This window comes from Lithobates pipiens, unplaced genomic scaffold, assembly GCF_037356315.1.
Source record: "Lithobates pipiens isolate NorthernLeopardFrog02 unplaced genomic scaffold, aLitPip1_a1.2 Scaffold_8, whole genome shotgun sequence".
Taxonomy (NCBI): Eukaryota; Metazoa; Chordata; class Amphibia; order Anura; family Ranidae; genus Lithobates; species Lithobates pipiens.
In genome coordinates, this window is record NW_027507903.1 from 297,688,245 (window position 1) to 298,238,452 (window position 550,208).

The 550,208-nt window shown below is 44.7% G+C and overlaps 1 protein-coding gene and 290 non-coding genes across 291 annotated transcripts; 1 reads left to right on the plus strand and 290 right to left on the minus strand.

Annotated features, from left to right (window-relative positions):
- The first annotated feature begins 25,909 nt into the window (after positions 1–25,909).
- On the plus strand, positions 25,910–172,028 carry F12 (coagulation factor XII). The gene is made up of 14 exons (XM_077472552.1): positions 25,910–26,060; positions 72,969–73,014; positions 73,100–73,193; positions 82,236–82,306; positions 88,799–88,906; positions 103,017–103,148; positions 108,955–109,059; positions 109,167–109,341; positions 120,625–120,722; positions 126,061–126,406; positions 134,851–134,987; positions 149,987–150,127; positions 150,227–150,375; positions 171,756–172,028. The coding sequence occupies exons 1-14, from the start codon at positions 26,001–26,003 to the stop codon at positions 171,909–171,911; spliced, it is 1,818 nt and encodes a 605-aa protein (XP_077328678.1). The 5' UTR covers positions 25,910–26,000; the 3' UTR covers positions 171,912–172,028.
- Positions 172,029–189,746: 17,718 nt separating this feature from the next.
- On the minus strand, positions 189,747–189,819 carry TRNAV-UAC (transfer RNA valine (anticodon UAC)). The gene has a single exon. It is a non-coding gene; the product is annotated as a tRNA-Val (tRNA).
- An 816-nt stretch (positions 189,820–190,635) lies between these two features.
- On the minus strand, positions 190,636–190,708 carry TRNAV-UAC (transfer RNA valine (anticodon UAC)). The gene has a single exon. It is a non-coding gene; the product is annotated as a tRNA-Val (tRNA).
- Positions 190,709–199,873: 9,165 nt separating this feature from the next.
- Positions 199,874–199,946, minus strand: TRNAV-UAC (transfer RNA valine (anticodon UAC)). The gene has a single exon. It is a non-coding gene; the product is annotated as a tRNA-Val (tRNA).
- An 815-nt stretch (positions 199,947–200,761) lies between these two features.
- On the minus strand, positions 200,762–200,834 carry TRNAV-UAC (transfer RNA valine (anticodon UAC)). The gene has a single exon. It is a non-coding gene; the product is annotated as a tRNA-Val (tRNA).
- An 815-nt stretch (positions 200,835–201,649) lies between these two features.
- On the minus strand, positions 201,650–201,722 carry TRNAV-UAC (transfer RNA valine (anticodon UAC)). Its single transcript has one exon. It is a non-coding gene; the product is annotated as a tRNA-Val (tRNA).
- Positions 201,723–202,537: 815 nt separating this feature from the next.
- Positions 202,538–202,610, minus strand: TRNAV-UAC (transfer RNA valine (anticodon UAC)). Its single transcript has one exon. It is a non-coding gene; the product is annotated as a tRNA-Val (tRNA).
- An 815-nt stretch (positions 202,611–203,425) lies between these two features.
- TRNAV-UAC (transfer RNA valine (anticodon UAC)) lies at positions 203,426–203,498 on the minus strand. The gene has a single exon. It is a non-coding gene; the product is annotated as a tRNA-Val (tRNA).
- Positions 203,499–204,313: 815 nt separating this feature from the next.
- TRNAV-UAC (transfer RNA valine (anticodon UAC)) lies at positions 204,314–204,386 on the minus strand. The gene has a single exon. It is a non-coding gene; the product is annotated as a tRNA-Val (tRNA).
- Positions 204,387–205,201: 815 nt separating this feature from the next.
- Positions 205,202–205,274, minus strand: TRNAV-UAC (transfer RNA valine (anticodon UAC)). Its single transcript has one exon. It is a non-coding gene; the product is annotated as a tRNA-Val (tRNA).
- Positions 205,275–206,089: 815 nt separating this feature from the next.
- On the minus strand, positions 206,090–206,162 carry TRNAV-UAC (transfer RNA valine (anticodon UAC)). Its single transcript has one exon. It is a non-coding gene; the product is annotated as a tRNA-Val (tRNA).
- An 815-nt stretch (positions 206,163–206,977) lies between these two features.
- TRNAV-UAC (transfer RNA valine (anticodon UAC)) lies at positions 206,978–207,050 on the minus strand. The gene has a single exon. It is a non-coding gene; the product is annotated as a tRNA-Val (tRNA).
- An 815-nt stretch (positions 207,051–207,865) lies between these two features.
- TRNAV-UAC (transfer RNA valine (anticodon UAC)) lies at positions 207,866–207,938 on the minus strand. Its single transcript has one exon. It is a non-coding gene; the product is annotated as a tRNA-Val (tRNA).
- An 815-nt stretch (positions 207,939–208,753) lies between these two features.
- On the minus strand, positions 208,754–208,826 carry TRNAV-UAC (transfer RNA valine (anticodon UAC)). The gene has a single exon. It is a non-coding gene; the product is annotated as a tRNA-Val (tRNA).
- Positions 208,827–209,641: 815 nt separating this feature from the next.
- Positions 209,642–209,714, minus strand: TRNAV-UAC (transfer RNA valine (anticodon UAC)). The gene has a single exon. It is a non-coding gene; the product is annotated as a tRNA-Val (tRNA).
- Positions 209,715–210,529: 815 nt separating this feature from the next.
- TRNAV-UAC (transfer RNA valine (anticodon UAC)) lies at positions 210,530–210,602 on the minus strand. Its single transcript has one exon. It is a non-coding gene; the product is annotated as a tRNA-Val (tRNA).
- An 815-nt stretch (positions 210,603–211,417) lies between these two features.
- TRNAV-UAC (transfer RNA valine (anticodon UAC)) lies at positions 211,418–211,490 on the minus strand. Its single transcript has one exon. It is a non-coding gene; the product is annotated as a tRNA-Val (tRNA).
- Positions 211,491–212,305: 815 nt separating this feature from the next.
- Positions 212,306–212,378, minus strand: TRNAV-UAC (transfer RNA valine (anticodon UAC)). Its single transcript has one exon. It is a non-coding gene; the product is annotated as a tRNA-Val (tRNA).
- An 815-nt stretch (positions 212,379–213,193) lies between these two features.
- On the minus strand, positions 213,194–213,266 carry TRNAV-UAC (transfer RNA valine (anticodon UAC)). The gene has a single exon. It is a non-coding gene; the product is annotated as a tRNA-Val (tRNA).
- An 815-nt stretch (positions 213,267–214,081) lies between these two features.
- Positions 214,082–214,154, minus strand: TRNAV-UAC (transfer RNA valine (anticodon UAC)). Its single transcript has one exon. It is a non-coding gene; the product is annotated as a tRNA-Val (tRNA).
- Positions 214,155–214,969: 815 nt separating this feature from the next.
- Positions 214,970–215,042, minus strand: TRNAV-UAC (transfer RNA valine (anticodon UAC)). Its single transcript has one exon. It is a non-coding gene; the product is annotated as a tRNA-Val (tRNA).
- An 815-nt stretch (positions 215,043–215,857) lies between these two features.
- Positions 215,858–215,930, minus strand: TRNAV-UAC (transfer RNA valine (anticodon UAC)). The gene has a single exon. It is a non-coding gene; the product is annotated as a tRNA-Val (tRNA).
- Positions 215,931–216,745: 815 nt separating this feature from the next.
- TRNAV-UAC (transfer RNA valine (anticodon UAC)) lies at positions 216,746–216,818 on the minus strand. Its single transcript has one exon. It is a non-coding gene; the product is annotated as a tRNA-Val (tRNA).
- An 815-nt stretch (positions 216,819–217,633) lies between these two features.
- Positions 217,634–217,706, minus strand: TRNAV-UAC (transfer RNA valine (anticodon UAC)). Its single transcript has one exon. It is a non-coding gene; the product is annotated as a tRNA-Val (tRNA).
- An 815-nt stretch (positions 217,707–218,521) lies between these two features.
- TRNAV-UAC (transfer RNA valine (anticodon UAC)) lies at positions 218,522–218,594 on the minus strand. The gene has a single exon. It is a non-coding gene; the product is annotated as a tRNA-Val (tRNA).
- An 815-nt stretch (positions 218,595–219,409) lies between these two features.
- On the minus strand, positions 219,410–219,482 carry TRNAV-UAC (transfer RNA valine (anticodon UAC)). Its single transcript has one exon. It is a non-coding gene; the product is annotated as a tRNA-Val (tRNA).
- Positions 219,483–220,297: 815 nt separating this feature from the next.
- On the minus strand, positions 220,298–220,370 carry TRNAV-UAC (transfer RNA valine (anticodon UAC)). The gene has a single exon. It is a non-coding gene; the product is annotated as a tRNA-Val (tRNA).
- An 815-nt stretch (positions 220,371–221,185) lies between these two features.
- Positions 221,186–221,258, minus strand: TRNAV-UAC (transfer RNA valine (anticodon UAC)). The gene has a single exon. It is a non-coding gene; the product is annotated as a tRNA-Val (tRNA).
- Positions 221,259–222,073: 815 nt separating this feature from the next.
- On the minus strand, positions 222,074–222,146 carry TRNAV-UAC (transfer RNA valine (anticodon UAC)). The gene has a single exon. It is a non-coding gene; the product is annotated as a tRNA-Val (tRNA).
- Positions 222,147–222,961: 815 nt separating this feature from the next.
- TRNAV-UAC (transfer RNA valine (anticodon UAC)) lies at positions 222,962–223,034 on the minus strand. Its single transcript has one exon. It is a non-coding gene; the product is annotated as a tRNA-Val (tRNA).
- Positions 223,035–223,849: 815 nt separating this feature from the next.
- Positions 223,850–223,922, minus strand: TRNAV-UAC (transfer RNA valine (anticodon UAC)). Its single transcript has one exon. It is a non-coding gene; the product is annotated as a tRNA-Val (tRNA).
- Positions 223,923–224,737: 815 nt separating this feature from the next.
- Positions 224,738–224,810, minus strand: TRNAV-UAC (transfer RNA valine (anticodon UAC)). The gene has a single exon. It is a non-coding gene; the product is annotated as a tRNA-Val (tRNA).
- Positions 224,811–225,625: 815 nt separating this feature from the next.
- On the minus strand, positions 225,626–225,698 carry TRNAV-UAC (transfer RNA valine (anticodon UAC)). Its single transcript has one exon. It is a non-coding gene; the product is annotated as a tRNA-Val (tRNA).
- An 815-nt stretch (positions 225,699–226,513) lies between these two features.
- On the minus strand, positions 226,514–226,586 carry TRNAV-UAC (transfer RNA valine (anticodon UAC)). The gene has a single exon. It is a non-coding gene; the product is annotated as a tRNA-Val (tRNA).
- An 815-nt stretch (positions 226,587–227,401) lies between these two features.
- Positions 227,402–227,474, minus strand: TRNAV-UAC (transfer RNA valine (anticodon UAC)). The gene has a single exon. It is a non-coding gene; the product is annotated as a tRNA-Val (tRNA).
- An 815-nt stretch (positions 227,475–228,289) lies between these two features.
- TRNAV-UAC (transfer RNA valine (anticodon UAC)) lies at positions 228,290–228,362 on the minus strand. The gene has a single exon. It is a non-coding gene; the product is annotated as a tRNA-Val (tRNA).
- Positions 228,363–229,177: 815 nt separating this feature from the next.
- TRNAV-UAC (transfer RNA valine (anticodon UAC)) lies at positions 229,178–229,250 on the minus strand. The gene has a single exon. It is a non-coding gene; the product is annotated as a tRNA-Val (tRNA).
- Positions 229,251–230,065: 815 nt separating this feature from the next.
- Positions 230,066–230,138, minus strand: TRNAV-UAC (transfer RNA valine (anticodon UAC)). The gene has a single exon. It is a non-coding gene; the product is annotated as a tRNA-Val (tRNA).
- An 815-nt stretch (positions 230,139–230,953) lies between these two features.
- Positions 230,954–231,026, minus strand: TRNAV-UAC (transfer RNA valine (anticodon UAC)). The gene has a single exon. It is a non-coding gene; the product is annotated as a tRNA-Val (tRNA).
- Positions 231,027–231,841: 815 nt separating this feature from the next.
- TRNAV-UAC (transfer RNA valine (anticodon UAC)) lies at positions 231,842–231,914 on the minus strand. The gene has a single exon. It is a non-coding gene; the product is annotated as a tRNA-Val (tRNA).
- Positions 231,915–232,729: 815 nt separating this feature from the next.
- TRNAV-UAC (transfer RNA valine (anticodon UAC)) lies at positions 232,730–232,802 on the minus strand. Its single transcript has one exon. It is a non-coding gene; the product is annotated as a tRNA-Val (tRNA).
- A 2,581-nt stretch (positions 232,803–235,383) lies between these two features.
- On the minus strand, positions 235,384–235,456 carry TRNAV-UAC (transfer RNA valine (anticodon UAC)). Its single transcript has one exon. It is a non-coding gene; the product is annotated as a tRNA-Val (tRNA).
- Positions 235,457–236,271: 815 nt separating this feature from the next.
- Positions 236,272–236,344, minus strand: TRNAV-UAC (transfer RNA valine (anticodon UAC)). Its single transcript has one exon. It is a non-coding gene; the product is annotated as a tRNA-Val (tRNA).
- Positions 236,345–237,146: 802 nt separating this feature from the next.
- Positions 237,147–237,219, minus strand: TRNAV-UAC (transfer RNA valine (anticodon UAC)). Its single transcript has one exon. It is a non-coding gene; the product is annotated as a tRNA-Val (tRNA).
- An 815-nt stretch (positions 237,220–238,034) lies between these two features.
- On the minus strand, positions 238,035–238,107 carry TRNAV-UAC (transfer RNA valine (anticodon UAC)). The gene has a single exon. It is a non-coding gene; the product is annotated as a tRNA-Val (tRNA).
- An 815-nt stretch (positions 238,108–238,922) lies between these two features.
- On the minus strand, positions 238,923–238,995 carry TRNAV-UAC (transfer RNA valine (anticodon UAC)). The gene has a single exon. It is a non-coding gene; the product is annotated as a tRNA-Val (tRNA).
- An 815-nt stretch (positions 238,996–239,810) lies between these two features.
- Positions 239,811–239,883, minus strand: TRNAV-UAC (transfer RNA valine (anticodon UAC)). The gene has a single exon. It is a non-coding gene; the product is annotated as a tRNA-Val (tRNA).
- A 2,581-nt stretch (positions 239,884–242,464) lies between these two features.
- Positions 242,465–242,537, minus strand: TRNAV-UAC (transfer RNA valine (anticodon UAC)). Its single transcript has one exon. It is a non-coding gene; the product is annotated as a tRNA-Val (tRNA).
- An 815-nt stretch (positions 242,538–243,352) lies between these two features.
- TRNAV-UAC (transfer RNA valine (anticodon UAC)) lies at positions 243,353–243,425 on the minus strand. Its single transcript has one exon. It is a non-coding gene; the product is annotated as a tRNA-Val (tRNA).
- An 815-nt stretch (positions 243,426–244,240) lies between these two features.
- On the minus strand, positions 244,241–244,313 carry TRNAV-UAC (transfer RNA valine (anticodon UAC)). The gene has a single exon. It is a non-coding gene; the product is annotated as a tRNA-Val (tRNA).
- Positions 244,314–245,128: 815 nt separating this feature from the next.
- TRNAV-UAC (transfer RNA valine (anticodon UAC)) lies at positions 245,129–245,201 on the minus strand. The gene has a single exon. It is a non-coding gene; the product is annotated as a tRNA-Val (tRNA).
- Positions 245,202–246,016: 815 nt separating this feature from the next.
- Positions 246,017–246,089, minus strand: TRNAV-UAC (transfer RNA valine (anticodon UAC)). Its single transcript has one exon. It is a non-coding gene; the product is annotated as a tRNA-Val (tRNA).
- An 802-nt stretch (positions 246,090–246,891) lies between these two features.
- Positions 246,892–246,964, minus strand: TRNAV-UAC (transfer RNA valine (anticodon UAC)). The gene has a single exon. It is a non-coding gene; the product is annotated as a tRNA-Val (tRNA).
- An 815-nt stretch (positions 246,965–247,779) lies between these two features.
- TRNAV-UAC (transfer RNA valine (anticodon UAC)) lies at positions 247,780–247,852 on the minus strand. Its single transcript has one exon. It is a non-coding gene; the product is annotated as a tRNA-Val (tRNA).
- Positions 247,853–248,667: 815 nt separating this feature from the next.
- On the minus strand, positions 248,668–248,740 carry TRNAV-UAC (transfer RNA valine (anticodon UAC)). The gene has a single exon. It is a non-coding gene; the product is annotated as a tRNA-Val (tRNA).
- Positions 248,741–249,555: 815 nt separating this feature from the next.
- Positions 249,556–249,628, minus strand: TRNAV-UAC (transfer RNA valine (anticodon UAC)). The gene has a single exon. It is a non-coding gene; the product is annotated as a tRNA-Val (tRNA).
- An 815-nt stretch (positions 249,629–250,443) lies between these two features.
- Positions 250,444–250,516, minus strand: TRNAV-UAC (transfer RNA valine (anticodon UAC)). Its single transcript has one exon. It is a non-coding gene; the product is annotated as a tRNA-Val (tRNA).
- An 815-nt stretch (positions 250,517–251,331) lies between these two features.
- TRNAV-UAC (transfer RNA valine (anticodon UAC)) lies at positions 251,332–251,404 on the minus strand. Its single transcript has one exon. It is a non-coding gene; the product is annotated as a tRNA-Val (tRNA).
- Positions 251,405–252,219: 815 nt separating this feature from the next.
- TRNAV-UAC (transfer RNA valine (anticodon UAC)) lies at positions 252,220–252,292 on the minus strand. Its single transcript has one exon. It is a non-coding gene; the product is annotated as a tRNA-Val (tRNA).
- An 802-nt stretch (positions 252,293–253,094) lies between these two features.
- Positions 253,095–253,167, minus strand: TRNAV-UAC (transfer RNA valine (anticodon UAC)). Its single transcript has one exon. It is a non-coding gene; the product is annotated as a tRNA-Val (tRNA).
- An 815-nt stretch (positions 253,168–253,982) lies between these two features.
- On the minus strand, positions 253,983–254,055 carry TRNAV-UAC (transfer RNA valine (anticodon UAC)). Its single transcript has one exon. It is a non-coding gene; the product is annotated as a tRNA-Val (tRNA).
- Positions 254,056–254,870: 815 nt separating this feature from the next.
- TRNAV-UAC (transfer RNA valine (anticodon UAC)) lies at positions 254,871–254,943 on the minus strand. Its single transcript has one exon. It is a non-coding gene; the product is annotated as a tRNA-Val (tRNA).
- Positions 254,944–255,758: 815 nt separating this feature from the next.
- TRNAV-UAC (transfer RNA valine (anticodon UAC)) lies at positions 255,759–255,831 on the minus strand. The gene has a single exon. It is a non-coding gene; the product is annotated as a tRNA-Val (tRNA).
- Positions 255,832–256,646: 815 nt separating this feature from the next.
- On the minus strand, positions 256,647–256,719 carry TRNAV-UAC (transfer RNA valine (anticodon UAC)). The gene has a single exon. It is a non-coding gene; the product is annotated as a tRNA-Val (tRNA).
- An 815-nt stretch (positions 256,720–257,534) lies between these two features.
- Positions 257,535–257,607, minus strand: TRNAV-UAC (transfer RNA valine (anticodon UAC)). Its single transcript has one exon. It is a non-coding gene; the product is annotated as a tRNA-Val (tRNA).
- Positions 257,608–258,422: 815 nt separating this feature from the next.
- TRNAV-UAC (transfer RNA valine (anticodon UAC)) lies at positions 258,423–258,495 on the minus strand. Its single transcript has one exon. It is a non-coding gene; the product is annotated as a tRNA-Val (tRNA).
- A 1,703-nt stretch (positions 258,496–260,198) lies between these two features.
- TRNAV-UAC (transfer RNA valine (anticodon UAC)) lies at positions 260,199–260,271 on the minus strand. Its single transcript has one exon. It is a non-coding gene; the product is annotated as a tRNA-Val (tRNA).
- Positions 260,272–261,086: 815 nt separating this feature from the next.
- On the minus strand, positions 261,087–261,159 carry TRNAV-UAC (transfer RNA valine (anticodon UAC)). The gene has a single exon. It is a non-coding gene; the product is annotated as a tRNA-Val (tRNA).
- Positions 261,160–261,974: 815 nt separating this feature from the next.
- TRNAV-UAC (transfer RNA valine (anticodon UAC)) lies at positions 261,975–262,047 on the minus strand. The gene has a single exon. It is a non-coding gene; the product is annotated as a tRNA-Val (tRNA).
- An 815-nt stretch (positions 262,048–262,862) lies between these two features.
- On the minus strand, positions 262,863–262,935 carry TRNAV-UAC (transfer RNA valine (anticodon UAC)). The gene has a single exon. It is a non-coding gene; the product is annotated as a tRNA-Val (tRNA).
- An 815-nt stretch (positions 262,936–263,750) lies between these two features.
- On the minus strand, positions 263,751–263,823 carry TRNAV-UAC (transfer RNA valine (anticodon UAC)). Its single transcript has one exon. It is a non-coding gene; the product is annotated as a tRNA-Val (tRNA).
- An 815-nt stretch (positions 263,824–264,638) lies between these two features.
- On the minus strand, positions 264,639–264,711 carry TRNAV-UAC (transfer RNA valine (anticodon UAC)). The gene has a single exon. It is a non-coding gene; the product is annotated as a tRNA-Val (tRNA).
- An 815-nt stretch (positions 264,712–265,526) lies between these two features.
- TRNAV-UAC (transfer RNA valine (anticodon UAC)) lies at positions 265,527–265,599 on the minus strand. Its single transcript has one exon. It is a non-coding gene; the product is annotated as a tRNA-Val (tRNA).
- Positions 265,600–266,414: 815 nt separating this feature from the next.
- Positions 266,415–266,487, minus strand: TRNAV-UAC (transfer RNA valine (anticodon UAC)). Its single transcript has one exon. It is a non-coding gene; the product is annotated as a tRNA-Val (tRNA).
- An 816-nt stretch (positions 266,488–267,303) lies between these two features.
- TRNAV-UAC (transfer RNA valine (anticodon UAC)) lies at positions 267,304–267,376 on the minus strand. Its single transcript has one exon. It is a non-coding gene; the product is annotated as a tRNA-Val (tRNA).
- An 815-nt stretch (positions 267,377–268,191) lies between these two features.
- Positions 268,192–268,264, minus strand: TRNAV-UAC (transfer RNA valine (anticodon UAC)). The gene has a single exon. It is a non-coding gene; the product is annotated as a tRNA-Val (tRNA).
- Positions 268,265–269,079: 815 nt separating this feature from the next.
- TRNAV-UAC (transfer RNA valine (anticodon UAC)) lies at positions 269,080–269,152 on the minus strand. Its single transcript has one exon. It is a non-coding gene; the product is annotated as a tRNA-Val (tRNA).
- An 815-nt stretch (positions 269,153–269,967) lies between these two features.
- On the minus strand, positions 269,968–270,040 carry TRNAV-UAC (transfer RNA valine (anticodon UAC)). The gene has a single exon. It is a non-coding gene; the product is annotated as a tRNA-Val (tRNA).
- An 815-nt stretch (positions 270,041–270,855) lies between these two features.
- TRNAV-UAC (transfer RNA valine (anticodon UAC)) lies at positions 270,856–270,928 on the minus strand. Its single transcript has one exon. It is a non-coding gene; the product is annotated as a tRNA-Val (tRNA).
- Positions 270,929–271,743: 815 nt separating this feature from the next.
- Positions 271,744–271,816, minus strand: TRNAV-UAC (transfer RNA valine (anticodon UAC)). The gene has a single exon. It is a non-coding gene; the product is annotated as a tRNA-Val (tRNA).
- Positions 271,817–272,618: 802 nt separating this feature from the next.
- TRNAV-UAC (transfer RNA valine (anticodon UAC)) lies at positions 272,619–272,691 on the minus strand. The gene has a single exon. It is a non-coding gene; the product is annotated as a tRNA-Val (tRNA).
- An 815-nt stretch (positions 272,692–273,506) lies between these two features.
- Positions 273,507–273,579, minus strand: TRNAV-UAC (transfer RNA valine (anticodon UAC)). Its single transcript has one exon. It is a non-coding gene; the product is annotated as a tRNA-Val (tRNA).
- An 815-nt stretch (positions 273,580–274,394) lies between these two features.
- On the minus strand, positions 274,395–274,467 carry TRNAV-UAC (transfer RNA valine (anticodon UAC)). The gene has a single exon. It is a non-coding gene; the product is annotated as a tRNA-Val (tRNA).
- An 802-nt stretch (positions 274,468–275,269) lies between these two features.
- On the minus strand, positions 275,270–275,342 carry TRNAV-UAC (transfer RNA valine (anticodon UAC)). Its single transcript has one exon. It is a non-coding gene; the product is annotated as a tRNA-Val (tRNA).
- An 809-nt stretch (positions 275,343–276,151) lies between these two features.
- Positions 276,152–276,224, minus strand: TRNAV-UAC (transfer RNA valine (anticodon UAC)). Its single transcript has one exon. It is a non-coding gene; the product is annotated as a tRNA-Val (tRNA).
- Positions 276,225–277,039: 815 nt separating this feature from the next.
- TRNAV-UAC (transfer RNA valine (anticodon UAC)) lies at positions 277,040–277,112 on the minus strand. The gene has a single exon. It is a non-coding gene; the product is annotated as a tRNA-Val (tRNA).
- An 815-nt stretch (positions 277,113–277,927) lies between these two features.
- On the minus strand, positions 277,928–278,000 carry TRNAV-UAC (transfer RNA valine (anticodon UAC)). The gene has a single exon. It is a non-coding gene; the product is annotated as a tRNA-Val (tRNA).
- An 815-nt stretch (positions 278,001–278,815) lies between these two features.
- TRNAV-UAC (transfer RNA valine (anticodon UAC)) lies at positions 278,816–278,888 on the minus strand. Its single transcript has one exon. It is a non-coding gene; the product is annotated as a tRNA-Val (tRNA).
- An 815-nt stretch (positions 278,889–279,703) lies between these two features.
- On the minus strand, positions 279,704–279,776 carry TRNAV-UAC (transfer RNA valine (anticodon UAC)). The gene has a single exon. It is a non-coding gene; the product is annotated as a tRNA-Val (tRNA).
- An 815-nt stretch (positions 279,777–280,591) lies between these two features.
- TRNAV-UAC (transfer RNA valine (anticodon UAC)) lies at positions 280,592–280,664 on the minus strand. The gene has a single exon. It is a non-coding gene; the product is annotated as a tRNA-Val (tRNA).
- Positions 280,665–281,479: 815 nt separating this feature from the next.
- TRNAV-UAC (transfer RNA valine (anticodon UAC)) lies at positions 281,480–281,552 on the minus strand. Its single transcript has one exon. It is a non-coding gene; the product is annotated as a tRNA-Val (tRNA).
- An 815-nt stretch (positions 281,553–282,367) lies between these two features.
- Positions 282,368–282,440, minus strand: TRNAV-UAC (transfer RNA valine (anticodon UAC)). The gene has a single exon. It is a non-coding gene; the product is annotated as a tRNA-Val (tRNA).
- Positions 282,441–283,255: 815 nt separating this feature from the next.
- TRNAV-UAC (transfer RNA valine (anticodon UAC)) lies at positions 283,256–283,328 on the minus strand. The gene has a single exon. It is a non-coding gene; the product is annotated as a tRNA-Val (tRNA).
- Positions 283,329–284,153: 825 nt separating this feature from the next.
- TRNAV-UAC (transfer RNA valine (anticodon UAC)) lies at positions 284,154–284,226 on the minus strand. Its single transcript has one exon. It is a non-coding gene; the product is annotated as a tRNA-Val (tRNA).
- An 815-nt stretch (positions 284,227–285,041) lies between these two features.
- On the minus strand, positions 285,042–285,114 carry TRNAV-UAC (transfer RNA valine (anticodon UAC)). Its single transcript has one exon. It is a non-coding gene; the product is annotated as a tRNA-Val (tRNA).
- An 815-nt stretch (positions 285,115–285,929) lies between these two features.
- On the minus strand, positions 285,930–286,002 carry TRNAV-UAC (transfer RNA valine (anticodon UAC)). Its single transcript has one exon. It is a non-coding gene; the product is annotated as a tRNA-Val (tRNA).
- Positions 286,003–286,818: 816 nt separating this feature from the next.
- Positions 286,819–286,891, minus strand: TRNAV-UAC (transfer RNA valine (anticodon UAC)). Its single transcript has one exon. It is a non-coding gene; the product is annotated as a tRNA-Val (tRNA).
- Positions 286,892–287,706: 815 nt separating this feature from the next.
- On the minus strand, positions 287,707–287,779 carry TRNAV-UAC (transfer RNA valine (anticodon UAC)). The gene has a single exon. It is a non-coding gene; the product is annotated as a tRNA-Val (tRNA).
- Positions 287,780–288,581: 802 nt separating this feature from the next.
- TRNAV-UAC (transfer RNA valine (anticodon UAC)) lies at positions 288,582–288,654 on the minus strand. The gene has a single exon. It is a non-coding gene; the product is annotated as a tRNA-Val (tRNA).
- An 815-nt stretch (positions 288,655–289,469) lies between these two features.
- TRNAV-UAC (transfer RNA valine (anticodon UAC)) lies at positions 289,470–289,542 on the minus strand. Its single transcript has one exon. It is a non-coding gene; the product is annotated as a tRNA-Val (tRNA).
- An 816-nt stretch (positions 289,543–290,358) lies between these two features.
- Positions 290,359–290,431, minus strand: TRNAV-UAC (transfer RNA valine (anticodon UAC)). Its single transcript has one exon. It is a non-coding gene; the product is annotated as a tRNA-Val (tRNA).
- Positions 290,432–291,246: 815 nt separating this feature from the next.
- Positions 291,247–291,319, minus strand: TRNAV-UAC (transfer RNA valine (anticodon UAC)). The gene has a single exon. It is a non-coding gene; the product is annotated as a tRNA-Val (tRNA).
- An 802-nt stretch (positions 291,320–292,121) lies between these two features.
- TRNAV-UAC (transfer RNA valine (anticodon UAC)) lies at positions 292,122–292,194 on the minus strand. Its single transcript has one exon. It is a non-coding gene; the product is annotated as a tRNA-Val (tRNA).
- Positions 292,195–293,009: 815 nt separating this feature from the next.
- On the minus strand, positions 293,010–293,082 carry TRNAV-UAC (transfer RNA valine (anticodon UAC)). Its single transcript has one exon. It is a non-coding gene; the product is annotated as a tRNA-Val (tRNA).
- Positions 293,083–293,884: 802 nt separating this feature from the next.
- On the minus strand, positions 293,885–293,957 carry TRNAV-UAC (transfer RNA valine (anticodon UAC)). Its single transcript has one exon. It is a non-coding gene; the product is annotated as a tRNA-Val (tRNA).
- An 815-nt stretch (positions 293,958–294,772) lies between these two features.
- On the minus strand, positions 294,773–294,845 carry TRNAV-UAC (transfer RNA valine (anticodon UAC)). The gene has a single exon. It is a non-coding gene; the product is annotated as a tRNA-Val (tRNA).
- Positions 294,846–295,647: 802 nt separating this feature from the next.
- On the minus strand, positions 295,648–295,720 carry TRNAV-UAC (transfer RNA valine (anticodon UAC)). Its single transcript has one exon. It is a non-coding gene; the product is annotated as a tRNA-Val (tRNA).
- Positions 295,721–296,535: 815 nt separating this feature from the next.
- On the minus strand, positions 296,536–296,608 carry TRNAV-UAC (transfer RNA valine (anticodon UAC)). Its single transcript has one exon. It is a non-coding gene; the product is annotated as a tRNA-Val (tRNA).
- An 802-nt stretch (positions 296,609–297,410) lies between these two features.
- On the minus strand, positions 297,411–297,483 carry TRNAV-UAC (transfer RNA valine (anticodon UAC)). Its single transcript has one exon. It is a non-coding gene; the product is annotated as a tRNA-Val (tRNA).
- An 802-nt stretch (positions 297,484–298,285) lies between these two features.
- On the minus strand, positions 298,286–298,358 carry TRNAV-UAC (transfer RNA valine (anticodon UAC)). Its single transcript has one exon. It is a non-coding gene; the product is annotated as a tRNA-Val (tRNA).
- An 815-nt stretch (positions 298,359–299,173) lies between these two features.
- TRNAV-UAC (transfer RNA valine (anticodon UAC)) lies at positions 299,174–299,246 on the minus strand. Its single transcript has one exon. It is a non-coding gene; the product is annotated as a tRNA-Val (tRNA).
- An 802-nt stretch (positions 299,247–300,048) lies between these two features.
- Positions 300,049–300,121, minus strand: TRNAV-UAC (transfer RNA valine (anticodon UAC)). Its single transcript has one exon. It is a non-coding gene; the product is annotated as a tRNA-Val (tRNA).
- Positions 300,122–300,936: 815 nt separating this feature from the next.
- TRNAV-UAC (transfer RNA valine (anticodon UAC)) lies at positions 300,937–301,009 on the minus strand. The gene has a single exon. It is a non-coding gene; the product is annotated as a tRNA-Val (tRNA).
- Positions 301,010–301,811: 802 nt separating this feature from the next.
- On the minus strand, positions 301,812–301,884 carry TRNAV-UAC (transfer RNA valine (anticodon UAC)). Its single transcript has one exon. It is a non-coding gene; the product is annotated as a tRNA-Val (tRNA).
- An 815-nt stretch (positions 301,885–302,699) lies between these two features.
- Positions 302,700–302,772, minus strand: TRNAV-UAC (transfer RNA valine (anticodon UAC)). The gene has a single exon. It is a non-coding gene; the product is annotated as a tRNA-Val (tRNA).
- An 802-nt stretch (positions 302,773–303,574) lies between these two features.
- Positions 303,575–303,647, minus strand: TRNAV-UAC (transfer RNA valine (anticodon UAC)). Its single transcript has one exon. It is a non-coding gene; the product is annotated as a tRNA-Val (tRNA).
- Positions 303,648–304,462: 815 nt separating this feature from the next.
- On the minus strand, positions 304,463–304,535 carry TRNAV-UAC (transfer RNA valine (anticodon UAC)). Its single transcript has one exon. It is a non-coding gene; the product is annotated as a tRNA-Val (tRNA).
- An 802-nt stretch (positions 304,536–305,337) lies between these two features.
- TRNAV-UAC (transfer RNA valine (anticodon UAC)) lies at positions 305,338–305,410 on the minus strand. The gene has a single exon. It is a non-coding gene; the product is annotated as a tRNA-Val (tRNA).
- An 815-nt stretch (positions 305,411–306,225) lies between these two features.
- Positions 306,226–306,298, minus strand: TRNAV-UAC (transfer RNA valine (anticodon UAC)). Its single transcript has one exon. It is a non-coding gene; the product is annotated as a tRNA-Val (tRNA).
- An 802-nt stretch (positions 306,299–307,100) lies between these two features.
- Positions 307,101–307,173, minus strand: TRNAV-UAC (transfer RNA valine (anticodon UAC)). The gene has a single exon. It is a non-coding gene; the product is annotated as a tRNA-Val (tRNA).
- Positions 307,174–307,975: 802 nt separating this feature from the next.
- On the minus strand, positions 307,976–308,048 carry TRNAV-UAC (transfer RNA valine (anticodon UAC)). The gene has a single exon. It is a non-coding gene; the product is annotated as a tRNA-Val (tRNA).
- An 815-nt stretch (positions 308,049–308,863) lies between these two features.
- Positions 308,864–308,936, minus strand: TRNAV-UAC (transfer RNA valine (anticodon UAC)). The gene has a single exon. It is a non-coding gene; the product is annotated as a tRNA-Val (tRNA).
- An 802-nt stretch (positions 308,937–309,738) lies between these two features.
- On the minus strand, positions 309,739–309,811 carry TRNAV-UAC (transfer RNA valine (anticodon UAC)). Its single transcript has one exon. It is a non-coding gene; the product is annotated as a tRNA-Val (tRNA).
- An 815-nt stretch (positions 309,812–310,626) lies between these two features.
- On the minus strand, positions 310,627–310,699 carry TRNAV-UAC (transfer RNA valine (anticodon UAC)). Its single transcript has one exon. It is a non-coding gene; the product is annotated as a tRNA-Val (tRNA).
- Positions 310,700–311,501: 802 nt separating this feature from the next.
- Positions 311,502–311,574, minus strand: TRNAV-UAC (transfer RNA valine (anticodon UAC)). The gene has a single exon. It is a non-coding gene; the product is annotated as a tRNA-Val (tRNA).
- Positions 311,575–312,389: 815 nt separating this feature from the next.
- TRNAV-UAC (transfer RNA valine (anticodon UAC)) lies at positions 312,390–312,462 on the minus strand. Its single transcript has one exon. It is a non-coding gene; the product is annotated as a tRNA-Val (tRNA).
- An 815-nt stretch (positions 312,463–313,277) lies between these two features.
- TRNAV-UAC (transfer RNA valine (anticodon UAC)) lies at positions 313,278–313,350 on the minus strand. The gene has a single exon. It is a non-coding gene; the product is annotated as a tRNA-Val (tRNA).
- Positions 313,351–314,152: 802 nt separating this feature from the next.
- On the minus strand, positions 314,153–314,225 carry TRNAV-UAC (transfer RNA valine (anticodon UAC)). Its single transcript has one exon. It is a non-coding gene; the product is annotated as a tRNA-Val (tRNA).
- An 815-nt stretch (positions 314,226–315,040) lies between these two features.
- On the minus strand, positions 315,041–315,113 carry TRNAV-UAC (transfer RNA valine (anticodon UAC)). The gene has a single exon. It is a non-coding gene; the product is annotated as a tRNA-Val (tRNA).
- An 802-nt stretch (positions 315,114–315,915) lies between these two features.
- On the minus strand, positions 315,916–315,988 carry TRNAV-UAC (transfer RNA valine (anticodon UAC)). The gene has a single exon. It is a non-coding gene; the product is annotated as a tRNA-Val (tRNA).
- Positions 315,989–316,803: 815 nt separating this feature from the next.
- On the minus strand, positions 316,804–316,876 carry TRNAV-UAC (transfer RNA valine (anticodon UAC)). Its single transcript has one exon. It is a non-coding gene; the product is annotated as a tRNA-Val (tRNA).
- Positions 316,877–317,678: 802 nt separating this feature from the next.
- Positions 317,679–317,751, minus strand: TRNAV-UAC (transfer RNA valine (anticodon UAC)). The gene has a single exon. It is a non-coding gene; the product is annotated as a tRNA-Val (tRNA).
- An 815-nt stretch (positions 317,752–318,566) lies between these two features.
- TRNAV-UAC (transfer RNA valine (anticodon UAC)) lies at positions 318,567–318,639 on the minus strand. Its single transcript has one exon. It is a non-coding gene; the product is annotated as a tRNA-Val (tRNA).
- Positions 318,640–319,454: 815 nt separating this feature from the next.
- TRNAV-UAC (transfer RNA valine (anticodon UAC)) lies at positions 319,455–319,527 on the minus strand. The gene has a single exon. It is a non-coding gene; the product is annotated as a tRNA-Val (tRNA).
- An 815-nt stretch (positions 319,528–320,342) lies between these two features.
- Positions 320,343–320,415, minus strand: TRNAV-UAC (transfer RNA valine (anticodon UAC)). The gene has a single exon. It is a non-coding gene; the product is annotated as a tRNA-Val (tRNA).
- An 815-nt stretch (positions 320,416–321,230) lies between these two features.
- TRNAV-UAC (transfer RNA valine (anticodon UAC)) lies at positions 321,231–321,303 on the minus strand. Its single transcript has one exon. It is a non-coding gene; the product is annotated as a tRNA-Val (tRNA).
- An 802-nt stretch (positions 321,304–322,105) lies between these two features.
- TRNAV-UAC (transfer RNA valine (anticodon UAC)) lies at positions 322,106–322,178 on the minus strand. Its single transcript has one exon. It is a non-coding gene; the product is annotated as a tRNA-Val (tRNA).
- Positions 322,179–322,993: 815 nt separating this feature from the next.
- TRNAV-UAC (transfer RNA valine (anticodon UAC)) lies at positions 322,994–323,066 on the minus strand. Its single transcript has one exon. It is a non-coding gene; the product is annotated as a tRNA-Val (tRNA).
- Positions 323,067–323,868: 802 nt separating this feature from the next.
- TRNAV-UAC (transfer RNA valine (anticodon UAC)) lies at positions 323,869–323,941 on the minus strand. The gene has a single exon. It is a non-coding gene; the product is annotated as a tRNA-Val (tRNA).
- Positions 323,942–324,756: 815 nt separating this feature from the next.
- Positions 324,757–324,829, minus strand: TRNAV-UAC (transfer RNA valine (anticodon UAC)). The gene has a single exon. It is a non-coding gene; the product is annotated as a tRNA-Val (tRNA).
- Positions 324,830–325,631: 802 nt separating this feature from the next.
- Positions 325,632–325,704, minus strand: TRNAV-UAC (transfer RNA valine (anticodon UAC)). The gene has a single exon. It is a non-coding gene; the product is annotated as a tRNA-Val (tRNA).
- Positions 325,705–326,519: 815 nt separating this feature from the next.
- On the minus strand, positions 326,520–326,592 carry TRNAV-UAC (transfer RNA valine (anticodon UAC)). Its single transcript has one exon. It is a non-coding gene; the product is annotated as a tRNA-Val (tRNA).
- Positions 326,593–327,394: 802 nt separating this feature from the next.
- TRNAV-UAC (transfer RNA valine (anticodon UAC)) lies at positions 327,395–327,467 on the minus strand. Its single transcript has one exon. It is a non-coding gene; the product is annotated as a tRNA-Val (tRNA).
- Positions 327,468–328,282: 815 nt separating this feature from the next.
- On the minus strand, positions 328,283–328,355 carry TRNAV-UAC (transfer RNA valine (anticodon UAC)). The gene has a single exon. It is a non-coding gene; the product is annotated as a tRNA-Val (tRNA).
- An 815-nt stretch (positions 328,356–329,170) lies between these two features.
- TRNAV-UAC (transfer RNA valine (anticodon UAC)) lies at positions 329,171–329,243 on the minus strand. The gene has a single exon. It is a non-coding gene; the product is annotated as a tRNA-Val (tRNA).
- An 802-nt stretch (positions 329,244–330,045) lies between these two features.
- On the minus strand, positions 330,046–330,118 carry TRNAV-UAC (transfer RNA valine (anticodon UAC)). Its single transcript has one exon. It is a non-coding gene; the product is annotated as a tRNA-Val (tRNA).
- Positions 330,119–330,933: 815 nt separating this feature from the next.
- Positions 330,934–331,006, minus strand: TRNAV-UAC (transfer RNA valine (anticodon UAC)). The gene has a single exon. It is a non-coding gene; the product is annotated as a tRNA-Val (tRNA).
- Positions 331,007–331,808: 802 nt separating this feature from the next.
- On the minus strand, positions 331,809–331,881 carry TRNAV-UAC (transfer RNA valine (anticodon UAC)). Its single transcript has one exon. It is a non-coding gene; the product is annotated as a tRNA-Val (tRNA).
- Positions 331,882–332,696: 815 nt separating this feature from the next.
- TRNAV-UAC (transfer RNA valine (anticodon UAC)) lies at positions 332,697–332,769 on the minus strand. Its single transcript has one exon. It is a non-coding gene; the product is annotated as a tRNA-Val (tRNA).
- Positions 332,770–333,582: 813 nt separating this feature from the next.
- On the minus strand, positions 333,583–333,655 carry TRNAV-UAC (transfer RNA valine (anticodon UAC)). The gene has a single exon. It is a non-coding gene; the product is annotated as a tRNA-Val (tRNA).
- An 815-nt stretch (positions 333,656–334,470) lies between these two features.
- Positions 334,471–334,543, minus strand: TRNAV-UAC (transfer RNA valine (anticodon UAC)). The gene has a single exon. It is a non-coding gene; the product is annotated as a tRNA-Val (tRNA).
- An 802-nt stretch (positions 334,544–335,345) lies between these two features.
- Positions 335,346–335,418, minus strand: TRNAV-UAC (transfer RNA valine (anticodon UAC)). Its single transcript has one exon. It is a non-coding gene; the product is annotated as a tRNA-Val (tRNA).
- An 815-nt stretch (positions 335,419–336,233) lies between these two features.
- On the minus strand, positions 336,234–336,306 carry TRNAV-UAC (transfer RNA valine (anticodon UAC)). The gene has a single exon. It is a non-coding gene; the product is annotated as a tRNA-Val (tRNA).
- Positions 336,307–337,108: 802 nt separating this feature from the next.
- Positions 337,109–337,181, minus strand: TRNAV-UAC (transfer RNA valine (anticodon UAC)). Its single transcript has one exon. It is a non-coding gene; the product is annotated as a tRNA-Val (tRNA).
- An 815-nt stretch (positions 337,182–337,996) lies between these two features.
- TRNAV-UAC (transfer RNA valine (anticodon UAC)) lies at positions 337,997–338,069 on the minus strand. Its single transcript has one exon. It is a non-coding gene; the product is annotated as a tRNA-Val (tRNA).
- An 813-nt stretch (positions 338,070–338,882) lies between these two features.
- On the minus strand, positions 338,883–338,955 carry TRNAV-UAC (transfer RNA valine (anticodon UAC)). The gene has a single exon. It is a non-coding gene; the product is annotated as a tRNA-Val (tRNA).
- An 815-nt stretch (positions 338,956–339,770) lies between these two features.
- On the minus strand, positions 339,771–339,843 carry TRNAV-UAC (transfer RNA valine (anticodon UAC)). The gene has a single exon. It is a non-coding gene; the product is annotated as a tRNA-Val (tRNA).
- An 802-nt stretch (positions 339,844–340,645) lies between these two features.
- On the minus strand, positions 340,646–340,718 carry TRNAV-UAC (transfer RNA valine (anticodon UAC)). Its single transcript has one exon. It is a non-coding gene; the product is annotated as a tRNA-Val (tRNA).
- Positions 340,719–341,533: 815 nt separating this feature from the next.
- TRNAV-UAC (transfer RNA valine (anticodon UAC)) lies at positions 341,534–341,606 on the minus strand. The gene has a single exon. It is a non-coding gene; the product is annotated as a tRNA-Val (tRNA).
- Positions 341,607–342,421: 815 nt separating this feature from the next.
- On the minus strand, positions 342,422–342,494 carry TRNAV-UAC (transfer RNA valine (anticodon UAC)). The gene has a single exon. It is a non-coding gene; the product is annotated as a tRNA-Val (tRNA).
- Positions 342,495–343,307: 813 nt separating this feature from the next.
- On the minus strand, positions 343,308–343,380 carry TRNAV-UAC (transfer RNA valine (anticodon UAC)). Its single transcript has one exon. It is a non-coding gene; the product is annotated as a tRNA-Val (tRNA).
- Positions 343,381–344,195: 815 nt separating this feature from the next.
- TRNAV-UAC (transfer RNA valine (anticodon UAC)) lies at positions 344,196–344,268 on the minus strand. The gene has a single exon. It is a non-coding gene; the product is annotated as a tRNA-Val (tRNA).
- An 802-nt stretch (positions 344,269–345,070) lies between these two features.
- TRNAV-UAC (transfer RNA valine (anticodon UAC)) lies at positions 345,071–345,143 on the minus strand. Its single transcript has one exon. It is a non-coding gene; the product is annotated as a tRNA-Val (tRNA).
- An 815-nt stretch (positions 345,144–345,958) lies between these two features.
- TRNAV-UAC (transfer RNA valine (anticodon UAC)) lies at positions 345,959–346,031 on the minus strand. The gene has a single exon. It is a non-coding gene; the product is annotated as a tRNA-Val (tRNA).
- An 813-nt stretch (positions 346,032–346,844) lies between these two features.
- Positions 346,845–346,917, minus strand: TRNAV-UAC (transfer RNA valine (anticodon UAC)). The gene has a single exon. It is a non-coding gene; the product is annotated as a tRNA-Val (tRNA).
- Positions 346,918–347,732: 815 nt separating this feature from the next.
- Positions 347,733–347,805, minus strand: TRNAV-UAC (transfer RNA valine (anticodon UAC)). Its single transcript has one exon. It is a non-coding gene; the product is annotated as a tRNA-Val (tRNA).
- Positions 347,806–348,607: 802 nt separating this feature from the next.
- TRNAV-UAC (transfer RNA valine (anticodon UAC)) lies at positions 348,608–348,680 on the minus strand. The gene has a single exon. It is a non-coding gene; the product is annotated as a tRNA-Val (tRNA).
- An 815-nt stretch (positions 348,681–349,495) lies between these two features.
- TRNAV-UAC (transfer RNA valine (anticodon UAC)) lies at positions 349,496–349,568 on the minus strand. Its single transcript has one exon. It is a non-coding gene; the product is annotated as a tRNA-Val (tRNA).
- Positions 349,569–350,383: 815 nt separating this feature from the next.
- Positions 350,384–350,456, minus strand: TRNAV-UAC (transfer RNA valine (anticodon UAC)). The gene has a single exon. It is a non-coding gene; the product is annotated as a tRNA-Val (tRNA).
- An 815-nt stretch (positions 350,457–351,271) lies between these two features.
- TRNAV-UAC (transfer RNA valine (anticodon UAC)) lies at positions 351,272–351,344 on the minus strand. Its single transcript has one exon. It is a non-coding gene; the product is annotated as a tRNA-Val (tRNA).
- Positions 351,345–352,159: 815 nt separating this feature from the next.
- Positions 352,160–352,232, minus strand: TRNAV-UAC (transfer RNA valine (anticodon UAC)). Its single transcript has one exon. It is a non-coding gene; the product is annotated as a tRNA-Val (tRNA).
- An 815-nt stretch (positions 352,233–353,047) lies between these two features.
- Positions 353,048–353,120, minus strand: TRNAV-UAC (transfer RNA valine (anticodon UAC)). Its single transcript has one exon. It is a non-coding gene; the product is annotated as a tRNA-Val (tRNA).
- An 815-nt stretch (positions 353,121–353,935) lies between these two features.
- Positions 353,936–354,008, minus strand: TRNAV-UAC (transfer RNA valine (anticodon UAC)). Its single transcript has one exon. It is a non-coding gene; the product is annotated as a tRNA-Val (tRNA).
- An 815-nt stretch (positions 354,009–354,823) lies between these two features.
- On the minus strand, positions 354,824–354,896 carry TRNAV-UAC (transfer RNA valine (anticodon UAC)). Its single transcript has one exon. It is a non-coding gene; the product is annotated as a tRNA-Val (tRNA).
- An 815-nt stretch (positions 354,897–355,711) lies between these two features.
- On the minus strand, positions 355,712–355,784 carry TRNAV-UAC (transfer RNA valine (anticodon UAC)). The gene has a single exon. It is a non-coding gene; the product is annotated as a tRNA-Val (tRNA).
- Positions 355,785–356,599: 815 nt separating this feature from the next.
- TRNAV-UAC (transfer RNA valine (anticodon UAC)) lies at positions 356,600–356,672 on the minus strand. Its single transcript has one exon. It is a non-coding gene; the product is annotated as a tRNA-Val (tRNA).
- Positions 356,673–357,487: 815 nt separating this feature from the next.
- TRNAV-UAC (transfer RNA valine (anticodon UAC)) lies at positions 357,488–357,560 on the minus strand. The gene has a single exon. It is a non-coding gene; the product is annotated as a tRNA-Val (tRNA).
- An 815-nt stretch (positions 357,561–358,375) lies between these two features.
- TRNAV-UAC (transfer RNA valine (anticodon UAC)) lies at positions 358,376–358,448 on the minus strand. The gene has a single exon. It is a non-coding gene; the product is annotated as a tRNA-Val (tRNA).
- An 815-nt stretch (positions 358,449–359,263) lies between these two features.
- Positions 359,264–359,336, minus strand: TRNAV-UAC (transfer RNA valine (anticodon UAC)). Its single transcript has one exon. It is a non-coding gene; the product is annotated as a tRNA-Val (tRNA).
- An 815-nt stretch (positions 359,337–360,151) lies between these two features.
- On the minus strand, positions 360,152–360,224 carry TRNAV-UAC (transfer RNA valine (anticodon UAC)). Its single transcript has one exon. It is a non-coding gene; the product is annotated as a tRNA-Val (tRNA).
- An 815-nt stretch (positions 360,225–361,039) lies between these two features.
- TRNAV-UAC (transfer RNA valine (anticodon UAC)) lies at positions 361,040–361,112 on the minus strand. The gene has a single exon. It is a non-coding gene; the product is annotated as a tRNA-Val (tRNA).
- An 815-nt stretch (positions 361,113–361,927) lies between these two features.
- TRNAV-UAC (transfer RNA valine (anticodon UAC)) lies at positions 361,928–362,000 on the minus strand. Its single transcript has one exon. It is a non-coding gene; the product is annotated as a tRNA-Val (tRNA).
- An 815-nt stretch (positions 362,001–362,815) lies between these two features.
- Positions 362,816–362,888, minus strand: TRNAV-UAC (transfer RNA valine (anticodon UAC)). Its single transcript has one exon. It is a non-coding gene; the product is annotated as a tRNA-Val (tRNA).
- An 815-nt stretch (positions 362,889–363,703) lies between these two features.
- TRNAV-UAC (transfer RNA valine (anticodon UAC)) lies at positions 363,704–363,776 on the minus strand. The gene has a single exon. It is a non-coding gene; the product is annotated as a tRNA-Val (tRNA).
- An 815-nt stretch (positions 363,777–364,591) lies between these two features.
- On the minus strand, positions 364,592–364,664 carry TRNAV-UAC (transfer RNA valine (anticodon UAC)). The gene has a single exon. It is a non-coding gene; the product is annotated as a tRNA-Val (tRNA).
- Positions 364,665–365,479: 815 nt separating this feature from the next.
- On the minus strand, positions 365,480–365,552 carry TRNAV-UAC (transfer RNA valine (anticodon UAC)). Its single transcript has one exon. It is a non-coding gene; the product is annotated as a tRNA-Val (tRNA).
- Positions 365,553–366,367: 815 nt separating this feature from the next.
- On the minus strand, positions 366,368–366,440 carry TRNAV-UAC (transfer RNA valine (anticodon UAC)). The gene has a single exon. It is a non-coding gene; the product is annotated as a tRNA-Val (tRNA).
- An 815-nt stretch (positions 366,441–367,255) lies between these two features.
- TRNAV-UAC (transfer RNA valine (anticodon UAC)) lies at positions 367,256–367,328 on the minus strand. Its single transcript has one exon. It is a non-coding gene; the product is annotated as a tRNA-Val (tRNA).
- Positions 367,329–368,143: 815 nt separating this feature from the next.
- Positions 368,144–368,216, minus strand: TRNAV-UAC (transfer RNA valine (anticodon UAC)). Its single transcript has one exon. It is a non-coding gene; the product is annotated as a tRNA-Val (tRNA).
- Positions 368,217–369,031: 815 nt separating this feature from the next.
- Positions 369,032–369,104, minus strand: TRNAV-UAC (transfer RNA valine (anticodon UAC)). Its single transcript has one exon. It is a non-coding gene; the product is annotated as a tRNA-Val (tRNA).
- An 815-nt stretch (positions 369,105–369,919) lies between these two features.
- TRNAV-UAC (transfer RNA valine (anticodon UAC)) lies at positions 369,920–369,992 on the minus strand. Its single transcript has one exon. It is a non-coding gene; the product is annotated as a tRNA-Val (tRNA).
- Positions 369,993–370,807: 815 nt separating this feature from the next.
- TRNAV-UAC (transfer RNA valine (anticodon UAC)) lies at positions 370,808–370,880 on the minus strand. The gene has a single exon. It is a non-coding gene; the product is annotated as a tRNA-Val (tRNA).
- An 815-nt stretch (positions 370,881–371,695) lies between these two features.
- On the minus strand, positions 371,696–371,768 carry TRNAV-UAC (transfer RNA valine (anticodon UAC)). Its single transcript has one exon. It is a non-coding gene; the product is annotated as a tRNA-Val (tRNA).
- An 815-nt stretch (positions 371,769–372,583) lies between these two features.
- On the minus strand, positions 372,584–372,656 carry TRNAV-UAC (transfer RNA valine (anticodon UAC)). Its single transcript has one exon. It is a non-coding gene; the product is annotated as a tRNA-Val (tRNA).
- Positions 372,657–373,471: 815 nt separating this feature from the next.
- TRNAV-UAC (transfer RNA valine (anticodon UAC)) lies at positions 373,472–373,544 on the minus strand. The gene has a single exon. It is a non-coding gene; the product is annotated as a tRNA-Val (tRNA).
- An 815-nt stretch (positions 373,545–374,359) lies between these two features.
- TRNAV-UAC (transfer RNA valine (anticodon UAC)) lies at positions 374,360–374,432 on the minus strand. The gene has a single exon. It is a non-coding gene; the product is annotated as a tRNA-Val (tRNA).
- An 815-nt stretch (positions 374,433–375,247) lies between these two features.
- Positions 375,248–375,320, minus strand: TRNAV-UAC (transfer RNA valine (anticodon UAC)). Its single transcript has one exon. It is a non-coding gene; the product is annotated as a tRNA-Val (tRNA).
- An 815-nt stretch (positions 375,321–376,135) lies between these two features.
- TRNAV-UAC (transfer RNA valine (anticodon UAC)) lies at positions 376,136–376,208 on the minus strand. Its single transcript has one exon. It is a non-coding gene; the product is annotated as a tRNA-Val (tRNA).
- An 815-nt stretch (positions 376,209–377,023) lies between these two features.
- Positions 377,024–377,096, minus strand: TRNAV-UAC (transfer RNA valine (anticodon UAC)). The gene has a single exon. It is a non-coding gene; the product is annotated as a tRNA-Val (tRNA).
- An 815-nt stretch (positions 377,097–377,911) lies between these two features.
- Positions 377,912–377,984, minus strand: TRNAV-UAC (transfer RNA valine (anticodon UAC)). The gene has a single exon. It is a non-coding gene; the product is annotated as a tRNA-Val (tRNA).
- An 815-nt stretch (positions 377,985–378,799) lies between these two features.
- On the minus strand, positions 378,800–378,872 carry TRNAV-UAC (transfer RNA valine (anticodon UAC)). Its single transcript has one exon. It is a non-coding gene; the product is annotated as a tRNA-Val (tRNA).
- Positions 378,873–379,687: 815 nt separating this feature from the next.
- Positions 379,688–379,760, minus strand: TRNAV-UAC (transfer RNA valine (anticodon UAC)). The gene has a single exon. It is a non-coding gene; the product is annotated as a tRNA-Val (tRNA).
- An 815-nt stretch (positions 379,761–380,575) lies between these two features.
- On the minus strand, positions 380,576–380,648 carry TRNAV-UAC (transfer RNA valine (anticodon UAC)). Its single transcript has one exon. It is a non-coding gene; the product is annotated as a tRNA-Val (tRNA).
- An 815-nt stretch (positions 380,649–381,463) lies between these two features.
- TRNAV-UAC (transfer RNA valine (anticodon UAC)) lies at positions 381,464–381,536 on the minus strand. Its single transcript has one exon. It is a non-coding gene; the product is annotated as a tRNA-Val (tRNA).
- An 815-nt stretch (positions 381,537–382,351) lies between these two features.
- On the minus strand, positions 382,352–382,424 carry TRNAV-UAC (transfer RNA valine (anticodon UAC)). The gene has a single exon. It is a non-coding gene; the product is annotated as a tRNA-Val (tRNA).
- An 815-nt stretch (positions 382,425–383,239) lies between these two features.
- TRNAV-UAC (transfer RNA valine (anticodon UAC)) lies at positions 383,240–383,312 on the minus strand. Its single transcript has one exon. It is a non-coding gene; the product is annotated as a tRNA-Val (tRNA).
- Positions 383,313–384,127: 815 nt separating this feature from the next.
- Positions 384,128–384,200, minus strand: TRNAV-UAC (transfer RNA valine (anticodon UAC)). The gene has a single exon. It is a non-coding gene; the product is annotated as a tRNA-Val (tRNA).
- An 815-nt stretch (positions 384,201–385,015) lies between these two features.
- TRNAV-UAC (transfer RNA valine (anticodon UAC)) lies at positions 385,016–385,088 on the minus strand. Its single transcript has one exon. It is a non-coding gene; the product is annotated as a tRNA-Val (tRNA).
- A 1,703-nt stretch (positions 385,089–386,791) lies between these two features.
- On the minus strand, positions 386,792–386,864 carry TRNAV-UAC (transfer RNA valine (anticodon UAC)). Its single transcript has one exon. It is a non-coding gene; the product is annotated as a tRNA-Val (tRNA).
- Positions 386,865–387,679: 815 nt separating this feature from the next.
- On the minus strand, positions 387,680–387,752 carry TRNAV-UAC (transfer RNA valine (anticodon UAC)). The gene has a single exon. It is a non-coding gene; the product is annotated as a tRNA-Val (tRNA).
- Positions 387,753–388,567: 815 nt separating this feature from the next.
- TRNAV-UAC (transfer RNA valine (anticodon UAC)) lies at positions 388,568–388,640 on the minus strand. The gene has a single exon. It is a non-coding gene; the product is annotated as a tRNA-Val (tRNA).
- Positions 388,641–390,343: 1,703 nt separating this feature from the next.
- TRNAV-UAC (transfer RNA valine (anticodon UAC)) lies at positions 390,344–390,416 on the minus strand. The gene has a single exon. It is a non-coding gene; the product is annotated as a tRNA-Val (tRNA).
- An 814-nt stretch (positions 390,417–391,230) lies between these two features.
- On the minus strand, positions 391,231–391,303 carry TRNAV-UAC (transfer RNA valine (anticodon UAC)). The gene has a single exon. It is a non-coding gene; the product is annotated as a tRNA-Val (tRNA).
- An 815-nt stretch (positions 391,304–392,118) lies between these two features.
- TRNAV-UAC (transfer RNA valine (anticodon UAC)) lies at positions 392,119–392,191 on the minus strand. Its single transcript has one exon. It is a non-coding gene; the product is annotated as a tRNA-Val (tRNA).
- Positions 392,192–393,006: 815 nt separating this feature from the next.
- TRNAV-UAC (transfer RNA valine (anticodon UAC)) lies at positions 393,007–393,079 on the minus strand. The gene has a single exon. It is a non-coding gene; the product is annotated as a tRNA-Val (tRNA).
- Positions 393,080–393,894: 815 nt separating this feature from the next.
- TRNAV-UAC (transfer RNA valine (anticodon UAC)) lies at positions 393,895–393,967 on the minus strand. Its single transcript has one exon. It is a non-coding gene; the product is annotated as a tRNA-Val (tRNA).
- An 815-nt stretch (positions 393,968–394,782) lies between these two features.
- On the minus strand, positions 394,783–394,855 carry TRNAV-UAC (transfer RNA valine (anticodon UAC)). The gene has a single exon. It is a non-coding gene; the product is annotated as a tRNA-Val (tRNA).
- An 815-nt stretch (positions 394,856–395,670) lies between these two features.
- TRNAV-UAC (transfer RNA valine (anticodon UAC)) lies at positions 395,671–395,743 on the minus strand. The gene has a single exon. It is a non-coding gene; the product is annotated as a tRNA-Val (tRNA).
- An 815-nt stretch (positions 395,744–396,558) lies between these two features.
- Positions 396,559–396,631, minus strand: TRNAV-UAC (transfer RNA valine (anticodon UAC)). Its single transcript has one exon. It is a non-coding gene; the product is annotated as a tRNA-Val (tRNA).
- Positions 396,632–397,446: 815 nt separating this feature from the next.
- On the minus strand, positions 397,447–397,519 carry TRNAV-UAC (transfer RNA valine (anticodon UAC)). The gene has a single exon. It is a non-coding gene; the product is annotated as a tRNA-Val (tRNA).
- Positions 397,520–398,334: 815 nt separating this feature from the next.
- Positions 398,335–398,407, minus strand: TRNAV-UAC (transfer RNA valine (anticodon UAC)). The gene has a single exon. It is a non-coding gene; the product is annotated as a tRNA-Val (tRNA).
- An 815-nt stretch (positions 398,408–399,222) lies between these two features.
- On the minus strand, positions 399,223–399,295 carry TRNAV-UAC (transfer RNA valine (anticodon UAC)). The gene has a single exon. It is a non-coding gene; the product is annotated as a tRNA-Val (tRNA).
- Positions 399,296–400,110: 815 nt separating this feature from the next.
- Positions 400,111–400,183, minus strand: TRNAV-UAC (transfer RNA valine (anticodon UAC)). The gene has a single exon. It is a non-coding gene; the product is annotated as a tRNA-Val (tRNA).
- An 815-nt stretch (positions 400,184–400,998) lies between these two features.
- On the minus strand, positions 400,999–401,071 carry TRNAV-UAC (transfer RNA valine (anticodon UAC)). The gene has a single exon. It is a non-coding gene; the product is annotated as a tRNA-Val (tRNA).
- Positions 401,072–401,886: 815 nt separating this feature from the next.
- On the minus strand, positions 401,887–401,959 carry TRNAV-UAC (transfer RNA valine (anticodon UAC)). The gene has a single exon. It is a non-coding gene; the product is annotated as a tRNA-Val (tRNA).
- An 815-nt stretch (positions 401,960–402,774) lies between these two features.
- On the minus strand, positions 402,775–402,847 carry TRNAV-UAC (transfer RNA valine (anticodon UAC)). Its single transcript has one exon. It is a non-coding gene; the product is annotated as a tRNA-Val (tRNA).
- Positions 402,848–403,662: 815 nt separating this feature from the next.
- On the minus strand, positions 403,663–403,735 carry TRNAV-UAC (transfer RNA valine (anticodon UAC)). Its single transcript has one exon. It is a non-coding gene; the product is annotated as a tRNA-Val (tRNA).
- An 815-nt stretch (positions 403,736–404,550) lies between these two features.
- On the minus strand, positions 404,551–404,623 carry TRNAV-UAC (transfer RNA valine (anticodon UAC)). Its single transcript has one exon. It is a non-coding gene; the product is annotated as a tRNA-Val (tRNA).
- An 815-nt stretch (positions 404,624–405,438) lies between these two features.
- Positions 405,439–405,511, minus strand: TRNAV-UAC (transfer RNA valine (anticodon UAC)). The gene has a single exon. It is a non-coding gene; the product is annotated as a tRNA-Val (tRNA).
- An 815-nt stretch (positions 405,512–406,326) lies between these two features.
- TRNAV-UAC (transfer RNA valine (anticodon UAC)) lies at positions 406,327–406,399 on the minus strand. The gene has a single exon. It is a non-coding gene; the product is annotated as a tRNA-Val (tRNA).
- An 815-nt stretch (positions 406,400–407,214) lies between these two features.
- On the minus strand, positions 407,215–407,287 carry TRNAV-UAC (transfer RNA valine (anticodon UAC)). Its single transcript has one exon. It is a non-coding gene; the product is annotated as a tRNA-Val (tRNA).
- An 815-nt stretch (positions 407,288–408,102) lies between these two features.
- Positions 408,103–408,175, minus strand: TRNAV-UAC (transfer RNA valine (anticodon UAC)). The gene has a single exon. It is a non-coding gene; the product is annotated as a tRNA-Val (tRNA).
- Positions 408,176–408,990: 815 nt separating this feature from the next.
- Positions 408,991–409,063, minus strand: TRNAV-UAC (transfer RNA valine (anticodon UAC)). Its single transcript has one exon. It is a non-coding gene; the product is annotated as a tRNA-Val (tRNA).
- Positions 409,064–409,878: 815 nt separating this feature from the next.
- TRNAV-UAC (transfer RNA valine (anticodon UAC)) lies at positions 409,879–409,951 on the minus strand. Its single transcript has one exon. It is a non-coding gene; the product is annotated as a tRNA-Val (tRNA).
- An 815-nt stretch (positions 409,952–410,766) lies between these two features.
- On the minus strand, positions 410,767–410,839 carry TRNAV-UAC (transfer RNA valine (anticodon UAC)). Its single transcript has one exon. It is a non-coding gene; the product is annotated as a tRNA-Val (tRNA).
- Positions 410,840–416,929: 6,090 nt separating this feature from the next.
- On the minus strand, positions 416,930–417,002 carry TRNAV-UAC (transfer RNA valine (anticodon UAC)). The gene has a single exon. It is a non-coding gene; the product is annotated as a tRNA-Val (tRNA).
- An 815-nt stretch (positions 417,003–417,817) lies between these two features.
- TRNAV-UAC (transfer RNA valine (anticodon UAC)) lies at positions 417,818–417,890 on the minus strand. Its single transcript has one exon. It is a non-coding gene; the product is annotated as a tRNA-Val (tRNA).
- Positions 417,891–418,705: 815 nt separating this feature from the next.
- On the minus strand, positions 418,706–418,778 carry TRNAV-UAC (transfer RNA valine (anticodon UAC)). The gene has a single exon. It is a non-coding gene; the product is annotated as a tRNA-Val (tRNA).
- An 815-nt stretch (positions 418,779–419,593) lies between these two features.
- Positions 419,594–419,666, minus strand: TRNAV-UAC (transfer RNA valine (anticodon UAC)). Its single transcript has one exon. It is a non-coding gene; the product is annotated as a tRNA-Val (tRNA).
- Positions 419,667–420,481: 815 nt separating this feature from the next.
- TRNAV-UAC (transfer RNA valine (anticodon UAC)) lies at positions 420,482–420,554 on the minus strand. Its single transcript has one exon. It is a non-coding gene; the product is annotated as a tRNA-Val (tRNA).
- A 7,681-nt stretch (positions 420,555–428,235) lies between these two features.
- On the minus strand, positions 428,236–428,308 carry TRNAV-UAC (transfer RNA valine (anticodon UAC)). Its single transcript has one exon. It is a non-coding gene; the product is annotated as a tRNA-Val (tRNA).
- An 815-nt stretch (positions 428,309–429,123) lies between these two features.
- Positions 429,124–429,196, minus strand: TRNAV-UAC (transfer RNA valine (anticodon UAC)). The gene has a single exon. It is a non-coding gene; the product is annotated as a tRNA-Val (tRNA).
- Positions 429,197–461,356: 32,160 nt separating this feature from the next.
- TRNAV-UAC (transfer RNA valine (anticodon UAC)) lies at positions 461,357–461,429 on the minus strand. Its single transcript has one exon. It is a non-coding gene; the product is annotated as a tRNA-Val (tRNA).
- A 3,184-nt stretch (positions 461,430–464,613) lies between these two features.
- Positions 464,614–464,686, minus strand: TRNAV-UAC (transfer RNA valine (anticodon UAC)). The gene has a single exon. It is a non-coding gene; the product is annotated as a tRNA-Val (tRNA).
- An 815-nt stretch (positions 464,687–465,501) lies between these two features.
- Positions 465,502–465,574, minus strand: TRNAV-UAC (transfer RNA valine (anticodon UAC)). The gene has a single exon. It is a non-coding gene; the product is annotated as a tRNA-Val (tRNA).
- An 815-nt stretch (positions 465,575–466,389) lies between these two features.
- On the minus strand, positions 466,390–466,462 carry TRNAV-UAC (transfer RNA valine (anticodon UAC)). Its single transcript has one exon. It is a non-coding gene; the product is annotated as a tRNA-Val (tRNA).
- Positions 466,463–467,277: 815 nt separating this feature from the next.
- On the minus strand, positions 467,278–467,350 carry TRNAV-UAC (transfer RNA valine (anticodon UAC)). The gene has a single exon. It is a non-coding gene; the product is annotated as a tRNA-Val (tRNA).
- Positions 467,351–468,165: 815 nt separating this feature from the next.
- Positions 468,166–468,238, minus strand: TRNAV-UAC (transfer RNA valine (anticodon UAC)). The gene has a single exon. It is a non-coding gene; the product is annotated as a tRNA-Val (tRNA).
- Positions 468,239–469,053: 815 nt separating this feature from the next.
- On the minus strand, positions 469,054–469,126 carry TRNAV-UAC (transfer RNA valine (anticodon UAC)). Its single transcript has one exon. It is a non-coding gene; the product is annotated as a tRNA-Val (tRNA).
- Positions 469,127–469,941: 815 nt separating this feature from the next.
- Positions 469,942–470,014, minus strand: TRNAV-UAC (transfer RNA valine (anticodon UAC)). Its single transcript has one exon. It is a non-coding gene; the product is annotated as a tRNA-Val (tRNA).
- Positions 470,015–470,829: 815 nt separating this feature from the next.
- Positions 470,830–470,902, minus strand: TRNAV-UAC (transfer RNA valine (anticodon UAC)). Its single transcript has one exon. It is a non-coding gene; the product is annotated as a tRNA-Val (tRNA).
- Positions 470,903–471,717: 815 nt separating this feature from the next.
- On the minus strand, positions 471,718–471,790 carry TRNAV-UAC (transfer RNA valine (anticodon UAC)). Its single transcript has one exon. It is a non-coding gene; the product is annotated as a tRNA-Val (tRNA).
- Positions 471,791–475,991: 4,201 nt separating this feature from the next.
- On the minus strand, positions 475,992–476,064 carry TRNAV-UAC (transfer RNA valine (anticodon UAC)). Its single transcript has one exon. It is a non-coding gene; the product is annotated as a tRNA-Val (tRNA).
- Positions 476,065–476,879: 815 nt separating this feature from the next.
- On the minus strand, positions 476,880–476,952 carry TRNAV-UAC (transfer RNA valine (anticodon UAC)). The gene has a single exon. It is a non-coding gene; the product is annotated as a tRNA-Val (tRNA).
- An 815-nt stretch (positions 476,953–477,767) lies between these two features.
- TRNAV-UAC (transfer RNA valine (anticodon UAC)) lies at positions 477,768–477,840 on the minus strand. The gene has a single exon. It is a non-coding gene; the product is annotated as a tRNA-Val (tRNA).
- An 813-nt stretch (positions 477,841–478,653) lies between these two features.
- Positions 478,654–478,726, minus strand: TRNAV-UAC (transfer RNA valine (anticodon UAC)). The gene has a single exon. It is a non-coding gene; the product is annotated as a tRNA-Val (tRNA).
- An 815-nt stretch (positions 478,727–479,541) lies between these two features.
- On the minus strand, positions 479,542–479,614 carry TRNAV-UAC (transfer RNA valine (anticodon UAC)). Its single transcript has one exon. It is a non-coding gene; the product is annotated as a tRNA-Val (tRNA).
- An 815-nt stretch (positions 479,615–480,429) lies between these two features.
- On the minus strand, positions 480,430–480,502 carry TRNAV-UAC (transfer RNA valine (anticodon UAC)). Its single transcript has one exon. It is a non-coding gene; the product is annotated as a tRNA-Val (tRNA).
- Positions 480,503–481,317: 815 nt separating this feature from the next.
- TRNAV-UAC (transfer RNA valine (anticodon UAC)) lies at positions 481,318–481,390 on the minus strand. Its single transcript has one exon. It is a non-coding gene; the product is annotated as a tRNA-Val (tRNA).
- An 815-nt stretch (positions 481,391–482,205) lies between these two features.
- On the minus strand, positions 482,206–482,278 carry TRNAV-UAC (transfer RNA valine (anticodon UAC)). Its single transcript has one exon. It is a non-coding gene; the product is annotated as a tRNA-Val (tRNA).
- A 7,670-nt stretch (positions 482,279–489,948) lies between these two features.
- Positions 489,949–490,021, minus strand: TRNAV-UAC (transfer RNA valine (anticodon UAC)). The gene has a single exon. It is a non-coding gene; the product is annotated as a tRNA-Val (tRNA).
- An 815-nt stretch (positions 490,022–490,836) lies between these two features.
- Positions 490,837–490,909, minus strand: TRNAV-UAC (transfer RNA valine (anticodon UAC)). Its single transcript has one exon. It is a non-coding gene; the product is annotated as a tRNA-Val (tRNA).
- An 815-nt stretch (positions 490,910–491,724) lies between these two features.
- TRNAV-UAC (transfer RNA valine (anticodon UAC)) lies at positions 491,725–491,797 on the minus strand. Its single transcript has one exon. It is a non-coding gene; the product is annotated as a tRNA-Val (tRNA).
- An 815-nt stretch (positions 491,798–492,612) lies between these two features.
- TRNAV-UAC (transfer RNA valine (anticodon UAC)) lies at positions 492,613–492,685 on the minus strand. The gene has a single exon. It is a non-coding gene; the product is annotated as a tRNA-Val (tRNA).
- An 815-nt stretch (positions 492,686–493,500) lies between these two features.
- TRNAV-UAC (transfer RNA valine (anticodon UAC)) lies at positions 493,501–493,573 on the minus strand. Its single transcript has one exon. It is a non-coding gene; the product is annotated as a tRNA-Val (tRNA).
- An 815-nt stretch (positions 493,574–494,388) lies between these two features.
- TRNAV-UAC (transfer RNA valine (anticodon UAC)) lies at positions 494,389–494,461 on the minus strand. The gene has a single exon. It is a non-coding gene; the product is annotated as a tRNA-Val (tRNA).
- An 815-nt stretch (positions 494,462–495,276) lies between these two features.
- TRNAV-UAC (transfer RNA valine (anticodon UAC)) lies at positions 495,277–495,349 on the minus strand. Its single transcript has one exon. It is a non-coding gene; the product is annotated as a tRNA-Val (tRNA).
- Positions 495,350–496,164: 815 nt separating this feature from the next.
- On the minus strand, positions 496,165–496,237 carry TRNAV-UAC (transfer RNA valine (anticodon UAC)). Its single transcript has one exon. It is a non-coding gene; the product is annotated as a tRNA-Val (tRNA).
- Positions 496,238–497,052: 815 nt separating this feature from the next.
- TRNAV-UAC (transfer RNA valine (anticodon UAC)) lies at positions 497,053–497,125 on the minus strand. Its single transcript has one exon. It is a non-coding gene; the product is annotated as a tRNA-Val (tRNA).
- Positions 497,126–497,940: 815 nt separating this feature from the next.
- On the minus strand, positions 497,941–498,013 carry TRNAV-UAC (transfer RNA valine (anticodon UAC)). Its single transcript has one exon. It is a non-coding gene; the product is annotated as a tRNA-Val (tRNA).
- An 815-nt stretch (positions 498,014–498,828) lies between these two features.
- On the minus strand, positions 498,829–498,901 carry TRNAV-UAC (transfer RNA valine (anticodon UAC)). Its single transcript has one exon. It is a non-coding gene; the product is annotated as a tRNA-Val (tRNA).
- An 815-nt stretch (positions 498,902–499,716) lies between these two features.
- Positions 499,717–499,789, minus strand: TRNAV-UAC (transfer RNA valine (anticodon UAC)). The gene has a single exon. It is a non-coding gene; the product is annotated as a tRNA-Val (tRNA).
- Positions 499,790–500,604: 815 nt separating this feature from the next.
- On the minus strand, positions 500,605–500,677 carry TRNAV-UAC (transfer RNA valine (anticodon UAC)). Its single transcript has one exon. It is a non-coding gene; the product is annotated as a tRNA-Val (tRNA).
- An 815-nt stretch (positions 500,678–501,492) lies between these two features.
- Positions 501,493–501,565, minus strand: TRNAV-UAC (transfer RNA valine (anticodon UAC)). The gene has a single exon. It is a non-coding gene; the product is annotated as a tRNA-Val (tRNA).
- Positions 501,566–502,380: 815 nt separating this feature from the next.
- On the minus strand, positions 502,381–502,453 carry TRNAV-UAC (transfer RNA valine (anticodon UAC)). The gene has a single exon. It is a non-coding gene; the product is annotated as a tRNA-Val (tRNA).
- An 815-nt stretch (positions 502,454–503,268) lies between these two features.
- TRNAV-UAC (transfer RNA valine (anticodon UAC)) lies at positions 503,269–503,341 on the minus strand. The gene has a single exon. It is a non-coding gene; the product is annotated as a tRNA-Val (tRNA).
- Positions 503,342–504,156: 815 nt separating this feature from the next.
- TRNAV-UAC (transfer RNA valine (anticodon UAC)) lies at positions 504,157–504,229 on the minus strand. The gene has a single exon. It is a non-coding gene; the product is annotated as a tRNA-Val (tRNA).
- Positions 504,230–505,044: 815 nt separating this feature from the next.
- Positions 505,045–505,117, minus strand: TRNAV-UAC (transfer RNA valine (anticodon UAC)). The gene has a single exon. It is a non-coding gene; the product is annotated as a tRNA-Val (tRNA).
- Positions 505,118–505,932: 815 nt separating this feature from the next.
- TRNAV-UAC (transfer RNA valine (anticodon UAC)) lies at positions 505,933–506,005 on the minus strand. Its single transcript has one exon. It is a non-coding gene; the product is annotated as a tRNA-Val (tRNA).
- An 815-nt stretch (positions 506,006–506,820) lies between these two features.
- Positions 506,821–506,893, minus strand: TRNAV-UAC (transfer RNA valine (anticodon UAC)). The gene has a single exon. It is a non-coding gene; the product is annotated as a tRNA-Val (tRNA).
- Positions 506,894–507,708: 815 nt separating this feature from the next.
- TRNAV-UAC (transfer RNA valine (anticodon UAC)) lies at positions 507,709–507,781 on the minus strand. Its single transcript has one exon. It is a non-coding gene; the product is annotated as a tRNA-Val (tRNA).
- An 815-nt stretch (positions 507,782–508,596) lies between these two features.
- Positions 508,597–508,669, minus strand: TRNAV-UAC (transfer RNA valine (anticodon UAC)). Its single transcript has one exon. It is a non-coding gene; the product is annotated as a tRNA-Val (tRNA).
- An 815-nt stretch (positions 508,670–509,484) lies between these two features.
- On the minus strand, positions 509,485–509,557 carry TRNAV-UAC (transfer RNA valine (anticodon UAC)). Its single transcript has one exon. It is a non-coding gene; the product is annotated as a tRNA-Val (tRNA).
- An 815-nt stretch (positions 509,558–510,372) lies between these two features.
- Positions 510,373–510,445, minus strand: TRNAV-UAC (transfer RNA valine (anticodon UAC)). The gene has a single exon. It is a non-coding gene; the product is annotated as a tRNA-Val (tRNA).
- Positions 510,446–511,260: 815 nt separating this feature from the next.
- Positions 511,261–511,333, minus strand: TRNAV-UAC (transfer RNA valine (anticodon UAC)). The gene has a single exon. It is a non-coding gene; the product is annotated as a tRNA-Val (tRNA).
- An 815-nt stretch (positions 511,334–512,148) lies between these two features.
- TRNAV-UAC (transfer RNA valine (anticodon UAC)) lies at positions 512,149–512,221 on the minus strand. The gene has a single exon. It is a non-coding gene; the product is annotated as a tRNA-Val (tRNA).
- An 815-nt stretch (positions 512,222–513,036) lies between these two features.
- Positions 513,037–513,109, minus strand: TRNAV-UAC (transfer RNA valine (anticodon UAC)). Its single transcript has one exon. It is a non-coding gene; the product is annotated as a tRNA-Val (tRNA).
- An 815-nt stretch (positions 513,110–513,924) lies between these two features.
- TRNAV-UAC (transfer RNA valine (anticodon UAC)) lies at positions 513,925–513,997 on the minus strand. The gene has a single exon. It is a non-coding gene; the product is annotated as a tRNA-Val (tRNA).
- Positions 513,998–514,812: 815 nt separating this feature from the next.
- TRNAV-UAC (transfer RNA valine (anticodon UAC)) lies at positions 514,813–514,885 on the minus strand. The gene has a single exon. It is a non-coding gene; the product is annotated as a tRNA-Val (tRNA).
- An 815-nt stretch (positions 514,886–515,700) lies between these two features.
- Positions 515,701–515,773, minus strand: TRNAV-UAC (transfer RNA valine (anticodon UAC)). The gene has a single exon. It is a non-coding gene; the product is annotated as a tRNA-Val (tRNA).
- An 815-nt stretch (positions 515,774–516,588) lies between these two features.
- TRNAV-UAC (transfer RNA valine (anticodon UAC)) lies at positions 516,589–516,661 on the minus strand. The gene has a single exon. It is a non-coding gene; the product is annotated as a tRNA-Val (tRNA).
- Positions 516,662–550,208: the final 33,547 nt, after the last annotated feature.

Here is a 550,208-nt window from a genome sequence, read left to right on the forward strand (position 1 = left end):
TTGTCACAAGTGCGTAGGTTCAGGGCGCAGTGCTCTGCGCCTTGAGCTCAACCTTTTTCAAGCCAATTAGAGCCTCTTCTATTCATGTGGGTTAAAAAAAAAACCTCATACAAATGTATGAGTCTGGCACCCTTGCACCCCTAATGGACCCACCGCCCCTGGTAAGACCCTTTCACATGTAGCGGACTCTGTCAGGCAGATCTGCCTGCTCAGCGGGGGGGGATCTGTCAGCTGATCCTCGCTAAGCAGGCATATGACAGGTCCGTGTCCGTTATGCTGATGTAGAGCGGATAAGGACATAGCCCACTGTTCTCTATGGGACGGTCCGATGGAAACGGACCGCCTATCCATTTCCATTTGATACCATCCCATTCGGTCTGCTAGATGGATGGGGAATGGGATCCTCATCTGCCTGTTTTTAGTGGATTGGATTGGATGTAGGCGGTGTAAACGAACACATGTCCATTTACATAAGCCTCTCCATAGAAAACAATGGGTGGTTTGATTGGGTCCACCTGAAATATGGACAGGCAGACCCAATCTGTATGCTTGTGTGAACGGGGCCTAAGGCCTTGTTCACACAGGGCATACACAGTGTACATTTACAGGCATGTACAGGTGTTCTGTGCATCTCTGTGCAGGCAGTCCCAGTCATGTCATTTGAGATGTAGCAACTACACGAACAGAGCCTTGCTCCCAATTTAACATCCATGTAGGTCTGCATGCATGTCCCTGAGCTCACACTGTCTGCGTTCGGGGTCGTATACCCACACCCACGCGGATGTCAGATTGGGAACAGCAGCTATGCCTTTGCATAAATGGGATTGCCTCTATGGGAATGCACGGAATACCTGTGCATCCCTGTGCGCCCTCCATGGGTGTACACTTTAATATGCCACATGTAAATGATGCTTTAGTAGTAATTTAGCAGGAATTGTGTAAGTTATGTTGTGTTTATGTGTACTATTAATGATTTTAATGTATTTTTAGTGAAAATAGCGATATGATGAACATTTTCACAATTATTACGGTTCTCAAAAAATAAGTATCACTTTTTTTTATTATACAAGTCATGTGCTTTCAGAAAATGTCTAGTTTGAGGGTTCTTTTCAAATTCTGAAAGCTTTAATTGAAAAATGGCAACCTCTGGATTTTTAGAGTACTGTAAATTGTTTTTATTTACAGTTTTGTGTACCTTGAATTTTCACCATGTCACAAAAGGTGCAATTTAAAATGTACAAGCTAGGCCAGTGATGGCGAACACGTGGCACGCGTGTCGCTGCTGGCACGCCGAGCCCTCTCTGTGGGCACGCCATGAAAGGAGAGCCATTAAATGACAAAAGCACACAGTGAAAACATAATCGTCCACACCGCGAACTACATCTCCCACAGTTTGTAGGCGAGTGGGCGTGACAAAGAATAAGCGCCCGGGGTGACGTGCGCACGCTAATCCAATCATAGAGGCTGCCTCATCCACACTGCACCCGCCATCAAACAAATCAGCGGTGAGGGGCGTGGCCTGGCAGCGGAGGAAGATGGCAGCGTAGGACGAGAGCTCTGCCGCCCAGGTCTCCTATAGTGCTTCAATCAGCGGGAAGATCACCCCTTTCTGGCAGGGAAGATGACTGGGAGAAGCTCCTCCGTCTCCCGGTCGACACAGGACCCATCCACACAGCTCAGCCGCAACATCCCGGCGATGTTCCGCTCCCAAGCGGCGGAGGTGCAGGCCGCATCTCAGACCCCGGACCACAGTATGTCCGCAACCCCGCCGGACCTCCAGGGAGCCTCCGCGGCGCCAGGTACGCACCGCTCGCACGTCCCTCCCCCTCTGAACCTGGCAGATCTGCACTCAGTGGCCACAGATATCAAAAACACTTTATTTGCTGCCATATCAGACCTCAGATCAGACATCAGGGCAGTCGCATCCAGAGTAGAGCGTGTGGAGGCCGCAGCCATGACACATGGGGCAGCCATTCAGCAGGTGCAGCAGGTCTCCAGTGTACATGGCCAGCATCTCTTGGACATGCATCGCCATATGGAGGACCTGGACAACAGGGGGCGAAGGCGCAACCTTCGGGTACGCGGCATCCCAGAAACTGTGGAAGGTCCCCAACTACAGGCTGCAATCTGGGCTATTTTTAACACATTGCTGGGTAGACCTCCAGATGCCCCGGTGGAGATGGAACGATGCCACAGAGCTTTAAGGCCCAGGGGTAGGGATACAGACCCCCCCAGGGACGCAGTGTGCTGCCTGGTAAGCTTTACCCAAAAGGAAGAAATTCTGAGGCTCGCACGCAACCACGACCGCCTAGAATACGAAGGTGCACGTATCCAACTATTCCAAGACCTATCTGCCATCACGCTACAGCACAGACGTGACCTTAGGCCCCTGCTACAAGTTTTGAGAGACCGCCGCATTCCCTACAGATGGAAGTTTCCATTTTGCCTACAGGCCTCGGCTGGCAACCGCATGGCACACTTGAGAGTCCCGGCTGACCTGAGACCTTTTTGTGATGCCCTGGACATTCCCTTTGTGGAAGTACCTGACTGGTACAGCGCCTTCCTAAGACCGGATCCCTGGATTCCCACCCAGCCTGACTCTACGCCACGATCGCACAGACACCGGCCAAGGAGAAGGAGGAATTCTACCGCCTCTCCTCCCAGGAGTCGAGGTGACATGGAAACGGAGGACAGTCCACGGGCTTCCCCCTCATCTGTTCGTCGCAGAACCGATCAGTGACTAGTTACATGGTTGGGTGAGTAGTTTATTACCGCCCCTTTGTTTGTTCTCCTGATTCATGAACTTGCACCTATCCTTATACATTCCAGAGGGCCCTCTGGATGGCTTCTTCTCAAGCAGCCTGTCTTGACAGCAAACTGGCAAGGGGACGCAACTTACATGGACTAAGACCGCAGCAGAAGTAGACTGTAAGTACTTCCCCCAGGCTTGGGGTTGAGAACTGCTATATTATTTTGTGTCTATCTGGGCAACTAAGGAACTTTTCACTTACCATGGCCTGACAGAACCCCTGATTCTCAGTTTTGTTTTTCATACAGTTAAAGGGGACAATCTCTCTCTGGTAGGGGTCCAGACTTGCCCCTTCATGGATTGCTCACAGTCGCTATGGAATACTCACGCTATGTGCCAATGTATGCCCCCCTGGCGGACTGGGGGCCTTAGCCTTGCCCCTCCAGATGAGTTCATGGGCCAGCCGGCCTACGAAGGGGCGTATGCCCTATTTTGTTCTCCCTACAGTCTTAATCTTGGTTTCTGCTGCTGGGACTGATGTCGTTGATTACTACACTCTGCACAGCACATGAACTAACTCTACCCTCAGTGCCTATCTTTGTCCTTACACGCCTGCTGCTTGAGATCGTTGCACTGGCTTACTACTTGATTTGGTGCTCTTTTTTGACATGCTGATGTTCCTCAATAGGGGATGGTTGCTGTTTGGTTTATGAATATAATGCTTAATGGTTATTTACACTTGTTTAATGTTGGGGATTGTACTGTTTTGGATAAGGATGTTTGGACGTTCTACCAGGGCACTTATGGTATGGTACTGCCTCAACTGTCCTTGGCCGTGCGGGGGCATCGCTGCAGAATGAGGAGTTTCGCTCCTCGGATCCGCCCCTCCAGTATCTGGCAACTAGACTGGAGACTTTGCAACCTTGGCTGTTGCTGGAGGCGCGGAAGGTTCTGCCTCGCTGCCCCCTAGTGGCCGGGGTCACCGGGTGGGGGACCCTAGGATTTGGTACATCTGGAGAGCAACCTACTGTTTGCCTAATATTGGGTACGAGTTACGGGTTGGTTTTGGGCATAAACTGTTATATTATTTTCAAGTGCCGGAAGTATTCTTTCTTGATCTATAATAAGGGTGCGGACCGGACCACGGTCCTTTCAGAGCATGGTCGAGGGGTTAAATGTGGGGTTAACAATTTTCTAAAAGACCGAATCCTCCAGAGGGGGGGTTCTTCCCATATTTTATGTGTTAGACAGGGAGTCACCTGGGCGGGGATAGCTGTGTGTCTCCCTCTATTGCTCGGCCTCGTTCTCACATCAAGGAGGCAGGTTTCCCTCTTGAACATACCCGGAATTGGTTGTTCCGCTTTCCCATTTGCCCCTAAAGGGCGATTAGGTGGGGTAGCAGGTCTATTCTCACCTCTGGTTGGTTTTTTTTTCCCCCCTGGGATATCCCCAGATTACACATAGTGCCTTAAGTGGTGCCCCAGCAACAGCTGGGACCTCCACTGGGGATTACTAGATAGCGGTTCCCCCCTCCTTCTTCCCCTCCCCCTTTTTTTTTTTTTCTCTCTCTCTCTCGCCCTCCTTTCTCCCTACTCCCTCCCTCCCCTTTCCACCCTCTCTTTCTTTCTCGCTTCTCTTCTTTCCCTTGTCTCCAGGCTCACTCTCTCCGTCTCGTTGTTGCTGGGCTTAGACTAAGGCGTTCATTGATTTAGTGTTGTGACCACTGTCTTCCGCCCACTCTTCTTCTCTGCCTCTGATCATGTCATCTGTGAAGCATATCTCAGCTCCTCTGTCGCTTAAAGTTTTCTCCCTGAACGCTAAAGGTCTCAATGTACCGGAAAAACGGAGCAGTGTTCTGGCAGAGGCCCACAGACATAGGGCACAAATCCTTTTTTTTCAGGAAACTCATTTCAAAACTGGCTCAATTCCCCGCCTGACGGACAAACATTTTCCGACGGTATTTCATGCAACTTCCCCTGACTCCAAGGCTAAGGGTGTTTCCATCTTAATGGCTAAATCTCTTCCGTTTGTTCTGACTGATCAACTAGTTGACCCGGAGGGTAGGTACCTCTTTTTGAAAGGGACCTGGAAAGACAAACCTGTAACTTTGGCAAATGTGTACTGTCCTAATACTAACAGAATCCCATTTTTGAAAACTGTCCTATTGAAACTCACTACTTTTCAGACTGGCCTCCTTATTTTAGGGGGGGATTTCAATCTAGCGCTAGATCCCTTGCTGGATACTTCGTCGGGCACGTCTTCGCTCCCTTACTCGGCACTGCGGCAAGTCAAGCTCCAACTTGCATCTCTTGCGCTTCACGACACCTGGCGTACGCTTCACCCCAGTGAGAAGGACTACACCTTCTTTTCACACCCGCACAATCGCTACTCGAGGCTGGATTACTTGTTTATACGGCAGACGGATTTGTCCCATCTAGTTAATGCATCTATAGAGGCTATGACTCTCTCTGATCATCATCCCATCACGCTGACCTTGCAGTTCCCACAGATGGAGAGGCTGACTAGAATATGGAGGCTAGATGCCTCCACCTTGTCAGATCCCGAGGATTCAACCCGCATAGAACAGGTCATACGGGATTACTTCACCACGAATGATACACCGGATGTGTCCCCTATGATGCAATGGGAGGCACACAGTGTGTGATTCGGGGACACCTTCTGGCGATAGCAGCTAGGAAGAAGAGGGAGAGACAGGAACTCATAACGAACCTTATACAGGAGATTACCAATTTAGAATTACAGCACAAACGTACTAAGGCTATTCAAGTGGCACAGCAATTAGCTGATGCCCGAGCCCAATTGGTGGAGGAATTGTTCCGGCGGGCACGTAAACGCCACATGCTGTCACAAAAGCTGTTCTACGAGCAGGGTAATAAACCTGGGAAACTGCTGGCACGTTGTTTACAAAAGCGTACCCTTGCCACGACGGTGCATCATCTGTCAGATAATGCAGGACGCTCCTTTTCAAAAAACGAGGATATTGCGCAGCAATTTCTTCGTTACTATAGTAAGCTATATAATTTAGAGGAAGACGGTCATGGCCTCGTGGAGGGTGGGACTCGTTCGCGACTGATTGGGGAATTCCTGGGCAAATATAGTCCCAAAGCGTTGTCGGTTGACGAGCGTGTTGGCCTAGAAGCCCCCTTGTCCTCTGAGGAATGGGAGGCGGCCTTGAAGTCAATGAAGCCAGGTAAAAGCCCGGGTCCGGACGGCTTCACGGTGCCGTACTACAAAATATACGGGGCTCTATTGGTGCCGCGATTTCTTAAAGCCTTCAACTCGCTGGTTAAGGCTCCCCAACCTCCAGACACGCTTCTAGAAGCGCATATCACAGTGTTACCCAAAGATGGCAAAGACCCCACCGACGTTAAGAATTATCGCCCGATCTCGCTTTTAAACGTGGATCTGAAGCTGTTTGCGAAGATCATTGCGAACCGTCTGGCGTTTTATATTCCTGCCTGGGTGGGGAAGGATCAAGTGGGCTTTGTGCGGGGGAGGGAAGCGAGGGATAACACGATCAAGGCCTTAAATCTCCATCATTGGTTAACTTCCACCCAACAGGAGGGGTTTTTCCTGGCCATGGATGCGGAGAAGGCGTTCGACAGGGTGGCCTGGGACTACCTGCAAGCAGTGCTTCGGGCCCTGGGCCTGGGCAGCAATATGTGTACCTTTATTGGAGCTTTATATTCTAACCCCAGGGCCAGGGTCAAGGTTAATGGTCACCTGTCGGACGCCTTCCCCATCCGAAATGGCACTAGGCAGGGGTGCCCTCTCTCTCCCCTTCTGTACATACTCACCCTAGAACCCCTCTTGCGTTGCATTAGGCTCCACCCAGACATCAAGGGTATCACAGTACGCCATAAGGAGTACAAAGTCGCGGCTTTTGCGGATGACATCTTGCTCTTTCTTACGTCCCCATTAACGTCCCTGCCAAATCTAATGCCACTCCTGGAACAATTCAAACGCATAGCCAACCTAAAACTTAATTACTCTAAATCGTTCGCGCTGAATGTTTCCCTACCGCATGCTCTTGCCCGTCAATGTCAAGCCAACTTTCCTTTCAAATGGAACTCGGACGCTATTACATACCTGGGTATACAGCTGCCTGGCAAGCTGAGTTCCCTTTACGAAAAGAACTTTCTCCCCGAACTCAAAACTATTCAACAGGAGCTGCAAAGGTGGAATGTCCCCACTCTGTCGTGGTTTGGGCGAGCGGCTGCTCTCAAAATGACTGTGCTCCCACGGCTTCTATATAAAATGCAGACAATCCCCATACGTCTCCCACCGGCCTTTTTCGCAACTTTTAAGAAAATTTGTAGATCCTTCCTCTGGGGCTCCAAATCGCCTCGCATCAGGTGGGCGACCCTGGTTCTACCCAAATCTAAGGGAGGCATTGGTCTACCTGACCTTAAACGTTATTATTGGGCAGTACACATGGCCAGGGTAGTGGACTGGAAGATTCATACACGTTGCAAGGACTGGCCAGTTCTTGAAAAGCTCGTTGTCGGTCAAGATCTGCAAGTGCTTCCTTGGAGCGCTAAGCGTCCCACGGGGCACCAGCTCTCTGCGCACCCTCTTGTTGGGGCGACCCTACAAGAATTCGCCAGAGCGTGCAAGGCAATGGCACTCTCCCATACAGAGAGTCCGATTACGCCTATTAGGAGTAACCCTGACTTCCCCCCAGGACTTTCTGCTGGTTTCTTGGCTCAGGAATGGCCGTCTACGGAGATGGTGGCAAAACAATTTTTTAGGAGGGGCAGATTCTTAAGTCACCAAGACCTGGCCAAGCTATCTGCCACCAAGACGTTCCCGTATTGGCCATACATTCAGCTGAAACACTTCTTGGATGACCCAGGTAGGAGACCGGGATATCTGACAGAACCCACTGTTTTTGAAGCTCTGTGCTCCAGCAAGACTCCCCAGAACCGCGTCATCTCGGCCTTGTATGCTTCTATGTTTAAGATCCTGCACCCGGACAGGAGTCCAGATCGGGTCTTCTGGGGGTCTGTGCTGGACCGGGAGATAACGGATAAAGAGTGGGAACGTGTACATCTATATATTCATAAGGGGTCCCAAAATGTACACACGCAGGAGAATGGTTACAAATTGAAGATGAGATGGTACAAAACCCCAGACCTGCTCCATAAGATTTTCCCGTCGGTTCCCGACCAATGCTGGCGATGCGAAAGGGAGATAGGTACCCTTCTTCACATATGGTGGGGTTGCCCCCTGCTTCAACCTTATTGGAGAGAGGTGCATAAGATAATTTTGGAGGTTTCACCCTTGGCCTTGGAGTTCACCCCTGCACAATACTTATTACACTTATCGAACATTCCCCAGAAGAAATACTGTAAGTCTTTGGCGATACATATGATCAATGCTGCTAGGCTTTGTATTCCGGTGCTTTGGAGATCTGTGTCCCCCCCCTCGATTAAAAGCTGGTTTCTTCGCATTAATCGTATAGAAGCGATGGAGGAGCTGATTCATACGGCGCAGGACAAGATTGATCGTTTTTCTGCGATCTGGGGAGTGTGGCGGACTTTTAAACTTTCTCAGAGATATCTTGCGTTGATGCAATCTTAGGAGGCAGTGATGCCATGCAAGTGGAAACCTTCCCAACTGGCATCCCCCATGTGGGTAGTGCTTACAGTGCTGTCTATCTGGACATAGCCGTAGCCCTGGAGCATAATGGCGCCTTCCTTTAATGTTGGCTGCACCGGGACGGAGAGGGTAGCTGGTGGTCAACCCACCCCCGATCCGTTCGAAGGCTTATCCGAGCCCCACCCCCCTTTTTTTTTTTTTTTTTTCTTCTTCTTTCTTTCCTCTTTTCTACCTCTATATTTTTCCTCTTTAGGTCCTGGCTGGTCCCTTTCCTACACCCCCCACCCACCCTCCACCCCCTTCCCCCCCCCCCCCCTTTTTTTTTTTTTTTTTTTTTTTTTTTTTTTTTCTTCTTCCCCCCCTTTTTTGTTTGGTTCCTGCTATCCTATAGGAACCATGGGTAGTTTTATGTGACCGGGCCGTTAGAGACACAACGGTTAAGGGTAACCAGGGGGCACAAGGCCACTTTGAACAAGCCTGAATATAGGCATGATTCTACACGCTATGGCTCTCTCTCTGGCAATTTAGTGTCTGCAACGGGCTTTTCTTAACTACTACAACTGCTGTCTACAGATATCTATATACGAGGTTGTACGGATGGCTAACGAGACACTGTATGGTTTACTATATTTGTTTTGTCTTTCTTTTTTTGTAAGTCTGCATTTGCTTGCTGTTACCTTTGAAACATAATAAAAATTTCTAAAATTAAACAAATCAGCGGTGACGTGCTGGGCGTGACTGGGAGAACATGCGGCTGGGATCAGAGGAGACTTGCAGGTGGGAATGAGCTGCCAGAGAGACTGGAGGTAAGGTCAATGTGGAGTGGATCCATTATTTCCCTGCATCTAAACATCTCTAAAGTAGGCATTTCACTGTTAAAGTTTATTGCTTGTTTAACGGTATGTAACAATCTATAAAAAACTAATACAAACCAGCTCATGGCAATGCTGACATTGTGCTTTGTACAGTTACAGATTTTACTCAATTTTGCAAAATAAAGGTGTTAATTCGGTGTCATGGTCGGAGGTAGAGGGGAAGCTGTTGCTCACTATGGAGAAAAACACCTTGTTACCAGGGGCCACTGTGAGTAGCTGAAGCAAGTACCAGGGCAGTATTCTCACCAACCGGGGATGGGGAAGAATCTGGAAACTTCAGCAGGTAACAAGACAGGGACCCAGCCGGCGGGGTGACGCTTGAGGAGTATCTGGAGTGCCAAGCCAGGGGCCCAGCAGGGAAGCGGGGGTGAAGCTTGAGGAAAATACTAAAGTAAGAAGATTAGAAGAGCTCATGGGATTCAGGGGCAGTAAATCAGCAGGTTTAGTGAGAGAGACTGAGAGCTCAGTGGGCTGAGAATCTACAAGAAGTGACTGTAAAAAAGTAAAGGAGTTTGTTACAATTTGTGTTAGGAACTGTTCTAAGACTGTTGCCATAGGAGACAGCGCTCCTACACAAGCAGATGTGGTGTCTTGCTGGATGCCTTTTCCTGCATGGCTGTCCACCTGTAGAAGTCTCAGCCCTTGTACACACGGTCGGAGATTCCGACGGAATGTGTCCGATCTGACCGTTTTGTCAGATATTCCAACTGTGTGTGGTCTCCATCGGACTGTTTCCGTCGGAGTATCCGATGGACCAAGTTTTCCAACTTGCCCGTAAAATTTTCCGACAAAATGCTCCGATTGGACATACTCCAATCATGTTTAGAGAATTCCGATCGGACAAAGTGCCACGCATGCTCAGATCAAATTCCTACATCAAAGCTATTGGCTACTATCGTGAACGTAGTCCCATCGTAACAAAATAACGCCATCACGTGCTGAACGATCGGATTTTCCGACTACTTTGTCCGACCGTGTGTATGCAACAGTTTCGGACAAAATCCGACGTACAAAATCCGACGGATTTGGTTGTCGGAATGTCCGACCGTGTGTACAAGGGCTCAGAGTCTGCTAATTGACATTGCAACTATCTAAGGGTGTCCTGGCCCTTAACCCTCTCTCACACTGTTGTGTTATAGAGAAAATACATTTATTTGCATTCAAGAAGTGTCTGGCTCCTAAGAATCTACCTTGCATTACACCCACTATGCCTTGCAAACCATACGGAAGGATTTCACCTGTCCTTGGCTCTGGAAGTTCTCATTAGACTAAAGGAGGCCTGGGACTTTGCTACAACAGTATAAAGCATTATCAAACATCCTTTGCCACAGTTCACCAACGCATTTCGATTAATGTATAATCTTCATCAGGGGGTAGTAAAAGAATCCTGCATAAAAGAAAAATGGAAAAGCATACTACCAGGAATGTATATAATGTTTTATAAATGATTAATTGCATATACTGTATACTATATGTATATACTGTAACTCACACAAAGTACCAGAGTGAGAAATGTAATTTAAATTCACCTTAAAGGACCCCAAAGCCTAAACGATTTGGGTAATGTAAAAACCCCCTTTCCCAAGAAACTCCTACAGATTCTACGGTGGAGGGAATATCTTTGCTGTGTTACGCTTGGCATACTGGAGATATCTGTGCTGTATAATTTTATGTACAGTATATGCCTAATTGAAACTTATTATTAAAGCATTTTGGTTATGTGGTTTGCTTACTCTATATATTTAAAAGCAGTTTTTTTCTCACTATGACAGTGGTGACTGCAGTGGTAGTGAAGTAGCCGATAAAGCATTTATTTTCTTAATTTTCTGAGCAGCCTCTTACCTCCCTTTTTTTTCCTCTTTTTTAACTGTTGCTATTTTGTCATTTTCCTCTTTTTTTAAATGTTGCTAATGTAACCTATTCCTCTTTTTTTTTTTTTTAACTGTTGCCAATGTGCTCTTTTCCTATTTTTAACTATTGCTAATGTGTCCTTTTCCTATTTTAACTATTGCTAATGTGTCCTTTTCCTATATTTTAACTGTTGCTAATGTAAACTTTCCCTCTTTTTTTTTTAACTGTTGCTAACGTGAACTTTTTCTCCCCCTCCTCTCTGACATCTGATAATATTTTTATAGTTCTTTTTCTGGCACTTTTTTTTACATTATTACAGATTAGCATTTTTTTTTTATCATTTACATTTATATTTAATTTTTCTGTTTTTCCTCATAAAGCTTTTCCTGCCCTGGTTAAGCAAACACAATGTGCAGGAATGACAAGACTGTAACTAAAATGCATACAGGTGATCATATCTCCTACGATAAAGGCAGGACAGCCTGCTCCTGCAAAGATCTTGCTATGGCTCTGCATCGGTACCAAGGATATTCCAAATCAAATGGAGCTTCTTATCTAAACAACATTGATGTGGAGGCCAAAGCCATAAAGGTTCTTCTATTCAGCTTATTTTGTTATGGCAATTACATGGAGGTCAAGCATATCAAAGCACACAAACTTATTTTTTTTATTACCAAAGCAGACATTAATCCCTTTACTGACAAAGATGAAGAGTTTAATGAAAATGCACCAGCCAACTGCCTAAGGCTCAATTTACACTGCCGTGACTTGTCATGTGACTCAAGAGTTCAAAAGTCGCATGACAAGTCGTGCCCCATTAATGGCAATGGAACTGTTCTAATCAGTGCGTCTCAGGTTGCAGCGAATTTGCAAAATAGGTTTCTGCACTACTTTGGGGCGACTTCATCATGACTTGCATTGACTTCTGTTAACAAAGTCACGTGGCAAAGTTGTCCGGTGATGGCAGTGTGAACCCAGCCTGAATAATCCAATCCTTGAAAGAACATCAGATGATTTCTGGGGGAATCAACAGCACAATGGACACATCTCACAAAAGGTTAATCATGTTTCTTGTGCTGATTTTTTTATCTAAATAAAATTAGACTTTAGATGTGCAAATCTTTCCCTTTTTCCTCCCCAAATTTTGCATATACAGCATTTTGCTACCTAAATGCCCTCAGTGAAGGGTATACATCTACTTTAAGCCCTTGTACACACGGTCAGAGAATCCGTCGGAATGTGTCCTATCGGACCGCGTCGTCGGATAATCCGACTGTGTGTGGTATGCATCGGAAAGATTCCGTCGGAATATCCGTCGGACCCAATTTTCCAACATGTTGGAAATATTTCCCGACCAAATTTCTACATCAAAGCTATTGGCTACTAGCCTGAATGTAGTCCCATCGTAACAAAATTACATCATCACGTTCTGAAAGATCGGATTTTTCGACAACTTTGTCCGACCATGTGTATGCAACAGTTTCGGACAAGATCCGACAGACAAAATCCGACGGGCAAAATCCGACAGATTTGGTTGTGGAAATCTCCGACCGTGTGTACAGGGGCTAAGACAACTGTGCCCACAAGCCCTGCACTAATCTGTCCTTATGCACTATAGCAGCAATGGTGAACCTTGGCACCCCAGGTGTTTTGAAATTACATTTCCCTTGATGCTCAACTACATTGCAGAGTGCATGAGCATCATGGGAAATGCAGTTCCAGAACATCTAAGGTATAAAGGTTCGCCATCACTGCACTAGCGCATCATCATTTTTTATGCTTTCCCTATCACAGCTAGGTAGATAGATAGATAGATAATGTAGAGCTACCCTCCTAGGAGCTGCTGGTGATGGAGGGTTCTCTGTTCTGCTACGACGCTTTATCTGCTCAGTCCCCAATGATACACTTGGGTAACTTAGCAGTTAGTATACTGTCATTCTATAATAGTACACAGAAAATAGACAGCAAGCAACTGGATGGTAGACTGAATGGATGTATCATGGCAAGGCATGAATCCATAAACAGACAATGTGAACAGTGACCCAAAGGATGGCAATCAACTGCACTGTAGTAATACTGAACCCAATTATAACTGTTGCAAACAGGGTTAAAAGTATCAGCATCAAATAACCCAAAAATAAAGGTTCTTGTGTGCACACTACGAATACAGCCCCAATAGTAGGTGTGTGTATACCTTCCTGACAAAGAGGTACCCCTGGTGGTGACTAGAAGTACCTAGAGTCTAATTGTCTTAGAGGGCTACCATTAGGGCCCTTTTGTAGGGTGGTGCACATAAAGCTGTCACTTTAAAAGTGTGGAGTGAGTAGCTGTTGTGCTGCTGAACAAGGAGCTGTTTCTATTGCATTAATTGTGTCAACATAGAGTAAGCACAGGTGATTCTGCTCACTGCTCTGGGCATGTAGCAGGTCCGGTCCTATAGATTTGGCAGTCTACTGTTTCAGAAGTCTCTAGTCCTCAGGATTAGGTCCTCACGGCTCAATCTCTCACTGGTGTAAGTAACAGGTCCTCATAAAAAGGGGACTATACCTCCATTGTGCACCAATGTAAATAGCTCCAGCAAACCGGCAGATGAGTTCCTCCCACATTGTGTGATAGGTTCTATATGGGACCAAAACCCTCATAGAGTTAAGCCCTGGAAAGAGCCCTGGCTCTTGTTACTGGGAGCCCACAGGCGAGCTAGTCGAACATCCCTTGCTGTCTTCCTTTTGCTAATTTGGGGAAAATTCTCTCAGTACGAGGGCTACATTTAAACTCCTTTGTTCTGCAGGACAAGCTGGGTTTATTTAAAGTGGAACTGTTATATGTTTTATTGCTTGTTTTGTAATATGAAACTCTATTTTGTGTACAATGCTTGCCAGAAGTTCAGTTCTAAATAAATGAGATCAAAGTAAATCTCTGCTTGTACTAAGAGGATACATTTGCATGGTAAGAACCCACCTTAGCTTTCTCTAGCACTTAAGCATAATTTTTTAAAATCCATTAGATGCTTTCTATCAAGGACTTGAGAATGATTTTAGGATGGAAATGTTCTGTATTTCCATTCTAATTAATATTAACTAGCAGTATGTGGAAAAATTAAAAATCTGCAGTACATTAGTGATAAAGTCATTAAATGTAAATGGAATCAGTATTTTTGTGTGCTCTAAATAATATATTACACATTAGCAGTATTTTAAATGCATGTGATATCTTAATTGAAAATGACACACAAAAAGACTTATCACAGCAAATGCTCAAATGAACAAACAAGGCAGGATATGAACCACTAAACAAACACGTAGTGGATTTTTTTTTTTTTTTTGACCTGCTGCAGTGCCAGCATTGAACATTTCCAATCCATGTCTAGAAGCAGCAAGCAAGTTTTTCTAACTATGCGATGGGGGAATGTGCTCTGTTGGCTTAAAGTGGTATTAAAGCTTTATTTTTCTTTGCTTTTTTTAATTAACAAACATATATAAATATACTTACCTGCTCTGTGCAGTGTTTTTGCACAGAGCAGCTCCGATCCTCTTCTTTTCGGGTCCCCCACCGGTGCTCCTCCCCTTAACAGTGCCCCCAGAGAAAGCCGCTTGCCCTATATATATATATATATATATATATAGATAGATAGAGAGATAGATAGAGATATATATACATACATATATGTATATACACATACACATATTTATTTTAGCAGAGGCTCTAGAGAATAAAATGGGGATCAATGCAATGTTTTGGGAAAAAATACACTTTCATAAATTTTAATGCAAAAAAACACCACATATAACAAATTTTTGGTAAAATATAAACGATGAGGTTAAGCTGAGTGAATAGATACCTAACATGTCACGCTTTGTGCATGCTCGTGGAATGGTGACTAACTACGATACTTCCATAGGCGGCGCAGTACATTTTTTTACAGGTTTCCTGTTTAGAGTTAGCCCTTCTGGAATAATGATTCCCAGAGCCTGGGGGGAGATGCCTGTCGAGAACTTGAGGTCTTGAAGACTTCTCCCTGTCGCCAAGTACCGCAACTTGGCGATGAGCCTCTGCTCTGGAGTGATGGCTCGCCGCATGCAGGTATCCTGCCTGCTGATATAAGGGGACAGCAAAGCCAGCAGACGGTGAAAAACAGGGTCCGCCATCCGGAGATAATTCCTGAAATCATCAGGATTATTCTCCCGGATCTCACGAAGTAAAGGCATGTGCGAGAATTGGTCACGCTGGAGCAACCAATTCTTGCTCCATGAACTCCTCCTCGCCCTGTTCATGGACTGGGCTTGTGTCAAAGCTAAAAACCCAACACCATGCCCCTGCACAGCACGAATTCTACGACGAGTACATACACGAAACATGGCTTCAAAGCAGTCGGCTGGTCAGAACGGACAACAGAAAGCACCGATAAACAGCAAGGCCTGAAAGAATGAACATGAAAACCATAAACAAGCGGACCAATAAGCACTGAAAATCAAAGCGTACTATATACCAAGATATAGTCCGCAATGACCAACAAATGCGAACTGACTACACGCACTGATAAGCAGATACATACCCACAAGCACAAACTGAAGAGCAGTAATGATCTGAAGCACAAATCTGAAAAGCGCAAATCGTGAACCAAACTTCTACTAACACGAGATAAACACAAGATCAGCAGGAGCCCAAAGGGTGCCGCATGTGTTGCTGAACTTCCCTTTTCTAGTCCCGTCTTACGCGGTTTACGTCACCGCGTTCTTGTCGACCGGAAATTCCGTCAACTTTGTCCGACCATGTGTAGGCAACACCAGTTCCGGACTAAATCCGTCGGAAATTATCCGTCGGATTTGCTGATCGGAATGTCTGACCGTGTGTACGGGGGCTTATAGGGGAGGTCTAGCACTATAATTAGTACTCTTGCTATAACATTTGCAGCGATATCTCGCATGAGTGGAACAAACACCATTTACATATGTGTGCACGACCTATGTATGTATGCGTTTGCTTCTGCATGCGAGCACATGGGATGGGGGCGCTTTAATTTTTTAAAATGTATTTATTTATTTTTTGGATCACATCTATCAAAAGAAATACATTGATCATATACTTTAAAAAAAAACTGTTTACTTGCACCCTAGACTGGAAGTGATGGCATAACGTTGCTCCGGTCCTCCTAGATCATAGAGGTGGGGAGAGATGATTTGGTCCTCACCTCTGTAAGCAGCTGCATGCACAGCCGAATAATTTCCCGGGCTCGTCGGTAAGAACGGCAAGCCAGAGAAACACTGGTGATCAGAGGGAGGTGGGAGGACGACCCCTTCTGCTGCTTCTAAAAGCAATCCAGATAGCTTTAATGAAAAAGAGAATCACCGGCTTAAAAAAAAAAAAAAGTACTGGGGTCGTATATATACTGTAGGGGATCAGAGGGGTGAAGAGCTGGCTCAGAGGCAGTCCAGTAAAATAAAAGTGGCTTTAATTCAGCAAAACAGCAAAAAAAACATAAGACCAGACAGACTTATCTTATCACATGGATGTGCACACAGGTACAGCTCACAGTTCATCAGACCACAGGCTTAGAGGTAACAGTTCATGGCTCCAAACAGAGCTACAGTCTTTTTGTGGTTTAAACTCACCCAGCAGGTACACCTTCCAGCAATGGACATTTCCACACAGCGTGCTGCTGTGTCTCTCCTACTCAACAACTCCACACTGACACTTTCAGCACACCTGACCATAAGCAGGTCTGAAGGGGAAGTACCTGCCTTCTTCAATTAACCCCCTCTTAACCCTGCCCCAGGCTGACCCTCTACAATACGCATTGTGGTCTTTGGGTAGTATGCTACCCCAACATTTCTTATTCCTAATACGTGTCTGCTGTACCATGTACTTGTGTTAGAAAGTATCCTGTTCTCTTTGCATTTCTTCCTTTGTATGAAATACCTGCTGATTTTGCCAGCCCCCCTGGTTTCCTATTTAAAATTGATCACACTAAGCAGCAGAGCACATCCATCCCAGCTTGCTCAGTTTTCTGGCTGTGCAGGGATAATAGCCTGCTTGTACTCCAATTATAAGATTAATGCTGACACACCCCCATGCACAGCAATTTACTGGGAAGATCTGTGTACTGCTGTTTCTCCATCCCTAGTTCTCCAAGTCCCTTATGCAGTTTAGAACTGAAGTCCTGTGATCACTTGTACAAAAAGGTGTGTATAATGCTTTTTTTTTCATACATATATATTTTTTTATACACGATTTTCCTTTCATTTCTATTTTAATCACTTGTCACCCTGGCACGGTACATTTACTGCAGCAGGGAGGAGCTGCAGGCTTAGTCACATATATATATGTGATTCTGTCTCTTCCAGGTTAGGAGTGCGCGGGGCACTCCTCCTGTGACCACTGTGTCCACCGAACACAGTGGATTACTGTTACCAGAAACCGGGTATCATGTGATCGCTATGACTGGTCATAGTGATCACATGATAGCAATGTAAACAACCTGTCATGAATGGCTTTCCATTAATGTAAAAATTGCTTACTACTGTGATATGTGGATTGGCCCACAGCAATCACATTGTACCTGGCTACCTGTACTATGTGTTTAGCTGTAGCCAATCACAGATCAACATAAACCATAAGCAAGCTGTTTGTGAATAGGAAACCCATTCACGACAGCTAAAACTATTGCTTATACCAGCCTCTCTAAACCTATTCAACATAGAGGAACCTTTGAAATAGCTTTCCCGTCTCAGGGAACCCTTGCTAAAAATGACTATATCTACAACTACAACATTAGTGTGATGGTCAGTAAGAAGAATGCTTCTTACAATTGTTGACACTGGTAAGAATCCCCCCTTACAGATAGTTAAAATACACAATAGAGTCAGTGGAAACTTATCTGAGAGTCAGAAATTGCTCATTGCTTAATGAACTCCTAGAAACCTTTGGAGGATCCCTAGTTGGGAAACCCTGGCTTCCAGGGCCAGATTAAGAACTTCGTGGGCCTGGTGCTGAAGATTTTTGTGGGGCCTTTTATAAACAATAAATAAATAAAAATGCAAACTATTTTTGTTATAACAAATTAAATTAGAGAGAGAGAGAGGGAGAAAGGGGATGAAAGAGGTGTGATGTGTAAGGGAGGGAGGATGAGAGAGAAAGGGGGGGATGGGAGAGAGAGGATGCATATGAGCATGTGTGGGAATGACATCAAAGCAGCCTGGCCAAGGCAAGTGTCCGAAGGCACAGAACCCAGAAGGAAGACCGGGTGAAGATGGAAGTGCTTGGGCCCCACCAGATTGATCACAGCACAGCACTGGAGGGCTCAGTCTGACAGGTAAGTGTACCCTAATGTGCTAATATGCTGGGCATAATTGTACATTGTGGCATAACCTACCCCAGGACCTCTAAAAAGTAATGTTAGAAAAGTTTACTACCGCTTTAATATCACAGGCGCCTGTCATGGGGCCCCCTACCTGTGGCCCTTGGGCAGTGTCTAAGTACATAGTTGTCAACATTTCAAAAATATTTTCAGGGACGCTTTTTTTACAAGTGCTATATTTAGAGTAGCTGACATCCCCTATGTTCCTCTATACATCACAATAGTAATTACAAAATTAAATAAGTACTAATAATGGGGCAGAACAAATATGAGGACTGTGAGATTTCCTTTAGTTGAACTAACAAAAGTGTGCCCATTCTAGAGCTGGTAACATTGAGGATATTCAGTATAATTTTAAAGAACAGTTTTTGTGAGGCATAGGGGAGGAGTATGAATGGTATAAAAGTGGGAAGTATGTGCAGGTGAGGGAGAGGAATGTGGAGGGTCTAACAGTGGGCACTATGTACATGAGAGGAGTGCAGAGGGTATGGCAGAAGGCACTATGTACAGGAGAGGAGTGTGTAGGGTATGACAGTGGGCAGTATGCACAGCAGAGGAGTGTAGGGGGTATGACATTGGGCACTATGTAGAAGAGAAGAGTGTGGAGGGTATGACAGTGAGCAATATCTACAGGAGTGTGGAGGGTATGACAGTGGGCCCTATGTACAGGAGAGAAGTGTGGAGAGTAGGACAGTAAGCAGTAATTACAGGAGAGGAGTGTGGAGGGAGGGTATGACGGTGGGCACTATGTATAGGAGAGGCGTATGGAGGGTATGACAGTGAGTAGTATGTACAGGAGAGGAGTGTGGAAGGTATGACAGTGGGCACTATGTATAGGAGAGAAGTGTTGGAGGTATGACAGTGGGCACTATGTATAGGAGAGTAGTGTGGAGGATATGACAGCGGGCATTATGTATAGGAGAGAAGTGTGGAGGATATGACAGTGGGCACTATGTATAGGAGAGAATTGTGGAGAGTATGACAGTGGGCACTATGTATAGGAGAGGAGGATGAAGTAATCTGGGAATGAAAAATGGAAAGGTTTGTGGAAGGATGTTTAGGGACTGCGTAGTGGTTAAGCTGGCCATACATGGATTGAAATTACACCAATTAAGCAGAGACCAGCCATAGTTGATCTATGTATGGGCTAGCTGGTTTTGCACAAGTCAACCTATTAACCGACTTGAGTACAACCAGCCTGTCAAGTTTTCCCCAAAACAATCAGTGCTGCCAGCTATAGTTAGCAACACTAATCATTGTATTCACTGGCAGAACACAATAACACTGCGGGAGTGATTGCCCCATTCACAGGTCAGCAGGTGAGAGGGTGTGTGGGGACAGGCTGGAGAGAGATACTAGTCAGTCCCTGGGTAGGCACTGGTTAGTATCAGAGCCAAATATACACAGATTACATACGCCACCATCGTTACTGTGAGAGCAAGAATTCTAGCACTAGACCTCCTCTGTAACTCTAAACATGTAACCTGTAAAAAAATGTAAAGCATCGCTTAGTACATAACAAAAAATCGTGCTAACTTTAGCGTTTTTTTTAATGAATGAAACGTTTGAAAAATTGCTGCGCAAATATCGTGTAACATTGCAAAGACCACCATTTTATTCCATAGGGTGTCTGCTAAAACAATATATAATGCTTGAGGGTTCTGAGTAATTTTGTAGCATAAAAAAAATGATGATTTTTACATGTAGGAGAGAAGTCTCAGAATGGGCCTGGGTGGCAAGGGGTTAATTATCATAAGTAATATAAAATAATTATTATAAGCTATGTGAGTTCATCCTCTGAGTCTGCTGCAGAGTGTTCCAGCTTGTATTTATACTGACCGCTCTGTATGTAGCTTATGACAGTCTGCGCAAGGAGCCCCGTATCCATAGATGATAGCAGCCCCATATTTTAACCAGTGCTGGATTGGGTCTTTAGCTACCTACTCCCCAAATGTGGGGTCTCTGTGACTGATCGCCAAGCTACAATCCTCGTACAAGTCTATCTTTAAAAAAATTAATAAAAAATTTTCTTTTTCTTTTTTTCTTTTTTTTTTGGGCAAATAGGCCTATCTTGAGAAAGGGGCCTGGAGCTGCAGCTCCAATAGCCCCTATGTTATTGGGGCCCTGCTGGCTTCTACAGTGATCAATGCTGTATATACAATCGCTGGAGAGATGACCGTCCGTCGCTGGATAGCAAGAGTGGATTACCACCGCTGGAATCTTTTTTTTATTTTTTTATTTTTAATAAAGGAATTTTTCAAAAGTGTGTTTGTTTTATTTAACCATTTTTTACACTTTCTTTGTGAAATGGTAGGGGTACTTTTGTACCCCCTTACCATTTCAAACAGGGGGGGGCCGGGATCTGGGGGTCCCCTTGTTAAAGGGGGCTTCCAGATTCTGATAAGCCCCCCGCCCGCAGACCTCCACAACCACCGGCCAGGGTTGTGGGGATGAGGCCCTTGTCCTCATCAACATGGGGACAAGGTGCTTTGAGGGGTCACAGACCCCCAAAGCATCCTCCCAATGTTGAGGGCATGTGGCCTGGTACGGTTCAGGAGGGAGGGGGGGCCGCTCTCTCGTCCCCCCCTCTTTTCCTGCGGCCTGCCAGGTTGCGTGCTCGGATAAAGGGTCTGGTATGGATTTTTAGGGGGAGTCAATTTTTTTTTAAATTTGATGCGGGGTTCCCCTTAATATCCATACCAGACCTGAAGGGTCTGGTTATGGATATTTAGGGGGAACCCCACGTCAAATTTTTTCTTAAATTTGAGGCAGGGTTCCCCTTAATATCCATACCAGACCTGAAGGGCCTGGTAATTGAATTTGGGGGACCCCCACGCTTTTTTTAAAAAAAATGTTTTTTTTTTTTTTTTATCAATGACTTTCAATGAGTGTTCTCTGTATTACGGAGCCGACAATTCATAATAGCTGCGAGTGATTTTAAAGGACTTTTTTTCCTGCATAAATGACACTTTGTGCAGGGACAATTCTAAGCACGGGAAACATGCGCCCCTTCACAGGCATACTATAGACAACCCCCCCCCTACGAAATTTAAAGGAATATTACACTTTTATTGTTTCACTTTAATCATTATTAAAATCACTGCTCCCGAAAAAACGGACGTTTTTAAAACTTTTTTTTGCATTGATACATGTCCCCTGGGGCAGGACCCGGGTCCCCAAACACTTTTTAGGACAGTAACTTGCAGAATCTTTTCTCTCTGTCAAATCTTTTTTCTCTGTCGAATATTTTCTCTATATAATCTTGGACTAATAAATGTAAGGTTAAGCACATTCGACCACAGGTTCTATAGACACAGATTGTTGTCAGAGTCATGTCGAATCTCCTATTCTATATCGAAACGAAAACGAAAATAGCTGAAATTCGGACGAAAATGCATTCGGACGAAAACGAATGCACATGTTTAGTGACTACAGGGTGTCTTCCAAGAGATGGGTAACATCTGAATACCAAGTCCTTCCAGGCCAGTTTCATGCCACCAAGATCACCGGAATGCCCTCCCATCTCAATCTTGCAAAGCAGTCAAAGAAAAATTCTTAGTTAAGGGAAGGCCTCGGCATGAACTTGTCCCACAGGGTCATCAGTGTGTCTACTACAAATTCTATTGGATCCCTGGTCCTGAACCTGTCCATGTTATTGTTGAAGTGGGATGTCAACAGATCTATGTTTGGTGTCTCCCAATGGTGACAGATGTCCTGGAACACTTTGGGGAGAAGAGACCATTTCCCTGCGTCTAGGCACTGATGAGTGAAAAAGCCTGTCTGCCAATAGTTTACTCTGAGAATGTGGACTGTGGCTTGAATGTACCTTTTGACCCAACCAGAATCAAGTATGCTTCTGAAAGGGCTGTGCTGCTTCTTGAGCCACTCTAAAGTTTGATGTAAGTCACAGGTGTGGTGTTGTCTGCCTGAACTCTCATTGATTGCTCCGGAAGCCGAATGATCCACCGCATCAGCGATAGATGACTGGACTCCCTCGATTACCACACTCTTGAATAATTTCTGTCCCTAGTACTCCTCCCCAGCCCAACAAGCTGGCATCCATGATGAAAAACCATCCAGAATAAGATGAGAAAGGACTTTCTTGAATCCTGTACAGGGCTGGTCAGCCACCAGGTCAAAAATATACAGTCCTTAGAACACAGGTGCATTAGCCAGTCAAGAGACTTAGAGTATTAGTCAAGTGCAGTCAGAACACTGAGCTGTAGAGGCCTGGAGTAAAAACATCAAAAGTCCCTCATGCAAAAACAGACTGATGGAAGCTTCTTGGAGCGCAAGGTCCAGATATGAGTATGAGCGTCAATACCTGTTTCCAGGGAAGAAACACCTAGGTTTGGGCCATATCCAAAACTAGGCCCAAGTACTCCAAGTGGTGGGTTGGATTACTTATGGACATTGAAGGTCCACTTGAAGCTCTGTGTCAGGTCACCAATGGCAGAAGGACTATAGGGCCCAGCATCTCCACCATTACTTCATGTGGGCCTTTATAAGGAAGCCTGTCAGTGGTTGAAGTTGCTGATTGATCTTTAGCTTGTTACTTGTGTTCCTGTGATTCCTTGCTCCTGTGATCCCTAGTTTCTTATTTCGCTTGTTCCCGACCTGTCTCCTGCCTGTCTCCAGTCCCCGACCCTGGCTTGTCTAAAGGATACCCTCTGCCTGCTTTTCGTGTTTGATCTCGGCTTCCACCTGACTTCGTCTGCTCTGCTTCCCACCTAGTACTTGATCCCAGCTTGTGTTGATTATCCTACTGTCTCAGTGGTTCTACAGACCTGTCACATCTCACAGGCGCCACCTGCCTGCAGACACTGTACCTCACATCAGCAGTATATCTGAGTCTTTCTGCAAGCAACTCCACAGGTGACCTGTGCTACTTTGTACCTGACTTTTCCTGTCTCACCTTCAGGGGAGTCTGGAACTTAGATGTAAAGGAAGCCCCCCCTTCATTGGCCTCCAGCACCTGCTGTGTGATACTTTGCAGCTTCACATAGGCTACCTGGGTGGTCGATCCTTCAAGAGGCATTCATCCAGATATCTAATAATGTGGATTCCCTAAGAGTACAGCAGCACAAGGATTGGGGCAAGCACCTTCGTGAAGACCTGGGGGCTGTGGACAGGTCAAAGGAAAGCACTGCAGAAAGGAAGTGCTGCTCCCCCACTGCAACCACAGGAACCACTGATAGGGGAGAAAAATTGGAATATGCAAATACTCAATAATGATATACATTGATGTTATAAATCCTCTTGTTGCAAGAATTGTAATGGCAGAACTTGACAATTCCATCCAGAACACAAGAAAAAAAAACCTTCAAGAAGGTATTTAGAACCTTCAGCTCTAAGATGGGGCAATCACGCCAGAGGAATTAAGCTGTTACAAGACAGTCTGAAGGGGCTGTAAACTCTTGAGGGCATAAAGCAGGGAGGAGGCATGGAATTCAATTCCAGTCTGTATCCCTGGAACACCACATCCAGGACTCAAAGTTCCAAAATGCAGTGAGTCCAGGTGACTGAAAAGGCCAATGGACCCCCCCCCCCACTTGCAAGAGTGGGGACCCCCCTTCATTGCAAGGAAGAGATAGTGTCAGACTTGGCTGTCTTGGATGTCTAGGACTTGCAGGGGAACTGATTAGAAGACTTGGCTTTAGAAGCTGAGGTCTGGGTGGGACGCAAAAAATTCTACCAAAAACAGCTGACTTTTCCGTGAGGACCTTACCTTTCTACTTACTAGATAAGAGAGTACTCTTTCTGCCTGTGACTTAATAATAAAAAAAAACATGTATTTGTAGCGCCGGGCTCCTGAAGAGCACGTGCTATGTTTTTTGTTAATTTAAATGTTCCTAAGACCATAGTTGGGTTTTAGGGTTAATTGTAGTAAATTATGGTCTTGGTATCAGTTTGACTGGACTGTATTGTGTTCTGCTTGGCCATAGGTGTGGGTGTCATCTTTGACAGGCATCGGAATGCAGTCCAGTTGGACGCATTGGGTGCCAATCTTTCTCTGAACCAATCAGTGGGTGCATTGTCTCACTGTGTATTCTGGGAAAGGGTACTTAAGGTACTGAGGTCACGTTATTTGGGGGTTCTGGTCCAGAGGATTCTTTCTGACTGCCTGGTCCTGGTCCTCCTGACCAGCCCCCAGAGGCCCTCATGGCCTGGGGTGCAGATCCATACGTTTCCGAGTCTCGGGGCTGGCTAGCCCGAGGCACAGTAACTGGAAGGAGAGTTCCAAAGTGGTCCAGTGTCGTCTCGGTTTTGGAGAGGCCCAGCAACTGAAAACGCAACCAGGGGAGGACTCTTCAGAAGAGCACAATAGCACAAGGTTACTGGGAGGAGCTCTAATTTACTGAGAACTGAGGGATCCATCAGGATCAATACAGGGTTTAGGGTTATGCACTTGACCCAGACTGCCAGGGTCTGGCAAATGGCCATAGACACGATTGATGATTGCATGGTTGAGCTTGATAGAGCAAAAGAAGCTTTGAGGAGGGCCTCAAATATGTTGTCCACATGGTCTTTGAAGACTGGAACATCCTTATGTGGAACCGTCAGGGATTAGTTGTGGCAGGAAATAGCCAGATCCACCACAGGCACCTTACACTTCTTGTGTTAGGCCTTCTCCACTAGGTACTGCTGCACAAACCATCTGAAGAGGTAAACATGTTTTCTGAACACAACCAGTCCTCATGCAGAACATCCTGTAAAAGTGCTAGAATCGGAATGGACCTAGTGGGTTTCTTGGTCTTGGCAAGAGATCCCATACTGGTGAATTTAGGTCCGGTAGGTGGGGACTGCTCTAGTTTTAGACAGAACACCAATGTAGATCACCACTGTTCTATAAATGGAGAGCACTGTGTAGCAGCTAACTGCACCTTGCAGTACTGCTGGATCAAAGGTAAGCGATAAATGCAAAGGTTACAGGCTCACACCACATCTTCTGTATAGCAGGGTGCCATTACAGTTCCCCAAGGAGCTGCTAAGGGATAAACAATCAGGAAGCTGTAAGAATGTGGCTTTAGATGCAACAAGGCAGAGAACTGAATTATCTGTACAAAAAAAAAAAAAAACAGAACATAGTCTTCTCAATCTACTGGTAGAATCAGAAACCTACTCTCAGTACAGAGAGGTTATGCATAATCTAAGGGTACAAGCAAGAAATTGAGCATAACTTGAAGTTCGAGGGGTTATATGGGCTGTCCTAACAACTTTGTTTGTCAGTGCTCTCCCCTGAAGGTGTCATCATATAACCCATTGTCTTGATTAGTGGAAGCCTGTGTCCTGTACTGAAAAATTAAGAAAAAAAGATTTTGCCATGACCAGCTACCCCCTTTTGAGGTAATCAGGTAATTTGTAATGCCAGATTGACTCATGATTGCAAATGGAAGCAGGAACTAAAAATGTGTCCTTCACCCTCGCATGTAGTGTAGAGAGAGATAAAAGGTGAATGCCCCTTTGCTACTGTGTAATCCAGGTGTCCTTTAAACTTCCTAACCTTTGCCTCTTCCATTTGAGCTTAGTGACTTGTTGTGTGGTCATCATGAAGCTTCTCTCTTTGGTCTTCTTGCTTGTTCTTCTGGTCATCGCTCAGGCTAAACCAGTAAGTACACTTTATCATCAGTGCTAAGTGTGTATTTGTTTTTAATGCAGTGTTACTATATTTGATATTTGATTTTCAGAATATTAAATGCCTAATCTATGCCAGTTTGCCTTGGGAGAATTTCGGATACTGAGTTGTGTCATTAACAAATAACTCTGAATGAATCCTGACATGTTTAAAAGGCCTTTTTGATAATTTTGAAGTTTTGTAAAATCTATATAAACCACAAGGAAATTTCCAACCAACTAGCTGTTAAATATAGTTTTGTTGACAATTAGTTACATTATCAGATATTTTGTGGGATGTGGACTGGAGATGTAGAACTGCACATCAGTTAGATGTTAATGATATGAGCTTGCTACGTTTTTCAGAATCCAGCTTAAACTTAAAAAAAAAAAAAAAAAAATATCCATTAGGGTAATTGGGTTGTGGGCAAAACTGGCCCTAGTGTATGTTTATTTGTCTGCAATTGTTTTAGGCACAGTAGTTGCTTCAGAAGGGACTGATCTGATTGGTTCTATGTACTCCACAAAGGGCTTTTAAATACAAGATGTAAATACAGGAAATAAAGAACTGCTATACTTAAAAAAAACTTTACGACTCTACATACAGTTCAAAATTCATAACCAATGTTATTTATTGTAAACAGAAATACAATAGAATGTAAGAGGATTCTTATTTAAGAAATCCTAAAGTAATCAGAACTGCAGTCAGTGCAATAATAAAATAAAATCTATTATAGTGTAAAAGAATGTTAAAAAATAAGTTGCATGTTATTCCAGAATCGCATAAATAACAACAATGATGACACAGATCTGATAAATATATCCATAAAGATGAGTCTGTAATAGTAAAATGAACAATAAAAAACTAATTTGTAAAGATGTTTCCAGGGATTGACCTTTGCACTGCACTCAGAAGCAGATAATGAATGTGTTTTTTACTCAAGTAGCCCATAGATTCACAAAGGACTTCCATTGGGTTCATACCTGTGTGCTGCAGAAACACACAAACACAGGCAGTTTTGCATGCTGCAGTGTCATTCGTCTTAATGGTATACCAACCCACATTGCCAAAACACTGGTTTTAGTGTACAGTAAAGGAACCTATTAAAATTAACAGGCTACCATAACACAGTGCATGTTAATGTGTAAAGTAACACATGTGAATATACAGCAAAGGTGTGAATCCAGCCCAGCTAAACATCACAAATTATTTATAGGTAAAGCCAGTGAAGCCTAGTGGGCTGAGGACTTCTTATATGTCCAGGGAGCCTATGGGGATGTCAAACAAAATGTGCACTCCAGTGCTTTTTATTGTGCTTCAATTTCAGCTTTGGTAGCATTTTTAAAGTTTTCCTCTAACCACTCGAACCAACCTATAGCAGACCTCCTGTGCAGGATCAGTATATATATATATATATTGAGAGATTAGATTTGAAATGTGGAAAAAGAAATGGACTTTTCAGGCACATGTAAAAAACTATATCGAAATTTTAATAATTCACAATGCTTATTATACAAGTACACATTAAAGACAATACAAATTCATTAAACCATAGAAAAACAAAACACAGAAAAAAGGGAAAAACAAATGCAAAAGGACACTAGTGGGAGATTAGTTTGTGGGGATCACCTTTTCTCGAAATGAAGGCCAGCGTCTAGGCAGTTTCTTTAAAATCTAGCGGGTTACCAGCTTTATTTACAAATGGTTTGCAAAGTCATAAAATAAACAAAAATAGTAAAGTAAATCCTTGCCGTTCGGCGCTAAACTAAACAGTAGACTGCTCTCTATACGGTGTGGGGCTGGCCCTGTCACCCATAAAACATGAGGTAAAGCAAACCTTCTTTTTCAATCCAAACAGAGCTCCTCTCTCTCAGATTCCCTTCTGAGTCTTAGGCCAGAGCACTGCTGTGCTCTCTTCCTGGTCATTTAAAGTCCACCTGAGCATGGACTCAAGTGGACCACAACACCCGGGCCGGATTTCGGTTAAATCTCTTACAATAGAATGAGTTTGAGTTGAAATATACCGCTTATCGATGACCTCACCTCGCATACCCTTACATATCCTCCCCCTCTGCTCAAGCCCCTGCGGCTGAGCAATTGTCCCAAGCATACAGTGCATGCGGGAGAGGGCATCTGCATTGTTTTGGAGCTTGCCTGGCCTATGCTCTAGTGTAAACTTAAAGGGCTGTAAAGCCAGGAACCACCTTGTCACACATCCATGTAATACCCCATAATGCCCAGGAAGGCCCAATCTTGTTTTTTGTTTACTGGTTGGGGCCATTTTTGAATTGCCTCAACCTTATTGGTCTGAGGCTTGACCAGTCCCCGGCCAATAATGTACCCAAGGTATTTGGCCTTCTCCAGGCCTATGGCACATTTTTATGTGTTGGCCGTGAGACCTGCCTCCCTAAGGGAATCTACCACTGCTTGTACTCTGGGCAGGTGCGATTCCCAATCTGGGCTGTGGATGACCACATTGTCCAAATAAGCAGCTGCATATGGGCGATGTGGTCTCAAAGTATTGTCCATCATTCACTGGAACGATGCAGGGGCTCCATGCAGAACAAAAGGCATCTGCTTGTACTGAAATGAGCCCTCAGGAGTGGAAAAGGCAGTCTTCTCCTTGGCCGATTCAGTTAGCGGTATTTGCCAATAGCCTTTCATTGGGTCTGGGGTTGTTATGTAGTGAGTAGGGATGAGCCGAACACTCCCCAGTTCGGTTCACACCAGAACTTTCGAACAGACCCCAAATTCATATGAACGTTAGAACCCCATTGAAGTCTATGGGACTCGAACGTTCGAAATTAAAAGTGCTAATTTTAACGGCTAATATGCAAGATGCTGTCCTAAAAAGGGTTTGGGGACCTGGCTCCTGCCCCAGGGGACATGGGTCAATGCCTAAAATGTTTTTAAAAATGGCCGTTTTGGCGGGAGCACTGATTTTAATGACGATTAAAGTAAAAAAAAAGTGAAATATTCCTTTAAATATCGTGCCTGGGGGGTGTCTATAGTATGCCTGTGAAGTGCCACGTGTTTCCCGTGTTTAAAACAGTCCCTGCACAAAATGACATTTAACGGAAATAACGTCATTTCAAACTGCTTGCGGTTTTAATGTTATATCTGGTTCCTGCAATATGGTTGAAAATCATTGAGAAAAATGGCATGGGTAGCCCTCCCTGCCCATTACCAGCCCCTTTGGGTCTTGTACGCATATTAACCAGTTGCCGACCGCCGCACGACGATGTACGTCGATAGCATGGCACGGGCAGGCATATTGGCGTACATGTACGTCCCTTGCCTCCCGCGGGTCGGGGGCCCGATCGGGCCCCCGCCCGGTGCCTGCGGCGGTCGGTATTCGTGCGGGAGCGATCCCGGACGAGGGGACGGCCATTCGTTCATGGCCACCCCCTCGCGATCGCTCCCGACGAATAGGAATCCCCCGTGACATCACTTCCTCTCCTGTAATGTAAACACAGGAGAGGAAGTGATGTATTCTCTCCTCCGTGTCGGTATTTTCCGTTCCGACACGGAGGAGAGCGGATCGGTGAGTTGCACCAACACTCTACACACACAGTAGAACATGCCAGGCACACTCACACCCCCCCTTTACCCCCCGATCACCCCCCCAATTACCCCTGCCCCCCAGTCACAGTGACACCAATGTCATTTTTTTTTTTTTTTTTTTTTTTTTGCATTGGTGTCATTTGTGACTGTAATAACTGTTAGGGCAGTTAGAGTTAGCCCCCTTTAGTTCTAATGTACCCCCCTAACCCCCCCAATAAAGGTTTAACCCCGTGATCACCCCCCGTCGCCAGTGTCACTAAGGCTGGGTTCACATTGCAGCGGTTTATGAGAACGAATGTGATTCGCACCGCACTGCAGTGCAAATCACATCCGATCTCTGTGCGATTCGAGTTCAGCCATTCGCCGCACCCGCCGCACCCGCCACACCCGCCGCACCCACCGCAAATTCGCACGGGACCCTTTTTTTGGCCCGCAGCAGAATCGGATCGCATGGGTGTTCACACCATGCGATCCGAGTTTGCAGATCGCACTGCGATATGCGAACTGATCTGGGGGTGTCAGTAACATTTCACTGACACTCCCAGCAGTTCGCATAGGGCAGTGTGAACTGCCGCCGGGAGGCATGCGATGCGGGAACCCGCCGCGGATTTGCGGCGTTTCCGCATCGCTCCAGTGTGAACCCAGCCTAATAAGCGATCATTTTTCTGATCGCCGTATTAGTGTCACAGGTGACGCTAGTTAGGCAGGTAGGTATTTAGGTTCGCCGCAGCTTTTTATAGCGCCAGGGACCCCCATATACTACCGCATAAAGCCCCCTGATTGCCCCCTAGTTAACCCTTTCACCAGTGATCACCATATAACTGTTACAGGTGACGCTGGTTGGTTAGTTATTTTTTATAGTTTCAGGGCACCCACCATTTATTACCTAATAAAGGTTTAACCCCCTGATCACCCGGCGGGTGTCATTTGTGACTAATAACTGTTAGGGCAGTTAGGGTTAGCCCCCTTTAGTTCTAAGGTACCCCCCTAACCCCCCCAATAAAGGTTTAACCCCGTGATCACCCCCCGTCGCCAGTGTCACTAAGGCTGGGTTCACATTGCAGCGGTTTATGAGAACGGATGTGATTCGCACCGCACTGCAGTGCAAATCACATCCGATCTCTGTGCGATTCGAGTTCAGCCATTCGCCGCACCCGCCGCACCCGCCACACCCGCCGCACCCGCCGCAAATTCGCACGGGACCCTTTTTTTGGCCCGCAGCAGAATCGGATCGCATGGGTGTTCACACCATGCGATCCGAGTTTGCAGATCGCACTGCGATATGCGAACTGATCTGGGGGTGTCAGTAACATTTCACTGACACTCCCAGCAGTTCGCATAGGGCAGTGTGAACTGCCGCCGGGAGGCATGCGATGCGGGAACCCGCCGCGCATTCGTGGCGTTCCCGCATCGCTCCAGTGTGAACCCAGCCTAATAAGCGATCGTTTTTCTGATCGCTGTATTAGTGTCACAGGTGACGCTAGTTAGGCAGGTAGGTATTTAGGTTCGCCGCAGCTTTTTATAGCGCCAGGGACCCCCATATACTACCGCATAAAGCCCCCTGATTGCCCCCTAGTTAACCCTTTCACCAGTGATCACCATATAACTGTTACAGGTGACGCTGGTTGGTTAGTTATTTTTTTATAGTTTCAGGGCACCCGCCATTTATTACCTAGTCTCACTAGTGTACCCCTAAATTTAGGGGTGTCTACTTTCCAAAATGGGGTCATTTGGGGGGGGTTTGTGCCATCTTGGCATTTTATGGCCTTCAAAACTGTAACGCCCTTAGAAAGCCTGAAGGCGGTGCTTGGTTTTCGGGGCCCCGTACGCGGCTAGGCTCCCAAAAAGTCCCACATATGTGGTATCCCCGTACTCAGGAGAAGCAGCAGAATTTATTTTGGGGTGTCATTTCACATATGCCCATGGCATGCGTGAGCAATATATCATTTAGTGACAACTTTGTGAAAAAAAAAAAAAAAAAAAAAAAGTTTGTAATTTTCCCGCAACTTGTGGCAAAATATAAAATATTCCATGGACTCAACATGCCTCTCAGCAAATAGCTTGGGGTGTCTACTTTCTAAAATGGGGTCATTTGTGGGGGTTTTGTGCCATCTTGGCATTTTATGGCCTTCAAAACTGTAATAGGTAGTGAGAAGTGAACTCAAAAATTTACGCCCTTAGAAAGCCTGAAGGCGGTGCTTGGTTTTCGGGGCCCCGTACGCGGCTAGGCTCCCAAAAAGTCCCACATATGTGGTATCCCCGTACTCAGGAGAAGCAGCAGAATTTATTTTGGGGTGTCATTTCACATATGCCCATGGCATGTGTGAGCAATATATCATTTAGTGACAACTTTGTGAAAAAAAAAAAAAAAAAAAAAAAGTTTGTAATTTTCCCGCAACTTGTGGCAAAATATAAAATATTCCATGAACTCAACATGCCTCTCAGCAAATAGCTTGGGGTGTCTACTTTCTAAAATGGGGTCATTTGTGGGGGTTTTGTGCCATCTTGGCATTTTATGGCCTTCAAAACTGTAATAGGTAGTGAGAAGTGAACTCAAAAATGTACGCCCTTAGAAAGCCTGAAGGCGGTGCTTGGTTTTCGGGGCCCCGTACGCGGCTAGGCTCCCAAAAAGTCCCACATATGTGGTATCCCCGTACTCAGGAGAAGCAGCAGAATTTATTTTGGGGTGTTATTTCACATACGCCCATAGCATGTGTGAGCAATATATCATTTAGTGACAACTTTGTGTAAAAAAAAAAAAAAAATTTTTTTTTTGTCATTATTCAATCGCTTGAGGCAAAAAAATAAAATATTCAATGGGCTCAACATGCCTCTTATCAATTTCCTTAGGGGGTCTACTTTCCAAAATGGGGTCATTTGGGGGGGTTTTGTACTGCCCTGCCATTTTAGCACCTCAAGAAATGAGATAGGCAGTCGTAAACTAAAAGCTGCGTAAATTGCAGAAAACGTACCTTAGTTTGTAGATGTGACAACTTTTGCGCAAACCAATAAATATACAATTATTGACTTTTTTTTTACCAAAGACATGTGGCTGAATACATTTTGGCCTAAATGTATGACTAAAATTGAGTTTATTGGATTTTTCTAATAACAAAAAGTAGAAAATATCATTTTTTTTCAAAATTTGCGGTCTTTTTACGTTTATATCGCAAAAAATAAAAATCGCAGAGGCAATCAAATACCATCAAAAGAAAGCTCTATTTGTGGGAAGAAAAGGACGCAAATTTTGTTTGGGTACAACATTGCATGACCGCGCAATTACCAGTTAAAGCAGCGCAGTGCCAAAGTGTAAAAAGACCTCTGGTCATTTACCAGCAAAATGGTCCGGTCTGAAAGTGGTTAAGGGGAACCCCATACCCATATTAAAAAAAGGAAATACGTGTGGCCCCCAGGCCCTATATACTCAGAACAGCAGTATACAGGCGGTGCAAACAAGACAGGGACTGTGTAGATTTGTTGTGTTAAGTTGAATCTCTTTGTAATTTTCAACTGGTACATTTTTTAAGTGTAGCTCCAGTCAAAAAAACAATTTTTAAGCTTTTTGGAAAACATAGGGAAGGGTTATCACCCCTGTATAATTTGTTTTGCCGTCCGTCTTTTTTCATCTCACTTGATGTTGTCTCCTTCCGTTTGCAGTAGGAGATGTTTGTAAGTTGGATGTTTGAAAGTAGGGGCCTGCCCTATATGCTCTACAGAAATGGCGGAACAAGGTGTTGGTTTTGCCACAACATTGTAAGCCCTCAAAGTGACTCTTGGTGGGCGCTGGAGCGCCCTGCTGTGAATTGTAAGAATTGTAATTACATGCCATTGTTGAACAGTGTTAGAAAAATTAACCTTTGGTGGTTGTGGTGCTGGTGCCACAACACTATAAGTCCTCACAGTTACTCTGGGTGGGCACAGGAACGGGCCCTCCTGTGAAATATTATATCAAGAATTGTAATTACATGTCCCTGTTAAACAGGGGCAGAAAAATTGGGCCTTAGGCACTGGTGCTGGTGCCACGACACTGCAACCTCTCCCATATACTCTAGTTTTAGTGCAGGAATTAGCCCTGCTGCAAAGCATTGCATCAAAAATTGTAATTAAACTCCCTGTTAAACAGGGGCAGAAAAATTGGGCCTTAGGCACTGGTGCTGGTGCCACGACACTGCAACCTCTCCCATATACTCTAGTTTTAGTGCAGGAATTAGCCCTGCTGCAAAGCATTGCATCAAAAATTGTAATTAAACGCCCCTGTTAAACAGGGGCAGAAAAATTGGGCCTTAGGCACTGGTGCTGGTGCCACGACACTGCAACCTCTCCCATATACTCTAGTTTTAGTGCAGGTATTAGCCCTGCTGCAAAGCATTGCATCAAAAATTGTAATTAAAAGCCCCTGTTAAATGCCAGTATGCTGCAGCTTGTGGAACATGACTGACAGATTGCTGTCCTTCTTGAGCATCCCCTCTCTCTGCATTCACGCTACTGCCTTCCTCTAGCTGAGTATCATCATCAGAGCCTACAAAACACTGGGCATCCTCCTGGAGCATGTACCCAACACTGTGCTCAAAGAGTTCAGGAGACTCCTCAGGAGGACGTGGTGGGTCTAGGGAAGGGGTCACTGATGATGACATTAAGAGGAGGGAAGACGATGCGTTGGCAGCTGCTTTGCTAGTACCCTGAGCCTGGGTGAGAGAGGATGAGAAGGATGAAGAGGGCTTGGTCATCCACTCTACCAAGTCGTTGGCATGTTGCGGCTCAACATGTTCAGCTGCCGAAAAGAAGGACAATCGTGTCCCATGGCCACGTGCTGATGATGGCGATGCACCGCGTCCACGACCAACACTGTTGTCTCTAGACACAGAGCCTGCTTGCCCTCTTTTATCGGCTCGCGCCTGTCTGCCTCTCCTTGCTGGCCTTCCAGACATGGTAATGGCCTGAAGGGAGTTGGGAAAACCAGCAATTGGGTAGTGTATATTGTGCTGGAGGCACACAACTTCCACTAACTCCTGCAGATGGCAGATGGCTCAAATAGAGAAGAGCTGTGTAGGTGGATATAGCGGTGTATACTGGGTTCAGAGCATGCAGACAGCACGCACAATCTCCTACCACTGACTGCAAGCTCTATTTAAAACAAGCAAGATAGCTAGCTATATAGATGGATATAGCGGTGTATACTGGGTTCAGAGCACGCACACAGCACGCACAATCTCCTACCACTGACTGCAAGCTCTATTTAAAACAAGCAAGATAGCTAGCTATATAGATGGATATAGCGGTGTATACTGGGTTCAGAGCACGCAGACAGCACGCACAACCTCCTACCCCTGACTGCAAGCTCTATTTAAAACGAGCAAGATAGTTAGCTATATAGGTGGATATAGCGGTGTATACTGGGTTCAGAGCACGCAGACAGCACGCACAATCTCCTACCACTGACTGCAAGCTCTATTTAAAACAAGCAAGATAGTTAGCTATATAGGTGGATATTTTTTTTAATGGTTATCTGCTACCGAACATACAAATTTTTCATTACAATTCAAATATCAGTTAACATACACTTTGCAATTTAACAGATAATAAACTATACAAACAAAAGGGAAAAAACAACTTACATGTCATCTTCCCCCTCCTCCTCCCCAGAAGAAAAATTTATAAGTAGAGCATCACCCCTACTGCTAGGCCCTTCTGGTGGCCCAGGATCCACCTCAGGTAACGGGGCCCTTTTTTTCTTCTTCTTCCCCTGCTTTTTCCTAATCGTGACCCAAGCCACTTCACCTTCCTCATCCGATACTTCTTTTGGGCGTTTCTGAGCCCCCTTAACCGAGACTTCCATCTCCTCCTCCCCAGACCTGTCATCCCCAGCCGAAGAATCGGATGAGGAGACAGTGACCAGACGTCTGCCCGGCCTACATCTCCGAGGAAGGGGAGTGGGAGCAGTAACCTGGGAAACAGAACCCTGTGCCCCCCCCTTATCCAAAAAGGGAGGCCCAACTACCTCCACCTGACCAATATCTGGACCGGGCACCTGAACTTCAGTGACAGGGGCCTGGGCAACATCTGCAGGCCGTACCCCCTTTTCTCTTTGAGGGACCCTACTTGCCTTTTGGGTTCGAGGTGCACCCTGTGGCTCCGCCGTAGGAGCGCTTCCCTGCCTTTCCCCTCCAGAACTCTGCCCAGCAGGAGGAGGTGCACTATCCCCTCCTGGCCCACCACCTGCTGCAGCTTCACCCCTGTAGGCTCTGGGGCATCTGCTAAAGGGATGCCCCATTTGACCGCAAAGGTTGCAGCAGATCAACCCACACGTGTCACCTGAGTGTCCAAACTTATTGCACTTAGTGCAGCGCACAACTGTGCAATCTGCACTCATGTGGGTTGGACACCCACACCTGAAACACCTACGGGGCTGGCCTGGGTAGAACACCAGGATTCTATCTCGTCCCAGGAAAGAACTTCCTGGGACATGTGCAACCGTGTTGCCAGATCTTCTCAAACGAATCCTGGTGTTCCATGCTCCAGTCCATACCCCACGCTCGTCTAAGCATTTATTTAGAGGACACTGCAACTGGCCGTGTCTCCCCAGCCAAGTTGCTATGTCCTCCGGGGGCAGGCTCTCGTTCCTTACTAACACCGTCAGGTTTTTAATCTCCTCCTGCCTACTCAAAGGAATCAGGCGGAACCCTTTCCAGGGATCAGCCCCTTTAACCAACCCAAAAGCGGTTATAAAACGCTCCATAGTCACAGCGTTGGTGAAACTGACATTAAAGTCAGGGGTGCCAGCTGGGTGGATCACAGCAAATAGCTCAGCCACCCTGAACCCCAACGCCAGGACCATGTCAACCACTTGGCCCCTCGTGGGGCACTGACCTTCACCCTCCCATCTCAGCTGGACCACATTCCTACGCTTGCGCTCCGGACCACCTGTCCCCCTAGACCAAGTACTGGCCCCAGGGGTCTGACCAGCCGGGGGTACCCGAAAGTTACTGGCCCCAAACTGGTGGTACAGGTGGTCCAGAGGCACACTGGACCCAGCCACATTGGCGTAGGAACGCCTTTCACCAAGTGCCGTCAGCAACTTTACCTCCGGTGTCCCCCTTAGTACGGGTCCCGGAGGAGGAGCCTCTGCCACAGACACTGGGGGTACAACATGAGAAGCAGCCCCCCCACTCACGGCATGGGAAGTCACACTCCCCACATCGTTTACCCCAGCCTGAACTTTAGGATAGGTCTCATCCTCAGAGCTATAAAGCAAAGCCTCCCAGGCTTCCTGCCACTCCACCTCCATATGGGCCCCGCAGGAATCCACTGACACTTGGCTCGGCCCTGATTGAGAACCCTCCAAGCCGCGAATGAACGTCATTGCAGGGTTCTCACCATCAAGCTCGCCCATTGGGCAGTCACCCCAGGCCGTAGCTTGTTCTGGCACTATACAATTAGACATTTCAACATTACTGTTACTGTTTACACTCTCTTGACCAGAAAGCAGACCGGAAGTCCTTTGAAAACGACCCTCGGGGTCAACTTCCGGACCCGCCACCGTCACTTCCGGCCGCGGGCTATTCTCGCCATGAACCAGCTCGCGCACCGGAAGTGCGTCATCACCCCTTCCCGCGCTACTATTGGCCTCGCGGTCAGTAGCACCACCCCTCCTCCCGCGGGAAGACGGCGTTCTCTTATTCACGGCCGCCATTCCCGAACTGTCAGATGCCATGCCGCCGGCCGACACTGCACCGCTGCCCACAGCGGCAGCCAAGCTGGCTTGACTCTCATATACCCTAGTCCCCTTACCCTGAGACCGGCTTGCAGCAGTGGCAGCCGACAACGCAACTGACGGCGTGCCCTGCTTGCAACCACCGGCTGGGATCACTGGGGACTGTACAGGTAAGTCCATTTTTCCTTTGCTTACTATCCTAGCAAGCTGCACCACTGGTATCTTCTTAACAACACTCCTGTCTTTAATGTCCTTTTGCTGCCTCCTTCCCACTTCACCGGGGTCTAACCTGCCCTCTGGGGACACAGCCTCATTCATAGGCTGGCAACCCTTAGGCTTACCTGACCCCTCTGCAGGATTAGTGGAGTTAGCAGGGCTAGCAGTCTTTTCACCAGGAATGCTCTTCACATTTTCAGCCTTCACAGCACTCTCTCTCTCCAAAACTGTTTCTTTACACACCGCTGGCTTTCTTTCCACCACAGTCTTTCCCTCTGGTTTGTCACTGGCCACCTTTCTTTCCACCGCACTTTCCTTTTCTTCATGGCTGGCTTCCACAGAGGGACCCGCCATTTCCTCCTCCTGCGTTGTGTTCGGGGCTGGATACAGTCTACGGCGTCTCCCTGCCTGGGTCCCCTCGTCACACGCAATTCTCATCGCTTTGTCCACGTTAGATAGAAAGTCTTTCTCACCAGAAGCACTGTCAATCAGGTTGGATAACAGCTCACCCAATATGTTGCACTGCTTCTTCAATCCGTCTATCACCGTCTTATACTCCTGTCTCTTTACAACGCCTGATCTGTCTCTCCGGTTCCTTAGCTCCGCCAGGACCTTCATTTTCTCGCAGTAGCTGCGGGAAGCCTTTACAATTAAGCTTTTAGCTTTCTTTCTTCTGTCTGCAGATTTCTCCACATCCTCTCCTGGCTGTCTCAGAGACCAATCTGCAAGATCCAGCTGGTTCTCCAAAAACAACCTCTCCTCCTTGACGAGCTCCAGGAGCTTAGGGGCTCCACGTCCTTCATTAGGCTGAAAAACAGGCACCTGGCCTGGGCTGACTGAAGTCATCAGCTCCCTCTCTTTCTCCACCACTCTGGAAGTCCTCAGAGATCAGAGCACGCAGCCAGCACACACAACCTCCTACCCCTGACTGCAAGCTCTATTTAAAACGAGCAAGATAGTTAGCTATATAGGTGGATATAGCGGTGTATACTGGGTTCAGAGCACGCAGACAGCACGCACAATCTCCTACCACTGACTGCAAGCTCTATTTAAAACAAGCAAGATAGTTAGCTATATAGGTGGATATAGCGGTGTATACTGGGTTCAGAGCACGCAGACAGCACGCACAATCTCCTACCACTGGCTGCAAGCTCTATTTAAAACGAGCAAGATAGTTAGCTATATAGGTGGATATTTTTTTAATCCAAAACTGCTACCGAAATATACAATACTTTACATAAGAAAACCAAACATTAGTTTACATCCACTTGAACATAATACAAACTTACAAAAATACTAGGCTATACAAGGAAATAAAATTTTACATATCCTCATCACTATACTCTTCTCCCGAAGAGAAGAGTATAAGCGCAGCATCCCCTTTGTTACTAGACCCTGACTGGGGCCTTGATTCCACCTCAAGGGGTGGGGCCTTTTTTTTCTTCTTCTTCCCACTCTTCTTTTTAACTGTTACCCAGTTAACCTCCCCCTCTTCATCAGACTGTTCCTTGGGGCGCTTTTGGGCACCCTTCATCGAAACCTCCATCTCCTCCTCCCCTGTCTGACTGTCCCCTGCCGAAGAGTTAGATGAGGAGACCCTAACTGGGCGTCCACCTGGTCGCCGCCTCCGAGGGAGGGGAACAGGACCAGAAGACTGGGGGGCTGGAACCTGAACCACCCCCTCCGAGGGGGGAAGCCCAACCACCCCTTCTTCCTCCACCTCATTTGCAGGTGCTTGAGCAGCCTCCCCAGGCACAGACCTGACCTCTTTAACCTTCTGAGGTATATTACCTTCTTGCTGAGGCTGGGTTTTCCCACGTCTCACCCCAGCCTCAGGGTCAGCACTTTGTTTTTTATTCCCAGGACCCCGCCCAGCAGGAGGCGGAGCCTTACTACTGTTTGGTTTATTCCCATCTGCTGTTTCCCCTCTGTAGGCCTTAGGGCATCTACTAAATGGATGTCCCATCTGGCCACAGAGGTTGCAGCAGATCTGATCACATGCCTCCCCCGAGTGCCCGAACCTGTTGCACTTAATGCACCGGACCACTGTGCAGTCAGCACTCAAATGGGTCGGGCACCCACACCTAAAACACCGACGGGGCTGTCCTGGATAGAACACTAGGATCCTGTCCCTTCCCAGAAAAGCACTGCCCGGGACATGCGCAACTGTGCTGCCAGCTCTTTTTAGCTTGATCCTAGTGTTCCATGCTCCAGTCCAGACCCCCTTCTCATCACGACACTTGTTTAGAGGACACTGCAACTGGCCGTATCTCCCCAACCAAGTCGCAATGTCCTCTGGGGGCAAACTCTCATTTCTTACCAATATTGTAAGAGTTTTAATATCCTCCTGCCTACTTAGAGGGATCACCCGAAACCCCTTCCAGGGATCGGTTCCCCTAATCATGCCAAAGGCTGTGATAAACAGCTCCATGATGACCGCGTTCATGAAGCTGATATCAAAATCAGGGGAACCAGACGGGTGAATCACCGCATAAAGTTCCTCTACCTTAATACCTAAGGACAGGACCATATCTACCACCTGGCCTCTAGTGGGGCACTGACCACCTCCCTCCCAACGCAACTGTACCACATTTCTCCTCTTACGCTCCGGACCACCAGTCCCTCTTGACCAAGAATTGGCCCCTGAGGACTGATCAGCCGGGGGAACCCGGAAATTCCCGGCCCCAAACTGGTGATAGATGTGGTCCAGAGCCACATTTGCTCCTGCTACTTTAGCATAAGACCGTTTCTCCCTTAAGGCCGTTAGTAACCTTATCTCTGGTGAACCCCTCAAAATAGGCTCAGGGGGAGGGGCTCCTGTCACAGGTACAGAGGGGGGAGCAGACGGTGACACCCCTATCTCCCCAGCACGAGAAGCATTACCCTCCACCCCTTCTACACTCGGATGATTTCCTAAAGGGGTCTCATCCTCTGAACTACAAAGAAGCGCGTTCCAGACCTCCTTCCACTCTACTTCCATATGAGCCCCGCAGGAGTCTACTGGAACTTGTCCTCCTTCACTTTGGGATCCTTCTAGACCTCTAATATAGTCCAGTGCTGGATTACCCTCATCCAGTTCCCCCATTGGGCAATCTCCCCATGCAATCCCCTGACCAAGTTCCAAACTATCAGACATATCCATATTATTAGAACTGTCAACAACATTTGCGTGAAGCGCTGGACCGGAAGCTGTGTTAACCACCGGCCGGAAATGCTTTCCACGGCCAACTTCCGCTCCCGCTGACATCACTTCCGGCCCTGAATCAACCCCGCAAGAGGCCGATCCGCCTACCGGAAGCGCGTCACCCTCCCCCATTGTCTTTACATTAGGCTCACGCCCAACAGACCCGCCCTTTTGCCCGCGAAAAGACGGCGTTTTGCTATCAGCAGCCGCCATTACCGCACCACCAGGAGCCTTGCCGCCGGCCGTCACTGTAACCTTCCCCACAGCGGCGGCCAAGCTGGCCTGGCTCTTTACACCACCATTACAACCACCAACCCCCTTCCCCTCTCCCTGAGGTCGGCTTGCAGCAGCGGCAGCCAACAGCTCTGCTGACGGCATGCCCTGCTTACAACTACCGCCCGGGATCACTGGGGACTGCATACAAGGTAAGTCCATTTCTTGTTTGTCTTTCAGTCTTGCTAACTGCACCACTGGTATCTTCACCTTTTTAGAGTCTTTCTTGTCCCTTTGCTGCTTTCCTTCTGCTTCACTGGGACCTACAACGCCACCCGGGATCACAGCCTCACACACAGGCTGATTACCCGTTTTGTCTTTAGGGACACTTTCCACTTTTCCAGGTTTCTCTGCACCTTTACGCACTGGGACTGTCTCTTTGCAGGTCAATGGCTTTCCCACACCCACAGTCTTTTTCACTGGTTTCTCACCGTCCATCTTTCCTTCCACTACTCTTTCTGTCTCTTCACGGGTGGCCTCCTCAGAGGGACCCGCCATTTCCTCCTCTTGCGTTGTGCTTGGGGCTAAATGCTGTCTGCGGCGTCTCCCTGCTTGGGACCCCTCGTCACACGCTACTCTCACCGCCTTCTCCACATTAGATAGGAATTCTTTCTCACTAGAAGCACTGTCAATCAGGTTGGATAACAGCTCACCCATCAAGTTGCACTGCTTCTTCAACCCGTCTATCACCGTCTTGAACTCCTGTCTCTTTACAACACCCGATCTGTCTCTCCGGTTCCTTAGCTCCGCCAGGACCTTCATTTTCTCGCAGTAGCTGCGGGAAGCCTTCACAATTAAGCTTTTAGCTTTCTTCCTTCTGTCTGCAGATTTCTCCGCATCCTCTCCTGGCTGTCTCAGAGACCAATCTGCAAGATCCAGTTGGTTCTCCAAGAACAACCTCTCCTCCTTGACGAGCTCCAGGAGCTTAGGGGCTCCACGTCCTTCATTAGGCTGAGAAACAGGCCCCTGGCCTGGGCTGACCGACGTCATCAGCTCCCTTTCCTCCTCCACCACTCTGGAAGTCCTCAGAGATCAGAGCACGCAGCCAGCACGCACAAGCTCCTACCACTGACTGCAAGCTCTATTTAAAACGAGCAAGATAGTTAGCTATATAGGTGGATATAGCGGTGTATACTGGGTTCAGAGCACGCAGACAGCACGCACAATCTCCTACCACTGACTGCAAGCTCTATTTAAAACGAGCAAGATAGTTAGCTATATAGGTGGATATAGCGGTGTATACTGGGTTCAGAGCACGCAGACAGCAAGCACAATCTCCTACCACTGACTGCAAGCTCTATTTAAAATGAGCAAGATAGTTAGCTATATAGGTGGATATAGCGGTGTATACTGGGTTCAGAGCACGCAGACAGCAAGCACAATCTCCTACCACTGACTGCAAGCTCTATTTAAAATGAGCAAGATAGTTAGCTATATAGGTGGATATAGCGGTGTATACTGGGTTCAGAGCACGCAGACAGCACGCACAATCTCCTACCACTGACTGCAAGCTCTATTTAAAATGAGCAAGATAGTTAGCTATATAGGTGGATATAGCGGTGTATACTGGGTTCAGAGCACGCAGACAGCACGCACAATCTCCTACCACTGACTGCAAGCTCTATTTAAAATGAGCAAGATAGTTAGCTATATAGGTGGTTATAGCGGTGTATACTGGGTTCAGAGCATGCAGACAGCATGCACAATCTCCTACTACTGACTGCAAGCTCTATTTAAAACGAGCAAGATAGTTAGCTATATAGGTGGATATAGCAGTGTATACTGCGGTCAGGGAACGCAGACAACAACCACTAAAGAAGAGCAAGAATTAAAATTGGCCGATAACGATCGGTGTATACTGTGTTGAAGGTACACAGAACACCCACTATCTCCTACAGACGCCAACACACTACACAAGGCCGCCGCGCTGGCGGACTTATATAGTGTGGGGCGTGTACTACACAGCCTGAGCTATGATTGGCCACAGGCATCCTGCCTGTGGCCAATCATGGCTCTCCTCGCTGCTTGATTGGCCAAGCATGCGGGGTCACAGTGCATGCTTGGCCAATCATGAGCCAGCAATGCACTGCGATGGCACAGTGCATTGTGGGCCGTGAGCGCCACACGAATTTGGCGCGAACGACCCATAATGTTCGGAATTCGCAGAACGGGCGAACAGCCGATGTTCGAGTCGAACGTACGTTCGACACGAACACGAAGCTCATCCCTAGTAGTAAGCCTTTCCCAGCCTGTCCACAAGTTCGTCAACACTGTTGAGTATCCTCAAGTCGTTACAAAACCTAATAGTGCCATCAGGTTTTGGGACCAGCACTATGCAGCTCGACCACTCACTGTGGGACTCTTCTGTCACACCCAAACATATTTTTGATTTCCTTCATGACTGCCTCTCATCTGGCCTCTGGGATTCTATATGGCTTTACATTTACGTAAACCACTGGTTCCGTCACTATATCATGCTGGATCCCGTTGGTCAGTCCGGGTAAGGGGGAGAAAAAGTCTCTATTTTTGTACACTTTGTTGTGCCACGGACAAGGAATCCATTAAGGGGACATCAGGTGTCACCCGTACACGGTCTGTTGGAGGCGGGGATGCGGGCAGTAAAGTCTCTCTGTCCTTCCAGGGCTTTAAGAGATTCACATGATAAATTTGGTGTGGTTTCCTTTTCCTTTGCTGGTAGACTTTATCCTTTACCTCCCCCACCCTTTCGACAACCTCTAAGGGACCCTGCCACTTGGGTAGGAACTTACATTTCACTGTGGGAACCAGTACTAACACTCTGTCCCTGGGGCTAAAAGTACGGACCTTGGCACCCCGATCATAGACCCTCCTCTGCGCCTCTTGGGCTCGCTCCATATGTTCTTGTACCAGGGGCTGGACAGCTGTGATTCCATCCTGCATCAAGGAAACACGCTCTATGATGCTTCTATATTGGGTGCCCTCTCCTTCTCATGTTTCTTTGGAGACATCTAGTAGCCCCCTGGGATTTCTACCATACAAAGAAGAGCTCAAAGGGGGAATAGCCTGTGGATGCCTGTGGAACCTCACCTATGGCAAACATGAGATATAGTAGCAAAAAATCACAGTTTCTCCCATCTTTGTCGACCACCTTTTTCAGCATACTTTTAAAAGTTTTATTAAATCTTTCGACCAGACCATCCATTTGGGGGTGGTAGACAGAGGTACAGAGATAGAAGATTTTGTACAACTTACAGTTGATTGGTAGCCCTGGACATAAATGAAGTGCCCTGATCAGTTAAGATCTGTTCTGGGATCCCCACTCGACTAAACACCTGGACTAACTCCTTGGCGATAACCTAAGCCGAGGTGTTACGCAAGGCCTCCGGATAGTGTGTCGCATAGTCCAGGATTACCAAAATATCCTGGTGACCCCGGGCAGACTTCACTACCGGCCCAACCAGGTCCATGCCAATCCTCTCAAATGGGACCTTGATTATTGGTAGAGAAACAAGGGGACTGTGAAAATGTGGCGACGGTGCCTACATTTGGCACTCGGGCACGATTCACAGTACTCCCTGACATCTGCATACAATACGGGCCAGAAAAATCTCTGCGTGATTCTTTCCCTGGTGTTTTCGATACCAAGATGCCCCCCCTAGTACATGACTAACTGACACTTTTCGGGAACCAGTGACACTAATACAGTGATCAGTGTTAAAAATATGCACTGTCACTGTAATAATGACACTGGCTGGGAAGGGGTTAAACATCTAGGGTGATCAAAGTGTTAACTGTGTGCCTAACCAGTGTTTTGGGTGTGCTGTATGTGCTGCCTTTACTAGGGATACAAAATCCATCCCTTCCTCCTGTCAGAACGGAGAACTGCATTGTTTACATAGACAGGTCTCCGTTCTGTACATTTTACGGACGATCGGTAAGTGCTGGCAAACATCCAGTGCCCGGCACCCATAGATCAGCTTTTGCTGTGATTAATCACAGCAGAAGCAGCCCACTGTTGTCTGCCCCCTGTAGGTGGAAGTGCAGAATCACTTATATATATATATATATATATATATATATATATATATATATATATATACTTATATATATATTAGTGTATACGTGTGTACGTCCACGCTTCCTGGTAAGCGGCCAATGCTTATGGTGATGGATTCTTCTTGTCACTTCATTGCTTGGACACTTATTCACATATCTATTTTTACTTTTAAATAACCACTCATCACCTTTGGATGTCACTACCTGGATTTTTTGAGAAATCACTTCAGAATTTTTGCTTTATTGTGGACTTTCTTTTTGAACTAATATGTTATATGTCACAGTATACGATTTTTAGTTACATGCCTACAGTATATGATTTTCAGTTATTATATACAGTGGTGTGAAAAAGTGTTTGCCCCCTTCCTCATTTCCTGTTCCTTTGCATGTTTGTCACACTTAAGTGTTTCGGAACATCAAACCAATTTAAACAATAGTCAAGGACAACACAAGTAAACACAAAATGCAATTTGTAAATGAAGGTGTTTATTATTAAAGGTGAAAAAAAATCCAAACCATCATGGCCCTGTGTGAAAAAGTGATTGCCCCCTAAACCTAATAACTGGTTGGGCCACCCTTAGCAGCAACAACTGCAACCAAGCGTTTGTGATAACGTGCAATGAGGCTTTCACATCGTCCTGGAGGAATTTTGGCCCACTCATCTTTGCAGAATTGTCCTAATTCAGTTACATTAGAGGGTTTTCGAGCATGAACGGCCTTTTTAAGGTCATACCACAACATCTCAATAGGATTCAGGTCAGGACTTTGGCTAGGCCACTCCAAAGTCTTCATTTTGTTTTTCTTCAGCCATTCGGTGGTGGACTTGCTGGTGTGTTTAGGATCATTGTCCTGCTGCAGAACCCAAGTTCGTTTCAGTTGAAGTACACGAACAGATGGTCGGACATTCTCCTTCAGGATCTCTTGGTAGACAGCAGAATTCATAGTTCCTTTTATCACGGCAAGTCTTCCAGGTCCTGAAGCAGCAAAACAGCCCCAGACCATCACACTACCACCACCATATTTTACTGTTGGTATAATGTTCTTTTTATGAAATGCAGTGTTCCTTCTACGCCAGATATACTTGGACACACACCTTCCAAAGAGTTCCACTTTTGTCTCATCGGTCCACAGAATGTTGTCCCAAAAGTCTTGGGGATCATCAAGATGTGTTGTGGAGAAATTGAGACGAGCTTTGATGTTCTTTTTGCTCAGCAGTGGTTTTCTCCTTGGAACTCTGCCATGCAGGCCATTTTTGCCCAGTCTTTTCCTGATGGTGGAGACATGAACGCTGACCTTGACTGAGGCAAGTGAGGCCTGCAGTTCCTTGGACGTTGTTGTGGGGTCTTTTGTGACCTCTTGGATGAGTCGTCGCTGCGCTCTTGGGGTAATTTTGGGCGGCCGGCCACTCCTGGGAAGGTTCACCACTGTTCCATGTCTTCGCCATTTGTGGATAATGGCTCTCACTGTGGTTCGCTGGATTCCCAAAGCTTTGGAAATGGCTTTATAACCCTTTCCAGACTGATAGATCTCAATTACTTTCTTTCTCAATTGTTCCTGAATTTCTTTGGGTCTCAGCATGATGTGTAGCTTTTAAGGATCTTCTGGTGGACCTTACTGTGTCAAGCAGCTCCTATTTAAGTGATGCCTTGATTGTGAACAGGTGTGGCAATAATCAGGCCTGGGTGTGGCTAGAGAAATTGAACTCAGGTGTGGACAACCACAGTTATAGTATGTTTTAACAAGGGGGCAATCACTTTTTCACACAGGGCCATGATGGTTTGGATTTTTTTTCACCTTTAATAATAAACACCTTCATTTACAAATTGCATTTTGTGTTTACTTGTGTTGTCCTTGACTATTGTTTAAATTGTTTTGATGTTCCGAAACACTTAAGTGTGACAAACATGCAAAGGAACAGGAAATGAGGAAGGGGGCAAACACTTTTTCACACCACTGTATGCTATTGGTTTACTTTATCAGGTTTTATCTACATTTGATATCTTAGCGCTGCACTTATTTTTACACATATCCTATATCCATTACACCTTCTGTGCTGGCTACTGCGATTTAGATAGCACAGAATTTATTTATATTTATTATACTATATCAAAACCTCTAATTTAACCACTTCCCGACCAGCGCACGACGATGTACGTCGACAGAATGGCACGGGCAGGCATATTGGCGTACAGGTACGTCCAATATTCGATGCCGCCGTGCCATCGGGAGCGCGCCGTGAGTCCGGTCGCGGGACCCGCAGCCTCGATCGCCGCGGGCATCCCCGCGATCGTCTCACGGAGCGGCCGAATGGAGGAAATGCTGTGTAAACAACATTTTCCCATTCTGCCTAGCAACTAGTGACGCTGATCTCTGCTCCATGTGATTGGAGCAGAGATCAGTGTACACTAAATGAAAGCCCAACCCCCCCACAGTTAGTAACACACCCCTAGGAACACTTAACCCCTACACTGCCACCCACTGGTTAACCCTTTCACTGCCAGTGTCATTTACACAGGAATCACTGCATTTATATAGCAGTGATTACTGTATAAATAACAATGGTCCCAAAAATGTGTCAAAAATGTCCGATGGGTCCCCCACAATGTCGCAGTCACAATAAAAATCGCAGATCGCCGCCATTACTAGTTAAAAAAAAATAATAAAAAATTATTAATAAAAATGCTATAAAACTATCCCTATTTTGTAAACGCTATAACTTTTGCGCAAACCAATCAATAATCGCTTATTGCGATTTTTTTTACCAAAAATATGTAGAAGAATACGTATCGGCCTAAACTGAGGGAAAAAAATTTTTTTTATATATTTTTGGGGGATATTTATTATAACAAAAAGTAAAAAATAATGCGTTTTTTTCAAAATTATCGCTCTATTTTTGTTTATAGCGCAAAAAATAAAAACCGCAGGGGTGATCAAATACCACCAAAAAGCTCTATTTGTGGGAAAAAAAGGACGTCAATTTTGTTTGGGAGCCACGTCACACGACCGCGCAATTGTCAGTTAAAGCGACGCAGTGCCGAATCGCAAAAAGTGGTCTGGTCTTTGACCAGCAAATTGGTCCGGTCTGAAAGTGGTTAAACATAGCCTTCAGAAATGCTTCCCATACCCATCGGAAGCAAAATACAAATGTCTGTTAACCACTTGACCACTGGGCACTTAAACACCCTTAATAACCAGACCAAGTTTCAGCTTTCAGTGCTCTCACAATTTGAATGACAATTACTCGGTCATGCAACACTGTACCCATCTGAAATTTTTGTCCTTTTTTTCACACAAATAGAGCTTTCTTTTGGTGGTATTTGATCACCTCTGCGTTTTTTATTTTTTGTGCTATTAATGAAAAAATAATTTCTATTAACATTTTTTGCAAATAAGTAATTTTTCTTCATAAATTTGGCCAAAAATGTATACTGCTAAATGTCTTTAGTAAAAATAACCCAAATTAGTGGATATTATTTATTCTGCGTGAAAGTTATAGGGTCTACAAGCTATGGTGCCAATCACTGAAAATGTATCAATTTGATCACAGCTGATGTACTGACAGTCTATCTCATTTCTGGAGACCCTAACAAGCCAGTAAAGTACAAAAAACCCCCAAATGACCCCTTTTTGGAAAGTAGACATTCCAAGGTATTTAGTACGTGGCACGGTTAGTTTTTTGAAGTTGTAATTTTTTCCCACAATTCTTTGCAAAATAAAGATTTTTTTTATTTTAATTTTTTTTCCACAAATGAAACCCCAAAATATATTCTGCTGCTCCTCCTGAGTACGGCGATACCACATGTGTGAGACTTTTACACAGTCTGGCCACATACACAGGTCCAACATTGAAGTAGCAACTTCAGGCGTTCTAGGAGCATAAATTACACATCTAATATCTCAACCACCTATTACATTTTTGAAGGCCCTGGAGCACCAGGACAATGGAAACGCCCACAAAGTGACCCCATTTTGGAAAGCTAACACCCCAACGTATAATCTATGAGGCATAATGAGTCTTTGGAACGGTTCATTTTTTTCACAAAGTTTTTGGAAATTGTGGAAAAAAATGAAAATGCATTTTTTTTTACAAAAAGTTGTCCATTTATAAGATATTTCCAACACATAGCATGTACATAGCAAAATGACACCCCAAAATATATTCTGCTACTCCTCCTGAGTATGGCGATACCACATGTGTTAGACTTTTACACAGCCTGGCCACATACACAAGTCCAACATTGAAGTAGCAACTTCAGGCGTTCTAGGAGCATAAATTACACATCTAATATCTCAACCACCTATTACACTTTTGAAGGCCTTGGAGCACCAGGACAATGGAAACGCCCACAAAGTGACCCCATTTTGGAAAGCTAACACCCCGACGTATAATCTATGAGGCATAATGAGTCTTTGGAACGGTTCATTTTTTTCACAAAGTTTTTGGAAATTGTGGAAAAAAATGAAAATGCATTTTTTTTACAAAAAGTTGTCCATTTATAAGATATTTCCAACACATAGCATGTACATAGCAAAAATGACACCCCAAAATATATTTTGCTACTCCTCCTGACTATGGCGATACCACATGTGTTAGACTTTTACGCAGCCTGGCCACATACACAAGTCCAACATTGAAGTAGCAACTTCAGGCGTTCTAGGAGCATAAATTACACATCTAATATCTCAACCACCTATTGCATTTTTGAAGGCCCTGGAGCACCAGGACAATGGAAACGCCCACAAAGTGACCCCATTTTGGAAAGCAAACAACCCAACGTATAATCTATGAGGCTTAATGAGTCTTTGGAATGGTTCATTTTTTTCCCAAAGTTTTTGGAAAATGTGGACAAAAATGAAAATGCATTTTTTTTTTTACAAAAAGTTGTCCATTTATAAGATATTTCTAACACATAGTATGTACATAGCAAAATGACACCCCAAAATATATTCTGCTACTCCTCCTGAGTATGGCGATACCACTTGTGTGAGACTTTTACACAGCCTGGCCACATACAGAGGCCCAACATTGACGTAGCAACTTCAGGCGTTCTAGGAGCATAAATTGTGCAGCCAATTTCCTTACAATCTATCACATTTTTGAAGTCCCTTCATATTTCTAACATAGCATGTACATACCAATAATTACACCCTAAAATACATTCTTCTGAGTAAGGGGTAAACAAAAAAAATTACCTGTGGTTTTAGTAGTCCAATTGTCCACAGGAGGAGAGCCCTGATCCAGGCAGCAGGCAGGGACATGGTCAGCGACAGTGAATGGAATTGTCCAGGTAGCAGGCAGGAATATTGTCCATCCTGGGAGTAAGCAGGGACATGGTCCGAGTAGCAGGCTATGAAATAATGGGGACAGGGGTAGAGGCTTCTCCCGCCTAAATCTCTTTGAAGCCTCCGAGTCTCCAGACCCTAATCCGGGAATGAGAAAACGAAATAATTAGTTTTCTTCATCCAGAAAACAATTCTGGAGCCCCTCACATATGTGAGACCCCTTTGTTCCCACTAGCCTAGCAGGGTAAAATATCAATCCAAGAGGCAGGCAAAAAACGTGGTCAAACAGTCCATGGTCAGTTCCAGAGCAGGCAGAGGTAGGTACAGTTTAGCGTTAGGCAGAAGCGTGGTCGTATAACAGGCCAGGGTCAGTTCAGGAGAAGGCAGAAGTATGTTTAGCGTTAGGCAGAAGCTTGGTTGTATAACAGGCCAGGGTCGGTTCCGGAGAAGGCAGAGGTACGTTTAGCGTTATGCAGAAGCTTGGTCGTATAACAGGCCAGGGTCGGTTCCGGAGAAGGCAGAGGTATGTACAGTTCAGTGCAGTGGCATAAGGGGTGTGGAGGAAAATGACAGGAAATTAGGTTTACCATACTTCCCTAATAATGTAGAGAAGTATGGTAACGGCGGAAGCATTCACCTATACAGAGGCCTGGTTGGGAAGGACAATCGGGACAATAAAACGTGGTGTCTCTTCTAATTCCTCCTCTGGAGCACACCCGGCATTTCTTCTGACGCCTGTAGCCTGTTTCGGGGAGGGGGATTTTGTCAGGAAAGTGGCGCTCGTGGAGTCTGCTCACACAATCAGAGCGAATAGTTTCTGGTGGGCCTTCAGGGTACAAAAGGGCGGAAATAACTTCTTCTTGGTAGTACAGATAGGATATGGGGTTCTCTGTAGATTTTTGGTAAAGAACATAAGTGTTATACATGGCCAAACTGAAAAGATAAATGGACACTTTTTTATACCAGTAGCGGGATTTTCTTGTGGGAAGGTATGGTTCAATCATCTGATCGTTAAAGTCCACTCCCCCCATAAACAAATTGTAATCATAGATGCAGGCTGGTTTCTGTATTGGGCCGTTTCTTCTGGAGACTTCTATGTAGGTGTCATTATGGATTGTCGTCAGCATGTGGACGTTTCGTTTGTCCCTCCACTTGGCAGCCAATAGCTCCTGGTTCCGCAAAGATGCCGTCTCCCCTCGTTGTAGCCTTTCATTGATGAGGAAGCCCTTTCTATTGGCTCTTACTGTACCACATGCTGGGGTGTCTCTCCGGTGAAGATTGCGGAAGAGGGGCAAGCTAGTATAAAAATTATCCACATAAAGATGGTATCCCTTTCCAAAGAGTGGATAGACAAGCTGCCAGACCACTCTTCCGCTGGCTCCAATGTACTCTGGGCATTCAGGGGGGTGCAGTTGGGAGTCCTTTCCTTCGTACACCAGGAAGGAGTAGATGTATCCCGTGGCTCGGTCACAAAGTTTGTACATTTTAACCCCATATCGGGCCCTTTTGCTGGGGATAAACTGTTTGATGCCAAGCCTGCCTGAGAATTTTACAAGGGACTCATCCACGGAAATATACTGTTCGGGGGTATATAATTGGGGAAATTTTTCAGAGAAATAATTTAGAAGTGGCCGAATTTTAAATAATTTGTCAAAAGCTGGGTCATTTCGGGGAAGGCACTGGGTGTTGTCATTGTAGTGGAAGAACCGCATAATCATTAGGTAACGTGATCTGGGCATAAAGGATGAGAAGAGTGGCATGTGGTGGACAGGTTTGGTAGACCAATAGGAGTACAATTGTTTTTTTTTTGAAAGTCCCATAGAAAAAGTTAGGCCTAAGAAAATTTTGAATTCCTCTACGGTTAGTTCTCTCCACTGAAAGGGACGGGCATAACTAGAGCCAGGGTTGCTTACTATGTGCTGCTGTGCGTAGAGGTTGCACTGGGCTACAATGGATGATAGTAAGTCTTCGGTGAAAGCCAAATGAAAAAAATCTAGCATTGAAAAATCATCGGTGTTCACCTGGACACCTGGCTGGGCGGTGAAGGGGGGGATATTTGCTTCTCCGGAATTAGAGGGCAGCCACAGGGGGTGTTGAAGGGCATAGGGAAGGCTGGCATGGCCCCCTATTCGAGGTGGACGGCACTGCTCTCGGGGTGGACGGCACTGCTCTCGGGGTGAACGGCACTGCTCTCGGGGTGGACGGCACTGCTCTCAGGGTGGACGGCACTGCTCTCGGGGTGGACGGCACTGCTCTCGAGGTGGACGGCTCTGCTCTCGAGGTGGACGGCTCTGCTCTCGAGGTGGACGGCTCTGCTCTGCTGGTAGTAGGCTGCGGCTCCACACCAGAACGCCTTCTTTTCACGGGCACACATTCCTCTTCTGATTCTGTATCAGACCCGCTGCTTGTAACGGGTTCATAGGCCGAATCCGTATCTGACTGAGACTCAGAGAGCTCCCCGCTGCTCTCGCTGGTCATACTTAGAAGCTTGTAGGCCTCCTCACTAGTAAAATATTTTTTTGCCATACTGGTGGCTGGTGAGGCTGCACTGCAGAGCCCTGTGGTGGCACAGGTGGGCACAGGCAGCACAGGCAGCACAGGTGGGCACTGATGGACACAGGCGGCACAGGCAGCACAGGTAGGCACTGATGGACAAAGGCGGCACTGATGGACACAGGCGGCACTGATGGGGCACTGCAGTGGCGCAGGTGGCACTGATGGGCACAGATGGCACTGATGGGCACTATAGTGACTTTGGTGGCACTGGTGTGGCTCTGGTGGCACTGATTAGCACACAGATGGCACTGGTGGGCACACAGATGGCACTGGTGGGCACAGGCGGCACTGGTGGGCACAGGCGGCACTGGTGGGCACAGGCGGCACTGATGTGGCACTGCAGTGGCGCAGATGAGCACTGATGGGCACAGGTGGCACTGATGGGCACAGGTGGCACTGATGGGCACAGGTGGCACTGGTGTGGCACTGGTATGGCACTGGTATGCACTGTAGTGGCACTGGTGTGGCTCTGGTGTGGCTCTGGTGGCACAGAGGTGGCACAGAGGTGGCTCTGGTGGCACAGAGGTGGCACAGAGGTGGCGCTGGTGGCACAGAGGTGGCACAGGTGGCACAGGTGATAGATAGCACTGTTGTGGCACTATTGTGGCACTGTTGTGGCACTGTTGTGGCACTATTTGGGCACTGCTGGGCACTGCTAGGCACTGCTGGGCACTCACAGTTTCTCAGCTTTTCACTCGATTGCTCTCCTCTCCTCTTACGCTGCATCGGTGTGAGGAGAGGAGACTGATGACCTTACAATGACCCGGCAAGCCGAATTGTTTACATTTGTGATCGCTCCGTCATTGGACGGAGCGATCACGGGGTAAAGGACCGCTGACATTGGTCCTTTACCGCGATCCGTGTTGCGCCGGGTCCCGTGAACTCGGTGAGCACGGATGTTCCGGCGTGCGCGCCCAAGGGGGCGCGCAGGAACGATTCTCCAGGAGGCCGTTAATTAACGGCCTCTCAGAGATAGCAAACCGACCTGTAGCCGTTAATCGGCTATAGGCCGGTTATTAAGTGGTTAAACTTGCTGGGGGCCCATGAAATAAATATAAGGTACAATTATTGCAGTGCTAATAATGATGGCCATAGAAAAAACACTTAGGATTGAGCTTGCCAACCTCATGAGTCAAGAAATAGTTGTTCCCGCTGCACCCTTTGTAGCTGGACACTAGATGACAGGTCCTCTTTGAGTAATGCATGTTCCTTTAACAACAATGAATGGTCACTGTACACATCATCTACAGTGTAGAAATTTTATTGACCCTGCCGACTCACATAATCTATCACCAAAACATTTTTTTTTGTTTTTTTTGTTTTGGATAGAGTGGAGAGGGATTAAAACTCTTTTCAGGTTTTTATTGCTGTCTGTGCCCCCATAAAGGAGATTCACTCTCTGTATTTGTCCTGTTTGCCATTATTATCAAAGGTTAAACTAAAATAAAATCCTAAATTTTGGGTTGACACCGGAACAGTAATTGAGGAGAAATCTTCCAATTGGGACACTAGTTCTGGTGACTTTGGTGACACCACAGGACTTTGGAGAAATTTCCTCTAATTTCCTTTTTTTTTGGCAATGGAGTAGGAAGTGAGGGGAAATCTCACCAAAGGGACACAGATGGCAAAAAAACTAAACAAAAAAACCCGATGGGTTATAAACCACTCTTACTGTATCCAAAATGAAAAAAAAAAGTTTTGGTTGCACTTTAACATTCTGTATTTTGCTGTACTTTTTGCTACAGTCAAATGATAGTACTGCAGAAAAACAAACCTTTTGAATATTTATGCTTAGCCTGTAAGACGGGCTGTGTGGCTGCCTGAATTTGGTGCCAAAGCACAAGTCCCTACCCCCGCTCCAGCCCTGATAAAACACTTTCCCTCCTGCTGAGGCCAAACCCTTTGCAATCTTGTGCCCTGCTCCTTTCCATAGGTCTCCACATTCTCCACATTCCCAGTCATAGACCTTTATATCCCAAAGAAGGAATGTCCACACATAAATAGATTCACTGCACTTTACTGGTGTTAGTCAGAAAACTGCATTACAGTCAAATCACAAGGACATACAGTACATTCCGGAGTGACTTGACATACACAGTCAATCACATATAGTAGACAGTCCACAGTAGTGGCAAGTGAAAGCATGTGCAGCATCTTAACAGCCACTTCCCTATAATCTCTCCTTTTCCCAGGGTCATCAGTAATCACAGGACTGCTGATTGGAAGCTAAGCAGTGGGGACCTTGAGTGGAAAGTGTGAACAAATTTTCCTTTTTGACTGCTGGTGATTGCTGGGTTGCATTTTTAGGTTCTTTTTGGGGCTTTTACTTGTAGCTTTTGAACATATTTTTCTGTCACTTCTTAAACAGCTTTTTTTCTTTGCTTCCTTCAGCCTACTAATTAAGGGGAGTGGTTAATTAGTCACAGATGCTTGAGGCCTATATAAGCTTCTGTAGAACTCATTTTGAGCCTGCTCATCTTTGAGTTTGCTGGAACTTAGACCAAGTGAAATTGGACTAAGTGGGGAGTTAAAAAACCAAAGATGAAAACAAGAGGTTGTAACAGGGGTTACCTGTGTAGGGTGAGTGTGTACCTGTGTATTGTAAGTACATGAGTGCTGCGAGTGCACTTGTGCTGTATTGAGTATTAGTGTCAGGTAGTACCTATGTATTGTGAGTACCTGAGTGTTGTCTTAGTGTGTATGGATTGTTAGTACTTGTGTATTGTGTGTGCAAGTTGGTCATTGAGTGCACGTTGGTTAACGGGTGCACGTTGGTCTGCGCGTGTGCATGTTGGTCAGCGGGTGCACGTTGGTTAGCGGGTACACACTGGTCAGTGGGTGCACGCTGGTCAGTGGGTGCACGTTGGTCAGCGGGTGCACGTTGGTCAGCAAGTGCACATTGCTCAGTGAGTACCTGTGTACAGGCATAACCCACTTTTAAGTACACAATGGGGTTTATTTACTAAAACTGGAAAGTGAAAAATCAGACTCACTTCTGCATAGAAACCAATGAGCTTCCAGGTTTTATTACCAAAGCTTAATTGACCAAGCTGGGGTTAGAAGCTCATTGGTTTCTATGCAGAAGGGAGCCTAATTTTTCACTTTCCAGCTTTAGTAAATAAACCCCATTGTGTACTTAAAAGTGGGGTATGCCTGTATTGTCTTGTTGAGTATTAGTGTCAGGAAGCTAGTTGTTGAGTAATTTGGACAGGGTATAATCCCCAATCCTCATGAAATTACTAGGTATGATGGGTGTGGCGATGCAACTCGGTGTACATTTTGTGGCATGTATGCATTCTTTGATCATTCAATCGAGGGTGAATACTGCTGTGCAAAATGTAATCACATTGTTCCCCTGGAAGCCCAGGTTCTGAATCTGGGGAAGCAACTGTCAGAACTGAGAAGTCCCTCCATACTAAAGGAGAGCCAGGAACCTACACGGTAGGTGCCGGTAGGGGACAGCACAGAGGCGGTTGGAGACAAAGAGGTGCAGACACTAGAAAAGAGTAGATGGGTGACAGTCAGGAAGGGTAGAGGGGGAAGTTCCAGGGAGGCTGATCCAAGGCTGGAGTATCCCAATAAGCACGCTCCATTGAGTGACATTGGTGAAAACCAGTGAGGGACCAGCACTGCTGGAGCTGAGAGACTCTCCTAGCTGCCAGGGGAAGAACTCCTCCAGTGAGTGTGGGGGGGGGGGGGGGTGAAGGAAAGGAAAGACAGATTATGGGGGTAGGGGACTCAATTCTTAAAAGGACAGAGAGAGTAATCCGTAACAAAGACCTGAAGCGCCAAACTGTATGTTGCCTACCAGGCGCTCAGTTTCGGCACATCACGGATCTGGTTGACAGATTACTGGGAGGGGCTGGGGAAGACCCAGCTGTCATTGTGTACGTTGGCACCAATGACAAAGTCAGAGGCAGATGGAGTGGTGTCCTAAAGAACGATTTTAGGGACTTGGGAGCTAAATTTAGGAAAAGGACCTCCAAGGTAGTATTCTCAGGAATACTACTGGTACATCGAGCCACACCAGAAAGGCAGAAGGAGATTAGGGAAGTAAACAAGTGGCTAAAGAGCTGATGTATTAAGAGGGGTTTGGGTTTCTGGAGGACTGGGCCGACTTCTCAGTCGATCCCCAGTACTATAGAAGGGACAGACTGCACCTAAATGAGGAGGGTGCATATCATATGGGAGTAAAGATGGTCAAAAAGTTAGAGGGTTTTTTAAACTAGGCAGCAGGGGGAGGTAGAGATAACGCAGAACATATTCCAGAGGGTAGTATTGGGGGCATTAGTGGTAGGTTGACTAAAGTACATAAACCCAAGGTAAGTATAGTAACTAGTCCTAGTTGCAATCTCAGAACACCTAATAAGAGGTCTAAACTACATGGCATGTTCACCAATGCCAGGAGCCTGGTGGACAAGATGGGTGAACTAGAGATACTATTGTACAAGGAGGATTTGGATTTTGTGGGAATTTCAGAGACCTGGTTCAACAGCTCTCATGATTGGCTGGCAACCATTCAAGGGTATAACCCTTATCGCAGGGATAGAGAGGGTAAAAAAAGGGGGAGGGGTATGCCTATATATACAAAAATAATGGACAAGTGAATGTGAGAGATGACATCACTCAAGGGAGCTAGGGAGGAGTTGGAATCCTTATGGGTAGAGCTCCAAAGGGATGAAGCTAAGGGGAAAATATTACTGGGGGTATGCTATAGGCCCCCTAACCTGAGGGAGGAAGTGTTATCATAATTATTATTATAATTATCCAGAAATTGACTGGGCGGAGGGAACCACGCATTCGTCTAAGGCTCATCAGTTCCTAAATGTCTTGCAGAACAATTTCATGGTTCAGATGGTAAACGCACCAACTAGAAATAAAACGTTACTGGATCTACTGATTACCAACAATGCAGACCTGATCACGGATGTGGCAATACGGGTTAATTTAGGAAACAGTGATCACAGGTCAATTAGGGCAGCTAAGATAGAACACAAAAGACACATAACGGAGGATAGCAAAGAAATTCTTTAAGTATGTAAACAGTAAAAAAGGGAGGACAGACATTATTGGCCCCATAAAGAATAAGGAAGGACATCTAGTTACAGAGGATGGGGAGATGGCAGAGGTTTTGAATTTATTCTTCTTTTCAAAAGGGAATCAGGGGCCTTCAGTAACCAAAACTGCAGTGTTTATCCTTATGACACATCACAGGAAGCACCTCCATGGTTAACAGAGGACAGAATTAAAATTAGACTTGGGAAACTTAACAGTAATATATCACTGGGACCAAATGGCTTGCATCCGAGGATACTAAGGGAACTCAGTCAAGTAATTGCCAGACCATTGTTCCTAATTTTGCTGACAGTCTTCTGACTGGAATGGTACCAGGTAATTGGAGAAAAGCCAATGTAGCACCAATATTTAAAAAGGGCCCAAAATACATCCCTGGGAATTACAGACCAGTTAGCCTAACATCAATAGTATACAAGATTTTAGTAACGAGAACGGTATCATTAGCAGTAATCAGCATGGATTCATGAAGAATCGTTCTTGCCAAACTATTAACCTTCTATGAGGAGGTGAGTTGCCATCTAGATAAAGGAAGGCCTGTAGACGTGGTGTATCTGGATTTAGTAAAAGCATTTGACACAGTTCCCCATAAATGTTTACTGTACAAAATAAGGTCCGTTGGCCCATAGGGTGAGTACATGGATTGAAAACTATCTACAAGGGCAAATTCAGAGGGTGGTGATAAATGGGGAGTACTCGGAATGGTCAGAGGTGGGGTCCCCTAGGGTTCTGTGCTGGGGCCAATCCTATTTAATTTGTTCATAAATGACCTGGAGGATGGGATAAACCATTCAATCTCTGTATTTGTGCACAATACTAAGCTAAGCAGGGCAATAACTTCTCTGCAGGATGTGGAAACCTTGCAAAAAGATCTGAACAAATTAATGGGGTGGGCAACTGCATGGCAAGTGAGGTTTAATGTAGAAAAATTTTAAATAATGCATTTGGGTGGCAAAAATATGAATGCAATCTATACACTGGGGGGAGAACTTCTGGGGAAATCTAGGGTGGGAAAGGACCTGAGGGTCCTAGTAGATGATAGGCTCAGCAATGACATGCAATGCCAAGCTGCTGCTAGCAAAGCAAACAGAATATTGGTGTGCATTAAAAAGGGATTAACTCCAGGGATAAAGCGATAATTATCCCACTCTACAAGACTCTGGTCCGCCCGCACCTAGAGTATGCTGTCCAGTTCTGGGCACCAGCCCTCAGAAAGGATGTACTGGAAATGGAGCGAGTACAAAGAAGGGTAACAAAGCTAATAAAGGGTCTGGAGGATATTAGTTATGAAAAAAGTCTGTGAGAACTAAACTTATTCTCTCTGGAGCAGAGACACTTGAGAGGAAATATGATTTCAATTTAAAAATGCCGTACTGGTGACCCCACAATATGGATAAAACTTTTTTGCGGAAGGGAGTTTAACAAGACATTATATGGTTTTGGTAAGTCTGAAGGAAAAAATCAGCAGAAAACCAGATAGTGTGTATGGAGATTTACAGTTTTTCTCAAGCTCTAAAATTTTCTGAATGTTTTCTCAGATAAAAGCTGACAGCTCTTTGTAGTTTTGTAAAAAAAAAAAAAAAGTTTAAAGAAGTTTGAATTAAGTTTGTGGAGTAATTGTGTACTAACATTCACAATTTCATAGCTCCCAACTGTCCCTGATTTCGAAGGACTGTCCCTGGTTTGGAACAATTTCCTTCTGTCCCTCTTTCCTCCTCATTTGTACTTTATTTTGGTCTGATCTATATAGTTGTGTATAAAATGCACCTTTGATCATTAAAAAAAGTGTTTCCCAGTGCTAAACCTTTCATTCAATCTCTAAAATGCAGCATTTGTAACTTTTAAAAGCCAGTATAAAGGAATAATAGTGGTAAAGAAAAAAAAACACTTGTGGGTTTAACTAATAATTTTTTTTGTACAATTTTTCTTTAGGGGATATGGCAAGGTGTGTGTCCTATGCCTACATACATTTGCTAATATGTGTCCCTCGTTCCCATCTCAAAAAGTTGGGAGGTATGCAATTATGTCATAACATAAAATACTGTGGTGGTTATTATTACTGCTGCTTCAACTCAACTTCAAAGAAAGGAGTGAGAGGACTTATGCCATGTACACAATGTTCGATGTCCGACTGTGTGTATGCTCCATCAAACATTTGGTGTCGGACTTTCCGCCAACAAATGTTTGATAGCAGGTTCTCAAATTTTCCGCAAACAAAACTTTGTAGTTGGAAAGTCCGGTTGTGTGTACACAACTCCGTGCACAAAAGTTCACGCATGCTCAGAATCAAGTACGAGCCAGAAGTGATTGGTCTTGCAAAACTAGCGTTCGTAATGTAGATAGCACATTCGTCACACGGCAAATTTTTAAATCTCTCAATGCAGCACATTCTGTTCTTCTTTTATAATGCTAGAATAATGAATTTTTGCGTTGCTGCTGATATTCACAGAATATGAATATTCACAGAATTCTGATGGATTTTTAATTATTTCTCGTGATCTCATGAATAATCTTTGTTTTTTTTTATAGTGATCGCCAGAATAATATATATATATATATATATATATATATATATATATATATATATATATATATATATATAATTTTTTTTTTTTTTTGATTGATCTCCATATTTTGTCATTTTGTGTGTCAAGTTACCACAACACCATTATTATCTTGTATATTTTAACCTCAAAGATACAACTATGTTGGTGTCCCTTGTTTTAATTTGACATGGTGTTTTTGAAATGTACCTGCCTATTAACAAAAAAACCCCTTTGAAGTAAAATACATAGCCAAGTATTTTGTCCCAAAAAATTTGATATTTAATAGGGTTCCTAACAAAATAAAGATGAAGGCAACGCTGGAGAAACAGTTGGAATTGGTGAAGCCTTTGTACCCCAGGGCAGACATCAATTATTTGACTGTCAAAATTGGTAACCTCAGAAGTCCATGTAATAGGGAGCACAATATGGTCCAGGACTCCGAGAGATCGGGAGCAGCAGCAGATGAGATATATGTCCCGAGGCTGTGGTCTTAGAACAACCTGTGTCTTTTGCCAGATCACACTAAACCCAGGCCTCACTCTAAACACTTCCTTCCATACTGCTTTGGTGATACTGCTTTGGTGAGTTGGGTAGCTGTGGTGTTGGTGGTATTGCTGGAGGAGGAGGAGGAGTAGTATGGTCCAACTCATACAGGTGGCTTCGATTTGTGAGTTGGCCCCTCATCCCCTTGTTTAGGGCCTGAAGAATGATCCCCTCATATGAGGTGTTGGTGTTGGCCCTCCTCCATGCGTTCCAGTTTACTGGCTGACACACAGCCAAATGACTCGGGCCTCCAGGGGTCATTGTAAATACCTCAGTAGCCTGGCGAATTAAAGAAGTCATGGATGCCTCCAAGTTCCTCCTCTTCCTGGTCCTTTTGGTTGGAAGGCGGAGGGGGGAAACCTGGGATTCCATCAAGCTGCTTTCCACGGCCTCCTCCTGGCTGAGACTTTCCTGTGTATGAAAATGGTACATAGTTTTAGTTTTTTGGTCATCAATCACACAAAATTTTGAGCTCACGACTGTTGCAAATTGAATGTTAACAAAAAGAAAAGACTATCATCCTGACCCCAGCATTTTTCATTCTTGTTGCAATCATTTTTGGTCACTACTGTCTATTGATATGTAAAGCACTTTGTTAAATCAGAAATTATTAATCAATAACATCGAATTAACATGATTCAAGTTTTGACAAGAAATATGTTGAGCAATGCTATACCTGGCTCAAGCTGGGCTCCTCCACATCTTTTTCCTGGGTGGAAGGCCCAGGTTGGACTTCAGTAGTCTCATCTGATGTTGAAGGAAGTGTGGAAGGAAGTGTGGAAGGAACTGTTGATAGCGATGGCCTGGGTTCACTCTGGTCTGACAAAAACACAGTCTGTCATAGCTCCACAGCCTGGGGACATATACATCATCTGCTGCTGTTCTGGATCTCATGGAATCCTGGACCTTCTTGCACTCCCTATTATATGTGCTCCTCAGACTACCAATTTTGGCCTTTAAATAGGTGATATCTGCCGTGGGATACACCAGCTTCACCAATTTCAACAGTTTCTCCAGCGCTGCCTTCCTCTTTAGCTTGTTGGAGTATTCCCTGTTTTGGACTTGCCAGAGACATGACATCTCCCTGTACATGTCCAGGAATCTGGACAGGAAGTCTGGGTCCATGAATTTATCCACCATTTTCTCTGCAAGACACAACACAAGACAAACCCCAATGTCAGGCTAAACTCTCCTAATCATGTCCCAATATAGGCCTCAATCTCTAAGCAGTATAGGCCACTAACCAGTTAAAATTATACCTTTGTTTGCATGATCGGCACTTACGATCCTTCGTCCTCCACTCACGTATGGGTATTATGCTTTATATACACTGCACATGCATGAAACTCCGCCCCTTCCTTATTTCTACTGTATTCCCCGCCTCTTCTCTTTCGGGGCAGTGGGAGAGCACATGGCGGAGAGACAGCAGGTGCTTGCAGAGAGCAGCAACGACAAAGATGAGTAAAGCCCAGAGCAAGGCAGTTTCACATCCAGGAGGCGATATAAGGCCTTAAATATGTCCTTTGTAGAGATGGTGGAGATGGTGAACATCTTGAGGAGGGCAGACTATGATGGGAAGTATGGACCGTACCCAAACCTAAATGTGAGAAAGTCCAAGATCATCACTAACGTTGTGAGAAGTCTGCACATCATTTTGGGCTACAACGATCCAAGGAGCAATTGAGGAAATGCTGGTCAGACCTGAAATTGCAAAGTGGATTTGCCTTTAGGAAATAACCCCCACAGTGCTCTAAAATGGGCCCCAATAAGGCCATTTTAGGGACTCCAAGCAATTAATTCATGGAGTTGAAAAGGATGATTATTTTTAGCATCAATGTATTACATACATTAACAACAAAAACCTTGTGTGTGTGTAGCAGACCCACAACAGAACATAATAGTTAGCTGAACAAGAGATTGTCACCTCGTGTATCAAATAAGTTACGTTTGCACTATTGAAGAAAATGGCCAAAAATAAAACCTAGGAGGCAGATAAAAGAAACACAAGCAGTGAATCAAATTAAATATGAGTTCAGTTTTTACAAACACATTTTTTTTCAAAAGGATTTAAACATCTGGCATATCAATTGCACCCCTACCCGAAAAGTACTCCAGATAGCTTTGCCGCTCTTCACGGGCATTTTGGGGGGGGGGGGGGCAAGCCTGAATGGCCAGTTTCAAGTGCCGTCATGTTTTAGTCCAGTGAGTCAGCCTCAGTCACAACTGAGGCCAGATAGTTGGCTGCATTTTTTCTTAAAAAATTGTCAAAATGCAGCAGCACACAACAATATGGTTTAGTTTATATTCCGCCATATTTATTGAAGTTAAGAATAGCTGAAACTGGCTGGCCATTATGCCAAAGGCATTTTCCACCACTCTTCTAGCTCTGGCCAGCCGGTAGTTAAAGACCCTCTGGACTGTGGTGAGGGTCCTCATTGGGAGCGGCCGCATCAGATGGTCCCCCAGCGCAAATGCTTCATCTGCTACAAACACAAATGGGAGGCCCGCCACGTTGTCTGCTGGGGGAGGCAAGCCCAAGCTGCCAGTTTGGAGACTAGAATTCCGTCTAGGTGATGACTCGACCATCTGACATCTGGCCATTCTTCCCCACATTCACATAAAGAAATTCATAAGTCGCCGACACCACCGCCAACAACACAATACTACTATACCCCTTGTAGATAAAGTAGTACGACCCCAAGTTGGGTGGTGAGACAATGCAGACGTGTTTCCCATCTATTGCCCCACCGCAGTTGGGAAAGTCCCACTGTTGGGCAAATTAGGAAGCCACAGTCTGCCATTCCTGTGGGTTGGAATGAAACAAAAAAACAAAAAATTTGTACTTTTGCACATAACATTGCAAGCAGATTAGACACAAACATTCTTGGCCAACATAAGTATAACATTTATTTAAATGAGTATTTAATGTCAAAAGTATAAAGTTCACTTATCAGATTCCTTACCCCCTCTGATGGCCCATTGTAAAAATTTTCGGGTAAGGGGAGATGTTTTGGACAGGTAAATGTCTCCACTTCATTGAGAGCTTGAGAGCTGAATGCATAAACAATGTGTGTTACCTTGGCCAGCCCCTCCTTACTTACACTATTGGCAGCCCACTGGACAGGTAAGAAGTGTCATAATCCAAAAATATGAATACACACTGTCCAAATTGAAGCACATTTTTACATTCTGAAATTAACTATCAAGATAATAGGAGAACAAAACTTTAAGAAGTACCATTTGAAAGTATTCAGGCAGGCCCTTGCACTACATGCTTTGGTGAATTTATCCATAAATATGACACAAAAGAGGAAGGTATAGTGTGTATGGGTTTGTAAAAGTCAGCAGAGTATTGGTATTGGTTGACTTAGCGATTGGGGGGAAGGGAGGGTTCCAAATGAGTTTTGCCCCCCCCCCCCAAAAGCTACTTGCACTCTGCCTGAATTTAAGGACAACAATAACATTTGGACACATTTTTAGGGGGTGTTTAGGGTAAGCACTACAAAGAAGCTGACAAAATACATTGTTAAGTGACTAGGCTAGGTGTGTATGGGCCCAGGATAGCATGCTGGGGACTGGTTAGTGAAGGCATAATGCATGAAGGACAAAAAAGGAGCATTAAATCTTACAGCATGCATGAGGACAAAAAAGACATTCACAGCATATTACAATCATGGTAATTAGGGAATGATGAAATGAATACAATACATTAGCAAACATTAAATAAATAGAATGTGGTTTTGAAGGATAAAACTTACCTACTAACACGAGATAAACAGGAGATTAACAGAAGGAGCCCAAAGGGTGGTGCACTGGCTATTGAACTTCCTTTTTATAGTTCCGTCGTACATGTTGTATGTCACCACGTTCTCACGTTCGGAATCTTTGGCCAACATTTGTGTGACCGCGTGTATGCAAGACAAGTTTGAATCGACATCCTTCAAACAAAAATCCACGATCTTGTTGTCCGGAAATCCGATTGTGTGTACGCGGCAGTAGAGTTTTCACGGAGGCCCTGATTTGATATGCTGAAAAAGACTGGTGCACTACTAAGGACAATGTAGTTAACTGGTAAATGAATGAAAATGACCTGCAATGATGACCCCCTCTTCCCTGACAACTTCTGGGCAACAATGGGCCCTAGCAGTGTGCTAACATTGCTGACAACTCTTTTGCTACCCGTACTTGATTTAGACATACTTTATGCTAAGATTCATGACAGATGGGGAGTCATCGGTAGAATTTGGCAAACACACAAATTTGTTGGGCGCTCAGTGGGATGTTCACCCACCAAAAGCTCCACAATGCACTGCACGTTGCACAGTGCATTCTAGAGCCCTAATTGGATAAAGCCTTACACCTGACCAGTGGTCAGCAGTTAGTGTGTTCACTTATTGTAACTCTGAGTGTATAGTGTTAGTGTAGTGTTAGTATAGTGTCTAAGTATAGTGTGAGTATAGTGCAGTGATGGCGAACCTTGGCACCCCAGATGTTTTGGAACTACATTTCCCATGATGCTCATGCACTCTGCAGTGTAGTTGAGCATCATGGGAAATGTAGTTCCAAAACACCAAGGTTCGCCATCGCTGGTATAGTGTGTCAGTATAGTGTGATTATGGTGTAGTGAAGTGTTTAACACAGCATCACATAATATTTAGTGCTGTATATCCCTTATTTGGGGGGGGTAGCAGTTTCTGCCACGCTGAGGGGGCCAGCAGCGTCGTTGTTCGCAGGCAAAGGTGGATGTGATTCGTCTCTGTTTAGCAATGTTGCCTATGCTATTCGGCCACAGCATACAGAGGAGGTGTTAGACTGGCTTACTAAACCACCCTCATCTTCCTCATCCTCTATGACCCAAGCTGACACTAGAGCGCAATCCACTGCAGCTGCCAGAGCAGCTTATTCTGACCCCTTGTCCACAGCTACTCCTGCCATAGCCCCAGCATCTTGCATGGAGGAGAATTATTTGAACACAGCATCAGCATTTGCTTCTTGACGATGCACAGACATTACTTGATTCTGATGTTGGTCCTGAAGTAGAGGAAGGGAGTAACATGTGCCTACAGCCTACAGAGCCTACAGAGAAGGGAAAACACTGATCAACAACAAATTGGCAGTCATGTTCCCACAGTGAATTGGCTCCAGTAATGATGAGGATGAAGGGGATCATGATGAGGTCACTGATGTGACTTAAGTGCTGGATAGCGCAGAGGCACAGCCCCAACAATGCAGGATGTCCTCCAGAGGCAGCCATCATGCAAGAGTAGAGAGCAGCCATCCTATTCCATCAGATTGTGGAACTGTGTCATCTCCCGGGCCACTTTCCACAGCTCAGTTGTGTGGGCCTTGTTTAGCACATCTGCAGTCGATCGCACTTTTGTAATTTGCAAACTCTGCCGCAAGCAAATCAATATAAAAAAAAATATAAAAATGAAGGAACGCTAGTGTCATTTAAATGTTACAAGGAATATAACAGAATATGTAAAAAGGAAAAAAAAGGATGCAAAAATTCAAAATGAAAGACAGATTGCAAAAGACAGTAGTACAAACCCCAGAAAATTCTTCAAATTTATTAATAGTAAAAAGGTTAAGTCTGAGCATGTAGGCCCTTTGCAAAATAATGTGGAGTGGGTGACTGTGGACAAAGAGAAGGCTAACTTATTAAATACTTTCTTCAGCTCTGTGTATACAAAGGCGCATGGGGGAGCTCATGTCCATAATGGGGGTGGTACTGACGCAGCCCCAAATCCACAATGGCTCATAAGTGATATGGTCCAGAAATATTTGGACAGAATAAAGGTGGATAAAGCACCTGGACCTGATGGCATCCACCCACAGATCCTAAGAGAATTGAGCTCTGTAATTTCAAAGCCATTGTATCTAATTTTTAGGGACTCATTAATGACAGGAATAGTACCACTGGATTGGCACAGGGCCAATGTGGTACCTATATTTAAAAAGGGAACAAAGTCTTTACCAAGTAATTATAGACCCGTTAGTTTAACTTCTATAGTTGGGAAGATACTGGAGGGATTAATAAAAGACCACATAGACGAGTTCTTGCAGGAAAATAATATTTTGAGCAACAGACAGCATGGATTCATGAAAGACAGAAGTTGGCAGACAAACCTGATTTCTTTTTATGAGGTGGTAAGTAAAACCTTGGACAGAGGGGTGGCGGTGGACGTGATATATTTGGATTTTGCAAAAGCGTTCGATACAGTTCCGCACACACGGCTCATGTGTAAGGTAAAGTCTACAGGTTTGGAATTATCAATTTGTAGATGGATAGAAAACTGGCTAAAAGACAGAATTCAGAGAGTAGTGGTTAATGATTCTTACTCTGAATTGTCTAAGGTTATCAATGGTGTACCCCAAGGTTCAGTGCTGGGACCCTTGCTTTTTAATATCTTTATAAATGATATTGGGTCTGGGATCAAAAGTAACATTTCCGTCTTTGCAGATGACACCAAGCTATGCAGTGCAATAACGTCCTTACAGGATGTCTCCAATTTACAAGCCGATCTCAATGCTCTGTCTAATTGGGCGACTATGTGGCAGATGAGGTTTAATGTTGAGAAATGTAAAGTTATGCACTTGGGGGCTAAGAATATGCATGCATCATACACTCTAGGGGGAGTACAACTGGGGGAATCCATAGTGGAGAAGGATCTGGGGGTTTTGGTAGATCATAAGCTCAATAATAGCATGCAATGCCAAGCTGCGTTTTCCAAAGCGAGCAAAGTCCTTTCCTGTATTAAGAGAGGCATGTACTCCAGAGATATCATTTTGCCCCTGTTCAAATCATTAGTAAGACCTCATCTGGAATATGCCGCACCAGTTCTCAAAAAGGATATTGGGGAACTGGAGAAAGTGCAGAGAAGGGCAACCAAACTGATAAGAGGCATGGAGGAACTCAGCTATGAGGAAAGATTAGAGGAACTGAATTTATTCACTCTTGATAAGAGGAGATTAAGGGGGATTTGATCAACATGTACAAATATATAAGGGGTCCATATAGGGAACTTGGTGTCAAGTTATTCACTTTACAGTCAACAAAGAGGACAAGGGGGCACTCTTTACGTCTAGAGGAAAAGAGATTTCATCTCCAAATACGGAAAAAGGTTTCTTCACAGTAAGAGCTGTGAAAATGTGGAATAGACTCCCTGCAGAGGTGGTTCTGGCCAGCTCAGTGGATTGCTTTAAGAAAGGCCTGGATTATTTCCTAAGTGTACGTAATATAACTGGGTACTAAAATTTATAGGTAAAGTTGATCCGGGGAAAATCCGATTGCCTCTCGGGGGATCAGGAAGGAATTTTTTCCCCTGCTTTAGCAAATTGGATCATGCTCTGCTGGGGTTTTTTTCCTTCCTCTGGATCAACTGTGGGTATAGAATTGGGTATATGGGCTGGTATGATATTTATTATATATATATATATATATATATATATATATATTTTTTTTTTGGTTGAAATGGATGGACTTGTGTCTTTTTTCAACCTGACTAACTATGTAACTATGTAATATGGGAAAAACACCAGCCATTTGGGTACCACATGCTTGCAAAGGCATTTAACCTCCCAGCATGTTGGCAAGAGCACCTGAAAATCACACACAAGGGACACCATTTTTCTCCTCCTCATTCCTCACCATTCATGTCTACCCAGGCTATATTTCATGACCTCTCAGCAGCCTCCACTGACAGGGATAATGGTGTAGCAAAGGGTGTAACAGCTCCTTGTGTAGCGCCCTGCTCCTGATGAACAGACACTATTGTTTTTTTTTTAAATGTAATTATCTGAAGCTGTAGTTTGGCTCAGACAAATTTCTCTAAAGTTCTGGTTTCTGTACCAGTCCAGTTGGGTTGCACTGATTCCCACCTGACCGTAGGTGTTGCTGTCACCGTCAGTGGGTGTGGAACAGCAGCAGGCTGGGTGTATTGTATACCGCCTCTTGCTCAGAAATGGTTCAGTGGGTGTGGTTTCCCTGCTGTGCATTCTGGGAGAGGGTATTTAAGGTACCGATGCCATTTTTTTGGGTTTGTTTGTTTTCGGGGTCTGTGATCCCAACCCCAGGATTCTCCTGGCCTGGGGTCTGTGTCGCATGGTCTTGCACCTCGGGGCATGCTGGTCCGAGGCTCTGCAACTGAGAGTGTAGGCTCAGGAATGTCTTGGGGCCTGCTGATCCAGGGGTGGTCCTGCACTGTCTCGCTTGCAGGGAGAAGCCGAGGAAAGCTGAAGGATCCAGGGGAGGACTTTTCCAGTGGAGGACCGAGTGCAAGGTTGGTGTCTCTGGAGGAGGATGCATCCCTGATCAGTATCCTTACAGTATCGCTGGGTCGGCTGAAAGAATCTGGTACTGTATGGTAGTTCTTCCTAAAAACTCTCAAGAATCTCTAAGTTTAATTAACAAGTCTGTGGCAGAGACGTTGTTGTCCATCTACTCTCATGAACCACTAAGTTTCATAAACAAGTCTGTGGCAGAGACTTTGTTAGCATTTCATCGGCTGCTAGGTCAAGTGAGAGGGGCCTATCTGGTGACTGCTGGATCCAGTCTGTGGAGCTGTTTGTCCTCTGGATCTGACTGATACCTCTAACCTGCAATTACCAGATGCCTGAACTCCCCTTATCCTCTAATCCTCTATTGCAGGACTGTGTCTTTCTTTGGTGTTACCCCTAAATAAATCTTCAAAAAGGGCCACGTGTCTGATATATCTTCATTTGGGCTACTTTCCACGGGACCCCCCTAGGATGAAGAGGCGAGCAGAAGAGGTAACGGTAAGTCCGAATAAAACCAGCAGCTACTTTGTTGGTTTGTGCTACACTTGCAACACGACTGCCAGCAGCACACCACCAGCGGTAGTGTATAGCAGGCAAATTTCTCTGCCCCAGCTGCTGCAGCAAAAAAATATATATATATACTCCCTGCCACCCACATGCCCAGCATCTAAATTCCAGCTTGTTCACATTGCTGGCTTTCCATCTCCTGCCTTTCCATCTGGTGGATTCTGCCCCCTTCTGTGAATTTGCAGAATGTGTTGTACCACAATGGCAGGTTCCCAGTCGCTATTTCTTTTCATGTAAGGCCATTCCAGCTCTGTACCATCACATGGAAGTCAATGTTTTGGCATTGTTGTGCCAGGCAGTCAGCAGCAAGGTCCACATTACTGCTGACACTTGGTCCAGCAAGCATGGTCAGGGACGATATATTTAGTTTACAGCACGCTGGGTAACTCTGCTTGCAACTAAGAAGGATGCAGGACAGGGCTCAGTGCTGGAGCTTGTTTTGCCGCCATGACTCCATACAGCTGGTGGTGATGATGCAAGATCTGTCAACTCCACCCCCTCCACCTCCATGCCCTCCTCTGCTGAATTGTCCTATGAACCACCAGTACCCTCTAGTGTTCACGGGGCTTTTTAACAAGTCAGGTTAAAAGATGCCATAGGGGACAGGAGCCACACCAGAGCAGAGATTCTTTCAGTTCTTCAGGGGCAGTCCCAGAGGTGGTTCACACCATGGAAGCTTGAGCCAGGAATGGTGGTGTGCGATAATGGCACTAACCTTCTGTCTGCCCCTTGACAGGCAAAGTTGACACGTGTGCCATGCCTGGCACATGTCCTAAATTTGGTGGAAGATTATTTCTTAAACAGGTACCCAGGGTTGCAAGATCTTTTAAGGCAGACCAGAAGAGTCTGTAGCCATTTCAGGTGGTCATACACAGCCATTGTTCAGTTGGCTGAAATTCAGCGGGAATTCCACTTGATTTGTGACATGCTCAGAAGGTGGAACTCAACTTTTGCAGTGCTGCAGAGCCTGCATATGCAGCAGGTGGCCATCAATGAGTATCTGTGTGAGTATGGCAGAAAGACAGGCTCAGGGCAGCTCTCCTTTCTTTACCAACGCCAATGGCTGCTGATAAAAAATGTATGCACTGTACTGTGACCATTTGAGGAGGCGACAAGGATGGTGAGCCGTGACAATGCATACATCAGTGACACAATCTCTCTTGTATTCCTGCTGAAGGATACTCTATGTGGCATTATGGACAGGTCACTCGAGGCAGAGCAGTGGGAGGAAGAGCAGGACTTCCTTTCCTCTCAAGGCCTGCTTTATGCAGACAATTCTTGCAATGCCACAGAACACACAATAGAAGAGGGAGGTGGGGGATTCTGGCAGTTTTTGAGGCATAAAAGGCAGCCCAAGACATACGTCAAACCTTAAGACATGGTTTTCAGTCTCAAGAAACTTTGGGAGTAGTACGTGGCTGGGAGGAGACAGTTCCAGATACTGTAATCCTCCATGTAATTCTGAAGGCTCTGCTTCTCATACCTCTGCAAACTTGTGGTTCATGGGCTCCCTTATTTTTCAAAGCCTGCGAAAGGACCAGAGAATTTGTGGCATCAAGAAGCAGGGTCATTATTGGTTGGCAACCCTCCTTGGCCACCATTACAAGGGGAAAGTCTCGGAATCCATCCTGCTCTGGGAGCACAGGATGAAATATCTTGAGGACACCTTAAAGAGGAGTTTATGTAAAACCTTTCCAGACTCTGATAGGATATAGTCTCATTGCAAATGTAGTTTTGGGGCTTCTGTTTGTCAAAGGAGGAGCGGTGGAGAAGGGGTCTGCCTAAGTGATGCATTAAAAAAATGTTTTAGTCCTTGTTGCCCGGGCTGTCAGCTTCAACATCCCATCAGCAGCATCTGCATCATATAGTGGAAGATTATCTAGGGGCAAAAACAGACATGGACAACTCACTGTTTTACTGAGTCATAAGAATAAACCACTGGCCAGAACATGCCCAGTATACAACTGAGCTGCTGGGCTGCCCTGCATCCAGCGTGCTTTCTGAATGGCATTCAGCTCTGCCGGAGGTTTTGCAACAGATAAAATAGCATGTCTGTCCACAAACTCTGTTGAACGGCTAACATTTGCCAAAATGAATCTGTCCTGGATTAGCAGCAGCTATCACGCCCCTAATGCCAATGTCACTGTTTAAGTGTTTTTGGAATCTGTAATCTCTGCAAGACTGTCTAGGCTGCCTAGCGTTTTGGGTGTTGATTTTAACTTGAAGTAATTTTTTTGGTATAAGTTTCATGGGCACAATTACCACCCAAGAACCAATTTTTCTGTACATATTTGATAGGTGCATATCATTTACATTTTTTTTACACCATGGCCAATTCTTGCTTTCATCGAGAGTACCTCTATTAGGGTTCTGGTATGAAGGCACCACCAAAACCCAAAGACCAATTATTCCCACACCTGTTACTTCTACCCAAAGTTTGCGAAAGAGACACTAGACTTTATCTAAAAAAAAGAAATTTAATCTTGGCCTGAGTGTACTATAATTTTACTTCTTCACATAAGGCTTGCTCCCTGTGGTGCAAAACTTTGTTATTTCTATCCAAAATCTGCTAAAGAGACACCAGAATTTATCTAAAAAATCTCTAATCTTGTTCCGAGGGCAGAAAATTAAATTTAAATGTAATTTTTTTTCTTTATAAATGTCAGTTTTGCTGCAGCAGGGTTTATACAAGGTACAGATGTGCCACTTTACAGGCAGACTAAGGTGACACCCCAGGCACTATATTTAAATTTATTTAAATTTTTATTGTTTCACTAAGCATCATTATAATCACTGCTCCTTTAAAAACAATCTTTTTAAAATATATTTATATTGGTTTTGCTGTACCTCATCTGCGTGAAATTGGCTCTACCAATGGTTAAATAGTAAAATGTCCCAGTATAGACAATATACTTTCATACTCACATGTGATTCCACTTTGACATGAAAAGGCATCCTGCTTAAATCAAATATCTGCACAGCATTGTGGGAGCCAGTTTTTGACCAGTCTTTTTGATATGGGGTTATATGGTTTATTCCATCTAATTCTTTATACATTTATTTTGTTCCAGAGACACAGAGAGAGGGAAAAACATAAAGCTGGCTTAGGTGGATTAGGTGAAGTATAATTGTTCTATGTTGTGAACATCTTACTATTAAAAAAAGTAATTTGTGCATTAACATCGTTTTGTGTGTCCCTCAGTATTAACAGAGATTGGTGAGCTGTGCCATTTCCCATTCCATCATGGTCGTAGGGAACACCACACTTGTATCAGAAAAGGAAAACCTAGACCATGGTAAGGCTGCTATGTGCATACAGTTCTGTGCTAAGATATCTAGCCACTATTTCTTTGTAGCCTAAAGTGATTGTAAAGCTTTATTTCTTTTAAATTAAAATAACTAATATGTCATACTTACCTGCTCTGTGCAATGGTTTTGCGTAGAGCAGGGATATGCAATTAGCGGACTTCCAGCTGTTGCAGAACTACAAATCCCATGAGGCATAGCAACAGCTGGAGGTTTTGCAACAGCTGGAGGTCCGCTAATAGCAGATCACTGGCGTAGAGTATCGCTGATTTTCATCTTCCAGGGCTCTCCTGGCTCTTGCTCCCCTCCCCCGCTGACTGATTACCCCTATAGGAAGCTGCTTCCTATGGGTGTACGTGCTTGATCCCAAACTGGTCCCGTTGCTCTCAGCCAAGCCTGGGAAACAGGAGAGCCAGGGAGAGGGGAAAGAAGATGCTGCAGATGTGCACAGGGCTGGGTCTAGATCGGGCTCAAGGGAGTAGGTGGGGGGGGGGGGGGGGATGCTGTTAAAAGGATTTTTACCATAATGCAAACAGACCTGCATTTGTTTATGTCTTAAAAACAAAGGAAAAGGTCTGTAGCATTTTCTGTTCTTTTGGACGTAAGCGTAATGGATCTGAGGTAGTCCAGAAGGACAAACATGAGTGGACAAAACAGATTTCACAAAAGCACCCTCTGTACCATTCAGCTCCAATTCAGCAGGGGATCTGTTCACAGACCCCCTACTCAGCACAATGGACACTGTCATGTGAAAAAGCCCTAAATTGTTCTTTAAATGCACTAACCTTCAGCAACATAAGACCAGTACAAGATTGGTTGTGATGATTTGCTATGTGTTACTGCATGTAAATTTAAGCACTTTAGACAAAGAACTCAAGACTGAAGAAGGACGCTTATTAAAAACCTCTGCTCAATATCAGCATATTGAATATTCACCAAGCAAAGGCTAAAAGCTTGAGGTTTGAAAATTGGATGTTTAATGTATCCCACCATGAATATTTGGTTTGCAAAAACTAAGAATGCTCTTGAAAACGTTTTTTAAGTAGAATATGTCTTTATATCTTACTTAGTCTTTTTACAATGGTTAATAGAATTATAGATACATCTTTTCAGTGGCTGATAATGTTTTAAATAACCTTGTTTCAATGAATAGCAAGGTAAAAGGGTAAAATTACATGAAAATTACTTTTAGGCAACCTTTTACAAAAATGTATTTAAAAAAGTGTACTTAAGCGGACGACAGACGGATCGTGATTCAAATTAGTCTATAGGCAGTAGACATGTGAGATTCGTTTTGTTACGAATCGAAATTCAAATAAAATTTTTGTTTTTTGGAGATTCAGATGTATCTGAATTTCCAAATCACAAGAAAAATTTATTTCAACGAATACAAAATAAATTATAACAAAACTACGAAATGTATTAATATTCATTAGTTTCATTCTGAACTTTTTTAATGTTTGAAACACCTTAAATACTACTTGTGAAATGGAAAAATATTGCAATAAATACAGTAAGGTATAAAAGGGAAAGAAGATGATCATACTTATTGTGTTTGAGTTTGATGGAGGTGGATCCATCAGAATCTCCGAATCATAGCATAACTAATGAATCCAAAATGAAAGAGTATATAAACCCAACATTTCATATTCTTGACACGTGCCTGCTGTACCATGTAGTTGTATTAAAAAGTATCCAGTTCTCTTTGTATTGCTTCCTTTGTGTTGTTCCTGCCACTCCCTCTGCTTTACTATTAAAAACTGACCATACTACGCAGGAGAACACAGTATGGCCAGTTTTCTAGCTGTGCTGGGAACGCAGCCTTCTCTCCTTCAATGATGATCAGACTTGTCCTATATACAGCCCTCAAAAATTTCACTTGCCTCCTCACATTTTGCGAGTGGATTTTGAGGGCTACTGAGCGTGGGCTGCTTTAGAGCGAGGGGAGAGGGGAGTACCGCCGGCCGGTTGGATGGGAGTCCTTCTCCCAGTGCTTGCAGAGGGGAAGAGAGAAGAGAGATCTGGCTGGATGATTCAGAGCACGAGGGACATCACTAGCGTCTCTCATTTCAATAGTCGAGTATTCCCCGCACCCGCTGTCACACACATCCCCGCCCCTGGTCCCGGGGAATTTGATAGACAGATCACCCGTCCAATCCTGGGACAAGTATCAAAGTTCCCCGGCCAGGGGGTGGGGCTGTACTGGACGCCGAGCAGCAGGAACACAGCAATTGAAATCAAAGCTGTTCCAGTGATGTCCCTCGGCGCTCTTATCATCCTCTCCACTGCTCTCCTGCATGATTTAAATGGGTAGGCTGCATAATTTACATGGTTAGGCAGCATGATTTATATGGGATTTACATGGGTAGGCAGCATGATTGACAAGGGTGAGGCTACATTGGTGGACACGGGTGGGCTGCATTGGTCAACAGGGCGCATGAGCAGATCATCGCAGGCAGTATCCCACGATCTGCTAAGCACAGAGAGAGAAGGGTGTGACTTCCGCTGACACGATCGGATGTGATTAGCAGGAGTTCCGAGTTCAGCCTGAGCCTCTGTCAGTATCCTGATTAACTACTACAACCGAGACCCATAAACCTGCAACCCGAAAAATTAATGAGCCCGACGGCTAACGAAAAACGAACGAGCCAGGTGGCGAACGAAAAAACGGATGAGCCTGGCGGAGAGATGAGTAGCAAACAATTGGAAGCAGGCGGCCTCAGAGAGTATGCAAGGATGGACAAAGCGGACAGTGTGCGGAGCCCTCTGCAGAAAAGGAGTGGTGGAACATTGGTGCTCGACAGTCAGAAGCCCAGCACGCTTTATCCTCAGTCTGAGAAGCTGGAAAAGCCATCTAAACTGACACTGGCGCAGATGAATGCGCAACTTATGGCAGGTCTGACAGGTAAAATGGATGAGATAAAAATGGATATAGGACTGATCAGGCAGGATATGCAAAGTATCAGAGACAGGATGGTAGAAGTTGAAAACAGGATATCCTTATTGGAAGGTACAGTAACTCATATGCCCAGAAGGATGTTAACAATAGAGAAGCAGATTGTTACATGGCAGCAGAAAACAGACGATTTAGAAAATCGAGAGGAAAAGAAGAAAATGTTTTTTTTTGTTTGTGTTTTGTTGGTTTGTGGGTGTGGGGATTTGATGTGCCCCCATTGGGGGATGTTTGGAGATAATGTTTAAGGTTTTGGGCTTCCTGGTTAAAAGAATGGGTAAACATGGCTAACCACTGCACCTTTTTGTCATGGAATGTTAGAGGTATGGGCACGCAATTAAAACGTGCACAGGTCTTCACAGGGAATAGAACGTTACAGGCTAAAATAATTTGTATCTAAGAAATGCATATGGTTAAAGAAAGACTGGATTATCTAATGCACCGTACACACGAGCGGACTTTTCAACATCCAAAGTCCGACGGACTGATTCCGTCAGACTATTAGATCGTGTGTGGGCTGCAATGGACTTTTGATTCACCAAAGTCTGACGGACTTTAGAATATGGAACATGCTTCAAATTTTTTTTCAAAATGCGCTCGTGTGTATGCTATTCCGACGGACTAAAACCGACGCTAGGGCAGCTATTGGCTACTGGCTATGAACTTCCTTATTCGAATCCAGTCGTACGTCATCACGTTCGAATCCGTCGGAGTTTAGTGTGATTGTGTGTGGCCAAGTCCGCTCAGCCGAAAAGTCCGTCAGAACTCTGTCGGAACTCCGGCAGAACTCCGGCAGAACTCCTTCGGAAGTCTGTCGGACATAAGTCCTCTCGTGTGTACGGGGCTTTAGAAAGCCCTGTATACAATGGTCATACCATACATGTCATACAACCTTTTCAAGAGGGGTCTCCCTAATGGTGCATCGTGCGGTAGCGTGGGAATGCATCAGGGTGCACTCATTGCCAGTTGTTATAATGGGGATATATATAACCCCCCTCCGGCTACAATGGGAGTACTGATGGAAGCAATGTTATTTATGACAGAATATCCAGATCCGCATATTATATGAATGGGAGTTTTAATATGTGTTTAAACCCAAAGATGGACAGATTTGGGAAAAAAACTCAAAGGGGAGCGGAAGGGTCCAAATTTCTGGAACATTTCCTAAATGAGGTAGGATGGGTGGACCTATGGAGGATTAGGAACCCGGAGGCCAGAGTGTATTCATGGTATGCACCAGGTAGAGGATGAGGATGTATGTCTAGAATAGACCTGGCCCTAGGAAATAAAAAAATACTCCCAATGGTGCAATCAGCTACATATATGCTTGGGGGGGGGGGGGGGGGGTGTCTGACCATTTTGGACTGGTCTTTGAATTAATGCTAGGCCCTGGTGGAAGACGGCAGGGATATAGAATACAACCCTATTGGTTAACCCAGATTGTACCAAATGGCCGAATACCAGAGCAAATGGTAGTGTTTCTTGAAACACATGGGTATAGAACAATGGATGGTACAACTTGGGATACTTTTAAGGCATATTTAAGAGGGATAGTGAGATCCATAATATCATATATTAAATGCACTAATAGACAAGAAGAAGAGGAACTGATGGAGAAATGCAGGTAGACGGAAGCAGAGTTTATTGAAAACCCTTCAAATATAAATCAAATAAGATGGGCAGGAATAGCGCATCAATATAAAAATCAACTGATAGCTAAGGCTAAACGTAAGAGGCTCCAGTTAAAGCAAAAAAACTTTGAGAAAGGACATCAAGCTAATATGATAGTAAACTATCTGATAAAACAATAAAACACCAACATTAGCTATAGCAGAGGTGAGAAATGAGAAAGGGGAAATGGCCGATACAGTGGAGGATATTTTGGAAACTTTGCATAGATATTATGATAAAATGTATACGTTGACATTGACACGTATAAGAGAGGAAATAGAGAAATATTTAGAAGACTTCGATTTCCTGAAGTTAACTGAAGAACAAAAAGTAGAGATGCAGAAAGATATACAAGTAGATGAGGTAAAAGAAGCTATTGAGTCTATGGGAAAGAGCAAGTCGCCTGGACCGAGCGGCATACCGTTGGAAATATATCAGCGATATATGGATATTATGGCCCCAACATTAACTGAGATATATAGGGAGACATTTCTCCAGGGAGAGATGCCTCCCTCTACGTATGAGGCAACAGTAATACTGATACCAAAACCAGATAAAAATAGAAGTGAGTGTGCGTCGTACAGACCTATGTCGTTATTAAATATAGATTATAAAATACTGGCGAAAATATTAGCGAAAAGGCTTAATGTAATTTTATCTATTATATCAGATGACCAAACAGGATTTATGTTGGGAAGTCCACTACAAATAATATTAGGAGAACTCAGTTTATGGTACAATTGAGGGAGTATTTCCTGGAGTCAAGTGCCTTGGCTTCGTTGGATACAGCCAAGGCATTTGACTCCATAGAATGGGAGTTTCTTCAGGCGGTGTTGGAAAAAAAGTGGATTCGGGGAAGGATTTAGAAAATGGGTGGGAATAATGTATAAGAAACCATGCGCCAAACTATTAATAAATGGAATACTAACACCCACAATAAAATTATATAGGGGAACAAGACAGGGGTGTCCGCTGTCTCCTCAATTATTCTCTTTGGCAATAGAAGCATTGGTCAACAGATTTAGACTAAAATGTATAAAGGGATCAGAGTTGAGGATAAGGCTGAACATATAGGCTTATATGCAGATACATATTATTTATGGAAGATGTGCATACTTCACTGGGGGTGGCAATGAAAATAATAGAAACATATGGGACATTCTCTGGGCTAAAAATAAATTGGCAGAAATCTGCATTGATGCTGTTGAGGCCAGGAAAGGAAGGGAAACCACAAACCCCATTAAAAATAGTTGAAACATTTAAATATTTAGGAATAAATATTACTTTGGACCCAGAGGAAGCCCTTAAAGCAAATATAGACCAATTGGTAGACTATGTGAAGAATAAACTGGGAATATGGAAAAAAATGACCGTTATCAATGGCAGGGAGAATACAGCTGATTAAATCCATCATATTGCTGAAGTGTCTATATGTGATGGCACATTCTGCGGTAATGATACCATAATATATATTTAAAAAATTAAACTCCCAACTGACCAGGTTTATCTGGGCATATAGGCAATGCAAATTAAAACTCACAACGTTACAAAGACCTAAATCAGAAGCAGGGTTGGTAATACCAGATTATATTTATACTACCTGGCAGGGCCATTAAAACATTTAAGAACATGGGTAATGCAGGAACAAGAAATGAGGGTGGAGGAATATTTGCTAAATAAAATGCAGGTAGGAGGCCTATTGACAGGCCTAGAAGTAACAGAGTTAAGAAGGATCGGAGTAAAAATCCCCCTTCTAAAACTGGCTAGATCAGTTTGGAAGGAGGCAAAAAAACTGACGGGATTTAATGAGACCCCACCAGAAACTGTACTATGGAACAACCCAACATTAGAAGAATTAGAAAGGTTTGAAGATAGCAAATTCTGAAAACAGAAAAAAATAACAACTATTGGCCAGATGTATAATAATAATATAATAGTGCCATATGAGAATATGTGTAAACAATATGATCTCCAAAGTAAACAGTTTTATAGGTATTTACAGTTCAGACATGTATTACAGGTGCAATTTGGAAGAAAGGAATTAAACATTTCTAAATATCCTATTATAGGCATCTTGAGATCGCAGGGACCAAAGGGACTGATATCCAAATTATACTCACATCTACTACAGAGCAAAATAAGTGGAGAACCGGTGGGAGTAAGAGAGAAATGGCAGGCAGTTATTCCAGATATGAGTGATCAGGAGTGGGATGAAATATGTTCCTTCGACCTGATTTAATCCCCAGCAATGAACAACAAAATAATACAATTAAATATAATACATCAGACATACCTGGCCCTGAATAGATTGTATAGGATGGGGAGGATGCCCGTCCCAAACTGCACAAGATGCAGTGTGGGAGCATAGGGCAGTATTGGCAACAAGTGGTCAGGAAAGTAGGAAAAGTTTTAAATAAAACTATTAAGGCCACAGTGGAACTAAGCTTATTGGGAATCTTGAATGAAGAAAGAGGGTGTAGAAATACTAAGAATCTTAGATATTTTTGCAAGAAGTATTATTCCTGGCACGAAAACAATAGAAAAATTGATCCAGCCAAACCCACCAACAATAAGTCAATGGGTAAGGGCGGTAAACTAAGTTGTACCACAGGAGAGAATAATGTACAAACAAAGGGGAAATGTGCAGCATTATGAAAAGATCTGGGCAAAATGGAATAGATCATATTTAACAACGGATGCAGGAAGACCTGAATATATAATATTAAGTGAATAAAAGGATGAAGGAAATAATGACTATAAGATGGATGAGTGGGAAAAATGAGATGTAAGAGTGAATGGATATGAAAATAGGAATATATGGTAATAATTGGAAGTAAATAATATGTATAAATTATGTAAATTAATTTGTAAGAAAATAATTTGTAATAAAGAGTTTATAAAAAAAAAGCACAGAGAGAGAATGAAATTGTCAGATTCTGCCTCGCTATTGCGGGGCGGGTTGTGGGGGTGTTGAAGGGCGGGTTTTGTGTGTGTTTTAATCCGCCCTTAGACACAGCCAAAACCCACCATTTAACAGAAAACACGCTGTTTAATACAGCCAAATCCCGCCCCGCAACAGTGAAGCAGAATCTGATAATTTCATTCTCTCTCAGTGCTTAGGAGATCGTCAGATACTGCCTCCCGACGATCTGCGCATTCGGCATGTTGAAGTCACAAATTCTGCCAACCCTCCTGGCTGCAGCAACACTAACTTCAACAACACCACAGTCTCTCCCTCTGGCTCCACATCCAATCCTGGCATGTCTCTCCCAGAGCTTCTTACTGTGCTTCTCACTCACCCACCCCAGCATGGATCCCTCCTGAATGACTTTCCTGGCCATGTTCCATGACACCTCTTAATGGCCATGTAAAGAGAGGCTCCCTCCCAGTTCCCAAGCTCCAGCCCTGGGGTACACCTCCCCCCAGAAAGGGCCACCACAGCCTAACACACCATCATTCCAGTTCTTTAATCCGACAACTCCTCCCACAACAGGCTGACCATGGTCCATGGTCCATGGGTATATATAGGAGGCCTGCCCCCTGCCAATCCTAGCTGAGGATTGGCCAGGGCTTCTAAATACACCCCAAGTCACTCCGGCACTCTGCCCTGCCATGTCACAGAACAGCACAATTGACTGATTTAAGCATTTGTTGTGATACTTGAACAGCATATGACACAGCTTGAGCTGAAGGGGTTTTATGTTTCTTTGAGCCTTGTAAGGGACCTTCAAGTGGTGTTGCCACCAAAAATATAAGTTAAGTTGTATGTGCAGCAAAGGGTCCTAATAAAATGAATTGGATAAAAAAAAAAATTTTTACTTACCTATTTCTTGCGGTTGCTAGGTGGTCCCACGAAATCTGCCTCTTCCATTGCCCGGGCTAAAAACGTCACTTCCCTTGGCAGCCCGGCTCGCTAAGGCTCCTGGGAGAAGTGTGTCACCATTTCCCAGGATGCCTTGAGCATCACCGAGGGCTACAATCGCGTTATTTCCAAACCGGAAGTGACGCGATTGCATGTGTAATTAACCGGAGCTGTTGACGGCGCTCGATATTGCGCTGACTGCGCATGCGCGAGATCTTTAATCGAACGGGCGGTGCATGCTGGTCTTTTAGCAGCACACTCTCCCGGAAGAGGATGCCTGTGGGCTTCACATGCCCACAGGCAAAATGACAACCATCAGGAGACGGTTTTATAAAAATCGTTTTTGATGAGAAAACAGCATGCTGCTGTATTGAAAAAAAGAAAAAGTAAGTGTTATATTTAATAATAATAATAATGATTGTCAGTATGCCAAAAAAAAAAAAAAAGGATAAAGACAGTGGAATCCCACTTTCAGTTTTAATATGCATGTGTGCACTGTTTGCCTCTATGTTTTACAGCTGCTTTCTCAATTGTTTTTCTAATTAGGTGTTCACTCACAAGAAACTTTGACAAAGACAAACTCTGGTCATTCTGTTTGGAAGGGTCCAAAGTCACAGGTACAATTTATATGGTACATTTCTTTATCCTGCAATCTTTAACAGCCTGTAACTTGTTCTCCTTTAAATATCTTTTACCAATCTTCGTTGTGCGGCCCAACCTGGCACTGCACAGGAACATGTGCATCTGAGCTACTACTTCCTGTGTAATGCCTGGTCAGCCTCAAAAACACAGCACACTGTGTTTCTGCAAAAAAGGGAAAAAGGCTAGTGCCATGGAAGTCGGCCAAAACATTGGTTAATTAATGCAGGTGAACAAAAGTCAAAAAAGCATTTTGGCCATGATGAAAGCCTTATGGCCGAAATGCGTTGTTTTTTTGCCTGTTGTGCACCTGTATTAATTAAACAATATTTTAAATGACTTCCATGGCACCAGCCTTTCTCCCTTATTTGCAGGGCTGGCACCACACAAGCTTTACAAAAGTTACATTCAGGCTGGCCACTCTTTCTACTACACACATGCACTGTGGCCCCATTCATTGTTATGTGTGAGCCATATAAATATAGTGAGCCATATATCAAATAGATGGCTGAAGACCCCCAAGAGTAATGCTTGCCCATGGGTATGAATTGGTCTAAGACATGCATATGAGGAAGAGGAATCAGCCTGTATATATTATTATTACAAGGTTTTGTTGTGCCTTGGCATACCATGACTCAGTAAAATAAAAATTACCTGTTCCTCCGTGTGGCAGACAAATTTGTACATTTAAGGGCCGTACACACGATACGAAAATCGAAAGTAAAATTTTGTCCGGTGAACGAGCTACCGATTTTCATACTGTTAGTATGGTGCTTTCAACAGCCGATTCAGTTTTTTTGTCCGAAAAAGCTAGATGTGCAGACTATAAAATTGTTGTTGTACGTGAACTTATTGTCCAATTTTCATTTAACTAGTACGGTTTCTGTACAAAAAAAATCGTAAGAGTAAGACTAATGCTCAGAAACGAAAGAACACATAGAAAAAATTCAAACACATTAGGTCACTTCTGAAGTTGTATTCAGTCGTACGAGAATTTTCATATGATGACTAACCTCTTCACTTTCAACATGAGACTAGCATGCAACAAAAAATGGACGAACGGTCATTCAAAAATCTGATTGCGTGCACGAGGCTTTAGACTTGTACTTGACTGTCTGTTGTGAACTGTTATATAGCCAAGGGAGGGGCCACCCAGTGACGTAAGATGGCAGTCGGCAGGATGCCTCCCATAAAGGCAGAGTTTTTCTTATTTTTTGTTTGTTTTTTCTCTGGACCTTCGAAGACCTTGATTGACGATGGATTTACATCGCCTTACGCGCCGTACACACGAGCGGATTTTCCGTCGGAAAAAACTTGGATTCTGGAATTCTGCTCAAGCTTGGCTTGCATACACGCGGTCACACAAAAGTTCTCTGAACTTTCGAGCGTCAAGAATGCGGTGACGTACAACACTATGATGAGCCGAGAAAATTAAGTTCAATGCTTCAGAGCATGCGTCAAATTGTTTTCAATCATGCGTAGGAATTTTGCACATCGGAATTGGTACAGATGGTCGGAATTTCCGGTCTGAACTTTTTCCGACCAAAAAATTGAGAACCTGCTCTCAATCTTTTGCTGCCAAAAGCTCACATTGGGGCATTACACTTTTTCTTTTAAATAAAAGAATTGTCGTCTCCTGTAATTTTTACTTTTTTGACACTTTTTTGGTGAATGGGTAGAGGTACAATGTACCCCTACTCATTCACATGGGGGGGGGTGGGATCTGGGGCCAGATCCCGATAGGCCCCTCTGCCCGCAGAGCCCCACAACCAATGGCCAGGCTTGTAGGAATGAGGCCCTTGTTCCCATCAACATGACAAGGTGCTTTGGGGGGACCATGCAATTTTTTTTTCATTTTGGCTCGGGTTCCTCTTAAAATCCATACCAGACCTGAAGGGCCTGGTATGGATTTTGGGGGGGCCGTCATCATTTTGAATTTTTTTTAGAATGCATTAAGGTGAAAAACAGTGAGACTTTACAACCCCTTTAAATAAAGCCTATTTGAACGATTTAAGGTGTGTCAGTGTTTTTGGGTCCAAATAATGGCGGGTAATCACAGGTGCAGGACAGAAGGGAGTCTATTAATCAAGTAGCTCCTTTTGGAGGTGGATGCCAAACAGGGGGCTTGTCTGGGATTCCTTCTGACCTCTTTCACGGAGTGATGGTCATGTAAATGGGCCAGTGTCAAGTGTCAGGGCTGGGCTCAGCCCTCCTTTCTCAAAGCTGGCCGCTCAGCTGTCGGCTAATTGCCAGCTCCTATCTCTCCACAGTGACACACCTGTTGATGATATCCTGCTTGTCAGTCCTGCCTACTTAAGCCGTCCAGTCCAGGTGATCTCTGCCTTTGCCTTGGTCACATCTCTAGAGACCCTCTCCTGTGTTCCTGTTAAAGACTTGCTTGGCTGACATTACTTTTGGCTCCACATCCTGCTTGCTGTTCTATTACCCCCCTCTCTGGCTCCCTGATGTTTTGGCTTGTCTGACTATCCGTTCCGGTTCCTGAAATCTGGCTATGTTTTCATTACGTTTACTCTGTTTACCTTTTTTTTATTATTATTAAATAATTACCTTTTTTTATTATTATTAAAGTGTGATTGTACTTTTGTCTCAGTCTGATTCATGTTTTCTGACAATAGGCAAAGGCCATGAATTCAGAAGATGCAGTCAATCCACTTGTTGGTAATATGTTTTTCCAGATTGGATGAGCAGGATCACCGAATGGATCAGTTTACTATAGCCTTAAAAACGCTCCTGAGTCGCACCGCTCACCTGGAATCTCCCACTGTGGCTGCTCCGGTACAACCTGTGTTGCAGGCCATCCCTGCTGCTGCTCCATTCTCTGTGCAGGCACCCGCCTCGAATATTACCTCTATAAGAGCTATGTCTGGTTCCGCTCTGCTTCCCCAGCGATTTGGGGGCAATCCAGTCCAATGCAGAGGGTTTCTCAACCTGGTTAAGATATACTTTGAGATGCTGCCCCAGGCATTTCCCATGGACAGAAGCAAAGTAGGTTTCGTGATATCTTTGCTTTATGAGAGAGCCCTGGCCTGGGCAAACCCTTTATGGGAGATGCAAAAACCTGTTGTCTTGAGTTACCCTGAGTTTGTGGCTTCTTTTAAAAGGGTATTTGACATTCCCGCATGCTCCAATTCTGCTGCCAAGTGCCTCATGTACATCAAACACAGTATGAGTACTGTTGCCGATTACACCATTGAGTTCCGTACACTGGCAGCAGAGGTTTCTTGGAACAATGAGGCCCTCATGGCTGCTTTTTCTCATGGTCTCTTGGATACTGTCAAGGATGAGATAGCAGCCCGAGATATACCCACTGAGCTGGAGAGGTTGATCATGTTTGCCATCCTCATTGACTCCAGACTCAGAGAAAGACTCCCTTTTAAGGAGTGCTTGCAGAAGCCTCCAGTACATTTGTTTCCGAAACTTTGCAGTCCCACCCTTGCCTCCCTCGCCTCCCTCACCTCCCTTGCCTCCTGGTACTGAGTCAGTCTGTGAAGATGAACCCATGCACTTGAGCTTCATGTGCCTCTCTGCGGATGAGAGAACCCCTATGAGGAGAGAGATTGTGAACCTTTATTGTGGCCAGGCAGGTCACTTTTTTTTTTGTCCTACCTGTCCAGGCAATGCCCGAACTTTGAGGTCCTGTCATGGACAGACCTTAGGTGGCCTTGTTTCATCCCCAGTTATCCAGAAAGATAAGCCAGTGGTTTCATTTACCATTTCTTGGGCTGAGTCGTCTGTCGAGATGCAGCCTCTAATCGACTCTGGGGCTGCAGACCTGTTCATTGATGCTGCTTTTGTATCGAAGCCCTCGATTCCGCTGCAGCTGCATGACACCACACTTGCCATTGGGGGCCAGGGGCTCTTCACCAGGAGATAATACAATTCCAAGTTATTTCCTCACTTAAGTTTCCGCTGGTTATTGATTATCCTTGGTTACAGAGGCACAACCTCTCTTTTGATTGGCTGAGGTTCTCTCCTGGTTGCCACAATGCAGTAAGACATGCTTTCAGAAGGTAGCCAAGGTCCTGTGCACCTCTTCACTCTTCTCGCTGCTGGAGGAGTACCGCGATTTTAGCGATGTCTTTGACAAAGGTCAAGCCAGTAGTTTGCCTCCCCAGCGGGCGTATGATTGCGCAATTGACCTTCAACCTAGTGTCATACCCCCTCGTGGCCGGGTTTACCCTTTGTCGGTCTTGGAGGATAAGGCCATGGAGGAGTATGTTGCAGACTCACTTTCTCAAGGTTTCATCCACAAATCCCCCTCTCCTGCTGGTTTCTTCTTTTGAAGAAGAAGAGTGCTGAACTGGGACCTTGTATTGATTATAGGGGTCTCAATTGTTTCACTATTAAGAAGAGATATTTGACCGCCTCAAGGGAGCGACGGTTTTCACAAAGCTTGATTTGAGAGGGGCATACAATCTCTTGAGGATTAAGGAGGGCAATGTGTGGAAAATTGCGTTTAATACCAGAACAGGCCATTAGGAGTACCTTGTGGCCTTTGTAATGCCCTGGCAGTTTTACAGGAATTTATTAACGATGTCCTCCGAGATTTGTTGCAGTTATGTGTGGTTATCTCGACGATATCCTCATATTTTCCAAGTTCCTGGAGAGCCACCACACAGATGTCTGTTGTGTCCTTCAGAAACGAAGAGAGAACAACCTCTATTGTGAATTGGAGAAGAGCGAATTCCATTGTGAACAGGTTAAATTCCTGGGTTATGTCATTTCCACTGCTGGTTTTTCTTTCAGAAGTCCTACAGTGGCCCCGGTGGTTTACGTCCTCTGCAGCATTTTCTTGGCTTTGCCAACTATTACTATTACTACTATCAGAAGTTTATTCATAACTTCTCGTCTCTTGGTCAAGCCCATGACTGATATGACCATAAAGGACGGTAAACCACAGAGTTGGTCTCCGGATTTCATTAAGGCCTTTGAGAGTCTCAGGGCTGCCTTTGTTTCTGCTGCTGTGTTGGCACATCCTGATCCTACATTACCTTTTATCCTTGAGGTTGATGCTTCTAAGACTGGAGTTGGCGCCCTTCTGTCTCAACGCCTTACCCCTAAGAGCGATATGCATCCTTGTGGCTACTTTTCCAAGAAATTGTAACCTGCGGAGTGCAATTACGAGATTGGTGACAGAGAGCTGTTAGCGATCATTTTAGCCCTGAAAGAAAGGAGACATCTCCTTAAATGTACCACTGTGCCAGTTCTCATTCTTACTGACCATAAGAATCTAACATTCTTGTCTGAGGCTAAACGCCTTTCTCCCAGAAGGGTGCAATGGGCTCTTTTCTTGTCTAGTTTCAACTACATTGTCTCATTCTTACCTGGTACTAAGAATGCAAGGGCTGACGCTTTGTCACGACAATTGTCCACCACTTCCAAGATGGAGTCTGTTCCAGTTCCTCCAGATCTCACTTCTCCTTTGTGTGACAAAATTCTTGCTGCTCGGGTACATGCTCCTCCTGAGAAACCTTATGACCACTGCTTTATCCCAGAGAGTCTCTGTGATGCAGTGCTCCAGACTTACCATTCTTCCAAGGCTGCTGGCCACCCTGGGAAAAAATCAACTCTTTTAAGCCATTTCCCAACAATTCTGGTGGCCTAGTCTACGTGCTGATGTAACCGCCTTCGTAGCTGCCTGTTCCATGCATGCTCAAAGTAGGACTCCACCACACCTTCCAGTGGGCCTCCTACAACCCATACCCAATGTAAATAGGCCCTGAACCCACCTCTCTATGGATTTCATTGTGGAGATACCCAACTCCCAGGGTAACACAGTTGTCAAAGTCCGGCGGTTTGTTTTCCGGACTAAGTCTGCTGGATAGTCCAATCGTGTGTATGCGGCATCAGGGTCATTAAAAACTTACCATATGGTCTTCTTGACCTATCAACTTCTCCCCACTGTTACAAGGCCCAGAGTACAGCTTGATGGCTGTGGGAAACATGGAAACATATTTTCTAGTTTCAGCCTATTTAGACAAGATATAGTGAATGCAGGGTCCTGGGTTTAGTAACTTTATTATGTAATGCATTAAACTAGTAGGAAAAGGTTAATAAAAGTAGAAGGTTTAAATCTACTCCCACCCCCTTTCTAACTCCACTCATAGGCTTACTATAGGACATCTACTGTCTGCTGTCCCTCCTCTCCCCTAAAGTCGGCACTGGGGGCCAACCATGTGACCGTATCAGAGCTTTTTTCAGAATAAGTAAGCATACACATCTTTCCTCTACAGGGTAATTAGAATAGGTGTTAAAATGGGGGTGGGAGCAGATGTAAGATTATATTAGTTTAGTCTGGACTTCCACTTTAAGTCATCTTTCTTCAGGTCTGCATATTATAGTTTTTTTTTTTAAATCTTGGAATCTGCCCTATAAACCTGTTAAAGTTGATGTTAAGTGTGGTTAACATTTTCATATGATTTGATTACATTTTGTTATATGATGCGCAGATCACTGTGAAGACAACCCATGTGAACCCAGAGGTATATGTGAAAACGCTTTAAGAGGTTATAAATGTGTGTGCCATGAGCCCTACACAGGCAAGAACTGCAAAAAAGGTAAGTTGAAAAGGGTAAATCATAGGCAGAGTTGAGATGTTGTGAGGTTTGTAAACAAGTGCAGTAATTCTTTACTGTGAGTCGCAGTAAAAGTATATAAAAAAAAATCTTATTTTATAATATTGCATATTGTCCCTCTCTGGATGGGGTATGGGTATCAGTGTGGCTTATGTGTGGGACTGTTTTGCTAGGAAATATACTAACTTGCTCACATATTCATATTAGTTGCAGCTGCCTTGAAGAAAATACGGTAATGTAACCAGTAGATCAAAAATGCCCAATATTGTAAAATAATGATACCATCTGGGAAGGCGTATAAGTATTGTAGCTATAGAAAGAAACTAGATAGGTAAATAGACAAAATCAATGTTGCAGTTTTAATCATGGTACACATGCCAACGTTTAATAGTTCTGGTGGTATGTGGATAGTGCAAAAGCTGTGATGGCAGCAAGTAAGGGACCTTGATTTGCTGCCTCTTCCCGCCAAGTTGGCCAGAGGCCTTGCCCCCCGCTTCTTCTTAAGATACATACATACATGTCTTTAGGAGAAACTCTGCCATAATGTGTCCCATAGAACTCCAGACCCAAGGCCCACTGCCTCAAATAAAGAAATGCCCACTCATGATGCTTTTCTAATGTTTTACTGTGAAAAACAAAAACAAGTCTGTACAGCCAATTCTTCATATTACCCCTTGCAGTCTCCGGTACAGATCATTTTAGTGCAAATAACCCAGAACTTTATAAGTTCAGCCAATTCTCCCATTCTCTGCTCTGTGAGTTCCCCCTCTGTGGGCCCTCATCTACAGCTTCCTGTCAATCCACCCCCTAAGGACTCTCTCCATACTTCCGTCTGACTAGGTCTCCATCCACCATGGTTGAGAAAGTGGTGACTCCACCCACCAACCACTCAGGGGCACTTACTAAAAGGGCAACCAACCCCTGCCTACACTCCTCCCATTCACATTCACATGTCCCTCTCCTGTGGCTGCCAAACTATTGGGAGAAATTGGCCTGAACCACACACAGAAATAAAGTATCGTAAACTTAAAAATTGTTAACATAAAACAACAAAAAACATCTAACAGAAGGCATATATTTTATACCTCATACCCAGTTAGAACAAGTTACCAACTGTAAAACAAGAACACATGCACAGTATGTATAATAAATCAGATAGGCAAACACTACATAAAATAGTAGAACACCACTACAAATAATAGTTATGATCAGTATAATCCTGCCATTCTGTAGTCTCAGGGTGTTGCCTATGCTCATAATACTGGATGCCGTCTCCTTTCAGACAAACAACACAAACACCGTAATGCCCATAAGCAAGGATGCAACTATTTGGTAGTCAGGGAATTTCCATGGTACCTTTCATGTTCCCAAATGGCAGTCACATATATGTTTTGGCATTCAGCTTCCACTGGTCCAAACAAGGCTTCTGAAATATATGGAAACTTGAGTTAAAATAATTTGCACATATGGCAAACAAAGTATCTGTGGAGCCAAGATAGCTTGGTCAACTGACACCCTCGCTCCTTACCGGGAGGTAAGTAGGTGCTGGGCCTCTGTGCCATGGTGCCTGCATTCCCTCACTCCTCAGCTCCTTCCAGCTCACCCTCAATATTGATAAAGGAGCATTATTAGCGTTCCTTCCTTATTAACGTTCCTTCAAAGGGTTGAGTACTTTGCAGAACTGGAGTTTCTCCTCAACCCCTTGCAGCAATGATGCACTCCATAATACACCTGGTGCTTCCTCTGGAGCTGTAACAGCCACTGCTGACATTTACTCTTTTTCTGGACCTGGAGGATCCATAGGTTGTTGTACTGTTTCCTGCAACCCTGGGACCACCTCAGCACAGAACTCAGCTATTGCCTTGTTGCCAATGTCACTGGTCAGCAATTATTCCACTGCAGGTAGTAATACAGATGTCTCTTAGAGTTCTCATCTTTGGGCTCTCTATGGATGGGCTCAACCTCGGTGCTCTTGGGGAACCCTATTATCTTCTGCTCTCTGCATAAGGGACCATGTTTTGGGAGCCTAGGTGCAAAACTTCCAGGGTTGGACTGGCCTACTGGGATACCAGGACATTTCCCATTAGGCTACCTGCCCTGGGGGTGCTTTGGGCTAACCTGTGGCTGCAACGCAGTACAGCGCTCTGCTTCACTCCCTCCTCCTCTACTACATGTAATACACAGTCTACGGGCATCTCCCGTTGCGTGTCTCGGAGCTGAATGTGAAAACTTTGGCCGCGCTGTGAGAAAAGTCCCGTCCTCCTCCTAGATCAGCTTGTGTGATAGATGCAGTGTTCTGTCTATCACACAAGCTGATCTAGGAGGAGGGCGGGACTTTTATCCCAGCGCGGCCAATGTTTTCACACTCATCTCCGAGACATACAGCGGGAGATGCCCGCAGACTGTGTAATCCAGGCACAGACACTGACTGCAATGAGGCTGCGATTATGGGCATGGTGAGACTGCATTATGGGCACAGCGAGGCTGTGATTATGTGCATGGCGAGGCTGCGATTATGGGCATGATAAGACTGCGATTACAGGCATGGCAAGGCTGCGATTATGGGCATGGTGAGACTGCATTATGAGCATGTTGAGGCTGCGATTATGGGCACAGTGAGGCTGCGATTATGGGCACGGTGAGGCTGCATTTTGGGCACGGTGAGGCTGCGATTGTAGGTACGGCAAGTCTGCGATTATGGGCACGGTGGGACTGCATTGTGGGCACAGTAAGGCTGCGATTATGGGCACGGTAAGGCTGAGATTATGGGCATGGTGAGACTGCGATTATGGGCACAGTGAGGCTGCGATTATGTGCACGGTGAGACTGCATTATGGGCTCAGTGAGGCTGCGATTATGGCCATGGTAAGGCTGAGATTATTGGTACGGTGAGGCTGCGATTATGGGCATGGTGAGGCTACAATTATGGGCACGGTGAGACTGCATTTGGGCACAGTGAGACTGCATTATGGGCACGTCAAGGCTGTGATTATGAGCACGGCAAGGCTGTGATTATGGGCATGGTGAGGCTGCGATTATGGGCAAGGTAAAGCTGGGATTATGGGCACGGCGAGGCTGAGATTATGGGCACAGTGAGGCTGTGATTATGGGCATGGTAAGGCTGCAATGATGGGCAGAGTCAGGCTGTATTGATGGGCACAGTGACGCTGCATTGATGGGCACAGTGAGGTTGCATTTGATGGGCACTGGTGAGGCTGCATTGATCTCTTGTACCATGTCTGCAGTCTCTGACTATCTCCTGTCTACATATCTCACCATCTTTAGTATCATGTCTTCAATCTCTAACTATCTTCTGTACCATGCCCGAAGCCTCTGACATCTCCTGTACCATGACCGCAGCCTCTGCCATCTTGAAATATTGACATCTCCTGTACCATGCCCACAGCCTCTGCATGGTGCACCTGAGAGGAGGTCAGTGACAGCACCGCCAGGCTAGTCTGGGGGGGTCACTGATGTAAGGGGGGGAGTGAATACAATAATGTAAGGGGGCACTGATATAAAGGTTTCACTTTCCCTCTTATATCAGTACCCCACCCCCCTTACCTTAGTGTATTCTTTCTGCGGAAGTTTGTCTCTAGTCATCAGAGTCCCCCCAAATTCAGAGTCCCAGGTGTCCCCTTAATGATTGCTCCACTTTTACCACTTTGAACTGGAATTTGCTTTTTTATATATATATTTATGGCCGAAGCCCTATGACCGATACGTATCCGAACAATACAAACTTATCATAAGATACCCTATATGAAATGGACCTGAAAGTGTGCCCTGGTCTAATGGATGGTATACCAAAATAAGGGGGCATACCCAGTGATTAGAAATGAATGTGTTTGAAGAGAAATGTTTTGAGAAATGCCCTAAAAAAGGGGATGGGAGGGTGGGTATTGCGCACAGAAAACTGACAAAGACCACAGGCGAGTGGGCTGGTTAAATACCCCCCCGGGCTCCTCCCATAAATTCAGGCCACCATACTGGCCTTCTTACTTATGGCCGAAGCCCTATGACCGATACGTATCCGAACAATACAAACTTATCATAAGATACCCTATATGAAATGGACCTGAAAGTGTGCCCTGGTCTAATGGATGGTATACCAAAATAAGGGGGCAAAAACACTTAGGTAGGGGTAAGAGAGTTTTATTGTTTCCAGCTTTATCTTTATTGAGCCAGTTGGGTGAATGCCCGAGACATCTCTGCCTGTGGGTTAGGGATGTATCGAGCGAAGCAGGCCGATTTCCACCTGCCCAATCTTTTGATGACATGGTCCGGGACCCCATGCCGGGATGCGGATGAAGCTGCTCCGATGTGGAAGGAGTGCCCGGAGTACTCACCGGGATTGAGGAGCAAGTTACGGAGGAGAATCCTTACATGTTTAATGAACTGGCAGTTCGTTAATGGTTTGACCGGGAAGGGCAAAAGAGGACTAGAGTCCGGGAGCTCGGGTAGTAGAGAGAGTAACTGCGTAAGCACAGCAACCGGGCACCAGGCGTTGTTGGTTTTGTAGAGGTGGATATCTACCCCGGTGCCTGCCTGCTGGGTCTTGGTTACCGAGAGGTGGAGGATGAAGTGGTCCTGGTGATGGAGCAGATGACGTCTGCGAAGGACTGGACTGTGTGAGCTGTTATAGGTGAACTCGCTGGGCCGTAGAAAGCTATAGTAGGCCAGATAAATGGCCGCCTGTATGACCAGACTGGGGAGAACACCGAAGGGGTAGCTGGTAAGCATGGTGGACATGTCCCTGAAGATGGAACTGGTGATGGGGAGCCGTTTGACTTTAACTGGTGGTTGCTGCTTCTGGATGCCATGCAGGACGGCTCGGATCTCGTGGGACGAGAAGATGGATGATTTGGTAGGATCCTGGAGTGAGAGGAAGTGCTGTATGCCAGCTAAGTATAACCGGATGGTGTTGAAGGACTGGGCCAGTTGACTATGGCAGTATGAGGTGAAGGCTAGTATATGCCTGGCATCTGTGGGGGTGCCTACTGTGGAGGCAACCAGGAATGTATTAAACGCTTTCCAGGCTACCCGGTAGGCTTTCAGAGTGTTGTCTGAGAGTGATCGGTTGATGAACTGAGTGGCTCCATGTAGGTGCGGCTCTAGTCCAGGGTCAACTGAGACCAATGCGGGATAGGAGCTGACACCGTATCGGCTCCGGGAACCTGCCGAAAGAAGGAAAGGAAATTAAAGCGAGACAGTGCTTTAGCTGCAAGGTTGTACTTTCCTGGGACAAACGTGCAGTATACATTAAACTGATGCTGCAGAGACAGCTGCAGCCTGCGTAGGAAGGACATCATGGAGAGAGACTTAGACCTGCCTTTGTTGACAATTTTGGCTGTGGCCTGGTTATCGGTGGTAAAACCTACGGTTTGTCCTGTCCAGGTATGACCCCAGAGCTGGGCGGCTGCTACAATGGGGTAGAGCTCGAAAAGGGATGAAGACTGGCTAAACCCAGGGATAAAGAGTATTTGAGAAGGCCAGGGTCCGGTGAACCAATGGTGGCCAAAAATAGCCCCAAACCCTGTGGAGGCTGCGGCATCTGTCACTACCTGTGGCGAGAGAGGTGAGATAGACGGGATGAACAGGGAGATACCGTTCCAGGTAGACAGGAACTCGTCCCACATTGACAGGTCTGCTATGGCTGCGGTATCCAGGCTGAGGACTTGATCCGGGTCTTGTGCCTGAGAAAGGTAGACCAACAGGCGCGAGATAAAGGAGCGACCTTGTGGAATTATTTGCATGGCAAAGTTAAGCATGCCCAATAGTGACTGTAGCTGCCTCCTTGTACATCCCCTGGTGCGGGTGAATTCGCGGAGAACTGCCCTGATGCAGGTCAGTTTGTCGAGGGGCAGGCTGGCCTGCATGGAGCTGGTGTCGAGATTGACTCAGAGGAAGGTGATAAATTGTGCGGGCCCGTCAACCTTATGTTCGGCGATGGGGACGTTGAGGTTCCCAAAGACGGTCCTTAATTTGTTGAGGTCCCTTGGAGGTATGCCCGGCTGTTCAATCAATAGGAAGTCATCCAGGTAATGGATAACTTGCTGACAACAAGCCTTGTGCAGGAGGATCCAAGCAAGAGACTGTGCGAATGTGTCGAACAGCCAGGGGCTGCTTTTAAAGCCAAATGTTAACTTAGTGGCGAAATAATATTGGTCTCTCCATTTAATGCCGTGCCAGCATCAGAGGGATGGGTGGATAGGCAACAGCTTAAAGGCATCGGATATGTCGGCTTTGGACAGCCACGCACCTGTGCCTACTTTAAGGATGGTCTGAATCGCCATGTCCACGGAGGCGTATTTTAATGAAAATTCTTCGGAAGGAATCAAGGAATTTAGGCTGGGAATGTGGAAAGAACGAGGCGCAGACAGGTCGTACACCAAACGTTTTTTATTCGAAAATTTGCCCTTGACAAGCCCAAATAGGGCTAACTCTCCACGTATTGAAGGGGGGCTGTGTGAAGGGACCTATGACGAAGTATCGTTCCACCTCGGTTTGCAGCAGCTGGTCTATGGCCTGCTCGTCGGAGGCTGCTGAGCGGAGGTTTCTGCACTCATAGGTTGTGTGGGGTAGGGAGATGAGGCCGGTATGAAAGCCTGTTGTGAAGCCACAGATGAGGAAGGTGGCTAGTGAAGGAGTGGGGTGCATGGTGAGGTAGAAGCCCAACCATAGGACGTCTATGCGGCTCAGTCATGAGCCCTTGTGAGTCTTAACCTCACACAAATTCCTGGGGTGCGCTCTGTGACATAAGACACAGACGTGCAGTAGGCGGCACTGGCTAAAATTACATGAGCCATAGTTGTAATTATTGCAAATGGCCGCCCCCTCTATGGTTTGAACCGAACGTCCAAACTTGTCAACTTGAGTCTTTGGCGCAAGGCCTGACGGGCCTTGGGCTGTACCGGAGGTGGAGGGGAACTCTACTGGGCGGCTAACCGTTACGTTGGTGCACCAGTAGGCGGTGTGGGTGGAGGACTGGCAGATGGCACACAGGGGTGAACGAAGGCCGGCAAAATGCCAGCAGAACAACTCGGTGTCCATAAGGCTCCAGTCTGTGGGTGACTGGAACTGTGCAAGCCTAGCGGCTGCTTTGGCGGAGAAGGAACGATGGTAATCGTAAAAGGAGAAGCCTCCGTATTTGTACCCTAGGTCCACCACGGTGTGGAGGTACAAGTCCAGCTCTTCCCTTCTGGTGGGGGATGCTGAGCAAATGACGTCTCTTAGCATCCCAAAGGCTAGGGCAAACTCTGGGATCGAAAGTTTGCGGTTCAGCCTGGGATCCTTGGCTTTGAGTACTACGGAGACATCTCCCCAGGTGTAGGCCTTGTTTTCTGCGAGGTCGTGGACTGAAATAAGCAGGGAGGCAAGGTTGACATCCTTGCTGTCCAGGATGTCCTTCCTTATGTGTGATGTGCTGGGCAGACAACGGGACATGTCCCTGTGGTACCTGTCAGCAGTGGTGACGGGACTGAAACTGGAACAGGGGTGGTTGTGGCTGGGTGAGCCTCTAGGAGCATCACTCTGGTCTTGACGTCCGTGACCGTGTTGGTTAAGGACGACACCATTGAATGTAGTTGAGATATAGCCGCCGAGATGGACTGGAGAGAAGCCTGAGGTGGGGTACTGGGCCCGGCCGTAGCTGGCGGGGTAGAGAGGAGCCTGAAAAGCTCTGCCTTCCTAGCCGTAGCGGGAAAGGGAATGCCCTTGCGTCTCAGCTCTGCTGTCAGCCTGGGGATAGTCCAACCCCTGAAGGACTGTATGCTGTCGCTCACTGACGGCGAGCGAGGAGATAAGGTCTTCGCTGCCGACTTGGGACATGGCTCCAGGTATATCGTGCCCTAGGAGTGATGTCCTATCTCTTTGGGGTCGAAAGATGGACGACCGAAACCTATAGAGGGTGGCATAAGTCAAGACTGTTTCTCTATCTTACCAAGCGAGGCCACCTGTTGCTGAGTACTTAGGCGGGAGCGAACGTGCATACATATATATATATCGTCACGTGCCTTCATATATATATATATATATATATACATATGCCAGCATGGTTGCTGTCGCATTTTGCCTGCGCCTTCCCCTCTTTTTTTTTACCTGGGAAAGATAACGTCCAAGCTGGTGCAGGGTGGACCTACTGAACTTGACTGACCTGGAAAGAGAAACAACAGATGACAACTGATGAGGAGCCTAATGCCGCGTACACACGAGCGGACTTTTCAACATCCAAAGTCCGACGGACTGAGTCCGTCAGACTATTTGATCGTGTGTGGGCTGCAACGGACTTTAGCTTCGCAAAAGTCTGACGGACTTTAGAAAATGAAGCATGCTTCAAATTTTCCCGACGGAACTCCGCCGGACCCGGTCCCCTTCGAAAAATCCGCTCGTGTGTATGCTACTCCGACGGACTAAAACCGACGCTAGGGCAGCTATTGGCTACTTCCTTATTCGAGTCGGGTCGTACGTCATCACGTTCGAATCCGTCGGAGTTTAGTGTGATCGTGTGTGGCCAAGTCCGTTCGGCCGAAAAGTCTGTCAGAACTCCGGCGGAACTCCGGCGGAACTCCTTTGGAAGTCTGTCGGACATAAGTCCTCTCGTGTGTACGGGGCTTTACAAGTAAACTGAAGAGTGACGTAAACGGCTGACTGATATGACCGAGGTGCACCGGTGAGTAGACAGTTTTCGCCCGTAATTCTTTCATCATCATCATCATTTTTATTTTTTTTGTATTCTGTTGTCCCTATCCGACGTATCATTTGCGTAAAGGACGAAGTGTGGGATGATCCGTGTCAAGCGCAGGAGCACGAATAAGTGCTGTAACTGTGAACGTAAAAATAAGACAACCTGTGGAAAAAGTGAAATGTGGCTGATCCCTCTGGGGCACGCCGAACCGAATCGATGCATCACGGATGCTACTGGATTCGAGTCGGAGCACGGTAAGTGACAGTGAAATGAAGTACGATTACCATGACAGAGGCACGAAATGGTCGTGTCGCCAGTGCGACTGACAACAAACCGGACTCTGGAGCATGTACTGAAATGTGGGAAATAAACCTGGGGCGGACTGGACTGAATCGGTGCGTGTTTAGGTGTGAGTGGATTCGAACCGGAGCGCGGAGCGTGACAGTGAAATGAAATTAACAACTTATGTCATGACAGAGGCCTAGATCGACCGGCCGCGAACTGCGACTGGAAACCGAACTGGTCTCTGGAGCATGCACTGAAATGAGGCTGAAAAAAAAACCTGGGGGGCGTCCAGACGAATCGACGCACAGGGATGCGACCAGATTCGAACTGAGCGCACTACGTGATAATGAAATGTTTCCTATGATAGAGATGCGAATCGGAGAGTACGCAAGACCTGCGACCATCAACGAGCGGGCTCTAGAGCATGTACTGAAATGAGGCCAACGCAACTGGGACACGCCGATCGAACCTGTGCGTTGTAAATGCGACTGGTTTCGATTTAGGACGTAATAAGTGATAGTGAAATGATTCCCATGACAGAGACCCGGATCGATAAGCCGAAGGCTACGACTAACAACGAGCGAGCTCTGGAGCATGTACCGAAATGAGGCCGAGCAACTTGGGGCACCCCGGGATGAATCGGCGCATTTGCGGATGCGACTGGATTCGAATCGGAGCGCAGTGTGTGACAGAAATGAGTGAAATGATAAAATTAAATGATCCAAGTGAGCCAGCCGTCACAGAGGCACGAATCATTGTGCCGTGTGATGCGACTGGCAACGATTTGTCTGTGGAACACGGTGATGAGGCAGACAATATAACAAGCTATGAAAATAGTGCAACATTTTTAGTTCAAGCAATTTCTACCGAAATGAGGCCCGTTGTCATGTATCAGATAAGACCAGAACTGTGTGGACTGCAACAGAGGAAACCCAAACGTGTATAAGTGAAATATGATTTATTAAAGAAAGTGAATAATATAAATACAACCACACAGTGCAATAAACCAACCAACAAAGACCCCCAAACAACAACAGACAGATATGTACAATAAATGGGAATGCAAGGACCGTAAACGGTAGGCAGGCCAGGGTCATACACAGAGGATCAGTAGATAAACAAGGGCAGTCCAGAATCAGAGTCACAAGCCAGGCCAATGTCATACATGGGGAGATCAGCAAATGGAGTAAGGAACACAGGACAGGGAGAGGATGGACGGATCAGACTGCAGGACAGGGATAATGGTAACAGGTGGGACAGGGTAGGGACCAGGACAGGGAAACAGGATCAGAACCACGGGTCACAGGTTCAGGGCACAGGAATAGGTTCAGAATCAGGATCGCCAGCAGCAGGTCAGGGCACAAGGAACAATACCAAGGCGAGGTGTGTGTGCACCTGCCGGGTATTTATAATGGCTGCTGTCAGTCATGTGACGCCTGACTGTAGAAGGCAATACCTGCTCCACACTGCCAGGATCCCTCCGCTGGTGGACACCAGTACTGCGGACCAAAGATTACATAATTCCAGCAGGAGACACCTGCTGGTGGATCGCAGTACTGCATGCCAAATGATTGATATTACCAGCGGAGGGAACCTTTCCTGACACCCGTGCAATGAAGGGGGCTGCGATAATAGTGCGTTTGAGTGACTAACGACCTGGTTTCACAACGAATGACTCGAGAGTTTAGTGTCGAGTTTTGGGTTTAAAGACACTCAATAGAAATGTTTTTAGTAAAGGAAGGTCACTCGAGACCCTTACCTGCGGCAGTCGAGCCAGAGACGTTTTACAAAAAACACAAACGGGAACGAAAACCACAAGACTTCTAGTAGAGAGACGTTATCCGAATGGCAACGAAACTCGAGCAGTCGGCCTAGTGACGTAGTATTACGCACAGGAAACCGACAAAGACCACAGGTGAGTGGGCTGGTTAAATACCCCCCGGGCTCCTCCCATAAATTCAGGCCACCATACTGGCCTTCTTACATATATATATAATATCCCTAGCCCTATGTGCTTTCATATCTGTCTTGTTTTTATATAATACGCTCCTCAAATGTGCTTTAAAATGCATGGCTTTCCCTTTTATGAACAAGAAAATAATGACGTTATGATGTTGGGCTGGTATAAAAATGCTATGGGGCTGGTATGAACTCCCAGTCCGGCCCTGAAAACTTCTGACTGTTGTGGAAGGTCCTGTTGACTGCTACCCATACAGCGTCCTCCTCCCACTGTGCTCATCTCTCACAGGAATGCTCATGTTCTGGGAGAATCTCGTAGAAGAATGCCTGACAGTTCCCACAACAGGCCCAAGGTGTTATACTCAGGGCTTTTTTTCAGCAGGAATGTGGGGGAATGCAGTTCCGCCACCTCCAGAACTTATTGGCAAGGGGTTCTGGGGTGTGCTGGAGGGTCTATTGATGCTGGTATCTATTTTTGCAGAAGAAGGGGGTCTATTATTTCTTGGGGATCTTCTGTTGCTCATTGGGAATCTATTGTTGCTGGGGGTTGGTCTTATGTTGCTTCGGGGTCAATCGTTGCTGGGAGGAAGGGGTCTTTGTTGCTGTCTGCTGGTGGGTCTATTGATGCTGGTTGCTGGGGAATCTGTTGTTGCTGGAGGGGTTCTATTTTTGCAGGGGGGTCTATTGTTGCTGGGGAGGTCTATTGTTTCTGGCGGGGATCTATTTTTGCTGGGGATGGGTCCTATGTTGCAGGGAGTCAATTGTTTACTGATGCTGGCTGTTGGGGGTCCATTGTTGCTGGGGTGTATCTATTGTTGCTAGATCTATTTTACTGCCTTTCTTGTTATCATTAACAAATTCCATACAAAATACTTAGCACCACAAAATGATACTTGGCTCTGTGTTCTCTAAAAGAGGTGGTACTGGGAGGTGGGTAAGTGGTGGAACCAAGGAACGGTGCTCACATGTGGGTAGGGGGTGGAGTCAAGGGCTTACTCAGAAGGGAGGAGTTCCTGCACCTATTCTCTGAGAAAAAAAGCCCTGGTTATACTCACTGACAACTCTCCCCAACTGAACAGACAGGAATCAGCATCTTAGCCACTCCTGTGGCAGATGGCAAATCCCTTTCAGGGGGTCACATGCAGCCCAATATCCACCATGACCCCTTGTAATGCAGGAAGGTGAATTGATGCTTAGCCAGCTCAGCAACTGGATTCCTTTCAGCATACATGGCTACATGTGACTGGTCAGCAGATGATTTACCCTGCCTCCTGGTACCACTCCAACCAGGGAGGCCAACACATCAGACAGTGGCATGCCCTATCCTGTACCAAGTCCACTCACAAACCAAGGGAAGAGCTTTACTAAAAGGGAACCTAACCCATACTTACAAGCACATCATTGAAAATGTTTTTTTTTCCCCTTACTGTTTTAACATAGAGAAAGGGGAAGATTTTTATTAAGTCTTCTGTCTTACTACAGTGAGAACATGTCAACTATATGCTAAACGTACATTATACACTTTTCGTTTTCTTAATTCACTATCAGATATGGTCATAGTAATTAGTAATTTTTGATAAGCCAGCAAAAGAAAGGTGGGTTTGATTTCAAGTGGAACAAAATATAGGCATGCATTCATTTAACCTTCTAAGTAGGGCCTGAGGAGCAAGATACATGGTAAGAACAGGACAATTACTACTGTTACCAAATACAAGAGCTAAGAAGGCTAAACGGAAGTAACAACAGAAAAATCTATCAGTTGGGATTGACAACTGGTAATTCTGGCAAGAGTGATAAAGAGTTGGTAGTAATAATAACAGATAAATACCATTTTTCCACTGACCGTTGGGAACCTTGGTTACATACATAGTGAACATTTCTGCTAAAACTAATTTTGGCTTTCATTGTGGACCTGATTACAACTCTGAATTACCTAAAACAACTGACAAGGCTTGTTATGTGGGGCCTCGCATATCTCCATAAATAGGACTTGTCATACACTATTTCTATTACAAGGGATGTTTACATTCCTTGTAATAGGAATAAAAGTGATAAAAAAAATGTAAAGAGATAGTGTAAAAATAAAAAAATAAAGGTAAAATAAACAATAAAAAAAAAAACACCCCCGTCCCCGCGTGCTCCTGCACAGAAGTGACCGCCTACCTAAGCCAAGCTCACATATGTAAACAGTGTTCAAATCACACATGAAGTATCGCTGCATGCGTTAGAGCAAGAGCAACAATTTTAGCCCAAGAACTCCTCAGTAACTCTTAACTTGTAACCTGTAAAAAAAATATAAACTGTTGCCTATGGAGATTTTTAAGTACCAAAGTTTGGCGGCATTCCATGAGTGTGCGCAATTTTAAGGCGTGACATATTAGGTATCTATTTACTCGGCGTAACATCACCTGTCACATTATGCAAAGAATTGGGCTAACTTTACTGTTTTGTTTTTTTAAAAGCATTTGACATAAAAAGACCCTAGAGCCAAAAAAACATATATAATGTTTCGGGGTTTTGAGTAATTTTCTAGCAAAAATAAGATTTTTACATGTAGGAGAGTAGTGCCAGAATAGGCCCAGTATGGAAGTGGTTAAATAGGTGAATTTAAGGTAAGGCTCACCAAAAGGAATATTTTTCTTATATACTCTGATAAACTATCCAGCAGATCTCCTCCCTGATAGGAACCCATTCAACGATTCCACTCTGATGGGAAAGTATTTGCCTTGGCTAAGCTCACGTTTAAATGCTCATGTCTTGAAGGAAACATGTACCAAATAAATATGAAAGCTGCAATTTCTGGCTTCTTCTGCAAATGTTTTGACTTCAATACTTTTTGAGTGATTACCTAGGAACAAGCTGCAAGCCAGTGGATCAACTTGACTGCCAGACACTCAGCATTTTTAAAAGGAGAGGTCCACATCAGCATAGGATTCCTTTTCCAAAGATAGACCTCAAAGCCTAGGCTAACTTAAGCTTTTCTTTAGCAGATTTTTTAATAAATAAAGTAACTTTAAATAAATAAAAAAAAAATGTTAGACATTTGAGCAAAACACACATAATATATTATTATATCTAAGCTATACATGCCTGCTGCCTCTGTGCCAGAACTTGAATAGAAGAATGATACACTTGTATTTTTCTGTTTCTCTTTACCTATAGACAAATGCTTTGATGAAACATTGCAACAGTACTTTGAACACCAAGATAAGTGGCTAAGATACAAACCCCCCATCTTGGAAGAATGCACCTGTGGCGAGAAGAGGACTGTTTGTAAAACAACAACAGGCAAACGTGAGTTGGAAGTGCACACATTAGCATGCTTTGTCCTTGTTTTCCATGATGCCATCATTGTAAATTTTGAAAAAAAGTTGAGAAGATGCATTTCAAACAGAAGCTATTGCAGGATTACCTGACAATAGGTGGGCGTGGTGGAGGGGGCATTGTGACACACATATACCTTTTTTATACACTAACGTCTTGCAAAGGATGATGTATAAATATGTGAAGGGAAGGAAACATGCTTGGTGTGTTGTAGGACACATCATACTTACATGTACGTTGGATGGCAAATCTTCATTAAAAGTACAGGCTGTAGGATCTATTATCTGGAAAGACCAGCATTAACACAGCAACGTTTGTTTTTTTTTTTTTTTTGGGTCTTGTCTCACGCATGTGCTAGAGGCCCAAGGACTTTAAAGTGGTTGTAAACCCTTACAAACCACTTTGACCTACAGGTAAGCCTAGATTAAGGCTTACCTGTAGGTCCAAGAAATATCTCCTAAACCTATACGGTTTAGGAGATATTTGCCCGAAGACAGGCACCGCTGTCTACAGCGCATGCGCCGTAGACAGCAGCGCGCAGGCGCACTGAGCTAGGCATTTCCAACAACGGAGCTGCCACGCGTGTCGGCTCCCGTGCGCATGCGCGGGAGTGACGTCATCGCGGCTCTGCCGAATGACAGCGGCGGAGCTGCGAGACCCCACCGAAAAGATTGATGCGCCGGACTACAGGGGACAGCGGTGACATCGCTGGCTCCTGTGTCAGGTAACTGACACATAATGGGCTACTATGCGATGCATAGTAGTCCATTATGCTTTGCCTTTGCAGGGAATGAAAGAGGAAGTAAACCCATCAGGGTTTACTTCCTCTTTAAACATGATCACCTGCTAAACAGCTGCATAGGGGTCTGGATCTGGTGTCATCTAATTAGATCCAGAGCCCCCCGTGAATAAAATAACACACTAGATCAGGGATGTGCAATTAGTGGACCCCCAGCTGTTGCAAAACTACAAGTCCCATCATGCCTCTGGCTCTGGGTGTCATGTTTGTGGTTGTCAGAGTCTTGCTATACCTCATGGGTCTTGTAGTTCTGCACCAGCTGGAGGTCCGCCAATTGCATATCCCTGCCCTAGATAGCAGGATAATTTTTCAATCACATGGTATGGTTCTTGGTATATAGTGGGGGTAAAAAATAAGCTGGACACCGGTCACTTTAGTCTTTTTATTGTTGAACTAAGTACTACAAGAGAGCATTTAGGCATGCAGGATACCTGATCATGGCACAAAAATAGGACAGTTAACATACCTACCAACTTTTTAATTTGAGAATTAGGGACATTTGAGGCAGATAGTAACCTGCGTTCTGCATAGCACCCTTCAGCAAAAAGTGAGTGTGGCCAAACATGATACTGGAAGGAGCTTAAGGGCTGTGGTTAAACAAAACCTGGGCTTCCATGTACCTATAAAATAAGCTTTGATTGCTGTGCCACAAGCTGGAGTCTCAGGGATACATATAAACTTCAACACAATCATTTAAAAAATACTTCCAATACATCTGGTTTTGTATATACTGAAAATAGATAGACAGAGAGATTAAAATAGAGGATCGTGAAGGATCTGAGGAACCATGGGATGGATCCAAAGAATAATTTCCTCAGTACACGTAGCACATAGTAGCAAATGATGGTCATGGTCAAGTTGCACCTAACAGTGGGAGTGACTTAAAGTGGATGTAAACCCTCACATACACACAGTGAAGTGAACATCCTCAGATGATACACAGGGATGAAACAAATCTCCCTACATAAATTTTACTTGTATATCTTCTGTCTTCATCTGTATATATCCTTTAGAAAGTGTTCGTTGTTACAGATTTTCTCTTACAGTTCAACTGCAGTGAAGCCTGGGTATACAGTCGAGCAGAGAGCCGGTGCAAGGATTTTTTTCTACTTAAGCGAAGGTGCACCAACTCCTGCCACCTCTTCCCCTCCATAATGCAAACCCCCACTCCCATATAGCATACACTTTATTTGCCTGCTGATGCTACATCAACAATGTTACCATGCATTCAGTCATGAATGTAATGCAGTGTACATCGCTTTGCATTACACTTTTTCCTTGATGGCTGGGGTAACTGTCAAAGTCGCTTCCAGTTCAGGAACAAGAAGGGGAGGAGAGTGGATGTGTGCAGTGTTGCCAACCCACCAAAGTAATTTTACTGATAGTATGCTCAAAATTTACAAACAGCACTTTTTTACTGGCAAAAATCATTACATTTACTGACAGAGCCCCATTCAAAAAAACAAAATGGCTGTTTTAGTGCAATATTTTTTCACTATCAATATTTAAGCTACAAAGTGTAAAGGAAAAATCTGAGGAAGTTGATGTAAGAGATGATTCTGCGGTCTCTGGTGTAAAGGGAAACTGTGATGTAAGGACGTTTCTGGTCACCACAGCCCCCTCCTTACACAAGAGTCCATAGAGCTCCCCCATACAACACAGTCCACAGAGAATGTGGACATGACACATGTGAGGTCAGAGTCTGCGGATATGGCACATAGGAGGTCAGATGGGAGGTCAGAGTCTGCGGACATGGCACATAGTAGGTCAGATGGGAGGTCAGAGTCTGCGGACATGGCACATAGGAGGTCAGAGTCTGTGGACATGGCACATAGGAGGTCGGATGGGAGGTCAGAGTCTGCTGACATGGCACATAGGAGGTCAGAGTCTGTGGACATGGCAGATAGGAGGTCAGAGTCTGCAGACATGGCACATAGGAGGTCAGAGCCTGCGGACATGGCACATAGGAGGTCAGATGGGAGGTCAGAGTCTGCCGACCCCGAGACTGTGCTGCGCCGCCTGCCTGTGTCAGTTTACTGAGCTGCTTAAAGATGAAAGAAGGGCTGGCACCAGCATTAGAACTTCTTGGGAAACCACTGACTTCGGCACCCTCCCTCTCCTGGTGTCCTCACTCTGGCTGTTTTATGCTGGTTGCATACAGTCTAAACAGCTGACTGGAGGACAGGCAGACACCCCCTTTTCTCATAGGTAGAGACTTTCATCTCTGTTCGTTGAATAGATCAGGGCACTGCTAATCCATTTATAGCATCCTCCCCAACACAAAACTCTGGCTGCTTTTATCATATGTGTCAGAGAACTTATTAGGCTGATAACAGAAGAACGGAACAGGAGACAGCTAGGGAACTTAGTGCTTTGAAGAGAGGTAAGAAAACGCTCCAGATATATGTGCCCTGCTCAAATTTCATGAATTGGGTTTATATCCACTTTAACCACTTCAGCCCCAGAAGATTTGGCTGCTCAATGACCAGGCCATTTTTTCCGATACAGCACTGCATCGCTTTAACTGAAAGTTGCTCGACATTGTCGTGCAACATTGTACCCAAACAAAATTCTTTTTTTCCCACAAACAGAGCTTTCTTTTGGTGATATTTGATCATCTCTGCAGTTTTTTTTTGTGCTATACTGTAAACAAAAAAAAGTGAATATTTTGGAATAAAAAAAACACTATTTTGTACTTTTTGCTATAATAAATATCCACATTTTTTTTTAAGAAAGGCAAATTTTTTCCTCAGTTTAGGCTGATATGTATTATTCTTCATATTTTTGGTAATAAAAATCGCCACAAGCATATATTGATTGGTTTGCGCAAAAGTTATAGCATCTACAAAATAGGGGAAAGATATATGGCATTTTTTTTTTTTTACTAGTAATGGCAGTGATCAGCGATTTTTATTGGGACTGTGACATTATGGCGGACAGATCGGACACTTTTGGCACATTTTTGGGACCACTGGCATTTATACAGCAATCAGTGCTATAAAATGCACTGATTACTGTGTAAATTTCACTGGCAGGGGAGGGGTTAACACTAGGGGGCGATCAAGGGGTTAATTGTGTGTCCTAAGGAGTGATTCTAACTGTGGGAGGATCGTTGTTCATACTTAGTATGAACAACAGATCGCTCTCCTCACCCCTGACAGTACGTAGATCTGTCTGTTTACATTGACAGATCTCCGTTGTGTTTCTGTGTGGAGCAATCGCGGGTGCCCAGCGGCAGTACAACTGTAGCGGCTGGTCAGGAAGGGGTTAAAGAGGAATTAAACAGAAGCTGAGCCTAGTTGCTATATACAGTGCAGGATTGCTTGAACAAATGAGCTTCAGAATTAAATATCTCAAATGTCAGAAATATGCAATATAACACTTGGGGCTCATTCACAAGAGTGGTTGTAGGGGTGGTAAAACCGTGGCGCAACCACAGGGCTTTACCACCTCACCACCACCTTACCACTTTAGCTCCAGAAGCAGCAGCCAGGGTTGTACATATGCTGCAGCCACAAAGCTGTGCTCCCCTGATGCATTGGCGGGCACTACTACCCACCGGAGCCGAGTCAATCAAAGTGAATAGGGACGCTCTGCAAAGCATAACTTTTTTAAATCGTACCAAGCTGCCATTAACAATTACTGGCACCTGCGTGCATCTCAGAAACGCAGAATGGTTGCGTGCAGTGCGAGAAATGCACACAGAATGCCCCTTTCCTGCACTGTGTTCCAACGTAAATCAACCTTTAGGGAGAGAGATTTGAAAAAGGAAAGGATCGCTGTTATTTGGAAGGAAGGATCACTATGATATATGGAAGAAAGGAAAAAGGGATTACTATGGTACATGGAAGACAGGAAGGAAGGATCACTATATTATGTGGAAGAAAGGATTAGATGGAAGGAAGAGAGAGAGGGGAGAGTTCAGTCAAAGGTTGTGTTCACTAGCCTGAGGTTGGCTGGTCTCCAGAGGCACAGGCAGCGACATCAGGAGCACTGCTTTAAAATTCCCACCCCCACACAATCCCTTGACAGGCACAGGGGGGCATGGGGAGGAGGTGGAGCAGACCTACCCTCCCTCTTCTTCCATTCTGTAGGCACTAAAGTGGGCAGGCGTGCTGGCGGGCAGGTGAGCGCGGGGGGGGGGGGGGGGCTGTGCTGGCTGTTAGTCTCAGCCTTGTCAGCTGCAGCGTGACGTAGCGCAGCACATCATTGACCTGACAGATTGATTAGTGGAGTCAAATGCCAAAATTGGTTCTGCCACTGGGTTTCACTGCAAGATTCAGCCCAGATTTGTGGGACATCAGGATTTACTTGAAATCTCGGGATGGTTGACCCTCTGATAGTAGTCAAAGATAGGTTGATTTGTAGGTAATAAAGATTGATTGATAGGTTGATTTGTAGGTAGGGAGATTTGTTTCATCCCTGCTGGACAGCCTTCGCAGCTGCAGAGTGACGTAGCGCAGCACAGCAATGTCCAGCAGTAGCTTCTACCCAACTTCTCTGCAACACTATTCAGCAAGAATGTGTACACTATGGCAGAGTAGTTAAAGAGGAAGTAAACCCTGATGGCTTTACTTCCTCTTTTTCTCCCTGCAAAGGTAAAGCATAATGGACTACTATGCATCGCATAGTAGCCCTTTATATGTCACTTACCTGACACAGGAGCCAGCTGTCACTGTCACTGTCTTTTAGTAAATATCTCCTAAACCATGTAGGTTTAGAAGATATTTCTTGGACCTACAGGTAAGCCTTAATCTAGGCTTACCTGTAGGTCAAAGTGGTTTGTAAGGGTTTACAACCACTTTAATAGTGGTCTATTGCTGGTATACTGCAACAGTGATCTACTGCTGGAGGGAGGCGCTAGACAGAGATACAACACCTCTGTCCGAGCCTCTCGCGACTTGTGATGTCACTGCATTCCTGATGTAAACACCATGCAAAAATGTATTTTATATGTTTTTTTCTCTGCTCTTATAGACTGCTCTGACAACCCATGTCTCCATGGAGGACACTGCATTCAAAGCAAACATAGCAAGGTGTGCGGCTGTAGCAAGGGGTACATGGGACCTCACTGTGAAATAAGTAAGTATTAACTATAATTTACATATCAATAAGGCAAAGACTGACAGCCCAATAACAACTTAACCATGTTTCTACATGTTTATCTAATATTTATCTTGGTCTTGTAGATAAAAAGGAAAACTGTTTATCTGGAAATGGCACCACCTATAGAGGAACTGAAAAGGTCACTATGACAGGCACACCATGTTTAAACTGGGAATCTGACATCATTCAACATGAGGTTTCTATGTACAGTGGACCTAAGGCAAAGAAACATGGTATAGGTCCTCATTCATTCTGCAGGTGAGACATCAAGATAATGTACAACCTGATGCTTAGAGAAACAATGACATGTTACAAGGCAGGAATGGTAAATCTGTGTCAGAAGGCAGACGTTTCATGGATCACTCTTAAAAAAAACGATCTATACACAAAAAGTGAAGATTTACTGCCTTATAGGCAATGTTTAAATGGGTTCATTGTGACTAAGCAGTAACCCAAAAAGCTACCCTTTTTATGGAATTCTTCCTAAAAAGCGGCAGTGTACTTCTCGATATATGACATTTTCTAGGAACTTCTGTGCCTCAAAGCTGGACATCTGCAATTTTTTACTACGCCCTTGTTGTACTGACTTGTCCCAATAAGCACAAGCATGCTTGAACTTTAAAGCGGAACATCTCTCTCTCTCAAAGAACACTGAATAGGTTTTTTAAAATTTTTTCAGTTACTTCCTGGTTTCCAGGCCTAGGGAAATGATGTCATACATCCTATGAGTCTCCAGGAGAGGAGGAGGAGCTTTCTAAGCTAAACACGTCCTCCTGCCTGCATGCCTAAACTAAGGGCAGATGGATTACAAGGAGTAAATGCTACACGAATCATCTGCCCTTACTCAGGATGGCCACGGTCAAAAATATTCTTCACAGTGATTTTTCCGCAAAATAAAGCAAGGAGACTGCATGGATGGGCAAGTTTGCACTGAATATTAAAATGTTATTAAATAGCATTTTTGGTTTATAGTACTTAGATGCAGTGAAGTTCGGCTTTAACAAGTCATTTGTAGACATTGTTAGGCAGGCCAAAAATTTGGCTATTTTCTTTTCTGCAACCACAGGTTGCAGGAAGGACAATTGCTCAATTCTCCCATAAACATAGTGCTAATGGGGGGGTTCTTCCCGCGGGCTATTGTATTCTCCCAGTGGAGGGGTGGGGGAAACCATCCCTGCCGGGAGGACACCGTGATTTTTGCTAGTGGCTATGGCTGCTGGCAATAATAACATGCTGAAAATGCAAAATGCAGGTTGTACCTATGTCGATGGATGGATGGACTTGGGTACATTCAACCTGCTCATAGATGGTTAGAATCTTGACCGGTCCCTGCCCAATTGGCTGAGATTCGAAGCATCTATGTCTAGCGTTAGTATGATCTGAGTGTTACATTTTACCTTTAGATTCATGCATTTTTGATAAAACATAAAGGACTTGATTTACTAAAGGCAAATAGACTATGCACGTTTGAAAGCGCAGTTGTACTCTGTAAGTTCAGTTGCTCCAGAGCTTAGTAAATGCGGTAAAGCCTCACTGCACTGTCTCTTTTAGATGGTAAACAGCAGCCAACACAGCAAAAGGACAATTGCAAACAACGTGAGTTAAAAGTGCAGCGCTAATGTACAATATTACAATGAACTAAAATTGAATATTGTGTAATGAACAATATATGTGAAGAGCTTGAATAATGAAAACAATGCTCATGAAAAAACCATAAAGGGACATAACACACAGTACATAAAGCAATAGTGCAAATATATTGTGTACTAAAAAGTGAATGTGATATCCACAGAAAGACAATCAAACATATGAATGAATCCAAGTCCATAAATGAATTATCATGACATTATTGTGACTCCAAAAGGGGAATATATATAGAGGTTGCAAGTAGATGATCCACCACCAATTCGTTGAAGGCTTACCGGAGGGCTTGGATTCAGACAGGCGTACGCCTAATGAGTCAAACGAGCTTATGGTGTAACACACCAAGGAATGCAGGCATCCATATAAACAACCTCTGGCTGGCGGTCAGATATTCCTATGATCTTTTACAAAGGCTCGTCAGATTAATAACCCCCCAAATGGTCAGACGAGGAGCAGGATGAATATACTCTCCTGTATGGTATGGTTAAAAAGGAAAAAGATAAAGGTCCACTAGTGTAATTCCATTAAGAAAAAGGAACACTCACATTTGTGAAGATAAAAAAGCTCTTTGTTAAAATGTGATGCAATGGCATCAGCAGAGCCCCCCCAAAATGCTTTGTCTAATGAGACATCATCTGGGGTGCTGGTCCGCTGCAGTCATTGCGTTTAAATACAGTAATGTGCCCCCCATAAGGAGATACAGCCCTGTGGTGTTTTCTCATTGGCAATTGTGTGTAATCATGCTTACTTCCTGTTGTGGCCAAGATGGCGCGGGAGTGTGCGGTTCAAGCCGCGGTTTGAAAGACTGAATGGCTTAAGACCGCGGCGGAAATTGCACAACCATGCAATCAGAGCACACCGCTCAACGTCATGTCAAACCAAGCCTCACTGTCAGATGCCGGGAAGGAGGGTCAAGCCTCATTTTCAAAGGAAAGCCTAACCTCGTGTGAGGCAGTGATAACAGCAAATGGACCCACCCCCATATGAACTGGGAGCTTTCAATAGACCATCCCTGTGCCGCCAACCTCAAACATTAAGGATAAACGCAGGTATAGCCTCTATGGAAACCCATGTCGTTGGAACCAGTATCGGCAACATCATATTATGCTGGTTAAACAACATGGTGACAATGATCAAATATTATATTAAGATAGAATAACTGTAAATAAAAACAAAAACTAAAAATTACAAATAGAGGAATGTTGAGAAATAGGTCAGTGTATTATTATAATTTGACATACATGGGGTCAATAGTATACAGACATATTGTAACCATAAAAATATATGAAAAATTTGTATATCAGATGAGCATATGTATATGTGCCTAAAAATTCCAAAAACTACCTACAGAAAAATTGTTAATCTAGGTTCTATTAATGAAGGCATTAATGTCCCACTCTACATTCATCCCGAATGGAGAGTGGGACGGTAACTCAAAAATCCAGTACATCTGGAGACGTGAGGCATATCCTCCCAAGGAAGGATATGCCTATCAATAATGAAAAACTCTGTGCCTTTATGGTCACGATTATGGTATTGTCTATAATGCCTAGGTACACTATGCTTAGTGTCTCCAATTTAAATTTTAGCAATATGTTAGTTTTCTTGTGAATGTGCGAATCATTCGACCAACATACTGTTTGCCACAAAGGCAGGTTATCAAATAGACAACGTGCCTGGTGGCACATGTACAGAATTGCTTGATAGGGTACACATGATTAGTGACATTTGATTTAAACTCCATAATTTTACGTCTACCTCGTGTGTTATGTGGACAAAATACTGCACTGTTTGCATGGGTAATACCCCGACTAAATTATGAAAAAAAGACAGACGGACGGACAGGTGGATTGGTAATATTGGGGGCAATTTTACTTTGCAAATAGGGAGCACCCCTAAAAATAATCTTGGCCTGTTCTGGCAATAGAGAGCCCAAAATACGGTCACTCTTTTTTTTTTTTTCTGCCACATCAGGGAACTTCGTCCGAGAGACTTGGATCAGCTTATCCGTTCATTTTGGTCCCTTCTCTTATTCACATCACGTGGCATTTATCATTGCTTTTTAAAAAAAATATATAATTTAATTAACCAGTCTCTTTAAAATTACAATACATCGTAACCCTCCAGGTTCTTACAGTATATTAACCACTTCAATACCGGGCACTTAAACACCTTCCTGCCCAGACCAATTTTGAGCTGTCGCACTTTGAATGACAATTGCGCGGTCATGCTACACTGTACCCAAATGAAATTTTTATCATTTTTTCCCCACAAATAGAGCTTTCTTTTGGTGGTATTTCATCACCTCTGCGGTTTTTATTTTTTGCTAAACAAATAAAAAAATACCGAAAATTTGGAAAAAAAAATGTTTTTTTTGTTTCAGTTTCAAAACTTTGTAAATAAGTAAATTTTCTCCTTCACTGATGGGCACTGATGGGGATACACTGATGGGCAATGATAAGGCAGCACTGATGGGCACCGATGAGGTGGCACCAATGAAGTGGCACTGATGAGGTGGCATTGATGGACACTGATATGTGGCACTGATAGGCGGCACTGATGGGCACTGATAGGCGGCACTGATGGGTGGCACTGATGGGCGACACGGATGGGCACTGATAGGTGGCATAAATTGGCACTGATAGCTGGCATGGGTGGGCATGGATGGGCGGCATGGATGGGCATGGATAGGCGGCAAAGGTGGGTATGGGTAGTCGGCACAGGTGGGCATGGGTAGGCGGCACAGGTGGGCATGGGTAGGCGGCACAGGTGGGAATGGATGGGCACTGATAGGTGGCATGGATGGGCACTGATAGGCGGCACGGATGGGAACTGATAGGCGGCATTGTATAATAATATACTGTACTAATGGATGCCAATCAGTGCCAAACAATAATGCATGCCAATCAGTGATGCCCATTGTGGGCACTGATTGGCATCCATTATGGGCACTGATTGGCATCCATTGTGGCACTGACTGGAATCCCTGGTGGTCTAGGGTGGCATACCTTATCCTGGGCATCCCTGGTGGTCTGGTGGCATCCCTGGTGGTCCAGTGTGGGCATCCTCGGGGGGGCTGTGCTGATAATCGATCAGCACAGGCCCCCCCTGTCAGAGGAGCAGCCGATCAGCTCTCCTCTACTCGCGTCTGACAGACGCGAGTGAGGAAAAGCCGATCACCGGCTCTTCCTATTTACACTGTGATCAGCCGTCATTGGACACGGCTGATCACGTGGTAAAGAGTCTCCGTCGGAGACTCTTTACCGAGATCGTAGTTGCCGGGTGTCAGACTGACACCCCGCAACAACGATCGCCGCGATGCGCTCCCCCGGGGGCGCGCAGCGGCTCATAATCCTGATCACGTCATATGACGTCTGATCAGGATTATGAAACCACTTTGCCACCGTCAATTTGTAATAGGGCGGGCGGCAAGTGGTTAAACCTAAGGACTAGTACTACCTCTCGGTTATATCAATGTCTTTTCTTCACCCTACCTCCCCCCTTCCCTCCTCCTTCCCAACCTCTGTGAATAGAATCTCTCCTCCTTTCTCCCTTTACACTGATGTAAATCTATCTCCTCAATCCTTCTACATAGCTCCAAGTTTTTTTAAATTCTCTCCAAGACTCACATTTTTCTTTTAAACCCACGCTATTTTCCTCCATTTCATTTCTCAAACATTCAATCTATATGTTTCTACGACTTCGTCTATCCACTCCCATACAGGCATACCCCACATTTAAGTACACAATGGGGTTTATTTACTAAAGCTGGAAAGTGAAAAATCAGGCTCACTTCTGCATAGAAACCAATGAGCTTCAAGGTTTTATTACTAAAGCTTAATTGAACAAGCTAGGGTTAGAAGCTCATTGGTTTCTATGCAGAAGGGAGCCTGATTTTGCACTTTCCAGCTTTAGTAAATAAACCCCATTGCGTACTTAAATGTGGGGTATGCCTGTATTAATGGGCTTTCTATTTCTTGCCACTTTTTGGGTATGAGCCTCTTTGTTGCATTTAATAGGTGCGGTCACTCTTGAGAATATTCCAATGCCTGCTGACAATGGCTTTAATCTATCTATGTTGTACTGAGTTTTGTATGACTAAATTCATATGTCAAAGTCATACAAAAATGAATTTTTTTAGACCTTGAAATTGAGATCAGTGCACGTTAATTTAAATTCCAAACCTATTTTAAACCAACTGACGATAATGATTATATCCCTATAGATAGTTGCCATCACAGATCATGTCTTCGTTCTGCAAGGAAATGTAAAAAAACAGCATTTTTGCCTGCACATGATTGGCTGATGGAAGGCAGCAGAGCTCTCCCTCATTTATTAAGTTCTGGAGCAACAGCACTTGCAAAGAGCAACTGAACTTTCAAAAGTGTACAGTCTATTTGCCTTTAGTAAATCAACCCCAATGTTTCAGTATTAGTGCAGTATTAACTGAACCTGGACCCTGCATAAAGTCGAACGTACAGTGTATTTCCAAGTCTAAAAGAAAAAATTCCTGACATTTCACAATGCCACAGTATCATTTCCCAGAAGAACTCCAACCAAAGCCATAAATGAGCTCCAGTCAGTGACTTTGTTTACACTGAGATGATGTCATCAGTCTTCTGCAAGCAGGAGGTAGAATTGTCTTAGTCTCCTTTCCCCCATTGATCAGACTGCAATATTGTAACTTTGTAGCCATTTACAAGGTGTGGTGGCTGCAAGAGCTGATCTATGTTAAAAATGCATTAACGCGGCCAAGAACTGCACAAGCACCAGGATAAACATGACACTGTCTCTGAGCAAGCATCTCAGTCCAATAAGTGGATGGTGACTCTGGATGATGCCTGAACAAAATGGCTTTGTCCTTCTGGACAGAAAACCAGGTAAAGACATTCCCCACACCCTTGAGTGCTGCTCACTAGGTTGAATATCTTCATCTCTGATCCAGAAATCTTCCGTATGTGGCCCTGCTCAGAGGTGAACAGGCTTTCTCCCAAAAACAGCTGTTTTGTCCTTCATGTAGCAGACAGTGTGGCCATATTCATTCCTAGCAGACAACATACTTTGTGCATTATGAAGGCTTTTTGATTTAAATTAATGGGTAGGTGGAACGCATGTGCAGTGCAAAGAACCCATTCTTGGGAGAAAACGCATTTGGTTCTGAGCTGAGCTGCAAAACAAAGATCGCTGAAGGTATTTGTCTTAGTGGGCAATACTCAGGGAGGTGAGTGGAATTTATAAAATGACAACTGTACAAAGGTCCCATGCAGCCCCAAAACTCAAGGAAATTTAATATGCAAATATCACATTGAAGAACCTCCTACATGTTACTATTGGCTTTTAAAGATTTAGTAGCAAGGTCTGCGAGGCAGGAAGGAGTGGGCTGAGGCTGGCCTTTCCTTCCTTAGGTCAATATTCCAGGAGGAGATTGAGGCCGGGTTCACACCGCTGCGATGCGGGAACGCCGTGAATCTGCAGCGTTTTCCCGCATCGCACACCTCCCGCCGGCAGTTCACACTGCCCTATGCGGACGGCTGGGAGTGTCAATGTTATGTTAATGACACCCCCAGATCCGTCCGCATATCGCAGTGCGATCTGCCGACTCGCACAGGAATCGGATCGCATGGTGTCAACCCCCATGCGATCCGATTCTGTTGCGGACCAAAAAAAGGGTCCCGTGCGAGTTTGCTGCGGGAGCGCTGCGAATTCAGCCATACTATCTGTATGGCTGAACTCGCATCGCTACGGAGATCGGATGTGATTTGCGGTGCGAATCACATCCGGATCTCCCCCCGCAGCAGTGTGAACCCAGCCTTAAGGGAATATGCTGGTTCCAGGGAACACCTGCATTTCATTAATTTGGGTAATTTACATTGTTTGTCCTAAAAAGAATAATTGAAAATGTTGAAAGGGACCCATTTACAAATACATATTTAAAAAGTCAGTTAATTGAATATCTTATAGCACTGATGACTAAAAACCTATTTACTCATTTCATTAAAGCAGCTGCATATTTTATAGATGTATTTAGGCTTTTTCCTTGTTGTCAGCACCAGAGTCTGTTCATTACCATTATCCTCCATGGGAATGGATTTCTATGGGCATTGTAAAAAGGCATGACTAGGGGACGTGCTTATTTGTGAGGCTCTTCTATAACCACTTATACTTCTACAACTACTCTATATTACTTATCTACCAAATGACCAGACGACACGTTATCCTCTTTGGAGTCAAATGGCCATAGCAGCCCATTTTTTATTACAAACATATGAAAAAATACAAAAATAATCTGAAACATAACTTAAATGCATATAAATACATTTTCAACAAAACATTATAAACCAAATATATATACATCCAGCATTAACCCATTTTTTGATCTAGAGGTCTTTGAAGGTAAATTATAATTTTAACCCACCAGTTGTATCGGTAAACCATAAACAGGCCCCCCGCCGTTTAATTACGCAAGCTCAGGGACAAACCAGCAACTTCCTTCCAGATACAACCTCCTCCATTCCATTATTAACATTTTAAGGGAGAAAAAAGGACACCCATACCTCCATCTGTGCCCAACCCCCTTAAACCTTCATTATTTTTTCCAGCACCACCTTCAAAGGCCCCATAGACCTAACGCTGCTACGACAACTAATTCCCCCTAACCTACCCAAATAACTAAAAATGAAGCAAACCGCCACCCCGAAAACAAGAAAAAACACACCCCGCATACCACTACACCTTGACTCACTGAAAATCACAAGTAGGGAGGGAGGGTGGGAAAAAACTCTCCTCCTGCTTCCTATTCCTCGGCGCGAACTGAAACTCTGCGCGCCGACTCCGCCCCCTTCTCGCGTCATCCCCCCCGCTCAAGGGCCCGCCTCCTATTCATATTTTCTTTCACCCAGCCGATCCTCACAGCCCTGCCCTCGTCATGTCGGCCCTCCCCCTAATTTTAGTGTCCGGGCCATTTCTTTTAGTGAAAGTTGAAAATAATTATTTGTACGTGGTTTTATGAAATAATAATTTTGTAATTGCTGGCATAAATCAGGACATAGCATGATTTTCCTTAAGCAATAACAGCATTTTCTAAACTAGGCTAACCTATGCATTGCATGGAAGGTACAGTAAATAGATCATAATAGAAGCCTGCCCGTGTAGCGAATATAATACCAGTTATCGGGTAGTTAAACATTTCTGCTCATGGTCACGCTTCTGCTCTGGTTTTTTGGTGTGAACAAGCTCTGTACATCCTAAATATTACAAATAAGCGTATGCAAAAAAAGGTCTGTGCTAATATTATTATTCCTGTACAGTATGACAAAAGCATTAAAGAAATGAGAAGCAAGGGACAGTCTGCCAGGAACTAAAATTTGACCAATCCTTAGCCTATATATCTTTTTCACAAATAAAACAGTATATCAATCATGCCGAGAGGGTGGACAACATATACCATATGTTACAGCCTATCTGGCATTTAGTATTAAAGGCATGCTATTGCTAAATGCTGTTGTGGTTGTTCACTTATTGACACAAAATCAAAGGTACTTGGTCTATAGAGCAGACACGTGCGTAGATTGCAGTAGTGTAGCTCTCTTTTACCACATTCCCTATAGTCTGCGATCTGGTGATCAAAAAAAATCTCTGTGATGTAGGAGAGCCGTTCTCAGTTAGGACTAGTGTTGATGAGTTTTTGTTTGCATCAGAGTTGTTTCTCTCCCCATAAACATCAATGGAAATGTAAAACCAGCTTGAAGCAGGTTGATGCAGCAAAGAAAGAGGCCAAATGCAAGTCAGAGGGAGGTCAGCTGCAGGCCAAATGCACCTGCCAATGAATCATGAAGGATCTCAGAAGCATTTAAAACTAGTGTCAAATGCAATCTGAATTCACCGTTATACACTTTGCATTTGCTCATTGAGTCCTCACCACTGGCTCCTTGCTGTATCACGTACAGAAGGACTAACGTAGAGGACTATTAGTGCTAGGAAGTTTTTCAATACTGCCAAGCAAATTCAGACCCCTCCTGGAAGTTTAAATAGGACAGGTGATGAAGTACATAGGGAGAGAGGAATGTACATAACACAGGCAACCTTGGGAGGTACTTACCGAAACATGGCTGTAGCGGACAGTGATCTCAGATTATGGTAAATAGTTTTTACCCAAGTTCCTACACTTATTCTATCTAGCGACATCATTTACATTTATCTGTATGAATGAAAACCCTTAGACCTTTTTCTTTTTTCCATTTGCCATTCCGAAGAAGTTCCTGCAAGGAAGCAGAAAAGATGAGATATACGGTACATCCTATCTATGGCTAACTATCTCCAGATGATGAATGCATGAAAATGAGAACACCGAATGATTATTTTCTCACTTCAAGATCCCTCCCATAACTATTTCAAAAGGACATTTCCTTATGTTTGTTTAAATTTTTTGCCTCCAGGCTGCCCCTTGCCTTCTTTTTTGCAGAGGCAAGAATGAAACCCAGCTCCTGCTGCCTCCTGGGATATCCTTTTTGCATATTCCAGGAAGCTGCAGGAGTAGGGACACACAGCAGCTGAAGGGCAGACATAGCTGTACACCATTGGGGGCCAGAAGAGGCAGCCCATGCAAAATAGGTAAATGGGATATAAAAAAATACACGGGGGGGGGTAAAGTTACTTGTTATTGCTTAATACTATCATAGAATAGTCTATAAGGTTTGAAGCACAACTCCAATTTATAGTAAATTTTAAAATTCCATTGCCTAGTCCACCACTTCAGCCCTGGAAGATTTGGCTGTTGAATGACCAGGCAATTGTTTGCGATTCTCCACTGCATCGCTTTAACTGACAATTGTGCAGTCATGCGATGCTGTATCCAAACAAAATTGACGTCCTTTTTTTCTTCATAAATAGAGCTTTCTTTTGGTGGTATTTGTTCATCTCTGTGGTTTTTATTTTTTGCGCTATAAACAAAAAAACAGTGACAATTTTGAAAAAACACAATATTTTGTACTTTTTGCTATAATAAATACCCCCATTTATTTTTTTTGAAAAGCTATTTTTTTCTCAGTTTAGGCCGATATGTATTCTTCTACATATTTTTGGTAATAAAAATTGCAATAAGTGTATATTGATTGGTTTGCTCAAAAGTTATAGCGTCTACAAAATAGGGGATAGATGTATAGCATTTTTTAAATTTTTTTTTTTACTAGTAATGGTGGCGATCTGGGTTTTTTTTTATCATGACTGTGACATTATGACAGAATCATCGGACAATTTTGACACATTTTTGGGACCATTGGCATTTATACAGCGATTAGTGCTATAAAAATGCATTGATTACTGTAAAAATGTCACTGGCAGTGAAGGGGGTAACACTAGGGGGTGATCAAGGGGTTAATTCCCTGCTACGTGTTCTAACTGAAGGGGGGATGGGACTTGCTAGGGGAAGAGATAGATCAGTGTTCATACTTTGTATGAACACACAATCTGTTTCTTCTCCCCTCAGAGAACTGGGATCTCTGTGTTTACGGTTTACGGTTCTTGGCGTGTCATGAGCGCACGCCTCTAGTGGCCACACGAGGAAGTACCATAACATGACGGTGATTGTCGCAGCAGTGCCATGTTGCCGCAGTACAACTTCCTTTGAAGAATTTTGTAGCTCCTCCTGCCACCCTGGGCTCTCAGTGCTTGTGTGTGGGTGCTTGGAGGAGGTTGTTGATACATTGTGAGCTTTGTTCCAAATCTGTGGTTGGGCTTTATCCTATTACTTATCTAGGTGGCTGAAGCAGCATCCACAAAGTAATGACCAGACATCATGCATTTATTTGCAGCAGTTTCAAAAAGCAACCAAATAATTATATTGGGGTGCTATGGAATATTCCACTTTATGCATCACCAGCAATCTGTTGTCATTTACAGGAGCCCAGATGGAGATGCACAGCCGTGGTGCTTCATACAGAAGGATGGAATCCTCACTTGGGAACACTGTGATATTCCTCATTGCCACCGGCCTACAGGTACACTAGAACCAACAGGAAGAAGCCTTCTGGCGATAGATAAGGAGTTAACACAATCATATAATGGATAGAAATTCCCAAATGCCTGCCCCTTTAGCATGGTATCCATCTAAGCTTGCATGTGTAACCATAACATTTTACATTTATTTTAATATTTATTACACTTTTGGACCAGTTTACCCGATTTCCCCACATCACAGATTGTACCTTGTTTCAGACCAAATGTAAATATGATCCAGAAATGCATGGAGTCTAAACTAGCCTTTCTCAAACTTTTTTCACCAGAGGAACCCTTGTAAAAAAAAAAATAGATCTCGAGGAAGCCCCAAAATAATTATCTGATCTAGAGCTCACAGTACATTGGTGTTATGTATTCAGTGAGTAGATATAATAATAAATTACAGAATAAAAAACTAAAATGTACCCCATGTGAAACATGGAATTGCTTCGGTGCTCAGTGAAAACACAAAATGTTCTTTGGTGCACAGTAACAACACTAGATTTGCTTTGGAGCACAGTGACAACATCTACATTTCTTTGGTGCACAGTGACAACACTACATTTGCTTTGGTGCACAAAGACATTATTACATTTGCTGTGGATCTTAGTAACAACACTACATTTGCTGTGGAGCACATTGAAAATACCAGATTTTTTTGTAGAGTACAGTGAATTAAATAAATTTGCTTTGGTGCACAGTGACAAATGAAAATTTCATTTTTACCTTTCAAGCAGTGTGTTGAATTGACAAATTTCAGTGACACATGCAGCCCTCAGCTTTTCTAAAGGGTCACATTTCAATGTTAAATTATCTTCAAAGAGATGCAAACTCTGCAAGCCATGACACACATTTGCACTTTACCATGAGAGCTGAGCCACTTCTCTCATCCTGCACTGCTGGCTCACAATGGGGACGTCATGTGCCATATCTCAGAGCTCTGTTGGGCTGATATCAATTCTCTTGGTGGTACACAGCACAGTAGCTTTCACTTTCTGATCCAAAAACACAACAAGAAGTGACAGAAATCTTTCCAGAGCCAGTGAAGATCTTGTATTTAACAGTATTCTCCAGAACAGGTGCCTCCATTGGAAGTCCCCCCCCCCCCCCCCCACACTTTTCCCCCTAGCCACTTTACCCACCTCTGTTCTTGCCCTTTGGGAAGTTTGGGGTATTCACATTTACCTTTGCATGTTTCAACACCTCCTTTTGGACCATCTATTATAAAAATAAACAAAACACATTAACATTTATAGAAAAGCCCCATATTTTGGCAGTAAGGTGGCACTGAATATCTTGGATCCTCCAAGGAGAATTCATACCTTTTTGGAAAAAGTTTTGCTTGTGGGGGATGTAGGGGTTGTAGACCTGAACCTGAAAAGAATAAAAAACCTTTTTTATCAGGAGGACATTTCATGTGCCACTATACTTGTTATATCTGCTCTGCGATGCCCCTGTGGGTTTGAGTATATAGGATAACTAAGAGACCCCCTTATAAAATCTATTTCTGAATATATTCATAATATCCAGTTAGGGCATAAAAATCATAGCGTCTCCCTACATTATAGAGAGGTCCACAACATATGCCAGCAGCCTGTCATTTTGGGGCATTGAGTTTGTGAGACCCCATTGGAGGAGGATAACTAGGATGAGAAGCATCTTTCAAAAAGAAACTAGATGGATTTTCACCATGAATATTTTACACGGTGGGGTTTTAACATTGAGCTGGATATTAACTGCTTTATTAGTGATTCTTGAATTGGTATTAATAGGTATTTGGGGCCTGTTTTGTCTTATAGATTTTTACTTTTTTTAAATACTTGTTATTTCTTATTATTCCATTTTAATATTTCCTAAGTACTGTGCTATATATATATATATATATATATATATATATATATATATATATACATATACATACAGTGCCTTGCATAAGTATTCACCCCCTTGGCATTTTTTGTGTTTTGTTGCCTCACAACCTGGAATTAACATGGATTGTTTGAGGATTTGCATCATTTAATTTACAGAACATGCCCACGACTTTGAAGATTTTTTTTATTTTTATTGTGTAGCAAACAACAAATAGGACAAAATAACAGAAAAAGTCAATGTGCATAACTATTCACACCCTTAGGTCTGGGCTTTGACTAGGACATTCCACTACATTTACATGTTTCCTTTTAAACCACTCAAGTGTTGCTTTAGCAGTGTGTTCAGGGTCATTGTCCTGCTGGAAGGTGAACCTCTGTCCTAGCCTCAAATCACACACAGAGTGGTACAGGTTTTGCTCAAGAATAATCCTGTATTTAGCACCATACATCTTTCCCTCAACTCTGACCACTTTCCCAGTCCCAACTACTGAAAAACATCCCCACAGCATGATGCTGCCACCAACATGTTTCACTGTGTGTTCTTTGGGTGATGTCATGTGTTGAGTTTTGCGCCAGACATAGCATTTTCTTTGATGGCCAAAAAGTTCAATTTTAGTCAGACCAGAGCACCTTCCTCCATACATTTTGGGAGTCTCCCACATGCCTTTTCACAAACTCAAAACGTGCCATTTTGTTTTTTGCTGAAAGTAATGTCTTTTTTCTGGCCATTCTGCCATAAAGCCCAACTCTGTGGAGCATATGGCTTGTTTTCGTCCTATGTACAGATACTCCAGTCTCTGCTGCGGAACTCTGCATCTCCTCCAGGGTTACCTTAGGTCTCTGTGCTGCCTCTCTGATTACTGCCCTCCTTGCCCGGTCTGTGAGTTTTGGTGTGCGGCCATCTTTTGGCAGGTTTGCTATTATGCCATGTTCTTCCCATTTGATTATGATAGATTTGATGGTGCTCCTAGGGATCATCAAAGATTTGGATATTTTTTTATAACCAAACCCTGACTTGTACTTCTCAGCAACATTGTCCCTTACTTGTTTGGAGAGTTCCGTGGTCTTCATGGCAGTGTTTGGTTAGTTGTGCCTCTTTCTTAGGTGTTGCAGCCTCTGGGGCCTTTCAAAAAGGTGTGTATATGTAATGACAGAATATGTGACACTTAGATTGCACAAAGGTGGACATAATTTCACTAATTATGTGATTTCCTAAGGTAATTGGTTGCACCAGAGCTTTTTATGGGCTTCATAACAAAGGGGGTGAATGCATAAGCACGTGCCAATTATCTTTTTTTTTTTTCTGAAAAATAATTTTATGTATATATTTTTCTAATTTTACTTCACCAACTCAGATTATTGTGTTCTGATCCATCACATATAATTCAGATTAAAAAAAAAACATTGAACTCATTGAACTAAAGGCTGTAATGTAACAAATTAGGTAAAAAGCCAAGGGGGGTGAATACTTTTGTAAGACACTGTGTGTATATATATATATATATATATATATATATATATATATATATATATATTATAAATTATTGGGAAACAAAACCCAAATAGGAGAGGAAATGGGACATTAACAGTGCAATATTTTAGTTAGCAAAGAAAAGAGAATATAAGTATAAAAATGTTTTAAATTTTATTATAACAACAATTCAGATAAAACCAAAAACAGCCTTATAATTTTACAAGGATGTTACATATAACTTGCGGTCCAGGTAATGATTCAGTTGGGGTACTTGTAATTTGCTTATCCCGACATGTTTCGCTATCGCTTCATCAGGGGATATACAAGCTAGCAGAATAATAATAACAAAATAACATAAGAATCAGGTTTAAATACAAAAATACATTCCAAAATAAATTATATAAATTTATTTATATATATATATATATATATATATATATATATATATATATATATATATATATATATATATATATATATATATATATATACATACACATAAAGGGATATGACTAGGGCTTTAGATAGAAAGGTGTGCTTACCCCCACTTCACCAACCTATCTCCTGCAGGAAAAATCATCCAGGTATTATAAAGGGTGCAACGGCAGCGAACCCAACAGCCAGATAATGCAGCAGGGGAGCACAGACGATGGTCCGTTCTGGTGCAGCCCACAATGTCCGCGGCCCCCTACTGCCCCTGGCATGCTGGCGTCCGAGACCAGCCCTACCAGGCACCTTGTCGGCTCTCTTCAACCCGCCCACCCCGTCCCTGGAGCTGTGACCCCCCCGTGCTAAACCCTGCCCCCCACCGCGCGTGCCCCCCATGTCGGAGACCCCAGGCCGAGGATCCCCTCCTCTTGCCTCTCCCCCATGGTATCAGGACCCAGAGCCCCCCGCACGTTCCCCCCCCCCCCTTCTCCGGGTTCCGGCCCGGCCCAGAGCCGGCGCCATGTGGCTGCGAGGCCCCGCCCCCCTCCGATCGGCGGTGTAACGACCGCCTGGACCAGGGAGAGCCAGGCACTTTCCGCTTCGCCGGAGGGTCCTCCCCGGGCTCCGACAGTCACGAGGTGGCCGAGGTGTAGGCCCAGGGGAAAAACGCGCCGGAGGCCGAGACCTCCGCGCACGCAGCGGCGCCTCACCTGCATCGCCGACATCCTCCGCGCCGTCCTCCAGGTCCCCGACTCGGTCCTGCAGCCACTCCGCTCCGCGCACCTCCGCCACCCGTCGCAGCCACTCGAAGATCCCGTCCAGGTCGGTCATTACAGAGGAGCAGCAAAAAAAACTGCCTCCTCTGTGTCTCGCTGGGATCCGAATGATCCCTTAGGCTCCACCCCTCCCTTTTATATTGCTCCTCCCCTTTACCAAACTTCTTCCTTCAAACTTTCCTCAGCTCCACCTATCCACATTAACCCTGTGAGTCCCTCAGTCACCCTGTCATGCCCAGCACTCCTTAGTCCTTTCACTCCTTAATCCGTGCTTCTCTGGAGCAATGCTTTCTGTTGTCAACAGGTTAGTATCAATAGTGTCTTTGGGTTAATGATGCTTACAAATAGCAGCCCTTTCATTAATTTATCATCAGAACTGCAATTTCCTCATACAAACAGCTATATAGATACTTAGATCAGCCAATACAGAGTTTTTTTGAAGTTATAACCTAATACTTCTTTGCTATCTTGATTTTTGTAGTCCCAGGTTGGCTCGTACTTTAGAAACAATGCTGCTTTAAGTTTTGTTTTTTTGTGTAATTTATGTGTGGAGTGCTTTATAGACATTTTTATGAGGTTTTGTAATATTGTTTTTAAGTCTACTAGTCAGTATTATACTGTCATGCTCTCTGATAATAATTAAGATTAATTATGCTTGAGTTGTGTAATTAATCTTTCATGGGTTTATTGCCATTTTACTGGAACAGGAATCTAAGTAGTTGGTTGATAACTGGACATAAATCGATCTATACACCACCTTTGAATAATAGTATATGTGTTTTTTTTTCAGCCAGTCCAACAAAGCTATCAAGTCAACCACGACCAACAACCAGCAAACCTCAAACACAAACCAAAAAACCTCCACTACCGACAAAAGCATCTAGTCACCCTGTTAAAACCACTGTTCCTCCTACCAGTAAATCAGTCAATAAAGATGTCAATCGGGTAATTCCTGAAGACTGTGGAAAGAGGTTCTTAAAAAGCCCTTCTATTTCCCCACGTATTGTAGGAGGAATGGTGGCACTACCTGCTTCTCATCCATATATGGCAGCCATTTATATGGGACAACAGTTATGCGGTGGATCCCTGATCTCCTCCTGCTGGGTTGTAACAGCTGCTCATTGTTTAGATGACAAGTAAGGACTATTTTACACACATGGCTTTTATCTAATTTTTGTTTTGAAAAGTCTAATTAAAAGTACTAAAAATATACTGATGGTAGGGGCGCTTAGGCAAATATAAGTATCAAAAATGTGAGAGTTTGATAATCATATAGCATCTAAAGTGATAAACACCATATCACAAAAATACAATAAACAAAAAATTACAACCAAAATAAATAAAGTCCCAATTGGGTAGTGACACCAAAAAAACTTATATAGATATAAATTCAAAGTCCAAAGCAGTGATTTTTGTCAGTGAAAAACTCCTTCTAAATCCATAAATTAGAAAAAAACTGGAATCTTCTATACGGTAATGACACGTCCCTTCACCAAAAAACTTATGGACATAGAAAAAAACACCACACTTGTGAAGATAAAGATGTCTTCTTACCAGATGCTGTTGACTACTTTAATTAAAAAGATAGTCAAATAGGCTTATGCAGGTTGATTCCCTGCTCACATGGAATAAGGTGGACCTCGTATGGACAGAAGCTTCTCCTCATAGACTCAGATAGGTCATACAAAAAAAGCCAAACAAAAATCCATAGCGTAACACCGTTTAATAATAAAAGTAAATTAAAAAAACATAAGGCCAAATGGCTGCTTACATATGCCGGTGCCCGACCTGGCACTGGGGCTGCTTGCTTAAAAACAAACGTTTCGTAATGGATACGTAGTTCCTCGTGGTGTAGGGCGTGCGTTCCACCAAGGAGCAGCCGATGACCAAAGACGACCGGAACTGTGCGTGTACGAACGTGACTGGATACCGCCTCGACGTACGTTTCGTTTGACACGTCATCAGGAAGCGTACCCAGTCACAAAGTCAGCGTTCTTTATGGTGTCTCGATTAATCCCTAGACCAATCGAGAGACCCTTCATTTAATGCGCAGCCTCAGTCCCACTTAAGGCTAACAACAATACATGGTACATTAAAACATAACTGGCAAGTGAACATTGAAACATAATTATCCCAAAAACGAAGGGATGAATTGTACATACCAGAATTTTAATAGTAAAAGGAAAAATTAAAAAAATATACATATAATAATCCGATGGGTTTATCCATTAGAAAAAACAAGAGGGAATGAGTTACTTGTAATTTACAAAATGACCTCTAGATGTCAGTCTGTAGTATAAAAATAATTTATTTCTACCACTGATTAGATGAAAAAAAAGAGGGATTTTTTACCTAACTGGTTAGTTTTAGTTTTCTTATATAAAAAAATATAATGATATATATATATAATCCTTTTAATATATTAATACCATTACCAGAAAAAGTCCAGCATTTATCTCTGGCTCAAGATGTGAGGAAAAACAGACAAAACCCCACCTCATAGGCCAGAAAAAACGCAGAATAAATTCAAAAATAGAGGAATGGCAGAAAAATGCCTAAATCAAGAAATACGGGGAACTTTTCAATCGTTGGACAAAAAACAATTTAAATCAAGCTCTATGTTCATTCCTAGAGGCTGCATCATTTTTAAATTATATATCCACTTCGTTTCATTCTTTGATATTTCCCTTTTCATGTGGGTTCCTCTCCAATGTTTTGAGATCTTATCGATCCCATAAAATTTACAGAGTGAAGGATCGCTATCGTGATGTGCTTTGAAATGTCTTGACACGCTATGATTGGGAAAACCTTTCCTAATATTTGTAAGATGTTCATTAATTCTAATTCTTAACTGTCTAGTAGTTCGACCTACATACTGCATGGAACAAGGGCATTCCAGCACATAGGTTACATGATCTGAATTACACGTGATTAGTGGTTTGATTTTATACTCCAGCTTAGTGACTTGGGATTGAAACTGAGTAATCTTCCTTGATGAACCGGGTCCTCTGGTGGTCTTACAGGCTTTGCATCTCGTGCAATAATGGAAGCCGAAACCATCAAGGAAGGTTACAAGTTTTTTTGGGGGGTCGGGGACATTGCGAGCTAGTTGATTTCTCAGGCCCGGTGCCCTTCTGTAGATAAATTTGGGATTCTGTGGAATGATAGAGGCCAAATCTTTATCTTGTTGTAAGATAGGCCAATATTTTTTAAAAATGGTTTCTACTTGTCTATACTGCCTATTGAACCCTGTCACAAAGGCTATAGCTCCTTGGTGTTCTGGTTTGGCTTTTGATACCAGTAAAGTTTGTCTGTCCATCTGTGACACCTGTGTTACAACTTTCTCTAGAGTTTTTTGTGAATAGCCTTTTTCTAAGAACCTACTGGTTAGAACCTTGGCTTGTGAAAGGAAGTCAGACTCTTCCTCACAGTTCCGTTTTAATTCATATTGCTCAAGAAGTTTTTGAAACTCTCTAAGGTACCTTTCCAAAAAAGAATTACATCATCTATATATCTTTTATAGAAAATAAGAGATTTGTGCATGTTTTTATAGATGGTTTCTGATTCCCATCTATTAAGAACAATATTGGCTACACTGGGAGCATAACGTGCTCCCATGGCCACTCCTGCTATTTGGTTGTAATACTCATTATTGGCCCAAAAAAAGTTATTACTCATAGCAAGATCCAGGCCTCTAATCAAAAAATTTATCTGAGCCTTCTTCAGTTTGGATTCTTTTGTTAGTGCCCACTTTATTGCTGTAAGTGCGTCCTTATGTTGGATGTTAGTATAGAGTGACTCAATGTCTACCGTAATCATGATGATATCTTCTGATGGCACCAAATCCTGTAAAAGTACTAGCAGATCTCTGCTGTCTTTTAAATACGAGGGACTGTTTATCACTAGTGGTTTAAAAAAACCATCTAGATATTCTCCCAACCTTGCAAACAAGGACTCCATCCCACTTATTATAGGTCGGCCTGGTGGTCTCTCGTTATTTTTGTGTATTTTTGGTAAAATGTACATAACTGGAATTTTAGGAGCGTGTGGTATAAGGTAATCAGCTTCCTTTTGATTTAAAATGTCTTTGTATAGGCCCTCTGTTACCCAATCTATAAGTAATGTTTTTATTTTTAACGTCGGATCACTATTTAATTTTTTATAAGTATTGGTGTCATTTAGCAATTGTCCCATCTCATGGTAGTAGTAGTCTCGGGATAATATCACGAGACCTCCCCCCTTATCTGCCGCTCGTATCACTATCTGTTTGTTTTCCTCTATCATTTTTATACCTTCCCATATAGTTTTATTTTTAGCCTGTCTTTTGATTTCTAAATTCCTCACATCATGTTGTACCATATTTTTAAAAACTTCTATGTGATGATGCGTTCCTTTATTGGGATTGAACACAGAATTGTTTTTTAACCCACTATGTCTATATAATGACTCAGTAATGGGAATACTGGTTTTTATATTGGGGTTAGCAAAATATTTTTTAATATTAAGTTTCCTCACATATTTCTTGATGTCGACAAATAATTCAAACTTGTCTGCATCTTTATTCGGTGCAAATTTTAAACCCTGATTTAATACTTCTAATTCTTTCTCAGAAAGCTCAACACCTGCTAAGTTAAAAATACCCTCATTTACTTGTCTCTCTTTCTTTTTCTTTCTCCTGCCTCCTCTCTTTCCTCGTTTTCTATAGATTCTTGTGGGGGGTAGGGGGTAGGAGGGATACGATAAGGCTCCTTTCATCCTCTCCCTTCCCCCCCCTGGTGATGGTTTTGGTGAGGCCCTGGTCTCCCTCTAAAGTTACCTCTAAAGGCACCTCTAGGAGGTCTCGGTGGTCTCGGTGGAAAATGATTTCTTGATGGTTCACAATAATTATAATCTGGATATCTATTGTCCAAAGGGCCATACCTATTGTAAGTATGTATCAGACGGAGAGAGGAATGGGGGTAGGAATTAGAAGGTGGATAGTAGTGGGTTTTAGGATTTCCCCCTTGTTTGATATTTGTTTTTTTGGGGGTGCTGGAAACTGGTTTGGCTTTGGTCAATGAGTCTAAAGTGGGTTCCCTTTCACCTGAAGTCTCGTTGCCAGATGTGGCCAAAAGAGTTTCCTGCCATTTGTATACTTTATTTTGTTCAAAGTCTTTAATGTCCCTCTGGTATTTTTAAATTTTTTTGTTTTTAATTTCACTATCATATTTAGCTAAATGACTCTGTAGAGTTTTAGCTCTTTCTGAATACTCATCAGTGGTACTGAATGACACCATTCTTTCTTTAAGGTCTGCGATTTTGGCATCCAAAATCGCAGATTTGGCTTTCCTTTTCCTGACCATGAGTTGCATCAATTTTTGCTCACAGGCATTGAAAAATTGGTACCATTCATCCAACATTTGGAGATCCTCAGTCCCCTCGTTAGGACTGATATCCCACCTGAGTCTCCTTGGAGTCAAGCTCTTTTCCATGTACATATCAAATGAAGCTACATCCCACCACAACCTTATTTGCTTTTCCATGTCTGTTTGTAATTGTTTAAAGCCTTTTTCTAGATCTAAATTGAGACTGGGAGTCTGTTGAAAGACCTCCTCTAAATTAATGTGCCTTTCTTTCATGAAATTAAACACATCCATGTCTGCGTGAGTTTTATAAAGTGAACAAGAAAAACTTGATACTAGAATAGATGTAAGGAAAGTAGCTGAAAAAAACAGCGACTAGTAAACTCCGCGCCACTAAAAATATATATATATTTTTTTTTTTTTAACCAATACTCAGTGAATCAAATATACTAATTAAAACACTAATAGCTGCTCCCTAAAAAAACAAGAAAAACAACTTGTCGTGCTAAAAATATACTGATGGTAGGGACGTGTCATTACGGTATAGAAGATTCCAGTTTTTTTCAGATTTATGGATTCAGAAGGAGTTTTTCACTGACAAAAATCACTGCTTTGGACTTTGAATTTATATCTATATAAGTTTTTTTGGTGTCACTACCCAATTGGGACTTTATTTATTTTGGTTGTAATTTTTTGTTTATTGTATTTTTGTGATATGGTGTTTATCACTTTAGATGCTATATGATTATCAAACTCTCACATTTTTGATACTTATATTTGCCTAAGCGCCCCTACCATCAGTATATTTTTAGCACGACAAGTTGTTTTTCTTGTTTTTTTTAGGGAGCAGCTATTAGTGTTTTAATTAGTATATTTGATTCACTGAGTATTGGTTAAAAAAAAAAAAAAAAAAAAAAAAAAAAATCATTTTTAGTGGCGCAGAGTTTACTAGTCGCTGTTTTTTTTAGCTACTTTCCTTACATCTAATTAAAAGTACTGTATCACTTTTTTTTTTTAATCAAAAAGGTGTTTATTGAACAAGTTTAGACAGTTTCCAATGTACAAGCAATGCATTAATATATGATTACATTTACATTTCGTGGTCATCTTAGCCCTCTTTACATTTATCCTGTCATCTCGACCTTCAGGTCAACAGTATACTGAGGTACATGCACTCATATGTTGTAGCTGGTGTTGAACATTTCAAACTTAATGGGCTCCTCCCGTAAAACCTTGCAAGATTCTAGACATCACCAGTTCCCTGGGGCTTAGTTCAGGAGTGTCTAGCCATGGCGACTAGATTCTTTCAAATCTACCTGGGCGTACCCTGTGTTGCTAGATATATCTTTCCATGATCAAGGTGTTCCCCATATGTGTTATCCATGAGGTGACTGGGTGGTGAGATCGATTTCCATCCCAGCAGGATGAGTTTACGGGCTTGAAACAATGCTCTAGAGAATGCTATTCGCACAACTTCCTCCGGGATAACCTCTTTCAGAACTCCTAAGATACTGTGAATTGGGTCTAAGGGGATGGTTGTCTGGAACACTTGATTAAGTGTCCCAAGTACCACATTCCAGTATCGGTGGAGCTTTAGGCATCTCCAGAGCAGGTGAATTAGATCTCCCTCATGTTGCCTACACCTGTCACATAGGGGGTCTGGCCTCCTACCCATCTTATGTAATCTGAGCGGGGTGTAGTGCATCCGGAGTGCAATATATAGTTGAGAGACTTTTTGGCCTACATTGAGAGTAGTGATTGATTGCAGCACTTCCTCCCATTTGTCTCCCATAAGTGGGCCTACGTCTTTTTCCCCATAGGGACGGTGCCTTAGTGGGGTGATCCCTTAAATGGTTGTCAATAACATTTGGTCCCTGCTGTAACTTCACCAGTTCGACATAGGAAAATTCCCCCATATCAGGCTATATTCAGTGAAGTCCAGCACTTCCTGTACTTCCTGCATCTGTCCGCCCTTGTTCCATATTTTCTGGATTAGAGTAAGAGTGGGTGTCTGTTTGTTAGATTTATGAAACATCTGTGCCTCCAGGCTCCAGAGCTGATCAGCATCAATCTTGCTGAAGAGCCCTCCGGATCATGGGGCATGGACCCAGTCAGATGCTGCATCTAAGCTGCAATATAGTACAGCCAAGGGTTGGGCAATGCCAATCTTCCGCTGTCCTTGGGGCACTGCAATTGTTCTAATTTGATTCTGGGGGGCCTGTGTTCCACAGTAGGCATCTAAAGAGGGTATTAACTACTCTAAATATTTTCAAGTGAATCACAACCGGGGAGTTATGAAGAAGGTATAGTAACTGTGGCATCAGTATCATTTTTATTAAGTTGTATATATTTAACTGGCAATAGTCCGCAAGTCTAGGTGATATTTGTATTTGCAAGTATTTGAATGAGGTCACTACTGGGATCAGGCACGAATCAGGCAATTCCACCACCCGTTCCCTGTTTAGCAGCATCAGGGCCAATTTAGCCTAGTTGATGGTCAGACCTGAGTAATGCCCAAATCTGTAAATTACGGTTGTCACTTCGGCTAAAGAGGCAGTGGTGTCTCTCAGGAAAAGCATCATGTCGGCGTACAGCATGAATTTCTCATGAAGGTTACCATATTTCAACCCAGTGATGGCCTTGACCAGTGCCGCCAGGGGCTCAATGGCGATAGCAAAAAGCAGGGGAGACAGAGGACATCCCTGCCTCGTCCCCCTGCCCAGAGCAAACACATGTGACATTCTGCCCGACATCCTAATGGTTGCTTGTGGGGATGCCTATAGCAGTTTATCCCAGGCTATGAGTACCACTTTGAAGACAGTAGGGATTTTCATTTCTGGTTTTCATATATAGATAGAGTTGTAAACAACAGTTAAACTGATTCCAATATATGGCTCCTCCAGTGTGAAGGTGTTGTAAAGATGAATTGTCTAGGTTACCCTTACTTACTACACCTATTTTATCCACCATGCTTTTAAATTAAGATAATGTAAAATTACCAAATGTGTACCTTCATACCAAAAGGCTTAGGCCTCTTTCACACTAACGTCCCGTTCAGGCCCGTCTGTCAGTTTTTCAGGCGGACCTGAACGGGTGCTCCATAGAGGTCTATGGAGCGTCGGATGTCAGCGGTGACATGTCCGCTGACATCCGACCCGCTCCGATCCGAAAAAGTGTGACGGAGGAAAAAGCTATTTTTCCATCCGTCTGCGGATCGGATCGGGTGACGACGGGCACTGCGGTCCGTCGTCATCCGATCTCCCATAGGGGAGAGCGGCGCTGTGACAGGTCCGTCCCTGCGCAGTGTGCAGAGACGGAGCTGTCATCTCCCTGCTCAGCGGGGATCGGCGGAGTGATCCCCGCTGAGCAAACGGACATCCACGGGGCGGATCAGAACTGATCCGCCCCGTGTGAAAGGACCCTTAGAAATAATTAACAGCATCATGCCTTGTCTGTGGCAGCAACATTTTTTTTAGTCATAATGGCATCTTCTAAACACATTTCTGAAAATTATGACTCTTTTAAAATGCAAGAAAAGTGTGCAGAGACCCACAATCCCTGTTACACATGTTATGGTGAATCCTGAACCTGGCCTTAAAATTCTGTGAGTGCCTGCTATAGATGGATAGAATTTCAAATGAAAATTCTTAAAGCAGAAGTAAACCCATTCATAAAACAGTTTCATTTGTGTAGCACGTGTTGAAAATGTAACACTCCCATTGGTTGTGCTCTCAACCAAACTCTCAAACCATCCAATGACTGGTGTCATAACTGAACACATGTGCAGCATCATGGCAGTTGTAGATTAAACAGAGGCAAAGATGGCAGCTTCCATGTCTAAAATCCATAGGGGAGTTTACTTACCCTTTAAGAACTGTCTTAGGAAAATTCAGAACATTTGTTTGTCATTCAAACGATTTCTTTTGCTTTTAACATTTGATTTTTTAATTATTGGACTTTACTGAATAAAAGCCACATACACGGTTATAAATTCATTTGTTCAACCTGCTCCTTCAAATTTTCTCACCATGCAGTCTAAAATGAATGTTGATTTGACCCACTAATGATTAGAAAAACAAACAAACTTTCTTAGAACCTTCTTTTTCCAAAATTTTCCATCAAAATTCTATCCATCTATTGCCAGCTTTAGATCTTCTCAATTTTATATGGAAGGCCAAGTGTGTGGCCTATTGTTCTTCTGTCAGGCATTGTCAGCTTAAGCATGCACTTTTTTTCAGGCCAAGCGTGAAGACACTCACCGTGGTGCTAGGGCAGAGTCTATTCAACACTACAGACCATCGTACAGTAAAATTTTCTGTGAAGAAATACATTCTTCATGAACTATATTCTGATGTGACTTTCCAAAATGATATAGGTAATGTATGACATCTGCATGAACAGACTCGATCATTTTTACCAAGTGCTCAAAGTGTATAGAGTAAGATATTCGTCTTCGGTTCACATAAATACAACAGATTGCTGGTTGATCTTCATGCACTATGAACTGAATTGACTTTCGCTCCAAGTATATGTAAACCATGTGAATAATTATTTTTTTTTGCTCCTTTTGGTCTGTTAAATATACCTTTGAAAATAGAAGCATAGGTGCTTTGCTTACTGCAGGGAACTATTGCATCCAGACATAGAATCCACATAAACATGCCCAGGCTCAGTGTGTCCTCCCACACTGTAGACATGTATGAAACTAAGAAGGAGAGCCGGAAACTCTGGCATCCATGTTAAAATTTTATTTTAAACAAAAATCAATCAGCGCTGAACACAATAAAATAAATATAAAATAGTGAAAAAATATATAGTGAAAAAAATATTAATGCAGCTAGAATACTATAGGTCAAAATACCAAATCCCACATTACAAAGTAAAAAGTAACAGTACAGCGCAAATAAACATAAAAATAAATATAAATAAATGAAATCAATCCATCAATATAGTGCATATAATACAAAAGTCTATAAGTGAAAGAAGAAAACAGGTGAATTGTCAAGAAGAGTCCGCTTGTGCAGTGTGTCTTCAATCAACAAAACAGGTGATGATGTGATCCCTTCACCAAAGAGCAAGATGGACTCTCACCTCAGATAATGGACCCCTGATAAATCAGACAGGTTAAAAACGCATGTTCCCATCAAGGGTTAATCACAGCAATCAGCAAACGTAACGGAAGTGCTCCAAAGATAAATCCTTTTTCATGTCCTCAAACCAATATGATTCCACATAGAAGCATAAAAAACAGAATCTAGTGCTCTCCGTTTGTAACAAATTTATTAAAAAAGAAGCAGGAATAAAAATGGTACACTCACATTTTTATGCACTGATCTCCAGTGCCGAGTAATGGGCATAAAAACAGATACAATCCAGCATCCATGCACGGATCAGTGTAACAGCTTACGGATGATGTCACGGCTTAGGTCACGTGGTCCGTACGCGTTGCGTCCCCGAAAGTAGGCGGGACTTCATCAGCGGCGACGGCGTGACGTCGGACAACCGCTTTTAAGCTAGCACACTGAAAATTGGCCAATAAGAAAGAAAATTGTGCGCAAGTCAGCTACCCAGGGACAGACACATCAAGCGTGACCCCGGAAGCCAGATTCACGCACAATGAATTTCAAGAGAGAGAGGAAATATAAAATAACAAGAAAAACCTTATGTTGGAAAAAACCAGAGGGACACACATGGATCGTGATATTCAGTAGTGATAAACATACACTACACCTCCAGCTGCCCTCAAATGGAGCAATTTAAATACAAAAAATAGCAAAAAATAGCAAAAATTATATATATAATAATTAAGAAATATTTCTAAAAATATTATATTGCTACAAACATAATCATGCAGTATTTAGTACTGAAATGGGGATATATATATATCCCTCAGCTAATCAGTACAACCCTGCTAAGATTAAATATATAAAACCACATAGCCGCCGACGTCATCCACCAGCAACACTGATCCGTGCATGAGAACAAAAACAATCTATACAGAAAAAATATAAAAAATAATAAATGAGAAAAAATAAATAAGAAAAATAAGAAAAATTAATAAAAATTTTTATTGGCTAAGTATTAAACCCCCTTCCTAACAGGTCATTTTTTGCAATACTGCACTGCATCACTTCAAATGACAATTGCACGGTCGTGCGACACTGTACCCAAATAAAATTGATGTCCTTTTTTCACACAGATAGAGCTTTCTTTTGGTGGTGTTTGATCACCTATGCAGTTTTTAATTTTTGTGCTTTAAACAAAAAAAGACCGACCATTTTGAAAAAAAACAATATTTTTTACTTTCTGCTATGAAACACATCCAACACATCCAAACTATGGGATAGAGTTTTTGTTTTTTTATTGTTTTTACTAGTAATCCGATTTTTTATCGGAACTGTAACATTACCGTGGACAAAACTGACACTAAGTGACAATTTTTGGGGACCATTGACACCAATACAGTGATCGATGCTAAAAAATTGCACTGTCACTGTATAAATTACACTGGTAGGGAAGGGGTTTTCATCAGGGGCGATCAAATGGTTAACTATGTTACTGGGGAGTGCTTTCTTACTTTGTGGGAGATGGCTTAACTGAGGAAAGACAGAGATCTGCATTCCTACTTAGCAGAAACACAAAAATCTCTGTCTTTCTTACTAGTAGAACGGCAATCTGCCTTGTTTACTCTCCGAACGATCGTCGAACCCGCTTATTGGCTCCCGCTGTGTCCAATCACAACAGGAGCGGGGCTCTGGAATCACGTACAGGTAAGAGATTTTGCGATTACAGCGTGCGCTAGGGGGCTTGTGGGGAGCATGCAAAAGGGAGAACGTCTATTGATGGCCTCCTGGCAACGTAGCTCCGGGCTGTAGCCGTCATTCGGCTATAGCGCGGATGGGAACAGGTTTAACAAGTAAAAACATAGTCAAAGGAGAGAGGGAAATTGTGCTGAATTGCAAAGATAGCTTCAGAGAACATCTTTATATCAATGACATTTCATATTAATAAAAATTCCAGATTGAGATATAGGTGTACCTCAGAGAAAATCCAAAAAGTTTAAAATCCAATATTATTGAGATTGATGCAGCATTCAGCTACATCTGAAAAATGTATCAAACCAAAATAATAAACATGAAAAATAAAGCGAAAAAGAGATACTTAGAAAAACACTGTATATCAAATCTCCCATAGCCGTACAGTCATAATAAGATGTCCTTATGATGAGATAATGCACTTGAAGGCTAAGAATATGAATGCAAGTTACTCACTAGGGGGAGAACCTTTTGGGGATTCCAGGATGGAAAAAGATCTGGGGGTCCTGGTTAATGACAGGCTCGGCAATGGCATGCAATGCCAAGCTGCAGCAAGCAAAGCTAGCAGAATAGTGGCATGCTTAAAAAATTTTTATTTACTCCAGAGATAAAACTATAATCCTACCACTTTATAAAACTCTGGTTCGGCCACATCTGCAGTATACCATCCAGTTCTGGTCACCAATCTTTAGAAAGGATGTGCTGGAACTGGAGAGAGGCCAAAGAAGGGCAACAAAATTAATAAGGGAACTAGAGGACCTCAGTTACAAGAAAAGATTACAAACATTGAAGTTATTCTCCCTGGAAAAGAGATGCTTGGGGAGGGGGAGTATAAGAAAACACGTGATCACTCAATGAAATTGGAGGAGTGGTTTAACCTTAAACTGCATAGGGGGGGTAAGGTTGGATGGTAAGGTTGTTTAACTCACTTCCACAATCGGTAGTGTCAATGGGAAATATTGATAGTTTCAAAAAACTCCTAGATGGGCATCTTAACAAGCACATTATATAGGGATATGAGATATGATTTTTGACATGAACACACACACTCACACAGGTTGGACTGGTGTCTTTATTCAACCGTACCAACTATGTAACTATGGGATGAAAATAGAAGCAGTAAATGGCAATCTCTATTTTAGGAAAAGATCCACATCCTATTTTCAAGGCTGGGCTCAGCCCTTCCTTCTCAAAGGTGGCCACTCAGCTGTCGGCTAATTGTAAGCTCCTATCTCTCCCCAGTGACTCACCTGTTGATATTATCTTGCTTGCCAGTCCTACCTACTTAAGCCGCCCAGTCCAGATAATCTCTGCCTTCGCCTTGGTCACATCTCTTGAGACGTTCTCCTGTGTTCCTGTTAAAGATTTGCTTGGCTGATATTCCTTCTGGCTCCAGATCCTGCTTTCTGTTCTACTACACTCATCTATGGCTCCCTGACATTTGGGCTTGTCTGACTATCCGAAGCCGTTCCAGTTCCTGAACTCTGGCTATGTTTTAGCTAGGTTTACACTGTTTACCTTTTTTTATTATTATTAAACAAGTGTGATTTGATCGTACTTCTGTCTTAATCTAATTCATGGTTTCTGACAGTAGGCGAAGGCCATGAATTCAGAAGATGCAGTCAATCCCCTTGTTGGTAATATTTTTTCCAAATTGATTGAGCAGGATCACCGCATGGATCAGTTTGCCAAGGCGTTACAAATGCTCCTGAGTCACACGGCTCACCAGGAATCTCCCACTGTGACTGCTCCGGTACAAACTGTGTTGCAGGCTGTCCCTGCTGCTGCTCCAGTCTCTGTGCAGGCACCTGCCTCGAAAATTACATCTATAAGAGTTATGTCTGATTCCGCTCCGCTTCCCCAGCGATTTGGGGGTGATCCAGTCCAATGCAGAGTTTCTCAGCATGGTTGAGATATACATTGAGATGTTGCCCCAGGCATTTCCCATGGACAGAAGCAAAGTAGGTTTTGTGATATCTTGGTTTTCTGAGAGAGCCTTGGCCTGGGCACCCTCTATGGGAGACACAAAAACCTGTTGTCTTGAGTTACCCTGAGTTTGTGGCTTCTTTTAAAAGGGTATTTGACATTCCCTCATGCTCGCTTCTGCTGCCAAGTGCCTTATGTCCATCGGAGTACGAGAACTGTTGCCGATTACGCCATTGAATTCCGTACTCTGGCAGCAGAGGTTGCTTGGAACAATGAGGACCTCATGGCTGCTTTTTCTCATGGTCTCTCAGATACCATCAAGGATGAGATAGCAGCCCGAGATATACCCACTGAGCTCCAGACTCTGAGAAAGGCTGCCTTTTTTATTTTATTTATAAATTTATTTTTATTGAAAGTTTTTCAACACAGTAATAACATACAAACATAACCTCCCCCCCCCGCCCATCCCAACCACACCCCCCCCCACCCGACAAAACTCCCACCCGTGCAGCCCTCCATTCTCCTTCTGGAGCTCAGTCTGTAATCATTGACAGCATCACATATATAAGAAACACATTATTTGTACCGTTACTGAGTATTTAGCTACCCAAGATGGGGATGTTATCCAATCCGAGAGGTAGCACCCTCCCACCCCGCCCCTCACCCGACATACCAGGAGTACACCACCAGCCAAGCAATCAATTCACAGTGTCTGCGGCATCAAGCCAACACCTCCACACCCTCTCAAATTTGTGAGGACACCCTCTGCTGAGATAAGTGGCTTTGTATAACGGTAAAGCTTTATTAATTAGACCTTTCCAATAAGAAACCGTAGGAGGTTCGGGTTTCTTCCAACATTGCAGGATAGATTTGCGTGCATAAAACAACGCCAGAGAGATCAGAGTCCTCTGCGCCTTTCGAGGTGCCAACTCCTCCACCAGTCCGAGCAAACATACCGCAACTGTGACCGGAATCGGCACCGAAAGGACAGATTGTATAACCTGTGTCACTCCATTTCAGAACTCCTCAATCTGCGGACACTGCCAAAACACATGGTCAAAATCAGCCCGGTCAGCTGTGCAACGCCAGCAGCCCCCCATCCCGGTACCGTAAATTCAAGCCAGTCTGGCAGGGGTGTAGTATACTCTATGTAAGATTTTAAACTGTATAAGTCTGTCTCTAGCCGATACTAGGGTCTGAAACGGGTATCCCCACATGTCGTCCCAATCCTCCCCTCCAAAGTCAGGTACCAAGGCACTCCAAACTTCTCTACATTGTTGTACAAGTTTCGGCCTGTCCGAAAACAACAGTTTGTACACAACGGAGAGAGGCCTTTTTAGATCCTCTGTCCGCAGCACAATTTCCAGAGGTGACACCCCCAACTGCAGAGCCCCCGGACCGAACTGAGAAAGAAAAGCATGTCGCAACTGTAAGTACCAAAAAAAATACCAGTTGGGAAGATCATGTTGTACCTTAAGCTGATCAAACGTCAAAAGCTGCCCCCCTCCTACCACATGCTTTAGCAGTTTAACACCTACCCTGGCCCATATCACAGGATCCGGTATACCCCCAAAATGTGACAAATTAGGATTGAACCATAGAGGAGTGTTGGGAGACCAACTCCCTTCTGGCTGTTTCATCAAGGTCTGTGCTTTCCCCCAAGCCCGGATCGTTGCCCGCATAGAGGCCATCAGAACTGGTGAAGCCCCTGGACCTCTATACACCAAATGGGACAGACTCTCATATGAGCCCAAAAGGGCCGCCTCCAGTACATTTGCCGAATCCCCGTCCTCCCGTGTCAGCCACCGTCTAGCGACTACCATTTGCCCAGCCAGATAATACTTAAAAAGATCCGGCAATGCCAAGCCACCCTGACCCCACGGCTCCTGCAAAACCCTGAGACCTATTCGGGGGTGCGTAGCAGCCCATAAAAAGGATCCAAAAAGACTATTAACCCTCCGAAAAAATGAGCAGGGAATCCAAATGGGAGAATTATGTAAGAGGTAAAGGAATACAGGCAGAACCTTCATTTTGAGCAGGTTAACCCTACCAATGAGGGACAGCGGCAGATGCTTCCAAGCTTCCAGCTGCACCTTAACCCTGGCCAGCAGGGGGAGGAGATTCAGAGACATAAAGTCGCCCACTCGTGGTGAAACTCTCACTCCCAAGTATTTAATTTCTTGCACCCAGGCGATGGGGACCCTAGTGGTCGCCCCCTCTCGCGCCTCCACGTCAATAGCCATCACGTTTGATTTCTCCCAATTAACCCGGAGCCCGGAGAACTCAGCAAATTTGTCGAGCACCCCAAACACCGCCTCCAAAGATGGCCCTGCGTCCTTCAGGAAAAGGAGCATGTCATCTGCATAGAGCGCTATACACTCCCTGATACCCCCCACCTCCAGTGCGCCTACCCCAGGCGACAGCCTCAGGGCTATAGCCAGTGGTTCTATGGCTAATGCAAATAAGAACGGGAAAAGAGGGCACCCCTGACGCGTGCCCCTGCCGACGCTAAATTGGTGTGAGACTGAATTAGCTATCTTGATACCGGCCCGTGGGGCACTGTAAAGCAAAGAAATCCAGGTCACATAGGTCTCCCCAAAGCCCATTCTCCTCAGAACTGTCAACATATACTGCCAGTCTACGGAATCAAAGGCCTTAGCCATATCCAAGGAAACTACCACTCTAGATCCCCTGTCAGTGTGTTCAATCTGTAGGTGGGTGAACAATCTGCGCAAATTTGTGTCAGTAGATTTCTGCGGAATAAACCCCGTCTGATCTATGTCAACCAGAGTCGTGATAACCTGAGAGAGTCTGGTAGCCAGTACCTTCGTTAGAATTTTTAAGTCCTGGTTCAGCAGTGCGATCGGCCTATAAGAAGAACATGATAGGGGGTCCTTTCCCGGCTTCGGCAGTAGGATCACCTGTGCCTCCAGCAAAGAAGCCGGGAGACACCTGTGTTCCAGGCAGTAATCATACAGTTTTTTAAGTCGAGGAACCAATTCTTCAATGTGCTGCCTATACCACTCGCTGCAGAAGCCGTCAGGCCCTGGGGATTTACGGGGAGGGAAAGACCTAATAGCTTTTTCAATTTCCTCAGTCGTGATGTCAGCCTCCAAAAAGTCCCTATCCGCCTCAGACAGTCTCGGTACCTGCAATGATGCTAACAACCCATCCAGCTCCGCTGTGTCGTAGGTCGGTATGGGTGCATACAGGGACTTGAAATAGTCCACAAACGTGTCTAGTATGTCCGTCGGGGTAGTCGCCCTGAGCGTTTCTAATACAGGGAATATTAGTTTGCACCCTTTGCTCAGCCACCAGCATGGCCAACAGTTTACCGTTCTTGTCCCCTTGTTCAAAGATAGATTCAGCCAGTTTCATCCTAGAGGTGTGTGTTAGATCAGAGTAATGGAGTGCCAAAGCACGCCTTGCCTCCAACAAAGCGCTATAAGTGGCATCCGACTGGTTGTTCGCGTGCTCCATGGCGCACACCCTCTCCCTGTCCTGCAATTCTTGGTCCTTCTGATTATGGGACCTGCGGGCCTGTTTGATGGCCAAAATATAGTGCCCCCGCATGCAGGCCTTAAAGGCATCCCAAACAATGGTGGCGTCGGCAGACCCCTCATTATCCTCCCAATAATGTGCAAAGTGTGGCGCTACTTGAGAGGACACCTCCTCCACCTCCAACCACCCCGGGTTCAATTTCCACCCTCTCCCCGCAGAACCCATGGCGGAGCCAATGTAAATAGACAAGGGCGAGTGATCAGAAAAACCACCCGCTAAATATTTTGCCCCCCCCTACCAATTGAAGCATAGCCGAATTTGCAAATGCTAGATCTATTCTCGAAGAAGATTTATGAGTTTTCGATAAGTGCGAGTAATCTCTGGTGATAGGATTTTTCCAACGCCAAACCTCTGTCAGGGAAGCAGCCGCCGCCCATGCAGAGAGGTCAGCCGACGCCACTCTAGATGCATTAGACGAGTCCAACGCAGTAGAAAGGATAGCATTAAAGTCCCCGGCTATAAGGAGAGGGAGATGCGTGTAGGGCGCCAATTTACCCAAAAGGTCATACAGAATCTGAATCTGGAATGAGGGTGGGATATACACATTCACCAAAACCATTTTACACGCACCAATATCTGCCACCACCACCACCAGAAACCTACCACCCGGGTCCGAGATCACATGGTGGATGGTGCACGGTACCGCCTTGCTAATTAAAATTGACACTCCCCTGGAGTAAGTAGAATATGTAGCATGCAGCGCTCTTTGTACCCAGGCTCTGCGTAAGGCCAGTACCCTGCTCCCATCCAGATGCGTCTCTTGCAAAAACACCACAGCAGGATTGAACGTTTTTAAATATTGAAACATTAAAGCTCTACGGAATTTATCATTAAGACCTCTAACATTCCATGAAACTACATTAAATCCCGATCCCGCCATCATTCCCCACGTGACTCATTAAACTTATAGTAACTTACTAACGACAGCAGTGATACATACAATTGTAGACTGAGATCGTATACAACATTAAACATAAAGATAAACAGTTTACCCTGGAGGGCTGCACCTACCCCACCCATTACCTTGTAGAACCCAAAAACACCCTGCTGCTGTGCAACAACAGAAAAAAACACGTACACGCAGCTTATCCCCAAACTGAGTCCAAAAATAGTCCTGGAAGGCATAGCCTTGATGGGTCAAAAAAGGACCCTTAGACAAAAAGTATAAGCCCTAGAACCGCAAAAAGAGGTTCAAGTGTAAACCAGAAGTCAAAAGTTATATAGACATAGTGTTCACGTGCTTGGAGCTCCCACTCCACTCGCAACACGTCCATCCTTCAGTGTAAAAAAACGGATAACCTGTGCCTCACTTCGTCTTCCACTAGCTAGTTCATCCAAGTGGGGGTAGAAACAAAAAGAGAAAAAAGAACTGATATAGGCAACCTGGACATGCGGCCCCACCCGAGGCAGGTAGTCTGCAGGAGACCGGACAGAAAAGGCCGCCATCAACTACCACCACCCACCCCCCACCCCAGCCAAAAAACGTCAGGCTGCTTGGTGGATAGCCAGTGCAGTCCAGGAGGAGACACTTATGTAGGGGAGACAGGCCACCCCGCAGCAGGGTATCAACCGCATGTGGCATCAAAGAAGAAGGAAAACAAAACAAGGACAGGTGGCTGCGAATCGGTCTGCCGTCAGGGAATCAGGAGTGACCTAGCAGGCCAGTTACAGCGACCGAAGCCATTGATCAGCTTCCGCGGGAGATTCAAAGAATTTCACCGATCCTCCATGTTGCACCCGCAGTCGGCTGGGATAAAGCATAGAATATTTCAACTCACGCTCACGAAGCCTCCTTCTGACGTCCGTAAAGGTCTTGCGTCGTCTCTGAAGATCAGCAGAGAAATCCGGATACAAATGCACCACCGTGTTCTCAAAAGGCAGGGTCTGATGTTTACGAGCCTCGCGCAGAACCCGATCTCGGTCCCGAAAATTAAGAAAGCGCACCAGGAAGGGTCTGGGAGGGGCCCCCGGGGGACCCCGACTGGTCGGGACCCTGTGAGCCCTCTCGACCACATACGTTGGTGGGACATCGGTCAAGTGAAGCAATGATTTAAAGAAATTTTCGGCAAATTCAGCTGGACGGTCCCCCTCCGCTCCCTCCGGCAGGCCCAAGACCCTGACATTGTTCCTGCGCAAACGGTTTTCAGCGTCATCCGACTTGGCCACCAGAGTCTGATCCGTACGCTGCAGCGCTTGAATGGCCTCATCATGACGGTGAGTAGTGTCCTCCGTTGCTGAGATGCGCGATTCAGTCTCCGAGAGCCTGCCCCGGAATTTATCAAAATCCGCTCTTATAAGGTTGCATTCCTCCGCCAGGTGGTCTATGCGCACCAACAAGGATGTTCTGATTTGCTCAATTGCTGCCAGAATAACAGTGGTATCATTAGTTGGAGGCAAAGTGGGTGCAGCTGGATTAGCCTCCTGAGGAGCCGCCTGCTCCATATCCGCCATTAAAGCCTTGAATTGATTTAGAAAATCACTATGAGACTGCGCAGGCTGTAACGGTGCCTTCTTAGCCGCAGACTTGCCTTTGGAGGGCATGAGGAAAAGATGACGGCAAGCTGGCCTGAAGTATACTTGTGTGCAGAAAGAGTGTAACGGCCCTTTAAGAATAATCAGCTTCAGGGGAATGATCAGGAGCAAAAAAAAAAAAAAGAAAGACACACAGTTCAGGAAGCTCCAAAGATCCTCTCACAGCCAGAAACAAAGCCAGATAGCATGTATACAGTCCTGCCTTGTGTTGGGATAGTGGATCAAGGCCCCTGGAGATATGTAGTACTTGCAGTGCTGCTGCCCAGTATAGAAATCAGCAGAGAAAAGTGCCAGGGCTGCCACCCTCTCTCCCTCTCCTCTCTCCACCTCTCCTGTGCAGCTAGTAGTGCCCCAAGGTTAGGACTCACCGCTCCAGCAAGGATGTGACAGGGCCTCCACACAATATACAGTCCTCCCAACTGCGGATGTACCACTGTGCGGCCGTTCGCGGCCGATTGCTACGGAGTGGGCAGCCACCGCATCTGCAGCCGGCGGTATGTCCCGATGGTGCGTCTCCTTCCCGCGTCCCCGTGCAGCCGAGTCCCGCACTCCGGTACTCTACAGCGGTCGGACCGAAGGCTCCACAGGCCGCAAGATGGTGGCCGGACACCGCGCCGCGACTAGGCCTCAATCCACGGATCCTCCAGAAGCACCGCTCCCCGCGCCAAGACTGCCTCCCCGCTACTCAGCGGGATGTCAGAGGCACAGGGAACAAGAATTGGCCGTCTCCAAGAAGAACCTAGCGAAGGATGGCATAGGATTTAGTTCAGGATGGCAGGAGCTCCAGCACCACACGTCCTCCTAGGTTCACATCCGGCCACGCCCCCCAGAAAGACTGCCTTTTAAGCAGCGCTTGTGGAAGCCTCCTGTACACTTGTCTCCGAACTTTGCAGTCCCACTCTTGCCTCCTTCACCTCCCATGCCTCCTGGTACCGTCAGTCTGTGGAGATGAACCCATGCACTTGGGCTTCATGCGTCTCTCTGCGGATGAGAGAACCCTTAGGAGGAGGGAGAGATTGTGCCTTTATTGTGGCCAGGCAGGTCACTTTTTGAAGGCTTGTCCTACCTGTCCAGGGAACGCCCAAACCTTGAGGTCCTGTCACAAACAAACCTTAGGTGGCGTTGTTTCATCTCCAGATATCCAGAAGGATAAGCCCCTGGTTTCGGTTACCCTTTCTTGGGCTGAGTCGTCCGTCAAGATACAGGCTTTAATTGAATCTGGGGCTGCAGGCCAGTTCATTGATGCTGCTTTTGTATTGAAAGCACTCGATTCAGCTGCACCTGCATGACACTCCACCTGCCATTGAGGCTCTTGACGGGAGACCTCTACAGCCTGTCCATGTGACTCATGAGACTGCGCCATTGTCCATGGCCCTGGGGGCTCCTCACCATGAGATAAACTAATTCCAAGTTATTTCCTCACCTAAGCTTCCATTGGTTATTAGTTATCCTTGGTTACAGAGGCACAACCCCTCTTTTGATTGGCTCCATGCTGAGGTTCTCTCCTGGTCGCCACAGTGCAGTAAGACATGCTTCCAAAAGGTAGCCAAGGTTCTGTGCACCCTCTTCACTCTCCTCCCTGCCGGGGGAGTACCGCGATTTTAGTGATGTCTTTGACAGGTCAAGCCAGTAGTTTGTCTCCACACTGGTCGTATGATTGCGCAATTGACCTTCAATCTGATGCCATACACGATCGTGGCCAGGTTTACCCTTTGTCGGTCTTGGAGGATAAGGCCATGCTGGTGCTGGTTTCTTCTTTGTGAGGAAGAAGAGTGGTGAACTGAGACCTTATATTGATGCCTATCCAAATCCGTTGATTACTGAGTTATTTGACTGCCTCATGGAGCAACGGTTTTCATGAAGCGTGATTTGAGAGGGGCATACAATCTTGTGAGGATTAAGGAGGGCGACGAGTGGAAAACTTTATTTAATACCAGAACAGGCCATAATGAGTACCTCGTAATGCCTTTTGGCCTTTGTAATGCCCCGACAGTTTTCCAGTAATTTAATGATGTCCTCAGAGATTTGTTGCAGTTCTGTGTAGGGATTTATCTTGACAATATCCTCATATTTTCCAAGTCCCTGAAGAGCCACCACAAAGATGTCTGTCATGTGCTTCAGAAACTAAGAGAGAACAATCTCTATTGTAAATTGGAGAAGTGCGAATTCTTTCATGAACAGGTTAAATTCCTGGGTAATGTCATTTACACTGCTGGTTTTTTGATGGACCCAAAGAAACTTTCAGCACTCCTACAGTGGCCCCGACCCATGGATTTAAGTTCTCTGCAGCATTTTCTTGGCTTTGCCAACTATTATCGGAAGTTTATTCATAACTTCTTGTCTCTGGTCAAGCCCCTGACTGATGTAACTAGAAAGGATGGTAACCAATAGAGTTGGTCTCCAGAGTCCATTAAGGCCTTTGAGAGTCTCAAGGCTGCCTTTGTTTCTGCTCCTGTGTTGGCACATCCTGATCCTACGTTACCTTTTATCCTTGAGGTTGATGCTTCTGAGACTGGTGTTGGCACCCTTTTGTCTCAACGTCCTACCTCTGAGAGCGCTATGCGTCCTTGTTGCTACATTTCCAAGAAATTGTCACCTGCGGAGTGCAGTTATGAGATTGGTGACACAGAGCTGTTAGCTATTACTTTAGCCCTGAAAGAATGGAGACATCTCCTCCTGACCATAAGAATCTCACATTTTTGTCTGAAGCTAAACGCCCCTCTCCCAGAAGGGCGCAATGGGCTCTTTTTTTGTCTAGTTTCAATTACATTGTCTCTTATCCGGTCCTAAGAATGTAAGGGCTGACGCTTTGTCACAACTATTTTCCTCCACTTCCAAGATGGAGCCGTTCCGGTTCCTGTGATTCCTCCTGATCATATTCTGGCTACGGTTCGCACCAGTCTCACTTCTCCTTTGGGTGACAAAATTCTCACTGCTCAGGTCCATGGTCCTCCTGAGAAATCTAGTGACCACTGCTTTGTCCTGGAGAATTTCCGTACTGCCATGCTCCAGACGTACTATTCTCCCTAAGCTGCTGGCCACCCTGGGCAGAATCAACTCTTTTGGGCCATTTCCCAACAATTCTGGTGGCCTAGTTTATTTGCTGATGTAACTGCCTTCGTAGCTGCCTGTTCTGTGTGTGCTCAGAGTAAGACTCCATGACACCTTCCAGTGGGCCTCCAACAACCCATACCCAATGGAGAGGCCCTGGACCCATCTGTCTATGGATTTCATTGTGGAGTAACCCAACTCCCAAGCCAACACAGTTATCCTTATGGTGATTGACCGGTTCTCGAAAATGTCCCATTGTATTCCACTTAAGAAGTGTCCCACTTCTAAGAACTGGCTTTGATTTTTGCTTGGGAGATTTTTCGCTTACATAGGCTACCCAAGGTGATTGTCTTGGACAAGTGTAGTCAGTTTGTGTCCGCAGTATAACGGGGCCGCAGAACGAGCCAATCAGTCCTTGGAGCAATTCCTACATTGCTATATTTCTGACCATCATAACAATTGGTCAGACCTTTTACCTGAGGCGGAGTTTGCTCACAACTGTGCCTTGAATTCTGCTTCCCGATTGTGCCCATTTATGGTGAACTATGGTTTCCAGCCTTCCATGTTGCCTGACTCATTTGTTCGCAGAGTATCCTGCTTTAGAGGAGCATCTCCGTGGCTCCAGATCCTGCTTGCTATGCTACTACGCTCATCTCTGGCTCCCTGATGTTTTGGCTTGTCTGACTATCCGTTCCAGTTCCTGAACTCTGACTATGTTTTGACTATGTTTACTCTGTTTATCTTTTTTTTATTATTATTAAAACAAGTGTGATTTGACTGTAGTTCTGACTCTGATTTATGGTTTCTGACACCGATCTATAGTTTAACCCAGTAGAAATCCTAGTCCCCAAGGTGAAAATCCACTATACCTCCTGTTCAAGGAGTTTGCTGTTGACATCATCTACACGGGAATATGTTTTAACCCTTTCTATAGTACTAAAGACGAATGAGCTCATGTTGCCAGCATGCATATGTTTGAAGTGTTTAACTGCATTAGAAATGTTTTTATTGTTAGTATGGGCAGCCCCGTTGTAATGTTTGCTAATCCTAGTACGTAAGCACCTAGATGTACAGCCCACAAAATGCACTCGAAAACGTAAATCACATTCTTTATGCTTTAAGGTGGCCATGTTGCTTCTTTGCAGATACCGTGCAGGGAGTGAATGTTGTCTTTCTATGATGGGAAGTATGTTACTGTCATTCCCACTAGGGGAAAATAAAGAAAAACAATGCTTGAAACAAAAAAAGAAAACAAATGAAGCCACTATATCAAAGACTGGAAATGAATAATATATTACTTTCTTTTTTGTTCTTGGGTTAAGATTTTGAATACATGCATGCAGCCATCTGTCACTAATGGTCATGTATTCTTATATTTAGCCAATATTAGGACCAGGTAAGGCAGTATTATAAATCACGGAGTTCAGGAAACATTTTGAAATACCCCACACACTACTTTTTGTTAACTACTATGGTTTTCCCCCCTCAGCACTGGTGAGACTTCAAGATGTGGATGGAGTGTGTGCCCAGTTCTCCCAGTTTATTCAGCCTGTATGTTTACCAAAGAACACCATGACAGCTGCATCTGCACAACATTGTGAAGTGGTTGGTTGGGGTCATCAGTACTCTGGTAAGTAGCTCAAATATGCTGTCATCGGATAGAAGATAATAAAGGTATTAGGAGGAGTCCACATTTCTTTAGAAATTTACTATTATTTTGTATTCATAGGGGCCGATCATTATGCCTCATATCTGCAGGAAGCGCATGTGCCGATTCTTTCCAATACACAATGCCAATCTCCCCTTGCCCATGGTAGTAAGATAATGGCTGGTATGATGTGTGCTGGCTTCATGGAAGGAGGTGTTGATGCATGCCAAGTAAGTTAAAAATAATGTATAGTCTTTTGCTTTCAGATATACAGTACATGTAGCACAGACTATCTATCTATGACTATTGTAATTTCACAGCAGGCTCTGCCCATTGTCATAATAACCAAGCAGTGGCTGCATCTGACTGAATGCAGCTGCTGTTTGGTCAGGGTCACCAATGTTTGACCCGGGTTCCTCAGATTTTTCAATTGAGGGATATCGGGAGGGAGACAGCTGACAGGGTCATCCACTGAGTGAATTCCATCTGGTTCAAAAATCGTATATAGCATACGGCCAGATTTATTTATAGCAACTTTGTTTATATGTATAGTTTGCAATAATTCAGCATATTTATAAGTCTACTGACTTAAAGTGCCTACTTTAACCTTTTACTATGGGATCAGGAAGTACATGTATGTTTATAATGAATATATGTGCAGCACTAAATAAGAATGGTCATAATGAATAAGACCGTATATAGTACAGTGAAAAATAAATAAACATTGACGTTTAACACTCTTAATGACACACGTGCAAACACATGAATAAATAAACTAAATATAGTCCACAACGTGATGGAAGGCAAATAGATAAAGTCCACAAATGGAAACCAAAATATTATGTTAATCCAGGTAAGTGAATGACCACCTTAGAACATCAGTGGAAGGACAAGTGCGAAGAAAGGATAATGCGAGAAGTCACCACCAACATAAGGAAGACTTACCAGAGCTATTGGACTCAACAAGGCATATGCTCAATGAGTCGTCAAGACTTGTGGTGACAGGACACCAGTAGACAGGGACATCCACGTCTGCAAACATTGGCACAAGCGGCTGGTGATCACACTGTCCCTCAGATGTCTCCCAGCAAAGAAGGAAAACTCACAAGTAGGGATGGGCCAAACGGGCCCCTGTTTGGTTCGCACCGGAACGTTTGAATACCATGAAAGTTTGGACCCAAATAACAAACCCCATTAAAGTCAATGGGATCTAAACTCCAAAAATCAAAAGTGCCCATTTTGAATGCTTATATGAAGGTAATTGGGCATACAATGGTTATAGGGTCCAGGTCCTGCCCTGAGGGACATGTATCAATAAAAATAAAAGTTTGTGAATTTTTAAATGAGCAGTGATCTTTAAAGTGAAAGCTTAAAAATGAAAAATTCTTTCCAATATAGTGTCTGGGGGGGGGGGGGGGTCCCCTTAGTCTACCTGGCAGATCTGTACCATGTCTAGAATCTGCTGCAGCAATAATTGCATTTATAAAGCCAAAAAATGAAATTTTCCCTGCAAGCTACCTTTATTTTGCGCAGCAACAGCTGGAGAGTCAGTGTGTATGATGAGGCGACAATGTAGTGCACTGGGAACAAGATTAGAGATTTTTTGGATACATTCTGGTGTTACTTTGACTTTGGATAGAAGTAACGGTGCGTAAAAATTGGTCTTTGAGTGTCGGTGGCACCTTCCCACCATAACCCTATAGAGGTACTCTTGATGAAAGCAAGAATTGGCCTTGCTGTAAAAAATTGCAATGATATGCACTTGTCAAACTTTTGCAGAAAAATTGGTCTTTGGGTGTTAATTGTGTCCATGAAACCTATACTAAAAACATTCTTCCAGATGAAATGATTAAACACCCTCAAAGCTAGGCAGCCTCAAAGTCCTGCAGAGATTCCACATCCCAAAAAGACTTTAATCAGTGACATTGGCATCAGGGGTAGGGATGAGCCGAACACCCCCCTGTTCGGTTCGCACCAGAACCTGCGAACAGACCTAAACTTCATGTGAACTTTAGAACCCTATTAAAGTCTATGGGACTCGAACGTTCACAATCTAAAGTGCTCATTTTAAAGGGTAATATGCAGGTTACTGTCCTAAAAAGTGTTTGGGGACCCGGGTCCTGCCCCAGGGGACATGGATCAATGCAAAAAAAAGTTTTAAAAACGGCCGTTTTTTCAGGAGCAGTGATTTTAATAATGATTAAAGTGAAACAATAAAAGTGTAACATTCCTTTAAATTTCGTAGCTGGTAGTCTTTTAAAATCACTTGCGGCTATTGTCGGGTCCCGTAATACAGAGAACACTCAATGAGTGTTCTCTGCATTAGCCGACAATTCATTCATTCATTGATAAAAAAAAAAAAAAAAGCGTGGGGGTTCCCCTAAATTCAATTACCAGGCCCCTCAGGTCTGACATGGATATTAAGGGGAACCCCATGTCAAATTTTAAAAAAAAATTTACGTGGGGGTCCCCCTAAATATCCATAACCAGACCCTTCAGGTCTGATATGGATATTAAGGGGAACCCTGCATCAAATTAAAAAAACATTGACGTGGGGGTCCCCCTAAAAATCCATATCAGACCTTTTATCCGAGCACGCAACCTGGCAGGCTGCAGGAAAAGAGGGGGGGACGAGAGAGCGGCCCCCCCTCCCTCCTGAACCGTACCAGGCCACATACCCTCAACATTGGGAGGATGCTTTGGGGGTCTGTGACCCCTCAAAGCACCTTGTCCCCATGTTGATGAGGACAAGGGCCTCATCCTCACAACCCTGGCCGTTGGTTGTGAGGGTCTGCGGGCAGGGGGCTTATCAGAATCTGGAAGCCCCCTTTAACAAGGGGACCCCCAGATCCCGGCCCCCCCCCCTGTTTGAAATGGTAAGGGGGTACAAAAGTACCCCTACCATTTCACAAAGAAAGTGTCAAAATGGTTAAATAAGACAAACACACTTTTGAAAAATTCCTTTATTAAAAATAAAAAAAATAAAAAAAAGATTCCAGCGGTGCTAATCCACTCTTGCTATCCAGCGACGGGTCTCCGGGGTCCAGCGATGGATGATCATATCCAGCGACGGGGGATCTCTCAGTCCAGCGCTGTCCATACATCCTTCTTCTGTCTCCACTCCAGAGACACTGCAGAGAGCCCAGCGCTGACATTTCTTATATTAGGAGGGCGGGGCCACCCGTCACCTGACCCCGCCCCTCTGATGCTGGAGAGGGAAGCCAGGGGTTCCCTCTCCATGTCCCCTCTCCATGTCCCCTGGGGCAGGACCCGGGTCCCCAAACACTTTTTACGACAGTAACCTGCATATTACCCTTTAAAATTAGCACTTTAGATTTCTCCCATAGACTTGTATAGGGTGTTTCGGCTTTTCGAATTTGCTGCGAACAGCCCAAATTGTTCACTGTTCGCTGAACAGGCAAACAGGCAATGTTCGAGTAGAACATGAGTTCGACTTGAACTCGAAGCTCATCCCTAATCAGGGGCTTCAAAGCTGGTAATCCAGGACTGATTCATTTTTATAAAAGTCAAACGGTCCATGAAGTCTGTGGACAGACGCATCCTATGATCAGTAATGAAACCTCCTGCAGCACTAAATGCTGTTCTGAAAGCACGCTGGATGCAGGGCAGCTCAACAACTCAACAACATACTGGACAAGTTCTGGCCAGTGGTCTATTCTCATGACCCAATAAGTCAGTGAATCATCAGCTGGAAAGCTCTCCATCTCTGTTTTGGCCCAGAGGTACTTGTGCACCAAGTGATGCAGACGCTGCCGATGGGATGTGGAAGCTGACAGCCCTGGGCGGTGAGGACTAAAAAAAATCCGAAATGCCTCACTTAGGCGGACACCTTCTCCAACGCTCCTCTCTTGACCAACAGAAGACTCAAAACTACGTTTTCCACCACACTGTAACCTACTGGAGTCAGGAAAAATGTTCAATAAAATGCTCTTTAACATGTCCTCAAGAGATTTTATCTTCTGCACTCTCTGTGGGGATGGGATGAGTTTTGAGACCTTCCCCTTATAACAGTGGTCAAGGAGGGTTGCCAACCAGTGCTCATCCTTCTCCTTTATGTCACGTATTCTTGGGTCCTTTTGCAGGCTTTGAAGCATGAGGTTGCCCATACGCCTCAAATTTGCCAAGGCTTGAGAAGCAGACTCCTCGGGGTCACTCAGGATGACAGCATCTGGAACTTCCTCCTCCCAGCCACGTACTACTCCCAAGGGTCCTGGGGTTGGAAAGCCATCGCTTACAGATTGACGCATGTCTTCCTCTTTTTCAAAGCCTATGAAAGTGCCAGAATCCTCCTCCTCATCATCTCTCTCCTCCTGTGCGTTCTGTGACATAGGAATGATGGTGTCTGGATAAAGTGGGCCTTGAGAGGAAAAGAAGTCCTCCTCTTCCTCCTGCTGCTCTGCCTCCAGTGCCCTGTCCATAATGCCATGCAGAATCTGCTCCAGCAGGAACACAACAGGGATTGTGTCACTGATGCATGCACTGTCACTGCTCACCATCCTTGTGGCCTCCTCAAATGGCAACATTACATTGCATACATCCTTAATGATCAGCAATGGGCGTGGGAAAAAAAGCCTAGGTGGCCTGAGCCTGTCGTCATACCGTACTAGCACAAGTACTCATTGACGGCTCTCTGCTGCATGTATAGCTGAGTTCCACCTGGTGGGCATGTCACAAATCAGGTGGTTTATGGGCAGATGGAATTCCCAATGAATTTCAGCCAACCGAGCACTGGCTGTGTATGCCCACCTGAAATGGCTACGGACTCTTCTGGCTTGTTTTAATACATCTTGCAATTTTGGGTATGTACTTAGGAAACAATGCACCACCAAACTGAGGACATGTGCCAGGCATGGCACATGCGTCAACTTTCCCTGTCTAAGGGCAGACAGGTGGTTTGAGTTATTATCGGACACCCCATTCCTGGCTCCAGCTGCGTGGTGTGAACCACCTCTGGGCCTGTCCCTGCAGAGCTGCAAGAATCTCTGCTCTTGTGTGGTTCTTGTCACCTAAACATACCAGCTGAAGCACTGCATGGCACCTTTTAGCCAGACTCTGAAAATAGCCTTTTGAACGCTTAGGGAGTACCTCATGTTCATAGGACAATTCTGCAGAGGAGGGCATGGGGGTGGCAGAGGAGGAGGAGGAGGTACAGCTCACAGGTCTGATCATCACCACCAGCTGTATGGAGACATGGGGTCACAACAAGCTGCAGCACCAAGCCCTGTCCTGCATCCTTTTGAGTTGCAAGCAGCGTTACCCAGTGTACCGTAAATTAAATATATCATCCCTGCTCATGCTTGCTGGACCATATGTCAGCAGTAAGGTGGATTTTACAGCTGACTGCCTTGCCCAACGATGCCAGAACATTCCCTTCCACGTGATGGTAGAGAAATGGCACGGCCTTACATGAAAAGTAGTAGTGACTGGGAACCTGCACATTGTGCGAATTCACGGGAGGGGGCAGAATTCACCAGACGGAAAGCCAGAAATTGGAGAGTCAACAGATTTTACAAGCTTGCATTCAGACTCTGGGCATGTGGGTGGCAGGGACTGTATTTTTTTTCCACTGCAGCAAATGGGGCAGAGATATTTGCCGGCTACAGTCTACAGCTGGTGGTGTGCTGCTAGGACCTGGGACACCCTGTGCTATACCATAATCCCTGTCAGTGGAGGCTGCTGAAAGGTAATGACTTTGTATCACAGGGGCAGACTGAAGTGGGTGAGGAGGAGGAGGAGGGACAGATTTGTGCCCCTTTTGTGTGGCTTTTAGGTGCTCTTGCCAATGGGCTGAGTGGTTGGACGTTAAATTCCTTCTTAGGCATGTGGTACCCAAATGTTTGGTGTTTTTGCCACGTTTGATGTGCCTGAGGCACAGTTTGCAGATCGTAACAGTGCGATCTGCTGTAGATCTGCTGAAAAAGGCCCAGACAGCTGAGCTTTGGGGAGTGGGCCCGGAGATAACAGCTACAGAATGTGATGAAATAGGGTGGGTGCTCTCTACTCTTTCTTGCTGTTTGCCTCCTTGGGGTTTTGCCGCTTCACTTTCAGTTTCCTCCTCTGCTCTATCTGGCACCCAGTTCGCATCAGTGACCTCATCATCATCATCATCTTCATCTCCTCCATCTTCATCATTACCACTGGAGAAAACTTGGCAATACGCTGCGATTTGGGGAACATGAATGCCAATTTGTCTACCAGTGTTTCTCCCTCTCTCTAGGCTCATGTTCCCGTCATCCTCAACCTCAGAACCAACATTTGAATCCAGTAATGGTTGGGCATCATCAAGGAACAAGTGGCTGATGCTGTGGTCATATAAATCAGCTGACTCCTCAATGGCTGATGTTGGGGCTATGGCAGGAATAGATGTGGATAAGGTGGCAGATTTATCCACTCTGGCAACTGCAGGGGACTGCACACTTGTCTCTGCTTATGTGACAGAGGATGGTTTTGTAAGCCAGTTCACCACCTCCTCTGCATGCTGTGGCTGGATACCACAGACAAACTCACTAAACAGAGGAAATTATGCCCTGCCTGAGGACTGACCACCACATCCACCTTTGCCTGTGGACACATTTGTTGCTGACCCCTTACAGTGCCAAGGGAAGGTTTGCCTCTCCTTGTTGTCCTCCCAGACATTATTGGAAGGGAGGGGCGGTGCTTATAAGCAAATTTAGAGAAGACGTTGAAATCTGTACATAGATGCACTTGTACATCTTTAATGTAAAGAGGGGTTTGGTGCACTTTAATTTGAGTACTCACACCACACACACACTCCATGGATACACTATAATATACTGCAATATAATGTTCCAAGCGTACAGTGAGGCACAGAACTATATGGCGTTAAACTGGCAGTAACGCACACAAAACGATATGGCATTAAACTGGCAATAACGCACACAGAACTATATGGCGTTAAACTGGCAGTAACGCACACAGAACTATATGCCACTAATCTGGCAGTAATGCACACAGAAGTAAATGATGTTAAACTGCCAGTAACACACACAAAACTATATGGCGATAGACTGGCAGTAATGCAAAAAACTTTATGGCATTAAACTGGCAGTAACGCACTCAGAACTATATGATGTTAAACTGGCAGTAATGCACACAAAACAAAATGGTGTTAAACTGGCAGTATTGCACACAGAACTATATGGCGTTAAACTGGCAGTAACGCAATCAAATAGACGGTGTTCAATCATCACTACACTGAACTGTCCCTACTCTAGTAATACACTAATGTCAAGATTACTGACACGGTCTCACTACACTACACTGAAACTATATGAGCTGTTCCTACTCCACACTAATGTATGTGTAGCACTGACCCCCGAAGGAGCTGCTGGTTTTATTGAGTGCTTCTCTATCTAGGGTTTCCTGTGATAGATGGCCCAAAGAACTGTGAAAACTGACACTGAATCTTCTTTTGGGTTATTTATTTGAAGCAGAAAACAAGTCTGCCACAGACTTGAGTGTAGAATACTTGAGTAGAAGTCTCTGCCACAGACTTGAGGAACAGGGACATAGGGACATATGAGGGTGAGCCGTGACAACTTATTGAGCTTCACTGACCGCCCTTTCCTTCCGAACGGAAGCTCCATTTTCCGAAAGGTAGTGGTTGTCCTTTTCCGGTCATTCCCGGCGACTCAGGCTTCGCCTCTCTTCACCACACGGCGAGCGTCATGAGATGCCAACCCGACATACACTATAGGACGCTGCTCATCGCGAATAGAGGTACTCTGGTGACTGTCTTGGCGCAGCGCTGTCTGATCCCTGGTTATCTCAACTTTAGATTAAAACAGCGCACATGTTTTTTAAGTGGACAGCAGCCTGCGATAAGTGAATTGCCAAGTTACTGCAACATGGAACTATGAGTCCTCTATGCTTTGGCTACCTGTTAATAGATCTATAGCCGAGAGTTAACTTGTTTCCTGAAGGAAGGCGGCACAGTGTACTATTACTTTTGCTTTATTCCTACTTTTGGATTTTTACTTGACTGTGCAATAAGTACATGCCTCACTGTTGTGCTGGATATTAATGATTTTACCTCTGTGCTTCTCTTTTGATTAAATGTGATATTTTTAATTAATTGATTGTATTTATGTTGAGTTCCACTGAGTGCTGATTATAAATTGACACTAAACTAATATTCTACACTGACAATTGAAGCAAAATAGCATAGTATAGCACACTAACTAACCGAAGCACTGAAAAAAGGCCTGTTCTATCTCTCTCCATGCAGAAATCACACTGAAAATGGCTGTCATTGATAGAATACTTTTATACTGTGGGGCGGGAATGGCTGTTCTCCGAATGACCGAACAATGAAAGTTCGGCCTGAACTTATGCTTGGGCCGAACTGTTCGCCCATCCCTACTCACAAGATGCAACAGTTAGTAGAGAGTGAAGTCAGCAAACCAAGGCAGCAGTCCATGGGGTATACCAGGAAGAGGCGTCGGGAACAGGCAGAGTCAGCAACCACGATCAGCGTTAATCCAAAGGAGTAGTCCAAGAAGCGTAGTCGGGAACATGCAGAAGTCAGTAACCAGAAATACAATATGTTTAACACCAACAACCAGGAAACAGTACAGTGCAAAAGTATTCACCCCCTTGGCCTCACAACCTGGAATTAACATGGATTGTTTGAGGATTTGCATCATTTAACTTACAGAACATGCCCACAACTTTGAAGATTTTTTTTTATTATTGTGAATCAAACAACAAATAGGACAAAATAACAGAAAAAGTCAATGTGCATAACCATAGGTGTGCCAGGTATACCTGGGCACAACCTAATCACTATGTGAGGTGCCGATTCCCCCTACTGCCCAGGCTTCCCCCCTTTCCTGTTGGCCCCCCTGCCCTGCAGTTGCTGCTGGCTTTCCTCCTCCCCTCCCCCCTGGAGGATGTTTCAGGATGGACAGCAGGGGACAGCAGGGGACAGCAGGGGAAGGGGCTAGTAAATATGTAATTTAATGACCCCTTCCTTTTCTAAATGAACACAGTATATACACTCACTGTGTCCATTCATAACGTAAGCATAGAAAAACTGTATTTCCTTTGCTTCTCATTCATTAACTGTCCCTCTGAGGCTGCAGAGAAAGGCGTGTGTGACTGAGCTTTGTGGTGCACACCCTAATGCAATAGGCTGCGCACACCTATGTGCATAACTATTCACCCCCCTAATGTCAGTACTCTGTAGGGCCCCCTTTTGTGGCTATCACAGCTCCAAGTCACTTTGGATAAGTCTCTATGTGCTTGCCACATCTTACCACTGGGATTTTGCCCATTCCTACTTGCAAAACCGCTCCAGCTCTTTCCAGTTGTATGGTATACCCTTGTGAACAGCAATCTTTAAGTCTGACCACAGATTTTATTAGATTGAGGTCTGGGCTTTGACTAGGCCATTCCAACACATTTACATATTTCCCCTGAAACCACTCAAGCGTTGTCCTGCTGGAAGGTGAACCTCCGTCCTACCCTCAAATCACACACAGAGTGGTACAGGTTTTGCTCAAGAATATCCCTGTATTTAGCACCATCCATCTTTCCCTCAACCCTGACCAGTTTCCTTGTTCCGACTGCTGAAAAACATCCACACAGCATGATGCTGCCATCACCATGTTTCACTGTGGGGATGGTGTTCTTTGGGTGATGTGATGTGTTGGGTTTGTGCCAGACATAGCGTTTTCTTTGATGGCCAAAAAGTTCAATTTTAGTCTCATCAGACCAGAGCACCTTCCCCCATACATGTGCCATTTTGTTTTTTTGCTGAAAGTTATGGCTTTCTTTTGGCCACTCTGCCATAAAGCCCAACTCTATGGGGCGTAGGGCTTATTGTCATCCTATGTACTGTCATAAACTAGATGTGACCAGAACTGTGTGACTGCGACAGAGGGAACCAGACATAAATAGGTGAAAGTAAGTTTATTAAAGTAAATGCTTATAAATGTGAACACACCACCAATACAAACTCAGTGAACAAACCAAACAACCAACAGTGATAATAAACTAACCAGCATATGTAGCAAAAGGGAGTACCACAATCGTAGTCAAGCCAGGCCAGGGTCATAAACAGGAGATCAGTAGATCGGGGGCCAGGGGTAAACAGACAGGGAACAAAATGGAGGGATCAGGCTGCAGGGCAAGGATCCAGGGATACAGGAGCAGATACAAACAGGTCCAGGATACAGGAATCAGGGTTCAGGGTCAGGTTGCAGGTCAGGGCACAAGGACAATACCAGGGAAAGGTGTGTGTGCACTTGCCAGGTATTTATACTATCACTGCTATCAAAGTCATGTGATACCTGATTGCAGAAGGTAATACCTGTTCCACACTGCCAGGATCCCTCCGCTGGTAGATGCCAGTACTGTGGCCCAAAGATGACAATTCCAGCAGGGAAAAGCTCTTCTGACAGCTCCAAACTGCCAGGAGACACCTGCTGGTGGATCTCAGTACTGCACGCCAAATGATCGATATCACCAGCGGAGGGAACCTTTCTTGACATGTACAGATACTCCAGTCTCTGATGTGGAACTCTGCAGCTCCTCCAGGGTTACTTAGGTCTCTGTGCTGCCTCTCTGATTAATGCCCTCCTTGCCTGGTCCATGAGTTTTGGCGTGCGACCGTCTCTTGGCAAGTTTGTGGTTGTGCCATGTTCTTTGCATTTGGTTATGATAGATTTGATGGTGCTCTTAGGGGTCATCAAAGATTTGGATATTTTTTTACAACCTAACCCTGACTTGTATTTCTTAACAACATTGTCCCTTACGTGTTTGGAGAGTTCCTTGGTCTTAATGGCAGTGTTTGGTTAGTGGTGCCTCTTGCTTAGGTGTTGCAGCCTCTGGGGCCTTTCAAAAAGGTGTGTATATGTAATGACAGATCATGTAACACTTAGATTGCAAACAAGTGGACATCATTTCACTAATTATGTGACTTCTGAAGGTAATTGGTTGCACCAGAGCTTTTTTATGGGCTTCATAACAAAGGGGGTGAATACATACGTACATGCCATTTATTTTTTTTTATTTCTGAAAAATAGTTTTATGTATATATTTTTCTAATTTTACTTCACCAACTTAGACTATGCTGTTCTGATCATCACATATAATTCAGATTTAAAAAAACAATGAACTAAAGGCTGTAATGTAACAAAATAGGTAAAAAGCCAATGGGGGATGAATATATTTGCAAGGCACTGTACATTTATAATCTTCAACGCCAGTCACTGCATTAGTGTGAACAGGCCCATAAAGTGGAATCCCCCTCCAAAATGCAAGCAGGCAGGCTTTTCTCTTTTTTGCAGGGGAGACATAGCTAGCGTGCCCTCATAATATGGTGAGCACCATTTTAACTAAGCAGATAGTCCAGTTTTAGGTCTATCTGCATCACCCGCAACAGTTTATGTTTCAGAGTGAAATAGAAACGGCCACAGGGCCTGCTCCTAATTAACAAAGGGAATGCAGCAGTTGTCAATATAGGAAACTGCCAAAGATCCCCACTAGGTCAGACCTGGCATACAGGATGTGACCTGTAAGCATCAGCTTGCATTACTCTCTCTGCTCGTATGGCCTTGTACACACAATACGAAAATCAGAAGGGAAAAGTAAGACGAACTGTCTGCAGATTTTTGGATCATTAGTACGGTGCATTCGACAGACGATTTGACTTTTACATCAGACAAAAGCTGGATGTGCAGGCTATAAAATTTTTGTCGGACATGAACTCAATATCTAATTTTTGGATGATCAGTACAGAAATCGTCACACAAAAGTCGAAAGTACAAACACGCATGCTCGGAATCAAGGAACGACTGGAAAGAGTTTGGTCTTGTAAACTACCGTTCGTAATCTAGAATCAAAGCGGGGGTCCGCCCACTGCTGCAAAAATTTAAAACCAGCAGCTGCGCATACTGACTTTTAATAATCGGATACTTACCTGTCCTGGAGTCCAGCGATGTCGGCACCGCATGCCTCCTCCATTGCGAGTAGGGGAATCCTACTGCGCATGCGCAAGGCTCCGTTCCTCTCTCCTACTGGCCCGACAGCCAGGGAAGGAGGAGGGAGGAGGAGGGAGCCCAGACATTGACATCAATACCCATGGCTGAGGCTCCTGGAAGTGGGATCAGGATACCCGTGAAAGACAGGTATTCTGCCCCCCTCCCCACGAAAGGTGCCAAATGTGGCACCTGAGGGGGAAAAGAGTACATCGAGCGGAAGTTACACTTTTGGGTGGAACTCCGCTTTAACATTCGTGATGCGGCAATTGATGAAATGTCGAAATGCAGTGCTCATTCTCATCTTTAATGAGATAATAATGAAGCTGCTTTGCTAGTGATACTGATGTAGTTATGCCAAACGTATTTTAAAAGGCATTTGTTTTGTACCATCTGAAAATCGCGAATCAACGCTCACCAAAATTCTACTAACTCCTACTAACACTAAATTAGCATAAGGGGCCCAAAGAGTGGTGCTTGAGAAATTAACTTCCTCTTTATACTCTCATAGTACGTCACTACGTTCGTGTTTGTCAAACGGCAATTTGCGGATAGTTAGTATGCTAGACAAAATCCTGCACATGCGCTTTTGACAAAAATCAAACGGTCGGTCGTCCGACAATGAAACTGTGTGTTTGAGGCCTAAGAATCAGCAGTCCTCCTCAGCTGAGTGAGGGGGTGGGGTAGAACAGGCAGAGGAGCCCCAACTCCAGCTATACTGTTCTGTGCTGTATCTGTCATAGAAACAGCATAGAACAGGGAGTGGATTGCTTCTAATTACCAGAGGGGCTTCATTTCCAAAGTTCAGCATTATGCTTGCACCACTCTTAGTTCATTTACAACATTAAGTCCTTTTGCAAAAAATCTTCTTACCTGCCTGCTTGCAAACAATGTTCTTGGCATGGCTTGGTGTTAAAGTTGCTGAACTGGGAAGAAGAATGCATGAAAATGTCAGTGCCAGTAAGTGAGAGCTCGTAGATGTTGCATCAAGGGGAGAAGGGGGGAGGGGAGAGGAATATAGGTAGATTTCAGTTACATATACTATATATATATATATATATATATATATATATATATAAAACACACACAGGGCTTTTCTTCAGCGGGAACACGGGGGAACGCAGTTCTGGCACCTCCACCTCTGAATGTATGCAATGGCAAGGAGTGCTGGGTTGTGCTACAGTGTCTATTGATGCTGGCTGCTGATGGATCTATTGTTGCTGGAGGGGATCTATTTCTGCAGAAGGGTTGATTGCTTCTGGGGAGGACTATTGTTGCTGGTGGGGGATATATTGTTGCTGGGGTGGGTCTTATGTTGCTGAGGGGGTCAGTTGTCGATGGGAGGGGGTCTACTGTTGTGGGAGCAGTCTAATATAGCTGGCTTCTAGAAGGTCTATTGTTGCTGGGTGGTATTTTGTTGTAGGTGGTCCATTGTTGTGGGGGGGGGGTCTATTGTTGTTGTTGGCTGTGGGGGATCTATTTGACTGCTTTTCTTATTTTCAAACAACAAAGGATTCGCCCTGGGACTTTAAATTAAGTGGGTACTGTTTCCGCCAGTAAACATAACAGTAGTAAATATAATATATGGTTTATTCAAGTACAATTGTTTACATGGATAAATAACATTAACGGTTGCCAATATAAAATATATAAACAAGGAGTATTGGTACATAAATGTAGAAGTAGTACATGGTACACGGGCATCATACTACCCGACTAGTTTCGTGAGATCCAGCTCGCTCTTCAGGGGTGGATGTGTGTAACAATGTACCTAGGATGAACAAAAATATATATGTTTGGCAATATAGCACAGTATTAGTTATAACAGTGCAGGGTAGGAGGGGTTGTAGGCCCCCCCATACTTACCACTGAGCTTGGCCATGGCTCCAGGTGTGCAGCCTTGAGACGGCAGCAGCGTATGCCTCCCCTGGGAGCTGAGGGGGCAGGATCAAATGGGACCCCAACCAGGGCCAAACGGAGAGCAGGCATGGCAAAGGTGTAGTGATGTATCCCTAGGGTCCTCATTGGTCGATAAAACGTATGGGCTGTGAACATAAGTATGTTTGTCAGGCATCTGAAGTAGTAGAGTAAAATCAATAGATATTGGTATAAAGATATGTATGCATGAATGAAAGGCCTGAGCCAAAAGTTGTAGGGCCATGAAGATGGTTAGAAACCTAGGACAACAGAGGGGTACTACCAGGTGACAAAGAGAGGGGGGAAAGAGGTGAACTACAATTGTGTGGGTAGTGATGTATCCCTAGGAACCCCAGTCCATAAAGCGTATAAGCTATAAACAAATATATTTATCAGGCATCTAAAGTAGTAAAGTAAGATCAATGAGTATAGGCATAAAGATATGTATAGCCAAGTAAAGCCTGAATCAAGGATGGTAGGGACATGGAGATGGTGGAAACCATAGGGTAGCAAGGGGGTACTGGCAGGTGACAAGGTAAGAAAAGAAAAAAAGAAAGATGGACTCGTGTGGAAAAATCATCAGTATCCAAGAAAAATATAAATAAATAAATAAGAATAAGTGCTCGTAAGATAAACAATGTGTGAGATATGCAAGTGTGCCTAAATAAGGTAAGTATCAAAAAGGTGAATATGGTAGGTACCTGAGTCAGGTGAATATCCTAAGTATAAAAGTAATGAGACACAGCAAGCAATCTCCACAGCTGTGTGTGTCCTCAGTGAAGAGTGAAATGAAATCCAAGCCATGCCTGACCTCCAATTTAACCCCGGAAGGCCCCAACAGACTCCGCCCCCAACACCATGTGTGGATGACTGACATGTGAGTGCAGGAGGCACCCACTGTCATAGGAAGGCAAGCAAATGCAAGCGTACCCCCATGCCATCTGATGATATAGTGCGTCCAGCTATGCCGACGTCTGCAAAATCGCAGACGCCATGCTTCTGAAGCCTAAACATGGTGCCGATGTGTAGGTGTCCCCATCCGCCAGAAAGCAGATGGGGACAGCAGGAGATTACTCATTGATCTTACTTTACTACTTTAGATGCCTGATAAATATATTTGTTTATAGCTTATACGCTTTATGGACTGGGGTTCCTAGGGATACATCACTACCCACACAATTGTAGTTCACCTCTTTCCCCCCTCTCTTTGTCACCTGGTAGTACCCCTCTGTTGTCCTAGGTTTCTAACCATCTTCATGGCCCTACAACTTTTGGCTCAGGCCTTTCATTCATGCATACATGCATACATATCTTTATACCAATATCTATTGATTTTACTCTACTACTTCAGATGCCTGACAAACATACTTATGTTCACAGCCTATACGTTTTATTGACCAATGAGGACCCTAGGGATACATCACTACACCTTTGCCATGCCTGCTCTCCGTTTGGCCCTGGTTGGGGTCCCATTTGATCCTGCCCCCTCAGCTCCCAGGGGAGGCATACGCTGCTGCCGTCTCGAGGCTGCACACCTGGAGCCATGGCCAAGCTCAGTGGTAAGTATGGGGGGGCCTACAACCCCTCCTACCCTGCGCTGTTATAACTAATACTGTGCTATATTGCCAAACATATATATTTTTGTTCATCCTAGGTACATTGTTACACACATCCACCCCTGAAGAGCGAGCTGGATCTCACGAAACTAGTCGGGTAGTATGATGCCCGTGTACCATGTACTACTTTTTACATTTATGTACCAATACTCCTTGTTTATATATTTTATATTGGCAACCGTTGATGTTGTTTATCCATGTAAACAATTGTACTTGAATAAACCATATATTATATTTACTACTGTTATGTTTACTGGCGGAAACAGTACCCACTTCATTTAAAGTCCCAGGGCGAATCCTTTGTTGTTTGTTATATATTACAGGGATGGACGTGTGTCACTGGGGACACCAGACCTTTTCCTTTGTTTCTTATTTTCAATAGCAAATTCCATACAAATTACTTAATACCTCAAATATTACCTGGTTCTGTATTCTCCCAGTGCTGGGAGCTGGGTAGGGGGTGGGACCAAGGACTGGTGCTCAGAGGTAGGTAGGGGCAAAGACAATGGGTAACTCCCAAAAGAGGCAGTTCCTGCACCTATTCTCTGAGGGGAAAAAAAACACACACACACACACATATATATATATATATATATATATATATATATATATGTATATTAGACATGGGCGCCGTCAATAAATTCGTTTCGTTCTGTTCCGTTTCGATTCATAATAAAATTAATTCGTACTTCGTATTTCGTGTCCGAAATTCCGTTCTGTTTCGTACGAAATACGAATTGTCGTTACGTTCATTTATTATGACTTGCAAAAGACTTCTGTAATAGAAGTCAATGTAAGTTGCCTGAAGACATCAGTGAAGGACTTTCCTCCTCTCTCTGGGCAGGCTGCCAAGAAAAGATCAAAGTGATACAATGTTTCTTCTTCAATGGGCTGAACTCCTGTGTAGAAGTTCTCAGTTTAACCATTTAAAGACTAAATCTTTTCTGACACTTGTTGCTTACAAGTAAAAATCCAGTATTTTCTGCTAGATAATCACTCAGAAGCCCCAAAAATTATATATATTTTTTTAGCAAAGACCCTAGGGAATAAAATAGCGGTTGTTGCAATATTTTATGTGACGCGGTATTTGCGCAGAGGTCTTTCAAACACAAGTTAGCCCTTTTTTTTCGGTCGACCTCTAGAGAGCACTGACATTAGCAGCGTGACATACACCAATGACACCTGCACTGTGATAGAGTGATCTGACACCAGCACCGTGATAGAAAGCACTGACATCAGCAGCGTGACATACAGCAATGACACCTGCACCGTGATAGAGTGATCTGACAGCAGCACCGTGATAGAGAGCACTGACATCAGCAGCGGGACATACAGCAATTTTCTTGGCAGCCTGCCCAGAGACAAGGAGGAAAGTCCTTCACTGATGTCTTCAGGCAACTTACATTGAATTCTATTACAGAAGTCTTTTGCAAGTCATAATAAGCATAATGACTGAGTCGTCGTCGATTCGACGACGTCGACAACTGATCCGAAATCCGTAAAAAAAAGTTCGTATTCTGTACAGAATTCGAACGCACGGCAATTCGTATTTCGGATCCTCCCGAATGTACGAATTTTGAGAAATTCGTACGAAACGAACCGCACATGTCTACTGTATATACATTATATATATATATATATATATACTTGACAAAAATATGGAAACACCAGGTAAAAGAATGAAATAGTTAACCAATATGGTGTTGGACCATCTTTGGCATACAAGATGGCCTGAATTCACCTGGGAATTGCCAAAAATTGTTCCAGGTAAAAATCCTGCGCAATGCCGCTTTGTCTCTTTCGGTCAGTTGATCATGTCAAATGCGCTTTTGCTTATTAGAAGAAGTTTTCCTGGAAACTGTATATGCTGTCATAACTTTTGATACTGTATCTCAAGACACCACAAATGAATTGGCAACTTCAGTCACAGAGGCACCAGCTAAGCGAGTACCAACAATTTGTCCTCTTTGAAGCTCAGTAAGCTCTGACATGACTCCGTATTACTAGCAGTGCACGCAGTGTATAATGAAATTGAGGCTTCTCATCTGTTAGCTAGGTGTCTCATCACACAGTGGAAGCAAAAGAATGTGAAGAAAGTGGGTCTAGCCTGTTTTAAAGACCCCTTTTCCCTCATGCGATGGTGGCAGGAGGAGTTTCAAACCCCCCATTATTTGATTTCAATTGAGGGTTTTGTGATAGGTCAAAAAAGTTCAGCCAATTGGGAATGTTCTGGAAGTTCTTCAGGGTCCTCTAGGATAGGTCATTTAAGGTCACCTGACCCCACAGAACATTCCAGAAATTCCCAGAACCCATATTTATGCAGGGGGTGGAGCGGGGTCTTTTTTCCCCACAAATAGAGCTTTCTTTTGGTGGTATTTGATCACCTCTGCGGTCTTTATTTGTTGCACTATATACAAGTACATAGGAGTGAGTGGACAGAAACACTCAGCTGTCAAGCCCTGTTTACATCTCTGCATAGTGGGAACTCACATTTTTTTGGTTTACTTTTGTTTGTTTTTTAACGCAGTGGGGAGGCGTTTTGGAACATTTTAACTCATCACACATAAGGGAGCCCATCCACCTGAATGGGTTGCTCTACACACAGAAATCACCCCAAAGAAGCTTCAGAGTGTTTTTTAAGAGCGGAGCTAGGTGCGTTTTTTACTGCGATTTTTGCTGCAGCGCATTTCTGAAATGCAAGGAAATGCACAGATGTGAATGGAGCCTCATTGTTCTTGTGTTATCGCACCAATATCACTTTCGGGCCTCATTCACATCTAGCATAGCGGGAGTGAGCGTTTTGTGTCTTGTTTTTCCTGTGACACGCATAGGGCAGCCCGTTGATTTAAATTGGCTGTGCTATATGTGGCTTATGGGACTTGTTGGTGTTTTGTGGGCTGCGTGTTTTTTACTGTGCATTTTGCAGCATTTACCACTCGTTTTTTCACATGGAAAAATGTGTGTTTGCTTCTGTGTTTAGTGTGCCATAACCAATTAAAGGCACTGAAAACTAGGTCATTTTAGGTGTATAAAGGTGGCCATACACTAAACAATCTCTTTTAGATTTACCAAATTTAAATAATAGGAGGAAACACCTATCTAGCCAATCACTCTATATCCGATTAGGCAGGCCCTTGCACTACATAATTGATGGCAGATCTAAAAGGAGATTGTGATGGGGCCTGGTAGTGAAATTGGTGCGATAAAACAAGAACAATGAGGCTCCATTCACATCTGTGTGTTTAATTGCATTTCAGAAATGCGCGGCAGTAAAAAACGCACCAAACTCCGCTCTAAAAAAAGTTCTGAAGCTTCTTTGGGGCGACTGCTGTGTGTAGGGTGGCCCATTCAGGTGGATGAACTGCCCTATGTGTGATGAGTGAAAATGCCTCAAAACGCTGGAAAAAAAAAACGCATGTGGGAATGCAAGTTCCCGCTATGCAGAGATGTGGACAGGGCTTGACAGCTCAAAGTTTCTGTCCACTCCCTCCTATGTACTTGCATAAAGATGGCCATACACTATGTAATCTGATTGTGTATTTAGTGGGAAGACTGATCACTGATTGATTGCATCTCATTTAAAAAACGTGCAGCTGGGAGTGGGTGGGTGGATAATGCAGGGTGTGCACTAGGTCCGGTGGTCAACTCCTTCCTGTGTCATGACCTACAGTCTGTAAGGACGTAAGACAGAAGCAATAGATACATTTGGAATCATGGATGGAGAACAGTAATGTGCGTGTCTGCAGATTTTTTGGAAAGCTTTGACATTTTTGCAAAAAAAGTACATGAATAATAATAATAAAAAAGTACATGAATCATATTGGTGCATAGGGGACCTGGAATTTAGTAAAAAAAAAAAAAAGTGAACTTAGCCTTTAACCACTTCAGCCCCGGAAGATTTAACTGCTCAATGACCAGAGAATTTTTTGCAATACGGCACTGTGTTGCTTTAACTGACAATTTCGTGGCCGTGAAACGTTGCACCCAAACAAAGTTGACGTCTTTTTTTTCCCCACAAATAGAGCTTTCTTTTGGTGGTATTTGATCATGTCTGCGGTTTTATTTTTTCGCGCTATAAACAAAAAAAGAGCGTAAATTTTGAAAAAAAAACCACAATATTTTGTACTTTTTGCTATAATAAATATCCCCAATTTTTTTTTTTTTTTTAATATAATTTTTTTTTTCAGTTTAGGCTGATGTATTCTTCTACAAATTTTTGGTACTAAAAATTGCAATAAGCGTATATTGACTGGTTTGACCATGACATTATGGCAGACACATTGGACACTTCTGACACATTTTTAAGACAATTGACAATTATACAGCGATCAGTGCTTTAAAAATGTACTGATTATTGTATAAATGTCACTTGCAGGGAAGGGGTTAACACTAGGGGCCGATAAAGGGGTTAACTGTGTTCTAACTGTAGGGGAAGGGGACTGACTAGAGGGGATGACAGATTGTGGTTTCTAGCTATTAGGAACTCACGATCTGTCCCTCCTCACAGAACAGGGATTTGTGTGCTTACACACATACCTCCCTGTTCTGCCTCTCGTGCCCACAATCGGTCGTGGCCGGCAGTCATCGTGACTGTCGGCCATGAGCATTGGCACCCCGCAGTGCGGCAGAGCTCGCGTGCCTGTTATCCCGCTTAAAGGAGCCGACGTACAGCTACAACGGCTCGCGGGAACGTGCCGACCTGCCGTAGTTTAACCGCGGCTGGTCAGCAAGCAGTTAAACAATGGCCAGAGAAGCATGTCATCAGGAGGCAGAGAAACAGCAGTACACTGATCTTTCCTGTGAAGAGCTGGGAGTTTGTCAGCAGAAGTCTGACCACAGGCAGATTGAGCTCCCAGGAAGGAAGTAAAGAAGAAAACGGACCACATTGGAATTGATGTACTTTCATGATCTGAAGTGATCATTTTGAAATAGGAAAGGAGGGGGACTGGCAGGATCCGTAGATATTTCACACAAAAGGAAGCAATACAAAGAGAACAGGCCAATTTTTAATACAGACACAGTTTGGATATATGAAATGGAGTAATACACACTTTGATATGTGCAGGGTTTTACACCAGCCTTTTTACCATTGTGTCTTGAGGCTTCTTCAGGAATGCCTTGGCAAAATTCCTAAAAATGTATAAAAAAATTGTATACAAGCCAGCGGGTGGATGAAGCCTGCCTTTTAGTTACACAAAGCCACAGGTTTTCATGGTGCACCATTACGACCTTCTAGACACTGGCATCCCAACAACCAATGATGTCATCAGTTTATAAGGAGGATTTCTGTTGCCTCCACAACATCCTTGTTCCCTCTGTCCCTCTCCCTGAGAACTGGGGTCACATTAGCTGACTGGTGGGGAGAAAATGAGGGCGAAGAGAAACATTGGGATACTAGTCAGTACCAGTGGGCAAAAGTGTATTGGATGTGGAAGAATAAATCACCTCTAACGTTGGGTGTCCTACTTGTGTGGATGTTGCTCTATATGTAAAACCATTTACACAACGGGGGCGTTTTGCAGGCACTATAGCTTTAAAAATAGCACCTGCAAACCGCCCTAAAACAGCTGCTCCATTCACTCCAGTGTGAAAGCCTGAGGACTTTCGCACTGGAGCGTTGCGCTGGCAGGGCGTCAGAAAAAGTCCTGCCAGCTGCTTCTTTGGAGCGGTGAAGAAGTGAACTCACCGCTCCTTCCCTTTGAAATCAATGGGGAAGCGGTGTCACTGCGGCAATGTTTTGCGGGCGGATTTAACCCCTTTTCGGCCACTAGCGGGGGTTAAAACCGCCCCGCTAGCGGCGGAATAGCGCAGATAAAACTACTAGCGCCGCTTTACCACTGACGCCTGTGGTGCCACAGTGTGAAAGGGGTCTTAGAATAGTTTTTTTGACATCTTAGAATGGGGTGCTGTGAGACTGTCCCTAATTTTAAAGGGCGGCTTGACTGAACAAAGGTTTAGAAACACTGTTCTACACACTGTGTGGAGTATAATATGCTGGAGTATAAAAAGTAATTGAGTTCCACAATTTCTTTTTTCTGTATTGTTTCTCTGCAGGGAGACTCTGGAGGACCACTTGTGTGTGAAGTGGACAGCAAGGTGCAGCTATTTGGTGTTGTCAGCTGGGGATCTGGCTGTGCAGAGGAGAATAAGCCCGGAGTCTACACTGATGTCTCCAAATACACAGAATGGATCTTTACTAACATTGATTAGGTTTTTTCTAGGACAGTGATACCATGCTGGCAATCGCTCATTATGCGACTGCTTTTTAAAAAGCAAAACTGTATATAAACGGCTAAATACACTGATGAAATACATTCTTTATTAGTGTTTTAGGTGTCCAAGAGTTTGTAATTCTATGCAACAAATCATGTGATTTACACACATTTTCTACATTGCACAGCCAGAAACAGGACACACAAAGTTTCGAATTAAGCAATTCATTCTCCTGGTTTAGTTATTCAGCTTCCTGTGTTGGCTCCAGCCTTCTCATTGGTGATTTGATATCACCCAGTCCATCTACTGGAAAATGAGCAGTAGTCTGCCATGAAAAGTGCCAATGCTAAACCAGGGAGCATGGGTGGTAAAAATTATAATTTTTTGGCAAGTAAAACAGCAAACAAATATGTTATTGAATAAAAGCAGTTATGGACAGTGTCTAATGGCAGAGAATTGCATCCACATCCCTACTTGGTTAAGAAAAAAGAACAAAGAAAGGACAGATCGAAGAACTGTCCCTAATGGTTAATTGGGACTTCACAAGATGCGTTAGTCTGTCAAGAGGTAAGCATATCAACACACATAGTTTAGAAAGACATTCATTTTATTACAAAGCGACTTCATAGATGAAAAACAACATTTATGTTACATCAAATGGCCCACATTAATAAAATCAGAACAATTGATGATAGGGTATATTATACAGCCGACGCGTTTCACAGTTGTAGTCTCTTTGTAATAAAATTAATGTCTTTCTAAATTATGTGTGTTGATATGCTTACCTCTTGACAGACTAACGCATCTTGTAAAGTCCCAATTAACCATTAGGGACAGGTCTTCAATCTGTCCTTTCTTTGCTCTTTTTTTCTTAGCAAACAAATATGTATTTCAACCATGTATTTGGATGTTGACCTGGATGGGCTTGTGTCTTTTTTTTTTTCAACCAGACTATGTAAGTATGTAATAACCATTAACTAGCAAATAGTGAATAAATATTAGTGAGACCATACATAACAAATTATGATACAAACTATTATGTGTCATTGTTATATAACAGTTTGTATCATAATTTGTTATGTATGGTCTCACTAATATTTATTCACTATTTGCTATGTAAGTATGTAACTATGTTGTCCTGGAGGTTTACCTTAAAAAGACCTGTAAAAGATCACCTTGTAAAACAACCCATTCGGTTTGAAATAGAAATGAGAGGCAACATTTGTGTATAGATTTAAAAAAAATGTTATAAATACTTTTTTTGCTTGTTTTTATAAATTATCACATTCCCTTTGTTCCCTCTGTTCTCAGCTCCGTAAGAGCTGGGGGAGGAGAAGCAGCCAGAAACTGAGCTTCCCAGTGAATGGCTGTGCGGTGTGGTCTGTACCAGGACAAGTCTGATCATTGGAGGAGAGCACACTGAGTTGCCAGCACAGCTAAAGAACTGACAACGGTGTATTCTTCTACTTAGTGTGGTCTGTTTTTAATAGGAAAGCAGAGGGACTGATAGGAACACCAGGGATTTCACACAAAGGAAGTAATACAAAGAAAACAGGATAATTTCTCATACAAGTACATGGTACAGCAGACACTTATCAGGAATATGAAATGTTGGGGTAAATGCTTTAACCGCTTCAGCCCCGGAAGATTTGGCTGCTCAATGACCAGGCCATTTTTTGCGATATGTAACATGTATTCTTGTACATATTTTTGGTTAAAAAAAAAAAAAAAAAATAGCAATAAGCGTATATTGATTGGTTCGCACAAAAGGTATAGCGTCTACAAAATAGGGGATAGATTTACGACATTTTTATTATTATTTTTTTTTTACTAGTAATGGCGGCGATCTGAGATTTTTATCGGGACTGCGATATTGCAGCAGACAAATTAGACACTTTTGACACATTTTTGGGACCACTGACGATTATACAGCGATCAGTGCTATAAAAATGCACTGATTACTGTATAAATGTCACTGGTAGGGAAGGGGTTAACACTAGGGGGCGATCAAGGGGTTAACGGTGTTCCCTCACTGTGTTCTAACTGTAGGGGAGATGGGACTGTCTAGGAGGAGAGAGAGAGAGATCGGTGTTCGTACACAGTATGAGCTCACGATCTGTCTTTACTCCCCTGAAAGTGTAAACACATAGATGCCGGTTCTTGCTCTGTCACGAGCGATTGTGGGTGCCCAGCGGTCATCACGCCCGCCAGGCACTCGGATCCGGTTCTTGCTCTGTCACGAGCGATTGTGGGTGCCCAGCGGTCATCACGCCCGCCAGGCACTCGGATCGGCTCTGGGCACATGCTGCGGGCGCGCGCCCCTTGTGGCCAAAAGAAAAAGCGACGTATGGCAACGTCGATTTGCCCAGCCGAGCCAACCCGCTGCAGTAAAACTGCGGCGGCTGGCCTGGAAGTAGTTAAGACATACTTCAGCTGACAATCTTTTTCTTAAGACAGAGGTACAACAGTCTGTTTCTTTATACTGAAGACGAAGATATGTCATGGTATTTTTACAGTGGTTGGTGCAGTAACGATAGCTATACACAGGTTCATTATTTTCACATTAGCAGCACCTTCTTAATGCATGTCTAACCCCAAAAGTAATACAGCATATCATCAGTTTACAGTACTTATGTGTGGTGGCTACAAATTTATTTTCAGGCTTTTTTCCTTTAACCCTTTACGCCACCGCCTCCAGGCCCTTTAAGAACTTCTAGATGCCGGGAGGCAGAGGCAGACACTCGGGTCATGTGATTGCTGTGATTGGCTGTCACCTGATTGAAAATCTGCTGATCGCAAGTATGCTTTAGAAGCTTTTCGGTCCCTGCCGATGACTGTGTTGGGAATGTGCTCTCAGCATAGTTTTGTGTTTACATAGGGCCGCATATATGCGCCCTCTCTGCGTTAAAGCCCACCCGCATATATGCATGTGGTTGGCGGAAAGAGGGTAATTTCATTTGGTGAGCCTGCAAGTAACACAATTCCTGTTCTAGGGTTACAGTGCTTACAAACATCATCTATGGAGGAGCAGCACTGTCACGATAGGTTGCTTTTCGGATTTGGACTACAAACACCTCCCCTTTTCTTCTTCTTGTCCATTACATAGGGAGGAGGAATTTGGTAGTTCACAGTAGATATCTGGGAAAGGTGGTAACATGGTTTGAGATTTAAGATCATTATACATGAGATTACATGGATACTATATCTTTAAAAACAGGTATTTTTCAGGACCTGTAGAAAATGTAAATGTAAAAAAGGTTTCAAAACCTCATGCACAATGCGTTTTGGTGTGGTTTTTTGATTCACGTGTCTTTAAAAACCACAGAGGATCAGTGTGAATGTAGCCTTAAAGTAAGTTGAAAAAAGAAATAATACACTTACTGACTGGATCTCCAGGTGAAAATAAAATTTTAAAAAAGAAAACGAATGCAGCCACCACATCTAAGAATTGGTAAGATGCAATTTATTACATTTTTGTTTTGGGGTTTAATACTGCTTTAAAGCCGAGTTCCACCCATTTTTTTATACTTGATGTGACTTGCATATCCATTGATCATGCTTTTACTAATGGAAATAGTTTTTTTCTTTTGTTCTGCCATGTAAATACGTTTAATTTAGGGTTTCACCCGCACTTCCGGCATTTCCCCGCCTAGGCGATTTCACCACTAGGCAATTAACAAGGACTTCTGGGATAGCGGCGTCACGTATCCTCGGAGTCCTTGCGAATCACCGACTGACGAAATCTTGCGTTATTTACAGACAGTAAATGACTCGAACATGTCGGATTGACAGGTTGCTATAGCAATGGGGCGGGAACTGATGCCGCTATGGCAACCTGTCAGGAAGACAGAGAGCAACGCATCGGCATTATTGCGCATGCGGGAAATCGGAAGGAAATCTCGAAAATGAAGACAGGAGGGCTTCAGATGCCCACAGCTTAAATGGAACCTGCCTGCTTCAGAGATCAGTACGTACAAAACTATTTTTAAAGAAATTAACCACTTAAGGACCAGCCTCATTTTAGGATTTTGCTGTTTACATGTTTAAAACAGGTTTTTTTTGCTGGAAAATTACTTAGAACCCCCAAAGATTATATATTGTTTTTTTTCTAACACCCTAGAGAATAAAATGGCAGTCAATACTTTTTTCACACCGTATTTGCGCAGCGGTCTTACAAGCGCACTTTTTTTGGAAAAAATTAACTTTTTTGAATTAAAAAAAAAGACACCAATAAAGTTAGTACAATTTTTTTTACATTGTGAAAGATAATGTTACGCCGAGTAAATTGATACCCAACATGTCGCGCTTCAAAATTGCACCCGCTCGTGGAATGGCATCAAACTTTTACCGTCAAAAATCTCCATACGCAACGTTCAAAAAATTCTACAGTTTGCATGTTTTGCATTACAGAGGAGGGCTAAATTTATTGTTCTCAATCTACTAATCGTGGCGATGCCTCACATGTGTGGTTCGACCGCGGTTTTCATATGTGGGTGCTACTCACGTATGCGTTTTCTTCTGCGCGCAAGCTCGTCGAGACGGGGACGCTTTAAAATAAAAATGTATTTTTTTTCCTTATTTATTTTACTTGATTGTATTTATTTTTTCACAGTTTAAAAAAAAAAATGGGTCACTTTTATTTCTATTAGGGCCGGTTCACACAGCGAGGCGAGGCGAGGCGACACGGCTCGCCTCGCCTCGCTCCCGCAAGTCGCCCCCGTTCTGTACAATGGAACCGTTCTGAGAGGAGCGACTCGAGTCGCTCCAACTCAGAAAAAAGGTTCCTGTACTACTTCGGGGCGACTTCGGGGGCGACTTGCATTGACTTCTATACAGAAGTCCTCTGCAAGTCGCCGCTGAGCTCCCCGCAGGTCACGGCGAGGTAAGTCGGAGACGCCTCGCCGCGCCTCGCTGTGTGAACCGGCCCTTACAAGAAATGTAAACATCCCTTGTAATAGAAAAAAGCATTACAGGTCCTCTTAGGCCCCTTTCACACTGGGGCGGTGCGGCCGTCGGCGGTAAAGCGCCGCTATTTTTAGCGGCGATTTACCGTCGTTTTAGCGGCGGTCTACGGCCGGTAGCGGGGTGGTTTTAACCCCCGCCAGCAGCCGAAAAAGGGTTAAAATCGCCCGCAAAGCGCCGCTGTGGCAGCGCTTTGCCGGCAGTATACCCGCCCTGTACCATTGATTTCAATGGGTGAATACACCGCTCCTTTCATCACTCCAAATATGCGGCTAGCAGGACTTTTTTTTACCATCCTGCAAGCGCACCGCTCCAGTGTGAAAGCCCCTCTGGCTTTCACACCGGAGTGAAAGGGGTCGGTTTTTTCAGGCGCTACACAGGCACTATTTTTAGCCCAGTGTGAAAGGGGCCTTAGGCTGGATTCACACCTAGGCATTTTTAGTGCTTTTTGCATTTTGCAAATTTGCACTACAGAATGTGTTCCATAGGAAACCATTTTAAATGGACTGTAGTGAAAATCAGAAAAATGCAAAAAGCACCAAAAATGCATAGGTGTGAATCCAGCCTTAAATCTGGGATCTGGGGTCAAAAAGTCCTCAGATCTCATATTTGTACTTAAATGCAAAAAAATAAAAAATAAATTGTCATTTGAAAAAATGACAACACAAAAATGTGCCTTTAAGAAGTATGGGCGGAAGTCATGGCCCTCTCCCGCCGCTGATAACGGAGACCACCATTATCATAAACAAAGCTGCCAGCTCTAAAGATGGATACCTCGGTTGTGGCGGCAGCTGCTGCTATTACCGAGATATCCATCTTCAAACTGCTGATGTATATATGTAAAGGAGGCGGTTGGTAAGTGGTTAAAATTGCAACACGTACAAAAAATAAAATAAAATTGCAACACATATGACATGTTGCAATTGTTAATGTACATGTTTGGACAAATGCAGAGCAGTTTATAAAAAAAAATGTTTGGGGAACTGGAACTCTGCTTTAACAAACAATTATGATGTCTTTTACATTTTAATCGTGCTGTACTCTAATCACTTTTACTTGTAATGTGTCTTGAAAATCTCCTCTTGCAGGGAATGATTGTCCCAAAATTATGTGAATACACTTTGACAAACACCATGTTTGTCAGTCATTAGTAATTATTTCTGTTTCCCTTACAATATGTGATATGGTCTTTCATAATTTCTGCTTATTTTGAGCAATATGGCAGAATTAGTCACATTATAGAAGCTACGTGTGAGCTGTTGTAACATGTTTCCTTCATGCAGCATGCTTTTTACATAATGCTGACAGATTTATGAGAAATAGAAAGTATTTTTTGTTCTAAACTGCATATTGGGATGATAGAATGATTGGATTATTGGCTGCAATACTCAGAACTCTCACTAGATGTCAGTATACTTCATACACATATATACACATATATATATATGGCAATGACTCTGTTGTTTCTCAAATTATGTTATTATTTTCAACAGTGCTTGATACAATGTTGCTAATGTTTAACTGTTGATATATATGCCGCTGTACAACAGGATCATAGTAAATTATACAGAACTAATATAAAAATGACATTTGACCAGTTTTTGATGGAAATATGGGTAGAATTATTATTTTCCATGGGATTACAGGTGGAATATCATGTTAACACCTAATGATGAACATATTTGACCTATTTCTGATAATATGCATATAACTATTTTTCTACATGCGGATGGATTATGGGTGGAATATTACAGTTAACATACACAGAAACATATTTAACCCATTTCTGATAAGAATATGCATATAATTATTTTTCTGCATGGGGATTATGGGTGGAATATTGTGGTTAAACATACCTAGGAACATATTTACCATTTCTCATAAGAATATGTGTATAATTATTTTTCTACATTGAATATTACAGTTAAACATACATAGAAACATATTTAACCTATTTCTGATAAGAATATGCATATAATTATTTTTCTACATGGGGATTATGGGTGAAATATTGTAGTTAAACATACCTAGGAACATATTTAACCTATTTCTGATAGGAATATTGGTATAAATATTGTTCTACATGGGGATTAACGGCCGAAATATCATAGATGCACATCCTATGTAATACATTTGACCTGTTTCTCATAGGAATATGGGTATAGTTATTGTTTTCTATGGGGATTATTGGTGGAACATCATGTTTACACCTAACAATGAACATATTTAACCCATTTCTGATAAGAACACACACATCATTTTTTTTTATTCATGGGCGCAATGTCATAGTTAAACATATCTAAGTATATAGTTAACTAATTTCTGATAAGAATATGGATATAATTGTTTTTCTACAATGAGATTATGGTTAGAATATCATGATCACATAATTTTTGATTGTCCCTCATTAAATTGAAAATATTTTTCTACCGGGATGGAAAATATGAAGGGTTGATGTTTATTGGGTAGAGGTGCTTTTAGGAATGTCTGGGGCTTTTGAAAACAAAAGGGGTTTTATGGCAACCTAAACTTTACTTTTATTTTTATTTTTTGCTAGAAAGTTTCTTAGAACCCTCTGGTTTGGTTCACACTGTTCCAAATTGGATGTGGGATTCCCCACATCTAATTCACATATCAGAAGACTGACCGGCTCACTATGGAGTAGACATGTGCATCATCATCAATACATTTGTTTAATTTCATACGAAAATTAATTCGTATTAATAATTCGTGTCCGAAATTCAATTCGGATTCGTATGAAATACAAATTTTCGTTAGATTTGTAAACTTTTCGCAAAATAACGAAAGTTCTTTATGATGAATTTATCATTATGAGGGGCTCCCACCATCCCTGTGCTGTGCTGACTTTCTGGGTTTTTAACCTTTAGGTTTGTTAACTTTTCATAAAAATAACCAATGTTCGTTATGATGAATTTATCATTATGAGGGGTTCCCACCATCCCTATGCTGTGCTGACATCCTCTGATTGCTGAACAAAACACCAGTCATGTTTCTGTTAATTTGGATCCAAAATTCTGAAATTCATTAACGAAATTTTGTATTTTGTATAAAATTCGTAAGCATAGAAATTCCCATAGGGTTCCCACCATCCCTGTGCTGAGTTCCCAAGTCTGTACGCCTGCTGTGTCCATTATGAGGGATTCCCACCATCCCTGTGCTGAGTTTCCGGGTCTGAGTGTACACCTGCTGTGCCCATTATAAGGGGTTCCCACCATCCCTGTGCTGTGCTGACTTCCTGGGTTTTTAACTTTTAGGTTTTTTAACTTTTCGTAACAATTATGAATGTTCGTTTCAAATTTGGACACGAAATTCGTAAACGACATTTCATATTTCGTACAGAATTCTTATGCATAAAAAATCGTATTTCGGATTCGTAAGAATGTACAAATTTCCAGAAATTTGTACAAATTTTCGATTCGTACGAAACCAAATGCATTTGTCTACTATGGAGCCAATTCACATATCTCCGGAGTGGCTCCAATGCAAATTGCACTGGGGTCCTGTGCTTCTTCTGATCCATTTCAGGTCCAAATTCAGACAAAAATTTGGGCTAAAATCGAACCTGAAGTGGTGAATTGGGATACACTGGACCCCTGCTGTGAGCCGTTTCGGTGTGCAGTGTGAACCCAGCCTCAAACATTATATATTTTTTTTTAAAGCAGAGGCTCTAGAGATTAAATTGCTGGGAGTTACATTTTTTTTATGTCGCATGGTATTTTTGCACAGCAGTTTTTCAAATGCAATTTTTTGGGAACAAATGTACTTTTTTAATTTTAATTTAAAACACAATATATAACCATATTTTTGATAAAATAAAAGATAAGGATACGCACAGTAAATAGATACCAAACCTGTCATTCTTTAAAATTGCGCATGCCGGTGCAATGGCAACAAACGATGTACATGTTATTAGCCACAGGGAATGCTTTAAAAGCCTTTACAGGTTACCACTTTAGATTTAGACAGGAGGTCCAGTGCTAGACTGTCCATGATCTGATGCTCGTAGTGATACCTCAGATGTGTGAGTTGATTGTTGCTCACGTGTTTGCAGCACCGACGTGTGCATTTGACTTTGCGCATGAGCATGCGAGATGGGGGTGCTTTAAATTTCTTTATTCATTATTTCATTTTCTTTTACACTGTCACTTTGAATTAAATTACATTTTTTTATTGCTGTCACAGAGAATGTAAACATGCCATGTGACAATAATAGACAGTGACACATACTCTTTATGGAGACCCCAGATCTCTCCTCTGCCCTTAAAAGCATTTGATTCCACTAAAATCAGTATCATCAAATGCTTGAAGTAATGTATGTTAAATCACTTCATATTTCCTATATCAGAGGCGGACAGAGCTGTTCTGGTTTTTATCCACCTCTGTGATCAGAGAGCCCCCCTTTTAACTTACCTGAACCCGGTCTTTCCAGCGACAGGGACGAGTACACCAACTTCAGTGTCTTGGGTCCTGATTGGATAGATTGATAGCAGCGCAGCCATTGGCTCCCTCTGCTGTCAAGCAAATTCAACGCTGTGAAAACGGGGGGCGGGGCCGAGTCCTGCTGTCTGTCAATGAACACAGCAACAGGAAACGGGAGCATGAGTGCACTGAGGGAAAGTAGCACTCCAATGGGGCACTCGAGAAGAGGAGTGGCCAGGAGCACTGCTGAGACCAGAGGAGGAGGATTGGGGGCCACTATGTGCAAAACCAACTGCATAGAGGAGGGAAGTATGACATTTTTATTTATTTTTTTTAAACGAACATTTAGGTTTCCTTTAAGCTTAAGCAATATATTTATCCTGTTTCTGAAAAGATTATGTGTATATTTGTTTTTGTGCATTGGGATTATGGGTGAAATTTCATGGTTACACATGGCAAGGACCACATTTGACCTGTGTCTGATAAGAATATTGGTATCATTATTTTTCTACAAGGGGATTAGGGGGTTAATATTATCATCACACATCCTGCATAACATATTTGACCTGTTTATGATAGGAATATGGCTATAATTATTGTTAAACATGGGGATTAGGGATGAAATATCATGGATATACTTAAAGCAGAGTTCCACTTAAAAATGGAACTTCCACTTATCCGGTTCCTCCTCCTCCCCCTCCCCGGTGACACATTTGGCACCTTTTCAGGGGAGCGTGGGGAGCAGATACCTGTCTAATGCAGATATTTGTTCCCACTCCCAGCGAGATAGATCGCCACAGAATCGGCATTTATACCACATCCGGCCATTTAAAAAAAAAACATTCGGCAGAACTCCGCTTTAACAATGAACATATTTAATCTATTTCTGAAAGAAATATGCACATAATTATTTGTTTACATTGGTATTATGGGTGGAATATCATGGTTATACATTCCAAGTTACAAATTTATACTGTTTCTGATAAGAATATTGGAATAATTATTTTTATACACTGTTATGTATTATGGGGGGAATGTCATGGTTATGCTTAACACGGAAAATATTTAACCTGTATCTGAAAAAGATTATTGGTATAATTTTTTTCTACATGGGGCTTATGGATGGAATATCATGGTTACACTTGACAAGAAACATATTTAACATGTTCTTGATAAGAGAATTGATCAGAAATAAGTTAAATATGTTCCTATGTATGCTTAACTGTAATTTTCCACCTATAATCCCCATGTAGAAAAACAGTTATATGCATATTCTTATGAGAAATATGTTAAATATGTTCCTAGTTATGTTTAACCGTCTCACTCCCGCCTGCCGTCATATGACGTGACGGACTTTGAGCAGGTATAGCTAAATGATGCCTGTAGCTACAGAAATCATTCAGATTTTTCAGCCTGCGATTCCCTACACCATAAGAACGATCATAGCGGCCGTTCCACCGCTTGATTTTTCTTATGGGAGGCGAGAAGGGATGCCCCCGCCGTGCTTCTACCGACTCACCGCTACGATCAGTGAGTCAGACAGAGGATCCGCTAGCCCTGGATGGTGATCAAAGAGATTTCCGATGGACCAGTCTCTATGATCGTCGGAGGCCAGGCACGATGTTATGACGTCACGCCCGGCCTCTGGATTTAAAAAAACGCCACCACTTCGGCTGGGAAGCCGTGATCGGTTTATTTTTTTTATTTCAGGCTTCCCAGCCTAGTGGTGAGATGATGAGATGTGGGGTCTTATTGACCCCATATCTCACTATAAAGAGGGCCTGCCATGTCATATTTCTATTACAAGGGATGTTTACATTCCTTGTAATAAGAATAAACGTGATCAAATTTTTTTTTCAAAAGTGTCAAAATAAAAAAAAGAAAGTATAATTAACAATCAAATATTTTTTTTAAAGCGCCCCTGTCCCCGTGTGCTCACACGCAGAAGCGAACACATACATAAGTCCCGCCCACATATGAAAACGGTGTTCAAACAAACCATACATGTGAGGTATCCATGTGAACGTTGGAGTGAGAGCAATAATTTTGTCCCTAGACCTTCTCTGTAACTCAAAACATGTAACCAGTAAAAAAAAAAATTTCAAGCGTCACCTATGAGGATTTTTAAGTACCAAAATTTGGCGCCATTCCACGAGCATGCGCAATTTTGAAGCATGACATGTTAGGTATCTATTTACTCAGCTTAACTTCATCTTTCACAATGTGCAAAAACAATGGGCTAACTGTTTTTTTTTAAGTACAAAATTGTTTCTTTCCAAAAAAACACGTTCGAAAAATTGCTGCGCAAATACTGTGCGAGATAAAAAGTTTTAACAACTGCCATTCTCTAGGGTCTTTGCTAAATATATATATATAATGTTTGGGGGTTCTATGTACTTTTATAGCAAAGAAAAATGTCAGAATTGACCTGGGTGGCAAGTGGTTAACTACAATATTACACTCATAATCCCCAGGTAGAAAAATAATTATATGCATATTCGTATCAGAAATTGGTTAAATATGTTCCTATGTATGTTTAACTGTAATATTCCACCCATAATCCCCATGTAGAAAAATAGTTACGTGTATATTATTATCAGAAATAAGTCAAATATGTTCATTGTTAGGTGTTAACATTATATGCCACCCATAATCCCCATGAAAAATAATAATTCTACACATATTTCCATCAAAAACAGGTCAAATGTAATTTTTACATTAGTTCTGTAACCCCTTCCCGCCGAGCGTACACAGATGTGCGTACTCGGCTTCCGGGGGGTATACCGGGATGATGCCCGCACCTGCAAGCATCATCCCGGTACCGTTTTTTTCAGCGGGCGATTGGCTATCCATCCATAACAACCGATGCGGCTAAAAGCTGCTCGGCTGTTATGCCGGAGGAGCGGGAGGGGACGCCCCCCTCTCCCGCCGCTGTTACTGGTGCTCCCGCTCAATCGGGAGCACCGATTCCACATCCACTGCCTCCGGCTGCTGGGGAGGAACTGGAACGAAGCCGTAATCGGCTTCGTTCCAGTATCCTAATAGTAAACACGGAAGCGACGTCATGACGTCACTTCCCGTTTACTCGGCTGCCAATGGCGCCAGTTTTAAAAAAATATACGGTATTCAGAATCGCCGTTTTCAGCGATCTGAATACATTGAAGTGTAAAGGAGGGATGGGGGGTCTAAAAGACCCCCCATCCCTCCATAAAGAGTACCTGTCCCCACCTATTACTGTCACAAGGGATGTTTACATTCCTTGTGACAGCAATAAAAGTGATCAATTTTTTTTTTTAACAATTTAGTCATTTTAAAATAAATAATAATAAAAAAAATTTAAAGCGCCCGCCGTCCCCGCGAGCTCACAAAGCAAAGAAAACGCATACGGAAGTTGCGCCCGCATATGTAAACAGTGTTCAAATCACACATGTGAGGTATCGCCGCGATCGTCAGAGCGAGAGCAATAATTCTAGCACTAGACCTGGTAACCGTAAAAAAAATTTAAAGCGTCGCCTATTGAGATTTTTAGGTACCGTACTTTGTCATCAATCCACGAGTGCGTGCAATTATAAAGTTTTACATGTTTGATATCTATTTACTCGGCGTAACATTATCTTTCACATTATGCAAAAAAATTGGGCTAATTTTCCTGTTTCGTTTTTTTTTTAATAAATGAAAGTGTCCCTTTCCCCAAAAAGTTGCGTTTAAAACACCGCTGCGCAAATACCATGTGACATAAAATATTGCAACAATCGCCATTTTATTCTCTAGAGTCTCTGCTAAAATTATATATATATATATATATATATGATGTTTGGGGGTTCCAAGTAATTTTATAGCAAAAAATATGGATTTTAAGTTGTAAACACCAAATGCCAAAAATAGGCTTAGTCATGAAAGGGGTATAATTTACTATGATCCTGTTGTACAGCTGCATATATATCAGCAAGTGAACAGTTAAACATTAGCAACTGCTTCTTGCGACATTGTATCAAGCACTGCAGAAAAGAATAACATAATTTGAGAAACAACAGGGTCATTACCATATATATGTGCATAAAGTACACTGACATCTAGTGAGAGTATTGAGTATTGCAGCCAATAATCCAATCATCCCAATATGCAGTTTAGTACATCCCTGTTTAGGGAGAATTTGTCACTTTGCCCATTCAATTGAAATTGACAGGCTCTTACAGCAGTCCACACCCTCCACCTGCTTATTTACACCTTTATGACACTTTCGGCACTTTGTCTGTTAAGCCCTGAATACAAGCTCTGTGTAAAGTTCATGACAAGGTTATTGTCTTTCTCCTCGAATCCCCATGTGACAGTATTGGGAGCTGATGGTCAGTAGCCCAGGCCCGAGTATACAACCTGGGAGAAGGTCACATGCTTTCTCATAACTAAAAGTACCATGTACAGTGCCTTGCAAAAGTATTAACCCCCTGGCTTTTTACCTATTTTGTTACATTACAGCCTTTAGTTCAATGTTTTTTTTAATCTGACTTATATGTGATGGATCAGAACACAGTAGTCTAAGTCGGCAAAGTAAAATATATACCGTATTTATCGGCATATAACACACACTTTTTTCCCCTTAAAAGCAGGGGAAAATCGTGGGTGCGTGTTATATGCCGATCCCCCGAAATTCTGAGCCTCTGGGCGGCTTTCAGCCGCCTTCGGCTCTTCAAGGCGACTTTCGGCCATTATCGGCAGCTTTCGCCCATCTTCGGCCATTCTTGGCAACTTTTGGCCGCCTTCGGGCGTTCTCGGAAGCTTTCGGCCGCCTTCGGCTCTTCTCGGCGGCCGAAAGCTGCCGAGAATGACCTAAGGCGGCCAAAGCTGACGAGAAGAGCCGAAGGCGCTGGTAGCCCGCCGAGAACTACCGCAAAATAGCAGAACTACAGCAAAATAGCAAAATAAATAGACAAGGCTGCAATGGGGGACAAGACTGCATAAGGCTGCAATGGTGGACAAGGCTGCATAAGGCTGCAATGGTGGACAAGGCTGCATAAGGCTGCAATGGTGGACAAGGCTGCATAAGGCTGCAATGGTGGACAAGGCTGCATAAGACTGCAATGATGGACAAGGCTGCAGATGACACTGATGGGCATATGAATGTAAAAAAAAATTTTTCCCCTTAACCTTCCCTCCTAAAAGTTTTTTTCCTTAAAATTCCCTCCTAAACTTGGGGTGCGTGTTATACGCCGGCGTGTGTTATACGCCGATAAATACGGTACATAAAACTAATTTTCAGAAATAAACTGATAATTGGCATGTGCGTATGTATTCACCCCCTTTGTTATGAAGCTCATAAAAAGCTCTGGTGCAACTAATTAGTCACATAATTAATGAAATTATGTCCACCTGTGTGCAATCTAAGTGTCACATGATCTGTCATTACATATACACACCTTTTTGAAAGGCCCCGGAGGCTGCAACACCTAAGCAAGATGCACCACTAACTGAACACTGCCATGAAGACAAAGGAACTCTCCAAAAAAAGTAAGGGGCAATGTTGTTGAGAAGTACAAGTAAGGGTTAGGTTATAAAAAATATGCAAATCTTTGATGATCCCTATTCCATAGGAGCACCATCAAATCTATCATAACCAATTTGAAAGAATATGGCACAACAGAAAACCTGTCAAGAGACGACCGCACACCAAAACTCACGGACCGGGCAAGGAGTGCATTAATCAGAGAGGCAGCAAAGAGACTTAAGATAACCCTGGATGAGCTGCACAGTCCCACCGCAAAGACTTGAGTATCTGTACATAGCATACCTCCCAACTTTTTGAGATGGGAATGAGAGACACCTATCAGCAAAATTATGCAGGCATAGAACACACCCTTAAAGGAGAATTGTACAAAAAAAAACAAGATTGCTTAAACCCTCAAGTGCTTTTTTTGGGGGGAATTTACAAATGCAGCAATTTAAAAATCAGATGAAAGCTTTAGCCCTGGAAAACCCTTTTTGATAGATAAATAGTGCATTTTATATACATCTATATTGATTCGACCAAAATGAGGGACAAATAAGGAGGAATGAGGGACAGAGGGACATTGTTCCAAATCAGGGACAGTTAGAAGCTATGCACATAGGACAACAACAAGTTGCATGCTCCATAGAGTTGGGCTTTATGGCAGAGTGGGCAGAAAAAAACACATTACTTTCAGCAAAAAACAAAATGGCACGTTTTGAGTTTGCAAAAAGGCATGTGGGAGACTCCCAAAATGTATGGAGGAAGGTGCTCTGGTCTGATGAGAGTAAAATTTTACTTTTTGGCCATCAAAGAAAATGCTATGTCTGGTACAAACCCAACACATCACATCACCCAAAGAACACCATCCCCACAGTGAAACATGGTGGTGGCAGCATCATGCTGTGGGGATGTTTTTCAGCAGTCGGGACTGGGAAATTGGTCAGAGTTGAGGGAAAGATGGATGGTGCTAAATATAGGGATATTCTTGAGCAAAAACCTGTGCCCAGTGTGTGTCTGATTTGAGGCTATTACAGAGGTTCACCTTCCAGAAGGACAATGACCCCAAACACATTGCTGAAGCAGCACTTGAGTAGTTTAAGGGGAAACATGTAAATGGGTTGGAATGGCCTAGTCAAAGCCCAGACCTCAAGCCAATAGAAAATCTGTGGTCAGACTTAAAGATTTCTGTTCACAAGTCCAAACCATCTAACTTGAAGGAGCTGGAGCAGTTTTGCAAGGAGGAATGGGCAAAAATCCCAGTGGTAACATGTGGCAAGCTCATAGACACTTATCCAAAGTGACTTGGAGCTGTGATAGCCACAAAAGGTGGCTCTACAAAGTATTGACTTTAGGGGGGTGAATAGCTATGCACATTGACTTTCTATTATTTTGTACTATTTGTTGTTTGCTTCACAATAAAAAAAATAAAAAAAATCTTCAAAGCTGTGGGCATGTTCTGTAAGTTAAATGATGCAAATCCTCAAACAAGCCATGTTAAGTCTAGGTTGTGAGGCAACAAAACACGAAAAAATGCAGAGGGGGTGAATACTTTTGCAAGGCACTGTATGTCTGAGCGTTACAACAGATGAACAGAATGCTTACAAATCAAGATGGGACTTTGCATAACCCACCATATAAGACAAATCAAGCATAAATGGAGGGGGAGAGGAGAGGTGAGAAATCAATGCAAGGACTTATACAGGGGCGGACTGACAACTCATTGGGCCCCTGGGCAATGGGAGATTATGGGGCCCCCAAGCAATCAGAGATTATGGGGCCACACAGTATACAAAAACACACACACACAGTATACAATCACACAGTATACACATATATGTACACACAGTATACACAAACATGTTTCTATTGGCTGAGAAGGTACTGGAGAGGTGGTGCAGCTATAATCTCTGGATTTTTAGATGAAAAGGATGTTGGTAAGGGACATTTGAGGGACAGATGTAAAAAAAATAAAACACAGAATTTTACATACAGTCCCTGGTTTTACTGAGGCTGGCAACCCTGATGGGGCCCCCTAGGGGCCCGGGGCCCTCGTCCAGTGCCCGAGTGGCTGAATGGTCAGTCCGCCCCGGGACTTATACTAATATATCTCAAGCAGACGTGATAACCGCTACACTATGGAACCTGTAAGAAGTTAACCAAATTGTTAATTTTTCTGAAAGGGAAAAGTTAAACACCAAAGAATGCTTGCATCCTATAATTCAACCTGAGATCCTTTGGCATTTCTTTGGTTTTAGGACACTTTCAAGGGTGTAGCAAAACTGATGTTTCTGGCCACTCTTTGCCAAAGAGCCATGACCTGGTACCAGCCCTTAGCAAAGAGCTCCAGGGTCACTACGGTTCCCGTATAAAAGCTATACTCTGGAAGCCGTTACTCAAGAAATGGAAGGGAGAGGGCAAAAGACTAGTTTCCAGACGAGCCTGTTGCCTCACTGCATCTGATCTTCTCCCCATTACTGACTTACCATGTCTTGTTTTATACCGTGTCTCTGTGTGGAGGTGGCCACCTCATTAGAGGCAGGGCTTTGCTTCCTCATGTCTGAAAGCCGCCAGCAAGGAGTAGTATTGACAGCCCCATATTTCACTCCAATTCCCCTGAGACTAGAAGTCAGAGTTTTCAATGCCTTAGATCTCACACTACAAACACACAGCTACTGTATGCGGCTTCAGCCACAGAAGTGCTTGGGCACACTTGCATACCAGGAAGTACCAAGCTATATTGAGGAGGAATTTCAGGCCAAAGATACATTTTTCAGGGTACTGCTTAGGAACAATTCAAATGTGTAAATGTTTCCTACGCTATAGCAAATGTTGACTTTTTGAGTTCCGTTCAACTTTGAAGGCTCTATTGCTTTGCATTGCGTTGTGTGAGGCACGATCCAAACACTGACTTTCAGAAAGTCAATAACTGATCTCATATTTCATAATGGTTCCACTGGGGGTTGAACCCAGGACCTTCCACGTGTAAAGCAGACGTGATAACCGCTACACTATGGAACCTGTAAGAAGTTGACCAAATTGTCAATTTTTCAGAAAGGGAAGGGTTAAACACCAAAGAATCCTTGCATCCTATAATTCAACCTGAGATCCTTTGGCATTTCTTTGGTTTTAGGACACTTTCAAGGGTGTAGCAAGACTGATGTTTCTGGTCACTCTTTGCATACGGGCCATGACCTGGTACCAGCCCTTAGCAAAGAGCTCCAGGGTCACTACGGTTCCCGTATAAAAGCTATACTCTGGAAGCCGTTCCTCAAGAAATGGAAGGGAGAGGGTAAAGGACTAGTTGCCAGATGTGCCTGTTGCCTCCCTGCAGCTGATCTTCTCCCCATTACTGACTTACCATGTCTTGTTTTATACTGTGTCTCTGTGTGGAGGTGGCCACCTCATTAGAGGCAGGGCTTTGCTTCCTCATGTCTGAAAGCCGCCAGCAAGGAGAAGAGTGAGCACCATAGTAGTGACAGCCCCATATTTCACTCCAATTCTACTGAGACTAGAAGTCAGAGTTTTCAATGCCTTAGATCTCACACTACAAACACACAGCTACTGTATGCGGCTGCTGCCACAGAAGTGCTTGGGAACACTTGCATACCAGGAAGTACCAAGCTATTTTGAGGAGGAATTTCAGGCCAAAGATACATTTTTCAGAGTACTGCTCAGGAACAATTCACATGTGTAAATGTTTCATACGCTATAGCAAATGTTGACTTTTTGAGTTCCGTTCAACTTTGAAGGCTCTATTGCTTTGCATTGCGTTGTGTGAGGCACGATCCAAACAATGACTTTCACAAAGTCAATAACTGATCTCATATTTCAAAATGGTTCCACTGGGGGTTGAACCCAGGACCTTCCATGTGTAAAGCAGACGTGATAACCGCTACACTATGGAACCTGTAAGAAGTTGACCAAATTGTCATTTTTCAGAAAGGGAAGGGTTAAACACCAAAGAATCCTTGCATCCTATAATTCAACCTGAGATCCTTTGGAATTTCTTTGGTTTTAGGACACTTTCAAGGGTGTAGCAAGACTGATGTTTCTGGTCACTCTTTGCATACGGGCCATGACCTGGTACCAGCCCTTAGCAAAGAGCTCCAGGGTCACTACGGTTCCCGTATAAAAGCTATACTCTGGAAGCCGTTCCTCAAGAAATGGAAGGGAGGGGGCAAAGGACTAGTTGCCAGACGTGCCTGTTGCCTCCCTGCATCTGATCTTCTCCCCATTACTGACTTACCATGTCTTGTTTTATACCATGTCTCTGTGTGGAGGTGGCCACCTCATTAGAGGCAGGGCTTTGCTTCCTCATGTCTGAAAGCCGCCAGCAAGGAGAAGAGTGAGCACCACAGTAGTGACAGCCCCATATTTCACTCCAATTCCCCTGAGACTAGAAGTCAGAGTTTTCAATGCCTTAGATCTCACACTACAAACACACAGCTACTGTATGCGGCTGCTGCCACAGAAGTGCTTGGGCACACTTGCATACCAGAAAGTACCAAGCTATTTTGAGGAGGAATTTCAGGCCAAAGATACATTTTTCAGGGTACTGCTTAGGAACAATTTACATGTGTAAATGTTTCCTACGCTATAGCAAATGTTGACTTTTTGAGCAAAGAGCTCCAGGGTCACTATGGTTCCCGTATAAAAGCTATACTCTGGAAGCCGTTCGTCAAGAAATGGAAGGGAGAGGGTAAAGGACTAGTTGCCAGACGTGCCTGTTGCCTCCCTGCAGCTGATCTTCTCCCCATTACTGACTTACCATGTCTTGTTTTATACCGTGTCTCTGTGTGGAGGTGGCCACCCCCTGGTTCGGTTCGCACCAGAACTTTCGAACTGACCCCAAATTCGGACGAACGTTAGAACCCCATTGAAGTCTACTCGATCGTTCAAAATTAAATGTGCTAATTGTAATGACTAATATACAAGATACTGTCCTAAAAAGGGTTTGGGGACATGGCTTCTGCCCCAGGGGACATGGGTCAATGCAAAAAAAAGTTTTAAAAATGGCCGTTTTGGCGGGAGCTCTGATTTTAATGACTATTAAAATGAAAAATAAGTGAAATATTCCTTTAAATATCGTGCCTGGGGGGTGTCTATAGTATGCCTGTGAAGTGCCATGTGTTTCCCATGTTTAGAACAGTCCCTGCACAAAATGATATTTAACGGAAATAACGTCATTTCAAACTGCTTGCGGTTTTAATGTTATATCTGGTTCCTGCAATATGGTTGAAAATCATTGAGAAAAATGGCATGGGTAGCCCTCCCTGCCCATTACCAGCCCCTTTGGGTCTTGTACGGATATTAAGGGGAACCCCGTACCCATATTAAAAAAAGGAAATACGTGTGGCCCCCAGGCCCTATATACTCAGAACACCAGTATACAGGCGGTGCAAACAAGACAGGGACTGTTTAGATTTGTTGTGTTAAGTTGAGTCTGTTTGTAATTTTCAACTGGTACATTTTTAAAGTGTAGTTCCAGTCAAAAAAACTATTTTTAAGCTTTTTGGAAAACATAGGGAAGGGTTATCACCCCTGTATAATTTGTTTTGCCGTCCGTCTTTTTTCATCTCACTTGCTATTGTCTCCTTCCGTTTGCAGTAGGAGATGTTTGTAAGTTGGATGTTTGAAAGTAGGGGCCTGCCCTATATGCTCTGCAGAAATGGCGGAACAAGGTGTTGGTTTTGCCACAACATTGTAAGCCCTCAAAGTGACTCTTGGTGGGTGCTGGAGCGCCCTGCTGTGAACGACTATATCAAAAATTGTAATTACATGCCATTGTTGTACAGTGGTAGAAAAATTGACCTATGGTGGTTATGGTGCTGGTGCCACAACACTATAAGTCCTCACAGTTACTCTGGGTGGGCACAGGAACAGGCCCTCCTGTGAAATATTATATCAAGAATTGTAATTACACGTCCCTGTTAAACAGGGGCAGAAAAATTGGGCCTTAGGCACTGGTGCTGGTGCCGCGACACTGCAACCTCTCCCATATACTCTAGTTTTAGTGCAGGAATTAGCCCTGCTGCAAAACATTGCATCAAAAATTGTAATTAAACGCCCTGTTAAACAGGGGCAGAAAAATTGGGCATTAGGCACTGGTGCTGGTGCCACGAGACTGCAACCTCTCCCATATACTCTAGTTTTAGTGCAGGAATTAGCCCTGCTGCAAAGCATTGCATCAAAAATTGTAATTAAACGCCTCATTTAAACAGAGGCAGAAAAATTGGGCCTTAGGCACTGGTGCTGGTGCCACGACACTGCAACCTCTCCCATATACTCTAGTTTTAGTGCAGGAATTAGCCCTGCCGCAAAGCATTGCATCAAAAATTGTAATTAAACGCCCCTCTTAAACAGGGGCAGAAAAATTGGGCCTTAGGCACTGGTGCTGGTGCCACCACACTGCAACCTCTCCCATATACTCTAGTTGTAGTGCAGGAATGAGCCCTGCTGCAAAGCATTGCATTAAAAATTGTAATTAAACGCCCCTGTTAAACAGGGGCAGAAAAATTGGGCTGGTGGCATCACCCAGAACCAAAAATGTTGTTCCAACATATCAGCAGAGGAGGAAGAGGATAGACAATCAACATAACAGGACAGTCACTCAGCATCAGCATAGGCAGTCTTGAAGGGATGTGATATTTCAAAAAAAAATTATTTGGTTACATCAGCTTCAGGTGCTTGGTAGCTGTGGGTGATCCAAGACTGATTCATCTTGATGAAGGTCTGTCGATCAACTGATTCGGTGGACAGGCGCACCCTGTGATCGGTAACAAAGCCACCAGCAGCACTGAAGGTGCGTTCCGAAAGAACGCAGGATGCAGGACAGGCCAGTAGCTCAATTGCATACTGTGCAAGCTCTGGCCAGTGATCCATCCTCAAGACCCAGTAAGCCAGAGGATTTTTGGTGGGAAAGGTGTCCAAGTCTGACCTTGCCCCTAGGTATTCCTGCACCATGTAAATCAGACGCTGGCGATGGTTGCTGGAACCGATCATACCTTGGGGCTGCGGACTAAAAAATTGCCTGAAAGCATCGGTCAGACGGCCACCTTCTCCACCGCTCCTTCTGACCGATGCCTCAGCAACTCGTTGTCCAGGACCAGGAGTTTGTAACCTCCCAGTCTCTGGAAACGCGTTGCACAGACCTTTCTGCAAGGCCTCCCGGAGATGTCTCATCCTCTGCTCCCTCTGCCACGGCAAGATAAGGTCGGCAACCTTACCCTTGTACCGTGGATCAAGGAGAGTGGCCAGCCAGTAATGGTCCCTCTCCTTGATCCGAAGAATACGAGGATCCTTCTGCAGGCTTTGCAGGATCAGGGAGGCCATGCAGCGTAGGTTAGCTGAGGCATTCGGTCCGGAGTCCTCTGGGTCACTAAGGACAACATGATCCGCAGCTACCTCCTCCCAGCCACGTACAAGTCCACGGGTTTCTTGGGACTGTAAATCTTCCCTACAAGACTGCTGCTGCTGCTGCTGATGCTGAGTGCCAGCCTCCACCTCCATGCTGACACAATCATCCTCCTCCTCCTCCTCCTCCTCCTCCTCTTCCTGTGTGATGGGTGGCACAGCAGGAACACTGTCTGGATAAAGGGGGCCTTAAGAGGCAAGGAAGTCCTCCTCTTCCTGCCTCTGTTCTGCCTCAAGTGCCCTGTCCATTATTCCACGCAGCGTAAGCTCCAAGAGGTGGACAAGAGGTACAGTGTCACTGATGCATGCACTGTCACTGCTCACCATCCTTGTGGCCTCCTCAAACGGTGACAGGACAGTGCATGCATCCCTGATCATGCCCCACTGGCGTGGTGAGAAAAAACCGAGCTCCCCTGACCCTGTCCTGGTGCCGTAGTCACACAGGTACTCATTGATGGCCCTCGTCTGTGTGTGCAGCCGCTGCAGCATGGCCAACGTTGAGTTCCACCTGGTGGGCATGTCACATATAAGGAGGTTCTTGGGCAGGTTCAACTCCATTTGGAGCTCAGCCAGCCGAGCACAGGCATTAAATGATCGACGGAAATGCACACAGACTTTCCTGGCCTGCTTCAGGACATCTTGTAAGCCCGGGTACCTGCCCAAGAACCGCTGCACCACCAGGTTAAAGACGTGAGCTACACAGGGCACATGGGTCAGTTGTCCCTGTGGGAGGGCGGAGAGGAGGTTGGTGCCATTGTCGCAAACCCCCATTCCTGGCTTAAGCTGGCGTGGCATCAACCACCTCTCGGCCTGCCCCTGCAGAGCTGACAAAACATCCGCCCCAGTGTGGCTCCTGTCCCCCAAACAAACCAGCACAAGCACGGCATGGCATCGTTTTGCCTGCATACTTGCGTAGCCCCTGGAACGCCTACGGAGCACCGCTGGTTCTGAGGACAGAGCACTGGAAGAGACCATGGAGGAAGAAGAAGAGGAGGGGGTGGAGGAGAGAGGTGTGTCACAACCAATAGTAGCATTTTGGAGGCGTGGTGGCAGAACAACCTCCAACACTACTGCACCTTGTCCTGCATCCTTCTCAGCTGCCAGAAGAGTGACCCAATGGGCCGTGAAAGACAGGTAACCTCCCTGTCCATGCCTGCTGGACCATGAGTCAGTGTTAATATGCACCTTACCACTGACCGCCCTGTCCAGTGAGGCAAGGACATTGCCTTCCACATGCCGGTAGAGAGCCGGAATCGCCTTCCGTGAGAAAAAGTGGCATTTGGGGACCTGCCACTGAGGAACTGCACATTGTACAAACTCACGGAAGGGGGCCGAGTCTACCAACTGAAAAGGCAGCAGTTGAAGTGCTAGCAATTTAGCCAAGCTAGCATTCAACCGCTGGGCATGTGGATGGCTGGGAGTGAACTTCTTTCGCCGGTCCAGCAGCTGGGGCAGGGACATTTGCCTGCTATAATCGGACGTGGGTGTACTGCTAGCAGAGTGCCCGGAAGCACTTGGCTGTGACACACCTAATTGTACACCTTCATTCCTCTCAGAGCAGGTTTCAGAGAGGACTGAAGGTCTAGTGGGGTTGGAGATCCTAGCTGATGAGGAGCAAGGAGAGGTCCGCTTTGTTATTTGGTGTGGGCCTTTGAGGTACGCTTGCCAACGAGCTGCATGGCAGGTCAACATATGTCTGGTCAAGCATGTGGTGCCCAAGCGGCTGATGTTTTGGCCACGCGAGATACGCTTGAGACATATGTTGCAAATAGCAGCGGTGCGATCTGATGCACTCGTCTCAAAAAAGGCCCACACCAAAGAACTTTTGGAATAACGTGCAGAGGCAGCGCCCTGCACAGGCGGAGCTCTGCGGTGTGATTCAGTCGGTGTGCTGCCCCTAAGCTGGCCCCCGGAGGGCTTCCTGCCTCGTTGGACATGTGCCTCCTCCTCCTCCTCCTCTCTCCTACCAGGCACCCACGTGGAGTCAGTGCCCTCATCATCCCCTCCCTCTTCATCGCTGGAGCAAACCTGGCAGTATGCTGCAGCTTGTGGAACATGACTGCCAGATTGCTGTCCTTCTTGAGCATCCCCTCTCTCTGCATTCACGCTACTGCCTTCCTCTAGCTGAGTATCATCATCAGAGCCTACAAAACACTGGGCATCCTCCTGGAGCATGTACCCAACACTGTGCTCAAAGAGTTCAGGAGACTCCTCAGGAGCACGTGGTGGGTCTAGGGAAGGAGTCACTGATGATGACATTGAGAGGAGGGAAGGCGATGCGTTGGCAGCTGCTTTGCTAGTACCCTGAGCCTGGGTGAGAGACAATGAGGAGGATGAAGAGGGCTTGGTCATCCACTCTACCAAGTCGTTGGCATGTTGTGGCTCAACATGTCCAGCTGCCGAAAAGAAGGACAAGCGTGTCCCATGGCCATGTGCTGATGATGACGATGCACCGCGTCCACGACCAGCACTGTTGTCTCTAGACACAGAGCCTGCTTGCCCTCTTTTATCGGCTCGCGCCTGTCTGCCTCTCCTTGCTGGCCTTCCAGACATGGTAATGGCCTGAAGGGAGTTGGGAAAACCAGCAATTGGGTAGTGTATATTGTGCTGGAGGCACACACAACTTCCACTAACTCCTGCAGATGGCAGATGGCTCAAATAGAGAAGAGCTATGTAGGTGGCTATAGCGGTGTATACTGGGTTCAGAGCACGCAGACAGCATGCACAATCTCCTAACACTGACTGCAAGCTCTATTTAAAATGAGCAAGATAGTTAGCTATATAGGTGGATATAGCGGTGTATACTGGGTTCAGAGCACACACACAGCACGCACAATCTCCTAACACTGACTGCAAGCTCTATTTAAAACGAGCAAGATAGTTAGCTTTATAGGTGGATATAGCGGTGTATACTGGGTTCAGAGCACGCACACAGCACGCACAATCTCCTAACACTGACTGCAAGCTCTATTTAAAACGAGCAAGATAGTTAGCTATATAGGTGGATATAGCGGTGTATACTGGGTTCAGAGCACGCAGACAGCACGCACAATCTCCTAACACTGACTGCAAGCTCTATTTAAAACGAGCAAGATAGTTAGCTATATAGGTGGATATAGCGGTGTATACTGGGTTCAGAGCACGCAGACAGCACGCACAATCTCCTAACACTGACTGCAAGCTCTATTTAAAACGAGCAAGATAGTTAGCTATATAGGTGGATATAGCGGTGTATACTGGGTTCAGAGCACGCAGACAGCACGCACAATCTCCTAACACTGACTGCAAGCTCTATTTAAAACGAGCAAGATAGTTAGCTATATAGGTGAATATAGCGGTGTATACTGGGTTCAGAGCACGCAAACAGCACGCACAATCTCCTAACACTGACTGCAAGCTCTATTAAAAAAGAGAAATATAGCTAGCTATATAGGTGGATATAGCGGTGTATACTGGGTTCAGAGCACGCAGACAGCACGCACAATCTCCTAACACTGACTGCAAGCTCTATTTAAAACGAGCAAGATAGTTAGCTATATAGGTGGATATAGCGGTGTATACTGGGTTCAGAGCACGCAAACAGCACGCACAATCTCCTAACACTGACTGCAAGCTCTATTTAAAACGAGCAAGATAGTTAGCTATATAGGTGAATATAGCGGTGTATACTGGGTTCAGAGCACGCAGACAGCACGCACAATCTCCTAACACTGACTGCAAGCTCTATTTAAAACGAGCAAGATAGTTAGCTATATAGGTGGATATAGCGGTGTATACTGGGTTCAGAGCACGCAAACAGCACGCACAATCTCCTAACACTGACTGCAAGCTCTATTAAAAAAGAGAAATATAGCTAGCTATATAGGTGGATATAGCGGTGTATACTGGGTTCAGAGCAAACAGACAGCACGCACAATCTCCTAACACTGACTGCAAGCTCTATTTAAAACGAGCAAGATAGTTAGCTATATAGGTGGATATAGCGGTGTATACTGGGTTCAGAGCACGCAGACAGCACGCACAATTTCCTAACACTGACTGCAAGCTCTATTAAAAAAGAGAAATATAGCTAGCTATATAGGTGAATATAGCGGTGTATACTGCGGTCAGGGCACGCAGACAACAACCACTAAAGAAGAAGAGCAAGAACGAAAAATCGACCGATAACGATCGGTGTATACTGTGTTGAAGGTAGACAGAACACCCACTAACTGCTACAGATGCCAACACACTACACAAGGCCCACGCGCTTGCGGCCTTATATAGTGTGGGGCGTGTACTACACAGCCTGAGCTATGATTGGCCACAGGCATCCTGCCTGTGGCCAATCATGGCTCTCCTCGCTGCCGGCGCTGTGATTGGCCAAGCATGCGGGGTCACAGTGCATGCTTGGCCAATCATGAGCCAACAATGCACTGCACCATCGCAGTGCATTGTGGGCCGTGAGCGCCACACGAATTTGGCGCGAACAGCCCATAACGTTCGGAATTCGCCGAACGGGCGAACAGCCGATGTTCGAGTCGAACACGAAGCTCATCCCTAACCAGGAAGTACCAAGCTATTTTGAGGAGGAATTTCAGGCCAAAGATACATTTTTCAGGGTACTGCTTAGGAACAATTCACATGTGTAAATGTTTCCTACGCTATAGCAAATGGTGACTTTTTGAGTTCCGTTCCACTTTGAAGGCTTTATTGCTTTGCATTGCGTTGTATGAGGCACGATCCAAGCACTGACTTTCAGAAAGTCAATAACTGATATCATATTTCAAAATGGTTTCACTCGGGGTTGAACCCAGGACCTTGTGCGTGTAATGCAGACGCGATAACTGCTACACTATGGAAACTGTAAGAAGTTGACCAAATTGTTATTTTTCAGAAAGGGAAGGGTTAAACACCAAAGAATCCTTGCATCCTATAATTCAACCTAAGATCCTTTGGCATTTCATTGGTTTTAGGACACTTTCAAGGGTGTAGCAAGACTGATGTTTCTGGCCACTCTTTGCATAAGGGCCATGACCTGGTACCAACCCTTAGCAAAGAGCTCCAGGGTCACTACGGTTCCCGTATAAAAGCTATACTCTGGAAGCCGTTCCTCAAGAAATGGAAGGGAGAGGGTAAAGGACTAGTTGCCAGATGTGCCTGTTGCCTCCCTGCAGCTGATCTTCTCCTCATTACTGACTTACCATGTCTTGTTTTATACTGTGTCTCTGTGTGGAGGTGGCCACCTCATTAGAGGCAGGGCTTTGCTTCCTCATGTCTGAAAGCCGCCAGCAAGGAGAAGAGTGAGCACCACAGTAGTGACAGCCCCATATTTCACTCCAATTCCCCTGAGACTAGAAGTCAGAGTTTTCAATGCCTTAGATCTCACACTACAAACACACAGCTACTGTATGCGGCTGCTGCCACAGAAGTGCTTGGGCACACTTGCATACCAGAAAGTACCAAGCTATTTTGAGGAGGAATTTCAGGCCAAAGATACATTTTTCAGGGTACTGCTTAGGAACAATTCACATGTGTAAATGTTTCCTACGCTATAGCAAATGTTGACTTTTTGAGTTCCGTTCCACTTTGAAGGCTCTATTGCTTTGCATTGCATTGTATGAGGCACGATCCAAGCACTGACTTTCAGAAAGTCAATAACTGATCTCATATTTCAAAATGGTTCCACTGGGGGTTGAACCCAGGACCTTCTGCGTGTAAAGCAGACATGATAACCGCTACACTATGGAACCTGTAAGAAGTTGCCCAAATTGTCATTTTTCAGAAAGGGAAGGGTTAAACACCAAAGAATCCTTGCATCCTATAATTCAACCTGAGATCCTTTGGCATTTCTTTGGTTTTAGGACACTTTCAAGGGTGTAGCAAGACTGATGTTTCTGGTCACTCTTTGCATACGGGCCATGACCTGGTACCAGCCCTTAGCAAAGAGCTCCAGGGTCACTACGGTTCCCGTATAAAAGCTATACTCTGGAAGCCGTTCCTCAAGAAATGGAAGGGAGAGGGTAAAGGACTAGTTGCCAGATGTGCCTGTTGCCTCCCTGCAGCTGATCTTCTCCCCATTACTGACTTACCATGTCTTGTTTTATACTGTGTCTCTGTGTGGAGGTGGCCACCTCATTAGAGGCAGGGCTTTGCTTACTCATGTCTGAAAGCCGCCAGCAAGGAGAAGAGTGAGCACCACAGTAGTGACAGACCCATATTTCACTCCAATTCCCCTGAGACTAGAAGTCAGAGTTTTCAATGCCTTAGATCTCACACTACAAACACACAGCTACTGTATGCGGCTGCGGCCACAGAAGTGCTTGGGCACACTTGCATACCAGAAAGTACCAAGCTATTTTGAGGAGGAATTTCAGGCCAAGGATACATTTTTCAGGGTACTGCTTAGGAACAATTCACATGTGTAAATGTTTCCTACGCTATAGCAAATGTTGACTTTTTGAGTTCCGTTCCACTTTGAAGGCTCTATTGCTTTGCATTGCGTTGTATGAGGCACGATCCAAGCACTGACTTTCAGAAAGTCAATAACTGATCTCATATTACAAAATGGTTCCACTGGGGGTTTAACCCAGGACCTTCTGCGTGTAAAGCAGACGTGATAACCGCTACACTATGGAACCTGTAAGAAGTTGACCAAATTGTCATTTTTCAGAAAGGGAAGGATTAAACACCAAAGAATCCTTGCATCCTATAATTCATCCTGAGATCCTTTGGCATTTCTTTGGTTTTAGGACACTTTCAAGGGTGTATCAAGACTGATGTTTCTGGCCACTCTTTGCATAAGGGCCATGACCTGGTACCAGCCCTTAGCAAAGAGCTCCAGGGTCACTACGGTTCCCGTATAAAAGCTATACTCTGAAAGCCGTTCCTCAAGAAATGGAAGGGAGAGGGTAAAGGACTAGTTGCCAGACGTGCCTGTTGCCTCCCTGCAGCTGATCTTCTCCCCATTACTGACTTACCATGTCTTGTTTTATACTGTGTCTCTGTGTGGAGGTGGCCACCTCATTAGAGGCAGGGCTTTGCTTCCTCGTGTCTGAAAGACGCCAGCAAGGAGAAGAGTGAGCACCACAGTTGTGACAGCCCCATATTTCACTCCAATTCCCCTGAGACTAGAAGTCAGAGTTTTCAATGCCTTAGATCTCACACTACAAACACACAGCTACTGTATGCGGCTGCTGCCACAGAAGTGCTTGGGTACGCTTGCATACCAGAAAGTACCAAGCTATTTTGAGGAGGAATTTCAGGCCAAAGATACATTTTTCAGGGTACTGCTTAGGAACAATTCACATGTGTAAATGTTTCCTACACTATAGCAAATGTTGACTTTTTGAGTTCCGTTCCACTTTGAAGGCTCTATTGCTTTGCATTGCGTTGTATGAGGCACGATCCAAGCACTGACTTTCAGAAAGTCAATAACTGATCTCATATTTCAAAATGGTTCCACTGGGGGTTGAACCCAGGGCTTTCTGCGTGTAAAGCAGACATGATAACCGCTACACTATGGAACCTGTAATAAGTTGACCAAATTGTCATTTTTCAGAAAGGGAAGGGTTAAACACCAAAGAATCCTTGCATCCTATAATTCAACCTGAGATCCTTTGGCATTTCTTTGGTTTTAGGACACTTTCAAGGGTGTATCAAGACTGATGTTTCTGGCCACTCTTTGCATAAGGGCCATGACCTGGTACCAGCCCTTAGCAAAGAGCTCCAGGGTCAATACGGTTCCCGTATAAAAGCTATACTCTGGAAGCCCTTCCTCAAGAAATGGAAGGGAGAGGGTAAAGGACTAGTTGCCAGACGTGCCTGTTGCCTCCCTGCAGCTGATCTTCTCCCCATTACTGACTTACCATGTCTTGTTTTATACCGTGTCTCTGTGTGGAGGTGGCCACCTCATTAGAGGCAAGGCTTTGCTTCCTCATGTCTGAAAGCCGCCAGCAAGGAGAAGAGTGAGCACCACAGTAGTGACAGCCCCATATTTCACTCCAATTCCCCTGAGACTAGAAGTCAGAGTTTTCAATGCCTTAGATCTCACACTACAAACACACAGCTACTGTATGCGGCTGCTGCCACAGAAGTGCTTGGGCACACTTGCATACCAGAAAGTACCAAGCTATTTTGAGGAGGAATTTCAGGCCAAAGATACATTTTTCAGGGTACTGCTTAGGAACAATTCACATGTGTAAATGTTTCCTACGCTATAGCAAATGTTGACTTTTTGAGTTCCGTTCCACTTTGAAGGCTCTATTGCTTTGCATTGCGTTGTATGAGGCACGATCCAAGCACTGACTTTCAGAAAGTCAATAACTGATCTCATATTTCAAAATGGTTACACTGGGGGTTGAACCCAGGACCTTCTGCGTGTAAAGCAGACGTGATAACCGCTACACTATGGAACCTGTAAGAACTTGACCAAATTGTCATTTTTCAGAAAGGGAAGGGTTAAACACCAAAGAATCCTTGCATCCTATAATTCAACCTGAGATCCTTTGGCATTTCTTTGGTTTTAGGACACTTTCAAGGGTGTATCAAGACTGATTTTTCTGGCCACTCTTTGCATAAGGGCCATGACCTGGTACCAGCCCTTAGCAAAGAGCTCCAGGGTCAATACGGTTCCCGTATAAAAGCTATACTCTGGAAGCCGTTCCTCAAGAAATGGAAGGGAGAGGGTAAAGGACTAGTTGCCAGATGTGCCTGTTGCCTCCCTGCAGCTGATCTTCTCCTCATTACTGACTTACCAAGTCTTGTTTTATACTGTGTCTCTGTGTGGAGGTGGCCACCTCATTAGAGGCAGAGCTTTGCTTCCTCATGTCTGAAAGCCGCCAACAAGGAGAAGAGTGAGCACCACAGTAGTGACAGCCCCATATTTCACTCCAATTTCCCTGAGACTAGAAGTCAGAGTTTTCAATGCCTTAGATCTCAGACTACAAACACACAGCTACTGTATGCGGCTGCTGCCACAGAAGTGCTTGGGCACACTTGCATACCAGAAAGTACCAAGCTATTTTGAGGAGGAATTTCAGGCCAAAGATACATTTTTCAGGGTACTGCTTAGGAACAATTCACATGTGTAAATTTTTCCTACGCTATAGCAAATATTGACTTTTTGAGTTCCGTTCCACTTTGAAGGCTCTATTGCTTTGCATTGCGTTGTATGAGGCACGATCCAAGCACTGACTTTCAGAAAGTCAATAACTGATCTCATATTTCAAAATGGTTCCACTGGGGGTTGAACCCAGGGCTTTCTGCGTGTAAAGCAGACATGATAACCGCTACACTATGGAACCTGTAATAAGTTGACCAAATTGTCATTTTTCAGAAAGGGAAGGGTTAAACACCAAAGAATCCTTGCATCCTATAATTCAACCTGAGATCCTTTGGCATTTCTTTGGTTTTAGGACACTTTCAAGGGTGTAGCAAGACTGATGTTTCTGGCCACTCTTTGCATAAGGGCCATGACCTGGTACCAGCCCTTAGCAAGGAGCTCCAGGGTCAATACGGTTCCCGTATAAAAGCTATACTCTGGAAGCCCTTCCTCAAGAAATGGAAGGGAGAGGGTAAAGGGCTAGTTGCCAGATGTGCCTGTTGCCTCCCTGCAGCTGATCTTCTCCCCATTACTGACTTACCATGTCTTGTTTTATACCGTGTCTCTGTGTGGAGGTGGCCACCTCATTAGAGGCAGAGCTTTGCTTCCTCATGTCTGAAAGCCGCCAGCAAGGAGAAGAGTGAGCACCACAGTAGTGACAGCCCCATATTTCACTCCAATTCCCCTGAGACTAGAAGTCAGAGTTTTCAATGCCTTAGATCTCACACTACAAACACACAGCTACTGTATGCGGCTGCTGCCACAGAAGTGCTTGGGCACACTTGCATACCAGAAAGTACCAAGCTATTTTGAGGATGAATTTCAGGCCAAAGATACATTTTTCAGGGTACTGCTTAGGAACAATTCACATGTGTAAATGTTTCCTACGCTATAGCAAATGTTGACTTTTTGAGTTCCGTTCCACTTTGAAGGCTCTATTGCTTTGCATTGCGTTGTATGAGGCACGATCCAAGCACTGACTTTCAGAAAGTCAATAACTGATCTCATATTTCAAAATGGTTCCACTGGGGGTTGAACCCAGGACCTTCTGCGTGTAAAGCAGATGTGATAACCGCTACACTATGGAACCTGTAAGAAGTTGACCAAATTGTCATTTTTCAGAAAGGGAAGGGTTAAACACCAAAGAATCCTTGCATCCTATAATTCAACCTGTTATCCTTTGGCATTTCTTTGGTTTTAGGACACTTTCAAGGGTGTAGCAAGACTGATGTTTCTGGCCACTCTTTGCATAAGGGCCATGACCTGGTACCAGCCCTTAGCAAAGAGCTCCAGGGTCAAACCGGTTCCCGTATAAAAGCTATACTCTGGAAGCCGTTCCTCAAGAAATGGAAGGGAGAGGGTAAAGGACTAGTTGCCAGATGTGCCTGTTGCCTCCCTGCAGCTGATCTTCTCCCCATTACTGACTTACCATGTCTTGTTTTATACCGTGTCTCTGTGTGGAGGTGGCCACCTCATTAGAGGCAGGGCTTTGCTTCCTCATGTCTGAAAGCCGCCAGCAAGGAGAAGAGTGAGCACCACAGTAGTGACAGCCCCATATTTCACTCCAATTCCCCTGAGACTAGAAGTCCGAGTTTTCAATGCCTTAGATCTCACACTACAAACACACAGCTACTGTATGCGGCTGCTGCCACAGAAGTGCTTGGGCACACTTGCATACCAGAAAGTACCAAGCTATTTTGAGGAGGAATTTCAGGCCAAAGATACATTTTTCAGGGTACTGCTTAGGAACAATTCACATGTGTAAATTTTTCCTACGCTATAGCAAATGTTGACTTTTTGAGTTCCGTTCCACTTTGAAGGCTCTATTGCTTTGCATTGCGTTGTATGAGGCACGATCCAAGCACTGACTTTCAGAAAGTCAATAACTGATCTCATATTTCAAAATGGTTCCACTGGGGGTTGAACCCAGGACATTCTGTGTGTAAAGCAGACGTGATAACCGCTACACTATGGAACCTGTAAAAAGTTGTCCAAATTGTCATTTTTCAGAAAGGGAAGGGTTAAACACCAAAGAATCCTTGCATCCTATAATTCATCCTGAGATCCTTTGGCATTTCTTTGGTTTTAGGACACTTTCAAGGGTGTAGCAAGACTGATGTTTCTGACCACTCTTTGCATAAGGGCCATGACCTGGTACCAGCCCTTAGCAAAGAGCTCCAGGGTCACTACGGTTCCCGTATAAAAGCTATACTCTGGAAGCCATTCCTCAAGAAATGGAAGGGAGAGGGTAAAGGACTAGTTGCCAGACGTGCCTGTTGCCTCCCTGCAGCTGATCTTCTCCCCATTACTGACTTACCATGTCTTGTTTTATACTGTGTCTCTGTGTGGAGGTGGCCACCTCATTAGAGGCAGGGCTTTGCTTCCTCATGTCTGAAAGCCGCCAGCAAGGAGAAGAGTGAGAACCACAGTAGTGACAGCCCAATATTTCACTCCAATTCCCCTGAGACTAGAAGTCAGGCTTTTCAATGCCATAGATCTCACACTACAAACACACAGCTACTGTATGCGGCTGCTGCCACAGAAGTGCTTGGGCACACTTGCATACCAGAAAGTACCAAGCTATTTTAAGGAGGAATTTCAGGCCAAAGATACATTTTTCAGGGTTCTGCTTAGGAACAATTCAGATGTGTAAATGTTTCCTACGCTATAGCAAATGTTGACTTTTTGAGTTCCGTTCCACTTTGAAGGCTTTATTGCTTTGCATTGCGTTGTATGAGGCACGATCCAAGCACTGACTTTCAGAAAGTCAATAACTGATCTCATATTTCAAAATGGTTCCACTGGGGGTTGAACCCAGGGCTTTCTGCGTGTAAAGCAGACATGATAACCGCTACACTATGGAACCTGTAATAAGTTGACCAAATTGTCATTTTTCAGAAAGGGAAGGGTTAAACACCAAAGAATCCTTGCATCCTATAATTCAACCTGAGATCCTTTGGCATTTCTTTGGTTTTAGGACACTTTCAAGGGTGTAGCAAGACTGATGTTTCTGGCCACTCTTTGCATAAGGGCCATGACCTGGCACCAGCCCTTAGCAAAGAGCTCCAGGGTCGCTACGGTTCCCGTATAAAAGCTATACTCTGGAAGCCCTTCCTCAAGAAATGGAAGGGAGAGGGTAAAGGACTAGTTGCCAGATGTGCCTGTTGCCTCCCTGCAGCTGATCTTCTCCCCATTACTGACTTACCATGTCTTGTTTTATACCGTGTCTCTGTGTGGAGGTGGCCACCTCATTAGAGGCAAGGCTTTGCTTCCTCATGTCTGAAAGCCGCCAGCAAGGAGAAGAGTGAGCACCACAGTAGTGACAGCCCCATATTTCACTCCAATTCCCCTGAGACTAGAAGTCAGAGTTTTCAATGCCTTAGATCTCACACTACAAACACACAGCTACTGTATGCGGCTGCTGCCACAGAAGTGCTTGGGCACACTTGCATACCAGAAAGTACCAAGCTATTTTGAGGAGGAATTTCAGGCCAAAGATACATTTTTCAGGGTACTGCTTAGGAACAATTCACATGTGTAAATGTTTCCTACGCTATAGCAAATGTTGACTTTTTGAGTTCCGTTCCACTTTGAAGGCTCTATTGCTTTGCATTGCGTTGTATGAGGCACGATCCAAGCACTGACTTTCAGAAAGTCAATAACTGATCTCATATTTCAAAATGGTTCCACTGGGGGTTGAACCCAGGACCTTCTGCGTGTAAAGCAGACGTGATAACCGCTACACTAGGGAACCTGTAAGAAGTTCCCCAAATTGTCATTTTTCAGAAAGGGAAGGGTTAAACACCCAAGAATCCTTGCATCCTATAATTCAACCTGAGATCCTTTGGCATTTCTTTGGTTTTAGGACACTTTCAAGGGTGTATCAAGACTGATGTTTCTGGCCACTCTTTGCATAAGGGCCATGACCGGGTACCAGCCCTTAGCAAAGAGCTCCAGGGTCACTACGGTTCCCGTATAAAAGCTATACTCTGGAAGCCGTTCCTCAATAAATGGAAGGGAGAGGGTAAAGGACTAGTTGCCAGATGTGCCTGTTGCCTCCCTGCAGCTGATCTTCTCCCCATTACTGACTTACCATGTCTTGTTTTATACTGTGTCTCTGTGTGGAGGTGGCCACCTCATTAGAGGCAGGGCTTTGCTTCCTCATGTCTGAAAGCCCCCAGCAAGGAGAAGAGTGAGCACCACAGTAGTGACAGCCCCATATTTCACTTCAATTCCCCTGAGACTAGAAGTCAGAGTTTTCAATGCCTTAGATTTCACACTGCAAACACACAGCTACTGTATGCGGCTGCTGCCACAGAAGTACTTGGGCACACTTGCATACCAGAAAGTACCAAGCTATTTTGAGGAGGAATTTCAGGCCAAAGATACATTTTTCAGGGTACTGCTTAGGAACAATTCACATGTGTAAATGTTTCCTACGCTATAGCAAATGTTGACTTTTTGAGTTCCGTTCCACTTTGAAGGCTCTATTGCTTTGCATTGCGTTGTATGAGGCACGATCCAAGCACTGACTTTCAGAAAGTCAATAACTGATCTCATATTTCAAAATGGTTCCACTGGGGGTTGAACCCAGGACCTTCTGCGTGTAAAGCAGACGTGATAACCGCTACACTATGGAACCTGTAAGAAGTTGCCCAAATTGTCATTTTTCAGAAAGGGAAGGGTTAAACACCAAAGAATCCTTGCATCCTATAATTCAACCTGAGATCCTTTGGCATTTCTTTGGTTTTAGGACACTTTCAAGGGTGTATCAAGACTGATGTTTCTGGCCACTCTTTGCATAAGGGCCATGACCTGGTACCAGCCCTTAGCAAAGAGCTCCAGGGTCGCTACGGTTCCCGTATACAAGCTATACTCTGGAAGCCGTTCCTCAAGAAATGGAAGGGAGAGGGTAAAGGACTAGTTGCCAGATGTGCCTGTTGCCTCCCTGCAGCTGATCTTCTCCCCATTACTGACTTACCATGTCTTGTTTTATACCGTGTCTCTGTGAGGAGGTGGCCACCTCATTAGAGGCAGGGCTTTGCTTCCTCATGTCTGAAAGCCGCCAGCAAGGAGAAGAGTGAGCACCACAGTAGTGACAGCCCCATATTTCACTCCAATTCCCCTGAGACTAGAAATCAGAGTTTTCAATGCCTTAGATCTCACACTACAAACACACAGCAACTGTATGCGGCTGCTGCCACAGAAATGCTTGGGCACACTTGCATACCAGAAAGTACCAAGCTATTTTGAGGAGGAATTTCAGGCCAAAGATACATTTTTCAGGGTACTGCTTAGGAACAATTCACATGTGTAAATGTTTCCTACGCTATAGCAAATGTTGACTTTTTGAGTTCCGTTCCACTTTGAAGGCTCTATTGCTTTGCATTGCGTTGTATGAGGCACGATCCAAGCACTGACTTTCAGAAAGTCAATAACTGATCTCATATTTCAAAATGGTTCCACTGGGGGTTGAACCCAGGACCTTCTGCGTGTAAAGCAGATGTGATAACCGCTACACTATGGAACCTGTAAGAAGTTGACCAAATTGTCATTTTTCAGAAAGGGAAGGGTTAAACACCAAAGAATCCTTGCATCCTATAATTCAACCTGTTATCCTTTGGCATTTCTTTGGTTTTAGGACACTTTCAAGGGTGTAGCAAGACTGATGTTTCTGGCCACTCTTTGCATAAGGGCCATGACCTGGTACCAGCCCTTAGCAAAGAGCTCCAGGGTCAAACCGGTTCCCGTATAAAAGCTATACTCTGGAAGCCGTTCCTCAAGAAATGGAAGGGAGAGGGTAAAGGACTAGTTGCCAGATGTGCCTGTTGCCTCCCTGCAGCTGATCTTCTCCCCATTACTGACTTACCATGTCTTGTTTTATACCGTGTCTCTGTGTGGAGGTGGCCACCTCATTAGAGGCAGGGCTTTGCTTCCTCATGTCTGAAAGCCGCCAGCAAGGAGAAGAGTGAGCACCACAGTAGTGACAGCCCCATATTTCACTCCAATTCCCCTGAGACTAGAAGTCCGAGTTTTCAATGCCTTAGATCTCACACTACAAACACACAGCTACTGTATGCGGCTGCTGCCACAGAAGTGCTTGGGCACACTTGCATACCAGAAAGTACCAAGCTATTTTGAGGAGGAATTTCAGGCCAAAGATACATTTTTCAGGGTACTGCTTAGGAACAATTCACATGTGTAAATTTTTCCTACGCTATAGCAAATGTTGACTTTTTGAGTTCCGTTCCACTTTGAAGGCTCTATTGCTTTGCATTGCGTTGTATGAGGCACGATCCAAGCACTGACTTTCAGAAAGTCAATAACTGATCTCATATTTCAAAATGGTTCCACTGGGGGTTGAACCCAGGACATTCTGTGTGTAAAGCAGACGTGATAACCGCTACACTATGGAACCTGTAAAAAGTTGTCCAAATTGTCATTTTTCAGAAAGGGAAGGGTTAAACACCAAAGAATCCTTGCATCCTATAATTCATCCTGAGATCCTTTGGCATTTCTTTGGTTTTAGGACACTTTCAAGGGTGTAGCAAGACTGATGTTTCTGACCACTCTTTGCATAAGGGCCATGACCTGGTACCAGCCCTTAGCAAAGAGCTCCAGGGTCACTACGGTTCCCGTATAAAAGCTATACTCTGGAAGCCATTCCTCAAGAAATGGAAGGGAGAGGGTAAAGGACTAGTTGCCAGACGTGCCTGTTGCCTCCCTGCAGCTGATCTTCTCCCCATTACTGACTTACCATGTCTTGTTTTATACTGTGTCTCTGTGTGGAGGTGGCCACCTCATTAGAGGCAGGGCTTTGCTTCCTCATGTCTGAAAGCCGCCAGCAAGGAGAAGAGTGAGAACCACAGTAGTGACAGCCCAATATTTCACTCCAATTCCCCTGAGACTAGAAGTCAGGCTTTTCAATGCCATAGATCTCACACTACAAACACACAGCTACTGTATGCGGCTGCTGCCACAGAAGTGCTTGGGCACACTTGCATACCAGAAAGTACCAAGCTATTTTAAGGAGGAATTTCAGGCCAAAGATACATTTTTCAGGGTTCTGCTTAGGAACAATTCAGATGTGTAAATGTTTCCTACGCTATAGCAAATGTTGACTTTTTGAGTTCCGTTCCACTTTGAAGGCTTTATTGCTTTGCATTGCGTTGTATGAGGCACGATCCAAGCACTGACTTTCAGAAAGTCAATAACTGATCTCATATTTCAAAATGGTTCCACTGGGGGTTGAACCCAGGGCTTTCTGCGTGTAAAGCAGACATGATAACCGCTACACTATGGAACCTGTAATAAGTTGACCAAATTGTCATTTTTCAGAAAGGGAAGGGTTAAACACCAAAGAATCCTTGCATCCTATAATTCAACCTGAGATCCTTTGGCATTTCTTTGGTTTTAGGACACTTTCAAGGGTGTAGCAAGACTGATGTTTCTGGCCACTCTTTGCATAAGGGCCATGACCTGGCACCAGCCCTTAGCAAAGAGCTCCAGGGTCGCTACGGTTCCCGTATAAAAGCTATACTCTGGAAGCCCTTCCTCAAGAAATGGAAGGGAGAGGGTAAAGGACTAGTTGCCAGATGTGCCTGTTGCCTCCCTGCAGCTGATCTTCTCCCCATTACTGACTTACCATGTCTTGTTTTATACCGTGTCTCTGTGTGGAGGTGGCCACCTCATTAGAGGCAAGGCTTTGCTTCCTCATGTCTGAAAGCCGCCAGCAAGGAGAAGAGTGAGCACCACAGTAGTGACAGCCCCATATTTCACTCCAATTCCCCTGAGACTAGAAGTCAGAGTTTTCAATGCCTTAGATCTCACACTACAAACACACAGCTACTGTATGCGGCTGCTGCCACAGAAGTGCTTGGGCACACTTGCATACCAGAAAGTACCAAGCTATTTTGAGGAGGAATTTCAGGCCAAAGATACATTTTTCAGGGTACTGCTTAGGAACAATTCACATGTGTAAATGTTTCCTACGCTATAGCAAATGTTGACTTTTTGAGTTCCGTTCCACTTTGAAGGCTCTATTGCTTTGCATTGCGTTGTATGAGGCACGATCCAAGCACTGACTTTCAGAAAGTCAATAACTGATCTCATATTTCAAAATGGTTCCACTGGGGGTTGAACCCAGGACCTTCTGCGTGTAAAGCAGACGTGATAACCGCTACACTAGGGAACCTGTAAGAAGTTCCCCAAATTGTCATTTTTCAGAAAGGGAAGGGTTAAACACCCAAGAATCCTTGCATCCTATAATTCAACCTGAGATCCTTTGGCATTTCTTTGGTTTTAGGACACTTTCAAGGGTGTATCAAGACTGATGTTTCTGGCCACTCTTTGCATAAGGGCCATGACCGGGTACCAGCCCTTAGCAAAGAGCTCCAGGGTCACTACGGTTCCCGTATAAAAGCTATACTCTGGAAGCCGTTCCTCAATAAATGGAAGGGAGAGGGTAAAGGACTAGTTGCCAGATGTGCCTGTTGCCTCCCTGCAGCTGATCTTCTCCCCATTACTGACTTACCATGTCTTGTTTTATACTGTGTCTCTGTGTGGAGGTGGCCACCTCATTAGAGGCAGGGCTTTGCTTCCTCATGTCTGAAAGCCCCCAGCAAGGAGAAGAGTGAGCACCACAGTAGTGACAGCCCCATATTTCACTTCAATTCCCCTGAGACTAGAAGTCAGAGTTTTCAATGCCTTAGATTTCACACTGCAAACACACAGCTACTGTATGCGGCTGCTGCCACAGAAGTACTTGGGCACACTTGCATACCAGAAAGTACCAAGCTATTTTGAGGAGGAATTTCAGGCCAAAGATACATTTTTCAGGGTACTGCTTAGGAACAATTCACATGTGTAAATGTTTCCTACGCTATAGCAAATGTTGACTTTTTGAGTTCCGTTCCACTTTGAAGGCTCTATTGCTTTGCATTGCGTTGTATGAGGCACGATCCAAGCACTGACTTTCAGAAAGTCAATAACTGATCTCATATTTCAAAATGGTTCCACTGGGGGTTGAACCCAGGACCTTCTGCGTGTAAAGCAGACGTGATAACCGCTACACTATGGAACCTGTAAGAAGTTGCCCAAATTGTCATTTTTCAGAAAGGGAAGGGTTAAACACCAAAGAATCCTTGCATCCTATAATTCAACCTGAGATCCTTTGGCATTTCTTTGGTTTTAGGACACTTTCAAGGGTGTATCAAGACTGATGTTTCTGGCCACTCTTTGCATAAGGGCCATGACCTGGTACCAGCCCTTAGCAAAGAGCTCCAGGGTCGCTACGGTTCCCGTATACAAGCTATACTCTGGAAGCCGTTCCTCAAGAAATGGAAGGGAGAGGGTAAAGGACTAGTTGCCAGATGTGCCTGTTGCCTCCCTGCAGCTGATCTTCTCCCCATTACTGACTTACCATGTCTTGTTTTATACCGTGTCTCTGTGAGGAGGTGGCCACCTCATTAGAGGCAGGGCTTTGCTTCCTCATGTCTGAAAGCCGCCAGCAAGGAGAAGAGTGAGCACCACAGTAGTGACAGCCCCATATTTCACTCCAATTCCCCTGAGACTAGAAATCAGAGTTTTCAATGCCTTAGATCTCACACTACAAACACACAGCAACTGTATGCGGCTGCTGCCACAGAAATGCTTGGGCACACTTGCATACCAGAAAGTACCAAGCTATTTTGAGGAGGAATTTCAGGCCAAAGATACATTTTTCAGGGTACTGCTTAGGAACAATTCACATGTGTAAATGTTTCCTACGCTATAGCAAATGTTGACTTTTTGAGTTCCGTTCCACTTTGAAGGCTCTATTGCTTTGCATTGCGTTGTATGAGGCACGATCCAAGCACTGACTTTCAGAAAGTCAATAACTGATCTCATATTTCAAAATGGTTCCACTGGGGGTTGAACCCAGGACCTTCTGCGTGTAAAGCAGATGTGATAACCGCTACACTATGGAACCTGTAAGAAGTTGACCAAATTGTCATTTTTCAGAAAGGGAAGGGTTAAACACCAAAGAATCCTTGCATCCTATAATTCAACCTGTTATCCTTTGGCATTTCTTTGGTTTTAGGACACTTTCAAGGGTGTAGCAAGACTGATGTTTCTGGCCACTCTTTGCATAAGGGCCATGGCCTGGTACCAGCCCTTAGCAAAGAGCTCCAGGGTCAAACCGGTTCCCGTATAAAAGCTATACTCTGGAAGCCGTTCCTCAAGAAATGGAAGGGAGAGGGTAAAGGACTAGTTGCCAGATGTGCCTGTTGCCTCCCTGCAGCTGATCTTCTCCCCATTACTGACTTACCATGTCTTGTTTTATACCGTGTCTCTGTGTGGAGGTGGCCACCTCATTAGAGGCAGGGCTTTGCTTCCTCATGTCTGAAAGCCGCCAGCAAGGAGAAGAGTGAGCACCACAGTAGTGACAGCCCCATATTTCACTCCAATTCCCCTGAGACTAGAAGTCCGAGTTTTCAATGCCTTAGATCTCACACTACAAACACACAGCTACTGTATGCGGCTGCTGCCACAGAAGTGCTTGGGCACACTTGCATACCAGAAAGTACCAAGCTATTTTGAGGAGGAATTTCAGGCCAAAGATACATTTTTCAGGGTACTGCTTAGGAACAATTCACATGTGTAAATTTTTCCTACGCTATAGCAAATGTTGACTTTTTGAGTTCCGTTCCACTTTGAAGGCTCTATTGCTTTGCATTGCGTTGTATGAGGCACGATCCAAGCACTGACTTTCAGAAAGTCAATAACTGATCTCATATTTCAAAATGGTTCCACTGGGGGTTGAACCCAGGACATTCTGTGTGTAAAGCAGACGTGATAACCGCTACACTATGGAACCTGTAAGAAGTTGTCCAAATTGTCATTTTTCAGAAAGGGAAGGGTTAAACACCAAAGAATCCTTGCATCCTATAATTCATCCTGAGATCCTTTGGCATTTCTTTGGTTTTAGGACACTTTCAAGGGTGTAGCAAGACTGATGTTTCTGACCACTCTTTGCATAAGGGCCATGACCTGGTACCAGCCCTTAGCAAAGAGCTCCAGGGTCACTACGGTTCCCGTATAAAAGCTATACTCTGGAAGCCATTCCTCAAGAAATGGAAGGGAGAGGGTAAAGGACTAGTTGCCAGACGTGCCTGTTGCCTCCCTGCAGCTGATCTTCTCCCCATTACTGACTTACCATGTCTTGTTTTATACTGTGTCTCTGTGTGGAGGTGGCCACCTCATTAGAGGCAGGGCTTTGCTTCCTCATGTCTGAAAGCCGCCAGCAAGGAGAAGAGTGAGAACCACAGTAGTGACAGCCCAATATTTCACTCCAATTCCCCTGAGACTAGAAGTCAGGCTTTTCAATGCCATAGATCTCACACTACAAACACACAGCTACTGTATGCGGCTGCTGCCACAGAAGTGCTTGGGCACACTTGCATACCAGAAAGTACCAAGCTATTTTAAGGAGGAATTTCAGGCCAAAGATACATTTTTCAGGGTTCTGCTTAGGAACAATTCACATGTGTAAATGTTTCCTACGCTATAGCAAATGTTGACTTTTTGAGTTCCGTTCCACTTTGAAGGCTTTATTGCTTTGCATTGCGTTGTATGAGGCACGATCCAAGCACTGACTTTCAGAAAGTCAATAACTGATCTCATATTTCAAAATGGTTCCACTGGGGGTTGAACCCAGGGCTTTCTGCGTGTAAAGCAGACATGATAACCGCTACACTATGGAACCTGTAATAAGTTGACCAAATTGTCATTTTTCAGAAAGGGAAGGGTTAAACACCAAAGAATCCTTGCATCCTATAATTCAACCTGAGATCCTTTGGCATTTCTTTGGTTTTAGGACACTTTCAAGGGTGTAGCAAGACTGATGTTTCTGGCCACTCTTTGCATAAGGGCCATGACCTGGCACCAGCCCTTAGCAAAGAGCTCCAGGGTCGCTACGGTTCCCGTATAAAAGCTATACTCTGGAAGCCCTTCCTCAAGAAATGGAAGGGAGAGGGTAAAGGACTAGTTGCCAGATGTGCCTGTTGCCTCCCTGCAGCTGATCTTCTCCCCATTACTGACTTACCATGTCTTGTTTTATACCGTGTCTCTGTGTGGAGGTGGCCACCTCATTAGAGGCAAGGCTTTGCTTCCTCATGTCTGAAAGCCGCCAGCAAGGAGAAGAGTGAGCACCACAGTAGTGACAGCCCCATATTTCACTCCAATTCCCCTGAGACTAGAAGTCAGAGTTTTCAATGCCTTAGATCTCACACTACAAACACACAGCTACTGTATGCGGCTGCTGCCACAGAAGTGCTTGGGCACACTTGCATACCAGAAAGTACCAAGCTATTTTGAGGAGGAATTTCAGGCCAAAGATACATTTTTCAGGGTACTGCTTAGGAACAATTCACATGTGTAAATGTTTCCTACGCTATAGCAAATGTTGACTTTTTGAGTTCCGTTCCACTTTGAAGGCTCTATTGCTTTGCATTGCGTTGTATGAGGCACGATCCAAGCACTGACTTTCAGAAAGTCAATAACTGATCTCATATTTCAAAATGGTTCCACTGGGGGTTGAACCCAGGACCTTCTGCGTGTAAAGCAGACGTGATAACCGCTACACTAGGGAACCTGTAAGAAGTTCCCCAAATTGTCATTTTTCAGAAAGGGAAGGGTTAAACACCCAAGAATCCTTGCATCCTATAATTCAACCTGAGATCCTTTGGCATTTCTTTGGTTTTAGGACACTTTCAAGGGTGTATCAAGACTGATGTTTCTGGCCACTCTTTGCATAAGGGCCATGACCGGGTACCAGCCCTTAGCAAAGAGCTCCAGGGTCACTACGGTTCCCGTATAAAAGCTATACTCTGGAAGCCGTTCCTCAATAAATGGAAGGGAGAGGGTAAAGGACTAGTTGCCAGATGTGCCTGTTGCCTCCCTGCAGCTGATCTTCTCCCCATTACTGACTTACCATGTCTTGTTTTATACTGTGTCTCTGTGTGGAGGTGGCCACCTCATTAGAGGCAGGGCTTTGCTTCCTCATGTCTGAAAGCCCCCAGCAAGGAGAAGAGTGAGCACCACAGTAGTGACAGCCCCATATTTCACTTCAATTCCCCTGAGACTAGAAGTCAGAGTTTTCAATGCCTTAGATTTCACACTGCAAACACACAGCTACTGTATGCGGCTGCTGCCACAGAAGTACTTGGGCACACTTGCATACCAGAAAGTACCAAGCTATTTTGAGGAGGAATTTCAGGCCAAAGATACATTTTTCAGGGTACTGCTTAGGAACAATTCACATGTGTAAATGTTTCCTACGCTATAGCAAATGTTGACTTTTTGAGTTCCGTTCCACTTTGAAGGCTCTATTGCTTTGCATTGCGTTGTATGAGGCACGATCCAAGCACTGACTTTCAGAAAGTCAATAACTGATCTCATATTTCAAAATGGTTCCACTGGGGGTTGAACCCAGGACCTTCTGCGTGTAAAGCAGACGTGATAACCGCTACACTATGGAACCTGTAAGAAGTTGCCCAAATTGTCATTTTTCAGAAAGGGAAGGGTTAAACACCAAAGAATCCTTGCATCCTATAATTCAACCTGAGATCCTTTGGCATTTCTTTGGTTTTAGGACACTTTCAAGGGTGTATCAAGACTGATGTTTCTGGCCACTCTTTGCATAAGGGCCATGACCTGGTACCAGCCCTTAGCAAAGAGCTCCAGGGTCGCTACGGTTCCCGTATACAAGCTATACTCTGGAAGCCGTTCCTCAAGAAATGGAAGGGAGAGGGTAAAGGACTAGTTGCCAGATGTGCCTGTTGCCTCCCTGCAGCTGATCTTCTCCCCATTACTGACTTACCATGTCTTGTTTTATACCGTGTCTCTGTGAGGAGGTGGCCACCTCATTAGAGGCAGGGCTTTGCTTCCTCATGTCTGAAAGCCGCCAGCAAGGAGAAGAGTGAGCACCACAGTAGTGACAGCCCCATATTTCACTCCAATTCCCCTGAGACTAGAAATCAGAGTTTTCAATGCCTTAGATCTCACACTACAAACACACAGCAACTGTATGCGGCTGCTGCCACATAAATGCTTGGGCACACTTGCATACCAGAAAGTACCAAGCTATTTTGAGGAGGAATTTCAGGCCAAAGATACATTTTTCAGGGTACTGCTTAGGAACAATTCACATGTGTAAATGTTTCCTACGCTATAGCAAATGTTGACTTTTTGAGTTCCGTTCCACTTTGAAGGCTCTATTGCTTTGCATTGCGTTGTATGAGGCACGATCCAAGCACTGACTTTCAGAAAGTCAATAACTGATCTCATATTTCAAAATGGTTCCACTGGGGGTTGAACCCAGGACCTTCTGCGTGTAAAGCAGATGTGATAACCGCTACACTATGGAACCTGTAAGAAGTTGACCAAATTGTCATTTTTCAGAAAGGGAAGGGTTAAACACCAAAGAATCCTTGCATCCTATAATTCAACCTGTTATCCTTTGGCATTTCTTTGGTTTTAGGACACTTTCAAGGGTGTAGCAAGACTGATGTTTCTGGCCACTCTTTGCATAAGGGCCATGGCCTGGTACCAGCCCTTAGCAAAGAGCTCCAGGGTCAAACCGGTTCCCGTATAAAAGCTATACTCTGGAAGCCGTTCCTCAAGAAATGGAAGGGAGAGGGTAAAGGACTAGTTGCCAGATGTGCCTGTTGCCTCCCTGCAGCTGATCTTCTCCCCATTACTGACTTACCATGTCTTGTTTTATACCGTGTCTCTGTGTGGAGGTGGCCACCTCATTAGAGGCAGGGCTTTGCTTCCTCATGTCTGAAAGCCGCCAGCAAGGAGAAGAGTGAGCACCACAGTAGTGACAGCCCCATATTTCACTCCAATTCCCCTGAGACTAGAAGTCCGAGTTTTCAATGCCTTAGATCTCACACTACAAACACACAGCTACTGTATGCGGCTGCTGCCACAGAAGTGCTTGGGCACACTTGCATACCAGAAAGTACCAAGCTATTTTGAGGAGGAATTTCAGGCCAAAGATACATTTTTCAGGGTACTGCTTAGGAACAATTCACATGTGTAAATTTTTCCTACGCTATAGCAAATGTTGACTTTTTGAGTTCCGTTCCACTTTGAAGGCTCTATTGCTTTGCATTGCGTTGTATGAGGCACGATCCAAGCACTGACTTTCAGAAAGTCAATAACTGATCTCATATTTCAAAATGGTTCCACTGGGGGTTGAACCCAGGACATTCTGTGTGTAAAGCAGACGTGATAACCGCTACACTATGGAACCTGTAAGAAGTTGTCCAAATTGTCATTTTTCAGAAAGGGAAGGGTTAAACACCAAAGAATCCTTGCATCCTATAATTCAACCTGAGATCCTTTGGCATTTCTTTGGTTTTAGGACACTTTCAAGGGTGTAGCAAGACTGATGTTTCTGGCCACTCTTTGCATAAGGGCCATGACCTGGCACCAGCCCTTAGCAAAGAGCTCCAGGGTCGCTACGGTTCCCGTATAAAAGCTATACTCTGGAAGCCCTTCCTCAAGAAATGGAAGGGAGAGGGTAAAGGACTAGTTGCCAGATGTGCCTGTTGCCTCCCTGCAGCTGATCTTCTCCCCATTACTGACTTACCATGTCTTGTTTTATACCGTGTCTCTGTGTGGAGGTGGCCACCTCATTAGAGGCAAGGCTTTGCTTCCTCATGTCTGAAAGCCGCCAGCAAGGAGAAGAGTGAGCACCACAGTAGTGACAGCCCCATATTTCACTCCAATTCCCCTGAGACTAGAAGTCAGAGTTTTCAATGCCTTAGATCTCACACTACAAACACACAGCTACTGTATGCGGCTGCTGCCACAGAAGTGCTTGGGCACACTTGCATACCAGAAAGTACCAAGCTATTTTGAGGAGGAATTTCAGGCCAAAGATACATTTTTCAGGGTACTGCTTAGGAACAATTCACATGTGTAAATGTTTCCTACGCTATAGCAAATGTTGACTTTTTGAGTTCCGTTCCACTTTGAAGGCTCTATTGCTTTGCATTGCGTTGTATGAGGCACGATCCAAGCACTGACTTTCAGAAAGTCAATAACTGATCTCATATTTCAAAATGGTTCCACTGGGGGTTGAACCCAGGACCTTCTGCGTGTAAAGCAGACGTGATAACCGCTACACTAGGGAACCTGTAAGAAGTTCCCCAAATTGTCATTTTTCAGAAAGGGAAGGGTTAAACACCCAAGAATCCTTGCATCCTATAATTCAACCTGAGATCCTTTGGCATTTCTTTGGTTTTAGGACACTTTCAAGGGTGTATCAAGACTGATGTTTCTGGCCACTCTTTGCATAAGGGCCATGACCGGGTACCAGCCCTTAGCAAAGAGCTCCAGGGTCACTACGGTTCCCGTATAAAAGCTATACTCTGGAAGCCGTTCCTCAATAAATGGAAGGGAGAGGGTAAAGGACTAGTTGCCAGATGTGCCTGTTGCCTCCCTGCAGCTGATCTTCTCCCCATTACTGACTTACCATGTCTTGTTTTATACTGTGTCTCTGTGTGGAGGTGGCCACCTCATTAGAGGCAGGGCTTTGCTTCCTCATGTCTGAAAGCCCCCAGCAAGGAGAAGAGTGAGCACCACAGTAGTGACAGCCCCATATTTCACTCCAATTCCCCTGAGACTAGAAGTCAGAGTTTTCAATGCCTTAGATTTCACACTGCAAACACACAGCTACTGTATGCGGCTGCTGCCACAGAAGTACTTGGGCACACTTGCATACCAGAAAGTACCAAGCTATTTTGAGGAGGAATTTCAGGCCAAAGATACATTTTTCAGGGTACTGCTTAGGAACAATTCACATGTGTAAATGTTTCCTACGCTATAGCAAATGTTGACTTTTTGAGTTCCGTTCCACTTTGAAGGCTCTATTGCTTTGCATTGCGTTGTATGAGGCACGATCCAAGCACTGACTTTCAGAAAGTCAATAACTGATCTCATATTTCAAAATGGTTCCACTGGGGGTTGAACCCAGGACCTTCTGCGTGTAAAGCAGACGTGATAACCGCTACACTATGGAACCTGTAAGAAGTTGCCCAAATTGTCATTTTTCAGAAAGGGAAGGGTTAAACACCAAAGAATCCTTGCATCCTATAATTCAACCTGAGATCCTTTGGCATTTCTTTGGTTTTAGGACACTTTCAAGGGTGTATCAAGACTGATGTTTCTGGCCACTCTTTGCATAAGGGCCATGACCTGGTACCAGCCCTTAGCAAAGAGCTCCAGGGTCGCTACGGTTCCCGTATACAAGCTATACTCTGGAAGCCGTTCCTCAAGAAATGGAAGGGAGAGGGTAAAGGACTAGTTGCCAGATGTGCCTGTTGCCTCCCTGCAGCTGATCTTCTCCCCATTACTGACTTACCATGTCTTGTTTTATACCGTGTCTCTGTGAGGAGGTGGCCACCTCATTAGAGGCAGGGCTTTGCTTCCTCATGTCTGAAAGCCGCCAGCAAGGAGAAGAGTGAGCACCACAGTAGTGACAGCCCCATATTTCACTCCAATTCCCCTGAGACTAGAAATCAGAGTTTTCAATGCCTTAGATCTCACACTACAAACACACAGCAACTGTATGCGGCTGCTGCCACAGAAATGCTTGGGCACACTTGCATACCAGAAAGTACCAAGCTATTTTGAGGAGGAATTTCAGGCCAAAGATACATTTTTCAGGGTACTGCTTAGGAACAATTCACATGTGTAAATGTTTCCTACGCTATAGCAAATGTTGACTTTTTGAGTTCCGTTCCACTTTGAAGGCTCTATTGCTTTGCATTGCGTTGTATGAGGCACGATCCAAGCACTGACTTTCAGAAAGTCAATAACTGATCTCATATTTCAAAATGGTTCCACTGGGGGTTGAACCCAGGACCTTCTGCGTGTAAAGCAGACGTGATAACCGCTACACTAGGGAACCTGTAAGAAGTTCCCCAAATTGTCATTTTTCAGAAAGGGAAGGGTTAAACACCCAAGAATCCTTGCATCCTATAATTCAACCTGAGATCCTTTGGCATTTCTTTGGTTTTAGGACACTTTCAAGGGTGTATCAAGACTGATGTTTCTGGCCACTCTTTGCATAAGGGCCATGACCGGGTACCAGCCCTTAGCAAAGAGCTCCAGGGTCACTACGGTTCCCGTATAAAAGCTATACTCTGGAAGCCGTTCCTCAATAAATGGAAGGGAGAGGGTAAAGGACTAGTTGCCAGATGTGCCTGTTGCCTCCCTGCAGCTGATCTTCTCCCCATTACTGACTTACCATGTCTTGTTTTATACTGTGTCTCTGTGTGGAGGTGGCCACCTCATTAGAGGCAGGGCTTTGCTTCCTCATGTCTGAAAGCCCCCAGCAAGGAGAAGAGTGAGCACCACAGTAGTGACAGCCCCATATTTCACTCCAATTCCCCTGAGACTAGAAGTCAGAGTTTTCAATGCCTTAGATTTCACACTGCAAACACACAGCTACTGTATGCGGCTGCTGCCACAGAAGTACTTGGGCACACTTGCATACCAGAAAGTACCAAGCTATTTTGAGGAGGAATTTCAGGCCAAAGATACATTTTTCAGGGTACTGCTTAGGAACAATTCACATGTGTAAATGTTTCCTACGCTATAGCAAATGTTGACTTTTTGGGTTCCGTTCCACTTTGAAGGCTCTATTGCTTTGCATTGCGTTGTATGAGGCACGATCCAAGCACTGACTTTCAGAAAGTCAATAACTGATCTCATATTTCAAAATGGTTCCACTGGGGGTTGAACCCAGGACCTTCTGCGTGTAAAGCAGACGTGATAACCGCTACACTATGGAACCTGTAAGAAGTTGCCCAAATTGTCATTTTTCAGAAAGGGAAGGGTTAAACACCAAAGAATCCTTGCATCCTATAATTCAACCTGAGATCCTTTGGCATTTCTTTGGTTTTAGGACACTTTCAAGGGTGTATCAAGACTGATGTTTCTGGCCACTCTTTGCATAAGGGCCATGACCTGGTACCAGCCCTTAGCAAAGAGCTCCAGGGTCGCTACGGTTCCCGTATACAAGCTATACTCTGGAAGCCGTTCCTCAAGAAATGGAAGGGAGAGGGTAAAGGACTAGTTGCCAGATGTGCCTGTTGCCTCCCTGCAGCTGATCTTCTCCCCATTACTGACTTACCATGTCTTGTTTTATACCGTGTCTCTGTGAGGAGGTGGCCACCTCATTAGAGGCAGGGCTTTGCTTCCTCATGTCTGAAAGCCGCCAGCAAGGAGAAGAGTGAGCACCACAGTAGTGACAGCCCCATATTTCACTCCAATTCCCCTGAGACTAGAAATCAGAGTTTTCAATGCCTTAGATCTCACACTACAAACACACAGCATCTGTATGCGGCTGCTGCCACAGAAATGCTTGGGCACACTTGCATACCAGAAAGTACCAAGCTATTTTGAGGAGGAATTTCAGGCCAAAGATACATTTTTCAGGGTACTGCTTAGGAACAATTCACATGTGTAAATGTTTCCTACGCTATAGCAAATGTTGACTTTTTGAGTTCCGTTCCACTTTGAAGGCTCTATTGCTTTGCATTGCGTTGTATGAGGCACGATCCAAGCACTGACTTTCAGAAAGTCAATAACTGATCTCATATTTCAAAATGGTTCCACTGGGGGTTGAACCCAGGACCTTCTGCGTGTAAAGCAGATGTGATAACCGCTACACTATGGAACCTGTAAGAAGTTGACCAAATTGTCATTTTTCAGAAAGGGAAGGGTTAAACACCAAAGAATCCTTGCATCCTATAATTCAACCTGTTATCCTTTGGCATTTCTTTGGTTTTAGGACACTTTCAAGGGTGTAGCAAGACTGATGTTTCTGGCCACTCTTTGCATAAGGGCCATGACCTGGTACCAGCCCTTAGCAAAGAGCTCCAGGGTCAAACCGGTTCCCGTATAAAAGCTATACTCTGGAAGCCGTTCCTCAAGAAATGGAAGGGAGAGGGTAAAGGACTAGTTGCCAGATGTGCCTGTTGCCTCCCTGCAGCTGATCTTCTCCCCATTACTGACTTACCATGTCTTGTTTTATACCGTGTCTCTGTGTGGAGGTGGCCACCTCATTAGAGGCAGGGCTTTGCTTCCTCATGTCTGAAAGCCGCCAGCAAGGAGAAGAGTGAGCACCACAGTAGTGACAGCCCCATATTTCACTCCAATTCCCCTGAGACTAGAAGTCCGAGTTTTCAATGCCTTAGATCTCACACTACAAACACACAGCTACTGTATGTGGCTGCTGCCACAGAAGTGCTTGGGCACACTTGCATACCAGAAAGTACCAAGCTATTTTGAGGAGGAATTTCAGGCCAAAGATACATTTTTCAGGGTACTGCTTAGGAACAATTCACATGTGTAAATTTTTCCTACGCTATAGCAAATGTTGACTTTTTGAGTTCCGTTCCACTTTGAAGGCTCTATTGCTTTGCATTGCGTTGTATGAGGCACGATCCAAGCACTGACTTTCAGAAAGTCAATAACTGATCTCATATTTCAAAATGGTTCCACTGGGGGTTGAACCCAGGACATTCTGTGTGTAAAGCAGACGTGATAACCGCTACACTATGGAACCTGTAAGAAGTTGTCCATATTGTCATTTTTCAGAAAGGGAAGGGTTAAACACCAAAGAATCCTTGCATCCTATAATTCATCCTGAGATCCTTTGGCATTTCTTTGGTTTTAGGACACTTTCAAGGGTGTAGCAAGACTGATGTTTCTGACCACTCTTTGCATAAGGGCCATGACCTGGTACCAGCCCTTAGCAAAGAGCTCCAGGGTCACTACGGTTCCCGTATAAAAGCTATACTCTGGAAGCCATTCCTCAAGAAATGGAAGGGAGAGGGTAAAGGACTAGTTGCCAGACGTGCCTGTTGCCTCCCTGCAGCTGATCTTCTCCCCATTACTGACTTACCATGTCTTGTTTTATACTGTGTCTCTGTGTGGAGGTGGCCACCTCATTAGAGGCAGGGCTTTGCTTCCTCATGTCTGAAAGCCGCCAGCAAGGAGAAGAGTGAGAACCACAGTAGTGACAGCCCAATATTTCACTCCAATTCCCCTGAGACTAGAAGTCAGGGTTTTCAATGCCATAGATCTCACACTACAAACACACAGCTACTGTATGCGGCTGCTGCCACAGAAGTGCTTGGGCACACTTGCATACCAGAAAGTACCAAGCTATTTTGAGGAGGAATTTCAGGCCAAAGATACATTTTTCAGGGTTCTGCTTAGGAACAATTCAGATGTGTAAATGTTTCCTACGCTATAGCAAATGTTGACTTTTTGAGTTCCGTTCCACTTTGAAGGCTTTATTGCTTTGCATTGCGTTGTATGAGGCACGATCCAAGCACTGACTTTCAGAAAGTCAATAACTGATCTCATATTTCAAAATGGTTCCACTGGGGGTTGAACCCAGGGCTTTCTGCGTGTAAAGCAGACATGATAACCGCTACACTATGGAACCTGTAATAAGTTGACCAAATTGTCATTTTTCAGAAAGGGAAGGGTTAAACACCAAAGAATCCTTGCATCCTATAATTCAACCTGAGATCCTTTGGCATTTCTTTGGTTTTAGGACACTTTCAAGGGTGTAGCAAGACTGATGTTTCTGGCCACTCTTTGCATAAGGGCCATGACCTGGCACCAGCCCTTAGCAAAGAGCTCCAGGGTCGCTACGGTTCCCGTATAAAAGCTATACTCTGGAAGCCCTTCCTCAAGAAATGGAAGGGAGAGGGTAAAGGACTAGTTGCCAGATGTGCCTGTTGCCTCCCTGCAGCTGATCTTCTCCCCATTACTGACTTACCATGTCTTGTTTTATACCGTGTCTCTGTGTGGAGGTGGCCACCTCATTAGAGGCAAGGCTTTGCTTCCTCATGTCTGAAAGCCGCCAGCAAGGAGAAGAGTGAGCACCACAGTAGTGACAGCCCCATATTTCACTCCAATTCCCCTGAGACTAGAAGTCAGAGTTTTCAATGCCTTAGATCTCACACTACAAACACACAGCTACTGTATGCGGCTGCTGCCACAGAAGTGCTTGGGCACACTTGCATACCAGAAAGTACCAAGCTATTTTGAGGAGGAATTTCAGGCCAAAGATACATTTTTCAGGGTACTGCTTAGGAACAATTCACATGTGTAAATGTTTCCTACGCTATAGCAAATGTTGACTTTTTGAGTTCCGTTCCACTTTGAAGGCTCTATTGCTTTGCATTGCGTTGTATGAGGCACGATCCAAGCACTGACTTTCAGAAAGTCAATAACTGATCTCATATTTCAAAATGGTTCCACTGGGGGTTGAACCCAGGACGTTCTGCGTGTAAAGCAGACGTGATAACCGCTACACTAGGGAACCTGTAAGAAGTTCACCAAATTGTCATTTTTCAGAAAGGGAAGGGTTAAACACCCAAGAATCCTTGCATCCTATAATTCAACCTGAGATCCTTTGGCATTTCTTTGGTTTTAGGACACTTTCAAGGGTGTATCAAGACTGATGTTTCTGGCCACTCTTTGCATAAGGGCCATGACCGGGTACCAGCCCTTAGCAAAGAGCTCCAGGGTCACTACGGTTCCCGTATAAAAGCTATACTCTGGAAGCCGTTCCTCAATAAATGGAAGGGAGAGGGTAAAGGACTAGTTGCCAGACGTGCCTGTTGCCTCCCTGCAGCTGATCTTCTCCCCATTACTGACTTACCATGTCTTGTTTTATACTGTGTCTCTGTGTGGAGGTGGCCACCTCATTAGAGGCAGGGCTTTGCTTCCTCATGTCTGAAAGCCCCCAGCAAGGAGAAGAGTGAGCACCACAGTAGTGACAGCCCCATATTTCACTCCAATTCCCCTGAGACTAGAAGTCAGAGTTTTCAATGCCTTAGATTTCACACTGCAAACACACAGCTACTGTATGCGGCTGCTGCCACAGAAGTACTTGGGCACACTTGCATACCAGAAAGTACCAAGCTATTTTGAGGAGGAATTTCAGGCCAAAGATACATTTTTCAGGGTACAGCTTAGGAACAATTCACATGTGTAAATGTTTCCTACGCTATAGCAAATGTTGACTTTTTGAGTTCCGTTCCACTTTGAAGGCTCTATTGCTTTGCATTGCGTTGTATGAGGCACGATCCAAGCACTGACTTTCAGAAAGTCAATAACTGATCTCATATTTCAAAATGGTTCCACTGGGGGTTGAACCCAGGACCTTCTGCGTGTAAAGCAGACGTGATAACCGCTACACTATGGAACCTGTAAGAAGTTGCCCAAATTGTCATTTTTCAGAAAGGGAAGGGTTAAACACCAAAGAATCCTTGCATCCTATAATTCAACCTGAGATCCTTTGGCATTTCTTTGGTTTTAGGACACTTTCAAGGGTGTATCAAGACTGATGTTTCTGGCCACTCTTTGCATAAGGGCCATGACCTGGTACCAGCCCTTAGCAAAGAGCTCCAGGGTCGCTACGGTTCCCGTATACAAGCTATACTCTGGAAGCCGTTCCTCAAGAAATGGAAGGGAGAGGGTAAAGGACTAGTTGCCAGATGTGCCTGTTGCCTCCCTGCAGCTGATCTTCTCCCCATTACTGACTTACCAAGTCTTGTTTTATACTGTGTCTCTGTGTGGAGGTGGCCACCTCATTAGAGGCAGGGCTTTGTTTCCTCATGTCTGAAAGCCGCCAACAAGGAGAAGAGTGAGCACCACAGTAGTGACAGCCCCATATTTCACTCTAATTTCCCTGAGACTAGAAGTCAGAGTTTTCAATGCCTTAGATCTCACACTACAAACACACAGCAACTGTATGCGGCTGCTGCCACAGAAATGCTTGGGCACACTTGCATACCAGAAAGTACCAAGCTATGTTGAGGAGGAATTTCAGGCCAAAGATACATTTTTCAGGGTACTGCTTAGGAACAATTCACATGTGTAAATGTTTCCTACGCTATAGCAAATGTTGACTTTTTGAGTTCTGTTCCACTTTGAAGGCTCTATTGCTTTGCATTGCGTTGTATGAGGCACGATCCAAGCACTGACTTTCAGAAAGTCAATAACTGATCTCATATTTCAAAATGGTTCCACTGGGGGTTGAACCCAGGACCTTCTGCGTGTAAAGCAGATGTGATAACCGCTACACTATGGAACCTGTAAGAAGTTGCCCACATTGTCATTTTTCAGAAAGGGAAGGGTTAAACACCAAAGAATCCTTGCATCCTATAATTCAACCTGAGATCCTTTGGCATTTCTTTGGTTTTAGGACACTTTCAAGGGTGTATCAAGACTGATGTTTCTGGCCACTCTTTGCATAAGGGCCATGACCGGGTACAAGCCCTTAGCAAAGAGCTCCAGGGTCGCTACGGTTCCTGTATAAAAGCTATACTCTGGAAGCCATTCCTCAAGAAATGGAAGGGAGAGGGTAAAGGACTAGTTGCCAGATGTGCCTGTTGCCTCCCTGCAGCTGATCTTCTCCCCATTACTGACTTACCAAGTCTTGTTTTATACTGTGTCTCTGTGTGGAGGTGGCCACCTCATTAGAGGCAAGGCTTTGCTTCCTCATGTCTGAAAGCCGCCAGCAAGGAGAAGAGTGAGCACCACAGTAGTGACAGTCCCATATTTCACTCCAATTCCCCTGAGACTAGAAGTCAGAGTTTTCAATGCCTTAGATCTCACACTACAAACACACAGCTACTGTATGCGGCTGCTGCCACAGAAGTGCTTGGGCACACTTGCATACCAGAAAGTACCAAGCTATTTTGAGGAGGAATTTCAGGCCAAAGATACATTTTTCAGGGTACTGCTTAGGAACAATTCACATGTGTAAATGTTTCCTACGCTATAGCAAATGTTGACTTTTTGAGTTCCGTTCCACTTTGAAGGCTCTATTGCTTTGCATTGCGTTGTATGAGGCACGATCCAAGCACTGACTTTCAGAAAGTCAATAACTGATCTCATATTTCAAAATGGTTCCACTGGGGGTTGAACCCAGGACCTTCTGCGTGTAAAGCAGACGTGATAACCGCTACACTATGGAACCTGTAAGAACTTGACCAAATTGTCATTTTTCAGAAAGGGAAGGGTTAAACACCAAAGAATCCTTGCATCCTATAATTCAACCTGAGATCCTTTGGCATTTCTTTGGTTTTAGGACACTTTCAAGGGTGTATCAAGACTGATTTTTCTGGCCACTCTTTGCATAAGGGCCATGACCTGGTACCAGCCCTTAGCAAAGAGCTCCAGGGTCAATACGGTTCCCGTATAAAAGCTATACTCTGGAAGCCGTTCCTCAAGAAATGGAAGGGAGAGGGTAAAGGACTAGTTGCCAGATGTGCCTGTTGCCTCCCTGCAGCTGATCTTCTCCTCATTACTGACTTACCAAGTCTTGTTTTATACTGTGTCTCTGTGTGGAGGTGGCCACCTCATTAGAGGCAGAGCTTTGCTTCCTCATGTCTGAAAGCCGCCAACAAGGAGAAGAGTGAGCACCACAGTAGTGACAGCCCCATATTTCACTCCAATTCCCCTGAGACTAGAAGTCAGAGTTTTCAATGCCTTAGATCTCACACTACAAACACACAGCTACTGTATGCGGCTGCTGCCACAGAAGTGCTTGGGCACACTTGCATACCAGAAAGTACCAAGCTATTTTGAGGAGGAATTTCAGGCCAAAGATACATTTTTCAGGGTACTGCTTAGGAACAATTCACATGTGTAAATGTTTCCTACGCTATAGCAAATGTTGACTTTTTGAGTTCCGTTCCACTTTGAAGGCTCTATTGCTTTGCATTGCGTTGTATGAGGCACGATCCAAGCACTGACTTTCAGAAAGTCAATAACTGATCTCATATTTCAAAATGGTTCCACTGGGGGTTGAACCCAGGACCTTCTGCGTGTAAAGCAGATGTGATAACCGCTACACTATGGAACCTGTAAGAAGTTGACCAAATTGTCATTTTTCAGAAATGGAAGGGTTAAACACCAAAGAATCCTTGCATCCTATAATTCAACCTGTTATCCTTTGGCATTTCTTTGGTTTTAGGACACTTTCAAGGGTGTAGCAAGACTGATGTTTCTGGCCACTCTTTGCATAAGGGCCATGACCTGGTACCAGCCCTTAGCAAAGAGCTCCAGGGTCAAACCGGTTCCCGTATAAAAGCTATACTCTGGAAGCCGTTCCTCAAGAAATGGAAGGGAGAGGGTAAAGGACTAGTTGCCAGATGTGCCTGTTGCCTCCCTGCAGCTGATCTTCTCCCCATTACTGACTTACCATGTCTTGTTTTATACCGTGTCTCTGTGTGGAGGTGGCCACCTCATTAGAGGCAGGGCTTTGCTTCCTCATGTCTGAAAGCCGCCAGCAAGGAGAAGAGTGAGCACCACAGTAGTGACAGCCCCATATTTCACTCCAATTCCCCTGAGACTAGAAGTCCGAGTTTTCAATGCCTTAGATCTCACACTACAAACACACAGCTACTGTATGCGGCTGCTGCCACAGAAGTGCTTGGGCACACTTGCATACCAGAAAGTACCAAGCTATTTTGAGGAGGAATTTCAGGCCAAAGATACATTTTTCAGGGTACTGCTTAGGAACAATTCACATGTGTAAATTTTTCCTACGCTATAGCAAATGTTGACTTTTTGAGTTCCGTTCCACTTTGAAGGCTCTATTGCTTTGCATTGCGTTGTATGAGGCACGATCCAAGCACTGACTTTCAGAAAGTCAATAACTGATCTCATATTTCAAAATGGTTCCACTGGGGGTTGAACCCAGGACATTCTGTGTGTAAAGCAGACGTGATAACCGCTACACTATGGAACCTGTAAGAAGTTGTCCAAATTGTCATTTTTCAGAAAGGGAAGGGTTAAACACCAAAGAATCCTTGCATCCTATAATTCATCCTGAGATCCTTTGGCATTTCTTTGGTTTTAGGACACTTTCAAGGGTGTAGCAAGACTGATGTTTCTGACCACTCTTTGCATAAGGGCCATGACCTGGTACCAGCCCTTAGCAAAGAGCTCCAGGGTCACTACGGTTCCCGTATAAAAGCTATACTCTGGAAGCCATTCCTCAAGAAATGGAAGGGAGAGGGTAAAGGACTAGTTGCCAGACGTGCCTGTTGCCTCCCTGCAGCTGATCTTCTCCCCATTACTGACTTACCATGTCTTGTTTTATACTGTGTCTCTGTGTGGAGGTGGCCAGCTCATTAGAGGCAGGGCTTTGCTTCCTCATGTCTGAAACCCCCCAGCAAGGAGAAGAGTGAGCACCACAGTAGTGACAGCCCCATATTTCACTCCAATTCCCCTGAGACTAGAAGTCAGAGTTTTCAATGCCTTAGATTTCACACTGCAAACACACAGCTACTGTATGCGGCTGCTGCCACAGAAGTACTTGGGCACACTTGCATACCAGAAAGTACCAAGCTATTTTGAGGAGGAATTTCAGGCCAAAGATACATTTTTCAGGGTACTGCTTAGGAACAATTCACATGTGTAAATGTTTCCTACGCTATAGCAAATGTTGACTTTTTGAGTTCCGTTCCACTTTGAAGGCTCTATTGCTTTGCATTGCGTTGTATGAGGCACGATCCAAGCACTGACTTTCAGAAAGTCAATAACTGATCTCATATTTCAAAATGGTTCCACTGGGGGTTGAACCCAGGACCTTCTGCGTGTAAAGCAGACGTGATAACCGCTACACTATGGAACCTGTAAGAAGTTGCCCAAATCGTCATTTTTCAGAAAGGGAAGGGTTAAACACCAAAGAATCCTTGCATCCTATAATTCAACCTGAGATCCTTTGGCATTTCTTTGGTTTTAGGACACTTTCAAGGGTGTATCAAGACTGATGTTTCTGGCCACTCTTTGCATAAGGGCCATGACCTGGTACCAGCCCTTAGCAAAGAGCTCCAGGGTCGCTACGGTTCCCGTATACAAGCTATACTCTGGAAGCCGTTCCTCAAGAAATGGAAGGGAGAGGGTAAAGGACTAGTTGCCAGATGTGCCTGTTGCCTCCCTGCAGCTGATCTTCTCCCCATTACTGACTTACCATGTCTTGTTTTATACCGTGTCTCTGTGAGGAGGTGGCCACCTCATTAGAGGCAGGGCTTTGCTTCCTCATGTCTGAAAGCCGCCAGCAAGGAGAAGAGTGAGCACCACAGTAGTGACAGCCCCATATTTCACTCCAATTCCCCTGAGACTAGAAATCAGAGTTTTCAATGCCTTAGATCTCACACTACAAACACACAGCAACTGTATGCGGCTGCTGCCACAGAAATGCTTGGGCACACTTGCATACCAGAAAGTACCAAGCTATGTTGAGGAGGAATTTCAGGCCAAAGATACATTTTTCAGGGTACTGCTTAGGAACAATTCACATGTGTAAATGTTTCCTACGCTATAGCAAATGTTGACTTTTTGAGTTCTGTTCCACTTTGAAGGCTCTATTGCTTTGCATTGCGTTGTATGAGGCACGATCCAAGCACTGACTTTCAGAAAGTCAATAACTGATCTCATATTTCAAAATGGTTCCACTGGGGGTTGAACCCAGGACCTTCTGCGTGTAAAGCAGATGTGATAACCGCTACACTATGGAACCTGTAAGAAGTTGCCCACATTGTCATTTTTCAGAAAGGGAAGGGTTAAACACCAAAGAATCCTTGCATCCTATAATTCAACCTGAGATCCTTTGGCATTTCTTTGGTTTTAGGACACTTTCAAGGGTGTATCAAGACTGATGTTTCTGGCCACTCTTTGCATAAGGGCCATGACCGGGTACAAGCCCTTAGCAAAGAGCTCCAGGGTCGCTACGGTTCCTGTATAAAAGCTATACTCTGGAAGCCATTCCTCAAGAAATGGAAGGGAGAGGGTAAAGGACTAGTTGCCAGATGTGCCTGTTGCCTCCCTGCAGCTGATCTTCTCCCCATTACTGACTTACCAAGTCTTGTTTTATACTGTGTCTCTGTGTGGAGGTGGCCACCTCATTAGAGGCAGGGCTTTGTTTCCTCATGTCTGAAAGCCGCCAACAAGGAGAAGAGTGAGCACCACAGTAGTGACAGCCCCATATTTCACTCTAATTTCCCTGAGACTAGAAGTCAGAGTTTTCAATGCCTTAGATCTCACACTACAAACACACAGCTACTGTATGCGGCTGCTGCCACAGAAGTGCTTGGGCACACTTGCATACCAGAAAGTACCAAGCTATTTTGAGGAGGAATTTCAGGCCAAAGATACATTTTTCAGGGTACTGCTTAGGAACAATTCACATGTGTAAATGTTTCCTACGCTATAGCAAATGTTGACTTTTTGAGTTCCGTTCCACTTTGAAGGCTCTATTGCTTTGCATTGCGTTGTATGAGGCACGATCCATGCACTGACTTTCAGAAAGTCAATAACTGATCTCATATTTCAAAATGGTTCCACTGGGGGTTTAACCCAGGACCTTCTGCGTGTAAAGCAGACGTGATAACTGCTACACTATGGAACCTGTAAGAAGTTGACCAAATTGTCATTTTTCAGAAAGGGAAGGTTTAAACACCAAAGAATCCTTGCATCCTATAATTCAACCTGTAAAAATGATATAAATAAATGCAGCGCTACCTAAAAGTGCATATAAAAATGATAATAACTAGATAAATATAGTGTAATTCAAATAAATGTAGTGCAACTCAAGTGCTATCCTATTAAATAATAAATGCAGCATATAAAAGCACAAAAAAATAAATCTGCATAAATTTTCCAAATACATAAAATTCAAAATAGATTGTGAAAAAATATATATATAAATAATTAATAAATAAATATTTTTAAGTATCAATCCAGTGATTCTGTGTAAATTAATCAATATTTCAAGTGATTGTCCACAAAAAACATGCACATAAAGCTGAAAAAACTTTTTTCAAAAAACAAAAGACAAAAGTCCATGCAAAAAGTGATTTCCAATAGTGCCACTCCACTGCAAACTTCAGTGCCTATTCAGTGCACCACCTATTTCCCCCAGCCTCTCACCTCCAATAGCTGGCACAATAGGCGGTGTGTATAAACAGATAAGCTGCTGGCTCCTTATTCATCCAGTTTCACTGTTCTATCTCTGTTAGTATTTCACTGTGACTCATATACATAGTACATATTCTCCCAATTTCTCCAGAGTATCCAATAAGTATGCAATGGAAGAAAACAGAAGGGCTTTCATGTGTAGTAACTATGTATCGCTTTATTACAAAGAACAAATCCACACTTACATGAGAATACACAGTGGAACGTACAGCTGACGCGGACTTCCGGTTTCGGCCGTAACCGGAAGTGGTATGTGCGACACCCAATTCCTTCCCTGACGCGTTGCGTTACACCACGTAACTTTTTCAAAGGGTAATAGGAAGTAGGTGTCACCAGGGTATATATAGAGTGAGCGCCGTCGCCATAGTAACTCAGGACGGCGGCGCTATTACATACTAATATGTGAATCAATGTGAAAGGAATCAATATTCAATGTATTCCTGAGCAAAGAGATTAAAAAGTTTTAAATATCATATTACATAATAATATCAGTAGATAAATTAAAATTTTAAATGATAAGAATGAAATGAAAATAAAAATAAGCCATATCTAGTGCTGGCTTATAAGAAGAGTGGCATCTAGTGGTTAAATTTTAGAATGCTCTTCTTATTAATAAAACTGAATCCAAGGGGAAAAATAGAAGATAAAATGCATAAAATATATCGTTATGCTAATAATCAATAATCCTCTCTATTTAGAACTACAACAATTATGTGAAAAGGAGAATATCTCCATAATAATTATAGCTTCTACCTTAATATATATAAAATATCATATATAAATATAAAATACTATACATAGATAAAAAAAGTATATATATTAAGTATTGATAAATCACCATAAATATCAACAGATCAAATCTATACAGTACCAGTGAATAAGGATACTATTACGTATCAAGAATGAAAGATGATATATAGCGCACAAAAAATATTAAAAATATAATGTCATTTTTAAAAATTATTTTCTAAAGTTATTTCTGAATAAAAATAGGTTAAAAACGAAATTAAAAATTGGAAATAAAACAATTAAGATCGAACTCAACGTTATGGCCTGATGGTGTAAGGGTACGGAGTTCGTGTATCCACCTCGACTCAGCCTGACTAATTTTGATCACCTTGTTATCCCCTCTCCAATGAGGTACAAATTTTTGGATACCACAGATTTTAAGTGACGTGGGGTCCTTATTATGGAATTTCGCATAGTGTTTAGATAAACTATGTTTGTCAAAACCTTTCTTAATGTTTTGAACGTGTTCCCTCAATCTTTTCCATAGTTTTCTTTTTGTTCTTCCCACATACTGAATCTGGCAAGGGTGAGGGTGTATCAAGACTGATGTTTCTGGCCACTCTTTGCATAAGGGCCATGACATGGTACCAGCCCTTAGCAAAGAGCTCCAGGGTCACTACGGTTCCCGTATAAAAGCTATATTCTGGAAGCCGTTCCTCAAGAAATGGAAGGGAGAGGGTAAAGGACTAGTTGCCAGATGTGCCTGTTGCCTCCCTGCAGCTGATCTTCTCCCCATTACTGACTTACCATGTCTTGTTTTATACCGTGTCTCTGTGTGGAGGTGGCCACCTCATTAGAGGCAGGGCTTTGCTTCCTCATGTCTGAAAGCCGCCAGCAATTAGAAGAGTGAGCACCACAGTAGTGAAGGCCCCATATTTCACTCCAATTCCCCTGAGACTAGAAGTCAGAGTTTTCAATGCCTTAGATCTCACACTACAAACACACAGCTACTGTATGCGGCTGCTGCCACAGAAGTGCTTGGGCACACTTGCATACCAGAAAGTACCAAGCTATTTTGAGGAGGAATTTCAGGCCAAAGATACATTTTTCGGGGTACTGCTTAGGAACAATTCAAATGTGTAAATGTTTCCTACGCTATAGCAAATGTTGACTTTTTGAGTTCCGTTCCACTTTGAAGGCTCTATTGCTTTGCATTGCGTTGTATGAGGTACGATCCAAGCACTGACTTTCAGAAAGTCAATACCTGATCTCATATTTCAAAATGGTTCCACTGGGGGTTGAACCCAGGACCTTCTGCGTGTAAAGCAGATGTGATAACCGCTACACTATGGAACCTGTAAGAAGTTGCCCACATTGTCATTTTTCAGAAAGGGAAGGGTTAAACACCAAAGAATCCTTGCATCCTATAATTCAACCTGAGATCCTTTGGCATTTCTTTGGTTTTAGGACACTTTCAAGGGTGTATCAAGACTGATGTTTCTGGCCACTCTTTGCATAAGGGCCATGACCTGGTACCAGCCCTTAGCAAAGAGCTCCAGGGTCAATACGGTTCCCGTATAAAAGCTATACTCTGGAAGCCGTTCCTCAAGAAATGGAAGGGAGAGGGTAAAGGACTAGTTGCCAGATGTGCCTGTTGCCTCCCTGCAGCTGATCTTCTCCCCATTACTGACTTACCATGTCTTGTTTTATACCGTGTCTCTGTGTGGAGGTGGCCACCTCATTATAGGCAGGGCTTTGCTTCCTCATGTCTGAAAGCCGCCAGCAAGGAGAAGAGTGAGCACCACAGTAGTGACAGCCCCATATTTCACTCCAATTCCCCTGAGACTAGAAGTCAGAGTTTTCAATGCCTTAGATCTCACACTACAAACACACAGCTACTGTATGCGGCTGCTGCCACAGAAGTGCTTGGGCACACTTGCATACCAGAAAGTACCAAGCTATTTTGAGGAGGAATTTCAGGCCAAAGATACATTTTTCAGGGTACTGCTTAGGAACAATTCACATGTGTAAATGTTTCCTACGCTATAGCAAATGTTGACTTTTTGAGTTCCGTTCCACTTTGAAGGCTCTATTGCTTTGCATTGCATTGTATGAGGCACGATCCAAGCACTGACTTTCAGAAAGTCAATAACTGATCTCATATTTCAAAAAGGTTCCACTGGGGGTTGAACCCAGGACGTTCTGCATGTAAAGCAGACCTGATAACCGCTACACTATGGAACCTGTAAGAAGTTGACCAAATTGTCATTTTTCAGAAAGGGAAGGGTTAAACACCAAAGAATCCTTGCATCCTATAATTCATCCTGAGATCCTTTGGCATTTCTTTGGTTTTAGGACACTTTCAAGGGTGTTGCAAGACTGATGTTTCTGGCCACTCTTTGCATAAGGGCCATGACCTGGTACCAGCCCTTAGCAAAGAGCTCCAGGGTCACTACGGTTCCCGTATAAAAGCTATACTCTGGAAGCCATTCCTCAAGAAATGGAAGGGTGAGGGTAAAGGACTAGTTGCCAGACGTGCCTGTTGCCTCCCTGCAGCTGATCTTCTCCCCATTACTGACTTACCATGTCTTGTTTTATACTGTGTCTCTGTGTGGAGGTGGCCACCTCATTAGAGGCAGGGCTTTGCTTCCTCATGTCTGAAAGCCGCCAGCAAGGAGAAGAGTGAGCACCACAGTAGTGACAGCCCCATATTTCACTCCAATTCCCCTGAGACTAGAAGTCAGAGTTTTCAATGCCTTAGATCTCACACTACAAACACACAGCTACTGCCACAGAAGTGCTTGGGCACACTTGCATACCAGAAAGTACCAAGCTATTTTGAGGAGGAATTTCAGGCCAAAGATACATTTTTCAGGGTACTGCTTAGGAACAATTCAAATGTGTAAATGTTTCCTACGCTATAGCAAATGTTGACTTATTGAGTTCCGTTCCACTTTGAAGGCTCTATTGCTTTGCATTGCGTTGTATGAGGCACGATCCAAGCACTGACTTTCAGAAAGTCAATAACTGATCTCATATTTCAAAATGGTTCCACTGGGGGTTTAACCCAGGACCTTCTGCGTGTAAAGCAGACGTGATAACTGCTACACTATGGAACCTGTAAGAAGTTGACCAAATTGTCATTTTTCAGAAAGGGAAGGTTTAAACACCAAAGAATCCTTGCATCCTATAATTCAACCTGAGATCCTTTGGCATTTCTTTGGTTTTAGGACACTTTCAAGGGTGTATCAAGACTGATGTTTCTGGCCACTCTTTGCATAAGGGCCATGACATGGTACCAGCCCTTAGCAAAGAGCTCCAGGGTCACTACGGTTCCCGTATAAAAGCTATATTCTGGAAGCCGTTCCTCAAGAAATGGAAGGGAGAGGGTAAAGGACTAGTTGCCAGATGTGCCTTTTGCTTCCCTGCAGCTGATCTTCTCCCCATTACTGACTTACCATGTCTTGTTTTATACCGTGTCTCTGTGTGGAGGTGGCCACCTCATTAGAGGCAGGGCTTTGCTTCCTCATGTCTGAAAGCCGCCAGCAATTAGAAGAGTGAGCACCACAGTAGTGAAGGCCCCATATTTCACTCCAATTCCCCTGAGACTAGAAGTCAGAGTTTTCAATGCCTTAGATCTCACACTACAAACACACAGCTACTGTATGCGGCTGCTGCCACAGAAGTGCTTGGGCACACTTGCATACCAGAAAGTACCAAGCTATTTTGAGGAGGAATTTCAGGCCAAAGATACATTTTTCGGGGTACTGCTTAGGAACAATTCAAATGTGTAACTGTTTCCTACGCTATAGCAAATGTTGACTTTTTGAGTTCCGTTCCACTTTGAAGGCTCTATTGCTTTGCATTGCGTTGTATGAGGTACGATCCAAGCACTGACTTTCAGAAAGTCAATAACTGATCTCATATTTCAAAATGGTTCCACTGGGGGTTGAACCCAGGACCTTCTGCGTGTAAAGCAGATGTGATAACCGCTACACTATGGAACCTGTAAGAAGTTGCCCAAATTGTCATTTTTCAGACAGGGAAGGGTTAAACACCAAAGAATCCTTGCATCCTATAATTCAACCTGAGATCCTTTGGCATTTCTTTGGTTTTAGGACACTTTCAAGGGTGTATCAAGACTGATGTTTCTGGCCACTCTTTGCATAAGGGCCATGACCTGGTACCAGCCCTTAGCAAAGAGCTCCAGGGTCGCTACGGTTCCCGTATAAAAGCTATACTCTGGAAGCTGTTCCTCAAGAAATGGAAGGGAGAGGGTAAAGGACTAGTTGCCAGATGTGCCTGTTGCCTCCCTGCAGCTGATCTTCTCCCCATTACTGACTTACCATGTCTTGTTTTATACAGTGTCTCTGTGAGGAGGTGGCCACCTCATTAGAGGCAGGGCTTTGCTTCCTCATGTCTGAAAGCCGCCAGCAAGGAGAAGAGTGAGCACCACAGTAGTGACAGCCCCATATTTCACTCCAATTCCCCTGAGACTAGAAATCAGAGTTTTCAATGCCTTAGATCTCACACTACAAACACACAGCAACTGTATGCGGCTGCTGCCACAGAAATGCTTGGGCACACTTGCATACCAGAAAGTACCAAGCTATGTTGAGGAGGAATTTCAGGCCAAAGATACATTTTTCAGGGTACTGCTTAGGAACAATTCACATGTGTAAATGTTTCCTACGCTATAGCAAATGTTGACTTTTTGAGTTCTGTTCCACTTTGAAGGCTCTATTGCTTTGCATTGCGTTGTATGAGGCACGATCCAAGCACTGACTTTCAGAAAGTCAATAACTGATCTCATATTTCAAAATGGTTCCACTGGGGGTTGAACCCAGGACCTTCTGCGTGTAAAGCAGATGTGATAACCGCTACACTATGGATCCTGTAAGAAGTTGACCAAATTGTCATTTTTCAGAAAGGGAAGGGTTAAACACCAAAGAATCCTTGCATCCTATAATTCAACCTGAGATCCTTTGGCATTTCTTTGGTTTTAGGACACTTTCAAGGGTGTATCAAGACTGATGTTTCTGGCCACTCTTTGCATAAGGGCCATGACCGGGTACAAGCCCTTAGCAAAGAGCTCCAGGGTCGCTACGGTTCCTGTATAAAAGCTATACTCTGGAAGCCATTCCTCAAGAAATGGAAGGGAGAGGGTAAAGGACTAGTTGCCAGATGTGCCTGTTGCCTCCCTGCAGCTGATCTTCTCCCCATTACTGACTTACCAAGTCTTGTTTTATACTGTGTCTCTGTGTGGAGGTGGCCACCTCATTAGAGGCAGGGCTTTGTTTCCTCATGTCTGAAAGCCGCCAACAAGGAGAAGAGTGAGCACCACAGTAGTGACAGCCCCATATTTCACTCTAATTTCCCTGAGACTAGAAGTCAGAGTTTTCAATGCCTTAGATCTCACACTACAAACACACAGCTACTGTATGCGGTTGCTGCCACAGAAGTGCTTGGGCACACTTGCATACCAGAAAGTACCAAGCTATTTTGAGGAGGAATTTCAGGCCAAAGATACATTTTTCAGGGTACTGCTTAGGAACAATTCACATGTGTAAATGTTTCCTACGCTATAGCAAATGTTGACTTTTTGAGTTCCGTTCCACTTTGAAGGCTCTATTGCTTTGCATTGCGTTGTATGAGGCACGATCCATGCACTGACTTTCAGAAAGTCAATAACTGATCTCATATTTCAAAATGGTTCCACTGGGGGTTTAACCCAGGACCTTCTGCGTGTAAAGCAGACGTGATAACTGCTACACTATGGAACCTGTAAGAAGTTGACCAAATTGTCATTTTTCAGAAAGGGAAGGTTTAAACACCAAAGAATCCTTGCATCCTATAATTCAACCTGTAAAAATGATATAAATAAATGCAGCGCTACCTAAAAGTGCATATAAAAATGATAATAACTAGATAAATATAGTGTAATTCAAATAAATGTAGTGCAACTCAAGTGCTATCCTATTAAATAATAAATGCAGCATATAAAAACACAAAAAAATAAATCTGCATAAATTTTCCAAATACATAAAATTCAAAATAGATTGTGAAAAAATATATATATAAATAATTAATAAATAAATATTTTTAAGTATCAATCCAGTGATTCTGTGTAAATTAATCAATATTTCAAGTGATTGTCCACAAAAAACATGCACATAAAGCTGAAAAAACTTTTTTCAAAAAACAAAAGACAAAAGTCCATGCAAAAAGTGATTTCCAATAGTGCCACTCCACTGCAAACTTCAGTGCCTATTCAGTGCACCACCTATTTCCCCCAGCCTCTCACCTCCAATAGCTGGCACAATAGGCGGTGTGTATAAACAGATAAGCTGCTGGCTCCTTATTCATCCAGTTTCACTGTTCTATCGCTGTTAGTATTTCACTGTGACTCATATACATAGTACATATTCTCCCAATTTCTCCAGAGTATCCAATAAGTATGCAATGGAAGAAAACAGAAGGGCTTTCATGTGTAGTAACTATGTATCGCTTTATTACAAAGAACAAATCCACACTTACATGAGAATACACAGTGGAACGTACAGCTGACGCGGACTTCCGGTTTCGGCCGTAACCGGAAGTGGTATGTGCGACACCCAATTCCTTCCCTGACGCATTGCGTTACACCACGTAACTTTTTCAAAGGGTAATAGGAAGTAGTTGTCACCAGGGTATATATAGAGTGAGCGCCGTCGCCATAGTAACTCAGGACGGCGGCGCTATTACATACTAATATGTGAATCAATGTGAAAGGAATCAATATTCAATGTATTCCTGAGCAAAGAGATTAAAAAGTTTTAAATATCATATTACATAATAATATCAGTAGATAAATTAAAATTTTAAATGATAAGAATGAAATGAAAATAAAAATAAGCCATATCTAGTGCTGGCTTATAAGAAGAGTGGCATCTAGTGGTTAAATTTTAGAATGCTCTTCTTATTAATAAAACTGAATCCAAGGGGAAAAATAGAAGATAAAATGCATAAAATATATCGTTATGCTAATAATCAATAATCCTCTCTATTTAGAACTACAACAATTATGTGAAAAGGAGAATATCTCCATAATAATTATAGCTTCTACCTTAATATATATAAAATATCATATATAAATATAAAATACTATACATAGATAAAAAAAGTATATATATTAAGTATTGATAAATCACCATAAATATCAACAGATCAAATCTATACAGTACCAGTGAATAAGGATACTATTACGTATCAAGAATGAAAGATGATATATAGCGCACAAAAAATATTAAAAATATAATGTCATTTTTAAAAATTATTTTCTAAAGTTATTTCTGAATAAAAATAGGTTAAAAACGAAATTAAAAATTGGAAATAAAACAATTAAGATCGAACTCAACGTTATGGCCTGATGGTGTAAGGGTACGGAGTTCGTGTATCCACCTCGACTCAGCCTGACTAATTTTGATCACCTTGTTATCCCCTCTCCAATGAGGTACAAATTTTTGGATACCACAGATTTTAAGTGACGTGGGGTCCTTATTATGGAATTTCGCATAGTGTTTAGATAAACTATGTTTGTCAAAACCTTTCTTAATGTTTTGAACGTGTTCCCTCAATCTTTTCCATAGTTTTCTTTTTGTTCTTCCCACATACTGAATCTGGCAAGGGTGAGGGTGTATCAAGACTGATGTTTCTGGCCACTCTTTGCATAAGGGCCATGACATGGTACCAGCCCTTAGCAAAGAGCTCCAGGGTCACTACGGTTCCCGTATAAAAGCTATATTCTGGAAGCCGTTCCTCAAGAAATGGAAGGGAGAGGGTAAAGGACTAGTTGCCAGATGTGCCTGTTGCCTCCCTGCAGCTGATCTTCTCCCCATTACTGACTTACCATGTCTTGTTTTATACCGTGTCTCTGTGTGGAGGTGGCCACCTCATTAGAGGCAGGGCTTTGCTTCCTCATGTCTGAAAGCCGCCAGCAATTAGAAGAGTGAGCACCACAGTAGTGAAGGCCCCATATTTCACTCCAATTCCCCTGAGACTAGAAGTCAGAGTTTTCAATGCCTTAGATCTCACACTACAAACACACAGCTACTGTATGCGGCTGCTGCCACAGAAGTGCTTGGGCACACTTGCATACCAGAAAGTACCAAGCTATTTTGAGGAGGAATTTCAGGCCAAAGATACATTTTTCGGGGTACTGCTTAGGAACAATTCAAATGTGTAAATGTTTCCTACGCTATAGCAAATGTTGACTTTTTGAGTTCCGTTCCACTTTGAAGGCTCTATTGCTTTGCATTGCGTTGTATGAGGTACGATCCAAGCACTGACTTTCAGAAAGTCAATACCTGATCTCATATTTCAAAATGGTTCCACTGGGGGTTGAACCCAGGACCTTCTGCGTGTAAAGCAGATGTGATAACCGCTACACTATGGAACCTGTAAGAAGTTGCCCACATTGTCATTTTTCAGAAAGGGAAGGGTTAAACACCAAAGAATCCTTGCATCCTATAATTCAACCTGAGATCCTTTGGCATTTCTTTGGTTTTAGGACACTTTCAAGGGTGTATCAAGACTGATGTTTCTGGCCACTCTTTGCATAAGGGCCATGACCTGGTACCAGCCCTTAGCAAAGAGCTCCAGGGTCAATACGGTTCCCGTATAAAAGCTATACTCTGGAAGCCGTTCCTCAAGAAATGGAAGGGAGAGGGTAAAGGACTAGTTGCCAGATGTGCCTGTTGCCTCCCTGCAGCTGATCTTCTCCCCATTACTGACTTACCATGTCTTGTTTTATACCGTGTCTCTGTGTGGAGGTGGCCACCTCATTAGAGGCAGGGCTTTGCTTCCTCATGTCTGAAAGCCGCCAGCAAGGAGAAGAGTGAGCACCACAGTAGTGACAGCCCCATATTTCACTCCAATTCCCCTGAGACTAGAAGTCAGAGTTTTCAATGCCTTAGATCTCACACTACAAACACACAGCTACTGTATGCGGCTGCTGCCACAGAAGTGCTTGGGCACACTTGCATACCAGAAAGTACCAAGCTATTTTGAGGAGGAATTTCAGGCCAAAGATACATTTTTCAGGGTACTGCTTAGGAACAATTCACATGTGTAAATGTTTCCTACGCTATAGCAAATGTTGACTTTTTGAGTTCCGTTCCACTTTGAAGGCTCTATTGCTTTGCATTGCATTGTATGAGGCACGATCCAAGCACTGACTTTCAGAAAGTCAATAACTGATCTCATATTTCAAAAAGATTCCACTGGGGGTTGAACCCAGGACTTTCTGCATGTAAAGCAGACCTGATAACCGCTACACTATGGAACCTATAAGAAGTTGACTAAATTGTCATTTTTCAGAAAGGGAAGGGTTAAACACCAAAGAATCCTTGCATCCTATAATTCATCCTGAGATCCTTTGGCATTTCTTTGGTTTTAGGACACTTTCAAGGGTGTTGCAAGACTGATGTTTCTGGCCACTCTTTGCATAAGGGCCATGACCTGGTACCAGCCCTTAGCAAAGAGCTCCAGGGTCACTACGGTTCCCGTATAAAAGCTATACTCTGGAAGCCATTCCTCAAGAAATGGAAGGGAGAGGGTAAAGGACTAGTTGCCAGACGTGCCTGTTGCCTCCCTGCAGCTGATCTTCTCCCCATTACTGACTTACCATGTCTTGTTTTATACTGTGTCTCTGTGTGGAGGTGGCCACCTCATTAGAGGCAGGGCTTTGCTTCCTCATGTCTGAAAGCCGCCAGCAAGGAGAAGAGTGAGCACCACAGTAGTGACAGCCCCATATTTCACTCCAATTCCCCTGAGACTAGAAGTCAGAGTTTTCAATGCCTTAGATCTCACACTACAAACACACAGCTACTGTATGCGGCTGCTGCCACAGAAGTGCTTGGGCACACTTGCATACCAGAAAGTACCAAGCTATTTTGAGGAGGAATTTCAGGCCAAAGATACATTTTTCAGGGTACTGCTTAGGAACAATTCACATGTGTAAATGTTTCCTACACTATAGCAAATGTTGACTTTTTGAGTTCCGTTCCACTTTGAAGGCTCTATTGCTTTGCATTGCATTGTATGAGGCACGATCCAAGCACTGACTTTCAGAAAGTCAATAACTGATCTCATATTTCAAAATGGTTCCACTGGGGGTTGAACCCAGGACCTTCTACGTGTAAAGCAGACATGATAACCGCTACACTATGGAACCTGTTAGAAGTTGCCCAAATTGTCATTTTTCAGAAAGGGAAGGGTTAAACACCAAAGAATCCTTGCATCCTATAATTCAACCTGAGATCCTTTGGCATTTCTTTGGTTTTAGGACACTTTCAAGGGTGTATCAAGACTGATGTTTCTGGCCACTCTTTGCATAAGGGCCATGACCGGGTACCAGCCCTTAGCAAAGAGCTCCAGGGTCGCTACGGTTCCTGTATAAAAGCTATACTCTGGAAGCCGTTCCTCAAGAAATGGAAGGGAGAGGGTAAAGGACTAGTTGCCAGATGTGCCTGTTGCCTCCCTGCAGCTGATCTTCTCCCCATTACTGACTTACCAAGTCTTGTTTTATACTGTGTCTCTGTGTGGAGGTGGCCACCTCATTAGAGGCAGGGCTTTGCTTCCTCATGTCTGAAAGCCGCCAACAAGGAGAATAGTGAGCACCACAGTAGTGACAGCCCCATATTTCACTCCAATTTCCCTGAGACTAGAAGTCAGAGTTTTCAATGCCTTAGATCTCACACTACAAACACACAGCTACTGTATGCGGCTGCTGCCACAGAAGTGCTTGGGCACACTTGCATACCAGAAAGTACCAAGCTATTTTGAGGAGGAATTTCAGGCCAAAGATACATTTTTCAGGGTACTGCTTAGGAACAATTCACATGTGTAAATGTTTCCTACGCTATAGCAAATGTTGACTTTTTGAGTTCCGTTCCACTTTGAAGGCTCTATTGCTTTGCATTGCGTTGTATGAGGCACGATCCAAGCGCTGACTTTCAGAAAGTCAATAACTGATCTCATATTTCAAAATGGTTCCACTGAGGGTTGAACCCAGGACCTTCTGCGTGTAAAGCAGACGTGATAACCGCTACACTATGGAACCTGTAAGAAGTTGCCCAAATTGTCATTTTTCAGAAAGGGAAGGGTTAAACACCAAAGAATCCTTGCATCCTATAATTCATCCTGAGATCCTTTGGCATTTCTTTGGTTTTAGGACACTTTCAAGAGTGTAGCAAGACTGATGTTTCTGGCCACTCTTTGCATAAGGGCCATGACCTGGTACCAGCCCTTGGCAAAGAGCTCCAGGGTCACTACGGTTCCCGTATAAAAGCTATACTCTGGAAGCCGTTCCTCAAGAAATGGAAGGGAGAGGGTAAAGGACTAGTTGCCAGATGTGCCTGTTGCCTCCCTACAGCTGATCTTCTCCCCATTACTGACTTACCATGTCTTGTTTTATACCGTGTCTCTGTGTGGAGGTGGCCACCTCATTAGAGGCAGGGCTTTGTTTCCTCATGTCTGAAAGCCGCCAGCAAGGAGAAGAGTGAGCACCACAGTAGTGAAGGCCCCATATTTCACTCCAATTCCCCTGAGACTAGAAGTCAGAGTTTTCAATGCCTTAGATCTCACACTACAAACACACAGCTACTGTATGCGGCTGCTGCCACAGAAGTGCTTGGGCACACTTGCATACTAGAAAGTACCAAGCTATTTTGAGGAGGAATTTTAGGCCAAAGATACATTTTTCAGGGTACTGCTTAGGAACAATTCAAATGTGTAAATGTTTCCTACGCTATAGCAAATGTTGACTTTTTGAGTTCCGTTCCACTTTGAAGGCTCTATTGCTTTGCATTGCGTTGTATGAGGTACGATACAAGCACTGACTTTCAGAAAGTCAATAACTGATCTCATATTTCAAAATTGTTCCACTGGGGGTTGAACCCAGGACCTTCTGCGTGTAAAGCAGACGTGATAACTGCTACACTATGGAACCTGTAAGAAGTTGAACAAATTGTCATTTTTCAGAAAGGGAAGGGTTAAACACCAAAGAATCCTTGCATCCTATAATTCAACCTGAGATCCTTTGGCATTTCTTTGGTTTTAGGACACTTTCAAGGGTGTATCAAGACTGATGTTTCTGGCCACTCTTTGCATAAGGGCCATGACCTGGTACCAGCCCTTAGCAAAGAGCTCCAGGGTCACTACGGTTCCCGTATAAAAGCTATATTCTGGAAGCCGTTCCTCAAGAAATGGATGGGAGAGGGTAAAGGACTAGTTGCCAGATGTGCCTGTTGCCTCCCTGCAGCTGATCTTCTCCCCATTACTGACTTACCATGTCTTGTTTTATACCGTGTCTCTGTGTGGAGGTGGCCACCTCATTAGAGGCAGGGCTTTGCTTCCTCATGTCTGAAAGCCGCCAGCAAGGAGAAGAGTGAGCACCACAGTAGTGAAGGCCCCATATTTCACTCCAATTCCCCTGAGACTAGAAGTCAGAGTTTTCAATGCCTTAGATCTCACACTACAAACACACAGCTACTGCCACAGAAGTGCTTGGGCACACTTGCATACCAGAAAGTACCAAGCTATTTTGAGGAGGAATTTCAGGCCAAAGATACATTTTTCGGGGTACTGCTTAGGAACAATTCAAATGTGTAAATGTTTCCTACGCTATAGCAAATGTTGACTTTTTGAGTTCCGTTCCACTTTGAAGGCTCTATTGCTTTGCATTGCGTTGTATGAGGTACGATCCAAGCACTGACTTTCAGAAAGTCAATAACTGATCTCATATTTCAAAATGGTTCCACTGGGGGTTGAACCCAGGACCTTCTGCGTGTAAAGCATATGTGATAACCGCTACACTATGGAACCTGTAAGAAGTTGTCGAAATTGTCATTTTTCAGAAAGGGAAGGGTTAAACACCAAAGAATCCTTGCATCCTATAATTCAACCTGAGATCCTTTGGCATTTCTTTGGTTTCAGGACACTTTCAAGGGTGTATCAAGACTGATGTTTCTGGCCACTCTTTGCATAAGGGCCATGACCGGGTACCAGCCCTTAGCAAAGAGCTCCAGGGTTGCTACGGTTCCTGTATAAAAGCTATACTCTGGAAGCCATTCCTCAAGATATGGAAGGGAGAGGGTAAAGGACTAGTTGCCAGATGTGCCTGTTGCCTCCCTGCAGCTGATCTTCTCCCCATTACTGACTTACCATGTCTTGTTTTATACCGTGTCTCTGTGTGGAGGTGGCCACCTCATTAGAGGCAGGGCTTTGCTTCCTCATGTCTGAAAGCCGCCAGCAAGGAGAAGAGTGAGCACCACAGTAGTGACAGCCCCATATTTCACTCCAATTCCCCTGAGAATAGAAGTCAGAGTTTTCAATGCCTTAGATCTCACACTACAAACACACAGCTACTGTATGCGGCTGCTGCCACAGAAGTGCTTGGGCACACTTGCATACCAGAAAGTACCAAGCTATTTTCAGGAGGAATTTCAGGCCAAAGATACATTTTTCAGGGTACTGCTTAGGAACAATTCACATGTGTAAATGTTTCCTACACTATAGCAAATGTTGACTTTTTGAGTTCCGTTCCACTTTGAAGGCTCTATTGCTTTGCATTGCGTTGTATGAGGCACGATCCAAGCACTGACTTTCAGAAAGTCAATAACTGATCTCATATTTCAAAATGGTTCCACTGGGGGTTGAACCCAGGACCTTCTGCGTGTAAAGCAGACGTGATAAATGCTACACTATGGAACCTGTAAGAAGTTGACCAAATTGTCATTTTTCAGAAAGGGAAGGGTTAAACACCAAAGAATCCTTGCATCCTATAATTCATCCTGAGATCCTTTGGCATTTCTTTGGTTTTAGGACACTTTCAAGGGTGTTGCAAGACTGATGTTTCTGGCCACTCTTTGCATAAGGGCCATGACCTGGTACCAGCCCTTAGCAAAGAGCTCCAGGGTCACTACGGTTCCCGTATAAAAGCTATACTCTGGAAGCCATTCCTCAAGAAATGGAAGGGAGAGGGTAAAGGACTAGTTGCCAGACGTGCCTGTTGCCTCCCTGCAGCTGATCTTCTCCCCATTACTGACTTACCATGTCTTGTTTTATACTGTGTCTCTGTGTGGAGGTGGCCACCTCATTAGAGGCAGGGCTTTGCTTCCTCATGTCTGAAAGCCGCCAGCAAGGAGAAGAGTGTGCACCACAGTAGTGACAGCCCCATATTTCACTCCAATTCCCCTGAGACTAGAAGTCAGAGTTTTCAATGCCTTAGATCTCACACTACAAACACACAGCTACTGTATGCGGCTGCTGCCACAGAAGTGCTTGGGCACACTTGCATACCAGAAAGTACCAAGCTATTTTGAGGAGGAATTTCAGGCCAAAGATACATTTTTCAGGGTACTGCTTAGGAACAATTCACATGTGTAAATGTTTCCTACACTATAGCAAATGTTAACTTTTTGAGTTCCGTTCCACTTTGAAGGCTCTATTGCTTTGCATTGCATTGTATGAGGCACGATCCAAGCACTGACTTTCAGAAAGTCAATAACTGATCTCATATTTCAAAATGGTTCCACTGGGGGTTGAACCCAGGACCTTCTGCGTGTAAAGCAGACATGATAACCGCTACACTAAGGAACCTGTAAGAAGCTGCCCAAATTGTCATTTTTCAGAAAGGGAAGGGTTAAACACCAAAGAATCCTTGCATCCTATAATTCAACCTGAGATCCTTTGGCATTTCTTTGGTTTTAGGACACTTTCAAGGGTGTATCAAGACTGATGTTTCTGGCCACTCTTTGCATAAGGGCCATGACCGGGTACCAGCCCTTAGCAAAGAGCTCCAGGTTTGCTACGGTTCCTGTATAAAAGCTATACTCTGGAAGCCATTCCTCAAGAAATGGAAGGGAGAGGGTAAAGGACTAGTTGCCAGATGTGCCTGTTGCCTCCCTGCAGCTGATCTTCTCCTCATTACTGACTTACCATGTCTTGTTTTATACTGTGTCTCTGTGTGGAGGTGGCCACCTCATTAGAGGCAGGGCTTTGCTTCCTCATGTCTGAAAGCCGCCAGCAAGGAGAAGAGTGAGCACCACAGTAGTGACAGCCCCATATTTCACTCCAATTCCCCTGAGACTAGAAGTCAGAGTTTTCAATGCCTTAGATCTCACACTACAAACACACAGCTACTGTATGCGGCTGCTGCCACAGAAGTGCTTGGGCACACTTGCATACCAGAAAGTACCAAGCTATTTTGAGGAGGAATTTCAGGCCAAAGATACATTTTTCAGGGTACTGCTTAGGAACAATTCACATGTGTAAATGTTTCCTACGCTATAGCAAATGTTGACTTTTTGAGTTCCGTTCCACTTTGAAGGCTCTATTGCTTTGCATTGCATTGTATGAGGCACGATCCAAGCACTGACTTTCAGAAAGTCAATAACTGATCTCATATTTCAAAATGGTTCCACTGGGGGTTGAACCCAGGACCTTCTGCGTGTAAAGCAGACATGATAACCGCTACACTATGGAACCTGTAAGAAGTTGCCCAAATTGTCATTTTTCAGAAAGGGAAGGGTTAAACACCAAAGAATCCTTGCATCCTATAATTCAACCTGAGATCCTTTGGCATTTCTTTGGTTTTAGGACACTTTCAAGGGTGTATCAAGACTGATGTTTCTGGCCACTCTTTGCATAAGGGCCATGACCGGGTACCAGCCCTTAGCAAAGAGCTCCAGGGTCGCTACGGTTCCCGTATAAAAGCTATACTCTGGAAGCCATTCCTCAAGAAATGGAAGGGAGAGGGTAAAGGACTAGTTGCCAGATGTGCCTGTTGCCTCCCTGCAGCTGATCTTCTCCCCATTACTGACTTACCAAGTCTTGTTTTACACTGTGTCTCTGTGTGGAGGTGGCCACCTCATTAGAGGCAGGGCTTTGCTTCCTCATGTCTGAAAGCCGCCAACAAGGAGAAGAGTGAGCACCACAGTAGTGACAGCCCCATATTTCACTCCAATTCCCTTGAGACTAGAAGTCAGAGTTTTCAATGCCTTAGATCTCACACTACAAACACACATCTACTGTATGCGGCTGCTGCCACAGAAGTGCTTGGGCACACTTGCATACCAGAAAGTACCAAGCTATTTTGAGGAGGAATTTCAGGCCAAAGATACATTTTTCAGGGTACTGCTTAGGAACAATTCACATGTGTAAATGTTTCCTACGCTATAGCAAATGTTGACTTTTTGAGTTCCGTTCCACTTTGAAGGCTCTATTGCTTTGCATTGCGTTGTATGAGGCACGATCCAAGCACTGACTTTCAGAAAGTCAATAACTGATCTCATATTTCAAAATGGTTCCACTGGGGGTTGAACCCAGGACCTTTTGCGTGTAAAGCAGATGTGATAACCGCTACACTATGCAACCTGTAAGAAGTTGACCAAATTGTCATTTTTCAGAAAGGGAAGGGTTAAACACCAAAGAATCCTTGCATCCTATAATTCAACCTGAGATCCTTTGGCATTTCTTTGGTTTTAGGACACTTTCAAGGGTGTATCAAGACTGATGTTTCTGGCCACTCTTTGCATAAGGGCCATGACCGGGTACCAGCCCTTAGCAAAGAGCTCCAGGGTCGCTACGGTTCCCGTATAAAAGCTATACTCTGGAAGCCATTCCTCAAGAAATGGAAGGGAGAGGGTAAAGGACTAGTTGCCAGACGTGCCTGTTGCCTCCCTGCAGCTGATCTTCTCCCCATTACTGACTTACCAAGTCTTGTTTTATACTGTGTCTCTGTGTGGAGGTGGCCACCTCATTAGAGGCAGGGCTTTGCTTCCTCATGTCTGAAAGCCGCCAACAAGGAGAATAGTGAGCACCACAGTAGTGACAGCCCCATATTTCACTCCAATTTCCCTGAGACTAGAAGTCAGAGTTTTCAATGCCTTAGATCTCACACTACAAACACACAGCTACTGTATGCGGCTGCTGCCACAGAAGTGCTTGGGCACACTTGCATACCAGAAAGTACCAAGCTATTTTGAGGAGGAATTTCAGGCCAAAGATACATTTTTCAGGGTACTGCTTAGGAACAATTCACATGTGTAAATGTTTCCTACGCTATAGCAAATGTTGACTTTTTGAGTTCCGTTCCACTTTGAAGGCTCTATTGCTTTGCATTGCGTTGTATGAGGCACGATCCAAGCGCTGACTTTCAGAAAGTCAATAACTGATCTCATATTTCAAAATGGTTCCACTGAGGGTTGAACCCAGGACCTTCTGCATGTAAAGCAGACGTGATAACCGCTACACTATGGAACCTGTAAGAAGTTGCCCAAATTGTCATTTTTCAGAAAGGGAAGGGTTAAACACCAAAGAATCCTTGCATCCTATAATTCATCCTGAGATCCTTTGGCATTTCTTTGGTTTTAGGACACTTTCAAGAGTGTAGCAAGACTGATGTTTCTGGCCACTCTTTGCATAAGGGCCATGACCTGGTACCAGCCCTTGGCAAAGAGCTCCAGGGTCACTACGGTTCCCGTATAAAAGCTATACTCTGGAAGCCGTTCCTCAAGAAATGGAAGGGAGAGGGTAAAGGACTAGTTGCCAGATGTGCCTGTTGCCTCCCTACAGCTGATCTTCTCCCCATTACTGACTTACCATGTCTTGTTTTATACCGTGTCTCTGTGTGGAGGTGGCCACCTCATTAGAGGCAGGGCTTTGTTTCCTCATGTCTGAAAGCCGCCAGCAAGGAGAAGAGTGAGCACCACAGTAGTGAAGGCCCCATATTTCACTCCAATTCCCCTGAGACTAGAAGTCAGAGTTTTCAATGCCTTAGATCTCACACTACAAACACACAGCTACTGTATGCGGCTGCTGCCACAGAAGTGCTTGGGCACACTTGCATACTAGAAAGTACCAAGCTATTTTGAGGAGGAATTTTAGGCCAAAGATACATTTTTCAGGGTACTGCTTAGGAACAATTCAAATGTGTAAATGTTTCCTACGCTATAGCAAATGTTGACTTTTTGAGTTCCGTTCCACTTTGAAGGCTCTATTGCTTTGCATTGCGTTGTATGAGGTACGATACAAGCACTGACTTTCAGAAAGTCAATAACTGATCTCATATTTCAAAATTGTTCCACTGGGGGTTGAACCCAGGACCTTCTGCGTGTAAAGCAGACGTGATAACTGCTACACTATGGAACCTGTAAGAAGTTGAACAAATTGTCATTTTTCAGAAAGGGAAGGGTTAAACACCAAAGAATCCTTGCATCCTATAATTCAACCTGAGATCCTTTGGCATTTCTTTGGTTTTAGGACACTTTCAAGGGTGTATCAAGACTGATGTTTCTGGCCACTCTTTGCATAAGGGCCATGACCTGGTACCAGCCCTTAGCAAAGAGCTCCAGGGTCACTACGGTTCCCGTATAAAAGCTATATTCTGGAAGCCGTTCCTCAAGAAATGGATGGGAGAGGGTAAAGGACTAGTTGCCAGATGTGCCTGTTGCCTCCCTGCAGCTGATCTTCTCCCCATTACTGACTTACCATGTCTTGTTTTATACCGTGTCTCTGTGTGGAGGTGGCCACCTCATTAGAGGCAGGGCTTTGCTTCCTCATGTCTGAAAGCCGCCAGCAAGGAGAAGAGTGAGCACCACAGTAGTGAAGGCCCCATATTTCACTCCAATTCCCCTGAGACTAGAAGTCAGAGTTTTCAATGCCTTAGATCTCACACTACAAACACACAGCTACTGCCACAGAAGTGCTTGGGCACACTTGCATACCAGAAAGTACCAAGCTATTTTGAGGAGGAATTTCAGGCCAAAGATACATTTTTCGGGGTACTGCTTAGGAACAATTCAAATGTGTAAATGTTTCCTACGCTATAGCAAATGTTGACTTTTTGAGTTCCGTTCCACTTTGAAGGCTCTATTGCTTTGCATTGCGTTGTATGAGGTACGATCCAAGCACTGACTTTCAGAAAGTCAATAACTGATCTCATATTTCAAAATGGTTCCACTGGGGGTTGAACCCAGGACCTTCTGCGTGTAAAGCATATGTGATAACCGCTACACTATGGAACCTGTAAGAAGTTGTCGAAATTGTCATTTTTCAGAAAGGGAAGGGTTAAACACCAAAGAATCCTTGCATCCTATAATTCAACCTGAGATCCTTTGGCATTTCTTTGGTTTCAGGACACTTTCAAGGGTGTATCAAGACTGATGTTTCTGGCCACTCTTTGCATAAGGGCCATGACCGGGTACCAGCCCTTAGCAAAGAGCTCCAGGGTTGCTACGGTTCCTGTATAAAAGCTATACTCTGGAAGCCATTCCTCAAGATATGGAAGGGAGAGGGTAAAGGACTAGTTGCCAGATGTGCCTGTTGCCTCCCTGCAGCTGATCTTCTCCCCATTACTGACTTACCATGTCTTGTTTTATACCGTGTCTCTGTGTGGAGGTGGCCACCTCATTAGAGGCAGGGCTTTGCTTCCTCATGTCTGAAAGCCGCCAGCAAGGAGAAGAGTGAGCACCACAGTAGTGACAGCCCCATATTTCACTCCAATTCCCCTGAGAATAGAAGTCAGAGTTTTCAATGCCTTAGATCTCACACTACAAACACACAGCTACTGTATGCGGCTGCTGCCACAGAAGTGCTTGGGCACACTTGCATACCAGAAAGTACCAAGCTATTTTCAGGAGGAATTTCAGGCCAAAGATACATTTTTCAGGGTACTGCTTAGGAACAATTCACATGTGTAAATGTTTCCTACACTATAGCAAATGTTGACTTTTTGAGTTCCGTTCCACTTTGAAGGCTCTATTGCTTTGCATTGCGTTGTATGAGGCACGATCCAAGCACTGACTTTCAGAAAGTCAATAACTGATCTCATATTTCAAAATGGTTCCACTGGGGGTTGAACCCAGGACCTTCTGCGTGTAAAGCAGACGTGATAAATGCTACACTATGGAACCTGTAAGAAGTTGACCAAATTGTCATTTTTCAGAAAGGGAAGGGTTAAACACCAAAGAATCCTTGCATCCTATAATTCATCCTGAGATCCTTTGGCATTTCTTTGGTTTTAGGACACTTTCAAGGGTGTTGCAAGACTGATGTTTCTGGCCACTCTTTGCATAAGGGCCATGACCTGGTACCAGCCCTTAGCAAAGAGCTCCAGGGTCACTACGGTTCCCGTATAAAAGCTATACTCTGGAAGCCATTCCTCAAGAAATGGAAGGGAGAGGGTAAAGGACTAGTTGCCAGACGTGCCTGTTGCCTCCCTGCAGCTGATCTTCTCCCCATTACTGACTTACCATGTCTTGTTTTATACTGTGTCTCTGTGTGGAGGTGGCCACCTCATTAGAGGCAGGGCTTTGCTTCCTCATGTCTGAAAGCCGCCAGCAAGGAGAAGAGTGTGCACCACAGTAGTGACAGCCCCATATTTCACTCCAATTCCCCTGAGACTAGAAGTCAGAGTTTTCAATGCCTTAGATCTCACACTACAAACACACAGCTACTGTATGCGGCTGCTGCCACAGAAGTGCTTGGGCACACTTGCATACCAGAAAGTACCAAGCTATTTTGAGGAGGAATTTCAGGCCAAAGATACATTTTTCAGGGTACTGCTTAGGAACAATTCACATGTGTAAATGTTTCCTACACTATAGCAAATGTTAACTTTTTGAGTTCCGTTCCACTTTGAAGGCTCTATTGCTTTGCATTGCATTGTATGAGGCACGATCCAAGCACTGACTTTCAGAAAGTCAATAACTGATCTCATATTTCAAAATGGTTCCACTGGGGGTTGAACCCAGGACCTTCTGCGTGTAAAGCAGACATGATAACCGCTACACTAAGGAACCTGTAAGAAGCTGCCCAAATTGTCATTTTTCAGAAAGGGAAGGGTTAAACACCAAAGAATCCTTGCATCCTATAATTCAACCTGAGATCCTTTGGCATTTCTTTGGTTTTAGGACACTTTCAAGGGTGTATCAAGACTGATGTTTCTGGCCACTCTTTGCATAAGGGCCATGACCGGGTACCAGCCCTTAGCAAAGAGCTCCAGGTTTGCTACGGTTCCTGTATAAAAGCTATACTCTGGAAGCCATTCCTCAAGAAATGGAAGGGAGAGGGTAAAGGACTAGTTGCCAGATGTGCCTGTTGCCTCCCTGCAGCTGATCTTCTCCTCATTACTGACTTACCATGTCTTGTTTTATACTGTGTCTCTGTGTGGAGGTGGCCACCTCATTAGAGGCAGGGCTTTGCTTCCTCATGTCTGAAAGCCGCCAGCAAGGAGAAGAGTGAGCACCACAGTAGTGACAGCCCCATATTTCACTCCAATTCCCCTGAGACTAGAAGTCAGAGTTTTCAATGCCTTAGATCTCACACTACAAACACACAGCTACTGTATGCGGCTGCTGCCACAGAAGTCCTTGGGCACACTTGCATACCAGAAAGTACCAAGCTATTTTGAGGAGGAATTTCAGGCCAAAGATACATTTTTCAGGGTACTGCTTAGGAACAATTCACATGTGTAAATGTTTCCTACGCTATAGCAAATGTTGACTTTTTGAGTTCCGTTCCACTTTGAAGGCTCTATTGCTTTGCATTGCATTGTATGAGGCACGATCCAAGCACTGACTTTCAGAAAGTCAATAACTGATCTCATATTTCAAAATGGTTCCACTGGGGGTTGAACCCAGGACCTTCTGCGTGTAAAGCAGACATGATAACCGCTACACTATGGAACCTGTAAGAAGTTGCCCAAATTGTCATTTTTCAGAAAGGGAAGGGTTAAACACCAAAGAATCCTTGCATCCTATAATTCAACCTGAGATCCTTTGGCATTTCTTTGGTTTTAGGACACTTTCAAGGGTGTATCAAGACTGATGTTTCTGGCCACTCTTTGCATAAGGGCCATGACCGGGTACCAGCCCTTAGCAAAGAGCTCCAGGGTCGCTACGGTTCCCGTATAAAAGCTATACTCTGGAAGCCATTCCTCAAGAAATGGAAGGGAGAGGGTAAAGGACTAGTTGCCAGATGTGCCTGTTGCCTCCCTGCAGCTGATCTTCTCCCCATTACTGACTTACCAAGTCTTGTTTTACACTGTGTCTCTGTGTGGAGGTGGCCACCTCATTAGAGGCAGGGCTTTGCTTCCTCATGTCTGAAAGCCGCCAACAAGGAGAAGAGTGAGCACCACAGTAGTGACAGCCCCATATTTCACTCCAATTCCCTTGAGACTAGAAGTCAGAGTTTTCAATGCCTTAGATCTCACACTACAAACACACATCTACTGTATGCGGCTGCTGCCACAGAAGTGCTTGGGCACACTTGCATACCAGAAAGTACCAAGCTATTTTGAGGAGGAATTTCAGGCCAAAGATACATTTTTCAGGGTACTGCTTAGGAACAATTCACATGTGTAAATGTTTCCTACGCTATAGCAAATGTTGACTTTTTGAGTTCCGTTCCACTTTGAAGGCTCTATTGCTTTGCATTGCGTTGTATGAGGCACGATCCAAGCACTGACTTTCAGAAAGTCAATAACTGATCTCATATTTCAAAATGGTTCCACTGGGGGTTGAACCCAGGACCTTTTGCGTGTAAAGCAGATGTGATAACCGCTACACTATGCAACCTGTAAGAAGTTGACCAAATTGTCATTTTTCAGAAAGGGAAGGGTTAAACACCAAAGAATCCTTGCATCCTATAATTCAACCTGAGATCCTTTGGCATTTCTTTGGTTTTAGGACACTTTCAAGGGTGTATCAAGACTGATGTTTCTGGCCACTCTTTGCATAAGGGCCATGACCGGGTACCAGCCCTTAGCAAAGAGCTCCAGGGTCGCTACGGTTCCCGTATAAAAGCTATACTCTGGAAGCCATTCCTCAAGAAATGGAAGGGAGAGGGTAAAGGACTAGTTGCCAGATGTGCCTGTTGCCTCCCTGCAGCTGATCTTGTCCCCATTACTGACTTACCAAGTCTTGTTTTATACTGTGTCTCTGTGTGGAGGTGGCCACCTCATTAGAGGCAGGGCTTTGCTTCCTCATGTCTGAAAGCCGCCAACAAGGAGAAGAGTGAGCACCACAGTAGTGACAGCCCCATATTTCACTCCAATTCCCTTGAGACTAGAAGTCAGAGTTTTCAATGCCTTAGATCTCACACTACAAACACACATCTACTTTATGCGGCTGCTGCCACAGAAGTGCTTGGGCACACTTGCATACCAGAAAGTACCAAGCTATTTTGAGGAGGAATTTCAGGCCAAAGATACATTTTTCAGGGTACTGCTTAGGAACAATTCACATGTGTAAATGTTTCCTACGCTATAGCAAATGTTGACTTTTTGAGTTCCGTTCCACTTTGAAGGCTCTATTGCTTTGCATTGCATTGTATGAGGCACGATCCAAGCACTGACTTTCAGAAAGTCAATAACTGATCTCATATTTCAAAATGGTTCCACTGGGGGTTGAACCCAGGACCTTCTGCGTGTAAAGCAGACATGATAACCGCTACACTATGGAACCTGTAAGAAGTTGCCCAAATTGTCATTTTTCAGAAAGGGAAGGGTTAAACACCAAAGAATCCTTGCATCCTATAATTCAACCTGAGATCCTTTGGCATTTCTTTGGTTTTAGGACACTTTCAAGGGTGTATCAAGACTGATGTTTCTGGCCACTCTTTGCATAAGGGCCATGACCGGGTACCAGCCCTTAGCAAAGAGCTCCAGGGTCGCTACGGTTCCTGTATAAAAGCTATACTCTGGAAGCCATTCCTCAAGAAATGGAAGGGAGAGGGTAAAGGACTAGTTGCCAGATGTGCCTGTTGCCTCCCTGCAGCTGATCTTCTCCTCATTACTGACTTACCATGTCTTGTTTTATACTGTGTCTCTGTGTGGAGGTGGCCACCTCATTAGAGGCAGGGCTTTGCTTCCTCATGTCTGAAAGCCGCCAACAAGGAGAAGAGTGAGCACCACAGTAGTGACAGCCCCATATTTCACTCCAATTCCCTTGAGACTAGAAGTCAGAGTTTTCAATGCCTTAGATCTCACACTACAAACACACATCTACTGTATGCGGCTGCTGCCACAGAAGTGCTTGGGCACACTTGCATACCAGAAAGTACCAAGCTATTTTGAGGAGGAATTTCAGGCCAAAGATACATTTTTCAGGGTACTGCTTAGGAACAATTCACATGTGTAAATGTTTCCTACGCTATAGCAAATGTTGACTTTTTGAGTTCCGTTCCACTTTGAAGGCTCTATTGCTTTGCATTGCGTTGTATGAGGCACGATCCAAGCACTGACTTTCAGAAAGTCAATAACTGATCTCATATTTCAAAATGGTTCCACTGGGGGTTGAACCCAGGACCTTTTGCGTGTAAAGCAGATGTGATAACCGCTACACTATGCAACCTGTAAGAAGTTGACCAAATTGTCATTTTTCAGAAAGGGAAGGGTTAAACACCAAAGAATCCTTGCATCCTATAATTCAACCTGAGATCCTTTGGCATTTCTTTGGTTTTAGGACACTTTCAAGGGTGTATCAAGACTGATGTTTCTGGCCACTCTTTGCATAAGGGCCATGACCGGGTACCAGCCCTTAGCAAAGAGCTCCAGGGTCGCTACGGTTCCCGTATAAAAGCTATACTCTGGAAGCCATTCCTCAAGAAATGGAAGGGAGAGGGTAAAGGACTAGTTGCCAGATGTGCCTGTTGCCTCCCTGCAGCTGATCTTGTCCCCATTACTGACTTACCAAGTCTTGTTTTATACTGTGTCTCTGTGTGGAGGTGGCCACCTCATTAGAGGCAGGGCTTTGCTTCCTCATGTCTGAAAGCCGCCAACAAGGAGAAGAGTGAGCACCACAGTAAAGACAGCCCCATATTTCACTCCAATTCCCTTGAGACTAGAAGTCAGAGTTTTCAATGCCTTAGATCTCACACTACAAACACACATCTACTTTATGCGGCTGCTGCCACAGAAGTGCTTGGGCACACTTGCATACCAGAAAGTACCAAGCTATTTTGAGGAGGAATTTCAGGCCAAAGATACATTTTTCAGGGTACTGCTTAGGAACAATTCACATGTGTAAATGTTTCCTACGCTATAGCAAATGTTGACTTTTTGAGTTCCGTTCCACTTTGAAGGCTCTATTGCTTTGCATTGCGTTGTATGAGGCACGATCCAAGCACTGACTTTCAGAAAGTCAATAACTGATCTCATATTTCAAAATGGTTCCACTGGGGGTTGAACCCAGGACCATTTACCTGTAAAGCAGATGTGATAACCGCTACACTATGGATCCTGTAAGAAGTTGACCAAATTGTCATTTTTCAGAAAGGGAAGGGTTAAACACCAAAGAATCCTTGCATCCTATAATTCAACCTGAGATCCTTTGGCATTTCTTTGGTTTTAGGACACTTTCAAGGGTGTATCAAGACTGATGTTTCTGGCCACTCTTTGCATAAGGGCCATGACCGGGTACCAGCCCTTAGCAAAGAGCTCCAGGGTTGCTACGGTTCCTGTATAAAAGCTATACTCTGGAAGCCATTCCTCAAGAAATGGAAGGGAGAGGGTAAAGGACTAGTTGCCAGATGTGCCTGTTGCCTCCCTGCAGCTGATCTTCTCCCCATTACTGACTTACCATGTCTTGTTTTATACCGTGTCTCTGTGTGGAGGTGGCCACCTCATTAGAGGCAGGGCTTTGCTTCCTCATGTCTGAAAGCCGCCAGCAATTAGAAGAGTGAGCACCACAGTAGTGAAGGCCCCATATTTCACTCCAATTCCCCTGAGACTAGAAGTCAGAGTTTTCAATGCCTTAGATCTCACACTACAAACACACAGCTACTGTATGCGGCTGCTGCCACAGAAGTGCTTGGGCACACTTGCATACCAGAAAGTACCAAGCTATTTTGAGGAGGAATTTCAGGCCAAAGATACATTTTTCAGGGTACTGCTTAGGAACAATTCACATGTGTAAATGTTTCCTACGCTATAGCAAATGTTGACTTTTTGAGTTCCGTTCCACTTTGAAGGCTCTATTGCTTTGCATTGCATTGTATGAGGCCTGATCCAAGCACTGACTTTCAGAAAGTCAATAACTGATCTCATATTTCAAAATGGTTCCACTGGGGGTTGAACACAGGACCTTCTGCATGTAAAGCAGACATGATAACCGCTACACTATGGAACCTGTAAGAAGTTGCCCAAATTGTCATTTTTCAGAAAGGGAAGGGTTAAACACCAAAGAATCCTTGCATCCTATAATTCAACCTGAGATCCTTTGGCATTTCTTTGGTTTTAGGACACTTTCAAGGGTGTATCAAGACTGATGTTTCTGGCCACTCTTTGCATAAGGGCCATGACCGGGTACCAGCCCTTAGCAAAGAGCTCCAGGGTCGCTACGGTTCCCGTATAAAAGCTATACTCTGGAAGCCATACCTCAAGAAATGGAAGGGAGAGGGTAAAGGACTAGTTGCCAGATGTGCCTGTTGCCTCCCTGCAGCTGATCTTCTCCCCATTACTGACTTACCAAGTCTTGTTTTATACTGTGTCTCTGTGTGGAGGTGGCCACCTCATTAGAGGCAGGGCTTTGCTTCCTCATGTCTGAAAGCCGCCAACAAGGAGAAGAGTGAGCACCACAGTAGTGACAGCCCCATATTTCACTCCAATTCCCTTGAGACTAGAAGTCAGAGTTTTCAATGCCTTAGATCTCACACTACAAACACACATCTACTGTATGCGGCTGCTGCCACAGAAGTGCTTGGGCACACTTGCATACCAGAAAGTACCAAGCTATTTTGAGGAGGAATTTCAGGCCAAAGATACATTTTTCAGGGTACTGCTTAGGAACAATTCACATGTGTAAATGTTTCCTACGCTATAGCAAATGTTGACTTTTTGAGTTCCGTTCCACTTTGAAGGCTCTATTGCTTTGCATTGCGTTGTATGAGGCACGATCCAAGCACTGACTTTCAGAAAGTCAATAACTGATCTCATATTTCAAAATGGTTCCACTGGGGGTTGAACCCAGGACCTTTTGCGTGTAAAGCAGATGTGATAACCGCTACACTATGCAACCTGTAAGAAGTTGACCAAATTGTCATTTTTCAGAAAGGGAAGGGTTAAACACCAAAGAATCCTTGCATCCTATAATTCAACCTGAGATCCTTTGGCATTTCTTTGGTTTTAGGACACTTTCAAGGGTGTATCAAGACTGATGTTTCTGGCCACTCTTTGCATAAGGGCCATGACCGGGTACCAGCCCTTAGCAAAGAGCTCCAGGGTCGCTACGGTTCCCGTATAAAAGCTATACTCTGGAAGCCATTCCTCACGAAATGGAAGGGAGAGGGTAAAGGACTAGTTGCCAGATGTGCCTGTTGCCTCCCTGCAGCTGATCTTGTCCCCATTACTGACTTACCAAGTCTTGTTTTATACTGTGTCTCTGTGTGGAGGTGGCCACCTCATTAGAGGCAGGGCTTTGCTTCCTCATGTCTGAAAGCCGCCAACAAGGAGAAGAGTGAGCACCACAGTAGTGACAGCCCTATGTTTCACTCCAATTCCCTTGAGACTAGAAGCCAGAGTTTTCAATGCCTTAGATCTCACACTACAAACACACATCTACTGTATGCGGCTGCTGCCACAGAAGTGCTTGGGCACGCTTGCATACCAGAAAGTACCAAGCTATTTTGAGGAGGAATTTCAGGCCAAAGATACATTTTTCAGGGTACTGCTTAGGAACAATTCACATGTGTAAATGTTTCCTACGCTATAGCAAATGTTGACTTTTTGAGTTCCGTTCCACTTTGAAGGCTCTATTGCTTTGCATTGCGTTGTATGAGGCAAACTCCAAGCACTGACTTTCAGAAAGTCAATAACTGATCTCATATTTCAAAATGGTTCCACTGGGGGTTGAACCCAGAACCTTTTGCGTGTAAAGCAGATGTGATAACCGCTACACTATGGAACCTGTAAGAAGATGACCAAATTGTCATTTTTCAGAAAGGGAAGGGTTAAACACCAAAGAATCCTTCCATCCTATAATTCAACCTGAGATCCTTTGGCATTTCTTTGGTTTTAGGACACTTTCAAGGGTGTATCAAGACTGATGTTTCTGGCCACTCTTTGCATAAGGGCCATGACCGGGTACCAGCCCTTAGCAAAGAGCTCCAGGGTTGCTACGGTTCCTTTATAAAAGCTATACCCTGGAAGCCATTCCTCAAGAAATGGAAGGGAGAGGGTAAAGGACTAGTTGCCAGATGTGCCTGTTGCCTCCCTGCAGCTGATCTTCTCCCCATTACTGACTTACCATGTCTTGTTTTATACCGTGTCTCTGTGTGGAGGTGGCCACCTCATTAGAGGCAGGGCTTTGCTTCCTCATGTCTGAAAGCCGCCAGCAAGGAGAAGAGTGAGCACCACAGTAGTGACAGCCCCATATTTCACTCCAATTCCCCTGAGACTAGAAGTCAGAGTTTTCAATGCCTTAGATCTCACACTACAAACACACAGCTACTGTATGCGGCTGCTGCCACAGAAGTGCTTGGGCACACTTGCATACCAGAAAGTACCAAGCTATTTTGAGGAGGAATTTCAGGCCAAAGAGACATTTTTCAGGGTACTGCTTAGGAACAATTCACATGTGTAAATGTTTCCTACACTATAGCAAATGTTGACTTTTTGAGTTCCGTTCCACTTTGAAGGCTCTATTGCTTTGCATTGCGTTGTATGAGGCACGATCCAAATACTGACTTTCAGAAAGTCAATAACTGATCTCATATTTCAAAATGGTTCCACTGGGGGTTGAACCCAGGACCTTCTGCGTGTAAAGCAGACGTGATAACTGCTACACTATGGAACCTGTAAGAAGTTGACCAAATTGTCATTTTTCAGAAAGGGAAGGGTTAAACACCAAAGAATCCTTGCATCCTATAATTCATCCTGAGATCCTTTGGCATTTCTTTGGTTTTAGGACACTTTCAAGGGTGTATCAAGACTGATGTTTCTGGCCACTCTTTGCATAAGGGCCATGACCTGGTACCAGCCCTTAGCAAAGAGCTCCAGGGTCACTACGGTTCCCGTATAAAAGCTATACTCTGGAAGCCATTCCTCAAGAAATGGAAGGGAGAGGGTAAAGGACTAGTTGCCAGACGTGCCTGTTGCCTCCCTGCAGCTGATCTTCTCCCCATTACTGACTTACCATGTCTTGTTTTATACTGTGTCTCTGTGTGGAGGTGGCCACCTCATTAGAGGCAGGGCTTTGCTTCCTCATGTCTGAAAGCCGCCAGCAAGGAGAAGAGTGTGCACCACAGTAGTGACAGCCCCATATTTCACTCCAATTCCCCTGAGACTAGAAGTCAGAGTTTTCAATGCCTTAGATCTCACACTACAAACACACAGCTACTGTATGCGGCTGCTGCCACAGAAGTCCTTGGGCACACTTGCATACCAGAAAGTACCAAGCTATTTTGAGGAGGAATTTCAGGCCAAAGATACATTTTTCAGGGTACTGCTTAGGAACAATTCACATGTGTAAATGTTTCATACGCTATAGCAAATGTTGACTTTTTGAGTTCCGTTCCACTTTGAAGGCTCTATTGCTTTGCATTGCATTGTATGAGGCACGATCCAAGCACTGACTTTCAGAAAGTCAATAACTGATCTCATATTTCAAAATGGTTCCACTGGGGGTTGAACCCAGGACCTTCTGCGTGTAAAGCAGACATGATAACCGCTACACTAAGGAACCTGTAAGAAGTTGCCCAAATTGTCATTTTTCAGAAAGGGAAGGGTTAAACACCAAAGAATCCTTGCATCCTATAATTCAACCTGAGATCCTTTGGCATTTCTTTGGTTTTAGGACACTTTCAAGGGTGTATCAAGACTGATGTTTCTGGCCACTCTTTGCATAAGGGCCATGACCGGGTACCAGCCCTTAGCAAAGAGCTCCAGGTTTGCTACGGTTCCTGTATAAAAGCTATACTCTGGAAGCCATTCCTCAAGAAATGGAAGGGAGAGGGTAAAGGACTAGTTGCCAGATGTGCCTGTTGCCTCCCTGCAGCTGATCTTCTCCCCATTACTGACTTACCATGTCTTGTTTTATACCGTGTCTCTGTGTGGAGGTGGCCACCTCATTAAAGGCAGGGCTTTGCTTCCTCATGTCTGAAAGCCGCCAGCAAGGAGAAGAGTGAGCACCACAGTAGTGACAGCCCCATATTTCACTCCAATTCCCCTGAGACTAGAAGTCAGAGTTTTCAATGCCTTAGATCTCACACTACAAACACACAGCTACTGTATGCGGCTGCTGCCACAGAAGTGCTTGGGCACACTTGCATACCAGAAAGTACCAAGCTATTTTGAGGAGGAATTTCAGGCCAAAGATACATTTTTCAGGGTACTGCTTAGGAACAATTCACATGTGTAAATGTTTCCTACGCTATAGCAAATGTTGACTTTTTGAGTTCCGTTCCACTTTGAAGGCTCTATTGCTTTGCATTGCGTTGTATGAGGCACGATCCAAGCACTGACTTTCAGAAAGTCAATAACTGATTTCATATTTCAAAATGGTTCCACTGGGGGTTGAACCCAGAACCTTTTGCGTGTAAAGCAGATGTGATAACCGCTACACTATGGAACCTGTAAGAAGTTGACCAAATTGTCATTTTTCAGAAAGGGAAGGGTTAAACACCAAAGAATCCTTGCATCCTATAATTCAACCTGAGATCCTTTGGCATTTCTTTGGTTTTAGGACACTTTCAAGGGTGTATCAAGACTGATGTTTCTGGCCACTCTTTGCATAAGGGCCATGACCTGGTACCAGCCCTTGGCAAAGAGCTCCAGGGTCAATACGGTTCCCGTATAAAAGCTATACTCTGGAAGCCGTTCCTCAAGAAATGGAAGGGAGAGGGTAAAGGACTAGTTGCCAGACGTGCCTGTTGCCTCCCTGCAGCTGATCTTCTCCCCATTACTGACTTACCAAGTCTTGTTTTATACCGTGTCGCTGTGTGGAGGTGGCCACCTCATTAGAGGCAGGGCTTTGCTTCCTCATGTCTGAAAGCCGCCAGCAAGGAGAAGAGTGAGCACCACAGTAGTGACAGCCCCATATTTCACTCCAATTCCCCTGAGACTAGAAGTCAGAGTTTTCAATGCCTTAGATCTCACACTACAAACACACAGCTACTGTATGCGGCTGCTGCCACAGAAGTGCTTGTTCACACTTGCATACCAGAAAGTACCAAGCTATTTTGAGGAGGAATTTCAGGCCAAAGATACATTTTTCAGGGTACTGCTTAGGAACAATTCACATGTGTAAATGTTTCCTACGCTATAGCAAATGTTGACTTTTTGAGTTCCGTTCCACTTTGAAGGCTCTATTGCTTTGCATTGCGTTGTATGAGGCACGATCCAAGCACTGACTTTCAGAAAGTCAATAACTGATCTCATATTTCAAAATGGTTCCACTGGGGGTCGAACCCAGGACCTTCTGCGTGTAAAGCAGACGTGATAACCGCTACACTATGGAACCTGTAAGAAGTTGCCCAAATTGTCATTTTTCAGAAAGGGAAGGGTTAAACACCAAAGAATCCTTGCATCCTATAATTCATCCTGAGATCCTTTGGCATTTCTTTGGTTTTAGGACACTTTCAAGGGTGTAGCAAGACTGATGTTTCTGGCCACTCTTTGCATAAGGGCCATGACCTGGTACCAGCCCTTAGCAAAGAGCTCCAGGGTCACTACGGTTCCCGTATAAAAGCTATACTCTGGAAGCCATTCCTCAAGAAATGGAAGGGAGAGGGTAAAGGACTAGTTGCCAGACGTGCCTGTTGCCTCCCTGCAGCTGATCTTCTCCCCATTACTGACTTACCATATCTTGTTTTATACCGTGTCTCTGTGTGGAGGTGGCCACCTCATTAGAGGCAGGGCTTTGCTTCCTCATGTCTGAAAGCCGCCAGCAAGGAGAAGAGTGAGAACCACAGAAGTGACAGCCCAATATTTCACTCCAATTCCCCTGAGACTAGAAGTCAGAGTTTTCAATGCCTTAGATCTCACACTACAAACACACAGCTACTGTATGCGGCTGCTGCCACAGAAGTGCTTGGGCACACTTGCATACCAGAAAGTACCAAGCTATTTTGAGGAGGAATTTCAGGCCAAAGAGACATTTTTCAGGGTACTGCTTAGGAACAATTCAAATGTGTAAATGTTTCCTACGCTATAGCAAATGTTGACTTTTTGAGTTCCGTTCCACTTTGAAGGCTCTATTGCTTTGCATTGCGTTGTATGAGGCACGATCCAAGCACTGACTTTCAGAAAGTCAATAACTGATCTCATATTTCAAAATGGTTCCACTGGGGGTTGAACCCAGGACCTTCTGCGTGTAAAGCAGACGTGATAACTGCTACACTATGGAACCTGTAAGAAGTTGCCCAAATTGTCATTTTTCAGAAAGGGAAGGGTTAAACACCAAAGAATCCTTGCATCCTATAATTCATCCTGAGATCCTTTGGCATTTTTTTTGGTTTTAGGACACTTTCAAGGGTGTAGCAAGACTGATGTTTCTGGCCACTCTTTGCATAAGGGCCATGACCTGGTACCAGCCCTTAGCAAAGAGCTCCAGGGTCACTACGGTTCCCGTATAAAAGCTATACTCTGGAAGCCATTCCTCAAGAAATGGAAGGGAGAGGGTAAAGGACTAGTTGCCAGACGTGCCTGTTGCCTCCCTGCAGCTGATCTTCTCCCCATTACTGACTTACCATGTCTTGTTTTATACTGTGTATCTGTGTGGAGGTGGCCACCTCATTAGAGGCAGGGCTTTGCTTCCTCATGTCTGAAAGCCGCCAGCAAGGAGAAGAGTGAGAACCACAGAAGTGACAGCCCAATATTTCACTCCAATTCCCCTGAGACTAGAAGTCAGAGTTTTCAATGCCTTAGATCTCACACTACAAACACACAGCTACTGTATGCGGCTGCTGCCACAGAAGTGCTTGGGCACACTTGCATACCAGAAAGTACCAAGCTATTTTGAGGAGGAATTTCAGGCCAAAGATACATTTTTCAGGGTACTGCTTAGGAACAATTCAAATGTGTAAATGTTTCCTACGCTATAGCAAATGTTGACTTTTTGAGTTCCGTTCCACTTTGAAGGCTCTATTGCTTTGCATTGCGTTGTATGAGGCACGATCCAAGCACTGACTTTCAGAAAGTCAATAACTGATCTCATATTTCAAAATGGTTCCACTGGGGGTTGAACCCAGGACCTTCTGCGTGTAAAGCAGACGTGATAACCGCTACACTATGGAACCTGTAAGAAGTTGCCTAAATTGTCATTTTTCAGAAAGGGAAGGGTTAAACACCAAAGAATCCTTGCATCCTATAATTCATCCTGAGATCCTTTGGCATTTCTTTGGTTTTAGGACACTTTCAAGGGTGTAGCAAGACTGATGTTTCTGGCCACTCTTTGCATAAGGGCCATGACCTGGTACCAGCCCTTAGCAAAGAGCTCCAGGGTCACTACGGTTCCCGTATAAAAGCTATACTCTGGAAGCCATTCCTCAAGAAATGGAAGGGAGAGGGTAAAGGACTAGTTGCCAGACGTGCCTGTTGCCTCCCTGCAGCTGATCTTCTCCCCATTACTGACTTACCATGTCTTGTTTTATACTGTGTATCTGTGTGGAGGTGGCCACCTCATTAGAGGCAGGGCTTTGCTTCCTCATGTCTGAAAGCCGCCAGCAAGGAGAAGAGTGAGAACCACAGAAGTGACAGCCCAATATTTCACTCCAATTCCCCTGAGACTAGAAGTCAGAGTTTTCAATGCCTTAGATCTCACACTACAAACACACAGCTACTGTATGCGGCTGCTGCCACAGAAGTGCTTGGGCACACTTGCATACCAGAAAGTACCAAGCTATTTTGAGGAGGAATTTCAGGCCAAAGATACATTTTTCAGGGTACTGCTTAGGAACAATTCAAATGTGTAAATGTTTCCTACGCTATAGCAAATGTTGACTTTTTGAGTTCCGTTCCACTTTGAAGGCTCTATTGCTTTGCATTGCGTTGTATGAGGCACGATCCAAGCACTGACTTTCAGAAAGTCAATAACTGATCTCATATTTCAAAATGGTTCCACTGGGGGTTGAACCCAGGACCTTCTGCGTGTAAAGCAGACGTGATAACCGCTACACTATGGAACCTGTAAGAAGTTGCCTAAATTGTCATTTTTCAGAAAGGGAAGGGTTAAACACCAAAGAATCCTTGCATCCTATAATTCATCCTGAGATCCTTTGGCATTTCTTTGGTTTTAGGACACTTTCAAGGGTGTAGCAAGACTGATGTTTCTGGCCACTCTTTGCATAAGGGCCATGACCTGGTACCAGCCCTTAGCAAAGAGCTCCAGGGTCACTACGGTTCCCGTATAAAAGCTATACTCTGGAAGCCATTCCTCAAGAAATGGAAGGGAGAGGGTAAAGGACTAGTTGCCAGACGTGCCTGTTGCCTCCCTGCAGCTGATCTTCTCCCCATTACTGACTTACCATATCTTGTTTTATACTGTGTCTCTGTGTGGTGGTGGCCACCTCATTAGAGGCAGGGCTTTGCTTCCTCATGTCTGAAAGCCGCCAGCAAGGAGAAGAGTGAGAACCACAGAAGTGACAGCCCAATATTTCACTCCAATTCCCCTGAGACTAGAAGTCAGAGTTTTCAATGCCTTAGATCTCACACTACAAACACACAGCTACTGTATGCGGCTGCTGCCACAGAAGTGCTTGGGCACACTTGCATACCAGAAAGTACCAAGCTATTTTGAGGAGGAATTTCAGGCCAAAGATACATTTTTCAGGGTACTGCTTAGGAACAATTCACATGTGTAAATGTTTCCTACGCTATAGCAAATGTTGACTTTTTGAGTTCCGTTCCACTTTGAAGGCTCTATTGCTTTGCATTGCGTTGTATGAGGCACGATCCAAGCACTGACTTTCAGAAAGTCAATAACTGATCTCATATTTCAAAATGGTTCCACTGGGGGTTGAACCCAGGACCTTCTGCGTGTAAAGCAGACGTGATAACCGCTACACTATGGAACCTATAAGAAGTTGCCCAAATTGTCATTTTTCAGAAAGGGAAGGGTTAAACACCAAAGAATCCTTGCATCCTATAATTCATCCTGAGATCCTTTGGCATTTCTTTGGTTTTAGGACACTTTCAAGGGTGTAGCAAGACTGATGTTTCTGGCAATTCTTTGCATAAGGGCCATGACCTGGTACGAGCCCTTAGCAAAGAGCTCCAGGGTCACTACGGTTCCCGTATAAAAGCTATACTCTGGAAGCCATTCCTCAAGAAATGGAAGGGAGAGGGTAAAGGACTAGTTGCCAGACGTGCCTGTTGCCTCCCTGCAGCTGATCTTCTCCCCATTACTGACTTACCATGTCTTGTTTTATACTGTGTCTCTGTGTGGAGGTGGCCACCTCATTAGAGGCAGGGCTTTGCTTCCTCATGTCTGAAAGCCACCAGCAAGGAGAAGAGTGAGAACCACAGAAGTGACAGCCCAATATTTCACTCCAATTCCCCTGAGACTAGAAGTCAGAGTTTTCAATGCCTTAGATCTCACACTACAAACACACAGCTACTGTATGCGGCTGCTGCCACAGAAGTGCTTGGGCACACTTGCATACCAGAAAGTACCAAGCTATTTTGAGGAGGAATTTCAGGCCAAAGATACATTTTTCAGGGTACTGCTTAGGAACAATTCACATGTGTAAATGTTTCCTACGCTATAGCAAATGTTGACTTTTTGAGTTCCGTTCCACTTTGAAGGCTCTATTGCTTTGCATTGCGTTGTATGAGGCACGATCCAAGCACTGACTTTCAGAAAGTCAATAACTGATCTCATATTTCAAAATGGTTCCACTGGGGGTTGAACCCAGGACCTTCTGCGTGTAAAGCAGACGTGATAACTGCTACACTATGGAACCTGTAAGAAGTTGCCCAAATTGTCATTTTTCAGAAAGGGAAGGGTTAAACACCAAAGAATCCTTGCATCCTATAATTCATCCTGAGATCCTTTGGCATTTCTTTGGTTTTAGGACACTTTCAAGGGTGTAGCAAGACTGATGTTTCTGGCCACTCTTTGCATAAGGGCCATGACCTGGTACCAGCCCTTAGCAAAGAGCTCCAGGGTCACTACGGTTCCCGTATAAAAGCTATACTCTGGAAGCCATTCCTCAAGAAATGGAAGGGAGAGGGTAAAGGACTAGTTGCCAGACGTGCCTGTTGCCTCCCTGCAGCTGATCTTCTCCCCATTACTGACTTACCATATCTTGTTTTATACTGTGTCTCTGTGTGGTGGTGGCCACCTCATTAGAGGCAGGGCTTTGCTTCCTCATGTCTGAAAGCCGCCAGCAAGGAGAAGAGTGAGAACCACAGAAGTGACAGCCCAATATTTCACTCCAATTCCCCTGAGACTAGAAGTCAGAGTTTTCAATGCCTTAGATCTCACACTACAAACACACAGCTACTGTATGCGGCTGCTGCCACAGAAGTGCTTGGGCACACTTGCATACCAGAAAGTACCAAGCTATTTTGAGGAGGAATTTCAGGCCAAAGATACATTTTTCAGGGTACTGCTTAGGAACAATTCACATGTGTAAATGTTTCCTACGCTATAGCAAATGTTGACTTTTTGAGTTCCGTTCCACTTTGAAGGCTCTATTGCTTTGCATTGCGTTGTATGAGGCACGATCCAAGCACTGACTTTCAGAAAGTCAATAACTGACCTCATATTTCAAGATGGTTCCACTGGGGGTTGAACCCAGGACCTTCTGCGTGTAAAGCAGACGTGATAACCGCTACACTATGGAACCTGTAAGAAGTTGCCCAAATTGTCATTTTTCAGAAAGGGAAGGGTTAAACACCAAAGAATCCTTGCATCCTATAATTCATCCTGAGATCCTTTGGCATTTCTTTGGTTTTAGGACACTTTCAAGGGTGTAGCAAGACTGATGTTTCTGGCCACTCTTTGCATAAGGGCCATGACCTGGTACCAGCCCTTAGCAAAGAGCTCCAGGGTCACTACGGTTCCCGTATAAAAGCTATACTCTGGAAGCCATTCCTCAAGAAATGGAAGGGAGAGGGTAAAGGACTAGTTGCCAGACGTGCCTGTTGCCTCCCTGCAGCTGATCTTCTCCCCATTACTGACTTACCATGTCTTGTTTTATACTGTGTATCTGTGTGGAGGTGGCCACCTCATTAGAGGCAGGGCTTTGCTTCCTCATGTCTGAAAGCCGCCAGCAAGGAGAAGAGTGAGAACCACAGAAGTGACAGCCCAATATTTCACTCCAATTCCCCGGAGACTAGAAGTCAGAGTTTTCAATGCCTTAGATCTCACACTACAAACACACAGCTACTGTATGCGGCTGCTGCCACAGAAGTGCTTGGGCACACTTGCATACCAGAAAGTACCAAGCTATTTTGAGGAGGAATTTCAGGCCAAAGATACATTTTTCAGGGTACTGCTTAGGAACAATTCACATGTGTAAATGTTTCCTACGCTATAGCAAATGTTGACTTTTTGAGTTCCGTTCCACTTTGAAGGCTCTATTGCTTTGCATTGCGTTGTATGAGGCACGATCCAAGCACTGACTTTCAGAAAGTCAATAACTGATCTCATATTTCAAAATGGTTCCACTGGGGGTTGAACCCAGGACCTTCTGCGTGTAAAGCAGACGTGATAACCGCTACACTATGGAACCTGTAAGAAGTTGCCCAAATTGTCATTTTTCAGAAAGGGAAGGGTTAAACACCAAAGAATCCTTGCATCCTATAATTCAACCTGAGATCCTTTGGCATTTCTTTGGTTTTAGGACACTTTCAAGGGTGTAGCAAGACTGATGTTTCTGGCCACTCTTTGCATAAGGGCCATGACCTGGTACCAGCCCTTAGCAAAGAGCTCCAGGGTCAATACGGTTCCCGTATAAAAGCTATACTCTGGAAGCCGTTCCTCAAGAAATGGAAGGGAGAGGGTAAAGGACTAGTTGCCAGATGTGCCTGTTGCCTCCCTGCAGCTGATCTTCTCCCCATTACTGACTTACCATGGCTTGTTTTATACCGTGTCTCTGTGTGGAGGTGGCCACCTCATTAGAGGCAGGGCTTTGCTTCCTCATGTCTGAAAGCCGCCAGCAAGCAGAAGAGTGAGCACCACAGTAGTGACAGCCCCATATTTCACTCCAATTCCCCTGAGACTAGAAGTCAGAGTTTTCAATGCCTTAGATCTCACACTACAAACACACAGCTACTGCCACAGAAGTGCTTGGGCACACTTGCATACCAGAAAGTACCAAGCTATTTTGAGGAGGAATTTCAGGCCAAAGATACATTTTTCAGGGTACTGCTTAGGAACAATTCAAATGTGTAAATGTTTCCTACGCTATAGCAAATGTTGACTTTTTGAGTTCCGTTCAACTTTGAAGGCTCTATTGCTTTGCATTGCGTTGTATGAGGCACGATCCAAGCACTGACTTTCAGAAAGTCAATAACTGATCTCATATTTCAAAATGGTTCCACTGGGGGTTGAACCCAGGACCTTCTGCGTGTAAAGCAGACGTGATAACCGCTACACTATGGAACCTGTAAGAAGTTGCCCAAATTGTCATTTTTCAGAAAGGGAAGGGTTAAACACCAAAGAATCCTTGCATCCTATAATTCATCCTGAGATCCTTTGGCATTTCTTTGGTTTTAGGACACTTTCAAGGGTGTAGCAAGACTGATGTTTCTGGCCACTCTTTGCATAAGGGCCATGACCTGGTACCAGCCCTTAGCAAAGAGCTCCAGGGTCACTACGGTTCCCGTATAAAAGCTATACTCTGGAAGCCATTCCTCAAGAAATGGAAGGGAGAGGGTAAAGGACTAGTTGCCAGACGTGCCTGTTGCCTCCCTGCAGCTGATCTTCTCCCCATTACTGACTTACCATATCTTGTTTTATACTGTGTCTCTGTGTGGTGGTGGCCACCTCATTAGAGGCAGGGCTTTGCTTCCTCATGTCTGAAAGCCGCCAGCAAGGAGAAGAGTGAGAACCACAGAAGTGACAGCCCAATATTTCACTCCAATTCCCCTGAGACTAGAAGTCAGAGTTTTCAATGCCTTAGATCTCACACTACAAACACACAGCTACTGTATGCGGCTGCTGCCACAGAAGTGCTTGGGCACACTTGCATACCAGAAAGTACCAAGCTATTTTGAGGAGGAATTTCAGGCCAAAGATACATTTTTCAGGGTACTGCTTAGGAACAATTCACATGTGTAAATGTTTCCTACGCTATAGCAAATGTTGACTTTTTGAGTTCCGTTCCACTTTGTAGGCTCTATTGCTTTGCATTGCGTTGTATGAGGCACGATCCAAGCACTGACTTTCAGAAAGTCAATAACTGATCTCATATTTCAAAATGGTTCCACTGGGGTTTGAACCCAGGACCTTCTGCGTGTAAAGCAGACGTGATAACCGCTACACTATGGAACCTATAAGAAGTAGCCCAAATTGTCATTTTTCAGAAAGGGAAGGGTTAAACACCAAAGAATCCTTGCATCCTATAATTCATCCTGAGATCCTTTGGCATTTCTTTGGTTTTAGGACACTTTCAAGGGTGTAGCAAGACTGATGTTTCTGGCAATTCTTTGCATAAGGGCCATGACCTGGTACGAGCCCTTAGCAAAGAGCTCCAGGGTCACTACGGTTCCCGTATAAAAGCTATACTCTGGAAGCCATTCCTCAAGAAATGGAAGGGAGAGGGTAAAGGACTAGTTGCCAGACGTGCCTGTTGCCTCCCTGCAGCTGATCTTCTCCCCATTACTGACTTACCATGTCTTGTTTTATACTGTGTCTCTGTGTGGAGGTGGCCACCTCATTAGAGGCAGGGCTTTGCTTCCTCATGTCTGAAAGCCGCCAGCAAGGAGAAGAGTGAGAACCACAGAAGTGACAGCCCAATATTTCACTCCAATTCCCCTGAGACTAGAAGTCAGAGTTTTCAATGCCTTAGATCTCACACTACAAACACACAGATACTGTATGCGGCTGCTGCCACAGAAGTGCTTGGGCACACTTGCATACCAGAAAGTACCAAGCTATTTTGAGGAGGAATTTCAGGCCAAAGATACTTTTTTCAGGGTACTGCTTAGGAACAATTCACATGTGTAAATGTTTCCTACGCTATAGCAAATGTTGACTTTTTGAGTTCCGTTCCACTTTGAAGGCTCTATTGCTTTGCATTGCGTTGTATGAGGCACGATCCAAGCACTGACTTTCAGAAAGTCAATAACTGATCTCATATTTCAAAATGGTTCCACTGGGGGTTGAACCCAGGACCTTCTGCGTGTAAAGCAGACGTGATAACCGCTACACTATGGAACCTGTAAGAAGTTGCCCAAATTGTCATTTTTCAGAAAGGGAAGGGTTAAACACCAAAGAATCCTTGCATCCTATAATTCAACCTGAGATCCTTTGGCATTTCTTTGGTTTTAGGACACTTTCAAGGGTGTAGCAAGACTGATGTTTCTGGCCACTCTTTGCATAAGGGCCATGACCTGGTACCAGCCCTTAGCAAAGAGCTCCAGGGTCAATACGGTTCCCGTATAAAAGCTATACTCTGGAAGCCGTTCCTCAAGAAATGGAAGGGAGAGGGTAAAGGACTAGTTGCCAGATGTGCCTGTTGCCTCCCTGCAGCTGATCTTCTCCCCATTACTGACTTACCATGGCTTGTTTTATACCGTGTCTCTGTGTGGAGGTGGCCACCTCATTAGAGGCAGGGCTTTGCTTCCTCATGTCTGAAAGCCGCCAGCAAGCAGAAGAGTGAGCACCACAGTAGTGACAGCCCCATATTTCACTCCAATTCCCCTGAGACTAGAAGTCAGAGTTTTCAATGCCTTAGATCTCACACTACAAACACACAGCTACTGCCACAGAAGTGCTTGGGCACACTTGCATACCAGAAAGTACCAAGCTATTTTGAGGAGGAATTTCAGGCCAAAGATACATTTTTCAGGGTACTGCTTAGGAACAATTCAAATGTGTAAATGTTTCCTACGCTATAGCAAATGTTGACTTTTTGAGTTCCGTTCAACTTTGAAGGCTCTATTGCTTTGCATTGCGTTGTATGAGGCACGATCCAAGCACTGACTTTCAGAAAGTCAATAACTGATCTCATATTTCAAAATGGTTCCACTGGGGGTTGAACCCAGGACCTTCTGCGTGTAAAGCAGACGTGATAACCGCTACACTATGGAACCTGTAATTCCATATTGTCATTATTCGAAAAGGGAAGGGTTAAACACCAAAGAATCCTTGCATCCTATAATTTAACCTGAGATCCTTTGGCATTTCTTTGGTTTTAGGACACTTTCAAGGGTGTAGCAAGACTGATGTTTCTGGCCACTCTTTGCATAAGGGCCATGACCTGGTACCAGCCCTTAGCAAAGAGCTCCAGGGTCACTACGGTTCCCGTATTAAAGCTATACTCTGAAAGCCGTTCCTCAAGAAATGGAAGGGAGAGGGTAAAGGACTAGTTGCCAGACGTGCCTGTTGCCTCCCTGCAGCTGATCTTCTCCCCATTACTGACTTACCATGTCTTGTTTTATACCGTGTCTCTGTGTGGAGGTGGCCACCTCATTAGAGGCAGGGCTTTGTTTCCTCATGTCTGAAAGCCGCCAGCAAGGAGAAGAGTGAGCACCACAGTAGTGACAGCCCCATATTTCACTCCAATTCCCCTGAGACTAGAAGTCAGAGTTTTCAATGCCTTAGATCTCACACTACAAACACACAGCTACTGTATGCGGCTGCTGCCACAGAAGTGCTTGGGCACACTTGCATACCAGAAAGTACCAAGCTATTTTGAGGAGGAATTTCAGGCCAAAGATACATTTTTCAGGGTACTGCTTAGGAACAATTCACATGTGTAAATGTTTCCTACGCTATAGCAAATGTTGACTTTTTGAGTTCCGTTCCACTTTGAAGGCTCTATTGCTTTGCATTGCATTGTATGAGGCACGATCCAAGCACTGACTTTCAGAAAGTCAATAACTGATCTCATATTTCAAGATGGTTCCACTGGGGGTTGAACCTAGGACCTTCTGCGTGTAAAGCAGACGTGATAACCGCTACACTATGGAACCTGTAAGAAGTTGCCCAAATTGTCATTTTTCAGAAAGGGAAGGGTTAAACACCAAAGAATCCTTGCATCCTATAATTCATCCTGAGATCCTTTGGCATTTCTTTGGTTTTAGGACACTTTCAAGGGTGTAGCAAGACTGATGTTTCTGGCCACTCTTTGCATAAGGGCCATGACCTGGTACCAGCCCTTAGCAAAGAGCTCCAGGGTCACTACGGTTCCCGTATAAAAGCTATACTCTGGAAGCCATTCCTCAAGAAATGGAAGGGAGAGGGTAAAGGACTAGTTGCCAGACGTGCCTGTTGCCTCCCTGCAGCTGATCTTCTCCCCATTACTGACTTACCATATCTTGTTTTATACTGTGTCTCTGTGTGGTGGTGGCCACCTCATTAGAGGCAGGGCTTTGCTTCCTCATGTCTGAAAGCCGCCAGCAAGGAGAAGAGTGAGAACCACAGAAGTGACAGCCCAATATTTCACTCCAATTCCCCTGAGACTAGAAGTCAGAGTTTTCAATGCCTTAGATCTCACACTACAAACACACAGCTACTGTATGCGGCTGCTGCCACAGAAGTGCTTGGGCACACTTGCATACCAGAAAGTACCAAGCTATTTTGAGGAGGAATTTCAGGCCAAAGATACATTTTTCAGGGTACTGCTTAGGAACAATTCACATGTGTAAATGTTTCCTACGCTATAGCAAATGTTGACTTTTTGAGTTCCGTTCCACTTTGTAGGCTCTATTGCTTTGCATTGCGTTGTATGAGGCACGATCCAAGCACTGACTTTCAGAAAGTCAATAACTGATCTCATATTTCAAAATGGTTCCACTGGGGGTTGAACCCAGGACCTTCTGCGTGTAAAGCAGACGTGATAACCGCTACACTATGGAACCTATAAGAAGTAGCCCAAATTGTCATTTTTCAGAAAGGGAAGGGTTAAACACCAAAGAATCCTTGCATCCTATAATTCATCCTGAGATCCTTTGGCATTTCTTTGGTTTTAGGACACTTTCAAGGGTGTAGCAAGACTGATGTTTCTGGCAATTCTTTGCATAAGGGCCATGACCTGGTACGAGCCCTTAGCAAAGAGCTCCAGGGTCACTACGGTTCCCGTATAAAAGCTATACTCTGGAAGCCATTCCTCAAGAAATGGAAGGGAGAGGGTAAAGGACTAGTTGCCAGACGTGCCTGTTGCCTCCCTGCAGCTGATCTTCTCCCCATTACTGACTTACCATGTCTTGTTTTATACTGTGTCTCTGTGTGGAGGTGGCCACCTCATTAGAGGCAGGGCTTTGCTTCCTCATGTCTGAAAGCCGCCAGCAAGGAGAAGAGTGAGAACCACAGAAGTGACAGCCCAATATTTCACTCCAATTCCCCTGAGACTAGAAGTCAGAGTTTTCAATGCCTTAGATCTCACACTACAAACACACAGATACTGTATGCGGCTGCTGCCACAGAAGTGCTTGGGCACACTTGCATACCAGAAAGTACCAAGCTATTTTGAGGAGGAATTTCAGGCCAAAGATACTTTTTTCAGGGTACTGCTTAGGAACAATTCACATGTGTAAATGTTTCCTACGCTATAGCAAATGTTGACTTTTTGAGTTCCGTTCCACTTTGAAGGCTCTATTGCTTTGCATTGCGTTGTATGAGGCACGATCCAAGCACTGACTTTCAGAAAGTCAATAACTGATCTCATATTTCAAAATGGTTCCACTGGGGGTTGAACCCAGGACCTTCTGCGTGTAAAGCAGACGTGATAACCGCTACACTATGGAACCTATAAGAAGTTGCCCAAATTGTCATTTTTCAGAAAGGGAAGGGTTAAACACCAAAGAATCCTTGCATCCTATAATTCATCCTGAGATCCTTTGGCATTTCTTTGGTTTTAGGACACTTTCAAGGGTGTAGCAAGACTGATGTTTCTGGCAATTCTTTGCATAAGGGCCATGACCTGGTACGAGCCCTTAGCAAAGAGCTCCAGGGTCACTACGGTTCCCGTATAAAAGCTATACTCTGGAAGCCATTCCTCAAGAAATGGAAGGGAGAGGGTAAAGGACTAGTTGCCAGATGTGCCTGTTGCCTCCCTGCAGCTGATCTTCTCCCCATTACTGACTTACCATGTCTTGTTTTATACTGTGTCTCTGTGTGGAGGTGGCCACCTCATTAGAGGCAGGGCTTTGCTTCCTCATGTCTGAAAGCCGCCAGCAAGGAGAAGAGTGAGAACCACAGAAGTGACAGCCCAATATTTCACTCCAATTCCCCTGAGACTAGAAGTCAGAGTTTTCAATGCCTTAGATCTCACACTACAAACACACAGCTACTGTATGCGGCTGCTGCCACAGAAGTGCTTGGGCACACTTGCATACCAGAAAGTACCAAGCTATTTTGAGGAGGAATTTCAGGCCAAAGATACATTTTTCAGGGTACTGCTTAGGAACAATTCACATGTGTAAATGTTTCCTACGCTATAGCAAATGTTGACTTTTTGAGTTCCGTTCCACTTTGAAGGCTCTATTGCTTTGCATTGCGTTGTATGAGGCACGATCCAAGCACTGACTTTCAGAAAGTCAATAACTGATCTCATATTTCAAAATGGTTCCACTGGGGGTTGAACCCAGGACCTTCTGCGTGTAAAGCAGACGTGATAACTGCTACACTATGGAACCTGTAAGAAGTTGCCCAAATTGTCATTTTTCAGAAAGGGAAGGGTTAAACACCAAAGAATCCTTGCATCCTATAATTCATCCTGAGATCCTTTGGCATTTCTTTGGTTTTAGGACACTTTCAAGGGTGTAGCAAGACTGATGTTTCTGGCCACTCTTTGCATAAGGGCCATGACCTGGTACCAGCCCTTAGCAAAGAGCTCCAGGGTCACTACGGTTCCCGTATAAAAGCTATACTCTGGAAGCCATTCCTCAAGAAATGGAAGGGAGAGGGTAAAGGACTAGTTGCCAGACGTGCCTGTTGCCTCCCTGCAGCTGATCTTCTCCCCATTACTGACTTACCATGTCTTGTTTTATACTGTGTATCTGTGTGGAGGTGGCCACCTCATTAGAGGCAGGGCTTTGCTTCCTCATGTCTGAAAGCCGCCAGCAAGGAGAAGAGTGAGAACCACAGAAGTGACAGCCCAATATTTCACTCCAATTCCCCTGAGACTAGAAGTCAGAGTTTTCAATGCCTTAGATCTCACACTACAAACACACAGCTACTGTATGCGGCTGCTGCCACAGAAGTGCTTGGGCACACTTGCATACCAGAAAGTACCAAGCTATTTTGAGGAGGAATTTCAGGCCAAAGATACATTTTTCAGGGTACTGCTTAGGAACAATTCACATGTGTAAATGTTTCCTACGCTATAGCAAATGTTGACTTTTTGAGTTCCGTTCCACTTTGAAGGCTCTATTGCTTTGCATTGCGTTGTATGAGGCACGATCCAAGCACTGACTTTCAGAAAGTCAATAACTGATCTCATATTTCAAAATGGTTCCACTGGGGGTTGAACCCAGGACCTTCTGCGTGTAAAGCAGACGTGATAACCGCTACACTACGGAACCTGTAAGAAGTTGCCCAAATTGTCATTTTTCAGAAAGGGAAGGGTTAAACACCAAAGAATCCTTGCATCCTATAATTCATCCTGAGATCCTTTGGCATTTCTTTGGTTTTAGGACACTTTCAAGGGTGTAGCAAGACTGATGTTTCTGGCCACTCTTTGCATAAGGGCCATGACCTGGTACCAGCCCTTAGCAAAGAGCTCCAGGGTCACTACGGTTCCCGTATAAAAGCTATACTCTGGAAGCCATTCCTCAAGAAATGGAAGGGAGAGGGTAAAGGACTAGTTGCCAGACGTGCCTGTTGCCTCCCTGCAGCTGATCTTCTCCCCATTACTGACCTACCATGTCTTGTTTTATACTGTGTCTCTGTGTGGAGGTGGCCACCTCATTAGAGGCAGGGCTTTGCTTCCTCATGTCTGAAAGCCGCCAGCAAGGAGAAGAGTGAGAACCACAGAAGTGACAGCCCAATATTTCACTCCAATTCCCCTGAGACTAGAAGTCAGAGTTTTCAATGCCTTAGATATCACACTACAAACACACAGATACTGTATGCGGCTGCTGCCACAGAAGTGCTTGGGCACACTTGCATACCAGAAAGTACCAAGCTATTTTGAGGAGGAATTTCAGGCCAAAGATACATTTTTCAGGGTACTGCTTAGGAACAATTCACATGTGTAAATGTTTCCTACGCTATAGCAAATGTTGACTTTTTGAGTTCCGTTCCACTTTGAAGGCTCTATTGCTTTGCATTGCGTTGTATGAGGCACGATCCAAGCACTGACTTTCAGAAAGTCAATAACTGATCTCATATTTCAAAATGGTTCCACTGGGGGTTGAACCCAGGACCTTCTGCGTGTAAAGTAGACGTGATAACCGCTACACTATGGAACCTATAAGAAGTTGCCCAAATTGTCATTTTTCAGAAAGGGAAGGGTTAAACACCAAAGAATCCTTGCATCCTATAATTCATCCTGAGATCCTTTGGCATTTCTTTGGTTTTAGGACACTTTCAAGGGTGTAGCAAGACTGATGTTTCTGGCAATTCTTTGCATAAGGGCCATGACCTGGTACGAGCCCTTAGCAAAGAGCTCCAGGGTCACTACGGTTCCCGTATAAAAGCTATACTCTGGAAGCCATTCCTCAAGAAATGGAAGGGAGAGGGTAAAGGACTAGTTGCCAGACGTGCCTGTTGCCTCCCTGCAGCTGATCTTCTCCCCATTACTGACTTACCATGTCTTGTTTTATACTGTGTCTCTGTGTGGAGGTGGCCACCTCATTAGAGGCAGGGCTTTGCTTCCTCATGTCTGAAAGCCGCCAGCAAGGAGAAGAGTGAGAACCACAGAAGTGACAGCCCAATATTTCACTCCAATTCCCCTGAGACTAGAAGTCAGAGTTTTCAATGCCTTAGATCTCACACTACAAACACACAGCTACTGTATGCGGCTGCTGCCACAGAAGTGCTTGGGCACACTAGCATACCAGAAAGTACCAAGCTATTTTGAGGAGGAATTTCAGGCCAAAGATACATTTTTCAGGGTACTGCTTAGGAACAATTCACATGTGTAAATGTTTCCTACGCTATAGCAAATGTTGACTTTTTGAGTTCCGTTCCACTTTGAAGGCTCTATTGCTTTGCATTGCGTTGTATGAGGCACGATCCAAGCACTGACTTTCAGAAAGTCAATAACTGATCTCATATTTCAAAATGGTTCCACTGGGGGTTGAACCCAGGACCTTCTGCGTGTAAAGCAGACGTGATAACTGCTACACTATGGAACCTGTAAGAAGTTGCCCAAATTGTCATTTTTCAGAAAGGGAAGGGTTAAACACCAAAGAATCCTTGCATCCTATAATTCATCCTGAGATCCTTTGGCATTTCTTTGGTTTTAGGACACTTTCAAGGGTGTAGCAAGACTGATGTTTCTGGCCACTCTTTGCATAAGGGCCATGACCTGGTACCAGCCCTTAGCAAAGAGCTCCAGGGTCACTACGGTTCCCGTATAAAAGCTATACTCTGGAAGCCATTCCTCAAGAAATGGAAGGGAGAGGGTAAAGGACTAGTTGCCAGACGTGCCTGTTGCCTCCCTGCAGCTGATCTTCTCCCCATTACTGACTTACCATGTCTTGTTTTATACTGTGTATCTGTGTGGAGGTGGCCACCTCATTAGAGGCAGGGCTTTGCTTCCTCATGTCTGAAAGCCGCCAGCAAGGAGAAGAGTGAGAACCACAGAAGTGACAGCCCAATATTTCACTCCAATTCCCCTGAGACTAGAAGTCAGAGTTTTCAATGCCTTAGATCTCACACTACAAACACACAGCTACTGTATGCGGCTGCTGCCACAGAAGTGCTTGGGCACACTTGCATACCAGAAAGTACCAAGCTATTTTGAGGAGGAATTTCAGGCCAAAGATACATTTTTCAGGGTACTGCTTAGGAACAATTCACATGTGTAAATGTTTCCTACGCTATAGCAAATGTTGACTTTTTGAGTTCCGTTCCACTTTGAAGGCTCTATTGCTTTGCATTGCGTTGTATGAGGCACGATCCAAGCACTGACTTTCAGAAAGTCAATAACTGATCTCATATTTCAAAATGGTTCCACTGGGGGTTGAACCCAGGACCTTCTGCGTGTAAAGCAGACGTGATAACCGCTACACTATGGAACCTGTAAGAAGTTGCCCAACTTGTCATTTTTCAGAAAGGGAAGGGTTAAACACCAAAGAATCCTTGCATCCTATAATTCATCCTGAGATCCTTTGGCATTTCTTTGGTTTTAGGACACTTTCAAGGGTGTAGCAAGACTGATGTTTCTGGCCACTCTTTGCATAAGGGCCATGACCTGGTACCAGCCCTTAGCAAAGAGCTCCAGGGTCACTACGGTTCCCGTATAAAAGCTATACTCTGGAAGCCATTCCTCAAGAAATGGAAGGGAGAGGGTAAAGGACTAGTTGCCAGACGTGCCTGTTGCCTCCCTGCAGCTGATCTTCTCCCCATTACTGACCTACCATGTCTTGTTTTATACTGTGTCTCTGTGTGGAGGTGGCCACCTCATTAGAGGCAGGGCTTTGCTTCCTCATGTCTGAAAGCCGCCAATAAGGAGAAGAGTGAGCAACACAGTAGTGACAGCCTCATATTTCACTCCAATTTCCCTGAGACTAGAAGTCAGAGTTTTCAATGCCTTAGATCTCACACTACAAACACACAGTTACTGTATGCGGCTACTGCCACAGAAGTGCTTGGGCACACTTGCATACCAGAAAGTACCAAGCTATTTTGAGGAGGAATTTCAGGCCAAAGATACATTTTTCAGGGTACTGCTTAGGAACAATTCACATGTGTAAATGTTTCCTACGCTATAGCAAATGTTGACTTTTTGAGTTCCGTTCCACTTTGAAGGCTCTATTGCTTTGCATTGCGTTGTATGAGGCACGATCCAAGCACTGACGTTCAGAAAGTCAATAACTGATCTCATATTTCAAAATGGTTCCACTGGGGGTTGAATCCAGGACCTCCTGCATGTAAAGCAGACGTGATAACCGCTACACTATGGAACCTGTAAGAAGTTGCCCACATTGTCATTTTTCAGAAAGGGAAGGGTTAAACACCAAAGAATCCTTGCATCCTATAATTCATCCTGAGATCCTTTGGCATTTCTTTGGTTTTAGGACACTTTCAAGGGTGTAGCAAGACTGATGTTTCTGGCCACTCTTTGCATAAGGGCCATGACCTGGTACCAGCCCTTAGCAAAGAGCTCCAGGGTCACTACGGTTCCCGTATAAAAGCTATACTCTGGAAGCCATTCCTCAAGAAATGGAAGGGAGAGGGTAAAGGACTAGTTGCCAGACGTGCCTGTTGCCTCCCTGCAGCTGATCTTCTCCCCATTACTGACTTACCATGTCTTGTTTTATACTGTGTCTCTGTGTGGAGGTGGCCACCTCATTAGAGGCAGGGCTTTGCTTCCTCATGTCTGAAAGCCGCCAGCAAGGAGAAGAGTGAGAACCACAGAAGTGACAGCCCAATATTTCACTCCAATTCCCCTGAGACTAGAAGTCAGAGTTTTCAATACCTTAGATATCACACTACAAACACACAGCTACTGTATGCGGCTGCTGCCACAGAAGTGCTTGGGCACACTTGCATACCAGAAAGTACCAAGCTATTTTGAGGAGGAATTTCAGGCCAAAGATACATTTTTCAGGGTACTGCTTAGGAACAATTCACATGTGTAAATGTTTCCTACGCTATAGCAAATGTTGACTTTTTGAGTTCCGTTCCACTTTGAAGGCTCTATTGCTTTGCATTGCGTTGTATGGCGTTGTATGAGGCACGATCCAAGCACTGACTTTCAGAAAGTCAATAACTGATCTCATATTTCAAAATGGTTCCACTGGGGGTTGAACCCAGGACCTTCTGCGTGTAAAGCAGACGTGATAACCGCTACACTATGGAACCTGTAAGAAGTTGCCCAAATTGTCATTTTTCAGAAAGGGAAGGGTTAAACACCAAAGAATCCTTGCATCCTATAATTCATCCTGAGATCCTTTGGCATTTCTTTGGTTTTAGGACACTTTCAAGGGTGTATCAAGACTGATGTTTCTGGCCACTCTTTGCATAAGGGCCATGACCGGGTACCAGCCCTTAGCAAAGAGCTCCAGGGTCGCTACGGTTCCTGTATAAAAGCTATACTCTGGAAGCCATTCCTCAAGAAATGGAAGGGAGAGGGTAAAGGACTAGTTGCCAGATGTGCCTGTTGCCTCCCTGCAGCTGATCTTCTCCCCATTACTGACTTACCATGTCTTGTTTTATACTGTGTCTCTGTGTGGAGGTGGCCACCTCATTAGAGGCAGGGCTTTGCTTCCTCATGTCTGAAAGCCGCCAGCAAGGAGAAGAGTGAGAACCACAGAAGTGACAGCCCAATATTTCACTCCAATTCCCCTGAGACTAGAAGTCAGAGTTTTCAATGCCTTAGATCTCACACTACAAACACACAGCTACTGTATGCGGCTGCTGCCACAGAAGTGCTTGGGCACACTTGCATACCAGAAAGTACCAAGCTATTTTGAGGAGGAATTTCAGGCCAAAGATACATTTTTCAGGGTACTGCTTAGGAACAATTCACATGTGTAAATGTTTCCTACGCTATAGCAAATGTTGACTTTTTGAGTTCCGTTCCACTTTGAAGGCTCTATTGCTTTGCATTGCGTTGTATGAGGCACGATCCAAGCACTGACTTTCAGAAAGTCAATAACTGATCTCATATTTCAAAATGGTTCCACTGGGGGTTGAACCCAGGACCTTCTGCATGTAAAGCAAACGTTATAACCGCTACACTATGGAACCTGTAAGAAGTTGCCCAAATTGTCATTTTTCAGAAAGGGAAGGGTTAAACACCAAAGAATCCTTGCATCCTATAATTCATCCTGAGATCCTTTGGCATTTCTTTGGTTTTAGGACACTTTCAAGGGTGTAGCAAGACTGATGTTTCTGGCCACTCTTTGCATAAGGGCCATGACCTGGTACCAGCCCTTAGCAAAGAGCTCCAGGGTCACTACGGTTCCCGTATAAAAGCTATACTCTGGAAGCCATTCCTCAAGAAATGGAAGGGAGAGGGTAAAGGACTAGTTGCCAGACGTGCCTGTTGCCTCCCTGCAGCTGATCTTCTCCCCATTACTGACTTACCATGTCTTGTTTTATACTGTGTCTCTGTGTGGAGGTGGCCACCTCATTAGAGGCAGGGCTTTGCTTCCTCATGTCTGAAACCTGCCAGCAAGGAGAAGAGTGAGAACCACAGAAGTGACAGCCCAATATTTCACTCCAATTCCCCTGAGACTAGAAGTCAGAGTTTTCAATGCCTTAGATATCACACTACAAACACACAGCTACTGTATGCGGCTGCTGCCACAGAAGTGCTTGGGCACACTTGCATACCAGAAAGTACCAAGCTATTTTGAGGAGGAATTTCAGGCCAAAGATACATTTTTCAGGGTACTGCTTAGGAACAATTCACATGTGTAAATGTTTCCTACGCTATAGCAAATGTTGACTTTTTGAGTTCCGTTCCACTTTGAAGGCTCTATTGCTTTGCATTGCGTTGTATGAGGCACGATCCAAGCACTGACTTTCAGAAAGTCAATAACTGATCTCATATTTCAAAATGGTTCCACTGGGGGTTGAACCCAGGACCTTCTGCGTGTAAAGCAGACGTGATAACCGCTACACTATGGAACCTGCAAGAAGATTTCCCAAATTGTCATTTTTCAGAACGGGAAGGGTTAAACACCAAAGAATCCTTGCATCCTATAATTCATCCTGAGATCCTTTGGCATCTCTTTGGTTTTAGGACACTTTCAAGGGTGTAGCAAGACTGATGTTTCTGGCCACTCTTTGCATAAGGGCCATGACCTGGTACCAGCCCTTAGCAAAGAGCTCCAGGGTCACTACGGTTCCCGTATAAAAGCTATACTCTGGAAGCCATTCCTCAAGAAATGGAAGGGAGAGGGTAAAGGACTAGTTGCCAGACGTGCCTGTTGCCTCCCTGCAGCTGATCTTCTCCCCATTACTGACTTACCATGTCTTGTTTTATACTGTGTCTCTGTGTGGAGGTGGCCACCTCATTAGAGGCAGGGCTTTGCTTCCTCATGTCTGAAAGCCGCCAGCAAGGAGAAGAGTGAGAACCACAGAAGTGACAGCCCAATATTTCACTCCAATTCCCCTGAGACTAGAAGTCAGAGTTTTCAATGCCTTAGATCTCACACTACAAACACACAGATACTGTATGCGGCTGCTGCCACAGAAGTGCTTGGGCACACTTGCATACCAGAAAGTACCAAGCTATTTTGAGGAGGAATTTCAGGCCAAAGATACTTTTTTCAGGGTACTGCTTAGGAACAATTCACATGTGTAAATGTTTCCTACGCTATAGCAAATGTTGACTTTTTGAGTTCCGTTCCACTTTGAAGGCTCTATTGCTTTGCATTGCGTTGTATGAGGCACAATCCAAGCACTGACTTTCAGAAAGTCAATAACTGATCTCATATTTCAAAATGGTTCCACTGGGGGTTGAACCCAGGACCTTCTGCGTGTAAAGCAGACGTGATAACCGCTACACTATGGAACCTGTAAGAAGTTGCCCCAATTGTCATTTTTCAGAAAGGGAAGGGTTAAACACCAAAGAATCCTTGCATCCTATAATTCATCCTGAGATCCTTTGGCATTTCTTTGGTTTTAGGACACTTTCAAGGGTGTAGCAAGACTGATGTTTCTGGCCACTCTTTGCATAAGGGCCATGACCTGGTACCAGCCCTTAGCAAAGAGCTCCAGGGTCACTACGGTTCCCGTATAAAAGCTATACTCTGGAAGCCATTCCTCAAGAAATGGAAGGGAGAGGGTAAAGGACTAGTTGCCAGACGTGCCTGTTGCCTCTCTGCAGCTGATCTTCTCCCCATTACTGACTTACCATGTCTTGTTTTATACTGTGTCTCTGTGTGGAGGTGGCCACCTCATTAGAGGCAGGGCTTTGCTTCCTCATGTCTGAAAGCCGCCAGCAAGGAGAAGAGTGAGAACCACAGAAGTGACAGCCCAATATTTCACTCCAATTCCCCTGAGACTAGAAGTCAGAGTTTTCAATGCCTTAGATCTCACACTACAAACACACAGATACTGTATGCGGCTGCTGCCACAGAAGTGCTTGGGCACACTTGCATACCAGAAAGTACCAAGCTATTTTGAGGAGGAATTTCAGGCCAAAGATACTTTTTTCAGGGTACTGCTTAGGAACAATTCACATGTGTAAATGTTTCCTACGCTATAGCAAATGTTGACTTTTTGAGTTCCGTTCCACTTTGAAGGCTCTATTGCTTTGCATTGCGTTGTATGAGGCACAATCCAAGCACTGACTTTCAGAAAGTCAATAACTGATCTCATATTTCAAAATGGTTCCACTGGGGGTTGAACCCAGGACCTTCTGCGTGTAAAGCAGACGTGATAACCGCTACACTATGGAACCTGTAAGAAGTTGCCCAAATTGTCATTTTTCAGAAAGGGAAGGGTTAAACACCAAAGAATCCTTGCATCCTATAATTCAACCTGAGATCCTTTGGCATTTCTTTGGTTTTAGGACACTTTCAAGGGTGTATCAAGACTGATGTTTCTGGCCACTCTTTGCATAAGGGCCATGACCGGGTACCAGCCCTTAGCAAAGAGCTCCAGGGTCGCTACGGTTCCTGTATAAAAGCTATACTCTGGAAGCCATTCCTCAAGAAATGGAAGGGAGAGGGTAAAGGAGTAGTTGCCAGATGTGCCTGTTGCCTCCCTGCAGCTGAACTTCTCCCCATTACTGACTTACCATGTCTTGTTTTATACTGTGTCTCTGTGTGGAGGTGGCCACCTCATTAGAGGCAGGGCTTTGCTTCCTCATGTCTGAAAGCCGCCAGCAAGGAGAAGAGTGAGAACCACAGAAGTGACAGCCCAATATTTCACTCCAATTCCCCTGAGACTAGAAGTCAGAGTTTTCAATGCCTTAGATCTCACACTACAAACACACAGCTACTGCCACAGAAGTGCTTGGGCACACTTGCATACCAGAAAGTACCAAGCTATTTTGAGGAGGAATTTCAGGCCAAAGATACATTTTTCAGGGTACTGCTTAGGAACAATTCAAATGTGTACATGTTTCCTACGCTATAGCAAATGTTGACTTTTTGAGTTCCGTTCCACTTTGAAGGCTCTATTGCTTTGCATTGCGTTGTATGAGGCACGATCCAAGCACTGACTTTCAGAAAGTCAATAACTGATCTCATATTTCAAAATGATTCCACTGGGGGTTGAACCCAGGACCTTCTGCGTGTAAAGCAGACGTGCTAACCGCTACACTATGGAACCTGTAAGAAGTTTAACAAATTGTCATTTTTCAGAAAGGGAAGGGTTAAACACCAAAGAATCCTTGCATCCTATAATTCATCCTGAGATCCTTTGGCATTTCTTTGGTTTTAGGACACTTTCAAGGGTGTATCAAGACTGATGTTTCTGGCCACTCTTTGCATAAGGGCCATGACCGGGTACCAGCCCTTAGCAAAGAGCTCCAGGGTCGCTACGGTTCCTGTATAAAAGCTATACTCTGGAAGCCATTCCTCAAGAAATGGAAGGGAGAGGGTAAAGGACTAGTTGTCAGACGTGCCTGTTGCCTCCCTGCAGCTGATCTTCTCCCCATTACTGACTTACCATGTCTTGTTTTATACTGTGTCTCTGTGTGGAGGTGGCCACCTCATTAGAGGCAGGGCTTTGCTTCCTCATGTCTGAAAGCCGCCAGCAAGGAGAAGAGTGAGAACCACAGAAGTGACAGCCCAATATTTCACTCCAATTCCCCTGAGACTAGAAGTCAGAGTTTTCAATGCCTTAGATCTCACACTACAAACACACAGCTACTGTATGCGGCTGCTGCCACAGAAGTGCTTGGGCACACTTGCATACCAGAAAGTACCAAGCGATTTTGAGGAGGAATTTCAGGCCAAAGATACATTTTTCAGGGTACTGCTTAGGAACAATTCACATGTGTAAATGTTTCCTACGCTATAGCAAATGTTGACTTTTTGAGTTCCGTTCCACTTTGAAGGCTCTATTGCTTTGCATTGCGTTGTATGAGGCATGATCCAAGCACTGACTTTCAGAAAGTCAATAACTGATCTCATATTTCAAAATGGTTCCACTGGGGGTTGAACCCAGGACCTTCTGCGTGTAAAGCAGACGTGATAACCGCTACACTATGGAACCTGCAAGAAGATTTCCCAAATTGTCATTTTTCAGAACGGGAAGGGTTAAACACCAAAGAATCCTTGCATCCTATAATTCATCCTGAGATCCTTTGGCATTTCTTTGGTTTTAGGACACTTTCAAGGGTGTAGCAAGACTGATGTTTCTGGCCACTCTTTGCATAAGGGCCATGACCTGGTACCAGCCCTTAGCAAGGAGCTCCAGGGTCACTACGGTTCCCGTATAAAAGCTATACTCTGGAAGCCATTCCTCAAGAAATGGAAGGGAGAGGGTAAAGGACTAGTTGCCAGACGTGCCTGTTGCCTCCCTGCAGCTGATCTTCTCCCCATTACTGACTTACCATGTATTGTTTTATACTGTGTCTCTGTGTGGAGGTGGCCACCTCATTAGAGGCAGGGCTTTGCTTCCTCATGTCTGAAAGCCGCCAGCAAGGAGAAGAGTGAGAACCACAGAAGTGACAGCCCAATATTTCACTCCAATTCCCCTGAGACTAGAAGTCAGAGTTTTCAATGCCTTAGATCTCACACTACAAACACACAGATACTGTATGCGGCTGCTGCCACAGAAGTGCTTGGGCACACTTGCATACCAGAAAGTACCAAGCTATTTTGAGGAGGAATTTCAGGCCAAAGATACATTTTTCAGGGTACTGCTTAGGAACAATTCACATGTGTAAATGTTTCATACGCTATAGCAAATGTTGACTTTTTGAGTTCCGTTCCACTTTGAAGGCTCTATTGCTTTGCATTGCGTTGTATGAGGCACAATCCAAGCACTGACTTTCAGAAAGTCAATAACTGATCTCATATTTCAAAATGGTTCCACTGGGGGTTGAACCCAGGACCTTCTGCGTGTAAAGCAGACGTGATAACCGCTACACTATGGAACCTGTAAGAAGTTGCCCAAATTGTCATTTTTCAGAAAGGGAAGGGTTAAAATCCAAAGAATCCTTGCATCCTATAATTCATCCTGAGATCCTTTGGCATTTCTTTGGTTTTAGGACACTTTCAAGGGTGTAGCAAGACTGATGTTTCTGGCCACTCTTTGCATAAGGGCCATGACCTGGTACCAGCCCTTAGCAAAGAGCTCCAGGGTCACTACGGTTCCCGTATAAAAGCTATACTCTGGAAGCCATTCCTCAAGAAATGGAAGGGAGAGGGTAAAGGACTAGTTGCCAGACGTGCCTGTTGCCTCCCTGCAGCTGATCTTCTCCCCGTTACTGACTTACCATGTCTTGTTTTATACTGTGTCTCTGTGTGGAGGTGGCCACCTCATTAGAGGCAGGGCTTTGCTTCCTCATGTCTGAAAGCCGCCAGCAAGGAGAAGAGTGAGAACCACAGAAGTGACAGCCCAATATTTCACTCCAATTCCCCTGAGACTAGAAGTCAGAGTTTTCAATGCCTTAGATCTCACACTACAAACACACAGCTACTGTATGCGGCTGCTGCCACAGAAGTGCTTGGGCACACTTGCATACCAGAAAGTACCAAGCTATTTTGAGGAGGAATTTCAGGCCAAAGATACATTTTTCAGGGTACTGCTTAGGAACAATTCACATGTGTAAATGTTTCCTACGCTATAGCAAATGTTGACTTTTTGAGTTCCGTTCCACTTTGAAGGCTCTATTGCTTTGCATTGCGTTGTATGAGGCACGATCCAAGCACCGACTTTCAGAAAGTCAATAACTGATCTCATATTTCAAAATGGTTCCACTGGGGGTTGAACCCAGGACCTTCTGCGTGTAAAGCAGACGTGATAACCGCTACACTATGGAACCTGTAAGAAGTTGCCCAAATTGTCATTTTTCAGAAAGGGAAGGGTTAAACACCAAAGAATCCTTGCAGCCTATAATTCAACCTGAGATCCTTTGGCATTTCTTTGGTTTTAGGACACTTTCAAGGGTGTATCAAGACTGATGTTTCTGGCCACTCTTTGCATAAGGGCCATGACCGGGTACCAGCCCTTAGCAAAGAGCTCCAGGGTCGCTACGGTTCCTGTATAAAAGCTATACTCTGGAAGCCATTCCTCAAGAAATGGAAGGGAGAGGGTAAAGGACAAGTTGCCAGATGTGCCTGTTGCCTCCCTGCAGCTGATCTTCTCCCCATTACTGACTTACCAAGTCTTGTTTTATACTGTGTCTCTGTGTGGAGGTGGCCACCTCATTAGAGGCAGGGCTTTGCTTCCTCATGTCTGAAAGCCGCCAACAAGGAGAAGAGTGAGCACCACAGTAGTGACAGCCCCATATTTCACTCCAATTTCCCTGAGACTAGAAGTCAGAGTTTTCAATGCCTTAGATCTCACACTACAAACACACAGCTACTGCCACAGAAGTGCTTGGGCACACTTGCATACCAGAAAGTACCAAGCTATTTTGAGGAGGAATTTCAGGCCAAAGATACATTTTTCAGGGTACTGCTTAGGAACAATTCACATGTGTAAATGTTTCCTACGCTATAGCAAATGTTGACTTTTTGAGTTCCGTTCCACTTTGAAGGCTCTATTGCTTTGCATTGCGTTGTATGAGGCACGATCCAAGCACTGACTTTCAGAAAGTCAATAACTGATCTCATATTTCAAAATGGTTCCACTGGGGGTTGAACCCAGGACCTTCTGCGTGTAAAGCAGACGTGATAACCGCTACACTATGGAACCTGTAAGAAGTTGCCAAAATTGTCATTTTTCAGAAAGGGAAGGGTTAAACACCAAAGAATCCTTGCATCCTATAATTCATCCTGAGATCCTTTGGCATTTCTTTGGTTTTAGGACACTTTCAAGGGTGTAGCAAGACTGATGTTTCTGGCCACTCTTTGCATAAGGGCCGTGACCTGGTACCAGCCCTTAGCAAAGAGCTCCAGGGTCACTACGGTTCCCGTATAAAAACTATACTCTGGAAGCCATTTCTCAAGAAATGGAAGGGAGAGGGTAAAGGACTAGTTGCCAGATGTGCCTGTTGCCTCCCTGCAGCTGATCTTCTCCCCATTACTGACTTACCATGTCTTGTTTTATACTGTGTCTCTGTGTGGAGGTGGCCACCTCATTAGAGGCAGGGCTTTGCTTCCTCATGTCTGAAAGCCGCCAGCAAGGAGAAGAGTGAGAACCACAGAAGTGACAGCCCAATATTTCACTCCAATTCCCCTGAGACTAGAAGTCAGAGTTTTCAATGCCTTAGATCTCACACTACAAACACACAGCTACTGTATGCGGCTGCTGCCACAGAAGTGCTTGGGCACACTTGCATACCAGAAAGTACCAAGCTATTTTGAGGAGGAATTTCAGGCCAAAGATACATTTTTCAGGGTACTGCTTAGGAACAATTCACATGTGTAAATGTTTCCTACGCTATAGCAAATGTTGACTTTTTGAGTTCCGTTCCACTTTGAAGGCTCTATTGCTTTGCATTGCGTTGTATGAGGCACGATCCAAGCACTGACTTTCAGAAAGTCAATAACTGATCTCATATTTCAAAATGGTTCCACTGGGGGTTGAACCCAGGACCTTCTACGTGTAAAGCAGACGTGATAACCGCTACACTATGGAACCTGTAAGAAGTTGCCCAAATTGTCATTTTTCAGAAAGGGAAGGGTTAAACACCAAAGAATCCTTGCATCCTATAATTCAACCTGAGATCCTTTGGCATTTCTTTGGTTTTAGGACACTTTCAAGGGTGTATCAAGACTGATGATTCTGGCCACTCTTTGCATAAGGGCCATGACCGGGTACCAGCCCTTAGCAAAGAGCTCCAGGGTCGCTACGGTTCCTGTATAAAAGCTATACTCTGGAAGCCATTCCTCAAGAAATGGAAGGGAGAGGGTAAAGGACTAGTTGCCAGATGTGCCTGTTGCCTCCCTGCAGCTGATCTTCTCCCCATTACTGACTTACCAAGTCTTGTTTTATACTGTGTCTCTGTGTGGAGGTGGCCACCTCATTAGAGGCAGGGCTTTGCTTCCTCATGTCTGAAAGCCGCCAACAAGGAGAAGAGTGAGCACCACAGTAGTGACAGCCCCATATTTCACTCCAATTTCCCTGAGACTAGAAGTCAGAGTTTTCAATGCCTTAGATCTCACACTACAAACACACAGCTACTGCCACAGAAGTGCTTTGGCACACTTGCATACCAGAAAGTACCAAGCTATTTTGAGGAGGAATTTCAGGCCAAAGATACATTTTTCAGGGTACTGCTTAGGAACAATTCAAATGTGTACATGTTTCCTACGCTATAGCAAATGTTGACTTTTTGAGTTCCGTTCCACTTTGAAGGCTCTATTGCTTTGCATTGCGTTGTATGAGGCACGATCCAAGCACTGACTTTCAGAAAGTCAATAACTGATCTCATATTTCAAAATGGTTCCACTGGGGGTTGAACCCAGGACCTTCTGCGTGTAAAGCAGACGTGATAACCGCTACACTATGGAACCTGTAAGAAGTTGCCCAAATTGTCATTTTTCAGAAAGGGAAGGGTTAAACACCAAAGAATCCTTGCATCCTATAATTCATCCTGAGATCCTTTGGCATTTCTTTGGTTTTAGGACACTTTCAAGGGTGTAGCAAGACTGATGTTTCTGGCCACTCTTTGCATAAGGGCCATGACCTGGTACCAGCCCTTAGCAAAGAGCTCCAGGGTCACTACGGTTCCCGTATAAAAGCTATACTCTGGAAGCCATTCCTCAAGAAATGGAAGGGAGAGGGTAAAGGACTAGTTGCCAGACGTGCCTGTTGCCTCCCTGCAGCTGATCTTCTCCCCATTACTGACTTACCATGTCTTGTTTTATACTGTGTCTCTGTGTGGAGGTGGCCACCTCATTAGAGGCAGGGCTTTGCTTCCTCATGTCTGAAAGCCGCCAGCAAGGAGAAGAGTGAGAACCACAGAAGTGACAGCCCAATATTTCACTCCAATTCCCCTGAGACTAGAAGTCAGAGTTTTCAATGCCTTAGATCTCACACTACAAACACACAGCTACTGTATGCGGCTGCTGCCACAGAAGTGCTTGGGCACACTTGCATACCAGAAAGTACCAAGCTATTTTGAGGAGGAATTTCAGGCCAAAGATACATTTTTCAGGGTACTGCTTAGGAACAATTCACATGTGTAAATGTTTCCTACGCTATAGCAAATGTTGACTTTTTGAGTTCCGTTCCACTTTGAAGGCTCTATTGCTTTGCATTGCGTTGTATGAGGCACGATCCAAGCACTGACTTTCAGAAAGTCAATAACTGATCTCATATTTCAAAATGGTTCCACTGGGGGTTGATCCCAGGACCTTCTGCGTGTAAAGCAGACGTGATAACCGCTACACTATGGAACCTGTAAGAAGTTGCCCAAATTGTCATTTTTCAGAAAGGGAAGGGTTAAACACCAAAGAATCCTTGCATCCTATAATTCAACCTGATATCCTTTGGCATTTCTTTGGTTTTAGGACACTTTCAAGGGTGTACCAAGACTGATGATTCTGGCCACTCTTTGCATAAGGGCCATGACCGGGTACCAGCCCTTAGCAAAGAGCTCCAGGGTCGCTACGGTTCCTGTATAAAAGCTATACTCTGGAAGCCATTCCTCAAGAAATGGAAGGGAGAGGGTAAAGGACTAGTTGCCAGATGTGCCTGTTGCCTCCCTGCAGCTGATCTTCTCCCCATTACTGACTTACCAAGTCTTGTTTTATACTGTGTCTCTGTGTGGAGGTGGCCACCTCATTAGAGGCAGGGCTTTGCTTCCTCATGTCTGAAAGCCGCCAACAAGGAGAAGAGTGAGCACCACAGTAGTGACAGCCCCATATTTCACTCCAATTTCCCTGAGACTAGAAGTCAGAGTTTTCAATGCCTTAGATCTCACACTACAAACACACAGCTACTGCCACAGAAGTGCTTGGGCACACTTGCATACCAGAAAGTACCAAGCTATTTTGAGGAGGAATTTCAGGCCAAAGATACATTTTTCAGGGTACTGCTTAGGAACAATTCAAATGTGTACATGTTTCCTACGCTATAGCAAATGTTGACTTTTTGAGTTCCGTTCCACTTTGAAGGCTCTATTGCTTTGCATTGCGTTGTATGAGGCACAATCCAAGCACTGACTTTCAGAAAGTCAATAACTGATCTCATATTTCAAAATGGTTCCACTGGGGGTTGAACCCAGGACTTTCTGCGTGTAAAGCAGACGTGATAACCGCTACACTATGGAACCTGTAAGAAGTTGCCCAAATTGTCATTTTTCAGAAAGGGAAGGGTTAAACACCAAAGAATCCTTGCATCCTATAATTCATCCTGAGATCCTTTGGCATTTCTTTGGTTTTAGGACACTTTCAAGGGTGTAGCAAGACTGATGTTTCTGGCCACTCTTTGCATAAGGGCCATGACCTGGTACCAGCCCTTAGCAAAGAGCTCCAGGGTCACTACGGTTCCCGTATAAAAGCTATACTCTGGAAGCCATTCCTCAAGAAATGGAAGGGAGAGGGTAAAGGACTAGTTGCCAGACGTGCCTGTTGCCTCCCTGCAGCTGATCTTCTCCCCATTACTGACTTACCATGTCTTGTTTTATACTGTGTCTCTGTGTGGAGGTGGCCACCTCATTAGAGGCAGGGCTTTGCTTCCTCATGTCTGAAAGCCGCCAGCAAGGAGAAGAGTGAGAACCACAGAAGTGACAGCCCAATATTTCACTCCAATTCCCCTGAGACTAGAAGTCAGAGTTTTCAATGCCTTAGATCTCACACTACAAACACACAGCTACTGTATGCGGCTGCTGCCACAGAAGTGCTTGGGCACACTTGCATACCAGAAAGTACCAAGCTATTTTGAGGAGGAATTTCAGGCCAAAGATACATTTTTCAGGGTACTGCTTAGGAACAATTCACATGTGTAAATGTTTCCTACGCTATAGCAAATGTTGACTTTTTGAGTTCCGTTCCACTTTGAAGGCTCTATTGCTTTGCATTGCGTTGTATGAGGCACGATCCAAGCACTGACTTTCAGAAAGTCAATAACTGATCTCATATTTCAAAATGGTTCCACTGGGGGTTGAACCCAGGACCTTCTGCGTGTAAAGCAGACGTGATAACCGCTACACTATGGAACCTGTAAGAAGTTGCTCAAATTGTCATTTTTCAGAAAGGGAAGGGTTAAACACCAAAGAATCCTTGCATCCTATAATTCAACCTGAGATCCTTTGGCATTTCTTTGGTTTTAGGACACTTTCAAGGGTGTATCAAGACTGATGTTTCTGGCCACTCTTTGCATAAGGGCCATGACCGGGTACCAGCCCTTAGCAAAGAGCTCCAGGGTCGCTACGGTTCCTGTATAAAAGCTATACTCTGGAAGCCATTCCTCAAGAAATGGAAGGGAGAGGGTAAAGGACTAGTTGCCAGATGTGCCTGTTGCCTCCCTGCAGCTGATCTTCTCCCCATTACTGACTTACCAAGTCTTGTTTTATACTGTGTCTCTGTGTGGAGGTGGCCACCTCATTAGAGGCAGGGCTTTGCTTCCTCATGTCTGAAAGCCGCCAGCAAGGAGAAGAGTGAGAACCACAGAAGTGACAGCCCAATATTTCACTCCAATTCCCCTGAGACTAGAAGTCAGAGTTTTCAATGCCTTAGATCTCACACTACAAACACACAGCTACTGCCACAGAAGTGCTTGGGCACACTTGCATACCAGAAAGTACCAAGCTATTTTGAGGAGGAATTTCAGGCCAAAGATACATTTTTCAGGGTACTGCTTAGGAACAATTCAAATGTGTACATGTTTCCTACGCTATAGCAAATGTTGACTTTTTGAGTTCCGTTCCACTTTGAAGGCTCTATTGCTTTGCATTGCGTTGTATGAGGCACGATCCAAGCACTGACTTTCAGAAAGTCAATAACTGATCTCATATTTCAAAATGGTTCCACTGGGGGTTGAACCCAGGACCTTCTACGTGTAAAGCAGACGTGATAACCGCTACACTATGGAACCTGTAAGAAGTTGCCCAAATTGTCATTTTTCAGAAAGGGAAGGGTTAAACACCAAAGAATCCTTGCATCCTATAATTCAACCTGAGATCCTTTGGCATTTCTTTGGTTTTAGGACACTTTCAAGGGTGTATCAAGACTGATGTTTCTGGCCACTCTTTGCATAAGGGCCATGACCGGGTACCAGCCCTTAGCAAAGAGCTCCAGGGTCGCTACGGTTCCTGTATAAAAGCTATACTCTGGAAGCCATTCCTCAAGAAATGGAAGGGAGAGGGTAAAGGACTAGTTGCCAGATGTGCCTGTTGCCTCCCTGCAGCTGATCTTCTCCCCATTACTGACTTACCAAGTCTTGTTTTATACTGTGTCTCTGTGTGGAGGTGGCCACCTCATTAGAGGCAGGGCTTTGCTTCCTCATGTCTGAAAGCCGCCAACAAGGAGAAGAGTGAGCACCACAGTAGTGACAGCCCCATATTTCACTCCAATTTCCCTGAGACTAGAAGTCAGAGTTTTCAATGCCTTAGATCTCACACTACAAACACACAGCTACTGCCACAGAAGTGCTTTGGCACACTTGCATACCAGAAAGTACCAAGCTATTTTGAGGAGGAATTTCAGGCCAAAGATACATTTTTCAGGGTACTGCTTAGGAACAATTCAAATGTGTACATGTTTCCTACGCTATAGCAAATGTTGACTTTTTGAGTTCCGTTCCACTTTGAAGGCTCTATTGCTTTGCATTGCGTTGTATGAGGCACGATCCAAGCACTGACTTTCAGAAAGTCAATAACTGATCTCATATTTCAAAATGGTTCCACTGGGGGTTGAACCCAGGACCTTCTGCGTGTAAAGCAGACGTGATAACCGCTACACTATGGAACCTGTAAGAAGTTGCCCAAATTGTCATTTTTCAGAAAGGGAAGGGTTAAACACCAAAGAATCCTTGCATCCTATAATTCATCCTGAGATCCTTTGGCATTTCTTTGGTTTTAGGACACTTTCAAGGGTGTAGCAAGACTGATGTTTCTGGCCACTCTTTGCATAAGGGCCATGACCTGGTACCAGCCCTTAGCAAAGAGCTCCAGGGTCACTACGGTTCCCGTATAAAAGCTATACTCTGGAAGCCATTCCTCAAGAAATGGAAGGGAGAGGGTAAAGGACTAGTTGCCAGACGTGCCTGTTGCCTCCCTGCAGCTGATCTTCTCCCCATTACTGACTTACCATGTCTTGTTTTATACTGTGTCTCTGTGTGGAGGTGGCCACCTCATTAGAGGCAGGGCTTTGCTTCCTCATGTCTGAAAGCCGCCAGCAAGGAGAAGAGTGAGAACCACAGAAGTGACAGCCCAATATTTCACTCCAATTCCCCTGAGACTAGAAGTCAGAGTTTTCAATGCCTTAGATCTCACACTACAAACACACAGCTACTGTATGCGGCTGCTGCCACAGAAGTGCTTGGGCACACTTGCATACCAGAAAGTACCAAGCTATTTTGAGGAGGAATTTCAGGCCAAAGATACATTTTTCAGGGTACTGCTTAGGAACAATTCACATGTGTAAATGTTTCCTACGCTATAGCAAATGTTGACTTTTTGAGTTCCGTTCCACTTTGAAGGCTCTATTGCTTTGCATTGCGTTGTATGAGGCACGATCCAAGCACTGACTTTCAGAAAGTCAATAACTGATCTCATATTTCAAAATGGTTCCACTGGGGGTTGAACCCAGGACCTTCTGCGTGTAAAGCAGACATGATAACCGCTACACTATGGAACCTGTAAGAAGTTGCCCAAATTGTCATTTTTCAGAAAGGGAAGGGTTAAACACCAAAGAATCCTTGCATCCTATAATTCAACCTGATATCCTTTGGCATTTCTTTGGTTTTAGGACACTTTCAAGGGTGTATCAAGACTGATGATTCTGGCCACTCTTTGCATAAGGGCCATGACCGGGTACCAGCCCTTAGCAAAGAGCTCCAGGGTCGCTACGGTTCCTGTATAAAAGCTATACTCTGGAAGCCATTCCTCAAGAAATGGAAGGGAGAGGGTAAAGGACTAGTTGCCAGATGTGCCTGTTGCCTCCCTGCAGCTGATCTTCTCCCCATTACTGACTTACCAAGTCTTGTTTTATACTGTGTCTCTGTGTGGAGGTGGCCACCTCATTAGAGGCAGGGCTTTGCTTCCTCATGTCTGAAAGCCGCCAACAAGGAGAAGAGTGAGCACCACAGTAGTGACAGCCCCATATTTCACTCCAATTTCCCTGAGACTAGAAGTCAGAGTTTTCAATGCCTTAGATCTCACACTACAAACACACAGCTACTGCCACAGAAGTGCTTGGGCACACTTGCATACCAGAAAGTACCAAGCTATTTTGAGGAGGAATTTCAGGCCAAAGATACATTTTTCAGGGTACTGCTTAGGAACAATTCAAATGTGTACATGTTTCCTACGCTATAGCAAATGTTGACTTTTTGAGTTCCGTTCCACTTTGAAGGCTCTATTGCTTTGCATTGCGTTGTATGAGGCACAATCCAAGCACTGACTTTCAGAAAGTCAATAACTGATCTCATATTTCAAAATGGTTCCACTGGGGGTTGAACCCAGGACTTTCTGCGTGTAAAGCAGACGTGATAACCGCTACACTATGGAACCTGTAAGAAGTTGCCCAAATTGTCATTTTTCAGAAAGGGAAGGGTTAAACACCAAAGAATCCTTGCATCCTATAATTCATCCTGAGATCCTTTGGCATTTCTTTGGTTTTAGGACACTTTCAAGGGTGTAGCAAGACTGATGTTTCTGGCCACTCTTTGCATAAGGGCCATGACCTGGTACCAGCCCTTAGCAAAGAGCTCCAGGGTCACTACGGTTCCCGTATAAAAGCTATACTCTGGAAGCCATTCCTCAAGAAATGGAAGGGAGAGGGTAAAGGACTAGTTGCCAGACGTGCCTGTTGCCTCCCTGCAGCTGATCTTCTCCCCATTACTGACTTACCATGTCTTGTTTTATACTGTGTCTCTGTGTGGAGGTGGCCACCTCATTAGAGGCAGGGCTTTGCTTCCTCATGTCTGAAAGCCGCCAGCAAGGAGAAGAGTGAGAACCACAGAAGTGACAGCCCAATATTTCACTCCAATTCCCCTGAGACTAGAAGTCAGAGTTTTCAATGCCTTAGATCTCACACTACAAACACACAGCTACTGTATGCGGCTGCTGCCACAGAAGTGCTTGGGCACACTTGCATACCAGAAAGTACCAAGCTATTTTGAGGAGGAATTTCAGGCCAAAGATACATTTTTCAGGGTACTGCTTAGGAACAATTCACATGTGTAAATGTTTCCTACGCTATAGCAAATGTTGACTTTTTGAGTTCCGTTCCACTTTGAAGGCTCTATTGCTTTGCATTGCGTTGTATGAGGCACGATCCAAGCACTGACTTTCAGAAAGTCAATAACTGATCTCATATTTCAAAATGGTTCCACTGGGGGTTGAACCCAGGACCTTCTGCGTGTAAAGCAGACGTGATAACCGCTACACTATGGAACCTGTAAGAAGTTGCTCAAATTGTCATTTTTCAGAAAGGGAAGGGTTAAACACCAAAGAATCCTTGCATCCTATAATTCAACCTGAGATCCTTTGGCATTTCTTTGGTTTTAGGACACTTTCAAGGGTGTATCAAGACTGATGTTTCTGGCCACTCTTTGCATAAGGGCCATGACCGGGTACCAGCCCTTAGCAAAGAGCTCCAGGGTCGCTACGGTTCCTGTATAAAAGCTATACTCTGGAAGCCATTCCTCAAGAAATGGAAGGGAGAGGGTAAAGGACTAGTTGCCAGATGTGCCTGTTGCCTCCCTGCAGCTGATCTTCTCCCCATTACTGACTTACCAAGTCTTGTTTTATACTGTGTCTCTGTGTGGAGGTGGCCACCTCATTAGAGGCAGGGCTTTGCTTCCTCATGTCTGAAAGCCGCCAGCAAGGAGAAGAGTGAGAACCACAGAAGTGACAGCCCAATATTTCACTCCAATTCCCCTGAGACTAGAAGTCAGAGTTTTCAATGCCTTAGATCTCACACTACAAACACACAGCTACTGCCACAGAAGTGCTTGGGCACACTTGCATACCAGAAAGTACCAAGCTATTTTGAGGAGGAATTTCAGGCCAAAGATACATTTTTCAGGGTACTGCTTAGGAACAATTCAAATGTGTACATGTTTCCTACGCTATAGAAAATGTTGACTTTTTGAGTTCCGTTCCACTTTGAAGGCTCTATTGCTTTGCATTGCGTTGTATGAGGCACGATCCAAGCACTGACTTTCAGAAAGTCAATAACTGATCTCATATTTCAAAATGGTTCCACTGGGGGTTGAACCCAGGACCTTCTGCTTGTAAAGCAGACGTGATAACCGCTACACTATGGAACCTGTAAGAAGTTGCCCAAATTGTCATTTTTCAGAAAGGGAAGGGTTAAACACCAAAGAATCCTTGCATCCTATAATTCATCCTGAGATCCTTTGGCATTTCTTTGGTTTTAGGACACTTTCAAGGGTGTAGCAAGACTGATGTTTCTGGCCACTCTTTGCATAAGGGCCATGACCTGGTACCAGCCCTTAGCAAAGAGCTCCAGGGTCACTACGGTTCCCGTATAAAAGCTATACTCTGGAAGCCATTCCTCAAGAAATGGAAGGGAGAGGGTAAAGGACTAGTTGCCAGACGTGCCTGTTGCCTCCCTGCAGCTGATCTTCTCCCCATTACTGACTTACCATGTCTTGTTTTATACTGTGTCTCTGTGTGGAGGTGGCCACCTCATTAGAGGCAGGGCTTTGCTTCCTCATGTCTGAAAGCCGCCAGCAGGGAGAAGAGTGAGAACCACAGAAGTGACAGCCCAATATTTCACTCCAATTCCCCTGAGACTAGAAGTCAGAGTTTTCAATGCCTTAGATCTCACACTACAAACACACAGCTACTGTATGCGGCTGCTGCCACAGAAGTGCTTGGGCACACTTGCATACCAGAAAGTACCAAGCTATTTTGAGGAGGAATTTCAGGCCAAAGATACATTTTTCAGGGTACTGCTTAGGAACAATTCACATGTGTAAATGTTTCCTACGCTATAGCAAATGTTGACTTTTTGAGTTCCGTTCCACTTTGAAGGCTCTATTGCTTTGCATTGTGTTGTATGAGGCACGATCCAAGCACTGACTTTCAGAAAGTCAATAACTGATCTCATATTTCAAAATGGTTCCACTGGGGGTTGAACCCAGGACCTTCTGCGTGTAAAGCAGACGTGATAACCGCTACACTATGGAACCTGTAAGAAGTTGCCCAAATTGTCATTTTTCAGAAAGGGAAGGGTTAAACACCAAAGAATCCTTGCATCCTATAATTCAACCTGAGATCCTTTGGCATTTCTTTGGTTTTAGGACACTTTCAAGGGTGTATCAAGACTGATGTTTCTGGCCACTCTTTGCATAAGGGCCATGACCGGGTACCAGCCCTTAGCAAAGAGCTCCAGGGTCGCTACGGTTCCTGTATAAAAGCTATACTCTGGAAGCCATTCCTCAAGAAATGGAAGGGAGAGGGTAAAGGACTAGTTGCCAGATGTGCCTGTTGCCTCCCTGCAGCTGATCTTCTCCCCATTACTGACTTACCAAGTCTTGTTTTATACTGTGTCTCTGTGTGGAGGTGGCCACCTCTTTAGAGGCAGGGCTTTGCTTCCTCATGTCTGAAAGCCGCCAACAAGGAGAAGAGTGAGCACCACAGTAGTGACAGCCCCATATTTCACTCCAATTTCCCTGAGACTAGAAGTCAGAGTTTTCAATGCCTTAGATCTCACACTACAAACACACAGCTACTGCCACAGAAGTGCTTGGGCACACTTGCATACCAGAAAGTACCAAGCTATTTTGAGGAGGAATTTCAGGCCAAAGATACATTTTTCAGGGTACTGCTTAGGAACAATTCACATGTGTAAATGTTTCCTACGCTATAGCAAATGTTGACTTTTTGAGTTCCGTTCCACTTTGAAGGCTCTATTGCTTTGCATTGCGTTGTATGAGGCACGATCCAAGCACTGACTTTCAGAAAGTCAATAACTGATCTCATATTTCAAAATGGTTCCACTGGGGGTTGAACCCAGGACCTTCTGCATGTAAAGCAGACGTGATAACCGCTACACTATGGAACCTGTAAGAAGTTGCCCAAATTGTCATTTTTCAGAAAGGGAAGGGTTAAACACCAAAGAATCCTTGCATCCTATAATTCATCCTGAGATCCTTTGGCATTTCTTTGGTTTTAGGACACTTTCAAGGGTGTAGCAAGACTGATGTTTCTGGCCACTCTTTGCATAAGGGCCATGACCTGGTACCAGCCCTTAGCAAAGAGCTCCAGGGTCACTACGGTTCCCGTATAAAAGCTATACTCTGGAAGCCATTCCTCAAGAAATGGAAGGGAGAGGGTAAAGGACTAGTTGCCAGACGTGCCTGTTGCCTCCCTGCAGCTGATCTTCTCCCCATTACTGACTTACCATGTCTTGTTTTATACTGTGTCTCTGTGTGGAGGTGGCCACCTCATTAGAGGCAGGGCTTTGCTTCCTCATGTCTGAAAGCCGCCAGCAAGGAGAAGAGTGAGAACCACAGAAGTGACAGCCCAATATTTCACTCCAATTCCCCTGAGACTAGAAGTCAGAGTTTTCAATGCCTTAGATCTCACACTACAAACACACAGCTACTGTATGCGGCTGCTGCCACAGAAGTGCTTGGGCACACTTGCATACCAGAAAGTACCAAGCTATTTTGAGGAGGAATTTGAGGCCAAAGATACATTTTTCAGGGTACTGCTTAGGAACAATTCACATGTGTAAATGTTTCCTACGCTATAGCAAATGTTGACTTTTTGAGTTCCGTTCCACTTTGAAGGCTCTATTGCTTTGCATTGCGTTGTATGAGGCACGATCCAAGCACTGACTTTCAGAAAGTCAATAACTGATCTCATATTTCAAAATGGTTCCACTGGGGGTTGAACCCAGGACCTTCTGCGTGTAAAGCAGACGTGATAACCGCTACACTATGGAACCTGTAAGAAGTTGCCCAAATTGTCATTTTTCAGAAAGGGAAGGGTTAAACACTAAAGAATCCTTGCATCCTATAATTCAACCTGAGATCCTTTGGCATTTCTTTGGTTTTAGGACACTTTCAAGGGTGTATCAAGACTGATGTTTCTGGCCACTCTTTGCATAAGGGCCATGACCGGGTACCAGCCCTTAGCAAAGAGCTCCAGGGTCGCTACGGTTCCTGTATAAAAGCTATACTCTGGAAGCCATTCCTCAAGAAATGGAAGGGAGAGGGTAAAGGACTAGTTGCCAGATGTGCCTGTTGCCTCCCTGCAGCTGATCTTCTCCCCATTACTGACTTACCAAGTCTTGTTTTATACTGTGTCTCTGTGTGGAGGTGGCCACCTCATTAGAGGCAGGGCTTTGCTTCCTCATGTCTGAAAGCCGCCAGCAAGGAGAAGAGTGAGAACCACAGAAGTGACAGCCCAATATTTCACTCCAATTCCCCTGAGACTAGAAGTCAGAGTTTTCAATGCCTTAGATCTCACACTACAAACACACAGCTACTGCCACAGAAGTGCTTGGGCACACTTGCATACCAGAAAGTACCAAGCTATTTTGAGGAGGAATTTCAGGCCAAAGATACATTTTTCAGGGTACTGCTTAGGAACAATTCAAATGTGTACATGTTTCCTACGCTATAGCAAATGTTGACTTTTTGAGTTCCGTTCCACTTTGAAGGCTCTATTGCTTTGCATTGCGTTGTATGAGGCACGATCCAAGCACTGACTTTCAGAAAGTCAATAACTGATCTCATATTTCAAAATGGTTCCACTGGGGGTTGAACCCAGGACCTTCTGCGTGTAAAGCAGACGTGATAACCGCTACACTATGGAACCTGTAAGAAGTTGCCCAAATTGTCATTTTTCAGAAAGGGAAGGGTTAAACACCAAAGAATCCTTGCATCCTATAATTCATCCTGAGATCCTTTGGCATTTCTTTGGTTTTAGGACACTTTCAAGGGTGTAGCAAGACTGATGTTTCTGGCCACTCTTTGCATAAGGGCCATGACCTGGTACCAGCCCTTAGCAAAGAGCTCCAGGGTCACTACGGTTCCCGTATAAAAGCTATACTCTGGAAGCCATTCCTCAAGAAATGGAAGGGAGAGGGTAAAGGACTAGTTGCCAGACGTGCCTGTTGCCTCCCTGCAGCTGATCTTCTCCCCATTACTGACTTACCATGTCTTGTTTTATACTGTGTCTCTGTGTGGAGGTGGCCACCTCATTAGAGGCAGGGCTTTGCTTCCTCATGTCTGAAAGCCGCCAGCAAGGAGAAGAGTGAGAACCACAGAAGTGACAGCCCAATATTTCACTCCAATTCCCCTGAGACTAGAAGTCAGAGTTTTCAATGCCTTAGATCTCACACTACAAACACACAGCTACTGTATGCGGCTGCTGCCACAGAAGTGCTTGGGCACACTTGCATACCAGAAAGTACCAAGCTATTTTGAGGAGGAATTTCAGGCCAAAGATACATTTTTCAGGGTACTGCTTAGGAACAATTCACATGTGTAAATGTTTCCTACGCTATAGCAAATGTTGACTTTTTGAGTTCCGTTCCACTTTGAAGGCTCTATTGCTTTGCATTGCGTTGTATGAGGCACGATCCAAGCACTGACTTTCAGAAAGTCAATAACTGATCTCATATTTCAAAATGGTTCCACTGGGGGTTGAACCCAGGACCTTCTGCATGTAAAGCAGACGTGATAACCGCTACACTATGGAACCTGTAAGAAGTTGCCTAAATTGTCATTTTTCAGAAAGGGAAGGGTTAAACACCAAAGAATCCTTGCATCCTATAATTCATCCTGAGATCCTTTGGCATTTCTTTGGTTTTAGGACACTTTCAAGGGTGTAGCAAGACTGATGTTTCTGGCCACTCTTTGCATAAGGGCCATGACCTGGTACCAGCCCTTAGCAAAGAGCTCCAGGGTCACTACGGTTCCCGTATAAAAGCTATACTCTGGAAGCCATTCCTCAAGAAATGGAAGGGAGAGGGTAAAGGACTAGTTGCCAGACGTGCCTGTTGCCTCCCTGCAGCTGATCTTCTCCCCATTACTGACTTACCATGTCTTGTTTTATACTGTGTCTCTGTGTGGAGGTGGCCACCTCATTAGAGGCAGGGCTTTGCTTCCTCATGTCTGAAAGCCGCCAGCAAGGAGAAGAGTGAGAACCACAGAAGTGACAGCCCAATATTTCACTCCAATTCCCCTGAGACTAGAAGTCAGAGTTTTCAATGCCTTAGATCTCACACTACAAACACACAGCTACTGCCACAGAAGTGCTTGGGCACACTTGCATACCAGAAAGTACCAAGCTATTTTGAGGAGGAATTTCAGGCCAAAGATACATTTTTCAGGGTACTGCTTAGGAACAATTCAAATGTGTACATGTTTCCTACGCTATAGCAAATGTTGACTTTTTGAGTTCCGTTCCACTTTGAAGGCTCTATTGCTTTGCATTGCGTTGTATGAGGCACGATCCAAGCACTGACTTTCAGAAAGTCAATAACTGATCTCATATTTCAAAATGGTTCCACTGGGGGTTGAACCCAGGACCTTCTACGTGTAAAGCAGACGTGATAACCGCTACACTATGGAACCTGTAAGAAGTTGCCCAAATTGTCATTTTTCAGAAAGGGAAGGGTTAAACACCAAAGAATCCTTGCATCCTATAATTCAACCTGAGATCCTTTGGCATTTCTTTGGTTTTAGGACACTTTCAAGGGTGTATCAAGACTGATGTTTCTGGCCACTCTTTGCATAAGGGCCATGACCGGGTACCAGCCCTTAGCAAAGAGCTCCAGGGTCGCTACGGTTCCTGTATAAAAGCTATACTCTGGAAGCCATTCCTCAAGAAATGGAAGGGAGAGGGTAAAGGACTAGTTGCCAGATGTGCCTGTTGCCTCCCTGCAGCTGATCTTCTCCCCATTACTGACTTACCAAGTCTTGTTTTATACTGTGTCTCTGTGTGGAGGTGGCCACCTCATTAGAGGCAGGGCTTTGCTTCCTCATGTCTGAAAGCCGCCAACAAGGAGAAGAGTGAGCACCACAGTAGTGACAGCCCCATATTTCACTCCAATTTCCCTGAGACTAGAAGTCAGAGTTTTCAATGCCTTAGATCTCACACTACAAACACAGAGCTACTGCCACAGAAGTGCTTTGGCACACTTGCATACCAGAAAGTACCAAGCTATTTTGAGGAGGAATTTCAGGCCAAAGATACATTTTTCAGGGTACTGCTTAGGAACAATTCAAATGTGTACATGTTTCCAACGCTATAGCAAATGTTGACTTTTTGAGTTCCGTTCCACTTTGAAGGCTCTATTGCTTTGCATTGCGTTGTATGAGGCACGATCCAAGCACTGACTTTCAGAAAGTCAATAACTGATCTCATATTTCAAAATGGTTCCACTGGGGGTTGAACCCAGGACCTTCTGCGTGTAAAGCAGACGTGATAACCGCTACACTATGGAACCTGTAAGAAGTTGCCCAAATTGTCATTTTTCAGAAAGGGAAGGGTTAAACACCAAAGAATCCTTGCATCCTATAATTCATCCTGAGATCCTTTGGCATTTCTTTGGTTTTAGGACACTTTCAAGGGTGTAGCAAGACTGATGTTTCTGGCCACTCTTTGCATAAGGGCCATGACCTGGTACCAGCCCTTAGCAAAGAGCTCCAGGGTCACTACGGTTCCCGTATAAAAGCTATACTCTGGAAGCCATTCCTCAAGAAATGGAAGGGAGAGGGTAAAGGACTAGTTGCCAGACGTGCCTGTTGCCTCCCTGCAGCTGATCTTCTCCCCATTACTGACTTACCATGTCTTGTTTTATACTGTGTCTCTGTGTGGAGGTGGCCACCTCATTAGAGGCAGGGCTTTGCTTCCTCATGTCTGAAAGCCGCCAGCAAGGAGAAGAGTGAGAACCACAGAAGTGACAGCCCAATATTTCACTCCAATTCCCCTGAGACTAGAAGTCAGAGTTTTCAATGCCTTAGATCTCACACTACAAACACACAGCTACTGTATGCGGCTGCTGCCACAGAAGTGCTTGGGCACACTTGCATACCAGAAAGTACCAAGCTATTTTGAGGAGGAATTTCAGGCCAAAGATACATTTTTCAGGGTACTGCTTAGGAACAATTCACATGTGTAAATGTTTCCTACGCTATAGCAAATGTTGACTTTTTGAGTTCCGTTCCACTTTGAAGGCTCTATTGCTTTGCATTGTGTTGTATGAGGCACGATCCAAGCACTGACTTTCAGAAAGTCAATAACTGATCTCATATTTCAAAATGGTTCCACTGGGGGTTGAACCCAGGACCTTCTGCGTGTAAAGCAGACGTGATAACCGCTACACTATGGAACCTGTAAGAAGTTGCCCAAATTGTCATTTTTCAGAAAGGGAAGGGTTAAACACCAAAGAATCCTTGCATCCTATAATTCAACCTGAGATCCTTTGGCATTTCTTTGGTTTTAGGACACTTTCAAGGGTGTATCAAGACTGATGTTTCTGGCCACTCTTTGCATAAGGGCCATGACCGGGTATCAGCCCTTAGCAAAGAGCTCCAGGGTCGCTACGGTTCCTGTATAAAAGCTATACTCTGGAAGCCATTCCTCAAGAAATGGAAGGGAGAGGGTAAAGGACTAGTTGCCAGATGTGCCTGTTGCCTCCCTGCAGCTGATCTTCTCCCCATTACTGACTTACCAAGTCTTGTTTTATACTGTGTCTCTGTGTGGAGGTGGCCACCTCTTTAGAGGCAGGGCTTTGCTTCCTCATGTCTGAAAGCCGCCAACAAGGAGAAGAGTGAGCACCACAGTAGTGACAGCCCCATATTTCACTCCAATTTCCCTGAGACTAGAAGTCAGAGTTTTCAAGGCCTTAGATCTCACACTACAAACACACAGCTACTGCCACAGAAGTGCTTGGGCACACTTGCATACCAGAAAGTACCAAGCTATTTTGAGGAGGAATTTCAGGCCAAAGATACATTTTTCAGGGTACTGCTTAGGAACAATTCACATGTGTAAATGTTTCCTACGCTATAGCAAATGTTGACTTTTTGAGTTCCGTTCCACTTTGAAGGCTCTATTGCTTTGCATTGCGTTGTATGAGGCACGATCCAAGCACTGACTTTCAGAAAGTCAATAACTGATCTCATATTTCAAAATGGTTCCACTGGGGGTTGAACCCAGGACCTTCTGCATGTAAAGCAGACGTGATAACCGCTACACTATGGAACCTGTAAGAAGTTGCCCAAATTGTCATTTTTCAGAAAGGGAAGGGTTAAACACCAAAGAATCCTTGCATCCTATAATTCATCCTGAGATCCTTTGGCATTTCTTTGGTTTTAGGACACTTTCAAGGGTGTAGCAAGACTGATGTTTCTGGCCACTCTTTGCATAAGGGCCATGACCTGGTACCAGCCCTTAGCAAAGAGCTCCAGGGTCACTACGGTTCCCGTATAAAAGCTATACTCTGGAAGCCATTCCTCAAGAAATGGAAGGGAGAGGGTAAAGGACTAGTTGCCAGACGTGCCTGTTGCCTCCCTGCAGCTGATCTTCTCCCCATTACTGACTTACCATGTCTTGTTTTATACTGTGTCTCTGTGTGGAGGTGGCCACCTCATTAGAGGCAGGGCTTTGCTTCCTCATGTCTGAAAGCCGCCAGCAAGGAGAAGAGTGAGAACCACAGAAGTGACAGCCCAATATTTCACTCCAATTCCCCTGAGACTAGAAGTCAGAGTTTTCAATGCCTTAGATCTCACACTACAAACACACAGCTACTGTATGCGGCTGCTGCCACAGAAGTGCTTGGGCACACTTGCATACCAGAAAGTACCAAGCTATTTTGAGGAGGAATTTGAGGCCAAAGATACATTTTTCAGGGTACTGCTTAGGAACAATTCACATGTGTAAATGTTTCCTACGCTATAGCAAATGTTGACTTTTTGAGTTCCGTTCCACTTTGAAGGCTCTATTGCTTTGCATTGCGTTGTATGAGGCACGATCCAAGCACTGACTTTCAGAAAGTCAATAACTGATCTCATATTTCAAAATGGTTCCACTGGGGGTTGAACCCAGGACCTTCTGCGTGTAAAGCAGACGTGATAACCGCTACACTATGGAACCTGTAAGAAGTTGCCCAAATTGTCATTTTTCAGAAAGGGAAGGGTTAAACACTAAAGAATCCTTGCATCCTATAATTCAACCTGAGATCCTTTGGCATTTCTTTGGTTTTAGGACACTTTCAAGGGTGTATCAAGACTGATGTTTCTGGCCACTCTTTGCATAAGGGCCATGACCGGGTACCAGCCCTTAGCAAAGAGCTCCAGGGTCGCTACGGTTCCTGTATAAAAGCTATACTCTGGAAGCCATTCCTCAAGAAATGGAAGGGAGAGGGTAAAGGACTAGTTGCCAGATGTGCCTGTTGCCTCCCTGCAGCTGATCTTCTCCCCATTACTGACTTACCAAGTCTTGTTTTATACTGTGTCTCTGTGTGGAGGTGGCCACCTCATTAGAGGCAGGGCTTTGCTTCCTCATGTCTGAAAGCCGCCAGCAAGGAGAAGAGTGAGAACCACAGAAGTGACAGCCCAATATTTCACTCCAATTCCCCTGAGACTAGAAGTCAGAGTTTTCAATGCCTTAGATCTCACACTACAAACACACAGCTACTGCCACAGAAGTGCTTGGGCACACTTGCATACCAGAAAGTACCAAGCTATTTTGAGGAGGAATTTCAGGCCAAAGATACATTTTTCAGGGTACTGCTTAGGAACAATTCAAATGTGTACATGTTTCCTACGCTATAGCAAATGTTGACTTTTTGAGTTCCGTTCCACTTTGAAGGCTCTATTGCTTTGCATTGCGTTGTATGAGGCACGATCCAAGCACTGACTTTCAGAAAGTCAATAACTGATCTCATATTTCAAAATGGTTCCACTGGGGGTTGAACCCAGGACCTTCTGCGTGTAAAGCAGACGTGATAACCGCTACACTATGGAACCTGTAAGAAGTTGCCCAAATTGTCATTTTTCAGAAAGGGAAGGGTTAAACACCAAAGAATCCTTGCATCCTATAATTCATCCTGAGATCCTTTGGCATTTCTTTGGTTTTAGGACACTTTCAAGGGTGTAGCAAGACTGATGTTTCTGGCCACTCTTTGCATAAGGGCCATGACCTGGTACCAGCCCTTAGCAAAGAGCTCCAGGGTCACTACGGTTCCCGTATAAAAGCTATACTCTGGAAGCCATTCCTCAAGAAATGGAAGGGAGAGGGTAAAGGACTAGTTGCCAGACGTGCCTGTTGCCTCCCTGCAGCTGATCTTCTCCCCATTACTGACTTACCATGTCTTGTTTTATACTGTGTCTCTGTGTGGAGGTGGCCACCTCATTAGAGGCAGGGCTTTGCTTCCTCATGTCTGAAAGCCGCCAGCAAGGAGAAGAGTGAGAACCACAGAAGTGACAGCCCAATATTTCACTCCAATTCCCCTGAGACTAGAAGTCAGAGTTTTCAATGCCTTAGATCTCACACTACAAACACACAGCTACTGTATGCGGCTGCTGCCACAGAAGTGCTTGGGCACACTTGCATACCAGAAAGTACCAAGCTATTTTGAGGAGGAATTTCAGGCCAAAGATACATTTTTCAGGGTACTGCTTAGGAACAATTCACATGTGTAAATGTTTCCTACGCTATAGCAAATGTTGACTTTTTGAGTTCCGTTCCACTTTGAAGGCTCTATTGCTTTGCATTGCGTTGTATGAGGCACGATCCAAGCACTGACTTTCAGAAAGTCAATAACTGATCTCATATTTCAAAATGGTTCCACTGGGGGTTGAACCCAGGACCTTCTGCATGTAAAGCAGACGTGATAACCGCTACACTATGGAACCTGTAAGAAGTTGCCCAAATTGTCATTTTTCAGAAAGGGAAGGGTTAAACACCAAAGAATCCTTGCATCCTATAATTCATCCTGAGATCCTTTGGCATTTCTTTGGTTTTAGGACACTTTCAAGGGTGTAGCAAGACTGATGTTTCTGGCCACTCTTTGCATAAGGGCCATGACCTGGTACCAGCCCTTAGCAAAGAGCTCCAGGGTCACTACGGTTCCCGTATAAAAGCTATACTCTGGAAGCCATTCCTCAAGAAATGGAAGGGAGAGGGTAAAGGACTAGTTGCCAGACGTGCCTGTTGCCTCCCTGCAGCTGATCTTCTCCCCATTACTGACTTACCATGTCTTGTTTTATACTGTGTCTCTGTGTGGAGGTGGCCACCTCATTAGAGGCAGGGCTTTGCTTCCTCATGTCTGAAAGCCGCCAGCAAGGAGAAGAGTGAGAACCACAGAAGTGACAGCCCAATATTTCACTCCAATTCCCCTGAGACTAGAAGTCAGAGTTTTCAATGCCTTAGATCTCACACTACAAACACACAGCTACTGTATGCGGCTGCTGCCACAGAAGTGCTTGGGCACACTTGCATACCAGAAAGTACCAAGCTATTTTGAGGAGGAATTTGAGGCCAAAGATACATTTTTCAGGGTACTGCTTAGGAACAATTCACATGTGTAAATGTTTCCTACGCTATAGCAAATGTTGACTTTTTGAGTTCCGTTCCACTTTGAAGGCTCTATTGCTTTGCATTGCGTTGTATGAGGCACGATCCAAGCACTGACTTTCAGAAAGTCAATAACTGATCTCATATTTCAAAATGGTTCCACTGGGGGTTGAACCCAGGACCTTCTGCGTGTAAAGCAGACGTGATAACCGCTACACTATGGAACCTGTAAGAAGTTGCCCAAATTGTCATTTTTCAGAAAGGGAAGGGTTAAACACCAAAGAATCCTTGCATCCTATAATTCAACCTGAGATCCTTTGGCATTTCTTTGGTTTTAGGACACTTTCAAGGGTGTATCAAGACTGATGTTTCTGGCCACTCTTTGCATAAGGGCCATGACCGGGTACCAGCCCTTAGCAAAGAGCTCCAGGGTCGCTACGGTTCCTGTATAAAAGCTATACTCTGGAAGCCATTCCTCAAGAAATGGAAGGGAGAGGGTAAAGGACTAGTTGCCAGATGTGCCTGTTGCCTCCCTGCAGCTGATCTTCTCCCCATTACTGACTTACCAAGTCTTGTTTTATACTGTGTCTCTGTGTGGAGGTGGCCACCTCATTAGAGGCAGGGCTTTGCTTCCTCATGTCTGAAAGCCGCCAGCAAGGAGAAGAGTGAGAACCACAGAAGTGACAGCCCAATATTTCACTCCAATTCCCCTGAGACTAGAAGTCAGAGTTTTCAATGCCTTAGATCTCACACTACAAACACACAGCTACTGCCACAGAAGTGCTTGGGCACACTTGCATACCAGAAAGTACCAAGCTATTTTGAGGAGGAATTTCAGGCCAAAGATACATTTTTCAGGGTACTGCTTAGGAACAATTCAAATGTGTACATGTTTCCTACGCTATAGCAAATGTTGACTTTTTGAGTTCCGTTCCACTTTGAAGGCTCTATTGCTTTGCATTGCGTTGTATGAGGCACGATCCAAGCACTGACTTTCAGAAAGTCAATAACTGATCTCATATTTCAAAATGATTCCACTGGGGGTTGAACCCAGGACCTTCTGCGTGTAAAGCAGACGTGATAACCGCTACACTTTGGAACCTGTAAGAAGTTTACCAAATTGTCATTTTTCAGAAAGGGAAGGGTTAAACACCAAAGAATCCTTGCATCCTATAATTCATCCTGAGATCCTTTGGCATTTCTTTGGTTTTAGGACACTTTCAAGGGTGTAGCAAGACTGATGTTTCTGGCCACTCTTTGCATAAGGGCCATGACCTGGTACCAGCCCTTAGCAAAGAGCTCCAGGGTCACTACGGTTCCCGTATAAAAGCTATACTCTGGAAGCCATTCCTCAAGAAATGGAAGGGAGAGGGTAAAGGACTAGTTGCCAGACGTGTCTGTTGCCTCCCTGCAGCTGATCTTCTCCCCATTACTGACTTACCATGTCTTGTTTTATACTGTGTCTCTGTGTGGAGGTGGCCACCTCATTAGAGGCAGGGCTTTGCTTCCTCATGTCTGAAAGCCGCCAGCAAGGAGAAGAGTGAGAACCACAGAAGTGACAGCCCAATATTTCACTCCAATTCCCCTGAGACTAGAAGTCAGAGTTTTCAATGCCTTAGATCTCACACTACAAACACACAGCTACTGTATGCGGCTGCTGCCACAGAAGTGCTTGGGCACACTTGCATACCAGAAAGTACCAAGCTATTTTGAGGAGGAATTTCAGGCCAAAGATACATTTTTCAGGGTACTGCTTAGGAACAATTCACATGTGTAAATGTTTCCTACGCTATAGCAAATGTTGACTTTTTGAGTTCCGTTCCACTTTGAAGGCTCTATTGCTTTGCATTGCGTTGTATGAGGCACGATCCAAGCACTGACTTTCAGAAAGTCAATAACTGATCTCATATTTCAAAATGGTTCCACTGGGGGTTGAACCCAGGACCTTCTGCGTGTAAAGCAGACGTGATAACCGCTACACTATGGAACCTGTAAGAAGTTGCCCAAATTGTCATTTTTCAGAAAGGGAAGGGTTAAACACCAAAGAATCCTTGCATCCTATAATTCAACCTGAGATCCTTTGGCATTTCTTTGGTTTTAGGACACTTTCAAGGGTGTATCAAGACTGATGTTTCTGGCCACTCTTTGCATAAGGGCCATGACCGGGTACCAGCCCTTAGCAAAGAGCTCCAGGGTCGCTACGGTTCCTGTATAAAAGCTATACTCTGGAAGCCATTCCTCAAGAAATGGAAGGGAGAGGGTAAAGGACTAGTTGCCAGATGTGCCTGTTGCCTCCCTGCAGCTGATCTTCTCCCCATTACTGACTTACCAAGTCTTGTTTTATACTGTGTCTCTGTGTGGAGGTGGCCACCTCATTAGAGGCAGGGCTTTGCTTCCTCATGTCTGAAAGCCGCCAGCAAGGAGAAGAGTGAGAACCACAGAAGTGACAGCCCAATATTTCACTCCAATTCCCCTGAGACTAGAAGTCAGAGTTTTCAATGCCTTAGATCTCACACTACAAACACACAGCTACTGCCACAGAAGTGCTTGGGCACACTTGCATACCAGAAAGTACCAAGCTATTTTGAGGAGGAATTTCAGGCCAAAGATACATTTTTCAGGGTACTGCTTAGGAACAATTCAAATGTGTACATGTTTCCTACGCTATAGCAAATGTTGACTTTTTGAGTTCCGTTCCACTTTGAAGGCTCTATTGCTTTGCATTGCGTTGTATGAGGCACGATCCAAGCACTGACTTTCAGAAAGTCAATAACTGATCTCATATTTCAATATGGTTCCACTGGGGGTTGAACCCAGGACCTTCTGCGTGTAAAGCAGACGTGATAACCGCTACACTATGGAACCTGTAAGAAGTTGCCCAAATTGTCATTTTTCAGAAAGGGAAGGGTTAAACACCAAAGAATCCTTGCATCCTATAATTCATCCTGAGATCCTTTGGCATTTCTTTGGTTTTAGGACACTTTCAAGGGTGTAGCAAGACTGATGTTTCTGGCCACTCTTTGCATAAGGGCCATGACCTGGTACCAGCCCTTAGCAAAGAGCTCCAGGGTCACTACGGTTCCCGTATAAAAGCTATACTCTGGAAGCCATTCCTCAAGAAATGGAAGGGAGAGGGTAAAGGACTAGTTGCCAGACGTGCCTGTTGCCTCCCTGCAGCTGATCTTCTCCCCATTACTGACTTACCATGTCTTGTTTTATACTGTGTCTCTGTGTGGAGGTGGCCACCTCATTAGAGGCAGGGCTTTGCTTCCTCATGTCTGAAAGCCGCCAGCAAGGAGAAGAGTGAGAACCACAGAAGTGACAGCCCAATATTTCACTCCAATTCCCCTGAGACTAGAAGTCAGAGTTTTCAATGCCTTAGATCTCACACTACAAACACACAGCTACTGTATGCGGCTGCTGCCACAGAAGTGCTTGGGCACACTTGCATACCAGAAAGTACCAAGCTATTTTGAGGAGGAATTTCAGGCCAAAGATACATTTTTCAGGGTACTGCTTAGGAACAATTCACATGTGTAAATGTTTCCTACGCTATAGCAAATGTTGACTTTTTGAGTTCCGTTCCACTTTGAAGGCTCTATTGCTTTGCATTGCGTTGTATGAGGCACGATCCAAGCACTGACTTTCAGAAAGTCAATAACTGATCTCATATTTCAAAATGGTTCCACTGGGGGTTGAACCCAGGACCTTCTGCGTGTAAAGCAGACGTGATAACCGCTACACTATGGAACCTGTAAGAAGTTGCCCAAATTGTTATTTTTCAGAAAGGGAAGGGTTAAACACCAAAGAATCCTTGCATCCTATAATTCAACCTGAGATCCTTTGGCATTTCTTTGGTTTTAGGACACTTTCAAGGGTGTATCAAGACTGATGTTTCTGGCCACTCTTTGCATAAGGGCCATGACCGGGTACCAGCCCTTAGCAAAGAGCTCCAGGGTCGCTACGGTTCCTGTATAAAAGCTATACTCTGGAAGCCATTCCTCAAGAAATGGAAGGGAGAGGGTAAAGGACTAGTTGCCAGATGTGCCTGTTGCCTCCCTGCAGCTGATCTTCTCCCCATTACTGACTTACCAAGTCTTGTTTTATACTGTGTCTCTGTGTGGAGGTGGCCACCTCATTAGAGGCAGGGCTTTGCTTCCTCATGTCTGAAAGCCGCCAGCAAGGAGAAGAGTGAGAACCACAGAAGTGACAGCCCAATATTTCACTCCAATTCCCCTGAGACTAGAAGTCAGAGTTTTCAATGCCTTAGATCTCACACTACAAACACACAGCTACTGCCACAGAAGTGCTTGGGCACACTTGCATACCAGAAAGTACCAAGCTATTTTGAGGAGGAATTTCAGGCCAAAGATACATTTTTCAGGGTACTGCTTAGGAACAATTCAAATGTGTACATGTTTCCTACGCTATAGCAAATGTTGACTTTTTGAGTTCCGTTCCACTTTGAAGGCTCTATTGCTTTGCATTGCGTTGTATGAGGCACGATCCAAGCACTGACTTTCAGAAAGTCAATAACTGATCTCATATTTCAAAATGGTTCCACTGGGGGTTGAACCCAGGACCTTCTGCGTGTAAAGCAGACGTGATAACCGCTACACTATGGAACCTGTAAGAAGTTGCCCAAATTGTCATTTTTCAGAAAGGGAAGGGTTAAACACCAAAGAATCCTTGCATCCTATAATTCATCCTGAGATCCTTTGGCATTTCTTTGGTTTTAGGACACTTTCAAGGGTGTAGCAAGACTGATGTTTCTGGCCACTCTTTGCATAAGGGCCATGACCTGGTACCAGCCCTTAGCAAAGAGCTCCAGGGTCACTACGGTTCCCGTATAAAAGCTATACTCTGGAAGCCATTCCTCAAGAAATGGAAGGGAGAGTGTAAAGGACTAGTTGCCAGACGTGCCTGTTGCCTCCCTGCAGCTGATCTTCTCCCCATTACTGACTTACCATGTCTTGTTTTATACTGTGTCTCTGTGTGGAGGTGGCCACCTCATTAGAGGCAGGGCTTTGCTTCCTCATGTCTGAAAGCCGCCAGCAAGGAGAAGAGTGAGAACCACAGAAGTGACAGCCCAATATTTCACTCCAATTCCCCTGAGACTAGAAGTCAGAGTTTTCAATGCCTTAGATCTCACACTACAAGCACACAGTTACTGTATGCGGCTGCTGCCACAGAAGTGCTTGGGCACACTTGCATACCAGAAAGTACCAAGCTATTTTGAGGAGGAATTTCAGGCCAAAGATACATTTTTCAGGGTACTGCTTAGGAACAATTCACATGTGTAAATGTTTCCTACGCTATAGCAAATGTTGACTTTTTGAGTTCCGTTCCACTTTGAAGGCTCTATTGCTTTGCATTGCGTTGTATGAGGCACGATCCAAGCACTGACTTTCAGAAAGTCAATAACTGATCTCATATTTCAAAATGGTTCCACTGGGGGTTGAACCCAGGACCTTCTGCGTGTAAAGCAGACGTGATAACCGCTACACTATGGAACCTGTAAGAAGTTGCCCAAATTGTCATTTTGCAGAAAGGGAAGGGTTAAACACCAAAGAATCCTTGCATCCTATAATTCATCCTGAGATCCTTTGGCATTTCTTTGGTTTTAGGACACTTTCAAGGGTGTAGCAAGACTGATGTTTCTGGCCACTCTTTGCATAAGGGCCATGACCTGGTACCAGCCCTTAGCAAAGAGCTCCAGGGTCACTACGGTTCCCGTATAAAAGCTATACTCTGGAAGCCATTCCTCAAGAAATGGAAGGGAGAGGGTAAAGGACTAGTTGCCAGACGTGCCTGTTGCCTCCCTGCAGCTGATCTTCTCCCCATTACTGACTTACCATGTCTTGTTTTATACTGTGTCTCTGTGTGGAGGTGGCCACGTCATTAGAGGCAGGGCTTTGCTTCCTCATGTCTGAAAGCCGCCAGCAAGGAGAAGAGTGAGAACCACAGAAGTGACAGCCCAATATTTCACTCCAATTCCCCTGAGACTAGAAGTCAGAGTTTTCAATGCCTTAGATCTCACACTACAAACACACAGCTACTGTATGCGGCTGCTGCCACAGAAGTGCTTGGGCACACTTGCATACCAGAAAGTACCAAGCTATTTTGAGGAGGAATTTCAGGCCAAAGATACATTTTTCAGGGTACTGCTTAGGAACAATTCACATGTGTAAATGTTTCCTACGCTATAGCAAATGTTGACTTTTTGAGTTCCGTTCCACTTTGAAGGCTCTATTGCTTTGCATTGCGTTGTATGAGGCACGATCCAAGCACTGACTTTCAGAAAGTCAATAACTGATCTCATATTTCAAAATGGTTCCACTGGGGGTTGAACCCAGGACCTTCTGCGTGTAAAGCAGATGTGATAACCGCTACACTATGGAACCTGTAAGAAGTTGCCCAAATTGTCATTTTTCAGAAAGGGAAGGGTTAAACACCAAAGAATCCTTGCATCCTATAATTCATCCTGAGATCCTTTGGCATTTCTTTGGTTTTAGGACACTTTCAAGGGTGTAGCAAGACTGATGTTTCTGGCCACTCTTTGCATAAGGGCCATGACCTGGTACCAGCCCTTAGCAAAGAGCTCCAGGGTCACTACGGTTCCCGTATAAAAGCTATACTCTGGAAGCCATTCCTCAAGAAATGGAAGGGAGAGGGTAAAGGACTAGTTGCCAGACGTGCCTGTTGCCTCCCTGCAGCTGATCTTCTCCCCATTACTGACTTACCATGTCTTGTTTTATACTGTGTCTCTGTGTGGAGGTGGCCACCTCATTAGAGGCAGGGCTTTGCTTCCTCATGTCTGAAAGCCGCCAGCAAGGAGAAGAGTGAGAACCACAGAAGTGACAGCCCAATATTTCACTCCAATTCCCCTGAGACTAGAAGTCAGAGTTTTCAATGCCTTAGATCTCACACTACAAACACACAGCTACTGTATGCGGCTGCTGCCACAGAAGTGCTTGGGCACACTTGCATACCAGAAAGTACCAAGCTATTTTGAGGAGGAATTTCAGGCCAAAGATACATTTTTCAGAGTACTGCTCAGGAACAATTCACATGTGTAAATGTTTCATACGCTATAGCAAATGTTGACTTTTTGAGTTCCGTTCCACTTTGAAGGCTCTATTGCTTTGCATTGCGTTGTATGAGGCACGATCCAAGCACTGACTTTCAGAAAGTCAATAACTGATCTCATATTTCAAAATGGTTCCACTGGGGGTTGAACCCAGGACCTTCTGCGTGTAAAGCAGACGTGATAACCGCTACACTATGGAACCTGTAAGAAGTTGCCCAAATTGTCATTTGTCAGAAAGGGAAGGGTTAAACACCAAAGAATCCTTGCATCCTATAATTCAACCTGAGATCCTTTGGCATTTCTTTGGTTTTAGGACACTTTCAAGGGTGTATCAAGACTGATGTTTCTGGCCACTCTTTGCATAAGGGCCATGACCGGGTACCAGCCCTTAGCAAAGAGCTCCAGGGTCGCTACGGTTCCTGTATAAAAGCTATACTCTGGAAGCCATTCCTCAAGAAATGGAAGGGAGAGGGTAAAGGACAAGTTGCCAGACGTGCCTGTTGCCTCCCTGCAGCTGATCTTCTCCCCATTACTGACTTACCATGTCTTGTTTTATACTGTGTCTCTGTGTGGAGGTGGCCACCTCATTAGAGGCAGGGCTTTGCTTCCTCATGTCTGAAAGCCGCCAGCAAGGAGAAGAGTGAGAACCACAGAAGTGACAGCCCAATATTTCACTCCAATTCCCCTGAGACTAGAAGTCAGAGTTTTCAATGCCTTAGATCTCACACTACAAACACACAGCTACTGTATGCGGCTGCTGCCACAGAAGTGCTTGGGCACACTTGCATACCAGAAAGTACCAAGCTATTTTGAGGAGGAATTTCAGGCCAAAGATACATTTTTCAGGGTACTGCTTAGGAACAATTCACATGTGTAAATGTTTCCTACGCTATAGCAAATGTTGACTTTTTGAGTTCCGTTCCACTTTGAAGGCTCTATTGCTTTGCATTGCGTTGTATGAGGCACGATCCAAGCACTGACTTTCAGAAAGTCAATAACTGATCTCATATTTCAAAATGGTTCCACTGGGGGTTGAACCCAGGACCTTCTGCGTGTAAAGCAGACGTGATAACCGCTACACTATGGAACCTGTAAGAAGTTGCCCAAATTGTCATTTTTCAGAAAAGGAAGGGTTAAACACCAAAGAATCCTTGCATCCTATAATTCAACCTGAGATCCTTTGGCATTTCTTTGGTTTTAGGACACTTTCAAGGGTGTATCAAGACTGATGTTTCTGGCCACTCTTTGCATAAGGGCCATGACCGGGTACCAGCCCTTAGCAAAGAGCTCCAGGGTCGCTACGGTTCCTGTATAAAAGCTATACTCTGGAAGCCATTCCTCAAGAAATGGAAGGGAGAGGGTAAAGGACTAGTTGCCAGATGTGCCTGTTGCCTCCCTGCAGCTGATCTTCTCCCCATTACTGACTTACCAAGTCTTGTTTTATACTGTGTCTCTGTGTGGAGGTGGCCACCTCATTAGAGGCAGGGCTTTGCTTCCTCATGTCTGAAAGCCGCCAACATGGAGAAGAGTGAGCACCACAGTAGTGACAGCCCCATATTTCACTCCAATTTCCCTGAGACTAGAAGTCAGAGTTTTCAATGCCTTAGATCTCACACTACAAACACACAGCTACTGCCACAGAAGTGCTTGGGCACACTTGCATACCAGAAAGTACCAAGCTATTTTGAGGAGGAATTTCAGGCCAAAGATACATTTTTCAGGGTACTGCTTAGGAACAATTCAAATGTGTACATGTTTCCTACGCTATAGCAAATGTTGACTTTTTGAGTTCCGTTCCACTTTGAAGGCTCTATTGCTTTGCATTGCGTTGTATGAGGCACGATCCAAGCACTGACTTTCAGAAAGTCAATAACTGATCTCATATTTCAAAATGGTTCCACTGGGGGTTGAACCCAGGACCTTCTGCGTGTAAAGCAGACGTGATAACCGCTACACTATGGAACCTGTAAGAAGTTGCCCAAATTGTCATTTTTCAGAAAGGGAAGGGTTAAACACCAAAGAATCCTTGCATCCTATAATTCATCCTGAGATCCTTTGGCATTTCTTTGGTTTTAGGACACTTTCAAGGGTGTAGCAAGACTGATGTTTCTGGCCACTCTTTGCATAAGGGCCATGACCTGGTACCAGCCCTTAGCAAAGAGCTCCAGGGTCACTACGGTTCCCGTATAAAAGCTATACTCTGGAAGCCATTCCTCAAGAAATGGAAGGGAGAGGGTAAAGGACTAGTTGCCAGACGTGCCTGTTGCCTCCCTGCAGCTGATCTTCTCCCCATTACTGACTTACCATGTCTTGTTTTATACTGTGTCTCTGTGTGGAGGTGGCCACCTCATTAGAGGCAGGGCTTTGCTTCCTCATGTCTGAAAGCCGCCAGCAAGGAGAAGAGTGAGAACCACAGAAGTGACAGCCCAATATTTCACTCCAATTCCCCTGAGACTAGAAGTCAGAGTTTTCAATGCCTTAGATCTCACACTACAAACACACAGCTACTGTATGCGGCTGCTGCCACAGAAGTGCTTGGGCACACTTGCATACCAGAAAGTACCAAGCTATTTTGAGGAGGAATTTCAGGCCAAAGATACATTTTTCAGGGTACTGCTTAGGAACAATTCACATGTGTAAATGTTTCCTACGCTATAGCAAATGTTGACTTTTTGAGTTCCGTTCCACTTTGAAGGCTCTATTGCTTTGCATTGCGTTGTATGAGGCACGATCCAAGCACTGACTTTCAGAAAGTCAATAACTGATCTCATATTTCAAAATGGTTCCACTGGGGGTTGAACCCAGGACCTTCTGCGTGTAAAGCAGACGTGATAACCGCTACACTATGGAACCTGTAAGAAGTTGCCCAAATTGTCATTTTTCAGAAAGGGAAGGGTTAAACACCAAAGAATCCTTGCATCCTATAATTCAACCTGAGATCCTTTGGCATTTCTTTGGTTTTAGGACACTTTCAAGGGTGTATCAAGACTGATGTTTCTGGCCACTCTTTGCATAAGGGCCATGACCGGGTACCAGCCCTTAGCAAAGAGCTCCAGGGTCGCTACGGTTCCTGTATAAAAGCTATACTCTGGAAGCCATTCCTCAAGAAATGGAAGGGAGAGGGTAAAGGACTAGTTGCCAGATGTGCCTGTTGCCTCCCTGCAGCTGATCTTCTCCCCATTACTGACTTACCAAGTCTTGTTTTATACTGTGTCTCTGTGTGGAGGTGGCCACCTCATTAGAGGCAGGGCTTTGCTTCCTCATGTCTGAAAGCCGCCAACAAGGAGAAGAGTGAGCACCACAGTAGTGACAGCCCCATATTTCACTCCAATTTCCCTGAGACTAGAAGTCAGAGTTTTCAATGCCTTAGATCTCACACTACAAACACACAGCTACTGCCACAGAAGTGCTTGGGCACACTTGCATACCAGAAAGTACCAAGCTATTTTGAGGAGGAATTTCAGGCCAAAGATACATTTTTCAGGGTACTGCTTAGGAACAATTCAAATGTGTACATGTTTCCTACGCTATAGCAAATGTTGACTTTTTGAGTTCCGTTCCACTTTGAAGGCTCTATTGCTTTGCATTGCGTTGTATGAGGCACAATCCAAGCACTGACTTTCAGAAAGTCAATAACTGATCTCATATTTCAAAATGGTTCCACTGGGGGTTGAACCCAGGACCTTCTGCGTGTAAAGCAGACGTGATAACCGCTACACTATGGAACCTGTAAGAAGTTGCCCAAATTGTCATTTTTCAGAAAGGGAAGGGTTAAACACCAAAGAATCCTTGCATCCTATAATTCATCCTGAGATCCTTTGGCATTTCTTTGGTTTTAGGACACTTTCAAGGGTGTAGCAAGACTGATGTTTCTGGCCACTCTTTGCATAAGGGCCATGACCTGGTACCAGCCCTTAGCAAAGAGCTCCAGGGTCACTACGGTTCCCGTATAAAAGCTATACTCTGGAAGCCATTCCTCAAGAAATGGAAGGGAGAGGGTAAAGGACTAGTTGCCAGACGTGCCTGTTGCCTCCCTGCAGCTGATCTTCTCCCCATTACTGACTTACCATGTCTTGTTTTATACTGTGTCTCTGTGTGGAGGTGGCCACCTCATTAGAGGCAGGGCTTTGCTTCCTCATGTCTGAAAGCCGCCAGCAAGGAGAAGAGTGAGAACCACAGAAGTGACAGCCCAATATTTCACTCCAATTCCCCTGAGACTAGAAGTCAGAGTTTTCAATGCCTTAGATCTCACACTACAAACACACAGCTACTGTATGCGGCTGCTGCCACAGAAGTGCTTGGGCACACTTGCATACCAGAAAGTACCAAGCTATTTTGAGGAGGAATTTCAGGCCAAAGATACATTTTTCAGGGTACTGCTTAGGAACAATTCACATGTGTAAATGTTTCCTACGCTATAGCAAATGTTGACTTTTTGAGTTCCGTTCCACTTTGAAGGCTCTATTGCTTTGCATTGCGTTGTATGAGGCACGATCCAAGCACTGACTTTCAGAAAGTCAATAACTGATCTCATATTTCAAAATGGTTCCACTGGGGGTTGAACCCAGGACCTTCTGCGTGTAAAGCAGACGTGATAACCGCTACACTATGGAACCTGTAAGAAGTTGCCCAAATTGTCATTTTTCAGAAAGGGAAGGGTTAAACACCAAAGAATCCTTGCATCCTATAATTCAGCCTGAGATCCTTTGGCATTTCTTTGGTTTTAGGACACTTTCAAGGGTGTATCAAGACTGATGTTTCTGGCCACTCTTTGCATAAGGGCCATGACCGGGTACCAGCCCTTAGCAAAGAGCTCCAGGGTCGCTACGGTTCCTGTATAAAAGCTATACTCTGGAAGCCATTCCTCAAGAAATGGAAGGGAGAGGGTAAAGGACTAGTTGCCAGATGTGCCTGTTGCCTCCCTGCAGCTGATCTTCTCCCCATTACTGACTTACCAAGTCTTGTTTTATACTGTGTCTCTGTGTGGAGGTGGCCACCTCATTAGAGGCAGGGCTTTGCTTCCTCATGTCTGAAAGCCGCCAGCAAGGAGAAGAGTGAGAACCACAGAAGTGACAGCCCAATATTTCACTCCAATTCCCCTGAGACTAGAAGTCAGAGTTTTCAATGCCTTAGATCTCACACTACAAACACACAGCTACTGCCACAGAAGTGCTTGGGCACACTTGCATACCAGAAAGTACCAAGCTATTTTGAGGAGGAATTTCAGGCCAAAGATACATTTTTCAGGGTACTGCTTAGGAACAATTCAAATGTGTACATGTTTCCTACGCTATAGCAAATGTTGACTTTTTGAGTTCCGTTCCACTTTGAAGGCTCTATTGCTTTGCATTGCGTTGTATGAGGCACGATCCAAGCACTGACTTTCAGAAAGTCAATAACTGATCTCATATTTCAAAATGGTTCCACTGGGGGTTGAACCCAGGACCTTCTGCGTGTAAAGCAGACGTGATAACCGCTACACTATGGAACCTGTAAGAAGTTGCCCAAATTGTCATTTTTCAGAAAGGGAAGGGTTAAACACCAAAGAATCCTTGCATCCTATAATTCATCCTGAGATCCTTTGGCATTTCTTTGGTTTTAGGACACTTTCAAGGGTGTAGCAAGACTGATGTTTCTGGCCACTCTTTGCATAAGGGCCATGACCTGGTACCAGCCCTTAGCAAAGAGCTCCAGGGTCACTACGGTTCCCGTATAAAAGCTATACTCTGGAAGCCATTCCTCAAGAAATGGAAGGGAGAGGGTAAAGGACTAGTTGCCAGACGTGCCTGTTGCCTCCCTGCAGCTGATCTTCTCCCCATTACTGACTTACCATGTCTTGTTTTATACTGTGTCTCTGTGTGGAGGTGGCCACCTCATTAGAGGCAGGGCTTTGCTTCCTCATGTCTGAAAGCCGCCAGCAAGGAGAAGAGTGAGAACCACAGAAGTGACAGCCCAATATTTCACTCCAATTCCCCTGAGACTAGAAGTCAGAGTTTTCAATGCCTTAGATCTCACACTACAAACACACAGCTACTGTATGCGGCTGCTGCCACAGAAGTGCTTGGGCACACTTGCATACCAGAAAGTACCAAGCTATTTTGAGGAGGAATTTCAGGCCAAAGATACATTTTTCAGGGTACTGCTTAGGAACAATTCACATGTGTAAATGTTTCCTACGCTATAGCAAATGTTGACTTTTTGAGTTCCGTTCCACTTTGAAGGCTCTATTGCTTTGCATTGTGTTGTATGAGGCACGATCCAAGCACTGACTTTCAGAAAGTCAATAACTGATCTCATATTTCAAAATGGTTCCACTGGGGGTTGAACCCAGGACCTTCTGCGTGTAAAGCAGACGTGATAACCGCTACACTATGGAACCTGTAAGAAGTTGCCCAAATTGTCATTTTTCAGAAAGGGAAGGGTTAAACACCAAAGAATCCTTGCATCCTATAATTCAACCTGAGATCCTTTGGGATTTCTTTGGTTTTAGGACACTTTCAAGGGTGTATCAAGACTGATGTTTCTGGCCACTCTTTGCATAAGGGCCATGACCGGGTACCAGCCCTTAGCAAAGAGCTCCAGGGTCGCTACGGTTCCTGTATAAAAGCTATACTCTGGAAGCCATTCCTCAAGAAATGGAAGGGAGAGGGTAAAGGACTAGTTGCCAGATGTGCCTGTTGCCTCCCTGCAGCTGATCTTCTCCCCATTACTGACTTACCAAGTCTTGTTTTATACTGTGTCTCTGTGTGGAGGTGGCCACCTCTTTAGAGGCAGGGCTTTGCTTCCTCATGTCTGAAAGCCGCCAACAAGGAGAAGAGTGAGCACCACAGTAGTGACAGCCCCATATTTCACTCCAATTTCCCTGAGACTAGAAGTCAGAGTTTTCAATGCCTTAGATCTCACACTACAAACACACAGCTACTGCCACAGAAGTGCTTGGGCACACTTGCATACCAGAAAGTACCAAGCTATTTTGAGGAGGAATTTCAGGCCAAAGATACATTTTTCAGGGTACTGCTTAGGAACAATTCACATGTGTAAATGTTTCCTACGCTATAGCAAATGTTGACTTTTTGTGTTCCGTTCCACTTTGAAGGCTCTATTGCTTTGCATTGCGTTGTATGAGGCACGATCCAAGCACTGACTTTCAGAAAGTCAATAACTGATCTCATATTTCAAAATGGTTCCACTGGGGGTTGAACCCAGGACCTTCTGCATGTAAAGCAGACGTGATAACCGCTACACTATGGAACCTGTAAGAAGTTGCCCAAATTGTCATTTTTCAGAAAGGGAAGGGTTAAACACCAAAGAATCCTTGCATCCTATAATTCATCCTGAGATCCTTTGGCATTTCTTTGGTTTTAGGACACTTTCAAGGGTGTAGCAAGACTGATGTTTCTGGCCACTCTTTGCATAAGGGCCATGACCTGGTACCAGCCCTTAGCAAAGAGCTCCAGGGTCACTACGGTTCCCCTATAAAAGCTATACTCTGGAAGCCATTCCTCAAGAAATGGAAGGGAGAGGGTAAAGGACTAGTTGCCAGACGTGCCTGTTGCCTCCCTGCAGCTGATCTTCTCCCCATTACTGACTTACCATGTCTTGTTTTATACTGTGTCTCTGTGTGGAGGTGGCCACCTCATTAGAGGCAGGGCTTTGCTTCCTCATGTCTGAAAGCCGCCAGCAAGGAGAAGAGTGAGAACCACAGAAGTGACAGCCCAATATTTCACTCCAATTCCCCTGAGACTAGAAGTCAGAGTTTTCAATGCCTTAGATCTCACACTACAAACACACAGCTACTGTATGCGGCTGCTGCCACAGAAGTGCTTGGGCACACTTGCATACCAGGAAGTACCAAGCTATTTTGAGGAGGAATTTGAGGCCAAAGATACATTTTTCAGGGTACTGCTTAGGAACAATTCACATGTGTAAATGTTTCCTACGCTATAGCAAATGTTGACTTTTTGAGTTCCGTTCCACTTTGAAGGCTCTATTGCTTTGCATTGCGTTGTATGAGGCACGATCCAAGCACTGACTTTCAGAAAGTCAATAACTGATCTCATATTTCAAAATGGTTCCACTGGGGGTTGAACCCAGGACCTTCTGCGTGTAAAGCAGACGTGATAACCGCTACACTATGGAACCTGTAAGAAGTTGCCCAAATTGTCATTTTTCAGAAAGGGAAGGGTTAAACACCAAAGAATCCTTGCATCCTATAATTCAACCTGAGATCCTTTGGCATTTCTTTGGTTTTAGGACACTTTCAAGGGTGTATCAAGACTGATGTTTCTGGCCACTCTTTGCATAAGGGCCATGACCGGGTACCAGCCCTTAGCAAAGAGCTCCAGGGTCGCTACGGTTCCTGTATAAAAGCTATACTCTGGAAGCCATTCCTCAAGAAATGGAAGGGAGAGGGTAAAGGACTAGTTGCCAGATGTGCCTGTTGCCTCCCTGCAGCTGATCTTCTCCCCATTACTGACTTACCATGTCTTGTTTTATACTGTGTCTCTGTGTGGAGGTGGCCACCTCATTAGAGGCAGGGCTTTGCTTCCTCATGTCTGAAAGCCGCCAGCAAGGAGAAGAGTGAGAACCACAGAAGTGACAGCCCAATATTTCACTCCAATTCCCCTGAGAATAGAAGTCAGAGTTTTCAATGCCTTAGATCTCACACTACAAACACACAGCTACTGTATGCGGCTGCTGCCACAGAAGTGCTTGGGCACACTTGCATACCAGAAAGTACCAAGCTATTTTGAGGAGGAATTTCAGGCCAAAGATACATTTTTCAGGGTACTGCTTAGGAACAATTCACATGTGTAAATGTTTCCTACGCTATAGCAAATGTTGACTTTTTGAGTTCCGTTCCACTTTGAAGGCTCTATTGCTTTGCATTGCGTTGTATGAGGCACGATCCAAGCACTGACTTTCAGAAAGTCAATAACTGATCTCATATTTCAAAATGGTTCCACTGGGGGTTGAACCCAGGACCTTCTGCGTGTAAAGCAGACGTGATAACCGCTACACTATGGAACCTGTAAGAAGTTGACCAAATTGTCATTTTTCAGAAAGGGAAGGGTTAAACACCAAAGAATCCTTGCATCCTATAATTCAACCTGAGATCCTTTGGCATTTCTTTGGTTTTAGGACACTTTCAAGGGTGTATCAAGACTGATGTTTCTGGCCACTCTTTGCATAAGGGCCATGACCGGGTACCAGCCCTTAGCAAAGAGCTCCAGGGTCGCTACGGTTCCTGTATAAAAGCTATACTCTGGAAGCCATTCCTCAAGAAATGGAAGGGAGAGGGTAAAGGACAAGTTGCCAGATGTGCCTGTTGCCTCCCTGCAGCTGATCTTCTCCCCATTACTGACTTACCAAGTCTTGTTTTATACTGTGTCTCTGTGTGGAGGTGGCCACCTCATTAGAGGCAGGGCTTTGCTTCCTCATGTCTGAAAGCCGCCAACAAGGAGAAGAGTGAGCACCACAGTAGTGACAGCCCCATATTTCACTCCAATTCCCCTGAGACTAGAAGTCAGAGTTTTCAATGCCTTAGATCTCACACTACAAACACACAGCTACTGCCACAGAAGTGCTTGGGCACACTTGCATACCAGAAAGTACCAAGCTATTTTGAGGAGGAATTTCAGGCCAAAGATACATTTTTCAGGGTACTGCTTAGGAACAATTCAAATGTGTACATGTTTCCTACACTATAGCAAATGTTGACTTTTTGAGTTCCGTTCCACTTTGAAGGCTCTATTGCTTTGCATTGCGTTGTATGAGGCACGATCCAAGCACTGACTTTCAGAAAGTCAATAACTGATCTCATATTTCAAAATGGTTCCACTGGGGGTTGAACCCAGGACCTTCTGCGTGTAAAGCAGACGTGATAACCGCTACACTATGGAACCTGTAAAAAGTTGACCAAATTGTCATTTTTCAGAAAGGGAAGGGTTAAACACCAAAGAATCCTTGCATCCTATAATTCATCCTGAGATCCTTTGGCATTTCTTTGGTTTTAGGACACTTTCAAGGGTGTAGCAAGACTAATGTTTCTGGCCACTCTTTGCATAAGGGCCATGACCTGGTACCAGCCCTTAGCAAAGAGCTCCAGGGTCACTACGGTTCCCGTATAAAAGCTATACTCTGGAAGCCATTCCTCAAGAAATGGAAGGGAGAGGGTAAAGGACTAGTTGCCAGACGTGCCTGTTGCCTCCCTGAAGCTGATCTTCTCCCCATTACTGACTTACCATGTCTTGTTTTATACTGTGTCTCTGTGTGGAGGTGGCCACCTCATTAGAGGCAGGGCTTTGCTTCCTCATGTCTGAAAGCCGCCAGCAAGGAGAAGAGTGAGAACCACAGAAGTGACAGCCCAATATTTCACTCCAATTCCCCTGAGACTAGAAGTCAGAGTTTTCAATGCCTTAGATCTCACACTACAAACACACAGCTACTGTATGCGGCTGCTGCCACAGAAGTGCTTGGGCACACTTGCATACCAGAAAGTACCAAGCTATTTTGAGGAGGAATTTCAGGCCAAAGATACATTTTTCAGGGTACTGCTTAGGAACAATTCACATGTGTAAATGTTTCCTACGCTATAGCAAATGTTGACTTTTTGAGTTCCGTTCCACTTTGAAGGCTCTATTGCTTTGCATTGCGTTGTATGAGGCACGATCCAAGCACTGACTTTCAGAAAGTCAATAACTGATCTCATATTTCAAAATGGTTCCACTGGGGGTTGAACCCAGGACCTTCTGCGTGTAAAGCAGACGTGATAACCGCTACACTATGGAACCTGTAAGAAGTTGCCCAAATTGTCATTTTTCAGAAAGGGAAGGGTTAAACACCAAAGAATCCTTGCATCCTATAATTCAACCTGAGATCCTTTGGCATTTCTTTGGTTTTAGGACACTTTCAAGGGTGTATCAAGACTGATGTTTCTTTCCACTCTTTGCATAAGGGCCATGACCGGGTACCAGCCCTTAGCAAAGAGCTCCAGGGTCGCTACGGTTCCTGTATAAAAGCTATACTCTGGAAGCCATTCCTCAAGAAATGGAAGGGAGAGGGTAAAGGACTAGTTGCCAGATGTGCCTGTTGCCTCCCTGCAGCTGATCTTCTCCCCATTACTGACTTAACAAGTCTTGTTTTATACTGTGTCTCTGTGTGGAGGTGGCCACCTCATTAGAGGCAGGGCTTTGCTTCCTCATGTCTGAAAGCTGCCAACAAGGAGAAGAGTGAGCACCACAGTAGTGACAGCCCCATATTTCACTCCAATTTCCCTGAGACTAGAAGTCAGAGTTTTCAATGCCTTAGATCTCACACTACAAACACACAGCTACTGCCACAGAAGTGCTTGGGCACACTTGCATACTAGAAAGTACCAAGCTATTTTGAGGAGGAATTTCAGGCCAAAGATACATTTTTCAGGGTACTGCTTAGGAACAATTCAAATGTGTACATGTTTCCTACGCTATAGCAAATGTTGACTTTTTGAGTTCCGTTCCACTTTGAAGGCTCTATTGCTTTGCATTGCGTTGTATGAGGCACAATCCAAGCACTGACTTTCAGAAAGTCAATAACTGATCTCATATTTCAAAATGGTTCCACTGGGGGTTGAACCCAGGACCTTCTGCGTGTAAAGCAGACGTGATAACCGCTACACTATGGAACCTGTAAGAAGTTGCCCAAATTGTCATTTTTCAGAAAGGGAAGGGTTAAACACCAAAGAATCCTTGCATCCTATAATTCATCCTGAGATCCTTTGGCATTTCTTTGGTTTTAGGACACTTTCAAGGGTGTAGCAAGACTGATGTTTCTGGCCACTCTTTGCATAAGGGCCATGACCTGGTACCAGCCCTTAGCAAAGAGCTCCAGGGTCACTACGGTTCCCGTATAAAAGCTATACTCTGGAAGCCATTCCTCAAGAAATGGAAGGGAGAGGGTAAAGGACTAGTTGCCAGACGTGCCTGTTGCCTCCCTGCAGCTGATCTTCTCCCCATTACTGACTTACCATGTCTTGTTTTATACTGTGTCTCTGTGTGGAGGTGGCCACCTCATTAGAGGCAGGGCTTTGCTTCCTCATGTCTGAAAGCCGCCAGCAAGGAGAAGAGTGAGAACCACAGAAGTGACAGCCCATTATTTCACTCCAATTCCCCTGAGACTAGAAGTCAGAGTTTTCAATGCCTTAGATCTCACACTACAAACACACAGCTACTGTATGCGGCTGCTGCCACAGAAGTGCTTGGGCACACTTGCATACCAGAAAGTACCAAGCTATTTTGAGGAGGAATTTCAGGCCAAAGATACATTTTTCAGGGTACTGCTTAGGAACAATTCACATGTGTAAATGTTTCCTACGCTATAGCAAATGTTGACTTTTTGAGTTCCGTTCCACTTTGAAGGCTCTATTGCTTTGCATTGCGTTGTATGAGGCACGATCCAAGCACTGACTTTCAGAAAGTCAATAACTGATCTCATATTTCAAAATGGTTCCACTGGGGGTTGAACCCAGGACCTTCTGCGTGTAAAGCAGACGTGATAACCGCTACACTATGGAACCTGTAAGAAGTTGCCCAAATTGTCATTTTTCAGAAAGGGAAGGGTTAAACACCAAAGAATCCTTGCATCCTATAATTCATCCTGAGATCCTTTGGCATTTCTTTGGTTTTAGGACACTTTCAAGGGTGTAGCAAGACTGATGTTTCTGGCCACTCTTTGCATAAGGGCCATGACCTGGTACCAGCCCTTAGCAAAGAGCTCCAGGTTCACTACGGTTCCCGCATAAAAGCTATACTCTGGAAGCCATTCCTCAAGAAATGGAAGGGAGAGGGTAAAGGACTAGTTGCCAGACGTGCCTGTTGCCTCCCTGCAGCTGATCTTCTCCCCATTACTGACTTACCATGTCTTGTTTTATACTGTGTCTCTGTGTGGAGGTGGCCACCTCATTAGAGGCAGGGCTTTTCTTCCTCATGTCTGAAAGCCGCCAGCAAGGAGAAGAGTGAGAACCACAGAAGTGACAGCCCAATATTTCACTCCAATTCCCCTGAGACTAGAAGTCAGAGTTTTCAATGCCTTAGATCTCACACTACAAACACACAGCTACTGTATGCGGCTGCTGCCACAGAAGTGCTTGGGCACACTTGTATACCAGAAAGTACCAAGCTATTTTGAGGAGGAATTTCAGGCCAAAGATACATTTTTCAGGGTACTGCTTAGGAACAATTCACGTGTAAATGTTTCCTACGCTATAGCAAATGTTGACTTTTTGAGTTCCGTTCCACTTTGAAGGCTCTATTGCTTTGCATTGCGTTGTATGAGGCACGATCCAAGCACTGACTTTCAGAAAGTCAATAACTGATCTCATATTTCAAAATGGTTCCACTGGGGGTTGAACCCAGGACCTTCTGCGTGTAAAGCAGACGTGATAACCGCTACACTATGGAACCTGTAAGAAGTTGCCCAAATTGTCATTTTTCAGAAAGGGAAGGGTTAAACACCAAAGAATCCTTGCATCCTATAATTCATCCTGAGATCCTTTGGCATTTCTTTGGTTTTAGGACACTTTCAAGGGTGTAGCAAGACTGATGTTTCTGGCCACTCTTTGCATAAGGGCCATGACCTGGTACCAGCCCTTAGCAAAGAGCTCCAGGGTCACTACGGTTCCCGTATAAAAGCTATACTCTGGAAGCCATTCCTCAAGAAATGGAAGGGAGAGGGTAAAGGACTAGTTGCCAGACGTGCCTGTTGCCTCCCTGCAGCTGATCTTCTCCCCATTACTGACTTACCATGTCTTGTTTTATACTGTGTCTCTGTGTGGAGGTGGCCACCTCATTAGAGGCAGGGCTTTGCTTCCTCATGTCTGAAAGCCGCCAGCAAGGAGAAGAGTGAGAACCACAGAAGTGACAGCCCAATATTTCACTCCAATTCCCCTGAGACTAGAAGTCAGAGTTTTCAATGCCTTAGATCTCACACTACAAACACACAGCTACTGTATGCGGCTGCTGCCACAGAAGTGCTTGGGCACACTTGCATACCAGAAAGTACCAAGCTATTTTGAGGAGGAATTTCAGGCCAAAGATACATTTTTCAGGGTACTGCTTAGGAACAATTCACATGTGTAAATGTTTCCTACGCTATAGCAAATGTTGACTTTTTGAGTTCCGTTCCACTTTGAAGGCTCTATTGCTTTGCATTGCGTTGTATGAGGCACGATCCAAGCACTGACTTTCAGAAAGTCAATAACTGATCTCATATTTCAAAATGGTTCCACTGGGGGTTGAACCCAGGACCTTCTGCGTGTAAAGCAGACGTGATAACCGCTACACTATGGAACCTGTAAGAAGTTGACCAAATTGTCATTTTTCAGAAAGGGAAGGGTTAAACACCAAAGAATCCTTGCATCCTATAATTCAACCTGAGATCCTTTGGCATTTCTTTGGTTTTAGGACACTTTCAAGGGTGTATCAAGACTGATGTTTCTGGCCACTCTTTGCATAAGGGCCATGACCGGGTACCAGCCCTTAGCAAAGAGCTCCAGGGTCGCTACGGTTCCTGTATAAAAGCTATACTCTGGAAGCCATTCCTCAAGAAATGGAAGGGAGAGGGTAAAGGACAAGTTGCCAGATGTGCCTGTTGCCTCCCTGCAGCTGATCTTCTCCCCATTACTGACTTACCAAGTCTTGTTTTATACTGTGTCTCTGTGTGGAGGTGGCCACCTCATTAGAGGCAGGGCTTTGCTTCCTCATGTCTGAAAGCCGCCAACAAGGAGAAGAGTGAGCACCACAGTAGTGACAGCCCCATATTTCACTCCAATTCCCCTGAGACTAGAAGTCAGAGTTTTCAATGCCTTAGATCTCACACTACAAACACACAGCTACTGCCACAGAAGTGCTTGGGCACACTTGCATACCAGAAAGTACCAAGCTATTTTGAGGAGGAATTTCAGGCCAAAGATACATTTTTCAGGGTACTGCTTAGGAACAATTCAAATGTGTACATGTTTCCTACGCTATAGCAAATGTTGACTTTTTGAGTTCCGTTCCACTTTGAAGGCTCTATTGCTTTGCATTGCGTTGTATGAGGCACGATCCAAGCACTGACTTTCAGAAAGTCAATAACTGATCTCATATTTCAAAATGGTTCCACTGGGGGTTGAACCCAGGACCTTCTGCGTGTAAAGCAGACTTGATAACCGCTACACTATGGAACCTGTAAGAAGTTGACCAAATTGTCATTTTTCAGAAAGGGAAGGGTTAAACACCAAAGAATCCTTGCATCCTATAATTCAACCTGAGATCCTTTGGCATTTCTTTGGTTTTAGGACACTTTCAAGGGTGTAGCAAGACTAATGTTTCTGGCCACTCTTTGCATAAGGGCCATGACCTGGTACCAGCCCTTAGCAAAGAGCTCCAGGGTCACTACGGTTCCCGTATAAAAGCTATACTCTGGAAGCCATTCCTCAAGAAATGGAAGGGAGAGGGTAAAGGACTAGTTGCCAGACGTGCCTGTTGCCTCCCTGCAGCTGATCTTCTCCCCATTACTGACTTACCATGTCTTGTTTTATACTGTGTCTCTGTGTGGAGGTGGCCACCTCATTAGAGGCAGGGCTTTTCTTCCTCATGTCTGAAAGCCGCCAGCAAGGAGAAGAGTGAGAACCACAGAAGTGACAGCCCAATATTTCACTCCAATTCCCCTGAGACTAGAAGTCAGAGTTTTCAATGCCTTAGATCTCACACTACAAACACACAGCTACTGTATGCGGCTGCTGCCACAGAAGTGCTTGGGCACACTTGCATACCAGAAAGTACCAAGCTATTTTGAGGAGGAATTTCAGGCCAAAGATACATTTTTCAGGGTACTGCTTAGGAACAATTCACATGTGTAAATGTTTCCTACGCTATAGCAAATGTTGACTTTTTGAGTTCCGTTCCACTTTGAAGGCTCTATTGCTTTGCATTGCGTTGTATGAGGCACGATCCAAGCACTGACTTTCAGAAAGTCAATAACTGATCTCATATTTCAAAATGGTTCCACTGGGGGTTGAACCCAGGACCTTCTGCGTGTAAAGCAGACGTGATAACCGCTACACTATGGAACCTGTAAGAAGTTGCCCAAATTGTCATTTTTCAGAAAGGGAAGGGTTAAACACCAAAGAATCCTTGCATCCTATAATTCAACCTGAGATCCTTTGGCATTTCTTTGGTTTTAGGACACTTTCAAGGGTGTATCAAGACTGATGTTTCTGGCCACTCTTTGCATAAGGGCCATGACCGGGTACCAGCCCTTAGCAAAGAGCTCCAGGGTCGCTACGGTTCCTGTATAAAAGCTATACTCTGGAAGCCATTCCTCAAGAAATGGAAGGGAGAGGGTAAAGGACTAGTTGCCAGATGTGCCTGTTGCCTCCCTGCAGCTGATCTTCTCCCCATTACTGACTTACCAAGTCTTGTTTTATACTGTGTCTCTGTGTGGAGGTGGCCACCTCATTAGAGGCAGGGCTTTGCTTCCTCATGTCTGAAAGCTGCCAACAAGGAGAAGAGTGAGCACCACAGTAGTGACAGCCCCATATTTCACTCCAATTTCCCTGAGACTAGAAGTCAGAGTTTTCAATGCCTTAGATCTCACACTACAAACACACAGCTACTGCCACAGAAGTGCTTGGGCACACTTGCATACTAGAAAGTACCAAGCTATTTTGAGGAGGAATTTCAGGCCAAAGATACATTTTTCAGGGTACTGCTTAGGAACAATTCAAATGTGTACATGTTTCCTACGCTATAGCAAATGTTGACTTTTTGAGTTCCGTTCCACTTTGAAGGCTCTATTGCTTTGCATTGCGTTGTATGAGGCACAATCCAAGCACTGACTTTCAGAAAGTCAATAACTGATCTCATATTTCAAAATGGTTCCACTGGGGGTTGAACCCAGGACCTACTGCGTGTAAAGCAGACGTGATAACCGCTACACTATGGAACCTGTAAGAAGTTGCCCAAATTGTCATTTTTCAGAAAGGGAAGGGTTAAACACCAAAGAATCCTTGCATCCTATAATTCATCCTGAGATCCTTTGGCATTTCTTTGGTTTTAGGACACTTTCAAGGGTGTATCAAGACTGATGTTTCTGGCCACTCTTTGCATAAGGGCCATGACCTGGTACCAGCCCTTAGCAAAGAGCTCCAGGGTCACTACGGTTCCCGTATAAAAGCTATACTCTGGAAGCCATTCCTCAAGAAATGGAAGGGAGAGGGTAAAGGACTAGTTGCCAGACGTGCCTGTTGCCTCCCTGCAGCTGATCTTCTCCCCATTACTGACTTACCATGTCTTGTTTTATACTGTGTCTCTGTGTGGAGGTGGCCACCTCATTAGAGGCAGGGCTTTGCTTCCTCATGTCTGAAAGCCGCCAGCAAGGAGAAGAGTGAGAACCACAGAAGTGACAGCCCAATATTTCACTCCAATTCCCCTGAGACTAGAAGTCAGAGTTTTCAATGCCTTAGATCTCACACTACAAACACACAGCTACTGTATGCGGCTGCTGCCACAGAAGTGCTTGGGCACACTTGCATACCAGAAAGTACCAAGCTATTTTGAGGAGGAATTTCAGGCCAAAGATACATTTTTCAGGGTACTGCTTAGGAACAATTCACATGTGTAAATGTTTCCTACGCTATAGCAAATGTTGACTTTTTGAGTTCCGTTCCACTTTGAAGGCTCTATTGCTTTGCATTGCGTTGTATGAGGCACGATCCAAGCACTGACTTTCAGAAAGTCAATAACTGATCTCATATTTCAAAATGGTTCCACTGGGGGTTGAACCCAGGACCTTCTGCGTGTAAAGCAGACGTGATAACCGCTACACTATGGAACCTGTAAGAAGTTGCCCAAATTGTCATTTTTCAGAAAGGGAAGGGTTAAACACCAAAGAATCCTTGCATCCTATAATTCATCCTGAGATCCTTTGGCATTTCTTTGGTTTTAGGACACTTTCAAGGGTGTAGCAAGACTGATGTTTCTGGCCACTCTTTGCATAAGGGCCATGACCTGGTACCAGCCCTTAGCAAAGAGCTCCAGGTTCACTACGGTTCCCGCATAAAAGCTATACTCTGGAAGCCATTCCTCAAGAAATGGAAGGGAGAGGGTAAAGGACTAGTTGCCAGACGTGCCTGTTGCCTCCCTGCAGCTGATCTTCTCCCCATTACTGACTTACCATGTCTTGTTTTATACTGTGTCTCTGTGTGGAGGTGGCCACCTCATTAGAGGCAGGGCTTTTCTTCCTCATGTCTGAAAGCCGCCAGCAAGGAGAAGAGTGAGAACCACAGAAGTGACAGCCCAATATTTCACTCCAATTCCCCTGAGACTAGAAGTCAGAGTTTTCAATGCCTTAGATCTCACACTACAAACACACAGCTACTGTATGCGGCTGCTGCCACAGAAGTGCTTGGGCACACTTGCATACCAGAAAGTACCAAGCTATTTTGAGGAGGAATTTCAGGCCAAAGATACATTTTTCAGGGTACTGCTTAGGAACAATTCACGTGTAAATGTTTCCTACGCTATAGCAAATGTTGACTTTTTGAGTTCCGTTCCACTTTGAAGGCTCTATTGCTTTGCATTGCGTTGTATGAGGCACGATCCAAGCACTGACTTTCAGAAAGTCAATAACTGATCTCATATTTCAAAATGGTTCCACTGGGGGTTGAACCCAGGACCTTCTGCGTGTAAAGCAGACGTGATAACCGCTACACTATGGAACCTGTAAGAAGTTGACCAAATTGTCATTTTTCAGAAAGGGAAGGGTTAAACACCAAAGAATCCTTGCATCCTATAATTCATCCTGAGATCCTTTGGCATTTCTTTGGTTTTAGGACACTTTCAAGGGTGTAGCAAGACTAATGTTTCTGGCCACTCTTTGCATAAGGGCCATGACCTGGTACCAGCCCTTAGCAAAGAGCTCCAGGGTCACTATGGTTCCCGTATAAAAGCTATACTCTGGAAGCCATTCCTCAAGAAATGGAAGGGAGAGGGTAAAGGACTAGTTGCCAGACGTGCCTGTTGCCTCCCTGCAGCTGATCTTCTCCCCATTACTGACTTACCATGTCTTGTTTTATACTGTGTCTCTGTGTGGAGGTGGCCACCTCATTAGAGGCAGGGCTTTGCTTCCTCATGTCTGAAAGCCGCCAGCAAGGAGAAGAGTGAGAACCACAGAAGTGACAGCCCAATATTTCACTCCAATTCCCCTGAGACTAGAAGTCAGAGTTTTCAATGCCTTAGATCTCACACTACAAACACACAGCTACTGTATGCGGCTGCTGCCACAGAAGTGCTTGGGCACACTTGCATACCAGAAAGTACCAAGCTATTTTGAGGAGGAATTTCAGGCCAAAGATACATTTTTCAGGGTACTGCTTAGGAACAATTCACATGTGTAAATGTTTCCTACGCTATAGCAAATGTTGACTTTTTGAGTTCCGTTCCACTTTGAAGGCTCTATTGCTTTGCATTGCGTTGTATGAGGCACGATCCAAGCACTGACTTTCAGAAAGTCAATAACTGATCTCATATTTCAAAATGGTTCCACTGGGGGTTGAACCCAGGACCTTCTGCGTGTAAAGCAGACGAGATAACCGCTACACTATGGAACCTGTAAGAAGTTGCCCAAATTGTCATTTTTCAGAAAGGGAAGGGTTAAACACCAAAGAATCCTTGCATCCTATAATTCAACCTGAGATCCTTTGGCATTTCTTTGGTTTTAGGACACTTTCAAGGGTGTATCAAGACTGATGTTTCTGGCCACTCTTTGCATAAGGGCCATGACCGGGTACCAGCCCTTAGCAAAGAGCTCCAGGGTCGCTACGGTTCCTGTATAAAAGCTATACTCTGGAAGCCATTCCTCAAGAAATGGAAGGGAGAGGGTAAAGGACTAGTTGCCAGATGTGCCTGTTGCCTCCCTGCAGCTGATCTTCTCCCCATTACTGACTTACCAAGTCTTGTTTTATACTGTGTCTCTGTGTGGAGGTGGCCACCTCATTAGAGGCAGGGCTTTGCTTCCTCATGTCTGAAAGCTGCCAACAAGGAGAAGAGTGAGCACCACAGTAGTGACAGCCCCATATTTCACTCCAATTTCCCTGAGACTAGAAGTCAGAGTTTTCAATGCCTTAGATCTCACACTACAAATACACAGCTACTGCCACAGAAGTGCTTGGGCACACTTGCATACTAGAAAGTACCAAGCTATTTTGAGGAGGAATTTCAGGCCAAAGATACATTTTTCAGGGTACTGCTTAGGAACAATTCAAATGTGTACATGTTTCCTACGCTATAGCAAATGTTGACTTTTTGAGTTCCGTTCCACTTTGAAGGCTCTATTGCTTTGCATTGCGTTGTATGAGGCACAATCCAAGCACTGACTTTCAGAAAGTCAATAACTAATCTCATATTTCAAAATGGTTCCACTGGGGGTTGAACCCAGGACCTTCTGCGTGTAAAGCAGACGTGATAACCGCTACACTATGGAACCTGTAAGAAGTTGCCCAAATTGTCATTTTTCAGAAAGGGAAGGGTTAAACACCAAAGAATCCTTGCATCCTATAATTCATCCTGAGATCCTTTGGCATTTCTTTGGTTTTAGGTTACTTTCAAGGGTGTAGCAAGACTGATGTTTCTGGCCACTCTTTGCATAAGGGCCATGACCTGGTACCAGCCCTTAGCAAAGAGCTCCAGGGTCACTACGGTTCCCGTATAAAAGCTATACTCTGGAAGCCATTCCTCAAGAAATGGAAGGGAGAGGGTAAAGGACTAGTTGCCAGACGTGCCTGTTGCCTCCCTGCAGCTGATCTTCTCCCCATTACTGACTTACCATGTCTTGTTTTATACTGTGTCTCTGTGTGGAGGTGGCCACCTCATTAGAGGCAGGGCTTTGCTTCCTCATGTCTGAAAGCCGCCAGCAAGGAGAAGAGTGAGAACCACAGAAGTGACAGCCCAATATTTCACTCCAATTCCCCTGAGACTAGAAGTCAGAGTTTTCAATGCCTTAGATCTCACACTACAAACACACAGCTACTGTATGCGGCTGCTGCCACAGAAGTGCTTGGGCACACTTGCATACCAGAAAGTACCAAGCTATTTTGAGGAGGAATTTCAGGCCAAAGATACATTTTTCAGGGTACTGCTTAGGAACAATTCACATGTGTAAATGTTTCCTACGCTATAGCAAATGTTGACTTTTTGAGTTCCGTTCCACTTTGAAGGCTCTATTGCTTTGCATTGCGTTGTATGAGGCACGATCCAAGCACTGACTTTCAGAAAGTCAATAACTGATCTCATATTTCAAAATGGTTCCACTGGGGGTTGAACCCAGGACCTTCTGCGTGTAAAGCAGACGTGATAACCGCTACACTATGGAACCTGTAAGAAGTTGCCCAAATTGTCATTTTTCAGAAAGGGAAGGGTTAAACACCAAAGAATCCTTGCATCCTATAATTCATCCTGAGATCCTTTGGCATTTCTTTGGTTTTAGGACACTTTCAAGGGTGTAGCAAGACTGATGTTTCTGGCCACTCTTTGCATAAGGGCCATGACCTGGTACCAGCCCTTAGCAAAGAGCTCCAGGTTCACTACGGTTCCCGCATAAAAGCTATACTCTGGAAGCCATTCCTCAAGAAATGGAAGGGAGAGGGTAAAGGACTAGTTGCCAGACGTGCCTGTTGCCTCCCTGCAGCTGATCTTCTCCCCATTACTGACTTACCATGTCTTGTTTTATACTGTGTCTCTGTGTGGAGGTGGCCACCTCATTAGAGGCAGGGCTTTTCTTCCTCATGTCTGAAAGCCGCCAGCAAGGAGAAGAGTGAGAACCACAGAAGTGACAGCCCAATATTTCACTCCAATTCCCCTGAGACTAGAAGTCAGAGTTTTCAATGCCTTAGATCTCACACTACAAACACACAGCTACTGTATGCGGCTGCTGCCACAGAAGTGCTTGGGCACACTTGCATACCAGAAAGTACCAAGCTATTTTGAGGAGGAATTTCAGGCCAAAGATACATTTTTCAGGGTACTGCTTAGGAACAATTCACATGTGTAAATGTTTCCTACGCTATAGCAAATGTTGACTTTTTGAGTTCCGTTCCACTTTGAAGGCTCTATTGCTTTGCATTGCGTTGTATGAGGCACAATCCAAGCACTGACTTTCAGAAAGTCAATAACTGATCTCATATTTCAAAATGGTTCCACTGGGGGTTGAACCCAGGACCTTCTGCGTGTAAAGCAGACGTGATAACCGCTACACTATGGAACCTGTAAGAAGTTGCCCAAATTGTCATTTTTCAGAAAGGGAAGGGTTAAACACCAAAGAATCCTTGCATCCTATAATTCATCCTGAGATCCTTTGGCATTTCTTTGGTTTTAGGACACTTTCAAGGGTGTAGCAAGACTGATGTTTCTGGCCACTCTTTGCATAAGGGCCATGACCTGGTACCAGCCCTTAGCAAAGAGCTCCAGGTTCACTACGGTTCCCGCATAAAAGCTATACTCTGGAAGCCATTCCTCAAGAAATGGAAGGGAGAGGGTAAAGGACTAGTTGCCAGACGTGCCTGTTGCCTCCCTGCAGCTGATCTTCTCCCCATTACTGACTTACCATGTCTTGTTTTATACTGTGTCTCTGTGTGGAGGTGGCCACCTCATTAGAGGCAGGGCTTTTCTTCCTCATGTCTGAAAGCCGCCAGCAAGGAGAAGAGTGAGAACCACAGAAGTGACAGCCCAATATTTCACTCCAATTCCCCTGAGACTAGAAGTCAGAGTTTTCAATGCCTTAGATCTCACACTACAAACACACAGCTACTGTATGCGGCTGCTGCCACAGAAGTGCTTGGGCACACTTGCATACCAGAAAGTACCAAGCTATTTTGAGGAGGAATTTCAGGCCAAAGATACATTTTTCAGGGTACTGCTTAGGAACAATTCACGTGTAAATGTTTCCTACGCTATAGCAAATGTTGACTTTTTGAGTTCCGTTCCACTTTGAAGGCTCTATTGCTTTGCATTGCGTTGTATGAGGCACGATCCAAGCACTGACTTTCAGAAAGTCAATAACTGATCTCATATTTCAAAATGGTTCCACTGGGGGTTGAACCCAGGACCTTCTGCGTGTAAAGCAGACGTGATAACCGCTACACTATGGAACCTGTAAGAAGTTGACCAAATTGTCATTTTTCAGAAAGGGAAGGGTTAAACACCAAAGAATCCTTGCATCCTATAATTCATCCTGAGATCCTTTGGCATTTCTTTGGTTTTAGGACACTTTCAAGGGTGTAGCAAGACTAATGTTTCTGGCCACTCTTTGCATAAGGGCCATGACCTGGTACCAGCCCTTAGCAAAGAGCTCCAGGGTCACTACGGTTCCCGTATAAAAGCTATACTCTGGAAGCCATTCCTCAAGAAATGGAAGGGAGAGGGTAAAGGACTAGTTGCCAGACGTGCCTGTTGCCTCCCTGCAGCTGATCTTCTCCCCATTACTGACTTACCATGTCTTGTTTTATACTGTGTCTCTGTGTGGAGGTGGCCACCTCATTAGAGGCAGGGCTTTGCTTCCTCATGTCTGAAAGCCGCCAGCAAGGAGAAGAGTGAGAACCACAGAAGTGACAGCCCAATATTTCACTCCAATTCCCCTGAGACTAGAAGTCAGAGTTTTCAATGCCTTAGATCTCACACTACAAACACACAGCTACTGTATGCGGCTGCTGCCACAGAAGTGCTTGGGCACACTTGCATACCAGAAAGTACCAAGCTATTTTGAGGAGGAATTTCAGGCCAAAGATACATTTTTCAGGGTACTGCTTAGGAACAATTCACATGTGTAAATGTTTCCTACGCTATAGCAAATGTTGACTTTTTGAGTTCCGTTCCACTTTGAAGGCTCTATTGCTTTGCATTGCGTTGTATGAGGCACGATCCAAGCACTGACTTTCAGAAAGTCAATAACTGATCTCATATTTCAAAATGGTTCCACTGGGGGTTGAACCCAGGACCTTCTGCGTGTAAAGCAGACGTGATAACCGCTACACTATGGAACCTGTAAGAAGTTGCCCAAATTGTCATTTTTCAGAAAGGGAAGGGTTAAACACCAAAGAATCCTTGCATCCTATAATTCAACCTGAGATCCTTTGGCATTTCTTTGGTTTTAGGACACTTTCAAGGGTGTATCAAGACTGATGTTTCTGGCCACTCTTTGCATAAGGGCCATGACCGGGTACCAGCCCTTAGCAAAGAGCTCCAGGGTCGCTACGGTTCCTGTATAAAAGCTATACTCTGGAAGCCATTCCTCAAGAAATGGAAGGGAGAGGGTAAAGGACTAGTTGCCAGATGTGCCTGTTGCCTCCCTGCAGCTGATCTTCTCCCCATTACTGACTTACCAAGTCTTGTTTTATACTGTGTCTCTGTGTGGAGGTGGCCACCTCATTAGAGGCAGGGCTTTGCTTCCTCATGTCTGAAAGCTGCCAACAAGGAGAAGAGTGAGCACCACAGTAGTGACAGCCCCATATTTCACTCCAATTTCCCTGAGACTAGAAGTCAGAGTTTTCAATGCCTTAGATCTCACACTACAAATACACAGCTACTGCCACAGAAGTGCTTGGGCACACTTGCATACTAGAAAGTACCAAGCTATTTTGAGGAGGAATTTCAGGCCAAAGATACATTTTTCAGGGTACTGCTTAGGAACAATTCAAATGTGTACATGTTTCCTACGCTATAGCAAATGTTGACTTTTTGAGTTCCGTTCCACTTTGAAGGCTCTATTGCTTTGCATTGCGTTGTATGAGGCACAATCCAAGCACTGACTTTCAGAAAGTCAATAACTAATCTCATATTTCAAAATGGTTCCACTGGGGGTTGAACCCAGGACCTTCTGCGTGTAAAGCAGACGTGATAACCGCTACACTATGGAACCTGTAAGAAGTTGCCCAAATTGTCATTTTTCAGAAAGGGAAGGGTTAAACACCAAAGAATCCTTGCATCCTATAATTCATCCTGAGATCCTTTGGCATTTCTTTGGTTTTAGGTTACTTTCAAGGGTGTAGCAAGACTGATGTTTCTGGCCACTCTTTGCATAAGGGCCATGACCTGGTACCAGCCCTTAGCAAAGAGCTCCAGGGTCACTACGGTTCCCGTATAAAAGCTATACTCTGGAAGCCATTCCTCAAGAAATGGAAGGGAGAGGGTAAAGGACTAGTTGCCAGACGTGCCTGTTGCCTCCCTGCAGCTGATCTTCTCCCCATTACTGACTTACCATGTCTTGTTTTATACTGTGTCTCTGTGTGGAGGTGGCCACCTCATTAGAGGCAGGGCTTTGCTTCCTCATGTCTGAAAGCCGCCAGCAAGGAGAAGAGTGAGAACCACAGAAGTGACAGCCCAATATTTCACTCCAATTCCCCTGAGACTAGAAGTCAGAGTTTTCAATGCCTTAGATCTCACACTACAAACACACAGCTACTGTATGCGGCTGCTGCCACAGAAGTGCTTGGGCACACTTGCATACCAGAAAGTACCAAGCTATTTTGAGGAGGAATTTCAGGCCAAAGATACATTTTTCAGGGTACTGCTTAGGAACAATTCACATGTGTAAATGTTTCCTACGCTATAGCAAATGTTGACTTTTTGAGTTCCGTTCCACTTTGAAGGCTCTATTGCTTTGCATTGCGTTGTATGAGGCACGATCCAAGCACTGACTTTCAGAAAGTCAATAACTGATCTCATATTTCAAAATGGTTCCACTGGGGGTTGAACCCAGGACCTTCTGCGTGTAAAGCAGACGTGATAACCGCTACACTATGGAACCTGTAAGAAGTTGCCCAAATTGTCATTTTTCAGAAAGGGAAGGGTTAAACACCAAAGAATCCTTGCATCCTATAATTCATCCTGAGATCCTTTGGCATTTCTTTGGTTTTAGGACACTTTCAAGGGTGTAGCAAGACTGATGTTTCTGGCCACTCTTTGCATAAGGGCCATGACCTGGTACCAGCCCTTAGCAAAGAGCTCCAGGTTCACTACGGTTCCCGCATAAAAGCTATACTCTGGAAGCCATTCCTCAAGAAATGGAAGGGAGAGGGTAAAGGACTAGTTGCCAGACGTGCCTGTTGCCTCCCTGCAGCTGATCTTCTCCCCATTACTGACTTACCATGTCTTGTTTTATACTGTGTCTCTGTGTGGAGGTGGCCACCTCATTAGAGGCAGGGCTTTTCTTCCTCATGTCTGAAAGCCGCCAGCAAGGAGAAGAGTGAGAACCACAGAAGTGACAGCCCAATATTTCACTCCAATTCCCCTGAGACTAGAAGTCAGAGTTTTCAATGCCTTAGATCTCACACTACAAACACACAGCTACTGTATGCGGCTGCTGCCACAGAAGTGCTTGGGCACACTTGCATACCAGAAAGTACCAAGCTATTTTGAGGAGGAATTTCAGGCCAAAGATACATTTTTCAGGGTACTGCTTAGGAAGAATTCACGTGTAAATGTTTCCTACGCTATAGCAAATGTTGACTTTTTGAGTTCCGTTCCACTTTGAAGGCTCTATTGCTTTGCATTGCGTTGTATGAGGCACGATCCAAGCACTGACTTTCAGAAAGTCAATAACTGATCTCATATTTCAAAATGGTTCCACTGGGGGTTGAACCCAGGACCTTCTGCGTGTAAAGCAGACGTGATAACCGCTACACTATGGAACCTGTAAGAAGTTGACCAAATTGTCATTTTTCAGAAAGGGAAGGGTTAAACACCAAAGAATCCTTGCATCCTATAATTCATCCTGAGATCCTTTGGCATTTCTTTGGTTTTAGGACACTTTCAAGGGTGTAGCAAGACTGATGTTTCTGGCCACTCTTTGAATAAGGGCCATGACCTGGTACCAGCCCTTAGCAAAGAGCTCCAGGGTCACTACGGTTCCCGTATAAAAGCTATACTCTGGAAGCCATTCCTCAAGAAATGGAAGGGAGAGGGTAAAGGACTAGTTGCCAGACGTGCCTGTTGCCTCCCTGCAGCTGATCTTCTCCCCATTACTGACTTACCATGTCTTGTTTTATACTGTGTCTCTGTGTGGAGGTGGCCACCTCATTAGAGGCAGGGCTTTGCTTCCTCATGTCTGAAAGCCGCCAGCAAGGAGAAGAGTGAGAACCACAGAAGTGACAGCCCAATATTTCACTCCAATTCCCCTGAGACTAGAAGTCAGAGTTTTCAATGCCTTAGATCTCACACTACAAACACACAGCTACTGTATGCGGCTGCTGCCACAGAAGTGCTTGGGCACACTTGCATACCAGAAAGTACCAAGCTATTTTGAGCAGGAATTTCAGGCCAAAGATACATTTTTCAGGGTACTGCTTAGGAACAATTCACATGTGTAAATGTTTCCTACGCTATAGCAAATGTTGACTTTTTGAGTTCCGTTCCACTTTGAAGGCTCTATTGCTTTGCATTGCGTTGTATGAGGCACGATCCAAACACTGACTTTCAGAAAGTCAATAACTGATCTCATATTTCAAAATGGTTCCACTGGAGGTTGAACTCAGGACCTTCTGCGTGTAAAGCAGACGTGATAACCGCTACACTATGGAACCTGTAAGAAGTTGCCCAAATTGTCATTTTTCAGAAAGGGAAGGGTTAAACACCAAAGAATCCTTGCATCCTATAATTCAACCTGAGATCCTTTGGCATTTCTTTGGTTTTAGGACACTTTCAAGGGTGTATCAAGACTGATGTTTCTGGCCACTCTTTGCATAAGGGCCATGACCGGGTACCAGCCCTTAGCAAAGAGCTCCAGGGTCGCTACGGTTCCTTTATAAAAGCTATACTTTGGAAGCCATTCCTCAAGAAATGGAAGGGAGAGGGTAAAGGACTAGTTGCCAGATGTGCCTGTTGCCTCCCTGCAGCTGATCTTCTCCCCATTACTGACTTACCAAGTCTTGTTTTATACTGTGTGGAGGTGTGGAGGTGGCCACCTCATTAGAGGCAGGGCTTTGCTTCCTCATGTCTGAAAGCCGCCAACAAGGAGAAGAGTGAGCACCACAGTAGTTACAGCCCCATATTTCACTCCAATTTCCCTGAGACTAGAAGTCAGAGTTTTCAATGCCTTAGATCTCACACTACAAACACACAGCTACTGCCACAGAAGTGCTTGGGCACACTTGCATACTAGAAAGTACCAAGCTATTTTGAGGAGGAATTTCAGGCCAAAGATACATTTTTCAGGGTACTGCTTAGGAACAATTCACATGTGTAAATGTTTCCTACGCTATAGCAAATGTTGACTTTTTGAGTTCCGTTCCACTTTGAAGGCTCTATTGCTTTGCATTGCGTTGTATGAGGCACAATCCAAGCACTGACTTTCAGAAAGTCAATAACTGATCTCCTATTTCAAAATGGTTCCACTGGGGGTTGAACCCAGGACCTTCTGCGTGTAAAGCAGACGTGATAACCGCTACACTATGGAACCTGTAAGAAGTTGACCAAATTGTCATTTTTCAGAAAGGGAAGGGTTAAACACCAAAGAATCCTTGCATCCTATAATTCAACCTGAGATCCTTTGGCATTTCTTTGGTTTTAGGACACTTTCAAGGGTGTAGCAAGACTGATGTTTCTGGCCACTCTTTGCATAAGGGCCATGACCTGGTACCAGCCCTTAGCAAAGAGCTCCAGGGTCACTACGGTTCCCGTATAAAAGCTATACTCTGGAAGCCGTTCCTCAAGAAATGGAAGGGAGAGGGTAAAGGACTAGTTGCCAGACGTGCCTGTTGCCTCCCTGCAGCTGATCTTCTCCCCATTACTGACTTACCATGTCTTGTTTTATACTGTGTCTCTGTGTGGAGGTGGCCACCTCATTAGAGGCAGGGCTTTGCTTCCTCATGTCTGAAAGCCGCCAGCAAGGAGAAGAGTGAGCACCACAGTAGTGACAGCCCCATATTTCACTCCAATTCCCCTGAGACTAGAAGTCAGAGTTTTCAATGCCTTAGATCTCACACTACAAACACACAGCTACTGTATGCGGCTGCTGCCACAGAAGTGCTTGGGCACACTTGCATACCAGAAAGTACCAAGCTATTTTGAGCAGGAATTTCAGGCCAAAGATACATTTTTCAGGGTACTGCTTAGGAACAATTCACATGTGTAAATGTTTCCTACGCTATAGCAAATGTTGACTTTTTGAGTTCCGTTCCACTTTGAAGGCTCTATTGCTTTGCATTGCGTTGTATGAGGCACGATCCAAGCACTGACTTTCAGAAAGTCAATAACTGATCTCATATTTCAAAATGGTTCCACTGGGGGTTGAACCCAGGACCTTCTGCGTGTAAAGCAGACGTGATAACCGCTACACTATGGAACCTGTAAGAACTTGACCAAATTGTCATTTTTCAGAAAGGGAAGGGTTAAACACCAAAGAATCTATGCATCCTATAATTCAACCTGAGATGCTTTGGCATTTCTTTGGTTTTAGGACACTTTCAAGGGTGTAGCAAGACTGATGTTTCTGGCCACTCTTTGCATAAGGGCCATGACCTGGCACCAGCCCTTAGCAAAGAGCTCCAGGGTCACTACGGTTCCCGTATAAAAGCTATACTCTGGAAGCCGTTCCTCAAGAAATGAAAGGGAGAGGGTAAAGGACTAGTTGCCAGACGTGCCTGTTGCCTCCCTGCAGCTGATCTTCTCCCCATTACTGACTTACCATGTCTTGTTTTATACTGTGTCTCTGTGTGGAGGTGGCCACCTCATTAGAGGCAGGGCTTTGCTTCCTCATGTCTGAAAGCCGCCAGCAAGGAGAAGAGTGAGCACCACAGTAGTGACAGCCCCATATTTCACTCCAATTCCCCTGAGACTAGAAGTCAGAGTTTTCAATGCCTTAGATCTCACACTACAAACACACAGCTACTGTATGCGGCTGCTGCCACAGAAGTGCTTGGGCACACTTGCATACCAGAAAGTACCAAGCTATTTTGAGCAGGAATTTCAGGCCAAAGATACATTTTTCAGGGTACTGCTTAGGAACAATTCACATGTGTAAATGTTTCCTACGCTATAGCAAATGTTGACTTTTTGAGTTCCGTTCCACTTTGAAGGCTCTATTGCTTTGCATTGCGTTGTATGAGGCACGATCCAAGCACTGACTTTCAGAAAGTCAATAACTGATCTCATATTTCAAAATGGTTCCACTGGGGGTTGAACCCAGGCCCTTCTGCGTGTAAAGCAGACGTGATAACCGCTACACTATGGAACCTGTAAGAAGTTGACCAAATTGTCAATTTTCAGAAAGGGAAGGGTTAAACACCAAAGAATCCTTGCATCCTATAATTCAACCTGAGATCCTTTGGCATTTCTTTGGTTTTAGGACACTTTCAAGGGTGTAGCAAGACTGATGTTTCTGGCCACTCTTTGCATAAGGGCCATGACCTGGTACCAGCCCTTAGCAAAGAGCTCCAGGGTCACTACGGTTCCCGTATAAAAGCTATACTCTGGAAGCCGTTCCTCAAGAAATGGAAGGGAGAGGGTAAAGGACTAGTTGCCAGACGTGCCTGTTGCCTCCCTGCAGCTGATCTTCTCCCCATTACTGACTTACCATGTCTTGTTTTATACTGTGTCTCTGTGTGGAGGTGGCCACCTCATTAGAGGCAGGGCTTTGCTTCCTCATGTCTGAAAGCCGCCAGCAAGGAGAAGAGTGAGCACCACAGTAGTGACAGTCGCATATTTCACTCCAATTCCCCTGAGACTAGAAGTCAGAGTTTTCAATGCCTTAGATCTCACACTACAAACACACAGCTACTGTATGCGGCTGCTGCCACAGAAGTGCTTGGGCACACTTGCATACCAGAAAGTACCAGGCTATTTTGAGCAGGAATTTCAAGCCAAAGATACATTTTTCAGGGTACTGCTTAGGAACAATGCACATGTGTAAATGTTTCCTACGCTATAGCAAATGTTGACTTTTTGAGTTCCGTTCCACTTTGAAGGCTCTATTGCTTTGCATTGCGTTGTATGAGGCACGATCCAAGCACTGACTTTCAGAAAGTCAATAACTGATCTCATATTTCAAAATGGTTCCACTGGGGGTTGAACCCAGGCCCTTCTGCGTGTAAAGCAGACGTGATAACCGCTACACTATGGAACCTGTAAGAAGTTGACCAAATTGTCATTTTTCAGAAAGGGAAGGGTTAAACACCAAAGAATCCTTGCATCCTATAATTCAACCTGAGATCCTTTGGAATTTCTTTGGTTTTAGGACACTTTCAAGGGTGTAGCAAGACTGATGTTTCTGGCCACTCTTTGCATAAGGGCCATGACCTGGTACCAGCCCTTAGCAAAGAGCTCCAGGGTCACTACGGTTCCCGTATAAAAGCTATACTCTGGAAGCCGTTCTTCAAGAAATGGAAGGGAGAGGGTAAAGGACTAGTTGCCAGACGTGCCTGTTGCCTCCCTGCAGCTGATCTTCTCCCCATTACTGACTTACCATGTCTTGTTTTATACTGTGTCTCTGTGTGGAGGTGGCCACCTCATTAGAGGCAGGGCTTTGCTTCCTCATGTCTGAAAGCCGCCAGCAAGGAGAAGAGTGAGCACCACAATAGTGACAGTCCCATATTTCACTCCAATTCCCCTGAGACTAGAAGTCAGAGTTTTCAATGCCTTAGATCTCACACTACAAACACACAGCTACTGTATGCGGCTGCTGCCACAGAAGTGCTTGGGCACGCTTGCATACCAGAAAGTACCAAGCTATTTTGAGCAGGAATTTCAGGCCAAAGATACATTTTTCAGGGTACTGCTTAGGAACAATTCACATGTGTAAATGTTTCCTACGCTATAGCAAATGTTGACTTTTTGAGTTCCGTTCCACTTTGAAGGCTCTATTGCTTTGCATTGCGTTGTATGAGGCATGATCCAAGCACTGACTTTCAGAAAGTCAATAACTGATCTCATATTTCAAAATGGTTCCACTGGGGGTTGAACCCAGGCCCTTCTGCGTGTAAAGCAGACGTGATAACCGCTACACTATGGAACCTGTAATAAGTTGACCAAATTGTCATTTTTCAGAAAGGGAAGGGTTAAACACCAAAGAATCCTTGCATCCTATAATTCAACCTGAGATCCTTTGGCATTTCTTTGGTTTTAGGACACTTTCAAGGGTGTAGCAAGACTGATGTTTCTGGCCACTCTTTGCATAAGGGCCATGACCTGGTACCAGCCCTTAGCAAAGAGCTCCAGGGTCACTACGGTTCCCGTATAAAAGCTATACTCTGGAAGCCGTTCTTCAAGAAATGGAAGGGAGAGGGTAAAGGACTAGTTGCCAGACGTGCCTGTTGCCTCCCTATAGCTGATCTTCTCCCCATTACTGACTTACCATGTCTTGTTTTATACTGTGTCTCTGTGTGGAGGTGGCCACCTCATTAGAGGCAGGGCTTTGCTTCCTCATGTCTGAAAGCCGCCAGCAAGGAGAAGAGTGAGCACCACAGTAGTGACAGCCCCATATTTCACTCCAATTCCCCTGAGACTAGAAGTCAGAGTTTTCAATGCCTTAGATCTCACACTACAAACACACAGCTACTGTATGCGGCTGCTGCCACAGAAGTGCTTGGGCACACTTGCATACCAGAAAGTACCAAGCTATTTTGAGCAGGAATTTCAGGCCAAAGATACATTTTTCAGGGTACTGCTTAGGAACAATTCACATGTGTAAATGTTTCCTACGCTATAGCAAATGTTGACTTTTTGAGTTCCGTTCCACTTTGAAGGCTCTATTGCTTTGCATTGCGTTGTATGAGGCACGATCCAAGCACTGACTTTCAGAAAGTCAATAACTGATCTCATATTTCAAAATGGTTCCACTGGGGGTTGAACCCAGGACCTTCTGCATGTAAAGCAGACGTGATAACCGCTACACTATGGAACCTGTAAGAAGTTGACCAAATTGTCATTTTTCAGAAAGGGAAGGGTTAAACACCAAAGAATCCTTGCATCCTATAATTCAACCTGAGATCCTTTGGCATTTCTTTGGTTTTAGGACACTTTCAAGGGTGTAGCAAGACTGATGTTTCTGGCCACTCTTTGCATAAGGGCCATGACCTGGTACCAGCCCTTAGCAAAGAGCTCCAGGGTCACTACGGTTCCCGTATAAAAGCTATACTCTGGAAGCCGTTCCTCAAGAAATGGAAGGGAGAGGGTAAAGGACTAGTTGCCAGACGTGCCTGTTGCCTCCCTGCAGCTGATCTTCTCCCCATTACTGACTTACCATGTCTTGTTTTATACTGTGTCTCTGTGTGGAGGTGGCCACCTCATTAGAGGCAGGGCTTTGCTTCCTCATGTCTGAAAGCCGCCAGCAAGGAGAAGAGTGAGCACCACAGTAGTGACAGTCCCATATTTCATTCCAATTCCCCTGAGACTAGAAGTCAGAGTTTTCAATGCCTTAGATCTCACACTACAAACACACAGCTACTGTATGCGGCTGCTGCCACAGAAGTGCTTGGGCACACTTGCATACCAGAAAGTACTAAGCTATTTTGAGGAGGAATTTCAAGCCAAAGATACATTTTTCAGGGTACTGCTTAGGAACAATTCACATGTGTAAATGTTTCCTACGCTATAGCAAACGTTGACTTTTTGAGTTCCGTTCCACTTTGAAGGCTCTATTGCTTTGCATTGCGTTGTATGAGGCACGATCCAAGCACTGACTTTCAGAAAGTCAATAACTGATCTCATATTTCAAAATGGTTGCACTGGGGGTTGAACCCAGGACCTTCTGCGTGTAAAGCAGACGTGATAACCGCTACACTATGGAACCTGCAACAAGTTGACCAAATTGTCATTTTTCAGAAAGGGAAGGGTTAAACACCAAAGAATCCTTGCATCCTATAATTCAACCTGAGATCCTTTGGCATTTCTTTGGTTTTAGGACACTTTCAAGGGTGTAGCAAGACTGATGTTTCTGGCCACTCTTTGCATAAGGGCCATGACCTGGTACCAGCCCTTAGCAAAGAGCTCCAGGGTCACTACGGTTCCCGTATAAAAGCTATACTCTGGAAGCCGTTCCTCAAGAAATGGAAGGGAGAGGGTAAAGGACTAGTTGCCAGACGTGCCTGTTGCCTCCCTGCAGCTGATCTTCTCCCCATTACTGACTTACCATGTCTTGTTTTATACTGTGTCTCTGTGTGGAGGTGGCCACCTCATTAGAGGCAGGGCTTTGCTTCCTCATGTCTGAAAGCCGCCAGCAAGGAGAAGAGTGAGCACCACAGTAGTGACAGTCCCATATTTCATTCCAATTCCCCTGAGACTAGAAGTCAGAGTTTTCAATGCCTTAGATCTCACACTACAAACACACAGCTACTGTATGCGGCTGCTGCCACAGAAGTGCTTGGGCACACTTGCATACCAGAAAGTACTAAGCTATTTTGAGGAGGAATTTCAAGCCAAAGATACATTTTTCAGGGTACTGCTTAGGAACAATTCACATGTGTAAATGTTTCCTACGCTATAGCAAACGTTGACTTTTTGAGTTCCGTTCCACTTTGAAGGCTCTATTGCTTTGCATTGCGTTGTATGAGGCACGATCCAAGCACTGACTTTCAGAAAGTCAATAACTGATCTCATATTTCAAAATGGTTGCACTGGGGGTTGAACCCAGGACCTTCTGCGTGTAAAGCAGACGTGATAACCGCTACACTATGGAACCTGTAAGAAGTTGACCAAATTGTCATTTTTCAGAAAGGGAAGGGTTAAACACCAAAGAATCCTTGCATCCTATAATTCAACCTGAGATCCTTTGGCATTTCTTTGGTTTTAGGACACTTTCAAGGGTGTAGCAAGACTGATGTTTCTGGCCACTCTTTGCATAAGGGCCATGACCTGGTACCAGCCCTTAGCAAAGAGCTCCAGGGTCACTACGGTTCCTGTATAAAAGCTATACTCTGGAAGCCGTTCCTCAAGAAATGGAAGGGAGAGGGTAAAGGACTAGTTGCCAGACGTGCCTGTTGCCTCCCTGCAGCTGATCTTCTCCCCATTACTGACTTACCATGTCTTGTTTTATACTGTGTCTCTGTGTGGAGGTGGCCACCTCATTAGAGGCAGGGCTTTGCTTCCTCATGTCTGAAAGCCGCCAGCAAGGAGAAGAGTGAGCACCACAGTAGTGACAGTCCCATATTTCATTCCAATTCCCCTGAGACTAGAAGTCAGAGTTTTCAATGCCTTAGATCTCACACTACAAACACACAGCTACTGTATGCGGCTGCTGCCACAGAAGTGCTTGGGCACACTTGCATACCAGAAAGTACTAAGCTATTTTGAGGAGGAATTTCAAGCCAAAGATACATTTTTCAGGGTACTGCTTAGGAACAATTCACATGTGTAAATGTTTCCTACGCTATAGCAAATGTTGACTTTTTGAGTTCCGTTCCACTTTGAAGGCTCTATTGCTTTGCATTGCGTTGTATGAGGCACGATCCAAGCACTGACTTTCAGAAAGTCAATAACTGATCTCATATTTCAAAATGGTTCCACTGGGGGTTGAACCCAGGACCTTCTGCATGTAAAGCAGACGTGATAACCGCTACACTATGGAACCTGTAAGAAGTTGACCAAATTGTCATTTTTCAGAAAGGGAAGGGTTAAACACCAAAGAATCCTTGCATCCTATAATTCAACCTGAGATCCTTTGGCATTTCTTTGGTTTTAGGACACTTTCAAGGGTGTAGCAAGACTGATGTTTCTGGCCACTCTTTGCATAAGGGCCATGACCTGGTACCAGCCCTTAGCAAAGAGCTCCAGGGTCACTACGGTTCCTGTATAAAAGCTATACTCTGGAAGCCGTTCCTCAAGAAATGGAAGGGAGAGGGTAAAGGACTAGTTGCCAGACGTGCCTGTTGCCTCCCTGCAGCTGATCTTCTCCCCATTACTGACTTACCATGTCTTGTTTTATACTGTGTCTCTGTGTGGAGGTGGCCACCTCATTAGAGGCAGGGCTTTGCTTCCTCATGTCTGAAAGCCGCCAGCAAGGAGAAGAGTGAGCACCACAGTAGTGACAGTCCCATATTTCATTCCAATTCCCCTGAGACTAGAAGTCAGAGTTTTCAATGCCTTAGATCTCACACTACAAACACACAGCTACTGTATGCGGCTGCTGCCACAGAAGTGCTTGGGCACACTTGCATACCAGAAAGTACTAAGCTATTTTGAGGAGGAATTTCAAGCCAAAGATACATTTTTCAGGGTACTGCTTAGGAACAATTCACATGTGTAAATGTTTCCTACGCTATAGCAAACGTTGACTTTTTGAGTTCCGTTCCACTTTGAAGGCTCTATTGCTTTGCATTGCGTTGTATGAGGCACGATCCAAGCACTGACTTTCAGAAAGTCAATAACTGATCTCATATTTCAAAATGGTTCCACTGGGGGTTGAACCCAGGACCTTCTGCGTGTAAAGCAGACGTGATAACCGCTACACTATGGAACCTGTAAGAAGTTGACCAAATTGTCATTTTTCAGAAAGGGAAGGGTTAAACACCAAAGAATCCTTGCATCCTATAATTCAACCTGAGATGCTTTGGCATTTCTTTGGTTTTAGGACACTTTCAAGGGTGTAGCAAGACTGATGTTTCTGGCCACTCTTTGCATAAGGGCCATGACCTGGCACCAGCCCTTAGCAAAGAGCTCCAGGGTCACTACGGTTCCCGTATAAAAGCTATACTCTGGAAGCCGTTCCTCAAGAAATGGAAGGGAGAGGGTAAAGGACTAGTTGCCAGACGTGCCTGTTGCCTCCCTGCAGCTGATCTTCTCCCCATTACTGACTTACCATGTCTTGTTTTATACTGTGTCTCTGTGTGGAGGTGGCCACCTCATTAGAGGCAGGGCTTTGCTTCCTCATGTCTGAAAGCCGCCAGCAAGGAGAAGAGTGAGCACCACAGTAGTGACAGCCCCATATTTCACTCCAATTCCCCTGAGACTAGAAGTCAGAGTTTTCAATGCCTTAGATCTCACACTACAAACACACAGCTACTGTATGCGGCTGCTGCCACAGAAGTGCATGGGCACACTTGCATACCAGAAAGTACCAAGCTATTTTGAGCAGGAATTTCAGGCCAAAGATACATTTTTCAGGGTACTGCTTAGGAACAATTCACATGTGTAAATGTTTCCTACGCTATAGCAAATGTTGATTTCTTGAGTTACGTTCCACTTTGAAGGCTCTATTGCTTTGCATTGCGTTGTATGAGGCACGATCCAAGCACTGACTTTCAGAAAGTCAATAACTGATCTCATATTTCAAAATGGTTCCACTGGGGGTTGAACCCAGGACCTTCTGCGTGTAAAGCAGACGTGATAACCGCTACACTATGGAACCTGTAAGAAGTTGACCAAATTGTCATTTTTCAGAAAGGGAAGGGTTAAACACCAAAGAATCCTTGCATCCTATAATTCAACCTGAGGTGCTTTGGCATTTCTTTGGTTTTAGGACACTTTCAAGGGTGTAGCAAGACTGATGTTTCTGGCCACTCTTTGCATAAGGGCCATGACCTGGTACCAGCCCTTAGCAAAGAGCTCCAGGGTCACTACGGTTCCCGTATAAAAGCTATACTCTGGAAGCCGTTCCTCAAGAAATGGAAGGGAGAGGGTAAAGGACTAGTTGCCAGACGTGCCTGTTGCCTCCCTGCAGCTGATCTTCTCCCCATTACTGACTTACCATGTCTTGTTTTATACTGTGTCTCTGTGTGGAGGTGGCCACCTCATTAGAGGCAGGGCTTTGCTTCCTCATGTCTGAAAGCCGCCAGCAAGGAGAAGAGTGAGCACCACAGTAGTGACAGTCCCATATTTCATTCCAATTCCCCTGAGACTAGAAGTCAGAGTTTTCAATGCCTTAGATCTCACACTACAAACACACAGCTACTGTATGCGGCTGCTGCCACAGAAGTGCTTGGGCACACTTGCATACCAGAAAGTACCAAGCTATTTTGAGGAGGAATTTCAAGCCAAAGATACATTTTTCAGGGTACTGCTTAGGAACAATTCACATGTGTAAATGTTTCCTACGCTATAGCAAATGTTGACTTTTTGAGTTCCGTTCCACTTTGAAGGCTCTATTGCTTTGCATTGCGTTGTATGAGGCACGATCCAAGCATTGACTTTCAGAAAGTCAATAACTGATCTCATATTTCAAAATGGTTCCACTGGGGGTTGAACCCAGGACCTTCTGCGTGTAAAGCAGACGTGATAACCGCTACACTATGGAACCTGTAAGAAGTTGACCAAATTGTCATTTTTCAGAAAGGGAAGGGTTAAACACCAAAGAATCCTTGCATCCTATAATTCAACCTGAGATCCTTTGGCATTTCTTTGGTTTTAGGACACTTTCAAGGGTGTAGCAAGACTGATGTTTCTGGCCACTCTTTACATAAGGGCCATGACCTGGTACCAGCCCTTAGCAAAGAGCTCCAGGGTCACTACGGTTCCCGTATAAAAGCTATACTCTGGAAGCCGTTCCTCAAGAAATGGAAGGGAGAGGGTAAAGGACTAGTTGCCAGACGTGCCTGTTGCCTTCCTGCAGCTGATCTTCTCCCCATTACTGACTTACCATGTCTTGTTTTATACTGTGTCTCTGTGTGGAGGTGGCCACCTCATTAGAGGCAGGGCTTTGCTTCCTCATGTCTGAAAGCCGCCAGCAAGGAGAAGAGTGAGCACCACAGTAGTGACAGCCCCATATTTCACTCCAATTCCCCTGAGACTAGAAGTCAGAGTTTTCAATGCCTTAGATCTCACACTACAAACACACAGCTACTGTATGCGGCTGCTGCCACAGAAGTGCTTGGGCACACTTGCATACCAGAAAGTACCAAGCTATTTTGAGCAGGAATTTCAGGCCAAAGATACATTTTTCAGGGTACTGCTTAGGAACAATTCACATGTGTAAATGTTTCCTACGCTATAGCAAACGTTGACTTTTTGAGTTCCATTCCACTTTGAAGGCTCTATTGCTTTGCATTGCGTTGTATGAGGCACGATCCAAACACTGACTTTCAGAAAGTCAATAACTGATCTCATATTTCAAAATGGTTCCACTGGGGGTTGAACCCAGGACCTTCTGCGTGTAAAGCAGACGTGATAACCGCTACACTATGGAACCTGTAAGAAGTTGACCAAATTGTCATTTTTCAGAAAGGGAAGGGTTAAACACCAAAGAATCCTTGCATCCTATAATTCAACCTGAGATGCTTTGGCATTTCTTTGGTTTTAGGACACTTTCAAGGGTGTAGCAAGACTGATGTTTCTGGCCACTCTTTGCATAAGGGCCATGACCTGGCACCAGCCCTTAGCAAAGAGCTCCAGGGTCACTACGGTTCCCGTATAAAAGCTATACTCTGGAAGCCGTTCCTCAAGAAATGGAAGGGAGAGGGTAAAGGACTAGTTGCCAGACGTGCCTGTTGCCTCCCTGCAGCTGATCTTCTCCCCATTACTGACTTACCATGTCTTGTTTTATACTGTGTCTCTGTGTGGAGGTGGCCACCTCATTAGAGGCAGGGCTTTGCTTCCTCATGTCTGAAAGCCGCCAGCAAGGAGAAGAGTGAGCACCACAGTAGTGACAGCCCCATATTTCACTCCAATTCCCCTGAGACTAGAAGTCAGAGTTTTCAATGCCTTAGATCTCACACTACAAACACACAGCTACTGTATGCGGCTGCTGCCACAGAAGTGCTTGGGCACACTTGCATACCAGAAAGTACTAAGCTATTTTGAGGAGGAATTTCAAGCCAAAGATAAATTTTTCAGGGTACTGCTTAGGAACAATTCACATGTGTAAATGTTTCCTACGCTATAGCAAACGTTGACTTTTTGAGTTCCGTTCCACTTTGAAGGCTCTATTGCTTTGCATTGCGTTGTATGAGGCACGATCCAAGCACTGACTTTCAGAAAGTCAATAACTGATCTCATATTTCAAAATGGTTCCACTGGGGGTTGAACCCAGGACCTTCTGCGTGTAAAGCAGACATGATAACCGCTACACTATGGAACCTGTAAGAAGTTGACAAAATTGTCATTTTTCAGAAAGGGAAGGGTTAAACACCAAAGAATCCTTGCATCCTATAATTCAACCTGAGATCCTTTGGCATTTCTTTGGTTTTAGGACACTTTCAAGGGTGTAGCAAGACTGATGTTTCTGGCCACTCTTTACATAAGGGCCATGACCTGGTACCAGCCCTTAGAAAAGAGCTCCAGGGTCACTACGGTTCCCGTATAAAAGCTATACTCTGGAAGCCGTTCCTCAAGAAATGGAAGGGAGAGGGTAAAGGACTAGTTGCCAGACGTGCCTGTTGCCTCCCTGCAGCTGATCTTCTCCCCATTACTGACTTACCATGTCTTGTTTTATACTGTGTCTCTGTGTGGAGGTGGCCACCTCATTAGAGGCAGGGCTTTGCTTCCTCATGTCTGAAAGCCGCCAGCAAGGAGAAGAGTGAGCACCACAGTAGTGACAGTCCCATATTTCATTCCAATTCCCCTGAGACTAGAAGTCAGAGTTTTCAATGCCTTAGATCTCACACTACAAACACACAGCTACTGTATGCGGCTGCTGCCACAGAAGTGCTTGGGCACACTTGCATACCAGAAAGTACTAAGCTATTTTGAGGAGGAATTTCAAGCCAAAGATACATTTTTCAGGGTACTGCTTAGGAACAATTCACATGTGTAAATGTTTCCTACGCTATAGCAAACGTTGACTTTTTGAGTTCCGTTCCACTTTGAAGGCTCTATTGCTTTGCATTGCGTTGTATGAGGCACGATCCAAGCACTGACTTTCAGAAAGTCAATAACTGATCTCATATTTCAAAATGGTTCCACTGGGGGTTGAACCCAGGACCTTCTGCGTGTAAAGCAGACGTGATAACCGCTACACTATGGAACCTGTAAGAAGTTGACCAAATTGTCATTTTTCAGAAAGGGAAGGGTTAAACACCAAAGAATCCTTGCATCCTATAATTCAACCTGAGATCCTTTGGCATTTCTTTGGTTTTAGGACACTTTCAAGGGTGTAGCAAGACTGATGTTTCTGGCCACTCTTTGCATAAGGGCCATGACCTGGTACCAGCCCTTAGCAAAGAGCTCCAGGGTCACTACGGTTCCTGTATAAAAGCTATACTCTGGAAGCCGTTCCTCAAGAAATGGAAGGGAGAGGGTAAAGGACTAGTTGCCAGACGTGCCTGTTGCCTCCCTGCAGCTGATCTTCTCCCCATTACTGACTTACCATGTCTTGTTTTATACTGTGTCTCTGTGTGGAGGTGGCCACCTCATTAGAGGCAGGGCTTTGCTTCCTCATGTCTGAAAGCCGCCAGCAAGGAGAAGAGTGAGCACCACAGTAGTGACAGTCCCATATTTCATTCCAATTCCCCTGAGACTAGAAGTCAGAGTTTTCAATGCCTTAGATCTCACACTACAAACACACAGCTACTGTATGCGGCTGCTGCCACAGAAGTGCTTGGGCACACTTGCATACCAGAAAGTACTAAGCTATTTTGAGGAGGAATTTCAAGCCAAAGATACATTTTTCAGGGTACTGCTTAGGAACAATTCGCATGTGTAAATGTTTCCTACGCTATAGCAAACGTTGACTTTTTGAGTTCCGTTCCACTTTGAAGGCTCTATTGCTTTGCATTGCGTTGTATGAGGCACGATCCAAGCACTGACTTTCAGAAAGTCAATAACTGATCTCATATTTCAAAATGGTTCCACTGGGGGTTGAACCCAGGACCTTCTACGTGTAAAGCAGATGTGATAACCGCTACACTATGGAACCTGTAAGAAGTTGACCAAATTGTAATTTTTCAGAAAGGGAAGGGTTAAACACCAAAGAATCCTTGCATCCTATAATTCAACCTGAGATCCTTTGGCATTTCTTTGGTTTTAGGACACTTTCAAGGGTGTAGCAAGACTGATGTTTCTGGCCACTCTTTGCATAAGGGCCATGACCTGGTACCAGCCCTTAGCAAAGAGCTCCAGGGTCACTACGGTTCCCGTATAAAAGCTATACTCTGGAAGCCGTTCCTCAAGAAATGGAAGGGAGAGGGTAAAGGACTAGTTGCCAGACGTGCCTGTTGCCTCCCTGCAGCTGATCTTCTCCCCATTACTGACTTACCATGTCTTGTTTTATACTGTGTCTCTGTGTGGAGGTGGCCACCTCATTAGAGGCAGGGCTTTGCTTCCTCATGTCTGAAAGCCGCCAGCAAGGAGAAGAGTGAGCACCACAGTAGTGACAGCCCCATATTTCACTCCAATTCCCCTGAGACTAGAAGTCAGAGTTTTCAATGCCTTAGATCTCACACTACAAACACACAGCTACTGTATGCGGCTGCTGCCACAGAAGTGCTTGGGCACACTTGCATACCAGAAAGTACCAAGCTATTTTGAGCAGGAATTTCAGGCCAAAGATACATTTTTCAGGGTACTGCTTAGGAACAATTCACATGTGTAAATGTTTCCTACGCTATAGCAAACGTTGACTTTTTGAGTTCCGTTCCACTTTGAAGGCTCTATTGCTTTGCATTGCGTTGTATGAGGCACGATCCAAGCACTGACTTTCAGAAAGTCAATAACTGATCTCATATTTCAAAATGGTTCCACTGGGGGTTGAACCCAGGACCTTCTGCGTGTAAAGCAGACGTGATAACCGCTACACTATGGAACCTGTAAGAAGTTGACCAAATTGTCATTTTTCAGAAAGGGAAGGGTTAAACACCAAAGAATCCTTGCATCCTATAATTCAACCTGAGATGCTTTGGCATTTCTTTGGTTTTAGGACACTTTCAAGGGTGTAGCAAGACTGATGTTTCTGGCCACTCTTTGCATAAGGGCCATGACCTGGCACCAGCCCTTAGCAAAGAGCTCCAGGGTCACTACGGTTCCCGTATAAAAGCTATACTCTGGAAGCCGTTCCTCAAGAAATGGAAGGGAGAGGGTAAAGGACTAGTTGCCAGACGTGCCTGTTGCCTCCCTGCAGCTGATCTTCTCCCCATTACTGACTTACCATGTCTTGTTTTATACTGTGTCTCTGTGTGGAGGTGGCCACCTCATTAGAGGCAGGGCTTTGCTTCCTCATGTCTGAAAGCCGCCAGCAAGGAGAAGAGTGAGCACCACAGTAGTGACAGCCCCATATTTCACTCCAATTCCCCTGAGACTAGAAGTCAGAGTTTTCAATGCCTTAGATCTCACACTACAAACACACAGCTACTGTATGCGGCTGCTGCCACAGAAGTGCTTGGGCACACTTGCATACCAGAAAGTACTAAGCTATTTTGAGGAGGAATTTCAAGCCAAAGATACATTTTTCAGGGTACTGCTTAGGAACAATTCACATGTGTAAATGTTTCCTACGCTATAGCAAACGTTGACTTTTTGAGTTCCGTTCCACTTTGAAGGCTCTATTGCTTTGCATTGCGTTGTATGAGGCACGATCCAAGCACTGACTTTCAGAAAGTCAATAACTGATCTCATATTTCAAAATGGTTCCACTGGGGGTTGAACCCAAGACCTTCTGCGTGTAAAGCAGACGTGATAACCGCTACACTATGGAACCTGTAAGAAGTTGACCAAATTGTCAATTTTCAGAAAGGGAAGGGTTAAACACCAAAGAATCCTTGCATCCTATAATTCAACCTGAGATCCTTTGGCATTTCTTTGGTTTTAGGACACTTTCAAGGGTGTAGCAAGACTGATGTTTCTGGCCACTCTTTACATAAGGGCCATGACCTGGTACCAGCCCTTAGCAAAGAGCTCCAGGGTCACTACGGTTCCCGTATAAAAGCTATACTCTGGAAGCCGTTCCTCAAGAAATGGAAGGGAGAGGGTAAAGGACTAGTTGCCAGACGTGCCTGTTGCCTCCCTGCAGCTGATCTTCTCCCCATTACTGACTTACCATGTCTTGTTTTATACTGTGTTTCTGTGTGGAGGTGGCCACCTCATTAGAGGCAGGGCTTTGCTTCCTCATGTCTGAAAGCCGCCAGCAAGGAGAAGAGTGAGCACCACAGTAGTGACAGCCCCATATTTCACTCCAATTCCCCTGAGACTAGAAGTCAGGGTTTTCAATGCCTTAGATCTCACACTACAAACACACAGCTACTGTATGCGGCTGCTGCCACAGAAGTGCTTGGGCACACTTGCATACCAGAAAGTACCAAGCTATTTTGAGGAGGAATTTCAAGCCAAAGATACATTTTTCAGGGTACTGCTTAGGAACAATTCACATGTGTAAATGTTTCCTACGCTATAGCAAACGTTGACTTTTTGAGTTCCGTTCCACTTTGAAGGCTCTATTGCTTTGCATTGCGTTGTATGAGGCACGATCCAAGCACTGACTTTCAGAAAGTCAATAACTGATCTCATATTTCAAAATGGTTCCACTGGGGGTTGAACCCAGGACCTTCTGCGTGTAAAGCAGACGTGATAACCGCTACACTATGGAACCTGTAAGAAGTTGACCAAATTGTCATTTTTCAGAAAGGGAAGGGTTAAACACCAAAGAATCCTTGCATCCTATAATTCAACCTGAGATGCTTTGGCATTTCTTTGGTTTTAGGACACTTTCAAGGGTGTAGCAAGACTGATGTTTCTGGCCACTCTTTGCATAAGGGCCATGACCTGGCACCAGCCCTTAGCAAAGAGCTCCAGGGTCACTACGGTTCCCGTATAAAAGCTATACTCTGGAAGCCGTTCCTCAAGAAATGGAAGGGAGAGGGTAAAGGACTAGTTGCCAGACGTGCCTGTTGCCTCCCTGCAGCTGATCTTCTCCCCATTACTGACTTACCATGTCTTGTTTTATACTGTGTCTCTGTGTGGAGGTGGCCACCTCATTAGAGGCAGGGCTTTGCTTCCTCATGTCTGAAAGCCGCCAGCAAGGAGAAGAGTGAGCACCACAGTAGTGACAGCCCCATATTTCACTCCAATTCCCCTGAGACTAGAAGTCAGAGTTTTCAATGCCTTAGATCTCACACTACAAACACACAGCTACTGTATGCGGCTGCTGCCACAGAAGTGCTTGGGCACACTTGCATACCAGAAAGTACCAAGCTATTTTGAGCAGGAATTTCAGGCCAAAGATACATTTTTCAGGGTACTGCTTAGGAACAATTCACATGTGTAAATGTTTCCTACGCTATAGCAAACGTTGACTTTTTGAGTTCCGTTCCACTTTGAAGGCTCTATTGCTTTGCATTGCGTTGTATGAGGCACGATCCAAGCACTGACTTTCAGAAAGTCAATAACTGATCTCATATTTCAAAATGGTTCCACTGGGGGTTGAACCCAGGACCTTCTGCGTGTAAAGCAGACGTGATAACCGCTACACTATGGAACCTGTAAGAAGTTGACCAAATTGTCATTTTTCAGAAAGGGAAGGGTTAAACACCAAAGAATCCTTGCATCCTATAATTCAACCTGAGATGCTTTGGCATTTCTTTGGTTTTAGGACACTTTCAAGGGTGTAGCAAGACTGATGTTTCTGGCCACTCTTTGCATAAGGGCCATGACCTGGCACCAGCCCTTAGCAAAGAGCTCCAGGGTCACTACGGTTCCCGTATAAAAGCTATACTCTGGAAGCCGTTCCTCAAGAAATGGAAGGGAGAGGGTAAAGGACTAGTTGCCAGACGTGCCTGTTGCCTCCCTGCAGCTGATCTTCTCCCCATTACTGACTTACCATGTCTTGTTTTATACTGTGTCTCTGTGTGGAGGTGGCCACCTCATTAGAGGCAGGGCTTTGCTTCCTCATGTCTGAAAGCCGCCAGCAAGGAGAAGAGTGAGCACCACAGTAGTGACAGCCCCATATTTCACTCCAATTCCCCTGAGACTAGAAGTCAGAGTTTTCAATGCCTTAGATCTCACACTACAAACACACAGCTACTGTATGCGGCTGCTGCCACAGAAGTGCTTGGGCACACTTGCATACCAGAAAGTACTAAGCTATTTTGAGGAGGAATTTCAAGCCAAAGATACATTTTTCAGGGTACTGCTTAGGAACAATTCACATGTGTAAATGTTTCCTACGCTATAGCAAACGTTGACTTTTTGAGTTCCGTTCCACTTTGAAGGCTCTATTGCTTTGCATTGCGTTGTATGAGGCACGATCCAAGCACTGACTTTCAGAAAGTCAATAACTGATCTCATATTTCAAAATGGTTCCACTGGGGGTTGAACCCAAGACCTTCTGCGTGTAAAGCAGACGTGATAACCGCTACACTATGGAACCTGTAAGAAGTTGACCAAATTGTCAATTTTCAGAAAGGGAAGGGTTAAACACCAAAGAATCCTTGCATCCTATAATTCAACCTGAGATCCTTTGGCATTTCTTTGGTTTTAGGACACTTTCAAGGGTGTAGCAAGACTGATGTTTCTGGCCACTCTTTACATAAGGGCCATGACCTGGTACCAGCCCTTAGCAAAGAGCTCCAGGGTCACTACGGTTCCCGTATAAAAGCTATACTCTGGAAGCCGTTCCTCAAGAAATGGAAGGGAGAGGGTAAAGGACTAGTTGCCAGACGTGCCTGTTGCCTCCCTGCAGCTGATCTTCTCCCCATTACTGACTTACCATGTCTTGTTTTATACTGTGTTTCTGTGTGGAGGTGGCCACCTCATTAGAGGCAGGGCTTTGCTTCCTCATGTCTGAAAGCCGCCAGCAAGGAGAAGAGTGAGCACCACAGTAGTGACAGTCCCATATTTCATTCCAATTCCCCTGAGACTAGAAGTCAGAGTTTTCAATGCCTTAGATCTCACACTACAAACACACAGCTACTGTATGCGGCTGCTGCCACAGAAGTGCTTGGGCACACTTGCATACCAGAAAGTACTAAGCTATTTTGAGGAGGAATTTCAAGCCAAAGATACATTTTTCAGGGTACTGCTTAGGAACAATTCACATGTGTAAATGTTTCCTACGCTATAGCAAATGTTGACTTTTTGAGTTCCGTTCCACTTTGAAGGCTCTATTGCTTTGCATTGCGTTGTATGAGGCACGATCCAAGCACTGACTTTCAGAAAGTCAATAACTGATCTCATATTTCAAAATGGTTCCACTGGGGGTTGAACCCAGGACCTTCTGCATGTAAAGCAGACGTGATAACCGCTACACTATGGAACCTGTAAGAAGTTGACCAAATTGTCATTTTTCAGAAAGGGAAGGGTTAAACACCAAAGAATCCTTGCATCCTATAATTCAACCTGAGATCCTTTGGCATTTCTTTGGTTTTAGGACACTTTCAAGGGTGTAGCAAGACTGATGTTTCTGGCCACTCTTTGCATAAGGGCCATGACCTGGTACCAGCCCTTAGCAAAGAGCTCCAGGGTCACTACGGTTCCTGTATAAAAGCTATACTCTGGAAGCCGTTCCTCAAGAAATGGAAGGGAGAGGGTAAAGGACTAGTTGCCAGACGTGCCTGTTGCCTCCCTGCAGCTGATCTTCTCCCCATTACTGACTTACCATGTCTTGTTTTATACTGTGTCTCTGTGTGGAGGTGGCCACCTCATTAGAGGCAGGGCTTTGCTTCCTCATGTCTGAAAGCCGCCAGCAAGGAGAAGAGTGAGCACCACAGTAGTGACAGTCCCATATTTCATTCCAATTCCCCTGAGACTAGAAGTCAGAGTTTTCAATGCCTTAGATCTCACACTACAAACACACAGCTACTGTATGCGGCTGCTGCCACAGAAGTGCTTGGGCACACTTGCATACCAGAAAGTACTAAGCTATTTTGAGGAGGAATTTCAAGCCAAAGATACATTTTTCAGGGTACTGCTTAGGAACAATTCACATGTGTAAATGTTTCCTACGCTATAGCAAACGTTGACTTTTTGAGTTCCGTTCCACTTTGAAGGCTCTATTGCTTTGCATTGCGTTGTATGAGGCACGATCCAAGCACTGACTTTCAGAAAGTCAATAACTGATCTCATATTTCAAAATGGTTCCACTGGGGGTTGAACCCAGGACCTTCTGCGTGTAAAGCAGACGTGATAACCGCTACACTATGGAACCTGTAAGAAGTTGACCAAATTGTCATTTTTCAGAAAGGGAAGGGTTAAACACCAAAGAATCCTTGCATCCTATAATTCAACCTGAGATGCTTTGGCATTTCTTTGGTTTTAGGACACTTTCAAGGGTGTAGCAAGACTGATGTTTCTGGCCACTCTTTGCATAAGGGCCATGACCTGGCACCAGCCCTTAGCAAAGAGCTCCAGGGTCACTACGGTTCCCGTATAAAAGCTATACTCTGGAAGCCGTTCCTCAAGAAATGGAAGGGAGAGGGTAAAGGACTAGTTGCCAGACGTGCCTGTTGCCTCCCTGCAGCTGATCTTCTCCCCATTACTGACTTACCATGTCTTGTTTTATACTGTGTCTCTGTGTGGAGGTGGCCACCTCATTAGAGGCAGGGCTTTGCTTCCTCATGTCTGAAAGCCGCCAGCAAGGAGAAGAGTGAGCACCACAGTAGTGACAGCCCCATATTTCACTCCAATTCCCCTGAGACTAGAAGTCAGAGTTTTCAATGCCTTAGATCTCACACTACAAACACACAGCTACTGTATGCGGCTGCTGCCACAGAAGTGCATGGGCACACTTGCATACCAGAAAGTACCAAGCTATTTTGAGCAGGAATTTCAGGCCAAAGATACATTTTTCAGGGTACTGCTTAGGAACAATTCACATGTGTAAATGTTTCCTACGCTATAGCAAATGTTGATTTCTTGAGTTACGTTCCACTTTGAAGGCTCTATTGCTTTGCATTGCGTTGTATGAGGCACGATCCAAGCACTGACTTTCAGAAAGTCAATAACTGATCTCATATTTCAAAATGGTTCCACTGGGGGTTGAACCCAGGACCTTCTGCGTGTAAAGCAGACGTGATAACCGCTACACTATGGAACCTGTAAGAAGTTGACCAAATTGTCATTTTTCAGAAAGGGAAGGGTTAAACACCAAAGAATCCTTGCATCCTATAATTCAACCTGAGGTGCTTTGGCATTTCTTTGGTTTTAGGACACTTTCAAGGGTGTAGCAAGACTGATGTTTCTGGCCACTCTTTGCATAAGGGCCATGACCTGGTACCAGCCCTTAGCAAAGAGCTCCAGGGTCACTACGGTTCCCGTATAAAAGCTATACTCTGGAAGCCGTTCCTCAAGAAATGGAAGGGAGAGGGTAAAGGACTAGTTGCCAGACGTGCCTGTTGCCTCCCTGCAGCTGATCTTCTCCCCATTACTGACTTACCATGTCTTGTTTTATACTGTGTCTCTGTGTGGAGGTGGCCACCTCATTAGAGGCAGGGCTTTGCTTCCTCATGTCTGAAAGCCGCCAGCAAGGAGAAGAGTGAGCACCACAGTAGTGACAGTCCCATATTTCATTCCAATTCCCCTGAGACTAGAAGTCAGAGTTTTCAATGCCTTAGATCTCACACTACAAACACACAGCTACTGTATGCGGCTGCTGCCACAGAAGTGCTTGGGCACACTTGCATACCAGAAAGTACCAAGCTATTTTGAGGAGGAATTTCAAGCCAAAGATACATTTTTCAGGGTACTGCTTAGGAACAATTCACATGTGTAAATGTTTCCTACGCTATAGCAAATGTTGACTTTTTGAGTTCCGTTCCACTTTGAAGGCTCTATTGCTTTGCATTGCGTTGTATGAGGCACGATCCAAGCATTGACTTTCAGAAAGTCAATAACTGATCTCATATTTCAAAATGGTTCCACTGGGGGTTGAACCCAGGACCTTCTGCGTGTAAAGCAGACGTGATAACCGCTACACTATGGAACCTGTAAGAAGTTGACCAAATTGTCATTTTTCAGAAAGGGAAGGGTTAAACACCAAAGAATCCTTGCATCCTATAATTCAACCTGAGATCCTTTGGCATTTCTTTGGTTTTAGGACACTTTCAAGGGTGTAGCAAGACTGATGTTTCTGGCCACTCTTTACATAAGGGCCATGACCTGGTACCAGCCCTTAGCAAAGAGCTCCAGGGTCACTACGGTTCCCGTATAAAAGCTATACTCTGGAAGCCGTTCCTCAAGAAATGGAAGGGAGAGGGTAAAGGACTAGTTGCCAGACGTGCCTGTTGCCTTCCTGCAGCTGATCTTCTCCCCATTACTGACTTACCATGTCTTGTTTTATACTGTGTCTCTGTGTGGAGGTGGCCACCTCATTAGAGGCAGGGCTTTGCTTCCTCATGTCTGAAAGCCGCCAGCAAGGAGAAGAGTGAGCACCACAGTAGTGACAGCCCCATATTTCACTCCAATTCCCCTGAGACTAGAAGTCAGAGTTTTCAATGCCTTAGATCTCACACTACAAACACACAGCTACTGTATGCGGCTGCTGCCACAGAAGTGCTTGGGCACACTTGCATACCAGAAAGTACCAAGCTATTTTGAGCAGGAATTTCAGGCCAAAGATACATTTTTCAGGGTACTGCTTAGGAACAATTCACATGTGTAAATGTTTCCTACGCTATAGCAAACGTTGACTTTTTGAGTTCCATTCCACTTTGAAGGCTCTATTGCTTTGCATTGCGTTGTATGAGGCACGATCCAAACACTGACTTTCAGAAAGTCAATAACTGATCTCATATTTCAAAATGGTTCCACTGGGGGTTGAACCCAGGACCTTCTGCGTGTAAAGCAGACGTGATAACCGCTACACTATGGAACCTGTAAGAAGTTGACCAAATTGTCATTTTTCAGAAAGGGAAGGGTTAAACACCAAAGAATCCTTGCATCCTATAATTCAACCTGAGATGCTTTGGCATTTCTTTGGTTTTAGGACACTTTCAAGGGTGTAGCAAGACTGATGTTTCTGGCCACTCTTTGCATAAGGGCCATGACCTGGCACCAGCCCTTAGCAAAGAGCTCCAGGGTCACTACGGTTCCCGTATAAAAGCTATACTCTGGAAGCCGTTCCTCAAGAAATGGAAGGGAGAGGGTAAAGGACTAGTTGCCAGACGTGCCTGTTGCCTCCCTGCAGCTGATCTTCTCCCCATTACTGACTTACCATGTCTTGTTTTATACTGTGTCTCTGTGTGGAGGTGGCCACCTCATTAGAGGCAGGGCTTTGCTTCCTCATGTCTGAAAGCCGCCAGCAAGGAGAAGAGTGAGCACCACAGTAGTGACAGCCCCATATTTCACTCCAATTCCCCTGAGACTAGAAGTCAGAGTTTTCAATGCCTTAGATCTCACACTACAAACACACAGCTACTGTATGCGGCTGCTGCCACAGAAGTGCTTGGGCACACTTGCATACCAGAAAGTACTAAGCTATTTTGAGGAGGAATTTCAAGCCAAAGATAAATTTTTCAGGGTACTGCTTAGGAACAATTCACATGTGTAAATGTTTCCTACGCTATAGCAAACGTTGACTTTTTGAGTTCCGTTCCACTTTGAAGGCTCTATTGCTTTGCATTGCGTTGTATGAGGCACGATCCAAGCACTGACTTTCAGAAAGTCAATAACTGATCTCATATTTCAAAATGGTTCCACTGGGGGTTGAACCCAGGACCTTCTGCGTGTAAAGCAGACATGATAACCGCTACACTATGGAACCTGTAAGAAGTTGACAAAATTGTCATTTTTCAGAAAGGGAAGGGTTAAACACCAAAGAATCCTTGCATCCTATAATTCAACCTGAGATCCTTTGGCATTTCTTTGGTTTTAGGACACTTTCAAGGGTGTAGCAAGACTGATGTTTCTGGCCACTCTTTACATAAGGGCCATGACCTGGTACCAGCCCTTAGAAAAGAGCTCCAGGGTCACTACGGTTCCCGTATAAAAGCTATACTCTGGAAGCCGTTCCTCAAGAAATGGAAGGGAGAGGGTAAAGGACTAGTTGCCAGACGTGCCTGTTGCCTCCCTGCAGCTGATCTTCTCCCCATTACTGACTTACCATGTCTTGTTTTATACTGTGTCTCTGTGTGGAGGTGGCCACCTCATTAGAGGCAGGGCTTTGCTTCCTCATGTCTGAAAGCCGCCAGCAAGGAGAAGAGTGAGCACCACAGTAGTGACAGTCCCATATTTCATTCCAATTCCCCTGAGACTAGAAGTCAGAGTTTTCAATGCCTTAGATCTCACACTACAAACACACAGCTACTGTATGCGGCTGCTGCCACAGAAGTGCTTGGGCACACTTGCATACCAGAAAGTACTAAGCTATTTTGAGGAGGAATTTCAAGCCAAAGATACATTTTTCAGGGTACTGCTTAGGAACAATTCACATGTGTAAATGTTTCCTACGCTATAGCAAACGTTGACTTTTTGAGTTCCGTTCCACTTTGAAGGCTCTATTGCTTTGCATTGCGTTGTATGAGGCACGATCCAAGCACTGACTTTCAGAAAGTCAATAACTGATCTCATATTTCAAAATGGTTCCACTGGGGGTTGAACCCAGGACCTTCTGCGTGTAAAGCAGACGTGATAACCGCTACACTATGGAACCTGTAAGAAGTTGACCAAATTGTCATTTTTCAGAAAGGGAAGGGTTAAACACCAAAGAATCCTTGCATCCTATAATTCAACCTGAGATCCTTTGGCATTTCTTTGGTTTTAGGACACTTTCAAGGGTGTAGCAAGACTGATGTTTCTGGCCACTCTTTGCATAAGGGCCATGACCTGGTACCAGCCCTTAGCAAAGAGCTCCAGGGTCACTACGGTTCCTGTATAAAAGCTATACTCTGGAAGCCGTTCCTCAAGAAATGGAAGGGAGAGGGTAAAGGACTAGTTGCCAGACGTGCCTGTTGCCTCCCTGCAGCTGATCTTCTCCCCATTACTGACTTACCATGTCTTGTTTTATACTGTGTCTCTGTGTGGAGGTGGCCACCTCATTAGAGGCAGGGCTTTGCTTCCTCATGTCTGAAAGCCGCCAGCAAGGAGAAGAGTGAGCACCACAGTAGTGACAGTCCCATATTTCATTCCAATTCCCCTGAGACTAGAAGTCAGAGTTTTCAATGCCTTAGATCTCACACTACAAACACACAGCTACTGTATGCGGCTGCTGCCACAGAAGTGCTTGGGCACACTTGCATACCAGAAAGTACTAAGCTATTTTGAGGAGGAATTTCAAGCCAAAGATACATTTTTCAGGGTACTGCTTAGGAACAATTCGCATGTGTAAATGTTTCCTACGCTATAGCAAACGTTGACTTTTTGAGTTCCGTTCCACTTTGAAGGCTCTATTGCTTTGCATTGCGTTGTATGAGGCACGATCCAAGCACTGACTTTCAGAAAGTCAATAACTGATCTCATATTTCAAAATGGTTCCACTGGGGGTTGAACCCAGGACCTTCTACGTGTAAAGCAGATGTGATAACCGCTACACTATGGAACCTGTAAGAAGTTGACCAAATTGTAATTTTTCAGAAAGGGAAGGGTTAAACACCAAAGAATCCTTGCATCCTATAATTCAACCTGAGATCCTTTGGCATTTCTTTGGTTTTAGGACACTTTCAAGGGTGTAGCAAGACTGATGTTTCTGGCCACTCTTTGCATAAGGGCCATGACCTGGTACCAGCCCTTAGCAAAGAGCTCCAGGGTCACTACGGTTCCCGTATAAAAGCTATACTCTGGAAGCCGTTCCTCAAGAAATGGAAGGGAGAGGGTAAAGGACTAGTTGCCAGACGTGCCTGTTGCCTCCCTGCAGCTGATCTTCTCCCCATTACTGACTTACCATGTCTTGTTTTATACTGTGTCTCTGTGTGGAGGTGGCCACCTCATTAGAGGCAGGGCTTTGCTTCCTCATGTCTGAAAGCCGCCAGCAAGGAGAAGAGTGAGCACCACAGTAGTGACAGCCCCATATTTCACTCCAATTCCCCTGAGACTAGAAGTCAGAGTTTTCAATGCCTTAGATCTCACACTACAAACACACAGCTACTGTATGCGGCTGCTGCCACAGAAGTGCTTGGGCACACTTGCATACCAGAAAGTACCAAGCTATTTTGAGCAGGAATTTCAGGCCAAAGATACATTTTTCAGGGTACTGCTTAGGAACAATTCACATGTGTAAATGTTTCCTACGCTATAGCAAACGTTGACTTTTTGAGTTCCGTTCCACTTTGAAGGCTCTATTGCTTTGCATTGCGTTGTATGAGGCACGATCCAAGCACTGACTTTCAGAAAGTCAATAACTGATCTCATATTTCAAAATGGTTCCACTGGGGGTTGAACCCAGGACCTTCTGCGTGTAAAGCAGACGTGATAACCGCTACACTATGGAACCTGTAAGAAGTTGACCAAATTGTCATTTTTCAGAAAGGGAAGGGTTAAACACCAAAGAATCCTTGCATCCTATAATTCAACCTGAGATGCTTTGGCATTTCTTTGGTTTTAGGACACTTTCAAGGGTGTAGCAAGACTGATGTTTCTGGCCACTCTTTGCATAAGGGCCATGACCTGGCACCAGCCCTTAGCAAAGAGCTCCAGGGTCACTACGGTTCCCGTATAAAAGCTATACTCTGGAAGCCGTTCCTCAAGAAATGGAAGGGAGAGGGTAAAGGACTAGTTGCCAGACGTGCCTGTTGCCTCCCTGCAGCTGATCTTCTCCCCATTACTGACTTACCATGTCTTGTTTTATACTGTGTCTCTGTGTGGAGGTGGCCACCTCATTAGAGGCAGGGCTTTGCTTCCTCATGTCTGAAAGCCGCCAGCAAGGAGAAGAGTGAGCACCACAGTAGTGACAGCCCCATATTTCACTCCAATTCCCCTGAGACTAGAAGTCAGAGTTTTCAATGCCTTAGATCTCACACTACAAACACACAGCTACTGTATGCGGCTGCTGCCACAGAAGTGCTTGGGCACACTTGCATACCAGAAAGTACTAAGCTATTTTGAGGAGGAATTTCAAGCCAAAGATACATTTTTCAGGGTACTGCTTAGGAACAATTCACATGTGTAAATGTTTCCTACGCTATAGCAAACGTTGACTTTTTGAGTTCCGTTCCACTTTGAAGGCTCTATTGCTTTGCATTGCGTTGTATGAGGCACGATCCAAGCACTGACTTTCAGAAAGTCAATAACTGATCTCATATTTCAAAATGGTTCCACTGGGGGTTGAACCCAAGACCTTCTGCGTGTAAAGCAGACGTGATAACCGCTACACTATGGAACCTGTAAGAAGTTGACCAAATTGTCAATTTTCAGAAAGGGAAGGGTTAAACACCAAAGAATCCTTGCATCCTATAATTCAACCTGAGATCCTTTGGCATTTCTTTGGTTTTAGGACACTTTCAAGGGTGTAGCAAGACTGATGTTTCTGGCCACTCTTTACATAAGGGCCATGACCTGGTACCAGCCCTTAGCAAAGAGCTCCAGGGTCACTACGGTTCCCGTATAAAAGCTATACTCTGGAAGCCGTTCCTCAAGAAATGGAAGGGAGAGGGTAAAGGACTAGTTGCCAGACGTGCCTGTTGCCTCCCTGCAGCTGATCTTCTCCCCATTACTGACTTACCATGTCTTGTTTTATACTGTGTTTCTGTGTGGAGGTGGCCACCTCATTAGAGGCAGGGCTTTGCTTCCTCATGTCTGAAAGCCGCCAGCAAGGAGAAGAGTGAGCACCACAGTAGTGACAGCCCCATATTTCACTCCAATTCCCCTGAGACTAGAAGTCAGGGTTTTCAATGCCTTAGATCTCACACTACAAACACACAGCTACTGTATGCGGCTGCTGCCACAGAAGTGCTTGGGCACACTTGCATACCAGAAAGTACCAAGCTATTTTGAGGAGGAATTTCAAGCCAAAGATACATTTTTCAGGGTACTGCTTAGGAACAATTCACATGTGTAAATGTTTCCTACGCTATAGCAAACGTTGACTTTTTGAGTTCCGTTCCACTTTGAAGGCTCTATTGCTTTGCATTGCGTTGTATGAGGCACGATCCAAGCACTGACTTTCAGAAAGTCAATAACTGATCTCATATTTCAAAATGGTTCCACTGGGGGTTGAACCCAGGACCTTCTGCGTGTAAAGCAGACGTGATAACCGCTACACTATGGAACCTGTAAGAAGTTGACCAAATTGTCATTTTTCAGAAAGGGAAGGGTTAAACACCAAAGAATCCTTGCATCCTATAATTCAACCTGAGATGCTTTGGCATTTCTTTGGTTTTAGGACACTTTCAAGGGTGTAGCAAGACTGATGTTTCTGGCCACTCTTTGCATAAGGGCCATGACCTGGCACCAGCCCTTAGCAAAGAGCTCCAGGGTCACTACGGTTCCCGTATAAAAGCTATACTCTGGAAGCCGTTCCTCAAGAAATGGAAGGGAGAGGGTAAAGGACTAGTTGCCAGACGTGCCTGTTGCCTCCCTGCAGCTGATCTTCTCCCCATTACTGACTTACCATGTCTTGTTTTATACTGTGTCTCTGTGTGGAGGTGGCCACCTCATTAGAGGCAGGGCTTTGCTTCCTCATGTCTGAAAGCCGCCAGCAAGGAGAAGAGTGAGCACCACAGTAGTGACAGCCCCATATTTCACTCCAATTCCCCTGAGACTAGAAGTCAGAGTTTTCAATGCCTTAGATCTCACACTACAAACACACAGCTACTGTATGCGGCTGCTGCCACAGAAGTGCTTGGGCACACTTGCATACCAGAAAGTACCAAGCTATTTTGAGCAGGAATTTCAGGCCAAAGATACATTTTTCAGGGTACTGCTTAGGAACAATTCACATGTGTAAATGTTTCCTACGCTATAGCAAACGTTGACTTTTTGAGTTCCGTTCCACTTTGAAGGCTCTATTGCTTTGCATTGCGTTGTATGAGGCACGATCCAAGCACTGACTTTCAGAAAGTCAATAACTGATCTCATATTTCAAAATGGTTCCACTGGGGGTTGAACCCAGGACCTTCTGCGTGTAAAGCAGACGTGATAACCGCTACACTATGGAACCTGTAAGAAGTTGACCAAATTGTCATTTTTCAGAAAGGGAAGGGTTAAACACCAAAGAATCCTTGCATCCTATAATTCAACCTGAGATGCTTTGGCATTTCTTTGGTTTTAGGACACTTTCAAGGGTGTAGCAAGACTGATGTTTCTGGCCACTCTTTGCATAAGGGCCATGACCTGGCACCAGCCCTTAGCAAAGAGCTCCAGGGTCACTACGGTTCCCGTATAAAAGCTATACTCTGGAAGCCGTTCCTCAAGAAATGGAAGGGAGAGGGTAAAGGACTAGTTGCCAGACGTGCCTGTTGCCTCCCTGCAGCTGATCTTCTCCCCATTACTGACTTACCATGTCTTGTTTTATACTGTGTCTCTGTGTGGAGGTGGCCACCTCATTAGAGGCAGGGCTTTGCTTCCTCATGTCTGAAAGCCGCCAGCAAGGAGAAGAGTGAGCACCACAGTAGTGACAGCCCCATATTTCACTCCAATTCCCCTGAGACTAGAAGTCAGAGTTTTCAATGCCTTAGATCTCACACTACAAACACACAGCTACTGTATGCGGCTGCTGCCACAGAAGTGCTTGGGCACACTTGCATACCAGAAAGTACTAAGCTATTTTGAGGAGGAATTTCAAGCCAAAGATACATTTTTCAGGGTACTGCTTAGGAACAATTCACATGTGTAAATGTTTCCTACGCTATAGCAAACGTTGACTTTTTGAGTTCCGTTCCACTTTGAAGGCTCTATTGCTTTGCATTGCGTTGTATGAGGCACGATCCAAGCACTGACTTTCAGAAAGTCAATAACTGATCTCATATTTCAAAATGGTTCCACTGGGGGTTGAACCCAAGACCTTCTGCGTGTAAAGCAGACGTGATAACCGCTACACTATGGAACCTGTAAGAAGTTGACCAAATTGTCAATTTTCAGAAAGGGAAGGGTTAAACACCAAAGAATCCTTGCATCCTATAATTCAACCTGAGATCCTTTGGCATTTCTTTGGTTTTAGGACACTTTCAAGGGTGTAGCAAGACTGATGTTTCTGGCCACTCTTTACATAAGGGCCATGACCTGGTACCAGCCCTTAGCAAAGAGCTCCAGGGTCACTACGGTTCCCGTATAAAAGCTATACTCTGGAAGCCGTTCCTCAAGAAATGGAAGGGAGAGGGTAAAGGACTAGTTGCCAGACGTGCCTGTTGCCTCCCTGCAGCTGATCTTCTCCCCATTACTGACTTACCATGTCTTGTTTTATACTGTGTTTCTGTGTGGAGGTGGCCACCTCATTAGAGGCAGGGCTTTGCTTCCTCATGTCTGAAAGCCGCCAGCAAGGAGAAGAGTGAGCACCACAGTAGTGACAGCCCCATATTTCACTCCAATTCCCCTGAGACTAGAAGTCAGGGTTTTCAATGCCTTAGATCTCACACTACAAACACACAGCTACTGTATGCGGCTGCTGCCACAGAAGTGCTTGGGCACACTTGCATACCAGAAAGTACCAAGCTATTTTGAGGAGGAATTTCAAGCCAAAGATACATTTTTCAGGGTACTGCTTAGGAACAATTCACATGTGTAAATGTTTCCTACGCTATAGCAAACGTTGACTTTTTGAGTTCCGTTCCACTTTGAAGGCTCTATTGCTTTGCATTGCGTTGTATGAGGCACGATCCAAGCACTGACTTTCAGAAAGTCAATAACTGATCTCATATTTCAAAATGGTTCCACTGGGGGTTGAACCCAGGACCTTCTGCGTGTAAAGCAGACGTGATAACCGCTACACTATGGAACCTGTAAGAAGTTGACCAAATTGTCATTTTTCAGAAAGGGAAGGGTTAAACACCAAAGAATCCTTGCATCCTATAATTCAACCTGAGATGCTTTGGCATTTCTTTGGTTTTAGGACACTTTCAAGGGTGTAGCAAGACTGATGTTTCTGGCCACTCTTTGCATAAGGGCCATGACCTGGCACCAGCCCTTAGCAAAGAGCTCCAGGGTCACTACGGTTCCCGTATAAAAGCTATACTCTGGAAGCCGTTCCTCAAGAAATGGAAGGGAGAGGGTAAAGGACTAGTTGCCAGACGTGCCTGTTGCCTCCCTGCAGCTGATCTTCTCCCCATTACTGACTTACCATGTCTTGTTTTATACTGTGTCTCTGTGTGGAGGTGGCCACCTCATTAGAGGCAGGGCTTTGCTTCCTCATGTCTGAAAGCCGCCAGCAAGGAGAAGAGTGAGCACCACAGTAGTGACAGCCCCATATTTCACTCCAATTCCCCTGAGACTAGAAGTCAGAGTTTTCAATGCCTTAGATCTCACACTACAAACACACAGCTACTGTATGCGGCTGCTGCCACAGAAGTGCATGGGCACACTTGCATACCAGAAAGTACCAAGCTATTTTGAGCAGGAATTTCAGGCCAAAGATACATTTTTCAGGGTACTGCTTAGGAACAATTCACATGTGTAAATGTTTCCTACGCTATAGCAAATGTTGATTTTTTGAGTTCCGTTCCACTTTGAAGGCTCTATTGCTTTGCATTGCGTTGTATGAGGCACGATCCAAGCACTGACTTTCAGAAAGTCAATAACTGATCTCATATTTCAAAATGGTTCCACTGGGGGTTGAACCCAGGACCTTCTGCGTGTAAAGCAGACGTGATAACCGCTACACTATGGAACCTGTAAGAAGTTGACCAAATTGTCATTTTTCAGAAAGGGAAGGGTTAAACACCAAAGAATCCTTGCATCCTATAATTCAACCTGAGATCCTTTGGCATTTCTTTGGTTTTAGGACACTTTCAAGGGTGTAGCAAGACTGATGTTTCTGGCCACTCTTTGCATAAGGGCCATGACCTGGTACCAGCCCTTAGCAAAGAGCTCCAGGGTCACTACGGTTCCTGTATAAAAGCTATACTCTGGAAGCCGTTCCTCAAGAAATGGAAGGGAGAGGGTAAAGGACTAGTTGCCAGACGTGCCTGTTGCCTCCCTGCAGCTGATCTTCTCCCCATTACTGACTTACCATGTCTTGTTTTATACTGTGTCTCTGTGTGGAGGTGGCCACCTCATTAGAGGCAGGGCTTTGCTTCCTCATGTCTGAAAGCCGCCAGCAAGGAGAAGAGTGAGCACCACAGTAGTGACAGTCCCATATTTCATTCCAATTCCCCTGAGACTAGAAGTCAGAGTTTTCAATGCCTTAGATCTCACACTACAAACACACAGCTACTGTATGCGGCTGCTGCCACAGAAGTGCTTGGGCACACTTGCATACCAGAAAGTACTAAGCTATTTTGAGGAGGAATTTCAAGCCAAAGATACATTTTTCAGGGTACTGCTTAGGAACAATTCACATGTGTAAATGTTTCCTACGCTATAGCAAACGTTGACTTTTTGAGTTCCGTTCCACTTTGAAGGCTCTATTGCTTTGCATTGCGTTGTATGAGGCACGATCCAAGCACTGACTTTCAGAAAGTCAATAACTGATCTCATATTTCAAAATGGTTCCACTGGGGGTTGAACCCAGGACCTTCTGCGTGTAAAGCAGATGTGATAACCGCTACACTATGGAACCTGTAAGAAGTTGACCAAATTGTCATTTTTCAGAAAGGGAAGGGTTAAACACCAAAGAATCCTTGCATCCTATAATTCAACCTGAGATCCTTTGGCATTTCTTTGGTTTTAGGACACTTTCAAGGGTGTAGCAAGACTGATGTTTCTGGCCACTCTTTGCATAAGGGCCATGACCTGGTACCAGCCCTTAGCAAAGAGCTCCAGGGTCACTACGGTTCCTGTATAAAAGCTATACTCTGGAAGCCGTTCCTCAAGAAATGGAAGGGAGAGGGTAAAGGACTAGTTGCCAGACGTGCCTGTTGCCTCCCTGCAGCTGATCTTCTCCCCATTACTGACTTACCATGTCTTGTTTTATACTGTGTCTCTGTGTGGAGGTGGCCACCTCATTAGAGGCAGGGCTTTGCTTCCTCATGTCTGAAAGCCGCCAGCAAGGAGAAGAGTGAGCACCACAGTAGTGACAGTCCCATATTTCATTCCAATTCCCCTGAGACTAGAAGTCAGAGTTTTCAATGCCTTAGATCTCACACTACAAACACACAGCTACTGTATGCGGCTGCTGCCACAGAAGTGCTTGGGCACACTTGCATACCAGAAAGTACTAAGCTATTTTGAGGAGGAATTTCAAGCCAAAGATACATTTTTCAGGGTACTGCTTAGGAACAATTCACATGTGTAAATGTTTCCTACGCTATAGCAAACGTTGACTTTTTGAGTTCCGTTCCACTTTGAAGGCTCTATTGCTTTGCATTGCGTTGTATGAGGCACGATCCAAGCACTGACTTTCAGAAAGTCAATAACTGATCTCATATTTCAAAATGGTTCCACTGGGGGTTGAACCCAGGACCTTCTGCGTGTAAAGCAGATGTGATAACCGCTACACTATGGAACCTGTAAGAAGTTGACCAAATTGTCATTTTTCAGAAAGGGAAGGGTTAAACACCAAAGAATCCTTGCATCCTATAATTCAACCTGAGATCCTTTGGCATTTCTTTGGTTTTAGGACACTTTCAAGGGTGTAGCAAGACTGATGTTTCTGGCCACTCTTTACATAAGGGCCATGACCTGGTACCAGCCCTTAGCAAAGAGCTCCAGGGTCACTACGGTTCCCGTATAAAAGCTATACTCTGGAAGCCGTTCCTCAAGAAATGGAAGGGAGAGGGTAAAGGACTAGTTGCCAGACGTGCCTGTTGCCTCCCTGCAGCTGATCTTCTCCCCATTACTGACTTACCATGTCTTGTTTTATACTGTGTCTCTGTGTGGAGGTGGCCACCTCATTAGAGGCAGGGCTTTGCTTCCTCATGTCTGAAAGCCGCCAGCAAGGAGAAGAGTGAGCACCACAGTAGTGACAGCCCCATATTTCACTCCAATTCCCCTGAGACTAGAAGTCAGGGTTTTCAATGCCTTAGATCTCACACTACAAACACACAGCTACTGTATGCGGCTGCTGCCACAGAAGTGCTTGGGCACACTTGCATACCAGAAAGTACCAAGCTATTTTGAGGAGGAATTTCAAGCCAAAGATACATTTTTCAGGGTACTGCTTAGGAACAATTCACATGTGTAAATGTTTCCTACGCTATAGCAAATGTTGACTTTTTGAGTTCCGTTCCACTTTGAAGGCTCTATTGCTTTGCATTGCGTTGTATGAGGCACGATCCAAGCACTGACTTTCAGAAAGTCAATAACTGATCTCATATTTCAAAATGGTTCCACTGGGGGTTGAACCCAGGACCTTCTGCGTGTAAAGCAGTCGTGATAACCGCTACACTATAGAACATGTAAGAAGTTGACCAAATACTCATTTTTCAGAAAGGGAAGGGTTAAACACCAAAGAATCCTTGCATCCTATAATTCAACCTGAGATCCTTTGGCATTTCTTTGGTTTTAGGACACTTTCAAGGGTGTAGCAAGACTGATGTTTCTGGCCACTCTTTGCATAAGGGCCATGACCTGGTACCAGCCCTTAGCAAAGAGCTCCAGGGTCACTACGGTTCCTGTATAAAAGCTATACTCTGGAAGCCATTCCTCAAGAAATGGAAGGGAGAGGGTAAAGGACTAGTTGCCAGACGTGCCTGTTGCCTCCCTGCAGCTGATCTTCTCCCCATTACTGACTTACCATGTCTTGTTTTATACTGTGTCTCTGTGTGGAGGTGGCCACCTCATTAGAGGCAGGGCTTTGCTTCCTCATGTCTGAAAGCCGCCAGCAAGGAGAAGAGTGAGCACCACAGTAGTGACAGTCCCATATTTCATTCCAATTCCCCTGAGACTAGAAGTCAGAGTTTTCAATGCCTTAGATCTCACACTACAAACACACAGCTACTGTATGCGGCTGCTGCCACAGAAGTGCTTGGGCACGCTTGCATACCAGAAAGTACTAAGCTATTTTGAGGAGGAATTTCAAGCCAAAGATAAATTTTTCAGGGTACTGCTTAGGAACAATTCACATGTGTAAATGTTTCCTACGCTATAGCAAACGTTGACTTTTTGAGTTCCGTTCCACTTTGAAGGCTCTATTGCTTTGCATTGCGTTGTATGAGGCACGATCCAAGCACTGACTTTCAGAAAGTCAATAACTGATCTCATATTTCAAAATGGTTCCACTGGGGGTTGAACCCAGGACCTTCTGCGTGTAAAGCAGACGTGATAACCGCTACACTATGGAACCTGTAAGAAGTTGACCAAATTGTCATTTTTCAGAAAGGGAAGGGTTAAACACCAAAGAATCCTTGCATCCTATAATTCAACCTGAGATCCTTTGGCATTTCTTTGGTTTTAGGACACTTTCAAGGGTGTAGCAAGACTGATGTTTCTGGCCACTCTTTGCATAAGGGCCATGACCTGGTACCAGCCCTTAGCAAAGAGCTCCAGGGTCACTACGGTTCCCGTATAAAAGCTATACTCTGGAAGCCGTTCCTCAAGAAATGGAAGGGAGAGGGTAAAGAACTAGTTGCCAGACGTGCCTGTTGCCTCCCTGCAGCTGATCTTCTCCCCATTACTGACTTACCATGTCTTGTTTTATACTGTGTCTCTGTGTGGAGGTGGCCACCTCATTAGAGGCAGGGCTTTGCTTCCTCATGTCTGAAAGCCGCCAGCAAGGAGAAGAGTGAGCACCACAGTAGTGACAGTCCCATATTTCATTCCAATTCCCCTGAGACTAGAAGTCAGAGTTTTCAATGCCTTAGATCTCACACTACAAACACACAGCTACTGTATGCGGCTGCTGCCACAGAAGTGCTTGGGCACGCTTGCATACCAGAAAGTACTAAGCTATTTTGAGGAGGAATTTCAAGCCAAAGATAAATTTTTCAGGGTACTGCTTAGGAACAATTCACATGTGTAAATGTTTCCTACGCTATAGCAAACGTTGACTTTTTGAGTTCCGTTCCACTTTGAAGGCTCTATTGCTTTGCATTGCGTTGTATGAGGCACGATCCAAGCACTGACTTTCAGAAAGTCAATAACTGATCTCATATTTCAAAATGGTTCCACTGGGGGTTGAACCCAGGACCTTCTGCGTGTAAAGCAGACGTGATAACCGCTACACTATGGAACCTGTAAGAAGTTGACCAAATTGTCATTTTTCAGAAAGGGAAGGGTTAAACACCAAAGAATCCTTGCATCCTATAATTCAACCTGAGATCCTTTGGCATTTCTTTGGTTTTAGGACACTTTCAAGGGTGTAGCAAGACTGATGTTTCTGGCCACTCTTTGCATAAGGGCCATGACCTGGTACCAGCCCTTAGCAAAGAGCTCCAGGGTCACTACGGTTCCCGTATAAAAGCTATACTCTGGAAGCCGTTCCTCAAGAAATGGAAGGGAGAGGGTAAAGAACTAGTTGCCAGACGTGCCTGTTGCCTCCCTGCAGCTGATCTTCTCCCCATTACTGACTTACCATGTCTTGTTTTATACTGTGTCTCTGTGTGGAGGTGGCCACCTCATTAGAGGCAGGGCTTTGCTTCCTCATGTCTGAAAGCTGCCAGCAAGGAGAAGAGTGAGCACCACAGTAGTGACAGTCCCATATTTCATTCCAATTCCCCTGAGACTAGAAGTCAGAGTTTTCAATGCCTTAGATCTCACACTACAAACACACAGCTACTGTATGCGGCTGCTGCCACAGAAGTGCTTGGGCACACTTGCATACCAGAAAGTACCAAGCTATTTTGAGGAGGAATTTCAAGCCAAAGATACATTTTTCAGGGTACTGCTTAGGAACAATTCACATGTGTAAATGTTTCCTACGCTATAGCAAATGTTGACTTTTTGAGTTCCGCTCCACTTTGAAGGCTCTATTGCTTTGCATTGCGTTGTATGAGGCACGATCCAAGCATTGACTTTCAGAAAGTCAATAACTGATCTCATATTTCAAAATGGTTCCACTGGGGGTTGAACCCAGGACCTTCTGCGTGTAAAGCAGACGTGATAACCGCTACACTATGGAACCTGTAAGAAGTTGACCAAATTGTCATTTTTCAGAAAGGGAAGGGTTAAACACCAAAGAATCCTTGCATCCTATAATTCAACCTGAGATCCTTTGGCATTTCTTTGGTTTTAGGACACTTTCAAGGGTGTAGCAAGACTGATGTTTCTGGCCACTCTTTGCATAAGGGCCATGACCTGGTACCAGTCCTTAGCAAAGAGCTCCAGGGTCACTACGGTTCCTGTATAAAAGCTATACTCTGGAAGCCGTTCCTCAAGAAATGGAAGGGAGAGGGTAAAGGACTAGTTGCCAGACGTGCCTGTTGCCTCCCTGCAGCTGATCTTCTCCCCATTACTGACTTACCATGTCTTGTTTTATACTGTGTCTCTGTGTGGAGGTGGCCACCTCATTAGAGGCAGGGCTTTGCTTCCTCATGTCTGAAAGCTGCCAGCAAGGAGAAGAGTGAGCACCACAGTAGTGACAGTCCCATATTTCATTCCAATTCCCCTGAGACTAGAAGTCAGAGTTTTCAATGCCTTAGATCTCACACTACAAACACACAGCTACTGTATGCGGCTGCTGCCACAGAAGTGCTTGGGCACACTTGCATACCAGAAAGTACTAAGCTATTTTGAGGAGGAATTTCAAGCCAAAGATACATTTTTCAGGGTACTGCTTAGGAACAATTCACATGTGTAAATGTTTCCTACGCTATAGCAAACGTTGACTTTTTGAGTTCCGTTCCACTTTGAAGGCTCTATTGCTTTGCATTGCGTTGTATGAGGCACGATCCAAGCACTGACTTTCAGAAAGTCAATAACTGATCTCATATTTCAAAATGGTTCCACTGGGGGTTGAACCCAGGACCTTCTGCGTGTAAAGCAGTCGTGATAACGGCTACACTATAGAACATGTAAGAAGTTGACCAAATACTCATTTTTCAGAAAGGGAAGGGTTAAACACCAAAGAATCCTTGCATCCTATAATTCAACCTGAGATCCTTTGGCATTTCTTTGGTTTTAGGACACTTTCAAGGGTGTAGCAAGACTGATGTTTCTGGCCACTCTTTGCATAAGGGCCATGACCTGGTACCAGCCCTTAGCAAAGAGCTCCAGGGTCACTACGGTTCCTGTATAAAAGCTATACTCTGGAAGCCATTCCTCAAGAAATGGAAGGGAGAGGGTAAAGGACTAGTTGCCAGACGTGCCTGTTGCCTCCCTGCAGCTGATCTTCTCCCCATTACTGACTTACCATGTCTTGTTTTATACTGTGTCTCTGTGTGGAGGTGGCCACCTCATTAGAGGCAGGGCTTTGCTTCCTCATGTCTGAAAGCCGCCAGCAAGGAGAAGAGTGAGCACCACAGTAGTGACAGTCCCATATTTCATTCCAATTCCCCTGAGACTAGAAGTCAGAGTTTTCAATGCCTTAGATCTCACACTACAAACACACAGCTACTGTATGCGGCTGCTGCCACAGAAGTGCTTGGGCACGCTTGCATACCAGAAAGTACTAAGCTATTTTGAGGAGGAATTTCAAGCCAAAGATAAATTTTTCAGGGTACTGCTTAGGAACAATTCACATGTGTAAATGTTTCCTACGCTATAGCAAACGTTGACTTTTTGAGTTCCGTTCCACTTTGAAGGCTCTATTGCTTTGCATTGCGTTGTATGAGGCACGATCCAAGCACTGACTTTCAGAAAGTCAATAACTGATCTCATATTTCAAAATGGTTCCACTGGGGGTTGAACCCAGGACCTTCTGCGTGTAAAGCAGACGTGATAACCGCTACACTATGGAACCTGTAAGAAGTTGACCAAATTGTCATTTTTCAGAAAGGGAAGGGTTAAACACCAAAGAATCCTTGCATCCTATAATTCAACCTGAGATCCTTTGGCATTTCTTTGGTTTTAGGACACTTTCAAGGGTGTAGCAAGACTGATGTTTCTGGCCACTCTTTGCATAAGGGCCATGACCTGGTACCAGCCCTTAGCAAAGAGCTCCAGGGTCACTACGGTTCCCGTATAAAAGCTATACTCTGGAAGCCGTTCCTCAAGAAATGGAAGGGAGAGGGTAAAGAACTAGTTGCCAGACGTGCCTGTTGCCTCCCTGCAGCTGATCTTCTCCCCATTACTGACTTACCATGTCTTGTTTTATACTGTGTCTCTGTGTGGAGGTGGCCACCTCATTAGAGGCAGGGCTTTGCTTCCTCATGTCTGAAAGCTGCCAGCAAGGAGAAGAGTGAGCACCACAGTAGTGACAGTCCCATATTTCATTCCAATTCCCCTGAGACTAGAAGTCAGAGTTTTCAATGCCTTAGATCTCACACTACAAACACACAGCTACTGTATGCGGCTGCTGCCACAGAAGTGCTTGGGCACACTTGCATACCAGAAAGTACCAAGCTATTTTGAGGAGGAATTTCAAGCCAAAGATACATTTTTCAGGGTACTGCTTAGGAACAATTCACATGTGTAAATGTTTCCTACGCTATAGCAAATGTTGACTTTTTGAGTTCCGCTCCACTTTGAAGGCTCTATTGCTTTGCATTGCGTTGTATGAGGCACGATCCAAGCATTGACTTTCAGAAAGTCAATAACTGATCTCATATTTCAAAATGGTTCCACTGGGGGTTGAACCCAGGACCTTCTGCGTGTAAAGCAGACGTGATAACCGCTACACTATGGAACCTGTAAGAAGTTGACCAAATTGTCATTTTTCAGAAAGGGAAGGGTTAAACACCAAAGAATCCTTGCATCCTATAATTCAACCTGAGATCCTTTGGCATTTCTTTGGTTTTAGGACACTTTCAAGGGTGTAGCAAGACTGATGTTTCTGGCCACTCTTTGCATAAGGGCCATGACCTGGTACCAGTCCTTAGCAAAGAGCTCCAGGGTCACTACGGTTCCTGTATAAAAGCTATACTCTGGAAGCCGTTCCTCAAGAAATGGAAGGGAGAGGGTAAAGGACTAGTTGCCAGACGTGCCTGTTGCCTCCCTGCAGCTGATCTTCTCCCCATTACTGACTTACCATGTCTTGTTTTATACTGTGTCTCTGTGTGGAGGTGGCCACCTCATTAGAGGCAGGGCTTTGCTTCCTCATGTCTGAAAGCTGCCAGCAAGGAGAAGAGTGAGCACCACAGTAGTGACAGTCCCATATTTCATTCCAATTCCCCTGAGACTAGAAGTCAGAGTTTTCAATGCCTTAGATCTCACACTACAAACACACAGCTACTGTATGCGGCTGCTGCCACAGAAGTGCTTGGGCACACTTGCATACCAGAAAGTACTAAGCTATTTTGAGGAGGAATTTCAAGCCAAAGATACATTTTTCAGGGTACTGCTTAGGAACAATTCACATGTGTAAATGTTTCCTACGCTATAGCAAACGTTGACTTTTTGAGTTCCGTTCCACTTTGAAGGCTCTATTGCTTTGCATTGCGTTGTATGAGGCACGATCCAAGCACTGACTTTCAGAAAGTCAATAACTGATCTCATATTTCAAAATGGTTCCACTGGGGGTTGAACCCAGGACCTTCTGCGTGTAAAGCAGACGTGATAACCGCTACACTATGGAACCTGTAAGAAGTTGACCAAATTGTCATTTTTCAGAAAGGGAAGGGTTAAACACGAAAGAATCCTTGCATCCTATAATTCAACCTGAGATCCTTTGGCATTTCTTTGGTTTTAGGACACTTTCAAGGGTGTAGCAAGACTGATGTTTCTGGCCACTCTTTGCATAAGGGCCATGACCTGGTACCAGCCCTTAGCAAAGAGCTCCAGGGTCACTACGGTTCCTGTATAAAAGCTATACTCTGGAAGCCGTTCCTCAAGAAATGGAAGGGAGAGGGTAAAGGACTAGTTGCCAGACGTGCCTGTTGCCTCCCTGCAGCTGATCTTCTCCCCATTACTGACTTACCATGTCTTGTTTTATACTGTGTCTCTGTGTGGAGGTGGCCACCTCATTAGAGGCAGGGCTTTGCTTCCTCATGTCTGAAAGCCGCCAGCAAGGAGAAGAGTGAGCACCACAGTAGTGACAGTCCCATATTTCATTCCAATTCCCCTGAGACTAGAAGTCAGAGTTTTCAATGCCTTAGATCTCACACTACAAACACACAGCTACTGTATGCGGCTGCTGCCACAGAAGTGCTTGGGCACACTTGCATACCAGAAAGTACTAAGCTATTTTGAGGAGGAATTTCAAGCCAAAGATACATTTTTCAGGGTACTGCTTAGGAACAATTCACATGTGTAAATGTTTCCTACGCTATAGCAAACGTTGACTTTTTGAGTTCCGTTCCACTTTGAAGGCTCTATTGCTTTGCATTGCGTTGTATGAGGCACGATCCAAGCACTGACTTTCAGAAAGTCAATAACTGATCTCATATTTCAAAATGGTTCCACTGGGGGTTGAACCCAGGACCTTCTGCGTGTAAAGCAGTCGTGATAACGGCTACACTATAGAACATGTAAGAAGTTGACCAAATACTCATTTTTCAGAAAGGGAAGGGTTAAACACCAAAGAATCCTTGCATCCTATAATTCAACCTGAGATCCTTTGGCATTTCTTTGGTTTTAGGACACTTTCAAGGGTGTAGCAAGACTGATGTTTCTGGCCACTCTTTGCATAAGGGCCATGACCTGGTACCAGCCCTTAGCAAAGAGCTCCAGGGTCACTACGGTTCCTGTATAAAAGCTATACTCTGGAAGCCATTCCTCAAGAAATGGAAGGGAGAGGGTAAAGGACTAGTTGCCAGACGTGCCTGTTGCCTCCCTGCAGCTGATCTTCTCCCCATTACTGACTTACCATGTCTTGTTTTATACTGTGTCTCTGTGTGGAGGTGGCCACCTCATTAGAGGCAGGGCTTTGCTTCCTCATGTCTGAAAGCCGCCAGCAAGGAGAAGAGTGAGCACCACAGTAGTGACAGTCCCATATTTCATTCCAATTCCCCTGAGACTAGAAGTCAGAGTTTTCAATGCCTTAGATCTCACACTACAAACACACAGCTACTGTATGCGGCTGCTGCCACAGAAGTGCTTGGGCACGCTTGCATACCAGAAAGTACTAAGCTATTTTGAGGAGGAATTTCAAGCCAAAGATAAATTTTTCAGGGTACTGCTTAGGAACAATTCACATGTGTAAATGTTTCCTACGCTATAGCAAACGTTGACTTTTTGAGTTCCGTTCCACTTTGAAGGCTCTATTGCTTTGCATTGCGTTGTATGAGGCACGATCCAAGCACTGACTTTCAGAAAGTCAATAACTGATCTCATATTTCAAAATGGTTCCACTGGGGGTTGAACCCAGGACCTTCTGCGTGTAAAGCAGACGTGATAACCGCTACACTATGGAACCTGTAAGAAGTTGACCAAATTGTCATTTTTCAGAAAGGGAAGGGTTAAACACCAAAGAATCCTTGCATCCTATAATTCAACCTGAGATCCTTTGGCATTTCTTTGGTTTTAGGACACTTTCAAGGGTGTAGCAAGACTGATGTTTCTGGCCACTCTTTGCATAAGGGCCATGACCTGGTACCAGCCCTTAGCAAAGAGCTCCAGGGTCACTACGGTTCCCGTATAAAAGCTATACTCTGGAAGCCGTTCCTCAAGAAATGGAAGGGAGAGGGTAAAGAACTAGTTGCCAGACGTGCCTGTTGCCTCCCTGCAGCTGATCTTCTCCCCATTACTGACTTACCATGTCTTGTTTTATACTGTGTCTCTGTGTGGAGGTGGCCACCTCATTAGAGGCAGGGCTTTGCTTCCTCATGTCTGAAAGCTGCCAGCAAGGAGAAGAGTGAGCACCACAGTAGTGACAGTCCCATATTTCATTCCAATTCCCCTGAGACTAGAAGTCAGAGTTTTCAATGCCTTAGATCTCACACTACAAACACACAGCTACTGTATGCGGCTGCTGCCACAGAAGTGCTTGGGCACACTTGCATACCAGAAAGTACCAAGCTATTTTGAGGAGGAATTTCAAGCCAAAGATACATTTTCAGGGTACTGCTTAGGAACAATTCACATGTGTAAATGTTTCCTACGCTATAGCAAATGTTGACTTTTTGAGTTCCGCTCCACTTTGAAGGCTCTATTGCTTTGCATTGCGTTGTATGAGGCACGATCCAAGCATTGACTTTCAGAAAGTCAATAACTGATCTCATATTTCAAAATGGTTCCACTGGGGGTTGAACCCAGGACCTTCTGCGTGTAAAGCAGACGTGATAACCGCTACACTATGGAACCTGTAAGAAGTTGACCAAATTGTCATTTTTCAGAAAGGGAAGGGTTAAACACCAAAGAATCCTTGCATCCTATAATTCAACCTGAGATCCTTTGGCATTTCTTTGGTTTTAGGACACTTTCAAGGGTGTAGCAAGACTGATGTTTCTGGCCACTCTTTGCATAAGGGCCATGACCTGGTACCAGTCCTTAGCAAAGAGCTCCAGGGTCACTACGGTTCCTGTATAAAAGCTATACTCTGGAAGCCGTTCCTCAAGAAATGGAAGGGAGAGGGTAAAGGACTAGTTGCCAGACGTGCCTGTTGCCTCCCTGCAGCTGATCTTCTCCCCATTACTGACTTACCATGTCTTGTTTTATACTGTGTCTCTGTGTGGAGGTGGCCACCTCATTAGAGGCAGGGCTTTGCTTCCTCATGTCTGAAAGCTGCCAGCAAGGAGAAGAGTGAGCACCACAGTAGTGACAGTCCCATATTTCATTCCAATTCCCCTGAGACTAGAAGTCAGAGTTTTCAATGCCTTAGATCTCACACTACAAACACACAGCTACTGTATGCGGCTGCTGCCACAGAAGTGCTTGGGCACACTTGCATACCAGAAAGTACTAAGCTATTTTGAGGAGGAATTTCAAGCCAAAGATACATTTTTCAGGGTACTGCTTAGGAACAATTCACATGTGTAAATGTTTCCTACGCTATAGCAAACGTTGACTTTTTGAGTTCCGTTCCACTTTGAAGGCTCTATTGCTTTGCATTGCGTTGTATGAGGCACGATCCAAGCACTGACTTTCAGAAAGTCAATAACTGATCTCATATTTCAAAATGGTTCCACTGGGGGTTGAACCCAGGACCTTCTGCGTGTAAAGCAGACGTGATAACCGCTACACTATGGAACCTGTAAGAAGTTGACCAAATTGTCATTTTTCAGAAAGGGAAGGGTTAAACACCAAAGAATCCTTGCATCCTATAATTCAACCTGAGATGCTTTGGCATTTCTTTGGTTTTAGGACACTTTCAAGGGTGTAGCAAGACTGATGTTTCTGGCCACTCTTTGCATAAGGGCCATGACCTGGCACCAGCCCTTAGCAAAGAGCTCCAGGGTCACTACGGTTCCCGTATAAAAGCTATACTCTGGAAGCCGTTCCTCAAGAAATGGAAGGGAGAGGGTAAAGGACTAGTTGCCAGACGTGCCTGTTGCCTCCCTGCAGCTGATCTTCTCCCCATTACTGACTTACCATGTCTTGTTTTATACTGTGTCTCTGTGTGGAGGTGGCCACCTCATTAGAGGCAGGGCTTTGCTTCCTCATGTCTGAAAGCCGCCAGCAAGGAGAAGAGTGAGCACCACAGTAGTGACAGCCCCATATTTCACTCCAATTCCCCTGAGACTAGAAGTCAGAGTTTTCAATGCCTTAGATCTCACACTACAAACACACAGCTACTGTATGCGGCTGCTGCCACAGAAGTGCTTGGGTACACTTGCATACCAGAAAGTACTAAGCTATTTTGAGGAGGAATTTCAAGCCAAAGATACATTTTTCAGGGTACTGCTTAGGAACAATTCACATGTGTAAATGTTTCCTACGCTATAGCAAACGTTGACTTTTTGAGTTCCGTTCCACTTTGAAGGCTCTATTGCTTTGCATTGCGTTGTATGAGGCACGATCCAAGCACTGACTTTCAGAAAGTCAATAACTGATCTCATATTTCAAAATGGTTCCACTGGGGGTTGAACCCAAGACCTTCTGCGTGTAAAGCAGACGTGATAACCGCTACACTATGGAACCTGTAAGAAGTTGACCAAATTGTCATTTTTCAGAAAGGGAAGGGTTAAACACCAAAGAATCCTTGCATCCTATAATTCAACCTGAGATCCTTTGGCATTTCTTTGGTTTTAGGACACTTTCAAGGGTGTAGCAAGACTGATGTTTCTGGCCACTCTTTACATAAGGGCCATGACCTGGTACCAGCCCTTAGCAAAGAGCTCCAGGGTCACTACGGTTCCCGTATAAAAGCTATACTCTGGAAGCCGTTCCTCAAGAAATGGAAGGGAGAGGGTAAAGGACTAGTTGCCAGACGTGCCTGTTGCCTCCCTGCAGCTGATCTTCTCCCCATTACTGACTTACCATGTCTTGTTTTATACTGTGTTTCTGTGTGGAGGTGGCCACCTCATTAGAGGCAGGGCTTTGCTTCCTCATGTCTGAAAGCCGCCAGCAAGGAGAAGAGTGAGCACCACAGTAGTGACAGCCCCATATTTCACTCCAATTCCCCTGAGACTAGAAGTCAGGGTTTTCAATGCCTTAGATCTCACACTACAAACACACAGCTACTGTATGCGGCTGCTGCCACAGAAGTGCTTGGGCACACTTGCATACCAGAAAGTACCAAGCTATTTTGAGGAGGAATTTCAAGCCAAAGATACATTTTTCAGGGTACTGCTTAGGAACAATTCACATGTGTAAATGTTTCCTACGCTATAGCAAACGTTGACTTTTTGAGTTCCGTTCCACTTTGAAGGCTCTATTGCTTTGCATTGCGTTGTATGAGGCACGATCCAAGCACTGACTTTCAGAAAGTCAATAACTGATCTCATATTTCAAAATGGTTCCACTGGGGGTTGAACCCAAGACCTTCTGCGTGTAAAGCAGACGTGATAACCGCTACACTATGGAACCTGTAAGAAGTTGACCAAATTGTCATTTTTCAGAAAGGGAAGGGTTAAACACCAAAGAATCCTTGCATCCTATAATTCAACCTGAGATCCTTTGGCATTTCTTTGGTTTTAGGACACTTTCAAGGGTGTAGCAAGACTGATGTTTCTGGCCACTCTTTACATAAGGGCCATAACCTGGTACCAGCCCTTAGCAAAGAGCTCCAGGGTCACTACGGTTCCCGTATAAAAGCTATACTCTGGAAGCCGTTCCTCAAGAAATGGAAGGGAGAGGGTAAAGGACTAGTTGCCAGACGTGCCTGTTGCCTCCCTGCAGCTGATCTTCTCCCCATTACTGACTTACCATGTCTTGTTTTATACTGTGTTTCTGTGTGGAGGTGGCCACCTCATTAGAGGCAGGGCTTTGCTTCCTCATGTCTGAAAGCCGCCAGCAAGGAGAAGAGTGAGCACCACAGTAGTGACAGCCCCATATTTCACTCCAATTCCCCTGAGACTAGAAGTCAGGGTTTTCAATGCCTTAGATCTCACACTACAAACACACAGCTACTGTATGCGGCTGCTGCCACAGAAGTGCTTGGGCACACTTGCATACCAGAAAGTACCAAGCTATTTTGAGGAGGAATTTCAAGCCAAAGATACATTTTTCAGGGTACTGCTTAGGAACAATTCACATGTGTAAATGTTTCCTACGCTATAGCAAACGTTGACTTTTTGAGTTCCGTTCCACTTTGAAGGCTCTATTGCTTTGCATTGCGTTGTATGAGGCACGATCCAAGCACTGACTTTCAGAAAGTCAATAACTGATCTCATATTTCAAAATGGTTCCACTGGGGGTTGAACCCAGGACCTTCTGCGTGTAAAGCAGACGTGATAACCGCTACACTATGGAACCTGTAAGAAGTTGACCAAATTGTCATTTTTCAGAAAGGGAAGGGTTAAACACCAAAGAATCCTTGCATCCTATAATTCAACCTGAGATGCTTTGGCATTTCTTTGGTTTTAGGACACTTTCAAGGGTGTAGCAAGACTGATGTTTCTGGCCACTCTTTGCATAAGGGCCATGACCTGGTACCAGCCCTTAGCAAAGAGCTCCAGGGTCACTACGGTTCCTGTATAAAAGCTATACTCTGGAAGCCGTTCCTCAAGAAATGGAAGGGAGAGGGTAAAGGACTAGTTGCCAGACGTGCCTGTTGCCTCCCTGCAGCTGATCTTCTCCCCATTACTGACTTACCATGTCTTGTTTTATACTGTGTCTCTGTGTGGAGGTGGCCACCTCATTAGAGGCAAAGCTTTGCTTCCTCATGTCTGAAAGCCGCCAGCAAGGAGAAGAGTGAGCACCACAGTAGTGACAGTCCCATATTTCATTCCAATTCCCCTGAGACTAGAAGTCAGAGTTTTCAATGCCTTAGATCTCACACTACAAACACACAGCTACTGTATGCGGCTGCTGCCACAGAAGTGCTTGGGCACACTTGCATACCAGAAAGTACTAAGCTATTTTGAGGAGGAATTTCAAGCCAAAGATACATTTTTCAGGGTACTGCTTAGGAACAATTCACATGTGTAAATGTTTCCTACGCTATAGCAAACGTTGACTTTTTGAGTTCCGTTCCACTTTGAAGGCTCTATTGCTTTGCATTGCGTTGTATGAGGCACGATCCAAGCACTGACTTTCAGAAAGTCAATAACTGATCTCATATTTCAAAATGGTTCCACTGGGGGTTGAACCCAGGACCTTCTGCGTGTAAAGCAGATGTGATAACCGCTACACTATGGAACCTGTAAGAAGTTGACCAAATTGTCATTTTTCAGAAAGGGAAGGGTTAAACACCAAAGAATCCTTGCATCCTATAATTCAACCTGAGATCCTTTGGCATTTCTTTGGTTTTAGGACACTTTCAAGGGTGTAGCAAGACTGATGTTTCTGGCCACTCTTTGCATAAGGGCCATGACCTGGTACCAGCCCTTAGCAAAGAGCTCCAGGGTCACTACGGTTCCCGTATAAAAGCTATACTCTGGAAGCCGTTCCTCAAGAAATGGAAGGGAGAGGGTAAAGGACTAGTTGCCAGACGTGCCTGTTGCCTCCCTGCAGCTGATCTTCTCCCCATTACTGACTTACCATGTCTTGTTTTATACTGTGTCTCTGTGTGGAGGTGGCCACCTCATTAGAGGCAGGGCTTTGCTTCCTCATGTCTGAAAGCTGCCAGCAAGGAGAAGAGTGAGCACCACAGTAGTGACAGTCCCATATTTCATTCCAATTCCCCTGAGACTAGAAGTCAGAGTTTTCAATGCCTTAGATCTCACACTACAAACACACAGCTACTGTATGCGGCTGCTGCCACAGAAGTGCTTGGGCACACTTGCATACCAGAAAGTACTAAGCTATTTTGAGGAGGAATTTCAAGCCAAAGATACATTTTTCAGGGTACTGCTTAGGAACAATTCACATGTGTAAATGTTTCCTACGCTATAGCAAACGTTGACTTTTTGAGTTCCGTTCCACTTTGAAGGCTCTATTGCTTTGCATTGCGTTGTATGAGGCACGATCCAAGCACTGACTTTCAGAAAGTCAATAACTGATCTCATATTTCAAAATGGTTCCACTGGGGGTTGAACCCAGGACCTTCTGCGTGTAAAGCAGACGTGATAACCGCTACACTATGGAACCTGTAAGAAGTTGACCAAATTGTCATTTTTCAGAAAGGGAAGGGTTAAACACCAAAGAATCCTTGCATCCTATAATTCAACCTGAGATCCTTTGGCATTTCTTTGGTTTTAGGACACTTTCAAGGGTGTAGCAAGACTGATGTTTCTGGCCACTCTTTGCATAAGGGCCATGACCTGGTACCAGCCCTTAGCAAAGAGCTCCAGGGTCACTACGGTTCCTGTATAAAAGCTATACTCTGGAAGCCGTTCCTCAAGAAATGGAAGGGAGAGGGTAAAGGACTAGTTGCCAGACGTGCCTGTTGCCTTCCTGCAGCTGATCTTCTCCCCATTACTGACTTACCATGTCTTGTTTTATACTGTGTCTCTGTGTGGAGGTGGCCACCTCATTAGAGGCAGGGCTTTGCTTCCTCATGTCTGAAAGCCGCCAGCAAGGAGAAGAGTGAGCACCACAGTAGTGACAGCCCCATATTTCACTCCAATTCCCCTGAGACTAGAAGTCAGAGTTTTCAATGCCTTAGATCTCACACTACAAACACACAGCTACTGTATGCGGCTGCTGCCACAGAAGTGCTTGGGCACACTTGCATACCAGAAAGTACTAAGCTATTTTGAGGAGGAATTTCAAGCCAAAGATACATTTTTCAGGGTACTGCTTAGGAACAATTCACATGTGTAAATGTTTCCTACGCTATAGCAAACGTTGACTTTTTGAGTTCCGTTCCACTTTGAAGGCTCTATTGCTTTGCATTGCGTTGTATGAGGCACGATCCAAGCACTGACTTTCAGAAAGTCAATAACTGATCTCATATTTCAAAATGGTTCCACTGGGGGTTGAACCCAAGACCTTCTGCGTGTAAAGCAGACGTGATAACCGCTACACTATGGAACCTGTAAGAAGTTGACCAAATTGTCATTTTTCAGAAAGGGAAGGGTTAAACACCAAAGAATCCTTGCATCCTATAATTCAACCTGAGATCCTTTGGCATTTCTTTGGTTTTAGGACACTTTCAAGGGTGTAGCAAGACTGATGTTTCTGGCCACTCTTTGCATAAGGGCCATGACCTGGTACCAGCCCTTAGCAAAGAGCTCCAGGGTCACTACGGTTCCTGTATAAAAGCTATACTCTGGAAGCCGTTCCTCAAGAAATGGAAGGGAGAGGGTAAAGGACTAGTTGCCAGACGTGCCTGTTGCCTCCCTGCAGCTGATCTTCTCCCCATTACTGACTTACCATGTCTTGTTTTATACTGTGTCTCTGTGTGGAGGTGGCCACCTCATTAGAGGCAGGGCTTTGCTTCCTCATGTCTGAAAGCTGCCAGCAAGGAGAAGAGTGAGCACCACAGTAGTGACAGTCCCATATTTCATTCCAATTCCCCTGAGACTAGAAGTCAGAGTTTTCAATGCCTTAGATCTCACACTACAAACACACAGCTACTGTATGCGGCTGCTGCCACAGAAGTGCTTGGGCACACTTGCATACCAGAAAGTACTAAGCTATTTTGAGGAGGAATTTCAAGCCAAAGATACATTTTTCAGGGTACTGCTTAGGAACAATTCACATGTGTAAATGTTTCCTACGCTATAGCAAACGTTGACTTTTTGAGTTCCGTTCCACTTTGAAGGCTCTATTGCTTTGCATTGCGTTGTATGAGGCACGATCCAAGCACTGACTTTCAGAAAGTCAATAACTGATCTCATATTTCAAAATGGTTCCACTGGGGGTTGAACCCAGGACCTTCTGCGTGTAAAGCAGACGTGATAACCGCTACACTATGGAACCTGTAAGAAGTTGACCAAATTGTCATTTTTCAGAAAGGGAAGGGTTAAACACCAAAGAATCCTTGCATCCTATAATTCAACCTGAGATCCTTTGGCATTTCTTTGGTTTTAGGACACTTTCAAGGGTGTAGCAAGACTGATGTTTCTGGCCACTCTTTGCATAAGGGCCATGACCTGGTACCAGCCCTTAGCAAAGAGCTCCAGGGTCACTACGGTTCCTGTATAAAAGCTATACTCTGGAAGCCGTTCCTCAAGAAATGGAAGGGAGAGGGTAAAGGACTAGTTGCCAGACGTGCCTGTTGCCTTCCTGCAGCTGATCTTCTCCCCATTACTGACTTACCATGTCTTGTTTTATACTGTGTCTCTGTGTGGAGGTGGCCACCTCATTAGAGGCAGGGCTTTGCTTCCTCATGTCTGAAAGCCGCCAGCAAGGAGAAGAGTGAGCACCACAGTAGTGACAGCCCCATATTTCACTCCAATTCCCCTGAGACTAGAAGTCAGAGTTTTCAATGCCTTAGATCTCACACTACAAACACACAGCTACTGTATGCGGCTGCTGCCACAGAAGTGCTTGGGCACACTTGCATACCAGAAAGTACTAAGCTATTTTGAGGAGGAATTTCAAGCCAAAGATACATTTTTCAGGGTACTGCTTAGGAACAATTCACATGTGTAAATGTTTCCTACGCTATAGCAAACGTTGACTTTTTGAGTTCCGTTCCACTTTGAAGGCTCTATTGCTTTGCATTGCGTTGTATGAGGCACGATCCAAGCACTGACTTTCAGAAAGTCAATAACTGATCTCATATTTCAAAATGGTTCCACTGGGGGTTGAACCCAAGACCTTCTGCGTGTAAAGCAGACGTGATAACCGCTACACTATGGAACCTGTAAGAAGTTGACCAAATTGTCATTTTTCAGAAAGGGAAGGGTTAAACACCAAAGAATCCTTGCATCCTATAATTCAACCTGAGATCCTTTGGCATTTCTTTGGTTTTAGGACACTTTCAAGGGTGTAGCAAGACTGATGTTTCTGGCCACTCTTTGCATAAGGGCCATGACCTAGTACCAGCCCTTAGCAAAGAGCTCCAGGGTCACTACGGTTCCCGTATAAAAGCTATACTCTGGAAGCCGTTCCTCAAGAAATGGAAGGGAGAGGGTAAAGGACTAGTTGCCAGACGTGCCTGTTGCCTCCCTGCAGCTGATCTTCTCCCCATTACTGACTTACCATGTCTTGTTTTATACTGTGTCTCTGTGTGGAGGTGGCCACCTCATTAGAGGCAGGGCTTTGCTTCCTCATGTCTGAAAGCCGCCAGCAAGGAGAAGAGTGAGCACCACAGTAGTGACAGCCCCATATTTCACTCCAATTCCCCTGAGACTAGAAGTCAGAGTTTTCAATGCCTTAGATCTCACACTACAAACACACAGCTACTGTATGCGGCTGCTGCCACAGAAGTGCTTGGGCACACTTGCATACCAGAAAGTACCAAGCTATTTTGAGCAGGAATTTCAGGCCAAAGATACATTTTTCAGGGTACTGCTTAGGAACAATTCACATGTGTAAATGTTTCCTACGCTATAGCAAATGTTGACTTTTTGAGTTCCGTTCCACTTTGAAGGCTCTATTGCTTTGCATTGCGTTGTATGAGGCACGATCCAAGCACTGACTTTCAGAAAGTCAATAACTGATCTCATATTTCAAAATGGTTCCACTGGGGGTTGAACCCAGGACCTTCTGCGTGTAAAGCAGACGTGATAACCGCTACACTATGGAACCTGTAAGAAGTTGACCAAATTGTCATTTTTCAGAAAGGGAAGGGTTAAACACCAAAGAATCCTTGCATCCTATAATTCAACCTGAGATCCTTTGGCATTTCTTTGGTTTTAGGACACTTTCAAGGGTGTAGCAAGACTGATGTTTCTGGCCACTCTTTGCATAAGGGCCATGACCTGGTACCAGCCCTTAGCAAAGAGCTCCAGGGTCACTACGGTTCCTGTATAAAAGCTATACTCTGGAAGCCGTTCCTCAAGAAATGGAAGGGAGAGGGTAAAGGACTAGTTGCCAGACGTGCCTGTTGCCTCCCTGCAGCTGATCTTCTCCCCATTACTGACTTACCATGTCTTGTTTTATACTGTGTCTCTGTGTGGAGGTGGCCACCTCATTAGAGGCAGGGCTTTGCTTCCTCATGTCTGAAAGCCGCCAGCAAGGAGAAGAGTGAGCACCACAGTAGTGACAGTCCCATATTTCATTCCAATTCCCCTGAGACTAGAAGTCAGAGTTTTCAATGCCTTAGATCTCACACTACAAACACACAGCTACTGTATGCGGCTGCTGCCACAGAAGTGCTTGGGCACACTTGCATACCAGAAAGTACTAAGCTATTTTGAGGAGGAATTTCAAGCCAAAGATACATTTTTCAGGGTACTGCTTAGGAACAATTCACATGTGTAAATGTTTCCTACGCTATAGCAAACGTTGACTTTTTGAGTTCCGTTCCACTTTGAAGGCTCTATTGCTTTGCATTGCGTTGTATGAGGCACGATCCAAGCACTGACTTTCAGAAAGTCAATAACTGATCTCATATTTCAAAATGGTTCCACTGGGGGTTGAACCCAGGACCTTCTGCGTGTAAAGCAGATGTGATAACCGCTACACTATGGAACCTGTAAGAAGTTGACCAAATTGTCATTTTTCAGAAAGGGAAGGGTTAAACACCAAAGAATCCTTGCATCCTATAATTCAACCTGAGATCCTTTGGCATTTCTTTGGTTTTAGGACACTTTCAAGGGTGTAGCAAGACTGATGTTTCTGGCCACTCTTTGCATAAGGGCCATGACCTGGTACCAGCCCTTAGCAAAGAGCTCCAGGGTCACTACGGTTCCCGTATAAAAGCTATACTCTGGAAGCCGTTCCTCAAGAAATGGAAGGGAGAGGGTAAAGGACTAGTTGCCAGACGTGCCTGTTGCCTTCCTGCAGCTGATCTTCTCCCCATTACTGACTTACCATGTCTTGTTTTATACTGTGTCTCTGTGTGGAGGTGGCCACCTCATTAGAGGCAGGGCTTTGCTTCCTCATGTCTGAAAGCCGCCAGCAAGGAGAAGAGTGAGCACCACAGTAGTGACAGCCCCATATTTCACTCCAATTCCCCTGAGACTAGAAGTCAGAGTTTTCAATGCCTTAGATCTCACACTACAAACACACAGCTACTGTATGCGGCTGCTGCCACAGAAGTGCTTGGGCACACTTGCATACCAGAAAGTACCAAGCTATTTTGAGCAGGAATTTCAGGCCAAAGATACATTTTTCAGGGTACTGCTTAGGAACAATTCACATGTGTAAATGTTTCCTACGCTATAGCAAATGTTGACTTTTTGAGTTCCGTTCCACTTTGAAGGCTCTATTGCTTTGCATTGCGTTGTATGAGGCACGATCCAAGCACTGACTTTCAGAAAGTCAATAACTGATCTCATATTTCAAAATGGTTCCACTGGGGGTTGAACCCAGGACCTTCTGCGTGTAAAGCAGACGTGATAACCGCTACACTATGGAACCTGTAAGAAGTTGACCAAATTGTCATTTTTCAGAAAGGGAAGGGTTAAACACCAAAGAATCCTTGCATCCTATAATTCAACCTGAGATGCTTTGGCATTTCTTTGGTTTTAGGACACTTTCAAGGGTGTAGCAAGACTGATGTTTCTGGCCACTCTTTGCATAAGGGCCATGACCTGGTACCAGTCCTTAGCAAAGAGCTCCAGGGTCACTACAGTTCCTGTATAAAAGCTATACTCTGGAAGCCGTTCCTCAAGAAATGGAAGGGAGAGGGTAAAGGACTAGTTGCCAGACGTGCCTGTTGCCTCCCTGCAGCTGATCTTCTCCCCATTACTGACTTACCATGTCTTGTTTTATACTGTGTCTCTGTGTGGAGGTGGCCACCTCATTAGAGGCAGGGCTTTGCTTCCTCATGTCTGAAAGCCGCCAGCAAGGAGAAGAGTGAGCACCACAGTAGTGACAGTCCCATATTTCATTCCAATTCCCCTGAGACTAGAAGTCAGAGTTTTCAATGCCTTAGATCTCACACTACAAACACACAGCTACTGTATGCGGCTGCTGCCACAGAAGTGCTTGGGCACACTTGCATACCAGAAAGTACTAAGCTATTTTGAGGAGGAATTTCAAGCCAAAGATACATTTTTCAGGGTACTGCTTAGGAACAATTCACATGTGTAAATGTTTCCTACGCTATAGCAAACGTTGACTTTTTGAGTTCCGTTCCACTTTGAAGGCTCTATTGCTTTGCATTGCGTTGTATGAGGCACGATCCAAGCACTGACTTTCAGAAAGTCAATAACTGATCTCATATTTCAAAATGGTTCCACTGGGGGTTGAACCCAGGACCTTCTGCGTGTAAAGCAGATGTGATAACCGCTACACTATGGAACCTGTAAGAAGTTGACCAAATTGTCATTTTTCAGAAAGGGAAGGGTTAAACACCAAAGAATCCTTGCATCCTATAATTCAACCTGAGATCCTTTGGCATTTCTTTGGTTTTAGGACACTTTCAAGGGTGTAGCAAGACTGATGTTTCTGGCCACTCTTTGCATAAGGGCCATGACCTGGTACCAGCCCTTAGCAAAGAGCTCCAGGGTCACTACGGTTCCCGTATAAAAGCTATACTCTGGAAGCCGTTCCTCAAGAAATGGAAGGGAGAGGGTAAAGGACTAGTTGCCAGACGTGCCTGTTGCCTTCCTGCAGCTGATCTTCTCCCCATTACTGACTTACCATGTCTTGTTTTATACTGTGTCTCTGTGTGGAGGTGGCCACCTCATTAGAGGCAGGGCTTTGCTTCCTCATGTCTGAAAGCCACCAGCAAGGAGAAGAGTGAGCACCACAGTAGTGACAGCCCCATATTTCACTCCAATTCCCCTGAGACTAGAAGTCAGAGTTTTCAATGCCTTAGATCTCACACTACAAACACACAGCTACTGTATGCGGCTGCTGCCACAGAAGTGCTTGGGCACACTTGCATACCAGAAAGTACCAAGCTATTTTGAGCAGGAATTTCAGGCCAAAGATACATTTTTCAGGGTACTGCTTAGGAACAATTCACATGTGTAAATGTTTCCTACGCTATAGCAAATGTTGACTTTTTGAGTTCCGTTCCACTTTGAAGGCTCTATTGCTTTGCATTGCGTTGTATGAGGCACGATCCAAGCACTGACTTTCAGAAAGTCAATAACTGATCTCATATTTCAAAATGGTTCCACTGGGGGTTGAACCCAGGACCTTCTGCGTGTAAAGCAGACGTGATAACCGCTACACTATGGAACCTGTAAGAAGTTGACCAAATTGTCATTTTTCAGAAAGGGAAGGGTTAAACACCAAAGAATCCTTGCATCCTATAATTCAACCTGAGATCCTTTGGCATTTCTTTGGTTTTAGGACACTTTCAAGGGTGTAGCAAGACTGATGTTTCTGGCCACTCTTTGCATAAGGGCCATGACCTGGTACCAGTCCTTAGCAAAGAGCTCCAGGGTCACTACAGTTCCTGTATAAAAGCTATACTCTGGAAGCCGTTCCTCAAGAAATGGAAGGGAGAGGGTAAAGGACTAGTTGCCAGACGTGCCTGTTGCCTCCCTGCAGCTGATCTTCTCCCCATTACTGACTTACCATGTCTTGTTTTATACTGTGTCTCTGTGTGGAGGTGGCCACCTCATTAGAGGCAGGGCTTTGCTTCCTCATGTCTGAAAGCCGCCAGCAAGGAGAAGAGTGAGCACCACAGTAGTGACAGTCCCATATTTCATTCCAATTCCCCTGAGACTAGAAGTCAGAGTTTTCAATGCCTTAGATCTCACACTACAAACACACAGCTACTGTATGCGGCTGCTGCCACAGAAGTGCTTGGGCACACTTGCATACCAGAAAGTACTAAGCTATTTTGAGGAGGAATTTCAAGCCAAAGATACATTTTTCAGGGTACTGCTTAGGAACAATTCACATGTGTAAATGTTTCCTACGCTATAGCAAACGTTGACTTTTTGAGTTCCGTTCCACTTTGAAGGCTCTATTGCTTTGCATTGCGTTGTATGAGGCACGATCCAAGCACTGACTTTCAGAAAGTCAATAACTGATCTCATATTTCAAAATGGTTCCACTGGGGGTTGAACCCAGGACCTTCTGCGTGTAAAGCAGATGTGATAACCGCTACACTATGGAACCTGTAAGAAGTTGACCAAATTGTCATTTTTCAGAAAGGGAAGGGTTAAACACCAAAGAATCCTTGCATCCTATAATTCAACCTGAGATCCTTTGGCATTTCTTTGGTTTTAGGACACTTTCAAGGGTGTAGCAAGACTGATGTTTCTGGCCACTCTTTGCATAAGGGCCATGACCTGGTACCAGCCCTTAGCAAAGAGCTCCAGGGTCACTACGGTTCCCGTATAAAAGCTATACTCTGGAAGCCGTTCCTCAAGAAATGGAAGGGAGAGGGTAAAGGACTAGTTGCCAGACGTGCCTGTTGCCTTCCTGCAGCTGATCTTCTCCCCATTACTGACTTACCATGTCTTGTTTTATACTGTGTCTCTGTGTGGAGGTGGCCACCTCATTAGAGGCAGGGCTTTGCTTCCTCATGTCTGAAAGCCACCAGCAAGGAGAAGAGTGAGCACCACAGTAGTGACAGCCCCATATTTCACTCCAATTCCCCTGAGACTAGAAGTCAGAGTTTTCAATGCCTTAGATCTCACACTACAAACACACAGCTACTGTATGCGGCTGCTGCCACAGAAGTGCTTGGGCACACTTGCATACCAGAAAGTACCAAGCTATTTTGAGCAGGAATTTCAGGCCAAAGATACATTTTTCAGGGTACTGCTTAGGAACAATTCACATGTGTAAATGTTTCCTACGCTATAGCAAATGTTGACTTTTTGAGTTCCGTTCCACTTTGAAGGCTCTATTGCTTTGCATTGCGTTGTATGAGGCACGATCCAAGCACTGACTTTCAGAAAGTCAATAACTGATCTCATATTTCAAAATGGTTCCACTGGGGGTTGAACCCAGGACCTTCTGCGTGTAAAGCAGACGTGATAACCGCTACACTATGGAACCTGTAAGAAGTTTAGCAAATTGTCATTTTTCAGAAAGGGAAGGGTTAAACACCAAAGAATCCTTGCATCCTATAATTCAACCTGAGATCCTTTGGCATTTCTTTGGTTTTAGGACACTTTCAAGGGTGTAGCAAGACTGATGTTTCTGGCCACTCTTTGCATAAGGGCCATGACCTGGTACCAGCCCTTAGCAAAGAACTCCAGGGTCACTACGGTTCCTGTATAAAAGCTATACTCTGGAAGCCGTTCCTCAAGAAATGGAAGGGAGAGGGTAAAGGACTAGTTGCCAGACGTGCCTGTTGCCTTCCTGCAGCTGATCTTCTCCCCATTACTGACTTACCATGTCTTGTTTTATACTGTGTCTCTGTGTGGAGGTGGCCACCTCATTAGAGGCAGGGCTTTGCTTCCTCATGTCTGAAAGCCGCCAGCAAGGAGAAGAGTGAGCACCACAGTAGTGACAGTCCCATATTTCATTCCAATTCCCCTGAGACTAGAAGTCAGAGTTTTCAATGCCTTAGATCTCACACTACAAACACACAGCTACTGTATGCGGCTGCTGCCACAGAAGTGCTTGGGCACACTTGCATACCAGAAAGTACTAAGCTATTTTGAGGAGGAATTTCAAGCCAAAGATACATTTTTCAGGGTACTGCTTAGGAACAATTCACATGTGTAAATGTTTCCTACGCTATAGCAAACGTTGACTTTTTGAGTTCCGTTCCACTTTGAAGGCTCTATTGCTTTGCATTGCGTTGTATGAGGCACGATCCAAGCACTGACTTTCAGAAAGTCAATAACTGATCTCATATTTCAAAATGGTTCCACTGGGGGTTGAACCCAGGACCTTCTGCGTGTAAAGCAGACGTGATAACCGCTACACTATGGAACCTGTAAGAAGTTGACCAAATTGTCATTTTTCAGAAAGGGAAGGGTTAAACACCAAAGAATCCTTGCATCCTATAATTCAACCTGAGATCCTTTGGCATTTCTTTGGTTTTAGGACACTTTCAAGGGTGTAGCAAGACTGATGTTTCTGGCCACTCTTTGCATAAGGGCCATGACCTAGTACCAGCCCTTAGCAAAGAGCTCCAGGGTCACTACGGTTCCCGTATAAAAGCTATACTCTGGAAGCCGTTCCTCAAGAAATGGAAGGGAGAGGGTAAAGGACTAGTTGCCAGACGTGCCTGTTGCCTCCCTGCAGCTGATCTTCTCCCCATTACTGACTTACCATGTCTTGTTTTATACTGTGTCTCTGTGTGGAGGTGGCCACCTCATTAGAGGCAGGGCTTTGCTTCCTCATGTCTGAAAGCCGCCAGCAAGGAGAAGAGTGAGCACCACAGTAGTGACAGCCCCATATTTCACTCCAATTCCCCTGAGACTAGAAGTCAGAGTTTTTAATGCCTTAGATCTCACACTACAAACACACAGCTACTGTATGCGGCTGCTGCCACAGAAGTGCTTGGGCACACTTGCATACCAGAAAGTACCAAGCTATTTTGAGCAGGAATTTCAGGCCAAAGATACATTTTTCAGGGTACTGCTTAGGAACAATTCACATGTGTAAATGTTTCCTACGCTATAGCAAATGTTGACTTTTTGAGTTCCGTTCCACTTTGAAGGCTCTATTGCTTTGCATTGCGTTGTATGAGGCACGATCCAAGCACTGACTTTCAGAAAGTCAATAACTGATCTCATATTTCAAAATGGTTCCACTGGGGGTTGAACCCAGGACCTTCTGCGTGTATAGCAGACGTGATAACCGCTACACTATGGAACCTGTAAGAAGTTGACCAAATTGTCATTTTTCAGAAAGGGAAGGGTTAAACACCAAAGAATCCTTGCATCCTATAATTCAACCTGAGATCCTTTGGCATTTCTTTGGTTTTAGGACACTTTCAAGGGTGTAGCAAGACTGATGTTTCTGGCCACTCTTTGCATAAGGGCCATGACCTGGTACCAGTCCTTAGCAAAGAGCTCCAGGGTCACTACGGTTCCTGTATAAAAGCTATACTCTGGAAGCCGTTCCTCAAGAAATGGAAGGGAGAGGGTAAAGGACTAGTTGCCAGACGTGCCTGTTGCCTCCCTGCAGCTGATCTTCTCCCCATTACTGACTTACCATGTCTTGTTTTATACTGTGTCTCTGTGTGGAGGTGGCCACCTCATTAGAGGCAGGGCTTTGCTTCCTCATGTCTGAAAGCCGCCAGCAAGGAGAAGAGTGAGCACCACAGTAGTGACAGTCCCATATTTCATTCCAATTCCCCTGAGACTAGAAGTCAGAGTTTTCAATGCCTTAGATCTCACACTACAAACACACAGCTACTGTATGCGGCTGCTGCCACAGAAGTGCTTGGGCACACTTGCATACCAGAAAGTACTAAGCTATTTTGAGGAGGAATTTCAAGCCAAAGATACATTTTTCAGGGTACTGCTTAGGAACAATTCACATGTGTAAATGTTTCCTACGCTATAGCAAACGTTGACTTTTTGAGTTCCGTTCCACTTTGAAGGCTCTATTGCATTGCATTGCGTTGTATGAGGCACGATCCAAGCACTGACTTTCAGAAAGTCAATAACTGATCTCATATTTCAAAATGGTTCCACTGGGGGTTGAACCCAGGACCTTCTGCGTGTAAAGCAGACGTGATAACCGCTACACTATGGAACCTGTAAGAAGTTGACCAAATTGTCATTTTTCAGAAAGGGAAGGGTTAAACACCAAAGAATCCTTGCATCCTATAATTCAACCTGAGATCCTTTGGCATTTCTTTGGTTTTAGGACACTTTCAAGGGTGTAGCAAGACTGATGTTTCTGGCCACTCTTTGCATAAGGGCCATGACCTAGTACCAGCCCTTAGCAAAGAGCTCCAGGGTCACTACGGTTCCCGTATAAAAGCTATACTCTGGAAGCCGTTCCTCAAGAAATGGAAGGGAGAGGGTAAAGGACTAGTTGCCAGACGTGCCTGTTGCCTCCCTGCAGCTGATCTTCTCCCCATTACTGACTTACCATGTCTTGTTTTATACTGTGTCTCTGTGTGGAGGTGGCCACCTCATTAGAGGCAGGGCTTTGCTTCCTCATGTCTGAAAGCCGCCAGCAAGGAGAAGAGTGAGCACCACAGTAGTGACAGCCCCATATTTCACTCCAATTCCCCTGAGACTAGAAGTCAGAGTTTTTAATGCCTTAGATCTCACACTACAAACACACAGCTACTGTATGCGGCTGCTGCCACAGAAGTGCTTGGGCACACTTGCATACCAGAAAGTACCAAGCTATTTTGAGCAGGAATTTCAGGCCAAAGATACATTTTTCAGGGTACTGCTTAGGAACAATTCACATGTGTAAATGTTTCCTACGCTATAGCAAATGTTGACTTTTTGAGTTCCGTTCCACTTTGAAGGCTCTATTGCTTTGCATTGCGTTGTATGAGGCACGATCCAAGCACTGACTTTCAGAAAGTCAATAACTGATCTCATATTTCAAAATGGATCCACTGGGGGTTGAACCCAGGACCTTCTGCGTGTAAAGCAGACGTGATAACCGCTACACTATGGAACCTGTAAGAAGTTGACCAAATTGTCATTTTTCAGAAAGGGAAGGGTTAAACACCAAAGAATCCTTGCATCCTATAATTCAACCTGAGATCCTTTGGCATTTCTTTGGTTTTAGGACACTTTCAAGGGTGTAGCAAGACTGATGTTTCTGGCCACTCTTTGCATAAGGGCCATGACCTGGTACCAGTCCTTAGCAAAGAGCTCCAGGGTCACTACGGTTCCTGTATAAAAGCTATACTCTGGAAGCCGTTCCTCAAGAAATGGAAGGGAGAGGGTAAAGGACTAGTTGCCAGACGTGCCTGTTGCCTCCCTGCAGCTGATCTTCTCCCCATTACTGACTTACCATGTCTTGTTTTATACTGTGTCTCTGTGTGGAGGTGGCCACCTCATTAGAGGCAGGGCTTTGCTTCCTCATGTCTGAAAGCCGCCAGCAAGGAGAAGAGTGAGCACCACAGTAGTGACAGTCCCATATTTCATTCCAATTCCCCTGAGACTAGAAGTCAGAGTTTTCAATGCCTTAGATCTCACACTACAAACACACAGCTACTGTATGCGGCTGCTGCCACAGAAGTGCTTGGGCACACTTGCATACCAGAAAGTACTAAGCTATTTTGAGGAGGAATTTCAAGCCAAAGATACATTTTTCAGGGTACTGCTTAGGAACAATTCACATGTGTAAATGTTTCCTACGCTATAGCAAACGTTGACTTTTTGAGTTCCGTTCCACTTTGAAGGCTCTATTGCTTTGCATTGCGTTGTACGAGGCACGATCCAAGCACTGACTTTCAGAAAGTCAATAACTGATCTCATATTTCAAAATGGTTCCACTGGGGGTTGAACCCAGGACCTTCTGCGTGTAAAGCAGACGTGATAACCGCTACACTATGGAACCTGTAAGAAGTTGACCAAATTGTCATTTTTCAGAAAGGGAAGGGTTAAACACCAAAGAATCCTTGCATCCTATAATTCAACCTGAGATCCTTTGGCATTTCTTTGGTTTTAGGACACTTTCAAGGGTGTAGCAAGACTGATGTTTCTGGCCACTCTTTGCATAAGGGCCATGACCTGGTACCAGCCCTTAGCAAAGAACTCCAGGGTCACTACGGTTCCTGTATAAAAGCTATACTCTGGAAGCCGTTCCTCAAGAAATGGAAGGGAGAGGGTAAAGGACTAGTTGCCAGACGTGCCTGTTGCCTTCCTGCAGCTGATCTTCTCCCCATTACTGACTTACCATGTCTTGTTTTATACTGTGTCTCTGTGTGGAGGTGGCCACCTCATTAGAGGCAGGGCTTTGCTTCCTCATGTCTGAAAGCCGCCAGCAAGGAGAAGAGTGAGCACCACAGTAGTGACAGTCCCATATTTCATTCCAATTCCCCTGAGACTAGAAGTCAGAGTTTTCAATGCCTTAGATCTCACACTACAAACACACAGCTACTGTATGCGGCTGCTGCCACAGAAGTGCTTGGGCACACTTGCATACCAGAAAGTACTAAGCTATTTTGAGGAGGAATTTCAAGCCAAAGATACATTTTTCAGGGTACTGCTTAGGAACAATTCACATGTGTAAATGTTTCCTACGCTATAGCAAACGTTGACTTTTTGAGTTCCGTTCCACTTTGAAGGCTCTATTGCTTTGCATTGCGTTGTATGAGGCACGATCCAAGCACTGACTTTCAGAAAGTCAATAACTGATCTCATATTTCAAAATGGTTCCACTGGGGGTTGAACCCAGGACCTTCTGCGTGTAAAGCAGACGTGATAACCGCTACACTATGGAACCTGTAAGAAGTTGACCAAATTGTCATTTTTCAGAAAGGGAAGGGTTAAACACCAAAGAATCCTTGCATCCTATAATTCAACCTGAGATCCTTTGGCATTTCTTTGGTTTTAGGACACTTTCAAGGGTGTAGCAAGACTGATGTTTCTGGCCACTCTTTGCATAAGGGCCATGACCTAGTACCAGCCCTTAGCAAAGAGCTCCAGGGTCACTACGGTTCCCGTATAAAAGCTATACTCTGGAAGCCGTTCCTCAAGAAATGGAAGGGAGAGGGTAAAGGACTAGTTGCCAGTAGTGATGGACGAACGTTTCGCCCGGCGGTCGTTTCGCGGCGAATTTCCGACTTTCGCCGTCCGCGGGTTCGAACGCCTTTTTCCGTCGTTCGCCCCGGCGGACTTACGTGTTTAATGTATACAAGAACTTTAACCTTTCGTGACACGTTTATCATGTGTTACAGGACAACCAATTGAGACATGACAGCTCATGGACACTTGGACATTCCCCCTAACCTATAAATACACCCGATCCGGTGGCCATTTTACATTCTTTCTTCTGTCACTGTAGGGAAAGGATCCTGTGTGGAGTAGGGACAGAGAAAACGCTAGCTATTTGGTACACAAAAGTTCTTTTCAGGACTGGTATAGGTGTTAGGTCAGCAGCCTGAGTTTCTTTTGTCAGTTTAGATAAAGGGACAGAGCGCTGTATGCTGCTATTTTAGGGACAGCTCAGCCAGATTAGTCTTTCTTCATCATCATCATCATCATCATCATTAGCTGTTACTATCAGGTCCACAAAAGAGCTATTCCAGCTAATCGTTCCAGCCTACTCTTTTTTGCCAATTTGTATAGGGACAGGCAGGAAGCAGTGTGTCAGGCAGTGAGGATAATTTTAAAGACTTGCTGTTACTATTAGTTCCACAAAGGTTCTTTTCAGGACTGGTATCAGTGGTACGGTAATAGGCTTGTACACGTATAATATTCTTTCTTCCAAATATAGAAAGAATATTATACTTGACTGCTGCCCTTCTGCTGCAGTCTGCTAATCATTCACAACTCACTTGTTCCACAAAGCTCTTTATCAGGACTGGTAACTTGGTCTGTCTAGGGTGCTACGGTACATAGGCTTGGGTGCGGTACAGTCTGCTGTTCTGTAAGGACCGCTATCGGTCCACAATACATAGGGTTGCCGTGCACTACTGCTGACCGCTGCCCTATACTGCAGCAGTCCTTCAGCGGTATAGGGACTGACGCACAGTCTGCTAAACACTAATACACAACCTGCTTGGTCCACAAAAGTTCTTATAAGGACTGGTAACTTGGTATAGGGTGCTACGGTACATAGGCCTGAGTGCGTTACAGTCTGCTGTTCTGTAAGGACCGCTATCGGTCCACAATACATAGGGTTGACGTGCACTACTGCTGACCGCTGCCCTATACTGCAGCAGTCCTTCAGCGGTATAGGGACTGACGCACAGTCTGCTAAACACTAACACACAACCTGCTTGGTCCACAAAAGTTTTTATAAGGACTGGTAACTTGGTATAGGGTGCTACGGTACATAGGCCTGAGTGCAGTACAGTCTGCTGTTCTGTAAGGACTGCTATCGGTCCACAATACATAGGGTTGCCGTGCACTACTGCTGACCGCTGCCCTATACTGCAGCAGTCCTTCAGCGGTATAGGGACTGACGCACAGTCTGCTAAACACTAATACACAACCTGCTTGGTCCACAAAAGTTCTTATAAGGACTGGTAACTTGGTATAGGGTGCTACGGTACATAGGCCTGAGTGCAGTACAGTCTGCTGTTCTGTAAGGACCGCTATCGGTCCACAATACATAGGGTTGCCGTGCACTACTGCTGACCGCTGCCCTATACTGCAGCAGTCCTTCATTGGTATAGGGACTGACGTACAGTCTGCTAATCACTAACACACAACCTGCTTGGTCCACAAAAGTTCTTATAAGGACTGGTAACTTGGTATAGGGTGCTACGGTACATAGGCCTGAGTGCGTTACAGTCTGCTGTTCTGTAAGGACCGCTATCGGTCCACAATACATAGGGTTGACGTGCACTACTGCTGACCGCTGCCCTATACTGCAGCAGTCCTTCAGCGGTATAGGGACTGACGCACAGTCTGCTAAACACTAATACACAACCTGCTTGGTCCACAAAAGTTCTTATAAGGACTGGTAACTTGGTATAGGGTGCTACGGTACATAGGCCTGAGTGCGTTACAGTCTGCTGTTCTGTAAGGACCGCTATCGGTCCACAATACATAGGGTTGCCGTGCACTACTGCTGACCGCTGCCCTATACTGCAGCAGTCCTTCAGCGGTATAGGGACTGACGCACAGTCTGCTAAACACTAATACACAACCTGCTTGGTCCACAAAAGTTCTTATAAGGACTGGTAACTTGGTATAGGGTGCTACGGTACATAGGCCTGAGTGCGTTACAGTCTGCTGTTCTGTAAGGACCGCTATCGGTCCACAATACATAGGGTTGACGTGCACTACTGCTGACCGCTGCCCTATACTGCAGCAGTCCTTCAGCGGTATAGGGACTGACGCACAGTCTGCTAAACACTAATACACAACCTGCTTGGTCCACAAAAGTTCTTATAAGGACTGGTAACTTGGTATAGGGTGCTACGGTACATAGGCCTGAGTGCAGTACAGTCTGCTGTTCTGTAAGGACCGCTATCGGTCCACAATACATAGGGTTGCCGTGCACTACTGCTGACCGCTGCCCTATACTGCAGCAGTCCTTCAGCGGTATAGGGACTGACGCACAGTCTGCTAAACACTAATACACAACCTGCTTGGTCCACAAAAGTTCTTATAAGGACTGGTAACTTGGTATAGGGTGCTACGGTACATAGGCCTGAGTGCGTTACAGTCTGCTGTTCTGTAAGGACCGCTATCGGTCCACAATACATAGGGTTGACGTGCACTACTGCTGACCGCTGCCCTATACTGCAGCAGTCCTTCAGCGGTATAGGGACTGACGCACAGTCTGCTAAACACTAATACACAACCTGCTTGGTCCACAAAAGTTCTTATAAGGACTGGTAACTTGGTATAGGGTGCTACGGTACATAGGCCTGAGTGCAGTACAGTCTGCTGTTCTGTAAGGACCGCTATCGGTCCACAATACATAGGGTTGCCGTGCACTACTGCTGACCGCTGCCCTATACTGCAGCAGTCCTTCATTGGTATAGGGACTGACGTACAGTCTGCTAATCACTAACACACAACCTGCTTGGTCCACAAAAGTTCTTATAAGGACTGGTAACTTGGTATAGGGTGCTACGGTACATAGGCCTGAGTGCGTTACAGTCTGCTGTTCTGTAAGGACCGCTATCGGTCCACAATACATAGGGTTGACGTGCACTACTGCTGACCGCTGCCCTATACTGCAGCAGTCCTTCAGCGGTATAGGGACTAAGAGTTTTGTCACAGGGTGATTTAAAAAATGACAGGCAGAGGAAGAGGCAGGCCCTTCCGCAGGGGTGGTAGGGGTAGGGCAGGAGCAACAGCCTTGAGCCAAAGTGGGAAGTTGCAGAAGGTGCGTTCAATTACTTTAAAGGACGCACCAGACTTGGTTGAGTGGCTCACTCAGCCTTATTCTTCTGCACCCTCCTCATCCTCTCGATCTGCACCCTCTTCTTCACTCTCTGCTATGTGCACCCCCAAAGACACTACCACCAACAACACCACCACCACCACATACCTTCCGCTTGAGTGCAAATGGGGGCCTTCATGCTCCAGTGTTTTAATAGGGACCCCCGTATAAAAAGCATGAGGGTCAAGGACCAGTACTGGGTGGCAACGTACTTAGATCCCCGGTACAAACACAAAATGGCGGAAATGTTACCGCCGTCGCAGAGGGCTGTCAGAATGCAGCACTTCCAGGCCTTGCTTCGAGAAATGCTGCATTCTGCTTTTGCGTGCGCTGGCAGAGGAGCAATTCCCACTCCCAGAGAAGGATTTGCGGGTACCAATCCAACAGCGCCTGCAAGAAGAGGCCGGTTTGAAGATGTGTTGGTGACTTCGGATATGAGGTCATTCTTTCAGCCGACCCATCGACAGGTGTCATCCGGATCCAGCATCAGGGAACGCCTAGACCGTCAGGTGTCCGACTACATTGGGTTAACGGCCGATGTGGACGCTCTGAGGAGTGATGAACCCCTAGACTACTGGGTGGGCAGGCTTGACCTCTGGCCAGAGCTTGCCCAATTTGCAATCGAACTGTTGGCTTGCCCCTCATCCAGTGTCCTGTCCGAAAGGACGTTCAGCGCAGCAGGGGGGATTGTGACCGATAAGCGTACTCGCCTAGCTCACGACAGTGTTAACTACCTCACATTTCTAAAAATGAATGAGGCATGGATCTCGGAGGAATTCAACACATGTGATCAGTAGACCATGTATATGTCTATAAACAATTTTTGGAATCAAGCACACAGACCTTCTTAATTCATTTGGCTCACTTCCCTGACCCAAAAAAGCACACCGTACTATATGCCCCTACCCTCCTCTTTGAAGAGGTTGAGCGGTGTCATATTTCTACTGGGGCTGCTTATTATGAGGGGTTCCCACCATCCCTGTGCTGTGCTGACTTCCTCCTGGGTGTTCTTATTATGAGGGGCTCCCACCATCCCTGTGCTGTGCTGACTTCCTCCTGGGGGTTCTTATTATGAGGGGATCACACCATCCCTGTGCTGTGCTGACTTCCTCCTGGGGCTGCTTACGGTGCTGCTGTCAGCGCTGTATGTCACGGAGCTGCTGTCAGCGCTGTATGTCACGGAGCTGCTGTCAGCGCTGTATGTCACGGTGCTGCTGTCAGCGCTGTATGTCACGGAGCTGCTGTCAGCGCTGTATGTCACGGAGCTGCTGTCAGTGCTGTATGTCACGGAGCTGCTGTCAGCGCTGTATGTCACGGAGCTGCTGTCAGCGCTGTATGTCACGGAGCTGCTGTCAGCGCTGTATGTCACGGTGCTGCTGTCAGCGCTGTATGTCACGGAGCTGCTGTCAGCGCTGTATGTCACGGAGCTGCTGTCAGCGCTGTATGTCACGGAGCTGCTGTCAGCGCTGTATGTCACGGAGCTGCTGTCAGCGCTGTATGTCACGGAGCTGCTGTCAGCGCTGTATGTCACGGTGCTGATGTCAGTGCTCTGTATTACGGTGCTGCTGTCAGTGCTCTGTATCTCCTGCACCCTCTTGTTTGCCTACCCTGGTCCCTGACCTTCCCTCTCCTCCATTGCCTTCATTAGCTCCATAGTCTGAATTGTCAGAACAATTTCCCAAATAAAAAAAAAATGCTTGTAGTTATCGATCCCAAATTCACCTCATACATGTATTATGCTATTGTCCAGGTGGTGGGACTACGTGCTACCCCCTAATAATTACCCCGTGGCCGCAAATTCGACCTAAAGGTTTGCGAAATTCGCCTCCCATTGAAGTCAATGGAGCCCGCGGCGAACGGTCGTTTTCGCGAACGTTTGTGTCCGTTCGCGTTTCGCGTTCGCGAAACGTCCCGTCGGAAGTTCGTCCATCACTAGTTGCCAGACGTGCCTGTTGCCTCCCTGCAGCTGATCTTCTCCCCATTACTGACTTACCATGTCTTGTTTTATACTGTGTCTCTGTGTGGAGGTGGCCACCTCATTAGAGGCAGGGCTTTGCTTCCTCATGTCTGAAAGCCGCCAGCAAGGAGAAGAGTGAGCACCACAGTAGTGACAGCCCCATATTTCACTCCAATTCCCCTGAGACTAGAAGTCAGAGTTTTCAATGCCTTAGATCTCACACTACAAACACACAGCTACTGTATGCGGCTGCTGCCACAGAAGTGCTTGGGCACACTTGCATACCAGAAAGTACCAAGCTATTTTGAGCAGGAATTTCAGGCCAAAGATACATTTTTCAGGGTACTGCTTAGGAACAATTCACATGTGTAAATGTTTCCTACGCTATAGCAAATGTTGACTTTTTGAGTTCCGTTCCACTTTGAAGGCTCTATTGCTTTGCATTGCGTTGTATGAGGCACGATCCAAGCACTGACTTTCAGAAAGTCAATAACTGATCTCATATTTCAAAATGGTTCCACTGGGGGTTGAACCCAGGACCTTCTGCGTGTAAAGCAGATGTGATAACCGCTACACTATGGAACCTGTAAGAAGTTGACCAAATTGTCATTTTTCAGAAAGGGAAGGGTTAAACACCAAAGAATCCTTGCATCCTATAATTCAACCTGAGATTCTTTGGCATTTCTTTGGTTTTAGGACACTTTCAAGGGTGTAGCAAGACTGATGTTTCTGGCCACTCTTTGCATAAGGGCCATGACCTAGTACCAGCCCTTAGCAAAGAGCTCCAGGGTCACTACGGTTCCCGTATAAAAGCTATACTCTGGAAGCCGTTCCTCAAGAAATGGAAGGGAGAGGGTAAAGGACTAGTTGCCAGACGTGCCTGTTGCCTCCCTGCAGCTGATCTTCTCCCCATTACTGACTTACCATGTCTTGTTTTATACTGTGTCTCTGTGTGGAGGTGGCCACCTCATTAGAGGCAGGGCTTTGCTTCCTCATGTCTGAAAGCCGCCAGCAAGGAGAAGAGTGAGCACCACAGTAGTGACAGCCCCATATTTCACTCCAATTCCCCTGAGACTAGAAGTCAGAGTTTTCAATGCCTTAGATCTCACACTACAAACACACAGCTACTGTATGCGGCTGCTGCCACAGAAGTGCTTGGGCACACTTGCATACCAGAAAGTACCAAGCTATTTTGAGCAGGAATTTCAGGCCAAAGATACATTTTTCAGGGTACTGCTTAGGAACAATTCACATGTGTAAATGTTTCCTACGCTATAGCAAATGTTGACTTTTTGAGTTCCGTTCCACTTTGAAGGCTCTATTGCTTTGCATTGCGTTGTATGAGGCACGATCCAAGCACTGACTTTCAGAACGTCAATAACTGATCTCATATTTCAAAATGGTTCCACTGGGGGTTGAACCCAGGACCTTCTGCGCGTAACGCAGACGTGATAACCGCTACACTATGGAACCTGTAAGAAGTTGACCAAATTGTCATTTTTCAGAAAGGGAAGGGTTAAACACCAAGGAATCCTTGCATCCTATAATTCAACCTGAGATCCTTTGGCATTTCTTTGGTTTTAGGACACTTTCAAGGGTGTAGCAAGACTGATGTTTCTGGCCACTCTTTGCATAAGGGCCATGACCTGGTACCAGCCCTTAGCAAAGAGCTCCAGGGTCACTACGGTTCCTGTATAAAAGCTATACTCTGGAAGCCGTTCCTCAAGAAATGGAAGGGAGAGGGTAAAGGACTAGTTGCCAGACGTGCCTGTTGCCTCCCTGCAGCTGATCTTCTCCCCATTACTGACTTACCATGTCTTGTTTTATACTGTGTCTCTGTGTGGAGGTGGCCACCTCATTAGAGGCAGGGCTTTGCTTCCTCATGTCTGAAAGCCGCCAGCAAGGAGAAGAGTGAGCACCACAGTAGTGACAGTCCCATATTTCATTCCAATTCCCCTGAGACTAGAAGTCAGAGTTTTCAATGCCTTAGATCTCACACTACAAACACACAGCTACTGTATGCGGCTGCTGCCACAGAAGTGCTTGGGCACACTTGCATACCAGAAAGTACTAAGCTATTTTGAGGAGGAATTTCAAGCCAAAGATACATTTTTCAGGGTACTGCTTAGGAACAATTCACATGTGTAAATGTTTCCTACGCTATAGCAAACGTTGACTTTTTGAGTTCCGTTCCACTTTGAAGGCTCTATTGCTTTGCATTGCGTTGTATGAGGCACGATCCAAGCACTGACTTTCAGAAAGTCAATAACTGATCTCATATTTCAAAATGGTTCCACTGGGGGTTGAACCCAGGACCTTCTGCGTGTAAAGCAGACGTGATAACCGCTACACTATGGAACCTGTAAGAAGTTGACCAAATTGTCATTTTTCAGAAAGGGAAGGGTTAAACACCAAAGAATCCTTGCATCCTATAATTCAACCTGAGATCCTTTGGCATTTCTTTGGTTTTAGGACACTTTCAAGGGTGTAGCAAGACTGATGTTTCTGGCCACTCTTTGCATAAGGGCCATGACCTGGTACCAGCCCTTAGCAAAGAGCTCCAGGGTCACTACGGTTCCTGTATAAAAGCTATACTCTGGAAGCCGTTCCTCAAGAAATGGAAGGGAGAGGGTAAAGGACTAGTTGCCAGACGTGCCTGTTGCCTCCCTGCAGCTGATCTTCTCCCCATTACTGACTTACCATGTCTTGTTTTATACTGTGTCTCTGTGTGGAGGTGGCCACCTCATTAGAGGCAGGGCTTTGCTTCCTCATGTCTGAAAGCCGCCAGCAAGGAGAAGAGTGAGCACCACAGTAGTGACAGTCCCATATTTCATTCCAATTCCCCTGAGACTAGAAGTCAGAGTTTTCAATGCCTTAGATCTCACACTACAAACACACAGCTACTGTATGCGGCTGCTGCCACAGAAGTGCTTGGGCACACTTGCATACCAGAAAGTACTAAGCTATTTTGAGGAGGAATTTCAAGCCAAAGATACATTTTTCAGGGTACTGCTTAGGAACAATTCACATGTGTAAATGTTTCCTACGCTATAGCAAACGTTGACTTTTTGAGTTCCGTTCCACTTTGAAGGCTCTATTGCTTTGCATTGCGTTGTATGAGGCACGATCCAAGCACTGACTTTCAGAAAGTCAATAACTGATCTCATATTTCAAAATGGTTCCACTGGGGGTTGAACCCAGGACCTTCTGCGTGTAAAGCAGACGTGATAACCGCTACACTATGGAACCTGTAAGAAGTTCACCAAATTGTCATTTTTCAGAAAGGGAAGGGTTAAACACCAAAGAATCCTTGCATCCTATAATTCAACCTGAGATCCTTTGGCATTTCTTTGGTTTTAGGACACTTTCAAGGGTGTAGCAAGACTGATGTTTCTGGCCACTCTTTGCATAAGGGCCATGACCTGGTACCAGCCCTTAGCAAAGAGCTCCAGGGTCACTACGGTTCCCGTATAAAAGCTATACTCTGGAAGCCATTCCTCAAGAAATGGAAGGGAGAGGGTAAAGGACTAGTTGCCAGATGTGCCTGTTGCCTCCCTGCAGCTGATCTTCTCCCCATTACTGACTTACCATGTCTTGTTTTATACTGTGTCTCTGTGTGGAGGTGGCCACCTCATTAGAGGCAGGGCTTTGCTTCCTCATGTCTGAAAGCCGCCAGCAAGGAGAAGAGTGAGCACCACAGTAGTGACAGCCCCATATTTCACTCCAATTCCCCTGAGACTAGAAGTCAGAGTTTTCAATGCCTTAGATCTCACACTACAAACACACAGCTACTGTATGCGGCTGCTGCCACAGAAGTGCTTGGGCACACTTGCATACCAGAAAGTACCAAGCTATTTTGAGCAGGAATTTCAGGCCAAAGATACATTTTTCAGGGTACTGCTTAGGAACAATTCACATGTGTAAATGTTTCCTACGCTATAGCAAATGTTGACTTTTTGAGTTCCGTTCCACTTTGAAGGCTCTATTGCTTTGCATTGCGTTGTATGAGGCACGATCCAAGCACTGACTTTCAGAAAGTCAATAACTGATCTCATATTTCAAAATGGTTCCACTGGGGGTTGAACCCAGGCCCTTCTGCGTGTAAAGCAGACGTGATAACCGCTACACTATGGAACCTGTAAGAAGTTGACCAAATTGTCATTTTTTAGAAAGGGAAGGGTTAAACACCAAAGAATCCTTGCATCCTATAATTCAACCTGAGATCCTTTGGCATTTCTTTGGTTTTAGGACACTTTCAAGGGTGTAGCAAGACTGATGTTTCTGGCCACTCTTTGCATAAGGGCCATGACCTGGTACCAGCCCTTAGCAAAGAGCTCCAGGGTCACTACGGTTCCCGTATAAAAGCTATACTCTGGAAGCCGTTCCTCAATAAATGGAAGGGAGAGGATAAAGGACTAGTTGCCAGACGTGCCTGTTGCCTCCCTGCAGCTGATCTTCTCCCCATTACTGACTTACCATGTCTTGTTTTATACTGTGTCTCTGTGTGGAGGTGGCCACCTCATTAGAGGCAGGGCTTTGCTTCCTCATGTCTGAAAGCCGCCAGCAAGGAGAAGAGTGAGCACCACAGTAGTGACAGTCCCATATTTCACTCCAATTCCCCTGAGACTAGAAGTCAGAGTTTTCAATGCCTTAGATCTCACACTACAAACACACAGCTACTGTATGCGGCTGCTGCCACAGAAGTGCTTGGGCACACTTGCATACCAGAAAGTACCAAGCTATTTTGAGGAGGAATTTCTTTTTTTATTATTCTTTATTTTCAAAATTATCAAACATTATCTCTTCTTTACAAAATTCCATCTACATAACAAAATCTTCATTATTACCCTCTTTATCCCACCCTCTCCCTCCCTCCTCCCTCCCCTCTCTCACTCGATCCTGCCAATATTGAGCCTCACTAACCTTCAAGCAACTTCAGGTAGTTTTCAGTTTTTCTAAATTGCAGCCATTGCCTCCACTTGTTCTGATACCTCTCCTCTAAATGCTCTGACTTAGATATCGTATCTTCAATATTTCTTATCCTTTCCAATCTTACTACCCATTCTTTCATTGTGGGGGGATCCTGAGTTTTCCATCTACGCGGGATCAAGGCTTTAGCAGAGTTCAATAAACAAGGGATCAGGGACTGTCCATAATCTCTCTCTCCCTTTTCTGTATTATGGAATAAGCACACCCATGGATCACACCTAATCCTTTCACCTGTTATGTTAAAGCTTGCTTCTATAATTTTCCCCCAGTATGGTTGTATTTTAGGGCACTCCCACCACAGGTGTGCGAAAGATCCCACCGCCGTACATCCTCTCCAGCATGATAAGGGGTTCTCTTTACTAATCTTATTTCCTTGCTGTGGGGTTATATACCACCTAGCCAAGAGTTTGTATGACATCTCTCTGGTTTGTGAATCTTTGGCTGCCGAGTAAGTACGTCTCATTATCCTATTTCTCTGTTCATCATTACTTAAGGAACCTATTTCTCTTTCCCACTTCCCCAGGTAATCAGGATATTTATGTTCCACTGTTTCTATCAAGATATTATATATTTTTGATATCCTTTTTTCAAGGCTTTGACGGCTCACTAGTAACTTTTCTAGCGGCCTAAGTTTATCCGTTCCCCTAAGTGGCTGTGGCAAGGACTGGGTGAAATAGTGTAGTTGTGAATATCTCCATTTATCTAGTGTCTTATGTCCCCATTTCCCTATAATTTATTCATATGTGCATAATCTATCTCCTACCATAACCTCGTGTAAACTAATACTGTCTTTCTTAGCCCACCTACTAAAATATATGTATTCCTCTTTCCCTGGTCTAAAAAATATATTATCCAGCAGCGGAATTAATGGTGCGTTGTGTACCCAGTCATACCTCTTGTTTATTATATCCCAAACCCGAAGTGTGTTTTTTGTCACTCTACTTGTGTTAACCCCTAATTCTCTATATTTTGCTGGAATCCATATTAATTCTCCTACCTTCTTTGTGCTTAAGTTAATTTCTAATTCCACCCAGTCCTTGCCTTTCTCATTATGAATCCAATCCGTAACTCGTGATATCATAATAGCCTCATAATACTTTTTAAAATCAGGTGCTGCCAAACCTCCTCTCTCTTTGCATCTAGTCAAAGTATTAAATGCAACCCTCGCTGATTTTCCCCTCCAGATAAATCTTCTGACTATAGTTTTTAATTTATTTAAATATACTTGTGGTAATAAAATAGGGATCATTTGGCATGTGTACGTAAATATTGGTGAGATAAACATCTTCACTGCATTTATTCTCCCCATCCATGAAAGAGCTCTATATTGGATCGTACCAAGGTGTTGCTTAATTTTATTCAAGAGGGGGATGTAGTTAGCCTCAAACAGACCTCCCACTTTTACTGTCAGTTTTATACCCAAATAGCCTAGCTCTTTCAGGCACCATCTGAAAGGCAGTTTAACCTGCAATGCATTCTGTTCAGATACCGCTAAGTTTAGGTTTAGTATCTCCGACTTGGCCATGTTCACCTTGAAGTTAGAGAGTTTCCCAAATTTTAAGAGTTCCTTCATTACCCCCGGGATAGAAATCCTAGGGTTGGACACATATAACAGAAGGTCATCTGCAAAAGCAGCAGTCTTATACTCTCTCCCCTTCACCTTTATTCCCTGGATATCTTGATTTTTCCTGATCGCTGCCAGGAGGGGTTCTAATATCATTATGAACAGAAGCGGGGAGAGTGGGCATCCCTGTCTTGTCCCGTTGAAAAGTTCAAGGGGGACAGACAGGGACCCATTAATTCTTATTCTGGCCTTGGGATGGTAGTAGAGGGCTTCTATCCATCCCCTCATCCTTTCTCCTATTCCATAGTGCCTCAATGTTTCAAAAAGGATCCCCCAACTGACCCTGTCGAATGCTTTTTCAGCATCAATCGACACGAGTACAGTGGGGGCCCCCTGCCTGATTGCTTCCTGCATTAGAATCATGGTTTTCAAAACATTGTCTTTCCCCTCTCTCCCTTGAATGAATCCCACCTGATCCTTCTGTATCCAATCTGGTACATAGAGCCTTAATCGGTCTGCAATAATTCTGGAGAACAATTTTATATCTGAATTCAAAAGGGAGATTGGTCTATAGCTTTCCACTGCCATAGGGTCTTTAGCCTCCTTCAAGATTAATGCTATATGTGCCAGTAATGTTTCTTCCCTAAATTTACCCCCCCCCTCCCTACTTCATTAAAATACTCGCACAATTTTGGAGCCAGTTGTTTTTGGAATTTCTTATAATATAAGATGGGGAACCCGTCGGGGCCAGGGCATCCTCCTGCAGCTGTGTTTTTGATTGCTTTCTCCACTTCCTCAATCGAAATTGGGGTTTCTAATGAGTCCATTTCTTCTTGCGTAGCCCTGTGCAGATCTAACCCCCTCAAATAATCCCTTATTTCCTCTCGGGACGCACTCTCCCCGCCATGTCCTATATTATAGAGGGCACTGTAATATGCGTGAAACGTATCCACTATCTTCTCCGGCAGGTTTTGTACATCCCCTTTCTTGTCTCTCACTTTTGGGATAAAAGTTCTACTCTTCTTTTCCTTCACCCTCCTGGCCAACCATTTACCTGATTTATTTCCCCATAAATATCTTTCCTTAGCTAAAATATAATAAGCGGCCTTCCTCTCTTGCTCTAAGCAATCCTCAAGCTCACTCTTTTTCATTATTAGTTCCTGGCTCTCTGGGATCCCCCTTAATCTCCTACTCCGTTCCAGTTTCTGTATTTCCTCATACAACAGCTTCTTCCTTTTTTCCCTCTCCGTCTTTTTCCCCGCTCCAATCCCAATTAATATCCCTCTTATTACTGCTTTGTGTGATTCCCAAAGTATTGATATGGGGATTCCTGGGGTATCATTCAATCGGAAGAATTGTTCCACCTCCTGTTCAATCTTACTTACTAATTCCTTATCTTGTAGCAGTGATTCATTAAGCCTCCAGTTTATCCCCGGTCTACCGACTCCTCCCACCTCCAGTTGGATTTTTACTGGTGCGTGGTCTGAGACCGTTATTGATTTTATTTCGGCTTTCCTCACTGCCGCCAAGAACTGATGTTCTAGGAAAATATAATCAATTCTGGAGAAGGAGCCATGGACCGAGGAGAAACAGGTATAATCCCTGTCTCTTGGATGGAGTGCCCTCCAGGCGTCTTGCAGCTGATATATAGCTAACGCTTTAAGGAACGTTCTCTGTTTATCCTTAAAGTGCCCGCTCCCTCCCTCTATACCGTTTTTCTTAGCATCCATATTCCAGTTGAAATCACCTGCCAAAATCAATTTACCCTCCTTAAAGTCTTCTATTTTTTTTTAACACTTTCATTAGAAATTTATCAGAGTTCTTATTGGGAGCATAGACATTTACAATTGTACATTTCATGTTTAACAATATACCTTTTACACATAGGTACCTCCCTTCTGGGTCCACTAGTCGCTCTTTTAGTTCAAATCTCGTTGCTCTACCAAAGCCAATGGCCACCCCTCTAGAATAAGAGGAGGGGGAATCCCCATAGATCCACACAGGGAATTCCACTGAATTTAATCTGATACCTGAAGTGTGTGTTATGTGTGTCTCCTGGAGGCATACTATATTTGCTTCCATATGCTGTAGTTCATCGTTAATCATATATCTTTTCCTTTTTGTATTTAAGCCCCTAACATTATAGGTAACTACATTAATTGCTACCATACTTTACTTCTAAGTAATGATCAATTTCCTTCTTTTTTTAATGCGTCCAGTGAACCCAGGTGGACCTCTTTCTACTACCTCTGTGGCAGGATCGAGTGAGAGCCCATAAACCCAAAAAAAAAACAATACTCCCCCCCAAAACCCCACAACCCACCCACATTCCCTTCCTCCCCTATCCCACCTCCTCCCCTCTACTCCCTTCCCCTGTCCTATAATGGAACATCTCGAAAGATTGGGTAGGACACCCCCTTTCCCATTATTTCTATGGTTCTGGTTGACCATCTTCCATGGTCGTCTCGCATCCATAGTGTCCCTAGGATTCACACCCACATCCATAGGAGGCTCCACCCTACCCTCCCCCCCATCCTCCCCCCGCTCCCCCGACCCCTCAGCCTATGTTCCCATGTTAAATTCGTACATTGCTAGTTTTCCCCTCTTTCTTTCCATCCACCCCGGGACTCCTGATCCATCCTATTTTGGGTTTTTTTCCCCGTCTCTCCAACATCTTCATCCTTCTCCCACTCTAGCTGCGGGGTAGGCTTTATACCCAGGCGATCGCAAAACTCTTGCAAATCTTCCGGGAAGCGCAGAACCACAGATCGTCCCTCTTTCTTCCCTATCAAGCATGCCGGGAATCCCCATTGATATGGGATGCCGGCTGCAACCATCATTTCCGTAAGCGGTTTTTAACATCTCCTCCTCCTTAATGTCTCCACCGCTAAATCAGAATAAATCTGCAGCTCTGCGCCCCCGTAAGACACCCCTGGGCTTGTTCTAATTCTTCCCATCACCTGCATTTTTTCCTCAACATAATGGAACCTCACTATAACATCTCGCGGGGCTTCTGACCTTATTCCTGAGGGTCGGGTTATCCTATGAATTCTATCTATTCTTAGAGGATCTGAGGTTGCCTTGTCTAATAGGGGATTAAATATTTTTTGGGCTATTTCTCTGAGCGTTGAATTGCTATGGGACTCAGGGAGTCCTTTTATACGTAGATTCTTTCTCCTATTTCGGTTTTCTTGATCTTCTAATTTATACATTAAATTTCTATTCCCCTTTCGTAGCACTGAGACCTGTCCTAATATTTCCTCTATTTTCTGCTCATGGGCCTCTACTCTATTTTCTATCTCCTCTACTCTCCCCAGTACTTGCCCAATATCTGCCCTTATTGTGGCAATTTCTGCTTTTAGGGAAGTTTCCATCCTTGAGAACATCTCCAAAAGCATCTCTTTTAGCTGTGAGGTTTGTTCTAAGGGTGAAGTCTGACCATGCCCTCCCGAGGCTAACTCTCCTTTCTCTGTGTCCACCTCCGCCCTTTCCTGGACTCCTTCTTGCCTCATTCCGCGCCCCCGAATACCCGTTCCGTTTTCCTGCGTTTCGGTTAACTTTGCGGGGATACTCTTCCCTCCTCTACTTTCTTCCCCCCTCTGCCTGCTAGGGCCCGACCGCAGAGGTTTCTCCGCTCTCTGACTCCCGATCTCCTCTTCTCTTATACTGGAGTTTGCGGCCATATATTTCTGAATTCCTACCGGACTTGAGGCTGGGGTAATCGATTTGTTTGTTTTACTTGACTTCCCTTTCATGATGGCAGGGGGGGGGCACTTTTCGGATGACGGAGCGTTTTAACAACTTAACAAACAAATTGATAGGCCTTCAAACGCCCTCGTAGCTTACTTTTTCTCAGGCCCCCTCTGAGCGGTTATTTTATTTATTTTATGCACCACCTCGCCTCCTGTACCTTTAACCCCCAACACCCCTGCTTCAAGCTCCTCTGACTCTTAGTTTCGAGCCTATTTCAATAATTTTTCACCCCAATTTGGTTACCAAACCTTCCCAAGGGACCCCCCTATTATATCCCTTTAAGGATCGTCCCCCTTGTCCATATGCCTATACAGGCGTGAAGCATCCACTGATAAGGCTCAGCACCCAGGTATACTTAAACAAAGGTCTGGGGAATCACATTCATGGCTTCTTCCACCACCTAACTCCAGCATTAAGTCAATCGTTCCGAATATTACTGAGAGCCATAAGAAATTTTACACTTATAAGTCCAGCATAATAAATATCCTCCAGCGTTACCAGTCCTCCAAATAGGGCAGTTTCCAATCACCGTTATTCTCCTTTAAGCCCCAATCTTTTCATCTCAGATCAGGCAATAAACAATGTTCACCTTAGCCACTTAGGTCCGTATACTGTGCAGAGCCAGACAGAGATCTCCAGTTATTCCCCTATCGATCTATCTCTGGCTGTTTACTTGGAGAAGCACCTATACCCATAAGCAACAGTATATCCTTCAGTGTGGCAGTCTACTAGATCTTACGTCCATCTTCAATACCAGTTGGGGAATACCACTCTTCCAATATACCAGTAGGGGATTTAGGCTGTAAAAACCCCTGCAATCTTCTGACATGAGGACACTTCTCCAGCTTCCTCGTCCCAGGTCTTCTGCCCCCTTCCGTGCTGCCACACTACCCCCACAGAGCTACAGCAAGACCTCAAGCTACATCCAGCCCTCTCAGACTGTCACGCTTACCACCTCCATGCCTCAGGCTCTGACAGGTCAATCCAGCTGCTCCACAGTCTGTGTCCTCCGAAGTCGGCTGTCTTCCTTCCCAGGCCGCGGAGTGGTGTGTTGGTGGGGGAAGGTGAGCGGAGGTCCAGGCAGTGGGAGTCAATAGTTTGCATGTACGTGGGTTAGGGCAGGCATGCCGCGGTTCTTTCATATGGGCCTCACGGCACCTCGATCAGCTGGCCGGTCCGTACCGCTCTATGACGCCATCACAGCGCGCCGCGTTCAGCCAAGGAGAGGGCGGAGGGGGAGTGAAGGGGATGCGGAAGTTCAGGCTCCCGAACCCCCTACGTCATGACGCTCGTCCCCAGCCATTTTGAGGAGGAATTTCAAGCCAAAGATACATTTTTCAGGGTACTGCTTAGGAACAATTCACATGTGTAAATGTTTCCTACGCTATAGCAAATGTTGACTTTTTGAGTTCCGTTCCACTTTGAAGGCTCTATTGCTTTGCATTGCGTTGTATGAGGCACGATCCAAGCACTGACTTTCAGAAAGTCAATAACTGATCTCATATTTCAAAATGGTTCCACTGGGGGTTGAACCCAAGACCTTCTGCGTGTAAAGCAGACGTGATAACCGCTACACTATGGAACCTGTAAGAAGTTGAACAAATTGTCATTTTTCAGAAAGGGAAGGGTTAAACACCAAAGAATCCTTGCATCCTATAATTCAACCTGAGATCCTTTGGCATTTCTTTGGTTTTAGGACACTTTCAAGGGTGTAGCAAGACTGATGTTTCTGGCCACTCTTTGCATAAGGGCCATGACCTGGTACCAGCCCTTAGCAAAGAGCTCCAGGGTCACTACGGTTCCCGTATAAAAGCTATACTCTGGAAGCCGTTCCTCAAGAAATGGAAGGGAGAGGGTAAAGGACTAGTTGCCAGACGTGCCTGTTGCCTCCCTGCAGCTGATCTTCTCCCCATTACTGACTTAACATGTCTTGTTTTATACTGTGTCTCTGTGTGGAGGTGGCCACCTCATTAGAGGCAGGGCTTTGCTTCCTCATGTCTGAAAGCCGCCAGCAAGGAGAAGAGTGAGAACCACAGTAGTGACAGCCCCATATTTCACTCCAATTCCCCTGAGACTAGAAGTCAGAGTTTTCAATGCCTTAGATCTCACACTACAAACACACAGCTACTGTATGCGGCTGCTGCCACAGAAGTGCTTGGGCACGCTTGCATACCAGAAAGTACCAAGCTATTTTGAGGAGGAATTTCAAGCCAAAGATACATTTTTCAGGGTACTGCTTAGGAACAATTCACATGTGTAAATGTTTCCTACGCTATAGCAAATGTTGACTTTTTGAGTTCCGTTCCACTTTGAAGGCTCTATTGCTTTGCATTGCGTTGTATGAGGCACGATCCAAGCACTGACTTTCAGAAAGTCAATAACTGATCTCATATTTCAAAATGGTTCCACTGGGGGTTGAACCCAGGACCTTCTGCGTGTAAAGCAGACGTGATAACCGCTACACTATGAAACCTGTAAGAAGTTGACCAAATTGTCATTTTTCAGAAAGGAAAGGGTTAAACACCAAAGAATCCTTGCATCCTATAATTCAACCTGAGATCCTTTGGCATTTCTTTGGTTTTAGGACACTTTCAAGGGTGTAGCAAGACTGATGTTTCTGGCCACTCTTTGCATAAGGGCCATGACCTGGTACCAGCCCTTAGCAAAGAGCTCCAGGGTCACTACGGTTCCCGTATAAATAAATAAATAAATAAAGTCGCGCTATGGAAAAATCAAATCTCCAATGTGATAAAAATATGTGAAATAAATTGAAATTAAAGAATGGAGAGAGAAAAGGAAATATACTGGGTTAGAGCTGCCTGTGCCTGAAGCCCTCACTTCCTTATTGGGGAGGAGAGGGAAATGAAAAATGTGAAATAAAAAGGTTATGGCGCTAAACCCTATTAGTGATGAGATGAGTTAACTTATCAAATCCTAGTGTTTATTTTTTATATAAAAAGAAAAAGAGAAAGAAAAAACTGTTGGTGATACCGTGCAGAGATATCCTAAAGCAATTTTATCCAAAACAAATTGTGTGTGATTAATGTGGAGTCAACATTCATGTTCCATTATAATTAAAACCAAAAATGGGTATTAAATTATCCTATACGTATCAACCTACTGAAAACATGTAAACCTTCATTAGATGTGCAAAATAGTGGAAATAATGTTAATATTCGACAATATGTTAGTTTAAAACAGATTGTGCAAACATGTGCAAAAAATGTGCAAAAAAACAACTAAAGGTCAGAACAACCAAGGATCAAAAATAATTCAACCATAAAATCGCATGAAGGCGCTAAATGTGCGAATAGACAATATTTTCAACCAATAATCGCATGAAGACGCATCTGTGTCCAATATAGGTCCAAAATTAATATTTGGCTTGATAGTACTGCCTCTTCAGATTATTGTTGCAATTGTTACAGAAAGTCAATGGGGGGTATTTGATTCACTCGTGCAAATAGTGCGGGCTTTCAATTAGAGAACTTCATCCCCGGTGCGCCACTCTGTGCTATAGTATGTGAATGCTCTCACCAGAGTTAATGCCCCTGTGGGGCTGGATGGACCTTCACAATGTAAGCCACTGTGTCGCTCTCTGGCTGCTGCTGGTGCACTGGGTGAAGCTTCGTTATTCCGTCCGTATGGTATCCAACGTTAATTATATAAGGGAAGACATATCCATAGTGTAATACGTTCTTAACCAAATCGTTCGTTTATTAATATTAAAATCTACTCACATTTTACATTAAAAGCATATGCATATAGAAAAAACTCCGCCGTTCGTCTCAAACGAGTGCACACAACGTGGCCACGCCCTACGCGTTTCGTCACTACGACGTCCTCTGGAGCGGCCATATTGGTGCACCTTATTGCTTAAATAGGGTGCAGTGCTCCACTACGCCTGCGCTGAAATAACGGCGCCATTTTGGGTGTGGGATGCCCTTACTCTGCTGGGGATGAATACCATTACTCCCCCTAGCGCCCTTAGGGAAGACAGATATAATTAGCCTTGGAGCACTGCAGCCTACCCATAAACCATACTCAGTTTAGATGACATTCCTTAGTCTTTTCCCATTTAACCGGACGTTTATAATTAAGAAAATAAAAATGACACTAAAAATACAGTAAATAAATATATGTATAGGAATACATACATAAAATTCACATATATAAGATTCATACATATATAAAAAATTCTTACATAAAAATTCATACATAAAAAAGGGGGGGGCACATTAATACTGAAGAAAACGCATGAAAATGTATAAATATTATAAAAATTATAAAAATTATTTAAGGGGTTTTACTATGTTTAAAAAAGTTTTTTTGTGCATACTAATATGTGAATATAAATGAAGAAATTGTTCCAGAGGAAAGTTTTTCAAGAGGAAAGTTTTTTTGGGGAGGAATTAAATAAAATTCTTAAAAAGATATAGATGTATATGGAGGTGCTAAGAAGGTCTATTTAACATCGTCCTATAGGTGATTGTAATATTTGTGACTGTGTGTTTGGTTCCTACAGGGGAACTTTTAGATAATTTAGATAAGTCTTGTTGTAATTCCAACACATCTAATGTGTTTTGAATGAATAACATTCGACCTGAACCCGAAGGTGTGGGCCATGAGGTGTTATGTTGGGGTAGATAGGCTACTTATATATGTGGTTAGGTCTTGTCGGGATCCTGTAATGTTATGTATGTGTATGGATAACATTCGACTACGGAATGTTCGTCCAGCATTATCCAATGCTGAGGCAAACAGTTGACTATTAAAAGTTAGTTAAGAAGCAATTGAGGTCTAATTCTATGTTCATTCCCCTTGGCTGGAGGGTATCTAAATTAAAAATCCATTTCGTTTCGTTCCTGGATATTTTGATCGTTTTGTCTTCCCCTCTCCAGTGGCCTCTTATTTTGTCTATTCCGTAGAAAATCATTTGTCCAGGGTCCCGATTATGGAAATCCCTAAAGTGTTTGGAAACACTGTGTTTCTGGAAGCCTTTTTTGATATTTGCAATATGTTCCCTTATCCTGACTTTTAACTCCCTGGTGGTCCTTCCCACATATTGCTTATGGCAAGGACATTCAATGACGTAAGTGACGTGGGAGCTGTTACAAGTAATCAATTCTTTGATTTTATATTCTTTTCCATTAGAGGTGGAATTAAAAGTAGTTTTCTTTTTTTCGGTCTTTTTACTATTTCTGCATGGGAGGCAGTTTCCGCACTTATAGAATCCTTTTAGGGTCTCAGAGATTCTTATTTGTTTTGGTGGGTCCACCACATTTTTTACTAGTTTGTTTCGGAGTGTTGGAGCCCTCCTGTAGATGAACCGTGGTTTGTTTGGCAACATGGCCTGGAGTGAGCTGTCTGCTTGTAAAATCGGCCAGTGTTTTTTGATGATACGCTCCACATCTTTATGTTGTCTGTTATACCCTGTAAGGAACGCGATGTCATGGAGGTTTTGTTTTGGTTTTACTTTCTTGCCTTCAATTAATTTTTTCCTATCCATATGTTTTACTTCATTTTTTAATTTACGGAGATTTTCTTCTTTATATCCTTTCTTCCTAAACCTTTCGATGACGATTTCCGCCTGCTTGTCAAAGTCGTCAATTTTGCTACAGTTCCTGTATAGCCGTAGAAGCTGGCCTTTGGGTATGTTCCCTAGCCACCTAGAATGGTGGCAGCTATTTGTGGGGATGTACCCATTGCGATCCGTGGTCTTGAAGAAGGTGCGGGTGCCAAGATTTCCTTCATGTTTGTAAATTTGGAGGTCCAGATAATCTACAGTCTGGGTGTTAAACTTTCCTGTGAATTTGATGTGATATATATTGTCATTGATTTCTCCAAAAAAGTCTTGCAGTTGTTCTACCGTGCCTCCCCATACCAATACAATATCGTCTATATATCGACGGTAAAATTTCAAATTTTGCCTATGCACTCCATAGATTTGTTCTTCCTCCCATCGGTTCAAAAACAAGTTCGCCACACTTGGAGCGTACTTTGCCCCCATTGCCACGCCTTTCGTCTGTGTATAGAAAGTTCCATTGTACCAGAAATAGTTCGAAGTCATTGCCATCCTTAGGCCTTCAATGATGTATTTTATTTGTTCCTGTTTTAAATCCGATAGTCGTTGTAATGCCCACTCGACACTGCTGATGCCATCCTCTTGTTTTATATTTGTGTATAGCGATTCCACGTCTATCGTCACCAGTATGTCACTTTCACTAATGGGGATTCCATTCAAGTCCTCTAGTAATTGCTTACTGTCCCTTAAGTATGACCTTCCTTTTGTCACCAGGGGCTGTAGGAAACCATCCACATATGCCCCTAACCTGGAAAACAAAGAATCGATTCCACTTATTATGGGTCTCCCAGGTGGGTGAGTTTGATTTTTGTGGATCTTAGGGACGTAATAAATAACTGGGGTCTTTGCCGCCTTTGGAAATAGGTATTTCACCTCTTTTTTATTCAAAATGCCTTGATCTTTGCCTTTTTTGATATATTTCTTAAGTTTAGTTTCATATTCTGATTTCGGGTTTTTCTTCAACTTCTTGTATGTGTCAGGTATATTCAACAAGTTCTCCAGTTCTTTCTCATAGTCTTGTCTATCCAAAATGACAAGGCCGCCTCCCTTGTCTGCGGGTCTGATGATGATCCCCTTTCTCTTTTCTATTGATTTAATGGTGTCCCATATTCCTTTTCCTTTGGTTTTTCTCACCTCTATATTCCTTAGGTCATGTTCGACCATCTTCTTGAAGACCTTAATGTTTTCATCCTGCTGGACTTTGGGATTGAAGGTTGAGTTATTTCTTAATTGCGAGTGCTGGTAAAATGTGTTAGTATCTTCCTTCGTATATGGATTCCTGGTTGCAAAAAATTTTTTGATGTTAAGTTTCCTCACAAATCTTTGGAGGTCTATATATGTTTCAAATTTATCTAGTCCCTTATCTGGGGCAAACTTTAAGCCCATGTCCAGCACCCTGAGTTCTTCCTCCGTAAAAACCACCTTACTTAAATTATAAATGCCCTCCCCTATTGTTCCCTTCTTCTTTTTCTGGAGGCCTCCTCTCTTTCCTCGTATGCGTTTTCTGCTCTAACCCAGTATATTTCCTTTTCTCTCTCCATTCTTTAATTTCAATTTATTTCACATATTTTTATCACATTGGAGATTTGATTTTTCCATAGCGCGACTTTATTTATTTATTTATCTATACACAAGGGACCTATCGGACCCTAATTCAAAGTTGCAGCAATGGATATTTTTAAATATGTTAATAGCAGAATGGTAAACCTTGTGGAGGTATTTAATCAAGAACATGTGGTCATTAAGCAGGACTTGGATAGCTTATTCAAACACCTGAAACATAGCCTTGAGAAGCAATTGAGGGTATGGTGGGATGTGGCCATTCTTGAAAAGTATATAGCGGAACAAATCACACCCAGGAGATTAAGATGGGATGTTTCCCCAAATGATGCAATAAGCGATAGGCACCTTATGGAAGAGTGGTACCAGTTTTTCAATCAGAGCGAAAGAGCACTCCTACAGAAAATAGTGATCAGACGCCAACATAAATTGAAAAATATAGAAACAGAGATATCACAACTCAGGGATCAACTCATACCATTTAAAGAAACAGCAGAATATACAGATAGGGAAAAGATTTTACAAGAACACCTTAAAAAAGTATGATAAGGAAATACAACAGAAGAAACAAAAGAAATTCAAGAGGTATGTGCTGGATTACAAAAACCAGCAGGTTTACAAATGGCAAATAGAGGGCAACTATAACGAGGAAGACAATGAACTATCCATAATGGAAGAATCCAGGGAAAACCCAACCCAAGACACAGAACAGGAGTGGAACCAACCCACACACACACAAGATGGAACAGTAAGAAATGACATTCCACATACACCAGGGTATAGGAGACCCGAAGGGAGGACAGTAGGGGAATATGAGCAAGACAGATATAGGGGGAATCATACTCCCTATACACCCAACATTCCGAGACATCACAACAGATACTCTCCTCTAAGGGAATACCCCCAATACACCCCATTTAGAAACCGGAGATTTGAAAGAGATTTTTTTCCCAGGGGACAGGAACACAGACCACCAGGCCCGAGAGATACGAGACATGGTCCCCAGAGAGAATGGAGACCATTTCGATATCCAATAAGGAATCAACAGTACGGGCCCCCCAGAAGAAATGGTGGATGGAACCCGAGATGGACCAGAGAAGACAATACGAGGAGGAACTATGGGGGAAACGGCCATCATCGGAATCAAAGAGGGGAAGAAACACACTGGACACAAGACAGAAGAGCAGAAAACGCATACGAGGAAAGAGAGGAGGCCTCCAGAAAAAGAAGAAGGGAACAATAGGGGAGGGCATTTATAATTTAAGTAAGGTGGTTTTTACGGAGGAAGAACTCAGGGTGCTGGACATGGGCTTAAAGTTTGCCCCAGATAAGGGACTAGATAAATTTGAAACATATATAGACCTCCAAAGATTTGTGAGGAAACTTAACATCAAAAATTTTTTTGCAACCAGGAATCCATATACGAAGGAAGATACTAACACATTTTACCAGCACTCGCAATTAAGAAATAACTCAACCTTCAATCCCAAAGTCCAGCAGGATGAAAACATTAAGGTCTTCAAGAAGATGGTCGAACATGACCTAAGGAATATAGAGGTGAGAAAAACCAAAGGAAAAGGAATATGGGACACCATTAAATCAATAGAAAAGAGAAAGGGGATCATCATCAGACCCGCAGACAAGGGAGGCGGCCTTGTCATTTTGGATAGACAAGACTATGAGAAAGAACTGGAGAACTTGTTGAATATACCTGACACATACAAGAAGTTGAAGAAAAACCCGAAATCAGAATATGAAACTAAACTTAAGAAATATATCAAAAAAGGCAAAGATCAAGGCATTTTGAATAAAAAAGAGGTGAAATACCTATTTCCAAAGGCGGCAAAGACCCCAGTTATTTATTACGTCCCTAAGATCCACAAAAATCAAACTCACCCACCTGGGAGACCCATAATAAGTGGAATCGATTCTTTGTTTTCCAGGTTAGGGGCATATGTGGATGGTTTCCTACAGCCCCTGGTGACAAAAGGAAGGTCATACTTAAGGGACAGTAAGCAATTACTAGAGGACTTGAATGGAATCCCCATTAGTGAAAGTGACATACTGGTGACGATAGACGTGGAATCGCTATACACAAATATAAAACAAGAGGATGGCATCAGCAGTGTCGAGTGGGCATTACAACGACTATCGGATTTAAAACAGGAACAAATAAAATACATCATTGAAGGCCTAAGGATGGCAATGACTTCGAACTATTTCTGGTACAATGGAACTTTCTATACACAGACGAAAGGCGTGGCAATGGGGGCAAAGTACGCTCCAAGTGTGGCGAACTTGTTTTTGAACCGATGGGAGGAAGAACAAATCTATGGAGTGCATAGGCAAAATTTGAAATTTTACCGTCGATATATAGACGATATTGTATTGGTATGGGGAGGCACGGTAGAACAACTGCAAGACTTTTTTGGAGAAATCAATGACAATATATATCACATCAAATTCACAGGAAAGTTTAACACCCAGACTGTAGATTATCTGGACCTCCAAATTTACAAACATGAAGGAAATCTTGGCACCCGCACCTTCTTCAAGACCACGGATCGCAATGGGTACATCCCCACAAATAGCTGCCACCATTCTAGGTGGCTAGGGAACATACCCAAAGGCCAGCTTCTACGGCTATACAGGAACTGTAGCAAAATTGACGACTTTGACAAGCAGGCGGAAATCGTCATCGAAAGGTTTAGGAAGAAAGGATATAAAGAAGAAAATCTCCGTAAATTAAAAAATGAAGTAAAACATATGGATAGGAAAAAATTAATTGAAGGCAAGAAAGTAAAACCAAAACAAAACCTCCATGACATCGCGTTCCTTACAGGGTATAACAGACAACATAAAGATGTGGAGCGTATCATCAAAAAACACTGGCCGATTTTACAAGCAGACAGCTCACTCCAGGCCATGTTGCCAAACAAACCACGGTTCATCTACAGGAGGGCTCCAACACTCCGAAACAAACTAGTAAAAAATGTGGTGGACCCACCAAAACAAATAAGAATCTCTGAGACCCTAAAAGGATTCTATAAGTGCGGAAACTGCCTCCCATGCAGAAATAGTAAAAAGACCGAAAAAAAGAAAACTACTTTTAATTCCACCTCTAATGGAAAAGAATATAAAATCAAAGAATTGATTACTTGTAACAGCTCCCACGTCACTTACGTCATTGAATGTCCTTGCCATAAGCAATATGTGGGAAGGACCACCAGGGAGTTAAAAGTCAGGATAAGGGAACATATTGCAAATATCAAAAAAGGCTTCCAGAAACACAGTGTTTCCAAACACTTTAGGGATTTCCATAATCGGGACCCTGGACAAATGATTTTCTACGGAATAGACAAAATAAGAGGCCACTGGAGAGGGGAAGACAAAACGATCAAAATATCCAGGAACGAAACGAAATGGATTTTTAATTTAGATACCCTCCAGCCAAGGGGAATGAACATAGAATTAGACCTCAATTGCTTCTTAACTAACTTTTAATAGTCAACTGTTTGCCTCAGCATTGGATAATGCTGGACGAACATTCCGTAGTCGAATGTTATCCATACACATACATAACATTACAGGATCCCGACAAGACCTAACCACATATATAAGTAGCCTATCTACCCCAACATAACACCTCATGGCCCACACCTTCGGGTTCAGGTCGAATGTTATTCATTCAAAACACATTAGATGTGTTGGAATTACAACAAGACTTATCTAAATTATCTAAAAGTTCCCCTGTAGGAACCAAACACACAGTCACAAATATTACAATCACCTATAGGACGATGTTAAATAGACCTTCTTAGCACCTCCATATACATCTATATCTTTTTAAGAATTTTATTTAATTCCTCCCCAAAAAAACTTTCCTCTTGAAAAACTTTCCTCTGGAACAATTTCTTCATTTATATTCACATATTAGTATGCACAAAAAAACTTTTTTAAACATAGTAAAACCCCTTAAATAATTTTTATAATTTTTATAATATTTATACATTTTCATGCGTTTTCTTCAGTATTAATGTGCCCCCCCCTTTTTTATGTATGAATTTTTATGTAAGAATTTTTTATATATGTATGAATCTTATATATGTGAATTTTATGTATGTATTCCTATACATATATTTATTTACTGTATTTTTAGTGTCATTTTTATTTTCTTAATTATAAACGTCCGGTTAAATGGGAAAAGACTAAGGAATGTCATCTAAACTGAGTATGGTTTATGGGTAGGCTGCAGTGCTCCAAGGCTAATTATATCTGTCTTCCCTAAGGGCGCTAGGGGGAGTAATGGTATTCATCCCCAGCAGAGTAAGGGCATCCCACACCCAAAATGGCGCCGTTATTTCAGCGCAGGCGTAGTGGAGCACTGCACCCTATTTAAGCAATAAGGTGCACCAATATGGCCGCTCCAGAGGACGTCGTAGTGACGAAACGCGTAGGGCGTGGCCACGTTGTGTGCACTCGTTTGAGACGAACGGCGGAGTTTTTTCTATATGCATATGCTTTTAATGTAAAATGTGAGTAGATTTTAATATTAATAAACGAACGATTTGGTTAAGAACGTATTACACTATGGATATGTCTTCCCTTATATAATTAACGTTGGATACCATACGGACGGAATAACGAAGCTTCACCCAGTGCACCAGCAGCAGCCAGAGAGCGACACAGTGGCTTACATTGTGAAGGTCCATCCAGCCCCACAGGGGCATTAACTCTGGTGAGAGCATTCACATACTATAGCACAGAGTGGCGCACCGGGGATGAAGTTCTCTAATTGAAAGCCCGCACTATTTGCACGAGTGAATCAAATACCCCCCATTGACTTTCTGTAACAATTGCAACAATAATCTGAAGAGGCAGTACTATCAAGCCAAATATTAATTTTGGACCTATATTGGACACAGATGCGTCTTCATGCGATTATTGGTTGAAAATATTGTCTATTCGCACATTTAGCGCCTTCATGCGATTTTATGGTTGAATTATTTTTGATCCTTGGTTGTTCTGACCTTTAGTTGTTTTTTTGCACATTTTTTGCACATGTTTGCACAATCTGTTTTAAACTAACATATTGTCGAATATTAACATTATTTCCACTATTTTGCACATCTAATGAAGGTTTACATGTTTTCAGTAGGTTGATACGTATAGGATAATTTAATACCCATTTTTGGTTTTAATTATAATGGAACATGAATGTTGACTCCACATTAATCACACACAATTTGTTTTGGATAAAATTGCTTTAGGATATCTCTGCACGGTATCACCAACAGTTTTTTCTTTCTCTTTTTCTTTTTATATAAAAAATAAACACTAGGATTTGATAAGTTAACTCATCTCATCACTAATAGGGTTTAGCGCCATAACCTTTTTATTTCACATTTTTCATTTCCCTCTCCTCCCCAATAAGGAAGTGAGGGCTTCAGGCACAGGCAGCTCTAACCCAGTATATTTCCTTTTCTCTCTCCATTCTTTAATTTCAATTTATTTCACATATTTTTATCACATTGGAGATTTGATTTTTCCATAGCGCGACTTTATTTATTTATTTATCTATACACAAGGGACCTATCGGACCCTAATTCAAAGTTGCAGCAATGGATATTTTTAAATATGTTAATAGCAGAATGGTAAACCTTGTGGAGGTATTTAATCAAGAACATGTGGTCATTAAGCAGGACTTGGATAGCTTATTCAAACACCTGAAACATAGCCTTGAGAAGCAATTGAGGGTATGGTGGGATGTGGCCATTCTTGAAAAGTATATAGCGGAACAAATCACACCCAGGAGATTAAGATGGGATGTTTCCCCAAATGATGCAATAAGCGATAGGCACCTTATGGAAGAGTGGTACCAGTTTTTCAATCAGAGCGAAAGAGCACTCCTACAGAAAATAGTGATCAGACGCCAACATAAATTGAAAAATATAGAAACAGAGATATCACAACTCAGGGATCAACTCATACCATTTAAAGAAACAGCAGAATATACAGATAGGGAAAAGATTTTACAAGAACACATAAAAAAGTATGATAAGGAAATACAACAGAAGAAACAAAAGAAATTCAAGAGGTATGTGCTGGATTACAAAAACCAGCAGGTTTACAAATGGCAAATAGAGGGCAACTATAACGAGGAAGACAATGAACTATCCATAATGGAAGAATCCAGGGAAAACCCAACCCAAGACACAGAACAGGAGTGGAACCAACCCACACACACACAAGATGGAACAGTAAGAAATGACATTCCACATACACCAGGGTATAGGAGACCCGAAGGGAGGACAGTAGGGGAATATGAGCAAGACAGATATAGGGGGAATCATACTCCCTATACACCCAACATTCCGAGACATCACAACAGATACTCTCCTCTAAGGGAATACCCCCAATACACCCCATTTAGAAACCGGAGATTTGAAAGAGATTTTTTTCCCAGGGGACAGGAACACAGACCACCAGGCCCGAGAGATACGAGACATGGTCCCCAGAGAGAATGGAGACCATTTCGATATCCAATAAGGAATCAACAGTACGGGCCCCCCAGAAGAAATGGTGGATGGAACCCGAGATGGACCAGAGAAGACAATACGAGGAGGAACTATGGGGGAAACGGCCATCATCGGAATCAAAGAGGGGAAGAAACACACTGGACACAAGACAGAAGAGCAGAAAACGCATACGAGGAAAGAGAGGAGGCCTCCAGAAAAAGAAGAAGGGAACAATAGGGGAGGGCATTTATAATTTAAGTAAGGTGGTTTTTACGGAGGAAGAACTCAGGGTGCTGGACATGGGCTTAAAGTTTGCCCCAGATAAGGGACTAGATAAATTTGAAACATATATAGACCTCCAAAGATTTGTGAGGAAACTTAACATCAAAAAATTTTTTGCAACCAGGAATCCATATACGAAGGAAGATACTAACACATTTTACCAGCACTCGCAATTAAGAAATAACTCAACCTTCAATCCCAAAGTCCAGCAGGATGAAAACATTAAGGTCTTCAAGAAGATGGTCGAACATGACCTAAGGAATATAGAGGTGAGAAAAACCAAAGGAAAAGGAATATGGGACACCATTAAATCAATAGAAAAGAGAAAGGGGATCATCATCAGACCCGCAGACAAGGGAGGCGGCCTTGTCATTTTGGATAGACAAGACTATGAGAAAGAAATGGAGAACTTGTTGAATATACCTGACACATACAAGAAGTTGAAGAAAAACCCGAAATCAGAATATGAAACTAAACTTAAGAAATATATCAAAAAAGGCAAAGATCAAGGCATTTTGAATAAAAAAGAGGTGAAATACCTATTTCCAAAGGCGGCAAAGACCCCAGTTATTTATTACGTCCCTAAGATCCACAAAAATCAAACTCACCCACCTGGGAGACCCATAATAAGTGGAATCGATTCTTTGTTTTCCAGGTTAGGGGCATATGTGGATGGTTTCCTACAGCCCCTGGTGACAAAAGGAAGGTCATACTTAAGGGACAGTAAGCAATTACTAGAGGACTTGAATGGAATCCCCATTAGTGAAAGTGACATACTGGTGACGATAGACGTGGAATCGCTATACACAAATATAAAACAAGAGGATGGCATCAGCAGTGTCGAGTGGGCATTACAACGACTATCGGATTTAAAACAGGAACAAATAAAATACATCATTGAAGGCCTAAGGATGGCAATGACTTCGAACTATTTCTGGTACAATGGAACTTTCTATACACAGACGAAAGGCGTGGCAATGGGGGCAAAGTACGCTCCAAGTGTGGCGAACTTGTTTTTGAACCGATGGGAGGAAGAACAAATCTATAGAGTGCATAGGCAAAATTTGAAATTTTACCGTCGATATATAGACGATATTGTATTGGTATGGGGAGGCACGGTAGAACAACTGCAAGACTTTTTTGGAGAAATCAATGACAATATATATCACATCAAATTCACAGGAAAGTTTAACACCCAGACTGTAGATTATCTGGACCTCCAAATTTACAAACATGAAGGAAATCTTGGCACCCGCACCTTCTTCAAGACCACGGATCGCAATGGGTACATCCCCACAAATAGCTGCCACCATTCTAGGTGGCTAGGGAACATACCCAAAGGCCAGCTTCTACGGCTATACAGGAACTGTAGCAAAATTGACGACTTTGACAAGCAGGCGGAAATCGTCATCGAAAGGTTTAGGAAGAAAGGATATAAAGAAGAAAATCTCCGTAAATTAAAAAATGAAGTAAAACATATGGATAGGAAAAAATTAATTGAAGGCAAGAAAGTAAAACCAAAACAAAACCTCCATGACATCGCGTTCCTTACAGGGTATAACAGACAACATAAAGATGTGGAGCGTATCATCAAAAAACACTGGCCGATTTTACAAGCAGACAGCTCACTCCAGGCCATGTTGCCAAACAAACCACGGTTCATCTACAGGAGGGCTCCAACACTCCGAAACAAACTAGTAAAAAATGTGGTGGACCCACCAAAACAAATAAGAATCTCTGAGACCCTAAAAGGATTCTATAAGTGCGGAAACTGCCTCCCATGCAGAAATAGTAAAAAGACCGAAAAAAAGAAAACTACTTTTAATTCCACCTCTAATGGAAAAGAATATAAAATCAAAGAATTGATTACTTGTAACAGCTCCCACGTCACTTACGTCATTGAATGTCCTTGCCATAAGCAATATGTGGGAAGGACCACCAGGGAGTTAAAAGTCAGGATAAGGGAACATATTGCAAATATCAAAAAAGGCTTCCAGAAACACAGTGTTTCCAAACACTTTAGGGATTTCCATAATCGGGACCCTGGACAAATGATTTTCTACGGAATAGACAAAATAAGAGGCCACTGGAGAGGGGAAGACAAAACGATCAAAATATCCAGGAACGAAACGAAATGGATTTTTAATTTAGATACCCTCCAGCCAAGGGGAATGAACATAGAATTAGACCTCAATTGCTTCTTAACTAACTTTTAATAGTCAACTGTTTGCCTCAGCATTGGATAATGCTGGACGAACATTCCGTAGTCGAATGTTATCCATACACATACATAACATTACAGGATCCCGACAAGACCTAACCACATATATAAGTAGCCTATCTACCCCAACATAACACCTCATGGCCCACACCTTCGGGTTCAGGTCGAATGTTATTCATTCAAAACACATTAGATGTGTTGGAATTACAACAAGACTTATCTAAATTATCTAAAAGTTCCCCTGTAGGAACCAAACACACAGTCACAAATATTACAATCACCTATAGGACGATGTTAAATAGACCTTCTTAGCACCTCCATATACATCTATATCTTTTTAAGAATTTTATTTAATTCCTCCCCAAAAAAACTTTCCTCTTGAAAAACTTTCCTCTGGAACAATTTCTTCATTTATATTCACATATTAGTATGCACAAAAAAACTTTTTTAAACATAGTAAAACCCCTTAAATAATTTTTATAATTTTTATAATATTTATACATTTTCATGCGTTTTCTTCAGTATTAATGTGCCCCCCCCTTTTTTATGTATGAATTTTTATGTAAGAATTTTTTATATATGTATGAATCTTATATATGTGAATTTTATGTATGTATTCCTATACATATATTTATTTACTGTATTTTTAGTGTCATTTTTATTTTCTTAATTATAAACGTCCGGTTAAATGGGAAAAGACTAAGGAATGTCATCTAAACTGAGTATGGTTTATGGGTAGGCTGCAGTGCTCCAAGGCTAATTATATCTGTCTTCCCTAAGGGCGCTAGGGGGAGTAATGGTATTCATCCCCAGCAGAGTAAGGGCATCCCACACCCAAAATGGCGCCGTTATTTCAGCGCAGGCGTAGTGGAGCACTGCACCCTATTTAAGCAATAAGGTGCACCAATATGGCCGCTCCAGAGGACGTCGTAGTGACGAAACGCGTAGGGCGTGGCCACGTTGTGTGCACTCGTTTGAGACGAACGGCGGAGTTTTTTCTATATGCATATGCTTTTAATGTAAAATGTGAGTAGATTTTAATATTAATAAACGAACGATTTGGTTAAGAACGTATTACACTATGGATATGTCTTCCCTTATATAATTAACGTTGGATACCATACGGACGGAATAACGAAGCTTCACCCAGTGCACCAGCAGCAGCCAGAGAGCGACACAGTGGCTTACATTGTGAAGGTCCATCCAGCCCCACAGGGGCATTAACTCTGGTGAGAGCATTCACATACTATAGCACAGAGTGGCGCACCGGGGATGAAGTTCTCTAATTGAAAGCCCGCACTATTTGCACGAGTGAATCAAATACCCCCCATTGACTTTCTGTAACAATTGCAACAATAATCTGAAGAGGCAGTACTATCAAGCCAAATATTAATTTTGGACCTATATTGGACACAGATGCGTCTTCATGCGATTATTGGTTGAAAATATTGTCTATTCGCACATTTAGCGCCTTCATGCGATTTTATGGTTGAATTATTTTTGATCCTTGGTTGTTCTGACCTTTAGTTGTTTTTTTGCACATTTTTTGCACATGTTTGCACAATCTGTTTTAAACTAACATATTGTCGAATATTAACATTATTTCCACTATTTTGCACATCTAATAAAGGTTTACATGTTTTCAGTAGGTTGATACGTATAGGATAATTTAATACCCATTTTTGGTTTTAATTATAATGGAACATGAATGTTGACTCCACATTAATCACACACAATTTGTTTTGGATAAAATTGCTTTAGGATATCTCTGCACGGTATCACCAACAGTTTTTTCTTTCTCTTTTTCTTTTTATATAAAAAATAAACACTAGGATTTGATAAGTTAACTCATCTCATCACTAATAGGGTTTAGCGCCATAACCTTTTTATTTCACATTTTTCATTTCCCTCTCCTCCCCAATAAGGAAGTGAGGGCTTCAGGCACAGGCAGCTCTAACCCAGTATATTTCCTTTTCTCTCTCCATTCTTTAATTTCAATTTATTTCACATATTTTTATCACATTGGAGATTTGATTTTTCCATAGCGCGACTTTATTTATTTATTTATCTATACACAAGGGACCTATCGGACCCTAATTCAAAGTTGCAGCAATGGATATTTTTAAATATGTTAATAGCAGAATGGTAAACCTTGTGGAGGTATTTAATCAAGAACATGTGGTCATTAAGCAGGACTTGGATAGCTTATTCAAACACCTGAAACATAGCCTTGAGAAGCAATTGAGGGTATGGTGGGATGTGGCCATTCTTGAAAAGTATATAGCGGAACAAATCACACCCAGGAGATTAAGATGGGATGTTTCCCCAAATGATGCAATAAGCGATAGGCACCTTATGGAAGAGTGGTACCAGTTTTTCAATCAGAGCGAAAGAGCACTCCTACAGAAAATAGTGATCAGACGCCAACATAAATTGAAAAATATAGAAACAGAGATATCACAACTCAGGGATCAACTCATACCATTTAAAGAAACAGCAGAATATACAGATAGGGAAAAGATTTTACAAGAACACATAAAAAAGTATGATAAGGAAATACAACAGAAGAAACAAAAGAAATTCAAGAGGTATGTGCTGGATTACAAAAACCAGCAGGTTTACAAATGGCAAATAGAGGGCAACTATAACGAGGAAGACAATGAACTATCCATAATGGAAGAATCCAGGGAAAACCCAACCCAAGACACAGAACAGGAGTGGAACCAACCCACACACACACAAGATGGAACAGTAAGAAATGACATTCCACATACACCAGGGTATAGGAGACCCGAAGGGAGGACAGTAGGGGAATATGAGCAAGACAGATATAGGGGGAATCATACTCCCTATACACCCAACATTCCGAGACATCACAACAGATACTCTCCTCTAAGGGAATACCCCCAATACACCCCATTTAGAAACCGGAGATTTGAAAGAGATTTTTTTCCCAGGGGACAGGAACACAGACCACCAGGCCCGAGAGATACGAGACATGGTCCCCAGAGAGAATGGAGACCATTTCGATATCCAATAAGGAATCAACAGTACGGGCCCCCCAGAAGAAATGGTGGATGGAACCCGAGATGGACCAGAGAAGACAATACGAGGAGGAACTATGGGGGAAACGGCCATCATCGGAATCAAAGAGGGGAAGAAACACACTGGACACAAGACAGAAGAGCAGAAAACGCATACGAGGAAAGAGAGGAGGCCTCCAGAAAAAGAAGAAGGGAACAATAGGGGAGGGCATTTATAATTTAAGTAAGGTGGTTTTTACGGAGGAAGAACTCAGGGTGCTGGACATGGGCTTAAAGTTTGCCCCAGATAAGGGACTAGATAAATTTGAAACATATATAGACCTCCAAAGATTTGTGAGGAAACTTAACATCAAAAAATTTTTTGCAACCAGGAATCCATATACGAAGGAAGATACTAACACATTTTACCAGCACTCGCAATTAAGAAATAACTCAACCTTCAATCCCAAAGTCCAGCAGGATGAAAACATTAAGGTCTTCAAGAAGATGGTCGAACATGACCTAAGGAATATAGAGGTGAGAAAAACCAAAGGAAAAGGAATATGGGACACCATTAAATCAATAGAAAAGAGAAAGGGGATCATCATCAGACCCGCAGACAAGGGAGGCGGCCTTGTCATTTTGGATAGACAAGACTATGAGAAAGAAATGGAGAACTTGTTGAATATACCTGACACATACAAGAAGTTGAAGAAAAACCCGAAATCAGAATATGAAACTAAACTTAAGAAATATATCAAGGGGGCGTGGCCTGGACGGAGACCGAGATGGCTGCTTAACTTGGGAGCTCCCGCATTCCGGGGACGTTTTAGCTGCACATACGGGAGCCTACCACCCTTCCCTGCTATGCACAGATCCACCAGAAGCTCGTCCGTCTCCCGCACCCCTAAGGATCCCCAGACCCCTCAAGGGAGGAACATTCCGGAGATCTTTCGGTCCCAGAAATACCAGGCCCGCGTGCTTCTACAGGCCCAAGCCCCGGCCTCGCCTGACGAACTATCACCTGCTACCATGCCTGGAGCATCCCTGTCTGCGGCCGGAGGGTCCCATCCACCGAGCCTCCTGGATCTGGAGAAGGTGGCGCAGGACATTAAATGTACAGTGACAGCGGCGATTGCTGATCTTAAAGCCGACATCCTTGCGGTGGCCCACCGCATGGACAACGTGGAACAGACCACACAGACGCACGCTGCCGCCATTCGCCAGGTGCAGTCTGCCTACGATTCCCAACTTGCCCAAGTCTTTGAGCTTCACAGGCATGTCGAGGACCTCGACAATCGGGGCCGCCGGCACAATATTCGGGTACGGGGGATCCCCGAATCCGTTGAAACTGACGCCATACAGCCAACACTATGCGCCATCTTTAACGACCTCATGGAGCGGCCGGCAGACTCCCCCATAGACATGGAAAGGGCGCATCGTGCCCTCCGTCCTCCACCCAGAGACTCTGAGCCCCCCAGAGACATAATTTGTTTCCTTGTGAATTTCCCACTCAAGGAAGAAATACTCCGCAAGGCGCGGTTGAGAGGCCGTGTACTGTTCAATGGCACTGAAGTGAAGCTGTTCCAGGACCTTTCGCAAATTACCCTCCAGAACAGGAAGGCACTGCGACCATTACTGGAAGCCCTGCGCACCAGGAACATCCAATATCGTTGGAGATTCCCCTTTGGCCTATCCGCATCCTCCAGGGGGCGCTCGGCGCTCCTCCGAACGCCTGAAGACCTGCCGGCTTTTTGTGCTCAACTTGATCTCCCCTTTGTTGAACTTCCGGACTGGTATTCCATCTTCTTCCCAGCTGAACCTTGGAGGCCGGTGACGCTCAATCCTTCACCGAAAGCGGCTCGTCAGCGATCCCGTCGTCGCAGGCCTGGACCGATGTCGCCGAATGCCCGCCCGGTACGTCGCGACTCACGTCAGCGCAGCCCCTCTCCTTCGTTAATGAGAGGCGAAGATTTGGTGGAATGAGGAACTATGTTGTTGCCGTAGATCTGCCGTCCGTGAGTACCACACCAGCCTCTCCACCCCTCCTCCCCCGGGACCTACCCTGACTCTCCCTCTACCCCCCCTTCCGTTCTCACTACCGGCCCGGGTTGTTTCCCCCACAGGATCCCTTCGTTCTCTGCCCTGATGCCTATCCTCGAAGTTGCTCTTTAGCCCCTCCGGACGACTCCACCCGTGCGGATCACCGTTCTGGTTACTGTGTGCCCGTTGCTTGCTACTACTGCCGACTCGTTCAGACCCTTCGTTTCGACCCTTCGGAAATCGGAAGGGGTGAATGGATTGACCCACAGCGTAAATGTCGCTAGGGACGGCGTTCCCTTCGTATAGTGCGCAGTGGAGACCTTACCTGCATTGACTTCGCCGTGCTTCCGCCTCCTCTCCACGCATAGCTCCCGGCGATAGACTTACTACACAATGTTCCTGCGATGGATTCGTTCGCTGTACTCTGCCGTTCACACCCCTTCCAAGAACCTGTGACACGAAGCCTCTCTCGTCTCCCGAGGACCTGTAACCTGCGCCTCCCTACCTACCAGCTGCTGGCTGTCCTGCGATCTCTCCACTTGCACTCATCATTATACCTGGCAACATGTGGACCCTGAACGCCTCTATCTGCTGAGCTCTTTCTGGAGAAACTCTCTAATGGATGCATCCTGGCGTGTACCTTACCCTCTGGATGGGGCCACTGCACCAAGAGGGGGGGGTGTTGTGGGGGCTCTCTCCCCCCCAGTCCCCCCCCCCCCTTCTTTTTTTTTTTATTTTTTTTTTTTTATTTTTTTTTTTTCTCCCCCACATCCCCTTTTACTGGCTGGTGCACGGACTTACTTTTTCTTGGCCGACTTCCGGCTTTTCTGTTTTGTGCTCAATTTGAACGGCGATCTAAGCTGCTTGAATGTTAGTTATATTCTCTTTCATGTTTTGTTAGCAATTTTTACATGATATTGTGTTCACAGCTTGTTCATGTTGTCTTCATATGTGGTCCTCCCTTAAGATCTCCCCCCCTTCTTTTTTGTTTTTGGTAGGCTCCCCACTACGCTCGGGCCCACCTTGCCATAGGTGGAGCCCCCTTCACCTCCGCTTTCCCCCCCGGGACGCGGCCATCCTGCGATCCCCGCCAGTTTTACACTCCCCACACAGCGGTCTCCCTGAAGACCAAGCTGACATACCGGAATCCCCCCTCCACCCCTTTAGGTGGGTAGCTGGTCTAACCCTACCTCTGGTTATCCCCCCTCCGGATCCCCACCCTTGTCTCCTCCCCTTGCTTCTTTCCCAGCTCTTCCTTCCCCTCTTGACCCTCTTTGTCTTCTCCTCTGTCCCTCCCCGGCCCTCTCTCTCGCTCTCGCCTTTCTAAACCCTCTCCCTTCCCTTTCTCTTCCCTCTCCTTCCTGCCCTTTTTTATCCGCCTTCTTTTTGGGGTGTAGCCCCCCCCTCTATCCCTACCCCATCTAGATCCCTACTCCTACTGCTCCCGAGTACGGGTCTTGCTTCCACCTGCCTCTAACGATGCAGCCCTCTCCCCCGATTAGTAGCCCTTTACAGTTGAAATGTGTATCCCTTAACGTGAAGGGTCTGAACTTACCGGAAAAGAGGTCCCAGGTGCTCTCATCTTTAACCAAATTTAAGGCTCACTTTATTTTTTTGCAGGAGACGCATTTCCGCTCTGATGCCATTCCGAAACTGTCTAACCACGTATACCGGTCTGCCTTCCATGCCACCAATCCTGTAGCGAAATCAAAGGGCGTTTCTGTCCTTATCTCCAAGCATGCCAATTTCCATTTGACTGACTCCCTGGTGGACCCCGAGGGCAGGTATGTCTTTCTCAAAGGTACTTATGCATCTACGCCAATCACGTTAGCCAATATCTATTGCCCCAATGAGCACCAGGTCACCTTTTTCCGCAAAACTTGTGCCCTTCTATCCTCCTTCCAGAACGGAATGCTCCTTCTGGCGGGGGATTTTAATGTACCCCTAAACCCTCTTCTAGATACGTCTTCCGGAACCTCATCGTTGCCCTATAAGGCCTTGCGCCAGATCAAATCCCAGCTACAAGCCCTGTCCCTCCACGACGCGTGGCGCACCCTTTATCCCTCGACTAAAGACTACACTTACTTCTCGGCCCCCCACCAAAAATATTCTAGAATTGACTTTTTCTTCCTATCCCAAGCTGGCCTTCCCTTCCTGCACCACTCCTCCATTGAACCCATGTTCCTCTCTGACCACCATCCTATCACGCTTACACTATCTTTCCCCGAATCTAGTCCTAGGACAAAAATCTGGCGGTTCAACCCGTCCACTGTTAAAGACTCTCTCGCCCTAGAACGCATTCGCACTCGTTTGCAGCTTTACTTTCAGGAGAACTCGGGCTCGGTGATCTCCCCGATTACCCTATGGGAGGCGCACAAATGCGTGATCCGGGGAGAGCTGTTGGCCTTGTCCTCGCAGGCCAAAAAACTTCACCAGGAACGTGTATCTTCCCTTATGCAACGGCTGAACTTGCTCGAACTCGCCCACAAACAATCTCAGGCCCAATCCACCCTTCAAGACCTGATCCACACTCGCACTTTAATCGCGGAGGAGTTGGGCAGACGTACTAAGAGGCGATATATTCTTGGCCAACGAATCTTTTATGAACATGGCAACAAATGTGGCCGCCTCTTGGCGCGCTCTGTCCAGTCTGCCAAACTGTCCCCCGCTGTACACAACCTACGGTCCTCTAAGGGCCCCTTATTGACTAAGAATGCTGATATCGCAAAGGAATTTGAAGCCTTCTATACCAAACTTTACAACCTCCGACCGCCCCGACAGTCCCAGACTACGAGTGATGCTCACAATGCCCTTATTTCAGAATTTCTTTCCCTCTATGGCCCTAAATCTATCCCCCCCCAATGTGTACAGTCTCTAGAGGCGCGGTTTTCACCCCTTGAACTAGACACTGCCCTTAAACAAATGAAAGTTGGTAAAAGCCCGGGTCCTGATGGGTTCTCCCTTCAATACTATAAGACTTTCCAAGATGTCCTTTCCCCTAACCTACTCCACACGTTCGATGCCTTAGCTGATCCGTCTGCGCAACCGGGTGAGATGTTGAGAGCTCACATTTCGGTAATACCGAAGGAAGGCAAGGACCCCCTTCTACCGTCTAGCTATAGACCGATCTCGCTACTAAACGTTGACATAAAAATCTATGCGAAGATTCTCGCCAACAGACTGCTGCCCCTGATTCCTGACCTCATCCCTAACGACCAGGTGGGTTTTGTCCCGGGTAGGGAAGCCAGAGACGGCACCATCCGCGCTTTAAATCTACACCACTGGCTCACCTCGTCCAAGACCCAGGGCTTTCTGCTCTCCCTTGACGCTGAGAAGGCGTTCGATAGAGTGGCCTGGGACTACATGCGGGCGGTCCTGACGTCCTTGGGACTGGGGGACCGCATGCTAGCTTCCATTATGGCACTGTATTCCGCCCCCACTGCGGCAGTGAGAGTAAATGGCCACCTATCGAACGCCTTCCCCATCACCAATGGCACCCGCCAAGGCTGCCCCCTCTCCCCCCTAATTTATATCCTTACTCTGGAACCCCTCTTAAATAAACTCAGGACAAACCCTGATATCAGGGGGGTGGTGGTGGGGGACAGGGAATATAAGGTCTCCGCGTTCGCTGATGACGTTTTGCTCTCCCTGACGTCCCCGCGTACCTCCCTGCCCTCCTTACTCCAAGACCTTGAGACCTTTGGGAGAATCTCCAACCTCAAAATTAATTATACCAAGTCGCAGGCGTTAAATGTCACCCTGCCCCCTTCCGAAGTCACCCACTGTCAGGACGCCTTTCCCTTTAAATGGGAACGGACTGCGATCCCCTACTTAGGTATTAAACTCCCGCAACACCTCCCGGACCTTTACTCTCTCAACTTTCACGCCACTCTGATCCAAACCCAAAACTATCTCAAAGATTGGCAACACTTAAACGTGTCATGGTTTGGTAGGGCGGCCCTGCTTAAAATGATTGTACTACCTCGCTTCCTTTACCTATTCCAAACCATCCCTATAGCCCTGCCTCATTCTTTCTTCTTATCTTATCGACAGATGTGCTCTACCTTCTTATGGAAAGGTTCGCCCCCGAGGATTAAATATGCCCGTCTCACGCTACCCAAGTCAAAAGGTGGTATTGCCCTCCCGGACCTTTATAAATACTATGTTGCCTGCCATCTTACTAGAATAGCAGACTGGAACATCCACTCCCGCGATAAACTTTGGGTTTCTTTGGAAAATGCCTTTTCTCCTATACCTATCCACCTTCTTCCCTGGTTGACCCAGTCACAATGGCCCCTGGCGCTGGCCAGACACCCATTCATCCACACCTCCCTGTTACTTCTCAAGAAACTCCCAGCTGGATTAGGTTTTGCTCCGACCCCGGGCCCCTTGACCACGCTACGAGGCAATCCGGATTTCCCCCCTGGAAATTCACCCTCATTTCTTCGGCGAGAATGGCCTTTCGAGGACGTTCTGGCCTCTCATTTCTACCCAGGGGGTAAGGTTGCCTCCCATGCCAATCTCGAGAGCCTCTCCAAGTCCTCCTCTTTTCCATTCTGGACGTATCGGCAGATTCGCCACTTTCTTTCCACCCGAGGTATGCCTAATTGCTGGACGAGACGACTCACCCCCTTTGAGGACTTGTGCAATCGCAAGATACCTCAGCAGCATCTTATCTCTCTCTTGTATGCCCTCATTTCGGACCCAGGAGTCCTAGACCTCTCCCCATCACAATCCTCCTGGCATAGGGAACTAGATACTTCCCTGTCACCCGGAGATTGGACGAGAATTCACGAATATGCACACGGTGGCTCACTGAATGTCGCTGTCCAAGAGAATGGATATAAAATCCTCACGCGATGGTATAGGACCCCTTCTCGCCTCCACAAGTTTTCCCCCACCGTCCCAAATACCTGTTGGAGAAGCAATGCTGATATTGGAACGATGATTCACATCTGGTGGACTTGCCCATGCCTCCAACTATTTTGGAGGGAAGTCCACAGACTTATCCTGTCAGTTACCACCTATAACCTAGACTTTACGCCGGGGCAGTTTCTTCTCCATCACACGTCACTGTCCAAAAAAACCTACTTTAAATCGCTAGCTATGCACATGGTCAACGCCGCAAGGTTGTGCATCCCCAGGCATTGGCGGACCACGCACACCCCAACTCTGGGTGAGTGGTTTGCCACTATCTCCAGGATTGGTGACATGGAAGAACTGATCCATATTGCGCAGGAAAAGACAGAGAAATTTTCGATCACCTGGGCCTGCTGGACGCACTTTACCACTACCGCAGAGTTCAAACAACACGTTCCCTCTTCTAGTGCCTAAACCCTTTCCCGGGCTTCTGTATCCTTCCCTTGCTCCCCCCCCGATTGATCCTTGCCGTGGGGCTACACCCCCCCCCCCTTCTCTTTCATCTACCTTCTTTTTCCCCCTCCCTCTCCTTTTTCTCTTCCTCTTTATTTCCCTTCCTGTCATATCTTCCCCTCTCTTTCCTTCCCCTTTCCTCTCTTTTTTCCTCTTTCTCTTTTTCCCTCTCCCTCCTACCCGGCTGTACCGTTCCCGCCATAATTGACCCTTTCCTCCTGCACACCTACCATTAGGAGGTTTGGACGTGTACTGGTTGCCGTCCGGCTTCCCTCTCCTATCGCCTGTACCCTTGAGTTGTGTGCCCTAAAAGAAAGTTGGAACGGACCCCTTCCCCCCATACCTATTTCTGGGTTTACCCAGGAGATATCTCCTGCCCTTTCGTAAGTCTTGCCTTGACTTGTATTGTACGCTAAACCTGTTTTGCTTATGCATGTTTGTACCTGCCTATGTTATAACCTTAATAAAATCTTTATGGAAAAAAAAAAAAAAAAAGAAATATATCAAAAAAGGCAAAGATCAAGGCATTTTGAATAAAAAAGAGGTGAAACACCTATTTCCAAAGGCGGCAAAGACCCCAGTTATTTATTACGTCCCTAAGATCCACAAAAATCAAACTCACCCACCTGGGAGACCCATAATAAGTGGAATCGATTCTTTGTTTTCCAGGTTAGGGGCATATGTGGATGGTTTCCTACAGCCCCTGGTGACAAAAGGAAGGTCATACTTAAGGGACAGTAAGCAATTACTAGAGGACTTGAATGGAATCCCCATTAGTGAAAGTGACATACTGGTGACGATAGACGTGGAATCGCTATACACAAATATAAAACAAGAGGATGGCATCAGCAGTGTCGAGTGGGCATTACAACGACTATCGGATTTAAAACAGGAACAAATAAAATACATCATTGAAGGCCTAAGGATGGCAATGACTTCGAACTATTTCTGGTACAATGGAACTTTCTATACACAGACGAAAGGCGTGGCAATGGGGGCAAAGTACGCTCCAAGTGTGGCGAACTTGTTTTTGAACCGATGGGAGGAAGAACAAATCTATGGAGTGCATAGGCAAAATTTGAAATTTTACCGTCGATATATAGACGATATTGTATTGGTATGGGGAGGCACGGTAGAACAACTGCAAGACTTTTTTGGAGAAATCAATGACAATATATATCACATCAAATTCACAGGAAAGTTTAACACCCAGACTGTAGATTATCTGGACCTCCAAATTTACAAACATGAAGGAAATCTTGGCACCCGCACCTTCTTCAAGACCACGGATCGCAATGGGTACATCCCCACAAATAGCTGCCACCATTCTAGGTGGCTAGGGAACATACCCAAAGGCCAGCTTCTACGGCTATACAGGAACTGTAGCAAAATTGACGACTTTGACAAGCAGGCGGAAATCGTCATCGAAAGGTTTAGGAAGAAAGGATATAAAGAAGAAAATCTCCGTAAATTAAAAAATGAAGTAAAACATATGGATAGGAAAAAATTAATTGAAGGCAAGAAAGTAAAACCAAAACAAAACCTCCATGACATCGCGTTCCTTACAGGGTATAACAGACAACATAAAGATGTGGAGCGTATCATCAAAAAACACTGGCCGATTTTACAAGCAGACAGCTCACTCCAGGCCATGTTGCCAAACAAACCACGGTTCATCTACAGGAGGGCTCCAACACTCCGAAACAAACTAGTAAAAAATGTGGTGGACCCACCAAAACAAATAAGAATCTCTGAGACCCTAAAAGGATTCTATAAGTGCGGAAACTGCCTCCCATGCAGAAATAGTAAAAAGACCGAAAAAAAGAAAACTACTTTTAATTCCACCTCTAATGGAAAAGAATATAAAATCAAAGAATTGATTACTTGTAACAGCTCCCACGTCACTTACGTCATTGAATGTCCTTGCCATAAGCAATATGTGGGAAGGACCACCAGGGAGTTAAAAGTCAGGATAAGGGAACATATTGCAAATATCAAAAAAGGCTTCCAGAAACACAGTGTTTCCAAACACTTTAGGGATTTCCATAATCGGGACCCTGGACAAATGATTTTCTACGGAATAGACAAAATAAGAGGCCACTGGAGAGGGGAAGACAAAACGATCAAAATATCCAGGAACGAAACGAAATGGATTTTTAATTTAGATACCCTCCAGCCAAGGGGAATGAACATAGAATTAGACCTCAATTGCTTCTTAACTAACTTTTAATAGTCAACTGTTTGCCTCAGCATTGGATAATGCTGGACGAACATTCCGTAGTCGAATGTTATCCATACACATACATAACATTACAGGATCCCGACAAGACCTAACCACATATATAAGTAGCCTATCTACCCCAACATAACACCTCATGGCCCACACCTTCGGGTTCAGGTCGAATGTTATTCATTCAAAACACATTAGATGTGTTGGAATTACAACAAGACTTATCTAAATTATCTAAAAGTTCCCCTGTAGGAACCAAACACACAGTCACAAATATTACAATCACCTATAGGACGATGTTAAATAGACCTTCTTAGCACCTCCATATACATCTATATCTTTTTAAGAATTTTATTTAATTCCTCCCCAAAAAAACTTTCCTCTTGAAAAACTTTCCTCTGGAACAATTTCTTCATTTATATTCACATATTAGTATGCACAAAAAAACTTTTTTAAACATAGTAAAACCCCTTAAATAATTTTTATAATTTTTATAATATTTATACATTTTCATGCGTTTTCTTCAGTATTAATGTGCCCCCCCCTTTTTTATGTATGAATTTTTATGTAAGAATTTTTTATATATGTATGAATCTTATATATGTGAATTTTATGTATGTATTCCTATACATATATTTATTTACTGTATTTTTAGTGTCATTTTTATTTTCTTAATTATAAACGTCCGGTTAAATGGGAAAAGACTAAGGAATGTCATCTAAACTGAGTATGGTTTATGGGTAGGCTGCAGTGCTCCAAGGCTAATTATATCTGTCTTCCCTAAGGGCGCTAGGGGGAGTAATGGTATTCATCCCCAGCAGAGTAAGGGCATCCCACACCCAAAATGGCGCCGTTATTTCAGCGCAGGCGTAGTGGAGCACTGCACCCTATTTAAGCAATAAGGTGCACCAATATGGCCGCTCCAGAGGACGTCGTAGTGACGAAACGCGTAGGGCGTGGCCACGTTGTGTGCACTCGTTTGAGACGAACGGCGGAGTTTTTTCTATATGCATATGCTTTTAATGTAAAATGTGAGTAGATTTTAATATTAATAAACGAACGATTTGGTTAAGAACGTATTACACTATGGATATGTCTTCCCTTATATAATTAACGTTGGATACCATACGGACGGAATAACGAAGCTTCACCCAGTGCACTAGCAGCAGCCAGAGAGCGACACAGTGGCTTACATTGTGAAGGTCCATCCAGCCCCACAGGGGCATTAACTCTGGTGAGAGCATTCACATACTATAGCACAGAGTGGCGCACCGGGGATGAAGTTCTCTAATTGAAAGCCCGCACTATTTGCACGAGTGAATCAAATACCCCCCATTGACTTTCTGTAACAATTGCAACAATAATCTGAAGAGGCAGTACTATCAAGCCAAATATTAATTTTGGACCTATATTGGACACAGATGCGTCTTCATGCGATTATTGGTTGAAAATATTGTCTATTCGCACATTTAGCGCCTTCATGCGATTTTATGGTTGAATTATTTTTGATCCTTGGTTGTTCTGACCTTTAGTTGTTTTTTTGCACATTTTTTGCACATGTTTGCACAATCTGTTTTAAACTAACATATTGTCGAATATTAACATTATTTCCACTATTTTGCACATCTAATGAAGGTTTACATGTTTTCAGTAGGTTGATACGTATAGGATAATTTAATACCCATTTTTGGTTTTAATTATAATGGAACATGAATGTTGACTCCACATTAATCACACACAATTTGTTTTGGATAAAATTGCTTTAGGATATCTCTGCACGGTATCACCAACAGTTTTTTCTTTCTCTTTTTCTTTTTATATAAAAAATAAACACTAGGATTTGATAAGTTAACTCATCTCATCACTAATAGGGTTTAGCGCCATAACCTTTTTATTTCACATTTTTCATTTCCCTCTCCTCCCCAATAAGGAAGTGAGGGCTTCAGGCACAGGCAGCTCTAACCCAGTATATTTCCTTTTCTCTCTCCATTCTTTAATTTCAATTTATTTCACATATTTTTATCACATTGGAGATTTGATTTTTCCATAGCGCGACTTTATTTATTTATTTATCTATACACAAGGGACCTATCGGACCCTAATTCAAAGTTGCAGCAATGGATATTTTTAAATATGTTAATAGCAGAATGGTAAACCTTGTGGAGGTATTTAATCAAGAACATGTGGTCATTAAGCAGGACTTGGATAGCTTATTCAAACACCTGAAACATAGCCTTGAGAAGCAATTGAGGGTATGGTGGGATGTGGCCATTCTTGAAAAGTATATAGCGGAACAAATCACACCCAGGAGATTAAGATGGGATGTTTCCCCAAATGATGCAATAAGCGATAGGCACCTTATGGAAGAGTGGTACCAGTTTTTCAATCAGAGCGAAAGAGCACTCCTACAGAAAATAGTGATCAGACGCCAACATAAATTGAAAAATATAGAAACAGAGATATCACAACTCAGGGATCAACTCATACCATTTAAAGAAACAGCAGAATATACAGATAGGGAAAAGATTTTACAAGAACACCTTAAAAAAGTATGATAAGGAAATACAACAGAAGAAACAAAAGAAATTCAAGAGGTATGTGCTGGATTACAAAAACCAGCAGGTTTACAAATGGCAAATAGAGGGCAACTATAACGAGGAAGACAATGAACTATCCATAATGGAAGAATCCAGGGAAAACCCAACCCAAGACACAGAACAGGAGTGGAACCAACCCACACACACACAAGATGGAACAGTAAGAAATGACATTCCACATACACCAGGGTATAGGAGACCCGAAGGGAGGACAGTAGGGGAATATGAGCAAGACAGATATAGGGGGAATCATACTCCCTATACACCCAACATTCCGAGACATCACAACAGATACTCTCCTCTAAGGGAATACCCCCAATACACCCCATTTAGAAACCGGAGATTTGAAAGAGATTTTTTTCCCAGGGGACAGGAACACAGACCACCAGGCCCGAGAGATACGAGACATGGTCCCCAGAGAGAATGGAGACCATTTCGATATCCAATAAGGAATCAACAGTACGGGCCCCCCAGAAGAAATGGTGGATGGAACCCGAGATGGACCAGAGAAGACAATACGAGGAGGAACTATGGGGGAAACGGCCATCATCGGAATCAAAGAGGGGAAGAAACACACTGGACACAAGACAGAAGAGCAGAAAACGCATACGAGGAAAGAGAGGAGGCCTCCAGAAAAAGAAGAAGGGAACAATAGGGGAGGGCATTTATAATTTAAGTAAGGTGGTTTTTACGGAGGAAGAACTCAGGGTGCTGGACATGGGCTTAAAGTTTGCCCCAGATAAGGGACTAGATAAATTTGAAACATATATAGACCTCCAAAGATTTGTGAGGAAACTTAACATCAAAAATTTTTTTGCAACCAGGAATCCATATACGAAGGAAGATACTAACACATTTTACCAGCACTCGCAATTAAGAAATAACTCAACCTTCAATCCCAAAGTCCAGCAGGATGAAAACATTAAGGTCTTCAAGAAGATGGTCGAACATGACCTAAGGAATATAGAGGTGAGAAAAACCAAAGGAAAAGGAATATGGGACACCATTAAATCAATAGAAAAGAGAAAGGGGATCATCATCAGACCCGCAGACAAGGGAGGCGGCCTTGTCATTTTGGATAGACAAGACTATGAGAAAGAAATGGAGAACTTGTTGAATATACCTGACACATACAAGAAGTTGAAGAAAAACCCGAAATCAGAATATGAAACTAAACTTAAGAAATATATCAAAAAAGGCAAAGATCAAGGCATTTTGAATAAAAAAGAGGTGAAATACCTATTTCCAAAGGCGGCAAAGACCCCAGTTATTTATTACGTCCCTAAGATCCACAAAAATCAAACTCACCCACCTGGGAGACCCATAATAAGTGGAATCGATTCTTTGTTTTCCAGGTTAGGGGCATATGTGGATGGTTTCCTACAGCCCCTGGTGACAAAAGGAAGGTCATACTTAAGGGACAGTAAGCAATTACTAGAGGACTTGAATGGAATCCCCATTAGTGAAAGTGACATACTGGTGACGATAGACGTGGAATCGCTATACACAAATATAAAACAAGAGGATGGCATCAGCAGTGTCGAGTGGGCATTACAACGACTATCGGATTTAAAACAGGAACAAATAAAATACATCATTGAAGGCCTAAGGATGGCAATGACTTCGAACTATTTCTGGTACAATGGAACTTTCTATACACAGACGAAAGGCGTGGCAATGGGGGCAAAGTACGCTCCAAGTGTGGCGAACTTGTTTTTGAACCGATGGGAGGAAGAACAAATCTATGGAGTGCATAGGCAAAATTTGAAATTTTACCGTCGATATATAGACGATATTGTATTGGTATGGGGAGGCACGGTAGAACAACTGCAAGACTTTTTTGGAGAAATCAATGACAATATATATCACATCAAATTCACAGGAAAGTTTAACACCCAGACTGTAGATTATCTGGACCTCCAAATTTACAAACATGAAGGAAATCTTGGCACCCGCACCTTCTTCAAGACCACGGATCGCAATGGGTACATCCCCACAAATAGCTGCCACCATTCTAGGTGGCTAGGGAACATACCCAAAGGCCAGCTTCTACGGCTATACAGGAACTGTAGCAAAATTGACGACTTTGACAAGCAGGCGGAAATCGTCATCGAAAGGTTTAGGAAGAAAGGATATAAAGAAGAAAATCTCCGTAAATTAAAAAATGAAGTAAAACATATGGATAGGAAAAAATTAATTGAAGGCAAGAAAGTAAAACCAAAACAAAACCTCCATGACATCGCGTTCCTTACAGGGTATAACAGACAACATAAAGATGTGGAGCGTATCATCAAAAAACATTGGCCGATTTTACAAGCAGACAGCTCACTCCAGGCCATGTTGCCAAACAAACCACGGTTCATCTACAGGAGGGCTCCAACACTCCGAAACAAACTAGTAAAAAATGTGGTGGACCCACCAAAACAAATAAGAATCTCTGAGACCCTAAAAGGATTCTATAAGTGCGGAAACTGCCTCCCATGCAGAAATAGTAAAAAGACCGAAAAAAAGAAAACTACTTTTAATTCCACCTCTAATGGAAAAGAATATAAAATCAAAGAATTGATTACTTGTAACAGCTCCCACGTCACTTACGTCATTGAATGTCCTTGCCATAAGCAATATGTGGGAAGGACCACCAGGGAGTTAAAAGTCAGGATAAGGGAACATATTGCAAATATCAAAAAAGGCTTCCAGAAACACAGTGTTTCCAAACACTTTAGGGATTTCCATAATCGGGACCCTGGACAAATGGTTTTCTACGGAATAGACAAAATAAGAGGCCACTGGAGAGGGGAAGACAAAACGATCAAAATATCCAGGAACGAAACGAAATGGATTTTTAATTTAGATACCCTCCAGCCAAGGGGAATGAACATAGAATTAGACCTCAATTGCTTCTTAACTAACTTTTAATAGTCAACTGTTTGCCTCAGCATTGGATAATGCTGGACGAACATTCCTTAGTCGAATGTTATCCATACACATACATAACATTACAGGATCCCGACAAGACCTAACCACATATATAAGTAGCCTATCTACCCCAACATAACACCTCATGGCCCACACCTTCGGGTTCAGGTCGAATGTTATTCATTCAAAACACATTAGATGTGTTGGAATTACAACAAGACTTATCTAAATTATCTAAAAGTTCCCCTGTAGGAACCAAGTCAATAACTGATCTCATATTTCAAAATGGTTCCACTGGGGGTTGAACGCAGGACCTTCTGCGTGTAAAGCAGATGTGATAACCGCTACACTATGGAACCTGTAAGAAGTTGCCCAAATTGTCATTTTTCAGAAAGGGAAGGGTTAAACACCAAAGAATCCTTGCATCCTATAATTCAACCTGAGATCCTTTGGCATTTCTTTGGTTTTAGGACACTTTCAAGGGTGTAGCAAGACTAATGTTTCTGGCCACTCTTTGCATAAGGGCCATGACCTGGTACCAGCCCTTAGCAAAGAGCTCCAGGGTCACTACGGTTCCTGTATAAAAGCTATACTCTGGAAGCCGTTCCTCAAGAAATGGAAGGGAGAGGGTAAAGGACTAGTTGCCAGACGTGCCTGTTGCCTCCCTGCAGCTGATCTTCTCCCCATTACTGACTTACCATGTCTTGTTTTATACTGTGTCTCTGTGTGGAGGTGGCCACCTCATTAGAGGCAGGGCTTTGCTTCCTCATGTCTGAAAGCCGCCAGCAAGGAGAAGAGTGAGCACCACAGTAGTGACAGCCCCATATTTCACTCCAATTCCCCTGAGACTAGAAGTCAGAGTTTTCAATGCCTTAGATCTCAGGCCGCGTACACACGGGCGGACTGTTCGCCCAACCTTGTCCGCTGAACAGTGTTTGGGCGGACAGTCCGCTCGTGTGTGGGCTTTCAGCGGACAGTTTCAGCGGACAGTTGGACGGACAATGTCTTTCGGAAATTCCGAAAAACTGTCCGCTGAAACTGTGTTTGAGCGAACAGTCCGCCCGTGTGTGGGCTTGTCCGCTGTACTTTCGAAATGAGCGGACTGTTCCCGCTCGGAAAGTCCGCCCATTTCGAGCGCGTGTACAGGTAGGCGGGGCCCGCGAAGGAGACGTCGCGGGCTCCGCCGCCTGGAATGGGCTTAAAGGGGAACCCCAACGCCGAAAAAAATCGGCGTGGGGGTTCCCCCAAAGTCCACACCAGACCCTTGTCCGAGCACGCTACCCGGCCGGCCAGGAAAGGGGGGCGAGCGAGCGCGCCCCCCCTCCTGAGCCGTACCAGGCCGCGTGCCCTCAACATGGGGGGTGCCTTGGGGAAGGGGGGGCCGCGCGGCCCCCCCACCCCAAAGCACCTTGTCCCCATGTTGATGAGGACAAGGGCCTCTTCCCGACAACCCTGGCCGTTGGTTGTCGGGGTCTGCGGGCGGGGGGCTTATCGGAATCCGGGAGCCCCCTTTAAGAAGGGGGCCCCCGGATACCGGCCCCCCACCCTATGTGAATGAGTATGGGGTACAATGTACCCCTACCCATTCACCTGTGAAATAAAGTACAAATAAAAACACAACACGGGGAAAAAATATTTTATTGCACAGCCGGGGGTCTTCCGTCTTCGGGGGTCTTCTCGCCGGACTCCTCCGCTATGTGTGTGTAGCTCTTTTGCCAGCGGAGGAGTCCGGCTTTCTTCCTCCCCGCCGCCGGCCTCTTCTCCCGACTTCGGGGGTCTTGTCCCCCTCTTCGGTTCTTCTGCCGGGCCACCGCGCCTGGTCCGGTGGCCCGGTCTTCTGTCGCCGTCTTCCGTTCTTCTGTCGCCGCCTTCGGTTCTTCTGCCGGGCCACCGCGCCTTCTTGTAGCTCTTTTACAGGCGGTGGCCCGGTCTTCTGTCGCCGTCGCCGCCTTCCGTTCGTGTTCTTCTTCTTGTTCTTCTTGTTCTTCTCCTGGAGATGTTGACTCGACGAGCTCTCCGGCCGGAATGCCGGGGACGCGCTGTGCGGTCACTTATATAGTGACAATGGGGCGGGGTCACATGGTATATGTCACATGGGTTGGTCACATGGGTTGATGTCACATGGGGACTATGACATCGTAAGGGGGCGGGGTCACCATGTGACATCAACCCATGTGACATATACCATGTGACCCCGCCCCATTGTCACTATATAAGTCACAGCGCAGGGCGGCTCTGGCATTCCGGCCGGAGGGAGCGACGTGTCAACATCGCCTGGAGAAGAACAAGAAGAAGAACACGAACGGAAGGCGGCGACGGCGACAGAAGACCGGGCCACCGCCTGTAAAAGAGCTACAAGAAGGCGCGGTGGCCCGGCAGAAGAACCGAAGAGGGGGACAAGACCCCCGAAGTCGGGAGAAGAGGCCGGCGGCGGGGAGGAAGAAAGCCGGACTCCTCCGCTAGCAAAAGAGCTACACACACATAGCGGAGGAGTCCGGCGAGAAGACCCCCGAAGACGGAAGACCCCCGGCTGTGCAATAAAATATTTTTTCCCCCTGTGTTGTGTTTTTATTTGTACTTTATTTCACAGGTGAATGGGTAGGGGTACATTGTACCCCATACTCATTCACATAGGGTGGGGGGCCGGTATCCGGGGGCCCCCTTCTTAAAGGGGGCTCCCGGATTCCGATAAGCCCCCCGCCCGCAGACCCCGACAACCAACGGCCAGGGTTGTCGGGAAGAGGCCCTTGTCCTCATCAACATGGGGACAAGGTGCTTTGGGGTGGGGGGGCCGCGCGGCCCCCCCTTCCCCAAGGCACCCCCCCATGTTGAGGGCACGCGGCCTGGTACGGCTCAGGAGGGGGGGCGCGCTCGCTCGCCCCCCTTTCCTGGCCGGCCGGGTAGCGTGCTCGGACAAGGGTCTGGTGTGGACTTGGGGGGAACCCCCACGCCGATTTTTTTCGGCGTTGGGGTTCCCCTTTAAGCCCATTCCAGGCGGCGGAGCCCGCGACGTCTCCTTCGCGGGCCCCGCCTACCTGTACACGCGCTCGAAATGGGCGGACTTGCCTCCGCCTTACGTGGGCGAGTCCGTTCATTTCAAAAGTTGAGCGAACTGTTTGCCCAACCTTGTTCGTCAAACAGTCCGCTCGTGTGTGGGCAAGTCCGCTCATGCAAATTTTGAGCGGACTGTTTGACAAACTGTTTGCCGAGCAAGGTTGGGCAAACAGTCCGCGCGTGTGTACGCGGCCTCACACTACAAACACACAGCTACTGTATGCGGCTGCTGCCACAGAAGTGCTTGGGCACACTTGCATACCAGAAAGTACCAAGCTATTTTGAGCAGGAATTTCAGGCCAAAGATACATTTTTCAGGGTACTGCTTAGGAACAATTCACATGTGTAAATGTTTCCTACGCTATAGCAAATGTTGACTTTTTGAGTTCCGTTCCACTTTGAAGGCTCTATTGCTTTGCATTGCGTTGTATGAGGCACGATCCAAGCACTGACTTTCAGAAAGTCAATAACTGATCTCATATTTCAAAATGGTTCCACTGGGGTTTGAACCCAGGACCTTCTGCGTGTAAAGCAGACGTGATAACTGCTACACTATGGAACCTGTAAGAAATTAACCAAATTGTCATTTTTCAGAAAGGGAAGGGTTAAACACCAAAGAATCCTTGCATCCTATAATTCAACCTGAGATCCTTTGGCATTTCTTTGGTTTTAGGACACTTTCAAGGGTGTAGCAAGACTGATGTTTCTGGCCACTCTTTGCATAAGGGCCATGACCTGGTACCAGCCCTTACCAAAGAGCTCCAGGGTCACTACGGTTCCTGTATAAAAGCTATACTCTGGAAGCCATTCCTCAAGAAATGGAAGGGAGAGGGTAAAGGACTAGTTGCCAGACGTGCCTGTTGCCTCCCTGCAGCTGATCTTCTCCCCATTACTGACTTACCACGTCTTGTTTTATACTGTGTCTCTGTGTGGAGGTGGCCACCTCATTAGAGGCAGGGCTTTGCTTCCTCGTGTCTGAAAGCCGCCAGCAAGGAGAAGAGTGAGCACCACAGTAGTGACAGCCCCATATTTCACTCCAATTCCCCTGAGACTAGAAGTCAGAGTTTTCAATGCCTTAGATCTCACACTACAAACACACAGCTACTGTATGCGGCTGCTGCCACAGAAGTGCTTGGGCACACTTGCATACCAGAAAGTACCAAGCTATTTTGAGCAGGAATTTCAGGCCAAAGATACATTTTTCAGGGTACTGCTTAGGAACAATTCACATGTGTAAATGTTTCCTACGCTATAGCAAATGTTGATTTTTTGAGTTCCGTTCCACTTTGAAGGCTCTATTGCTTTGCATTGCGTTGTATGAGGCATGATCCAAGCACTGACTTTCAGAAAGTCAATAACTGATCTCATATTTCAAAATGGTTCCACTGGGGGTTGAACCCAGGACCTTCTGCGTGTAAAGCAGACGTGATAACCGCTACACTATGGAACCTGTAAGAAGATGACCAAATTGTCATTTTTCAGAAAGGGAAGGGTTAAACACCAAAGAATCCTTGCATCCTATAATTCAACCTGAGATCCTTTGGCATTTCTTTGGTTTTAGGACACTTTCAAGGGTGTAGCAAGAATGATGTTTCTGGCCACTCTTTGCATAAGGGCCATGACCTGGTACCAGCCCTTACCAAAGAGCTCCAGGGTCACTACGGTTCCTGTATAAAAGCTATACTCTGGAAGCCGTTCCTCAAGAAATGGAAGGGAGAGGGTAAAGGACTAGTTGCCAGACGTGCCTGTTGCCTCCCTGCAGCTGATCTTCTCCCCATTACTGACTTACCATGTCTTGTTTTATACTGTGTCTCTGTGTGGAGGTGGCCACCTCATTAGAGGCAGGGCTTTGCTTCCTCGTGTCTGAAAGCCGCCAGCAAGGAGAAGAGTGAGCACCACAGTAGTGACAGTCCCATATTTCATTCCAATTCCCCTGAGACTAGAAGTCAGAGTTTTCAATGCCTTAGATCTCACACTACAAACACACAGCTACTGTATGCGGCTGCTGCCACAGAAGTGCTTGGGCACACTTGCATACCAGAAAGTACTAAGCTATTTTGAGGAGGAATTTCAAGCCAAAGATACATTTTTCAGGGTACTGCTTAGGAACAATTCACATGTGTAAATGTTTCCTAAGCTATAGCAAACGTTGACTTTTTGAGTTCCGTTCCACTTTGAAGGCTCTATTGCTTTGCATTGCGTTGTATGAGGCACGATCCAAGCACTGACTTTAAGAAAGTCAATAACTGATCTCATATTTCAAAATGGTTCCACTGGGGGTTGAACCCAGGACCTTCTGCGTGTAAAGCAGACGTGATAACCGCTACACTATGGAACCTGTAAGAAGTTGCCCAAATTGTCATTTTTCAGAAAGGGAAGGGTTAAACACCAAAGAATCCTTGCATCCTATAATTCAACCTGAGATCCTTTGGCATTTCTTTGGTTTTAGGACACTTTCAAGGGTGTAGCAAGACTGATGTTTCTGGCCACTCTTTGCATAAGGGCCATGACCTGGTACCAGCCCTTAGCAAAGAGCTCCAGGGTCACTACGGTTCCCGTATAAAAGCTATACTCTGGAAGCCGTTCCTCAAGAAATGGAAGGGAGAGGGTAAAGGACTAGTTGCCAGACGTGCCTGTTGCCTCCCTGCAGCTGATCTTCTCCCCATTACTGACTTACCATGTCTTGTTTTATACTGTGTCTCTGTGTGGAGGTGGCCACCTCATTAGAGGCAGGGCTTTGCTTCCTCATGTCTGAAAGCCGCCAGCAAGGAGAAGAGTGAGCACCACAGTAGTGACAGCCCCATATTTCACTCCAATTCCCCTGAGACTAGAAGTCAGAGTTTTCAATGCCTTAGATCTCACACTACAAACACACAGCTACTGTATGCGGCTGCTGCCACAGAAGTGCTTGGGCACACTTGCATACCAGAAAGTACCAAGCTATTTTGAGCAGGAATTTCAGGCCAAAGATACATTTTTCAGGGTACTGCTTAGGAACAATTCACATGTGTAAATGTTTCCTACGCTATAGCAAATGTTGACTTTTTGAGTTCCGTTCCACTTTGAAGGCTCTATTGCTTTGCATTGCGTTGTATGAGGCACGATCCAAGCACTGACTTTCAGAAAGTCAATAACTGATCTCATATTTCAAAATGGTTCCACTGGGGGTTGAACCCAGGACCATCTGCATGTAAAGCAGACGTGATAACCGCTACACTATGGAACCTGTAAGAAGTTGACCAAATTGTCATTTTTCAGAAAGGGAAGGGTTAAACACCAAAGAATCCTTGCATCCTATAATTCAACCTGAGATCCTTTGGCATTTCTTTGGTTTTAGGACACTTTCAAGGGTGTAGCAAGACTGATGTTTCTGGCCACTCTTTGCATAAGGGCCATGACCTGGCACCAGCCCTTAGCAAAGAGCTCCAGAGTCACTACGGTTCCCGTATAAAAGCTATACTCTGGAAGCCGTTCCTCAAGAAATGGAAGGGAGAGGGTAAAGGACTAGTTGCCAGACGTGCCTGTTGCCTCCCTGCAGCTGATCTTCTCCCCATTACTGACTTACCATGTCTTGTTTTATACTGTGTCTCTGTGTGGAGGTGGCCACCTCATTAGAGGCAGGGCTTTGCTTCCTCATGTCTGAAAGCCGCCAGCAAGGAGAAGAGTGAGCACCACAGTAGTGACAGCCCCATATTTCACTCCAATTCCCCTGAGACTAGAAGTCAGAGTTTTCAATGCCTTAGATCTCACACTACAAACACACAGCTACTTTATGCGGCTGCTGCCACAGAAGTGCTTGGGCACACTTGCATACCAGAAAGTACCAAGCTATTTTGAGCAGGAATTTCAGGCCAAAGATACGTTTTTCAAGGTACTGCTTAGGAACAATTCACATGTGTAAATGTTTCCTACGCTATAGCAAATGTTGACTTTTTGAGTTCCGTTCCACTTTGAAGGCTCTATTGCTTTGCATTGCGTTGTATGAGGCACGATCCAAGCACTGACTTTCAGAAAGTCAATAACTGATCTCATATTTCAAAATGGTTCCACTGGGGGTTGAACCCAGGACCTTCTGCGTGTAAAGCAGACGTGATAACCGCTACACTATGGAACCTCTAAGAAGTTGACCAAATTGTCATTTTTCAGAAAGGGAAGGGTTAAACACCAAAGAATCCTTGCATCCTATAATTCAACCTGAGATCCTTTGGCATTTCTTTGGTTTTAGGACACTTTCAAGGGTGTAGCAAGACTGATGTTTCTGGCCACTCTTTGCATAAGGGCCATGACCTGGCACCAGCCCTTAGCAAAGAGCTCCAGGGTCACTACGGTTCCCGTATAAAAGCTATACTCTGGAAGCCGTTCCTCAAGAAATGGAAGGGAGAGGGTAAAGGACTAGTTGCCAGACGTGCCTGTTGCCTCCCTGCAGCTGATCTTCTCCCCATTACGGACTTACCATGTCTTGTTTTATACTGTGTCTCTGTGTGGAGGTGGCCACCTCATTAGAGGCAGGGCTTTGCTTCCTCATGTCTGAAAGCCGCCAGCAAGGAGAAGAGTGAGCACCACAGTAGTGACAGCCCCATATTTCACTCCAATTCCCCTGAGACTAGAAGTCAGAGTTTTCAATGCCTTAGATCTCACACTACAAACACACAGCTACTGTATGCGGCTGCTGCCACAGAAGTGCTTGGGCACACTTGCATACCAAAAAGTACCAAGCTATTTTGAGCAGGAATTTCAGGCCAAAGATACATTTTTCAGGGTACTGCTTAGGAAAAATTCACATGTGTAAATGTTTCCTACGCTATAGCAAATGTTGACTTTTTGAGTTCCGTTCCACTTTGAAGGCTCTATTGCTTTGCATTGCGTTGTATGAGGCACGATCCAAGCACTGACTTTCAGAAAGTCAATAACTGATCTCATATTTCAAAATGGTTCCACTGGGGGTTGAACCCAGGACCTTCTGCGTGTAAAGCAGACGTGATAACCGCTACACTATGGAACCTGTACGAAGTTGTCCAAATTGTCATTTTTCAGAAAGGGAAGGGTTAAACACCAAAGAATCCTTGCATCCTATAATTCAACCTGAGATCCTTTGGCATTTCTTTGGTTTTAGGACACTTTCAAGGGTGTAGCAAGACTGATGTTTCTGGCCACTCTTTGCATACGGGCCATGACCTGGTACCAGCCCTTAGCAAAGAGCTCCAGGGTCACTACGGTTCCCGTATAAAAGCTATACTCTGGAAGCCGTTCCTCAAGAAATGGAAGGGAGAGGGTAAAGGACTAGTTGCCAGACGTGCCTGTTGCCTCCCTGCAGCTGATCTTCTCCCCATTACTGACTTACCATGTCTTGTTTTATACTGTGTCTCTGTGTGGAGGTGGCCACCTCATTAGAGGCAGGGCTTTGCTTCCTCATGTCTGAAAGCCGCCAGCAAGGAGAAGAGTGAGCACCACAGTAGTGACAGCCCCATATTTCACTCCAATTCCCCTGAGACTAGAAGTCAGAGTTTTCAATGCCTTAGATCTCACACTACAAACACACAGCTACTGTATGCGGCTGCTGCCACAGAAGTGCTTGGGCACACTTGCATACCAGAAAGTACCAAGCTATTTTGAGCAGGAATTTCAGGCCAAAGATACAATTTTCAGGGTACTGCTTAGGAACAATTCACATGTGTAAATGTTTCCTACGCTATAGCAAATGTTGACTTTTTGAGTTCCGTTCCACTTTGAAGGCTCTATTGCTTTGCATTGCGTTGTATGAGGCACGATCCAAGCACTGACTTTCAGAAAGTCAATAACTGATCTCATATTTCAAAATGGTTCCACTGGGGGTTGAACCCAGGACCTTCTGCGTGTAAAGCAGACGTGATAACCGCTACACTATGGAACCTGTAAGAAGTTGACCAAATTGTCATTTTTCAGAAAGGGAAGGGTTAAACACCAAAGAATCCTTGCATCCTATAATTCAACCTGAGATCCTTTGGCATTTCTTTGGTTTTAGGACACTTTCAAGGGTGTAGCAAGACTGATGTTTCTGGCCACTCTTTGCATAAGGGCCATGACCTGGTACCAGCCCTTAGCAAAGAGCTCCAGGGTCACTACGGTTCCCGTATAAAAGCTATACTCTGGAAGCCGTTCCTCAAGAAATGGAAGGGAGAGGGTAAAGGACTAGTTGCCAGACGTGCCTGTTGCCTCCCTGCAGCTGATCTTCTCCCCATTACTGACTTACCATGTCTTGTTTTATACTGTGTCTCTGTGTGGAGGTGGCCACCTCATTAGAGGCAGGGCTTTGCTTCCTCATGTCTGAAAGCCGCCAGCAAGGAGAAGAGTGAGCACCACAGTAGTGACAGCCCCATATTTCACTCCAATTCCCCTGAGACTAGAAGTCAGAGTTTTCAATGCCTTAGATCTCACACTACAAACACACAGCTACTGTATGCGGCTGCTGCCACAGAAGTGCTTGGGCACACTTGCATACCAGAAAGTACCAAGCTATTTTGAGCAGGAATTTCAGGCCAAAGATACATTTTTCAGGGTACTGCTTAGGAACAATTCACATGTGTAAATGTTTCCTACGCTATAGCAAATGTTGACTTTTTGAGTTCCGTTCCACTTTGAAGGCTCTATTGCTTTGCATTGCGTTGTATGAGGCACGATCCAAGCACTGACTTTCAGAAAGTCAATAACTGATCTCATATTTCAAAATGGTTCCACTGGGGGTTGAACCCAGGACCTTCTGCGTGTAAAGCTGATGTGATAACCGCTACACTATGGAACCTGTAAGAAGTTTACCAAATTGTCATTTTTCAGAAAGGGAAGGGTTAAACACCAAAGAATCCTTGCATCCTATAATTCAACCTGAGATCCTTTGGCATTTCTTTGGTTTTAGGACACTTTCAAGGGTGTAGCAAGACTGATGTTTCTGGCCACTCTTTGCATAAGGGCCATGACCTGGTACCAGCCCTTAGCAAAGAGCTCCAGGGTCACTACGGTTCCCGTATAAAAGCTATACTCTGGAAGCCGTTCCTCAAGAAATGGAAGGGAGAGGGTAAAGGACTAGTTGCCAGACGTGCCTGTTGCCTCCCTGCAGCTGATCTTCTCCCCATTACTGACTTACCATGTCTTGTTTTATACTGTGTCTCTGTGTGGAGGTGGCCACCTCATTAGAGGCAGGGCTTTGCTTCCTCATGTCTGAAAGCCGCCAGCAAGGAGAAGAGTGAGCACCACAGTAGTGACAGCCCCATATTTCACTCCAATTCCCCTGAGACTAGAAGTCAGAGTTTTCAATGCCTTAGATCTCACACTACAAACACACAGCTACTGTATGCGGCTGCTGCCACAGAAGTGCTTGGGCACACTTGCATACCAGAAAGTACCAAGCTATTTTGAGGAGGAATTTTAAGCCAAAGATACATTTTTCAGGGTACTGCTTAGGAACAATTCACATGTGTAATTGTTTCCTACGCTATAGCAAATGTTGACTTTTTGAGTTCCGTTCCACTTTGAAGGCTCTATTGCTTTGCATTGCGTTGTATGAGGCACGATCCAAGCACTGACTTTCAGAAAGTGAATAACTGATCTCATATTTCAAAATGGTTCCACTGGGGGTTGAACCCAGGACCTTCTGCGTGTAAAGCAGACGTGATAACCGCTACACTATGGAACCTCTAAGAAGTTGACCTAATTGTCATTTTTCAGAAAGGGAAGGGTTAAACACCAAAGAATCCTTGCATCCTATAATTCAACCTGAGATCCTTTGGCATTTCTTTGGTTTTAGGACACTTTCAAGGGTGTAGCAAGACTGATGTTTCTGGCCACTCTTTGCATAAGGGCCATGACCTGGCACCAGCCCTTAGCAAAGAGCTCCAGGGTCACTACGGTTCCCGTATAAAAGCTTTACTCTGGAAGCCGTTCCTCAAGAAATGGAAGGGAGAGGGTAAAGGACTAGTTGCCAGACGTGCCTGTTGCCTCCCTGCAGCTGATCTTCTCCCCATTACTGACTTACCATGTCTTGTTTTATACTGTGTCTCTGTGTGGAGGTGGCCACCTCATTAGAGGCGGGGCTTTGCTTCCTCATGTCTGAAAGCCGCCAGCAAGGAGAAGAGTGAGCACCACAGTAGTGACAGCCCCATATTTCACTCCAATTCCCCTGAGACTAGAAGTCAGGGTTTTCAATGCCTTAGATCTCACACTACAAACACACAGCTACTGTATGCGGCTGCTGCCACAGAAGTGCTTGGGCACACTTGCATACCAGAAAGTACCAAGCTATTTTAAGCAGGAATTTCAGGCCAAAGATACATTTTTCAGGGTACTGCTTAGGAACAATTCACATGTGTAAATGTTTCCTACGCTATAGCAAATGTTGCCTTTTTGAGTTCCGTTCCACTTTGAAGGCTCTATTGCTTTGCATTGCGTTGTATGAGGCACGATCCAAGCACTGACTTTCAGAAAGTCAATAACTGATCTCATATTTCAAAATGGTTCTACTGGGGGTTGAACCCAGGACCTTCTGCGTGTAAAGCAGAGGTGATAACCAGGGGCGTAACTAGAAATCACAGGGCCCCATAGCAAAATGTTGTATGGGCCCCCCCTCCACCAAAAAAAATTAACTAATGCCATTGAACAACAGATTACCACACCCATGTGGCACAGTACCCAGGCAACAGCTTATATTAATTTCAAACAACAAAGTATGCAGTATACTGTATGCAGCCCCTGAAGGACACACATTGCTGACCTCCATCAGTACAGTGCAGACCCCCCAGCAGTACAGACACCCCTCAGTACAGACATCCGCCTACCTCAGTGCAGACCCCCCAGCAGTACAGACACCCCCTACCTCAGTGCAGACCCCCAGCAGTACAGACACCCCCCTCAGTGCAGGACCCCCCAGCAGTACAGACCCCCCTCAGTAGTACAGACCCCCCAGCAGTGCAGACACCCCCCTTAGTACAGATCCACCCCAGTGCAGACCCCCCACTTAGTACAGACCCCCCCTCAGTGCAGGACCACCCCAGCAGTACAAATACCTCCCAGTGCAGACACCCCCCCCCAGTCCAGACCACCCCCTCAGTACAGACCGACCTCAGTGCAGGACCCCCCTCAGTAGTGCAGACTCCCCCCTCAGTAGTGCAGACTCCCCCTCAGTGAAGACCCCCCCCTCAGTAGTGCAGACACCCCTCCATTACAGACCCCCACTCAGTGCAGGACCCCCCAGCAGTACAGACACCCCCTTATTACAGACACCCCCAGCATTGCAGACACCCCCCAGCATTGCAGACACCCCCCAGCATTGCAGACACCCCCCAGCATTGCAAACACCTCCCCCCTGAGTAGTGCAGACGCCCCCCCTCAGTGCAGATACCCCTCAGTAGTGCAGACACCTCCCATTACAGACCCCCCTCTGTGCAGGACCCCCCAGCAGTGCAGACACCCCCCCAGCGGTGCAGACACCCCCCAGCAGTGCAGGGACACCCCCCAGCAGTGCAGGGACACCCCCCAGCAGTGCAGGCTCCCCCCCCTCAGTAGTGCAGGCTCCCCCCTCAGTAGTGCAGACTCCCCCCTCAGTAGTGCAGACTCCCCCCTCAGTAGTGCAGACCCTCCCTTAGTAGTGCAGACCCTCCCTTAGTAGTGCAGACCCCCCCCCCCTTAGTAGTGCAGACCCCCCCCCTTAGTAGTGCAGACCCCCCCCCCTTAGTAGTGCAGACCCCCCTAGTAGTGCAGACCCCCTCAGTAGTGCAGACCCCCTCAGTAGTGCAGACCCTCCCTTAGTAGTGCAGACCCCCCTTAGTAGTGCAGACCCCCCTTAGTAGTGCAGACCCCCCTAGTAGTGCAGACCCCCTCAGTAGTGCAGACCCCCTCAGTAGTGCAGGCCCCCCTAGTAGTGCAGACCACCCCTTAGTAGTGCAGACTTCCCCCTCAGTAGTGCAGGCTCCCCCCACAGTAGTGCAGACCCCCCCACAGTAATGTAGACTCCCCCTCAGTGCAGACCCCCCTAGTAGTGCAGACCCCCTCAGTGCAGGACCCCCCCTCAGTAGTTTAGACACCCCTCAGTACAGACACCCCTCAGTACAGACCCCCTCAGTAGTGTAGACCCCCCTCAGTGCAGCAGACCCCCCCCCCCCCAGTAGTGCAGACCCCCCCTCAGTGCAGCAGTCCACCCCTCAGTAGTGCAGACCCCACCTCAGTGCAGCAGACCCCCCCCCCCTCAATAGTGCAGACCCCCCCAGTAGTGTAGACCCCCCTCAGTACAGCAGACCCCCTCTCAATAGTGCAGACCCCCCCAATAGTGTAGACCCCCCTCAGTGCAGCAGACCCCCACTCAATGCAGACCCCCTCAGTAGTGCAGACCCCCCCTACATACCTCAGAACAGCGCTGATACACAGTGCCGTGCGTGTTCCTCGAGCGTAGGCTCCTCCTCCTCTGTGGATGTAAACAGAGAAGAGGGGGAGGCGGCTGCGGTCCGTGCTGCTATGTCCCTGTCCCAGCACTACAGAGAGCAGTGTTAGTGATGCGGGCGGCTGCCGCTACCCCAGCGTGTCACCCCTCTGGCGGGTGTCACCCGGAGCGGCCAGCACCCGCCTACTAACACCACTCACCAGGCCCCAACTCGGCTGCGGGCCCCATAGCGCCCGCATGGGTCGCTATGGCGGTAGTTCCGCCACTGGTGTAGTGTAGTGAGACCGTGTCAGTAATCTTGACATTAGTGTATTACTAGAGTAGGGACAGTTCAGTGTAGTGATGATTGAACACCGTCTATTTGATTGCGTTACTGCCAGTTTAACGCCATATAGTTCTGTGTGCAATACTGCCAGTTTAACACCATTTTGTTTTGTGTGTCCCAGCACTACAGAGAGCAGTGTTAGTGATGCGGGCGGCTGCCGCTACCCCAGCGTGTCACCCCTCTGGCGGGTGTCACCCGGAGCGGCCAGCACCCGCCTACTAACACCACTCACCAGGCCCCAACTCGGCTGCGGGCCCCATAGCGCCCGCGTCGGTCGCTATGGCGGTAGTTCCGCCACTGGTGATAACCGCTACACTATGAAACCTGTAAGAAGTTGACCAAATTGCCATTTTTAAGAAAGGGAAGGGTTAAACACCAAAGAATCCTTGCATCCTATAATTCAACCTGAGATCCTTTGGCATTTCTTTGGTTTTAGGACACTTTCAAGGGTGTAGCAAGACTGATGTTTCTGGCCACTCTTTGCATAAGGGCCATGACCTGGTACCAGCCCTTAGCAAAGAGCTCCAGGTTCACTACGGTTCCCGCATAAAAGCTATACTCTGGAAGCCGTTCCTCAAGAAATGGAAGGGAGAGGGTAAAGGACTAGTTGCCAGACGTGCCTGTTGCCTCCCTGCAGCTGATCTTCTCCCCATTACTGACTTACCATGTCTTGTTTTATACTGTGTCTCTGTGTGGAGGTGGCCACCTCATTAGAGGCAGGGCTTTGCTTCCTCATGTCTGAAAGCCGCCAGCAAGGAGAAGAGTGAGCACCACAGTAGTGACAGCCCCATATTTCACTCCAATTCCCCTGAGACTAGAAGTCAGAGTTTTCAATGCCTTAGATCTCACACTACAAACACACAGCTACTGTATGCGGCTGCTGCCACAGAAGTGCTTGGGCACACTTGCATACCAGAAAGTACCAAGCTATTTTGAGGAGGAATTTCAAGCCAAAGATACATTTTTCAGGGTACTGCTTAGGAACAATTCACATGTGTAAATGTTTCCTACGCTATAGCAAATGTTGACTTTTTGAGTTCCGTTCCACTTTGAAGGCTCTATTGCTTTGCATTGCGTTGTATGAGGCACGATCCAAGCACTGACTTTCAGAAAGTCAATAACTGATCTCATATTTCAAAATGGTCCCACTGGGGGTTGAACCCAGGACCTTCTGCGTGTAAAGCAGACGTGATAACCGCTACACTATGGAACCTCTAAGAAGTTGACCTAATTGTCATTTTTCAGAAAGGGAAGGGTTAAACACCAAAGAATCCTTGCATCCTATAATTCAACCTGAGATCCTTTGGCATTTCTTTGGTTTTAGGACACTTTCAAGGGTGTAGCAAGACTGATGTTTCTGGCCACTCTTTGCATAAGGGCCATGACCTGGCACCAGCCCTTAGCAAAGAGCTCCAGGGTCACTACGGTTCCCGTATAAAAGCTTTACTCTGGAAGCCGTTCCTCAAGAAATGGAAGGGAGAGGGTAAAGGACTAGTTGCCAGACGTGCCTGTTGCCTCCCTGCAGCTGATCTTCTCCCCATTACTGACTTACCATGTCTTGTTTTATACTGTGTCTCTGTGTGGAGGTGGCCACCTCATTAGAGGCAGGGCTTTGCTTCCTCATGTCTGAAAGCCGCCAGCAAGGAGAAGAGTGAGCACCACAGTAGTGACAGCCCCATATTTCACTCCAATTCCCCTGAGACTAGAAGTCAGAGTTTTCAATGCCTTAGATCTCACACTACAAACACACAGCTACTGTATGCGGCTGCTGCCACAGAAGTGCTTGGGCACACTTGCATACCAGAAAGTACCAAGCTATTTTGAGGAGGAATTTCAAGCCAAAGATACATTTTTCAGGGTACTGCTTAGGAACAATTCACATGTGTAAATGTTTCCTACGCTATAGCAAATGTTGACTTTTTGAGTTCCGTTCCACTTTGAAGGCTCTATTGCTTTGCATTGCGTTGTATGAGGCACGATCCAAGCACTGACTTTCAGAAAGTCAATAACTGATCTCATATTTCAAAATGGTTCCACTGGGGGTTGAACCCAGGACCTTCTGCGTGTAAAGCAGACGTGATAACCGCTACACTATGGAACCTCTAAGAAGTTGACCAAATTGTCATTTTTCAGAAAGGGAAGGGTTAAACACCAAAGAATCCTTGCATCCTATAATTCAACCTGAGATCCTTTGGCATTTCTTTGGTTTTAGGACACTTTCAAGGGTGAAGCAAGACTGATGTTTCTGGCCACTCTTTGCATAAGGGCCATGACCTGGCACCAGCCTTTAGCAAAGAGCTCCAGGGTCACTACGGTTCCCGTATAAAAGCTATACTCTGGAAGCCGTTCCTCAAGAAATGGAAGGGAGAGGGTAAAGGACTAGTTGCCAGACGTGCCTGTTGCCTCCCTGCAGCTGATCTTCTCCCCATTACTGACTTACCATGTCTTGTTTTATACTGTGTCTCTGTGTGGAGGTGGCCACCTCATTAGAGGCAGGGCTTTGCTTCCTCATGTCTGAAAGCCGCCAGCAAGGAGAAGAGTGAGCACCACAGTAGTGACAGCCCCATATTTCACTCCAATTCCCCTGAGACTAGAAGTCAGAGTTTTCAATGCCTTAGATCTCACACTATAAACACACAGCTACTGTATGCGGCTGCTGCCACAGAAGTGCTTGGGCACACTTGCATACCAGAAAGTACCAAGCTATTTTGAGCAGGAATTTCAGGCCAAAGATACATTTTTCAGGGTACTGCTTAGGAACAATTCACATGTGTAAATGTTTCCTACGCTATAGCAAATGTTGACTTTTTGAGTTCCGTTCCACTTTGAAGGCTCTATTGCTTTGCATTGCGTTGTATGAGGCACGATCCAAGCACTGACTTTCAGAAAGTCAATAACTGATCTCATATTTCAAAATGGTTCCACTGGGGGTTGAACCCAGGACCTTCTGCGTGTAAAGCAGACGTGATAACCGCTACACTATGGAACCTGTAAGAAGTTGACCAAATTGTCATTTTTCAGAAAGGGAAGGGTTAAACACCAAAGAATCCTTGCATCCTATAATTCAACCTGAGATCCTTTGGCATTTCTTTGGTTTTAGGACACTTTCAAGGGTGTAGCAAGACTGATGTTTCTGGCCACTCTTTACATAAGGGCCATGACCTGGTACCAGCCCTTAGCAAAGAGCTCCAGGGTCACTACGGTTCCCGTATAAAAGCTATACTCTGGAAGCCGTTCCTCAAGAAATGGAAGGGAGAGGGTAAAGGACTAGTTGCCAGACGTGCCTGTTGCCTCCCTGCAGCTGATCTTCTCCCCATTACTGACTTACCATGTCTTGTTTTATACTGTGTCTCTGTGTGGAGGTGGCCACCTCATTAGAGGCAGGGCTTTGCTTCCTCATGTCTGAAAGCCACCAGCAAGGAGAAGAGTGAGCACCACAGTAGTGACAGCCCCATATTTCACTCCAATTCCCCTGAGACTAGAAGTCAGGGTTTTCAATGCCTTAGATCTCACACTACAAACACAGCTACTGTATGCGGCTGCTGCCACAGAAGTGCTTGGGCACACTTGCATACCAGAAAGTACCAAGCTATTTTGAGGAGGAATTTCAAGCCAAAGATACATTTTTCAGGGTACTGCTTAGGAACAATTCACATGTGTAAATGTTTCCTACGCTATAGCAAATGTTGACTTTTTGAGTTCCGTTCCACTTTGAAGGCTCTATTGCTTTGCATTGCGTTGTATGAGGCACGATCCAAGCACTGACTTTCAGAAAGTCAATAACTGATCTCATATTTCAAAATGGTTCCACTGGGGGTTGAACCCAGGACCTTCTGCGTGTAAAGCAGACATGATAACCGCTACACTATGGAACCTCTAAGAAGTTGACCAAATTGTCATTTTTCAGAAAGGGAAGGGTTAAACACCAAAGAATCCTTGCATCCTATAATTCAACCTGAGATCCTTTGGCATTTCTTTGGTTTTAGGACACTTTCAAGGGTGTAGCAAGACTGATGTTTCTGGCCACTCTTTGCATAAGGGCCATGACCTGGCACCAGCCTTTAGCAAAGAGCTCCAGGGTCACTACGGTTCCCGTATAAAAGCTATACTCTGGAAGCCGTTCCTCAAGAAATGGAAGGGAGAGGGTAAAGGACTAGTTGCCAGACGTGCCTGTTGCCTCCCTGCAGCTGATCTTCTCCCCATTACTGACTTACCATGTCTTGTTTTATACTGTGTCTCTGTGTGGAGGTGGCCACCTCATTAGAGGCAGGGCTTTGCTTCCTCATGTCTGAAAGCCGCCAGCAAGGAGAAGAGTGAGCACCACAGTAGTGACAGCCCCATATTTCACTCCAATTCCCCTGAGACTAGAAGTCAGAGTTTTCAATGCCTTAGATCTCACACTACAAACACACAGCTACTGTATGCGGCTGCTGCCACAGAAGTGCTTGGGCACACTTGCATACCAGAAAGTACCAAGCTATTTTGAGCAGGAATTTCAGGCCAAAGATACATTTTTCAGGGTACTGCTTAGGAACAATTCACATGTGTAAATGTTTCCTACGCTATAGCAAATGTTGACTTTTTGAGTTCCGTTCCACTTTGAAGGCTCTATTGCTTTGCATTGCGTTGTATGAGGCACGATCCAAGCACTGACTTTCAGAAAGTCAATAACTGATCTCATATTTCAAAATGGTTCCACTGGGGGTTGAACCCAGGACCTTCTGCGTGTAAAGCAGACGTGATAACCGCTACACTATGGAACCTGTAAGAAGTTCACCAAATTGTCATTTTTCAGAAAGGGAAGGGTTAAACACCAAAGAATCCTTGCATCCTATAATTCAACCTGAGATCCTTTGGCATTTCTTTGGTTTTAGGACACTTTCAAGGGTGTAGCAAGACTGATGTTTCTGGCCACTCTTTGCATAAGGGCCATGACCTGGCACCAGCCTTTAGCAAAGAGCTCCAGGGTCACTACGGTTCCCGTATAAAAGCTATACTCTGGAAGCCGTTCCTCAAGAAATGGAAGGGAGAGGGTAAAGGACTAGTTGCCAGACGTGCCTGTTGCCTCCCTGCAGCTGATCTTCTCCCCATTACTGACTTACCATGTCTTGTTTTATACTGTGTCTCTGTGTGGAGGTGGCCACCTCATTAGAGGCAGGGCTTTGCTTCCTCATGTCTGAAAGCCGCCAGCAAGGAGAAGAGTGAGCACCACAGTAGTGACAGCCCCATATTTCACTCCAATTCCCCTGAGACTAGAAGTCAGAGTTTTCAATGCCTTAGATCTCACACTACAAACACACAGCTACTGTATGCGGCTGCTGCCACAGAAGTGCTTGGGCACACTTGCATACCAGAAAGTACCAAGCTATTTTGAGGAGGAATTTCAAGCCAAAGATACATTTTTCAGGGTACTGCTTAGGAACAATTCACATGTGTAAATGTTTCCTACGCTATAGCAAATGTTGACTTTTTGAGTTCCGTTCCACTTTGAAGGCTCTATTGCTTTGCATTGCGTTGTATGAGGCACGATCCAAGCACTGACTTTCAGAAAGTCAATAACTGATCTCATATTTCAAAATGGTTCCACTGGGGGTTGAACCCAGGACTTTCTGCGTGTAAAGCAGACGTGATAACCGCTACACTATGGAACCTGTAAGAAGTTGACCAAATTGTCATTTTTCAGAAAGGGAAGGGTTAAACACCAAAGAATCCTTGCATCCTATAATTCAACCTGAGATCCTTTGGCATTTCTTTGGTTTTAGGACACTTTCAAGGGTGTAGCAAGACTGATGTTTCTGGCCACTCTTTACATAAGGGCCATGACCTGGTACCAGCCCTTAGCAAAGAGCTCCAGGGTCACTACGGTTCCCGTATAAAAGCTATACTCTGGAAGCCGTTCCTCAAGAAATGGAAGGGAGAGGGTAAAGGACTAGTTGCCAGACGTGCCTGTTGCCTCCCTGCAGCTGATCTTCTCCCCATTACTGACTTACCATGTCTTGTTTTATACTGTGTCTCTGTGTGGAGGTGGCCACCTCATTAGAGGCAGGGCTTTGCTTCCTCATGTCTGAAAGCCGCCAGCAAGGAGAAGAGTGAGCACCACAGTAGTGACAGCCCCATATTTCACTCCAATTCCCCTGAGACTAGAAGTCAGGGTTTTCAATGCCTTAGATCTCACACTACAAACACACAGCTACTTTATGCGGCTGCTGCCACAGAAGTGCTTGGGCACACTTGCATACCAGAAAGTACCAAGCTATTTTGAGGAGGAATTTCAAGCCAAAGATACATTTTTCAGGGTACTGCTTAGGAACAATTCACATGTGTAAATGTTTCCTACGCTATAGCAAATGTTGACTTTTTGAGTTCCGTTCCACTTTGAAGGCTCTATTGCTTTGCATTGCGTTGTATGAGGCACGATCCAAGCACTGACTTTCAGAAAGTCAATAACTGATCTCATATTTCAAAATGGTTCCACTGGGGGTTGAACCCAGGACCTTCTGCGTGTAAAGCAGACGTGATAACCGCTACACTATGGAACCTCTAAGAAGTTAACCTAATTGTCATTTTTCAGAAAGGGAAGGGTTAAACACCAAAGAATCCTTGCATCCTATAATTCAACCTGAGATCCTTTGGCATTTCTTTGGTTTTAGGACACTTTCAAGGGTGTAGCAAGACTGATGTTTCAGGCCACTCTTTGCATAAGGGCCATGACCTGGCACCAGCCCTTAGCAAAGAGCTCCAGGGTCACTACGGTTCCCGTATAAAAGCTTTACTCTGGAAGCCGTTCCTCAAGAAATGGAAGGGAGAGGGTAAAGGACTAGTTGCCAGACGTGCCTGTTGCCTCCCTGCAGCTGATCTTCTCCCCATTACTGACTTACCATGTCTTGTTTTATACTGTGTCTCTGTGTGGAGGTGGCCACCTCATTAGAGGCAGGGCTTTGCTTCCTCATGTCTGAAACCTGCCAGCAAGGAGAAGAGTGAGCACCACAGTAGTGACAGCCCCATATTTCACTCCAATTCCCCTGAGACTAGAAGTCAGAGTTTTCAATGCCTTAGATCTCACACTACAAACACACAGCTACTGTATGCGGCTGCTGCCACAGAAGTGCTTGGGCACACTTGCATACCAGAAAGTACCAAGCTATTTTGAGCAGGAATTTCAGGCCAAAGATACATTTTTCAGGGTACTGCTTAGGAACAATTCACATGTGTAAATGTTTCCTACGCTATAGCAAATGTTGACTTTTTGAGTTCCGTTCCACTTTGAAGGCTCTATTGCTTTGCATTGCGTTGTATGAGGTACGATCCAAGCACTGACTTTCAGAAAGTCAATACCTGATCTCATATTTCAAAATGGTTCCACTGGGGGTTGAACCCAGGACCTTCTGCGTGTAAAGCAGACGTGATAACCGCTACACTATGGAACCTGTAAGAAGTTGACCAAATTGTCATTTTTCAGAAAGGGAAGGGTTAAACACCAAAGAATCCTTGCATCCTATAATTCAACCTGAGATCCTTTGGCATTTCTTTGGTTTTAGGACACTTTCAAGGGTGTAGCAAGACTGATGTTTCTGGCCACTCTTTGCATAAGGGCCATGACCTGGTACCAGCCCTTAGCAAAGAGCTCCAGGGTCACTACGGTTCCCGTATAAAAGCTATACTCTGGGCGCATGCGCGAAGCTCGACATGGCAGACGTCCTTCCATAGAGCTCCGCACTCCCCGCTGCCTTAACGGATCATTTACATCACCCTGAATCGCAATTCTACCCTGCTATCCATGGGATCGCCTGAATAAAGCTCCGCTGTACCTCACGGTATGGTACTCACGGGTCCCAAGGGCAAAAACAAGCCAAAACCCATCAAAGAAGCTCTGGCCCGGGCCTCCTCCAAAATGGCGGCGAAGGCCCTGGCAAAACAGCACGTTGCTTCTCCAGCCTCGGACAGCGATGAGGAAGAAGACATGAACGCTAACGCTTGCGGTTCCCCTCCTCTACCCTCCACAGGTATGTCGCAAACTGCCTTTCTAAGCCACATGGAGTCTATGCTCCAGAAAGCACTAAAAACTACTTCTGAACAGATCACTGATACGCTTTCACGAGAAATTCGTGAAATAGGTCAGCGTACTGCTGACCTGGAAACGAGGGTGGACGATGTGGAACTCACCCTACGAGAACACTCTCAGGATCTCTCCATGCTCAGGGAGGAGAATCTCACCCTTTTATCCCGCTTAGAAGACGCTGAAAATAGATCTCGCAGATCCAATCTACGTCTACGCGGCATCCCCGAATCTATCGAAGACATTCAGTCGTTCACCACTGCTCTGTTCCAGGAACTATCACCCTCTCTCTCTATAGAACGTCTTGAGTTCGATCGGATCCACCGAGCTCTCACACGCCGCCAGCCAGACGGTCCCCCCAGGGATATCATCATAAAGCTGCACTTTTTCCGAACGAAAGAGCAATTGATCAACGCAGCCCGCAAGAAGGAAGACCTCACCTTCCAAACCCACAAATATCAACTATTCTCTGATCTGGCTCCCTTGACCATCGCAAAACGGCGTGCCATGAAACCCCAGCTCCAGATCCTATTGCAACATCAAATCAAATACACCTGGAGATTCCCCTTTGCCCTGCAATTTACCCACCTGGGTCAGCAACACTCGTGCTCATCCCCGGAATCCTTACAGCGGCTCCTGGAATCCCTTCGCCTGACCCCGTCGGCCCAACACCAAGAGACCGAGCTGCCCTGTACGCCAGCCCGAACGGCTGCCCACCCGTACTCGGCTACGCCTAAACGCAACGTCTCCATTCCACCTTCCGTTCGTAAGGGGACTCCGCAACGACGATATGATGACACCGTCGTCAGTCCGAAGGTCCGCACTCCGCGCTGATTAGTCTGCACTTGTCTTCTTTGTCTTCCTCCCGGTACTCCCTGAGTGCCCCCACCGTGTCCCTATACTACGGGACTCTGTAGATACCTTGCTACGAAGATTTTTTCTCTTCGACTTCCTCAAGCTTCTTGTTACACTACATGCCCTTGCATTTTCGCTGCTTTTTTGCTAAAATTTTTGTTGTTTTTACTTTTTGCTTCCCTCCCTGCCTCTCATTTTTGATTCCCTTTTTTCATTTTTTAATTTTTTAAAAAAAAAACATTTTTTTTGTTTGTTTAAAATTTTTGCTTCAAACTTTTTATTTTATACTTTTTGCTATCCCCCCTATGCATTGACAATGCCGTGCTGGTTTCAAATAACCCCTATTGTTTTGTGAACAACCAGCTCATATTTAAATATCTCCTGAAAAGCTTGTGCTCTGCACGGCACAGTAGATAGGGGCTAGTTTTATATTTGTGTTATTTTATTGGTTTTCCTTTATTACCTAATTGCCAGCTAATTCCGTTCTGGCCAATACCGTATACCCCTTCATCGGGGTTTCCTGGGCTGCTGCACTCCCCTCCCCCCTTTTTTTTCCCCTCCCCCTATTCCCTCCTTCTTGGCCCTTGTCCTCTATCTATCTTTCTTTTCCTCCCTGTTCTTGCGTGCCTTTTCCCTCTTCTTCTCTCTCACCTTCTACCAGCTATGTTTTCGCCACAGCCCCCCCTCCTTTCTACCCTTCCCCTTCCCCCCTTCCCCTTCCACCCTTCCTGTTACCCTTGCTTCAGCCCAGGGGTTAAAAATGTTAAGCCCATTCAAAGGGGCTCTATACCGACTCAAAACTGTTTAAGTTTACATACTTTGCTTACTTACCCTGGTGTTTTCAGGATTAATGTTTTGTTTTTCATGTTCGATCCTACAGCAGCGGGGAGTAGTCACTGCTCCCCCGCCTTACGGTGCTCTTTCTCTTGGGCCACTCCTAGTTGCCCGCAGAGCAAGTGCGCTATTTAGTTGGGCACCATCAACTGTACACTACACTTCTCAAATTTAAGGATGTGCCCCACGCTGGTTTTACCATTCTCTCTTTCCCTCTGTCTTACTTTCTTTTCCTATCCCTTCTTTCCCTCTCTCTCCCCACTCCTCTTTTCTGCTCAGGTGGCCCCAATACCCTTATATCTATTTTTTATTGACCCCCCAAGTACACTCAGATGGCCCCCCTGAATATTCTCTCCCTTAATGTTAAGGGACTCAACTCCCCGCAAAAGAGGGTTAAAGCCTTTCGCACTTTCGCTTCCCTGAAGGCAGATGTGGTCGCCCTTCAGGAGACCCATTTCTCTGCCCATAACACCCCTAAATTTTTTGGCTCTCGCTACCCTTTAGTCTACACTGCTTCCGCTGAATCTAAGCACAGGGGTGTTCTCCTGGCCTTCCACCATTCCTTACCCTTTACGGTTATTAAAGAAATTAAGGACCCTGCTGGCCGTTATCTTATCTTAACGGGTTTGCTTCAAGAAATGGAGACCACCTTCGTCTCCTACTATGCCCCTAATGTTAATCCAGTCCCGTTTTTTTCTCACCTTCTGAGGGTGATTAAATCACATGTTAAGGGTACCCTAATCTTGTGCGGTGACTCTAATCTGATACTTCAACCGCACCTTGACAGATCACCCTACTCCCCGGGTCATTTCTCCCCTTCTTCACAATTATGTAGCCTCCTACAGCAACATTCCTTGCTGGATACCTGGAGAGAGTGCAATCCGTTAAAGAGAAACTATACTTTTTATTCCCATCCACACAACTCTTTCTCCAGAATTGACCATATCTTTGTCCCAATCGCCTCCTCTCCCCTCTTGATGCATTCCGTTATACACCCCATTACGTGGTCGGACCACTGCGCTGTGATTACCACGCTTTCTTCACTAATACCCCGTCCTGACGCTAAAACCTGGTGCATGAATGAAGCCCTCCTAACGAATCAGTCCTATTGCCTAGACATCCAAACGGCACTTAATGACTATCTTTCACATAACTTGATACCTGGTGTTTCATCGACCCTCTTGTGGGAGGCCCACAAGCCGGTGGTTAGGGGTACTTGTATTTCTGTTGCTACCCACATTAAAAGGGAGAAGAGGGCCAGGCTCCGACAGCTCGAGTCTGACTTTCAACTCCAGTTCTTACAATTTCAGGCTTCCCCCTCTAACACCAATAAGCAATTATTAGACAAAACCAGACTGGAACTTGACCTTCTTTTGGCCGAATCTGCGGAAAAATCCATCCGCCGGTCTGGCCACAAGATTTACACCAAGGCCAACAAGCCAGATACCTTTTTGGCACTCCGCCTTAGAAGACCAGACCATATCTACACTCCGGTTAAACTTCGACTGGCTAATGGTAACCATACCAGTAACCCTGTTAAAGTCCTTTCTGAATTTCGTAAGCACTTAGCCGATTTATATAAAGAACAGGGATCCTTCCCCTCCCGGGAGGCGGAAACACTATTTCGGGATTTATCTATACCCACGTTACCGGACGCCAGTCGAGAGTCTATCGACGAACCAATTTCGGTCGATGAAGTGCTCGGCGCCATTAAAACGCTCAAACCTCACAAACGCCCTGGTCCAGACGGTCTTCCCGGCTTATACTATAAAAAATTCGCAACCACCCTGGCCCCACTCCTTGCCAATTCTTTTAACGCCTTGTTAAATCAACAATCCCTTGGTCGTGATTCTTTGACGGCCATCATAGCTATGATCCCCAAACCCAACACCGACCACACAATATGTTCCAACTATAGGCCCATTTCCCTTTTAAATGTAGATGTAAAAATTCTAGCTAAAATCCTTGCTCTGCGACTAAACCCAATAATAGGCCGTATGATCCACAAAGACCAGGTAGGCTTCATTCCTAGACGTCAAGCCAGCGACAACATACGTCGAATTATTCTTTTACAGCACATAGCCAAGACCCGCAAAATCCCCATGCATCTCCTATCGCTCGATATTAAGAAAGCCTTCGACACAGTCTCCTGGCCCTATCTTCACTATATTTTAGGACGTTGGGGCTTTGGCCCCAATTTTCTATCTTGGATTAAATCACTGTACACACATCCACAAGCCTTTATAAAATACTCAGGTTTTAGCTCAGATCACTTTCCTATCGGTAGGGGGACGAGGCAAGGTTGCCCCTTATCCCCTTTATTATTTGCCCTAGTAATCGAACCCCTTGCCGCCCTCATTAGATCGAACCCCAACATCCATGGTCTTGATATAGCCTCCACATCCCATAAACTGTGTCTCTTTGCCGATGACGCCTTACTATTCATCACCTCCCCGCACATCTCCCTGCCCAATTTACTTCAGCTCCTCTCCCAATTTGCCAAGATATCAGGTTTGGAAGTTAATCAAGCGAAATCCAAGGCCCTAAACATATCTCTTCCCACGGCTGACCTCCATCTTATACAGGCGAACTTCCCTTTCCAATGGTCCACCGCCTCAATCCCTTACTTAGGAATTAAATTAACCAGTGACCCCACCCAATTGTTCCATTCTAACTACACCCCAATGCTGAAATACCTGTCCTCCCTACTCACTACTTGGCTGCCTCTCCACGTGTCCTGGCTTGGTCGCATAGCAGCGGTAAAAATGTCCCTATTGCCTAAGTTGCTTTACTTGTACAGGGTCCTCCCGGTCACCGTCCCGACCTACTTCCACAGAGTGATTCAGAGCAGGGTTTATAAATATATATGGGGTTCTAAAATCCCACGCATTTCCCGAACTACCCTGCTCCGTAGCAAACTCAATGGGGGTCTAGGAGTCCCTAACTTTCATCAATACTACCATGCTGCCCAACTTGCTCAACTCACTCTCTATCACGCTAGGACTGAAATCCCCTTGTGGGTCGTCCTTGAGGCTATAGATGCCCATCCAGTTTCTATTTCTAATCTCCTGTGGCTCCCTGCTCATACTCGGGGTCCTTTATCTAACCCTCTGACCCAACACTCCCTCAAGATCTGGGATAAGCTGAATAAACCGTTTCAATTAACCTCCCCACACTCACCTTTGCTTTCCTTATTTGGCCAACCGCTCTTTTACCCCGCCTTCGCCCAACCTATCTCTTTCCAGACGTGGTCTCGAGCTGGTTTGGAACGTATTCGCGATTTCTTCTCCAATGGCACTCTCAAACCCTTCTCAGTCCTTCAATCACAGTTGCGCATCCCCCCACGTGAACACTTTCGCTATATTCAAATCACCCATTTTATTCGTACCCTCCTAGGCTCTCGCAGAGCTTCGAATAGGTTATCTGTGTTTGAGGATATATGTGACTCTGATCCACACGCCCCAGGTATCATCTCCACTCTTTACGCTCATCTTACATCCCTTCCGTCATCCCTTCCTTCGTATGCTTCGGCCTGGTCTACAGACTTATCCCTCAATTTGGATGCAGGCGATTGGGCGGAGATATGGGCAACCACTAAAATATCATCACAGAATGTGATCGCGCTGGAGGCCAGCTATAAGGTACTAATGAGATGGTACCTTGTACCGTCCAGGATCGCTAGATATACCCCAGCCCACTCTCCGAACTGTTTTCGTGGTTGTGATTCTAGGGGTACACACCTCCACACATGGTGGACGTGTCCAGTAGTAGCACACTTTTGGGTACTCATATTTCAAATGGCCTCTCTCCTGTTCAACACCACCTTCATTCCTGACCCGGCCATTGCCCTGCTTAACCTCCCTCCCCCCAATTTGTCTAGGGCGCAATTGCGTCTTCTCACTCAACTTACCACAGCTGCCAAACAGACCATAGCGAAGGCCTGGAGGACGCCACTGTTACATATTGCGGAAGTTAAATGTAGGATAACCCAAGCCATGATCCATAGTAAAATTGAAGCTACAATCTTGGACAAAATTCCCCAACACCTTAAAATTTGGCGCCCCTGGGCAGATCATTACCTCCCCCACGATTTTGATAAACACCTCTTGGAACCTTGATCCTGTGATATTCGGCCTTGTTAAGATTTAGGTCCCCTTTTTTTTTTTTTTTTTCTTTTTTTTTTTTTTAGGATCAGGAGTTTGTGATATTCTCAGCTTCCTAAGTACCCGTGGACCACCTGGCCGGAACCAACTCTCCTTTTCCTTTCACCCACCTTCTTTCGTTACCCTCTCCTTCACTCCACTCTCCCCATTCTCTCTCTGCACTTTTTCCCCCTTTTTCCTTATCTCTTTTCTATCTCTTACTCCTCTTGTCTTATCCCTTAAACTCCGTTGATGATGTAGTTTTTTTATCCCTTTACTTCTCCGTTACTGTTGCCCAGCTTGCTCGGGCAGAGCCTCTCTTCTCTTTGGCTGGTCTAACAATTTCTGAACATGCAATCTGGTGTCAAGACCATGCTCGTTGTTTTGTTATACCTTTTTATTTCTCTTGTTATACGATTCTAATGTATGCCAATATCCGAATCACTCTGTAAACACTAATGCACATTTTCTCTATTCTCCTTTATCTTCCTCTGTAATAGCTCTGCTACCACTGTTAGTTCCTTGCAAACGATTGTAACAGTACCAACACTGTCTGTATCTTTTTAGCTTGTTGTCAATAAAATTATTTGAACAGAAAAAAAAAAAAAAAAAAAAAAAAAAAGCTATACTCTGGAAGCCGTTCCTCAAGAAATGGAAGGGAGAGGGTAAAGGACTAGTTGCCAGACGTGCCTGTTGCCTCCCTGCAGCTGATCTTCTCCCCATTACTGACTTACCATGTCTTGTTTTATACTGTGTCTCTGTGTGGAGGTGGCCACCTCATTAGAGGCAGGGCTTTGCTTCCTCATGTCTGAAAGCCGCCAGCAAGGAGAAGAGTGAGCACCACAGTAGTGACAGCCCCATATTTCACTCCAATTCCCCTGAGACTAGAAGTCAGGGTTTTCAATGCCTTAGATCTCACACTACAAACACACAGCTACTGTATGCGGCTGCTGCCACAGAAGTGCTTGGGCACACTTGCATACCAGAAAGTACCAAGCTATTTTTAGGAGGAATTTCAAGCCAAAGATACATTTTTCAGGGTACTGCTTAGGAACAATTCACATGTGTAAATGTTTCCTACGCTATAGCAAATGTTGACTTTTTGAGTTCCGTTCCACTTTGAAGGCTCTATTGCTTTGCATTGCGTTGTATGAGGCACGATCCAAGCACTGACTTTCAGAAAGTCAATAACTGATCTCATATTTCAAAATGGTTCCACTGGGGGTTGAACCCAGGACCTTCTGCGTGTAAAGCAGACGTGATAACCGCTACACTATGGAACCTGTAAGAAGTTGACCAAATTGTCATTTTTCAGAAAGGGAAGGGTTAAACACCAAAGAATCCTTGCATCCTATAATTCAACCTGAGATCCTTTGGCATTTCTTTGGTTTTAGGACACTTTCAAGGGTGTAGCAAGACTGATGTTTCTGGCCACTCTTTACATAAGGGCCATGACCTGGTACCAGCCCTTAGCAAAGAGCTCCAGGGTCACTACGGTTCCCGTATAAAAGCTATACTCTGGAAGCCGTTCCTCAAGAAATGGAAGGGAGAGGGTAAAGGACTAGTTGCCAGACGTGCCTGTTGCCTCCCTGCAGCTGATCTTCTCCCCATTACTGACTTACCATGTCTTGTTTTATACTGTGTCTCTGTGTGGAGGTGGCCACCTCATTAGAGGCAGGGCTTTGCTTCCTCATGTCTGAAACCTGCCAGCAAGGAGAAGAGTGAGCACCACAGTAGTGACAGCCCCATATTTCACTCCAATTCCCCTGAGACTAGAAGTCAGAGTTTTCAATGCCTTAGATCTCACACTACAAACACACAGCTACTGTATGCGGCTGCTGCCACAGAAGTGCTTGGGCACACTTGCATACCAGAAAGTACCAAGCTATTTTGAGCAGGAATTTCAGGCCAAAGATACATTTTTCAGGGTACTGCTTAGGAACAATTCACATGTGTAAATGTTTCCTACGCTATAGCAAATGTTGACTTTTTGATTTCCGTTCCACTTTGAAGGCTCTATTGCTTTGCATTGCGTTGTATGAGGCACGATCCAAGCACTGACTTTCAGAAAGTCAATAACTGATCTCATATTTCAAAATGGTTCCACTGGGGGTTGAACCCAGGACCTTCTGCGTGTAAAGCAGACGTGATAACCGCTAGACTATGGAACCTGTAAGAAGTTGAACAAATTGTCATTTTTCAGAAAGGGAAGGGTTAAACACCAAAGAATCCTTGCATCCTATAATTCAACCTGAGATCCTTTGGCATTTCTTTGGTTTTAGGACACTTTCAAGGGTGTAGCAAGACTGATGTTTCTGGCCACTCTTTGCATAAGGGCCATGACCTGGTACCAGCCCTTAGCAAAGAGCTCCAGGGTCACTACGGTTCCCGTATAAAAGCTATACTCTGGAAGCCGTTCCTCAAGAAATGGAAGGGAGAGGGTAAAGGACTAGTTGCCAGACGTGCCTGTTGCCTCCCTGCAGCTGATCTTCTCCCCATTACTGACTTACCATGTCTTGTTTTATACTGTGTCTCTGTGTGGAGGTGGCCACCTCATTAGAGGCAGGGCTTTGCTTCCTCATGTCTGAAAGCCGCCAGCAAGGAGAAGAGTGAGCACCACAGTAGTAACAGTCCCATATTTCACTCCAATTCCCCTGAGACTAGAAGTCAGAGTTTTCAATGCCTTAGATCTCACACTACAAACACACAGCTACTGTATGCGGCTGCTGCCACAGAAGTGCTTGGGCACACTTGCATACCAGAAAGTACCAAGCTATTTTGAGCAGGAATTTCAGGCCAAAGATACATTTTTCAGGGTACTGCTTAGGAACAATTCACATGTGTAAATGTTTCCTACGCTATAGCAAATGTTGACTTTTTGAGTTCCGTTCCACTTTGAAGGCTCTATTGCTTTGCATTGCGTTGTATGAGGCACGATCCAAGCACTGACTTTCAGAAAGTCAATAACTGATCTCATATTTCAAAATGGTTCCACTGGGGGTTGAACCCAGGACCTTCTGCATGTAAAGCAGACATGATAACCGCTACACTATGGAACCTCTAAGAAGTTGACCTAATTGTCATTTTTCAGAAAGGGAAGGGTTAAACACCAAAGAATCCTTGCATCCTATAATTCAACCTGAGATCCTTTGGCATTTCTTTGGTTTAAGGACACTTTCAAGGGTGTAGCAAGACTGATGTTTCTGGCCACTCTTTGCATAAGGGCCATGATCTGGCACCAGCCCTTAGCAAAGAGCTCCAGGGTCACTACGGTTCCCGTATAAAAGCTATACTCTGGAAGCCGTTCCTCAAGAAATGGAAGGGAGAGGGTAAAGGACTAGTTGCCAGACGTGCCTGTTGCCTCCCTGCAGCTGATCTTCTCCCCATTACTGACTTACCATGTCTTGTTTTATACTGTGTCTCTGTGTGGAGGTGGCCATCTCATTAGAGGCAGGGCTTTGCTTCCTCATGTCTGAAAGCCGCCAGCAAGGAGAAGAGTGAGCACCACAGTAGTGACAGCCCCATATTTCACTCCAATTCCCCTGAGACTAGAAGTCAGAGTTTTCAATGCCTTAGATCTCACACTACCAACACACAGCTACTGTATGCGGCTGCTGCCACAGAAGTGCTTGGGCACACTTGCATACCAGAAAGTACCAAGCTATTTTGAGCAGGAATTTCAGACCAAAGATACATTTTTCAGGGTACTGCTTAGGAACAATTCACATGTGTAAATGTTTCCTACGCTATAGCAAATGTTGACTTTTTGAGTTCCGTTCCACTTTGAAGGCTCTATTGCTTTGCATTGCGTTGTATGAGGCACGATCCAAGCACTGACTTTCAGAAAGTCAATAACTGATCTCATATTTCAAAATGGTTGCACTGGGGGTTGAACCCAGGACCTTCTGCGTGTAAAGCAGACGTGATAACCGCTACACTATGGAACCTGTAAGAAGTTCACCAAATTGTCATTTTTCAGAAAGGGAAGGGTTAAACACCAAAGAATCCTTGCATCCTATAATTCAACCTGATATCCTTTGGCATTTCTTTGGTTTTAGGACACTTTCAAGGGTGTAGCAAGACTGATGTTTCTGGCCACTCTTTGCATAAGGGCCATGACCTGGTACCAGCCCTTAGCAAAGAGCTCCAGGGTCACTAAGGTTCCCGTATAAAAGCTATACTCTGGAAGCCGTTCCTCAAGAAATGGAAGGGAGAGGGTAAAGGACTAGTTGCCAGACGTGCCTGTTGCCTCCCTGCAGCTGATCTTCTCCCCATTACTGACTTACCATGTCTTGTTTTATACTGTGTCTCTGTGTGGAGGTGGCCACCTCATTAGAGGCAGGGCTTTGCTTCCTCATGTCTGAAAGCCGCCAGCAAGGAGAAGAGTGAGCACCACAGTAGTGACAGCCCCATATTTCACTCCAATTCCCCTGAGACTAGAAGTCAGAGTTTTCAATGCCTTAGATCTCACACTACCAACACACAGCTACTGTATGCGGCTGCTGCCACAGAAGTGCTTGGGCACACTTGCATACCAGAAAGTACCAAGCTATTTTGAGCAGGAATTTCAGGCCAAAGATACATTTTTCAGGGTACTGCTTAGGAACAATTCACATGTGTAAATGTTTCCTACGCTATAGCAAATGTTGACTTTTTGAGTTCCGTTCCACTTTGAAGGCTCTATTGCATTGCATTGCGTTGTATGAGGCACGATCCAAGCACTGACTTTCAGAAAGTCAATAACTGATCTCATATTTCAAAATGGTTCCACTGGGGGTTGAACCCAGGACCTTCTGCGTGTAAAGCAGACGTGATAACCGCTACACTATGGAACCTCTAAGAAGTTGTCCTAATTGTCATTTTTCAGAAAGGGAAGGGTTAAACACCAAAGAATCCTTGCATCCTATAATTCAACCTGAGATCCTTTGGCATTTCTTTGGTTTTAGGACACTTTCAAGGGTGTAGCAAGACTGATGTTTCTGGCCACTCTTTGCATAAGGGCCATGATCTGGCACCAGCCCTTAGCAAAGAGCTCCAGGGTCACTACGGTTCCCGTATAAAAGCTATACTCTGGAAGCCGTTCCTCAAGAAATGGAAGGGAGAGGGTAAAGGACTAGTTGCCAGACGTGCCTGTTGCCTCCCTGCAGCTGATCTTCTCCCCATTACTGACTTACCATGTCTTGTTTTATACTGTGTCTCTGTGTGGAGGTGGCCACCTCATTAGAGGCAGGGCTTTGCTTCCTCATGTCTGAAACCTGCCAGCAAGGAGAAGAGTGAGCACCACAGTAGTGACAGCCCCATATTTCACTCCAATTCCCCTGAGACTAGAAGTCAGAGTTTTCAATGCCTTAGATCTCACACTACAAACACACAGCTACTGTATGCGGCTGCTGCCACAGAAGTGCTTGGGCACACTTGCATACCAGAAAGTACCAAGCTATTTTGAGCAGGAATTTCAGGCCAAAGATACATTTTTCAGGGTACTGCTTAGGAACAATTCACATGTGTAAATGTTTCCTACGCTATAGCAAATGTTGACTTTTTGAGTTCCGTTCCACTTTGAAGGCTCTATTGCTTTGCATTGCGTTGTATGAGGCACGATCCAAGCACTGACTTTCAGAAAGTCAATAACTGATCTCATATTTCAAAATGGTTCCACTGGGGGTTGAACCCAGGACCTTCTGCGTGTAAAGCAGACGTGATAACCGCTAGACTATGGAACCTGTAAGAAGTTGAACAAATTGTCATTTTTCAGAAAGGGAAGGGTTAAACACCAAAGAATCCTTGCATCCTATAATTCAACCTGAGATCCTTTGGCATTTCTTTGGTTTTAGGACACTTTCAAGGGTGTAGCAAGACTGATGTTTCTGGCCACTCTTTGCATAAGGGCCATGACCTGGTACCAGCCCTTAGCAAAGAGCTCCAGGGTCACTACGGTTCCCGTATAAAAGCTATACTCTGGAAGCCGTTCCTCAAGAAATGGAAGGGAGAGGGTAAAGGACTAGTTGCCAGACGTGCCTGTTGCCTCCCTGCAGCTGATCTTCTCCCCATTACTGACTTACCATGTCTTGTTTTATACTGTGTCTCTGTGTGGAGGTGGCCACCTCATTAGAGGCAGGGCTTTGCTTCCTCATGTCTGAAAGCCGCCAGCAAGGAGAAGAGTGAGCACCACAGTAGTAACAGTCCCATATTTCACTCCAATTCCCCTGAGACTAGAAGTCAGAGTTTTCAATGCCTTAGATCTCACACCACAAACACACAGCTACTGTATGTGGCTGCTGCCACAGAAGTGCTTGGGCACACTTGCATACCAGAAAGTACCAAGCTATTTTGAGGAGGAATTTCAGGCCAAAGATACATTTTTCAGGGTACTGCTTAGGAACAATTCACATGTGTAAATGTTTCCTACGCTATAGCAAATGTTGACTTTTTGAGTTCCGTTCCACTTTGAAGGCTCTATTGCTTTGCATTGCGTTGTATGAGGCACGATCCAAGCACTGACTTTCAGAAAGTTAATAACTGATCTCATATTTCAAAATGGTTCCACTGGGGGTTGAACCCAGGACCTTCTGCATGTAAAGCAGACGTGATAACCGCTACACTATGGAACCTCTAAGAAGTTGTCCTAATTGTCATTTTTCAGAAAGGGAAGGGTTAAACACCAAAGAATCCTTGCATCCTATAATTCAACCTGAGATCCTTTGGCATTTCTTTGGTTTTAGGACACTTTCAAGGGTGTAGCAAGACTGATGTTTCTGGCCACTCTTTGCATAAGGGCCATGACCTGGCACCAGCCCTTAGCAAAGAGCTCCAGGGTCACTACGGTTCCCGTATAAAAGCTATACTCTGGAAGCCGTTCCTCAAGAAATGGAAGGGAGAGGGTAAAGGACTAGTTGCCAGACGTGCCTGTTGCCTCCCTGCAGCTGATCTTCTCCCCATTACTGACTTACCATGTCTTGTTTTATACTGTGTCTCTGTGTGGAGGTGGCCACCTCATTAGAGGCAGGGCTTTGCTTCCTCATGTCTGAAACCTGCCAGCAAGGAGAAGAGTGAGCACCACAGTAGTGACAGCCCCATATTTCACTCCAATTCCCCTGAGACTAGAAGTCAGAGTTTTCAATGCCTTAGATCTCACACTACAAACACACAGCTACTGTATGCGGCTGCTGCCACAGAAGTGCTTGGGCACACTTGCATACCAGAAAGTACCAAGCTATTTTGAGCAGGAATTTCAGGCCAAAGATACATTTTTCAGGGTACTGCTTAGGAACAATTCACATGTGTAAATGTTTCCTACGCTATAGCAAATGTTGACTTTTTGATTTCCGTTCCACTTTGAAGGCTCTATTGCTTTGCATTGCGTTGTATGAGGCACGATCCAAGCACTGACTTTCAGAAAGTCAATAACTGATCTCATATTTCAAAATGGTTCCACTGGGGGTTGAACCCAGGACCTTCTGCGTGTAAAGCAGACGTGATAACCGCTAGACTATGGAACCTGTAAGAAGTTGAACAAATTGTCATTTTTCAGAAAGGGAAGGGTTAAACACCAAAGAATCCTTGCATCCTATAATTCAACCTGAGATCCTTTGGCATTTCTTTGGTTTTAGGACACTTTCAAGGGTGTAGCAAGACTGATGTTTCTGGCCACTCTTTGCATAAGGGCCATGACCTGGTACCAGCCCTTAGCAAAGAGCTCCAGGGTCACTACGGTTCCCGTATAAAAGCTATACTCTGGAAGCCGTTCCTCAAGAAATGGAAGGGAGAGGGTAAAGGACTAGTTGCCAGACGTGCCTGTTGCCTCCCTGCAGCTGATCTTCTCCCCATTACTGACTTACCATGTCTTGTTTTATACTGTGTCTCTGTGTGGAGGTGGCCACCTCATTAGAGGCAGGGCTTTGCTTCCTCATGTCTGAAAGCCGCCAGCAAGGAGAAGAGTGAGCACCACAGTAGTAACAGTCCCATATTTCACTCCAATTCCCCTGAGACTAGAAGTCAGAGTTATCAATGCCTTAGATCTCACACTACAAACACACAGCTACTGTATGCGGCTGCTGCCACAGAAGTGCTTGGGCACACTTGCATACCAGAAAGTACCAAGCTATTTTGAGCAGGAATTTCAGGCCAAAGATACATTTTTCAGGGTACTGCTTAGGAACAATTCACATGTGTAAATGTTTCCTACGCTATAGCAAATGTTGACTTTTTGAGTTCCGTTCCACTTTGAAGGCTCTATTGCTTTGCATTGCGTTGTATGAGGCACGATCCAAGCACTGACTTTCAGAAAGTCAATAACTGATCTCATATTTCAAAATGGTTCCACTGGGGGTTGAACCCAGGACCTTCTGCATGTAAAGCAGACATGATAACCGCTACACTATGGAACCTCTAAGAAGTTGACCTAATTGTCATTTTTCAGAAAGGGAAGGGTTAAACACCAAAGAATCCTTGCATCCTATAATTCAACCTGAGATCCTTTGGCATTTCTTTGGTTTAAGGACACTTTCAAGGGTGTAGCAAGACTGATGTTTCTGGCCACTCTTTGCATAAGGGCCATGATCTGGCACCAGCCCTTAGCAAAGAGCTCCAGGGTCACTACGGTTCCCGTATAAAAGCTATACTCTGGAAGCCGTTCCTCAAGAAATGGAAGGGAGAGGGTAAAGGACTAGTTGCCAGACGTGCCTGTTGCCTCCCTGCAGCTGATCTTCTCCCCATTACTGACTTACCATGTCTTGTTTTATACTGTGTCTCTGTGTGGAGGTGGCCACCTCATTAGAGGCAGGGCTTTGCTTCCTCATGTCTGAAAGCCGCCAGCAAGGAGAAGAGTGAGCACCACAGTAGTGACAGCCCCATATTTCACTCCAATTCCCCTGAGACTAGAAGTCAGAGTTTTCAATGCCTTAGATCTCACACTACCAACACACAGCTACTGTATGCGGCTGCTGCCACAGAAGTGCTTGGGCACACTTGCATACCAGAAAGTACCAAGCTATTTTGAGCAGGAATTTCAGGCCAAAGATACATTTTTCAGGGTACTGCTTAGGAACAATTCACATGTGTAAATGTTTCCTACGCTATAGCAAATGTTGACTTTTTGAGTTCCGTTCCACTTTGAAGGCTCTATTGCTTTGCATTGCGTTGTATGAGGCACGATCCAAGCACTGACTTTCAGAAAGTCAATAACTGATCTCATATTTCAAAATGGTTCCACTGGGGGTTGAACCCAGGACCTTCTGCGTGTAAAGCAGACGTGATAACCGCTACACTATGGAACCTGTAAGAAGTTCACCAAATTGTCATTTTTCAGAAAGGGAAGGGTTAAACACCAAAGAATCCTTGCATCCTATAATTCAACCTGAGATCCTTTGGCATTTCTTTGGTTTTAGGACACTTTCAAGGGTGTAGCAAGACTGATGTTTCTGGCCACTCTTTGCATAAGGGCCATGACCTGGTACCAGCCCTTAGCAAAGAGCTCCAGGGTCACTAAGGTTCCCGTATAAAAGCTATACTCTGGAAGCCGTTCCTCAAGAAATGGAAGGGAGAGGGTAAAGGACTAGTTGCCAGACGTGCCTGTTGCCTCCCTGCAGCTGATCTTCTCCCCATTACTGACTTACCATGTCTTGTTTTATACTGTGTCTCTGTGTGGAGGTGGCCATCTCATTAGAGGCAGGGCTTTGCTTCCTCATGTCTGAAAGCCGCCAGCAAGGAGAAGAGTGAGCACCACAGTAGTGACAGCCCCATATTTCACTCCAATTCCCCTGAGACTAGAAGTCAGAGTTTTCAATGCCTTAGATCTCACACTACCAACACACAGCTACTGTATGCGGCTGCTGCCACAGAAGTGCTTGGGCACACTTGCATACCAGAAAGTACCAAGCTATTTTGAGCAGGAATTTCAGGCCAAAGATACATTTTTCAGGGTACTGCTTAGGAACAATTCACATGTGTAAATGTTTCCTACGCTATAGCAAATGTTGACTTTTTGAGTTCCGTTCCACTTTGAAGGCTCTATTGCTTTGCATTGCGTTGTATGAGGCACGATCCAAGCACTGACTTTCAGAAAGTCAATAACTGATCTCATATTTCAAAATGGTTCCACTGGGGGTTGAACCCAGGACCTTCTGCGTGTAAAGCAGACGTGATAACCGCTACACTATGGAACCTGTAAGAAGTTCACCAAATTGTCATTTTTCAGAAAGGGAAGGGTTAAACACCAAAGAATCCTTGCATCCTATAATTCAACCTGAGATCCTTTGGCATTTCTTTGGTTTTAGGACACTTTCAAGGGTGTAGCAAGACTGATGTTTCTGGCCACTCTTTGCATAAGGGCCATGACCTGGTACCAGCCCTTAGCAAAGAGCTCCAGGGTCACTAAGGTTCCCGTATAAAAGCTATACTCTGGAAGCCGTTCCTCAAGAAATGGAAGGGAGAGGGTAAAGGACTAGTTGCCAGACGTGCCTGTTGCCTCCCTGCAGCTGATCTTCTCCCCATTACTGACTTACCATGTCTTGTTTTATACTGTGTCTCTGTGTGGAGGTGGCCACCTCATTAGAGGCAGGGCTTTGCTTCCTCATGTCTGAAAGCCGCCAGCAAGGAGAAGAGTGAGCACCACAGTAGTGACAGCCCCATATTTCACTCCAATTCCCCTGAGACTAGAAGTCAGAGTTTTCAATGCCTTAGATCTCACACTACCAACACACAGCTACTGTATGCGGCTGCTGCCACAGAAGTGCTTGGGCACACTTGCATACCAGAAAGTACCAAGCTATTTTGAGCAGGAATTTCAGGCCAAAGATACATTTTTCAGGGTACTGCTTAGGAACAATTCACATGTGTAAATGTTTCCTACGCTATAGCAAATGTTGACTTTTTGAGTTCCGTTCCACTTTGAAGGCTCTATTGCATTGCATTGCGTTGTATGAGGCACGATCCAAGCACTGACTTTCAGAAAGTCAATAACTGATCTCATATTTCAAAATGGTTCCACTGGGGGTTGAACCCAGGACCTTCTGCGTGTAAAGCAGACGTGATAACCGCTACACTATGGAACCTCTAAGAAGTTGACCTAATTGTCATTTTTCAGAAAGGGAAGGGTTAAACACCAAAGAATCCTTGCATCCTATAATTCAACCTGAGATCCTTTGGCATTTCTTTGGTTTTAGGACACTTTCAAGGGTGTAGCAAGACTGATGTTTCTGGCCACTCTTTGCATAAGGGCCATGATCTGGCACCAGCCCTTAGCAAAGAGCTCCAGGGTCACTACGGTTCCCGTATAAAAGCTATACTCTGGAAGCCGTTCCTCAAGAAATGGAAGGGAGAGGGTAAAGGACTAGTTGCCAGACGTGCCTGTTGCCTCCCTGCAGCTGATCTTCTCCCCATTACTGACTTACCATGTCTTGTTTTATACTGTGTCTCTGTGTGGAGGTGGCCATCTCATTAGAGGCAGGGCTTTGCTTCCTCATGTCTGAAAGCCGCCAGCAAGGAGAAGAGTGAGCACCACAGTAGAGACAGCCCCATATTTCACTCCAATTCCCCTGAGACTAGAAGTCAGAGTTTTCAATGCCTTAGATCTCACACTACCAACACACAGCTACTGTATGCGGCTGCTGCCACAGAAGTGCTTGGGCACACTTGCATACCAGAAAGTACCAAGCTATTTTGAGCAGGAATTTCAGGCCAAAGATACATTTTTCAGGGTACTGCTTAGGAACAATTCACATGTGTAAATGTTTCCTACGCTATAGCAAATGTTGACTTTTTGAGTTCCGTTCCACTTTGAAGGCTCTATTGCTTTGCATTGCGTTGTATGAGGCACGATCCAAGCACTGACTTTCAGAAAGTCAATAACTGATCTCATATTTCAAAATGGTTCCACTGGGGGTTGAACCCAGGACCTTCTGCGTGTAAAGCAGACGTGATAACCGCTACACTATGGAACCTGTAAGAAGTTCACCAAATTGTCATTTTTCAGAAAGGGAAGGGTTAAACACCAAAGAATCCTTGCATCCTATAATTCAACCTGAGATCCTTTGGCATTTCTTTGGTTTTAGGACACTTTCAAGGGTGTAGCAAGACTGATGTTTCTGGCCACTCTTTGCATAAGGGCCATGACCTGGTACCAGCCCTTAGCAAAGAGCTCCAGGGTCACTAAGGTTCCCGTATAAAAGCTATACTCTGGAAGCCGTTCCTCAAGAAATGGAAGGGAGAGGGTAAAGGACTAGTTGCCAGACGTGCCTGTTGCCTCCCTGCAGCTGATCTTCTCCCCATTACTGACTTACCATGTCTTGTTTTATACTGTGTCTCTGTGTGGAGGTGGCCACCTCATTAGAGGCAGGGCTTTGCTTCCTCATGTCTGAAAGCCGCCAGCAAGGAGAAGAGTGAGCACCACAGTAGTGACAGCCCCATATTTCACTCCAATTCCCCTGAGACTAGAAGTCAGAGTTTTCAATGCCTTAGATCTCACACTACCAACACACAGCTACTGTATGCGGCTGCTGCCACAGAAGTGCTTGGGCACACTTGCATACCAGAAAGTACCAAGCTATTTTGAGCAGGAATTTCAGGCCAAAGATACATTTTTCAGGGTACTGCTTAGGAACAATTCACATGTGTAAATGTTTCCTACGCTATAGCAAATGTTGACTTTTTGAGTTCCGTTCCACTTTGAAGGCTCTATTGCATTGCATTGCGTTGTATGAGGCACGATCCAAGCACTGACTTTCAGAAAGTCAATAACTGATCTCATATTTCAAAATGGTTCCACTGGGGGTTGAACCCAGGACCTTCTGCGTGTAAAGCAGACGTGATAACCGCTACACTATGGAACCTCTAAGAAGTTGACCTAATTGTCATTTTTCAGAAAGGGAAGGGTTAAACACCAAAGAATCCTTGCATCCTATAATTCAACCTGAGATCCTTTGGCATTTCTTTGGTTTTAGGACACTTTCAAGGGTGTAGCAAGACTGATGTTTCTGGCCACTCTTTGCATAAGGGCCATGACCTGGCACCAGCCCTTAGCAAAGAGCTCCAGGGTCACTACGGTTCCCGTATAAAAGCTTTACTCTGGAAGCCGTTCCTCAAGAAATGGAAGGGAGAGGGTAAAGGACTAGTTGCCAGACGTGCCTGTTGCCTCCCTGCAGCTGATCTTCTCCCCATTACTGACTTACCATGTCTTGTTTTATACTGTGTCTCTGTGTGGAGGTGGCCACCTCATTAGAGGCAGGGCTTTGCTTCCTCATGTCTGAAACCTGCCAGCAAGGAGAAGAGTGAGCACCACAGTAGTGACAGCCCCATATTTCACTCCAATTGCCCTGAGACTAGAAGTCAGAGTTTTCAATGCCTTAGATCTCACACTACAAACACACAGCTACTGTATGCGGCTGCTGCCACAGAAGTGCTTGGGCACACTTGCATACCAGAAAGTACCAAGCTATTTTGAGCAGGAATTTCAGGCCAAAGATACATTTTTCAGGGTACTGCTTAGGAACAATTCACATGTGTAAATGTTTCCTACGCTATAGCAAATGTTGACTTTTTGATTTCCGTTCCACTTTGAAGGCTCTATTGCTTTGCATTGCGTTGTATGAGGCACGATCCAAGCACTGACTTTCAGAAAGTCAATAACTGATCTCATATTTCAAAATGGTTCCACTGGGGGTTGAACCCAGGACCTTCTGCGTGTAAAGCAGACGTGATAACCGCTAGACTATGGAACCTGTAAGAAGTTGAACAAATTGTCATTTTTCAGAAAGGGAAGGGTTAAACACCAAAGAATCCTTGCATCCTATAATTCAACCTGAGATCCTTTGGCATTTCTTTGGTTTTAGGACACTTTCAAGGGTGTAGCAAGACTGATGTTTCTGGCCACTCTTTGCATAAGGGCCATGACCTGGTACCAGCCCTTAGCAAAGAGCTCCAGGGTCACTACGGTTCCCGTATAAAAGCTATACTCTGGAAGCCGTTCCTCAAGAAATGGAAGGGAGAGGGTAAAGGACTAGTTGCCAGACGTGCCTGTTGCCTCCCTGCAGCTGATCTTCTCCCCATTACTGACTTACCATGTCTTGTTTTATACTGTGTCTCTGTGTGGAGGTGGCCACCTCATTAGAGGCAGGGCTTTGCTTCCTCATGTCTGAAAGCCGCCAGCAAGGAGAAGAGTGAGCACCACAGTAGTAACAGTCCCATATTTCACTCCAATTCCCCTGAGACTAGAAGTCAGAGTTTTCAATGCCTTAGATCTCACACTACAAACACACAGCTACTGTATGCGGCTGCTGCCACAGAAGTGCTTGGGCACACTTGCATACCAGAAAGTACCAAGCTATTTTGAGCAGGAATTTCAGGCCAAAGATACATTTTTCAGGGTACTGCTTAGGAACAATTCACATGTGTAAATGTTTCCTACGCTATAGCAAATGTTGACTTTTTGAGTTCCGTTCCACTTTGAAGGCTCTATTGCTTTGCATTGCGTTGTATGAGGCACGATCCAAGCACTGACTTTCAGAAAGTCAATAACTGATCTCATATTTCAAAATGGTTCCACTGGGGGTTGAACCCAGGACCTTCTGCATGTAAAGCAGACATGATAACCGCTACACTATGGAACCTCTAAGAAGTTGACCTAATTGTCATTTTTCAGAAAGGGAAGGGTTAAACACCAAAGAATCCTTGCATCCTATAATTCAACCTGAGATCCTTTGGCATTTCTTTGGTTTAAGGACACTTTCAAGGGTGTAGCAAGACTGATGTTTCTGGCCACTCTTTGCATAAGGGCCATGATCTGGCACCAGCCCTTAGCAAAGAGCTCCAGGGTCACTACGGTTCCCGTATAAAAGCTATACTCTGGAAGCCGTTCCTCAAGAAATGGAAGGGAGAGGGTAAAGGACTAGTTGCCAGACGTGCCTGTTGCCTCCCTGCAGCTGATCTTCTCCCCATTACTGACTTACCATGTCTTGTTTTATACTGTGTCTCTGTGTGGAGGTGGCCACCTCATTAGAGGCAGGGCTTTGCTTCCTCATGTCTGAAAGCCGCCAGCAAGGAGAAGAGTGAGCACCACAGTAGTGACAGCCCCATATTTCACTCCAATTCCCCTGAGACTAGAAGTCAGAGTTTTCAATGCCTTAGATCTCACACTACCAACACACAGCTACTGTATGCGGCTGCTGCCACAGAAGTGCTTGGGCACACTTGCATACCAGAAAGTACCAAGCTATTTTGAGCAGGAATTTCAGGCCAAAGATACATTTTTCAGGGTACTGCTTAGGAACAATTCACATGTGTAAATGTTTCCTACGCTATAGCAAATGTTGACTTTTTGAGTTCCGTTCCACTTTGAAGGCTCTATTGCTTTGCATTGCGTTGTATGAGGCACGATCCAAGCACTGACTTTCAGAAAGTCAATAACTGATCTCATATTTCAAAATGGTTCCACTGGGGGTTGAACCCAGGACCTTCTGCGTGTAAAGCAGACGTGATAACCGCTACACTATGGAACCTGTAAGAAGTTCACCAAATTGTCATTTTTCAGAAAGGGAAGGGTTAAACACCAAAGAATCCTTGCATCCTATAATTCAACCTGAGATCCTTTGGCATTTCTTTGGTTTTAGGACACTTTCAAGGGTGTAGCAAGACTGATGTTTCTGGCCACTCTTTGCATAAGGGCCATGACCTGGTACCAGCCCTTAGCAAAGAGCTCCAGGGTCACTAAGGTTCCCGTATAAAAGCTATACTCTGGAAGCCGTTCCTCAAGAAATGGAAGGGAGAGGGTAAAGGACTAGTTGCCAGACGTGCCTGTTGCCTCCCTGCAGCTGATCTTCTCCCCATTACTGACTTACCATGTCTTGTTTTATACTGTGTCTCTGTGTGGAGGTGGCCATCTCATTAGAGGCAGGGCTTTGCTTCCTCATGTCTGAAAGCCGCCAGCAAGGAGAAGAGTGAGCACCACAGTAGTGACAGCCCCATATTTCACTCCAATTCCCCTGAGACTAGAAGTCAGAGTTTTCAATGCCTTAGATCTCACACTACCAACACACAGCTACTGTATGCGGCTGCTGCCACAGAAGTGCTTGGGCACACTTGCATACCAGAAAGTACCAAGCTATTTTGAGCAGGAATTTCAGGCCAAAGATACATTTTTCAGGGTACTGCTTAGGAACAATTCACATGTGTAAATGTTTCCTACGCTATAGCAAATGTTGACTTTTTGAGTTCCGTTCCACTTTGAAGGCTCTATTGCTTTGCATTGCGTTGTATGAGGCACGATCCAAGCACTGACTTTCAGAAAGTCAATAACTGATCTCATATTTCTAAATGGTTCCACTGGGGGTTGAACCCAGGACCTTCTGCGTGTAAAGCAGACGTGATAACCGCTACACTATGGAACCTGTAAGAAGTTCACCAAATTGTCATTTTTCAGAAAGGGAAGGGTTAAACACCAAAGAATCCTTGCATCCTATAATTCAACCTGAGATCCTTTGGCATTTCTTTGGTTTTAGGACACTTTCAAGGGTGTAGCAAGACTGATGTTTCTGGCCACTCTTTGCATAAGGGCCATGACCTGGTACCAGCCCTTAGCAAAGAGCTCCAGGGTCACTAAGGTTCCCGTATAAAAGCTATACTCTGGAAGCCGTTCCTCAAGAAATGGAAGGGAGAGGGTAAAGGACTAGTTGCCAGACGTGCCTGTTGCCTCCCTGCAGCTGATCTTCTCCCCATTACTGACTTACCATGTCTTGTTTTATACTGTGTCTCTGTGTGGAGGTGGCCACCTCATTAGAGGCAGGGCTTTGCTTCCTCATGTCTGAAAGCCGCCAGCAAGGAGAAGAGTGAGCACCACAGTAGTGACAGCCCCATATTTCACTCCAATTCCCCTGAGACTAGAAGTCAGAGTTTTCAATGCCTTAGATCTCACACTACCAACACACAGCTACTGTATGCGGCTGCTGCCACAGAAGTGCTTGGGCACACTTGCATACCAGAAAGTACCAAGCTATTTTGAGCAGGAATTTCAGGCCAAAGATACATTTTTCAGGGTACTGCTTAGGAACAATTCACATGTGTAAATGTTTCCTACGCTATAGCAAATGTTGACTTTTTGAGTTCCGTTCCACTTTGAAGGCTCTATTGCATTGCATTGCGTTGTATGAGGCACGATCCAAGCACTGACTTTCAGAAAGTCAATAACTGATCTCATATTTCAAAATGGTTCCACTGGGGGTTGAACCCAGGACCTTCTGCGTGTAAAGCAGACGTGATAACCGCTACACTATGGAACCTCTAAGAAGTTGACCTAATTGTCATTTTTCAGAAAGGGAAGGGTTAAACACCAAAGAATCCTTGCATCCTATAATTCAACCTGAGATCCTTTGGCATTTCTTTGGTTTTAGGACACTTTCAAGGGTGTAGCAAAACTGATGTTTCTGGCCACTCTTTGCATAAGGGCCATGATCTGGCACCAGCCCTTAGCAAAGAGCTCCAGGGTCACTACGGTTCCCGTATAAAAGCTATACTCTGGAAGCCGTTCCTCAAGAAATGGAAGGGAGAGGGTAAAGGACTAGTTGCCAGACGTGCCTGTTGCCTCCCTGCAGCTGATCTTCTCCCCATTACTGACTTACCATGTCTTGTTTTATACTGTGTCTCTGTGTGGAGGTGGCCATCTCATTAGAGGCAGGGCTTTGCTTCCTCATGTCTGAAAGCCGCCAGCAAGGAGAAGAGTGAGCACCACAGTAGTGACAGCCCCATATTTCACTCCAATTCCCCTGAGACTAGAAGTCAGAGTTTTCAATGCCTTAGATCTCACACTACCAACACACAGCTACTGTATGCGGCTGCTGCCACAGAAGTGCTTGGGCACACTTGCATACCAGAAAGTACCAAGCTATTTTGAGCAGGAATTTCAGGCCAAAGATACATTTTTCAGGGTACTGCTTAGGAACAATTCACATGTGTAAATGTTTCCTACGCTATAGCAAATGTTGACTTTTTGAGTTCCGTTCCACTTTGAAGGCTCTATTGCTTTGCATTGCGTTGTATGAGGCACGATCCAAGCACTGACTTTCAGAAAGTCAATAACTGATCTCATATTTCAAAATGGTTCCACTGGGGGTTGAACCCAGGACCTTCTGCGTGTAAAGCAGACGTGATAACCGCTACACTATGGAACCTGTAAGAAGTTCACCAAATTGTCATTTTTCAGAAAGGGAAGGGTTAAACACCAAAGAATCCTTGCATCCTATAATTCAACCTGAGATCCTTTGGCATTTCTTTGGTTTTAGGACACTTTCAAGGGTGTAGCAAGACTGATGTTTCTGGCCACTCTTTGCATAAGGGCCATGACCTGGTACCAGCCCTTAGCAAAGAGCTCCAGGGTCACTAAGGTTCCCGTATAAAAGCTATACTCTGGAAGCCGTTCCTCAAGAAATGGAAGGGAGAGGGTAAAGGACTAGTTGCCAGACGTGCCTGTTGCCTCCCTGCAGCTGATCTTCTCCCCATTACTGACTTACCATGTCTTGTTTTATACTGTGTCTCTGTGTGGAGGTGGCCACCTCATTAGAGGCAGGGCTTTGCTTCCTCATGTCTGAAAGCCGCCAGCAAGGAGAAGAGTGAGCACCACAGTAGTGACAGCCCCATATTTCACTCCAATTCCCCTGAGACTAGAAGTCAGAGTTTTCAATGCCTTAGATCTCACACTACCAACACACAGCTACTGTATGCGGCTGCTGCCACAGAAGTGCTTGGGCACACTTGCATACCAGAAAGTACCAAGCTATTTTGAGCAGGAATTTCAGGCCAAAGATACATTTTTCAGGGTACTGCTTAGGAACAATTCACATGTGTAAATGTTTCCTACGCTATAGCAAATGTTGACTTTTTGAGTTCCGTTCCACTTTGAAGGCTCTATTGCATTGCATTGCGTTGTATGAGGCACGATCCAAGCACTGACTTTCAGAAAGTCAATAACTGATCTCATATTTCAAAATGGTTCCACTGGGGGTTGAACCCAGGACCTTCTGCGTGTAAAGCAGACGTGATAACCGCTACACTATGGAACCTCTAAGAAGTTGACCTAATTGTCATTTTTCAGAAAGGGAAGGGTTAAACACCAAAGAATCCTTGCATCCTATAATTCAACCTGAGATCCTTTGGCATTTCTTTGGTTTTAGGACACTTTCAAGGGTGTAGCAAGACTGATGTTTCTGGCCACTCTTTGCATAAGGGCCATGACCTGGCACCAGCCCTTAGCAAAGAGCTCCAGGGTCACTACGGTTCCCGTATAAAAGCTTTACTCTGGAAGCCGTTCCTCAAGAAATGGAAGGGAGAGGGTAAAGGACTAGTTGCCAGACGTGCCTGTTGCCTCCCTGCAGCTGATCTTCTCCCCATTACTGACTTACCATGTCTTGTTTTATACTGTGTCTCTGTGTGGAGGTGGCCACCTCATTAGAGGCAGGGCTTTGCTTCCTCATGTCTGAAACCTGCCAGCAAGGAGAAGAGTGAGCACCACAGTAGTGACAGCCCCATATTTCACTCCAATTCCCCTGAGACTAGAAGTCAGAGTTTTCAATGCCTTAGATCTCACACTACAAACACACAGCTACTGTATGCGGCTGCTGCCACAGAAGTGCTTGGGCACACTTGCATACCAGAAAGTACCAAGCTATTTTGAGCAGGAATTTCAGGCCAAAGATACATTTTTCAGGGTACTGCTTAGGAACAATTCACATGTGTAAATGTTTCCTACGCTATAGCAAATGTTGACTTTTTGAGTTCCGTTCCACTTTGAAGGCTCTATTGCTTTGCATTGCGTTGTATGAGGCACGATCCAAGCACTGACTTTCAGAAAGTCAATAACTGATCTCATATTTCAAAATGGTTCCACTGGGGGTTGAACCCAGGACCTTCTGCGTGTAAAGCAGACGTGATAACCGCTAGACTATGGAACCTGTAAGAAGTTGAACAAATTGTCATTTTTCAGAATGGGAAGGGTTAAACACCAAAGAATCCTTGCATCCTATAATTCAACCTGAGATCCTTTGGCATTTCTTTGGTTTTAGGACACTTTCAAGGGTGTAGCAAGACTGATGTTTCTGGCCACTCTTTGCATAAGGGCCATGACCTGGTACCAGCCCTTAGCAAAGAGCTCCAGGGTCACTACGGTTCCCGTATAAAAGCTATACTCTGGAAGCCGTTCCTCAAGAAATGGAAGGGAGAGGGTAAAGGACTAGTTGCCAGACGTGCCTGTTGCCTCCCTGCAGCTGATCTTCTCCCCATTACTGACTTACCATGTCTTGTTTTATACTGTGTCTCTGTGTGGAGGTGGCCACCTCATTAGAGGCAGGGCTTTGCTTCCTCATGTCTGAAAGCCGCCAGCAAGGAGAAGAGTGAGCACCACAGTAGTAACAGTCCCATATTTCACTCCAATTCCCCTGAGACTAGAAGTCAGAGTTTTCAATGCCTTAGATCTCACACTACAAACACACAGCTACTGTATGTGGCTGCTGCCACAGAAGTGCTTGGGCACACTTGCATACCAGAAAGTACCAAGCTATTTTGAGGAGGAATTTCAGGCCAAAGATACATTTTTCAGGGTACTGCTTAGGAACAATTCACATGTGTAAATGTTTCCTACGCTATAGCAAATGTTGACTTTTTGAGTTCCGTTCCACTTTGAAGGCTCTATTGCTTTGCATTGCGTTGTATGAGGCACGATCCAAGCACTGACTTTCAGAAAGTTAATAACTGATCTCATATTTCAAAATGGTTCCCCTGGGGGTTGAACCCAGGACCTTCTGCATGTAAAGCAGACGTGATAACCGCTACACTATGGAACCTCTAAGAAGTTGACCTAATTGTCATTTTTCAGAAAGGGAAGGGTTAAACACCAAAGAATCCTTGCATCCTATAATTCAACCTGAGATCCTTTGGCATTTCTTTGGTTTTAGGACACTTTCAAGGGTGTAGCAAGACTGATGTTTCTGGCCACTCTTTGCATAAGGGCCATGACCTGGCACCAGCCCTTAGCAAAGAGCTCCAGGGTCACTACGGTTCCCGTATAAAAGCTATACTCTGGAAGCCGTTCCTCAAGAAATGGAAGGGAGAGGGTAAAGGACTAGTTGCCAGACGTGCCTGTTGCCTCCCTGCAGCTGATCTTCTCCCCATTACTGACTTACCATGTCTTGTTTTATACTGTGTCTCTGTGTGGAGGTGGCCACCTCATTAGAGGCAGGGCTTTGCTTCCTCATGTCTGAAACCTGCCAGCAAGGAGAAGAGTGAGCACCACAGTAGTGACAGCCCCATATTTCACTCCAATTCCCCTGAGACTAGAAGTCAGAGTTTTCAATGCCTTAGATCTCACACTACAAACACACAGCTACTGTATGCGGCTGCTGCCACAGAAGTGCTTGGGCACACTTGCATACCAGAAAGTACCAAGCTATTTTGAGCAGGAATTTCAGGCCAAAGATACATTTTTCAGGGTACTGCTTAGGAACAATTCACATGTGTAAATGTTTCCTACGCTATAGCAAATGTTGACTTTTTGATTTCCGTTCCACTTTGAAGGCTCTATTGCTTTGCATTGCGTTGTATGAGGCACGATCCAAGCACTGACTTTCAGAAAGTCAATAACTGATCTCATATTTCAAAATGGTTCCACTGGGGGTTGAACCCAGGACCTTCTGCGTGTAAAGCAGACGTGATAACCGCTAGACTATGGAACCTGTAAGAAGTTGAACAAATTGTCATTTTTCAGAAAGGGAAGGGTTAAACACCAAAGAATCCTTGCATCCTATAATTCAACCTGAGATCCTTTGGCATTTCTTTGGTTTTAGGACACTTTCAAGGGTGTAGCAAGACTGATGTTTCTGGCCACTCTTTGCATAAGGGCCATGACCTGGTACCAGCCCTTAGCAAAGAGCTCCAGGGTCACTACGGTTCCCGTATAAAAGCTATACTCTGGAAGCCGTTCCTCAAGAAATGGAAGGGAGAGGGTAAAGGACTAGTTGCCAGACGTGCCTGTTGCCTCCCTGCAGCTGATCTTCTCCCCATTACTGACTTACCATGTCTTGTTTTATACTGTGTCTCTGTGTGGAGGTGGCCACCTCATTAGAGGCAGGGCTTTGCTTCCTCATGTCTGAAAGCCGCCAGCAAGGAGAAGAGTGAGCACCACAGTAGTAACAGTCCCATATTTCACTCCAATTCCCCTGAGACTAGAAGTCAGAGTTTTCAATGCCTTAGATCTCACACTACAAACACACAGCTACTGTATGCGGCTGCTGCCACAGAAGTGCTTGGGCACACTTGCATACCAGAAAGTACCAAGCTATTTTGAGCAGGAATTTCAGGCCAAAGATACATTTTTCAGGGTACTGCTTAGGAACAATTCACATGTGTAAATGTTTCCTACGCTATAGCAAATGTTGACTTTTTGAGTTCCGTTCCACTTTGAAGGCTCTATTGCTTTGCATTGCGTTGTATGAGGCACGATCCAAGCACTGACTTTCAGAAAGTCAATAACTGATCTCATATTTCAAAATGGTTCCACTGGGGGTTGAACACAGGACCTTCTGCATGTAAAGCAGACATGATAACCGCTACACTATGGAACCTCTAAGAAGTTGACCTAATTGTCATTTTTCAGAAAGGGAAGGGTTAAACACCAAAGAATCCTTGCATCCTATAATTCAACCTGAGATCCTTTGGCATTTCTTTGGTTTAAGGACACTTTCAAGGGTGTAGCAAGACTGATGTTTCTGGCCACTCTTTGCATAAGGGCCATGATCTGGCACCAGCCCTTAGCAAAGAGCTCCAGGGTCACTACGGTTCCCGTATAAAAGCTATACTCTGGAAGCCGTTCCTCAAGAAATGGAAGGGAGAGGGTAAAGGACTAGTTGCCAGACGTGCCTGTTGCCTCCCTGCAGCTGATCTTCTCCCCATTACTGACTTACCATGTCTTGTTTTATACTGTGTCTCTGTGTGGAGGTGGCCACCTCATTAGAGGCAGGGCTTTGCTTCCTCATGTCTGAAAGCCGCCAGCAAGGAGAAGAGTGAGCACCACAGTAGTGACAGCCCCATATTTCACTCCAATTCCCCTGAGACTAGAAGTCAGAGTTTTCAATGCCTTAGATCTCACACTACCAACACACAGCTACTGTATGCGGCTGCTGCCACAGAAGTGCTTGGGCACACTTGCATACCAGAAAGTACCAAGCTATTTTGAGCAGGAATTTCAGGCCAAAGATACATTTTTCAGGGTACTGCTTAGGAACAATTCACATGTGTAAATGTTTCCTACGCTATAGCAAATGTTGACTTTTTGAGTTCCGTTCCACTTTGAAGGCTCTATTGCTTTGCATTGCGTTGTATGAGGCACGATCCAAGCACTGACTTTCAGAAAGTCAATAACTGATCTCATATTTCAAAATGGTTCCACTGGGGGTTGAACCCAGGACCTTCTGCGTGTAAAGCAGACGTGATAACCGCTACACTATGGAACCTGTAAGAAGTTCACCAAATTGTCATTTTTCAGAAAGGGAAGGGTTAAACACCAAAGAATCCTTGCATCCTATAATTCAACCTGAGATCCTTTGGCATTTCTTTGGTTTTAGGACACTTTCAAGGGTGTAGCAAGACTGATGTTTCTGGCCACTCTTTGCATAAGGGCCATGACCTGGTACCAGCCCTTAGCAAAGAGCTCCAGGGTCACTAAGGTTCCCGTATAAAAGCTATACTCTGGAAGCCGTTCCTCAAGAAATGGAAGGGAGAGGGTAAAGGACTAGTTGCCAGACGTGCCTGTTGCCTCCCTGCAGCTGATCTTCTCCCCATTACTGACTTACCATGTCTTGTTTTATACTGTGTCTCTGTGTGGAGGTGGCCACCTCATTAGAGGCAGGGCTTTGCTTCCTCATGTCTGAAAGCCGCCAGCAAGGAGAAGAGTGAGCACCACAGTAGTGACAGCCCCATATTTCACTCCAATTCCCCTGAGACTAGAAGTCAGAGTTTTCAATGCCTTAGATCTCACACTACCAACACACAGCTACTGTATGCGGCTGCTGCCACAGAAGTGCTTGGGCACACTTGCATACCAGAAAGTACCAAGCTATTTTGAGCAGGAATTTCAGGCCAAAGATACATTTTTCAGGGTACTGCTTAGGAACAATTCACATGTGTAAATGTTTCCTACGCTATAGCAAATGTTGACTTTTTGAGTTCCGTTCCACTTTGAAGGCTCTATTGCTTTGCATTGCGTTGTATGAGGCACGATCCAAGCACTGACTTTCAGAAAGTCAATAACTGATCTCATATTTCAAAATGGTTCCACTGGGGGTTGAACCCAGGACCTTCTGCGTGTAAAGCAAACGTGATTACAGCTACACTATGGAACCTCTAAGAAGTTTACCTAATTGTCATTTTTCATAAAGGGAAGGGTTAAACACCAAAGAATCCTTGCATCCTATAATTCAACCTGAGATCCTTTGGCATTTCTTTGGTTTTAGGACACTTTCAAGGGTGTAGCAAGACTGATGTTTCTGGCCACTCTTTGCATAAGGGCCATGACCTGGCACCAGCCCTTAGCAAAGAGCTCCAGGGTCACTACGGTTCCCGTATAAAAGCTATACTCTGGAAGCCGTTCCTCAAGAAATGGAAGGGAGAGGGTAAAGGACTAGTTGCCAGACGTGCCTGTTGCCTCCCTGCAGCTGATCTTCTCCCCATTACTGACTTACCATGTCTTGTTTTATACTGTGTCTCTGTGTGGAGGTGGCCACCTCATTAGAGGCAGGGCTTTGCTTCCTCATGTCTGAAAGCCACCAGCAAGGAGAAGAGTGAGCACCACAGTAGTGACAGTCCCATATTTCATTCCAATTCCCCTGAGACTAGAAGTCAGAGTTTTCAATGCCTTAGATCTCACACTACAAACACACAGCTACTGTATGCGGCTGCTGCCACAGAAGTGCTTGGGCACACTTGCATACCAGAGAGTACCAAGCTATTTTGAGGAGGAATTTCAAGCCAAAGATACATTTTTCAGGGTACTGCTTAGGAACAATTCACATGTGTAAATGTTTCCTACGCTATAGTAAATGTTGACTTTTTGAGTTCCGTTCCACTTTGAAGGCTCTATTGCTTTGCATTGCGTTGTATGAGGCACGATCCAAGCACTGACTTTCAGAAAGTCAATAACTGATCTCATATTTCAAAATGGTTCCACTGGGGGTTGAACCCAGGACCTTCTGCGTGTAAAGCAGATGTGATAACCGCTACACTATGGAACCTCTAAGAAGTTGACCTAATTGTCATTTTTCAGAAAGGGAAGGGTTAAACACCAAAGAATCCTTGCATCCTATAATTCAACCTGAGATCCTTTGGCATTTCTTTGGTTTTAGGACACTTTCAAGGGTGTAGCAAGACTGATGTTTCTGGCCACTCTTAGCATAAGGGCCATGACCTGGTACCAGCCCTTAGCAAAGAGCTCCAGGGTCACTACGGTTCCCGTATAAAAGCTATACTCTGGAAGCCGTTCCTCAAGAAATGGAAGGGAGAGGGTAAAGGACTAGTTGCCAGACGTGCCTGTTGCCTCCCTGCAGCTGATCTTCTCCCCATTACTGACTTACCATGTCTTGTTTTATACTGTGTCTCTGTGTGGAGGTGGCCACCTCATTAGAGGCAGGGCTTTGCTTCCTCATGTCTGAAAGCCGCCAGCAAGGAGAAGAGTGAGCACCACAGTAGTGACAGCCCCATATTTCACTCCAATTCCCCTGAGACTAGAAGTCAGAGTTTTCAATGCCTTAGATCTCACACTACAAACACACAGCTACTGTATGCGGCTGCTGCCACAGAAGTGCTTGGGCACACTTGCATACCAGAAAGTACCAAGCTATTTTGAGGAGGAATTTCAAGCCAAAGATACATTTTTCAGGGTACTGCTTAGGAACAATTCACATGTGTAAATGTTTCCTACGCTATAGCAAATGTTGACTTTTTGAGTTCCGTTCCACTTTGAAGGCTCTATTGCTTTGCATTGCGTTGTATGAGGCACGATCCAAGCACTGACTTTCAGAAAGTCAATAACTGATCTCATATTTCAAAATGGTTCCACTGGGGTTTGAACCCAGGACCTTCTGCGTGTAAAGCAGACGTGATAACCACTACACTATGGAACCTGTAAGAAGTTGAACAAATTGTTATTTTTCAGAAAGGGAAGGGTTAAACACCAAAGAATCCTTGCATCCTTTAATTCAACCTGAGATCCTTTGGCATTTCTTTGGTTTTAGGACACTTTCAAGGGTGTAGCAAGACTGATGTTTCTGGCCACTCTTTGCATAAGGGCCATGACCTGGTACCAGCCCTTAGCAAAGAGCTCCAGGGTCACTACAGTTCCCGTATAAAAGCTATACTCTGGAAGCCGTTCCTCAAGAAATGGAAGGGAGAGGGTAAAGGACTAGTTGCCAGACGTGCCTGTTGCCTCCCTGCAGCTGATCTTCTCCCCATTACTGACTTACCATGTCTTGTTTTATACTGTGTCTCTGTGTGGAGGTGGCCACCTCATTAGAGGCAGGGCTTTGCTTCTTTATGTCTGAAAGCCGCCAGCAAGGAGAAGAGTGAGCACCACAGTAGTGACAGTCCCATATTTCATTCCAATTCCCCTGAGACTAGAAGTCAGAGTTTTCAATGCCTTAGATCTCACACTACAAACACACAGCTACTGTATGCGGCTGCTGCCACAGAAGTGCTTGGGCACACTTGCATACCAGAAAGTACCAAGCTATTTTGAGGAGGAATTTCAAGCCAAAGATACATTTTTCAGGGTACTGCTTAGGAACAATTCACATGTGTAAATGTTTCCTACGCTATAGCAAATGTTGACTTTTTGAGTTCCGTTCCACTTTGAAGGCTCTATTGCTTTGCATTGCGTTGTATGAGGCACGATCCAAGCACTGACTTTCAGAAAGTCAATAACTGATCTCATATTTCAAAATGGTTCCACTGGGGGTTGAACCCAGGACCTTCTGCGTGTAAAGCAGACGTGATAACCACTACACTATGTAACCTGTAAGAAGTTGACCAAATTGTCATTTTTCAGAAAGGGAAGGGTTAAACACCAAAGAATCCTTGCATCCTATAATTCAACCTGAGATCCTTTGGCATTTCTTTGGTTTTAGGACACTTTCAAGGGTGTAGCAAGACTGATGTTTCTGGCCACTCTTTGCATAAGGGCCATGACCTGGTACCAGCCCTTAGCAAAGAGCTCCAGGGTCACTACGGTTCCCGTATAAAAGCTATACTCTGGAAGCCGTTCCTCAAGAAATGGAAGGGAGAGGGTAAAGGACTAGTTGCCAGACGTGCCTGTTGCCTCCCTGCAGCTGATCTTCTCCCCATTACTGACTTACCATGTCTTGTTTTATACTGTGTCTCTGTGTGGAGGTGGCCACCTCATTAGAGGCAGGGCTTTGCTTCCTCATGTCTGAAAGCCACCAGCAAGGAGAAGAGTGAGCACCACAGTAGTGACAGTCCCATATTTCATTCCAATTCCCCTGAGACTAGAAGTCAGAGTTTTCAATGCCTTAGATCTCACACTACAAACACACAGCTACTGTATGCGGCTGCTGCCACAGAAGTGCTTGGGCACACTTGCATACCAGAAAGTACCAAGCTATTTTGAGGAGGAATTTCAGGCCAAAGATACATTTTTCAGGGCACTGCTTAGGAACAATTCACATGTGTAAATGTTTCCTACGCTATAGCAAATGTTGACTTTTTGAGTTCCGTTCCACTTTGAAGGCTCTATTGCTTTGCATTGCATTGTATGAGGCACGATCCAAGCACTGACTTTCAGAAAGTCAATAACTGATCTCATATTTCAAAATAGTTCCACTGGAGGTTGAACCCAGGACCTTCTGCGAGTAAAGCAGATGTGATAACCGCTACACTATGGAACCTGTAAGAAGTTGCCCAAATTGTCATTTTTCAGAAAGGGAAGGGTTAAACACCAAAGAATCCCTGCATCCTATAATTCAACCTGAGGTCCTTTGGCATTTCTTTGGTTTTAGGACACTTTCAAGGGTGTAGCAAGACTGATTTTTCTGGCCACTCTTTGCATAAGGGCCATCACCTGGTACCAGCCCTTAGCAAAGTGCTCCAGGGTCACTACGGTTCCCGTATAAAAGCTATACTCTGGAAGCCGTTCCTCAAGAAATGGAAGGGAGAGGGTAAAGGACTAGTTGCCAGACGTACCTGTTGCCTCCCTGCAGCTGATCTTCTCCCCATTACTGACTTACCATGTCTTGTTTTATACCGTGTCTCTGTGTGGAGGTGGCCACCTCATTAGAATCAAGGCTTTGCTTCCTCATGTCTGAAAGCCGCCAGCAAGGAGAAGAGTGAGCACCACAGTAGTGACAGCCCCATATTTCACTCCAATTCCCCTGAGACTAGAAGTCAGAGTTTTCAATGCCTTAGATCTCACACTACAAACACACAGCTACTGTATGCGGCTGCTGCCACAGAAGTGCTTGGGCACACTTGCATACCAGGAAGTACCAAGCTATTTTGAGGAGGAATTTCAGGCCAAAGATACATTTTTCAGGGTACTGCTTTTTAACAATTCACATGTGTAAATGTTTCCTACACTATAGCAAATGTTGACTTTTTGAGTTCTGTTCCACTTTGAAGGCTCTATTGCTTTGTATTGCGTTGTATGAGGCACAATCCAAGCACTGACTTTCAGAAAGTCAATAACTGATCTCATATTTCAAAATGGTTCCACTGGGGGTTGAACCCAGGTCCTTCTGCGTGTATAGTAGACATGTGCAAAAGGAAAAAATTTGTTTAGTTTAGTTTCCTTTTAATTCGTTAATTAATTAATTTTGTTTAGTTATATTCGTTAAATTTGTTAAATTTGTTTTCGGATTTCATTTAGTTTTCTACCGAATTCGAAAAATCAGTCGCTTTCGAAAATATTTCAAATAAATTCAAAAATATTTCTACCGAATTCGAAATGATTTCAACATGATTCGAAAATATTTTGCGAACCCGACTTTAGGGCCATGTATCTCGGGGTCACTTGGTACTAGAAACCCCAAATTTGGAGATGTTGTATTGCTAGTTCTATTGTGTTTTCATTCCCAATTTGGTGTTTCTAGCTATAAGTGATCCCGAGATATTTGGCCCCAAATTCGGGTCGCAAAATGTAATTCTCCGCTGCAGAAAAGTGCTTGGCATATTGCCCATATCTGGGGTCACTTGGCGACATGTGACGTGGCAAGTGGACAATCCACAACTTGGTCACGTGGCCGGCCACGTGGCACTCGTGGCAGGTCACGTGGCACTTGTGACAGGTGTCATGGCAAGTGGACAATACACAACTTGTGGCAGGTGACGTGGCAAGTGGACAACACACAACTTGTGGCAGGTGACGTGGCAAGTGGACAACACACAACTTGTGGCAGGTAACGTGGCAAGTGGACAAATACAATAGACAACTTGTGGCAAGTGGACAATGACATACAGCATATGCACTTGCCTTGCGATCGACATCTGTGACTTTTTTCAATCAGGCATGCTGACCTGACAACTTCATTGATACCATAAATATAAATGAAATAAGATGTGTGTTGAAAAGTATGAAAAGTTGATGTGACAGATACTTACTAACCATCTTCCAAAATTTCTAATTCAAATAAAAAAGATTAGAACAGAATAGAAAAAAATATATAATTTAATAGAATAAAATAGAAAGAATATACAACTATCTTCTGAAATTCAAATCTGAATAGAATAAATTTGAATTTCGAATAGTATGAATTCAAATTTTTAAATTAATTAATTTTAAATTTGAATAGAAAAGATTATAATAAAATAGAAAATAGACTAGAAAAACGATAGAACAGAACAGAATAGAATATATTATATTTTATTCTGTTCTGTTCTATTGTTTTTCTAGTCTATTCTTTTATATTCTATTAAAATATTTTCTATTAAAATCGAAATCATTATATACTAAATAAGAATTTCAGAAGGATTTCCGGCATTTGAATTTCGTATAGAATGAATTAAAATTTGAATAGAACAGATTAGAATAGAAATAGAGAATAGACTAGAACAATATAACAGAATAGATATAAAAAAAGAAATAGATGCTAATAGTCTGCAGGAGATCTGGTGAGAAAACGAAATAGATACTAATAGTCTGCAGGAGATCTGCAAAAAATTGAAATAGATGCTAATAGTCTGCAGGAGATCTTATGGAAACAAATAGTAATCTGCAAAAGAAATTAAAAATGAAATAGATAGTATCTATATTCTATTCTGTTCTATTGTTTTTCTAGCCTATTCTCTATTTCCATTCTAATCTTTCGAATTCATTCTATACGAAATTCTATTGTCGGAAAGAAATATATATATATATATATATATATTATAAAACCACCATCTTCCGAGATTCAAATTTAGTATATAATGATTTCGATTTTAATAGAAAAGATTTTAATAGACTATAAAAGAATAGACTAGAAAAACAATAGAACAGAAAGGAATAAAATATAATATATTTTATTCTGTTCTATCGTTTTTCTAGTCTATTTTCTATTTTATTATAATCTTTTCTATCCAAATTTAAAATTAATTAATTAAAAAATTTGAATTCATACTATTCGAAATTCAAATTTATTCTATTTGAAATTTGAATTTCAGAAGATGGTTGTATATTCTTTCTATTTTATTCTATTAAATTATATTTTTTTCTAATCTTTTCTATTTGAATTAGAAATTTTGGAAGATGGTTAGTTACTTACTTAGATATATCTGTCACATCAACTTCTCATACTTGCAATGTACCAGTGCAAAAAAACACACACATCTTATTTCATTTATATTTATCACGTCAATGAAGTTGTCAGCATGCCTGATTGAAGAAGTCATGGATGTCGATCACATGGCAAGTACATATGCTGTATGTCATTGTCCACTTGCCACGTCACCTGCCACAAGTTGTGTATTGTCCACTTGCCACATCACCTGCCACAAGTTGTGTATTGTCCACCTGCCATGACACCTGCCATGAGTGCCACGTGACCTGCCACGAGTGCCACATGACCACGTTGTGGATTGTCCACTTGCCACGTCACCTGCCACAAGTTGGTTCCTAGCACCAAGTGACCCTGAGATATGGACAATATGTCAAGTACTTTTCTGCAGAGAGAGTGACATTTTGCGACCCGACTTTGGGGCCACGTATCTCGGGCCACTTATAGCTAGGAACCCCAAGTTTGGTATGCAAATACAGTAGAACTAGCACTACAATATCTCCAAATTTACGGGGCCCTAAAGTTGGGTCGCAAAATGTCAAGCACTTTTCTGCAGCAGAGAATGACATTTTGCGACCCGAATTTGGGGCCCCGTAACTCGAGGTCACTTGGAGCTAGAAACCCCAAATTTGGAGATGTTGTAGTGCTAGTTCTACTGTGTTTGCATACCAAATTTTGGGGTTTCCAGCTATAAGTGGCCCCGAGATACGTGGCCCCAAATTCGGGTCGCAAAATTTTATTTTTTCGAATTTGATTCGAATTTCGTTTGAATTCGTTAGCATTGTAATTCGGTAATTCGGATGCATCCGAATGTCCGAATAATTAAAATTCGTCCGAATTTCGATTCGGAATGAAATGAAAAGCACATGTCTAATATCTATATATATCTATATATATATATATATATATATATATATATATATATATATATATATATATATATACACATATATATATATACATACAGTGCCTTGCGAAAGTATTCGGGCCCCCTTGAACTTTTCAACCTTTTGCCACATTTCAGGCTTCAAACATAAAGATATAGATTTTTTGTGAAGAATCACCAACAAGTGGGACACAATTGTGAAGTGGAACGAAATCTATTATTTTAAACTTTTTTAGCAAATAAAAAACTGAAAAGTGGTGCATGTAAAATTATTCGGCCCCTTTACTTTCAGTGCAGCAAACTCATTCCAGAAGTTCAGCGAGGATCTCTGAATGATCCAATGTTGTCCTAAATGACTGATGGTGATAAATAGAATCCACCTGTGTGTAATCAGGTCCCTGTATAAATGCACCTGCTCTGTGATAGTCTCAGGGTTCTGCTGAAAGCGCAGAGAGCATCATGAAGACCAAGGAACACACCAGGCAGGTCTGTAATACTGTTGTGGAGAAGTTTAAAGCCGGATTTGGATACAAAACGATTTCCCAAGCTTTAAACATCCCAAGGACCACTGTGCAAGCGATCATTTTGAAATGGAAGGAGTATCAGACCACTGCAAATCTACCAAGACCTGGCCGTCCCTCTAAACTTTCAGCTCAGACAAGGAGAAGACTGATCAGAGATGCAGCCAAGAGGCCCATGATCACTCTGGATGAACTGCAGAGAACTACAGCTGAGGTGGGAGAGTCTGTCCATAGGACAACAATCAGTCGTACACTGTACAAATCTGGCCTTTATGGAAGAGTGGCAAGAAGAAAGCCATTTCTCAAAGATATCCATAAAAAGTCTCGTCTAAAGTTTGCCACAAGCCACCTGGGAGACACACCAAACATGTGGAAGAAGGTGCTCTGCTCAGATGAAACCAAAATCAAACTTTTTGCCTACAATGCAAAACGATATGTTTGGCGTAAAAGCAACACAGCTCATCACCCTCAACACACCATCCCCACTGTCAAACATGGTGGTGGCAGCATCATGGTTTGGGCCTGCTTTTCTGCAGCAGGGGCAGGGAAGATGGTTAAAATTGAGGGGAAGATAGATGCAGCCAAATACAGGACCATTCTGGATGAAAACCTGTTGGAGTCTGCAAAAGAACTGAAACTGGGACGGAGATTTATCTTTCAACAAGACAATGATCCCAAACATACAGCAAAATCTACAAAGGAATGGTTCACAAATAAACGTATCCAGGTGTTAGAATGGCCAAGTCAAAGTCCAGACCTGAATCCAATCGAGAATCTGTGGAAAGAGCTGAAAACTGCTGTTCACAAACGCTCTCCATCCAACCTCACTGAGCTCGAGCTGTTTTGCAAGGAAGAATGGGCAAGAATTTCAGTCTCTCAATGTGCAAAACTGATAGAGACATACCCCAAGTGACTTGCAGCTGTAATCGCAGCAAAAGGTGGCTCTACAAAGTATTAACGCAAGGGGGCTGAATAATTTTGCACGCCCCACTTTTCATTTTTTTATTAGTTAAAAAGTTTAAAAAATCCAATAGATTTCGTTCCACTTCACAATTGTGTCCCACTTGTTGGTGATTCTTCACAAAAAATAAAAATTTTATATCTTTATGTTTGAAGCCTGAAATGTGGCAAAAGGTTGAAAAGTTCGAGGGGGCCGAATACTTTCGCAAGGCACTGTACACACACATATATACACATATATATACATACATACATATACATACACACATATATATATATATATATATATATATATATATAAGAGGGCCAGTATGGTGGCCCGTAATAATGGGAGGAGCCCGGAGGGTATATAATCAGACCACCCACAACGGTCTGTGTCGGTTCCAGTGCAAGGTACTGCACATCAAGGGGTTGACTCTTCTCAGCTCCCTCACGGTCGACTATCTGTGCGTCCAATCGCAGGTGCACTTCGGCTTCTTCATTCGTGGTCTTCGTCGGCGGTTCCCGCTCATGGTCGCAGATAAGTAGTATCCGAATCTTTTCATATCATGTGCAAACTTGCGGCTTATCATGCTTACTATCCTCCACCCCTTTCGCAAAACCTACCTCTGAGTTGTTGACACTCATGTCCCGACATCTTTCGGCACAGGCATAGTACATTCGTAAATTCCTTCTACCAAACATACGATTCATTCATAGATCCTAGCCTCCAATTTGCTGTCGGTTGTTTTCCAATATCACTCGCAATAGGCTTCACTAGTTATAAGATTCACTGTTCTCATCCTTTTTTGAGATAAACGGGTATTGTTTGTATGGGTTTCTGTGGCTGATTGGGGTGTAATTAAACCCACCTGATGTCTTTCCTGCACTTGACTAGCCTGGGGGGATGGGTGGTTGATAGGTGTTTAGTTTCACAGTAAGGAATGGCATACACTCTACAACCAATTCGTATCAGATACTCCTTACTGTCAATTTATATCAGATTCATCTCATACATTTTTTAAGCTGATTCGTGTCAAATGCATTGCACAGGCTGACTCTGCCAACTCACTGCGTGTCCACACAGTTGTACCTTTGAGATCGGTCGTATATCTTCATCGATTGTCCCACACTCACACCGCTACACACTCGCTGTTGCAGGTAGGACTTTGTTGTTACCGCTCCTCTAAACTCTAGTAGTTACGTTATCATGTTCGTTTTGCAAAAAGTCGCACTTACGCCACCGTAAGACTTTCTATGTCATCTTTCATGTATTTCATGCTTTCTACCCAACGCGGGTTTACTCGAGCCGTTCACTTCACGGCGATGCGGTCAAATCCGACATTCAAGCCCCTTACTCACCTCGCGTCTACGGCCGATTCGAATCTAGTCGCAACTTCGCTTCTATGTTTCGGATCCTTGGCAATCACAAAGCCCCTTCAACCGCCATCACCATTTAGTTGATTCAAACCCAGCCATATCATCGGCAATATGGTCAGATCTGTCATACGAGCCCCGTAGTCACCTCACATCTATGGCCGATTCGAATCTAGTCGCAACTTCGCTTCTATGTTTCGGATCCTCGGCAATCACAAGCCCCTTCAAACCACCATCACTATTTAGTCGATTCAAACCCAGCCATATCATCGGCAATACGGGCAGATCTGTCATACGAGCCCTGTAGTCACCTCGCATCTACGGCCGATTCGAATCTAGTCGCAACTTCGCTTCTATGTTTCGGATCATTGGCAATCACCAGCCCCCTTCAACCACCATCACAATTCAATCAATCCGAACCCAGCCATATCCTCAGCGATACGGTCGGATCCCATATATGAGCCTCTCAGTCGCATCTACGGAGGATTCGAGTCTAGTCGCAGCATCGGCGCAACGATTCCAGTCCTTGCCAAACGCAACTCTAACAACCAAGCCAAATCCTGTTGCATCTCCGACTCAAATGAGTCAAATCTTTTGCAGACTATTCCATATCTATAACCCAGTTCAAACTAGTCACATCGACTGTACGAATTCAGCAGTACTTACGTTTGACTTTCTCAGTCTATCCATACATGATCATACACAATTCTCTCCACCAATTTGCTCAGTGTTGCGCACGGTCATTCCTACATAATCACATTTCCTCTATAACCTTTTCTTTCGCCTTTCAACAAAGCTCCTTGCAATCGCTGCAAGCATCAATGCAATGGCTCAATACAGCCACTCATCTCCAGTAGCAACACGGCTGTTCTCCTCATTCCTACACACTTATAATTTAATTTATAGATTCAAATAAAGCTGCTTTCTTGCAATCGCTGCAAGCATCTCTGCAATAGCTTAATACGGCCACTCATCTCCAGTAGCAACACAGCTGCTCACCTCATTCATCCATTCATTCATTCTCACCTCATAATTCAAATGAGGCCGCTTCCTTGCAATTTCAGCAGGTGGCTCAAACTGCCACTCATTGTCTCCAGTAGCAACACGGCTGCTCATCATTTTCTCTGTCGCTTTCCCCTTTTTAGGCCAGTTAGAACACCAGTTAGTCCACCCTGCACCAGGTTTGGACAGTATCTCCCAAAAAAAAACATTGTCAAGGGCTTGCATCTTCACCAGGGGGCCAGCTTTGCCCCAAAGAGCTCTTTGCAATCCCCCTTGTCAAAACGAAATTCTCATGTCACCTTACTACAGGCTTCCGGTCAACTCAGTTCTCGACCCCAACCAGTCGACTTCACAACTAGTGCATGAAGTCAGGTGTTTAGTTCAATGGGATTCCCCCTTTCTCTTAAACACTCTTTCACTACATATTTTTACTTCACTTACAGAATTTGACCTGCTCCTGAGGCATTAGCAACTGTCACATACTTCTGTGCACTTCACTCTGTTTTTGAAGCACAAGCCTTCAATACGCAGACAAGGTCGCCTAATCTCCATACTTGCTGGCAGTGCAAGCATTAGTAGACCGAACCCACGTCAATTAACTACAGATCGCAACATTCCTACTTAGTATACCAGACTTCAGCTACCCACCCCAGTCCGCCCTGGGGCACTCTGGTTCATTAGTCTGTGTCGAGCACAGACTGACACCCGAGCTATCGGTTACCTAGCCAGTCACCTCCTGGCTCACCTCGGTTGTCACGCATTCTTTTGAGTTTTCTAAAGTCACACTCAACAGCGCTCGAGCGCAAACCAACTGTCACTATGGCTGTCGTTCCTTGTCCTATTCTTCTTGTTTCCTTCCGCCTTTCATCTTATCTACCCAATGCAACTATCCCCTCCTACCTTTGCAACTTACCTCAAACATACGCACCCCCCCCTTGCTTTTAGTTGACGCCATGTCGCAGGCAGACAGTGAGGACTTTGCCTCAGCCCTGCCATCACCCTTTACAGGCTCAACAAGCAGTGGTTTACAGTCTCACAAGAGCTTGGACCAATAAAAATAAATAAAATAAAAACTCATAGCAGAACGGTGTCGCAGGAGTAAATCCTACCCTGCCACAGCCAGGAAACCAAGCCTTTAGGCTACTGTTTCCACCACCAGTGGCAGCCCTTCCAGGCACCACTTCAGTCTATCTTCTTTGCGACTACTCAGCTGCACTCCTGGGTAACCACACTGTCAACAGCAGTCGCCGAAGTCCAAGCAGAGTGACAGCCCTGGAGGTACGCCCAGCCGTGCCCCTACCAGCTCCAGTCACCACCGTCATTCCCGTACCTTCACTTACAGATACACCCAACTTCTGCACCATCGTCTTCCCTGCACACCTTGTCCTAGCAGGGCATCTAGGAGGACATCTTGGATGACAACGACGTTAACTTAGCATCCCTCCTCATAGCAGTACACAACTTGGCCTAGAACAAATCATATTCGCGGGAAGATGTCTCCGTCATCCTGAAGGCCAGAGACCCTTTACTTAATCGCAAGCTCACTGTCACAGAGTTTGTGCTGGCCTTGGGGACAGTCAGAGACATGCTAGGCAGAGCAACCCCAACAGGAGGGTAGAATTGGACCCGTATCTGCATGCAGCAGGTCACAAGTACGCAGGGTGCCCATCCTTTGACTATCACCGCTCATTTTCAGCCAAGGCAGCAGCCAGACTCAAGGGGATCCTTTACCTCCCATCTTTTAGTGTTTCTCTTCCAGGTAAAGACCCTGACTAAATCCTTAAATTAAGATGTGCCAGCTATAGCAGATCTGCCCATGGGAGTCGAATTTCTCACAAATTGGAATGGCATGCCAATGTGTATACCCTCAGCATCTCTCTCTTCATCTCAGGTAGTCATGGTCACCACAGCCTCCACAGTTCCTCGCCTCAATTTTGGCCAAATTGGGTTGATAGGGCCATGGCCGTCAGAAATCCTCTTGATTCCTGGGTTCAGTTAGTCCTCCTCTTTGTTCGACCTCTACCCCATTGTCACAGCAGCTCAAGTCTGGTGCAACAACTGGGCAGGACAAACAGTGACGTTCGCCACAGACAACCAAGCCACAGCCAGTATTATGAATAAAGGAGGTCCTAGTAGCCTGCCATCGTGGCCTTCCTGCGCAGGCTGGTGCCAATATCCCCACAGCACCAATCTAACGTCCTATGCGTCCATATCCCAGACAAACGCAATAATCTGGCCGACGCACTACCCGTTAACTTTGCTTTGTTATTTTGCAGGAAACTGGAACCGACCCGACCATGTCTCTTATCCCACACTGGTCGTAGCTAACCTTGGATTCAAACAACACTTTCACGACGCTACCTGCCTTATTAATCTTTCACTATCTCACAACACCCTGAAGGCCTACTGTGCAGCCTAGAGGTTCTATGTCAGGTTACTAGCCTCAAACTCTAGAGCAATACCAAGAGTTCTCCATCACATCCTGGTCTTCATATTATGCCACCACACACAGTTGGCATTGTCACACAATACCTTAGGCCCCACTCAGCTGACATCCAGTATTTCATCCCCTTATGAGATCCTAACAAACCGTCTTGTTTGCCACCCATACGGTCAAGACCATGTTGTGTGGTATTCACAGGCAATGACCCCAAATCAGTATCAAACGGCTACCCGTCACCAGCGCCATATTCCGAGACATGTCTTTCATCCTGTCACATTCCCCTTTGGCTAAATTCAGCCTGGTCGTTCAAGCAGCCATCTACCTGGCTTTCTACAGCTTCTTATGCCCCAGTGAATACTGTCACCATCCCAGTTGTAAAGTGTTACGTAGACGCCACCTCACACGCCATCAGACTTACTTTATCTTGCTCCTCAGGGTGTCCAAAACACAATAGTCCGATCCAGGGGTTGACATCAAACCTTTCCAAACTCTCAAAGCCTGGTGCCCCGTGTCCACCCTAGATCAATTTTTGGCCCATATGTTTGATCCCTCGCAGGACAGCCCATTACTACCGTTCCCGATTAGTACCCCAGGCAGCAACCAGTTCATTAGTCACGTCAGGTTCCTTTTGAGCAAATTAGGCCAGGACCTTGGTCATTTTCTTGGACATTCTTTCGCATTGGAGCAGCATCAGCAGCCTCACGAAACGGGGTCCCAGTCCACACGATCAAAGATGGGCAGGCGGGAATCCACCTGCTTTACTCGATACATCTCCAATCCACAAGTGGAAATGTCCTGAGCCTTCAGCAACTTTGCCCCGTAGTGTCTTGTTGTACATAAATTAATAATTACCTCCCTAAACCAAGTCTTTTGCGGCCTTCTCTTGGCATATCACCCAGCAGACCAGGGCTCACCGCCCAGCTCACCAGGGCTTACCTTACAGCAGACCAAGGGCACAATTCAGGTCTATTTTATGTTGTTAGTCTTGTGACGTGTTTATGTGTTCTTTCATATCTCTTACAGCGGAGGGCTCCGACCATAAATAAGAGGGCCAGTATGGTGGCCCGTAATTATGGGAGGAGCCCGGAGGGTATATAATCAGACCACCCACAACGGTCTGTGTCGGTTCCAGTGCAAGGTACCCACCCACCCATTTCCCTTCTCAGAGTACTTCACTTAAAACACATTTCTCTACAGAAACATCCATTTACTTTCTTAAGGTATGCGTCCTTCTCTTGGCATATCGCCCAGCAGACCAGGGCTCACCGCCCAGCTCACCAGGGCTTACCTTACAGCAGACCAAGGGCACAATTCAGGTCTATTTTATGTTGTTAGTCTTGTGATGTGTTTATGTGTTCTTTCATATCTCTTACAGCGGAGGGCTCCGACTATATATATATATATATATATATATATATATATATATATATATATATAGTAGCCTGGGGGACAGGTTGCAGGTATAAAGCTCCCTGGGATGAGCAGTTTCTCAGGCACAGATACCAAGTCCAGAAATGAAGTGACCAACAGTGCTGTGTTTATTTGTGGTATATACAAGTCCATATACAGGTGCTGTCAGTGCTCCAGAAAACAAAATAAGGGGAAAGTAGCAAAACACAAAACCTAGCCATGTCACGGCTCTAACTATACAATCTGCAGGCCCTCACTACCAGGCTGAACAAGTCTAACGCTTGTCAGTCTCTACAAATAACTGTTTAACAGGTTTTACCAACCATGCTCTCTTCACAGACGAACTTTGTGTGAATGTCCCAGGCAGAGAGCAAAGGCTGTCTGCTCAGGTGAGCTTAAATTAGCCTGGGGAAGAGGACCAAGATCCGAACTGGATCATGGATCACAGATTTCTGAACGTGTATGAGAGGAGCCTGGGAAAGGTATAAACCCTGAACAGGACTTTTCCTGGCTCTCTCTGGGACGCTCTGCTACATATCCTCCCCCCTTGTTTCAACACCAGGGTTGGAACACCTGTGGCCCAACAGGAGTGAACACGGGACAGGGCATCTACATTCCCCATCTCAACACCTGGCCTGTGTTTTACGGTGAAGGAGTAATCCTGTAGAGCCAAAAACCACCGGTTCACCCGTCTATTAGTCTCCTTCTTTTGGGCCATCCATTTCAGGGGAGCATGGTCAGTTACTAACTCAAACTGGTGGCCTAACAAATAGTATCTGAGCGCATCCACGGCCCACTTTATGGCTAAACATTCCTTTTCAATTAATGCATACTTTTTCTCATGGTCATGGAGCTTCCTTCTTAGGTATACCACAGGGTGTTCTTCCTCATTGTGTACCTGCGATAGTACTGCCCCAATACCTTGAACCAAACAGAAAATACAGAGACAAGTGGGACTTTATATGATTTTATGGTTGTTACCTCCATGGTCTCCACACAATCTTGGACTGCCCTCGCTCACAATCTTATCCCAGATGATGACCACCACATGGATCACACTAACTTTTATAATAAGGGGGGCACACCTGTGGGGACCAGTGTTTGCTACTAGAGTTCCATCGCTGTGTGTCTGGGCAGTCCACCTCAGCTCCCGGGGGCCTTATGTCCTTTCGTCCGGTTTCCAGTCTGCCATGTTGATGCCCCAATGTATAGGATCACCTATGATGACCACCACATGGATCACACTAACTTTTATAATAAGGGGGGCACACCTGTGGGGACCAGTGTTTGCTACTAGAGTTCCATCGCTGTGTGTCTGGGCAGTCCACCTCAGCTCCCGGGGGCCTGATGTCCTTTCGTCCAGTTTCCAGTCTGCCATGTTGATGCCCCAATGTATAAGATCACCTATGATGACCACCACATGGATCACACTAACTTTTATAATAAGGGGGGCACACCTGTGGGGACCAGTGTTTGCTACTAGAGTTCCATCGCTGTGTGTATGGGCAGTCCACCTCAGCTCCCGGGGGCCTGATGTCCTTTCGTCTGGTTTCCAGTCTGCCATGTTGATGCCCCAATGTATAGGATCACCTACACCCACTTCATACCTGCTCCTGAAGAGTGGCAGTCGCCACGAAACACGTCGAGCCAATAGATGCTCTCCTTTTCACATTATGAGCCAATAGGTGCTCTCCCCTCTACATTAGATTGTTATCTTCTATTTATTCTATAGATCAGTTGGACTGTACCAACTAACTATGATTGGAATTATTTACTATGGAGACATGTCGTGGTGAATGTGATTACTTACAAAGGTTTGCAATATGAACCAATTTGTTGTTTTACTATGGGATTGTGAGCCAAATAGTTGCCTCACTATGTTTACAATTATAACAATACATGACTCTATATATCAATTGGTTTATATGTAACTGAATTTGGAATATAATTAGTTGTCATAGAGATCTGCCCTGAATGAATTTGTTGTTTACAGCATTTACAGTATGAATTGATCATGTTGTTGATTACATCTTTTACAATATTAGAGACCTCTGTCTGATGAATTTGGGTTTTTATAATATTTATAATATGAACTATGATAATATTCTTGTTATTAATTTTTTTACAATTAAACCTTCTAGTGCCAATTGATGTCATGTGATGTTTATATGCAGCGTTTTTGTTTCTTTATATTACTTTAGGTACCTGTCATATTCACTATCACCATGTTATCTCCAGGGTGCATGCCTCATATAAAGTCCCACTTGTCTTTGTCTTTTCTGTTTGGTTCAAAGTATCGGGGATGGACGTGCTTGGTTCTACCCATCTTGCGCTTCATATAAAGTCCCACCTAGCTGTTTGGTTCCTCCAAACTTTTTTCACTGCCCCAATACCATCATCAGACACATCCGTCTGAATCAAAAAATCTTTAGAGAAATCGGGGGGAGTACAGAACTGGATTGGGAACAAAGAGCCTTCTTCAGGACTTGGAAAGACTCCTCTGCTATTGAGGACCACTTCACCATTACAGAGTCTTTACCTTTCGTCAGGTCTGTCAGAGGGGCAGCTATAGTTGAAAAATTTGGAATAAATCTTCTATAATACCCCGCAATGCCAAGAAAGGCCCTGACCTGCTTCTTGTTTGCAGGACGTGACCACTCCTATTTTACTCACTTGAGGTTTTATGACATCACGGCCAATATTGTAGCCCAAATACTTGGCTTCCTCTAGACCAATGGCACATTTTTTTGGATTTGCCGTAAAACCGTCTTTGAAGAGGGAATCGAGGACAGCCTGGACATGAGGCAAGTGAGACTCCCAGTCAGCGCTATATACCACTATGTCTTCTAAATAGGCTGCTGCATATCGTCGGTGGGGTCTTAGGGGTCCTGTCCATGGCCCTCTGAAATGTCGCGGGGGCATTTTGCAACCCAAAAGGCATTTTTTTATATTGAAAGGAACCCTCCGGGGTCACAAATGCAGTCTTCTCTTTGGCGCTATCCTTTTGTCAAGTCCAAAGTGGTAATATAGCGAGCTTTGCCAAGTTGGTCTATAAGTTCGTCTACTCTGGGCATTGGGTATGTGTCAAACTTTGTCACTGCATTAAGCTTCCTGAAGTCATTACAGAACCTCCAAGTGCCATCCGGTTTTGGGACTAACACGATGGGGCTAGACCAGTCACTATTGGATTCCTCAATAACATCCAGCTCCAACATTCTTTTAACTTCATTGCTGATGTCTTTTCTCCTCACCTCAGGAATTCTGTACGGTTTGAACTTGTCACGTACCCCAGGTTCAGTAACAATATCATGCTGAACTGCTGAAGTCATGCCAGGTAACTCTGAAAATGTCTCTCTATTCCTTATCAGGAACTCTCTAGCTTCCTGTTTTTGGGAACATGACAAGGTATCAGGAATTGTGACCTCAGGGATCAGAGGGGACTCAGTACCCGTAGACGTTACCGGGAGGGATCTCGCAGTTAACGCCAGTCTATCCTTCCAGGGCTTTAACATGTTCACATGGTAAACCTGCTCGGGCTTCCTTTTTCCTGGTTGATACACCTTGTAGTTGACTTCCCCAACTCTTTCAATTACTTCAAAGGGACCCTGCCACTTAGCCAGGAATTTGCTCTCAACAGTAGGAACCAACACCAGAACCCTGTCACCAGGTGAGAAAACCCGGAGTTGGGCCCCCCTGTTGTGTATTCTCTGTTGGGCTGTCTGGGCCTGCAGTAAGTCTTCTTTTACCATCGGCATGATTGCTGCAATCCTCTCCTGCATTTGAGCAATGTGCTCAATGACACTTTTATGGGGTGTCTGCTCCCCCTCCCAAGTTTCTTTGGCTATGTCTAAAAGTCCCCGAGGGTGTCTCCCATAAAGCAACTCAAATGGAGAGTACCCCGTAGAGGACTGGGGAACCTCCCTGATGGCAAACATCAAGTATGGTATCAGGAAGTCCCAGTTTTTCCCATCCTTGTCAACAACCTTTTTTAACATGTTCTTTAACGTCTTATTGAAGCGTTCCACCAAGCGATCCGTTTTAGGATGGTACACTGAGGTTCGCAACGGTGTCACCTTAAACAACTTGCACAGCTCCCTAGTTATTCGCAACATAAATGGGGTGCCCTGGTCTGTAAGGACTTCTTTAGGGATGCCCACCCGACTGAACACCATAAACAGCTCCTTGGTGATGTTTTTAGCAGAAGCGGTGCGTAAGGGAACCGCTTCAGGGTAACGGGTAGCATAATCCATGATTACTAGGATATGCTGATGACCCCGGGCAGACTTAGGGAGTGGACCCACAAGGTCCATGGCAATCCTCTCAAAGGGTACTTCAATAATAGGTAATGGCACTAAAGGACTTCGGAAGTGGGGTAGTGGGGCTGACATCTGACACACAGGACAGGATTGACAATAATTCTCAATATCTTTCTGTACCTCAGGCCAGTAAAACCTACGCAACACCCTTTCAGTCGTTTTTTCAACTCCTAAGTGGCCTCCTAGCAAGTGCCCATGGACAAGTTCCAACACCACTCGTCTGTATGGCTTAGGGACCACCAACTGTTCAACCACTTCATCCTTCATTTTACATACACGATACAGTAAATCCTCATTGCTGCTGAAATAAGGAAAACAGGGCCTGTCCCCTGGTTCGACAGGTACCTCATTAATCACTATTACATTTTCCCAGGCCCTGGCAAGGGTTTGGTCTTTTCTTTGCTCAGTATCAAAATTTTCTTTGTGCACATTAAGGTCAGCATACTCCAACATAGGCTCGGATTCAGCAGACGGCTGTCCGGCTCTACTGGTGGTGGGGACTTCCTCAGATTCCTCCAGTTCTCCTGCCATAACCAATAGAGGAAAACCTGGGGAGCCCTGAGAGGAATCCCCTGTACCCACCTTGTCAGTAGTGGCCAGGAGTTCTGGCTCTGCCACTGAGTCAGGCACTGCGACCGGGTCGGGATGATCCCACAGTTCCCAAAACTTAGGGAAGTCCCTACCAATGATGGCCCTGTGCACCAAGTTGGGGACAAGTCCAACCTGATGGGTCACCATACCTAAGGCAGTTTTAAACTGAACAGTGGTTATAGGGTACTTCCTGGTATCCCCATGAATACAGGTCACAGCAATTTTTTTAGCATGACAATTTACAGGTTCAATCATTTCAGCTGTAACAAAAGTCACCAGACTTCCAGAGTCCAGCAAGGCTGTAATAGGCTTATCATTAACAGTCATTTGGCATATTGGTCTTCCCATATTTGGCGCTGCAGCGCATGAAACAGCTGCAAACATAGACTGTCTCCTAATGGAAAAATCGCACTGAATCGGTTCATCTGTCAATGGACAATTTGCTGCAACATGTCCCAGTTCTTGGCAACGAAAACACCTGATGTTTCCCCAATTTGGTTTGCTGACAGGCAATGGCTTCCCTTGTTTGGGATGCCAAACTTCAGTCCTGGCAACAAAATTCCTCCCCCCTATTTCCTTGCCACCTTTACCACCCACTTCCCCTGGAACAGTCTTACTGGTTGCTTGGGGAGACCGTGGCTTTGGGTAGAAAGTCCGCGTAGTTGTAGGGGTGGTGACCAGGTTTTCTGCAGCAAAGTACCTTTCAACGAGTTCCACAAGGTTGTCCGCCGATTTGGGGTCTCCTTGACTCACCCACTTCTGCAGGGGAATTGGTAGTGACCTCAGGAACCGGTCCATGACCACACGCTCCACTATTTGTGGCCCAGACAGGGACTCCGGCTGTAGCCATTTCCTCACCAGGTGAATTAGGTCGAACATCTGCGATCTTGGGGGCTTCTCACCTTGAAAGAACCAGCTGTGGACCCGCTGTGCTCGAACTGCCAAAGTGACACCAAGTCGTGCCAGGATTTCCCGTTTGACCTTTTCATAGTCTCCCACTTCTGCTGATTCCAAATCATAGTAGGCCTTCTGCGATTCTCCAGAAAGCAGGGGAGCAACCAGTCCTGCCCACTGGGTTTTAGGCCAACCTTCCCTCTCAGCGGTCCGCTCAAACGTTAGCAGAAAGGCCTCTGCATCATCATCTGTAGTCATCTTAGCCCCTGTACACACGGTCAGAAATTCTGCCAACCAAATCCGTCGGTCGGGCCAAGTTGTCTGATTTAGCAGTTGCCAAGAACGCGGTGACGTAAGCCGTGTACGGCGGGACTAGAAAAAGGAAGTTCAGCACCACGTCCGGCACCCTTTGGGCTCCTTCTGCTGATCTCGTGTTTTAGTAGAAGTTTGGTGAGAGACGATTCGCGCTTTTCAGATTAGTGATTCAGATCGCTACCGCTCTTCAGTTTGTGCTTGTCTTTGCGTATCTGATAATCAGTGCGTGCAGTAATTAAGTATTTGCTTCTCATTGTGGACTATATCTTAGTATAGTACGCTTTGAAAGGCATTTTTTATTGTCTGCTTGCTTCTGCTATTCAGGTCGTCCTTTCAGGCCTTGCTGTTTATCGGTGCTTTCTGGTGTCCGTTCTGACCAGCCGACCGTTTTCCAAACAAGTTTCGTCTACGTACTAATCGTACAGTTTGTGCTGTGCAGGGGCTTCGTGTTGAGGTTCTTACTTTGACTTTGACACAAGCCCGGTCCATGAACAGGGAGGGGAGGCATTTGTGGCCCAAGAATCGGTTGCGCCAGCGTCACCAGTTCTCCCACATGCCTTTGCTCTGTGAGATCCACAAGAATTTTAATCCTGGATCATTTCTTGATTTTTCTCAGGATGACGGACCCCGTTTTTCACCGTCTGCTGGCTTTGCTGACTCCTTATATCACCAGGCAGGATACCTGCATGTGGCAAGCCATCACTCCGGAGCAGAGACTCATTGCCACGTTGCACTACTTGGCGACAGGGAGAAGCCTTCAGGACCTCAAGTTCTCTACAGGCATCTCCCCCCAGGCTCTGGGGATCATTATTCCAGAGACCTGTTCTGCCATCATTCAGCTCCTGCAGAAGGACTATATTATGCTAAGTTTTATCCTTAAACATCACATTCTACTGTATGTATTTCATGATTGCTAATGTATTGTATTTCTTTCCTCATTACCTAATTACCATCATTACAATATGGTCTAATTCATATGCTCTGCCCCTTTGTCCTCATGCATATTTGCCTCACTAACTTCCCCCCCATGCTCTTCTTGGCCCCTAAAACTATAGTCTAGTCACTTAACAATGTCTTTTGGCAGCTCCATAGTATTGCTTTCCCCTAAACACCCCCTAAAATCTCGACAAATGTGATGTGTGTGCTTCAATTCATGCAAAGTGACCTTTTTTGGATTTTTGGAGTTGTGCCAAACTCATTAGTAACCCCCCTCTCCCCAACTGCTAGCTCAGCTGATAGCAATCTTCTATCTGATGACTTGACCCAACCCAATACACACTCTAAATACCTTTTTAATGATCACATTTATGGACAAATTCACCAAAGCATGTAGTGTAAGGGCCTGCCTCAATACTTTCAAATGCTATTTTGATTTTTTTTAACACATTCATTTTCTTGCTATGTAATAGCAGAATGTCAAAATGTGCTTCCATTTTGTTATTATGACACTTCTTACCTGTCCGGTGGGCTGCCAATAGTGTAACTAAGGAGGGGCTTCCCAAAGTATCACACATTATTTAGGCATTCAGCTCTCAATCAAGTGGAGAGGGTTACCTGTCCTAAACATCCCTCCTCATTTTTTAGCAAGGGCCCTTCAGATGGGGGGGGGGTTATGACTCTCATAAGGGGACCTTATACTTTAGGCTTTAAATACTCAGTTAAAACAATGTTATACTAATTTTGACAAAAAATGTGGGTGTCTAATCTGCATGCAATGTTGATTTGTCAAATTACTAGTTTTTGTTCTTGTGTCACTACACAGTGTCCTTCAACGCCACAGGAATGGCAGACTGTGGCCTCCTACTTTGCCAGTTTTATTAAAGTTGTGCTTTTTTCACCAACAGTGCAAACCCAAGTTCAGAGCGAGATGAGGGGACAGTCTCTTCTTCAGATAATCTTATTATGTTGTGGGTCTGCTACACACACACACCTTCTTTTTGTTAACTAATGTATGTAGTGCATTACTGATCAAAATCATGCTAATTTTCAGCACCATGGCAGGAAAATGGCATGATTGTCCAAATTTACACCTCACTCTGGGTGTTTTTTTACTAAAGGCACATCCACTATGCACTACAAGTGCACTGCAAAAGTACACCTGAAACTGCAATTGGAGTGCAAAGTGGAGTTTCCTTTAGTAAATCGCACTCCTTCTCAGCACAAACTCAAATTTGACTACAAATACATTTTAGGACCAATGAAAAAGGAAACCACACATTGTTGACAATTCAACTTTTTAATACAAGCACATTCATATGTGTGTTTATTAAAGGTTTTTACAACAAACCAAGAAATTGTGTGTATCCAAAACAGAGTTTAATCATATTTTTTTTAAATTGTTTATTTTGTGTAAACAGGCATGTATCAAACCGTAAAATACAGAACACAGGAACTTACAAAGTTCAACTTTGAAAAGTGAAGACAATATCAGACATGAGTATGTACAAACTGGGCTGATATTGCCTTCATCACATGGGGTGTGACCCCTGAAAAAAAAACACATTTTGAAGATGCACACAGTGTGTCAACATGTGCTATATGCCATCATGGGGGATCAATGTACATGCTTTGGGGCTGCAACCCCTTCATCTCAGACACTTTACACAAAACATGTACATTGATCCCCCATGATGGGAGATAGCGCATGTTTACACACTCTGTGCATCTTCCAAATTTTTAATTTTGCAAAATACAACATTTTTATGTTAAAAAGCAAAAATAAAACCCTATCTAGTTTTTTAGTTTTCACACTCTCCCCAAAACATCAATGATGTTCTTCATTTTATTTTTAACATCATTGATGTTTTGTTGGACAATTTTCAAATCCCGATTGCACCCCATTATCTCCCCGATCAAGATCTGGGCACTTTCACTGGTAAAACGTGAATCTTCTTCCACATCACCTAGAAAACAAAGCAAACACACCATGTAATCCAAATATGGTGATATACACTGATGAGCTTACCGGAAGCTGTGTTCTCCGACACTCACCTGTTGTGGTGTCAATTTGTCCAACCTCCACAATCTCTCCTTCCTCCTCCTCCTCCTGCTCCTCTGTTTCTGCATTTGGAAGTTGCCCTTCTTTGGGAGGGGTGTGGTCCCTGGTGTCCTCATACTTGCCGAGTCTTCTCTCCCCTATGAGAATGTAAACAAAGATTAATTAGCACACAGAGGGCAGAAATAGGAATATGAAACATTGCTTGGAAGTGTTGTACAATTGTGTTTTTGGGCCGAGTTACAAGGTGAGAACATTATTGGGGACACTTTGCTAAGCTGGAATAGTTCCCTGCAGAACAATGTTTCATACGAACGAACAAAACCATGACCTTGAAAGTGGCCATTTTAAAATGCACAACATGAAATCAAAGCACATGGAGCATGTATGCAATCAAGAATAATCATATGAACACACAACTACTTACTTTTTTTAAGAACACGCTTGATCCTTAGGTACTGCTTGTGCTCCCTCAGTTTCAGGTCTGACCAGCGTTTTCTCAGTTGATCCTTGGATCGGCGTACCCCAAAATTCTTCAGAAGACTCTTCACAACTTTATTCATGATCTTGGCCTTTCTGATATTTGGGTTTGGGTAAGGTCCATACTTCCCATCATAGTCGGTCTGTTCAATATGTCGACCATCTCCAACATCTCTCCAAAAGACATATTTGAGGCCTTAAATCTTGTCTTCCTGAATAGGGACATTTCAGGCTCCGGGCTTTCCTCACCCTCCTCCTCGTTAGTGGAACTATTAGTGCGCACCTGCGTTCTCTCCACCATGTGCTCTCCCCACTGCGCGGGAAGCGAAGGGGCGGGGGAATAGTCTGGAAAGAACGTCAGGGGCGGGCGGAGTTTCACGCATGCGCACTGTATTTAAAACACAACACATGTGTATCGTCCGTACGATCTGGGAGGAGAGTGTGAGGCACGGACGCGACGAACGTGGAAACTAAGGTAACATTTTTAACTTGGTGCTTCACTAGACTAGACTGCTTCTATCTAGGCCGATGTTGGGACAAGATTAGGAGGGATTTTAATTGCATTATTAGTATTTGAGGGTTTGTCTTGTGTTGTGTCTTGCAGACAATATGGATCCATTCACCAATGCCAACTTTATGGGGCTATTCATAGAACTGTACATGAAGATGCCCTGCCTGTGGCAGTTCCACAACAAGTTTTATAATGACAGATCAAAGAGGAACGCAGCACTGGAGAAACTGCTTGCTTTGTTGCGGATCATGGTCCCCACGGCAGACATGACCTATCTGAATCGCAAAATCGTGGCCATGAAGCTTACAGATTTCAGGGAGAGAAAGAAGCACCTGGAGTCCTTGAGAGCAGGAGATACAGATGCTGTTTATTCCCCCAGGATGGTGCACTTTGACAGGCTGCATTTTCTGATAGACCAAGGGGTACCCAGGCCACCACTCAGGCCACCACTCTCCAGGCTTCCTCCAAGGCATCCTTCACCCCCAGCTGAGGCTTCTGATGTCCAACCTGGGCCTTCCAGGCAGCACCATGTGGTGGGGCCCAGCTTGAGACAGGTATTGCACTGTTTAACATATTTCTTGTGTTACATTTAATGATGTTAACTAGATGTTCTTATTGAGCAGTAAGTTGAGATTTCTCCAAGTGGTTTACATCTCAATAGACAGTAGTGACCAAAAATGTTTGGGACGGGAAAGAAAAATGCTGGTGTCAGAATGATAGTCTGTTCTATTTGGTAACATTCAATTAGCAAAAGCCAAGAGCACAAAATGGTGTGATTGATGATCAAAAAACTAAAACTATGTCCCCTTTTCATACACAGGATGACCTCAGTCGGGGGGAGGCTGTGGCAAGTGGCAACCAGGAGGTCCACCAACGCCCTCCTCCTCCTGCCCCAGCTACAGGAGCCCAGCCACAGCCTGGAAGGATGCCTGGTGGGAAGTCACAAAGGAACACCAGAGAGTGATGGCCTGGGTTGAGTCTGGTCTGCCAGAAGATGCAGCCTCTTGAAGATCCACATCCTGGGGACAGAAATGGCATCTGAATTTCCTGCTCTCTAGGACTTCGGGACCAGACTTCTCTCCCTGAGATATCTACTCCTCAGGCCACCAATTTTTTAATATCTAATTTAGTCATGTCTGCCATGGGGGCCAAAGGCTGCACCAAAGTTAAGAAGTTTCTCCAGTGCTGCGTTCCTATTTTTAGTTTATAGCGAACAAAATAATTTTTTTTTGTTTGATGAAATACTTGTGTAATGTGTTTTCCTTCCAAAAGTACAGTTTATTTGTGAGCAGGCAGGTACATTTCAAAAATACAAAGTGAACTAAATGACAAGGGGTAACAACACTAAACAACCTCCTGTAGATTAAAAAAGAAAAAGAAAATATAAAAAATACAATAATGTTGTTGTTGTAAGTTTACACACAAAAAAAAAAAAAAAAAATAAGGAGAAATGAGCAAAGTGTCTTTAAAGGAGATTTTTAGGGAATCCCCCCCAAAAACATCCAAAAAATAAAAAAACAAATCTAAAATTGTGTAGATGTGACGCAAACTAAAATTGTATTGCTGAAATGGTTAAAAAAGAGTAATGAAATCCGTTCGGGAGAAGTGTGTGTGACTATGAGCATCAAAAGAAGTTGGTTCTTGCAGCATTGTAAAGAACAAGAGAATGCGCTTGATGAATGAATTTTTAACATTGCAGCGTGACGAATGTGCTATATCGCTTACGAGCAGTAGTTTTACCTGAACGAGCACTTCCGTGTCGGAATTTGAATGTGAGCATGCGTGGCACTTTGTCCAATCAAAATGCTCTACACATGATCGGATTAGGTCCGTCCGGCCCAGTTGGTCGGGAAATACTTCCAACATGTTGGAAAATTGGGTCCGACGGAGATTCGGACGGAATCAGTTCGATGCATACCACACACAGTCGGATTATCCGATGACACGGTCCGATAGGACACATTCCGACGGATTCTCCGACCGTGTGTACAAGGCTTTAGAGAGAAAGTGACCCACATGGATGGCTGAGGGGTTGTCTCCAACATCAACTTTAGCAGGTGACCGTTTTGCTAGCGTCTCTACAACCTCCATCAAGGTTTTCCTATCCGCTTTGGCATCAGTGGCTAGGTGTTCAAACAGCCTCTGCGAATGCTCCTGTGCGATAGCATTAGCTTGCTGAAGTGCAGCATTTGTTTGCTCCTGTATAGCACTAATCTGTTGCAACAGCACCTTGGTTTGCTCCTTTACGATAGCATTAGCTTTCTACAGTGCAGCATTGCTTGCTGTTGTGCAGCATTGAGTACAGCGTTTGTTTTCTGCTGTGCAGCATTTGCTTGTTGTTGTGCAGCGTTGGCTTGCCGTAGTTCAGCATTTGTTTGCTGTTGTGTAGCGTTGGATATCATCAATTGTTTTAGGATTTCCTCCATGTTTAGTCACTCTAGGTACTGGCCTTTTAAGTAGTAACTTACTACAGCTGGTGGCAGCCTCCACCATATGTAGCCTGGGGGACAGGTTGCAGGTATAAAGCTCCCTGGGATGAGCAGTTTCTCAGGCACAGATACCAAGTCCAGAAATGAAGTGACCAACAGTGCTGTGTTTATTTGTGATATATACAAGTCCATATACAGGTGCTGTACAGTGCTCCAGAAAACAAAATAAAGGGCAAAGTAGCAAAACACAAAACCGAGCCGTGTCACGGCTCTAGCTATACAATCTGCAGGCCCTCACTACCAGGCTGAACAAGCCTAACGCTTGTCAGTCTCTACAAATAACTGTTTAAAGCGGGAGTCCGCCGGGACTCCACGTTTTTTTTTTTTTTAAAAGCCAGCAGCTACAAATACTGCAGCTGCTGACTTTTAAAATAGTGACACTTACCTGTCCAGCGCGCCCGCGATGTCGGCAACCAAAGGCTGTCTGCTCAGATGAGCTTAAATTAGCCTGGGGAAGAGGACCAAGATCTGAACTGGATCATGGATCACAGATTTCTGAACGTGTATGAGAGGAGCCTGGGAGAGGTATAAACCCCGAACAGGACTTTTCCTGGCTCTCTCTGGGATGCTCTGTTACAATATATATATACACATACACACACACACACACATATACATATATATATATATATATATATATATATATATATATATATATATACACACACACATATATATATACATACACACACATACATATACATATAGTATATGTAATCATTATAGGTGGCAGGGTAGGATATATAAAAAAGACATGCATTTATATGATCTGTTTCAAATGGCGCTTTATGCATTAGCATATCTCCTTAGGCCCAGCCTGTCTGGACAGTATGGTCACCTGCTGACTTGCTACCATCCGCAGACAGCTTGACTTCAATAAGACACAGAAGTTTACTTCTAATTGCAATACAGAGGACTATTATGATGGAGGTGTGCGTGGGACAGAACACTTGTAGGGAGTAGGGGTGATCACAAGATTCTTTATTGAGAAATTGGGCCAGCAGAGAGTTGGTTCATGAGGGCCATACAGTCACAAACAAGAAATCAGGGCAATCTAGCACAAGGGTTGAGTCCAGTGTCAGCGGGCAAAAATCCAGACACAGCAGGGTAGGTCACAATGTGGCACAGCAAGGGTTAAATCCAGTGCCGAGGGCAGTAATCAGGCACAACAAGGGTTAAGTTCAGTGCACAGGGAAATAATCTGAGCACAGCAGGGAGGGCAGCAATATGGCACAAGGGTCAGGTGACTCACCAGCCAACAGCAACCTTAGCCAAGGGGAACCAGGTGGTGTGGCAGGTAGAGGAGGTCCAGAGGGCAGAGGTTGTTCACAGGCTGATTATAGGTCCTGAGAGGGCTCTGTGTCCTGGCCACAGCTTCAGGGCTACACAGATAGAAGTTGTGAGAGGAGTGGAGACATGGCAAGGATAAATAGTCCACAGAGTAGCAAGGGGAACTAGTCCACTGGGCAGTAAGCCCATCCAATAAGAAATTGCAAGTCCCAGTGTCCAGAAATTAGCACACAACCCATGCGGGCAGCAGTCTTAAATACCTTCTAGCTTTCTTCCACTGGAACCTTCAGATATGGGTTCCCCTGTGTCCATCACTAGGAGAAAGCTCTGAATAGTCTGACCCTCATGTCTGGGCAAAGGGATGCCATCTAGTAATTTGAATTTGGCCCCCAAATCGTTGATGCTGAAGTGTCTGGCTCTATCCTGGTACAGGATACAATAACTTCTATGCTACCTGCTGAGAGGAGCCTCATCTCATACCCCCTGTGGGGCACAGGAACACACAGACCAAAGTATGGTCAAACTGAATTCAGTACACACTTCCTCTGGGTCCTCCACAATGTTTTTTCAGCCTTTTAAAGCTTAAGAAGACAATGGTTTTCTTAAGCCCTGTCTCTGTGAACAACTAACACTGACTGGGGAAACATGGAAAAAAATGAGGAGGTCTAGCTAAGACTAAACTAACTAGCACTAAACAGAAGGGAAGGACAGAGGAAATACCAAAATTACATTGTAAACAAGTCACTAAATGTCAGCATACTACAAATAATAATAACCTCATGCAGTAAAACGCTAGACATAAAAAAAAAAAATCTGTGAAAGTGGAACAGAACATACAATAAAAACTAAGAGTTTGTGCAAAGTGTAAAGTAGAACAGAAAGAGAGAAAGGGAGAAGGGAAAATGAACAGGCAGGGGGAATTAGATTCCAACCCATCGCAACCAAGAGATGACCAACTCAAGCATGTGATGGCAGCATTTGTTTTCTTTTTTTCACACTTTTCCTTTATTTTAACCTGGCAATCCTGCCAATAAGTCACTTTCTGTCCTAGGAAGACAACTGTACTGGACAAGGGTTAGAATTACATAACACAATTTTTTTGCTTAGGTATATTTAGGCTATAAAGTGACAGGAATATAACAAATACACAGTAAAAAAAACACAAATACAAAGAACACAAAGGGCCCATTCACAACTCTTTATTGTGGAAACCCTCATGTTACCGAAATGCACCATGCATGCTTTATTGCTTTTTGGTGCCAAAAATTCTAAATGGCACACTAAAGCACTAAAGGAATGCACCTGGCATTGGCGAACATGCCACGTAGTTTAGACCAGTCGCATACTGTCCTCTAATTGGGTGTTCCGAGATTGCAAATAGGACTTGTTACTATACGTCTGGGCTAGGCTCAGCCCTTCCTTCTCTGAGCTGGCTGCTCAGCTGTCAGCTAATTGCCAGTTCCTATCTCTCCACAGTGACTCACCTGTTGATGATATCCTGCTCTTCAGTCCTGCCTACTTAAACTGTCCAGCCCAGATGATCTCTGCCTTCGCCTTGGTCACATCTCTAGAGATGCTCTCCTGTGTTCCTGTTAAAGACTTGCTTGGCTGACATTCCTTCTGGCTCCAGATCCTACTTGCTGTTCTACTACGCTCATCTCTGGCTCCCTGACATTTTGGCTTGTCTAACTATCCGTTACAATTCCTGAACTCTGGCTATGTTTTGACTACATTTACGTTAGTCAACTTACCACAAATTCCCCCAGTACTACCCTCTGGAATATGTTCAATGCTGACTGTTTCTACCTCTGGACCCTGCCCCTCATTGCCTAGTTTAAAAACCCCTCTAACTTTCGGCCATCTTCACTCCCATTTAGGTGCAGTCCATCCCTTCTATAGAACTGGTGACCGACTGAGAAGTCGGCCCAGTTCTCCAGGAACCCAAACACCTTCTTACTACACCAGCTCCTCAGCCACTTGTTTACTTCCCTAATCTCCCTCTGTCTTTCAGGTGCGGGTCTATGCACTGGTAGTATTCCTGAGAATACCACCTTTGAGGTCATTTTCCTCAATTTAGCTCCCAAGCCCCTAAAATCATTCTTTAGGACTCTCCATCTGCCTTTGTTCTTGGTGCCACCGTGCACCATGACAGCCGGGTCTTCCCCAGCACCTCCCAGTAATCTGTCCACCAGATTCGTGATGTGCCGAACCCGAGCGCGCGGTAGACAACATACAGTTCAATGCTTCAGGTCTTTGTCACAGATTGCCCTCTCTGTCCTAAGAATTGAGTCCTCTATCACCAGAATCACTGGAGGAGTTATTTTCCTGGCAGCTAGGGGAGTCCCTCAGCTCCAGCAGTGCTGGTCCCTGACTGATTTCACCAATGTCACTCAATGTAGTGTACTTATTGGGATGCTCCAGCCCTAGATTAGCCTCCCTGCCACTTCCCCATCTACCCTTCCTAACTGTCACCCATCTACTCTTTTCTAGTGCCTGTACCTCTTTGTCTCCATCCGCCTCTGTGCTGGCCTCTGCCGGCACCTGCCAGGTACGTTCCTGGCTCTACTTTAGTATAGAGGATCTTCTCAGTGCTGACAGTTGTTTCCCCAGATTCAGAACCTGGGCTTCCAGGGAAACAATGTGCTTATATTTTGCACAGCAGTATTCACCCTCAATCAGATGATCAAGGAACGCATACATGCTGCAAGATGTACACCAAGTCGCACCTTCACACCCGCCGGGCGTTGTGCCTACTAATTTAATGAGGATTGGGGATTATACCTTGTCCAAATTACCTAACAACTAGCTTCCTGATACTAATACTCAATACACAGGTACTCAGCAAGACAATACACAGGTACTCACTGCCCACATGCTCTCACAGTCCACGTGCATATTGTTTTTTTATCAGCTACCAGTTTCTACAGGTTCTGTGATTTCCCACCAACTGCTCCTTGAAATGTCTTCTCCTTTGTTAAACACACAAAATCAACATTTGGTCAAATGATTCCCCTTGCTCCTGTCCTTTAGAGATGAGCTTGGGCATCTTCTGAATTCATCTATATCCAAAATTTCCCTTCATGCTATTACTTGGTTCAATCAGCTGTGAGCTGGCATATTCTCCTCCCTGTAGTATACACAAATAAACAAACAGGATGCTGGTCACGTCAATATATTGGCTAAATATGAGCCTGTGTCCATATAAGGGCATTAATATCACCAGCATCCCACTCCTTTGTTTACATATATATAATGGCCAGACCCACAACTGATTGGACTAGAAAATAGCACAAAGTGGAAATTCAGATAGAGATGAGCGTGAAGGGGGGGTGTGACCGGATGGAGTTGGGCGTGAGCGTGTGAGTGGGAGCGTGTGTGTCTGAGCTCCTGCCTCCGCCCGGTGTCATGTGGAACACCGCTCTCTGATGAGCATAGCTGTGATGATCAAGACCCCCTCTGCTGTAGCTCTGTAGCGTGAGCGTGAGCAGCGTGTAGCGTGGCGCGCATTGCTTCCCGAACGCCCACCGCTCTGCACCGACGGAAATTGACGGAGATCCCCGAGTGCTCCCGAGGGCTTCCGAGACGTGCGTTCGGAAAGATTCGCTACTACGCTGGTTGGTCGGAGATCCACGGATGGGAGGAAGCCTAGACCCCATACGAGGCTAAGCCAAGGACACGCCGAGCAAGCTCCATGACGGCCTTGGATGACAGCATTCCTCTCGGCGATACCGGTCTGCTCTATTGAGGGAACAACCTGTCGGCAGTGCGGTGAGAAAATGTTATTGAAGCTAAGGGGATGCTAGCACCTGGGCAGAGCCTGCGGCTTACCTGATACCTCAAGGTGGAGAGTTGTATAGGCAATCCCTGCTTGTTTGGAAGGTCAGCCCTTTTTTTCTACCTGTCTTGCTCTGGATGACTGTCCGTTGAAACGAGCTTATTGCATGAATATAATCAATAAGAGTTCTGGCAGTGTGTAACTCGCGCTTGGTGAGCTGTTCGGATCTCCTCCCCAGGTTCTCTCTTAAAAGCTTGAGCCCTTTGCCGGGAAGCAGCGATTTGGCAACACTAATATTACAGTATCAGCCGTTATCCCCTGCCGGTTTAGTGAACCCTCTATGTGCTTTTTACCATGCTTAGCAAACGTGCGATGGAAGACGCACTCCACGGAGAGGGGAATCAAAAAACGCGGGCTGCTAAAGAAAAGCTGAATCAAGCTTCTGCAGCTTCGAAGCTTGAGCGTTTTGCACGTGCATCCTCCCCAGGTGGGAAAGCTCAACATCACCCGCTGGGACAATCTAAAATGCAGGGGTCTGCCGGGGACAGGAGGAGTGCAGGTTGTCCCCCCACCAGATCCTGGTACCCCGCTGCCAGGAGGGGGCGTAGCTGAGCTGCCCCAAGAAGACAGCAGGGTGCCCCAAAAACCTGGGGAGGGTGGGGAACCGACTCTGCGTGAAATACTTATGGCAATCAATGACTGCAAGAACTCTATCTCTGGGCTAGACAGCCAACTGAGCAGCATCCAAAACGAAGTACACGCGATGAGCCAATTACTAAGCAATACTATTGTTAGAATGGACGCTCTGGAGGGAAGATTAAGCACGGTGGAAGATGGACTATTCCCTTTGCAGGAAAAAATAATTACACTTCAGAAACAAATTGTCGCACAGGCATCAAAAATTGATGACATGGACAATAAGAACCGCAGGAATAATGTGCGACTAATTGGCCTGCTAGAGGGTAGTGAGGGTCTTGACCCCATAAATTTCTTGGAAAATTGGTTCAGGGAATTACTGGGGGAGGTTTCCTTTTCCTCTACCTCCAGCATCGAAAGAGCCTACAGAGTTCCTCCCAGATCTCATCTATCTGAGGGACGCTGTAGACCAATGATCTTAAAATTCATTAATTATAATGATAGAGTGATCTTGATGCGGAGAGTTAGGGGAATGGGAGACATCTTCTACAAGGGGTCTAGGGTGTCATTTTATCCAGATTTTTCGCCAGACCTACAAAAACAGAGGGCGGAGTTTATCCCTGTTAAACGTACTTTAAAATCGCATAATATGTATGCCTTATTGTACCCAGCCCGTCTCCGTGTGTCTGCTTTGGGCTCAACAATCTTTTTTAGCTCTCCGCAGGAGGCCATGAATTGGCTAGAGGAGCATAAGGGAGCCCTCTAATGACACTCAGAGTTGGTCTATGCTGGTTCCTCCCCCCCCCCCCTTTTTTTTTTTTTCTCCTTTATCTGTGTGGGCAAGGTGAGATGAGTGGGGAGGGGGGAGGGGGGGGAGACAGTAAAATTTGATACTAGCATCTGTGGGAATAATTTTTCATATACTCTATATCTTATATACTTACTTTGGTGTGGAATTAAGGTGTACTAGGCTACTGCTTGTTGACTACTGATGGGTAACAATAGGGCGTAATAATTTAACTAGGCATATGGTAAAACACTATGGATTATAGAGCACTGTGGTATGATAGGATGAACTTATAGATATATAGACGAATTTATAGATAATATAATATTGCATCGTTTATTGTGAACGAGCTACGATGGAGGAGTTGAGTGTGTGGGTTTGGTTAATGTACTATAAATACGGGAACACTATAGGCTGACAAGTTGGGTGGGAATAGGTATGGTCACAGATGGGGTGAGTTGGGAGGGTGGGTGTTGGGGGGGGGCCAACTACATGGGTAAATATAATTTTGTGCTGTTATGTATGTTTATCACTAGAAACAATTGGTGAATCCATCTTGGTGAAGGAATAGGGAGCCAAATGGCTGCCGTTTTGGGTGAGATGGACGAACTAAATTGGTTAAAGCTGGGGTATAATGCTTTGGCCCATGGTACACTGAGATATATGGTGGATAGATAGCCCAAATAATTTATTATTTATAGAGGTAATAGGAGGTTAGAGTTGAGTTGGGGGGGTGGAGTGGGGGGGGGGAACTTATATGTTGTCTCCCCCCCCCCCTCTTCCCCCCCCCCCCTCTTCCTTTTTTTTTTTTTTTTTTTTTTTTCCTTTTTTTTTTTTTCTTCCCTTTCTTTTTTTTCTTGTTTTTTGGTTTAGGGGGGGGGGGGGGGGGAAAGGAAGGGTAGGATTGACATTATGGAGCGGTTATGTTTTCATCTTTCAATTATTGTGGACAGGGAGGGATATGATCGGGTGGGGGTCCAGTGAGCTCGGACATTGTTGAATGGGGTATGGGTATACCGGTTACAATTGAGACCCCTAGGGGTGGCACTGATGGGCAGGGTTGGGCGGGGGGTAGGAGGGGAGGGAGTTTTCGAACGCATGCTGAGAGGGATAAGGCGATGGGTGGGGACAGTTTGAGTAGGAGGGAGGCGACGGGGAGAGGATGCGGTTCCCTCTCCCCCTACCCTCCCCCCTTTAGGGGTATATCAATTATTGGAACAGATGGGTGAGAGGAATACTACTGGGGCCTATGGCTAGGTGGAATATAACCTCGTGGAATGTGAGGGGCCTGGGAGACCCTAAGAAACGCAGGTCTGTGATGTTAGAGACGGAGGGAAGGGGACCTGGCCTGCTTTTTCTTCAGGAAACCCATTTAACTCCAATTACGGCCCCCCTGCTCCATGATCGTAAATTCCAGGCATACTATCACTCTTTCCACTCGTCATACTCTCGTGGGGTGAGTGTGCTAGTATGGAAAGGTACGGATTTTCTATGCAAAGAGTCCCAGATAGATCAGGAGGGGAGATTTGTGTTCTTGCACTGCTTAGTGGCGGGGCAAGAGTACATTCTAGCAAATATTTATATACCCCCTCCCTTTAAATTAGAGGTTATGGATAGATTTCTTATGTTCAGCCTGGGCAAAATGGGCATCCCATGGATAATTGCCGGTGACTTCAACGAAATTATAGACAAGCGCCTAGATAGGTTTCCCTGCGCAGCTGGGAATAGTACAGGTCGTCTACATGAATTTCTACTGGAAGTGGGATTATGTGATATCTGGCGTATGCGATACCCTCAGGATAGGCAATATTCCTGCTTCTCCAGTACCCATCGGACGTTATCAAGGATAGATATGGGCTTGGGGAATAATGAGGCAGTAGGAGGGGTGACAGATATAGAATATGGGGTACGTAGTATCTCAGATCACTCTCCCTTAGTTATAACTTTGAATACGGGAGTGCGCGCCCCATGGAGAGAGTGGAGAATAAACCCCGCTTGGTTGGAACTAATTGATGGATCTAACCTCTTGGGGGATGAAATAGGGGAATTCCTTCAGGCAAATAGAGGGACAGCGGCCCCTGGTATGGTTTGGGATTCCCTTAAAGCCTTTATTAGGGGATTATTTATTCAGAAAATTGCAATACTAAAACGGGAGTCTCGAATTCAGGAAGAGCAAATTCGTAATAACGTTATTCAGGCTGAGAGAGAGTTTGTAGAAGACCCATCGCCGGGGAAACAACAAACCTGGGAGGATAATCAACAGATATACAAAATGGCACTCTTAAAAAAAGCGGAGAATCAACGTATTTTCCAACACCAATATTATTTTGGCGAAGGGGAGAAGGTAGGTCGAGTCCTCTCCTTATTAACTCGTGTCAACAGTCCCCCTACAGTAATATCGGCAATCAAAACGCAGAAGGGTGGTACTGTATTTAGGCCCTCCGAGGTTATGTCGGAACTGGGGGAGTATTATAGGACACTATACAAATCACCGGTACAGAGTTGTGAAGATCTGGCCACTAACTTTTTGCACCAAATAGATATCCCCGTGCTTTCAGACCAGGATAAGTTGAACTTAGATCTACCATTTACTCTGGAAGAATTAAAATTGGCAATGAATAGTATGTCCAACTATAAAGCTCCTGGACCCGATGGGCTACCAGTGGAAATCTATAAGCGATACAGCGAACAGCTGATACCAGCGTTACTGGAAACCTTAAATCACGCATTGGAGGCGGGGGAACTCCCCGCTTCAATGCGGGAGGCCAATATTATTTTAATTCTTAAAGAGGGGAAGGACCAACAAGAGGTCTCGTCGTACCGGCCGATCTCTCTGTTATGTTCAGACATAAAAATATTAGCCAAGGCCTTAGCAACCCGTCTAAATAGTTGCATCCATAAATTAATCCACCCAGATCAATCCGGGTTTATCCCGGGCAGAACAACTAATTCCAATATTAGGAGAGTATTTCTAAACTTACAAATACCTAGAGACGGTGGTAATCCAGGTGCTATACTAGCTTTGGAC

Excerpts from the sequence above, each read along its gene's own strand:
- F12 (XM_077472552.1), top strand. The coding sequence starts at position 26,001 with ATGAAGCTTCTCTCTTTGGTCTTCTTGCTTGTTCTTCTGGTCATCGCT. Across the intron at positions 82,307-88,798 it reads GGAAGGGTCCAAAGTCACAG|ATCACTGTGAAGACAACCCA; the intron begins GTACAATTTATA and ends TATGATGCGCAG. Across the intron at positions 88,907-103,016 it reads AGGCAAGAACTGCAAAAAAG|ACAAATGCTTTGATGAAACA; the intron begins GTAAGTTGAAAA and ends CTTTACCTATAG.